Source organism: Copidosoma floridanum, unplaced genomic scaffold (genome assembly GCF_036245765.1).
Source record: "Copidosoma floridanum isolate Cflo_tuat_1 unplaced genomic scaffold, Cflo_Japanese_pri ptg000028l, whole genome shotgun sequence".
Taxonomy (NCBI): Eukaryota; Metazoa; Arthropoda; class Insecta; order Hymenoptera; family Encyrtidae; genus Copidosoma; species Copidosoma floridanum.
In genome coordinates, this window is record NW_028321905.1 from 4,205,857 (window position 1) to 4,782,572 (window position 576,716).

General features: G+C 36.7%; 2 protein-coding genes across 3 annotated transcripts; both read right to left on the reverse strand.

Annotated features, from left to right (window-relative positions):
* Positions 1-13,082: 13,082 nt before the first annotated feature.
* Positions 13,083-474,753, reverse strand: LOC106637917 (kinesin-like protein 64D). Of its 2 annotated transcripts, none has more exons than XM_014350896.2 (8): positions 474,270-474,753; positions 398,974-399,382; positions 316,277-316,607; positions 230,267-230,464; positions 190,458-190,831; positions 126,471-126,888; positions 61,165-61,293; positions 13,083-13,298 (listed from the first exon to the last, which is right to left on the reverse strand). In XM_014350896.2, the coding sequence occupies exons 2-8, from the start codon at positions 399,378-399,380 to the stop codon at positions 13,287-13,289; spliced, it is 1,869 nt and encodes a 622-aa protein (XP_014206382.2). In that variant the 5' UTR covers positions 399,381-399,382; positions 474,270-474,753; the 3' UTR covers positions 13,083-13,286. The 2 variants fall into 2 exon arrangements, with proteins under 2 accessions (XP_014206382.2, XP_089451925.1); XM_089595799.1 differs by lacking the exon at positions 474,270-474,753 and adding an exon at positions 473,669-473,979.
* On the reverse strand, positions 450,458-458,096 carry LOC106637915 (uncharacterized). Its single transcript, XM_014350894.2, has 5 exons — positions 457,994-458,096; positions 451,388-451,529; positions 451,138-451,322; positions 450,935-451,063; positions 450,458-450,860 (listed from the first exon to the last, which is right to left on the reverse strand). The coding sequence occupies exons 3-5, from the start codon at positions 451,151-451,153 to the stop codon at positions 450,592-450,594; spliced, it is 414 nt and encodes a 137-aa protein (XP_014206380.2). The 5' UTR covers positions 451,154-451,322; positions 451,388-451,529; positions 457,994-458,096; the 3' UTR covers positions 450,458-450,591.
* Positions 474,754-576,716: the final 101,963 nt, after the last annotated feature.

Genomic DNA, 576,716 nt, shown 5'->3' on the forward strand with positions numbered 1-576,716 from the left:
ATTGAGCTAATCTAATAAACAAGGCAATTACCACCAAATGTTGCCTTAGATACAATAGAGACAGCAGAGTTCATTTTATTATCGAAGATTATCAATCAGTCTTATCGGTCTCAAGACTGTTGAGATCGATATGTGTACAAGACTTTGATTATTTGAAATCACAGAAACAAAAATGGGCAAAATATTAATTACATCTTATTAAGGACACAATATACTGTCAATTGTTATTGATTAAACACCAACCAGTATAACAACTTTAGGTCTCACAAAATAAGTTTTGAAATCACTCAGAAAAATATTATTAGGAGAAAATCTTCAAACTTTTTAAACTTTGAGGAGGCGAGATCTTAAGATAAATTAAAACCTGAATTGATAACTCAAAATATTATGAACAACTTTTGATAAAAATTACGGTCTGTGACGGTAAAGTTGATTTCCCGAAAATTCAAGAACGTAATGAAATAGTACAAACACTACATGATAGCTCTGTTGGAGGACATAAGGGAATAAATCAAACTTATCGGGAAATAAGAGAACGATTTTATTGGTTAGGCATGAGAAATTATATTACTCATTACGTCCGACAATGCAGTAAATGTCAAGAAAAGAAGATTGAACGTATGAAAATGAGAGAATCCCAAGTACTTACAGATACTTCCATTGAAGCTTTTGATAAAGTTTCTATTGATACCATCGGTAAATTGAGAATGTTGCCAAATGGTAATTGCCATTTGCTAACCGTAGAGTGTAGTTTGACTGAGTACATGATATAAGTCCTCGTACCAGTTCTAAGATCAAGCACGTTTGCCAATGCACTCGTATAAAATCTAATATTAGTTTACGGGGCGCTTAGAGTAATTTTATCAAACGGATTATGCTTCATTTATGTCTAATTTACGATAAAAATTCATCACCAATTATCTAACTACATCAGCATATAATCCTTAAGCAAACGGATCACTAAAGCGAAGTCATGCTGCCTTACATGACTCTATAAGAACTTACTCTGAAACTAATGATGACTGGGAAAATTTGGCCACATTTGCAGATTTTACATAAAACACGAGTGTACATGTAGCAACAACTTTTACAATCTATGAACTAGGACGTAGAAAAGTAGCAAGGTTGCCTTTGAAGATACCTAAAGATGAAAGGTTACAAACCTATCCATTGTTCTTACAAGATCTTATTATGGGACAAAAATGTAAATACAAGCAGAAATAAGATACGATGAAAAATTGAAGCCTTTAAATGTTAAACCAGAAGATTTGGTTTAGGTAAGGAAAGAAGTATGTTCCCATTTATTTGATCAGTACTATAATGAACTGGTAAAGTACAACAGTTTTCGAAGGAATAAATAACTTGTACCTAGAAAAAGTTGATGTTAAAATCATACGAAAATACACAGATATATTAAAACTAGTCACTTAATAGTAGTATCCTTCTAAGAGTTATAATTTCCATGTCTTCTAGAGAAAAAAAGAAACAACGATGTGGATCATATTAGTCATTTTAATGACGATTGTGCTTGAAGGTTGCGAAGATGTAAAATATGACAATCTTGGCAACTATAGTATAGAACCACTAAAAATAAATCCTGGAATATACTATGAACGAATCGGTATTACAAAAATTAAAAAAGTTGATTGGAAGATAATGATATGGCCTGATATTAATAAATATATATTGAAATATACACCTACTCAAGGATTAAATAAAACCTTTCGATAGTGTATTACACAATTTGGTTATCCTAACAGTACTTATAATATAAAAATATACCTCTTGACTTAAAAGATAATGCAATTAAAAATTTTAAGGCAACACTATTAAACATTATAAATACTGTGGGAACCCATGCATGAGATAACATTATTCCACCTCCCAAAATTCGAATAAAAAAGACTGACACCTTTTGGAATTATTGGAAGCATTGCTAAAGGACTTTTTGGCTTAGTAAAGAACGACGATATCAATGTTATGAACACTCATATCAAAAATTTGCATGCTGATCAGAAAGAATATATTAAATTGTACGAACAGAATAGCGATATTTTTGCAGCTGCATTCAGAGAACTATATAACACTACGAATTGACATAAGTACATTCAAAATAAGATGCTGATATATTCACTTCAGGACAAAATTTTACTTTCAACAGATATCTGATACATTTATCAACTTACCTTAGAAGAACTGATGCTATTTGAGATCATATTATTCGTTTCCATGAATATCTGATTGACATTGTACATAATTTATAAAGAGGTCAAGCACATTCAAAGTCGCTGCTGGTCCTCTGACGGATTCCTGGATGACTTCCTGGGGCTGAGTAAGTTATTGCTCGCATTCTCATGTTGCAGTTTTATTGTTGGCTGCTGATGGCCGACCAGTGTGTTGCTGTGAGACCTGTGATCGTGTGTTAGTGGTGCCTCTGTTGTTGCTGTGCCTAGTTTCTGGTTCATCATTCTCAGGGTCTAGTGCCGCCAAGGTAAGAAGGTCACCTTGGTTTGCTCAGTGGCGACATCTGTTGGTGCATGGCCCAGCTTGCGTTAGTTGGGTTTATTGTTGCTGGCAGCTGCGCATGTGGTAACTCATTATTGCATATGCTGCAAACCAACGGCTGATAAAAGGTGTTAGGGTGCTTTGTTGTCCAATACTAGCTATTCCGAAGAACAAACTGAGATTTTTAGAGAGAGTTATATGAAATCAACCACTGAGCACACATGAGAGACGCGACTGATTTAATTGTGTTTAGTTGCACTGGCTATTTTATCTTTCGTAACGGTATCTGGATGTGTTTTTTTTTGTGTTTTGTGTAGAGATAACTATATGTGACATCCGACACTACAGTGAAATGCTCACCTCGATTTTTACATATTGTTGACTCATGTTGCTATTTTACAAAGTACCTGATTTGGAGTATCGGACGTAATAACTCTTAATATTTTTAGCGAAAATGAGTGCAGTATTATCAGTGAGCATTTATGGTAGTATTATGACCTGTATATAATATTTTTAATATTTCTACCTATAACTTTACACTTGTTTGAATTACGTGCGCATAGCGTAGTAGGTGCGTGCAGCATGTGCCGTCATTAGATTTGGTGAACTGGCCTTTAAGGATTACTTTATCGTGATTCTGCAAAACTATAAGCTAATTTTAGTATCTTAGTACAAGTGATCATTCCAACGCAGTTTATTTTCTTGTTCACATACTTAATGAACTTGTTTATTTAACGGCTTAAATTGTCCACATACAAAATTTTCTACTACTGTAACGTGTCACTGCGTGTAGATTATTTTTGTTGATATTGGACGTTCCGTTGGATCGATACCTGACGAAGCTGTCTTGTGCTCTGGATGTTCGTGTAAGGTATCAAGTAGTGGTAGGACCTATGACTCGTACAATCGATCTTATCACAAATCGTGTTTCGTCAAAATACCCCTAAACAAGGAACCGACTCTTGTTGTGCTCGTGTGCTGTTGGAGTCAGTACGTCGTGCTAGACCTGCGTCTTCTGACGCCCTGTCTCAGTCTTAGGTTCACCCGCGCTCTCGTAAATTTGACGCTGCTCGGGGAGTAGTCGTACCATCTGCTCATCAGCCAGATACGTCAAATTCTGACTCGGAAATGGACTTAAATGAAGGTAATAGTCTCGATGGTTTTAATGAAGGGGTGGCCCTGAACGCAATTGATTTAGCAACTGGATAAGGGGGATTGCAGGGGAATGTGAGTGGTGATCTGCCTAGTGGGTGGGAATTCTTTACACCCTTGGAATGGTTTGCTGCTCTTTTTAAGGAGATTAGAAGTTCCAGTCGTGTGGTCCAAGAGTTGATCAAGCGTGTTGAGCGTCATTTAGATGACCACGATCGCCGTATCGTGAAGTTGGAGGCATCCAACGCAGCATTGAAAACAAGGCTTAATTGTCCAGATGGAGCGAGGGAGTACCCAGACGATTATTCTGACGAGCTGAGAGTAACAGGCTTGCTTCTTAACAAGAAGTACGACTTGTCCGAGGTTGCGAACAGGATTATGATGGTATTGAGTTTGCAGTCCTTTTTGTCAGATATCATTGAGGTTCGTCCGTTAGTTAATAAGCGTGCGGTGGAGGTGGGGCATGGGGGTGAGGGTGGGTTCAGCTCATTTGCTATTTGGCCTAAGTCAACATTGGAGCGTGACTTTATACTACGAAAGAAAAAAGCGATTGGTGACATACCTGAAATTTTCTGATATTTACCCGGAATTCTCTAGAAGCAATGTAATAAAGCTCTATCTACTGCTGTCCTCCGCTACTTACTCGCTATTATAAAAAGTTAAAGCTAAGAGTCTTATTTATAAATATGTTAGGGTAAAGAAAAGTTTGTATATGTTAAACGCAACGATCAGTCAGTGCGCCACTGCGTTGCCTCAGAGGATGATTTGAAGGCACTTAAATGACTTGCAAGACCCAATATTTGTTAAGCGGTTTCAGGGGTTCGGGACTTTATTCGTATCGCCCAATTCAATGCTAGTTAATTGCGTGAGCATCTGCCTGAAGTATGAATTTTTCTGAAACAGAACCATATTGATACATTGTCGATCTCAGGGTCTTGGTTAACGCCACGCCATAGTTCATCGCTTTTTGAGATACCCAGGTACATTCTCGTGCAAAATGACAGGGCCCTAAGGGGGACTGGCGGAAGACGCAAATACATGCAGGGTAAAGGTGTTGCCTGTTACATGTGGCGCAACATGCCCTTCCGGGTTATGGCAAGGCCACAGATAACACGGCTAAATAAAACTGAATATTTGCTGTTGGATTTGCGTTCTGGCCGGAGGCGTCGTATGCTCTTTGCGTCCGTGTACAGACATCCAAAGGGTGATGTACTCACTGATTTCTTTAGCACAATTCAGGGTGGTTCAGGGCGCTTCTCGGATATTGTGATAGCGGGTAATTTTAACTCGGAAATGCTGGGGGATGATTATTATGCGCCTCACCTACGACAACTTATTCATGAGAACTCGATGTATCTCATGCCAACAGGTGCAACGCACCATTGTCCATCAACTGATACCTGGATTGACGTAATAGTGACTAATTCAAGGGAGGTGGTGCGGGCTGCAGTGTCGTCTGATGCTCCATACATCAACGGGCGTGACCATCTTTACATAGATTACGCACTGACAGAGCCATCGACAACAGTTTTGCCGCGAGTTCGCGAGTTTCACCACTCCTCGGTTGACAGGTTTTCGGCAGAGATGGCGTGAAGGCTGTATGAGGTCGATCTAAATAGCTGCAAGGACGTGAATGTGTTGCTTGGGCACTTTCAGGAGGTGTTGAGTTAATCTTTGAATACCCATGCGCCGCTTGTGGAGGGAGGCCACATCGTAGGCCTGCACCATCGCCATGGTTCATCACGGAACTGCATGAGCGTTGTAGGGCACATGATGGGTTGTATGGGGTTTCTCGATGAACGGGTGATGCTGGCCGTCTTCTGCAGTTTGGAGTTTGAGGTCAGCCTTTAAGCGTGACATAAAAGAGGCGAAAGACGCATACCTGCGCAGTGCTTTTTAGGGTGCACGTGAGACGTCTCAGCGCTGGATCATTATCAGTAGATTTAGGATAGTTGAAGGTTTGCCGCGGTCACCATTGCACTTTATCTCACCCGTGGTACTGGCTAGGCATTTCTCAGCGATGTCGTGCGTTCATCTTCCGTGCACTGTGGGAGCTAGAGAGTATCCTGAGGGATGCGGATGCCCAGAATAATGGTTTCACCGTTGTTCTGGTGTCGTGCATGGAGGTATCCCAGGCAATTGCGCATTGCATGGTCCATTCGCGAGGTAGTAGCTTTGATGGGTTGTCTTTGTCATTTTCGTGGCTCTCTCTTAGTAATTGTGCTATTCCTGACTGGGTTTATCAATCGTTCGTCGACGTCCTGCAGGTATCCAGCATTGTGGCGACGGTCCATAATCGTCCCACTGTCCAAGGTAGCGCAGCCCGTCGGCCCTTCTGATCCGTGTCCAATCGCAAATCTGGCTCACTTCGCAAATGTCCAGGACGTCCTTGTATTGCGACGGGTGGTGGCTTATCTAGAGAGTCGAAGATTTCTCTCGCCTATGCAGTCAGGTTCCCGGAGGGGTCACAGTACATATTCTGCTCTTATTAAGTTGACCAAGGATGTTCGCCTTGAGTATGGAATCTAGTATGGTAACGATACTGGTGTTTTTCGACTATAGGCGTGCATTTGATTCTATCATCCACTCGGTTCTGCTGAGAGCTATATGCAGGATGGACTTTTCTGTCGATGCTATTAGATGGTTTTATTCGTGCTTATCTGATCGATCACAGGCCGTTATAAATAAAGCCAGGACCAACTTGAACGGTAAAAATCGGCCCATCAAGTAAAAGATCGACGGAGGGCATTTGACAGCTTTGGTTTTATTCCTCGATTTCATTAATTTACCTTACTGCTAATATATTGAATGCACCGTTTTCAGGGTACAAAGTATCATCAAGTATCGTGCACCATGCTTGCGTTAGGTAAGTGGATGGCGCAATATGCTGCTGCTTAGTTACGTTATTAGTGGACGCTCTTAAATGGTACAGTGTGCATGTGCTATGATTATTTCGACGGCTCGGACGAAGACAATCACAGTGTGACGTCACACCATTTAAAATAACATGGTGTGACGTCACGCTGTGATTATCTTCGTTGGAGGCGTCGATTTAATGATGCTCGCGAGTGTCGACCTCCATACATATTTAACGAGCTGATTTATTTAGAAATAAGTATAGTGCTCTGTTGCTCGACATTACAGCAGATATACCCCTGATAATTTGAAATTCATCATTTTCTTATTTTTCTTTTCCAAAATCTATTCTTGACGGAGGCTGGGAGTAGCTTCTGTGTACGGATTTTAAGCAGTATATTTTATTCAATATTCTATGCTGGATTACTTGGAGTTTTTTTTTCAAAATTTAGACTACATATTTTTTAAGATTTCAAAAAGAAATTTTTTTTAATACTTTTTTTAGTAGTGTATTGTGTGTATTAATTCTAGATCATGTTAGTGTGAATTTATGAAATATATAATTATATCTAGTTTTTTTCATATTAGAAAAAATCTAAGATTTGAATTCGGCCCTCCACGTGTCGATCACATGCCTCATCCACTGCGCCACAGCGCTACTCTAGTCTTGCTGCGTAAATACAGTACATATACCATTATGCCCTTGCACATATGTATAGAAAAACAGTAAGAGAGAGAAAGAGAGAAAGTTCTGACTAACGCGAAAACAAATAGTGTAATAGTTTTTTCCAACCTCGGGCGTTTTTGAGGGTCGGGTGTACCCTCGGTAGGAAAAATAGGATTCGCCACATAAGTGCCATTGCTCCGTGGCTACCTTACGTTTCTCGGGTCTTTCTTCGCAGGTCCCTCGGGCCGCAACATAGCCCCGAAGACGACGGCACTTATCTGACAAAAACTACTATTAATGCATGGTAACAAATTGATACATAATTTAAGAAATACAAATGTTAGCAAAGGTCCCAAAAAATAGGAAAAAATATCAAAAACTCGTGTTCTATACAATCTTCAAAGGTGAAATTTGGACGTAAGGTAAATATTATAGTTTTGTAATGTACACACTAAATTTCAGCTTGATCAGTTTTTAATTATTCGTAAACCATAGCAAAAATGAAAAAATAGTCCTTATAGGACAACATATTATCAAAATACCATTTCTCAACGCATTTCTTTTCTTCTATGTTTACTCTGTATCTAAAACGTCGATTGTTTTTACTGATAAGAAGTATCTTGAACATCGACTACAAAAAAAAAGCCTTTTACTCTCAAGTCGGTGGAATCAGCAACTCAACGAGCCGCTACTGGAGGCCACGCACACTTTTTATATGCATGCCTTGAAAATTTGGAGTAAGTGTGCTCGAAATAATACGGTGCTTTGTGAGCGTTTAAGATACTTCTAATCGGTAAAAAGAAATGGCGTTTTTGATAGTTGTGGAGTAAATACAGAAGAAGAGACATACATGTAAAAAATGTTCTTATGTTGGCTAACAACTTTTTTCTACAGATTGTAATATGACTCTCAGAGGTATATAAGAAATATTAATACATTAATCATCGTATGCATTGGCGCATGTATAGATTACGAAACTTTTATTGAAGCACTGTTAAAACCATCTATTAAAACCCTTTTCTATGGCAAATATATTTAAGACTCATAATTAAAACTCATTTATTTTCTATTTCAAGACTATTTCTTAAGAAATAAGTTAGAATAAAAAATATCTTCTCTAGGTGCGGATCGAACACACAACCCCCTGGTTACTAGACAGTTGCTTTATCACTTGAGCTACCAAAGAGCCGTACATTCACTCACACCGTAGTTTTATATCAGTTCCCATTATTAATTTTGGAGCTGTTTCACCTCAAACTTCATTTTAATAGATATATTTGAAAACGATTCTAATGCTTGTTAGTACATTAGATATTTTAACATGACTTTAAGAGGTATACCAGCAATATTGATACATTAATCATCGTATCAATAAGCGCATATATAGATGGCGGAAATTTTATGCCAGCACTCTCAAAACCATCCATGCCTTTTTTAATGAAAAATATACGAATGATTCATAATTAAAATTTATTGATTTTCTATTATAAGAAAATTTCTTAAGAAGTAAATAAAAATGAGAAAAATATCGTTCCTGGATGCGAATCAGACACTCAACCTCCTGTTTACTAGACAATTGCTCTACTACTTGAGCTACCCAACTTTTTTTTGGCCATTTTTGGACAGAACCTTTCTTTGGTTTTTGCAATAGTTCACGTTTGGTTTATAACCGATCAATCTGAAATTTCATGCGTACATAAAGAACTATAATAACTACCTTATACTAAATTTGAGTTTTTAATATTGGATAGAACACAAGTTATTGAGTTTTGAAGAATTGACTCAAAATGGAGATTTTTTGCTATTTGCGAAAAAATTCCTGAACTGATTTGAACCCAACGTAGCTCATTTGTTCGTTTTAAAATTGTTGTTTTTTTTATGTGCAATTTTTTGGTTTTTCTAGACGCAAAAAACCTATTTTAGTTGTTGTACTTGTTCTGCGTCAATTCGTCACTATGCATTTGTAACTACCATCCAATTTTTTTCGCGTTGGTCAGAAAAAATTTTGGGATATTGATATGATTTTTATCTGATTCTATTCTACCATATATATCGTTTGTGAAATTAAATTTTGGGTAAAATTGTGTTCTCTTTCTAAAATTTTTGTATTATTCCGGTGAAACTTCTGGTAGAACTATCAATTTTATACTTTTATTTTTGATTCGTTCTTGAATCCGTATTTTTTAAGTTCTTTCAAATTTACTTATTTATTCTGCTGGGCAGTTGTTACAATAATATTTAGTAACTACTCTTGAGGAAAGTATTGCACGCCCAATCTAATTGAAGATAATGTTTTTCTTTAAAATTAGTGGATAGAATGAGGAAAATCTCAGTATTCTAACAGATAATAAAGTTTTCATAAAATCGGTCAAATAATAAAAAATTGTTTTTTTATAATGGTAATTGTACTTTTATTCTAATCTAACAAAGATTAACAGTTAGTTTGTAAATCGTCTACAACCAAATGAAATTTTGTGCAGCGTTTTAATGTGCCAATTGAAATTGTACAATATGTGCAAATTATCCACTGCCTAACATTTTTAACAAAATATACGTCAGATATTGATAAACGATACAATAGGTCGTAGTGGTACATTTTCTTTGTATATTTTTGGCAAAGTGTAACATTAAGCTACCATTGTATTAGTGAGTGTTAATGCATCTTATTAAATGTTTTTAGAGAAAAATCATTATGACTTATTTACTGCAGGATAATATTTGTATTCTGTTGCTACGACAAAGGGGATTTCTTTTAAAAATTTTGCATGTTTAAGAATCTGAGGAAATATAATTCGCTCCTTTGTAAGGCACATATTTTTTTATACATACTTCAAAATTTTGCTTATCAGCAGAAATAAATTTAAAAAATTTATGTTTTTGATAACACAAGAATAAAGAAATGTGAACATAGGTCCCAGCTTAAGAAAAAAAAATAGTCTGTGCCCAGAGTTTAGACAAGGTCATAGTAACTTGGAAAAAAGGCGTAATATTCGATTGAATTTTCGGTAAGGGCTTAGTTTTTATCTGGATTATGGTAAGAGGCAAAGTCTTCGTTTAAATTCTAAAAATAGACCTAGTCTTAATCCAAGATCATCAAAGGACATAGTCTTCGTCTGGAGTAGTGTAAAAGGCATAGTTTTTGTTAAGGCTTAGAAAAAGGGCATAGTCTTTGTCCAGGCTTCGAAGCAGAGCTTAATCTGCGTCCAGGGCGTCGATTTTGTTAAAAAAATTAAAAGTTAATACGTAATAAAAACCACTGACGCTGTATAATTTCTAATAATCGCTATGATGGAAGTATGGTCCATTTATAAGCGTACGGATCAAAACAAAAATATTTGATAAGAACTTGAATAAAGGAGATCCCATCGAAATATAAAGCAAGTCCCAAAAAACTTTAGAATCGCTAATCGCGAAAGCTACCGAACTAATTCTACTGATATTTTGCATACTAATTCTTGAAACTCCCTAGATGGTTTCCGCAAAAATTTTTCTCGAAAAGTGTATAACAGTATCAATAAACAAGCTTAAAATTTTATTTAAAAGTGCTTGCTTTGCGATTTAGTTCAGCAGGATCTGCTAGGTAGCATCATCCACAGTCGTTCAGTGGCAGCTATTAATCAGCTTAAAAATAATTTATTTTATTAAATGCGAAACAGGTTGATTGACAAAGTTCAATATCATGCATGACACAGGACTGACAGATCAATATTACAAACTCGTGTCCATACTTATGAAACTTTTGTTGACAACTTATCATCTTATTCAAATAAGCTAAAAACTCATTCATTTATTGCAAAACCATAGCCTGCTTACTATAAAACTGAAAGAGAATCTTTAGCACCAGGAATTTTTTAATTATGTCAGATTTTTCAGAAAACTTCGCTTTTGTTACTCCAGACACTGTGCAGTCTTTTTATTAGAATAAAAATCAGTATAGTTTAATAACAGTTGTGATATATTACAAAAAATGTGATTCAACTATACAATTCAAAAGTATTGTGAATTATTCAAATAATTTTATTCATGATAGGATAGCCGTTCATTTCATACCAAAAATGTTAGTTGACTATTTAAAGGAAACATTTAAAATGGACAATACAGTTATTCATTTCAGAGATAGAACAGCTCAACACATAAGAAATAATTATAGTTTTATGTATATATTGCATCACTTTAATAACTTTTCTGTTAAAGCAGAGTAACATTTTAATAAAAATGCATTTGTTGGCATAGCAGCTGCAATCAAAAGTAATACTTGCTGAGCTTGTTTAAGAATAGTTTCGAATAAAAGAATTTCAACACCTCAAAGTCTTTGTGAGTGGGCCAAGAAAAACTATAATATTATTGTCTGTTTTTATACTTCAAAAAAAGACTATTCGATTGCTCAAGAGCAATGAAAAGAAACAATTAAATCAGCAGTCACGGTTTCTGGTATGGTATCTCTTTATTGCAAAAATCTGATTGTAGAATCTGAGCAGTTACAATTGAAAGAATTTTCAGCATCAGAATCATTACGAATATTTCCACCAATAAATAAGCTAAGAAAAAAGAAAAGAAAATTATACCCACTGATTCCCAACCAAAGCAAAAAAAGTGGTCAGTAACAATAAACTAAAAACATAAATCATTTATCTATAAGATTATTTGTAAACGCAACTGTAAAAAAAGAGAAATAATGATTTCCATAAGATTAATGAATACTAAACTTTTTTACTGAAAACTATAGTGGGAAAAATATCAAGTGTAACGTTGTATATACATGAAGCGTAGCTGACAGGCGATAAAAGTGATTGACACGAGGTGGAAATTGACTACACGCTATCTTTTTTGTTTCTTTTTTTTTCTTCTTTTTTGTTTAGCATTTGTTTACCTTTTTCTCTTTCAACTGGAATCTCTTAGGGATTATAGTTTAAGACTTGCTTTTTCAAACGGTGCAATTTCATTAAGATAAGAAAAGTATCATTCCATAATAAGGCTTTAAAATATAATCATGATTAACTCTATAAAAAAAAGAAGGTTTTATAGTAAGCCTGATTATACTATTGGAAAGAGCAGATAAAAATCTACTGATTTATGTATTTTAATATTTTTTTAGAGACTTTTTTCTCTGTCAGCGAGATGAACTGAGCATGCTTAACTGAAAAAATGCGCCACGAGTCCAAGTGGCTGGAGTTTAATGTATTTGCTCATATACCTTGATGTGTACCTCAATCAACTTAATGTATGACTATAAGGGAAGGCAGTAACTTCTTTGTTTATTTACGGTTTTTTAATTTTTTTTTTTTTTTTTTTACTTAACGTAGGTAAGCAGTGTTTCCGTTTATGTTATTAATCTGTCTGCTGCGTCAAAAAGTTTGATGTAGTTACATTTTTCTACACTTTTCCTGTTTAATAAGACCTGATGAAGACAGCGTAGCATCTGCTTAAATGTTGCCTACAATTTATGTGATTTTTGTGTATTTTTTCAATTATTTCACTAAATAATAACAAATCACACAAGTCTGATATCCTTGGAGGGTGGAACAAAAATTTCAATTCAAGTAAACTCGTTCAGGATGAATCGCTCTGACTTCCACTAGTACCAAACATTTATCGCTATTTACGGATATCAGAATAATTTCCGCACAAAAAAAAGCTTTTTTTAGTACCAGACAATGGTGTATTACGTCCAAAATACTGCGTAGTTTGAATTCAGTTCTCTTACTTTCTTACATTACCGTATGTAGACTCTTGTATTATTCATTTCTTTAATTTGATGTATCCCTAGTTTATGATCAACCTCTAGCATATAAAGTTTATAAAGTGGTCATTAGTATTCTATGGAAGAACTAAATTAGGAGTTACAAAATTAAAAGAATACTTTACAACAGTTTTTTATTTAAAAAATTACAAAATGCTACTGTATAAACTAGGCTTTTAAATTTAAAAATGATTAGTCATGCATCCAACAAATTTGTAACCTTTCACTTGTTCTTATATTCTATAGTTTACTTCTGCATACAGGATAACCTTTAGCATTTTCAGCAAAGATCCATGGCAAGGCACATTTTCTACAGATATTGGCGTTTACTACTGGTATAAGATTCTGGAATGTTTGTCGTACCAATTATACACTTGTCTGCAAAAAAATTGACAAACAACTTTAGTTATTTTGCAATAAGGTTTATATATAAGATACAATTCATTTTATTTGTAATGCAGAGTTATTGTATATCTTATTATATATACGGAACTGCTTCATTTTTTAAATAAAAGTTTATGTAAATAATCAAATTCAATTTAAATTCATAGTCAATGACAATAACGTAGTTCATTACTAACTCCTAACAATTATTAGATAAAATAAAAAATAAAATTTTGACTCTCTTTGGTTCTTCCCTACTAAATTATTATTACTGAACAAAATATAGTGTTACGAGACTCTAATATCACTCAGATTAATTTGATAGAAAGTATACGAGACACATTAGGCATCAAGAAATGTAGAACCCAATAGAAGGTGGACTATTGTACAGTTATAGGTACGTGTGCCTTCAATTTATGAACTTTCTCACCATTAAATTTTGAAAGAGAACGACGACTTTAAAACGTCATTTATACGACTTATTTTTTTTTACAAAAAGTGAAAAAAGTTTTTGAAATTCCATAACAATGACTTATTCTAATTGATTGAACTTTATTGTCACCCAATCTTTTCTGATTGAGTTACTACAGTTTTTATAAAAACATTCATCCAAAATAAAAGATGCAGGCTTTAAATCTACATTTTTTTAAGCTCACGTATAATTGCCCTAATGAATTTAATCTGTTAACAAAAGCTTATGTCAATCTTTTATTAGAATTAAAAATTTACTAAAAGTGATTGGACGCACATTTAAGTAGTTACGTATAAAAGCACGATATGAGACCGTGTAAAATACCGAATTTCTTGGAGAGTAGTTACAATAATTATACCTACGGTTACGTCAATACCCTTCACGTAAACTTTAACCGAGCTCTGCACCCTTAATTTGAACCTGCAATTTTATTATACCAGCCCAATAAAGTACATTACTTTTAACAACAGACAAGTTAGCTAAATATATTTCTACAGCTCTAATAGTGTAATCGATTTTGAGTGATTTGCTTGTTTTTTTCAAATAAATTTATCGTAGTAAAAGTTAGGGCACAGTTATATACTTTTTATGGTTTTGTGCTGAAATTTATTAAGTAATGGCGTAATAAGCAGAAAATGTTCCGTAGAGTTCTAAATCGGCTTCGAAGCACTAAACTAAAAAATATATTAGCTATTAATATCAAATATATTGGTAAAGTTTTGTATTGAGTTAATCCAGGCAAATAAAAAAAGATAAGACATGACTTTTCATAGTTTTTTATTAATCTACTTTTTTCCAATAACACAACGTAAATGTTATACCAAAATAAAAAACTTGTAGCATAAGAATTTTCATCTGTGTCTTAAAACGCAGTAATAAAAAAAAGTACTCTTAATAGATTGTATAACTATATTTTTGTGAGATCTAACAGTATTTGCAAAAAACATTAAAACTACGAGCCAAAAAATGTTTTATAACTTCACACGTAATGTGTTGATTTACAATGCTTTTTAGTGAGCTGCCTGATTTTAGGGGGAAGGGGGGCGGAATGGTGAGGATGAACTGAATCTGAAGTTTTTTTGGCACTTTTAATAAATGAAAAAAATACGTGGTCGATTCTCTCTAATTTATTTACTGTGTAGCACTGATTTGATAAAAAATTTATTACAGTTTCCTTTTAATGTTGCTTCAATAATCAAATAAGATTTTAGCTTCAAAAACAAATGTGTCAAATTTACTAGAAGTGTAATTTCGTGTTACAGTTCTCAAAATTCAATTTTTCTCTGAATTTTTGGCGATAACTTATTTCACTCATAACAATGACAGTTTTAATTTTCTCGGCAGTTGCACGAGAACAAATAATTACAAAAAATTATTAGACTAGCAGTATAACTATGTTTATTTAGCTTTTAATTTTCACTTAACTGCTCACTTCCGCTTCTTTAACTTACAATTACTAATAATTGTATATGCACTTACTTAAACTTTAACCTAGATGTTATTTCCATTAGGTTAAGGTGAATAACAATCTGGCAGTTTCATTCTTAAAACAGAGATTTTATGAAACTGTGGTTAACTTAATCGTAAAACGACAGAGTCAATTGCTGCGTGAAATGCGAAAGAAAAAGTGGCGATTTCTGGTACGCTGCGGTACACCACTTAACTTGGGAGGTAAGACCTCTTCTAGTTAATCTAACTATTACGTATACTACTACTGCAGCATTATTTATCAGTAAGATTAACAAGAAGAGCCCTTATCTTCCAAGTTCGGTGGTTTATCACGGCGTTTAAGAAATCGCCATTTTCTTTTGTTGTTTCGAGCAGCAATCGACTCTGTCGTTTAACGAATCAGTTAACCATAGTTCTACAAAATCGCTGTTCTAAGAATGAAAGTGCCAGATTGTTCTTAGCCTTAACGTAATTGAAACAATATTGAGGTTAAAGGTTAAATAAGTGCACTTACAATAATTAGTAATTTTAAGTTAAAAATATGGAAGTGAAGAGTCAAATCAGAATTAAAATCTTAATTAAAAATAGTTATACTGCTAGTCTAATAAGTTCACTATTTCCTGTGATTATTTTTTACCGTACAACTGCTAAGAAAATTAGAACAACTGTGATTATTACGAGCGAAATGAGCTATCGCTAAGAATTTAGTATAAAAGTGAATTTAGACAACTACATCAAGAAATCACACTTTTAGTAAATCTTACATGTTTGTTTTTCAAGCAAAAATCTTGTTTAATAATTACAGTAACATTAAAACGAAACTGTAATAAATTTTGTCATTAAGGCAGTGCTTTACATTATATAAATCAGACAAAATTCACTACGTTTTTTTTTCTATTTATTAAAAGTGCCAAAGAATTTAAGACTGAGTTCGTTCTTCTAAGTCCGCCCCCCCACTACAGTCCACTAGAGAGAATTATAATTAAATATAGATATATGAAGCCAGATAAAAGGAAACAATTTCCCCACCATGTGGCGAAAGATTGGTGGACGCCATCTTAGTTGCTATAAGGAAAGAAAAGCATCAAGTCGCGAAGGGACGCTATGCAGCAGCCATTTAAATCGTTGCCGTTCACGCATAAGTGTGACGCAAGCCGAGAAGAAGGAGAGGGCGATTGCATTATGAGCCGAGAAGAAGGAGAGGGCGATTGTGCTATCAGTTATGCCAGCCGAGAAGAACAAGTAGCCAGAAGGAGAGATAGCAGCGATGACGTCAACGACACACTAGAAAACCACTTTTTCTACAATGCTTGCTTTATAGTGCAAGTATTAGTGCTAGTGAAGTGCCTGCTCTCCCAATGTCGTAAAAAGGGAGAACGTCTTGCGCATAACGCGCATCAGTAAGCTTAGACAAACGTCGTTATAAGAACGCTATGCTACACCCGAACAAGCACTCGATAGAATTGAAACGTGCTTCTACTGTTCGACAGACATATTTATTCCAACGAGCACGCATTTTTACGAGGCTACATTTCAACTACAACCACAGTACAATAATACGTGGTGTTTTTTTTGGAAAAGTTTCCGACTAGAATGGACCGTTTTAATTTTATTGCAATTAGTTATATCCTGATTTCTTTTTATTTGATAATCGTCGTTAATTTTGAAAAAGCGCAATGCTCTATCGAAAACACAAACTTTAATTAATAAAGGAAATTTTTACGCAATTTCTATGGGTAAAATTTTCAATACTTACTTCAGAAAACTCTTTTATAAAATTTACACAACAAGAACTTGTTGTGTTTTACAAAAGCTTGTTGTATAGCTATTAAATCTATTTAAAAATTTTTTTGCTTGATAAATTCTTAAGGCCCAAGTAAGTCAAGATTTGACAGAAATGTACTTCGTACAATTTTTTATCGACAAGTGAAACTGTTTTACCATTGAATTTCAACAGTGAATTTTTATCTTCAATTGCCAAAAAATTTGAGATTAGAACTCTGATACGCTGTCAAAGTATACAATGCTTTCAATTTTTTTACATTTAGTTGTTAGTATACTCACAATCTCTCGATTGTAGTATAATAAAATTGATTAAATACCAAGGTAGTAAGCTGAAAGACGATTTTTATCAGTACACTCTAACTTGCAATCGATTAGTAGAGGAGAGAAGTTTCCAAAACAACGAAATAATTTTGGAAGTTTACACTGCGTATGAAAGTAAGCTTTGAAAGTTGTTTGATTTACTGCTGAACTTTTTTTACTTCTGTGAGAACCATTAAATTCACATATTACTAATTCTTTAATTAATTGTTTTAATTATTTCGTTTATTAGAAATTCATTTATAAGTAAAATTTAGAGCTGAGCGCAATTCAGTGAATTATTCAGATATTTAAAATTCTTTCGTTCCACCAAACCAGAGGTAATTATCTCAAACTGAATTGGAATTTTTAATATTACGATCGCGATCCACTGGAGAATTCAACAATTTTTTCTCACCTCCTTCATCTTTTTTGAAGCGAAGCTTCTTAAGGGTATTATGGGGCTGAAAGTGAGCTGGCAAAAAGTGACAGATTTAAAACGACCGACATGCTTCCCCCACTCCGCTCAGTACCACAATAGCGGGACGTGCGTATACATGTACAGGGATATTCTTAAGTACTTGAGGAGCGGGGACCAGCGTGTGAATCAGCTTCCCCTGAGTCAAAATCCGTTTACAGAATAATTTTTTAACAATTATTCATTAAGTAAATGGATTTACAAAAGTGCTCAATTTCAGCGTGTTTAGAACGCAAATTTCAATGGCGCGGGCTGCCATGAAGTGCAGTGTCATGGATCGCAACAACATAGCAACAAACCTCTAGGTCGGTAAACAAAGTCTGAATAGATCCCCTAGCGGGCATGAGATGGCGCTCAAATGTGATTAAAATAGTAAAAACGTGTAGCTATAAAATTATTAGAAAGAGATTAAGGGCTGAGTATCAGAAACGTAAAAACAAATAAATAAGCGTACAAAAAGGTTATTTAGTTAACCAGAGATATTATTATGAGAACATTCTACATACGATGAAATTGACAGTGACGATGAAGATGATGATGATAATGATGAATATAATAAGCATGATAATTAATGTAATAAAAAAAAGAAGATACAATTGTAAACAACATTAATAATAATAATAAAGAAAATGTTTAGCTTGAGCGGTTATCAGGTAAGACTTGGGCCGCACTTGGGTAGTACTTGAGCAGTGGCGCTTGGGCAGCACTTGGACGGCACTTTGGCGGCACTTGAGCAGAATGTGAAAAGCGGCACTTGGGCGGTACTTTGGCAGCACTTGGGCCGTACTTTGGCGGTACTTAAGCGGCACTTGGGCCGTACTTTGGCGGTACTTGGGCCGTACTTTGGCAGAATGTGAAAAGCGGCACTAAGGCGGTACTTGGGCAGAATTTGAGCAGCGGCACTTAGGCGGTACTTGGGCAGCACTTTGGCCGTACTTTGGCGGCACTTGGGCAGAATGTGAAAAGTGGCACTTGGGCGGTACTTGGGCAGTGTGTAAAAGCGGCACTTGGACGGTACTTGGGCAGAATTTAAGCAGCGGCACTTTGGCGGTACTTGGGCGGTACTTGGGCCGTACTTTGGCGGTACTTGGGCACAATGTGAAAAGCGGCACTTGGGCCGTACTTTGGCGGTACTTGAGAAGAATGTAAAAGCGGCACTTGGGCGGCACTTGGGCCGTACTTGGGTGGTACTTGGGCTGTACTTTGGCGGTACTTGGGCAGAATGTAAAAGCGGCACTCATGCGGTACTTGGGCGGCACTTGGGCCGTACTTTGGCGGTACTTGGGCAAAATGTAAAAGCGGCACTTGTGCGGTACTTGGGTAACAACAAGTGCCGCCCAAGTGCCGCTTTCACATTTTGCCCAAGTACCGCCAAAGAACGGCCCAAGTGCCGCCCAAGTACCGCACAAGTGCCGCTTTTACATTCTGCCCAAGTACCGCCAAAGTACGGCCCAAGTGCCGCCCAAGTACCACCCAAGTGCCGCTTTTACATTCTGCTCAAGTACCGCCAAAGTACGGCCCAAGTGCCGCCCGAGTACCGCCCAAGTGCCGCCCAAGTACCGCACAAGTGCCGCTTTTACATTTTGCCCAAGTACCGCCAAAGTACGGCCCTAGTGCCGCCCAAGTACCGCACAAGTGCCGCTTTTACATTCTGCCAAAGTACCGCCAAAGTACGGCCCGAGTGCCGCCCAAGTACCACCCAAGTATGGCCCAAGTGCCGCCCAAGTGCCGCTTTTCACATTGTGCCCAAGTACCGCCAAAGTACGGCCCAAGTGCTGCCAAAGTACCGCCCAAGTGCCGCTTTTACATTCTGCCCAAGTACCGCCAAAGTATGGCCCAAGTGCCGCCCAAGTACCACCCAAGTGCCGCCCAAGTGCCGCTTTTACATTATGCTCAAGTACCGCCAAAGTACGGCCCAAGTGCCGCCCAAGTACCGCCCAAGTGCCGCCCAAGTACCACCCAAGTACGGCCCAAGTACCGCACAAGTGCCGCTTTTACATTCTGCCAAAGTATCGCCAAAGTACGGCCCAAGTGCCGCCCAAGTACCACCCAAGTACGGCCCAAGTGCCGCCCAAGTGCCGCTTTTACATTCTGCTCAAGTACCGCCAAAGTACGGCCAAAGTGCCACCCAAGTACCGCCCAAGTGCCGCTGCTTAAATTCTGCCCAAGTACCGCCCAAGTGCCGCTTTTACATTCTGCCCAAGTACCGCCAAAGTGCGGCCTAAGTGCCACTCAAGTGCCGCTTTTACATTCTGCCCAAGTACCGCCAAAGTACGGCCCAAGTGCCACCCAAGTACCGCCCAAGTGCCGCTGCTTAAATTCTGCCCAAGTACCGCCCAAGTGCCGCTTTTCACATTCTGCCAAAGTACGGCCCAAGTACCGCCAAAGTACGGCCCAAGTGCTGCCAAAGTACCGCCCAAGTGCCGCTTTTCACATTCTGCTCAAGTGCCGCCAAAGTGCCGTCCAAGTGCCGCCCAAGCGCCACTGCTTAAGTACTACCCAAGTGCGGCCCAAGTCTTACCTGATAACCGCTCAAGCTAAACATTTTCTTTATTATTATTATTAATGTTGTTTACAATTGTATCTTCTTTTTTTTATTACATTAATTATCATGTTTATTATCTTCATCATTATCATCATCATCTTCATCGTCACTGTCAATTTCATCGTATGTAGAATGATCTTATAATGATATCTCTGGTTAACTAAATAACCTTTTCGTACGCTTATTTATTTGTTTTTACGTTTCTGATACTCAGCCCTTCATCTCTTTCTAATAATTTTATAGCTACACGTTTTTACTGTTTTAATCACATTTGAGCGCCATCTCCTGCCCGCTAGGGGATCTATTCAGACTTTGTTTACCGACCTAGAGGTTTGTTGCTATTTTGTTGCGATCCATGACACTGCACTTCATGGCAGCCCGCGCCATTGAAATTTGCGTTCTAAACACGCTGAAATTGAGCACTTTTGTAAATCCATTTACTTAATGAATAATTGTTAAAAAATTATTCTGTAAACGGATTTTGACTCAGGGGAAGCTGATCCACACGCTGGTCCCCGCTCCTCAAGTACTTAAGAATATCCCTGTATATAACTGCTGCTGCTGCTGCTGCTGCTGTAGTATTCGGAATTGGTCATACAAGTTGGGAAGTGGTCGAGTTTTGCCGTCTTGAAGGCCTTCTCTGATCACTCACCGACTTTGTATTTGTATTACTACGTCGTAGTGTATACTTATGCGGCTGCATGTTCCATGTACATTGTTTAAATATGTGTGTGTGTGTGTGTGTGTGTAAACAGTGAAGCTCATCAGTTCAGACTTGAAAAGCTGGCGCCCACAAATATTAAATATTATGCGAGTAATTGAGTTTATCGACATTTCTCATCCATTACGAGATTGCCAAAGCAACTCGATTTTAAATATTATCATTTTGCAACCATTCAGGGCTTAAACGATTCCTCCTTACTTGCAGATTTATCCTCTACTTGAATTTCAATCTGCGGATCAATAGTTTGCGAGATAGTTAAAAAATAAAAAGTTGAAAATGGGCGCGGTGCTAAAATATAACAGCCTTTGTTTGAAATGCTTAATTGGGTTGAAATCCAATTCTGCCTGTACGATTCATTTTCTCCTTACTTGCGGATTATGGAGGTGCATAAATTAATGTAATTAAATGTCACAATGTTTGTAAATAATGAATTCAATTATTGAGAGAGAAAATCTAGTAAATTTTATCTGGTGACTTTTGGTCTAGTTCCTTTCCTACGTGGTTCGGGCGCAGGAATCATTATTTTCAAATTGATAAAAAAGATGTTTTTAAATCAGACACACTACAGTAAAAGCAAAATAATTAATTGTTTCCTTCTTTAAAGCAAATTCCAAATTATATTAAACAATGAAAGTAACTTTTATCTAGAGACTGCCAGTTAACGCTTTGACCGGCCATTTAGTTTAAACTGATAGATACTGAATACTATTGTAATTATTTTCAAACCACGAAATAGTAACCTCGTTTATATAGAAACTGTATTGTATAATTGATTAATCGCATTATAATTTTGGAAGCACATTAGGCTACGAAAACTAAAAAAATTTCTGTTAACAACAGCCGATATGAAGGTAGGTCACATTGTCAGAAATGTAGTATGAACATAAATTATGAAATTTTAGAAATGTGGTGTCTAAATAAGTTTCAATTCTTACTATGTAATTACGCATCATAATTTTATTACAAATATAGTGCCTATTTCATTGTAATGAAAAAAATTATATCACTTTCAATTAATTAAATCGCCCGCCAAAGCATTATCTTACCAACAGGCACCCTAACCTTACAATACTTACAATTCAATAGTACACTGTTACGTTAATATACGAGTTACCTTCATTATTTAACACTATGTGGAATCCTCTTTTAAAAAGGAAGCGATTTATTATTGTGCTTTCGTTGTATTGTGTCTACTTTAAAAACATATCAATTTGAAAATAAGTATTCCTGCGCTCGAACCACGCAGGAAAGGAACTAGACCAAAAGTCACCATATAAAAGTTACTAGATTTTTTCACTCAATAATTAAATAACTTATTTATAAACTTTGTAAAATTTAATTACATTAATGTATGCACCTCCTTAATCCACAAGTGAGGAGAAAACGAATCGTACAGACAGAATTGGATTTCAACTCAATTTAGCATTTAAAACAAAGGTTTTTATATTTCAGTGCCTCGCCCATTTTCGACTTATTATTTTGCAAATATCTCGCAAACTATTGATCCGAAAATAAAAATTCAAGTGGAAGATAAATCTGCAAGTAAGAAGTAATCGTTTAAGCCCTGAATGGTTGCAAAATCATAATATTTAATATTAGCAGGCGCTAACTTCACAAGTCTCGCCAATTCTGATTAAGTTGTTATACTAAACTAATACTTTATAGGTATATATTTTTCACTTTTTTTCACAAAACTAGAATTTATGCATCGTGACATTACAAAGGAAAAAAAAAAGTTAAATTGTTAGATACTTGTCCGAGAAATATATGTGTGTAGAAATGTGTGGGTGGGTTAGTGTGTGGGCGTAGGTGCTCGCGTATACTTTGGCATGTACATGTATGTGTGTATCTACAGACATTATTGGTACAATTAATGTCGGATAACGTTTTACTGCCACATGTATGAGGTAGCTTCGCTTCTGTCAGGGGTCTCGAGACCCCTCACGCTTGGTTTTTTTTTCTTTTTGCTAATTTTGATGGATAACACTATAGAAAATTACGTTAAGGCGCAGGAGGCTCTTTATGTGCCTATTTCAAATGCCTTTGCGAACTTTAAAGGTGTCGGTCATAGTAAGATGACGAAGGGTTTAGCGAAAGCTAACTTAGAACGATTAAATGAAAGATAATCAAAAGTTGAAGCAAAATTATTAGAAGATACTCGCTTTGCCTGATTATACCCTTATCGTGACTATGTCGCTTCGGAACTTTACGGAACTATTTGTGATGGTTACTATACTGTTAAAGGTACGTTTATCGACTTCCTCGACCATTTCGATATTTCTGGTAATTTAAATGAAGTTTCACTTAATAAGTCGGGAAGTTACTATCCAGTTGTTAGCTCGTATCTCCAACTTCCTTCCGTTAAAGTCCCTCTCTTTTCTAGTGACTTGCAAGCATCTTCTCTTAAAGAGATCATGATCAAGTATCATCTTTTAAAGATCTTTTCCGTTCGCTCATTCGCCAGCGTTCTGATATTAATTTCATAGTAAAATTTCATCATCTGAGATCCCGCCTCTCAGGAGAAGCGAGTGAGCTTATTAAGAGTCTACCTCTTACTGCCGATAATCATGAGATCACATGGGATACTCTTTGCAAGAATAATGGGAATAAACGATGCTTAGTTTTCAGATACTTTCGAACAATCGTATCCAGTTAACCCATGAGAAATAACACACTTCATGAACTCAAGAGAATCTTGATAAAGACTTTTATTCCCTTGGAATCTTTAGTGGCTATTGAACGTAGTGTTGGTGATGCGGACTTAGTTATCGAGCTGGTAGCTAGTGAATTCGTACAGGAGGCTACAAGAGATTGGCAACATTTCATCGGTTCTAACTCTAGTCCTCCAACACTAAAACAGTTGCAAAATTTCTTCAACAATCAATTTTTGATTCTAGAAGAAATTAATTCTAGCAGCTCCTCTAGTCGTCAGCATCTCAAAACTTCCACTGTTCATGCCTCTAACGAGAAAAGCCCCAGATGTATTATCTGTAAAGAAACAATTCACTGAAGTCGTTCTCTGTGTTTAAATAGGAAGGTGCCGCTGAACGTAAAGAGATCGTTTTGAAAAATCAAATATGTTTGCATTGGTTGGGACTTCATTGCAGCGCCTTCTGTTGGACGCTGTCGGAAGTGGATCTCTAGGCACTCTTTTTTTCATTTTGAAAAACTAACTATGACTTCCACACATCAACTCAACAAAGAGGAAAACGAATCCGAATCAGAGGATTAAACTTCGTCCTAAGTATATCAAACTAATAGCAATTTTAGCCAGAAACTAGGTATTCTCTTGTGTACCGCTCGTGTACGTGTTAAGTGATGTAATAGAAAGAAATTACCAATTCGAGCGTTAATCGATCAAGGGTCTCAGTGCTCGATGATCTCGCCGTCTCTTTGCGATCTCCTCCAGCTTAAACAACATAAGACGCATACTAGATTAATTGGCCATGGATAAGTCATGATAGAAAGACCTCGAGCTTCAGTTATCGTAATAATAAAATCGCACCTTAAGTCAAAGACTTCCTTAAAAGTTGAAGCTTTGATCCTCCCATGAGTGTTCACTTATTATCCACTAAGAAAAATGTCAGCTTCTGTTCTGCCCTCCTTAAAGGATTTGCGTTTGACTGATCTTTAATTTATACTTGTAGATCGAATTGATATGATTCTGGGAGCTGCAATTCACGCTGAGATCATTAAGGGTACGGTGAAAAGAAGTTTGTCCCAAGAATCTATAGCTACCGCTTCTAAGTTAGGATAGTTATCTCACCTGCTGTCAGGGATCATTAGGGGTTGCTTCCTGATCACGGCGTTATTCGAAAATCTAGTACTATTACTAAATTACGCCTTATTTTTAACGGATCCTTTAAGTCTTAGAAATTCATATCTTGAAATGACATTTTTAACTCATATCCAAATCTGCTGCCTTGTTTGTTTGATCTGCTTATAAAATGGCGAAACTATAATATAGCGTTTACAGCTGATCTCAAAAAGATGTTCCGACAAATCTTGAACAAGGATTTAGATCAGATTTACCAGACCATCTGCTGGCTTTTTTACCCTGTAGAACCCACCAAAATTTACAAACTGACTTTGACCATTACCTACGGATTAGCTTGTTCTCCCTTTTTAGCTGTTTGTGTGCTAAAACAATTAGCTTTTGAAGGAGCTAACGATTTTTCCAGAGGTGCTTAAGTTCTCGGTCACGACATGTATATGGATAATGTCCTGTTAGGAGCTTATTCATAGAAGGAAGCTTCGGTTAAAGTAGTGTCTAAAAGTATCTTAATCTCAGACAATAAAGATTCTATCTCAGTATTACGTCTTGCTTGGCAGCCGGAATCTGATATTTTTCGTTACAAGGTAGAAGTTAAAGAATTTTCTACAGTATCGTTTAAATGTTTACTGCTGTCTCGAATCCCTAAACTGTTCAACCCCCTCGGCTGGCTGTCCCCGTTGATTATAACTGTCAAGATGATGATTCAGATCTTGTGGATATTAAAGCTCAATTGGGACGATTCCCTTCCTGATTTTCATACAGAACCCTAGTTACACTGGTAAAAGGGACTTCCCCAAAAAACCCTTCTCAAAATTCAATGGTGAAATGACTTAACTCCCGGCCAAGAGCGTTTAGAGATTCATGGTTATTCAGATGCGTCTAAGTTAGCTTACGCCGTTGTACTGTATTTGCGTATATTCAAATTTTACGAACTAACTCAAAATTATTTATGGAAAAAGAAAAGAGCTTACCATTAAATAGAAAATTATAAAAGCTCACTTCCTCTATTGATTTAGGTTTAACTAGAGTAGGCGGAAGATAACAAGAGTCACAACTTAATCATTGCATTCGATACCCAATGATCTTGTTCCCCGACAAGCTTCTGACGTCTATGATCATTCGAAACGTGCATCTTATCTGCATGTAGGTCCTCGTTTAACCTTAGGGAATCTTCGCAAAGAGTTTAGGATTGTGGGTGATTTTCAGACTGTTAATAAAATTACTTCTCGCTGCTCAACGTGTAGGAGATATGCTGGTCGTACTCAGAATCAATTGATGAACCCCCTTCCCGTTCCTCGAGTTGTGCCTTTGCCTGTATTTGCCAAAACGGGTAATAATTATGCAGGACTTGTCAAAGTTCATTTGACTAAAACTCGAGGTCGAATCACTACTAAAGGTTGGATAGCTATCTTCGTTTGCATGAGTACTCGTGCACTTTATCTAGAGATCGTAGAAGATTACTGTTCCGAATTCTTCATAGCAGCTTTCATTAGGTTTATTTCCCGTTGAGGTGCCTGCATAAAATTATATAGTGATCAAAGTACACATTTTATCGGAGCTGATAAAGAGTAAGGTCTAATGCTCGATAAGTTTAGTAAAGCTTACCCTAAAAAACAATTAACTTTGATGCGCACTACTTGGAAGTTTAATTCTCCAGATGCCCTCCATTTTGGAGGCCTTTGAGAGACTACGGTAAAATCTGCTTACTCCACGTTGCTTTGCAAAATTGAAGCCTTGCCAAACTCTCAACCTTTTGTCCCATTGACCAGTGATCCTAAAAGTTAAATCACGATCTCGCCAGGCTATCTTTTGAACCTGAAAGAGCCCTTTAATATTCCCAAAGCTTCCTTGTACGACGCACAAATATCCTCTTCGGCATTGGCAATTTATTTCTCAGCTTGCTCAACAATTTTGAAAGTAATGGTTGCTGAGAACCTTCCCAATTGAAAATGTCTAATAACAACTGATAAAATTTTGTTTCGTCTGTTTATATTCGGTTTTTGCACTAGGAAAATCACATAAAAAATAATAACGTTTAAAAGTTAATTTTTCTCATATCTATTTTTTTACCAGCACAAGATCGAACATAAGTAAATTGACAAATTAAGTACTACCATCTTGTGTGGTTTTCCTAGTGCAAAAACCAAATAGAAACAAACGAAACAAAATTTTATCAGTTGTTGTTAGACATTTTCAATTGGGTTACCTCCTCACAGTCCAGAGAAAAATGTACACAACCATCTCGCTCCTTTTTTTCCGGAGACATAGTTTTGATCGAGCCCGAAAACACTCCTCCTGGTAAATGGCCTTTGGGCCAAGTCGTAAAAGTGTTTGCCAGAAATGACGACCTTGTTTGAGTAGTTTCTATGAAAACCATCAACTCTATTCTAATCCGCCCCATCCACCGCTTGATCCTTCTAGTGAAACGTGATTAATTTTTTTTGTCGGCTTTTTCGTTAAAAGTACTCACAAGCTAAGGGGATATGAGTTTGTGTATGAGTTCGGTGAGCGAGAGAAAAAAAGCAAGAAGAGGATCGTGTCGATTGCGTCATCGACTTATATGGCCGTCAAGCAGAGCGTATAGAGATGTAGCGAGAAAGTCGTTTGCTGTGCGTCCCCAGTGTGCAACCGGCTATACGCCAACTCGGTTGAGTTGACCGAGGTTTTGCGTACCGACAAGGCCTGAGCACCCTTTTTCACTTGCGTAACGTACCGCGACTTGGTATTACAGAGAAGTGGTTCTTTGGTTTTTTTTTGATTTTAGCGCATTTAGGAGGAGATACTGTTCGCTTCGTCATAGTTAGATTTACTAGAAGAGGCCTTACCTCCTAAGTTCAGTGGTTTAACATGGCGTACAAGAAACCACCTTTTTTTCTTCTGTCGTTTCGCGCAGCAATCGACTCTGTCATTACACGATTAAATTGACCACAGTTCCATAAAATCGCTATTTTAAGAATGAAAGTGCTAGATTGTTATTTGTCTTAACCAAATTAAAATAATATCGAGGTTAAAGGTTAAATAAGGGCACATACGCTTATTAGTAATTTTAAGTTAAAGAAACGAAAGTGAATGGGGAAATTGTGAAAGTGAAGTGAAAATTAAAAGCTGAATAAAAATAGTTGTACTGCTAGTCTAATAAGTTTATTATTTCTTGTTACTACTTGTTCTCGTGCAACTGCCGAATAAATCAGAACAACTGTGATTATTACGATTGAAATGTGTTATCACCGAAAATTCAGTGTAAAAGTGAGTTTAGAGAACTGTCACAAGAAGCCACACTAGGAATCTTACATACTTGTTGTTTAAGCAAAAATGTTATTTGACAATCTAAGTAACATTAAAAGGAAATTGTAACAAATTTTATTGTTAAGTCAGTTCCTTACATTAAATAAATAAGACAAAATCGACTACCTTTTTTTTCACTTATTGTAAGTGCTAAAACAATTTCACATTAAGTTCGTTCTCACAAGATAACCCCCCCTCCCTAAATCAGACAGCCCTCTAGAAAGCATTATAATGAAACATGATGAATTGTAAAATACGTCAATGAGCAAACAGAAGTCTTAAACCTAGGCATTTGAATATCAAGTCTATAGCAGATGTACTGTATTTTTTAAGGAAGAAATGAGACCGGGTACGAGTTTAGGGAAATGGGAATAAAAAAAGAATGAATCAAATAAATTAAAAATAAATTAAATAAATCGGAGATGTCACGTGCAAAGCAACTATTCTTACCAAGAAACAAAGGCGATCTGCTTCCCTTACTGTGTTGTGGCTTCCTCGCGCTTTGCCTTGGTAGATGTTCTTCCTTTCAAGAAGCGATTGGTCGGCATTAACGTGAACCAATTTAAAATTCTATAATTTGGAACATATCCTTTAGAAAAAAAAGAGTGCTGGTATTTTTTTACTCATTTATAAAAAAAAGTTGATTTCTTTGTTATCTAATTACATTTATATCGTACCAGATTTCAAGGAAACTTTTTATACCCTTTCATTTTATTGAAATGATATATAATCAGAAAATTTTTTTTACTGTAAGACACAAGATAGATGTTATTGTTCTTCAGCTTCAAAGCTTTAGCTTCAAAATTCATCAGTCGTTGAGCTATGGTAGTTGTAGTACAGGTTCCCCCTCCTTGCCGCCAACCCATAGCAATAATATTCTAGCTGCTCTGATCTACAACGACTATGCTTTAAGACATGACCTTATATTACATAAAAAATGTCAAGCTTCAAAAAATGCTTCGCCTCTCTGTCCTTTCCATGCATCAATCTTCTACCATTAGATGATGATTCTACTATTCTTAATATTTCTTTATTTTTACTTCACTAAACAATGAAAAAAATTATGTAGTTTTCTGTTAAGTATATGAAAGAATTACTATCAAAGTGCTTATAACACTGCATACTATATAAAGTGACTATAGATTAAATTTTATTTATTATGTATTGGTGTGAAACTAATTACAGAGTAAGGTTATTTGTTACAGTTATGATAATAAGTGAACTTCGAATTATTAATTTTTAACAAATTATATTCCCATTAGTCACAGAACAGTATTAGCATTACAACAGTGTAAAACATCTTGTAAGTTTCAATACAGGTATACTGTATAATTTAATAACAACATAGCAATGCGATAATTGTATTTTAATGAGCAAATCAATACTTTTTCGTTTGTTTGTACACGTGTTAGTCATAAGTGCTAATTTTATCTGCTAGAGGGCAAACTATGGCCTAACGCATCCACCAATTACTGCGCACCTCGCTCTCATTCTCACTTGACACGTTTTGTGCCTTGCCGTCGTGCGCTAGTCCGCAAAGATCGCTCCTCCAGTGGAACTTTTTTAAAAGTTTTCTGGTTTAATTATAATTACTATTTAAGCACTATTTTCACAAAGTTATTGCGTTACTCACGCCATTTTTATTTTTAATCAATTAAAGTTAGCAACGGTTTTGAATTATTTTTTATACAATAACTAATAGCCAGCATTATTCATATACTTGTTTGGCGTGATGGGCGTTATTTATTACTTCTTTTGATATCACAAAAGTCACTTATTATTTAATTTGGTGATAACAATCAGTTGTGTGAAGTATTGTGGTAAATCCGCTTTGTTTCTGGCACTGTTGAATATACACATCTTTTGTTAAAGTTCGACGAAATTGTTGTAAAATTGCGTACTGGCGTGCTAGACGTCTTTCTTTATTACAACACATGTATTGCTGTAGGTAAGTACCCAGCAAGAAGTTCTGCGTTTTTCCTCAAATTACAGTATATTTTACTAAGAAGCTGTGAGCGTATCATTCGCCATACCTTCATTTACTTGCTGCTAGTATGTTTCCAGCCGTTTTTGGTGCTTACTACGAGATGACAGACTTTTTTTTTCTTTCATGCATATCTGCGTACACGTAGCACATGGCATGCATCAAGCCGGCCATTGGTGCCCTTATACACTTTATAGTATGCACTGCTCTCTTAAATTATCTTCTCTATTACAGTTGCCAAAATTTCTGCTATCATCTGCTTACTTGCAGCTACTATAGGCTACCATTGCCTTTTTCCTTTTTTGCTATTGCTGCAGGCCATCATTGCCCCGATTGTTGATCTACTGTAGGGGTCCTGGTTCTGGTAGGTCATGGTCACCGTTGAGGTTCAACCAACACTTAGCACTTAAAGTCTGCTGGTCTTTCATCGCCTGTGACGTCTGCTGCTGCTGTTGATTCACTGCGTTTCTTAGTTAACGATTATTAAAAAAACTTTGTTGCTTAAATACTGATCAGTATCAAATTTATAGGAAATTATAGTTTTTACTAACTATACAATTTAACCTACTGATCAATGTTAAAATTTTTTAATAAGCTTGAGCATTAACGTTAAATTTAAAACCTTTGATATTAGGATTATTTGATTTAAGAGAATTTTTTTATCTTCAAACAAGAAATTTATCCAAACAATTTTCACTCTTGATAGACCTAAATAGTCATTACTATGTGTGGTTATTATTTGCTCACTATAAAAGCGTATTTCTTAATGCAGCTTAGTCTTTTTACTTAATTAAGAAATGCTTTTATTAGTTAAAAAAAGTTTAGCATTACCAAAATGACCAGGAGTTAAGCTGTGTCTTGGCTGTAGCAGGTTGAAGATTCATTCAAGAAGTTTACAGCAATGAATGCTTTGATTTTCTTATTAGAATCTTATATTCGTCATAATTATTTGATCGTTGTGAACTTTAAAGATCATCTGTTTTCTTTTTCCATTAATAATCCAGGTCCAGCTGTTACACTTTAAAGTCCTGCTTGAACATTAAACAACTTCCTAGGTTAATCTTCGTTGTCACCCATTGATCTTCCTGTCTCTAATGGTAGCCTTGAGTATTGGAAAAAGTTTGAAAATGCGCTTAAAGCCCTAGTTCATAGAAAGCAGGATATCTCAGAAATAATTAAATGTCAGCATCTACGTACTCACATTAGCGATGATGTGTCAGACCTAATTGAAAACTGACAAAGAAAAATTATTCACAGGCCTGGAAAACTCCACTTGTCCTCTACGACATCCAACGTTAACTAGGGTTGTCTTACATCAGCGCTTTCATAGGTGCTTGACCCATGAAAACTGTTTCATGTACTTAAATGAAGGGCACATGCCAAGAAATGCTCGGTCCTTTTGATTGTCAAATAGCTATAGGTGACATTGATATGTTCATTGCTCTAGTTACTACATACTTATTTTAATTTCTATACAATTAAAGATTAGCAGAAATAGTCAGAAAATAATGACAATGTGCTTACCTTTAACCAATTACGTAACTTTATAATAGTACAAATTATAACATTATAAGTCTTCATGAGGAACCCTACAATTGCTGCATCAATGCAATAATTTTGACTAAAAAATATGAAATGAAAAAAAAATCTTTGTTAATACTGAAAAGATTTTTCTAAATTGTTTTGTCAAGCATAGCTCAAATAAATCTTCTTGAAAATATATTTTTTCTATATGTCATAAAAAGTTTAACACATTGATGCACAGATATGCGTCTGATTTTAATGCAACGATAACTAAGGAAACTAAGTAAAAACATCAAGAACCCTGATGCTAAGAATAGTTTGTTTCTCAATGTTAGTATTGAGATTCCACGTATACCTAATGCTGGATTTTTAATTATCTTATGTTTCTAATTTCTACTTTCCTTTTTTTCTGTAATTACCTTCTTTTTCCCCAAGTATACGAGCCTTTCGTGCGGGCCTTTTACAAAGTTGCCCTCAAACGACTCAGTCATCAATCTCACTGGGTACTATATAAAGGACACAGTGATTATCTGAAGCACACCCCAGCTATTATCAAATTTCTCATAATTTTAATTTTTCTAGAGTACCTAGAGTTTTCTTGCAACTGCTGCAGTCCATGTTGTTAATTTTAGCAGCCCGAGTCTCAAGGTAAGAGCATTTATTGATCAATGCTCGTAATCTTTGCTTATTTTAAAGTCTCCTTGTAAGCTATTGAATTTTACTAGTCACAGTACTAACATCTCATTGTCTGGTATTAGTAATATAATCATCAACATAAGACAATCAGTTTAATTTGCGATTCAACCTCACTTTAAGTTGTATTTTGGAGGTTCAAGTTTTAGTAGAGCCTTTTATACACCCGCGTGTGTGTGTGTGTGTGTGTGTGTTTAGAAAAGGAGACTTATGCGGACAATCATATGCATGAGGGGGGATATTTATGCAGCCAAATTAGAATTTATGCGGACGTCCGCATAATTCTACCGTGTTATTACCATATGTCTTTAAAGCACGTAGAGTCTGCATAAGTCACCTTTTTTAAACACACACACACACACACATACACATATTGTATTTTTGTGTGAATCTTTAACGAAAATGCATGCTGATGATTCGTTAAATAGTTTAATATTAAGAAGATTTTAACGTGATAGCTTATCACCACAGCAGAGATACCACAAGTATTTAATCCCTGTGTATGGAGCAGCGGCTCTCCGATGTACTCTGCATACTCTGTCCGTGTGACCACGCACTAGGAATAAGATCTGTCAAGCCCATGAGCTCGTTATACACACACACACATGTGTGAAGATACATACATACACACATACACATCTAACACTTAGATTGTTTTATTTTATGCTTCATTCTATAGTGGATGCAGTGCCATATAGAATGCTCCATCTCACTATAGATTAGACTAGGTACGAGCAAAATCAGAAGTTTTTAGTAGACGATATCCGTGAGAATCTTGTACATCTAATGGTAATCGATTCGTTCCGCAAACTTATGTTAATGCATCTTAATTTGCGTTGTCTCAGCTACCTCAGCCATGCGATTGGTTTGGAAAAAATTAAGATACTGCACTTTAAAAACGTCGCGTCACCTTATACACACGAGAGTCTGGCAAGCCCAATATTAGCGTTTGGCTGCGTATGTGAAAACACATGGGTCCGCAAGTTACGCGGATCGTTTGGTAAATCGGTATCGCTTACCATGCGTTGTACACTGTACGCGTGTGTTTATATATATATATATATATATATATATATATATTTATTTATTTATTTATCGTACACAGGTGCAGAAGTACGTACCTGCAGTATAGCTTTCTCTGTATGAATATCATACCCACACTGTTTACACTCGTCGATTAACGCCTCACATCACAATATGTGGTAACATGTACTATAGATTTAATTTATACGATAATCCAATGAATTATTTACTCTTTGATACAACAAACGATTATGTATACATTTGCGTGAAAAAACAACTCCACCGGTATGTAGTATACCAATACAAGCCGTAAACTTCAATCGCAGCGTGAAAAAAAACAAAAACAAAAAAAAACAAAAAAAAAATTGGCAGTCGAAGAGAGAACAATGCCGGCGCCTCGCAAGATCGGCTCATAAAAATAACACTTTTTTCCTACCGCTTCGTGGACAGGTATATATTATAGTACAGCAAAGACTCGGCCCAACAATAAAACGAGAGACTCATCCATCCGATCAATAAGGACGTGCTCGAGCTTCCGCGCTTCTATATTATTAATGTGTGTGAGTGCATATACAGCATGATTTGTAACGGTGGCATTTCCCGAGAACAGCGTGTAGAGCGATTTTTTCTGACGCGAACCCCGTTGGAATTAATTTTTTAGGGCAAATAGCTTTTAAATGGGAGCCGATTGAAAATACGTTCCAAACTACCCCTAAATGGGGTTGGAAAGCTATAGCGCGCCCGCATGAACTCGCGACGTTGCCATATTGTTATTGGAGCTTAGTCGGTAAGCAGTGAGAACTATATCCATGTGCGCACGCAAGAGCGTCAGCTACTGCTGGTAACTTGAAGGTTGGATATAAAAATTTTTATACCTTAAGGTAAATATTGTCTGCTCCTTATGTTGTCAGTTGTTTATCCATCACGCGCTTACTGTCTTTCTCACTCTCATGTAGGACAAAAACATCTTTAAATTTTTATACTTAAGTAATGTTACCTCGAATGAAAGTAAAATACCATATCAGTAGGAATTTTTTCCCTCTACACGACAGTATTTTTGCAAAAATAGTCAACCTCTCGGTCAAAAATATTGTTGTTAGGTATGTCTTGCTTACGTTCCCGGGTATGTCATCTGTACACGATTTAGAACGAGTCCATTCATAAATTGCAATAATCAAGTACCCGGGAAGTGCCCGGGAAGTACCCGCCAAGTGCCCGGGAAGTACCCGAGGAAGTGCCCGGGGTGTACCCGAGGAAGTGCTCGGGAAGTACCCGCCAAGTACCTGGGAAGTACCCGCCAAGTATCCGGGAAGTGCTCGCCAAGTATCCGGGAAGTGCCCGGGAAGTACCCGCCAAGTGCCCGGGAAGTACCCGAGGAAGTACCCGGGAAGTACCCGGGAAGTACCCGCCAAGTGCCCGGGAAGGAGCCGCCAAGTGCCCGGGAAGTACCTGGGAAGTACCCACCAAGTGCCCCGGAAGTCCCCGCCAAGTACAATACAATCGGGTACTTCCTTGGGTACTTCCCGGGCACTTGGCGGGTACTTCCCGGGCACTTGGCGGGTACTTCCCGGGCACTTGGCGGGTACTTCCCGGGTACTTGGCGGGTACTTCCCGGGCACTTCCTCGGGTACTTCCCGGGCACTTGGCGGGTACTTCCCGGGCACTTCCCGGATACTTGGCGAGCACTTCCCGGATACTTGGCGGGTACTTCCCAGGTACTTGGCGGGTACTTCCCGAGCACTTCCTCGGGTACACCCCGGGCACTTCCTGGGTACTTCCCGGGCACTTGGCGGGTACTTCCCGGGCACTTCCCGGGTACTTCCTCGGGTACTTCCCGGGCACTTGGCGGGTACTTCCCGGGCACTTCCCGGATACTTGGCGAGCACTTCCCAGATACTTGGCGGGTACTTCCCAGGTACTTGGCGGGTACTTCCCGAGCACTTCCTCGGGTACACCCCGGGCACTTCCTGGGTACTTCCCGGGCACTTGGCGGGTACTTCCCGGGCACTTCCCGGGTACTTGATTATTGCAATTTATGAATGGACTCGTTCTAAATCGTGTACAGATGACATACCCGGGAACGTAAGCAAGACATACCTAACAACAATATTTTTGACCGAGAGGTCGACTATTTTTGCAAAAATACTGTCGTGTAGAGGGAAAAAATCCCTACTGATATGGTATTTTACTTTCATTCGAGGTAACATTACTTAAGTATAAAAATTTAAAGATGTTTTTGTCCTACATGAGAGTGAGAAAGACAGTAAGCGCGTGATGGATAAACAACTGACAACATAAGGAGCAGACAATATTTACCTTAAGGTATAAAAATTTTTATATCCAACCTTCAAGTTACCAGCAGTAGCTGACGCTCTTGCGTGCGCACATGGATATAGTTCTCACTGCTTACCGACTAAGCTCCAATAACAATGTGGCAACGTCGCGAGTTTATGCGGGCGCGCTATAGCTTTCCAACCCCATTTAGGGGTAGTTTGGAACGTATTTTCAATCGGCTCCCATTTAAAAGCTATTTGCCCTAAAAAATTAATTCCAACGGGGTTCGCGTCAGAAAAAATCGCTCTACACGCGGTTCTCGGGAAATGCCACCGTTACATATCATGCTGTATATATATATATCGTACGCTCACCTGCGTTTATATATTTTTGTACACGTATATTTATTTACGTCGTACACACCCGGAAGTTTCCTCCTCGGTACTACACATCTTCCGGCTTCCTCGATCCTTATTTCGTTCTCTCTCTCTCTCTCTCTCTCTCTCTCTCTCTCTCTCTATATATATATATATATATATATATATATATATATATATATATATATACACACACTTGCAAGTACAGTACCGCGTGGATTGCACTGCGCGTAGTACACACGTGTGCGGGGGGGCGTACGAATTGCACGCACGTGCGCCTGGTACGGTATAAGATACAGGTGCGTCGAGATTTTTTTTCTCTCTCTCTCTCTTTGGGCACTATAGACCATATAACTTGTGTGTGCGCACGAGATCGGTGTTCGCGATATCCGAACGATAGAGAGATGAGAGCGAGAGTGGAAGAGGCCCGGGGGTGGTGTGTAATTTGCGCGGACGGCACGCGCGCGCGAGCCTTATATCTCCTCGCCGATTTTCGATTTAAGACTGGTTTGATTGGATGGGCGCGGGGATATATGGCTCCGTACGTTTTACCCTTTTTTTTTTTTTTCTTCCGGGAAGTGAGACCTTGGGTGCGATGGATTTTGTATCTTTTCATCCAACTTCAAGAGTAATTAGCGTGTTTTCTCTTATCATGATTATTGTATACGCGTGTACATACACATATATATATATATGTACACATATGTATAGTCGCTCGAGCCACCTCGTAAACACCCTCGTCGAGACAGAATTTGGTTTCGCACCGTTCAAAGTTATACGAAATCGACAATATTCACGCTCAATAGTTCAACGCCGGTAAATTCGGTGAATTTGTAACGCTGACAGTAAACGAGACACAATGCAATATATATTGTAATGAAACTTTCCCGCAGCAGAGTATGTGTATAAGATATACCTCCATTGTCCGACGAGATCCCCGCAGGGGACGGCTCGCGGAGATCGAGCGCCCAGATTATTCATAATCGATCGTACAAACATCTGTACACATTGTATCCTTAAATGTGTGTATATATATATAAATATATATGCTCGTATGCTTTGCGTGCATCACTGTTAACCGGTTTGAAGGTACACGTATATCGATGATAACCCGATTGATTCGTCACTGAAAATGTGAAAATCACACTCTATTTTGCACTACCAGGTATGATTTTTTCTTTTCGGTACAATTTACCTTGACAATAACCATTTCGACGTACAGATTTCGTCCTGCACAGCTTATACGCATGAAAAAAAAAAAAAAAAAAACTCCAACTCTTGGGAGAAAACGAAAACAATCGAGTCCCATGGCGAACCTTTGCCGGAGCATCGTATAGGAGGACACTCGTGACCTTGCACTCCACGCCAAGTGAGCGCTTGAAAAACGAAAGTCCTCCCGCTCACGTATACACCTCTGCGGCGAAATTTCGTGCGTAAGTATATGATGTTCCAGCTCGCACCCATCGGGCGGCACGCTGTTATCCCTCATTACGCAAGAGGGCCAGGAGTCTGCGGGTTCGTCTCCTGAGTAAAATTTGCGGTTGGGACTCCCGTTGTTGCTGTTTTTTTTTTTTTTTTTTTCTATGTTTGTCACGGAAGTGGCCCCCTTTCGGGAATCACCTTGCCGCTGCTCTTTTCGTATACACTTCCCAACCGGTATAACGATTTCGTATTCGCCGCGAGCTCGTCTGCGCGCAACACTTGCGATATATATACGGCCGTGAGTCAACGAGGAGCTCGATGCACTTGTTTTTTCATTATTCCGTATGAAAAAAAAAAAAAAAAATTGAAGAGCAAGAAATGAAAGTTTGTCGTCGGGTGTCGCGCGCTGATTTCTTTTTTTCTCGCCGACCGTAACGCGTACACACTGGCGTGTTCCAGGTTGTGTCTTTGGGATTGCGCAATGGACGCGGTTACGGAAGGCGCAAGCTCCTCTTTAGCACCGTTTAAGCCCCGGTGTAAGAAAAAAGTTCATTTAACAATGATTGTCGCCAACGAGCGCGTGTCCGAGGATTGCGCAATGCGCGTCCTGTTTTTTTTTCTTTTTTTTTTCTCCCTTACCATCCGATGTCCCTCCCTTAATTTTCGCGGCTCTACGAGCTGACAAAATTTTAATTTTCTTACGCTCGCAAGGTTGATTGTTGGGCAATGCCGTACGAGAACGACACTTTGTGCCGTACGCACCGAAAATTTCACAAGCGCGCGTACAAGTATGTATACTTGACTGGATCTTCGCATGAAAATTGCATTGTACGGGTCGTGTGCATTGTGCTTGGAATAAAATCCACAAGAGCAACAATCACGCATTGTGGCCAATAATGATTTCTAGAGAAAAAAAAAAAAAAAAAAAAAGAAAAAAAAAAAGATATAGAGTCACCATGCAGGTGTATTTACACGGGACAGGAAGAGATCCATCCGAACTTTTGTTTTTTTCTTTACCCCCGATCCTCGAGATTATTTTAGTATTGACTTTAATTTATTTACATTTAAGATCTTATTTGAACTCCCATCAGAGATCTAATCTCAGTTTTTTACTTAAAATCTTACTTAAGATTTGAGATGAGACTGATCACGGAAAAATTTATTAGTAAACCTTATTAAAACCTTAAATTATTTATTTATGGAGGGTGGTATTATATTACGTATAATACAATAATTACATGAAAATATAAAATTTCAGTTGAAATTTATAAAACAGTGAGGAAAAACATGTTTTAACTCACTTATTTGCAATTTTCATCTAAGAAAGTAGAATGATATGAAAATGTTTTAATCGAATAATTTCAATTATCCGTAGGTACACAAAAAACAAATACTACCACTAAAAGAGTTTTGATGTTGTCTGGGAAGCGGTTTTTCAAACGAAACATGTCTCTCTAGCTTAAAAGTGCAGCCAAATTTTTCAGTTAATAAAATAATTATAAACTACTGTCATGATACAAATTTAATATCAAACCTTGAATGACTATTACATTACATTTTGATTGAACTTAAAAAAATGTCGATGAATTTTTTGTGTATTGACTTAAAATATGTTTTTCTTACTGAGAGATTACACTTTTTTAATGCTCTTCTAATTACATTGACTAATTTTTTTTACACCCCGTAATTTTATCTAGTCTTATTAAATAGAAGCTTGTATTATATTTTTGTTTGTTGTCAATCACTCTGAAGAAAGTTACGATATGCTTTTTTCTAGCAAACATAATTCTTGACTTATTTTGACACATAGCTTCAAGGTAAGATTATACTAACAGTTTCAATTTTTTGACTGTGAAAACAAATTTAATAAATCTCGTTTTTATCACTCGTAAGCTTTTATTACTATTCCAGAAAACAAATGAAACTAATAATTAAAGTTCTTACCTTACTGCAAATACAAAATTCTTAACCTGGTTAAGGTTACCTTCGCGATACTTCAGTCACCCTAAGAGTTCAAAATTTTAGAATATATAATTTGGCCTATTAGTGTGGTGTCAGGTTAAGTATAATTTGATATTTTCTCTTATTTGAATTAACACAACGCCGTTTGCTACATTTCTTCGAAATTTTCCATGTCGACTTAAAAGTACTTCCGAACAGGGACCAACGTGCATTTAAAAAGATACGAATCACCTGCAAATTCTATTCGTAGCTGCAGCACATCGATCAACTATGATTCATGCAAACGCACGTTGGCCTATGCTGACCGGAAACGAAAAGCAAATAAGATAATAAAATACTTTTCAACATAGAGGAATAAAATAACTTGAAAATTAATAGAGTCAAAAAGTCCAACTGGGAACAGCGGAACTGGGATGCAATACTAAATGCTGGGTCAACTTGATATGATATTAAAAGATAGAATAACATTGAGTTAATACGCATAGACAAATAATACATACTACACTTCTAGCAAAGCAACATCATCAACTTTTCCGAACATTACATTACCGAGTATTTTTATATACCACCCGCAATAGTCTAAATTTTTGAATTCGCTTAATATGTAAGAGAAAACAGGAAAACCAAGCTGACCATTAACAATAGCTCCTTTCCCCTTTTCTTGACTCATATGTGTGGGGAGAGAGTCCGTGCGGCTGCTCCAATATAAGCAACAGGATTTCCAAATCCCCAGAGCACTACGTGCTTATTCTCTCTTCAATGATTAAAAGCGAAAAACATATTAACTAAAATCCTACCGAAATTCCGAATTATTTTTGCAATATTGTAATCAGTCAAAACTACCCGTAAGTTTAATTATGTTAACTCGCGAAAGGCAAGGTACTTCTATTGTTACCACTACCCTCGCTTTCATAATTATAACTCCTATTACTATAATGACTATTATTATTATTATTGTTATTATTATCACACTATTAAATTTATGTTATCATTATAAGTTTTTATAACAACGGCCAACGTTATTTCTGTTTAAGTATTAGTTTATGTACCGTAGCACACCGATTGTTTATTCACCCAAGCATTAATTTAAATATAAAGTGATTCTCTCCGTTCTTTTTGCAACAAGTTTGGTTAAATAAACGAACAGTGTATAGCATTAGTAAATATTAATAATATTCTATCCCAATATTAATATTAAGTTAAATTAAACTTTTGTAAAATTTGTATGAAAAAGAGAAAGGAAGAGCATGAGTAAGTGAATCACCTTCCCTTCTCTTGACGCATGGAGGAGAATGAGCGGATATAGGATGTGCCAATTTTTGAGTGGCTGAACAAGAAGATCTCTAGCCAATTAGATCTTTGGCTGTTGTCTTTCCTCTTCAAGATTTTTCCGGAAAATTTTCCTGTGTCGTCTCGAACCAGCACGTTGCAGAGGCCCGCTACTCCTTATAAAAAGGCCCAAAGGCCCCGAGAAAAAGACTCGACGATAACCCTTCAAGGTAGACTGAGTAGCAAGAGTCCGCCTCTGCTACAACCCAGTCTACTGCGAAGAGAGGCACAGTACAGTTTAAATTTTACCCTCGAACGGTTGACTGGATAGTTAGAGTCCGTCTCTGCTATCCTACGGTCCTCCACGAGAACGGTTTCAAAAGTTTTAACCTCGGACACTTCGCGCTGGTTCTCCGCGTGTACATTCTAGTATTTAAAATAAAAGTAAGTTTTTCCAAAGTATTAAAATAGTTAACTGTGTTTTTCTCTTTCATCGCAAAGTCTGCATAATTGCCTATTACGGCATCGATAAGTTCTAACACCACAAGAATAAGTAATCGAGGGTTTTTCGTGAATCTAGAGCAATCACATTTACTCCGGATGGTATTGGTGGCTCATAGATCGATCGCGAACTCAAACTCATACGTCGTGTAAATCTGGGGCAATCACCTTTTACTCCGGATGGTAATGGTGGCTCATAGATCGATCGCGAACTTAAAACTCGTTCTTCACGTAAATCTGAGGCAATCACCTTTTACTCCGGATGGTATTGGTGGCTCTTAGACCGTTCGCGAACTTAACCTTATACTTCCTTCCTTTACGTAAATCCAGAGCAATCACATTTACTTTGGATGGTATTGGTGACTTACAGATCGGTTGTGAACTCAAGCTATTTTTTCCCTTGCGTAACCTCTAGGGCGTAACTACCTTTAACCTCTAGATCGCGGACGGGACATTAGTTTGACACCATCGCGTCGAGTATTCCTGACGAATTAGAGGCGCACCGCGAACGAGTGACAACCGCTTCAATTCGATCAGGACAGTCGGACTCCCCCCTGTTAGGACGCCCTGTCAAGAGATTAAGCTACCTTTTAGCCCCGCGTCCCACCTACGCACCCAGTGCGAATTCCGAGTTATTAAGTGTAAGCTTAGACTCAAATAATACGTCGCGCCGACGTAACACTCATTAAACTAGGACCCGTGTCGGGCAACATGGAAAAGGAATAAAATAAGAAACTGACAGATGACACTAGCTTAAGAAAATTACAACTATTTATTAAACAATGTAACATGGAAAAAATAACTATAGATTGTAGGGTTAAAAAGTATGTTAAAAACAAGGATAATCGACAAAACGACCTTAAATATGTTGAATCTCCCGTGGCACGTTAAGTTGAGGCCTTTTGTTGAAACATTTTTTTAGAAAATTTGAGGAAAACTTTATTCTGCCAAGAACAAAGCCTCTGCCTATGCAGTAACTTGTCAACAGTCTAAAAGCCAGAAAGCGAAAGCCACGTAACTACTATGGCAATTGGTAAGCATGAAAGGTAGGATCGTGGCAGGGGGCTCAATACGTGAAATACCCTCACAAATAATTATCACATATGAGAAAGAGCGGCGTTGGCTCAGTGGTAAGCGTGCTTGCTACTGATACAACGCTGTTCTAGGGGTCGTGGGTTCGATTCCCGGTGAGTGCAGATTTTTTCAAAAAACTGTTTTCACCGGAAAAAGTTCCTATGTAACCCCGGCTGTTTCGGGGCGGGTTTTTCCGTGGAATTTTCCTTCAGAGTAATTCCAGGATTTTTTCCTTGCTCCACAGGTCTTCGGGCCTGGGTGAATGCGAAACAGTGTTAGGGCCTAATAGGTAGGGATTAGCCGGCCCGATGCCAGGCAGGGATCGCCGGCCTTACCGGCGAGGAGTGGCCCCTGAAACATGGGGCTTCTCCGGGGATGCTAATTAGCCTGGATCCGATGCTTCAGACCCAGGCTACACAGTGGCGAGTTGACCCGATGCACTTCCCCCCGGTGCAGAGAGTGTCAGCTTAACTGACAAGGTGTGTTACACCGGAGATACTTCCACTGTGCCCATGGTATGATTTGTATGGTATAAATTAAAAAGAGAGGATTTAATGGGTGTGGCAACACACCCCCACACATAGGTGGTGAGTGGGTGGCCCCGGCGACTGGGCCAATAGGCTGTCGCGGTAACCCGATATAAAAAAAAAAAAAAATAAAAAATAAAAAAATAAAAAAATTATCACATATGAGACCCTCACTGCTATCTCTAGATATGAAATTACATCAACTGGTCCTTGACCTAACCATACCAAGGCTAAACTCAACAGGTATGAGAAGTTGTTATGGTCAAGCCAAAGTACTTGATGTACGTGGAGATTTATTAAATTTGAATTGTTCGGAAATTTCCAAAGATTAATAAATTTTTTATTTGCTTTTAGCGTTTCAAGTAGCAGTTATTCAATGGCGTATATATGTGTGTCACAATCGCAATTGTTTTTAAGCTCTTTGCTAGCTGAGACGTATCTCAATTTATAACATCAGTAGCGAAAAAAACCACTAAAGTTAACTTTATACAAGTAGTTCTTATCTGTTTCAAAATTATTTACATTATATTGGCTGACATTTATACTGGATTGAACTTTAAGAGTCACAGTACAAAAAGATATAAGATGAGAAAATTTAGGATCAACAATTAAGGTACGTATGAATATGAAGTAAAAGCTAAAATTATCACAATTCTAAAAATTAAACCATTACATGAAGCAAGTTATGCAATAAAAAGGTAAAAATGAAGAAAGCAAGTGAAATATTCACGATTGGCGTGAACATACCACCCGCCATTTTATTATTAAAAATAAAATTATGATGTGTTGATGTTCTGGCAAAATTCTATGACAACGTTGATGGTATCTTAGATGGTCTGATCAGCCCCAATAAAATCCAACTAAATGTAGTCTGCTGAACGATATGTACATCGGGATGCTGTAGTTACCCTGGTCCTAGAATTTGGAAGTGCACTATGGCGCCAAGTAGCAGTTCAATCGGCTCTCTAGATGTTGAATCCAGATGGATGGCGAGCTGCAGGTCGAGTAGATGAGGCCAACTGTCGGTAAGTCGATGCACCCAGGGCCGATACGACGTGCAACGTGACTACCTTGAGCAGTAACACATACAAGTCTAGAGATGACAGTAAATATTGAGACTTGACAGTGATCCTGCTTCAGCTAAATTCCAAACTATATTTTCAATATCTAAAATGTTTTCTCTATTGATTTGAATGAAACTTCCATTTTTATTTTTGCATCTCCATAAAGCCACATATAATTGACCATGAGAAAATAGAGGTTTTTTCAAGTACAATCCTACATTATCAAAACTTTGACCTTGAGACTTGTTTATAGTCATAGCAAATGCCACAACTAATAGGAATTGTTTTCTATATAAAATAAAGCGTAATGATGAAGTTTTTCCAGTATATAATGTAATATTAGAAATAAAAACTTTACTACCAATTTTTTCTACCGTAACTATTTCGCCTTCTATGTTATACTTCAACAATTTAGTAATTCGCAATCGTGTACCGTTACATAATCTATCTGGTATACTCAAATTTCAAATTAACATTACCATTGTACCTATTTTTAATTTAAGTTCATGAGGTGGCAAGCCTTCACAAATACTGTTTAACATTTCTACGGAAAATTTATATAAATATTATCATCCAATTTATCAACACCTTTATAGGCTGGGGGATTTAAAAGTTGGGGGGTTGGCACGCATAGCGCGCAGGGGGCAAAGCCTCACTCGTATATATATATATGTATCCCTATAATGTGAGTCTCAGCCCCTCCCGCTCTTCCTCAGCTCCCACTCGATTTACGTAGTTATTTGCTTGTTTTATCGTCATTTTTAATCAAATTGTATTTGAGTGAGCTCCCCCTGCTCCCCCCCGCTTACCGACAGCTCCCCTTGCTCCCCTTCCACCACCCCCCCATAAAATACTTATTTATCGAATGTTTTACCACCATAAATATTAAAAAATATACGCAATTTTTTACCCAAGTCATACCTCAATTTTAGGGTTTTTTAAGTCACTGATCATAAGTCTTCCTCTGTCTATACGCTTCCCTTTCCTCACTATATGTCTCTGAAGTACCATTATTTGTTTAACTTGATTAAACTTTTACATTTCAAATCTCTTTCTGATCTATGTCTACTTTACTCAAATATAAGATTCTTAATTACCTGAGAACTTTATTAACAAAAAGACAGAATTCAGGAGGAGGTAAAATTACATAGACAAACACAATTAAGCTTTTAAAACAATAATTTATTCTGTTAGCTTAATGTTGTGACATTTCATGTGTCGTTTTAACCCATCTGTTCTTTTAAAACCCTTTTCACATTTTTCACATATTTTGTTTTTCACGGTTTTTATGAATTAACATACGTCTGTTTAAATGTGACGATCTTCAAAGTTACATATTTTTGAATTACTAAAAAATTTCTAGCTAAATAATACTTTTGATTTCTGATTTATTATAGGATGCAATTTGAATAAAAATTTTTTTTGGATTTTTTCATCTTAATAAAGCAACGTTTAATTATCCGTAAGAGTATAAAGGTTTTATAATATACAATCCTACAGAATCAAAACTCTGTTTTTCTGATTTGTTAATAAAAATAGAACATGCTTATACAAAGGGAAACTGTTTTCTATAGAAGACAAAAGGTAATAATTATAAGATGCCAGTATTCAATGTTGTTCTAGGAATTTAAACTTTGCTTTTTTTTTCTTCCATAATTATTTCTGCTTCTATATTATACTTAAATAATTTTGTTATTTTGAATCTTGTGCCTCTACAGAGACCGTCTGATATACTTGAACTTCTTATTAACACTACCATAGCATTTATTTTTAATTTTAATTCGTGTAGTGGAAGACGCTTTTTTATATTATTTCAAAATACTATTGGAGAATTAATATTTATGTTAATTTAATTATGTAAAGTTAATCACATGTTTTATCAACTCCTTTATGAGTCACGTATTCTGATGTTGTAAACTAATTTTCAGCCTGCATTTATAAATACACGAGTAATGTGGTTATTTTGTCTACTCAATCTGTTAGTGGGGAATTAGCGCGTGAAGCGCGCAGGGGGGCGTTAGCCCCACTAGTATATAAACATATATGTATACATGGGGCATTCTTTGTAATATTAACCCCCCCCCTGCTGTCCAAAAATAGAAGCAGCTAAAAAATTGAAATAAATCACTACTTTGTAGCTTGAAGCCTGTAGTTTACGATAACGAGTGGCTCTTTCCAAAAAAAAATGGCGACTGATGGCATGCCTCTGACTGTCGATGAAGACCGCAAAAAATGTTAAAATGAGCAAATAATTTGAGAACTTATCATACTGCAAGAGAAAAAAATGTGTAAATATGTTTCTTTTTGGTTGTTTTAGTAAAGTTAAGCATATGCGTTTTAGTGTAAGATCATATTTTGGTTCTAACCTCAAAAAACAGCTCTAAATCGCATGTTTTTGTTAAAATATTCCATGTAGCCATCGAGATAAGCACAAAAATATTTTTTTCTTGCGAATTACCTTGAACAAAACTTAATTTAATAAGGTTATCAGTCTGTGAGAAAACAAATTCTTTTCGTAACCTATATGAACAGTCATTAACGTCTTTTTTTCTAGTATGAGGGCATATCACAAAAGGCTCATCCATCAAAAGGCACGACGTGCCTAAGCGATTCACGTGGACTAGTGTGTTCATATGTAAGATGGTTATATATATATACGACATACAACACCATCGTATATATTGGTACACTAGCAGCCCCCCGTCTCGGCTTCGCCCGAGACTAACTAAATAAAACACCGTAGTGTGTTGACATGTAATGTGAAACGTTTTCAATTAGAAATTTTACACAAAATTTTGACACATCTCAAAACAAAAATCTTCTTTTCAAAAACATATTATTTCGGAATCCATATAGTTTATTTGGTCAAGTAATAAGGTGTAAAAATTCGAAAAAATAGTTATGCTGAGAAGTACCGTGCGTTCTTTATGCCATAAAATAATCGGTGGCCATAAGGAGCCATTAATTTGCAGTTTCTCCCGTGTAATTCACGAAAAGGGCTATTTTTTAAAGCTGTTAAGATTTTAAACTCCCAAAAAATTTATGTTAAAAAAAATTTTTTATCTTATCTCACAACTTCATTACCAGATCAACAAAGTCCTGGGCCTTAAACCCTACATTTTTATTGCCACAAAAACACAAATACATTTTCTACTTATTTAAAAATCTGAGGTGGGATCTTTAAAGATTTCAGAGATTGCTATAAGGGTACAATGAAAAGCTAATCTCTAACGTAATAAATTCTTTTTTGGCTATTTTGACGCTGCTATTTCAATCTCGATAAATTTTCTGCGTCAGTTTCTTGACGCCTAAGTAAAATTGTATTTATTAGATACACTTGAAGTTTTTCTTCCAATTTACCCCCTTTCGACTTTTGGCATGCTTAAAATTTTTGTGTTCCCTAAAATCTGTTTTCTGTCAACTTTGTTAAGTTCTAATATATTTGTTGGCAAGGTAGTTCGACGTCCGATGGCCCTAAAAAAGACCGATGAGCTTCTTAAGTTAACTCTTTCCTGACTGCAGTTAACAGCAATTGTAACTGCCTGGATACCTCAGGGTGATCTTTTGTGGCCTGCTGTTGAAGACCCAGACTGATCGAAAGAAAAATTACAAAGTCCGAAGCTTTGGGGCTAGTTGTAGTGCTCTTTCCCAACGTCTTCCGGTATAACGTCAAAGACGTTGGTGTCTAAAGCACCTTTTTTATTTGCAGATTCAGTTGTTTTGGTGATCTTAGATGGGGAGATTGGTTAGTGATACTTGTCCAGTGGAGGCTGTTCCGTTGGCTCAATTTTTTTTCCTTCATAGCTGTTATAGGTTTGCCCAGCGCAGACCTTGGAGAGGATCAGTGATTCCTGGTTAAATGCTTAGAGTCGAGAGGGTAATATAGGGTCGTCGGTCACCGAGTTTTCCAGCCTTGCGAAGAACAACTCTGCAGGTGACGTCTGCTAGTGAATGGCTGACTTGGTTTAGTAGTGCCCGTCTTTAGTTAATATAGTCTCTTAGTCGACGAATCGCTTCCGGAAATGGTAGTAAAAATGTATTTAATGGCAAGGTAGTTTACACTTAGGTGGCTCCTAAAAAGAACCGATGAAATTGATGGTTAAGTAGGGAACGTAAATACTTATAATGGCCTTAAAAAGCGCCAGTGGTAAAACTTCCAGGCTATTCTTTATTATCATTCCTGATGATGAAGAGCTGTCTACAGGTAGCTTGATTCTTACCCTGGGAGTCTCGATGTACGGAGACTGTGATGAAGGGAGGTACGCTGCTGACCAAAGAATATCTCGTCTTCGGGTCGTTCCCCAGATAACCAACCGCTCATCGTTAGACGGGAACATGTGGGTAAGCGCGTTGGGGACGCGACAACTAAGAAGGTAGCCGTTGTGGCTGCCCATGCCCCTCAGAGCTGTTTTCCCTGGCTTACATTTGTAGCCAAAAATTGCCTGACTGCACCAGGCGGGATGGTGGGACTGCCACACAACCTTGAAGCGTTAGTGCAGATTGTGCTCTGGCTTGATGTGTTTCCTGGTATTATGCCAGAGACGTCATCGGTTGGAATAAATTTTTTTTTGATCGCACTTGTCGAGATTTAGGATGAATGGACACCTAGGTCCTTTTCTCTTACAGAAGAGTGTCGTCCGTAACCGGGATATCCAGCTGCAAGACTATCATTAGCATTCTCTATGCAGCTCGTTGAACTGCCCAGGCACAACTGCATCACTATTTATGACGCTCTGGCGTATTATATCCACACTTGTTTAATTCTGTTGCAGGTAGCCTCGATTTCATGTCGACGCCACCTAGCGGATTTTACTAAACTAAAGTGAAAAGATGGCGTATTTTTGCAAAATTTTGAGCTCATTTTTTGCTATTGTTATTAAATTTTTGAAGATAAAAACTATACTAAAACCATCTAGGAAGTATCATGAATCAGTGTGCAAAATTTCAGCAAAATCGGTTCAGTAGTTTTTGTGGTTAGCGATTACAACGGTTTTAGCAATTTTGCTTTATATATTAGTAAGACTAGTCTACGTTAATCGAAATAATATTAGATTATACTGAATTAAAATACAATAAAGGCTTATTTTATGCAAAATTCGACTTTTCCTTGATTTAAATTTGGGATTAGCGATTTGTAGATATTGTAGACGAAAAATAGTTAACAAATTTTCTATAATTTATAAACCATCTTAGTATCTTAAAGCATTAAATATATTATCTAAAGTTTCTACTTTTCTAACTTCGTTAATTTTTAATTGTACAGCTATTTCTTCCTAAAATAATAAAAAAACATTTTGCTGGTAATAAGCTGATACTATGATGAATAAGCCTATGTCAAGTTTATTGAAATTAGTAGCGAATTGAGAGAGAAAAGTTGCAACGCGAAATCATGAAATTAATTTAAGTTTAAATTTATACTGTGGATCACATAAAAAACTTATTGTGTAACTTATGTCACTTACTTTAGGGCGATAAATAAGATTAAATAATAAATCACGATGAAAAAATTCTAAAGCCGTAATACTTAATATAAATAAATCCTTGATCAAGCCCTATTGTTTTTAGTAAACGATTAAATAATGTATGCTTAGAATCCATGTATTGAGTTATTACTGTAGTATCTAATGAGCACAAACAAGTAATTTAATTAAATTAAAATATAGTACTTTGATTTTAATAGCAATATAATCCTATTGGAAATTTAATATTTTTATAAATTGAGTATTGTTTATATGAAGTTACAATTCACCATATAACCATTTTTGAGTAAAGAAAACTTTACTCTAGTACAAATTCCAAAAGATCCTGTAGGAAAGCTTGAAGGATCTCTAGAGTACGGGTGTCCAATATTTTATAAGTATTATTTATTATTGAGTCGTGTTTTAATTTTTACTATTTAAATTTTCACAGTTTATCTCATACGGAATTTATAGTGTTACTCATCTTTGTACGATACTTGAAGTTTATACTAGCAAAATAGACGTTACTGACTGTTAATATAGGTTACGGACAGATTTTGATTTCTCACAGACTGATGACCTTATTAAATTAAGTTTTATTCAAGGTAATTCGCATAAAATAAATATTTTTGTGCTTATCTCGATGGCTACATGGAATATTTTAACAAAAACATATGATTTAGAGCTGTTTTTTGAGGTTAGAACCAAAATATGACCTTATACTAAAACGCATATGCTTAACTTTACCAAGACAACCAAAAAGAAACATATTTACACATTTTTTTGGCTTGCAATATGATAAGATTTTAAGATATTTGCTTATTTTAACATTTTTTGCGGTCTTTATCGACAGTCAGAGTCATGCCATCAGCCGCCATTTTTTATTTTCGGAAAGAGCCACTCGTTATCGTAAACTACAGATTTCAAGCTACAAAATAGTCATTTATTATAATTTTTTAGCTGCTTCCATTTTTGGACAGCAGGGGGGTGAATATTAAAAAGAATGCCCCATATAAAAACATACATACATACATACATATATATATACACACACATATATATATCTGGTAAAATACTAGAGGAACGAGTTGCACTGTATATTTTAAGAACTTGGTAAAGTCTTTATAGCTAAAAGTAAAAAAGACACGGAAAAAAGTTTAAAAAATCAGTTTTCCATTTAAAATGCAGAGAATAATTTAAGATCCCCGGTGGCACGTGAATTCAAAACCTAAATATTTAGGTATAGTAGGGTGTCTGTTATTTCCTAAATTTTTTTTTTATCTCACTCCCAGATTGTTCTAACGTACACACCAAAAAAGTAAGTTACCATTAAAAGTCAGAGTGGTCGCTTTCAAATTCACGTGTCACCAGAGATCTTAAGTTTTCCCCTGCATTTTAAACGAAAAAACTAATTTCTTAAATTTTTTTTCTTGACTTTTCTACTTTTAGCCATAAAGACCTTACCAACTTCTTAAAATATATAGTAAAATTCGTTCCTCTAGTACTCTTCTATGTATAAATACTTAAATAAATGGAAATTTTAGCCTTGCATCTTATTCTTAACTGCCTAAATGGGGCTAATTAGATGGAAAATTTAGATTTTTTGTTTATTTTATTATTTATTTTCTATTTTAAGCTGATCAAACGAAATTCCTTTCTCCAACATTAAAAATATGAATGAATTTTAGTTACTAGCTTTCCTAGCCTTGCGTCTTATTGTTAATCTCTTCAATCGGGCTAATTACCAATAAAATCGGGATTTTTTTTATTTCTTAAACTTTTCTCTACTTTTATCTAAAGAAACATAATAAAATTCGAAAGATAGCAGTAAAATTTCTTTTTCTTATATTATGATGTATGTAAAAGTTATAATAAGTAGTTTTTTTTGTCTTGCGTCCTGTTGGTAATTGCCAAAATAAGTTCAACATACAGAAAAAAGTTTTTCTTTTAACTTTCGATAACTTAACTATCAAAATATATCGGATCACTTCAGATTTTATTTACTAGGGTATTACTGTGAGTAAAAGGTATTCAAATCAAATAGCCTTCTTGGGCAGGTTTTTCAGTGCTCACATGTGTAACAGGGTTTGTTTGTTTAAACAAAAACAGATTTCCTTATTATACCACCTTCTTTTGTAGTATTTTGTTAGTTAAGTTTGTAGTAAACATTTTTTCCAGGTATTTACGTACTTCAAAATCAACTCACTGCACTATTAAAAATCTTTTGTTTGATGGAAAGTGTCAGTGGTGAGGATTTGGCAGAGCTCCGTTGGATCCTTTCAATGGCCAAAAATATCATTTAAGGCCTTAAAAATCTTTAACGGCTAACAGTTTCAGACGAAGTCTTAGTGTATATCATCGTTAATAAGCTGGATGTCACAATACGTCGCGATTAGAAAAAATTTCTCAAAACTTCAACAGAACAAGTTCCATTCAGTCAGCTGACTGAGGTTCTTGAAGATCACATCCTTACGCTGTCAAGTGTAGCCTCGAGCAACAGAAAGGAGCAGCCATCAACAGGCCTGCATGCGCACCAGGCATCATTCAGATTGAAGGTGCCATAATATCTCTTTGATCCTTGCATCATCAGCTATGGACTTGCAAAGCTTTAAAAACCAAGAACGCAAAGGAGGGAATTCGTGGTCGAAAAGCAGTAATGTGAGAACTGCTTGGGCTCTCACACTGTTTCAACCTATTCCTTCAGAAAGTCTGGCTTTATTTGTGGGGTTAAAAACCACTCGTCCATAAATATTGACGCCTCGACAAGCACTCACGTATCTGTAATCTCTGCGAATTCTTCTGAGCCGATTTGATACGACAAGCCTCTCAACGTTTTGGCAGTGCCCATTCCTGTCGTAACACTTGGCCGACATACTGCAGCTTCCACGCGCCTCTGCTTGTGTGTATTCATCGACGGAGTTGGTCGGTTCATCCTACAGCTGTCCTTTAAAGAAGTTTTTGATTATAAGTAATAATGTATCTAATAATAACAACATTTTAGATTTTGATATTTTCATATGTATGGACAAAATTTATTACGTAATAATACATCCCATAAATCTATATTATGTTGTAATAATTGTACCAATTGTACCAATTTCAACATTGATTTAAAACAGAATAGGAATAGACCTAAGTCGTCGTGGTTTGATAGGGCTTTATAAGTTGACACATAAAATAAGTCATCTTAATGTGAAACTTCCACGGTTTGTAATAATGATAACCTAAATGTAATTTAAATTTTTGTATGTAATGGTATTATTCATTCGTATATAAAATAATATAATACATACACATAAAAATTTTACACATAGTTTATCATAAATGCTAACAAAAATAAAGCTCAACACGCCAAGAACTTTCTACTTACAAATAAATGAGAATCCAATTGATAAAAATTAATTTTTAGTCGTATTGAGTTTTATAAATGAAACGGTTATGAATTATTCGTATGTATAAAGTCCATCTATTTACCTCCTGGGTGGTGTGAAAAAAAAGATGAAAACAAAATATATTGTAAGAAACAAAACATGTTCTTATAAGTTAATATTCTTCACAAATAAACATTTTTATGGTACAAATATATATATATGACATTATTTTTATGATATATTAAATTACATTTTTTTTAAAAAGACTGAATAAAACATGAATGACTAAATAATCTTAAGACTCCCAATGTAAATGGTTTTATATGGTAAAACGTTGCTTGGAATGTCCCAAACCGTTGACTATATAATATAACAGTTAACTTTATAATTTAATACATAATTATAATGATGCTTTGCGTAACAACCCCCTATAAACTAATAATGAATTTAAATTGCTTATTGATGATAAGACAAATCATGTCAATAAAACAGTTTTCTTTTAAAGTAATTTAATAATAAAGCAGATTAAAAATCATAGATTAATCTGTATACGACACGTACACGTCTGTATACACTCCAAGGTCCGAGAAAGACTGTATGATCCCTGTCAGGTTCACCAAAAGTAGTCTGAAAGTGGTAGGGGACGGTGGGGGGTCACAAAAAATACGTGGGGTGTCTGTGGGGTGTAAGAGGGGTTGTTAAGGGTTTCGAAAAAAACTGCGATGTGTAAAAATGAGTAAGAAACTGACCGATTTTACCTTATTTTTGGGGGGGGGGGGCAGTGAAGGGGTTAATGGATATAATAATAATGATGCTTCGCGCAATGACCCCCTATAACTCAATTATGACTTTCAATTTATTTTGACGATGAGATAAATCGTGGCGATGAGACAGTTTTGTCTTAAAGTAATTTAACATTGAAGCAGATTAAAAATAATAGACTAATCCATATACGACATGTACACGTCTGTATACACATCAAGGTCCAAGAAATACGATAAATACGATGTGATCCACGGTCTCCAAAAGAAGTGTGGCAGATGGTAGGGGGACGGTGGGGGGTCACGAAAAAATAAGCAGGGGGGCTGTGGGGTCAGTGGAAGGTTTCGAAAAAAACTGCGATATGTTAAAATAAGGGAAAAAATGACAGGTTTTTACCTTATTTTGTGGAAGGTCAGTGGGGGGTAAATAGAGGCTGTAAGGGGTTGTGTGGAATGCCCCACCGAGATAACTATATAATATAGGAAGGTATATATATAAGTATATACATGTATTACGTTTGAATATATATATACTAGTGGGGCTCCGCCCCCCTGCGCGCTCCACGCGCTAACCCCTCTTTTTATTGTGTTATAAATGTAATTTTTTCAAAATAAGGTTCGTATTAATATTTTTTTAAGCCGTAAAAAATGATAAAATTATTTGTTAGTATGAAAATAATATGTTGAAGTATATTTTACAGAATTCGGAAGACTATGGCATTTTTTTTTAAAACTTGGGAATAAATTTTCTACGCTGGGGAATGATTACTGGTCTGTTTTTAAGGAAATATGAAGATCAAGCTGCTAATTTTAAATAAAAAAGGTAAAGTTTATATAGACACAGACATGTGCCCTTGACTTTTTGTTAGTGAGCTTTATTATTTCTTCTAGTGGCTCTCTTTTTTGAATGAGCTGTCTATCCTGTATGTGGCAATAGATATTTCTAAGCTCTTATAACTATATATGCCCCCTGCGCGCTCTGCGCACCAACCCCCGTAATTGCAAATTAGATTTACGAAGTATGGAAAAAAACCCGAATGATATTAATTGTTACTTAAAATTTATATATGTAATAAATGTATATTAATCATAATTAATTACATGAATTTTTAACAATCACTTTTAATTTTTCCTGACTAATGCCTAATTTTTATATATTTAAAACGAAAACGTATTAAAAGATTTTAAATATCGTCAAAAATTACAAAATAACGATATTGTTAGAATCACAAATTTATTTTGTTTTATCCGTATCGTTAGTTGATTGTTTTTTTTCTTTTAATTTTTTATAACCAAAATTTTAGCCCAAAGGTATTGCTTCTATTGTAGTCCCAAAGGGAATGATCACTCACAGAACTTTCAGACTTCCTTTAGACTTAAGCACTATAGAAAGTGCATTCTTCCAGTTTGAGCCAGATAAACAAAAATTACGTAATGTAGAAGTAATTATTTCAGATGAAGCTTCTATGACACCAAAAAAAGCGTTAGAAATCGTTGATAGGACTTTAAAAGATTTATCTAGTAGTAATAAACCTTTTGGAAATAAAATAATAATTTTAGGTGGAGACTTTCGTTACGTTCTCCCAGTAGTAAAAAGCGGAAGCAAAATTACTATTGTTCAAGAAACCATAAAATTTTCTAATTTTCGGCCTTTATTTAATATCTTTTACTTAAAAAATAATATGCGTTCAATTGATAAAAAATTTTCTTCATTTATTGACTACTGGATATAAAAGAAGGCAAAATTAAAACTTTTATAATTCCTTAAGACATGGAAAACAAATGATGTATGTTCTAAAATTTTTAATCATGATGATGATTCTTTCATAAGTAAAGCTATATTAACATCTCACAATGAATACACTCATTTTTTGAACAAAAAAATTTTTAATAATATGGTAGGAACATTAGTAACGTACTATAGTATTGATAAAGCAACTTACAAAGAAGTAGATAAATCAGACGATAACATTTATATTAATTTCCCTACAGAATATTAAAATAGTATTAAAGAAGGTCTTCCTCCACATTAATTGAATTTGAAAATTAACGCTATTGTTAAGTTAATACGAAACTTGAACATATCTGAAGGACTTTGCAACGGTACAAGATTACGAATTACAAAATTATTTAAATACAACATCGAAGCTAAAATAATCACAGGTGAAAAAAAAGGAAATAAAGTCTTTATTTAAAGAATAACACTACAAACAAACAATTCTTCTTTGCTACCATTTATATTGTACAGAAAACAATTTCCATTTACCTTAGCTTTTTCTATGACTATCAATAAATCTTAGGGTCAAAGTTTTGATGCCTTAGGATTTTACCTTAGAAAACCATTATTTTTTGATGGGCATTTCTATTTTTATACTTTCTTGCAAATTTTCTTTTTCATCAAAAAAGTAAATTTCAGTACCGTCTAGTACCCAGATTTATGTAATCATAAACAATCCGTTTTTTGTAATATGTTTTCAGATACACCATCATGGATGCAAAATTTTATCAGTGTGACAAATGTAACTCAAAATTTTTTAATCAAGAGTGTCTATCATCGCACGAAAAAATTCACAAAGAAAATTTTTTGTATGTGATCTGTGTAGCATTATAATATTAGACAAGAAAAACTATTTGCGTCACACAAAGGAATGCCAAAACATTGAAAAAAATTTTAAGTGTTTTAAATGCGAAAAAAGTTTTAAAAAAAATTTTCACTTACAGACACATTTGAAAAGTCATGAAAAAAACATTCAAAAAAAATATTTGTCAAAATTGTGGAAAAGGTTATGAAAGAGCAGAGCACCTCAAAAGACATTTTAGAGTATGTAATCAAAATAATTATCATAAGTAAGATAATTGTAACAAAATTTTTTGTTATGGTCAAATAAAATTATATGTGAAAATTAGACCACTTGTAACAGTTAATATATAAGGCTTTACGAATATATTTGCATTACATATGGGGTATCTGGGGTGGAGTAGGGAGGGGAGCGGGGGGAGGTGGGGGGGAACTAGTCAAAAAGTAGGATTACTCGAAAAATGCAAGAAAATGAAAGAATAACTACTTTATTTGGGGGGAGGTGGGGGGGGGAGGGGGGAGCAAAACCTCGCTCTAACTCTTACGACTATATAATATAGGAAGATATATACTAGAAGGGTTTTCCTCTTGTGGGCTTTGTGCACCAGTTTTTACAACTCTATCTTTACATAAAGTTACAACTTTCAATTATGTTTTTAGACAAGAAAAACCTTCTTGTTAGAAAGTTAATGTACTTTTTTTACTGGATTTGTTTCTGCTTTTCTATAATTACTTTTTATAGTTTTTATAATTATCTCAGGCAAAATAAAACAGTTTGTTTACTTGTTACTAATAATTATTCATTAATATCCTAATAAAAAGCAATTACATAACAACATATTTGCCTTTTAATTACAATGCGAAGTACTTAAATCTTTATTTTGACATAAATAAAGACAGCTCATATTGGAATTATCTTAACATATTTTAGCTATCTTAACTTAAATTATAAATTTTCATGTACTTTGTAGTAAACTATCTTTTTAATACATTTTTTTTATGAATTTTAAAAATTACAATTAATTAATTTTACAATTAATTTTTTTGAATAATTACACATAACATGATACATCATTTGTTTATAATGAAACTATTTAAAAAATACGTTCTGAAATACTTTATTATTAAAATCGAAGTAATATAAAATTTTCTATTACATGTGTATACAAATAATTATTTCGTAACACGTATACGACGAAGAACTAAGTAAGAGACAGTAGCTCTATTGATTAGAAAAATAAATTTTACATTATTTTTGTAATTGAAACTAAAAAAATGGAAGTAGTATCTTATCGTAGTCTATTAGGGCTCTTTAATATGGCTCATTGACATGAGCCACGAAAATTGGGTGAAACTTCGTTGGTTTCTACTATTCAGTGATTATGGGGAGTTGAATTAATACACGTTACTTTATAGTGTATAGAGTTTTATGTAATAAATTTGAATCTTATATAGTTGTACAATAATATTAATAAAGAAAAAGATTAACGCACCAAGAACTTTATACGTACTTATAAGAAACATGTTTCATCAAAAATAATTAAAATACTTAGTACTATAAAATATTAAAAATTAACAAACTACTTATGGTTAATAAAAATTTTTTTCTATTGTATTAGTAATAATGAAGTCCATCCATTTGGCTTTTAGGTAGTGTGGAATCGTAAATAAAAAAAAAGTTTTAATCATGACTTTTATTGGGTTTCTTAGTATGCTAAGTACATTTATTATAAATCATGAATAATTGACATATACATCTTTAAAGAATTAATATAGTCTTTTTTTGCTATTATTTAAAGATGAAAGTATCAAAAGCAATAAAAATCAATAAATATTTTGCAAAAAAGCTTGTGCGGGATCTAGGGACCGAAACCATTGCCCCAGATTAATGGAGTAAAGGATTGATAGAAGTATATGGGGAGCGAGTGGAGGCTTGTGGGTGGACAATAAAAATTGTTTAGAGGGAAAGTGGAAGTCAGTGAGAGTACAGTGGGGAACCGTGGGGGCTTATGAGGAGGTATTATGCAACCCACTATGTTGTTAGAATGCATATATGTACGTTTTATTTATGTACGTATAAATGAACCGCATTAAATGTATAAATGACTAAATTAACTATCGCATCTAAATTAGTTATCAAATCTAAATAATGTATGGGAATTTTTAATGTTTATTTATATCTTAATGTTAAAAACCAATTTATAACAGTTCAAAAAAAAGATATTTACGAAATTCATAAGCTGATAGATTATACTAAGACTTTTATTTAGTATTCATCATTACTGATGCTGACTGGTATTGTCACTGATCTAAAATTGCAATTACAATTGTCAGCAAATTGCACCTGTTACTTATTCTCTTACGTTTTGATCAACTCCTTAATCTCGCATCCCGCAAGTACATTATACACTTTAGGTTACATACTGGCTGATAAAACTTGGGTGTATTTTATGGACACCAATAGTCTTAGACTACATTAAGGAACTAGGTACATTAAATTTATTCGTCAGAAGTGGTTCTTTTCTGTTGGATATACAATTATACAATCAAGATAAGTGAGTTCACTTAATTAGAAAAACGTGTAGAAGCTGTAGAAATTCTGTACTGATTTGATAAAACCTGATTAATTATTACGGATGCTACTTATTTGTAACATAGAAAAAAGAGTAACAGTATCTCTTCTTCTCTTTTATAAAAATCTATAAAAATTTTATTCTAAACAAAAAAGTTTGGTTGTCTAAGCCTTTAATAATCTGCACAATAAATGCAATACTATGAGACTTGATTGAATACTTAAAAACTTTCATAAATTAATTCGGAAGTTGAAAAAAAAATTTTGTTCAATCTGCAGATTTAAAGGTATCGAAAGGTCTTTAGAAAAGTGTCATAGAGTACTAATATCTGTTTAAAAAAAGGTAGATGAATAAGACATGCAAACATACGTGACTTAACTTTGTTAGTTTGTAAAAGCTACTTGTCATATCATTGAAAAATCGCAGAAGCTATCACACTATAAATTTTGAAAATCAAGCCTTTTCTAAATACAATAACGTATTGTTAAAGTTCTAGTTGAATTCAGCAATATGACTAAGCAGTGACTCCATTCAGGTAATTGTATATTTAAACTAATTTATTCAAAGCAGAAAGTCATAGAAGAGAGTTAAAAGTTTTTATTACAAAAAAATTGCAGATTCTAATTACAATCAGAAATAAGCATCATGTAGACGAATATCTTCATACGATTTACTTGAATTTTAAAAGTTGGCAGAAAGAATAAAGATTACATTTAATGGGATCTTATTGATTGCAACAAGCTATTTTATACTTAGGAAAAATAGTTGACGATAACAATGATTTTATTTTAAATTATTTGCAATGAGTAATCAAAAATAGTTTGATTAGATGTAAAATTAACTCATACTAGCCATAAGACATTGCTGCAAGTGGGCTAACGGTCTTCGTACTATTAAATGTTGTTCTCTGTTAAACACATCTCATTTTGCCCTTCTGCTAAATTTATCTTATATCACGTATTTGTTAGAAGTGACTTAACTTGCTAAAACATTGACAAAACTTTATTACATAAATATGTACCCCGTAATTGACAAAAACAGTAAGAAACATAACTTTGAATCATTTTGTTTTCTTTTTTGTTTTATTGTTTTATTGTTATTTGTGACATGTTATGTTTATTTTAAAGATGATCTATCGATTACGACATACGATCTTGATGAATATCAAGTTAGTAAGTTTGAAACTCAAAGCTGACATGTCAATGGTGTTGTATAGTTAGCAGCAAAAATTTATGTAAAAAAATATACAACGTACCATTCACGTTTGAATCTGTTCTGGAATATTTTCAGGAATTATATGCATACGAAAATGGTGCTAAAGAAAAATGAAGAGCTGAACCACGAATATACGCATTAGCTGTTTGGAAACTTAAAATAACTTTGGCAAACTTTCACTAAAGAAATAATTCAAACAAGAGAGGGCACAATCACTTTCAACTTTTAGTGAACATGCATCACCTTGATCTTAACTAAGCTTTAAAATAATATTAAAAAAAAGACTATACAAACACAGAAATAGCAGTTGCAGAGATTGGGCAGTAGGTAAAAGCTTCACCAAAAAAAATTTAAACACAGAATACGGTTAATCGTATTAAATTACTTCGAATATTAGGCACATGATGGCTAAGATTTTTTACAGTTCTTTACCTAAAAAATTGTAGTCCTTATATAACAGATACACTTGAAGGCCAGTTTGACTATTAAATAGATAAATACATAATTACACTTCGTAGTTTTATTTTCATTTTAATTACAGAAAAAAATAATTTCAGAAAATCAATTTTGGAAAAAGTAATGGTTTTCGTCATTACGAAAAATGTCACTTTAGTACAATAAACTTCAGAAAGAATATAAGAGGTTTTTAGCACATGCTCTATTTAAAGTATGCAAATTATTGTAGAGCTTCGTAATTATATCGGTCAAATTATTGAGTGTTAAACAATTAATAAGGAGGTTAAACTAACTCACTAGCCACAATTTACATAACAAGTAATAAATGATATTATCTTAAGAGTGAAGTAGTAAGGTAATTTCTAACTGCAGGTGTCTGCCTTTATTTTATAAGTAGGACTGCTGTGGGAAAGGTGGGGACTATCGTACTGTCAACTACAGCGTAATCAACACTCTTGTCTGGGTGTGCGAGTTCCCCCACAACGTGTAATTACACTTTTAAAAATTTTTAGTGCTCATCAGTCTGGTCCCGCAAAGCAGTCTTTCCAATGTTCTTTATACCTAATTTGGTAATCGAGGAAAATCTTAGTTTTTCAACTCTTCTGTATCCAGTTGACTAGATCATCTGTTGTTATAGGGCATTTATTGATTTGGCTCTAACTCATAATTTTGTTGTTAGTATATTTAGCTTGATTGTGTGTTTCATATTTTATCTAAAGTTACTTTCTCAAAATGTTTAAATTTATCTTTGGTACAAACTACACACTTATTTTTTTAAAGTCATAATAACTCTCTTGTAAATTTCTCGAGTCTACTTAACTTATCATCTTAGAATTTAAATTTGTGGAATTACGAATTTTTGAGCCAAGAGAAAAATCTCAACAATGCATGCATATATTATTTTGCATATATGACGTATAACTTGTAAATATTTACTACTAACCTGCACAAAATGACCATGATCGTTTGAATCAATTTCAGATTTCCGCATATTATTACCACTGTAAGCTACACATTTAAGTTGCCATTCTCCGATATCTTCATTCCAGTGTACGTAACGTTCAATTAAAGTCTGAAAAAAATATCAAAACGTAGTATTCAGTAATTGTTTGACACAACTTTTTAAGGTGCTAGTGTGAAAGTACGAGTGATGCACAAACAGAAAATTGGAAGGCAATAAGTTACGTAAAAAACTCCATATCAAACGATTTGGGCTCCAGTATAATGCGGGTTTTAAAATATTGTTATCACTAATAATCAAATATAAGTCGAAAATGTGTTTTAAAAAACTAAAAAAACTAGGTGTGGGTCTCGGGACCCCCGACAGATGTGAGACATTAAATAATATGTTATTAAACTTGGTGGTATTTGATTGTCTATGATAAAAAAGTAAAAATTTTCTTCACATAAAATAATCTTCACTTTATATTTTTATATCAAAAAGACAGTTATTCACGAATATGTATTCTTATAAGCTAATATAATAGGTTAGGGAAAACCAAACATTAAATTATTTTTATAATTATTGTATTTATTAACATACAAACAACAAGAAAAATAATACACGGCAAAGAGTATCTATACTACCTATTGACACATAGGTACATACAAATGTTAAACAATACGTTCATGTGCATTACTTTCTCTGTTTCTCTATCTCTTTTCGGATACCTGTGCGTAGTTGTGCACGTGCACGAATTCCATTGACTTTTTACTAAAGACTGGTTAAAATAAAGTTTGAGTAAACACAATTGGAAGACCTCAGGAAAACTTTGCATCATGGTCAAGTATTTATACTTTAAAATAATTCCTATTTACAAAAAAGAAATTTTTAAAAAATGATGAAAAAATAACACTAATTCTAGTATTAATTTGTTATTTTCTCCAAGCATAAAATATTAAGAAATACAATGAAAAAGACCTACCTGTATGATTAAAATAATAAGAGCGAGCGCAATAGCAGACAATGAATGGCTCCCTCTATCTCACTTACTTTTACAAGTACTGCCCAAAACGATTTTCTTATTCTTTTTCTAAATATTTTGCGCTTGTCAAAATAAAATTAGAAGTGGTAATTGATAAAAAAGTTTTTTCCCTACTGGCTGGTATTTTTTTTTCTTGTTCACACCGTTACAAGATATAAGCAAAACAAACTCTAAAACACGTTTTTAATGTCATTAGACCACTTAGAAATAATTTTAACTATTTCATTTGAAATCAGCGCGCTGAATGATATTAACCTAATATAAAAAATGCCCAGTTATTGATTAATTTTCTAATTCAGTAGTTCGTCAGTTGGTATCCATATAAGTAATAAGGAATGAGACTAGTTCAGTTTCTGTTCACTGCCCACCATAAGATATTTCATATCAAAAATTTATTACCGAAAGTAAAGAAAGTGTAACTGAAAATACGCGTTGGTCTATGCTATTTAATACTAAATTGAGAAGGATGTTGGTAAACAGCAATCTCACATTAAAAGACAAAATCTGTAATTGAAAGAAAGTTATATGTTTTTTAATTTATTTCATACTGTAAGGCAATAGTGAATATGTAATTTTGAAATATTAATAGAATTATTCAGTTTATTATAAATTGTTTACGACAGAAAATACATCTAACTGGTGATTCATGAAATGATAGGATGCCAGTGGGCATCAACCTCATGAATTGTCGGCAAGCCATACAACTTAGCCAAAATGTTGTCTGTGTGAGATAAAGAGTTGGGATGGTGAATCCTTAAAAAGACACCATTAGTACTCAGATTATTTAAAATCGTAGTAGTTCGCTTTAGTACAGAATTCAAATGGTTTTTAAAAGTACTTTTATAAGTCAATGTATCTGACAATAGTTAATGCATTTTTGTAGAACAATCATTTTTGAAGACGTTATGTAATGTTACCTTTATTAGCTGAGGTAAAAAAAATCTAGATTTTATGTTACGAACTTTTATTGATGCCAAAAGAATTCCCAATTTTACCACGCTTTGCTGATCTTTAAAAGATGATCTGGAAATTAACTGTGTCTCCATTAGTATGTCTTTTTATTTCCATTATGTAGCTCATGTTTTACTTCTTATTGAGAAAGACCATGCAGCGCAAGTTTTAAATAAATTTAATTTACACCATCCTAATATACGATTAACACATTAAATAGAGTTTGATAAAAAACTTAATTTTCTAGACTTGGCGATAATCAGAAATTCTTATCACTTCATTTCTGACTAGCTTATAAAATCTACGTATCTTCAATTATTTTTCTGATCATCCAGTCAATTACAAAAAAAATGTCGTGTCAATTTGACAGAGCGATTTTACTTTTTAGTACAAAGTCTTAGAAAATGAATTTTACGGGAGTAAAACACCTTTTGATTAATAATTTTTTAATTTTGATAAGTAATCTTCGAGATTTATTGATAAAAACGTAAAGGTTAGGTTAAGAAGTCCGAAAAAAAAAAAAAAAACAGATAAGACTGAAAACGCTAAGTTTTCTAAATTTTACCATGAAAGCAGTCTAGTGTTATGTATGAGCGAGACAAAGCACACTACAGAGGTCCACATTAAAAAACGTAGAAGGTATGAGAATCTTGATTCAGTCATTTATGCACATCAAAACACTTTCAACTGTAAATTTAATTAGAATAATAACGAATTCTTTGACGGAGAATTTTATTGCTATAATAAAACTTATTTCCGAAATGCTTCATATAAAATTGGATGAGAATAAAATTAATTAGAAGGAAGATATACTTTTCTTAAATACAGCATTGCGTCTTTTACTACCAAAGTTTGTATGTCCAAATGAAGTTTAATGCCCTACCTTTGTTATTTTGCCCGTATAATGCTATTATGTTGTGATATTTATTATTGATTTAACATTCGGACTTTGACGAGTGAGTCAAAATATAATAAAATTCTCTCGTACCCGAAAAAAAAATTTGTATCTTATATCCCAGTTATATAAGTGCGTGCATGTATCTAATTGAACCACCTAATAATTAATCCTAATTCTTATTAACAATACAATGAATTTTTGTGTTTAAGTCATTTTTACATTATACGTTATTTATTATTATTAAGTGTTTTGTTGTGTTTACCACAATTTTTTATTTTACTTGTAAAAAGGGTTAGGAATTACTGACGCAAATTATGCAATTGCGTGAGGAAAACTTTCTCATCAGTACGACAACATCTAACTCAGACATTCCAAAAATATGAAGAAATTAATTCATCTTACAGTCATTTCTGCACAAAATGCAAAAGACCTTAACGATCTTTCAGACCAGGTCAAGGAGACAGTGCGGGGCTAACTTGATTATTCATTCATCTTGCGTTGCATCATTTAGAAGTTAGATTTTATCTCACGAAAACTTAAAAAGTTTGGGGTATTCACTATGCTTGGAAAATATTTTCTCTGTCAGTAAAAAAAAAATTACGGCCCATTCGGCTCGGACTGCCGATTCCTCATCATTAACTCTTTGGTTAGAAAAAATTTAAAAAGATGTCTATCCACCAAAGACTGAATTTTGTAAAAAAGAAGAATTCTGGTTGAATTGCCTTTAGGTTTCTCACTTTGCTGACAAATGCCCTTCAACGAAGCCGTATTCTGTTTATCAGGGTTAATATAACACGTGGCTTTACCCAGATGATTTGAGAATTAAATTGACTAAATTCTTTTCGAATTCAAAGACTGCAACTGATCCCACGAGTTTATCTAAACAAATTGGCTGTACATGACAAGCTACAACGTCGTAAGCTTGCTATGTATATAGTCGTAGCTCACTTAACTACTGTGGAGAGCGTTGTCTTTCTAACAACGCACGAGGGCTCAAGTCCCACGAAAATATCTCCATAAAAATTCAGTTTCAACTCAAGCACTGTTTGGCCCTAGATCACAACAATCGTTTATTGCCAAATAAGCGGCTGATTTATTGTTATAAGGATCAGGTAAGGTTTTCATGTCAGTCACCGGGCTTGGGGTCTTATTATAACTAAATTACAGGCTGAAGCTCAAGTTGTTGTCAAATCAAAACTTGATCAGCATTTTTAATTTAACGTCGTGGCTCTAGTCCTCAATGAGCTAACGGACTTATTTCTATTATAAAACTCGTCATACAACTCATGGTGCAACGTTAGCTAACCTACAATTTTCGCAACCCTTCAAAGTTCGTTGTGTCCTCAGTGATAATTCTCTAGCTCAGGAATCGGTGTTTGAATGGCTGCTCACAGGTCAAGCCAACTTAAAACCTGGGCCTGAAACAAACCATTCAGCTCAAGTCTTTTATACTTCTGCATAGCCTACAGTCTTTAACTTACGAGGCGTTAATGCTTGATTATCTGAATTGAAGATTTGCCATCATGCGATGCGTTAGATGTGAAGGTCGAGAGTACTGTGGTGATATCAACCCTTGACCTTATTTAGAGTACCCAAACTGTACGATTTAATTGTTAAAATTTGACTCTAACGAGTTGCAATAAATTCACAAATCACACGATGTTGAATTTAAAAAATCTGAAGTTGCTAAGTTGTATTACAGCAACTTTGACTTCACAAGTTGGATAAGGATTAATCATTACCTGATCCACTTCTTCAACGATGGATCAACTTTCGTGGCAACTTGACCAACGTTACTAATGTTAGTATTGGCATAGATTTTGCTACTGAGTGGCATATTTATGGTTCTGCCAACATATCTAAACATACATATGTAGCCTATACCTTCATTGTTTTACCAGGATCCAGGGTGATACTTTCCTTGGCTAAAACTATGGTGGCTCCACCCAAAGTATTTAGTATATCTTGCCTAGACTAGAATTTTGTGGCAACTAACTAGTCATCAGGTTTGCCACTCAAGCTCTACCCAACACGATTATTTTCTGGTCAGATTCGATGAAAGTGGTCGAATGGCTCAAGGTTCTGCCTTCCAAATAGCCAAATTTTATTGCAAATAGGACTAGTGAGATCCTTACGTCATTTACAGATGCCCCATGAAAACATGTAAGGTCAGCAGACTGCATGTTACTAGTACTCACTTCTTCTCATTTGTTGGAGTTCAAGCTGTGGTGGAACGGCCCAGCACGGTTCACAGTGTCAGCTTGGCCACACTCTAGACTTGACTAGAAAGAGGTACACGCCCTTCTTGCTGAAGAAATGACTGACCATTACGCGTTATGTGAGCCAATCAAGTCATTTTGCTTACCATTACATACACATATCACAACTTTCGCTGACATTAAGCATTAGCACATTAATGCCAAGCTCCTTAATGATCGTATAAATCACAGGCCATCAACGGTAGATGAGCTTAATGCTGCCATGATTTTTTGTTTTAAATCCATTAAAATCTGCAACTAGGCCAACGATAGGCATTGCTTGCTTAAAATCCTTTCATCTGCGATCAAGGCTTGATCCAAATGGAGGTCTCCTTGAGCATTCAGTACTGACTTACGGGGAGGATCAATCAATCGTGCTAACAGGAGGCTGCGTGCTGACCAAAAGACTTATTCAGGAGACGCATTGTCTGACCATCTACAGATAATTTTAATTGATGCTTTTGGTCCTTAATTCAGCGTTTTGGATTATACAAGTCACGAGAATCATCACTGCAGTTTTTAATGGCACGTACCCTGCACACAGTATAAAGTCAACGGCACAATTCAATAAATAGGATAACTTTCAGCGTGTCACCTTAATACAACTTAGCCGTTCACAGTCACTGGGCTCGACTACGGTGACCCATTGCCAATCCTGTTCTCTGAGGTGCAAAAAGTACTAAAGGTTACGCGGTAATCTTCAAACACATTTAAGTTAATGCCATATACGTTGAGATGGTATTAGATTTAACGGTTGACGACTTTTTAGTAGCCTTTAGTTTCTTTCACGTACGTTAAAGTACTTCCTTCACCTTGATTTCAGATAATGCGTCAACTTCAAGGGACATAACTCCCTAAGCTTTTTGTTGCGTCATTTTCTTTTGTTGAGGGCATCAACAGCCAGCTAACTATAAGAAAGACAAAGTGGATGTCCATACTTCCTCGAGCGCACATTTTAAAGGCATGTAACAAACAGCAGTCAAATTCATCAAGCACCACTTCAAAAGGGTCGTTGGCAGTTTGACCGAAACTTTTAAAGACTTATCGACCTTATGTACCAAAATCAAGATGTACTTGAACTCACGTTCTATTTCTCTCCTTATCGTTGACGCTTCTTTAGCAGTTGTAATAACGCTAGTGCTTCTTGGTGGGCTCATCTTTATTGGTTTACCTTGAGCCTTACTCCAAGGACACAGCTTCATCAAGCAATATAAGTCGTAGGAAACTACTGACTAACTTTTGAAACTCTGTCTGGAGCGAGGTGGTGCACCACATGCAGCCTTGTAATAAGTACCTTTTTATTACATTTTACAGACATTTTTAAGAACGATACTCAATAAACTCTGCGTTGCTGTGTTACTCTGCATTTATATGCTATTGTCATTGGTAAATTAAAAAATCACCTCTGATTAAATCGATTTATCACTTAAAGAGCAATGGGGACCTTATTTTACATGGCTTCTGAACTATCGAAACACGGTTTAAAATACGTTAATGAGCAATTGGCTACTCAAAGATGTGAGCAAAACGTATAAGAATTGGGTTTCAAATTCAGAAGCTTGTGTTACTAAGCTCTCGAGTCATAAAAACCACAATCTAAACCACCGTGCCACCATTGCCGCGCTATAAGTAGCTAAAGTCTCAGCCAAACTTGATCATTAGCAATATTGTCATTTTAAAAAAAGACAATGCTTCACCGAATCGTTAGGACAAATCATTGTTGGCCGTTAGGATAAATCATCAAGACTTATCCTGGAGATGATGGCTAAATTCATATTATCACGGTTCAGACAGCCACATGAGCATTCAAGCGGCCAGTGATTTAATTGGTGGGATTGACTACTGAATTGGAGCTTTAAAAGTGCTATCGCAAACATTTTCCAGAACAAAACAGTATCTAATTATAAGTGCTATTACGGTGGTAATTAACTGTGACTCTTGTTAGTTGGATAAGAGTTAGTAATTTTGAGTCACGAATGAGTACTAAACCTCCACCTCGATTCTACGAGAGGTCGAGTCCTCTTTCACTACGACAGCATCCCACTCTTTTACTTTTTGCCTCCAGATCCGTGTCTGAGGCTGTTTTTTACTTTCACTGCTTAGGGTTTTCTTGTCCTATCGGCTTGGTAGGACACTAAAGTTAAAACGATAAAATTATTGTTCTTCAATTGAATTTCTATTCTTCAAATTACAAAAACTGTACATTAGTTTTTTTAGCTGTAAAACAAACTATAAACTGCCGTAAGGCACTATAAAGTTTGGTACAAGTCTAAACAATGTTCTGTATAAGAAAAACTTTCTGTTGTTCATAGATTAACTAGCAGCACCCCCCTCTCAGTTTCGTCCAAGACTCACTGAATGGAACACTGTAGTGTGTTGACATGGAATGTAAAACGTTTTCAGTTAAAAATTTTACATCTACTTCTGACACTTCTCAGAACAAAAATCTTCTCATTAAAAACATATTTGATCGGAATCCATACAGTTTATTTGGTCAAGTGAAAAGCTGTACAAAGTGAAAAAAATATAATTATGCTGAAAAGTACTGTAAGTTTCTTATACCATAAAATAATCGTTGGCCTTAAAAAGCCGTTGATTTGCAGTTTCTCCTATATAATGTATAGGGCTATTTTTTAAAGCTGTGAAGATTTAGAACTTACAAAAAACATATAATCAAATAAAGATTTTTTCTCTTATCTCACAACTTTATTACCACAGCAAGAAAGTCCTGGAGCTTAATCTGTACCTTTTCCATCGCAACAAAAATACAAATACATATTCTACGTATTTAAAAATCTAGAAGATTCAAGAGATTACTATGAGAGTTATAGTAAAAATCTGATCTCTCACTTGATTAATTCTTTATTTGTCAATTTTGATGCTGCTTTAATTTTGATGAATGTTCAGCGTCATTTTCTTGACGCTTAAAATGGTATTCATTGGATGCATTAAAGGTTTTCCTTCCAATTCGACTTCTTGTAAGTTTTAGCACAATTGAGACTCTTGTGAGCCCTAAACGGTAGTTTTTTCAACTGTATTAGATTGTGATATATTTGTTGGCAAGGTAGTTGGACGTCTGATGACCCTAAAAAATGACCAGTGAGCTTCTTAAGTAAACTCTTTCTTGACTGAAGTTTCCAGCAAACGTGATTGCCTCAATACCTCAGGGTGATCTTCTCTGGCCTGTTGGTGTATCACCACACTGATCGGGAGGAAAAGTACAACGTTTAAAGCTTCGGAGCTAGTTGAAGAGCTCTTTCCCAACGCCTCCAGGTATAATGCCGAAGACGTTGGTGTCTAAAGCACCTTCTTTTTATATTGTTTTGGTGATCTAAGGTGAAGGGATTGGTTCGTGATGCTTGCTCATTGGAGACTGTCCCGTTGACTCGAGTTTATTTTTACTTCACAGTTGTTAGGTTTACCCAGCGCAGACCTTGGAGAGGATCAGTGATTCCTAGCTAAATGCTTAGAGTCGAGAGGGTAATATAAGATCGTTGGTCACCGGGGTTCCCAGCCCTACGATGAATAATTCTGCTTGTAATGTCTGCCAGTAAATTACTGACTTGGTTTAATAGCAGCCGGCTTCACATAGTCTTTTGGTCGACGAATCATTTCCGGAAATGGTAGTAAGAACTTATTTGTTGCCAAAGAAGTTTTATTTTAGGTGGCCCCTAAAAGAACTGATGAGATTGATGGTTAAGTAGAGAACGTAAATAGTTATAATGGCCCTGAAAATGGACAGTGGTGAAACTTCTAGCTGTTCCTTTTTACTATTCTTGATGATGGAGAGCCAACTGCGGGTAGTTTGACTATCATCCTTTGAGTCTCTGTGTACGGAGACAGTACAGGAGAGAGGTACGCCACTGACCAAAGAATATCCCGTATTCAGGTCGTTCCCCTGATAACCAACCCCTCATCGTTAGTCAGATAAGTTTGCCTGGAGAATTCCTTCTCTGTAGGTCTGCTGTTGGGACGACCACTAAGAAGGAGGCCGTTGTGGCTAACCCTCCTCTTTAGGGCTGTCTTCCCTGGCTTGCATTTGGAGTAGAAAATTTTTTGACAGCACTATGTCAGATGGTTGAACGGCCACAAAGCTCTGCAGTGTTGGAGCAGGTTGTACTTTGACTAGATACGTCTCCTGGTATTCCACCGGAGAGTTTGATGTTCCAAACGCCTATTTTTTCGCGGCACTCGGTTGTCTTGGCGATCCGGGGTAAAAATCGATTTATTCCGCTTGCCCATGAAAGAAGAGTGTCATCGGTAGCTGGTATGCTAAGCTGCACGACCAACACCTTTGTTCTTGGTGCACTGCCAATGAACGACTAGAATAGTAGACAACTCGATGGGGCATTATGTAGCCACTCTTTACTATCCTTGATTGCGGGTCATTTCAATTTTACCTCGACGTCACCTAGCAGATCCTACTGAACCAAAGTGCAAAACTAGCTTACTTTAGCAAATTTTTGAGCTTATTTATTGCTTTTATTATCAACTTTTTCAAGAACAAAGATATGCGAAAACCATTTTGAAATCATTAACAATTAGTATGCAAAATTTCTGGAAAATCAGTTCAGTAGTTTTCGCGGTTAGCGATTACAACGGTTTTAGCGACTTTGCTTTATATGTTAGAATATTTGATTTTGTTTGATAATTACGTTGTTTTTTTATGCATATTAGTCCTTCTTGTAAAATTTTTCTCATCATACTTATTCTAATCCATCCGTAAATCTGCTAACGCTTTCTACTCGAGACATTTTTTAATTAATCTAGATTGAGTCCAGCAGTGCAATATTTTACGTGAAATTCGTATTCGTTACATGTTTTATATGAAATTATATGATATTTCTTAAAAAAAATTTTTTACAAGTCATTAAATGATAAAAATCGTGGTAGTTTTACCCTATTAGCGTAGCTCATGCTTTTGAGCCACTTAAAAGAGCCAAGAAACTCCAAAAAACCAGTATTTTCTCTTGCCTCTATTTAAAAAGGGAAATTGTACAAAATTACTGATTATATTTGCATACATTTAATACGTCAATACGTTAATTAATTTATTTTATTAATTTTAAGAGTTCAATATTTCTGACCAAATCCTTTGCTATAAATGTGTTATAAAGTTAATATTAAATACATGCGTAAAAGAAGATTTTATTTTATCGTTTTGATTTTTATAAGAAACAATGTTACAAAGTATATTTTAAATAAAATACGTAAATACTTGGAAATCTTTTTGTAACGTGTGTAATTTCTATGAAATTTTATTTTGTTACAAAAAAAGGTGAATTAAATTGTGAACAAATAAACGTTTATAGCGATTCCAATGCATGATTATTCACTTTCTGAGACTTATGAAAATCTATTTATTAATGAAATAGATTAATGAAAAGCTACTTACACGAATAAAATTTATTTTATGATAGTTTATAACATGTACACGGACGTTTAAAAGATTTAATTCATTTTTTATTTCTTGATACAAATTATTGTTGTGTGCTGCCCAAAGTGGCCCCAGATGTGCAGTGGTTTACCCAGCCTTGATGTCCTTCCGTCACTGTGGTATCCATAATATCATTCATGCCTCATTCTACTAAAACCAGAATATTTTAAGGATTGTAATAGATAAACTCTTAAAATGAATTCATAAATAATATTTAAATATTTTGTTTGTATTGTGTAAAACGAGCTAAAGTTGTTTAGGCCCTGCTTGATCAGCATGAGGAAATTTAGCATGACGACTTTCTCATTTCATTTAAGAAAAATAGTAGCGGTACGGGCTCTGACAAGATCTCTTTATAACCAAAATACCTAGCTCTCCATGAAAATTTGACTTCATTCTTACATTAATATTATGTACATAGTACTAAAATTTGTGAGAGTTACTATCCGAGTGGATAATAATATTAAACGAAGGTACAGGGCGTTAACGAATAGCGTTACGGGTTCTTAGAAAAAAAAAGGATCGTTACGGGCTCTTATAGCATTGCTGAAAAACTGAAATGATAACGCATCAAATGAATATTAATTTATGCCACTGCACTTATATCATATACAAAACAGGTTAATTTTAATCCACTACCTTCTACATCAATAGTTCAACACCTTGCAAAGTTACGTAAGATTCTTTAGCGTTACAGGCTCTTAGTTTTTATGTAGGGGGGACAGTACTAATAAATTTTTCAGCCTACAACACTAGCTTGTCGTAATAGAAGAATCAGAGAAAATTACTGCTAGATCTTAGATCTCTGTAGATTATAAACCGTCTAAATTAGAATTCCTTCTTTTACTTGCGTTCATTCATAAGAAAGACTTCCAAAAGGAGATACTAAACTTGGACCCACAACTCAAACATCATCCAAACCTTCAGTACAGTTTTTCTTGGTTTTCCAAAATGCGTAAAAATATTGTTTATATCTATAACTTTAAGATTACACGCTGTAGAAGAATTAAATAAGCTGTATAATGCTTCTAGGCTATGCGACGCATCGTCAAAACTGTATATTTTCGAGGGGCGCACAAGCCTGCTCATTTGGCTTCTTTTTCATAGTTTGAAGTGAAGCAATACTTTTTTATGATCTGAATTACGTTGTTACTTCAGCGGAAAATATTTCTTGATTATTTAAAAAAGTTTTTTGATCAACATTTTTTTTTATTACTCATTATCGTCCTTAGGCTTAGGCATGGCTTTTTTATAGAAGCATAATATTTTTTAGCCATCGTTGCAAACTTAAGTCATGAGAAGTATAAATACCCATCAATTCCGGGACTTATGTCACAGCTCCTATAATCACGTGTAAGATGCACAAGAGCAATAGTTTATCGACCCATAAAAATCAATAACCCATAAAAGTACTAGTCACGTTAAATGCTGCTTTACTTTGGCCATCGTGACCACTAAAAAGTAAATAATCATTAAATTGATGGCGTGGCACAGAAGATTGTCACTATAAATACTCCAAAAAAAAAACAATTATTTGTCCTGGTTGCGACAAACGTCACCATAAAGATATATCTAACTATATTGTCATACTGCAATTATTTCTCTGCTAGTCAATTCTCAAAGCTGTACACTATAGGAAATTATTGATTACATTTTTAAAATTGGTAAGAAATCAAAAGGTATTGTGATAATGGATATCAATAAAAAAAATTTAATAAAGTAGATTTAACATTTCGTAGTACTGTTGTTATTTTAAAGTTAATTTTATATGAGAAGATTAATAAACGTATTATGAAAATGATTGACTTGAAAATAAGTGCTATATCAACATGTAAAGCAAAAACAAATGTTAAAAAGTATCAGGTTCCGAATAGAATGTTTCTTTATAGTAGTATATTCAAATATATTACGTTGAGAAAACCAGTGGTCTTGTGTCAATAATAAAGATATAGTCGAAAAATAATGGCCAAAATGTGCTAAAGGTTTTTATGTTTTATTTTTACGGCTAATATAAAATATTTTAAAAAATTTAATGAAAAAAAAAAGAGAAATTTAATTACAAAATTAGCGATAACAAGATCAGTCTATTAAAAAAACAATTCAATAATAAGTTTAATAAGCCTTCTTCTTCAATTTTTATTATAAGAGGTTAACTTAAGAAGTTTACAAAAAAAAGTTAAAACTCCATAAAAAAAGTAACTTTAATTTAAAGTAAAAGGATCATCGAGTTAGATGTATTTTTGACATACATCCATAAAGAATCATGACTGCAAAAATAGTATCATAATACAGTGATATGTACTACAATATTTATTTCAATAGTGGAAACTAAAATAATTCCAAGTGCCTTTTTAAAAAAAATATCTCTAATGCTTTTCATTCTAAAGGATTAATGAAATAAAAGATTTTAAAAGTAATAAGTTTAAGAACAAGTAAGATTTGTTGATACAACAACAAGCTTTTATTTTCCAAAAATAATTTAATGATGAGATAAATATTTCTATTAAAATACCAAAACCAATAAAAAAACTCCAGAAAATGAGATTTAATACTTACAAAGTAATGAGATTAACAAAAAACAGTCAAATTTTAAATATCATTGTAAATCTGCATTACAATTGTTGCAATACTTGAATAAGGTTAATATTATTATGCTGCAGAGCAAAACGTGTGAATATTATGCAAAATTATTAGGTCTGTTACACATAACATAATAGGCCGGCTTCATACTATTTTTTGGCAAACCATTATCGTTATGTTCAGGAAAAAATATATACTATAGCTGTTTACGTAAAATTTATTAAAAACTGATTTGCATGTTAATACTTTTAGACATTCACTTAGCTTTTTAGTACACGTAACTTTTACAGCCTTCAAGTGTTTTTACGTCTGTCAATAGCATTTATGCTTTAGGAAATGTGTGGCTTATATTTTTTCATTGTAATTTCTAAGTCATTAATTTTTACAATCAGCATTATTTATGAATAAGGGTAATTTTTTTTTAAATCGAACGGATTTTGACCTTCACCTCTCAGATTCGGCTGAAAATTTTTTTCCAGTTTCTACATTGAAAAATAAGAGATATGTGTCCGAGAAATTTTTTTTATCGCCTATTTTCGATTTTATGAGTTGTAACGAATTTCATAATAGTGGTTGGAGACTCATTTTAAACAATGTATAGCTCCAAATCCTTCAGAGCTACAAAATTTTCACCAATAGCACTTTTGTTGCTAAAAAGTTGAACTTTGAGAAAAAAAAAAAAAAAAAAAAAAAAATTATCAACACATTAACATTGTTATTAACAATCTTATTATTTTAATCAATTTGTAACAACTGCCCCTAAAATGAATCGAGTTTTTATTGTGACCATCGTATTCTGCGTCAAATTTTACGTAAAAATCATGTTAAAAAAAATGATGACTTTTCAATTGTTATTGTTACAACATTTATGTAGCGCGTTATAATAAAAAAAACTGTTTTTTGAGTATAAAATGATATCTGTACCTCGTATCAAAAAAAGTTAAATGTAAAAAATGTAGATAATTAAAAGATCTACAACTTTAGTAACCATTTGTCAGTAAAACCTCAAAATTTTGTATTATGATGCAAAAAAGTGAGAAATCACCATTTTATTATTTATAAAGAGTAATTTTTTTTACTTGTGAAATGGAGATAAGCAATAATAACTGAAAAAATTATATATTATTGAATTAATAAGAATGTGTTATAAAAATCCAAGTAAACATTATGATTGCTTAACATTTTTTTATAGGTGTAACAAAATTTTCATGTACAAGTAAAACTTTTTTTACAGTTCCATAACAAAATTATGTCACTTAAAAATCTTCACAGTATTTGTTTTTTTGTGCAAAGAAAACAGTCTCGCTTCTAATTCTTGACGAGATAGTGGAACCATGCTATAATATTTTAGCGCTTCATTAATTGTTGTTGCTCTCAAAAATCTCTCTGATACTTATTTTCTTTCTTCTTTGTAACTATCATTTGTAGAGTAACGACAAGTAACATTTGTCAGTGATTCTGTGGCCCAATAAAAAGTTATTGTGGCGTTCGAATGGGATTGTTAGTTCTCTGAAGACTTGCTCTGGCAGCTAGTTGTTTTACAGTCTCGCCTATTACGTCACATGGCCCCTTTCCATGTGAAGTGGGAAAAAATGCCATTCTGCTGCTATTTTAAAGTCTTCAAAGTGATGAGTGAGATTAATGACGTTATTTTTATTATTATACTGTCTACTTGCACCGTCAGACATGTATATTACTTTATTAACAGACGGTAAATTTGTTTTAATAAATTCAATGAACTGCTTTTGATACAGACGTACGGCAATAGTGTCGTGATGTAGGCATTCAGAAATGCAAACAAAACTTGAAATTTTGAATCCATTCAAGTCGTTCCTATAATAAATTGAAAATGGGAGTACGGTTGCCTGATCGTTGTTGCAATGTATACCCTAAACCGAATTTTGAATTACAAAAGCATAATTTTCTGAGAAGTCGCAAATTACGATACACTCGTTTTCTCTCAGTTTATTTTTTATCTCATTTTAAAATCCCTTTCTTTGTTAACCAAAAATTAATGAATTAACAGTTTTTGCAAACCTTCACTTAACTTCTGTAAAAATTCATCAACTGGAGATATTAAGGTCTGCAATGAGGTTCTTTCAACCATAACCAATCGTTTGTAGGTAACAATTCAATACATTTTTGTTCAAAACTTTCCCCCAGTTGCTTAATAACATTCGTCACGCCTGGGCACTCCTTACAGGAATTTAAAAAACAATCAGTCGTTTTGTTTTTGCATACCATACGATCCAAACAATTTTTATAATTGATCAAAGGCAGCTCAGAACCAGAAGTAAGTGATTTAAAATTGGCATCACTCATTAATAAACTTACATTTTCATGTATAGAACATACACAAACAGAGTGAGTACCAGAAGCACCTGCCAAAACACAATATTTCGGCCTTAAGCGAGCGAACTTTGAGAAACTACGTTTCATTGTTGGATACGTACTAGTAAAAATTTTATATAATTCTTTTAAATTATTCAATACTAGTCTTTTTTGAATAGGTACCGATTTGCCGTCTACTTTCATCGAAACGTAATCTTTTTTCCAGGCATATATTGAGTGTAGTCATCAGACTGGTGGTCAGACGATACATTTTTTGCTACGCCCATCATGTGACGAGTTGCGGAAGGAAATGTGTCCTCAAGTTTTTTATTAGACCACGATCGAAAAATAGTCAAAATTTTCATTTTGTGAACGCGGTTGGCCGAAGTATTGAAACTTTCTTGCAAAGCACTTATTGTCGAGAACTCGTTGTCATCTGCTTTAAGATCATCTGGATCATCTCGGCTCAAATTAAAATTTTTTTTATCAATCACGGACGATATTTAATTTTATTTTTCTTCCAAATACTTTTTCGACAATAGTTTTTGTTATTTGATGGGCGAAGATCCTAAGAAGCTTAATCCTTTGTTGAAAAAATCCACTCGTTCACTTTGCAAAGATAGATTATCTCCCGAGAATCCAGATGTACCGTCACTGCTCCGAACTTATGTATCAGATTCTTCACTTCAACAATCTTTCTTTTGTAGCGTCTAAAAAAAAATTAGACTAAAACATCGACATAAAATTCTACGAGAGGTTAGGTATGTCTGAACTCAATAAATAATCAAAATATTGTACGTACCAATTCTGGTAGTTCATTTTCACTTTTTTTTGTATCTTTTTTTTCAACTTTGATAACTTCAAGCGACAAGAAGAACAAATTTTTTGTTGTAATGCATCTGACGAAATTGCCAAGTCCAGTTTCAAAAGTTGGTTTTCATTTACTGTCCTCAAATCAGAAGTGTTTATTGTTGGATGTTTTAGATTAAAAGGATTAAAACATCTGTCTGATTGATAACTAGTATTTTGCATTTTACATGCCTCTTTCTGTGGCATTGTTACAAAGTAAAAATTATTTTACTCTAAATTACAACGAGTGAGGGTATGTCTTGGTAGCGGACCAAAATAAACGCACAGCTGATCTCAAAGCCAACGAACTTACAGCTCGGGAAATGTACGCGAGTAGCGTGGGTAACACTTTGAATCATAGATCTTACTGTAGGCAGGCTTCCCCGCGAAATTTTAAAAATTTCAAAATTCCAAAAAATCAAAGAAATGGAAAATTTATTGTTTATATAAAAGCAGACAATTAACAAAACAATAAGAAACAAAGTAGCAATACAAAAATTTGAAGAGCAAAAAACAGTTTACATGTTGATGTTACGTCGAGCATTGTTATTATTGTTTTTTTGTCTAGTGGTTAATATACATTTTTTTTTTTTTTTAATGTAAACTCGTTCTTCATCATTCAGAAGAGTAGATTGGAAAACAAATCACTCATAATTTAATTTTAAAGAAAATTTATACTAAATAAATGATAAAATGGTGATTTCTCGCTTTTTTGCATGGTAGTACAAAATTTTGAGGTTTTACTGACAAATGGTAAAAACAAAAGTTGTAGATCTTTTAATTATCTACGACTTTTACGTTTCACTTTTCTTGATACGAGGTACAGATATCATTTTATACTCAAAAAACAGTTTTTTTCCTATTACACGCAACATTAATTAATATTATAACAATAACAATTGAAAAGTCTCCATATTTTAGAAACATGATTTTTACGTAAAATTTGACGCACAATTCGATGGTAATGATAAAAACTCGATTCATTTTGGGGGCAATTGTGACTATTTGATTAAAACAATTAAATTGTTAATAACAATATTAATATATTAATAATTTTTTTTCTTTCAATTTTTTTTCTCAATCCTTAACTCTTTAGCAACAAAAGTGCCAATGCTGAAAATTTTGTAGCTCTTGAAGATTCGGAGCTATACATTGTTTAAAATGATTTTCCAACCACTATTATGAAATTTGTTATAACTTATAAAATCAAAAATAGGCGATGAAAAAAAAATTCCTCGGGCACGTATCTCTTATTTTTCAATATAGATTCTGAAAAAAAATTTTCAGCCGAATCGGAGAGGTGACGATTAATTTTTAGCATAATCCGTTCGGTTTGTAAAAGAATGACTCATAAGCAAATTATTAATAAATATCTCAAACTTTAAGGCTTTCAATTCATGTAGAGTATTAAATGTTTACTTCTATTGCAAATATTAAAACTATCCTATACTTCTTCACGAAGAAAACACTTTAAATATTATAGTTAATGAAATTAAACAGTTGAACTTTTCTCAAAAGCAGTCCAGACTTTTTCCAATTTAAAATACACGTCAAAAACAGTATAATGTCGGCCCAGCAAGTTATATATAACAGATCTAATAATTTTTTCGAAATATCAAAACGTTTTGATCTGCAATAGAACATTCATTTTATTTAAGTATTGCAATAATTGTAATGTAGATTTACGATGATTTTTGAAAACTTGACTATTTTTTGTTGATCCCATTACTTGGTGAATAGTTAATATCATTTCATATAATTTTTTAATTGTTTGGGTATTATAATAGAGATATTTATTTTATTTATGTTAATATTTGAGTGATAGCTGATTGACACACTCAAAAATTATGACTTAGGTGGTAATGCAATCAATTATTTATTAAAATAAATAACTTTCAACCTTTCCGGCCTGTACATATATGAAGAGAACAAGGCCCTTATCAGGTATATAATTTAATCGTTACACTAGTGACAACGTGTAGCAAGCAAGATTATTCAAATATTTTTCGCTGCCTTACCATCTTGCATGCTACACATAGTCACTAGTGTGACGATAAAATTTTGTACCTCATAAGGGTCTCGTTATCAATGGAACTGTGCGGGTCGAAATATCGAAAGTTATTTATTTTAATAAATTGTATATAGCATTACCATCCCAGTCATTATTATTATATTTATTTTATTTTTTAATTATTTTTGCAGAATAAGAGCTCTTTCATCTAGCAACAAAATTGATTTTTTATTGTTGATCTTACTACTTAAGCAATATTCCATTTTGTTAAATACTTTGTAATGAGTATCATGAAAAATGTTACACATGTTTAAAAAATGACACCTACAATTATCATAGTTTCCGCTATAGAAATGGATACTACAGTGCATACCACTGTATTAGGATATTAGTTTTGTAGTCATAATTTTTTCTGGATGGGTATACAAAACACATTAAGCTTACCTAACCTTTGACTTTCAATTAAAGTTCTTTTTTTTTTGAGGAATTATTACTTTATGTTGCATCGATAATTTATTAACTGTTACATAATATTTATTGTTAAGTAAAACATATTATTGAAGAAAATTATAACTTGTAAATTTTTGGGTTAGCTGTTTTATCGTTATGTTAAATCAATCGATTATACGATTGTGATATTTTTAGGGTGATTAGCAAGATATTTCATTAACCTATAAGTAATTTTTAAGAAAAAAAAACAAAAAGATTTTTTGCTCAAATTCATTTATCGGATCCTATTCTGTCATTCTCGCCTAAAACTGGTTCTAGGGCATTCAATGATATCATAAGAACAGTCCATTGTGATCATTATTTTAGAAGAAGGATGGTTCATAAAAGTAATAAACTTATAATATAATGATTATAATTTAGTGGTTACAATTTTTCTCATAAAGTAAATGCTACTAAGGTTATCAAAGAATAACAAGTGTAATATATTTTTGTTCAAATACTCGTAACTTATCACACTGCGTTCATGTAAGGTGTATAGTTTTGCAGATTACAACTTATTATATATTGATAACGTGCTGGATTAATTATGTATTCTTAAAAACCTGCTGTAACAAAAATAATCATAAAATTTTAAAGAGTAAAGTCAAATTGTGTACATACATTTTGGTGAGATGTGTTAACTACTGGCTGGAAAAAAACTGGTTGTCTTTTTGCTCATTAATAATTTAAGTGGTTTGAGTGGTTCGGGCGCTTGGAATTGTAGCATGTGTTATGGTTGGAGGGGATAGTTGATTTTCTTCATTTTTTCACGATCCTTGTCCTAGTAATACAGGAGCATATATAACATGTGGTTTGTAAGAGATCTTTCCCTGCATCGTCAACCTTTCTCGTTTGATCGATGTTTGAGGATAGAACGAACATGGAATTATTTCTTAAATTTTGCCTGTTCTTATTCAAACGATGACGAACTGTTACGAGAGTTTTTGGAGAATTAAAATCCTACATCCTTTCGGTGGAATGGAGCTCTACTTTCAGGTCTGTGACGGTTATTATTAGATCTTTCACTAAGAAAAAATAACAATTTTTTTAAGCTGTTCCATGTAACTCTGAGCATTCATGCAGACCATTCATGAGTTTAATGTACGAGATCACAATTTATCATGGCTTCTGATAACGTTCCAAGAATTTTAAATAGGATGTATAATACTAGGAATCTGAAACTTACAGTTCTGCATTTAATAATTGAAACTCGAAGCCTTTTTGTAACTAGATAATTAACCATGCATATCATGGGCTAAGTCGTCGAGAAGTGAGCTTTTCTCGATTGGGAACGTTATGTGATTTCTCGGTTTTTCTATGTTACTGGCTGTATAAATGCCACTAGTTTTCAAATTAGACGACTTGATATAGTGCCATGTGATCTGTGTCATAGGGTTTAAAATTTCACGTGGTTTTATTTCTATTGAAGTTCCTGATACTAAGTACTACTTATAATATATTTTACAAAGTTATGAAAAATATGATCACATCTGATTTTTGTACCATGCATTTTTAATATAAATATTTGTTCTTACCAGTAAATGAGGCCATATATTCAAGTCTTTTCACAACATTTTTAGCAAACTGTATGTTGATTTATCAGCAACTGCTAAAGAATTTTGTAGCGCAATACGCTCTACTCTATAACGTTGTATTAAATTATATTTATATAAAGATATGACTTGTGATCACAGATGTTTTTCTACGTGTACAAATTTTGAGTTTATATAGATAAATAAATCCATTTAATTGGTATATCTTATTATTAGTGGCAAAACATTTTTTACTGTTTTGAAGATGCGAAGTCTTGGGTGTTCTGTTCTGATAATATTGTACCCAAAATGTTACCTTTTTTTTTTGAGGTCAAGGACAAAGTTATATTATCCATCTTAAAAAAATTTATAATATCTTCTAGAATTTATTATAGTTACTAGTCGGTCGGTAATAGCTTCGAATAAGACGTCGTATAATTCGAAGTTGCAAAATTATCTAATTAGTATATCCCAATAGGTGTTTCTACTGCATTGATCTATACACTTGTCGGCACTAAAAGATCATAGACCTCCAAAGGATAATATTATTCAGTCTTCGAGAAAATTTATGCGAGCATAGAATTCTTGTTATTATATTTGGATGGTAACAACTAAGGTTACGTTATTCTATGGTTCATAGCGATCTGTATAGTATGCTCCACTGCGTTTTCCAGCAAACTAGTAAGAATCAGTTATTGCTCAGCAATTGACTATTCAATTGACTCACTATAGTCCACATTAGTGTTCTTTATGATAGAAGGGGAAATCTTAAATATTGTTTACCCATTCATATTAAATATTTTTTATTTATTTTCTAACTGTATTTTAATATAAGCAGCCGAGACTCACTAAATGGAACACCGTTGTGTATTGACACTTAATGTTAGACATTGGAAATTAAAAATTTTACGTTTATTCCTGACACTTCTCAGAAAAAAAATTTTTTTACTCAAAACATATTTGTTTATTTACCCATATAGTTCATTTAGTCAAATAATAAGCTGTAAGAAGTGAAATAAATATAATAATGCTGAAAAGTACTGTAAGTTTCTTATGCCATAAAATAATCGTTGGCCTTAAAAAGCCGTTGATTTGCAGTTTCTCCTATATAATGTATAGGGCTATTTTTTAAAGCTGTGAAGATTTAGAACTCACAAAAAATATGTAACTAAAAAAAATTTTTTTCTTTTATCTCACAACTTTATTACCACAGCAAGAAAGTCGTGAAGCTTAATCTGTACTTTTTTCATCGCAACAAAAATACAAATACATATTCTACGTATTTAAGAATCTGGAAGATTCAAGAGATTACTATGAGAGTTATAGTAAAAAGCTGATCTCTCACTTAATGAATTCTTTATTTATCAATTTTGATGCTGCTTTAATCTTGATGAATGTTCAGCGTCATTTTCTTGACGCCTAAAATGGTATTCATTGGATGCATTTAAGGTTTTCCTTCCAATTCGACTTCTTGTAAGTTTTGGCACAATTGAGACTCTTGTGAGCCCTAAACGGTAGTTTTTTCAACTGTATTAGATTGTGATATATTTGTTGGCAAGGTAGTTGGACGTCTGATAACCCTAAAAAATGACCAGTGAGCTTCTTAAGTAAACTCTTTCTTGACTGAAGTTTCCAGCAAACGTGATTGCCTCAACACCTCAGGGTGCTCTTCTCTGGCCAGTTATTGTAGCACCACACTAATCGGGAGGAAAACTATAACGTTTGAACCTTTGGAGCTAGTTGTAGAGTTATTTCCCAACATCTGGTATAACGCTGAAGACGTTGGTGTCTAGAGCACCTTCTTTTTTTACAGATTACAGTCGTTTGGCGATCTAAGGTGGGGAGATCAAATTATGATGCTTGCCCGTTGGTGACTGTACCATTTGCTAAAGTTAGTTTTTCCTTCATAGCTGTTAGGTTAACCCAGCGCAGACATCAGAGAGGATTGGTAACTCCTGGTTCAATGCTTAGAGTCGAGAGGGTAATATAGGGTCGTTGGTCACCAGGGTTCCCATCCGTGCGACGAACAATTCCGCTTGTAACGCCTTCCAGTGAATGACTGACTTGGTTTAATGGTAGCCGGCTTTATACAGTCTTTTAGTGGATGAATCGTTGCCAGAAATGGTGGTAAAAATGTATTTGTTGGCAAGGTATTTCAAACTCAGAAAAACCGATGATATTGATGGTTAAGTAGGAAACGTAAATACTTATAATGACCCTGAAAAGAACCGGTTATTATATTTTCAGCTATTTCTTATTATTACTCTTGATGATGGAGAGCAGGCTGCGGGTAGCTCGACTCTTACCCACGAAATCTCTGTGTACGCGAACCATGCTGGAGCGAGGTACACAAATAAACAAAGAATATCGTGTCTTCAGGTCGTTCCCCAAATAACTAACCGCTCAACATTAGTGGGGAAAGTAGGTCTGGAGAATAAGGTATTTTCACTTGTGACGTCATTCCAAGATGGCGTGATCACTGGGTTTTTTTTCAAATTTGCACCAAATGTGCAAAACCAGCTGTGAAATTCACGAGGACGTCCCAACTAATGATAATGCGTTTAAAAACTTCAGGTTTTAATAAGCTATCGAATGAACACTATATTTTTCACATCTTCACTTGGTAAGCAATGCAAAAAAATGAATGAAATTACCGCGGGCATAAAGTTGATTAGAAAAACATTTTATTTTCTGTGCTTACCATGATCCAGTTGTATCAAATTTGGAATATAGTCAATAGCGATTCCCGATGCATTAGAGGAAATTTTTCGTTTGTTTGCCAAAAGTGTAGTTTTAATGAAAATCAGTACAGAAAAAAAAGTACTGCAATCAGGCGGATTGTACCCGTCTACTATACATATATATATGGTTGCAAGCTTCCTCGCCTCCACGATCATAACAAAGTCCCATAACCTCTGACGAGCTGTCAAAATTTTTCTAGGTATTATATAAAAAAATGAGTATTAACGAACAAAATCTTGTAAAATATAGGTATCTTGAAAAAGTCAAATTAATTAATTACTGTGATCCCTATAGTCTAATACCATCTCAGTTGTCTGATAATTTAAATTAATTACCTGTTGTGACAATCATGGATATAGTCAATTATTTTGTTTTGTCAAATAGTTGTTATACTGGTAATCAATTAAAATCGTACAAATGTCTTGATGCATTTGAATTTTGTGAAGCTGGTTTTGTTTTTAATGTGCACTTTTCTAAACAGGGGGAGAACTTCGTTGTTATTGCAGAGGTAGGTCATTGAATCCCCTGTTACAGAATATCAAAGCATTATAAAAGTAAACAATCAATTCATCAGTTTTCCTACTTATAGGTGAAGCATTCTCAAAGAATGAATGAGACGCCTTTGAAGCCATGGATCATACTAACTATTGATGGTTCAATCGCTAGTGCTCATTGTACTTGCAAGGCTGGTCTGGGAGAGGTCTGTAGTCATGCTGCAGCAATTTGTTTTTGGTTGTGCATGAACAATACTGGAAAAGACACATCTTGCACTGATGTACTTTCAGTTTGGACCAAACCCACAGGTACCAAAACTATTCATCCAAAAAAAATTAAGGATATTGATTGATTTACCTAGGCGATAACTTATTTCCTAAGAGTATCCGGATAATTTAAATCATCATTTCTACATTCGTGTGCTAAGGTCTGCCGTTTGAAACGATACAAGTGGTTGGTAATCTAAGACTGTGGTAAATTTACGGCAGTATATGTATGAGTAGAAAGTTTGCACAGAGTGTAAAATCACTGATGCCTCTTACTAGTCCACAGAATACTTCCTATACCATAGCCTGAGACATCTGTTGTTATGGTAAACGCCTCATTGACGTCAGAGAATTATAAGAGTGGTACTATATATGATGCTTCCTTCAGTTTTTAAGAGGATTTTTCTTGATCTTTTGTTCAATAAAAACTTTCATTACTCTGGAGCAAATTACTCAAAGGTTTTGTTTTTTTAGCAAAGTCTTTAACAAAACACTTGTAATATCCTGGGAATCCTAGAAGTTTCCTTATATTTCTTATGCTTTATGGACAAGGATATAACTTCACTGCTACAATTTTCTTTGGATCAGGACTCAACCCTTTTTCAGTTATCAAAGGCCCAAAATAATTGACTTCTCGTTGTATCAGCTTGTATTTACTAGGTTCTAGTTTTACATTTGCCTTCTTTAATATTTCCATAACAAGATCGAAGAGTTGCTCATGTTCTACGAGTGTTGTCGCGAAAATGACAACATGATTCATTTCATTTGTATACAAAACAGTTCCTCTGCCTTCACTGATGTTTAAATATTGATAACAAGGCTGGTATTGAGCATACTTATTAACTTTACCTTAAAAAGTTTTACATTGCAATGTTTGGTGCGTGTAATACACTTAACGCTTATTACTGTATACAGTAATCAAAGTGCATATTATTGAGTGTAGCTAACGAATTTTTTCACTTTAACTTATCTTCCCAGAATTCTTTTTAAATTTTGGAATGCTAATGTTGACTTCTTGTAACTTAGGAGTTTCATGGACAGTAATAATGTGTTAGTCCCAAAGTAGTCTTATGTACTTGTTGAATAAATTATCATGCATAATGTAGAAGGGCTTCTGTACACGGTTTCTGTTTTATTTTCTACAAAGTCTGACACAACATAAGCAAAAGTATAACAGACAGAATTTATATCATACCAAAGTAAATCACTGTTATTTAATAATTTTTCAGCGATTCCTAGATTATATTCAATGTTTATGGGCAACTAACTCTTTGTATGAAATACTTTTCAAATTTTTTATATCTATATCTGTTTTAAAAAAAAAGTCAAGTTACCTCATGTCCTATAATGTTACTTCTGCCAAACTAATATACGCTAAGTAGTGCAGGTTGAACGCGGCCTTCAGGAATAATGTAAGACTTAAAGTTTATCCGTGGTATAATATATATAAGTTTGAGTAGAGTTCTGCAGGGCTTGTACTTAATTGCACACTAGGCAACAGTGGCCCAGCGATCTTTGTCAAATGTGTCTAAAATGTCTAGCTTCTCTTCAAATTCAACAAGTTTGTCAGCGTAAGGCAGTACAAAGCAGAAAATCATCAGTATTATTACATACTTTTAAATTTATCACTATTATTAATATATTTACTATTTTCCATTTATAATCGTCATTTTTATAGTCATTAATCCAAGTTGTATAACATCTAGGACGTATGCAGGAATGCGTTGGATGTACCGTAATTGGGCAGCTTAGTTAAGCACGTAAGTTTCGTTATAGTTTACGCAATTCTTTTGGCTGCACGGCCTTTGATATTATAAGAGTGCTAAGAAAAAGAAAGGATAGTGATGCAACATGCCGTTGTCGAATTTCATTGAGCAAACCTAGACTAAATGCATAAACTAAAATATTCTAGCTTGCGCATCAGCTTATTTAACTACGTCACTTTTTACGAATAGCTTACACAGAGAAAAAAAAGTAGAATAGAAAAGTGTTACTAAATTTCATCTGAGAATATTAAAATTATGAACGCATAATGAGGGAATGAAAAGTAGACCAGATCTTGAGTCCCTATCTTCTTCCATCTCTCCATATTCTTGCATCATAAAGCGCTAGCTCTAATGTTCGGCATACGTATACATATGGTATTCAAATTAATGTTGAACACGAGCTTCAAAGAAGAAAAAGAAGAAGAGAAGGAGTAAAAGAGAAAAAGCGTCGAGGGCAGCCAAAATGTAACAAACGCTCATCCCCAGATGAAGAGCAATCATTAAAATTCTTTTTCATACGTTTGAAGCAGACGTAAATCTACAGGTATGGTACACGCCTGGAGATACTATTTCAAATAAAATATTTTTAAGATACTTTTCCGAGACAACTGCTAGTTGTAACATATTACCAATATTCGTGTCATGATAAAAATTGATCCAAACCTGTATTTTTTGTCTAAGTAGTCTGGGATAATGCTTAGACACCACAAAAATCGTAATAAGAAACGTTTCACACTCTCAGACGAATCCTATAAAATTAATATCCATTTAATGAGTTATTCATTGCTAAAAAGTGTTCAACAAATTTGTTAAAAAATTGTATGTCTTCAAGTTTAAGTGACAAGTATATGTTTATACTAGTGTGGCTTCACCCCCCTTCGTGCTTCACGTACTACCACTTCCTCATGGTGGTGTTAAAACAATAACTTTGTGTTTGGTACATTCACAATAAATTTCAATCAAAAAAATCATATAATATGGTACATTACGTTACTAGGACAGAAAGTACAAACATAAGCGCCCGAAGGTCGCGATTGTTGTATGTTAGTGCCCTAGTCGCGTATAATATTTTTTTTTTACTGAGGACGTAAAGCGGAATTTTGCACCCGTAGACACACTTTGTGCCCATTAAATCACTTTGGGCCTGGAAGATGGAAAAAAACTTTTTTGTCCGTAGGCTCAAAGTGATTACAAGGGCGCAAAGTGTGGCCCGAGAGTGCAAAGCCGCAGTTGCACTTTGTGCCCATGGTAAGAAACTTTTTTAGAATAAATAAGTAAGAATGTGATAGAATTATTGTAGCCTAATCACTCTCATCCGTTAGAATTGGACACCATCCACGATCCTGCATTGGGGTAATAGCAGGAGGTTAGACTTGATGCGGTGACCAGTGAGTAAGACCGTGGTATCGTTACCGCTGATAAGGCTTACTACCCAGTTAACCATTTCTGGGAACTCTAAAAAAAATGGTCCTGGCTAAGGTGTAGAAGGCTGACCGTATTTTCCATGCAGCGCGATCTGTGAGCGGTGATTCTAGCCAGTTTCAGCCCATCAGCTTGGGGCTATGGTGAAGCGGGCTGGTTTCATAGTGTCACTAGATGTCACCAATGGGTGTTTGCTCGCTGGGGCGTGATGATTTGGTTCGCTCTTGCCACGTCGCTATCCTAGTGTTTCGCCACATCTTCCGATCATGCAGACCCAGTCCTAGTAGGTGCGTCTTGTAACGTAATAGCCGTTGGAAAGTGCTCCAGAGAGTGGATCATTTATTGGTTGGAGTGTAAGGCTTAATGAAGTAGAGATAAACTAGCGTGGTATACCCGGAGATTACGCATCTAGTTCGCCGCCCGCGCCGCCTCTTACAGATATGCGTTGGGGAGGCCGCGTCGGCTGCCTTCACAGATAGGGGGATCTACATGGGTCGGTGCGAATCTCAGGATAAAATTTCTTTGTTACAGGAATGGATATTTGAGCCACAGCCACAGAACGGTAAAGGAGAAGAGATAAGACACTACGAGATGGCCTTGATACGGATCCATCTGTCTTCGGCTCCAGTGTAATAGGCAACTATGATTTAGAGTCCCAAGTAGTACAGTGCACTGACGTTGCGTTTGAAATTCTTACTGAGGCAGTGTCACAGCTAATTATGTTAGTTTCGGAAGACAGAAACACGGCAAAGACAATCAAAAACAACGTTGGGCTGGCAGTGGCTGTGATGAGCCACCATGCAAAGCCCCAAAACAAGGCTGGATCACCTTTGCTTTGGTAAAGATGAAAAAAAAGCCCAAGAGAAAACGAGAGCGCAGAAAAAATCCTAACTTCAAAAAAAATCTGAAAGGTTCAAAAAAAGTTGAGAGGGCCTCTGGTTGCGGCTGATATCCAGGATAAGGAAAAAAATTTACGAAGGTCCTAGAAGTAAATCTTGGTTAAACTGTGCTCACGCACGATCTGCTAGATCAGTTTTTCCATGCTCAGGGCATGGTCCTAGCAACTGACTTCATATCTAAGGCCATCGATTGGTGGGGGGAGAGGGGGACTCCAAGAGGTAGGCACTGCTGTAGATGGCCCGAATCATGGTCATAAACTCTGGAAGTTCAGTAACGTTCAGGTGACCCAGCAACTCGGGCATGATCATCGACTTTACGCCAAAGACATCACAAAGATACTGGAAATTTGTATACAGGATTCAGTACTCCTGTTTGATAGGAAAGATAGACCAAGAAGAGGTGACTGTTATCAAGGGTTGTACAGGGCTGTACCCTTAGCCTTAATCTGGGGAACCTGGTGTACGATGAACTTTTGCACCTTGTCATGCCTTCAGGTGTCAAGTTGACAGACTTTGCTAATAATATAGCACTGCACGTCACGGCAAGATTCTGGGAGACGGTTGAGCTCAAAATCTGGTTAGCTGACGCGATAGTGTCAGAGTGGCTTCGAGATCACGGTTTTGAACCAATGATGCGATATACCCAAGACTTCTCTTGGGTGCTCTCGGTTAGTACTAAAAGCACGGAAGAACTATGATCTCTCTCTCTCTCTTTTTCTCACCAAACAGGAAGAAGTAGAGGAGCTATCTATCTAACCTTTAACTTAAACTACCCCCTTTTCATAACTAAAATACTACTTTTAAGTATAAATTCAAAAAAAACGAAAGTATAGTAATTAAACTTGATTTTGAAATTAGAAAGTTATAATCTACTTCAAAGCCATCTTCCATTCATTAATTTACATAAATACTGTGAATAAGAATCAAATTAATAATTTAAAAAAATGCATAAATTACTACATTACAAAGCAGTCATCTTTAAGTGACTATTGACATTACTCTTATAAACAACAACTATTTTATACGAATACTTAATATACATTTTTTCATGGAACATGACTTAAGCAAACTTATTTATATAATAATAAGAAACTTTGATTTTGAAGTGATACTGTTACATATATTTAGATTTACAGTGACAAAAATCTAATGACTAATTCAAACTTTTTACTATACACTAGTAGTGTAGAAGTAAATAAATACATAAATTGATCAAAAATGTTTTTTTTTTTTTTCATGCATTAGAGTGCTATACGTCCGGCTCCTTTCATAAGGGCACTACTATGGGCACTTAACACTTGGGAATGGGACAAGGATAGGGATATGGGAGGCCTCCCATTACTGGGAGGGGGTAGGGGGAAATTAAGCAATTTTTGCTGCGAGAAGGTTGCCTAAACCCTCCTCGAGAAGCATTGCGTGGTGAAAAAGCACATATGAAAAATCACAGAGGTACTTGCCCGAAAAGTCGCACTGGCCGGGAATCGAACTACGGTCTCCTGCGTGCCAATCCACGGCCTAGCCGACTGAGCCACCGCGCGCTCGATCAAAAATGTATGTATGATTAAAATAAATGTAATTTTTTATTTAAAATCGACTTTTTGAATTTAGTTGGCAATGGACACAAAATAAAGCAGTAACTTCACCATTTCTAGTGGATTAACATTATATAGCCTTAAAAATAAACAAATTAATAAAAAACGTTCCGCGTTATTATGGAAAAAGCTAGGAATTCATTTTGCATAAAATAAACATATAGGAGACATTTTGAACTAAATTATTTAAAAGTTAATAGAAATTATTAAACACCAAAACGATTACAAGTTGCCTTAAATTTTGATTTCCAGATCGACTGCTGAATAGTGTTTACATTAATATGTTGAATTGAAAAATGAAACTGAATAAAACAAATCACGTTAAGTAAGTGAACTTCCATTTTGTTCCATGTTTTAGGTTTTGTATCCATAACAATCAAAAAAACTCTTTCTGCTTCGGCGTTAGAATGTGAAAAAAATAAAATTGATCCAATTAAAATTTTGAACTTTAGGAACTATAAATTTCTATTTTCTAAGCCCGAATCAGTTATTTTTTTCTAAAATTTATCTACTTAAACATTGCCAAAATTTGAATCATTTAAATCAAAACATGATGACAGCTGCAAAATTTCTTAATTCAATAACTTAAAACCAATATCTTAAAACAGAAAATAAGTCTAAAGATCGTAAGTTCGGATTCTGACGCCAAAGTTTACTATTGAAGGCATTTTTAGATTTAATAAAATTAGGTGTTCGAAGCATATCTTCGTTTTTGAAATAATTTTTTTGGATTTTGTTAAAACCAGTCACGTAAAAATTTAAGCAATTTTTTCGAATATCCTCTGCATCTAGATCTGAAAGACATTTTAAGGTATTATCACAATTATTACCAACAGTAACATCCTTTATGGATTTGAAGGCATCATCTACGTTCACCTTGTAATTAATATTTTTAATTAATTTTTTTAACGCTCTCAAAACATTTTCTATTAACCTTGTACATTTGACCCTTTTGATACCCATTTGCTCTACAATAGTTTCTTATTTGCAGAGCTTCTGTATCAAAAGTGTTAAGTTGTTTACAAGATGAATTGGCAAGTTATGTTCTACTTTAGAAAGTGCTATTTTTAATTTGATTACTTTGGCATGAGTTATTATATCATCATAATGAGAATCATTGGGAGAATTATTTTTTATTTTTCATTACCCGCCCTAGTTTGATGTTTTTCTATTGCAACTTACTTGACAAATCTTGTCTGCTATAAAAAAAGCAGTGAGCAGGTTTCTGATCATGTAAAACATCGTGAAAAAGCTTTTCTTCAAACAAAGAATCTACTAACTATGTTAAAACAAAAATGGAACTACTCTAATTTTTTTGATGGGCTAAAATCACTGCTCTTTTTAGATTTTTGGTTGGAACTTTTATTTGCACTGAAAGACATGATTTTGGCTCTAATACCAAAATATTCTTTAATAATTATAACAATGCATGCAAGTGCGAACGAAGCAAACGAGAATTCTACACAACTGTCTAATTAAAAAGTGAAATAAACTGCCTTACGAACTCGCAAAATTTTATACTATGCCAACAAGTAATTATCTACATATTATGCACGATACACAGTTCTAAATACTTTCTAAATCAAAAATACACTAATACTATGATACTAATATAATATATTTTAAAAACATACGTTTTACTTAACTACCTTATAATATCCGAACCTGTGTCCTCCAAAGATACATGCTTAAAGAAAGAAAACATAGTCCTCCACGCTGTAGTAAAAAATTGCATATATGTACACTTACAAAACAATGCATGTCGCGAAATCAAATCAAACAACCTCTACGAATGCTTTGAGTAAGCCAAAATTTGCACACGTGGCTTTTATTTTCACGCTGCTTGTAGGTGTGCTTCTTTTTCTCTTGCCATGCAGTAGTTTATGATGACTGCTGTGTTATTGAGGATTCTTCACTCTTGACAGATACATATTGTTGTCGTTAAGTGTATCAATCTTGCCAAAAATTGTAACGACTAATTTATTTATGTACGAATAATGTACTACAGCACAAACTACCCATGACTTAATTGGATTTAAGCCAATTTTTATGCAGAAAAAACTGCTCATTTATAAATAAATCTATGCATAGTTACCTCATGTTTTCAATGTATTTTTATTTTGAGTCATAGCTTAATCACTCCTTCAGAATAAGTTAATTATATTTTAAGTTTTTCTGGAAATAAAAAAAAATTCGCCCTTATACTTATCGCAAGGTGGGAGGAAAAAGTATCTCCTAATTTTAGTATTTTAACTGTACAGTTGATTAAATTTCTTATAATTTATCATAATGATTATAATATTATTATTTTTGATAATAATAGTAATAATAATGATAATAATAATAATAATAATAATAATAATAATAATAATAATAATGATAATAATAATAATAATAATAATAATAATGATAATAATAATAATAATGATAATAATTACAACAATAGAAAAAAAAGAAAAAGAAAAAAAAGTGCCGTAGTCAGGAACTGAAGAGTACCTCGCAACGAGTCATGGGCTAGCACAACAGTTTGCCAGCTCAACCATCGTTAATACGACCATTAATAGTCAAAAGTAGTACTTATGTGGTAAAAAGTGGGCGGAGCATAACTTTAAGGTTAGGTAGGGGCTCTCCTACTCCTGCCTGTCTGGTGAGAAAGAGAGAGATCACGATTTTTCTGCGCTACTAATCGAGTCGCATATCGCATTAGTGTTTAGAACTGACGATCCAAAAGACAGAGATGGTCGTCCTCACGAGGCAAAAATAGTTCGGGGGGGGGGGGGGAGATTTTCGCCTAAATTTTGCTGGTAAGACAATCTGCGCTATCTGAGAGTGTATGTCAACGCTTGGCTCACTGTCTGAAAACATAAAAAAAGAGCAGCTAACAAAGCTGCTAGTGTTGCAGAAGTGCTTGCATAGTTTATGCCGAAAATCGGAGGCCTGCAGAAGGCCAAAAGACAGCTCTTACCACGCGGTTTCCTCCAACTTCGTTATGCTAATCACGCAAACTACCCTCGTTGTGTTGCTTGTACTGGAGCGGCGGAGAAAATTTCTATGCTCTAGTGACGGAAGTGATAGTAACAGATGGAAGAAAACTATGACGACGTGGCAACACGAATGGGATCAAAGTATTAGGCTAGTGTGGATAGCTAGATGCACCAGCTGATACCAATCCTGTCACCGTCAGTGGAGAGGGGACATGGAGAGGTTAACTAAGACTTCACTCAGTTTAATGCCTATTTCCATCGCATAGCAACGATATTATCCCCCAAATGTGCCAACTGCCTGGCGTTAGATGATACTGTTGAACACACGATTTTCGTGGGCTGCGGATAGCACCGTGAGCGCGAGCAGTTAGTAGTCAGGCTCGGCGTCACACTCATGCCTGGAAACATCGTCTCTGAGATGCTTTGTCCCAAAGGGAACGGAAGACTGTGGACCGTTACTTTGGTTCAGTGATCCATCATAAAAAGGGTGAGATGAGAACCGACACGCTGGGGTCACCTAGTAGACTATCTAAGGCGATAAAATTTCAAAGGTAAGTGAAATCAAATGCAGACCGATACTGCACTGAGTACGATTACTTATTAGCTAGGTAAAACATCAATCATATAGTGGCGCTTGCAAAGAATGCAGCCCATGAAGGAGAGCTAGAGTTAGAGTAGGGTGCTGGTACTTAAGGAACTAAAGTCGTTTTTAGGTCTTGGGAAAAAGCACTCCTAGAAACTGGTGGCGAGCTTACTGGTAAATGCTGTGAGATACGATGATCTCCCTGTTAGTTCCACTTTGAAGTAATGCTAACGCGGTTTCAAGGTAGATTTGAAGACACGCGGCATGGGAGGGGGTCTTTTAGCGGGAATTGGTTATCTAAAAAAAAAAAAAATCAACTGAGTCCCACACTACTGTAGTCTCTGCGGTATACACAAATGCATATCCTTCACCCTTATAAAAAAAATTTGAGATCTTACTTGAGAAAGAACTTGCGATCTCGTCTGGGGAAGGAGTTGAAATTTCGTCGTTGTGTTTTTCGAGGTACCCTTCAGATGGCTCTTCCAATGGGAGAACCTTAGATACTGTAAAATCAATTTTTAATTTTTTTTTTGAGTCAGAATACTTTTAAGGAAATCTGAGCTGAGATCTCATATGACTTTTTGGCATGAGGTTACCTGAGATTTTAGGTGAGATCTCACCTGATCATGATAGACGAGGCTAGACAGGCACGTAGTACGTGAGTTAAACAATATTACATTATATTCACGGGACAGCATCCATAGTGTATGCAGTACATGGGAATGAAAGTCAATATAAAACTTAACATAATAAAATGCGTTAGTGTATGTATTATGGTTTATTTATAAGCTGCATCCAACACCTTCACTTCTAACAGATAATAATGTATTTATGAGACTTTAATTGTAGTCTGTATATTTGTTTTGCAAGTTTTACTTGCAGTTTAAATTTAATTATTGCATGTAAATATGCAACCAGCAGTGAATTTCTTAGTTAGAGGTGCTATTGTCACCACTTACTAATGCAGAGTTTAATTAACCCAATTTTTATTAAATGAAATTTTACGGGCAAGAAAAAGGAAACTTACCATTCCAGAGAAAGAATTCGGAGAAGTTGGTGGGAAGCAGGGTACCAGGCAGGGAAAGCTAGTCATGAAATAAGAATCATACAACTATATGAATGCACTACTAAGGTTTTACGCATTTTTTCGGTCAAGTAAGAACGTGATAAATCTAGCCATACATCTTTAAAATATGCAAAAATTAATAATTGTAAAAAAAATTCAATAACCTAACCAAAAAACTGCAAACAGCCTGAAGAGCTTAGTTTGAATCAAATAAAATTAACAATTTTTCAAAATCATAATACGTGAATTTTTCAGAAAAAAAATGATTTTTAATAACTACAAAAAAAAAAAAAAAAAAAAAAAACAACGAAAACAAAATACAGCAATAGACAAATTGAATATAGTGTTTTTTTTAAATCATGAACGATAATTTTTTACGTGGTTTTTAAGTTTAAACTAATAGTTTAGTTTACCAATTCTAAAAAAAAAAATAATAATAAAACTTGAATCATGACACTTCAAAAGTTGCACTCTTCATTTAATTTGATGTATCTTTAGTTAAATGATGATAAAAGAAATATTTTTAAAATTATATGTCAGCAAAGTATTAGAGTTCATTTTATTTATGACCCTGAAGGTTCCAAAAAAAACTTTTTTTCATGAAACATCAATTTATTATCTTATTTTTTAAGGTACAAAAATAATATTAATGGCTTGGACTGGTTTTGCATCTGCAATGCTTTCAATAGAACTGACCACTGAGAAATTTTTTTGCTTATGTTTCGATTTAAATAATGTTGTAAACTATTTCCTTAATTGGTATCAGAAAAAAAAGAGAAGTAGGTTTGATCATTCATAACTCCAAAAAATCCTTAGAAGTAAAATTAGTACACATTTTCAGTAAAGACATTAATCGTTTAACAAATAGCGCAATATAAATTTTTTATAATGAATACACTAACTTTTACAATAAAATTTTGAAATATTTTATCATCATAAATTTAATATCTATGAATACTCTCTACACTCTGTGTGAAAATTCACTTATATGTTTAATCTTTAAATGCAGTATTTATTTTTCTTATAAGAACTAATAGGTTTATTGTAAATTATAATGTGTGTGTTGTATTAGCTAAGAAGATGTGAGGCAGAGTGGGTCTTACTGACAATTTATGGGAAAAAATTATGCAACAATGATATAAGGGATATACAATATATTATAACGTGTATATATGTACAATATCTATAATTAAAGAACATTGTTTGTTTTTCCTCTAAATACTATTTTATTTTTTAATAAATTCTAATGTATGTTTTGTACTAGCTAAGAAAATGTTAAGTGAAGTAGGCACTCACAGAAAATTTATTGGGTTTATATATCAAAGAATAATACAGTGAGATTTGCTATATTAAAAGTCAGAGTTTTCATTAAATTATCCAGTATGTGTATGTAATCAGCCCTCACAGCCACTCGTGGAAATGACTTCATCTATGAAAACAACTTGAAAGCCATCAAGCTAAGTAAGGATCAGCTAAAAATGAAAGGTAACTCAAAATAAACTGTGCACTATTGTTGCGTACCACAATGCAAATATGAAAAAATAGCTTTAGTTTGTTATTTTCGCAAAGACAAAAAAATTATGCAAGCGTTGGAGTGATGCTTATAGGATAGGAAAAAAGGTAACCTCAAATATGCTTGCATGCGGAGCACATTTTCAGATCATTGATTTCATGCCAGCTGCTCCAGGTAAGAAACTTATTTCTATACATAAATATTAAGTATATAAAAGTAACATATCCGGTAAAATTACGCTCAGGGCGCATTCAGAAACGTTGACGTTTAAAAATAACGTTATTCCTTCGCAAAATTTGCCTTAAGAAAGTCATAGTAAAATTCTTACTCTTCAGTAGCTTGAACAAATTACAAAACATGAGAATCGTTTCCTGCAGAAACAAGATAACCACAAAGTTAACAGGTAATATCATAATTCAGCTGAATGGTACTTCAATAATCAAAATTACATTCAGAAAAATGATTCATATTCTTGTGTTGCAGTTCATCGGTTGTACAAATTTCAATAGAACATAAGTATTGCCTGTTATTCTCAAGTTCAAAAGTAAGATTACATAATAAATCAGTCGAGTATATTTGTGAAAATTTAATGGAAATTATAAAGCCAGAAACTAACGTGGCCGAGGACTAAGTGTAATTGACGAGAGCATCGCTACAGATATCATTGCACCAAATATAGATCATAGCTATGAATTTTAATTACAAAACGACGTCAGGAAAAATGTCATGTATTGTACAGAAGCTGAGAAAATTATAAATAGTTCATTTGTAAGCTCTGGCGTTGCAGGAAACGAGAATCGTGACTTATTAAAAGAATCTTCAAACGTACATGAAAAAAAATTCAGCATCATGAAATACTTAGTACAGATACAAATTTAAAGATTTTCATTGGAATTTTTTTATGTCTTGCTAGAGAACCTAACGAAATGTGTTATTTAGATAGAAACATTACCTCTTTATAATAAATATGGTCTTTCAACAAAGAAAAGAATAACTGTTTGTCTCTGCAAGTTGAAGTTGAACATTCCTCTTCAACGTTTAGCAGTTTTATTTGGGATTTCACGCAAAACTTGCAGCAAGTTTTTTTTATAACGATAAATTCTCTGGCTAACGTTTTAAACAAAGCTATGTCATAGCCGAAAAAAGGAAAAAAAATTTGGCAAATATACCGAAATGCTTTCTAGAGTTCCAAGACACTTACATCATTTTGGATCATACGGAAATCGCAGTTGAGAGACCAAAGAAGTGTTCAAACCGTAGACTAAAACTGTACAGCCACTACAAGGGGTGTGAAACAGTTAAATTTCTTGTAGCAGTTTCTTCCTCTGGACTAATTATGTATACAAGCCATCCTTTCGGAGCCATCTTTCATTATTCAAAAATTACGAATAAGCTTGTACCAACAAGAAATGCCATAATGACCGTCAAGGACTTTTCTATTGATGAGGAGTGCGCCTTGGCAAGAAATAAATTAATTATTCCACCAAGACTTGAACGAAAAAAGGTAACTCAATAGTTCTCAAGCCATGAGTACTGTTTCCATTGCCCGAGCTCGTGTACATGCTGAACGTTCAATGCAACGGATGAAACAGTTTCAAATTTTGGAATTTCTAATTGCTGTGGAGCTTAAACCTTACATGAAGTAAATATCTTAAGTAATAGCAGGTCTGGTTAATCTCAGTGCATCAGTTTTATCTGATATTCGATTTTCTCCTTAAAGTATCATTTTCATTTGTATATATACTAAAATATTGACATAAAATGTACGTAACATGTATGTACAATTGAAATAAAGAGTGCATGAAAACATTTTTTTCATTGATTTTATTTCTAGTACTATCAATCAAATTTTGTTTCAAGAAAGCAACTGTTTACTTACTACAGTTAATTACATATTAAATGACCAGCATTGTCATCAAGCTTTATCGTATCAATAACATCAATAAAGTTTTTGTACATGAAACTTAAGCAACTTAAGAATTAAATAGACAATTTTGTTTAATTATCAAAGTATAATGCTTTATTTCTTTACATATAATTTGAACTTTTGTTTGCATTGTAACAGACTCTGTTTTCCTTACACTCTTACGTTAACGAACTACGTTGCAACTTACTATTATTATTTTCTTTGTTCTAAAATAATACTGATATTAATACAAACGTGAAGTAAATCTTCTCAAGGACACAAACATATTTTTCAACTATCGGTTCATCGTACGCAACCCGTATACTCAAACAGGAATCGTCGAATAATCAGTAGATAACAAGGTGACAACTATGAACACCAGTAACGAACATGCCAATTTATACCTGACAAAAATATTTGTGCTTTTTTTGATACTTCCCTTTCGTTGTTCACCTCTAAGTATGCCAAATTCTACACTATCTGATTCAAGCCTTATGTTCTCCCACTTTTAGACTTTTTACCTCAACGATATGTTTTTTAATCACAACACCATCTGGACTGTACCTAAGCCATGGGAGTTTTGGGTTTACAAATAATCTCATGAAGAGTACTTGATGGTCCAACATTTCCTCGTATCTTTTTATTCTCGCGCTTCCATCGAAATATCGTGACAAGTATCATCTGTTCCCACGAAAGATGAGCATAATATTTTGTTAATTTTATCATTTCACTGTTTGTCACCTCTTACAGTTTTAGCATACGTGAAGAGCTTATAAGCTTGACTAGCTATTATTCTCTTACTTTTCTCTTGCTACCAAAGATCATTGTTCCGATAAACAGTGTCAACACATAAGCTGACAGCTTTTTCGATACAAACTTAAATTTTACTTTCGTAAAAAGGTCTTTTTCCTTTACTTATGGTACATTAGAAATAGTGAAAATAAAAATTTTTCTTTTAATTTCTTTCCTTTAATATCAGCTAGTGGCTCATTAGTTCTTGGACATTTAATTTCAGACTGGAAAAGTGTTCACTACTGACAATTGAACTTTTATCTTTAATGACCATGACACTCCTGTTAGCAGCTTTTGTTTTGGTAAGTTTAGTATGCAAGGTTTTACTTATAAGTATACGTCAGATTTATACACATTGTCGTCTTTATACACATACATATTGTAGCGCTCCTACTTTTGTTGATTTTTGGAAAAGTGATTTTCGGGGGAAAACAGTTCAGGTGGCTCGACGCAGTATCTGTTTATAATACTTTTGCGCAATATATTTTCCGGGGGAAGAGTCGCGAGGTCCGATTTTCGGGGGTACCGAGGTGATGAGTCGGATCAAGTCAAAGGAGAGAGGAGTCTTTTTTTGAGTTCTACAAGGGAACAGGAGGTTTCTCCCGGTGACCTGAGGAGCCTTGGAACTCTTTGCGACATCGGACCTCGATGTTGAAGAGTGTGAGTAGACATTCCGTCTGAGCCACGAAGCTATTCAACTCATTCTCGAATTGATTAAGGCGAGTTGGTGATAAAACCCCAGTTGTCTAATATATCAACTGAGTGGTGGCCCCAGTGCCAGCTGAGTGGTGTAGACGGTATTCTCCTTTTTTATATACGTACTCGTTAAATCTGTGTTTTGATTCTTCTTCCTAAATCTGGGATCATTGCATTTCCGGACGGGTAAATCTTTGATTTCCTTTTTTGCGTCGAGCCTCTGTGTACTTTTTTTTTCGTAAAACTGATAGCGTAATTTTAAATCGGATTATTTTAAGTGATATAAAGTCAACTCGTGATTAATGAACATAGTGTTAAAAATCGAAACATAAATCTTTACTTTTGTTTTCAATTATAAATGAGTGTTAAAAAGAATTGAAGTATTAAAAATAATTAACCCGTATTAGTCAAAAATCCGATTCTTGAAATGTAAGGTAATAGGCGCGCGCGCTTTCTCCCTCGAAGCATTCGCTAAACGATACATAGCGCGACCTGTATAATTCTCCGAATTTCGTCTCTCGAGTATGTTAGTGAGGAGAAGTGTATTCGATTAACTACGCCGAATAGGATGAACTTTGTTTGTAAGTGCGCTCGATAGCTGATGAGTCTATCTTTATTCTTTTGTTTGTAAGCTTTCCAAGTATAATAAATCAAGTTTCTATTTCTTTAATTACATCTCGTGAAATATACGTTTTGATTTTATTACGTCCTTGTCCTTAGTTAATCCAATAGAAATAAATCTTAAAGTTAATTCAGGGATTTCGGAGCCAACTATTACACCATAAGGAACGGTACGCCTAGGCGATCCACGTTGGTCCCACCAAAAGTCCTCGTGAAAAAGACGAGGACTTGCAAGTATTGGCTAATCCTGGAACATGTTACGACAATCACTTTGTTCTTGTGTTTTACAAGAATAATAATCAAACTCATTTTTACCTACAGTTAAATCAACTAAAATATTACTTGCATTGACGTTTTCATCGACCATGTTATACTTCACCTTCTTTTGAAAATGAAAGAAATCGTGGATGAAAGCTGTATCGTACATCAATTATTGACTTTTTTTTACCTTCCCTTATTCTTGTTTGACATCAGTACAAGTTGCAATTTCAACTGCCTCAGTAGGATATCTAAAAAAATTTTATTGATGCTGTGTTACTACACTTTCAATTAATAGGTACAAATACAACCTACCAGCACAAATATATCAAAACAGCAGTGCAGTGCTTGCATCTTCCAAATTAACAGGCTGAGCATTCACAAGTACATTTTATTTGCAATTCATCCTTGTATTTTTTTCAAATGCATTTTAACTTCAGCCAGCATCCCATTGATACAAGACGACCTTATACACAGCGCTATAATACTGACATCATTTTCGTTTGGCGACATGGTTGCACAATACATTACGTGATTTGCATTAAAAACACGTTACCCTTCTTGCAACGATCGTATACCACTGCCTGAATATTTTTTAACATCACTAAAATCTCATAAATATGATCGACCCCCAGTGATGCCAGAGATCCAAGACTTTTCTTGGGTGCTCCCAGCTAGCCGTGCAAGCACAAAACAACTCTACTCTCTCTCCAAGCAGGTAGGCAGGGGTAGGGGAGACCCTCTCCCCGTCCTTTAACTTCAGCCCCGCCCACTTCCTACACCTTAAATACATTTTTCGATTCCCCTGTAACATAGCTGATGATGGTCAAGTGGACTATATCTTTTGCTCGCGCTTCGAATCTGTTCAAAGACAATTCAATTCCGAGCCAATGTATTTTTTTTTTTTTTTTTTTTTTTTCAATTGTAAAGTTAATTGATACTGTTTCCACACCACCTAGTGGTAAGTATCTCGGCGCTTTTTTTTTTAAAGAAAAAATTAAGGAATAATACAATTTTTATACTAGTTAAAAAAAGCCAGGATGAAATTACTTCGAAAATTTGAAAGAGAAGAAAAAATTTACGAAATTAAAGAGTTAGAAAAGTATATAAATTATTCCTGCAATTTTTTTCTCTAGTGGTATCCCCAGTAGGCCTATTCCACTAATAAAATGTTGGAATCAATTTTTAAAAAAGTAATCAAAGCGAACAGAAGAATTTTTGTTAGAACGAAATTTTATTGTACATATGTAGGAGATTTTTTTTAATTGATGAGTTTTAATTGATCAAGCGAGAATTATTGATTGTCATTTTATCTCATGCAGTTTCAGTGTAATTTTAAGAATTAAACATTTATATTTTTTGTGATCAAAAGTATAAACATAATTTCAATTTGAAAGTTATAGTCGAATTATGTTGTGGAAAATTATTTTATTAGATATTTTAACAAAATTATCTAAAGTAACAATTAATAAAACAGTAATAAAACATCAAACACCAGCAACACGTGTCTTATTTTCGGGCGCGCGAGTTTGTTGCTTCTGCGCCGCCGTCGTTTCAGCATGTGCTTATTTTTTGAGCGCGAAAATAAAATTATTCTTATGCCGTACGTAAATTATTTTCCAAATCGTGTGAGATTCACTTTAACTTTTTGTTGTATGGTCTCAACCTCAAACGGATGATAAGCTTTTATTATTAGGCAGACCTATATTTCCACTAGTTCAAAATGAGCATTGACATATATTCGTCAATTAAAGCACATCAATTGAAAAAAATCTCCTACATACGTACAATGAAACTTCATTCTAATAAAAATTCTTCTGTTCGCTTTGTTTACTTTTTTAAAAATGGAATCCAACATTTTATTAGTGGAATAGGCCTACTGGGGATACCAGTAGAGAAAAAAATTGCAGGAATAATTTACATGCTTTTCTAACTCTTTAATTTCGTAAATTTTTTCTTCTCTTTCAAATTTTCGAAGTAATTTCATCCTGGCTTTTTTTAACTAGTATAAAAATTGTATTATTCCTTAATTTTTTCTTTAAAAAAAAAGCGCCGAGATTCTTACCACTAGGTGGTGTGGAAGCAGTATCAGTTGACTTTACAATTGAAAAAAAAAAAAAAAAATACAAAAAAAAAAAATACATTGGCTCAGAATCGAATTGTCTTTGAACAGATTCGAAGCGCGAGCAAAAGACATAGTCCACTTGACCATCATCAGCTATGATACAGGGGAATCGAAAAATGTATTCAAGATATAGGAAGTGGGCGAGGCTTAAGTTAAAGGACGGGGAGAGGGTCTCCCCTACCCCTGCCTACCTGCTTGGAGAAAAAGTAGAGTTGTTCTGCGCTTGCGCGGCTAGCTGGGAGCACCTAAGAAAAGTCTTGGGTCTCTGGCATCACTGTCGACCCCCCATATTTTACGGTTATTTTGAGTTTGTTGACATACATTAAGTCATTTCCGCGAGTGGCCACAAGGGCGGCAGCACAGGCAATTACACAAAACTGATAGAGTGCGCACAGCTAAGCAGATGTAGGGCAAGGTTTTGTATGGTAAAGCTGTTCAGATACCCCTGAAAATCGTGTGGAATAAATATGTGAAAACAGATATATTATGATTTTTATAGAGCGAGTATCATACCCCCACTCCACACCACAAAATTCATGTTGAGTGCCCCTTTTAAGTAACATAAAACTGAACCGTTTACGAGAATTTACTTATTTTATTACAGTTCCATCCCCCCCCTCTCATGCTTCCTGCTCAATTGATTTTTAAGTGACCCTTCAATGTCACAAACCAATTTTTAGTACCGTCTTACAAGAAATTGGGCTTCAGTTTCTCAGTTTTTCAGTATCGTTTTATTATTTTTCTTAAGTTGTCCGTAGGTACAACTAAAGCACTAGTAAAAAAATGTTTAGTTATTTAAAATCTGTCAGCTTCTGTTGTGGTGGTTAGATGCGGTGGAAAGATACATGACTTGAAAAGTGGAGAATAACTCAAATTTATAGAAAATGTATATAAATGTATACATCATCCAAAAATCGACCACATCAGATGTTCACAAACAGCAACGATTTATACATAATGAACGTTTAGTGATTTTTAAATGTATGAGAATTCAAACAATGTTTTTTGTAGATTAGATAAGGATAAATACAAATATTTGTTAACAAATTATGAAAATAGAAATGTTTTTTTGTTCCTTACAATATCAAAAGCTTTATGAATTTTTTTTCTCACCACCTATGAGGTAAATAGATTTTGCATTCAGACCTTTTTCTCAGTTTTTCTGTTCTCAGTTATACTTGAATCAGTGTTACATCCAAACTTTTAAGTGACGAGCAAAACTCGTAAATTTTTTTTACAAAGAAATAAATTTAATTTTCGTTCATCAGGAACCAGCCAAACTGGCGTTGACCTACTGTTAGAATTTTTATCTTATGCAATGCAGTAGTAGCGTGATTTATTTGCCTCTTTATCTCACGTCCTTGTAAAAGTCTTTGTAATACGTTATCTGTTTATTCTTGCTTGGTATTCAGTTTATTTATTTAAGCTAAAATTGTGTTCCTATCAATTAGAACTTTAAATTCCAAAATATTTGAATAGAGAAAGTAGATTTAATTAACAACCAAGTTATGTCTTATCTGACGATTTAATAAATTGAGTAAGGCCGGAAATACTATATTTACACAAATAATATCAATTATGAATTTTCAAGTTTACAGTCACAGTGTTTTGACAATTAATAGTTTTTATTAACTCAACTTGTGTCTATGCTCGTTGGTTAGCCATTACTTACGCGCACGCAGTCACAAAATCTTACAAGGCTTATCGAAGCGATAATTCTAATCCTACACAAGAGTACTCTTGGCGATGATGATAATTAAGCTGTTACTTTTAACGTCAGAATCCAAGTTGACAGTATTTTTTGGCCGTCTTTGATTCACTTCCTACGCAAGTCTACAGTAGCCTTGTTTGCTCGAGCTTTTTTTACACAGCTTAGTCACTAAACGAAGTTTCATATTTGTTTGAAATACACACTTCTAACATGCAGCTTAATCACTGAATTAAGTCTTACATTCGCTTAAAAGACGCAATAGAACTTACTTTTTAACCTTTCTAGTTATTTAAGAGCACGCAATGAAAAAAAACAACCAAATATTGATATAGGCAAGAAGTTTTTATAATTTTGCATTTGAGGAGGACACGTCAGGTTGGAAATCCGAATGACCAATCAGAGCTCAATCTTATTACTCTTGATTGCCTAGAACAGAGTCGTGGTGCAATAATTATACAGTAATTGATAGTTAAAACTGCTGACCTCTTGGATCTTACATGAGGTACAAGTTTCTGTCGAAATTGTGTACAATATTTCTTGTGGAAACACGCTGTAAAGAATATTCAAATAGTTGATTGTTCACATTCTTAGATAAGGTAGATTATTTAAAGACTACGATCATAGTTTGAGTTTTGCAACTGTAGTTTGTTTCAAAACAAGTAAGTTGTACGTCATGCAATCGCAGATGTAGGTATACAGCTCTATGCTTAAAGATTACTGAGCATTTGCTTTTTATAATTTTAGAACGAAACTGTATGTTTAAAAGTAAAAAAACATTAATTATATGACATAGTAAGTCGCAGAAAAAGAATTTTTAACCAACAATCATTCTAAAAGTAGAAATTAACATTTTTATACCAACTATTGCATCTGCCACTGTATTCTATCAGAAAAAACATCTAGGAAACTACGAAAGCAGAATGTTAATGTATTGTTTTAAAATGTGAATCTTATATAAAATAAAAATTCAAAATGCTTAAAAAATAAAAATATTTTTTATTTCGAAATCCATAGCATTAAACTTCTTTCTTTCCCGATCGGAAAGCTTAGCAGGGGCCTAGCTTGTACGTACCTAGGCAGCGTAGATAGCCTAGCTAGGTCCTAGCAAGTCAAAAGTATAGAGGCAGATGGCGTGATGTAACGCGGCTTAGCTTGACCCTGCCTATGCAAGCTCTCTACAGTATTTCCTGCATACCTCCGCCCAAAAAGGCTTTAAGTATATGTTCTGCTCTGTTCCTTTACCTCGCTCACTAAGTGTGCGTAGTATATTGTACTTCAAGGAATGAATTTTTAGACAAGGATAATGAAAAATAGTATGTCTTACAACAATGGTAACTTTTTATAAAAAAAAATTATTATTTTTACAATGTAAAAACATTCAGTAGGAAAAAAATAGTGTCAATTTAATGAAATTGTAAAATGATTTTGAATGTTTCAATCCATAACATTTTGATTTTGACCCAATAACCCAATAACCCATCGTAATTTGCATGAATATTAAAATCGCGTATTTCTTTTTCTTCCTCCTTTGCAATTGCACGTTTTAAAAAACGATATCTTTTGATCCTTTTCTCACTTAATAACAACGATCGTTTCACTGTCTCGCTTGTTTTATAGTTAAAAGATTAAAAAGACTATTTAATAAAAATGCAAGTAACCTTTAACATGCCAGTTGATTATCTTACACACACTGCTCTGCAATGGCTATACAATCAAAGGAATCAAAACTTTGTTCTTGTGATTTGTTGTAAAACATAGAACCTGCTAGTACAAAGGGATACTGTTTTCTATAGAAGACAAAAGATAATGATGATAAGGTGCCAGTATTCAATGTTATTCTAGGAATATAAGCTTTGCTTTCATTTTTTTCTCCCATTATTACTTTTACTTCTTTATTATACTTAAACAATTTTGTTATTTTTAATCTTGTGCCTCTACAAAGACCGTCTGATATACTTACAATTCGTATTAACACTACTATAGCATTTATTTTTAATTTCAATTTGAAAGGTAGAAAATCTTCTCTGATATTATGTAAAAATTCTATTAGAAAATTAATATTTATATTATCATATGTTTTATTGACTCCTGTGTTAGTCATGTATTCTGCTGTTGTGAACTAATTATCAGCCTGCATAGATAAATACTCGAGTAATGTCATTATTTTATCTACTCAATCTGTTAGTGGAGGGATGGCGCGCGAAGCGGGCAGGGGGCGTCAGTGTATATATACTAGCGGGGCTTTGCCTCCTTGTGCACTCCACGCACCAACCCCCTACTGCTCTAACTTAAAAGGAGAGTTTTTAAATTTCATCTGTTAGTGGGGAGAGGTTGGTGCCTAGAATTTCGTGAGAAAGAAGAGTTTTTGATCTATATTGTTAAGCATTAGTTATATATTAATCAGTTAATTTCCACACCACCCAGAAGGTACTATTGTGGTACGTTAAGAGTTTTTTTAGAACTTTCCGTTATGTTTAGAGAAAAAAGGTATACATAATTTTTATAATGATTAAATTCTAAACAACGAAAAGTTTTTATCACTTGAATCACATATAGATGATTTATATTTTATATAACACATACTTTATATCGTTTTTGTTACTATTATGCATTCTATACTTGATCAATTATTATAAGATGTTAGAAAGAATCATTCATTTTCAGATTCAATGTCAACAAGATTAAATATATTAACATATGTCAAAAAACGAGACTTGTGGTACAAGTATTGAAATTAAAAGCTTCTTTTTCAATTCATTCAATTAAGAGTAGTAATCTTAAACTAAAAATTAATCTTAAATGAAAAATATACTAAAAAATATAGCAATTAGTCGCTTAAACATTGTATCTCTAAAAGATCATAAAAGATTTTTTTTTAAACTTATATTGAATAAAGTAACTGGTTTGACATCATTCGAAGACATAAGAACATAGAAAGAAATAACTCATGAAACTTTTAAAGATACTGTGATTGCAATAGGTTTAATAGACAATGATGAAAAAATCGATGATATTTTTAAAGAAGCAATTGCTGTTATGGTTCCATATCAATTAAGACAATTTTTTACTTGGTTTTTAATTTCAGAAAACGTTTAAGGTGATGAAATATGGGATGAATACAAAGAATTTCTTACGAAGGGTTTGCCTAATAATAAAGATAACTTAGCTCTATTACATACTAACCAAATTTTAGAATCAGAAGATAAATCATGTGGATGCTTTAATTTACCTACACCAAAAAAATGGAGGGTAAAAAAGGAGATATAGATTATAAAATACGTTTCAGTAAAGAAAATTTTAACTTGATAAATAAAAGTTTGAATAATGACCAGAAAAATATTTTTCACATTATTTGCGAACAAAAAAATAAAATTTTTTTTATAGATGGTCCTGGAGACACAGGGAAAACTTATTTATGTAAAAAGTTAATTAATTTTTTTTATTTCTCAAAATAAAAAAATCATGTCAATGGCATGGACTGGAATGGCATCAATTTTGCTTTTAAAGGGGATGACCAGTCATAGAACTTTTAGACTTCCTTTAGATCTTAATAATATAGAGAGTGCATTTTCGGAATTCGAGTCAGATGAAAAAAATTTATGAGAAGTTGATTTAATTAGTTAGGATGAGGCTGTAATGATTATAAAAAGAGCATTGGAAATAGTAGACAGAACTTTGAGAGATTTATGTAATACTGAAAAATATTCTGGAAGTAAATAAATTATTTTAGGAGGTGATTTTCGTCAGATTCTCCCAGTGATTAAAAACGGTAATAGAAAAATTATACTTGAACAAACTAGTAAATCTTCATTTTTATGGAACTCATTTTAAATTTTAAAATAAGAAATCAATAATCGCTCTCACGATAAAGGATTTTAAAAAAATATTATTAAAAATTGGAAAAGGAAAAATAAAAACTTTTATCTTTCCTCAAAATTGGATCTCAAATGCTGAATGTTCTCAAATATTTTCTCATATCTACAAATGTTTGATGAATAGTGTTTTACTTACACCACATAACGAAAACACCTTTTATTTAAATAATAAAATTCTTAAAAAATTTACTAGAGTAATCAAAACTTACTTTAGTATAGATAACGCAAGTCATAAAGGGGTTAATAAATCAGACGATAATATTAATTAAAATTTTTTGGGTGAAAATGTTAAACAATACTCGTGAAGAATTACCACCTTATAAACAAAATCTAAAAATTGGTACAATAGTAATGTTACTGAGAAATTTAAGTATATCAGATGAACTCTGTAATGGAACACGTTTACGAATAACAAAATTATTACAGTATAATATAGAAGGAAAAATAATAACTGGAGTAAAAATTGGAAATGGCGTCTTCATTTCAAGAATAACTTTAGACAAAGGAAGCTCCTCAACATGACCGTTTATTTTGTTTCGTAAACAATTTCCAATCGTGTGGCACTTGCTATGACAATAAACAAATTCCAAGGTCAAAGTTTCAATAATGTAGGTTTGTATTTTAAAAAACCCTTATTTTCTGATGGTCAATTATATGTGGTTTTATGAAGATGCAAAGATAAAAATAATTTATTTATTCAAGTAGAAAGGCAAAAAAATACAGAAATATAAAATAGTGTTTGAAAAGAAATTTTCACATAATTTATTGACTTTACTTGATAATTTTTATAGATAAATGGGCAATATTTATGGTAATAAATTGAAAGTCACGTATTATTGTTTCATCATTTAAGAAGTATACGTGACATGATGTATGAAAAATGGTGTGGGGGGCCTGTGGAGGGGCTGTGGGGGGTCCATGGAAAAAGTTAGAAAATGTCAAATTATCGATGAAAACGGTCAAATTTCAGCTTATTTGTGGGGGGCTGTGTGGCGTCTATGTGGGGGTCTGTGGGGGGCTGTGGGAGGATATGTGGAATGCCCCACGGAAATAACTATAAAATATAGGGATATATATATATATATATATATATATATATATATATATATATATTATCGGGGCTTTGTCCATCTGCACGCTTTGCGTTCCCACTTCCCAAGAATATTTAAAACTTGAAAATTTAGTAACACTATATAATTCGATATTTATATCAACGAAATGATAAAGTTGTTAAATAAATAATTAAATGTTTCTCACTTTGCTTACTTTTTTTAATGATATTTCTTATATTCCAATATTTTTAAAATATACATAAAACATATAGTTTCGTATCACAATATTTTATTGTATGATAAATACAACTTATGTTTTAAGTTAAAGTATTCAGAGATGAAAATTTTATTAGAAAAGCTTTTATGTAGAACAAAAATTTACATATCTGCATCATCGTGTGAATTGAATTATTTATTAATCAAGATTTATTATTATTAAAACATAGCAGCAAAATGGTATTTGGCACAAAAAATAAAAGTATGAAATTTGTATAACTATGAAATTGGCAATTAAAAATATACGACGAGTTTTGTCATTATAAAACTTCTAGAACAAAATTAAAGACATCGTCTCCTTTAATTTTGTAATATGAATTTTAGACCAAATTTCAAGAATTTTCAAGATAAATTTTAAAGTTATAATATGCATGAAAAATTTTGTAATGTAAGCATTTCTATTATTTTAATGTAAGAATTTAAAAATACAGTATCTTAATATGTCAGTTTCTTTTACGCTTTCGCTTGTAAAAATTCTCATTTTCCAGATGCGTTCTATAAATTTAAAAACTTGATTTCTTAGAGAAAAATCAAAAATTATAAGAAATGAACTTTGACACACAAATAATAAAATTGTTAACGATCAAAAATTTCTTGCCATACAATGTTTTCAATGTTCCATTGGTTCTCCGAATCATTTTGTTTGAATATATTCACAGGACTTTTATGTCCTGACAGCAATACGTATAGTTTACCATGAGAAAACAAAAGTCTTTTATAGCAAAATCCTAATTTATCAAAACTTTGACCTTGCGATTTATTGATTGTCATGGAAAAAGCTTGAACTATTGGAAATGGTTTTCTGTGTATCATAAACGGTAGAAATGAGTAATTACCGGTATTAATCGTGATTCTTGGAATAAAAATTTAATCACCAGATTTTTCACCAGTTATTGTTTCTCCTGAATAGCATTTAAATAATTTTGTTATACGTTGTCTAGTGCCATTGCACAATCCATCAAACATACTTAAGTTTCTTATCAACATAACAATAGCATCTACCTTAAAAATTTAAAACATGTGGCTGTTATCTTTTATGTACATTATTTAAAGTTTCTATAGAAAAATTTATGTTTGTATTTTTATCAGTGCGATCACTACCTTTATATTTTGCATTATCTATGCTGTAATAAGTATGTTCTTTTCCTTTAATAAAACGGATAATTTTATTATTTGAAATGTACAAAAGTTCGTTATGAGTTGTAAGAATTATTCGTATGGGCAGCTATTTATACCATCTCCATAAATTTATGTAGAAACATCGTCTGTTTTCTATCTCTGTGGGATTTCGAAAGAGATTATTGTTGCATTTTAAATGTCCATTAACAATAATCAAAATTTTTAATCTGTACACCGCATATTACTTTTAAGTTTTATAATTTTACAGTGTTTCCATAAAAATGAATACCAAAGAGTTTCACTAATTATAAATCTTTTACACTCATGCTTCATTACTTTGTCTAAAATTGCGTCAAACATTCAAAAGACTTAGCTCCACTCGCCCGATTAAAAAAAAAAAAAAAAAAAAAACGCTTAAAATCCTCAGCTGACGCTTTATTTAGTCCTCTATCGATAAATTACGTCTAACTATTTCTTTTTTTAACCCAAATTTTTACTGTCAAATTAAAATAGTAATATTCTTGAATATCAACGTATCTAATTTTTTTGCCTATTTTATTCAATTTAACCAAAGCCGTTAATGCTGTTTCAGAGTTTTCTATTGCTTTAAACATTTTATTCTTTTGAGAAAACTATTTTTTGTATATTTTCAATATGAACTGATAAATTAAATACAGAATGACTACGTTCACATAGACGGAACTCTTGCAATTACCATACTGCTTCCATGGGGCTCAAATAGTGGCCATTTACATACTCTGATATTTCATAAAAAATTTCTACATCGCTTTTTTCATCACTTGTATCTGTTTTCGTTATTTTACGCTATGCACTATCTCCTCCTTTATGAACATAATCAAAAATATACTTTATACTTTAAATAGATGCACAATATCCAACATTTATGTGGCAATTATATTTAGTTAGTTAAAATAATTGTATGGTACTACCATTGAATTATTAACTGAGAGTTTTTTCTATTGTCACTTCTTTTGTAAATTGGGTATCTATTTTTTGTGAAAACTGTATAATTAGTGAACTTTTTCAAAAACTTATTTGTACAAATTTTTTGACGACTGGTAAGATATGGAGTATCTTAACCATGAGGTCAATAAAGCATGTGTTGTACCATTCATCTATTGCTCGTGTATTATAGGTCATCTTAATGCAAAACATCCACGGTTTGGTTTGATGATAAAAAAATGTAATTTAAATTTATGTATGCATTGGTTTTATTAAAACATATACGAAATAATGTAATACATACACATAAAAATTAACGTTTTACACATAGTTTATCATAAATGCTAACAAACAAAAGCTTAGCATACCAAGAACTTTATACTAACAAATAAATTGAAATACAATTGATATGAATTGGTTTCTAATCGCACTCTTAGTTGTATAAATGGAATGGTTAATGATTATTCGTATGTATAAAGTCCATCTGTTTGCTATCTGAGCAGTGTCAAAAAATAGATGAAAAAAAGTTTATTGTAAAAAAAAAAACATATTCTTATTAGCTAACATTCTTTACAAATAAACATTTTTACAGTACATATGTAGCGCCTCAACTTGGCATACAATCTTTGCGCCACTCGCGCAAGCAGACACTGGCGCCAAGGAAAGAGTTTGACTAGCTCAGTCAAGCTCTCTCCTACCCATGCGAGCCAGCAAGCAGCAGCAGGGCCGCGACTGATCACCATGGTACTGTTGCTGTCTTCTTCGCTCGCCTTCTATCAGCAGACCACCTCAGCTGAGGCTCCGGAAGCTAGCCCGCCGTCTCAGGGGATTGTGTGCCCAGCCGTTCACCGAAAAGCAAGCGCCATGCACCGTGCTCTTGGCCAGAGCACGTGTCAAGAAACAGTTATTTTTCTAATCTGGAATTTTCCTTGCAATCAAGTTGTATTTTTCTACTTATATTTTATAATCGTTAATAACTAGTTTTAAAGTTGACGAGCATGCGAGTATTTATTTTACCTTGCAAGAATCCCGCTCCCAAAGCATCCAACACACATATGATACCTAATATATGACATATTATTTTTATGATGTATTTAATTATATTCTCATTGAAAGACTTTAAGTGAAACATGAATGAACAAATAATCTTCAACTACCAATATACATGGTTTTATATGGTGAAACGTCGCTTGGAATGCCCCACACAGTTAACCATTTAATACAACAGATAACTTTATAATTTAATATATAATTATAATGATGCTTTGCGTAACAACCCCCTATAAACTAATAATGAATTTAAATTGCTTATTGATGATAAGACAAATCATGTCAATAAAACAGTTTTCTTTTCAAGTAATTTAATAATAAAGCAGATTAAAAATCATAGATTAATCTATATACGACACGTACACGTCTGTATACACTCCAAGGTCCGAGAAAGACTGTATGATCCCTGTCAGGTTCACCAAAAGTAGTCTGAAAGTGGTGGGGGACGGTGGGGGGTCACAAAAAATACGTGGGGGGTCTGTGGGGTATAAGAGGGGTTGTTAAGGGTTTCGAAAAAAACTGCGATGTGTAAAAATGAGTAAGAAACTGACCGATTTTACCTTATTTTTGGGGGGGGGGCAGTGAAGGGGTTAATGGAGTCTATGGCGGTCTGCGGGCGGGCTGTGAGGGGAGGTTGTGTAGAATGCCCTACCGAGATAACCACACACACACACACACACACACACACACACACACACACACACACACACACACACACACATATATATATATATATATATATATATATATATAGCGTCCAATAAATATTTTGGAGAATAAATTGGAGCTTACCAAAGTTTTTGCTTTTTAATCTCCTTAAATACTCCCACAACTAATAACCAAACTAACTTTCAGAGTTCTCAACAGTCATACAAATTTATTATTCTTTTTTATTATTAAAATTCACTGAGTGGGAAAGATGTACAACTTTATTTTGATTTTTTAAAGCTATATATGACGAAAGAAAAGGAACCACATACTTACGAGTGATAACAACTGTTTGATAGTTACTTCATTTATTAATTTTCTGTAAAGCTTCGCTTTCGTTATATTATCACTATAAAATTAAAATGCAATGACTATTTTACTGTCGACTTCTTGTAATAAGGTATCAGTATTTTATAGCCGTTTTTACACAAAAAAAACATTTATTTATTTATTTATTTATTTAAATAATAATAATCTGCTATACGAAATAAAAATTTAAAATATAATCAGAACAAATAATTTTGTTTATAAAAATGAAGGTTTTCGCTTTAAAAAATTGTAATTCACAATTTTTTTTTAACATAGGTAGAGCAAGATAACGAAAAATACTAACTAAAAAGAAAGGTTAACCTTTTTGTTTGGGGGGGGGGGGGCACCGTGATAGCGTACAGTTACGGCACAATGGGAGTATATCCAGTAAAATACCATACCAGTTAAGCTGGCATTTTCTGCAATAACTGTGGGTTAGATCCACTAAGCACTGAATAGCCTCTTCCTGGATAAGACCTTCTCAGGACCTTATACTTCTCGTCAGTAAACATTAAACTCTCTGCTAAAGCATTGAATCCAGTCTAATTAGCATTCAAATAAGGTCCCATACTTAAGAGATCACTCCTGCCTAGTAAAGCTTCCTTCTAGGCGCCTAACATCAGATCCGCTTATTTCTACCCATAGCCCTAATACTGTTCCACATTCACCTAGGCCCAAAGACTTGTAGGCTAAGAAAAAATCCTAAAATCACTTTAAGAAAAAACTCCACGGGAAAAGCTGCCCCAAAACAGCTAGAGTTTCATAGAAACTTTTGCTAATAAAGCAGTTTAAAAAAAAATTTTTATTCACCAAGAATTAAATCTACGAACTCTAGAACAGTGTTGTATCTGTACTTAGCCCTCTTACCACTGAGCTCCCAACAAGCAAAAATAAGTTTATTAAATGATGCAGTGATTCTTAAAAGGGTATATATTAAAACTTATCTAAAACTTTTTTTTAAAACATTTTTCTTGATCAAAATGTTAATAAAACATTAAATCTACTTGATTTGTCGAGTTTGGTGAAAAACTTTTTAAAAAATGTCTTAGTAACTATTAAAGCAAGATCATGTGTAATAAGATTACATTTTAAGTGTTAAAATTCCATTAAATGTGAATGTTACAATAACAACAATTAATTAATCTGCTTAACGGTCCATAATTAAAAATTATTAGTTAAACTTTTTTTAAGGCAACTTACGTAAAAAATTATTAAATTTATAGTCTTCAATGTTATTGAATTTTTAATCTATTTCACAACAATTCTTAATGAAGTAAGTCACGTGTAAAGAATATCTTATAAGATGGATATTTCAAAGATTTAAATTAATAATATTTTTAAATAATACGTTAAATTTTTTGTTAATTATGTAACTCCGTTAATCATTTTAACTAAATTTACTTACACTTGTTCATTCCATACCGAGTACTATGAAAAGGCGTTAAAAAGGTGAACTGGAATGAATTCTTTAGACAGGAAACACTTCAACTTATGAACGAATTCCAAAGTATGACAAACACCATATGTTATTATGAAAACAAAGCCACACATCTCATTAGCCATGAGAGCCTTCCTTACTCCCGCACTTGAACAAGCAGCCCCACGCCGCGCCATTACCACCGTGTACAACTAAACAGCCTATCTTTTCCCCTTTTCTCCCACTCTCAATAATTATAACAGTACTTTAGAGACTTGATTACTTATAAATAACAACAAGCAACATAAAATTAGTTGTTGGTAAAATTCATTTATACTTAAGTAAATAATTTAGCATAAAGGTGAGAAGAAAAATAATTGCCACAGTGTTTATTTTATTTCTGCTCCAATAACAATGTTATTTACATTATTCACAAAGCTTCCGTACTGCTAATAACCACTGTGTAGAAAGAAAAGCATTAAAATAAATTAAAAAATTGTAACATCTCAGAAAAATAAAAGAATATTATATATAGTCTCATGATAAATAATTTTATTTACATTATTATGAAATATATTAATAACGTAATACAAATATATGAATGTAAATTAACTTTGTTTGTTTCTCCTGAAAAATTTTAGTCTACATTTTTCACTGAATTGTCATTTATAACAAGTAATTATTTTATTATTTGTTACACTCCGTATATACACGGAGTGTTCACTCTTTTATTATGAGACTATACGTATAATTTTTACTTATTTTTCTGAAATGTTACGGTTTTTTAATTTATTTTCATTTTTACTGTATACGTTAACAGTATTACTACAATATTATGTAGGTTCCTTTTAATCACATCCATACGACAACCCTGCTCGTACACATTTATACCTATCAATTATCTTCACGCACTTGATCGAATCGTCACAAGAAATCAGAGTGACAGTATCGATGTGAGATTCGCCAGAATATACTGCTTCTATATTGATCTAGACAGTGTCCAGTACTGAACACGCATCTAGTCCCTGATGGTATAATTATTGCATCCTAGTTTAAATTAATAGGGGCTTTGTATTTCCATACACCAAATTAGATGTCGCTGATGACCGTTACATCCTCCCATGAACCGTAGCGATCGAAATAAAAGCTCCCGTCACTGAGTGCATTCGCAGTTGCTTTTCCAGCGAGATAGCTTATCTTCTTTTTCATAGGTTCTTTCGGATATTAGTAAATCGGAGTTCATCACGTGCGTAAATTTCCTTGTTCATTATCAGTTCGCAGTATCCACGGCTGACCGTCTCTATAAAGCTAACTTTACCGTTTCTGACCACTGAGCTATGTGAAAACGTTCCACAGTAGGTGATTAATCTTTTTATTTTTGTCCTACATGCTCATATTGGGATACACACGTATTCATTCACTTGTAAGATTTTAATGTATTGTTTAGTAACATTTATTGGGCTGGCTGTGATATCACATGGTTCTACTTCTATGGTATGTGTAGTAGTGACGTTGACCGTTTTTCTCCATAGTCGTAACCTATTCATCCGTTTCTAATATGGGCCAAAGTGGAGAGAGTGAGGACGTAAACCAGCATCTCTAGGGTTCTAAAATTATAATTAAAAAATTAATTTTGACTCGATTCACTATCGCTACTCAGAAGTTTTTTACTCTTGGGTAAAGTTCAGGAAATTTTTAACCTATTTGCATCAATAATTTTTTGCTTTTTACCGACTTAAATTTTAACATTATGGTTATTGAATACTTCTGGAATCTTATGGGGTCTAGAGAAGTAGTCTCCAAACTCACTTTTTTGAACTTCTTTCAATAAGTGTACATAATTGCCTACCCTAAAAAATTTCTCATTTATTTTTCGTTTGTATTATTCTTACGATTTCATTTTTGACAAGACAAAGTTCTTATACGCAAATTCCCTAACGTTATTTAGCTTATAAACTTAGTAAAAGATGTAATCTTAATACATTGTAATCCATCTCCTTCCTTCAGAGGGATTGATGACGCTAGCCTTGGTAATTTTCCAAGTACAACTTTGTATGAGGTGGTTTTGATACTCTCCTGAACGCAAGTGTTGTAATCTAAAGTTGCTAGTTCTACCCATTCGTCCCAGTCCTCTTTATTATTAGCGTATTACTTTAAATATTTGCCTACTGCATAATAAAATCGTTCCAATGATCCGTTTGATTGGGGATGACAGGCTGTTGTTTTCACCTTCTTGGTCTTGAAGCGTTTTGCAACTCTTTCCATCAAACTGCTTAAGAAGTTTCTTCCTTGATCAGTCAGTGTTACTTTAGGGGCTCCAAAACTACAGATGAAACGCTTAATAAGAGCATCAGAGATCGTTACAGATGTTGCGTCTTTTAGTGGTACTGCCATAAAGAACTTGGACAATTAGTCCTGCATAGTTAAGATATATTCGTTACCATTCTTTGTCTTAGGTAGGGGTCCGACGATATCTAACGCGATCTTGTTGAACATAGATCTAGGGGTATCCATTATAAGCATGGGTTGTTTAGTTTTTAACCTAACTAATTTCTTTAGTTGGCATTCTAGGCACTGCTTGATTCAATACTGAATGTCATCCTTTAAACCTTTCTAGTAATACTCTTGGCAAATTCTGGCAAATGATTTAGAGATGTCTCTGTGTCCTCCATGGGTGACTTATGCATCTCGTAAAATATCGAATCTCTATCTTCACCTTCTACGTATTGCAAAGTGTTCTTGCAAATTATGACCTTTACGTTGTTGCTGTTGAACGTATCTTTTATCATACTATTGACTGCAATCCAGTCCAAGTTACATATATCTTCTATCTTAGTTATACTGAACGTGGTTAAGCTCTTTTCTATTAGAATCAACCGTAAATCCTTAAATAGGCTTCTCAATCTATCGCTTATTAAAGATTGAGATACCACTTCGTTATCTTTGATGCATAATGCAAATTGGTATCGTTTTTTTTTAATTTTCCATCTTCATCTCTTCCATTTCTAGTTCTTGATGTGCAGGTACTTTATTAGCTTTAGTTAGCCTTCTTGCGCCTTGTCGCACAGTGTTCCTTTTGTATACACGAAATACACTATGTTGTCTGACCTATGTTCAAACAACTCTTTAGTTTCAATAATATTATAGCGTATGTTAAGGTCTTTCTCATCGCTTGTATTTGTTGAATCTTTGTCCCATGAATTGGACTCACTGGTCTGTACTGAATCATCTTATTTTTATCTAAGTTACTTCGTATTTGTTTCTAGTGGTTGTTCCTCTGGAGGAAGATTTTTGGGTCTGCCCTTCTTTTTCTTAACCTTCCCTATTTAACACTGGTTGAGGCAAAATTTCAGGGTTTGAGGGTTGTTATCTAAAGATGATGGTTTTTTCTTCTCTGTTTTGTCATGTACGTACAATATTGCCTTAATTCTTTTCCTTTGTTCTTAAAGATCTTTTTGGCGTCTCGATATCACGCTTCTTATCTTCTCTATTGGTATTGGGTTGCGAGACAACGCATCTGCTGGCGAATTTAATCTGCCTGGTCTACGCACTATGTCGTAACCGTATTCAGAGAGCTTGGATATCCATTTATGTACTCTTGTGTTAAGATCAGCGGTTTGGAACAAAACTAAAGGTTGGTGGTCCGTTACGACGGTAAATTTTCGGCAATATACATAGGGGCAAAATGTTTGCACGGAATAAAGTATTGCAAGCGTTTTTTTTTGTACGTGTCATAATGTAACTCTGGGCCTCTTAGCACGCGAGATGTACATGCAATCGTGAGATCACTACCAATTTTACCTCGTGATAAGATACTACCTATAGCATAACTGGAAGCATCCGTTTTTATAATAAATGGGTCATTTATTTTTGGCGACTGAAGTACGGGTGCAGTGTGTAGAGCCCGCTTTAGTTCCTGAAAAGCTTGAATTTCACTTTTTTCCTAGTGAAAAGTTTCGTTATTCTGGAGAAGTCTACTCAGTGGCTTTTCTACTATAGGGAAGTTAGGTATAAATCTTCTATAGTACGCTGTAAATCCAAGAAATCGTCTTGCATTTTTAATTTTTGTTGGTTCTTGATTTACACTTCTATTTATTCTATTACCGCTTCTATTTAATTGGGATCTGGGCTTAGTCCTTTTTCAGTGACGATGTGTCCTAAAGACGTAACTTCTTTCTGTATTGAGCTGCATTTAGTTGGTTCTAGTTTTTAATTAGCTGCCTTTGGTCGATCCATTACTTAATTAAATAATTTCTCGAGCTCTTTCAGGGTTCTAACATGTATAACAATGTTCTCCATGTACACAAAGAATCCCTTGCACATTATTCCTTTATGTGTTTTCATCATGGCTGACTGATATTTCACGGCTGCGTTTCTCAATCAAAATAGCATCCTTACAAATTTATAATGTTTGTTTAGCGTAGAAAAAGCTGTTTTATGTGCGTTGTCTGGGTGCATAAAGATTTTCTGGAATCCTGATTTACAATCGATCACAGTGTAACATTTCAAATGTTTAACTTGGTCTATTACGTTGGTTATATTTGGGAGCGGAAAACTCATAGGTATTGTCGTTTTGTTAAGAGGTCTGAAATAAAGAACTACATGCCACTTAAATTTTTCGTCGGGGCTTTTCTTTGGTACAATCCAAAGAGCAGTATTGTGGATCACGATTTTCTTACAACCCCCTTTTCTAATAAATCTTGTATTTGACGTTCGACTTCAGTCTTTAATGCATGAGGTAGTCGCTACTGTTTCATAGCTATGGGCATATCGTTGATGGTAGATATACGGTGTGTGGAAACGTTTTTAGCGCTAAATTCGTCTCCTTTTACATAAAAGCAGTCAGGATTGCGTTCAAGTAGTCTGTTCGCCTGATTCATTTGGACTTTCTATAAATTGGTGAGGTTAATAATTTCTTTTGATAGTCTTATTTTATTCTTGCTAGAAGTCGTATTTCAGTTACTAATGCTACTGCAATTATCCACATCTTTCTGGATGAAGTACACGTTAGTCGTGTCATGTATTTGATTATTACAGAATACACGATTAAATAAATATGAATATAATGAAAGTTTGTTAGTTATAGAAAATAAATGAAGAGTATACAAGCAGGAATATAATAAGTATCTCAGTGAAAGTATAATAGTTGACGAGCTACGCATTTGACTAGCTAGCTAGCCGGCTGGTTACACACTGAAGGCTTTTGGAGCTCGTAAGTAGTGCGATACGTTATCGAAATAATCGATAACCATTGTGCCAATATATCACAAGTCGCCTTTTAAATTGCTGTGGGTATGCCTAGCTCTTTAAGGGTTTCGTTGATTATTGCTTTTGTCTCATCGCAACCTTCCAGAAATAAGCTTAACGGTACGTTTCCTCCGTCAAATTCAGATACGATTCTAAAGCATTCTTAAAAGTGACCGTTTGGGCTACAATGCTTGTTGCTACTGAGTTAACGGGTCTAAGTATGGGTGTTCCTGAAGGTGAAAGTGTGATATTTACCTTTTCTTCATAAATATTAATTATATTGCTGTTACCACTGGATGTAGCATCATCTCTTAAAGTAAAACTTAATAGGTCAATTTCTCTGACAGTTAAATCAAAAGCGTAGTCAGCCCCAATGCTCCCAGAGTAAATGCCCATGCTTTCCAATAGAAACATTTGATTTGTAGCTAAATAAATATATGGATCTGAGTTGTCACTTTAACTTAACGTTTAAGGTTGGTGTTCGTTAATCGCGTATTTGTCTATCTCACCTGAAGCGTTCTACTCTATACAGCTTGTTGACGCATAATGCATTTGTTGTTCATTACATTGCATAATTGCTCATTTTCTCTTGAGAATAGAGATAAAAGTTGTTTTGATTTTCTCGTGAAAAAAAAATTTTATTAAATAATTTTTTTTTCAATTTATACATGTATTTGTTATTTATTTATTTATACTTTTTTTACTTTTTTATTATTAGTTAATTAACTTTAAGGATGCTGGGTTGATCCGAGAGCGTTGTACATCATCTCTTCTTAACGTTCACATCATATTAAGTGGCAGTACAGTCGCACTTTAGTACTCCTTGCTATCAAAACTAGGCCTTGCCTCAACCAGATTTACAATCAGAAACTCCACTTTATGAATATCATTGTGACATTATTTTTCACAATATCATTCTGTAAGTGGATAAGTGATCTACATTATTATTTCTTTTCTTGATTTATACCCTTTCATTCAAAGTTTGTTAATTGCTAATGTGCTCAATATCAGTAATACTTTGTCTACGAGTCGATACCGTCAAATTCACATATTTTCGCGTTGGCAACTGCCACAGAAAATTGTAACCAATATCGTGCGTTCTAGTTTAAGTACGTAGGAGTAGTAGTTTTTTTTTATGTAGAGGAAGGGGAAATGGATTCAGGCCCACCACAGGAACAGAAGTAGTATGGGACTCGGTGGATTTTTATTATTAAACCATCCATACACACTTAACCCCCCCCCAAACCGCGTGATTTTTGTTCTACCCCAAAACCGCGTTAGCATTTCTTCAGGGTGGAGCCACCAGGGAGACCATCGCGTCTCACAGCATTAACGAGCTAACTCGCCACCGTTTGCTAGGGGTGCTGATCCTCTCGAGTCCTAAAAAGGACTCGGGGTCCCTAAAAACTAGCACCCTGTCTAGCGCTCCATAGTAGGCCACTTAACTAGCAAGAACTACTAAAAGCTTGATGCTTTCCCTTGCTGGTAGGTAAAAAAGTACCTAGCGCAGCGTAGGTCCACATTAGCCTGCGTTTCATCTTCAGGCCCCTTCGCCTTATTTTCGTCCTGCTTGGGCCTTATCCCTAGCCTCTTCTAGGTCTCTTCTGAATAAAGGTCAGCTCCCACTGCCTGCTTCATGCTTGTTGTCCGTTGTTGGATAAAGAAAGCACCGTGCTGGGCCTGGACACTCTTTCTTCCAGTGGTTTGAGCTTCCACACCGGAAGCAAAGCTTAGATCTGTTTTCGTTCTTACAGTTGCCTAAGACGTGTCGAAATCCAGGCATTTGTAACATCTTGTTACTTCAATTATTCTTCGAATTTGGCAGCTTACAAAGCCAACTCGTAACCTGCCTGTTTTCTTTTTCTTTGAAGACATAGTCTGCTGGCGTTTCTCAGGGCTGTCCGATGGGCTCCTGTTTCTTTTACTTCGTTCTATTTCCTTTAGGGCAGTGTTCAGGGTTTTCTTCTGTATATGCCGTCGAAAATTATCTCGCCTTTGTTCCCTCCACTACAGGGATTCAAATGACGTCTCCAAAGCGTTGATATACACATCTTCTTCAGAAAGAAAGCCTTTTTTTACCACCTCTGCCTCTTTAAGGTGATTAAGCGCGGCTTTGAGCTCATTCTTAACAGCGTTCGCTGTGTTGCCATACTTATCATTAATTGCTTTTTGTGTCTCTGTAATCTCTTTTCTTGCTGATTAGACTTTATATAGTCACTTGCTATTGCTGTACTCTGACCTTAGCACCATTTTATTCTAAGAGCGCAAGCTCCCCCCTGGTCTGGTTGCTAAATATTGACACCTTGCTGTCCTTGGTGTCATTGGTGCCTATGCTCGACAGGCTTCCTCTTCGTCCTTTGTCCGTTAGAAAGAGCCATTGAACATTAAGCAGTCTCTGATGGCCATGAGACACGTCTTTGTCCCTTCCCCCCTCTAGAATTCGTGGGACCTGCGACAGTCACTCGGGCTTTCACCGGATCGGAACTGCTGGTGGATTTTCTCAGAGAGGCCATCGCCTGGGGTACAAGTTTTGCATTGACGTTTTTCATATTGGCATATCTTTAATGTCGTCGTGACTCGCGAAGGCCACCACTACCCTTTTTTTTAGAAATGAGTATGTGGAAAGGGTTAAAACCAAGGCAGCAGCCCTCTCTGTTACCAGAGAGAACCGCGACTTGCTCGGACCGGTCGGGAGTCACCACTCTCCCTCAGTCCCACCCGCGGAGACTGCCCTGGCGTTGAGTAACAAGTCTAAGAATGGTGTTTATGAGTAATGTCTGTATATGTTGGTATACTACGATTATCTCAGCGAGACGAGCAGCAACGTACAGTCCCACGGCCGCGCAGACAACCAAACAAAACGAGCTGGCGTAAGGCACTAAGGGGCTGCCATATAGCTTTTTCAGTGGTAGTAAGCCTAGATTCGTCGCTCCACCACGTCTTTTTTGTTTATGAGGCGTACAGCCATATCAGATGTGCCTAACCTGGGCCACATCGTCCGGCTTTACCCGCCGCCAGGCGTCCAACGCAAGCCCGGGAAAGGACCTACGACCCGCAATTCGGAACAATCCGTCAGTATCCCTGTGTTTGTTTAGGGAGAGTGTGATGCATATATCTGAAAAGAATGTTATAACCGACACTTACTTACACACACGACGGTTAGTACTAGTAGTAGTTGTAATAGTAGTTGTAGTAGTAGTAGTAGTAGTAGTAGTAGTAGTAGCAGTAGTAGTAGTAGTAGTAGTAGTAGTAGTAGTAGTAGTAGTAGTAGTAGTAGTAATAGTAGTAGTAGTAGTAGTACTAGTAGTAGTAGTAGTAGTAGTAGTAGTAGTAGTAGTAGTAGTAGTAGTAGTAGTAGTAGTAGTAGTCGTGGATTTTGATGATGGCGCTAATAACGTGAGAGATAAAAAGAGACTTAACACTAAAAGATGTAAAAATGGTATTTTTTTATTAACCGTTTGTTTAGTATTTTAAGAGACTTTTAAATAATATGACAACTTCATTATAAATGTGAGCTCCAAAAGGTTCATGAATGACATGCCTATGAAGTCCACGGTATATTGACCAAAAAAATAGAGAACATGTTATTTTTATGAAATGTTAAAAAAATGTTACTAATTTTATTTTTAAAGATAGAATTATTTGTGTTAACAGTAAATTTTTTTACAATCGGCGACTTTTTTGGAGAGTCAAACGACAAAGGTTTTTTTAGCACATGCTTGTTTTAAGAAATGTTGTATTAAGATGTATAGTTATTTTAATTACTTTTTCAGAGAAACATTTTTAAAGTTCCTGAGTTATAGAATCTCTGTTTTACACTCAAAGTATAGTATAAACGTAACTAGTCAAATGCATTTTGATTCGGGAATACTAAAGTTGTTTTTTGTTTATCTCTATATCTACGAAAGTAAATATAAATGTTTTTTTATTCTAACTTTTCTTAAACGGTCGGATGTTACTTATACTGACAACAATCTACGGTTGTACTGTTCTTTAATAAAATACATGAATGCAGTTTATTATAAGCTTCTCGGCTCCCAACACTGTAATCTAGCTCATAAAATATTAACGAGTTAATCAAAGTTAGTGAAAGTATTTTTAGACATTAATAAATATTTTGTCATCCCTTAGTATCTTAAGTCATTGCTACCAAGGTGAATAATTTGAAATTTACAGAAAAAACAATGGAGAAGCGGTAGTGGCAACTTTTAAACTCATAGTTTAAAAATTTTATTTTAATTTATGGACTTGAACCATGAGTAAGTTGAACGAAGGTCAAAAATCGTCAAATACAATTTTAAAAAAATTATGATTTTTTACCATTATTTAAAAAAAAAATAGATTATTTACGTTCTTAGTAGTACTAAGCCTTAAAATTTCGTCGAACTGTCTGTGTATTATCTGTATAAATCTGATTGTATATTAGTGTATAGTGACTCAGGTATTCAGGTCTAAATCCAAGAGAGCAGCTACTCAAAAAAAATACTAATAGTACTATAAAATTTTAAATCTTGTGTTATAGTTACTAAAATGTGTGAAACTGTAGAACAAATCCACATATTGCAGAAAAATAATCACACTACTATTTTAGTATAATTAAAAGAAATTGATAGTACAAGAATATTCTTAAGATATTAACAATTTTCGAATAGTCATGATAAATATTTTTGATCTTATCAATTATTTACCACTGTAATAACAATTTTAATAACTCAGAAGTGCGATGTAGATCTATGTACCATTTGGCGTACAGCGGCCTTCCGAGCCTGCATGCTGACTACCACTTGCCACCAACCGAAGCGAAAAACTAAATATTTTTTCAACTAATCTTTTTTATACTTATACTGCCTTAAAAAATGCCATTCAGTTAAGTTTTAAGGGAACTCTTGGAGAAGAAAAGAGATTTTGTAAAATTGGTTTCAGTTGGCTCAAAATTTTTTATAGCCAGTTTTTAAAAGGACCTTTTTTTACTTTGTGTAACAGTTTGCAAAAAAAAACATTCTATCTTACTTAATTTTGTAGGCCTACAAATCTGTTGTTCTTACGAAATTTTAGGTTCTAATATTAGTTAGAAAATGAATAGTAATTTTTTTTTAATTTGCAAAAAATCATGGTTTTTTGCAATTTGAACGAAAACTACTAGACTGATCGGAGTTAAAAGACACTTATTTTATTTGTAATTTTATCGTGCATTTTTTACACAACAAATTTTTTTTTCGATGTGTGAATTATTTCCTCAAATAACAAAAATCGTTACAAAACTATTTTTAATGATTTTTGACAAGTTTTCCAAGCTTACAATATTCAGTTATGTGCCTTCTTTGTAGCAATTATTGTTGGTAGAAATTTTTTCGTCAAAACATTTTAATGATTTTTTTATCTTTTTTTAACGTTGTACAAATATAATAACAACGGTAAGAAGACGCATTTACAATATTTAAATATAAGAAAGTTACTGAAGAGTCAAGTACCTACTTGATATTCTAGAGGAATGCAGTTACTGAGAATGAGTTCCTGAAGTTGTAATTCACGCCCAATACTACGAACTCCTTCTAACAAACCTTCCATTTCTCTCTGGTGTTCTTGTTGCAGATCAGATAGTTCCGCTTTAACTGATAAAAGCATGGAATGAATTTTCACAAGTTTTTTTGTTTTTCCAATGGCTTCTTCTTGAAGAGAAGAATATTTTTCTTTAATGTCTATACACTCTGCTGTCTTTTCTTTGATCGCCTTTTTAAGTTGTTCTTCTCTACGTTTTCGATCTTCAAGTTCAATAGCTGCTGCTACTAAAAGTTCATCCTGAGCTTCAGCTTTTTCTAGAAGATTTTCCCCGCCAACAAGTATTTTATTTTGTAAATTCAACATTTTTTCTCGCAAAGCTTCTTTTTCAGACCTGTTGGATACAGAGTATAAGTTAATAAGTAAGTAAAATATTTGATTTCATTATATTATACGGAAAAAAGTAAGAATTCCGTTAAAATTATACGATAATAATACATACATTTCCGAATCGAATAATTAATTTTCAAATTACTCTATAGGTTTTATAAGCTTATATTTACAACAAATATTAGTTATTGGAGTTAAGAAGACATCAAATTTATGAAAGATAAGAGTTCCAAATCCGTATTAATGTTCGATACATAATTTGTCTTTTGTAGTTTTACATATTTTTATTAACAATTAATATCAGTTATTGAAGGTAAATTATTTAATTCATTAAAGATGACAGCGTTAGTAAATAACAATCAGAAATTTTTGCATTTCATAAAAAAAAATTTTCGACAGTTTATACTTCTCAAATAATACAGAGTCTTAAGGTGGCTTGGGCGATTTTTATCAGCTTGATCAAAACCTCTGAAGTTCTGGAATTATGTAAATAAAGTATGCCAAATTCATTTGCGATAAAAAAATACTGCGGTCAACGACTTAATTTTTTCGCAAATCGCTACTGAAAATTCACCAATTTAACATGCAGTCTTATGAAAATTGTCATTAAAACGGCTACAACTCTAGAAGTACTTGATTAACTTCAAAAATTTAAAATAGTTGTCGTGAATTTTTTTACAGAGAATCTATTAAATTTTTGAAAATGTAGGTCAACGACTTAAGAGAAAATCAGAAGAAAAGTATGAAATATTCATCTGGCTTGCCTCACAACATTTTCCATTTTTTACAGTTATAATTTCACGGTTCTTTTCTGGCAATTACTTGATCTTATACTTTAGTTTTATCGAAATAACTATATTTATTGAAAAATTTACCGTCGAAAATTGTTGATTTTTTAGGGGCTCTTATAGCACCCTACTCTAGGTACGGTACTAACCGCCCAAGCCACCTTAACGACCTCAAAATATCCTTACAGTTGGATATTGAATAAAAATGTAAAAGGAAGTGCTTATTCAAAGTTTAACAAAAGAAAAGTCCTGAATAAAGTAACTTATTTAATATAAATTAATTTTTAGCAACTTGACAGAATCAAAAATTATCTGACAAATAAAGGTTTTTGTACTCAATAACTCATATGTGTACAAAATACAAAATAATTAACCTTCTTACAGTACTGTAAAATATTGTGAGAAGTAAATCTAAATCCCTTAGTGGCATAAAATGATCATTTATATTTTATACTGATTGTTTTAATATTTTGTACACAAATGTGTACAACATCTTTCATGCACACGTACTTAAAAGATATGATAGAGGAGAGCTGGCATATTTAATATTTAATTGTTAACTTTGATTTAATAATTGCTAAGTAATAACATGATAAATGGCATTTTTCATTTGCCGTGGCAACGATGTTGAGAAACCTGTAAAAAATGGTCAATAATTGTCAAAAACGGTTTTGGTGTTTTATAAGAAAAAGATGCATCTGATAAAAAAAGCGCTGTTGTATAAAATTTTTCAATGAAACAACAAATCGAATGAGCTTTTGTGAGCTGTGATTAATCTACTAGTTTTTGTGCAAATCGCAAAAAATCCAACTTTCAGCCATTTTTGCAGAAATTTATATCGCACATTCTAATCAATATGAAGTTGCAAAAATATGAAAAAGAGCCTTTTGATATGCGGCCAGCACCCAGTGCCCAGTTGACTTAGAATATTGCAGTACACAATTCTGTAGAAATATTCCACACTATTTTACATTTTTTCGTACTTAAGAAAAAAAGTATAATTAAAAAAATAATCAACTAGCACACAGTCTTTACTTAATATGTATGTATTGTTTATTGAATGCCTGGGTTAGAATACAATTCCAATTTGTACATCAATGTTTATAACCACTATGTCGACATATACACTTGTAAAATGTAATATTGAATTTTGTATACAGATTAATTAAAAGTTTACAAGTTCTTTATAATCTATGTAGCTTGCAATATCTAAAAAGATTCAATTTTTGTTCATGTGTAAATAAAACCGTCACATTTTTAATGATTACAATACTTATGCACATGACTTGCAGTAAAAATATTATCAGTAATAAAATAGTTTGTTCTTAAATAATCCAACTTAAATAAACTGCTTGTAGTACGAATCTACACGTTGCAGATAGTACATTGCAGTACAATAGAGAACTTGCATGCAACAGGGATTCACGAAATATCACCTTCCAGCGCTAGAGGGACTCCTTAAAAACATATAGCAATAGTAAAATTATCAATTATTAAATGCTGCATAACGTAATAAAATATTTTCAGAGTACGTAAATCGGGCTTCTGTTCAAATCAATGGCACGTGATCATGATCTAGTCACTTCTGAATTTTTAAAGGTTTATTCGGCTTAGGATTTATGATGTCAAGTTTTGTTGTGAGACGTCATTATGCCATATTCAAATATGCTTTGAATGGAGCAGACCGTCGGTTTGTTTACAAAGTTATAGGTTTGGAGTCACTATATTTAAAAAACGATGAATCCAGGATTTATTCGAGTCACGTCTGAAATTCAACCTAAAGTAGATTTAGATATATTGTTGACGCACATTTTTTCTGGCGATTGCTATAGAAGCATAGAAATGTGAGACGTGAAGGCAAAAAAGTTGGTTTGACATCTGGGTGTTATAGATACTGTCAATACAAATTTGATATCGCATACGTACGAATTGAAAAAAATTGCAAAATAATGTCAAATTAACACTTAATAGCTCAAGGCGTCCGAGTTACGGATATCGGGCTATTGAATATGTTCAAATACGGTAAAAAAAGCCAGAATGTACATTTTTGGCTAAACTGTGTCTTAAAAATTAAATCAGAAATAAAAATTATTCTGTAGAAATAGTTGTAGACGAGCAGACTGAAACTATCGTCAAGGTCAAGTGTCAAGACTGTGCTTCATCTCAAGGTGGATGCAAACATGCCATTGCAGTTCTAGCTTGGGTAAACAGAAAATCTGAGCAACCAGCTTGCACCAGTGTCGAATGCTACTGGAAAAAACAAGTATTGTCTGGGGTTGGATCCACAATATAGTATCAAGAGATAAGAGAAATGTTTCCAAAAGCATCAAATGAAGACAAAATAAATAATAGCAATAAATTTTTTAAACCAATTTTGGATAATCCAATGGCAACAACCTCCGGGAGTCACATTGTTCAATTTTTTGTCCAAATACCGTGCAAATGTTGTACCTACATTACCAAGCAGAGTATTACAAAAGAGCTTATGATAACGTAGATAATTTAAAACACTACTGCTCACAATATTCGACCGATGACAATTGTCTCCTTGCATACACAGTCACTTTTCAGCAAGCTGACAGTTCCTCGTAGTTTGAATTAAAGTACGGACGTACAAATGCTTTAGTTATCTATGAATATGCTCAGTGTTCAACAGTTGATGGCTCATTAGTACAAAAAATCATCGGCTTTGAACACTTTAGTTCCCCAGCTATGCAGAGTGGTAAAGATTTGAAGAGTACTGTTTTGTCTATAGTTGGTCAACAGTTAAAAGTAAAATTTGGAGAAAGCAACTTAAGAAAATCTGGGCTTGTTATGAAAAAAGATCTTCCAATGTTGAAAGCGTCTCCTGACCTCCTTTAATCCTTTAAAATTAATTTGCCGTTCTCATACTTTTGTTTTGGTTGAGCAGTTCATCGCCCTTCCTTGCTTTCAAAAAAAAAAGCGAAATTTCCTTTATGTCCATGTAAAATCGACCTAATAAATCTTACTTACATTTTCATCTTTTTGTCTACATCGCCCGTAAGGCAAATGGATACTTACGTTGTATTTTCGTCATTTTAATGTAGATACATGTTATGTTGTATTATCAGATAGAATAAAAATACTCACACGATTAAAAAAATTTTTTTTTGTGTTGTAAAAATTTCAACGTTGCAAGAAACAAAGTCAATTAATTTATAATTGTAAAGTTGCTTTTCACACAATATTTTTAACCTTTGTGTATATTTTATTTTTGATTTGCATAAGTATTAAAGTGCACGACTGTATCGATAGGCTGTAGGCATGCGCGAGTGTACGTGTGCCTGTGTTAGAGGAGAGGCATGCACAGCGCCAGTCAGGTGTGCGCCAGTTCTAATTTGACCATAGTCAAGTGTACACGCAATATTTAGCTCTCCTCGAATTTAGAAAGTCTGTATATACGTAAAAGTCCGTTATACTCAGTCGTCAGTTAGGTTTGTCATAGTCAGTTGAATAAATAATATTGTCAAATGAAATCTGTTCAGTCTTCTCCTTATTTCATAAATCTATAACCCTTCAGGTTACGGGCCCCAGCACGCTTCACCACGCTTTTCTCTTGTGTATGTTATTTTTTTTTTTTCGTGTCCCTGGGAGAAAAAAATTGTAAACAAGAAACTACCTCTGGCTGAGGAGAAGAGCGAGGAGATCGCGACTTCAGTGGACGAGGACCTCCCGGTAACCGGGACTGAGGATGAGACCGTGGAGATGATGTTGCCTCCAGGATCTCTTGAGGTGGCAAGCACAGCTCGGCTTTAGATGGAAAATGTCGGTAAGTGATAGCAATATCATTAAATGTTTTGTGTCAAATCTCGGAGACAATGCTACGGCGAGAGGCAGTCAAACGAGACAAGGTCAGCGAGTTCCAAGAAGAACTCGGGAAAAATAAAACAGTCTACTTGCACGTGATGACAAAAGCGCCGCAGGCGCGTGCTCGGTTGTTTTCAAATGTGCGGAAAAAGACAGGGGGAGGTAACGAGAAGAGAGAAAGCGTTCACTCTCTGTCTTACTAACATGAAACCACATGGCCTCTCTCGCGCGCATTGTACAGCATTGCGCAACTTCTAACCACGAAATATTTTTCCCTCTCGTGTTTGTCTGTAGTAACCGTGTGCGTGCTCGGTCAGTGTTTCGTTTTGCTTTGTTTTAAACGAAGGCAGAAAGGGTGAAACATAAATACTCTGGGATCGATACAACAAAAGCAGATATCTCATATTAAATGAAAATGAGAGATAGTTCGGTAAATATTATCCGTATAAAAGGCAGCAAATTCTTTTTAGATGAGCGGACTTTCGATGCTCTGTCAAGAGCTTGTCACGGTATCTGTCTGCGCGTAGGGCCAAATGTACGAGGCTCGGAAGTCGTGACATCGGTGGACGAAAGCTGCATCAGGGCTTATGTAGGGCGTGATATTATAAACGTCGAAGGTGTGTAATATACAGTCTTAAATTCTTCGCTGTGACCTGCACAGTCACGTGAGGCTTGTGTTCGGCCACGCAGGACTGTGTAGGTGCCCAGCACACAATAGTGCTTTGTGTTCAAGTACATTTGTGCGCACTGGGCTGAGTAACTAGAAACGACTTGTGTTCGGTCGGTCTAGGTTAACTCACTAAAGACTCTTGATATTTGTTGTGTTTTAGAATTCCTGATTGAAAACGACATTTTGTACTTGCTAAATTTTCTCGATCTAAAGGGCGAAAAACTAACACTACCAGGAGATCTTTTTAAGGAAGATTTCGAAAATGAAAATTCTGCTTGAAATGAACCCGGGTTATTTGTAAAGTCGGTTGATGTGAATAAGACAGTTGATGAGATAAAGTCGGTTTATAAAACGTCTGATACTGATGCTCTCAATGCCATCGGTAATGGCAGAAAACGTGATGAGAAATTTAAATTAGACGGAAAGGCAGGCATTCAGAATACGTCAGAAAAACGAGCAGAAACCGTTTTCAGACTAAGCACAGACGAAACTTCGCGAATAAGCATAAAGAAAATAGAAACAGTGTCGAATAAATACAAATGGTCAAAGGCAGTGGCTGAACGACAGTCGACGTTCAACAAAAATAAAGTTTCAAAAATTACAGAAAACAGTCCAACACGCTGACTGAAAAACCTGATGGCCGAATTCGACTGTATGTTGAAAAGGCAGGAGGAAGAGAACAGGAAGGCGGCAGAAGAAAGGAGGAAGGCTAAAGAGGAAAAGCAGTAAGAAGAGCGGGCAAGGGAGAAGTTTTACACGGTATTGCAGAATTTCGACCAAAGGTTGAATAGGTGGAACGAGAGGCTTGTGAGACTCAAGTCACTGGCCACCTCCGGTCCTCTCTCACACTCCACGTCAAGACCTGAAAGAAACCAGGTGAGCATAAAAGAAAAACTTAAAACTTTCTTTGACGAAACAAAGGCAGATAACATATCCAAAAGTGGTGAAGAACTTATTGCTACAACCATTTCGAACTCGATGAATTACAGACTCGGGCGTGAATCTCTTAGTTTCTTTAATTATAGTCTAACTAAATATGTTGAAGTTAAAGTCTTTTATAATAATTAAAAACAACGTCCAATGGTGGTACTGTCATATTTTGAATTTATTAAAAAACAAAACGACGTTTCGGCCATTTAGACAACGTCCCGGCCCTTATCAGGTACAAAAATCTATGAGTAACAAAATTCTTTGCAATACAAATTTAAGTAAAATATAATAAACGCAAATTAAGTTACATGTATAACATACCTCTGACTCTTACGAAAGGGATGTAAAATCGTAATGTAGTCAGAGTTTCAAGCTAAGTTGCTTTTATACCCTGCACATATACAAATGACATAGTACACGCACGTAATACAATCGAATAAGAATCGCAAGCAGTTCCTTGAGACGCACATAAACAGTTCATGTTTTCCTAATACTATGAATGAAAGGAGTCCTCGAATCATGTATATAAAGTTAGTCACCTTTCTTAATTGACATAACGAGAGACCTATAACAATCTTTCAATTTTTCTGTATCTTGTTGTCTATTAATATTATTATTAAAGTAATGTATATTTAACATTTCGGAAAAAAGGCGCTTTTTGTAATTTTGTTCTATGTCTAAAATTTTAATATTATCAAACTTAAAATTATGTGTAAATTCAATGCTATGTTGTGATAGTACCGATGTATTCTTTTTTTTCTCGATGTCTCTTTTGTGTTCTGTCATTCTTAACTTTACAGCTCTCGATGTTTGACCAACATAACAGCAGTTGCAATTCGCACATGGTATGTGGTAAACAACATTTTTTTTTCGAGTGGCTCAGTTACATCTTTTCCAAGTGAAAAGATCGATTTTAATTTATAGTTTAAACTGTATATAAGACCAATGTGAAGCTTCTTACAATAATTTTTAATATGACTATGCAAGTAGGGAATATACGGTATTGATAAGATTAATTTATAATTATTTTTATTTCTGTTGCTATTGTCGATCATATTCATGTTTTTCAAGGTATTAAATCTCTTATTCACAAATTTGTCAATAAATCTTTGAGGATAGTTGTTAGCTAATAAAAATTTATTAATCAATTTTAAATTATAATTATAAAATTGTGTGTCTGCTAATTCAATAGAAAAGTCTACTAGTGTGTAAATGATACCTATTTAAAAGGAACTGCTTGCGATTCTTATTCGATTGTATTACGTGCGTGTACTATGTCATTTGTATATGTGCAGGGTATAAAAGCAACTTAGCTTGAAACTCTGACTACATTACGATTTTACATCCCTTTCGTAAGAGTCAGAGGTATGTTATACATGTAACTTAATTTGCGTTTATTATATTTTACTTAAATTTGTATTGCAAAGAATTTTGTTACTCATAGATTTTTGTACCTGATGAGGGCCGGGACGTTGTCTAAACGGCCGAAACGTCGTTTTGTTTTTTAATAAATTCAAAATATGACAGTACCACCATTGGACGTTGTTTTTAATTATTTACCAACTGTCATTGGACGTTTTATTTGAATCTTTTATAATAAATGGAAGTCAGAACTTCGGTCAAAAGGACTACTGTATGTTATTGATCCTTTGGTTAAAAGCTTAGAGTCAATAAGTGAAGACGCGATTCATGATGATAAGATAAAAGTCCGAGATCTACTGTTGAAAAGAGTAGCTGAGAGATATCATCTGAGGATGTTGCGATTGGAGGACCCGATTGCAATTTTAGAAAGTCTGAAAGATTTTACAAAAGGAGAAACACTCATCACTATGGCCGCAATTTGGAAGAAAATGCACGAAATTTAATAAAGGAAAAGAATCGGTGTGTAAATTTATTGAAATATTTAAAGAATTGGTGAGAAACTATGAGGTTATAAGTACGTCTAGTCCCTTCTCTGAAGAAGAAAACAGAGATGCCTTCTATACCGCCGTAGTTGGAATGGTACCTAGCGTGCAGGTGACAGACTTCACCCTTAAAATGCAAAGCAAAGACGGAAAGGGTATGACATACGAAAATCTTATGTCGTACATGTTAAAGGTTGAGTCAGACGGCCTGGCAGAAGCAACCGGAGGTCGACCCACGAGGGCGGCGTTGGGAGCATCTTGGCCCCAGGATCGCCTTCGGTGCTTCAACTGCGACGACTTGGACCATATGGCAGACCAATGCCCGAAGGCTGGAACCAGGCTCAAGAAGTGCTACACTTGTGGTACTTTTGTGAACGATATACCAGCCCACAAGAAGTGCAGCCCCAGATGTGGTGAGAAATTTAAGTCAGATTCATGGGATTTTAAAAGGCAGGGGCGAGGAAGTCGAGGGAATCAAGGTGGCCGCGGACATGGCCGTGGCCGCTCAAATTCCCGGGGTTTTGGGCAGAAAAGAGACTCTAGCAACATCAAAGATGAAAAAGACTCCAAAAGACAGAAAGTTTCTGACCAGGACCGGAACACTAAGGAAAAACAATACGCGTTGGGTTCAAATAAAGGTGAGTCTCTGACGTTAATCGAGCCTCTCAAAACTCTTTTTTCTAACTCTGCAGATTGGGTAAATATTTTAGAATCAGATGGGACTAATAAAATTAAATTCATCGCCGATTCGGGGGTGACTGACCATTTTACTAAGTCGGAAAAATTATGTGAAAACCTTGACAGAAGAAAAATTGGAAAAATTAAATGTGCAAATTCGGACTCATCCGCAGATTTGAGAACAGAGGGAGTGGGAAGTATGGTACTGAGAAATAGTAATAACGAGGTTCAGTTGAACGGAGTATTTTGTGCTCGGGACTTGGTCGGAAATTTACTTCCTTTACGTAAATTTGCTGACATAGGTTTGTCCATCTATTAAGATGATAAAGAAACTAGCATTTTTGATCCTGAAACAGAAAATGTCTGGATATCAGGAATATACTAAAAACTGTACTGGACAGTCGAATTCATAAAGTCGGATAGCATTAGAAAGTCTGGTCAAAGACAGATCGGAAGTGATAAAAGAATGAAAATACTAATGGCAGAGTCAGAAGCACAGACTAATCCTGAAAATTCAGCCCCGGAAAGCATGAATTTAACAAATAACTCGAAGAGCTCGATCGGAAGAGTTGATCTAGATCATAGTTCCTTTGACGACGTATTCCTCATACAAGATAGAAAATTTTATGATGTCGGGACAGTTGAAACTAAATTAATAAACGAAGTGCAGAGTCCATTCTCTGAAAAATATAAAATATTTAAAGACAATAACGGGGCTATGCTGTACGTGGCATGTCAGGTTGGGACATGCGTCACTGGAATATCTAAGGGAATTGCAGAAAGCATACCTGGATATTCAAAGTCTGAAGGAGGCTGTCTTTAGTGATACAATAAGGACGTGTGACGTGTGTCTGAAGACAAAGTCTCAAAAATTGCCTTTTGCCTCCGTGTGAGAAAGAGCAGCCAGACAACTTCAAATCATCCATTCAGACACAAGGGGAGTTATAAGTCCCTCATCTTTTCTGAAAAGGTACAAATTTATCTCTGTATTTATTGATTACTTCTCGAGATTTGCCACGGCGTACCCCATGAAAAACAAAAGTGATACGGGTGAATGCTTAGAAAATTCCGTCAAAGGCTGTAAAAATTTGTTAGAATATGATACTCAAGTGTGTTACCTCAGGTTAGACCAGGGTACAGAATTCACGGGAGGATCATCCCGAAAGGTGTTAGGCAGTTTTGGAGCGGAACTCCAGATCCTGATCTATATACAGGCCATAGTTTGAGAAGGACTTCAGCAATGTTGCTTGCAGACGGCGGATGTAATGAAAACGATCTAATGAGGCACGGAGGTTGGAAATCGGTGACAGTAGCTAGAAGCTACGTCGAAAAGTCGCTTTACAACCAAAAAAAAATAAGTAAAAAAATTACAGATGTAATCAATTTAACAACACCGCTCGCCAACTCCCATGCAGTTAAAAATCAAATTCCTTCTGCGTCTAATATAAGATTTGATAACGCAACTATAGATATAAATAATGTTGAAGCCGAGTCAAAGGACAATTCACAATATCAAAGGGTGAACTATGTTCCGATTACCACGCAAAATGCTACATTTGGATCACCATTGAAGAAAAGAAAGAGAAGTAATGAAAAGGAAAATTGTGAAACAATGGAAATCTCAAACAAAAATAAGAAAATTAAATTGAATTTTATAAATTGTAATGTTACGATAAACATCTATAATGACAAAAAAAAATAAATAAAAGCACGATAAAAACGTTTTGTTTTGACTAAGTCAATCTTCTCACACACTGTTTCAAAAAATAGTATATGTAACTCGTGCACGAATCGCGTTCCTCGCTCACTCGTCACATAATGTGCTATGTGGATTCTTATAGACAGACCTATGGGTCTTACAAACGGCAGACGCCCAAAAGTAATTGACTCTCGTTGGGTGCTCAAGAAAAAGGTTGACTCTCAAGAGCAGAAAAAATACAAGGCACGGCTGGTAATTCGGGGATTCAAAGACAAAAACGAATACGATTTGACAGAAACCTACGCTCCGGTGTTGAGATTGACCTTGATCAGAACGGTTCTAGCTCTGGTAAATAAATTAAACTTGAATACATGTCAGCTAGACGTAAAAACAGCTTTTTTGAATGGTACTCTTGATGATGAAATATATATAGAGATACCAGAAGGTTTGAAATGAACATACCAAGAACGTCAGAATAAAGTCTGTAAGCTGCAAAAGGCCTTGTATGGGCTAAAGGTCAGTCCTAAAAAATGGCATGAAAGATTTTCGGAAGCAGCTATTAAAATAAGTTTGAAGTCACACATTTTAAAACCATGTCTGTTTACTTAGCACGAGGCAGATAAAATTCTTATTTTAGTTCTATATGTTAATGACATCATTATTGCAAGTAATAATCCAAATCGCTTAAAGTCTGTTAAAAAAAGTCTGCAAAGCGAATTTGAGATGACAGATCTCGGTGAAGTACAATCTTTTTTAGGTATCGAATTCAGAAGAGAAAGGGAGAGGCAGGTTTTAACCTTGACTCAGATTGCGTATATAGATAAAATTTTGGCTAAATTTGAATTCGAAAATTCAAAACCCGTGAAAACTCCCATTGTCACTGGACATGTGTTGAATCAACAAAGAAAATAAAGAGAACAATCTGAAAGGCAGGATGATTTAAAGGAGACAAAATCGACAGAAAATGTTTGTTCACTTATAAGTGAATATTTGTAGGGGACTTACTGCTCGGTGCACGAACTGTATTACATTATACTAGAGACTGGCTGGTAAACGTGGAAGGGGCTCGCGCACACAAGTAAGGTAGTGTAAACTGCTCCGTCTGAGCTTGTGTTGGTGTGCTCGACCCCCGCCCCTATTAATTCCCAATCTTCGGGGCTCTCTGGCGATCGCTCCACTGAGTTCGCGCCGGGTTAAGAGTCGGCTTTCGTGGGCCCTCGAGGAAGGTCGGAAAGCTCCCCCGTGGCAGCCAGGCTCTCGTAGTTCAGTTGAAAAGTCGGCCATCGAACACAGAACGAACAAAACTAGATCTTTCCACGCAGACAGCAGTTTGTCAACAGTTTCCGTTCCCCGCTGGATCAAGGAAGCTTGTTAATCAAACTCGTCACCGAGCAGTGAATTCTCTCTCCCACTAGAGTGACTTCAGTAAGATCTTTCAATTGTCCTCTTTGTTTGAGGTAGTATTTTGTTATTTGTTATTAAAAGCTTAGACTCCTCGAACAACGCTTTCAATCGTTGTTTCGTGGCAGCTAGCTGTTTATTAATCTCATTCGCATACGCGTCTCAAATTTCCTCGAGACATTCTCTTGGTGATTGTATGTTATATTTAGACTAATAAACAATTTTGGTTAGTTTAAATATTGTCGTTGATATTTAGTTTCAATCTCCTTTGCAAAAAACAAAGGGAAATTTATAATTTTCGAAAGAGAAACATTTCCTGATGTGAGTAGAAGATCCTCAAAGGATAAACAAAAAAAAACTGGTGATTTCGATTCGTGACTTAGAAAGTTAGAGCCACGAGAAAAAGCCAGAGCAACTTTTCAAAGTTTTCCATGGTAGCAGAGCGTGGTTTCTCATCATCAGAAACAGTTTTCCTTTTGAAAAATATTTTCAGAGAGTGAAATCAAGTGAATTCATGATTTCAAACACAACATCAGCCGCCCGGTGATACGAGAGTGAGGAAGAGGGAACGATCGAGTGTGGAAGGGAGTGTTGACAATAACAACGGTGGTCTCTTCAGTTATCGCCTCAGTTATCGCCACTTCTTCCTTGTGCGGTTCTTCGAAAGGCAGAGAGGCTTCAATCCCTACCACCTACGCGTTGTCATCACCCGTTCGACTCAACTTGTATACATGCAGGCCAGTTCTTTGGCGTTCGCACGAGGTAGAGGAGTACGGGGACAAAGGTGTGACGGGGACGGTAAGTCGTCTTCTCATTCTCGCACAACGTAGATACGATATAGTAACATTGGTCGTCTCTCTTGTACTCCCGTAAAGCCGGTTGTAAGCGTAGCGCTCTCGCTGTTTTGTTTACTTCGTTGGCTCATCAACGGTACTTTCTTACTGTATTTAGCTGTCGTCTACTACTTTCATTATGAACGACTTGTTGAAAGCGCAACTGAAGTTATATGGATTTTTATCCAACTTTTACGTAAACACGGTCAGCAAAACTCCAGTAGAAAATCGGAATGCTACGTATTATAAGGCTCGTCTGGATTTGCTCAAGTCGTATTGGACAAAATTCGAATCGAATAACGAAAAGCTGATGACGATAGAAGACGAAAACCCAAATATTCCTTACTTTGAAGAGGAAATTTATATAACAGGAGAGACTGAATACATCAGCGCATTAAGTCGTATTCGCGATTTAATTTACCAACTCGAGCCGCCCGCGACGGCCACCGGTCCGAACCCTATCGTTCAAAATTTTACGGCCGCTGCGCCTAATCTTATGCTTCCTGCTATTTTGCTTCCAACTTCCTCTGGAAATCAAGCTGAGTGGGAGAGTTTTAAGCAGCGTTTTTGCTCCCTTATTAAAGATAAGGCCAGTATATCTCGCATAGAGAAGTTACAACACTTACTTACCGCAGTACAGGGTCCGGCCGCACAACGATTAAAGGGACTTGACGTGACCGAGACCAACTTCGACGTCGCGTGGGGAAAGCTCTTACGCCGGTACGATAATCCGCGTATCCGTCTCTCTTCCACGCTAGAGAATTTAATGAAACTCCCGGAGGTTAAATCTCGTAATATACAGGATCTTAACGAGATCATAGACCGAACCGAGGAAGCTGTTCGCGCGTTGCGTGATTTGAATTGTCCTATCGATCACTATGACAATTGGATAGTGCATTGCATAGTCCGCAAGCTAGACGTTAACACACGCGAGGCTTGGGAGATATCCCAGGGAGCCACCGAAGGGTTTTCGACTTATGATTCAATTTTAAAATTTTTAGAAAAACGGATTCAAACCTTAGAGCAGGCTTATTCTTCAAACGACAATCAGGGGTCGCAGAATAAGCGGGGTTCGTCGTCTCGTTCTTCTAATCGTGTCACGGCTCATAACACGCAAACGGTTGATTCATCGAGTTCAAAAGCTACGCCGTCGTGTGACCTTTGTCAAGGTAATCATTGGTTGAATCGTTGCCGTCAATTCAACGCAAAAACCCCAGCACAGAGATGTGAATTATGTAAAAGCTTGAAGCTCTGTTTGAATTGTTTGAGGAAGGGGCATTTTTCAAGTAAATGTTCTTCGCCTAACCGCTGTTTTACGTGCAATGCCGCGCACCATTCAAAATTGCACATCGATGGCAGCTCATCGAATAAATCGTCAAGCAACCGCGAAAATAAACCCGGAGATAATAGTCCGAACAATCCCGGTCTTGATGTTAATTTAGACGGTGAAGGTTCTCAGGTAGCTTCGCATAGTGTTTCTGTCGGTGCTTCAGTCTTATTAGCGACTGCTCGCATAAAAATTTCTAATTCATTTGGAAAATCGCTAACGGTTCGTGCTTTGATTGATCCTTGTGCAGAGAGATGTTTCATCACGCAACGTACCGTGCAGCATTTAAGTTTAGATACTGAAAAAACCTCACTTTCAGTGATTGGCGTGGGAACTGAGGCACCTGCCAGATGCAACACGGTTGCGCAGGGTATTTTGCAATCTAGTTCAGATCGGAATTTCGCGATGGGATTTTCCGCTCTAGTCCTGAATGAGCTTACGGGTTGTTTACCTAAGGAGAAAGTTCCTCAAGGGCATTGGCCTCATATTAATGGTCTGACTTTAGCCGATCCCCAATTCGCAGTGCCCGCGAGAGTAGATTGTATTTTAGGAGCCGACGTATATTCCACTTTGATTCTGGATGGCATAAAAAGGGGTCCGATCGGGTCACCACTAGCTCAACAGTCTGTCTTCGGCTGGTTATTGACTGGACCCGTATCGCCTTTGCCTGCGAAAGATACGTCCAAGTTGGTTCGCTCATTTCATGTGGTTGCGGAACCATCGCTTTCACAGCAGCTTGCGACGTTTTGGGAGATTGAAGAGGTGCCTCGCAAGGTTCCTTTAACTCCAGACGAGGACTTTTGCGAGATGTATTTTTCGAGCACGCATTTTCGCGATGAGAACGGGCGTTTTGTGGTCCGTTTGCCATTTGCCAAGCGCCCTAATTGGGTTGGTTCCCGCGACCTAGCTGCAGCCTGTTTGCGTCATTCTGAGCGACGATTGCAGAAGAATCCTCAACTCGCTGCTCGTTATCAAGCATTTATGCTCGAGTACATCGAGTTAGGGCACATGGAGTTAGTTCCTCCTCAGCAAGTTCCGAACCCTTCGTATTACCTGCCCCATCATGCAGTTGTTAAGCCAGACAATCTTGAAAAATTACGTGTCGTTTTCAACGCTTCTCAGAAGGCTAAAAATGGTCTTTCCTTGAATGATGTACTCCTGCCTGGACCGAAATTGCAGGCTAATATTTTAATCGTATTAACACTTTGGCGACGGTTCAAGTTTGTGTTTACAGCAGACGTGATCAAGATGTTTCGACAGATAGGGATTCATCCAGCTGATTCCGATTGGCAAAGAGTTCTGTGGAGGCAGGATGAATCGCAACCAATTCAAGATTATCGGTGTGTCACGGTGACCTACGGCACTGCTTCAGCCCCATATCTCTCGCTTCGGGTCATGAAGCAGCTTTCGCTCGATGGTGCCCATGAATATCCTGAGGCAACTGTCATCCTTCAACAGATGCTGTATGTTGATGACATTTTCGCCGGCGCAGACTCTGTGGACGATGCTCTTCGTAAGCGAGATCAGCTGGTGGCGTTACTCGGAACGGCTGGTATGGCACTCAGCAAGTGGGCGGCTAACGAGAATCAATTATTGTCAGGCTTACAATCCACTGCTTACAAGACGGAGGTAACGGTAAAAAACACCGAGGTAATCTCAACTTTGGGTCCTAAATGGTTGCCAGGCGAGGATACCTTTACTTTTTCAGTTCACACTGCATCTCAAGCTCTACAAGTCACTAAGCGTTCGATTTTATCTGAAATAGCCAGATTATTTGACCCACTTGGCTGGCTGGCACCTATAATTATTGTAGCTAAAGTTTTAATGCAAGACTTATGGCTTGATAACCTCGATTGGGACACGCCAGTGCCGGAATCTTTACAGGATAGGTGGCTGCAGTTCAGGGCTGAGCTTCCAAATATCTCTCTCATTCGGATCCCAAGGTGGCTTAACACAACTGAGAAGGAAGAGTGGCATCTCCATGGGTTTGCTGACGCATCGCAGAGAGCATACGCAGCTGCTCTTTACTCTGTCGTACCAGGTCGTCAGCCTATGCTTCTGTTGGCGAAGACTAAGGTCGCACCAACGAAGGTTCAGTCACTGCCGAGGTTGGAGCTCTGCGCTGCTACCCTGCTGGCACGACTTATCAATCATCTGCTTGAATCGCCGCTAAAACCGCCAGTTAACATCCACGCCTGGTCGGACTCTAGGGTTGTCTTGGAATGGCTAAAGAGTCATCCATCAAAGTGGCAGACCTTCGTGGCCAACCGGACTAGCGAAATAAAAACTCGGTTGCCAACTGCGACTTGGAGGCACGTGAGGTCCGCCGATAATGCAGCAGACTGCGCGACTAGAGGCCTCACACCATCCGTACTCGCCGATTATCAGTTATGGTGGCATGGACCAGCTTGGCTGCCACTGCCAGAGTCTGCTTAGCCGACTTCAGGCCCCTTTAAACCCCAGATAGATGAAGAGGTTCACGTTCTTGCAGCCACGGAAGTGAAAATCGACGATGACAGAACAACTTCTGGATGTAACTGCTTACCATCCCTTCAGCAGTTCTCAAATTTTAGCAAGATAATTCGTATTTTAGCTTACTGCTGTGCTTGGCGTTTTAAAGCCACTGCAAAAACCCAAGACTCAAATCGAATCTTGTCTCAAAGAGACTGGGCCATGGCTCGTATCTACTGTTTCAGAGCCATTCAACTCCAACATTTCAAAGAAGAGCACGCTCAGTTACTCTCTGGGAAGCCGCTCTCCAAGCGAAGCCTGCTCGCACGTCTCAGCCCGTTTGTATGCAGTCAAGGTCTCATTCGGGTTGGAGGACGTTTACACCTCTCAGCACTTCCTTACAACGAGAAGCACCCTGTGATTCTACCTGGTGCGTGTATCTTCGTGAAACGCCTAGTAGAAGAGACCCATGAATTGACACTCCACGGCGGCACCCAACTCATGCTGTCGCACTTGTACCGATCCCTGTGGATAACAAGAGGATCTGCTGTGGCCACAGGAGTTTATCGACGCTGCGTACGATGTGCTCGTTTCAACGTTCCACGCCTGACCCAGCAGATGGGACCGTTGCCGATTACACGCACAACGCCTTCTCGTGCCTTCACGGTTACTGGGTTGGACTATACCGGTCCGTTTCCTGTGCTGTTCTCAAGAGGCAGAGGAGCAAAAACGACGAAGGGCTACATCGCTATATTTATTTGTCTTGTTACTCGAGCAGTACATATTGAAGTGGTGTCTGACCTTTCCACCGATTGTTTCATTGCAGCTTTTACTCGTTTCACAGCTCGTCGAGGTGTGTGCCACACCATTTATTCAGACAACGCCACCACGTTCACGAAAGCAGCGAAGGAGCTAAAAGCTCTGTTCAACTCGGCGTCGCCTTTCTTCGACTGCATTGCCTCTACACTGGCTAGTCGTGGCACCGAGTGGTCCTTTATCCCTCCACGAGCTCCTCACTTTGGTGGTCTGTGGGAGGCTGCCGTTCGGAGCTTTAAACATCATTTCCGTAGAGTGATTGGAGAGCTCAAGCTCACCTTCGAAGAGCTTACTACATTGGCCACTAAGATCGAGGCCTGCCTGAATTCTAGGCCACTCTGTCCACTCAGCACCGATGCCAACGAAGCAGTTGCACTGACGCCGTCGCACTTCCTAGTGGGCACCTCATTGCTCGCCCATCCCGAGCCCTACGATGATACCAAACAACCCGCATCCTTCAACAGTCGTTGGAGGTTGCTCAGCCTTCTGCGGGATTCATTCTGGGCCCGCTGGAGGAAAGAAGTGCTTCATCATCTACAACGTCGCAACAAATGGCTAAACCCAAGGCCTAATTTGCGGCAAGGTGACGTAGTACTGCTGACTGATGAACTCTCCCCCCCGACCCAGTGGCGACTTGGTCTGGTGACTGAGACCCATCCAGGTGATGACGGACTCGTACGGGTTGTTACGGTGAAAACTGCGAATTCGTCATTCAAGCGCCCTATCGTGAAGTTGATTAAACTCCCTACCGAGCCGGAATTGGAGCAGCTCTATCAGCAACTAAAAGTCTAGTTGCCTAAAATGAACCGCTGTAAAATTTTGTTAAAGAAAATCCAAGAGTTCGGTAGCTTCGATAGGGTAGCTAAAAGTACATTTTTTTATTCATTCTAATTAATGTTAATTTAGTTTTAAAAATTTATGATTCAATTTATTTTCTTTGAAACCAAGTGCCTGTTAATCAATTATACAGAATTTTGATATTGTTGTAAAACTACCTAAGAAGCGTTGGTAGTCTAGGGACAGTTTCTATTAGCTTATTAGGCTTTCCTATTCTTTAGTAGTGTATAATTGTTTTGTTGACGCAAGTGCGTCAAAGTGGGCGGAATGTTCACTTATAAGTGAATATTTGTAGGGGACTTACTGCTTGGTGCCCGAACTGTATTACATTATACTAGAGACTGGCTGGTAAACGTGGAAGGGGCTCGCGCACACAAGTAAGGTAGTGTAAACTGCTCCGTCTGAGCTTGTGTTGGTGTGCTCGACCCCCGCCCCTATTAATTCCCAATCTTCGGGGCTCTCTGGCGATCGCTCCACTGAGTTCGCGCCGGGTTAAGAGTCGGCTTTCGTGGGCCCTCAAGGAAGGTCGGAAAGCTCCCCCGTGGCAGCCAGGCTCTCGTAGTTCAGTTGAAAAGTCGGCCATCGAACACAGAATGAACAAAACTAGATCTTTCCACGCAGACAGCAGTTTGTCAACAGTTTCCGTTCCCCGCTGGATCAAGGAAGCTTGTTAATCAAACTCGTCACCGAGCAGTGAATTCTCTCTCCCACTAGAGTGACTTCAGTAAGATCTTTCAATTGTCCTCTTTGTTTGAGGTAGTATTTTGTTATTTGTTATTAAAAGCTTAGACTCCTCGAACAACGCTTTCAATCGTTGTTTCGTGGCAGCTAGCTGTTTATTAATCTCATTCGCATACGCGTCTCAAATTTCCTCGAGACATTCTCTTGGTGATTGTATGTTATATTTAGACTAATAAACAATTTTGGTTAGTTTAAATATTGTCGTTGATATTTAGTTTCAATCTCCTTTGCAAAAAACAAAGGGAAATTTATAATTTTCGAAAGAGAAACATTTCCTGATGTGAGTAGAAGATCCTCAAAGGATAAACAAAAAAAAACTGGTGATTTCGATTCGTGACTTAGAAAGTTAGAGCCACGAGAAAAAGCCAGAGCAACTTTTCAAAGTTTTTTTCAATGTTCATTACCGAGAGACTGTGGGCTGTTTATTATACCTAGCTAACACTGTACGCCCATACATCAGCTATGCTGTAAATGTACTAAGTCGACATCAGATAAATCCAACTTATGGAGATTGGAACATGGTCAAAAGAGTGTTCCAGTACTTGGTATGCACTAAATCTTTTGGTCTAAAGTTCTTAGGAAGGCAGGACAACTTAGAAGCATTTTCGGATGCCAGTTTTGGTGATTGCAAGGGCTCTCTGACTACGAGCGGGTATGTCATTAAACTCTTCGGAGATTCTGTAGCCTGGAGAACTCACAAGCAAACATGCGTAGCATTGTTTACGTGGCACTAAGTAAAGCATGTAGAGAATTGATGGCAGAAGATAATTCTCTCAAAATCATTGTAAACAAGACTTGTTGTCCAGCAGATCTATGGTGCGATAATAAGGCAGCTGAATTAAATTCGAAAATAAGTCGAAGCAGGAAATTGAGACATATGACAGAAATTTATGAAAATTATGTCAAAAGATGTGTGACTTATGTCAGAGTAAGTGTAAGGTGGATAAGTACTAAGGAACAAACGGCAGACATTTTTACAAGACCCTCGCATATCGAGCTCCACGAAAAATTCAGAAATCATATCTTTAATGAAGTCTGTAACCAAAATAAATGATTAATATGACACACTTTGTTTCAGACAAAAAGTAAGATGCTCGCTGGACGACTGTGATCCCTAGCCTGTTTGAACCATGTTACCAGCGCCATGGAAAATTAATAATTAAAATAATTTTACGGTGTGAAATAAATTTATGTCTATTTTTGTACTTTTATATCTCATTAGCTATCTCAAGTCGAGAGCGAGTGTTGAAGTGTGCCTGTGTTAGAGGAGAGGCATATACAGCGCCAATCAGGTGTGCACCAGTTCTGATTTGACCATAGTCAAGTGTACACGCAACACTTAGTTCTCCTCGAATTTAGAAAGTCTGTATACACGTAAAAGTCCGTTATAGTCAGTCGTCAGTTAGTTTTATCATAGTCAGTTGAATAAATAATTTTGTAAAATTAATCTGTTCAGTCGTCTCCTTATTTCATAAACCTATAACCCTTAAATAAGAATAGTATCTTCAGTTTTGCATGTTGATAACACAACATATCGATTATGTGAAAACATTGGTTTTTTGATACATAGGCCTACAGTATTAAAAGTTTGACTATCCGATTTATTTACGTGTGGGTAAGGGGTCAGCGCACAGAGCGTTCAGGAAGGGTCAAAGCTTTACTAATGAATACTAGGAAGGCTTTTTTCCCTACACGCTCCACGCGCAATTTTACTAGTTTCTTGTTTTTTTTTTTAATTGGATCAACCCATATAATAGAGAAAAAACGAATAATCTAGTAGGATACAAAGTAACTATATACGTAGACAATGGTTTTATAAGAATATTACATTGAAAAGGATTGGATTTTAGTTAGATTCTACATTGTATTTTTGCTGACAACTGTTACTTCATCAGTTCAAATTCAACATGATTCTATTTAAAATTTACAAGATGTTTATGTGAAATCCAAACAAAATGTACGTAAAATCTACGTAAATTAAATGTTAAAAAAATATAGAATCAACGTACAATCCATGTTTTTTAACGTAAGGCAGCGGTATGCAAACATTCCTGCTAATGAGAACCTTTTTATCCTTATAACCGTACGGGCCGAAACGTCGGAAGTTATTTATTTCGATAAATAATTCATAGCATTACCACTCGAGTCATTTTTTTCAACATTTATCATTAGCTATCACTTGAGTCTTAAAATAATTGAAATTTGGACGCTGGTTGAAAAAGTTACGTCCGTAGACAACAACAATATATTTGTTTAGTGATTATACATCGATTGTATAAATTGAGGAACATAAGTGAGTTGGGGTCTGCCACGGCTCGCCTGATCCAAACTCTTCAAACAAGGAAAGACTGCTCGATCTCCTCGATCTTACGCTCAATAGACATCTTTTAGGAGGTAATGTTCAAAGATTGTTTTTTAAACTTTTTACTATTTAACGTGAACTTAAAGAAATCAGATCACAGTGTAAGTTTCCCATTAAATGGAGAAATAACGACGTATTCCCAAAACACATTGAGCACAGATTAAAATTTATAAATAATTTACAACTCAAAAGCAATTCGCATTAACCAAAAATTTCAAAATCAAACTTATTACCATAAAAGCCATTTTTATTAATGAAATCGCTAATGCAAACGCCTATGTACGTTATTTAACTAATACAATCACGATTACAAAAAATATACTGATTGAAAATTATGTTGATAACACAATTACTGTTTTTTAAAATTACGTTTTTCTAAAATAACACTAGATTTGACCACTGTCCATCTTCAATTAAAGAGAAAATTTAACAACTTACTTTATTGGAAATGTAACTACAGCATTAAGAACAACAAATCAATCATATACAATAAAGCGCTAACTAGTAATCAGCTGACAGGTCAACACACCCAAAGTGTAATATCATCGCCTACTCTTGAGTACTTGAGAACTCTTGAGAACTTTGAGTTTTTCAATCTACTACAAGCAGTACTTTACTTTTTTTGTTCCAACGCTGATAAAATTAAAAATAGCATATTGAAAACCTTTGAAAAAATGTACAAGTCTACTTCTAAACGAAAATTTAATGACTTAAAAATGACAGACATGACAACATGTGAAGAATTCATTCTCACGCCCATAGAGGACAACTGAAAATATTTACGTAATAAAATTAATTTGTCTCGTAAAGAGTTTTGCGTTGGCATAATAATTGTACTTAATTCCACTTTTTTTCAATTTAATGAAGAATTTTTTAAACAAACTTTTGGTTCAACAATGGGTAGTCCTATAAGTCCTGTTTTGTGTGACTTGGCCATAAGACTTTTGGATGCTTGCCTTCAAAAACTAATGTTTTACCAGAGAATATAGAAACACGTCTCTTCATGGTGGGACGTGTTTCTATATTCTCTGGCTTAACGTTCCTGTAAATGTGAGACATACTGACGATATACTAATGTGTGTGCCTATAAATTCAATTGACGAAACGGTGAGAATTTTTTATAGTTATGACAAAAGTTTGAAATTTACGGTTGAAAAAGCAAATAAAAAAAAAGCCATAATATACACCTTAGTAGATTACAGTATTAAACTATCTCAGAATAAATTTCACTATAAAAATTTAGAAAGTGTAAAAAAATTTTTATCATATAACAGCTATCCGTTTGATTTCATTAATAAACACACTAATAAAAGACTACATAAAATTGATAATAATCACATATCAGATCAAGTAACTATGAACAATAATTTAATCGTTTTGCGGTACTTCAAAAGATTTGTCGTTAAAAGAATTGCATATAAAAATAATTTTAAGATAATTTTTAAATGCGTAGACAAATTCTCTGCGTTTGTTGGACTGAGAAAGGATCGAGTAGTCAATAATGAATAATGCAATATTCTATACAAAATTAAATGCTATAATTGTAGAATTTGTTACACGGAAGAACCTTCCAAACATCTGAAAACTCGAATTAGCGAACATAAAAGTGATTTTCAATATCTGAGAGAAAGATCAGTATTAGCGGATCATACTATAGTAACCATCAAGCGCTCATTCAATTTTGATAGTGTGAAAATATCAGATACAAAAAGTAATAGATTTAAACGACTTTTCTCTGAAATCTTACACATCCATGCTAACTCTAACAACATCAACAGAATGCTAGTTACGAATAATTAAAAAATTTGTCATTAAGACCTGATCAATAAAATTGTTTAGGACGTTTGAACTGTCACTGTTTTGTCTCATATTATAAGTTTTAAATTTAAAGGTGAGCTGTGGTATTGTTATTACTTATACTTAAATGTTAACCAACGCGTACATAGACATAGCATACATGTATGAGTGGTGCCTATATGAGGCTTGCGAAATATCAAAGTGTTGTATTCACCACCTTACCACCTTGCGAGCTACACATAGTCACCTGTGTGACGATTGTAAGTGTTACTTTAAGCACAAATTAAAAATATAATTTTTTATCCTTAAAATAGTTGTTATATTGCAGTTTGCGTGTTTTTGTGTTTGTAGAAAATTTGTACCTGATAAGGGCCTTGTACTCCTTATAAGTATACGGGCCGAAACGTCGAAAGTTATTTCTTTCAAAAAATACTTAATAGCATTACCATTCGAATCATTATTTGCAATATTTTTTTTCTTTAGATCACCAAAGTCAAGAAACACCGTCTATAGGAGTGACGAGGAGCACCTGCAATAGCAGTGCAGCGTTTTTCCTTCTGTTTTTCTGATTTATCCGTTACGTGATACAGTTATAAATTCATCAACAAAATACAAAAAAGTAGAGGACAAAAAACGTGCTTGTTAACTTTCGTTTTATACATAAACTGTTAATAGTAGGTACTTAAAAAAAAAATTTCGCTAACAATATCCATTGCCAAGCCAAAAATTTTTATTAGTTACAGAAACGAGTAAATTTAAAGCCTTAAATTATACTTATTTGGAGGGAGCGTATCAATTTTTACAGTAAGACAAGCAGACCTTGTCTCTAGTATACTCCGTCTCTCTCTCTCTCTCTAGTCCTACAAAAAATTTTCTAACAAGGTTAAAAAAGCTATTACTCCTGCCCCACACAAAAAAACTGTATAGTATAGAAAAATCTATGTATGAATAAATACATACAAGTGGGGCTTCAGTTTCTGCGTACTTTGCACGCCAATCATCTTAAAATTGATGATGATTTAAATTTTTGTCTCTTACCATAACCTTATTTATTATAAAGTTACCTTTTTCGTGTTCATTTTTCTTAATAATCCTGCAGGATCAAAATTATAATGTTAACATTTTATAATAGTCATAGAGAATGCTAAATTTATTGAAAATTGTTTCACAGACGAAATAAAAGGTACTAATGATAAGTTGGCTGTATTTAACGTTATTTTTAGGATAAATACTTTGTTTTCTTGTTTTTAACTAGTAATCATTTGAGCTTTGATGTTATACTTAAATAATTAATTTATGTTTTGACATGTACCATTGCGTTTATCTATACAAAAATTTTGTTTTAGCATAATAATAGTGGTAATTTTTAAAAGTTGTTTATGTGGCTAAGGACCTTATCTTACTTTGTTTAAAAATTCTATTTAAAAGTTCATAAAAATATTATTATCAGTTATATCTACTCCCCCTAGCGAGTAGCATGCTACGTAGAACTTTTTTGTTTTAAAAATAAGTACATTTATTATGAAACAGTAATATAACATTATTAATTGTAGAATTTTCAACGTTTTTTTTTTTTAATTTTGAAACATACATTACGTGTATTTTTTTTTTTTTTTGTTATGCAAACGTATATAATTTAAATTAAAACGTAAAAAATACTTACATCTGTTTTTTTTGCGTGTACGTTCAAATGTAATAAGACCTTCTTCATTTGCTGTAAAATAAAAAGCAGCTGAAAAAGTACTGATTAAAAGGCAAAACCCCAAAAAAAAAGTTTCAAAATGTACGAAAAATAATATAATACCTTAAGGATATGAGGCTCATCAAACACATATTTGGGGTGTGAGGCTGATCGAAAATATTATAACTTTAAAATCATTCAGAAAATACGAAAACTTCTTTTTATATTTGAAGATGGGTGTATTGACAATAAAAAAAAGCTTCCCGGGGTGAGTGTAATTCTACAAAAACAATAGAAAAAATAACAGCAAAAGAAGAGTAAGGGTAACCAAAAAAAACGAGGGGCCAAAACTAATTAATTTTGATTGGTTTAAAAATACGGAAAACTAAAGAAGTTCTGTATTATTTAAAGAGGAGCTAGAAGAGAAGTAGAGGAATTGCTCAATTGTAATGGATTGAAAATCACTAGAAAACGACAGAAGACGACATTATTTGAGGATGAGCTGAGAAGGAGTGAGGACCAGCGAGGAGATGAAAGACGATGTACTCCTATTACTAATTATGTTTTATAGGGAGATTTACAATCATGTTTTTGTCTTGACGAAAGGTAAGGAGTGTGAACATGATTAGGGACAAATAATTCCAAGAGTTATTATTTAAAGACAAAATCGTACAACTGTGGATAGTCAGCATGACTTTTAAATTTTATTAGTGTACATCTTCGGAGCACGTAAAATCTGCAAAAGTCTCCTTTTAAAAATATATATATATCCTAATGTAAGGTGACTTATGCAGACTGTATGTGCTTTCATGATACATACGAAAAACATTTATAAGTTATGCGGACCAAATACATAAGTATAGTTTGACTTCATATTTTACTTTTTTGTATTCACATTCATTGTACCAAATTTCTAACAGCTAAAAAGCGGTACATTATTGTTTAGTTGTGCAGGTTAAAAAAAACGATTTCTTTTTTGTTTTTAGGTTATATGATTCTTACCAAAAAGTTTACAGCGTCACTAAAATGGGACAAGTTGTAGGGATTAAAAATATCTATCAAGTAAGGCTTAAAAAATTTGAATCAATCATTTGATTGCTTACAAAAATCGAAAAAACTGCCAAAAACGTAGATTTTTGGTCATTTGAAATATAAAAACCCTAGAGACTCGTAAGTTCCACTCAATAATAATTTTGTAGCAAATAATGAGTGGTTTTTTTGCGCTTTAAATAAATATTAATTAAACAAATAAATATATATACTTTTTACAAAAATGAATTTATTTGTGAAAAAACCCGTTCTTGAGAATTGCCGAACTTTTTTTTGAAATTATCTTATTCTTATCTTATTTTTAAGAACTTGTACTTTCAATCAATCTTTCACAGTGAATCAATTTAAGGAGGTTGACCACCTGAAGCAATTGACAGTCAAATTTCAACCTGAATTTAAGCAGAGCTTCCAAAATGTATGAAAAAAATATACACTAAGTTCGAACAACTTCGGGTGTTTATAAAATGAGAAATTGATAAAACAAACTTTGTAAATTTTACATGCGTTCTTATGGGAGATCGCTAAAAGCGACTTTTGTGATACAAAAATTTAATACAATTGACAGTCAGATTTAGTCAAAACTGTAGTCAACAGTAAATTTATATCTGCCTGATAATCATGTAAAACAATCACGTTAACTAGGTGCATGTAAAAAAAGTTATTATTAAATAATCCGAATTGTAAATGCAACTCAATATTGAATTATGGGAAATGCACATGCACTTTTAACCTAAAAAAAGCACAAAATCAGACCTCTCTCTCGCACGCCCCTCCAAAAATAGTCAACCTCGTTATGCAACGTGGGTACCGTAAATTATTGTAAAAAAGCGCTTGATTTGCAAAATTATAGTTTATAAACGAATATAATGATATCGATTTGAACCTTTTTTTAACAGATAGGTACAGTTTTTATTGAAATTGAAAAAAAATGTTGGCTGTAGAAGCGGAAGTAACTGTTTTTTTTACAGATATTACTGACGCTACATTTGAGATTAAAATTTGCAGTGATCAGAGTTCTATACTGTTATCTTCTGCAGGAAAATCTAGTTGGAAAATTTAGATAAAAATTGCACCTATCCGATGAAAAAAAATCTGAGCCGATATTGTCAAAATAGTTTAACAAATTTAATTTTGCAGCCAAGCGCTTTCATATAATGTCTTTTGCGGTGTCCACATTGCTTAAGGTTGCCGTTGACCAAAAATAACGCATGCGCAATGGACCTCACACGCACAGAAAAATCTTTCGCATGTGTATGTACTTATGTCTCGTTCTGCTTCTTCATAGATAGATTACGTCTGCTTAGCTGTCTGCATTATGGAAAAATTTTAATCTTTTGATTAAGATTATTTAAGAATCATGCCACTGAGAATATGTATTTTTGAGTGTGATCAGGTAACTGTGTGGGTTACAAGATGCCAGGGCCGGAGTTGACACCTAGGATCTGAAGTACTTACTATGTTTTTGTGCTCTTCAATCCAGATTGGTGGCTTTCTGGGGACAGGTAATGATGACTACAGAAGATGTGACTACCGGTAACTTGGGTCACGAGGCTCACTTTGCGGGTTCGTGGTTAGTAGCTTTGAGGAGGCCTTATAGTGGCTCCTTGTGGGTGTTACCATGACATGTCGAAAGTGGACCAATGTCAATGGAAAAAACTAACAGCTGTACGAGGCACTTTGGGCTACGACACTGGGGTACGCTAGTCGTACCGAAGAAGCCAGGGCTGCACAGCTGTAGCATTGTGGCTGGGTTAGTTGTGTGTATTACCAAGCTGGCCAGGTACAACGTTACAATGTTAGGCAACAGGTGCTAGCACTGTCGAATAGAACCTCGATAATGGGTGAAAGAGCTCCTGTTGTCGACGTTAATATGAATGAAAACAAAAGGTAAGAGAAATTTGAAATCTAATTTTGCATTGCGTTATTATTACTTTTTTGATCTTATCATCAGATCTATATTATGTATAGCTGTAATGAATGCAATGAAATATTATTATAAAATGTAAATTTCCCTAAAGTTTTCGTTTAGTAACTGCATAAAAACTGATACCAGCTGACGATGAGCTTATATACGATGGGTTTGCAATTATTTTCAGTTTGAGAATTTTGTAGGCTGCATTAGTAGATAATACTACAGGAAAAAAATTAATTCGAGCATGTACATTGGTCTGCTATGAATGTTTTTGCATTTATAGCTTCGGCTCTCAATGATAAGGACAGTATCAATAATTGGGTCATCTTGTAATGAAATATACAGTTGTTCTTGAAAAAATACACGTTTTTAAAGTATAACTTTACATACTCAAAACCTTGATCTTAAAATTAATTAATAGACATAGAAATAGCTAAGTCTTAAGGGAACTTTTTTTTCTATATGAAATAGAAGGGACTGATAAGAATTACACTGTATTTGATGTAATTTGTATAATAAAGACTTTTTTACTTTTTTCACCCGTAGTTCTTATTTTTTATATTTTTTTTTTTTACGGTTCACCACGACAGCCTACTAGCTTAGCCACTAGGTCTCTTATGTGTGGGGATGTGCACTATCATGCCGATTCACCAATCACTTGACTGATATCATACCTATTATACCATGGGCACAGTAGGAATATCTCCGATAAGACACCTTGCCAGTAAAGCTGGCACTCTTTATAGTGCATCACTTCACCACTGTGTAGCTTGTTCCAGGAGAAGACTCGATATCTCAGGACCATTCACTCCTCCCGATTCAGCCTATGCTGCCAAATTATTGGATCTAGGATAATTTATCATCATCAGAGAAGCGCCATGTGTTAGGGATCTCTCCCATCCAATAAGACCAGTGTTCCCTGCCTGGTGTCTGGCATCGGATCCACTAATCCCAACCAGTCCTAACACTTTTTCGCATTCACTCACGCCCAAAGACCTAGAAAAACCGTGGTATCACTCTGAAGATGAAATTTCACAGAAAAACCCACCCCACAACAGCTGGAGTTTTCGAGGAACTTTTTCCGATGAAAACAGTTTTGAAAAAAGTCTGCATTTACCAGGAATTGAATTCGTGACTCCTAGAACAGTAGTATATTGGTATCAAGTATGTTTACCACTGAGCTAACACCACTCCAATTTTTTTCACCCTCAGTTATTTTTGTTTCGAATTTGTCCTGAATCAATTTTGTTACGTTAAATCGTGTGCCATTGTAGATGTGAATTCATCGTTGTAGAATCTATACCATATTGTGTTTGATTCTAATAACGTCTCATTTTGTGGTTTAAACAATAACTTAATTTATTGTGAAATATTAAGATAATTGTATTCATAGAATAATCATTAATTATTATAGTATACGGAAAAAAGTATTTTCAGCACTGTTTCAAATGTACAAAATCGAATTTTGAAGATAAAAGATGGCACAAGTTTTACGGCACGCCGGAAAACATTTTGCTATAGACCGGTTTTCAAAATTTACACTTATCTTATACTTATTTTTCTCTTACTTATTGCGAATAATCTTTTACGTAACTTGTGTGGGATAATTTCCTACACTCATGTGATAGACTCCCACTCGTTGTCGGTGACGGTAAGGCGTGCTTTAAAAAATTAAATTATAAACTTCATTTAACTTTGGCAGCATTTTATTGAATTTAATTATTGAAAAAATAGTTTCGATACTCCCTTCAATAAGATTTTTTCTATGCGTACTGTAAGCACTTATAACTCAAAATCATTACAAGACGTATCGTCAGATTAATAAACTTTATGCAAATATAAAAGAGCATTATTTTATTGCTTCCTTCGCAATCTTCAACAAAAAGTTCTTTAATTTTTTTTTTTTAAATGACAGTACTTTTCAAGTTTTCAGACGTAATGAACCATGCAAAAAATTACGGATTTTAAATAGCAACATAACGTTAGAATCTTCTTAAAAAATGATGTGAATTTGAGAATTTAAATTCAATAAAAATGTTACGACTAACATTATCAACAATTTTAATATCGGTAAATAATATTTTTCCTTTTAATTCACTCAATATTAATTAATAAAAAAATCATCTTTCTTGATTTTTTAGAGAAACAACATTCAATAGACCAACAGCAAAATTTCTTTAGTTAAATTTTTTTATTTCTTTTATTGCTCTGATCGATAATTAAACGTTTGGCGCTTAAAAGTACTTATATGATTAATAAAGTTAGCGAAAACCAAAACAGTTTTGGTTAGTTCATACCATAGTTATTACAGCACTTTTTGCTTTTTAACTGATTCTTTTATTTTTTTTCTTCAAAGATAAATTTTTGTTCATTTTAAATTTAAATAGGTAAATAAAATAAAGAATGATGTCTGCCTCAAGAAAAAGTTCTTGAAGGCTTTATGCTGCTTTCATGGAAATTAAGAAACAGCTACCATCTATCTAATATTAAAGAATAGCTTTTATCAAATACTTAACTTTCACGTTTTTTTTTCTCAAGTGTATCAAAAAGCCATGCCTCCAATTTTATAAATGCAATAAAAAATGTACTTCATTCTTTCAATAAAGACGCACAACGCTCAACGTTTACGTGGCAATAAAGTTTTATTATTGAAAATATATTAAAGGTACTATTAAATAATTAACTTGAAATTTAAAATTTCTTTATGTTTTTCAATAAAAACGGTTAAAATTAATTTTGTTTACGAATTTTTTCATCTTTAATATAACGAGGACTATTGCTTGTGTGTAAATCCTGAAGCCTGCAAGGTATTCCATCTGCTACGTAAGCAGATTAGACTTCTACAACGCGTAAGCGTTACGTATAAGCGTACGACGTGTAAGCGTACCATACAATACACTCTGAACAAATTATTTGTTCTACTCTAGACTAAGAAAGCGTCATTCTCCTCAAATTATTTAAATACACTCTTGTAACCACTAGAATATTCAAAAAAATCTCGCGAAAAATTCGAGAAGTTGGCAAAAAAGGCATAACTTAGTAAATATACCTAGTCTCTGTATTTATGTTTTATAGTTATAATGTAAGAAACTATCATTTTATTATTACAAATAGTGAGGAGTTGATATATGGAGCTCAAATTATAGCTAATTAATAAAGAGTGACCCAAAATAGTCAAAGTTCTTGAAGTTTCAAAAATTTAAAAATAATTTATGAACTTGCAGAAAGCTGCGTCAATATATATTTATGTGAAGGATTTATAAGTTGACTTTTGAATTACAACTTTTAATAATAGCAATAGTACTGTATGTAGTATTTACTGCTATTTTTTTTTAATGTTGCATTCTGACTCAGCTCAGTTTCAGGGACTGTGGTTACAGTAAAAAAAATAGCATAAATATTTACTACCTCAATTTATTCTACTAAGAACACTTAAGGAATTTTAATTATTTCACATCCTTACCATTTGATAAACAATGACCTTATATAGTCTACTGGTTTCATTATTCTTCAGTAAGTTAATTAAACATGTCCATGCACAACTTACAAAAAAAAAATTAATCAAACTGTTAGCAGGCACCAACGGCCTTGTTAGTATAAGCATGCTAGAGAGGCTTCACCCCCTGCTCGCTTAGGTCACCACCTCCCCTATATGCAATCACAGGTTAGTTTTTATAAGGATCTTAATAATGCCTTTTATAGGCCTGATGAAGATTGTTTCAAAATCTTCACGAATCCTTTACATACCTTTTTAATACATTTATTAATTCCCTATCATGTTATTCTAAACCATTAGTGAGAACTTTATAAATGCTCATTGTACCTATATAAATAAGAAAGTCACTAAAAAACATTTTGCTTAAATTATTAATAAACTTTAAATTAAATAGATGAATGAATAGAAACTTGAGTAATTTCAAAATAAAATATTGTTTTCAGACAAACAATTAATTTTATATGTTTTTTTTATTTGACAGTGCTTTTTTTACGTCACTTTGTGGTAAACTTAAATGTTTGTGCACGTGTAACGAACTCTTGGAAAATAATTGTAAATCTTCTTAAACAGCAATTTGTCATTCACACATGATCAATTTTTGCGAATTATCTTACTAATATATAAAGCAAAGTTGCTAAAACCGTTGTAATCGCTAACCGCGAAAACTACTAAACCGATTTTGCTGAAATTTTGCACACTGATTCGTGACACTTTCTAGATAGTTTTAGTATGGTTTTTATCTTGAAAACTTTAATAACAATAGCAATAAATACGCTCAAAGTTTTGCAAAAATACGCCAGCTTTTCACTTTAGTTCAGTAAGATCCGCTAGATGGCGTCGGCATAAAATCGAAGCTACCTGCAACAGAATTGAATAAGTGTGATTATAAGAGGCCGGAGCGTCGCGGAAATTTATGCAATCATCTACTGGCAGTTCATCGAGCTGCATCGAGAATATAGATGATCGCCGTGCAGCTGGGTATCCCGGCTACCGATGACGCTCTTCTCCAATGAGTAAGTAATGTAGGCCTGCTATCACCCTGAACCTCCAGGATTGACGAGTGCCACCCATAAAAAATGTAGTACAACCGGTGACGTTTCCATTGGAATACCCGGACACGTGTCTAGCCAGAGCATATCCTGCTCTAACCCTTCTGAGTTATATGGCTGTACCACAATCTGGCCTGGTGCCGTCAGAGAGTTTTATACTACAAATGTAAGCTAGGGGAAACAGTCCTGAGGTGCATGGGCAGCCATAACGGCTTTCTTCTCAGTGGTCGTGTCCTCACCGGCATCCCCACATTTTCCCGACCAACGATGAGCGGTTGGTGATCTGGGGAACCAACCCGAAGACGAAATATTTTTTGATCAGCGGCGTACGTCCCTCGTGTACAGTCTCCGTCCACAGAGACTCCGAGGGTAAGAGGCAAGCTAACCGCAGCTGACTCTCCATTATCAAGAATAATAATAAGGAATGACTGGAAATTTTACCACTGGCCCATTTCAGGGCTAATGTAAGCATTTACGTTCCCTACTTAACCATTAATCTCATCGGTTCTTTTAAGGGCCACCTAAGTTTAAATTACCTTGCCAACAAATACATTTTTACAACGATTTCTAGAGACCATTCGTCAACTCAAAGGCTATGTAAAGCCGGCCACTACTAAAATAAGTCAGTCATTAACTGGCAGACGTCACGAGCAGAGTTGTTCATCGCAAGGCTGGAAACCCCAGTAACCAACGACCCTATATTACCCTCTCGACTCTAAGCATTCAACCAGGAATCATCGATCCTCTCCAAGGTCTGCGCTGAGCGAACCTAACAGCTATGAAGGAAAAAAAACTTAAGCCAACGAGAGTCTCCAACGGGCAAGCATCACGAACCAATCTGTACTAATCTCTTCACCTTAGATCATCAAAACAACTGTGTCTGCAAAAAAAAAGGTGCTTTAGACACCAACGTCTTCGACGTTATACCAAGAGACGTTAGGAAAGAGCACTACAACTAGCTCCAAAGCTTCGGACTTTGTAATTTTTCTCCCGATCGGTCTAAGTCTTCAACAGCAGGCCAGAGGAGATCACCTTGAGGTATCCAAGCAGTCACAATTGCTGTAAACTTAAAGTACACTTTAAAGCTTTCAAAACTTTTCATTGAAATTAAAAAATTCAGATATTTACATTGATTTTTATTGAGTTACAAATGCATGTAGGTGGTGACCGTAAGGTGATGTGAAAAAAAACTAAGAAATAAAAAAAATAAGAATAAAAATTTGGTTTTATTAGTGGTGCTATCCAATTTTGTTATGAGTCAAAATATACTACAACGTTTTAGTCATATCGGTCTATACTATGGCCCTCTTGTTTATGTACGTAAAAGTACAGTTAATTTCGTAACTAATATAATACAACTGAGACAATGTCGCAAAAAAAGTACTATCATTACAAGAAGTAAAAATAAATTTAACAACATTGTAAAAGTGGATAAGGACATCACTCCAAAAATAAAGGAAAAAATTTCACGTAAAATTAGTTCCAGCAATTGCAAGGAAAACTGTGATTCAAGCAAAAGTACTTATGTTTCTCAAGCTTCACACAAGTGCAAGCATGTATATGCATTTATATATATTATGTTATCACAGCCGCAATCTATGGTTTAATTTTTTTCAATCTTGTAGTACGCATGACAACACCAAACGAAATGTATTACTGTACACTAACATACTAAATCCTAAATACTACATACTAAATACTATATAATACATACTTAAATCACTAATTTGAGTCAATTCACTCTTAAGAACTTTTTTTTTAATTTATTAAAAAATTTCCCTATGAGGCTCCATACTTTCTGTCAATATTAACGAGGGGCAATTTCTCTCATTCGACGGTACCACCTGACATAAGTACATAGCGAATAAGAGATGCCAAAAATCGTAACCTCAAAATCAGCTCTAGAAGAGCATGTAGTCATTACTGATCATGATTTTTATTTGGACAATATTAATATTTTAGATACTGAAATTAACTTACAGAAAATACTTTTTTCGGAAATTTTTCACATTTATCTGATAAATGACAATACCAACAGAAAGATCGACACACAAAAACATATATACATATACACTTCTATGTATTTATTCCGTATCATAGGTAACTCTGTTATTCTCATTTTGCTGTAAGACTTCACACTATGTGGTTTGTTTTTGCCTGTGTCTCATAGGAATATCAATATCTTTTGACGAAAAAAGCTGTTGCAGGTTTACTTCTAGTGATAATAGTACTGTTTTTGAGATATTGTGTTTGTTTTATTCTACAAAATTTAAAATTAATTGCTATTTACCTAAAGAAAGCCATGACATTAACCGATGTGGCTGAAACATTGCTATACGTTTTAACTCAGAATAAAATTAAACAGCAAGACCAATATTACCAACTATTTATCAAAACTCTAGGTATCACTAGAGTCTTACCAATGGATAATAAAATAAACGTTTGTTATGAAAAATTCAATAAATAATAATGTAATCATGATGTTTTCTGTACATAAACAATAACGCAACAAACAATGTTTTGCAAAATTATAATTAGACTTTTATTTTGTATTTAGTATGGATGCTTGTAGAATATTAGCTTTAAATTTTTTTTAATTTTTATTTTACTTTTATTTCTTTCATTTTTTTTTTAAAATTAATTAAATTCACTAAATCTGCCAAGTTAAAATCCAAAGAAGTAGATATACCATGGGGGTTCTGGCACCCCTTCAAGCTTACCCCCTGGGGTGGTGGTGGAGAAGAGGCTCAGGCTTTTGGTGAAGGAGAGGCGATGGTGAAGGAAAAGGCTGATCGGGCGGCTGGAGAGGTTCGAACTATAGCACGACCAAGTCGCAGGGAGAGGCGGTGGGTGGGGCGGGATTGGGCCACTTGGTGGTTAGGAAGATTAAGCAATCGGGCGGTGAGGATTACTCGAGCGGTAACGTCGGGCCTTGTGAACTGGATGCTGGTAGCTGTGACGTTGGATGGTTCCGATGAGGCGGTGGGTGGTGAGGATTACTCGGGTGGTAACGTAGGGCCTTAGGATCCGGATGCTGCCAGCTGTGACGTTGGACGGTACCAAGGACTGCCTTCATTTCTGGCTGCGAATCGGCCTCTGGCATCAGGGTGGTTCGAAAGGTGTAGGCTATTAACAAGCTCAGCGTATAGCGAGAGGAAGATGATCAAGCCTGAACGAGTATTTCTTATCAGTGGATGTTTTGTTTTTTCTTTCGCTGATTATTTAAGGCGTCTCAGCGAAATCTTTTCTTCTGAAGAGTGGGCGTATCGAGTTGTTGGAGAGAAAATATATACTCTTTCATTGGGAAAAGCAGACGCCCTTTCAACTGACCAACGCTGGCTTACTCGATGCAGTATCCTACCAAGAAATAGACAGCTTATAAATTGAAGTTTGAGTTTATTAGGATAGCATGTAAATGGTTTAAATGATAGCATAAATTTTAATGTAATACATATATTTCAAGTAGCTTAAAAAAATACAAAATTTTTTTGATAGTCCTAGCAAGGACTGATTACTGATTTTTTTCATTCGTTATATCCATCTTTCTTTGGATGAGAGCGAATGTTTTCGAAATAATAATTTCCCTTGACTTTCGGTTGAGATGCCTTAACGTGCATTTCTATAAGAGATTTTCGGCTATTTTTATCTTTCTCCTGTTCCTTACTGAGGCTCTCGTATTTTGGTTTGCTAAAGTACGGACCTATGTTTTTTTATGTTGACTGCTCAATCGTCACAGGATTATTGAAGCTATACGCAAATTTTTATTAGCTTTTAATAAGGCACTAATTTTTTTGTACTACATACAGTCATCGTTTTTGACATCAACATTATTATCAGTTTCAGATTCACTATCAGAATTAGCAGTACTAGGTCCATCAATGATATTCCAACTGGGAGGTATTTTATAAATTTTCTTCTTATAAATATTGAGTGCGTCTATAAGACATTCCATGTCTGGTTAATGTAGCTTCCTATCAAAGAGCACAGAAATAATTTAATTTGATGAGTTTTAGTAAGTGTGCAAAATTTCTTTCTACGAAGACTTTTATGTGTCTCATGAGAACCACACATTAACGCCTTTGTTAAATATACCATACTAAGAATGTGACGTAATGGCATCATATATTGTTAAATGTTAATCACAGCACTCTCTATGGTAGATTTCAAATCCTCAGCTGTATTACCTTCATAAACGTAAATTTGGTTAGCATTTTTTGCTACAGCGTAGGAATGCTGCTGTAATTTTCTAATAGAATAATCACCCTCGAATCAATGAAGTCCTTGCACTTTTTTCGACTGATAATAATTGTTTCGACGCATATCCATAAGTAAGGTAGAAAAATTGCACGGGGACCACACAATCTAGTGACTGATCGCTGGTGTCATAAGAGACACAACGGCCACTTCTGTGGGTAAAAACTGTCAGGAAGCATCGAAAAAACCTTCGATCTCTATAACACAATTCGTGTAAAATCCATTTTCTTTTTATTTTGTGAGTTACAAATGTTGTACTAATTATGAAATAAACGAGTATCCGTCACGTTTGATGCTGGGTGATAAACTAAGCAGTACTCTGCGCTAAAATTCTTTTATATACGTCCTACACTGTGCAAGTGTGTGTCTGTTTTATCAGAATGACTCATTGATTTCTAATATTTTAATTTTAAGCTAGTTTTGAAAGGAAGGCTTCATAAAAAGTAATAATAATAATAACAATAACAATAATAATAATAATGATAATAAAAAAAACAATAATGATAATAACAATAATAATAATAATAATAATAATACTAATAACAAAAATAATAATAAAAATAAATAACATAATTAAATACATTTATTTATAACATAATTTCAAAAAATATAGTATCATTAATTTTTTATTATACATCTTCTTAAGAATCAATGGCATAATCCCAATCCATATGTAAGTAGAATTTTTTCATTCGTTTGACATTGTGGGTGGCACATCGCAGATCGTTATGGTGAGGATATGCAGTAGGTAATGTTGAGAGTTCAAACTCTGGATAATCAACCATATTTTCAACTTAAAAATTAGGCCTTTCAAGCTACTTTTTCTTCAATTCTCCAATTACATACATCTTATTGGCATCGTTGAAATTTTCCCGAAGAACATTACCAATTTTTATGTAGCCAATATCACCTGATCGACAATTTAATTCATGATAAGGTAGCTCAAACCATAAATTTTCATATTTGTATTTATCATTTAGTTTGCGCCAAGAAAATGGTGGCTTGAAGAGAAACACTTGAGGCTCATCATCTCCATGGAGTGGAAAAATTGCTAACTCTTTAGGCACATAATCGTTACCAGGCTTCTTAAAGCTCTGCATGTCCACCACGTACTCCATGGTGATAAATACTGACTTCACTGCTAAAATTTTTTTTTAATTTCACGTACGTGCTTAAACAAGTTTTCTCACGTCACTGCTGATGGAATTGTACTTTACGACGCAATCATGTAGAATGAGACAGTAAGTACATATTCCGGAAAATTTTCTCGTGCTTCAGACTCCAAACGTACGTCCACTCGCACGGTTTTCGAAGTCTCTTCTTGCTTGGAGCAGTCAATTACAATGAGAGGCAGGTATGTGATAAAATTTTTTTTTAATGCAACATAGGTTCTGATTCTTTCCCGCAATAGGCTGCATAAATTTTTATAAATATTATGTAACATTGAACACTGATTTTTATTAATATCAAGATTTAGATTTTCATAAGGGTAGTAGTGTGAGTTCAAAAAAAGCTTCACATTGCGGATATTACAATGATCAAAGAGACTGGCATTAGAAGCAGGCTCATTTTTTCTGCTTTTTCTGAAAGCCCAAAACAAACAAAATGAGGCTTTTCCAAATGATTGGAAGCTTTGACGGTCCACACAATCCTGGAAGTTTTCGGCAAAAGAGGATACACATACAACTCAATTGCGGAAACTCATTGAAATAAGCTTGTCTTTTGCAACAACATCGAGTAAACGAATTTTTCGTCTGTCTGATGTAGTATGCCCAAGCCACTCGATCTGAGTTAATGTAAGCTTATACTTTTTAAAAGTTTGATTTTTAGCTACTTGTATGACGGCGCTAGCATTATCTCTTCATCTTGTAAGAGTCAACTCATGTTTTGCATAAGCCACTACTTTGCGATAGTCCTCAACAAAACCAAATACTCAAAGGTATTGGTGAAAGGTATTGGTAAAGGTAAGGAATAATTTTAACAGTAACGAGTAAATAAATTATTTGCTATGAAACTGTGTTAATCTTTTATCCCAGTAGTACAGCAGAGAAAAATTCGTGAATGGTGTGAGCTTTTGTTCCGTTTATATAGGCTCCACAAGTGATATTACACTCAACTCTCAATGTGTTAACCTTACCATACTATTTATAGTATCATGTTTCAGTCTCAGTTGAAGTAGCATACAGCAAACATGAGCTTCGTAAAACATAATACTAAACTTCTTATTGTAGTGCCAACAGAATATCAAAAAAGATTAGAAAATACGATAACAGATGAGTTTGAAAATATGAAGGCAAACCATTGACAGTATTACGTTTCAGTATCAGTTGAGCCAGCATACCATAAACATGAGAATATAACAGAATCCAAAACTTCCTGTCATAAATTTTGATGAAATTGTTAAGCAAGATAAGAAAATTAAACGTCATGGTGATTTGCTACCCGATACGATTAGAGCTGTTCTTTGTGTGAAAAGTGTTGTGATGATGTTAAGTATTTTTCATTTAGCGATCATGAATCAGTTATATATCCAGATAAGGCACTACCCAACCTCATAATGATATTCAATTACATTGCCTGTAAAAAACAAAATAATGTGAAAGCCTTTTTTTACATGGGACCTCACCAGAGCATTGACTAATTTTATTTATGCCAATCCTATACTTAAGTTCCAAAGCATTTAGTCAGAGATAATTCAAACCTCTTGGTGATATTTCGAGAAGATGATATGAATTTGAAACATATCTATAAAGATCATGTTGATACTGACATGACGTACAATGAATTCAAAAAATTGTATGTTAACTTGTGAAGAGTTGCGAAACATGGATTTGTCGTGATAGATAAGAAAAGAGGTGTTGTCATGGTAGATATAATAAAGGATTTGATTCTTTTGCTATAAATATTACTCATGCTTATTAAGTGTGTATTAGTCTCTTGTTAACCATCAAGCGGTCAACATGGACGCTTTTCGTAAGAAAAAAGATGTTCTTCAGCAAGTTGAAAAAGCTAGAGAAGCTGCGAGACGAAAGCATCGATTGTTAAAGTCAGGAAAAAAATATTTTGAAAATCAGATTATGGAGACTTTCAAGCCCATTACTGACCCGCTTTATAAAATTATCAACGACACAAAGAAAGTAGAAAATGTGCCACTTAGCTCTGAATTGTTACCCAAAGAATCCTTTAAGCCTTTTCAGCCAATAATTAAAAATATCGATACATCAATGTTCCAATCAGCTAAGAGTAACAGGAATGATGAAGAACATGCTTTTTCATCAAATGATTCCATCAAAGACTATGATACCGTTGTTAAAAATAGCGAAGATGATGATTTAGCCCATGGTATCGATAAAAATGTACTTATGAATCCATATTTACAAATACTTGATAGAATAGAGCTATAACTGGATCGAATTTATAGGATGAGAAAAGAAAAGAATAAACAACATCTACTTGGTTATTCGCCTTTATATTTCAAAAATAATCAAATTCAAATAAAGGATCTAAGATATCCAATGGCCGATGAATCGATGGAGTTGCTTGTAAAAAATCATCCTGATAGAAAGCGCATAGTACCAAATAATTTAGTTAACTACAAACAAATCTTGGAAACTTAAAATGCGCCTAAAAGAAAATTTGACAAAAATGAGACAATTCGTCCACATAACAGTAATAAATTCAATAATGTTATTGCCCCATTATTTAATCTCACACAAATGAAGAAGAAAGGTTGGTCAATACCTTGTTTTCAAATTGCTAGGCTAAACACACAAACGGATTACGTTTACGGGGACGATCTTAACGAACTTGTCAATCGGCAAAGATTACTAGTGGCAGAAAAACCAGCCAGTAATCCTAGCCACACTAATAAAATAAATTCAATCGTTGAGGAGCTTCATAAAGCTAACACTATAAATTCAGCTTTATTATTAACTAGCAGCCCCCCGTCTCGGCTTCGCCCGAGACTTACTAAATAAAACACCGTAGTGTGTTGACATGTAATGTGAAACATTTTTAGTTAGAAATTTTACACATATTCCTGATACATCTAAGAACAAAAATCTTCTTATTAAAAATATATTTTTTCGGAATCCGTATGTTTATTCGGTTAAATAATGAGGTGTAAGAATTCAAAAAAATTATTATGCTGAAAAGTACCGTGCGTTCTTTATGCCATAAAATAATCGGTGGCCATAAGAAGCCGTTGATTTACAGTTTTCTCCCGTGTAATTCACGAAAACGGCTATTTTCTAAAGCTGTTAAGATTTTAAACCCCCAAAAAATTTATATTAAAAAAAAATTTTTTTTCTCATATCTCACAACTTTATTACCAGAGAAACAAAGTCCTGGACCTTAAACCCTACATTTTTATTGCCACAAAAACACAAAAACATTTTCTACTTATTTAAAAATCTGAAGTAGGATCTTTAAAGATTTCAGAGATTGCTGTGAGGGTACAATAAAAAGCTGATCTTTCACGTAATGGACTCATTAGTTGTTAATTTTGACGCTGCTGTTTCAATCTCGATAAAATGTCTGCGTCAGTTTCTTGACGCCTAAATAAAATTGTATTTATTAGATACACTTGGAGTTTTCTTCCGATTCACCCTCTTGCGACTTTTGGCATGCTTAAAATTTGTGTGACCCCTAAAGTGTGTTTTCTGTCAACTTTGTTAAGTTCTAATATATTTGTTGGCAAGGTAGTTCGACGTCCGATGGCCCTAAAAAAGACCGGTGAGCTTTTTAAGTTAACTCTTTCTTGACTGCAGTTAACAGCCATTGTGACCTGGATACCTCAGGGTGATCTTTTCTGGCTTGCTGTTAAAGATACAGACTGATTGGGAGAAAAATTACAAAGTCCGAAGCTTTGGGGCTAGTTGTAGTGCTCTTTCCCAACGTCTCCCGGTATAACGTCGAAGACGTTGGTGTCTAAAAAACCTTTTTTATTTGCAGATTCAGTTGTTTTGGTGATCTTAGATGGGAAGATTGGTTAGTGATACTTGTCCAGTGGAGGCTGTCCCGTTGGCTCAAGTTTTTTTTCCTTCATAGCTGTTATAGGTTTGCCCAACGCAGACCTTGGAGAGGATCAGTGATTCCTGGTTGAATTCTTAGAGTCGAGAGGGTAATATAGGGTCGTCGGTTACCGGGTTTTCCAGCCTTGCGAAGAAGAACTCTGCAGGTGACGTCTGCTAGTGAATGGCTGACTTGGTTTAATAGTGCCCGTCTTTAGTTAATATAGTCTTTTAGTCAACGAATCGCTTCCGGAAATGGTAATAAAAATGTATTTGTTGGCAAGGAAGTTTACACTTAGATGGATGCTAAAAAGAACCGATGAAATTAATGGTTAAGTTGGGAACGTAAATACTTATAATGGCCCTAAAAAGCGCCAGTGGTAAAACTTCCAGGCTATTCTTATTCCTGATGATGAAGAGCTGGCTACGGTTGCTTGATTCTTACCCTAGGAGTCTCGATATACGGAGACTGTGATAGAGGGAGATACGCTGCTGACCAAAGAATATCTCGTCTCGGGTCGTTCCCCGGATAACCAACCGCTCATCGTTAGACGGGAACATGTGGGTAAGCGCATTGGGGACGCGACGACCAAGAAGGTAGCCGTTGTGGCTGCCCATGCCCCTCAGAGCTCAGAGCTGTTTTTTTCCCTTGCTGACATTTGTAGCCACAAATTCTCTAACTGCACCAGGTGGGATGGTGGAACTCCCTCAAAACTCTGATAAATTGGAACAGATTGTGCTCTGGCTATATATGTCTCCTGGTATTGTGGCAGAGACGGCATCGGTTGGAATTATTTTTTTTTTTCGATCGCACTCGTCGAGATTCAGGGTGAATAGACACCTAGGTCCCTTCGCCCTTAGAGAAGGGTGTCGTCCGTAACCGGGATACCCAGCTACAAGACTATTATTAGCATTCTTAATACAGCTCGTTGAGTTGCCGAAGTTCGACTACAACACTAATGGAGACGCTCCAGCCTATTATAACCACACGTATTTAATTATGTTGCAGGTAGCTTCGATTTTATGTCGACGCCACCTAGCGGATTTTACTGAACTAAAGTGAATAGCTGGCATATTTTTGTAAAACTTTGAGCTCATTTATTGCTATTGTTATTAAATTTTTTAAGATAAAAACTATATCAAAACCATCTAGGAAGTATCATGAATCAGTGTGCAAAATTTCAACAAAATCAGTTCAGTAGTTTTCGCGGTTAGCGATTACAACGGTTTTAGCGCTTCTGCTTTATATATTAGTAAGATTTTACTTTAGTGTCAAAATGAGCATCGATGTTTCCCACGTGGATCAGCTAAGTCGGAAGATGGTAGTCAAGGTCCTCGAGGAATCAGAAATAAGCTCACCACAGATGGTCAATTTTACTTGGAAAATAAAAGATTGTGCAATGTTACATTAGCTATTCAATCTCACGATGCTGTAAATCTCATTATTTTACAAAAAGAAAAAAGTTACATTTTGGATGAACAGGAGAAACATAAATGTACTATTAAACAATTTAAGTGATGTGTTTTCAGAAACAATAACAAATTTGCAGAGTAAAATAAATACAGTTAAAGAGATTGTAGCACGCATATCTAATATAACCCAAGAAAATAGTTAGGAGAAATGGAAGCAGTAGTGAAAGAGCTTTATAAACCTGCGAGACGCAACTATCTCCATCGAAAGTTTGATGTTCATGGCTTTGATGGAACATGGCAAGCTGATCTTGTGAAGATGATACCTTATGCTCGTGAAAATAAAGGTTATGGATATTTGATTACTGTTATAAGGATTTTACAATGCAAATTTGCAAACTCTCATGTAAAAGAACAAAATTAACTTGTACTCAACGTACAGTATCCTTAAAGCGTATATAGATTGTCATTTTACCTAAGTCACTAATAGCTCCTAATAATTGAAAGCATCGGGCAATAGTTATGAAATTAAAAGATGTGTCAGCTACTCAAAAAATTGAAATTTTGAAAAAATTCTCATCAAGAACAATAGGGATGAGAAAACAACTGAAATATGAAGTGGAAGATAAATTGCAAATAAGCAATGCTAAGCAAGTATTTGAAAAAGGATACACATTTAACAGGTCAATTAAGGTATTTACTATAGCACGAGTAGCTGCAACCAATCCAGCAACTTAGCATTTGAAGGATTATCGGAATCAACCAATTTCTGCAGGCTTCTACGAGCAAAAACTGCAGAAAACCAAGTATCCTGATACTAATCTTGTTGAAAAAATTCTTCATCGACAAGGAAATCAAATATTCGTCAAGTGGTTGGGCTTCGATAATACCCATAACAGTTGAATCGATAACAACAAAGAATTAAAATAATATGTACTGAAAGATTACTAAAATTAAGTAGTTGTAAAAAATTTGTATAAAACTTGTTAAAATCTTTTAATATAATCCACTATGTGGGCAAAAGAGAGATTTATTTTACTAAACATGCAAATGTTATTTCTTGCACAAGGTTCTTTAGGATGAATAAAAACTCTAAACATGTAATGGACTGTATCATTTCTTTTTCTCACGTACAACTAGTTCCACAGAGAAAATTTTTTCGTGCGTTTGTATAATTAAACATTTATGGGTTAAAAAATTCAACGCTATCACCATTATAGCGAACTAACAGCTTCTTTCTATCGATGGATTCTAATAAACTATTAAATGATAGTTCATCACTCACAATTGTGTATCTTATCTTAAAATACTCAGATACTTGATTAGGTTAAAATGTCTGGAAGTGGTCGTCTAGTTCGGCGATAGCTTTCGTGCCGAATTTAGTGCTAGCTTTTTTCAGCTTCGTGATCACATAACTTCACCCTTGACTATTTCGTTTATCTTCTTTGTTGGAAGAAATCTTTTACAGGCCAGTCGATTGAGTACTGCTAATTCAGCCATCTAAAACATAAGAAACTTATATAAGTTTTAAAATAGTAAAAAAATATATAAATAAGCAAACACGTCGTAAACCTTTATATCAGAAGTTTGCTGTCTTAGACAAATCTGCTTATTTCTGTAGAAATTTTCCAACTCCAAACCTGTTCTTTTGAGAGCTTGTTATTGACCTGAGCTGCCTACATTGGGTGATAAAGTAGTCAATACTTTTAGTTTCTCACTACAGTTCTGACTAAGCTCTGCTGGTTGATGTTGCTTAAGATATAGATTTTCTTTCACTACTAGAGAAATCTCTTCCTCTATATTTGCTGCTTGTCTGCTATCCAGTTTTTCATTCTTCTATTATTTTGATTTCATAATGGCCCCAAGGCAGCGTATCAGTAGTGTTTGATAAAAAGTATTCTTTATCATCTCGGAAAATAAGGGCAATTTTATTTTGCCTCTCAGTATAGAGCTTATGATGACGTGATCTTATTTCAATTTACTCTTGATTAATGTTTGTCATTTGGTCACGTAAGCATTCAGTGTAGTCACTGAAATCAATAGCTGCTTTTACGATGTTACTCCTAATACCCTTCGCCTTCTTAATCATATTTTAATCGTAGCGAAAGCGATACACAAGTTTCTTAGGTAAGTCTAAGACACTGAGCCCAATGTATATTGGCTTTTTCATCGTCACTTCTGTACGTTGCAGCTGTATGGCTACAAAATTCTCATCAAAAATATCACACTGAGAAAATTTGTCTTTGCAATGTATTCTGCCGCACCGTAGCGTCCATCTCAATGATAAAAAAGTTTGACATCGATACGCTTTCTCTCGTTTTCTATCGATTTTCCGAAAATAGCATTATTGAATGGTTAAAAAAGCATTTTTTTAAACTCGATCTTAGCCTTTTCTCTCTCGTTGCTTTTGAGATTAATATATTCTTGAAGCTATGCACTTCACCATAATTTTAAGGCTCAATAAATTTTTGTCAGTCGTAATCCATGATTTCTGGCTTGCTTTATGGATTCATAACGAAGTACATATTTATGCTTGTTATTTAGTGTTGTCGTTCATTTAGGCTGCTTCAAACCTGAAGCTGCAATGTGTTTGGAGGCAAATGACAAATCTTTATAAAATCGTTGAGCTCCTCTGGATACTCCAAATCCACTTCTCAAATATATTCGTTAGCACTTTCGTTGCCAATATTATAAAAATCATGAACCTGTTCTCAACATTTTCGACTCCCTGGCATCCACTATAAGGAAGTTTTTGAGTCATTGCCCAACCATATAAATTATTTACATTAAAATATACTACACATCTTTCAGTTTTATCATTATTATAATTCTCCATGTAGCGATTATTAGTTTCTGCATATCTGTTACACCACTGGCTCATTCCACATCGTATGCCTTTTTTAATGAACATAAACATACATATATCAGTAATGAGTTCTAGTAAAATCTGGAACAAATTTTTAATCAATAAGTAAAACACAATTGACATTACATTCTTAGTCATAAAACTTACTTTTGATTTTTTCAACATGGCATCCCAAGTAAAGTCTGGAGCAGTGATGCTAGACGGTACTACAAAGTCGCACATGCACAGAAGAGCTTCATGCTCATTCGCCAGTACAGCAGCACGCCACCTAAAGTAGTCCCCGCATGAGCTCTCTCTCCAGCTTTCCCACTTCAGCTTCCATCCCTATGATTAACCAAAGCCTCCCAGTACAACTTATATACTACCTTTGTGCAACTCAGGGGTAAGCTGTTGATATCCAAGTGGGCAAGCGATCGTAATGGTTTTGCTGATTTTTCCTTCGAATCTCAGCTGCGTACTTTTTTTTTTGCACACGTATAATTGAATAACATACAAGCTAAATACATACATGTAATAATTTATAAAAGATCTCTTCCGATTTATATATTAACGTGAGTGTGAACGAGGTCAAATTAACATATTTGATGAATTATATCAATTAAAAGCAATAGTTATTTTTTGATAATTTTTTTATTTATAAAGTACGAAATTCAGAAATCGAGATACTTCATGCTCTATACGCAAGATGTACTCTAATATGCTTATTTTAAAGAAAATGTAATCGCAACGAAGTATCTCAATAACAAAAATGAAATACGTGCAGTTACACTAAATGTTTGTCAAGTAAAGGGAATCGTCTACTGTTGAAGCACGCCAAGCCCAATGCAAGACAACAAATTTTGCGCGATCGATTACACAAATTTTCTACTCCATATAAAACTTTGCCCATTTTCAACTTACTAAAAAATAATAATAAAGTAAAAAAAATAAAATTACTTTTTTACACTTTTTCACAGTCTTATCCATTTTTATCAGACATATGAAAAAGAGCAAGAATCTGAAGGAATTTATCAGAATTCTGATTTATCCATTGACAAGAATGAAACACAGATTTAAAAAAAACTATTGTATGTAATATTAGGTTAAATGCAAAAAAATGTGTATTTTTTCAATCACCATAAGGTTAAAACGTTAGACAGTTTCTACACTATCCTTGAAGTACTATCTGTAGCACGTTAGGTTGTTTCGATTACACGTACATCAGTGTTTTACATAAATACTAACATGTTAAACTTAAGTGTTAAAAAATGGTAATACACATTTTTTTGCATTTAATCTAATATTACATTCATGAGTTTTTTTTTTTAATCTGTGTTTTATTCTTGTAAATGGATGAATCGAAATTCTGATGAATTCTTTCAGATACATGCTCTTTTTCATATGTTTGATAAAAACGGAAAAAACTCTGAAAAAGAATAAAAAAAGTAATTTTATTTTTTTAACTTTATTATTATTCATTAATAAGTTGAAAATAGATTTGCAATATTTCGTATGAAGTAGAAAATTTGTGTAATCGATCGCGCAAAATTTGTTGTCTCGCATTGGGCTTGGCATGCTTCAACAGTAGATGATTCCCTTTATTTTACTAACATTTAGAGTAACTGCATTTATTACATTTTTGTTATTGAGGTACTTCGTTGCGATTATATTTTCTTTAAAATAAGTAAATCAGAGTACATCTTGCGTATAGAGCATGACGTATCTCGATTTCTGAATTTCGTACGTTATAAATAAAAAATTTATCAAAAAATAACTATTGCTTTTAATCGATATAATTCATTAAATATGTAAGTTTCACCTCATTCATCCTCACTTTAATATATAAATTAGTAAAGATCTTTTATAAATTATTACATGTATGTATTGAGCTTTTAAGTAATTTAATTATACGTGTGCAAGAAAAATATAATACTCACAAAATTAATACTCACATATGTGACAGGTATTAGCATCAAAAAAATCAAGGTCTTCTTCCTCACTTAATATTTTCATTGGTACTGGATTGTTGTATATTCTCTGTAAATCTAAGGCAAGATTTCGCATTTCTTTCACAATCCAAGTAGCCAGATTTTCACTGCTTTCAGTTTCTTTTCTGTAGCAAACGTACCGTAATTTCGCGTTATTAAAACTACAGTTTACATAATATTTAACGCTTAATGCTTTATGGTGTTGTATTGCATGCTCACAATTATCATAAGTTTAAGTAAGCACTCAAAATCAGCATACACTATGAATGGTATACGATTTTTAATCATGTGATTTTCAAATTTTTAAATTTCGTTAACATATCTCGGCAAGCTTATTTTACATATATTTACTCCAACGCACTCCACAGTATGTATTTTTAACTTTTCATCATCTGAAAAGTAAGGAACGCAGCGGTCCCAAATATCTATTTTATTTTTATATCTTGTTAAAGAACTTCTTATCAGCCTAAATAAGCCTTTAATCCACATGTACATATATTTTATATCGTTATAAGCACTATTACGACCATCTTGGTTTTCTTCTAAATATTCTTCTCTATCTTTCTCAAACCTCATTTTCATCCACTGCCTCAGTATTTAAAAAATTACCATGTTCCTTGTTAATATATTTTTTTTTACTTTTTTTGATTGTCCATCACTATGCGTATCATCATAAAAATTTTGTATAAGCAGCAAATTGATATGTTTCTTCCTTTTTTCAGATGTCAAATGAAGGAGTAATGTTTTATGATTTTTACTTTTCTCCAAAAAATATACGTTAAGAGACGTCGTTCTGTTTTTCAAATTTTGTAACTTGCTTAGGCACTGGAAAGGTGATCCCCTCGAAATAGTAACTGTTTCTGTACTGGGTATAATTTGACATTCGTTGTGCATTTTTATCCACTAGATATAAAGCTCATTAAATGGCCCATTAAAAGCATTGCTGATCTGCATTCTGCACATTCACGTTAGCTTTTTTTTTTCTCAATAGTAGTAGGAAGTTCTGTGTAAGAACTACCACTCATTGCATTGTAATTATTGACATTTATTACTAAATTTAAAATTGACCGTAGAGTCCACCCAAAATCACGCTCCTAAGATTCTTCTATGTATGTAAAATTGGGCTTTTTGACATTTGTTTCAAACCATTCGTGTAGGTTTGTTGTATGAAAAATATTTCTGACTTATTGTTAAATTATTTACTTTCAATAGTCTCTGTGTCATTTTTCACCATCAAAAACTCTGATGCTAATACTGTATTAATTTTTAAAGCATTTTGCTCGTCGAGAATTTCTTACACTTTTGAAATGAATATTTTTTCCGCAGACTTGAGGAATTTTACAATATCTAAATGCCTACTATTAGTTATAACAGCCGTTCTTATGCAATTTTTAAAAGCACTAGCAAGATCTTTTCATGTCCCGAACTCATTATCCTCTTGAGTGTCTCATTTTTCATCGAGTCCTGACCCTCACACTACTAGCATTTTATAAAATGCCGCCAAAAACGTTCATAAAAGACACTCAATATTCGATAACTTTTTTTCCATTGGTGATGACAATTTTGGAGACAGCTTATAGTTGGAAATACTTTAAAGCACTATTTCACTATTATCAATAAAATCTCATATCTCAGTCATATCATCACTATGCGACAAGCGTTGGTATTCTATTCGCGCTGTTTCACAGAGAATCACGTAACGTTCCACGGCGCGGCGCGTCGGCATTAGCAAAATTCTCACGGAGTTGCTTCATCATGCTCCCAGCTTGCTTTAACGCACGCAAATGAATGGCATGCTGCTTGAAATTTCCATACATTTGCCTTTGTAAAAGTGATACGACTGATAACTAGCGGTGACTAGCAGTTGTATACAAAGAAATAACATATCGATAGAAGGGTTAGTCAACTAACAATCATCACAACGTTAAGATGACAAAATACGTGATTGATGTTCAAGGCTTTAAAACCATTTACAACGAATTTATTTTTAAAGAGGTCGCTATTATATCTTTACAAGAAAATGCTATACCGTCAGTTAAGCCTCCATATTCATGGGCACAGCTCTTACCTAAGAACAAATGTGAAAATTGACGGTAGGAGTTTAATTATCACGGTCTTTCTTAGAGCTCGGGAGAAGTTTCCTACGAGGATCTAGCTACAACCTTTCGAGGCATTATTAAAGAAGATAATATTATTTATGTAAACGGTGTTAAAAAAATTGAATGATTGCGCTATGTGCAATTAAATAGGTTCATTACTCATTGTATGATTCATACGCTTTACTAAATACTTGAATAATATAATTATTTTAAAGGTTCGTTGATAATATCAAGCAGTGTCGATCTTTTAAAAAAAAATCTGAATGGATGATATTAAATGCATGAATCACCAATTAAATTCAGCTGATTGTGCTATGAAGAATGCTACAGCTAAAAAAAATTGATTTTGAAAGAACAGCAACAAGAAAACGAAATTCTTTACTCAATGTACACCTGATACACAATACTTATGTAATAAATAAGTTCTTCATAAATCTATATCGGTTTTAACTTCACGCCTCATTATTATTAAACCCTTTAAAATTACTTTGTCGCACTAACTGAACTATTCGCTGGCAAGGTACTGAGTTAAAGATAAGTAAGCCAACGTTGGAATACGCTTTCGGTAATAAAATGCATACATGTTTGCTCTGGCAACTCGCATCACTCGATGTGCCTGCTCTCAAAAAAAAAAAAAAAAATATAACACTGGTACATTATACTCTTAAGTAAAAAGCGGTGAATCATCGGTCATTGCTAATGCACGTATGTAGATAAAAAACCATAGATACATTCGCTGGCAAGGTACTGGGCCAAAAATGAGTGAGCAAGTGTTGAGCAATTAAAAGGGATACGCGATCTGCTTTAGTAACAGTATAAATGTTTTCTCTAACATCTCGCATCACTCGATGTACCCATTTTTGAGAAAAAAAATATTTCGCTGGTATATTATACGCCTGAATAAAAAGCGAAAAAGCCATCGGTCACGGCTAACGTATCCGTATGGATAAAAAATAATCGCTCCATAGGCAAGCGAGCCAGTGTTGGTCAGTTGAAAGGGCATCAACTTTTTTTGATGTAGGAGTATACATTTTCTCTTCAACAACTCGATACACCCACTCTTGAGAAGAAAAGATTTTGCTGAGACGCCTTAAACAATAAGCGGAAGAAAAAAAAACTCGTTCAGGCTTGATCATCTTCTTCTCGCTATACGCTAAGCTTGTTAATAGCTTACACCTTTCGAACCATCCTGATGCCAGAGGCCGATTCGCAGCCAGAAATGAAGTCAGTCTTCAGTACCATCCAACGTCACAGCTGGCAGCATCCGGATTATAAGGCCCTACGTTACTGCCCGAATGATCCTCACCACCCACCGCCTCGTGGGTACCATCCAACGTCACAGCTACTAGCATCCGGTTCCCAAGGTTCGATGTTGTCGCCAAAGTAATCCTCGCCACTCGATTGCTTAATCTCCCTCACCACCAAGTGGCCCAATCTCCCCCCCCCCACCGCCTCTCCGCGCGACCCGGTCATGGTATAGCTCGAACCTCTCTAGCCACCCGATCAGCCTCTCCCCCTACTACCGCCTCTTCACTAACTACAGCCCAAGCCTCTCCTCCACCCACAGCCTCTCTTCCCACCACCACCCCAGGCGGGGAGCTTGAGGGGTGTCAAAACCTCCATGGTTTACCTAATCAAAGAGTCGGCGCGAAGGACATGGTCTACGCAGTTGACTGCCCGCAGGAAGCTAGATTTGATATGCGCAAGTATCATCAGCGAATACGTAGAATCGATTGTGTGCAGAGAGATAGCGTAGATTGCGGCTGAGAATTATCTGCAAGTCAGCTATAAAAGTCGCCAACGGGCGGGGAAATCTTGATCCTGTCCAGCGAGACTGGGACGCAGACGACCGCTGCCGACCCAGACTTGGAGCTCTTCCGTGCACCGATAGCAACCGTGACAAGCACACGCTGAGAGGAAGAGGGTCAGGAACGAGGGCCAGCACGGACGGCATCAACGTGAGTATACTAGTGGTGTATCACTACTACTAACTCGTACCTACTTGGACCTTTGGTGCTAGACCACTTAAAGCGTGGTAACGACGCACCCCCAAGTAGTCGAAGCACTTGGGATAGCGACGACGCTCCTCGGGCGAAGTACCATGGTCGATCACTTGAGCCATGCTCAAGACACCCAAGGCCCCGAGGACGACCTAGCTTTACGTGACTTCTTTCGGATAGGTATCCAGTCAGTACTGAAAATTTTCAGATGTGCTAGTAATCCGCCATAGCCTTATCGAGTGTCAGTAGAAGAAAATTTTCGCGGGAACTTTTAAATGTCCTTATCGATAGCTTCGTACAATAAAAATTCAAACTATAATTTTATTCAAGTGCGAGATTCAAATCGTTCCACCATGATGATAACACGTTTATTTGAAATAAAAGAATCTAAATTTGTTTTACCACAAGTGATCGCGAGTTCTCAGATTCTTTGAATCCATTTGAAAATTTAAAGATTAGTTAACAAGATAGTTTATTACAGATTATCTATTTTAAAATTAAAGATCAAAACTCATTAAAAGATTTTTTTTTTTGCTCTAAGTTGAAATCGACCACAAAAGTGATTGATTATTTAAAAAGTCTAAGAATTTTATCTTTGCTGACAGAGGTGTTCAAATTTCTTTAGAATAATATAGAGTTACTGAACAAACAAAAGAAATGAGTTTACTTTACTTTTCATCAAATAAAATATCAATAAAGTCAAAATCGAGTAGAACCAGTGTAGATATTTGCAGGGATTGGTAGATTATTCGACAAGAGTATATAAAATTTAATTAAAACTACTTTGAAAAAATTAACTTCAAACGATCAGCAATTCGAGTGATTTCACTCTGTTACACTGAAAAATGAATCCGCCTTCCAACATACAATCTCGAATATCGGTTGTGTGTTGGCTCCTGATCTTAGAGTTTCCCGGTACAGCAAAAATTCTTAGCCAATTTTAATACCACCAAGTAATCGGGCTTAGACTCAAAGAAAAGGAGATCGTAAGACACGATTAAGCATTCATAGAGTCCTCATAAAGAGTTAATTATAATGTCATAAGAAGGTCATAATTTTATCATAAGGGCATGCTAAGAGCTTAGACTAACATTGGAAATATTTAGATAAGTGTGGGAAGTAGAGGGATTGCGTGGGTAGCATATTCAAATGACTGCGGGCCAAAGCGGAGAGTATGTAACGATGCAAAAATGGCCTTCACGTCCTAAAATACTCTCGCTGATACAACGTATATACAGAGAGCATTAATTTGAAGCGTCTCCAAATTATATGTTAACAGTTGTGAGCATACCAGAGAGAGAGAGAGAGAGAGAGAAAGAGAGAGAGAGAGAGAGAGAGAGAGAGAGGAAGTGTGTAAGTGTGGAGAGCAAGAGCGAGCAGGGCAGAGAGAGAGAGAGAGAGAGAGAGAATAAAGTAGTGTGTGGGATTGGGGACGGAGTGTGTGTGTATATTAAGCGAGTGTCGAGGACGAGCAGAAGCCCCTTGTGGTCCAGGACGAGGAGGACGTAGTACACGTTCGCTCGTGGCTTGCGTGGAGCGAGACGGAGTCGCTGCAGCACAGTTCAGGTGACGATGTGTTGTGTATTGTGTAAGAAGATACTGTGTATTAGTGTTTTATTCCCTCTATATTATTCCCACGCCAATTCCCCTTTTCCTGGAGAAAAAATTCAAGGTGTAAGAGGGACAAAGGTGACGTACGTAAAAGAGATTTATTAACGCTATGTCGGTGCCTCTTTTTGTTTTCAGATGAATAAGCAGTGTTACAAGTGTGGGTGGCAATCATTTTCTCTCCTCTTGTAAATTAGAAAAGACTATTCGGTTGACTTTGGCCAACTTTGGGAATATTCGGATGAGTTGTACATGGTGGCGATGGCGGTGGCTGAATAACTTTATACTATAGAGAAATATCTTCCTATATTTTGTAGTCATTTGCGTGGAGAATCTCGCACAACACTCATGGACCCCTACTGGCTCATCACAGACCTAATTTATCCCCACTGGCCTTTTAAAGCACTACTACAAAATAAGGTAAAATGCCGTCATTTCTTCTGTTATTTTTCTGTAGCATATTTTTTGTCTAGATCCCCAACCGACCCCGCACAGCCTCCCACAATCAGCTAACAGGCCCTCCACAGACACCTGAATGTTCTCCCACAGATTTTTTCTTGACCCCCCACCACCCCATACATCATTTTTGAAAAACTTTACTGACACTCTACCAACCATTATTGACGATGACACATACACATACAATTATGTATACATTTTAATTTTGCATTATTAATATATAATGACGCATAGTTCCTCCATCAAAATTTCAAGTTATATGTATCATATTTAATGAATGTACAACTTTTAAAATTATTTAACTAAGTGTATATGCGTGGAGATTACTAACTCGTAATATACATACTAATAGCATGGTAAAATTATGCGGACATCTTGTGAATAAAAATAAAATGAAGATTATTTTTAAATCTATTAATGTACTTAGAAAAAATGTATTTTATCATACTAAAAATAATCGCATGGTTTTAGTTAAACAATTATTTGTTAATTTATTTTATGAAATAAATTAAACATTTTCAGGTGAAAATATTATTCAATAAGTTTTTTATACTTTTTTTTAATTTGTACATATACTTGTAAGACAGTTTCAATTTATGAAAACATTGTTTTTTACTCTGGAGGCTTATACGAAGTTACCGTATTGAGCAGGGGTATAATTAGGAATTATTACAAATTAAAAATTTTTGACTTGTATAGACATGAATATGCGGCAAGTACACACAATAAGGAATACCAGGTAAATAATGAAAAATTCAATTTTTTTTTTTTTTCATTATTTTGACTTTTTTTTGTCAAGACACCCCACTACCCTCCACTAACCTCGAATATAATTGAATATTAACTTTTAGATACTTATTTCTACATATTTTTTTCAATGCCCCAAGGTATATAGATAGATCTTATACATACGATCAATAGTTCTTGGCACACTTACTTTTTTTTTGTTAATATTAGTGATTTATTATGTTAGAAATTCCAATTTTTCTTGTATAACATGATACTGATACATACATAAATTAAAATTGATGTTAGTTATGGAATAATACAAACTATGTAATAAAAATCGCTCATTATCATAAGCCAACTTACACAGTTAAGAAGTTTGATAAGTATTCATTGTGTTGCTAGATATTTTCATGTTCATAAAATTTTGTAATTATTTGTATTCTAAGCAGAGTATGAAATTAAAATAGGCTTTTCTTTTGTACGTTAGAAAAACATGTTCATTAAGCTCGAAAAAGAAGGTTTATTTAAAAACCATTTTATAATCTCCAGTAAATAAAAATTTTATCGAGTGGTAGCGAATTCATACAAGACATATCATTAAATGTTACAGAATGTCGAATGGCAATGTACTGTTTAACATAAAATCGTTATATTAAGAAGCAAATTAGATTAAATAATAATTCTCTTACCATCACGAATAAAATATCAAAATTTGTTAAGTTATAAAAATATGAGATACATGCAAACAGTTTCTTATTATTGCACGTTCTCTAAAACCAAACTTTCTCGTATTGCACAAATACATTTTCGATGTAAATATATTTTTTATTACTCGGAAAAGGATAGAATTAGAAATAATTGTGGAAGTTGGCGCATAAATTGGGCAGAGGAGTAGAGCGTTACTAGTATGTGTGTTTGTGTGTGTATACGAGTGGGGCTCCACCCGCTGTGCGCTTCTGATGCTGACTTTTATCACTTAAAGGTAACAAAGAGTTGAACTTTTCCATTAAGTTTTTTATGACAAAAATCTGATTACTAAAAAATGAATGCATTTTTCTTAAGAAGTTTTTTCAGTAAATTTTTCATTGATCTAATATTCATTGCAGATGGAATCTCTTTAATTTTGCTATACACATGGTGCATTTGTTATTTTATAATTGCGTATATCATGTGATATTATCTTATGATATAAACATTTTCTTCAAAATATTAACTTGTGAAATTAATGTGAAACAGTAATGGCAAATATTTTTTTAATAAAATAATATTCTTACGCTATGAAAACTAAGTATACCTGGTTAAAAGTGGTTTTTAAGTTTTTTAATAATACGTTCAAAATATGCTTAGTAAAATATTTTGTTATTAAAATGATAATAACATCGAGTTCTTCATTTCATACATATTTCAATAATTCTTTAATAAGTCGTACACGGCAAAGGTAAGAGACAACGATGCTCTAAAGATAAAAATCATAAATTTTATATGATTCTTCTAATTGAAGTAGAAAAACAAGAGAACTGCATCTTCGTAGTTTATTAAGGCTTTTTACGATAGCTCATAGACGCGAGCCAAAATAATAGGAAAAAATTTTCACGGTTTCTATTATGTAATGACTACGTAAAACTTAAATTTGTTCATACAATTTTATTATGACATAAAAATATATGAGATGAATTAGAATTTTACATAATTGTTCAATAATATTGATCGAGAAAAAGATTGACTCATCAAGAACCAAATACTTACTAATGAAATATAAAGTTACATTGAAAATAACTAAAATACTTAGTTAATAAAAAAAATAACAAACAACTTTCGATAATTATTCATTTTTCTATTATATGAGTTTATATAAAAATCATTTATTTCTGTTGGATCATGTGCAAGAATATATGACAAAAATTCCTACTCATTACTTTGATCATATTTTGTTAGTATTTTTAGGATGTTTATCATGAATCATGTATAATTCACGTGCATACAAGCTGAGAAAATCAGGAGGTAAAGCATTCCCTTTTCCCACTCTACCGATCAATGGAGTGAAGTACCGATGAAAGAGTATGAGGTGTCAGTGGGGGAATCAAAACCGAGTGGGGGAAGAGTGGGGATAGATAGGGGATGGTAGGGGGTTATGTAAAGCATTTGTAGAATACTTTCAAAATAACTATACAAAATAAAGAGATATGTTTATACTTAAAAGTATGCTTTGACAAGATATGTTTATATTTTTCTGGAATATGTCTTATGAAATGTGTGGCAAGGTCACACGATACCGTAGACATAGCCAGGTCTTTAAGATATTGTACACTGAGTGTCTCTTTTATCTTTTGGATATCATGCCAGTATGTTAATATGTACTTATATGTGTGTGTTCTTTCTGGTATCTCAATTCAATGGGAGAAAGAGAAAGCACCAAAGATCAACATACCGTCACCGAGTTGATGCTATTAATAGTCACCAACACCCATAGATGACGAGGGGGAAGAAGCAGAAAGAGGAAACAGCAAGATATAAAGAAATATAGAAGAAGAGAGAGAAAAGTATGCATGTGTGTGTGATGTGAGCCTGACTTTACGAACAGCCACAGCAGGAGTATCAGTGGTTAGGCTCGGTCGGATGGTAGGGAAAGCTAAGAGTCCGGAAAAAGGGACGTACGGGACTGGAGAAGAAGGCCACCGAAAAAAAGGAACAGCAGCAGCAGTAGTTGAGAGTGAGACGCCTCCCCCCTCCAAGCCGCAATGAACTCGTATCGCCTTTATTAACCGGTGTGAGACTAACTGAAAGAAACAGAGTCAGAACTGGAGAACCAGTAGCAAGAGCCACTGGATCGTAGGCAAGAGGCCAAGACAGTACCAACTGACGAGTAGTCCAGCCCCGAGATAGAGAGTACTCTGGAGGAGATTCACTCTAATCAAGTATTTGCTGGTATCAATAGCGCATACCCACGGATATATGGGAGTGTATATACCAATAAACGGACTCATCTGCATATGTCTTGCATTTGCGCAGTACTCGTAGAAAGCCAACTTGGGCCGTGCAAGGAAATCGTAGTTTTTGTACAGTTAGTTAGCCGTTCGCGCATCATGATGTAAGACCTCTCAATAACACGTACTGGGTACGTTAATAAACGACAGTAATTAAATAACGTTTACTTAATATCTTTCCTCACCCACACACCTTTCATAAATTATCAGGTTATGGGCCTAGTATACTGTTCTGTGTGAGGACGAAATAAGTATTAAATTTTTTTGTGTGGTTTATCTGTTGTTGAAAGAGAGGGCCAAGATGGCTTCCCGTGGTGCTCTGGGAGTGTTCCAGGCTGTGGATAGACTGACCGGTCATATTAATTATTTATTCATCCTGGGATGTCGCTATAAAAGCGTACCTACAGCTCGAGAAACTGTGGTGCACCGTTGAACCTGCAGTGGTCACAGAACATGTCAATCAGGATCCAAATTTCAACACGCGTGCAAAGGCGCGCCTCATTCTATTGATTGATCCGTGTGTGTATACATACGTGAGCAAGTTAGCCACTCCGCTCGAAATATGGCAAAAACTTGAAAAAGCATATGACAACAAGGGACTGCAACGAAAAGTATGAGTTTCGCAGAATATTTTCACGACGAGGCTCGAGAAGGGCTTGTCCATCGAAAGATATATAAGTAAAATACAGACCGCAGCCCAGCAACTGCTTACTACCAGCATGACCCTGCCTGACGAGTGGATTGGAGCTCTTCTGTTCGCTGGTTTTCCTTCGGAGTACACGCCCATGATAATGACACTCGAGACATCAGGTCAGAAAATCACCACTGACCTGGTGCAAACCAAGCTATTCCAGGAGGACAACATCCAAGACACAAGACCTGGAACAATAGGCAGACTTTACACACATCCATTGCATAAGCGTGGCCTGCCTTGAATAAAGTGATGCCATGACAAGCATGAGAAAAGCAAGAGAGACAAGACTCGCTTCTTTCGGTGCAATCGCAGCAGCCATTGCGCACGCGATTGCACAGTACAACCACGCGCTCACGAGCACGCACACAACAGCGATGCCGAGCAAGACAGTCACAGGAGCTACTCGAGATCAGAGACAAAAGACGCTGGAACCTTGTTTAGATTTACTGCACCTATGGATAGTATTCGCCAAAGCGACTGTATACTTAAATCAGGTGGATCAAAGCACATGTGCCGTGACGTCACTGCCATGAGTCAAATACGTAAGTCACCCACTGTTCGTGTGACCTTAGCTAACAAGGCGCACGTAACAGTGCTTGGAGAAGGCAAAGTGCATTTAATAAATACCTGTGACGGAGGTAATCTGAGGGTCAAGCTAGCTGACGTGCTACACGTCCCGGAAATTTCAGTAAATTTAATGTCTGTAAGTACGATAACTCAAAGAGGTTACTAAATTAATTTAAGTAGAAAACAGTGCGAAGCGTGTGATGAATCAAATAATTTGGTGGTACGTGGACAGAAAGTCAAAGAAGAAATTTATAGACTCCACTTAAAATATTGTGCACTGAACATAATCGATGAAACTATAGTAGTTGCAAAAGTGACGCCAGTTGAAAGTGTAGAAGTATGGTATCAACGGCTAGAGCACTTTAATCCTGTATACTTGAAGCAACTACGTGATGGCGCAGACACTGGGCTGAACTTTCTTAGCACAGACAACCTTAAGCCATGTGACATGTGTGCAAAGGGCATAATGGTGAAAGCCCCATTCAAGAACAATAAGAAGCGTGCTGGTGAAATACTTGAGCTAGTGCATTCGGACGCGTGACAAATGGATTCACTGTCACTTGGCGGCTCTAAGTATTTCTTAACCTTCTTGGACGACCACAGTCACAAGATATTCATGTACTTCATCAAAAGGAAGGACGAGATTCTAAATACTCTGAAGGATTTTGTCAACTTCCTCAATAACCAGTTTAGAAGGTGCACCAAGCAACTGAGTACTGATAACGGTAGAAAATATATCAATACACGTTCTGATAATTTATTTTCAGTAGCCAGAACGAAGAGGGAGACATCGATAGCTTACAACCCTTAACAAAAGGGTCGAGCAGAGCCATTAAATCGTATCCTCATAAATAAGGCACGATGCTTGCTTTTGCAAGCCAAGCTCGAGAAAAACTTCTGGACCCGATCTAGCTCAAGCGGTTAGCATGGTTAGTCGCTTCAACAACAACAACAGCCACCAACATTGGAAAGCCGTAAAGCACTTCTTCAAATACTTGCAAGGAATCCAAAAATTTACACTTGTTTATCAGGGTAGAAAGGGAATACCTTTGACTGGATATTACAATACAAGCTGGGGCACGGACGAGACTGACCCGGATCGAGAAATACGTCTTTATGCTGCATGGTGCAGCGATCAGTTGGAATAGCCATAAGCAATACACAATCACCCTATCCAGTACCGAGACTGAATACTTGGCACTCAGCAGCACAGCCATGGACGAGCTATGGCTTAGCAGCTTCGCCACAGAGCATAGAATCCACAACGGGTCCACCATCACTATCCATTGCGACAACAAGGGGGTGATCAATCTGAGAAAGAACGCCAAATTTAGCCCCAGAACTAAACATATCAACATTCATCACCATTTCATCAAGCAGTATATAGAAGATCGAGAGTTGACCGTGAAGTTTATACCTTCAACAAAAATACCAGCTGACGTGTTAACAAAGGCCAGCCCACAGACTAGACTTTTAAAGACTTAAATTGTACTAGGATTAAGCAGCTAAACTAAACCCTTTTTTGATTATTGCTAGGTTACAAGATCTACAGGCCTTGTATATCTTTTTCCTCCCTTGTTTTAGGTCCGTTAATTAATTTTTATTAAAGATCTATCTATGTAGGTATATATATATATATATATATATATATATATATATATATATATATATGTGCACAGTTGAGGGGGCGTTAGTATCAATAGCGTACACCCACACATATGTGGGAGTGTATATACCAATAAAAGGACTAATATGCATATGTCCTACCTCTGCGCAGTGCACGTAGAAAGCTAACTTGGGCTGTTCAAGGAAACCGTAGTTTTTGTACAGTTAGTTAGCCGTTAGCACATAATGGCGGAAGACATCTCAATAACAAGAACTGGGTACGTTAATAAACGACAGTAATTAAATAACATTTATTTAATATCTTTCCTCATTCACACCTTCCATACATTATCAGTATTCACCTGTCCAACCGTGAGACTGCATCCATCCCAGCGTGCCCAAGACCATTCATCAAGTTATAATGGCGGGTGTGTGGTGTGAGGTAAGAGAAGATAGTGTACATGCGAGTGTGTGTAAGGGGCGGCAAGAGTGATGATGAGTGCAAGGACGTATCACTAGAAGGTAGAGGCTAAAGAACGTGTGGGTGCGAAAGAGAGAGAGAGAGAGAGTAAAAGAGTGAGAGACCGAGAGAGTCGGAAAAACATAGTGTGGTACCAGGGAACCGGTCGTAGGCGAGAATGAGTTGAAGATTTTGTAAGGGTGCTGGCTACGCCATTAAAACACCAAGCCACCAAGTCACGACCACATCAGCGGTGAAGGCAAAGTTATCATTATATACATATCATATTACAAGTGGCGCGAAGTCAAGTGAATGTCAGTAACGTAGAGAAAATGGCGGATAAGTAAATAGTGCCTCCAGACCTTAACAGTAGTGCGTGACTGCATTTTTTTTCATTTCTGGCAGCTGGATTTAGTTTCCTCCTATTTCCTGTTTCCTTTATAGGAGCCGCTCAACCCCGAACAAGCATCTAGCAATCAGAGCGTTTACTCTAAAAGAGAGACAAAAATAGAAACAGGTGAGTACAGTGACTTTTTTGTGAGTGAGAAGTGTCAAGACCACTGTCATCAGTGGTGCTGACTTATCTCTTATTACAAATGAAATACTAAACAAACAAAAATTAATGCAATATAATAAGCATCAAAAGTTTTTCACGAACCACACATATTATGGTATACATTTATTGATTTATATAAATCATAAAAAAAATTTTGTTTCGTACAAAGAAAGATGTATTTAAGGAACAATAGCTGTTGAGAAAAAAAGTTATTAAAAAACATAAAATTAGTTTTATGAAACTATACGATTTTTTTTAATTTCTGTTTTTTTTTTTTTTTTACTGAATACTACTTTAATAACAATTAACTTCATAAACTTTTTTAATGAGTCCTCAAATAACCTAGCTTTTTAAAACAAATTAATAAAATTTTGCCATTACATTAACATAATTATTAAATATTGAAAGGAGCAGCGTTGGCTCAGTGGTAAGCGTCCTTGTTCCTGATAAAACGTTGTTCTAGGGGTCGTGGGTTCGATTCCCGGTGAATGCAAAGTTTTTCAAAAACTGTTTTCATCTAGAAAAGTTCCTATGTAACCCCGGCTGTTACGGGGCAAGTTTTCCGTGGAATTTTCCTTCAGAGTAATTCCATGGTTTTTTCCTTGCCTCACAGGTCTTCGGGCCTGGGTAAATGCGAAACAGTGTTAGGAGGTAGGGATTAGCGGATCCGATGCGCCAGGCAAGGATGGCCAGCCTTACTGGCGAGGAGTGGTCCCTGAAATATGGGGCTTCTCCGAGGATGATAATAAGCCTGGATCCGATGCTTTAGCAGAGAGCGCCGGCTAAACCGGCGAGGAGTGGACGTCCTGAAATATGGAGACCCGATGCCCATTAGTGCAAAGAGTGTCAGCTGAACTGGCAAGGAGTTTTACCAGAAATACTTGCACTGTGCTCATGGATTAAACATAACATCAGTAAAAGGGTTGGAAAATGGGTGCGGCAATATACCCCCACACATAGGTGGTGAGTGGGTGGTCACTAGACATTTGTTATAAAAAAAAGGCTTGGATAATTTTTGAGAGTGCTTGTATAAAAGTGCTGCCATCTACATGTGTGCCAACTAATACGATGATAAATGTATCAATATTACTTGAAAGTAATTTTCGAGTCATATTGACTTTCTTAGTTATCTACAAACATTAGAATCATTATCTAATTTACCTATTATAATCGAGCTTGATGTAAAAATAGCTCAAAAAATTAGGAATGGGAACTCATCTAAGCCTATGGTGCGAGTAAATGTATGGCTTCTTGGTAGCTGAAGTGGTAGAGCAACTATCTAGTAAACAGGAGGTTGTATGTTCAATCCGCACTCGGGGAAGATATTTTTCTGATTTTTACTTCACAGAAAGTAATTCAAGTTTCTGTTTATCTTTATATGATCAACAAAGTCCATACGATTTATCTAGAATAATAACTATTATGAGTTAGGATGTATGAAAACTCGAATCTCCTAAGAATTGAATCGGTTTTAAGTTGAAGATTATCCTAAGTGACTTACTCACATTTCATTTCCTATACAGTTTAGTCTAGAGTCATGAGCATTCCGATAAGCCCATGAAGTGGACTTGTAGGCAAAGAAAATGTTCGAAACTCTTAGAATTTCCTGTTTAATATCCCTACGCATTTTTCTTGTTTCTCCAAGGAAAACAAAAAAAAAATGCTTTAAAACTCCACATCTGTGAAATTTTAAATGAAACATACCGTTAGTTATTGAAAGAAACAAAGCTGAGAAATAAATATGTAACTGCCGAAATGAAAAGTTTCTTATTTTGAAGATATTGGACATAAAAACCAGAATTTGCCATTTAAAATAGTTTTGCTTTCGTAGTAATTTTTAATACTTTATAAAAGTAAAAGCATAATTTTAGAAAGAGGTAAGTATCTGAATACATCGTGTGATAGAAGGAGGGACTTTTTATTCAGTTATACTTAGTCTAAATTACTTTACCTTATTAACTACGAAAACTGAGAAAAGGACTTTGATCCTGTATCTAATAAAATAAATAAATAAATAACTAAATAAATTATTACAAAATTTATATTTACTTACTGCGTCTGTTTTAACTGAATAAAATCTGGAGAACAATGGCTATCAAAAAGTTTTTCTGTGTGATAACTTACATGAGTATGTAAGCATGTAGCTTCAGAAATTAGAAATGTATCACTTTTCCTCTTGGGTATATTTTCAATTTTATTTGCATAAAACATATTCTTCTTTGTTTCATCTGAATTAGGAGTTTTAGAAGAACATTCTTTGAGTTTTTGACGTAGTTGTTCAATTTCAAATTGAAATTGTCTCAACAAAGCATTTTTTGGATCCTCGTTTACATGGGCACGATTTTTTATATTCTTAGCTCGATTGGCATATCGTAATGTACTTATAGTTTCGTCATAATGACTATCAGCAGGACTAATATTTGCACACTGTAAAATAAAAAAATTAGCCCATTATAAGAAATAAATATTCTTAGAAATGTTAGTATACTTATGTGAATAAATAGACGTAAGTAGTGAATAATTGACTTACATCTTTGTTCATTGAGATGAGGGTCGTAAATAGTTATGTGATGAACTCATTACTACGTTAACACATAAAATTTGAACTAATTATTTTTACAGTAGTTTAAAGCAATTACACTTAATAAATCGAGGATTCAACTGTACAGACTATATTTACAAAATGCCTATTTTTTATTTATTATCATCGATACATAAACATAATGCATTTTTAACATACTTAACGTAAACAATTGTAAGTCAGTAAGTACTACTCATACTTACATTTCAAATAGAAAATTTCATATTATTAATGGTGCGCAAAAAAAAAATTTTTTCGGATACACTGAATAAATATTGAAACTTTTAATTTTCTCGCATCCTCTTACAGTGTGGTAGCACTCTACTCAAGCTATAAGAAGAGACTGTAAGGATTTTCATATGGTTTGTTACAACGTTTAAAAAAAAAGGGTGAACAATGCCGCTAAGTGAGGTACACAATAACACGCATTGCAAGGATAGACTACCTAGTCAAGTACAACAATACATAAACTTACATCCACTGGTGTAAGTACTATGCAGACGGCAGCTCAGGATGCCAAATGATGCCCCATGGAGAAGAAAAGTGTTAAAAATCGTACTTTAATCGAAGTTTAGCTAAAAAAATTTCTGTATAGCGTATTTTATTCCGTTTAAGACACCAGATCCCTTGCCCACGTATCTTCGAACAAACCAACTGCTTTAAGCTTTAAATATGTCTTTTCATCATACTCTAATTTAAAAAGCAATATAATATTCATTCTTTATCACGTGTATTTATATAAAATGATACAATTACATAGACAGATAACGTTACATAATCATTGAATAATAGTAATCGTGGAAGTATCACCTACTTCAAAAAGGTTACGTAAGAAACCTATTAAATCAAGCTATATTATAGTCACAATAAACGGAATGAAAAACATTTTAATCATCTTATTCTAAAAAGTTTAAGATGAATACTTTTAATAAAGAAGCATAATCATATAAAAAAAACGTTATTATGTTACGTATGATTGAGAAATGCTGAAAAATTAATAAATATAATATTTACTTTACCTCTAAGATTCATTTCTAAGAATAACCAAGTTTTTTAATTATGTAAAAGTTTATTTTTAAACAATGTTTTCTACTTCTGTATTTTTCTCTTTCTACGTAAATAAATAAATTATTTTTATTTTTGCATCTTAATAAGTATCACGTATAATTGACCATAAAAAAAAGAGGTTTTTTCAAATATAAGCCGAGAATATCGAAACTTTGACCTTAAGATTTGTTTATTGTCATAGCACATGCCGCAACCATTAGAAATTGCTTACGATACAAAATAAAAGGTCATGTTGAGATGTTTCCTGTGCTTAAAGCTATTTTTAGAATGAAGACTCTGTTCTAAATTTTTTCTTGGGTTAACACTTCTCTTTCTACATTACATTAGTCTTAATTGTATTCCATTAAACAGTCATCTGATGTACATGAATTTTTTTTAAGAACATTAATATTTTTCCGATTTTTAGGTACAGTTTATGAGGAGGTTGTAATCCTTTACGAATATTGTAAAACATTTTCACCGAAAAATTCGTATGCATATCATCGTCAAATTTATCAACTCCTTTGTAAGATGCAATATTTATACTATAGTAAATTTTAGTTTCTCCAGCTGATTTTTTAAGAATTTCTCCATTTACACAACATGTGTACTTGTTACGCGATGTTAGTGTATCAGTGGTTACCGAGCAATTATAGATATCAGAAAATATTTAAGAACATACATTATTTAATATTCCATTTTTAGGAATATTATGGGTTTCTATTTTTCTTTTTACAATTTCCAATAATAATGTTAAGAATCCTTTATCGGTAGAACGAACACTGGTTTGTAATTGCAAGATTTTAAGTGAGTTCTGTAAAAAAGAATATTAAATAGTTTGATTGTAATTTTTCTGTGACTACTTTTTATCACTGGCAAAATTCGACGAAAATCACCTTGGAAAATAATTAATGGATATCCAAAGTATTTTCCAGGATTAATAGATCTCTTTATGCTCTGTCTACTATTTCCACTGATTTTTTTTTTTAATTATTGGAGGCTCATCCCGAAGAATAAAATCAACGTCTCTCAATTTTTTCCCTCTGACTCGAATTCTAAAAAGGCAATCTCTGTATTATTGAGATCTAAAGAAAGTCTAAAAGTTATATAAATTATCAACCCTTGGGGAAGCAAAATTGATGTTCTACGAGTTCATGCTATTAACAAAAATTTTTTATTTCAAGAAATAAAATAATAAATTAACATTTCATATCAATGAGTTTTTCCCGATCCTTCTGGATCATCTATTAAGAAAACATAATTCTTTCGTTCGAAAATAATGTATAATATTATTTTCTGGTCTTTATTTAAACTTTTATACGTAGAGTTAAGTATTTTTTTACTGAAACGTATTCTTTTATCTAGATCACTTTATTCCTCCTTTTTTTAGAGTAGGTAAATTGAAGCACTTGCACATTTCATCTTCTGATTCTGGAATTTAGTTAGCATGTAAGAAAGCTAAATTCAATTGAGCATCAAGTGACTCCTCTTTGCAAAATTCCTTATATTCATTTCATATTGCATCACCTTCAACATTTCTAAAATTAAAAACCAAGCAAAAAATTATCATAATTTATATGAAAACATAACGATTGCTCCTTTACAAATGTCATCTATTTTTTCATCATCATCCATTAAACTTATTGCAATTGCAAATACGTTTGAACGTTTCATACGTTATTTTTTTGTAACCTCCAATATCTTCCAGCAATGTCAAATCAGTTACTGTATTCAGTACGAGTTTCAAAAAAAATCTTTTATGATTTTTTGGCGATACAATGTTTAATCCACCTATCGCAGTATTTTTCATTACATTTTTTCTTCTTTCCTTAGTTTTTGATTTGTTGTTGAAAATGTAGTATTCTAGAATGTTAACATACTTTCTGCACTTTGCTAAGTCATCATGTTTATTAAATTCCAACCAAGCAGTTAACTGTGTATCATAGCTTTTTATATCGCTTTCAATATTATTTTCTTCAAAGACAAGTTTTTTTTTGTTTTCAAGATGAACCGCTGAATTAACAACTGTATGGCTTCTACTATAAATTAAAAATTTTTGACATCTCCAAGCTGCTTCCATGAGACCTACATATTTAGCATTAACCTAACTGTTAATTTCATTTCATAATTCTTTGTTTTAGCCTTTTATATTTTAAATTTAAATGTATTAAGTATCACTACCTCTATGAGTATAGTTAGAAATATATTTTATGCTTTAGATTGATGCAATACATTTAACGTTAATATTACATTTACATTTAATCAATAAAAATGAATTATAAGGTACAACTATTCAATTATCTACTGAAATATGAGTTTTTGTCTAAGTTTCGTAAATATGTATATAAAATATGTTATTTGTTTTTTTATATTGTGGTTAACCTTTTGTTTGGAATCTGTTATAAAATGTAGTACGTTTGTAAAAGGTTTCAGGGAATTTTTCGTTTACTTCTGATGAGAATGAACCATGTGAGGACTGTGTTTTGTAAGAGGACTATAAAGCATGTGTTTAATGACTAATTTCGTAAGTTTAACATTACAAGAAATAAGTGTATTAATTGGTTTAGGTGTAATATTTATTAAACAGGATGTAGAATTATTCAAATGTGTGCATGAGGTAAACCACGTTACTGAAATTCAATTGTATAAACTATACTTGTTGTAAAAAATTTATAAGTAAAATTTTTAGTACAACAATCTTATTGTTGTTTTCTATGGTATGAAGATTCCATGTATCGAAATTAAAATAGTAAGAAACTGAATTTGGTGTTACCATTAATTGTTTATACATAATGGATACATATAACACTCATACGTCCGCGTCGGAGGATCAGGTGACATAAAAAACATTGATTTCTAAGTTTTGGAAAGAACTGTTTTATTACATTAAAATATATAGTTAATCAAGTAAATAATTCATTAATTGATGTAATGTATAATCATCTAATTAAATAATAGACAGAAAATGAGTATAACAATGAGAGATAAGTTACGAACCTCACTAAAACAAGGAGAAAGATATTGATCTAAAATAGGGGTTACTTGGATTAGAGTAGATAGAGTGCAAAAGTTTGCTTGTTGGATTATCGGGAATATCATTTTTTTTTTTCCAAATTTTTTATAAAATAAGGTGTAGGATAAAAATTAAAATTTTAAAATTTGATTTCTTCACATATGGGTAATTCTTTTGAAAACCGGACAGATTGAGATAACATCTAACCAACACATTTTTTATTCAGCTGACAATTTTTCTATGGGTTCTATATATATAAAAAAAAAATACCTATTCCAGGATCTTTTTTTCTAAGATAAGGAGGGTTACAAATTTAAGAGTTTTGTGATTTTTGTCTCGGAGACTTATTTTCAAACATCCACAAGTCTGACTCTTTTGAAGCTAAAATTTGACCTTCAAGATAATAAAAGTAAATTCCAAGAAAAAAATTTTAACAGCAAAATTTATAAAAAATTTTATATTGTTACTAACAATTTAACTGCTTAATTCGATTTTTAACTAGAGTCCCCAAAATTTAACGATTATTTAATACAGCCATCGTATTCTACGTCTAATTTTCTATAAAAAACATGTTTTTAATAAATAGAGAAATTATTATTACTGGGAGAGATACATTAATTTATTTAGCGCGGCACGTCGTATCGGCACGCAGGTACCTCTGCATGCCTCTCCTTTTAACCTTACATCGTTTTTCTCCATAATATTAATGGTTATAATATATGTCAGTTAATGAAAAAAAATTGTCATTTTTATTTTTAAATATAACTTATAATCAACTTAATGTCTTTTTAAGGAGGTTTGGGAAAAAAGTTAAAAATGGAGAAACGGCGAAAAAAATATACGTTATATTTGAGCATGTTAGGAGTGCACATGAATTTTTTCAGATTTTTCACCAGGGGAAATTTTTGAGAAAAAAAATTATGAAATATTGACAGTTTACGATCTCTTATGAAAGAGCAAGGTTAGGCTTGCCTTTTAATTGAAATCAATGTATATTCTAAATTGTTGGAATGAAAAAAAACGTTCTCATAGATAACTTGATACAAAAGAAAGATGCTCAACAAAAAAAATTCAAGCCTTGCCAGGAATTTTTCAGAAATAAAAGCAGAAATACAAGAATAAAAGTCGTACAGTTTCAAGTTTGTTGAGTGCAAGAAGAGGTGCACGGTAAAAGGGGCTCAGATGCGCGGGCAGGGGGGACTCCTCCTTCCTCACCTCTCTAAATAAGACTCCCAAACCTCCTTAAAGATATTTACAATTGTTGTTTTATCAGTCAATGAAAATATTTTTGCTTCTAGTCCCTAAAGGGAGATCGGTAATATGCAATGGATTCGTAAAGTGCCTTTTATTGTTAAAGCTTTATAAAATCGTTTCGACAATATTTGTTCTTCCTTACCATACTTATCATGAATTGAATAACGACAAGTTATGCTTTGCAAAGCTTCTATTTCCCAAGTGAATAATTCGTGGAGTGCTTGAATATAATTATTTATCTTATGAAGATAAGCTCTGGCAACAAGTCGCTTTAATGTCCCACCCATTCCATCGCATGGTCTCTTACCATGAGACGCAGAGAAAAAGTGCCTTTCAGCTGATATTTCAAAATTTTCTACATGATGAGTGAGATTAATAAAGTGTTTCTTGTTTTTTTTACTGTGCGCTTGCATCGTCCGAAAAATATAATTAGTTATCAACACTTTTTAAGTTTGTCTTAATAAATTCTACAAGATGTTTATAAAAAAGATGAACAGTAACTGTGTTATAACGCAAGCATTCAGAAATGCAAAAAAAATTTTTTACATTTAATTCATCTTTTTCATCTTTATAGTAAATTGAGAATGGATGTACAGTTGCTTAATCATTATTCTAGTGCACACTATGTATGGAATTTTGTAAAAAAAGCATAATTTTCGCTAAAATCACATATACTTTATGTTTCATTAGTTTTTTTTTCTTCAAGTCTAAGAATTTCGTTTTTTTTTTTACCAAACAAGAATGAATCAGCAATTTTTACAAGCCATTGCTTAAAAGTTGTAAAAATTCATTTACACTACAAATCAAAAGTTTGTAGTGAAGTTCCATCTATTTTCACCCACTGTTTGTATTGCACATTTATGAATATGTTATCAAAATATTGTTGTTATTATTTGATAGTATTATCTATAGCAAGACACTCATCGCATGATTTCAAAAAACAATTAATAGATTAAATATCACATGTCACATAATCCAAACAATGATGATAATTAGTTATTGGTCTTTTAGAATCGACTGTGACATATTTTTAATTTGATCTATAATATCTATAATAAGTTTAATATTTTCATGTATCGGACACACATACACCAAATGAGTGCCACTGGCTCCTGCGAGTACACAATGTTTTGGTCGTATGCTAGCAAACTTTGAAACACTGCTCTTTATTCTTAAATACTCTTTTTTAAAAATTTCATACAATTGTTTTAAATTATTCAAAATCAGCCATTTTTGTATCTGTATTTTGTGACCATCCACTGTCACAGAGACGAATTTTTTTTTACAAGGCACAATTTATCTGTGTTTGTAAGATTGACAAAAGTTTATTATACTGTTAATAACATCCACTCTTGAAGATAGAAGGCTTTCGGGACTTGGATTGCCTAGAATTCCTTCATCTTCAGCAAAATTTTTTACAATAGTTATCATATGGTGAGTAGCTGTGGGAGAGTTTACCTGTAATTTCTCATCAGACCAGTGTCCAAAAATGGTCAAAATTTTTACCTCATGACATTGGTCTGTACTGGTGTTGAGACTTTCTTGTAAGTTTCTTAAGGTTGCAACATCATAATTCACTTTATCAATACGATCTGAATAATCAATGTTAGTATAAAAAACTTTATTTTTGATTGTCTCAGTAATTTTTTCAACTTTTTCCTCAGAATAACGTTTCTCTGATAACTTGCGCTTTTTAATAGGCGATGATCCCAAGAAACGCAATCCTTTATTCAAACGATCAGCACTGTTATTTAATAACTTTTGGTTAATATTATATTATAGTTATTATACTTATATGAATAACATTTATTATCATAACATCGCTATATCACAATTATGCTTGATAATAGTGCTACCACAAACGTGATTAAATTAGATCAGTTGCACCTATATTTATGTGTAGAGACTAGTGAAATTATTAATCTAACCGGAATTACACCCCATCCAATTTCACTAAAGGAACAATGTATATGACTATACAAAGAAAATCTACAATTTTTTATGTGATCCCTAACGATTTTCCCATCAAATATGGCGGTTTATCGGGTCAAAACTTTTGTAAAAAACGACAAGCAACATTATCGTATTATCACGATGCTATAGTATGAGATGATAACGTAATACACCCCATTCCTGTTTAAAAAACTCTTGAAGAAATAGAGTGATTGCAAAGGGATAAGAAAGAACAAAAAACAATAAGATAAAACTTTAGAAACAAGCACGGGAAAAAAAAAATTTTAGCCACCATTCTTAATACTAACAAAGAGACAGTGCTTTAAGAATAAAATTGACCAACAATAATTTTATGATGAATACATCATCGGCTGGCCCGAGAAATCAAATATACCTAATTATAAAATAATTGGAGACATAAGAGCTGATTTTCATTTTCGAGATGAATTACACAAATTGATTTTATCAGAAAGGGGTGATAATTTTATGAAGCCCACTAATATAAAAACTGATAAAAGTGGGATATACTGTAAAAATAATAATTTAAACTACCAAGATACACTCAAACCCCATGCCATTGAACACAGTAAAAAAACTCCTAGTGTCGAACAACATTGCCTGAAGGAGTAACAAAAAATTACTAATGAACCAACTAAATGTACGATCAAGGCTCTAGCACGTTAAGTAGCGAGAATTAATTTAATTAAATACTAATTTAACTGGAAGATATTTACCACGAGTCAATGTAGGGCGTGATGATGTTCATTTAGGAGAAGAAATAGTAAAAAATGAGAACGGTCAATGTAATATTATGGCGACAAATACTAATAAAGATGGTGTACGATTGAAAAAGATCCAAGAGAAATTCTACCCTTCAACTACATTGCACTTGAATTTAATTCCGATACTAGTAGCAAATATGAAAGACCAGTTCTCGAAAATACGCAAGATAAAATAAGAGACCTAAGAAGACTTGTGCGTACCAGCCACTTAAATGTGAGAGAACGAGACCAAATTTATCGATTGATTTTCGAATTTCCAAAAATCTTTTTGCTACCGGGAGACCCTTATTCCTGTACTAATTTTGTTGCACATGAAATCCCGACGAAAAATAACATCCCTATAAACACTCAGCAATATCGTCACCTACTGGTATACAGAGAAATTTTAGAAGAACACGTAGCAAAAAAGCTTAAAGATGGAATAATTAGCCCTCGCCATCACCGTATAATCCACCCCTCTCGATTGTTCCTAAAAAACCTGATCGCCATTGAAATCCCAGATGGAGGGTAGTGATTGATTTCCGAGAACTTGATAAAAAGACCATCGGTGGTGCATATCCATTGCCCAATATCGCAGATATTATGGACTAGTTGAAAGGATCCGTACATTTTTCAGTTTTTGATTTAGCAAGTGGATTTTAACAAATTCCTATGGTTGATCATGATAGGTATAAAACAGCATTTACGATACCCTATGGACATTATCAATACAGACGGATGCCCGAAGGACTGAAAAATGCACCTGCCACATTCCACTGACTATTGAATCTCATATTAAGAGGTTTATTAAATGTTAAAATGTTAGTGTATTCAGATGATATTATTATTTACGCAAAAGATCTAGTAGATCATTATCGTAAGGTTACGTTACTTTTCAACCGGTAAAGATCAGCAAATATAGTACTCCAGCCAGATAAAGTGGAATTTTTGCGGAAAGAAGTAACGTTTCTTGGGCATATAGTAAGTCAATGAGGAATTGAACCAGACGCGTAAAAAATACAGGCCGTTAAAGAATTTTTCCAACCAAAAACTATGAAAAATAATAGACCATTTTTAGGACTGGCAGGATACTATAGACGCTTTATTAAGGATATTTCAAAAATAGTTAAGCCATTTTTAGAATTATTAAAGAAGGGAGAAAAATTTGAATAGACTGAAATGCAAGAAAAGAGTTTCATTTAAGTTAACAACAGCTGCATCTGATTACGCTATTAGAGTAATATAAAGTCAAGAAATAAGTGGGTTTGACCATCCTGTCACCTATTTTTTAAAAACTCTACATAAAATTGAAATAAATTATGCTACCACTAGAAAGGAATGCTGAGCTGCACTATACGCAATGCATCATTTTTTTTCGTATTTATTATGAAACAAATTCGTTCTCGTAGCTAATCATGACCCATTAACTTGGATGCAAACAAGAAATTATGAATATATTTTTAAATACAAGCGAGGAAAACTTAATACCAATGATGATACATTAACTAGAAACCTAGTAGGACTATTTCTTTATGCGAAAAACAATATTAGGAATGGATTACCATTACTAAGATTTATGAGGATGGGTTTAAAAAAAGGAAAGAAAAAGAAGAAAACAGAGTTCCAAAGTCAGAGAAAAGGAATCGTGAAAACATCCAATTTATCGATAACAAAACCTAAAGCATTGCCAACAACCTTCAAGGAGACAGTAGAAGTAACAAAACCTAGAAGCATGACTAAATCAGAAATAAATGTACCTTAATTGGCTTCTCTGGACGACCCCTTGGTTAAAAAACAACTAAGAAATGGCCAAAGTTATATCATAGTGTGATTGCTTAAAGAACCCGAACAAAAACATTTCTACAACCACAGACATCATCTACATCTCAATCGAGTAAATTAAAAAATTGTAACTAAAAATTAATCAAAAGATTCTAGCTTACTGGAAGTAAATTTTTCGAAATCAATTACCCTCACATCACACGCTAATGATACGAATACAGAAGCCACCAGAACAAAACCTAATAGTTGCAAAAATGAGAAAATGCCACAAATACCAGTCAGAGATATAATTAACCTTGGTGCGTCGTCAAGGACAAATTTGTTTTCCGAAAATGACCCAAGTAATACTAAAGAACCGCCAGGAGAAGACACCCAACCACCAGTATATGACCCTAAACAAAGTGGATCACGACAAGAATTGACTGAAACGGAAGTAGACTTAAATACAAATACTGACTCAGACTCAAACGCAACAAATATTAAAATCTCTATAAGACCCATTTCACTTAGTGAAGGTTCAAACGACGACAATTTCCAGACCAATTTTAAACTACAACAAGTAATATAAATAACTTTACTTTTCAAAAAATACGAAAGTTAACAAAAAAATTTAACCAAAGTCTTCAAGAATATTAAGATAAAGCTTACAACAACAATAAACCCGAGCAAGTCGATACGGATTTTTTATCAGTAACCAAATTTTCTGATGGAGATAAGCCGGAACCTGAAATTCAGAACATGTTAATCAAAATGGATACCTATGATCCCGAGAATTCAGATGATTCTGTATCAGATGAAAAAATTTCATATTTATCAAGACGTACAGCAGACTTTTAACCCTTATTTAATGAAGATAAAATTTTAAGAAAATTTATGACGAGTGGAAAATTATTAACTACCCCTCGTATTCAAAAAAATACACCCTCAAGTTCTAGTACACTTACGTACACAAGTACTTCTATCATTGCAAAAAACAGAAAGTCTAAAGCACCGGACTTGAAACAAATAACAGAAGAAACCCCAGATGATTTGAATGAAAACAACGAACAAATATACTGCAATGAAAACAAATCAATAAATCGAAATATTGCACATGATTTTATGCTACTATCGGACTTATACCCTTTTTTACCAATCAATCGATACAAACAACAGTACAGATAGGTGTATGTAAGTCTTAGTGACAGTACCAGTAGTACTGACAATTATAAGACCGTAAATAAAGCCAATAATAAATAATGATATTACCACCAGATATTGTTTTACGTACAAAAGAGACAATACAGTCCATTTTGTTAGCAAAGATCGTCAACGAGTCACATATGTCTCAAGAATGTTGAGATCGATAGATGTCCTGGATTTTAGTTACTTGAAATCAAAGAAACCAAAAGTTGGAAAAATATTAATAACACCTTATGGAATACATAATGTACTATTAATTGTTAATAAAAAAACATCTACCAATTTAGTAACTTCAGAAAGTCCTACAAAAGCTTTTAAATCACTTTAAATAATACTGTTGGGACGAAATCTTAAAACTTTCTGAATTTTAAGAAGGGGAGATCTTACAAACAAATAAAAATCTGGATTGAAAACAGAAATGTTATCAACAACTTTTAATAAAATACCTATACAAATTACTGTCTGTTACGGTAAGGTCAATTTTTCAAAAATTCGAGAACGTAATAAAATAGTACAAACACCACATGACAGCCCTGTTACAGAACGTAAGGGACAAAACCAAACTTATCGCAATAAGAGAACGATTTTATTGGCCTGAAATGAGAAATGATATTCTCAATTATGTTCGTAAATGCAGAAAGTGCCAAGAGAAAAAATCGGACGAATAAAAACAAAAAAACCCTTGGTGCTTACAGATACACCTATTGATGCTTTTGATAAAGTTTCCGTTGACATTGTCAGTAAATTAAGAATAACATCAAATGGTAATTGCCATTTGCTAACCATACAGTGTAATTTGACTAAGTTTATCATATTAGTCCCTATACCTGACCTAAGATCAAGCACGTTTACTGGTTTACTTGTACAAAATCTAATATTAGTAAACGGTGTGCCAAGAGCAATTCTATCAGACAGAAATGCTACATATATGTCTAATTTATCGGAACAACTTATGAGAACCCTAAAAACCAATCATCTAACTTCATTAGCATACGTCCTTAAACAAACTGATCACTAGAGAGACGTTATGCTGCCCTAGCTGACTTTATAAGAATTTACTTTAAAACTTATGATGACTGGGACAACTTAGCAAAATTTGCAGCGTTTACGTAAATAACACAAGTGTACATGCAGCAACAAATTTTACGCCCTATGAACTAGTATTTGGAAGAGTCGCAAGGTTGCCCTTACTGATACCTAAAGATAAAAGGTTACGAACCTACCCATTGTATTTACGAGATCTTACTAAGCGACTTCAAGAAATGCAAATTGCAGCAGGAAATTAACAAATGAAGATGAAAGTACAAGCAAAAATAAGATATGATCAAAAGTTAAAGCCTCTAAATGTTAAACAAGGAGATTACGTTGGGGTAAAGAAAGGAGTGCATTACCATTAATTTGATCGCTTTTATAATGAACTCCTAAAGGTTAAAACAGTTTTTAAGGAAAATAATGTGGTACTTAAAAAAACAAATAATAAAATCATTTGGAAATACAGGTATAACTTAAACCTAGTTCCTAAATAATAATATCCTTGTAAAAAATATATTCTACATGTCTTTCAGAAAGAGAAAAAGAAGCAACGATGCGGATTGTATTAGCCATCTTAATGACAATCGTGCTTGAGGGTTACGCAGATTTAAAATATGCTAATCATGGCAACTATAGCATAGAAGTACTAGTAAACAAACCCTGGAATATACTACGAACGAATCGGTATAATAAAAATTAAAAGAGCTGATTGGAAGATTGTGATAGGGTTGGATGTTAATAGATTTATATTGGAACAAACACCTACTCAAGGCTTAAATAAAACTTTTCGATAATGTATTGTTTAGTTTGGTTATCTTAATGGCACTTACTATATGGAATAGACCTCTTGAATTTAAAGATAAAGCGATTAACCAACCTTAAAGCAACACTATTTAACATAGTACATACTGTAGGAACCTATGCACGAGATAACATTATTCCACCACCCAGTATAGGAACAAAAAGACTGACATCTGTCGGAATTATTGGAAGCATTGCTAAAGGACTTTTCGGCTTACTCACAGAAGACGCTATGAACGTTATAAACACTAACATCAACAATTTGCACACTGATCAAAAAGAATATATTAAATTGTATGCACAGAATAACCATACTTTTGCAGCTGCATTCATAGAACTATATAACACTACAAAACGCCATGAGCATATTCTAAAACAAGTAACTGAAATATTGACTTCAAGACAAAATTTTACTCTTGACAGATATCTGATTTATTTATCAGCTTACCTTAGATAAACTGAGGCTACCTTATATCACATTATTCATTTCCATGAAGATCTAAATGACATCTTGCATAATTTACAAAGAGGTCAAACACGTCTAAAGCTATTTTCTCCCAATATATTTGAAACCGTAACCCAGGATGTAAAAAACCTGGCAGGAAACCTGGAATTTTTAGCACCAATAGAAAATCTTTATGCTGGTGAAAAAAGCACTCTAAGCAAATCAGATGTGGTGCATCAAGAAAATATAACCATGGTAATATTACATTTGCCACTCGTAGATCGAACCACTAATAATCTTTACGGGCTACATGCTGTCATGATACCTCAATTTGGACAATATGGATCTACCTATAGAAAACCATCGTACCCTTACTTAGCAATAGCCGCAAATCATTATTCGTATTTACGATTAAACGAAGTTACATTTAACTACTGTGATAAAACTGTATATGGTTATATATGCTCGGCTATGGAACCGTTAAAGGAACCCTATTCTATGAACGGATGTGAAATTCTTATGTTATTATGACTTGGAACAGAAGTATTTAAATACTGTGAACTTATGCTTACACCGAAAACCGGAAGTCAATGGATTTGCTTACCAGCTGGAAGTTCATGGTTATTATCGACACTTAATTAAGAACAATTAAACATTATTTGTCCTAATAAAATGGATCGACAAAAAAGAATAAAAGGTATAGGTCTTCTACGAATGAATGATGCATGTACGTGAAAAACTCACAAACTGAACTTAACGAGTGAACATAAGATTATCTCTCAGGTACAATATACCTATCAAGTAGAAGTGAACTTTAACTCAACTGTACTACATGACCCCTCAAAAGACACTGATGACTTCTATGATGCTTTTAAATTGATTCGAGAATGAAACTTCAATGAACAAGCATGGGCAGATAAAGAAATTATTGCACAAAATATAATAAATCAAATGGAGAAAATACAAACCCGAAAGTTTGAGGAAAAACAAACAAACTTCTCTTTTTATTTTAATACGTAATGTTACTACAGCTATTATTATTATAATTATGATAGCAATACTCATTAGCAAAACAAGAAGCTATTTCAAAAAGACTATGTAACGTTGTATCTTAGAAAAATTTATATAACGCACTATCAATCCACCGAACGCAGAACCCCAAGTAAACATAAAACAAGAACCAAAAGAACACGAACCAACTAAATCTTATGTCGAATTTACAGGAAAACAAAAAATACCTAAATCATCCAAAACTAGCCCTATAATGAGATACAGAGTTTGATACTTCCACGCCATACACCTTAGAAGTTGAAAATGGACTCATAAATCAATAGTAATTTGATCCTATTTTTTTCCAGGCTGCACGATGAACCCCGGCTATGAAATAACGATAAAGATTGGAGTCAACGCAAGCTATCCTTTACATGATCTTATTGAACAGTTAGAAAATAAAGGAAATATCAAGGAAATGCACATACTTCCAGATTTACATAGTTATACACATCGAACTATAACCACCAAATACAATAGTAATTCATTTACTAAAAGAACTAATGAAAAACTAAATATGAGAGGAAAAATTCAGACACTTTCTCCTTTCAAGATAAGATACACCATTTGTCAAGCAGAAAAGATTTCTTCACCAACATCGTCAAAAAGTGACAATAATATACTAAACATTGATCCAAAATGACTTATGTATCTTCTGCCGTGGGATATGGAAAAAACGAAAAGGGAAAGAGATTTCATGAACCATTTCTCTTAATTTGGTACCCTGGAATATTTTTATGCCTTTAGAGATCGGCGAGGAAGATTATCTCAAGGATATGTAAAATACATCGATCCTGAAAGCGCTATTTTAGCGTTGCAGAACGATGAATCCAAGTATCGCACGAAATACGCCGAACCAATTAAAAGGAATGCAAAGCACAAATTGAACAAGAAGTTACCTCACTCTTTGTTGAGTTAATGACACATCAAAGACATGTCATTACATGCAGAAGACAAAGATGTACACAAACTTCAGAAACAAAGTCAAGCTTTGCCAAAATCATCGATTTACGAAAAAAAGCGAAAGTAGCAGAAAATGAACCCAATAACTGAACCCCACTATTTAACTATATACTTTATACGTCGAGAAATACATCACTTAGTTCTAAGATTTTAATTTCAAGCTTTATAATACCAATGAGCGAATTTATATTAAGTTTACTATTACTGCCACGTATTTAACCTATATTAATAGACACAGCTGTCAGGAATTCAAATTTTAATAAAAAACAAAAAAAAAAAAAAAAACTTCGAGGCTTTAAGATTTAAACGCATGTTGTATTTTACAGCAATTGCATGTTACTTTATTATAAAATTTTTTTTCTTCAACATTAAGCTTTAGCATGTATTAAAACTACTTATTTCATTGTATTATGAATCCACAAATATTTTGGCATAGCATGACAAGTAATAATTGTATCCATTTATGTATTCTCTACCCATGATCCAATAGTTTCATAAATCTAGTTTTATTTTCATACTTGCATTCCATACATAACCTACGAATGATTAAAACTAGTAACACCACGAAATACAAGACAATAGCACTAATACATATGCAGTATCATCAATAATCCTCAACACACCCATCATATTAATGCTTGCAGAATTACATACATAATGGACAGACAAAACTCTAAAATCGAAGAAGCAATGGCCGATGGAACCCAACTTAGCATACTGCTGCAGGGACATTATGGCCAGCTCATGCTGAAAGAGATCCTAAAGAACTTTGGGATTGTGCGGTCCATAGAATGGGAACCCTGTGCTATGGGTTACTTGAGCTATGAAGTGGTGTTCCGTTCACCACCGGAGGCAGAAATGGCGGCTTACAGTTAAAATGCAGCACCAACGCTACAGGAGCTACTGAATTTACTATCTCATTTATTAGATAATGTAAGGAGTCAGACAACGTCAACGGCACCTGAGTCCCTGATAAATAAGAAATCAATCAAAATTAATGGATGTCAATGGATGTCAGAACTACAATGCCGAGTAAGAATATAAGACTGCCTGCAATAACGGAAACTCCTACAAAAGATAGTGAAGAAAAAAATACTCCAATGCAACAATTTGAGAGAGTGAGTCACACCAGGACTAAAATAAGCGTCCTTATAAAAAAATCCTACAATGCTAACTACCTCGATGAGTTCTTCCAACACAAGTATCCAATAGAGGATATTTATTTTTTCACTAAGCAATAGACACGAGAAGACGTCATTCTAGTTCATATAATATAGGGAACAGCTGAGTTGGCAGAAGACATGTGCCGCACAATAGTATGTTGTATAATACAGCAGCCAAAAGAAGTAAAAGTTAAAAGTACCATGAACAAAAACACAGCCGATGAAGACAATATTCCTAAAGACCGCGACCCAGTAGAGTGAAAAGTATTATCTAAAGTGCCAGCCATTATAAAACCAGGTGAGTACACTCAGTTGCAAATAACTTATGGCTTCCTAAGCCATTTGAACTACCATCCATTAAATATGGTGCACGATGATGGAATACAACTGTACCTAAGCTTCGCTACACACTGTGTCAAAGAATCAACGAAAAAAACCCTCGAAGGACTTAAAATACATGGGCAAGATATTCCCACAACGACTGTCAAAAAAACCACGAAAAAATTACACAGTCACCGTGAGGGAATTTAATATATGAAAACAATTTAAAAGTGCATAATCTTTTGTGCAAAACGCAAGTGAAGTTAAAAAAATCTTGTCCATCATGACAGAAAGATATCAATCTAGTCAAATACGATTGGCACTACAAGCTATGCCTTGAGACACATGAAGCCAGCCCCCCCCCCACAGACCCCCCACAAATAAGATGAAATTCAACCGTTTTCATCGCTACTTTGACATTTTCTAACTTTTTCCTCAGCCCCACCGCTGCCCCCCAGACAATTTAGCCTGTCTCTCTTCAGACCCCCTACAGGCCCCCCACACCAGTTTTCATACATCATGTCATATGAACTTGTTAAATGATGAAACATTAAAAAGTGACTTTCAATTTATTACCATAAATATTGCCGATTTATCTATGAAATCATCCAGAAAAGTCGATAAATTATGTTAATATCTCTTTCAAACAATAATTTCTATTTCTGTATTTTTTTGCCTTTCTACTTTAAGAAATAAATTATTTTTATCTTTGCATCTTGATATAGCCACATATAATTGACCATGAGAAAATAAGGGTTTTTTAAAATGCAAACCTACATTATCGAAACTTTGATTTTAAAATTTGTTTATTGTCATAGCAAATGCCACAACAATTGGAAATTGTTTACGATACAAAATAAACGGTAATGTTCAGGAGCTTTCTGTGTCTAAAGTTATTCTTGAAATGAAGACTCTATTTCCAATTTTTTCTCCAGTTATTATTTCTCCTTCTGTATTATACTGTAATATTTTGTGATTCGTAAACATGTTCCATTACAGAGTTCATCTGATATACTTAAATTTCTCAGTAACATCAGTATTGTACTAATTTTTAGATTTAGTTCATGAGGTGGTACTCCTTCACGAAAATTGTTCAACATTTTTACCGGAAAATTTAAATAAACATTATCATCTGATTTATCAACCCCTTTATAAGTTACGTTATCTTTACAATAGTAAGTTTAAATTTCTTCAGTTAATTTTTTAAAAATTTTATTATTCAAATAAGAAGTGTTCTCATTATGCGATATAAGTACAACACTATCCATCGAAAAATTGTAGATATTAGAAAATATTTGAGAACATTCTTCATTTGAGATCCAATTTTTAGCAAAGTTAAAAGTTTAATTTTTAATGATATTTTTTTAAATCCTTTATCGTGAGAAGAATTTTTGATTTTTCTATTTTAAAATTTGAAATGAGTTCCATAAAAATGAAGATTTACTAGTTTGTTCAAGTATAATTTCTCTATTACCGTTTTTAATTACTGGGAGAATCTAACAAAAACCACCTCCTAAAATAATTAATTTACTTCCAGAATATTTTTCAGTATTACATAAATCTTTCAACGTTCTGTCTACTATTTCCAATGCTCTTTTTATAATCATTACAGCCTCATCCCAACTAATTAAATCAACTTCTCATAATTTTTTTTTATCTGACTCAAATTCTGAAAATGCACTCTCTATATTATAAAGATCTAAAGAAAGTCTAAGGGTTCTATGACTGGTCATCCCCTTTAAAAGCAAAATTGATGCTATGCCAGTCCATGCCATTGACATGATTTTTTTATTTTGAGAAATAAAAAACTTAATTAACGTTTAATATTAATAAGGTTTTCCTGACTCTCCAGGAACATCTATAAAGAAAATATAATTTTTTTGTTTGCTAATAATATGAAATATATTTTTCTGGTCATTATTCAAACTTTTATACATCGAGTTAAGCATTTCTATACTGAAACGTATTTCATAATCTATATCTCCTTTTTTACTCTCCATTTTTTTTGGTGTAGGTAAATTAAAGCATCCACATGATTTATCTTCTGATTCTACAATTTGGTTAACATATGAAAGAGCTAAATTATCTTCATTATTAGGCAAACCCTTCGTAAGAAATTCTTTGTATTTATTCCGTATTTTATCATCTTAAACGTTTTCTGAAATTAAGAACCAAACAAAAAATAGTCTTAATTTATATGGAAACATAACAGCAATTGCTTCTTTTAAAATATCATCGATTTTTTCATCATTGTCTATTAAACCCATTGCAATTGCAGTATCTTTAAAAGTTTTATAAGTTATTCCCTTATATATTCTAATGTCTTTGAACGATGTCAAACCAGTTACTTTATTTAATACAAGTGTAAAAAAAAATCTTTCATGATGTTATGGAAATACAATGTTTAATCGACCAATTGCAACATTTTTCAGTATATTTTTTATTTAAGATTAATTTTTAGTTTAAGATTACTATTTAAATTTCCATATGTTTAAACATCGTTGTTCGAGAAATTAACTATAACGTGAACATGTAATACATCTAAGAAGCTTTTGATTTCAATACTTGTACCACAAGTCCCATTTTTTGACATAATGTTCATATATCTGTTACTACTTTTTACATTTTGATAATAATCGTTTCCTACTCTTCATTTATAATAATTTAGCCATTTATTTACAACATTATTCATTACTAAAGAACGAGCTCTCATGTGGAAATTTCCGTCACGATACAAAAAATGAGAAAAAGTTCTGAATAAGCAACTTCCGTCCCCTTTTACGCTAACTTTTATATTGTTCATTTAAAAAATTTTTTAAATGTTTAGTTTGATTTCAAATTAAATTTTAATAGTACAAAGTGCAAACGGTTCTGCCAATTTCCAGTGTGGAACACTGTGAAGAAATTATTTGCATATTTGTCATTGAATCTGAAAATGAGTAATTCTTTCTTACCACTTATATCAATTGATAAAATATACAATGCATAGTAGTAACAAAAATAATATAAAGTATATGTTGTATAAAATTTAAATAATTTATGTGTGATTAAAGTAATTAAAACTTTTTGTTGTTCAGAATTTAATCATTAAATAAATAATGTATACCTTTTTTCTCGAAACATAACGGAGAGTTCTAAAAAAAAACTCTTAACGTACCACAATAGTACCTTCTGGGTGGTGTGGAAATTTACTGATAAATATATAACTAATGTTTAACGATGTAGATCAAAATCTCTTCTTCCTCACGACATTCCGGGCACCAATTTCTCCCCACTAACAGATGAAATTTGAAGACTCTCCTTTTAAGTTAGAACAGTAGGGGGTTGGCGCGCGGAGCGCGCAGGGGGGCGAAGCCCCACTAGCATATATATTTTCCAAGGACGGTGATAGTTTTCAGAAAGGGAAGGCTGTTAATTTACGACTTGCATGAATAAGAAAATTTTCTATTTTTATTCTATTTCATATTATATTTATTCCCTCCACGATAGAATTTTAAGACTCTTAAAAGAGTCGCATTTAACGAAAGTCGTCATCTAACAAAGCTGACTGTGTACTTTGTGGCTCTAGGAAGTTTAAAATGACAATTGAAGCGTGCTGCTAAGCCTAAACACATGAAGTCAGTAAGTAAGACAAAGAAAATTTACCTATAACTTCGTGCAAAGTGCATTTCTTTGCGCGGCGGTTTAGTTATTAGCCCACTGCCTCTCATTATGTGCAGACATTAATAACTAATTTTAAAAGAGGTATCAGACTTTCTCTGTTTTTTCTCGCGTACAAGCAATATAAAATAGGTTGAAATGAGAGCTATTTAAAAAAGAAGCTTAAGTTATTATAAAATAAGTTAATATAAGCCCAGCGGAAAGAAGGAACTTAAGTTATCTGAATTAATAATTAAAGTAGAGTTTCCAGTTATAAAGTTCCAAGGAAAAAAAAGGTAAATTAACACGGATTTTCTTTACAAGTTTCTCCCTTCTCTTTCTTGGAAACAAACAAAAAGTTAGACTATCTGCTGTCCCGCAGCCTGTAAAGGAGCGTAAGACTGTAGTCCACTATTTTCAGTATTAAACCGAAGGCAAAATTAAATGATATTATTAATGAGCAATCAACATTTTTCAAATCAGTTCCTCAGGAGAAGATAAAAAATAACAACAGTACCAAAAACACACAGCGTTTTATTCTAAAACGTACCTCAAAATGTATGACGCCTGCATTTTATCAAGGATAACTGATATGCTAAAAATAAAAATATCAGTGTGTAGGGTGAAAAATTTAATGTGGATAAAGCATGTTTGCAACATTTTGGCACACATAGAGTTATAAAAAAAAAATTGTAAACTTAATTTGGGCCTTTACTGTGAGAGTAAGTGAAAAGGAGCGAGCGTCTACTACGAGTCAAATCACGTCCATGCTTCACCACATGCAAGCATAGGTACAAGAGTCGAAGTAATGGTGCAGATAGAGAGGCAGCAGCCAAGCACAAACTTGATCCCGTATTAATTTTTTAGCTTACCGGCAACGCTTAGGATTTTTTCTGAGTCCAAAAAAAACTTTGAACGGTGAAAAAAAGTCTCCGAGGGACAAGTTTTTTTTCCGATGTTTAGGATTTCCTATCGATTGTGCATAGTCTTGAGTTAGGGGTTTCTTTTTCTTTTATTTAATGAGTTAAATAAGTTGGTTTTTACGCCTTATACGTAAGTAAAAAAAGTTAAAACAATATTTGTACTCCTAGGACTACTGTTTGGGAGTTTTAACAAATGTTTTTTTTTTTTTTTTTTTTTTTGAAAATCCACTGTTCCAGCCATTGCAGCACTTTAATTATAAAAAAATCACTGCTCAAAAATATTGTGCTGCACAAAAAATCATTTGAGGTTCTAAAGCATTAAAACTAAAGGAGTTAAGTAAGCCTTGTAAAATCATTTCATTTTTTAATCTAAAGCATTATTAGAATGTTTATTTCCAAATAAATCCACTGTTCCTCTTATTGCAGCACTTTTATTAAAAAAAAAAAAAATTATAGTTCTCAACTATTATACCGCAAAAGAAAAATCATTAGAGGTTCTTGAACATTAAGAAAGGAGAAAAATAAGCTTTGTAGGGCCTATTCGGATTTATTATATACAAATCTTACCAATAAAGTAATGATAAATAATAATGATAAGCGTGACATACTGACAATAGCTATGGCGAGTACATTAATTTCGTGAAATAATAATACAAATTATTGGCTTATGTAATATAAAGAAAAAAAAAAAAAACAATAATACGTTTCAAAAGTGATGTGTTTGCTAAGTAAAGTAAATGCTGTTCTTTAAATAACCTTTTTTTCATCTATTTTATTTTGAAAATAAGTTCTGCATTACCATTTCAAGTGTAATTATTAAAAATGCATTTTAATTAAATTTTTATTATTACAATTACGCTAATGTATGTATACACCTTGCAAAATTGATGTCTTTGTCAATTAAACTTGTGCATGAAGTACTTGCTTAGTACGTTGTATTGTTTGTTCACGGCATACAAAAAAGGCACTACGTTTGTCTCTTAAGACTATATATATCATTTATACAACTTCAGTTTTGTATAGAAATTTCATTTGTTTATAACGAAGCCTGAAGAGGTCGACGCACCAGTCAAGGAAACGACGCTAAAAAAGCTAGAACAACTAATTAATAATTTTGTGTAAAGCTAATCAGTGTTTGAGATAATAGAGATTTTGTTTAGTGCGTTAAAGGTGTGTCAATATTCGTTTGTGTAAGATGTCAAAGGTGCGGATTATTAATAATAACAATACCATCGTGGAAAAAATTATAACTTGTTGTTCGAGCACTATTCTTTTATTTTTTTCTTTAAATCAGTTTACCAACCAATTCATTTCGTGGAAAAAAGTGTTGGAAAATTATCACATTAATAATTGGGCTTATGTACATCCCGGTACAAGTTTTTTTTAGTGGTTTCTAAATAACCAAAGGTGAATGCACACATTTTTATCCTGTCCTAATTTACGCGAGTATTACTAAAATAAAAATAGATTTTGAACTATGAAAATGAAAACAAAAAAAACTGCGGTTATAAAGGTAAAAATTATTTTCTAAACTCTGGAGACATTCTCTGTCAAGAACAGTAGAGCCGTTATTATTCAAATGATTCTTGAGAACTGTATATAAGATTGGATAACGAAACCTTCTTCACTTCAAAATTTTGATTCTGAAATAATATCCTTGCTAGTTTATTGTATCAACTGCTCAATAATAAATTTTATAGATTTTCGTTAATTTGTATTATTCACACTTATTATATTAACAACATACGAAAAACGTTAACATTTTTTAGACATTTCTGAAAAAAATTTTTTCATACATTTCTTAAATAAATGTGGTGCCACACAACATATGATCGTTTTTCCATTGTAACAAACTATTAATTTGCTATGTGTAATTTCACACCAGGGGTTACGAGGACCCTTCGTTGGATACAGCAGGTAATGCATGAGCCATTTTCAATACAATAGAATTAATAAAAGCAATTAGTAAATTATTACTTGCACAATTGATACGTAATAATTATTAATTTTTAAATAACGGATTTTATTATATATTTTCTCTCTGTAATGGTTGTAATTACTGAACTTTCTAAAATTTCGTGAAATCTGAGAACATATTTGCATGTGTACGTAACCAACTGTCATTCGTACTTAAATTACACTTGTTCCGCACATCAAATTTGTTCGATAAAAGGTGTTTGGAGCGCTCCGAGCGAATCAAGAATTATTGAGATGTATGTCTGTACTTATGGCCAAGACTGTAAGTATGGATACATATCTCAACGATTCTGGGCTTGCTCGGAGTGCTCTGAACACCTCAATTAATAAAATTTATAGTACTTCAAATGAAATTACATGTTTTGATTTTTTTTTCGCCTAAAGAAACAAACTGGACATAGTTCATACAAATGGATTGTACTATACCATGATAATTTCAAAATTTTTTCTGATTAGATGGACATCGTCGGAGTTTATTTAATTTACACTCAAGAAATGCAATAATTGGAAAATCTCATAGACATTCACGAATGGCAGATCGAATAATATGTAACAAAAAGTAAAGTACGAGAAGATAAGAGGATAATAAATGGATACACGCAAAAAGGTTCGCACTGTGTAAGACTGTGCAGTCGACACCCTAATACCTCGTGCGCATTTGCCTAGTAAGATGGCGTGTACTGCACGGTATTTTGACGTGTAGGCACGTCTACCTTCTGTGTTTACTACGCAGTCTGTAGAGCTGCACTCACACTTTCTTTTGATCTGCGTGCACGGCATTTTCGGGTGTCAAGTGAAGTAGTCGTCCTTGCGTTAAGCATTAAGGTGGCTCCAGTGGCCTCAATGTTAAAATTATAAATAACCCAACCGAGGTTAATAAAATTGAATTATATTCTTTGAATTCCCATCTTTCTATTCGTATAAAAAAAAATTAAGGTTGACGATGAAAATTGTAAGAAATCATGCTTACAAAATCGTAGTTTTAAGACGGGTTAGATAGGAAATGCAAGCTTACGCGATATACAACCTACTGCTGCACTTATATAAGTAACCCGTAAGGTGTAAAAAACATACTATCTTGTATATATTATTACGCAGTTTTCGATGACATGAGAAAAGTGTCTTGTTATCGAACAAAATCTTTAAATAATTGGAGACTAAGTATACAGTTGCGAGTGCAAGTCAGCTCTCAGCTGTCTGCATTCTGCAGAGTACATTTATATAGGTATAACTACTCCTGAACTTAGGAGCGTACCGTAACAGTTCATCAATTAGGGCACCATAAAACTTTTTTGTTTTTTTATATTAACTCACTAAAGTAACAGATAAAATGTAGAATATGGCTTACAACAGTCTCTACGATAATTTTATACCATATTTTAAAGAAAATAATGGTTAATTTTTAGTCTCCCCATTTTGATACGGCACTAGGCGCTGGAGCCACCTTAATACGTATAATAAAAACGGTGACTTTTCAATCAGTCTATAATAATAAAGTAACTCAATTCTGTCACTAATAATTGTTTTATCAAATACAAATGAAAAGAAAAAACATTATTGATAATAAATATGCAATCAATAAAAGAATCACAATACGTGTCTTACACAGTGCGAACCTTTTTGCGTGTACTATGGGGAGGGAAACTGGTCATAAAGCTTAACTTTGAATGCAGAAAAAAATACTTTGCACTTCAAGCACATCCACCATTAAAAGAAGAAAATTAAACGCAAAAGTATGTTATGAAAATGTTAGAACTGGATGTCTTTCGACATTTCTGATTCAGAACTGCCCTCAGAACTAAGTGAATCTGAAGTAATAAGTACTTAAGTTATGCAAGAAACTTTGTTTGACTTTAAAAATAAATGTTTAATTTGCACGTTACCACTGAATTAAGAAAAAAATATTGTGCGAGAAGTACGCGAAGAGCACTCTTTGCAACGTCTTACAAATGTTCGCAAATAAAGTAACTATGACAATGATAGGCAAATTATCCAGTGACTTGATCAACGTTCTATTTTTGGTTGTATCGATTTCTATTACCACGAAAAATGTTGCAAAAATTTGTTTTAGCGAACCAAGAGAATCAACGGTAACAGTTCTATCAGAAGTTGGGTAAATTAAAGTCATATTTGAAAAAATATGCCATTACATTCAAACAACTAAGAAGTTAAAGTACAACATCAGTGAAATCGACAATATTACTTAGTTCGAAGTGAGCAGGAAAACAATTTTCAAACTGTTAGAAAAAAAATATGGTAAAAATATTTTAATTAAACACAGTGTTGGCAAGCAACCAACTATTTATTGTAAATTTTGTAATGTACAAAATATTTACAACAATTGGATAAACAATGATAAAGAAATCAGTGTATCAAAAAATAAGTCTTGCTTACCATTTCAGCAAATGTATTGAAAATCAATGCTTTAGTCATGTACAGCGATAACAATATTTAAATAACTCACCTCTATTAAATTTGAAATAAGAGTATGTTTGAATTTAGTATGAATAAGGTGACGATATGCTGATATGTAGAGGTATTCTAATTTGTAAAGCTGAATGTAGTTCAGTTTGTTAGCCTCTGTGTCTGAGGAAGATACAGTGTACCGAAACAATTGTAACACCCTTATTGAGTAATAAATTGTGAAGATTTACTTATAAACTCGTTCTTTATTTATTTCAAAATGGATTTAAATCTTCATCAAGTGACGACTGAAACTATTACAGTAATAGCAATACTTATTCATCTGCCAACACCTTCCTCAAAAATTTTAACTGTGATATGTGACCTGAATTAATGCTAACTTTTTTGAACTGATTATTATTTGAAGAAAACATAAAGACCTCAGTATTACCTGTCAGAGATATGATTTCAAACACCATAATGTCTATAACTCGTCCGAGACGAATTATATCAAGATTAGAGTTGGCTGTTGGTACTTATGTATTAAGAAAAATGAGGTCTAAACTGATAATTAATTTACTTAATAAATGGAGAGTTTCTGCGTCTTATACAGCAGTGCAGTTGTATTATCATCTCGTTACATTTTATTATAATCAACATCTGCTTCATCGTTAGATTTGTTTAAATAGTCATTTCTTATATTATGAACCTCATCGTCATTTTCATCACAATCTCCAAGCCGTGAAACGCATGAGTTGTCACAGCTCTTTCCATTGTAATGTGTGAAAATGCGTGTACATTCTAATCCCGCTTCATTGCAAAAGTGACGACTTGTATTACACTGTGTTACGCACTTACACGATATCTGTAATATTTCAAAGTAGTTTAGTGAATGCTGTTATTACATTTATACAGAAAGTGCTGAAAAATTATATTAAAAGTGATTAATGTATATATATTAGTGGGGATTCGCCCCCCTGCGCGCTCCGCGCGCCAACCCCCCCTTTTATTGTGTTATAAATGTAATTTTTTCAAAATAAGGTTTGTATTAATATTTTTGAAAGCCTTAAAAAATAATAAAATTAATTGTTGGTATGAAATCAATATGTTGAAGTATATTTTACAGAATTCTGAAGACTATGGCATTTTTCGAAAATACTCGGGAATAAATTTTCTACGCTGGAGAATGATTACTGGTCTGCTTTTAAGGAAATATGAAGAACAAGCTGCTAATTTTAAATAAAAGTAGTAAAGTTCAAATAGACAGAGAGATGTGCCCTTGACTTTTTGTTGGTGAGCTTTATTATTTCTTCTAGTGGCTCCCTTTTTTAAATGAGCTGTCTATCCTGTATGTGTCAATAGATATTTCTAAGCTCTTATAACTATATATGCCCCCTGCGCGCTCTGCGCACCAACCCCCGTAGTTGCAAATTAGATTTACGAAGTATGGAAAAAAAACCATATATATATATATATATATATACCTCACGTAGAAATTCTTTGGTTTCTGGAGATTTACTTGACATAGTTGGTAGTACCTTTAAGTGTGTTCTGTTCCAGCCCCAATCTGTGATATTCATATTATTGCCGTACCAAGATTGCTTTTGCAAATAGACTCTTTTTGCGTGCTCCCTCAAGACATCTTTTGTTGGTGGCAGTGAAGAGAGCGATAGTTGTTTTTTTAAAGACATAACAGATGATTTAAAAATAATATATCTGAATCCTTTCACACCTACGAAATCTTGTTTGTACAAACGTTCATCATAAAGTTGAAAAACAATTTTTTTTGCAGCTTCACACAGTCCACCTATTAATTAATCACGCAAAGACTCTTTCGCTTCTGCATCTGCTTCATGATACTGCATATTTGTTTTGTACATTACATAACTGTTTAATGACATAGAAAAAACTAAAGACAAGTTACGTAAATCTGTACTTTTTATAAATTTTGTTATAAATTCTTTTTTTTCTTTGTTATAAAAAGCACTTGTAGTATCGTATCTGCAGAAGGCGTGTGCAAACAATATAAATGATCTCAATTCTTTTGCTGAATCTAGTGCTGTGCTTACAATTAAAATATCAGCATCTTCAGGCGCAGCCTTGACTGTCACATTATTATCTAATGAAAAATCTGATAGTAGTTCAACTAATTTATACTTGTTATTTATGTTTAATAGAAATTTTTTTGTTTCATAACAACCAACGAATCTTTATGAATTTCTTCACTTGCTCCTGTTGATTTTTTTTTGCGTCGATATCTAAAAAGAAAAAATAGATTGTAGATGGGTGGATAAGGCATGTAATAAAGAGTTTTTTGCGACTATGGCTAAAATAGTTAGAATAAATTCGCATTATGATCAAAATAAGTGGAAAAATAGTTTTGAGGACGATTTTCTTTATTTTTAACTGATAGTGAAAATCGAGAGAATTTATATTTTCAATTTCGTTTATAATTTTTTTTGAGGCTTCCCATTAAACAATCGTCAAAAATAGTTTGTTCGATGTTTCATTATTTACAGCGCAGAAAAGTGCGAGAATCTTCATTACAAGTTTTAACTTTGCAACGTTGTTAACTTTTACGATTTTTAAATAATTACGATTAAACATCTCAAAATTTGAAATTTGATACTTCTTATGATGTTCTGTTTGGACGCTCAAAAAGGCGTCCCGAAACAATTATTACATTAAAAATTTGGCAGATCCTGAAGTTTACAGTATAGCAGGATCAAATTTAGAAAATGGATTTTATTAAGGATACTACGAAATTTTATACAAGAAAAAGCATTACTAACCTTTCATACGATTTTGTTACAGTATCTGTTTGTCTATAACCGTCAAATATGACCACATAATTAGTACCAAACTGTTTATTAAGATACTCTAAATACAATTGGCAAATGTCTTTATACCGCACGCTGTAAGGCCAAACTACTTTATGTAGTTATCATCCACTATTAACAATGTATTTGAAATTTGTAACATTGCTGTTTATTGAATACTTTGCAACATGATTTTGTTTAATTTGAATTTCTTAGATAATACAACTGTAGATAATATAAGTGTAGATAACGGCTTTACTTTGTACATTTGAGATAATTTCATGGTACTAGCATTTTTTCCCATCATCGTTTCCACACTTTTCAATCCATTTTCCACAGTCATATGGATGTTAGTCTTTACATCACCCATAATACCTGTACTTAAAGACATCAAGTCATTACGACATTTGAGTAGTTCATGAGTATCCAACCATGACAGCAATTTATTGAGATCAATGAGATCTCTTATCCGGTGACTGGTATTCAGATCAACATAATTTTCACTCGTGGAAGATATTATTCCACGGTATACTTCAAGGCTTTCCATGACTGTGAACGCTCATGACATAGCTAAATAAGTAACGAGCTACAGCACTTAGTGTTACTCCTCTTCCATGTTGCAAATCAGTGCCGGAAAACCGGTTAAGCAAACATTTAACGGACATGTCTGACCAAATTTTATCCGATCTTCGGATTGTGAAGTAGCATTTGATGGTGTATAATTCAAATTCAACATGCGGTACATTGCATTTCAATTCACACGAGTCTTGTACGTAGATTTGTGCACACTTAGCATAGGCAAAATGATCCGTCATCTGAAATAGTGGTAATATTTCTTGAAGACTTTGTAAATGCAGTGTCCAATTTCCTAGACGTTCAGCTTCCACAAATTGTAACGCAGTTATGACGCATTTGAAGTACTGGAGCCACAACTGAGCTGTATGACCACATGTTTTCAATTTGTTCATCGATGTTATTAAAGATTCAGACACATGTTGAATTGTAAAGTCATCATAACATTTTAAAACCGTTGGGTTTATTGGATGATCTTTCATCAACACATTCAAATCAGCGAGTGGACTGCAGTCGTCATCAGTACACGTTCCCTTGATACAACCCAAAATCTGTTCAAAAAATTTATACTGATATTCTTTTTCCTCTTCAGTGGTTTCTATGCTTTTATATTTATGAATCCTGATGGCCGTAAAAGTTAAAGTGTGAGCTCGCAAAGCTCTTACAAAAGCATGCCCAGTCATCATCTTCTTGGATAACCCAACAGCATAAATAGAGGACCACAATTCTTCCAAATCAGATCGAACTATGGTATGACCAATTATTCCAAAGTATGACTTGAGTTTATAAAAACCTTCCAACGAAACTTCAACATTTTTTAGTTTGCCGTCTCTATTTTCAGCTACTATGCAGCGTGCTTTGTAATAAAGTGGCTGGTCAAATGTTACAAAACAAGTATTTTGGTTAACTTTCTACATTCTTTAGCAGCAAAAAAGCAGTGTTTACTGTTGTTATATCTGATGAAAGTTAATGAATAACAGTTGGTAGATTATCCGAGACTTCTCATACGCATCATGAGTCAAGACTTTCATGAAACCTTTCCAGCTTAGTATACTTGGTAAACTTTCAAAGTCTTCCACTATATGTTAGCACTAAATAAATAAGATATAGGCGGTAGATTACCAATTCGAAATTGTTTAACAGACGTAAATACAACGTTTTTTAAAACGTTGCCGAAAGGCTTAATGGCAATTTGATTTTTTAATGCTCAAACGTTTGATTTTGGTAGCGCATTCAATATTGTTAATCCACTTTTATATTCTACAGACGACTCTGATGTATAAATAAATATTCCCCTTAACAAATAAAAAGTGTCATGCCCATCAAGCGTATGATCATTATGATCTGTATTGTCAAATACGAATAGTAAAAAAGTGTCATAAATTATTTGTTTGGCAGGATGTAGAGCATTGCACGATTCATACAACTGTACTGCTGTATAAGACGCGGAAACTCTCAATTTATTAAGTAAATTGATTATCAGTTTGGATCCCATTTTTCTTAATACATAAGTACCAGCAGCCAACTCTAATCTTAATATAAAACGTCTCGGACGAGTTATACACTTTACGGTGTATGCAATCATGTCTCTGACATGTTATACTGAGGTCTTCGTGTTTCCTCCAAGGAAAAATAAATTCAAAAAATTGGCTCTTAGCACTCCTAACACCTTTTATCGAACGAATTTAATGTGCAGAACAAATGAAATTTAAAAACGAATGACAGTTGGTAACGTACACATGCAAATATGTTCTCAAATTACACAAATTTTCGGAAAGTTCAGTAATTAAAACCCTTACAGGGAGAAAATATATGATAATATTCGTTATTTGAAAATCAATAATTATTACGTATCAATTGTGCAAGTCATAATTTCCTAACTGCTTGTATTAATTCTATTGTATTAAAAATGGCTCATGCATTAGCTGCTGTATCCAACGAAGGGCCCTCGTAACCCCTGGTGTAAAATTACACATAGCAAGTTAATAGTTTGTTGCAATGGAAAAACGATCATATGCTGTGTAGCACCATATTTATTTAAGAAATGTATGAAAAAATTTTTTTTAGAAATGTTTAAAAAATGTCAACGTTTTTCGTATGTTGTTAATATAATAAGTGTAAATAATACAAATTAACGAAAATCTATAAAATTTATTATTGAGCAGTTGATACAATAAACTAGCAAGGACATTATTTCAAAATCAAAATTTTGAAGTGAAGAAGTTTTCGTTATCTAATCTTATATACAGTTCTCAAGAATTATTTGAATAATAACGGCTCTACTGTTCTTAACAGAGAATGTCTCCAGAGTTTATAAAAGAATTTTTACCTTTTTAACCGCAATTTTTTCTGTTTTCATTTTCATAGTTAAAAATCTAATTTTATTTTAGTAATACTCGTGTAAATTAGGACAGGATAAAAATGTGTGCATTCAGCTATGGTTATTTAGAACCCACTAACAAAAACTTGTACTGGGATGTACATAAGCCCCATTGTTAATGTGATAATTTTCCAACGCTTTTTTCCACGAAATGAATTGGTTGGTAAACCGATTTAAAGAAAAAAATAGAAGAATAGTGCTTGAACAACACGTTATAATTTTTTCCACGATGGTATTGTTATTATTATTAATCCGCACCTTTGACATCTTACACAAATTAATATTGAGACACCTTTAACGCACTAAACAAAATCTCTATTGCTCAAACACTGATTAACTTTACACAAAATTAATAATTAGTTGTTCTAGCTTTTTTAGCGTCGTTTCCTTGACTGGTGCGTCGACCTCTTCAGGCTTCGTTATAAACAAATGAAATTTCTATATAAAACTAAAGTTGTATAAAAGATACATATAGTCTTAAGAGACAAACGTAGTGCCTTTTTTGTATGCCGTGAACAAACAATACAACGTACTAAGCAAGTACTTCATACGCAAGGTTAACTGACAAAGACATCAATTTTGCAAGGTATATACATACATTAGCGTAATTGTAAAAATAAAAATTTAATTAAAATGCATTTTTAATAATGACACTTAATGTGGTAATGCAAAACTTATTTTCAAAATAAAATAGATGAAAAAAAAGGTTATTTAAAGAACAGCATTTACTTTACTTAGCAAACACATCACTTTTAAAACGTATTGTTGTTTTTTTTTTTTTTCTTCATGTTACATAAGCCAATAATTTGTATTATTATTTTACGAAATTAATGTACTCCTCATAGCTAACGTCAGTATGTCACGCTGTAACATTATTGTTATTGTCAGTGCAGGCTTATTATTATTATTTATCATTATTTTACTGGTAAGATTTGTACATAATAAATCTAAATAGGCTTTTTTTAATGTTCAAGAACCTCTAATGATTTTTCTTTTGCGGTATAATAGTTGAGAGCTATAATTTTCTTTTTTTTCAATAAAAGTGCTGCAATAAGTGGAACAGTAGATTTTTTTAGAAATAAACATTCATATAGTGCTTCAGATTAAAAAGTGAAATAATTTTACAAGGCTTTCTTAACTCCTTCAGTTTTAATGCTTAAGAACCTTGAATGATTTTTTTTGCCGCACAATATTTTTGAGTAGTGATTTTTTTTATAATTTAAGTGCTGCAATGGCTGGAACAGTGGATTTTCAAACAAAACCAAAAAAATCATATGTAAAAACTCCCAAACAGTAGTCCTAGGCCTAGTTGACAAAAATCAAAGAGTAAAACGTACAAAATAATGCATTATTTTTCAAGTATCTGTTGTTTCATTTTTTATAAAGAATCATGTACTATTAATCCAGCACAACAGAATAAATTCTATTTTATGATGAAATTAATAAACATGGTTTTATACTTTGTAAGAATTTATAGAGTTAGTATTGTGTACTAGTATTTTAATACTATGTTGGAGCATGGTTCGAATTGACAAAAATTGTTTCATCTTCTTTTACTTGAGTTTAAGGCGTTAAAACCAACTTATTTAACTCATTTAATAAAAGAAAAAAAACCCCTAACGTAGGACTATGCCTAATCGATAGGAAATTATGAAAAATGGAAAAAAAAACTTGTTCCTCGGAGACCTTTTTTTTACCGTTCAAAATTTCTTTTGGACTTCAAAAAAATCTTGAGCACTGCCCATAAGCTAAAAAAATAATATGAGATCAAGTTTGTACTCGGCTCCTGCCTCTTCTCTTGCTTCTTTCCCTGCACCTATACTTTGATTCTTGTACCTATGCTTGCATGTGGTGGAGCATGGAGGGGATTTGACTTGTAGTAGACGCTCGCTCATTTTTACTTACTCTCACAGTAAAGGCCCAAATTAACTTCACAATTTTTTTCTCAAAATTTTATGTGTGCCATTATTTTTCATCGTTGTGTTATTATTTTCTATCGCCTCCTGAGGAACTGATTTACACAATATCAAAAAAGCTTTACTGAAAATAAGTTCTTCCAATTTAGAGGTTTAATTACTAGTCCATAAGCCATTGAAGCTTCCGATTCACACACTTGTGGACTTTACCATTAAATTAGTCGACACTTAGTTTTATGGTGATAATTCAAAATTCGTTAATAAATTCTCATAAGCTAACATTTATCCTTAAAAATAAGTTGATAAATTTGTGAATAAAAGAATAAATGCCTTAAAAGACATAAATATGATTAACAATTCGCAATAGAAATGGTAGTAATAACAAACTCATATTATAATTACTATACATTTCCCATTTTCACAGTCATAGTAAATATTATGATAAAAAGTTTCACATTGGTCTTATATATAATGTAAATAATAAGTTTAATTTGATCTTCTCTATTGCAGAGGAAATAACTAAGCTACTTGATGAAAAAACCTCATTTACTACGTATCGTGCAAATTGTAACAGCTGTTATGTCGGTCAAATATTGAGAACTCTAAAATCAAGAATGGCAGAACACAAATGAGACATGTAAAATAAAAAAGGATAAATCTTTACTATTACAACATAGCATTGAATTAGTACATAACTTAAATTTTGATAAGATAAGAATTTTAGACGTAGAACAAAATTGCGGAAAACACCATTTTTCTAAAATGTTAAATATATATAACTTCAATAACTATATTAATAGACAACAGGATATAGAGAAACTGAGAAATTTTAATAAACCTTTTGTTAAATCAATAAGGACAGAGGACTAACTTGATCAACATGATTTGATTAGCCTTTCATGATATTAGGAACACATATTGTACAGTTTATACGCTTTTCACAAGTAACTGCTTGCAATTCTAACTTGATTGCATTGCGTTCGTGTACTTATGTCATTTGTGTATGTGGAAAGGATAAAAGAAGCTAAACATTTAACTTTGACTAAATTAGGATTTCACATCTCGTTCGTAAGAGTCAGAGGTATGTTATATATTTGACTTAACGTTTATTGTATATTATTAAATTTTTATTGTAAAAAAATGTTTTTTATTACTCATAACTTTTTGTACTTATAAGGGCCAGGACGTTGTCCAAACGTTGTGTTTTTTTTTTTTTACCAATTATCATTGTTCTGTAATCGCTTAAAAGAAACTTTTTTTAACAAAAAACATAATAGAATAAGAATACATCCTGTCATGTATTATTATTCAATTAAAAAATTATGACAAATAGAGTAACTTTAGAGTAAATGTAAGAAGTCATGTCTTCATGTATGTATTAAAAATTTTAGTCGAAATACATTTTTTTTTAAGTGAAACTTTCTATGTTGGGCCGTGAACAGCCACGTAAGAGGAAATGCATTTCGAAAAGCCGTAGCCTCCCACCTTACGGCCCCAGCCATCTCCTTTATCTTCTCTCTTATACACTTCCTTCCACTCTATCTCTCTCTTTCGCAGCGCGCGTCACTCTACTGTCTACCGTTTCGTTTCTCTTCCTTTCGCATATACGCCGCTTGCCCCCTTCCCCTCACGCTGGTACGATACCTACGTATGTATACATATATTATAGGTATGTTAGTATATATGTTTCTACGCTACGACTAAACACTTAACCGATGCGCTTGCTCAAACTGAGGTATATGGTATAGGTATGGAGAAAAAAGGAAAGAAGAAAAAAACAACAGCTATATCTACACTAGAGGCAAATAATGCGTATGCATTTCGTATACACATATATTCGTGTTGCACGTCTCGGTCACTACATACATGTTAACACGTATACATGTATGTAAAAAACGTGTATAAAGGATTAAATATGTAGAATACGACAATCTTACCTTTCGAAACAAGAAAATATCCAAATGTTTATTGTTTTTCTTAATCTCAATCAGATGGAGTGGATTATTTTACTTTTATGATAGCCAAAATTTTAAAAATTTGTCGGATACAATGATTTCAACAAGAATTGATTATACACAAATGATATTATAATAAATGCACAAAAAAAAATTTTAAATAAAAGGAATTTTTGTCTCACGTAACTAGAGAAAAGTACCTTTTTTGGGGGCACTGCGGTGAAAATTTTTGTTTCGTTCTTCATTACATGACGAACAATTCGTACATATATTAATACATATATCATAGCAAACATGGAAGTACTAATATATATATATATATATATATATATATATATATATATATATATATATATACATATTTCTCTTATTCCTGTAACTTGTTAAAGCAAGATATAATTAGCCTTACGAAAATACTGGTTTTCTTAAGTATAAATAAACAAAAATTACTTTACTTTCAGACTTATTGATAGTTATAGCAAACGATGCAACTGTTAAGAATTGCTTATAATATAAAATGAAAGGTAGTAAAGGGGTTTAATTAGTGTTAACAGTTCTTAAAGTTTTTCTTAAGGTAAAAACTTTGTGTCCATTTTTTCTTCAGTTAATATTCCTTTTTCTACGTTGTATTTCTATAATTTTATAATTCATCATCAAGTATTATTACAGAAACCATCTGGTATACTTAAATATTTAATTACCATTAGTGTTGTACTTATTTTTAAACTGAGTTCATGAAGTGGAATACCTTCACGGATACTACTCAACATATCTGTTGGAAAATTGATACAAATATTATTGTCTGACTCATCAACCCTTCTATACGTTTCGTTATCTTTACTGAAACAGGTTTCAGTTTCTGCAGTTAATTTTTAAAGAATTCTTTTATTGAAGAAACTAGTTTATTGATTACGTGATGTAAAAATAATACTTTTAACCAAACAACTATTCAAATTCCTACGCATTTTAGAACGTTCATTAATTAATACAAATTATTTATAATAAGAGCAAATATTGATTTGTAACTTTATTATTTGAAATATCTATAAAATAATAATTTAAAAATTTTTTATACAACAATATTTTTATGACTGTATTTTATAAATGGAAGAATTTGAAAGAAATGTCCTCCTGAAATAATTAATTTATTTTCAAAATACGTTTCCGAATTACATATTTTTTTTTGTTAACTATTTCTAAGGCTTTTTTCAAAATTATTTAGGCTCTATTCTGAATAGTAAGATCATTTTTTCGTTATTTTTTTATCGTTTTTGAATTTTAAGAGCAGGCTTTCCGTACTGAGTCAGTTGAACGGAAGTCTAAAAGTTGTATGACTTGTCATACCTTTTAGAAGCAATACTGATGCTATGCCAGTCCAAGCTATTGACAATTTTTTTTACCTTGAAAAATGAAATATTAACTGAATGTTTCATAAAAATAAGTTTTTCTCGAATCTCCAGACCCATCAATAAGAAAATTTTTTTTTTTCGCAATTTGTATGAAACATTTTTTCTAACCATTACTTAAATTTATATACAATGAGTCAAACATTTTTCACCAAAAGATATTTTTCTATCCATAAGATTTGGCGTATTTTTATTTCGTTTTAGTATAGGTAGATTAACACCTTTACATGATTTATTATCTAATTTTAAAATGAAGTTAATTTATTCTAGACTATCTTTATTATCAATGAAGTCTTCTGAAGTAGTTATTTATATTTACGTATTTTATTACCGTGACTATTTTCTCAAATTGAAAATCATATAAAAAATTGTCTCAATTGACTAGGAAACCTAAAAAAATTGCTTTTTCGAAAGTATTAATAATTTGAGTCACGATCGATTAAACTTATTATTGCAGTTGCAGTATCTTTAAATGTCTGGTATTTAATTTTTTGTATATTTTAATGTCTTTAAAGGATATTGTACCATTTATTTAATTTAGAATGAATTGACATTTATAATTTTTTTGAGATATTTTGTTGAATCTATCCATTGCAATTTTTTTTTTCCATTATCTTTTTCTCCCAAAATTTTTAACTTGTTATTGTTTTATTTTGAAAAGTAATAATGTTTGTTTAATTAAATACAAGCTTTGAGTTGCATTTGATAATTTTTATCTATTTTCAAAATTATTTTTATCGGATATAAGTTTTTATTTGTTTTGAAGGGTGACAGCTAAATTTACGTATTTTACGTGTTTAGCATCAATACAACTACTTATTTCGTTAAATATTTCTGTTTCTTTGTAATTTAATTTTTAAATTGCAACTTATAATCTGTCACAACTTTAATGATTGTAGTCATAATGGTAGTTTTCGTCGGATAAGTGACATCATTTCTGGGACGCTTATGTGGCAAATCCTACTTTTCCTATGGAAGGCACACCAGCCTCTCAAAGACACCTGAAGTAGGAAAATGTATTTTTTTTACTTTGGACGTTTTTTTAAAATTTGAATAATTAGTGTGCCCTCAGTAGAAAAAATAGGGTTTGCACCTGGTGCGCCTCCAACCAGAACAAGGTTCACTAGGTACAAAAACTACCATTTTGTGTCTCGAACGCAGTGCTTAAATCTTTACGGCACAGTTTTTGCCTACGGGTAGAAAAAGACATTCTGGCCCTGCCAGACCCAAAGTTCGTTTTCACCCTAGGGTGAAAGGTAATTGGCGGGTGGAAAGTGTACCCACGGTCGCAAAGTTATACTTTTTCTCCTTGATACAAAAAATTTTGTTCTCACCTGTGGCAGAAACATACAACAACCACACCCTTCAGACGCGCAAATTGTGCTTTCTGCCATAGGTAATAAATATACTATTGTGATTTGTATTTATGCACAATATTCAATGTTAATATAACATGTACATTTCATCATCAAAAAACCATTTAATAATCTACTAAAATTTTATCTTTGATCTCAGTTTCGTAAATATATTTATCAGATATGATATTCGTTCTTTTACATTGTGGGAAACCGTTTGTTTGTAATAAAGTTCAAAATTTCTCACGTTTGTAAGAGGTCTTGAAAAATTTTTCGTACACTTCTGATTAGAATAAATTAAACGAGAATAGTGTTCTGAATAAGGACCGTGAAGCATGTGTTTAATGACTAATTTTATAAGTTCCGCATTATCCGGAGACGTACGATGCTGAAACAATATCAGTCCTTCAACAATTTGACATTACAATAAATAAAACATTTAAATACTATGTGTGAATGGAAATCAATGACTCAATTTCTTTTCTTGCGTGTTAACAATAGATAATTTTTTATCTTTACTTTATAACTTTGATGATTAAAAATTAGGTTTACTTTATTTCTATAACATTTTATGATTGGGTGTGGGTATAAAAGATATTAGCTCTATTTCTAGATTCCCTCTTGGTTGCTTGAGAAAGGAATTCAGCTCTATTCAGTCAACTTTGGCCATCTTCGGAAACATCAAGATAAGTGGAGGTCGTATTCTAGGAGGTCGTAGGGGGCTTTAGCTCTCCTTTTCTGTCTCTCTCTTTCTCTGTCTCACTCAAAGTAAATTCATGCAAATTATAAAGTATTAATAATTTTGACTGGAATTATAATTCTTATATGTTCAGAGATACGAATATTAATAATACCTCAAAAATATTTCTGATATGCCACGCTTTACTAACACAGTAGATTCTTTATAGAATACCTTTTAAGGTCGTAGCAAACAAAGAAAGTATCCTAAATTATTTCAATTTAAACTCCTTAAAGAACAGACTTACGATCACAACCAAATACTGAATTACAAAGACTGAACCACTATTAAAAATAATTTCATTCCAAGTTTTTGTTGTAAATGAAACACTAGATACTTAGTGAGTTTAATGAGAGTAAACAAAATTTGTGATTTTTATAAAAATAATAAATTCCTAAAACTATAACATTTTATTTTTTATTCACAAACCATTAAAGTTTTTGAATTTCCTCCAAGAGAATCTTGCAAGAGTCTAGTCAGCTTTGAATTTCTGTACGGTATGTGCAAACTTTGTCCATCAACAAGGGCTGATATAACATTTCCAAGTGTCGACAGCGAAAGATTTATTTTTGTTGCTTCTCGTAATCGAATACCAGTAGTTTTGGATTTAGCCTGACGTTCAGAACCCTGCAAAAGTAAAGAAAATTAACCACCCTTAATTAACAAAGTCATTAAAATAATTAAATAGAAGAAAACGATAATTTTATCATGCACAGTGGTAAGATGTTTCAAAGTTAAAAAAAATATTCTTATACTAGGTAACATTCATGATCATAATAACATTTAACGATATGTCAACTAGTGTGAGTTTATAATGCAAACATACCAATGAAATTCTACAAACACTGTTAATGTACACTAGCTAAGGTTCTGCTAGGATAAGATGTAGAAATTAAGTTTAGTTTGATTACTTATCAACGTTATAATAGTTAGTCAGACCAATAACAGAAATGTCTAGATCTTATTAGTCTTTAACGTTCGTTTTTTCATGCGAAACTCATTGGTAAAACAGTTGTGTGAGTAGTTGTAGACTTTTTCTTCATTGATTTGGATCAAAATACCTATACGATAATTTCTAAACTTTGGGAATATGTTGATGCAAATCTTAGATCATTACCAATATGATGCTAAGTTAAAAGTCAATAGTATTTAACCAACGGTAAAAATTTAATGAAATTGCCTTTAGTTTTCCAAGTTTACATCATTCTTACACAGTCATTGGCTCTAAAATTTTTGAATGAAACAAATACCCCGTTTGCAATTTGAGTGAAGTTGCCTCAAACTTAGCTATCAAAATCAAGAAATTGTTAAACGCAACCATACAGTTTGTTCCAAATAACATAAACCAACAGGAATGCCAGGGTACGCAAAAAGCGTAATAATAAATTCATTTTAAATACTTTAATAATTGTAAAATCAATTTTTGCTATGAAAACCAATACTTACAAAAATAAGTGTAAAACTTTATCTTCACAAAACTAGTGAGGCGTGCTTAGTGTGGCACGCATCTTATGTTTGTAATGAGAACACTATATGCAGATAAACTCAAAAAAACTTTTGGTCATTTTTCAAAATCTTTTTATGCATTTAGTGGTAGTTTGAGCCCAGTTTCTTAAAAAATTCAAGAATGAGGCTCATTAGACCTGTTTAAAAGGCTTCAGAGCTCAGGGCTCAGCTTGTTGAGTTAAGAAGTTAACACTAAAATTCATTACTTACTTTTTGGTTTGCCCGAGTATTTTTAATAATACGATTAATCAGAGTTTGTATTATGTATGGGGTCTTTAATATGAAAAAATAAAGATTATTCGGGTACTTTCATATTTTAAACTTTATTCAGAAAATATGATTAATTTTGAAGATTATAATAAACGAAACCTAGACAACAAAAATAAATTACGTAATAAAAGTTAGAATTGTAAATTGAAAGATTGAAATTTATGAATTATAATCGCATGTCTTATATGAAAAATCCTAATTAATAATTTGTAGTGGCTCTCTATCTTCAGTCTTTGGTTTGAAACTTTTTATGTCTACAATTATCTTTTCAATTTTTTTTTATTTCTGGAAACTGAACTTGATGACTCTTAATAAATATTTGTAAATTTTCAACTCGTACTTGTACTTTGTTTTTGGACTCGACAGCTTCTTCATTTTTTAAGTTAATCAATAATAATTTCTCATGTGCCTTTTTTTTGAATTGCAAGTTTCAACTCAGAAAGTTGCTTTTGAAAATTAATTTTTTGTAATTTAAGTTTCTTGATATTTTGTTCATACCCTTTTTTGATTGCAATATTTGATTCTTTGATTTTCTTCCAGCTGGCTTTCTCCCGTTCTTCTTGTGCTTTTTGTTTTTCTTTTAAGTCATGGTAAGCTCTCCATTCTGGACTTGTTGCCGTCGCTGGTAACTTTTCTTTCTTTCTTTTTGTACTTTTTTGATCCATCTTCACTTTCTTCGGATAAGTAAGGTACTGAGTAATTCCGTTGCTTGTAAAAGCTTGTTCTGGAGATAAGTCTGGAAAATTAAATTCATTAAAAATATTAATAAAAGCCCAGAGAAATCAATGATTAGCTATAATTTTGTATATACAGTGGACACACTAGGTGCAACACTTTTTTCCACCGTTTTTTGAGAAACAACTTTATTCTGAGGGTTCTCTAACTTCCCAACATCTGTAACAATATTAAAATCAGTTATATAACGTAAAATCATGATCAACAATTGTAGTACCACAAACTAATGGAAGAAAACCTTGGATATCGGAAGGTATCTTTTAAAATTTACTAGGCTCAGGGAAGGCTTCTTTACATTGTGTATTATCGTTATTATTATAACACTTATCCGCTAAACTTAAATCAATAGAACTATCATAATCAGTCTTCTGAGATTCACTTGACTTAGCATCCTGTTAGAATAATTAATAAAAAAAATCATATTATAATGACTGAACATGAGGTATATTTAATAATATACTTGAAATTAATACATATTTTTATAAAACAGTGATTACAGTATCAATAGGTATGTAAGAAAAGTATGATATAGTATAACTACACTAATTTTTGTAATAATGTAAACGTTACTTGTAAAATAATAGCTTTTTATAATAAATATTATAAGAAAGTACCGCTTTACAGCTCCAAATATGCAAGTAGTCAGGAGTAGTTTCGTTTATTAGCGATTCCATTGATGATAAGTTCTGAGCCTCATTATCAATTTGCAATAAGTCTTGAACATTGTGTAACTTCTCCGGTAACTCAGAAGGCGTGACAGTCAAAGTTTGTGCGTTTTCTTTAATGGCTTAAACTACAGTAACATCTGCTATCATCTCATCGAGTACCTCTTGAGAAACAAAAATAGCTTCAGTTACCATATTTTCTTTAACTGTAGACTCAATAACATCAACTGAATAGTTGTTCTCAGATACATACTCAGTATTAACACTTAAATTAAAATAATTATTTAGTGATGCATTTGCTGGCTCACTATCTAATAAATTTCTCTTTACATTGTTGCTACAAGCGCGCCAAAAAAGAAATAACTGTTTAAATTCAATAGAACCTTTCCACTCTTTACCCTCATTTTCTTTGAACAAAATTAAAATCCCAGGTTTAATCATAAATTCAATGATTTGAATTTTGTCTTGCCATTGAATATTTGAAATTGTTGATACTAATTCTCTCTTCAATATTTTGTTGTTGTCACTTTTAATAGCATTATCAAATTGTATTAACTTAGAGAAATCAATACTATCCTTGTTAAAAGGATGCAAACCACATTTTTCAAAAAATTGGAAAACAATTGGAAAAAATTGTTTTGTTGGATGTTCTCCATCATTTTTTTCTCTCCCCTTTCTCACTCTTTTTTTATAGGTACTTTTGAGTGCATGAAAAAGCCCCACATCTATGGGCTGGTGAATGTGTGTGGCATTTACTACAAGTCCAATTAACTCTATCTGTTCATCACAGCAAAATTACTCAATGCTTTGGTCAGATGTGAACTGTGACCATCCACATAAACAATTACTGGAAAAGGTATGCTATGTTTTACACACCATGGATGGAATTGATTTGCCATATGAGAAAAAAAATATCACTTGTCATTCAGCCAGTTTCAGAATTTCTAGTTATGAAACTGTTTGGGCAATTATCAGAAATATTTTTAGGTATCTTCTCATAATTATGCAGTACCATTGGGGGAAGCAACTGGCCTGCTGCATTCTCTCCAATCAGTACTGTATAACATTTTTTATCGCTTTTGCACACATTGTACACACTTTTACTTCTCTTTTGGATTAATACTTCATCATTCTTGGAGCAAACATAAAAGCAGACTTATCGAGATTAAACACTTTGTTTAATTCAATTGTTGTCAATTTTTTATCGTCAAGATATCCACCAACTTCAGTATACCAATCTTTAAATGATTTGTTTAAAATATTTGACCTTGCCTTCGTCAGATTTTGAAAAATTCTTTCAAAGAGTTCTGGATTTCTTACCAGAAAATTAGCGTACTAATGCTTAAATGGTCTACCATCAGTGGAAGGCATCTATTTGCCAGTCTGCTGTACTATGTGCTGTATCGTATCAAGAAGATGCTATTTCTCAATTGGAAATCCACACCTGCCCATTGTAACTATCCATTGGACGATTTCTTTTTCTTTCTTCTTACTAAAAAAACTATTAGACCCCTTTTTTGTATAAATATCAGAAACACCCTTTACTCTTGAACGCAAGGTGCTGTAAGGAACTGTGTATTTTTTACTAGCTGTCAATACAGGGCAACTCTTTTTGACAGCATCAAAAGCATTTTGTACATCTATTTTGGAATAACTTGGTTTTAATTGAGGAGATACTTTGGCTTGTAAAATAATAAAAAACTTGTGACATCATGTACATACATAAAAAATTGATTTGTGATGGAAAAGTTTGGTTAGGTCAACGTTAAGTCCTGTTTTAATTGGTCTGGCATTTGTAATGTTATAAATTTATATGATTACATTACACCATAATATTCTACATTCAAGCTGTAACTTCAAATAACAAAAAATGCTAAATTAACAAGTTTTTTCATGACATCAATCGATTATATTTGTTTTTAATGAAGTCTCGAAAATTATTTATAACTAGCGGCTCCCCCCCTCCGTCGCGGCTTCGCCTGAGACTCACTAAATGGAACACCGTAGCGTGTTGACATGTAATGTGAAACGTTTTCAGTTAAAAATTTTACATATAGCTTCACACTTCTCAAAACAAAAATCTTCTTATTAAAAACATATTAATTCAGAATGCATACAATTTATTTGGTCAAGTAAAAAGCTGTAAAAAGTGAAAAAAAAATAATTATGCTGAAAAGTAGCGTGCATGCCTTGTATCATAAAATAATCGTTGGCCTTACAAGGCTATTGATTTGCAGTTTCTCCCATATAATCTAGGAACAAGGCTATTTTTTAAAGCTGTAAAGATTCAAAGCTCACAAAAAATATATCATTAAAAAAATTTTTTCTCTTATCTCACAACTTTATTAACAGAGCAATACAGTCCTGGAGCTTACTCTCTACGTTATTTACCGCAACAAAAATACAAATACATATTCTACCTATATAGAAATCTGGAAGATTCAAGAGATTACCATGAGGGTTACAGTGAAAAGCAAATCTCTCACTTAATAAATTCTTTCGTCATTTTCTTGACCTCTAAAATTGTATTCATAAGATGCATTTAAAGTTTTCCTTTTAATTCGACTTCTTGTAACTTTTGGCATGCATGAGACTCTTGTGAGCCCTAAAGACTATTTTTTTCAACCATATTAGGTTGTAATATACTTGTCGGCAAGGTAGTTCGACGTCCAATGAACCTGAATAAAACCGATGAGCTTCTTAAATAAGGACTTTCTTGACTGAAGTTTCCAGCAAACGTGACTGCCTGGATACATAAGCGTGATCTTCTCGGATCTGTTATTGTAGTACCACACTGATCGGAAAGAAAACTACAACGTTTGAAGCTTTGGAGCTAGTTGGAGAGATCTTTCCCAATGTCTCCTGGTATAACGTCGAAGACGGTATCTACAGCACCTTTTTTTTTGCAGACTCAGTTGTTTTGATGATCTAAGGTGGAAAGATTGGTTCGTGATGCTTGCCCGTTGGAAACTGTCCTGTTGGATCACGTTTATTATTTTTTTCTTCATAGTTATTAGGTTCTCCCAGAGCAGACCTTGGAGAGGATCGGTAATTCCTGGTTGAATGCTTGAAGTCGAGAGGTTAAAATAGGGTCATCGGTCACCAGGGTTCCCAGCCTTGCGACGAACAATTCTCCTCGTGACGTCTGCCAGTGAATGACTGACTTGGTTTAATAGTGGCCGGCCATACACAGTCTTTTAATTGACAAATCGTCTCCGGAATTGTAGTAAAAATGAATTTGTTGGCAAGGTAATTTAAACTAAGGTGGTCCTGAAAAGGACCGATGATATTGATGGTTAAGTATGGAACGTACTTATAATGGCCCTCAAAAGGGCTGGTGGTAAAACTTACAGATATTCCTTATTATTATTCTTGATGATGAAGAGCCAGCTGCGGGTAGCTTGACACTTATCCTTTGAGTCTCTGTGTACGGAGACCGTACAGGAAGGGAGGTACGCTGCTGACCAAAGAATATCTCGTCTTTAGATGGTTCCCCATATAACCAACAGTTCATCGGAAGTCAGGAAAGTGGGCCTGGAAAATACCTTCTCTGTAGATATGCCATTGGAACGACTATTAAGAAAAAAGCCAATGTGGCTGCCCGTACTCGGCAGGGCTGTCTTCCCTGGCATTTGAAGTAGAAAATTCTCTGACGGCTTCAGGTCAGATGGTTGAATGGCTACAAAGCTCTTAAGTGCTGGAGCAAGTTGTGCTCTGGCTAGAAACGTTTCCTGGTATTCTACCGGTGACGTTGACGTTCCGTACGCCTGATTTCTGTGGCACTCGTTTATTTTGGGGATCAAGGGTAAAAACAGATTTATTTCGCTTGTCCATTAAAGAAGAGTGTCATCGGTAACCGGGATGCCCGAATGCACGACGGACTCCTCGGTTCTTGGTGTAATGGGTTCCTGTCTACTCGATGGGGCATCTTTCAACAACTCTTTACTATATTTGATTGCGGGTGGCTTCAATTTTACCTTGACACCACCTAGCGGATTTCACTGAACTAAGGCACAAAGCTATATTATTTTAGCAAAACTTTGAGCTTGTTGATCTCTATTGTTATTAACTTTTTCAAGAAAAAAACTATGTGAAAACGATCTCAGAAATATCAAGAATCAGCATGCAAAATTTCAGCAAAATCGGTTCAGTAGTTTTCGCAGTTAGCAATTACAACGATTTTAGCGACTTTGCTTTATATATTAGTAAGATAAACGAATTATCTTAAGAAATTTAAATTTTTATACAAGACTGACTGCTCGATTTCATAGCTTCACTTCTCAGTACATTCTCCTAGATTAATGAGGAAAAACAGTCCAGTAATAAAGCTGTCATGTATGAGGTTTCAGTCTTATCATCAAAAAATAAAAGATAGCTTGCCAACTTTATTAAACAGAATTAATGTACTTAAAACATTAAGTGTCAGACATTAACTGCATATGATGCCTTTATTATTTTTAGTTAAAAAGAGTTTAAACATTCATTAAGAATTCCAAGTCCAAGACGATTCAAGTAATCATTTTTTTTTGTTACAATGAAACCAAATTTTTACTGACTTATATAAGTATAAACAACATAGTATATAAAATAGGCTCTACTATAGTCATTGACATAAATAAAAATTTCACGGAGCACAGAAAAATGAGAGATTTACACACATACACACACACACACACACACACATCGTTAATGACATGATTTTTTTAAATGTAATTTCATTAACTGTCATTGGTTTCTATGATCATTTTTTTGCTTGAAGTATATGAGTTAGAAATAAGCCAAAAATTATTAGTTATAATGCCTTTGCATTGAAAACTTCAACATTTTCATTTGTTAAGCAATCTGTGGAATATGTAGCAAAAAGACATTTCTAGTCAATGACTTATGTATAATTGTAGTTTATAAATTCTTGTTTCAGTTTATATGTATACATAAACTGTAAATAAGTTTAATAAAAACTTTTTAATAACTCAACTAACTCTTTAAATCTTTACGAGCACATTTTCACTCTTCAAGAGTTGTGTCCAATTACTTACATACAACAAGAATTTCAGTCAAGATCAAGTAAACAATGAATCGTTGTGATAAAACAATTCCTCGTAAAATTTTTACTCATTGCTTACGTAGTGTTATAAGTGATCGAATATTTACTTATAATAAATGACAATTTACTAATGAATGTGGACTGAAAATTTTCATGAGCAACAAATAAAATTTACTTATACAAATTTGTATAACATTAATAATATATTCCATAATAAAGTAGGTAAGCTCTTTTAATATGAGACTATAATATTTACTTGTTTTTCTAAAATGCCAGAATTTTTTAATTAATTTCATTTCTATTGATACTGTATACGTTAACGACATTACTATAATATTGTATGTGTTTATTTTTGTCACACCTTCACCACAACCCTGTACACATTTATATTATACCTATTAGGTAACTCAACGTACGCGATCGACTCGTCACAATAAATTAGAGTGACGGCTCGGATGTATGAGAGGACTTTCGGTAAAGCAACGTGCTGAGCAGCTCGATTCGCAGTAAGACTCGTCACATCGGATGGTAGTGAGAGCACAGCAAACTAAGCGAGCGCCACGCCAACGAGTGGAAGTACAGGCACGCTCTCTCTGACAGTTCACCCGTCACAAGCAGCCGTTGGAATTTGCTCTCTGCATATTTAGTTAGCTTGGATATCGATGCACCAAATTTTTAACGCGTATTCTACTATGATAACCCTATTACATTGTCAAAAATAGCAATGAATGAAGTGCTAAATAATATAATGCTTACTATGGTAGAGAAGACGGCTGATAACATTTCCTTATCATGCATTTATGTTGTTCAACCTTTATCAAAACTTCATGAAATCTCGAACAAATGGATAAAACTCACGCAATCGAGTCAAGTGTATTATTTTAAGGAGTTACTGTTGTCTACTTCCAGGACGAAAAAAAAATACGTGAAGTTTTTTTTTAACTTGCTAGTTACCCTTTTAGAATTTTCGATAAATGCAGTTTCATGAGACAGTCAGTAAAATCTAAACTATATGAGCTTTTTACTCCTACCCCACAGTACAAACTATTGCAACTGATATATTGAAAACTTGATTATCATGATCTAAAAGTCATAAATTGTTTTTCCATGATTACAGACGTTTTCTTCGTATTGCTTTTCACAAGAGGTGCATAATTTCAAAATAATACTCTTTATACGGCCATATGGTGAAGCTCATGATGTATTACCAAACCATAGTTTACGAGAATAGTGAGTCAAACTTTAATATTAGATCGAATTTTTTTTTGGTCTTGCCTTACCTGAGTTTTTCCATTGAGACGATTGGCTGTTGATTTCGATATTATAACCTTATACCCATAATTTTTCATCAGTTAGGATTTTTTTGAGAAAATCCAGATCACCGTTGATTTCTGTCAACAGCTTAGGAGTAATGCTTATGCGATAGTTCTTTTGATTAAAATTAAGCAGTTTTGGAAAAAACTTCGTTGACACACGTATTACGCCCATAAAATTCAAACAAATTTCATGGCACGAGCCAACCGACATGCCAATATCGTCATGACTTTCTCTGATAGTAATTCAACGGTTTTCTAAAACAATTTTCTTTACTACTTGAAAGTTTTCATCTGTTGTTGACGTGCCTGAGCGTCTAGAGCAACGCTCGTTATTGGCCTCTTCCTAGCCATCTTGGAAGAGTTTCTACCACTTGTTAAAATTTTTTTCACTTAAAACAGTTTTACTGTATGCCACCGACAAGATTTCAAGTGTTTTAGAGTACTTAATTTTATTTTTTACACAAAATTTAATGCAAGTTCTTTAAGCTATCGGGCCTCGGGCAGGGATCGCCGGCCTTACTGGTGACGAGTGGTCCCTGAATCTTGGGGCTTCTCCAGGGATGCTAATTAGCCTGGATCTGATGCTTTGGCAGAGAGTGCCGGCTTAACTGGCGAGGAGTAGACGTCCTGGAATATGGAGTCCTCTCCAGGAAAAGGCTACACAGTGACAAGTGGACCCAATGCACCATTGGTGCAGAGTGTCAGCTTAACTGGCAAGGTGTTCCACTGTAGATACTCACACTGTGCCCATGGATTCAAGTATGATATCGGTAAAAGGGTTGGCAATAGGTGTGGCAATACACCCCACACATAGGTGGTGAGTAGGTGGCCCTGGCGACTAGGCTAATAGGCTGTCGTGCTAAGCTGGTAGGAAAAAAAAGTAAGTTTTTTTTGTTAACATTTTTTTAAGTAACAAAATTCTTAATCAATTCTAGATGATGCAAAAAGATAGACTAAGTAAGCATATTGTTACAGGTTTGCAGGCGAATATTACACACACACAATTGCAATTTAACATGTAAATAGTGACTATTTTGGATGTACTTTACATTTATCTTGAAAAACATTAAAAAATTGCTAAAATAATAGTTTATTGAGTTTAAAGCTATATTATATCAATAAAAAAAATTCTGGAAAAATTATAAAATATTTTCTTTTTGTTTCACAAAAAAAAATAAATTTTTTTTTCGGGGGACACAATTCCCAAAAGAACCTGCTGAAATCGCGTTTAAAAGTTTTGACATGTATTTGTTAGGTTATGGTAACTTTTCAAGAAATTCTATTTAAAAAGTTTTTGTTTTTTAATAATGCTCATAAATTTTAAGAAAGTATTTTAATAATTGTAACATGAAAAAAGTAATTAAATTGTGGAAAGGGCTGTTCTTACACTAGAGGCACTGACTTTGGATTTTTTTTATAAAAGATATTAAGTATTTGTCATCAAGAAAAAAATATTGTCAGAATGTAGATTACCACGCATTGTTTAATATTGACATTAGTTTTGTAATGGGATACGAAAATCGTTCGAAAATCAATGAGAAACATTAAAAATAATGGTTTTTAATATTTAGATTATGTTGCACGAATAAAAAAAATTTTAAAAAAATACACTTAAGATGTATTTTTCTTTATTTTATAAGACGTAGAAAGAAAATTTACGCAACTCTTGAAAAAAAGTAGTCAAAACAGCATTTAAAAGTCTTTTTCAAGAATAGTCCTTGTTTTGGCGACTTTTTAAAACTCCAATACATACTTTTGTGGCAAACAATAAGGAAAAAAGATGAGGGGGTTTCACAATTAAAACTAAGGATATAGTTTATACTACAAACTGCTTCATGCAGTTTTCAATACTTACATGTGTGCATAGTTAATTTGTACTTATAGTTCCAAAGAACATCGAATAGTTATCGTGTATAATTTATGAAAAATACAGCAACGTCAAATTAAATATACTATTTAATGGAATGGACTTAATGTCTCAAAAAGATTTTATGCTTTTCTTTTAAAGCTAATACTTATGTTTGTATTAATCGAGTCACTCGCTTCTAAATATAATTTTCATACAAAACATCGTGTGTCTTATGCAATTTCAAACGGTCAACAATGTAATGCAACTAATTTGTAAGTTATTTGACTAGTTTAAATTATTATGAATTTTTATAAAACAAGCTAGTCTAAACATTCTAAATAATCATAATTCAACTATTATTAAAGTTTTAAGATTGCTTCTCATTTTTTATTACAAGCGAAAGCCGTAGATAGTTATATAAAAGTCACGAGCACATTTGACTGGTCGTTTTTTAATGTGCTGTTACTGTAAACCTAATAACATTAATGGATGATCATTAAGAATGTAGGTGGTGGAATTGAAAATTATCTTATGGTTTCTTATCGTTATTGATTTTTAACACATATTTATAATTAGTAATAGCTACTCTTTTGATATGCTACTATAGTGTTGTTCTTAACATAGTGGACACATGACCCAGTGATATTATCGGCGATTAATCAGAAAAAGAACACGAATTTGGTATAAAGAAATAAGTATAAAAAAAAGTTAATGCAAGTAAATAGTTAAACTAGATTTTACACTTGTTATGTTAAAAAATTCTGGTTAATATTTCGCCGTGTTGATACGATCTAGGACCTATTAAACTGGTTATAAAAATCAAAGTTGCTGCATATAAATACAATTCTACATATCGATGTTACGTCCAAGAATCTATAAATGAACGGCAAAACTCGTGGATTCGATGTACAAACAAATGAGGTTGATTTTCGTTCGTCAGGAACCAGCCATCGGCCCAAAGGCTTTATTTGATTTTACTTACAGTATACTTTTCTTTGAAATCGTTGACTTGGCGTTGTGGTGTTAGATTTCATCAAGCGATCTGTATGAAGTGGTGTACGCTGTGCTGGCGTTGACCTACTGTAAGAAATCATGTCTTCTGTCATACGGTAGTAGCGTATCTTATTCGTCTTTTTATCTCACGTCCCCATAAAAGTTTTTGTCATACAGTGTCTATTTTACTTTTTCTCAATATTCAATTTATTCATTAAGGTATAAATTGTGTCGATCAATTAGAATTATTAGACCTTGAGATGTTTCATATAATTTGGTAATTGTAATGTTTTTGAGTTAAGAATATGAATTTAGTTAGCAACCAAGTTTTGTCTTATCTGATGATTTAATAAATTTATAAAAGCTAGAAATAGTTAATTTTACAATAAGTATGAATAATAAAGTTTCGGATTAGCATTTACAATGTTATACAATTTATAGTTTTCTTAACTTAACTTACTTCTATAATCGTTGGTTAGCCGATGCTTGCGCGCACGCAGTCACCAGATCTTACAAGGTTGACTGCAACTTGTTTTTAATCCTATACGAGAGCACTCGTGGCGATGACAATAATTGGGCTTTTGCTTTAAACGTCGGAACCCAAGTCGACGCTCCTTTTTTTCTTATTTCTTCCCTAATTAACTTTTCAGGCAAGTTTACAGTGGCCTGGTTTGCTCAAACTTTTCTCACACAGCTTAGTCACCGAACTAAGTCTCACATTTGCTTAAAATGCAGGCTTTTAACACGTAGCTTAATGACCAATCTAAGTCTTACATCTGCTTAAAAGACAGAACAGAACTCACTCTCCAACCTTTATAGTAACTTTGGAGCCTTTGATGGAAGAGAAAAGGCGAATATTGTTATGTGCGAGGAGTTTTTATACTCTTGCGTTTAAGGAGGATGCGTCAGGTTGGGGATCCGGACGACCAATCAGAGCTTAACCTAATTACCCTTGGTTAAAGCTGCTGATCGCTCGAAGTTTACATTAAATACAAGTTGCTGTCAAAATTGTGTATGGTGTTTCTTGTGGACCTACAGAGTAAAGAATATTGGAATTATAGAGTATTTACATTCTTGGATGTACCACTGCGAAGCGATGTTGTAAAATAAGCGGTTTATACGATTGTTTGAAGTTGCACGCGTAGTTCGAGTTTTGCGACAGTAGCTTGCTTCAAAAGAAGTAAATTATATGTCACACAATTGCAGAAGCAGGTATACCACTGGATAGTTAGAGATTGCTGAGCTTTTGTTTTCTATAATTTAAACGAAGCTTTGTGTTTCTAAGTAATAAATCTTAAGTATATGACATGGGATGTCATACGCCTCTCCTTAGCTGATTACCGCGCTCGGCAATCATAAGAGCGAAAATAGTCGAACCCATGCCAAGTACTTAAAATGCGAGTGCAATTTTATATATATACACTAGTGGGGCTTCACCCTCTGCGTGCTCCGCGCTAACCCCCTCTTTTGTTGTGTTATAAGTCAACATTAAATTTTTCAAGAAATAATAAAATTAAAAAAAAATTTTTTTTCATCGATGGTCCTGGTGAATCTGGAAAAACTTTTCCATACAAAACATTAATTTATCATTTCATATCAATTGAAAAATTCTTACAATGGCTTGGACAGGTATTGCTTCTATTCTGCTTCAAAAGGGAATGACCACTCACAGAACTTTCAGACTTCCTTTAGACTTAAGCACTATAGAAAGTCCATTCTTCTAGTTTGAGCCAGATAAACAAAAATTACGTAATGTAGAAGTAATTATTTAGGATGAAGCTTCCATGATACCGAAAAAAGCGTTAGAAATCGTTGATAGGACTTTAAAAGATTTATCTAGTAGTAATAAGCCATTTGGAAATAAAATAATAATTTTAGGTGGAGACATTCGTCAAATTCTCCCAGTAGTAAAAAACGGAAGCAAAATTACTATTGTTCAATGAACCATAACATTTTCCAATTTTTGGCCTTTATTTAATATTTTTTATTTAAAAAATAATACACGTTCAATTGATAAAAATTTTCTTCATTGCTACTGGATATAGGAGAAGGAAAAATTAAAACTTTTAGAATTTCTCAGACATGGAAAACAAATGATAAATGTTCTAAAATTTTAAATAAAGATGATGATTCTTTTATGAGTAAGGCTATATTAACATCTCACAATGAATACACTCATTTTTTAATGAAAAAAAATTTCAAATAATATAGTAGGAACATTAGTAACGTACTATAGTATTGATAAAGCAAGTCACAAAGGAGTAGATAAATCAGACGATAATATTTATAATAATTTCCCTACAAAATATTTAAATAGTATTAGAGAAGGTCCTTCTCCATATGAATTAAATTTAAAAATTAACGCTATTGTCATGTTAATACGAAACTTAAACATATCTGAAGGACTCTGCAATGGTACAAGATTACGAATTACAAAATTATTTAAACACAACATCGAAGCTGAAATAAGCCCAGGTGAAAAAAAAAATAAAGTCTTTATTCTAAGAATAACACTACAAACAAACAATTCTTCTTCGCTACCATTCATATTGTACAGAAAACAATTTCCATTCACCTTAGCTTTTTCTATGACTATCAATATATCTCAAGGTCAAAGTTTTGATGCCTTAATTATACCTTAGAAAACCATTATTTTCTCATGGGCAATGAGATGTTGCATTGTCTAGATGTAAAAACCCAAAAAAAAATGTTATCCAAATTGAATCAGAAAACAAATTTGAAATAAAAAATATTTTTTGGAATGAAATTTTAGACTAAAAAAAAACTATTCTAAAATAAAAATGAAAATGAAGAGTGTCTATCATCGCACGAAAAAATTCACAAAAAAAAATTTTTTGTATGTGATCTGTGTAGCATTATAATATTAGACAAGAAAAACTATTTGCGTCACACAAAGGAATGCCAAAACATTGAAAAAAATTTTAAGTGTATTGAATGCGAAAAAAGTTTTAAAAGAAATTATCACTTACAGAGACATTTGAAAAGTCATGAAAAAAACGTTCAAAAAAATATTTGTCAAAATTGTGGAAAAGGTTATGTAAGAGCAGAGCACCTAAAAAGACATTTTAGAGTATGTAATCAAAATAAACATCGTAAGTAAGATAATTGTAACAAAATTTTTTGTTATGGTCAAATAAAATTGTATGTGAAAATTAGACCACTTGTAACAGTTAATATATAAGGTTTTACAAATATATTTACATTATATATGGAGAAGCTGGGGGGGAGCGGCAGGGAGCTAGAAAAAAAGTAGGATTACTCGAAAAATGCAAGAAAATGAAAGAATAACTACTTTATTTGGGGGGGAGCGGCGGGGAGGTTGGGGGGAGCAAAACCTCGCTCTAACTTTTACGACTATATAATATAGGAAGATATATATATATATATATATATTTACATAAGGAAAGATAAGGTTGGTATACATTCCTTATCTGGAACAAGTTGTGACGAATTGTTTGCTGGTTGTGTTGATAGAAGTCACTAGAGAGTTGTCAGTTACTTCACTTCTTGATTGCAGCTTTAATCGGTAGTGTTGTGCAGCAGGCGTAGATGCTTTGCATTTTACAAAGTATCCTAATGGCGTTGATGTTTTATGCGACATTTTTACGGGATCCATAACGCTTAATTGACCTTGCTCCATTGCTCGATTAAAATCAAGTGAGATAAGGTATTGCAGCGTTTCTGTCATGCTTTTATTATATCGTTTTTACCCCTGTGTAAGACTGTGTAACAATAACACTATGAGGTAAATTGTTACTGATGTTTTATATGTTTGAAAAGCTTTTTTTTTTAAACTATAAGACATGAGTTCCACTGTAGATTTTTGTTAAAACTTTACACTGCATTAGTGTTAAACAAAATGTTGTTGAAGGTCAGTAGTCGGAAATACATTTTCAAAACGTGAAATCTTTCATTGATGGTTTCGCACGTGCATATAATTCGTTTTATGTATACAACTTGTATGTTATACAATAAAAGAGCATAATTTCAACTAATAGTATACTAGTATACGTAAACTTGTAAAAAAAAAAGTTTTGTGAAATTGTATTTAATTGTTACAAGTCTTGTTTTTTTTTTTTTTTTTTTTTTTTTTTTTTTTTTTTTTTTTTTTTTATGGTTTAAACATTTGGGTATTATTGGTTATAAATTTCGGACGTTAATTACATTTAAATATTTTGGAAAGAATTTCAGTTTGGAAGCCAATTAACTGAGATTTAGTTATGTATATTTTAACTACTGAAGTTATTTTCTTACAAAATTGTTTGTTGTCAGTTGGTCACAAATAATTTGACCTTATTATAAATCTTATTTCTAACTAGTCGTATATTATGAACTTATGAACAAATGTAAATTTCTAACGGAGTTTACAATAAAGTAACAAATATCAGTTGATGGTATTGGCAAAACTTAGCAGTTGATAAAAAAAAGTTGTATGAAAATAACTCTTGATGTACGAGTAGTGAATTGTAAGTGTTAAAAGAAAGAGAGCTACATTCTACATACTCATATTTTGTGGTCAACGTGTTCAAATTTTGCAGTTTTGCAAGGTGAGTATAAAGATCAAGGCTTTCTTTTTAGTTTTATTCGTGCGCTCTTCCGGACTTGTCAATAAAATATATCAGAAAAATGATGTATTAACGGGAAAGTACTGTTTTAGTTAGTAATAAAAGTGTACCGTTATTTTGTGTGTGAAAAAAAGAATTTTATTTATGAAGGTGCTTCCTTTTTTTTGTTTCAGTTCGGGTTGATGTCATACACCCAAGAAGGAAGGATGAGGGAATCTATAAGGAACGAACTGTTTGTTGAAGAAGGGGCTGAATTAAGCTATGAGAATTTACAGTCCGTTTATCTTCGACGAAACGGTTTAGTACGAATGGGAGTAAGTAACTAAGAAGGAATAATATCCGAATGATCATGTTGATTGCAGTTATATTTATATTTTCATAAATTTATTATTATTATGCTTTTTTTCCATAGTGAAATGTTTCTGCATGCCAAGATTTTACCAAGGCAACTTGAGGCGATGTCGAGATATGATGATGGAGGGGTATGAACACACCATTGTGCCAAGTGGTCGAGTGATGATTTCGGAGACGAGGAATGACGTTTTTGGTTTACTATGTTTATTCCAATTGGAAGAACAAGTAGCTGAAATTGCCATTCTTGGATTGAAGAGCGTTTAAGAAATGAAGGTAAAGTACCTTTAATAGTTATGTAGTAAGTAACAATTATTTACTATGTGATTAAATAATAAAAATACATATATATATTGTTATTTTTTAGATTCGAAGGGCGGAATGGTCGAGGAAGTTTAGCAAACGAGCCTATGAACGTCAGTTTAAGGCAGAACTGGCTGAGATTAGACAAGGTCCAGAGGAGGATGTCTACAACTTCCGATCATTGTTTACGTGCTCTGAGGTCATAGTTGATACATTTCCAGAAATTGGGATATCGGCGCATTACGCTGCCTTCAGATTTTATATTGGAGAATATCTAGTGTGGCAATGCAATCCAACCGAGGAGCCGATGACAAAGAAACAAAAAAAAACATTGAATACATAGTATTTATAAATATGTATGTATGACAAATAAAAAACAAGGTTCCCCTTATTTTTTCAATAAATGAGTTTGTGATTGTAAATCGGTTCTCCTTTATTCAACTACCCGATTTTTTGTGACGTATAGTAACAGTAGAAATCATAAAGTACATTATACTATATATACATTTATAATCTTCATTTTTACGAGCACATAGTAGTATCTTAACAGAACAAAGAGAGGTTCTTAATGGTTTAGTTAGTACTAACCATCGTAGATTTCTTTTTTTTTACCACAACACTGAGGTCTCCAATTCTTTGCACGGGTTTCTCTGATACTTGCGCAAAAATAAGCGATGTAGAACTGGATCAGTCCACATGAGGTACTAGAAAAGTTTATGTAGTGGTCAGTAAGAAAAAGACACAAAAGATGACACTTCTTAAGTCTGTAATAATTTCTCTTCATGAAGATCTGTTTGCAAAGTCGAATCCAAACCATGCACTTTGATAGTTTTCATGAGTTTCTGACACATTGCACGATTTTTCGTAATCCATAATATATTGTTCATCAGTAGTAAGTATATATTTAATGAATATAGCTTTGAAGACATAAGACACTGCAATATAAAATTTTACCAAACTTTTATAACAGTTTGTTAATACTAGTTCTTATAATGAAGTAAAATTTAAAATTCAGCTTGTCTGTATTGTCAGAGGTTTGTATTTTTAAATAATCTTATCTACTTCATAAGCATGATTGTCATTGTTAAACCCCAAGTGGATGCGGATAAATCGTACTATAAGCTCAAACGAAGCTTATTTTACTTATTCATACGAGATGTTGTGTATATATACACAAACTTACATAGTAAGTGAAACTTGTAAGTCACGCTAAATATACGAATGTGTGCATTAGCTTTGAGGTGCATCTTTTACGTGCACATTTGCTTAAGCGTCCAGTAATATGTATACGTCATAGTTGCATACGTAAGTATAACAAGATCTTTAGTAGAGGTATAAAGTTTCGTCATATTATTCTGAAATGTAATACGGCCAGCCTCGTTGTTAAAATGCATACATGTATTGGAATTTAATATTGTATGTATGTATGTATGCAGAAATGGTGTTGTATAAATGAATAAATAGAATATTCACGCATTGCCTGTCTAAATCTCATAATGTGTACCACTTTTAAAATTGTACCTAACAAATTGTTTTGTTATATTAAAAACCGATTGTAAAATTTCTGAAAGAATGAGTTCCAACATTTGTAAAATTATAAGTCACATTTTAACTTGTATTTAACGCTTTTTTATTGCTCATGAGAGCTTGCATCACCACCGAGATCACCACTGATCTAAAATCTCAATCGCACTTTTCAAAAAAATGTGATTGGTACTGTTGTATCGTTATTTTGTTATACTGATTTGCTATCAACACAATTTTGTTATGTAATCGCTCATTGGTTAACCTAATTCAATCAAAGGACTCTTGATTCCCTCTAATGCTATGACAACGCACCATTAAAAGGAAAAATCTCTCATTTTACGTACGTCACCTGTCCTCTCAGGTTTTAATCAACTCTTGCCTCATACGTTCCATCACACATCATACATGTGAGGCATGACGTGTTCGTTAAGGAGGCTTCTTCGTGCAGAAATGCCAACCCACGTCGCGTCGTAGGTCACAAATTTGCTCGCAAACTCAATTATAGTTGGCATTACTGACGCAAAAGAACATAGGCTAAGCTGTGGAAATACAATGACTTGATCAATTTTTAATAGAATATTTCAAAATTTTTCAGGGTAACACTTACTTTGCTAGGAATCATTCGAAAGAGGAGGTTTTTTTCTACAAAACGTGTGGGCTCTTATTACGGGAACTGTTGATTTATTCGGGTTTTTAAGTTGTTTTCATCGCGTGTGCGAACTCTACCACAAGAAAACGTGTTAGAAAGCGCTACATTTAATTAATAATACCTCGAAATTTCGCAGGATAAGCGATATAAATAATTATTTCATTGGATTCAGTGGACTTTTAACTATTAAATTCATCTGGTCTTTGTTCGGAAACTGTTACGACGGAGCCTCCTTAAGGCAACTTGGATGTAATACAAGGACATTAATAGTCTCGGACTACGCTAAAAAGCGATGTTCTGCAAACGAGGCCCACCAAAAGTAGTTCCGACGACTGCAGAAATAGCAGAAATCGCAACGACTTCTTTTCTGAACACAAATTCACTCGTGTCGTTTGAGGAACCGTTGAGAAATGCTGCATGAAGTACTAAAGAACTCTGAAGCAGCAGCGTCAACCATCAATAACAGATCTAAGCTAGCTATCTGTAATATAATTAATACCGAACCTTGTAGTATTTTTTAATGAATTTTGTTTACAAGAATGAATTACTTTAATTTTGTTTAGTAAAAGAATGTAGTAATAAATTTTATTTTTATAATTTAGATTAAGACTTTCCCTCCAAATAAAAAGAACAAATGAAGCTCATGAGCTGAGTACTGGGAGACCCACGAATGATACTATATAAAAGCAGTCAAAACCACACTCTAAATAAGTGTGATTATAACACTACTAAGTCATTTTGGTTGTCTTTCATATTTTGAAAGTTTTGAGGATCTCTTACCTTATTGTATATTGTGATGTAGGGGTATCTGTCACAATTATGGACCCTTTAAGAAAAATTTCAAGCTCAACTTTATTTTGTGTCTAACGGTCAATAGAACTACACCTTGTATGATAACGTTTAAGTCGTTTGATTCTTTTTTGACATCAAATTTTTTTTTTATCAAAAAGTTTTGTTAATTTTATTTTAATGATGAAACAAGAAAAAAAAATTTTGTCCGTATTACAGACCCCCTCGATGGACTTTGAACCTATCGTGGATCCTCCTTTTACGGACGCTGCCCATGATGTGGACCCTGTCCATAATGTAAAAAAATATTTGTCCGTAATTTAATAAACATTTGAGATGTATTTATAAGTACTTCTCACACTTTTAACAAAATATATGACTAGGCACTTTTTGAGATAAGTTTTTAAGAACAAATTTTTATACAAAACTAATTTTGTGATAATTACTATTACTTTTTTTTATTATAATAATCTTATATTTTTTATGACTGTGTTATGGTTGTTTAGTCTTCTTGGTGCGTTTTTTAAAAGGCATTTTTTGTTGTTCTTTCTTTACTTTTAGAATGAAAACAACAGCTCGAAGTTATGAAGTTGAAGGTTATGTGTGCAGTCAATACTGGCGGAATGAAGGGTCCATAATAGAGACAGAGCCGATAATCATGGCTGTATTGTGGACCCTCTAATAATGTATATAAATATACTTTTTAGGAGTATAATTTGTTTTTATTATTTTTCTGAAACTCTTATTGATATATATTAGACAATTTTTTGAGTTCAAATAATGCTCCTAATTTTTTATACAGCATTTCAAAAATATGAGCATCTTACGGTTTTCAACAAGGCATGATGAAGAAAATAGTCAAAAGCGTTGTGTATTTTTTAAATATATTATTTTAATGATATAACATTATTTAAATGCTAGTATTTGTCATTATTATGGTGAATTAGAGAGAAAATAACAACTTAAAAAATAATTCATTGTGCTATTGAAACACTCGTTTAACTTATCATTAATAATGTGATGTGACGAGAATTTTTCGGTCGGAAAAACCGCCGTCCCGAATTCCCTCACAAAACTCGCTTACTTACTCCTTCTCCTCCCTCTCCACTGGATTCCTCTCCTCCGGGAGGTCTGCCGCCGGTGCTCGGCTCGGGAACGCCGAACACTCCTGAAAAGGAAACTAAAAGGGGACTTTGGGGCACCAAATACACAAAAACAATAACTCCCTGGTTTCACTTTCACAGCGCATGCGCTATTTATTCTCCCTTCTCCACTCTGTACAAGTCCCACCTCTCACTCTCTCTCTCTCTCTGTATAAATATATGTATATATATAGTTCCAATGTCCTCGAAGTAGATGTCCTGGGTTGCGCAACTCCTGGTCGTCTTCCGCCGGCCTTAATCTTTATCCTGTTGGCGGTGACCCGTACCTAAATCTCTCCTTCACACACACACGCTCACACACAATCCCACTCACACCTCTTGTTTCTCGACCTTTCTCTAGTGTCCTACACCCTGACACCACCACTACCCACGACTATACCCCCTTTTTACGCCTACACACACTCACCCGCGCCCGCTCGGATCGTCCCAACACTATCCCGTATACCACCCGGTACACTATTTACAGCGCACTTACCTCCTGGTTATCCTTGCAGGGTACGACTACCTGGAACTCGTCTCACTCGTCGTGACGGCTCGGCCGTGCTCTCGGCCTCGGGCGACCTCCGTTGTTCTTGCCCGATGGTCTCTCGCAAATTCTCCTTTTCCCTAGCCTCAGCTGCTCTCTCGTTACACCCGATCTTGACCCCGCTCTCGTCGATCTCTTCCTCTGCCCTATCACTTCCCTATCTCTCACCAATACTTCTGTTTGTCTACTCTGCTCTAAAGATTCTCGCGTTGTTCTCTCGCGGATACTCGTCACTATTCTATTTTCTCTCTCTCTCGTGGCTGCTTGACTCTGCTCTCTCTGATGGCTCTCGCGGTACTGACTCGTTATGGCAGTGCACTTCGACAGATGCGGGCGCCCCTCCCGTCTATACGAAAAATCTCCAACACGCCTAAAAACTGGTAAATTTTTGGAGGTTTCCAAAACTAGGGAATTGACGCGGCCGCTCGGTGCTCACACCTCTCTCACGTGTCGCGAGCCCTCGCCTCTCTCTCCTTCTCTACCTTGCACACATGCTCACCCAATCATACCACACACACTTTCAATCCCTTCTCTGGTCTTCGGTCCTTCTCTCTCCTCTGGCTCGTAGTCCGCGGCACCGAGAACACACATTAAGAATGTGTTGTAAAACGATACATTTGTAAAATATATACTGTATCATAGGACTCGGTAGCCGCCAATGACTCGCCCAAAAATATAGGTATATAGTGACGTGATAGCTTCAGCTACCACGTCACAAACCCCCCTCCTAGGCTAGACATTCCTCTGAATTTCTAAAGCCGTCTACTATTGGCGACTACCTATATAATTAATGAAAGACGCTTACCTGGGATCTCTCCCCCGATGACTCCTCGTTCCTCATCTCCGGGATCCCCTGGTTACCTGAAATAAGTAATTATTAGTCTGGCCTGGGGTTTTCCCCTATCCAAGGTCTCTCTCCTCTCTGCCTTCACTAGTCCTGGTCCTGAAAAATAAAATTATTCTCTCCTTCTCCGTTGGCCTTAATAGTTCTATTTCTTCGGATCTTTCCTTTCTTTCTTCATATCTCCCCTCTCTCTGGCCCTCTGCGCCCTCGTATTCCATTTTCTGGTCCTCCCTAATCCTCTCCATCTCTGTGTCCCTGGCGACCCACACCTCTAGGGTGATGAGGACGACTTCCGGAAAGTCCCGTCCAACACCCGCTGTCTAGTGGTGGACGGTAAATCGTCGATGTGCTCGACCAACCGCAAGGCTGCTTCTAGTCGACCGCTACGGGAATGGAGGTCACGCCTCCTCGAGCGGGATCGGTGACGTCGATGCCCCGAGCACGAGCCCCCCCTTGATTCCGAAGAGTGGGTCCCCTCCTCCTGTTCCGATCGTCTCCGAGACTTCCTAGCGTCGCGTCGATCTTGCCTCTCCCTTTTCCTCCTTTCCTCGTTCGCCTTTTCCTCCTTCTTACGACGAAGCTCTCGATCTTGGTCCTTCCTTCTTTTCGTGTTTTTTCGGCCATATACTTAGTCCACTGCTCCGTCAACCCTCCTTGGCTTTCCCATTCTCTCTTTCTCTTCTTTTCTTCGGATTCACTTATCATTTTGCTCTGTTCCGCTCTCCTCCTCTCTTGCTCCAATATTTCTCCTTTCTTTTCCCTTTGCCCTTCCTCTCTCGTCTTCCTCTGGTGTTCCATCTGTCTTCTCTCTTGATCTTCTCTTTCTCTCTTCTCTCTTCTTTCTTGATCTTCTCTTTTTTTCTTCTCTCTTCTTTCTTGATCTTCTCTTTCTTTCTTCTATCTTCCCTTTTTCTCTTGATCTTCTCTTTCTTTCTTGATCTTCCCTTTTTCTCTTGATCTTCTCTTTTTCTCTTGATCTTCTCTTTCTTTCTTGATCTTCCCTTTTTCTCTTGATCTTCTCTTTCTCTCTTGATCTTCTCTTTCTTTTTTTTTTTTTTTTGATCTTCTCTTTCTCTCTTAATCTTCTTTTTCTTTTTTTTTTGATCTCTTTCTCTCTTGATCTTCTCTTCCTCTCTCTCTTTCTTTGGTGTCTCCGCCCTCTTGGTTTGACTTCACCTTATCTGCAAAAAAAAACGAACGAAACCGGCAGAATCTTGCCAGAATATCCTAAATCCCCCCCTACATCCCAGGATTCGGTTATCCTAAGCTAATCATCCCGTTTGTTTGTTGGCCTCTCTTGGGCACGTATCTTTTGAGTTCTGACACGTGAGCCTCGTTGAGACGGCGACTTTTTCCCTCCCCCTCTCCTAACACATAGACCGTCGGCGACTTAACCTCGATTATCTCATAGGGCCCTTCGAATTTAGGTGCGAGTTTCGCCGCGAACTTTTTTGACGCGTCAGACAAAGGGTGGGTTCTACGCAGTACTAAAGTTCCTACCGAAAATCTAACATCTTTCTTGTTCCTATTAAATCGTTTCGCTTGGGTCTCCCTTGCCGTATCTATGTGCTTCGCTACCAGATCCCGCAACGCATCTAACCTCTTGATCCTATCTACCCATGTCTCTAGTCCTATCCTTTCAATCGTCTCGGTGGCCTCTATGTCTTTCCGCAAACTCTTCACTGGTCGAGGGTGTCGGCCATAATTTAGATACGCAGGTGATACCTTTGTAGTGGCCTGTGTTGCTGTATTTATAGCGTGCCTAATCTCATGAAGATATTGATCCCAATTCCTATGATCCTGTCCCACAAATATGGCGATGATAGTTTTTATCGTCCTATTGCTGCGCTCAACCGGATCCGCCTGTGGATGGTACGGTGGCGTAAACACGTGTTTAACCCCATATTCCTCTAGCGTTTTCCGCATCAACTGATTGTCGAACTCCTTTCCATTGTCGGTGAGGAAGAAATCCGGAGTTTCCCATCTAAATAACACAAGTTCTTCGAATGCTCTCGCTACTGACTTCCCGTCGGCCCTCCTAAGAGGTTTCACCTCAATCCAACGAGTAAAGAGGTCTTGGAAGACTACCAAATATTTGTGCCCGTTTTTGCTAGGTGGAAACTCCATAAGGTCGGCCGCCACCACGGCCCAAGGCCTTTCCACTATTCGCTTCCCCATTAGTCCTGGAGCGCCGGTTTGCGGCACCTTATACATCTGACACTCGGGACACGCTCTAATAAAACTCCTCACGTCGTAATACATCCCTCTCCAATAATACTCTCGGGCTATACGGTCGTACGTTTTCTCTATTCCCAAATGTCCGCTGGAGGGAAGGCAATGTGCGTCGTAAATCACCTTCTCCCGGGACTCGGCTGGTACTACTAGTCTCCAGTTTTCCTCCGGAAACGCGATAGGATCCAGTAAGGGATCGTAACGATGCCTATAAAGTTTATTATCTTCAACTCGCCACCCTTGGAACTTGTATGGGGCCTCGCCTATTTCCCTAATCAACCTCAAATACTCGGGGTCCGTTGTCTCTTCAAATGCCCCTATCGCCATCTCCTCCTCTTCGTATAGTCTGGATAGAGCGTCTGGTACATGATTAAGCGCCCCCTTCCGATGGATTATTTCGAAACTCCACTGCTGCATCTCAATCGCCCATCTAGCTAGTCTTCCTATGGGTTCTCGCAAGTTTCTCAACCACTTGAGCGCTGCATGATCGGTGATAACGGTGAATTCGTATCCCTCTAAGTAGGGACGTAGCTTCTTAATGGCCCAAATCACTGCCAAGCACTCCTTTTCTGTGGTACTATAGTTCCTCTCTGCGGGTGAAAGGACCCGACTCACATATATAATGGGATGTTCTCCGTCCTCGTTCGATTGAGTGAGTACGGCCCCTAGAGCATATCCGCTTGCGTCCGTTTGTAGGATGAATGGCTTTGAAAAATCGGGCCTCGCCAGCACCGGAGCAGTAGTGAGTGCCCTTTTTAGACCCTCAAAGGCTTCCTGCTGGTCTTGTTGCCAGATCCACGACTGTTTTTTTCTAAGTAACTTGACCAAGGGTACCTTGAGCTCCGAATCACCCTCTATGAACCTCGAATACCACCCTACCATTCCCAAAAACCGCCGCAATTGCTTAACATTCTTCGGCTCTAGATAGTTAAGGACAGGCTCTACCTTTTCCTGATTCGGCCTCAACCCCTCATTATCCAAAATAAATCCTAAATACGTTAACCGCGGCATGCAGAACTCACACTTCTCTCTTTTTACCTGTAACTCCGCTCCCACTAATCTCTCTAAAACTAATCTCAGATAATATTTGTGTTTCTCGTAGGTATCGGTGGCCACAATTATGTCATCCAGATATCCAAACACCTGGGGTCGCAACTCCTCTCCAAATAATATGTCTATCAGACGTTGGAATGTCATCGGTGCGTTGCTTAACCCGAATGGCATTCTTTTGTATTGCCAGAGTCCTGACCCTTGCACGGCGAAGGCCGTAAACTTTCGACTATTCCTGGCCATTGGTACCTGATGATACGCCTGCTTCAGGTCCACTTTAGACAAATACCTGGCGTCGCGTAGCCTGTCCAAAATAGTATCCATGCTAGGCATAGGATATGCGTCCCGCTTGGTTACCTTATTCAAATCCCTAAAATCTATACAAAACCGATATGTTCCATCCGGCTTTTTGTGTAAGACGGGTGCTTGGCAATAATCACTCGCGGATCGCTCTATTATTCCCTCTTGGAATAACCGTTCGACCTCCTCGACGGCCACCTCATGCATCTTCGGAGACATCCTTCGGTATGCATGACGTATGGGTTTGTCGACCGTCACTTCGATCACGTGTTCCGTGAGAGGAGTCTTCCCTAAAGGTTTCTCAGCTGATCCTAAAATATCGTCTACCATTCGCTCAATTTCTTCCCGCTCCTCTGTCGAGATTTCACTTATCCCAGCGCATTCAGCATGGAGGGTGCCCTTGGGTGCATTCCCCATACTCTTGAACGAATGCCAATCACCCTCGAACACTCGAAACATTCCTCGGCCCAATTGAAGATCCATATCGAACATGTCCTGGAAATCCCGTCCCAGGATTATGTCCTGGTTGATATCAGTGACTGCCCGAACCTGTACCTCTCTCACGTGACCATCAATCTCGCAGCTTATTTTTAAAGTTCCTAAGACCCGCGACAACGTGGCGTTCACGCTGACGATAGCCGCGTTGATAGGTTTCAACCTATTATGGAAACGTTCGGCCAGTCTGGGTCCTACCAGCGACGATTGTGCCCCCGTGTCCAGGAGAGCGCTGTATTCCTGGCCCCCTAACACCACTGACAGATAAGGTCGATTCTCGTTATTTGTACCCGCCACATTCTCTCGCTGGATCTCTTGGCCGTTATTCCCTCCATCCTGATCCTCTTTCTGCCCACCACTGACGTTGGGAGGTGTAATCTGATAACGGCCCAACGTTCCGTACTTTTCCTGAAGAACTGCGTCTAAGCTTGATTCTCGAAACTGTTGGTCCTCTGACTTATCTCCAAAAGCCCTATTGAAGAAGTCCTGAAGATCTTCGACATCGATCTGCTGTGGCTCACCTTCCTCTCGGGCCGACACCAATCGCTCTCCCCTCTCTTGTCTCTTGATTTCCCAATCGGTCGTCGTCCGGACATTTTCAGAGTTCGGTTCGATGACTTCCTCGCTGTAACGAATTCTCTCGGTTTTCAAGTCTCGTTCCCTCTCGAAATTGTCCACAATAACGTCAAAGTCTTTGTCAGGACCTGACACTTCCTTGGTATACCAAATCGATTCACTTTTCTCATTCACTTTCCGCTTCCACTCTCTTTCCCGTGACTGCCATCTCGGATCATCATCTTTCCACGTTTGATTAACACTCATTTCTCTCAGCCTTTCAAGGCTTTTACGAGAGAATTCGGCCGCGTCTTGAACGTTGGTAGCCACTTGCCCGCGCGTATCCTTTGACGGTGCCTCGGACCGTTTATCCTTACTCTTACTCGATGGTTCTTGGAGAGTCCTTCTAGGGACCAAGGCTAATTGGCCATCCCCTCCAATGATCCATGTTTTATCACTATCGATTCTCTTCCCTTCACTTTCCTTAAATGTCACGGAATCTCTTAACTCATTCTCAACCTCTCCTCTATGTCTCGTCTCAATTCCATTATTCTCTAACTCTATCCTCGGACGGAACGCGGGGGTTGCAGAAGTTAACTCGTTTAACTCTGGCCCCCGCACGCCCCGTTTCCCATCGTTTTCCGCCAAAACGCACATTTGGGGCAGGACGAAAAAGCTACCCCTGGAGTTCCACAAACCTGACACTCGACGATCGGCTTAGGCTTGGAATCCACTGGGGGCTTCCTTAGCAGGCAATTTCGGGCCAGATGTCCCTTGGTCCTACACGCGTAGCAGAGCACCTCTGGGCATTGCGCTGAGCGATGACCCACAGCCCGGCAGGTATAACACGTGGTATAAAACCCGTTTCCCCCTCCAGCTTCATCCTGGCCAGCTGTCCGCTTAGGGATGATCTCTGGTTGAACCCCGGTCACCGTGGTGCTGATCGGCTGACCCCCCTCCTTGACGTTAGTCGGGGTTTGGAAGGCCACCTGATTGTTCCAAGGCATCGGTCTCCCGTACTGGGCCCATGGTGGACGGTTTTGAGCTTGGTTGAAGCTCGCAATCAATTCCGAGGGAAGGTCAAAGAACGGAGATCCGCCCCCTTCTTTACCCACCGTCCCCTTTCTAACCTCACTATCTCCGCCATCTAGCTTATTTCCCCCTTTACCCTTCTTCTTTCCCTTGTTTCCTTCTTTATGGATAGAGGAATTCTCCTCCTTGGATTCCTCTTTATCACTCACTTCCGTTACGCTCGCAATCTTTGCCTTGATCGTTGAAGTTCCGGAAAATCCTGCCCCCGGCACGTGCATCTTGTCCGCGGGTGGTGGCGGGACATAGCGGCTATCCAGCTCCCTCTGCCTTTCCCACCACAAACCATAGGTCTCGATATCATCCAGACTCATGACCAATTTATCGGACATCGCCCGGCGATACTCTGGCAGCAAGTTCCGTCGTGCCAGTTCTACTATCGATCTCATAGAGGGCGGCACCGTGAATCTTGAAACGATGTATTTGAATTTCGATAAATACACCGCGATTTTCTCGATTTTGGCTTGAGTGCGCCGGCGCAAGTCATCCCAGAGATCTTCCTCATCATATTCTCCGATATACTGTCTCTTGAAGGACACCTTAAATCCCTCCCAATCTCCTAACTCTCTCTTAATTGTACGGAACCAGCGGCTAGCCCCCTTTGACAAAACGCAAGGTAGCGCACTTAGGAGCTCGCGGTCGCTGAATTCCGCACTTCCTCGACAATCCTCCAGTTGCTCAAAAAACTCTTCCGCATCCTCGCCTCTATCTTCGCCCGAAAACTTCATTCCCCAACCTTTCAGAAGTTTGACGGCCTGGGACCGGGGACCGCTCGTCCTATAACCTTCCCTGAGACTATTTTGCTCGCTCAGAATCTCCTCGTCCCCGGAGTTCGGTCTCTGCTGTCCCTGCCCTTCGTTACGCCACTCATTTCCTCTGGGTTCGTGCCGATCCTCACGTTTCCCCTCGGGGGAGTTTACTCGTCTCCTCTGGTGAGTCTGCTGTTCGGGCCAAGATCTGGCGTTTCGGTGATCTGGGTGCCCCTTTCCCCCGAGAGGAAGAGTATCACCGGAGGCCCTCTCTGAACGCCTGTTCGGCAGGCTTGGCTTCAGATGGTTCTTCGGCGGCACTATCCTATCCTGAGACAGAGGAAGTAGGTTCCTCCATCCACGCTCGTCCTCTTCTGAGCCACCCTGGTCAATGTATTCCGCCGGATTCCCTACCGCCCTTACGTGGTTGGCTCTTTCTTGGGTTTTCTCGGCGCCAGTTTCTTTTGGGCGAGTGGTAATCCTCTGAACTGAGTTTCCTCCGTGCCTGACTCTTCGCTCGTAGATTTTCCACTCGGATTCTCACTGGGCCTAAAATACTCGCGCTTATTGGGGAAACCCTTCTTCAACTCTTCTTTACATCTCTTCTCTAAATCTCTTCTAATCTTCGCACACACCAACCTGTACTCTTCCTCTGCTTGTTGGCTCAGACCGTTAGCTTTCCCCTCACTATCGTAGCCGTCCTCCTCTGAATTTAAATCATCCGCGTCTACTATCGGTTCCGGGGTGAAGTATTCACTTCGGTTTGTTTGATTCCGTAAGGAAAAATCCCGCGCGGGTTTCTTCATAACCGACCGTTGAGCTATTAATTTAATTTTCGGGGTCCTCCCATTTCCCTTAAGGGGTACCTGAGTATCAGTTAAGGCTGCCGGATTTGATTCTTCGATCCCCCTATTGCCCCCTATTTGACCCTGATTATGCCCTAACTTGGCCTGATGGGCCCTCTGGTGTCCCTGCGCCTCCAAGAGAGACCTATCCTCTGGCGTCGACCTTGAAGAATTTGTCGCGAGATATTCTAACACCTCTTGGGATAACCCCTGCGGAGCGGAGAGGCATCCGCCAAGGGTGTAGGTAGTCGCACTAAAAGTCTGTTCTCTTTGAAGGCCTGCCATCAGAAACCTCTGCAGGCTAGGATCAATAGTGATGGTTCGCGTCTGTCCCTTCCCTGCTTTGGGTCTATTCTCTCCCCCTACTACTGACGAGGTGACCGGCGTCGTATACGTCGTCGTGTATGTTGTTGTCGTCACCGTCGGTACCCGAGAGTCCGTTAATGGCCTATACCCGTTAGCATCGCTTTCACTCAATCGCCGTGGTCCCGTCTCTATTCTGGACTCGCTCACTTCCACATTTCCGCTCTCCAATCTCCATGACCCTGGCACGGGTGTCTCTCTCGTAGAACCCGTAGCCGCTGGCTCCGACGGAGACACCGGACTTTCTCTTCTCTCGGAATTTGATCCCTCCCCACGTGATAACTCCCTCTGTATCAACTCGCCGGCGGTACTGAGTTGGGTCGTCCGCGGAGTGCTGTGTTCTAATTTCCCCTCCTCTCCGTCCGCAAGCACGTCCTCTTCGTACCAGGGTACCCTTTCATCATCTGGCTCCATCTCTAACATCAATACTCGGAGAAACCTATCCCTCACAGTGGCTTCTGTCCCCTCGGTACTAAATCCCCTAAAAAACAATTCGCCCTCTAGTGCCTCTAGTGGCATTCTCCTGATGCTACGCCTGAGTGCGCGCAGCTCCCGTGTATTTATAAGTGCCTGCATTGTTTCGTCATGCGGTGCCATTTCGTTTCCTATACTATAACCTCAGAAAACCCCGAATGTTGAACGACCCTACCTAACGACGATACCCTGTTTGCGTATCGTCGCCTACCCGCACTTGTCGCCGACGGTCTCTAGACACTACGAACAAATATGGAAAATTTTACATATATATAAATAAAGAAAAATATTCTTAAGATTACTTATTGCCTTATTGCTTAATATTTATTCCCCCGATCCGAGCAACACTCTTCATTCGTCAACACTTTCACCCACACATTAAAATCTCACCCCAACTTTAAGCCCCGGAAGTCCCTTCCTAATCCTGCAGCATACTTCCCCACTTAAAGGGATGCCATTTGTGACGAGAATTTTTCGGTCGGAAAAACCGCCGTCCCGAATTCCCTCACAAAACTCGCTTACTTACTCCTTCTCGTCCCTCTCCACTGGATTCCTCTCCTCCGGGAGGTCTGCCGCCGGTGCTCGGCTCGGGAACGCCGAACACTCCTGAAAAGGAAACTAAAAGGGGACTTTGGGGCACCAAATACACAAAAACAATAACTCCCTGGTTTCACTTTCACAGCGCATGCGCTATTTATTCTCCCTTCTCTACTCTGTACAAGTCCCACCTCTCACTCTCTCTCTCTCTCTGTATAAATATATGTATATATATAGTTCCAATGTCCTCGAAGTAGATGTCCTGGGTTGCGCAACTCCTGGTCGTCTTCCGCCGGCCTTAATCTTTATCCTGTTGGCGGTGACCCGTACCTAAATCTCTCCTTCACACACACACGCTCACACACAATCCCACTCACACCTCTTGTTTCTCGACCTTTCTCTAGTGTCCTACACCCTGACACCACCACTACCCACGACTATACCCCCTTTTTACGCCTACACACACTCACCCGCGCCCGCTCGGATCGTCCCAACACTATCCCGTTTACCACCCGGTGCACTATTTACAGCGCACTTACCTCCTGGTTATCCTTGCAGGGTACGACTACCTGGAACTCGTCTCACTCGTCGTGACGGCTCGGCCGTGCTCTCGGCCTCGGGCGACCTCCGTTGTTCTTGCCCGATGGTCTCTCGCAAATTCTCCTTTTCCCTAGCCTCAGCTGCTCTCTCGTTACACCCGATCTTGACCCCGCTCTCGTCGATCTCTTCCTCTGCCCTATCACTTCCCTATCTCTCACCAATACTTCTGTTTGTCTACTCTGCTCTAAAGATTCTCGCGTTGTTCTCTCGCGGATACTCGTCACTATTCTATTTTCTCTCTCTCTCGTGGCTGCTTGACTCTGCTCTCTCTGATGGCTCTCGCGGTACTGACTCGTTATGGCAGTGCACTTCGACAGATGCGGGCGCCCCTCCCGTCTATACGAAAAATCTCCAACACGCCTAAAAACTGGTAAATTTTTGGAGGTTTCCAAAACTAGGGAATTGACGCGGCCGCTCGGTGCTCACACCTCTCTCACGTGTCGCGAGCCCTCGCCTCTCTCTCCTTCTCTACCTTGCACACATGCTCACCCAATCATACCACACACACTTTCAATCCCTTCTCTGGTCTTCGGTCCTTCTCTCTCCTCTGGCTCGTAGTCCGCGGCACCGAGAACACACATTAAGAATGTGTTGTAAAACGATACATTTGTAAAATATATACTGTATCATAGGACTCGGTAGCCGCCAATGACTCGCCCAAAAATATAGGTATATAGTGACGTGATAGCTTCAGCTACCACGTCACAGTGATAATGGGTCCACCATAGGGACAGGGTCTATAATTGGGACAGATACCCTACTTTTGTGTTAATTATTTTAAATACAGATATACATACATATATATATATATATATATATATATATATATATATATGATGTATAAATTGTAATGCAACTGAAGCGTTTATCTCTGAGATTTTTATACAAGCACAATGACCAGAGCTTCAATGGCTTAGCGGTAAGCGCGATATTCTTCAATCTGAAGAAACTAGAGAGTTGGTTCTTATCCCATCGAAAAATAGTCAGACTTTTTTTTCAAGCATTTTTGTTGGAATAAGTAGGCATGACACCAAAAAGCCACGAATCTAACTGTGAAAACTAAATTTTTTTTAAATAATATCTTAAACTTTAGTAGCTTCTTTTGCAAGTGGAAGACAACATCTGACTACTTTATTAAAATCGCCATCAGCTTTAAAAAAAGTCAGCTCAACGCATTAGATTGTTTATAAAAGTGAACTTCCTATTAAACCTGATGTCTAAACCAAAAGTGTGCTTAGGATGATTGCTGCCTTAAGAAAATATTACGTACTAGGATAGATAACTAACCTATATAAAAGCAACTTCACTCTAGAAACTTGCTGGCAAAACTTGCTTACTTGGGAAGAGATTAGAAAAATTAAGAAAGAAGGGATAATAATATGGTAGAGGTGAAGGATATAGAATACGTCTAAACTCTATAATTATACATGGAATATAGTGCTACATTAATCAAAAAATACTGTGTCCACTAACTAAAATACTAACAATAAAGTCAAAACTTATTTTTTTTATAATGAATTATCTGAGGAAGACACATTTACGTTTGATCAGTGCGTTATCCGTACTTCGTTGGTTAATCATTTCTACGTACATCAAAACTTAAATCAGCTGTTATCATCTTTTTAAATCAATCAATTTTTAGTTGAGTGTAACATTACAACAGAAGCACATGAAAGTATTAATTGGGTTCTTACATAATTTACAACAATATGTCTCACAGTTTTTTTAGGCTAGAAAGTTATTGACTGTTTATTACAGGTAAATTACCTACCTGTAGCTGTACTAACTATAAATCATCATGAAATGCGCATAAACAGAAGGGTCATTTGGTGATTTATGGGGACGAGTTGTGAGATCACACATAAAGCAATAGAATTTAAAAATAGTAATTTCCGTCGGAAAAGTGCCATCGTCTCTAGAGCTATTTAACCACAGTGCGATGGTGCTAATGTGGCGAATCCTATTTTTTCTACCGAGGGCACACCAACCTCTCAAAAACGCCCGAGGTAGAAATAAGGTATTTTCTACGATGTAACAAAAACGGTGGATCATATATAAGTAGGTTTAAAGTCAATCTTTGTCTAAAATACAATTGCGTATTCTTCTGCTGCTCTAGAGATAGAAAAAACTCTGAATATTGAGCAAGGTGTTGCATTTGATGAGCCAATTTTGCACTACAAAATTAATTCATAGCGGCCTCACATTTTATTAATATTTATTGATAGCGATAAAGTTAACAGTGTTACTGGCTTTTGCAAGTTAACTTAAAACATACATAGTACTCCAAAAAAGTAAGTCACATAAATCTTGATGCTAAACAACATAGTACTCTGTGTATTTTGGGTTGGCTTACAACAACCAGTGACACTGCAGTGTCGCGTACTGTGTTAATCGAAAACGATATTTGTCATTGCTTAGACGAAATTCGATTTGAACTCCACACTATTAAAATAAGTGAATAAAAATAACAACTAGGATTAAAATTTCATTAAAGTTTACCCAGGCTTGATGGATATTGTAAAATTAGAAGAATTAAACGAATACAGTCGTACAAACAAGCAGCTGCTAATAAAATTAACCAAAATTCTTTAATTTTATGAATTTGGATATAATGGACCACACTATACGTGAGTGCGTATGTAAACAACAGACCAGTTTTTGTATGTTAAAACAAACTTAAGTTTTGAAAGTTTGTTAAGTATATAATATACGTTTGAAATTTGGATTAAAGTATGAGTTTCCAAAAGGATTACTTTCCAATTTAATTTTATGGTTTTAAAGGCTTTTTAAAATTTTAAATTTTTAAACGTGTGCGAGTACGAAAAAATTTGTAATAAAGTATTTTTTATTTATTGTTCTATCTCAATAAGTTACGGTAAAACTGAGGAATTCAGGAACTTATCGCATAAGTATTATCATACGGAATGTCCTTTATAAATACCATTGTGTTTTTTTTAATGATTTGAAGGGCGTTCTTTCATGAAAGTTTCCAAAAAGAGATATACCATTTCTAATAGAAGAAAATTTGCTGAATCTAATGCTGGCCTTATTTATACCCCATATGGATCAAAATGTTGAGATGTTTGAGCTCAAAGTTGTAACTGCTAACATGTATTCTTATAGGACAGCGTAAAAAACGAGTTGTTTTACGTTCATAATAAGCCAAAATAAACTGTCCCAGAAAAATGAGTATATACGTTTTGTAGATGAAGCCTTTGTCTTTAATGTGCTACATTAAGGGTAAAAATTGAGGGTGATGGGACAATTTAGCGATAAATTTGTGACAGAAATGAATAAATTGTCGTGTCTAAAAGTTTATGAGGTTACGTGGGCAGTAGACGTATGACTCACTTTGTCGCGCGAAATTTAAAAAAGTTAAAACTCGTACGGCCTTAAATTTAAACCTGTTATTATTTGTAATGAAGGAGTACGAAATTTGAAAAATACTATTATATTAACTTTTAGTTAGGATTTTGATAACATACACGTATGGAACACTGGATATACTAGGTACAACACAAAGGCGATACACAAACAAGACATATACATAGTCACTGCTATACCGACCGACTCACTGCTATACTTGTCTGCACTGGACTGATCAAAACAAGAATTCTTTTATTGTAAACAGTAAAAATATACAGAAAATGATAATTTTTTCCACTTTATATTACATTCAAAATAGTATAATAATCTTTCGACACATATGTTTATTGAAAAACAAAACTTGATTTTTTTTTGTATTTGACCTCAGAGGTAGTCACAGGAGCCCCCTTAAACCAAAAAATAAGGCATGGAGTATGTTAAGCACGTGATATAACGAGCCACGCTGAATGAATTGATGTATATAAAAAAAAAAAAAGTTTTCTTGCAGCTCAGTTTAGTTGTTAAAAATCTTGCTTGATATCATGAAGGATATGAAGCAGAAAATAAAGCAAAAAATGTTAGAATTAACTAAATTAGAAAAAATATTTTCCACGTCGTTGAGCTATATAGAAGGCTCGTAGTTCCTGTACTGCTCACTCATGGGCACTATATCAGCCCTTCTTTCTCATAGAATTTGCAGTAGGAGGGCGTCTGTATCAATTTCTCCGTTCATATTTCCTTGAGAAACTCTTTAACAAAAATTTCAATCCATTGAAATAAGCAATCCATGTTTTAATTTTTACTAATCTCGTCGTATACGCAAAAATATTAAACAAAATATACACTACTATAATACACTCAAATCACTAATGTGGTCGATTCACTTTCAATATTTTTTTTTAGGATTGATAAAAAAAAAATTTCCATAAGGCTTCATGCATTCTTGTGATCTCTGTGAGCAAAAAGTTTTCTCGGTGGATAACGCCACGTGAAATACGAATAGCGAATAATACTTATACTGTGGCCATAAAGGTCTAGTAGTGTGCTAAATACACTTATACAATGCTCATTAAAAATAATATTATTTATTAAAACTGGACACACGCGTGCACACATAAGAATGGTTATATTTTATCCATGTATCTGACTGTTCGTTAGCAATTTTGCATTTTTTAAATGATGATCAAAGTTATGTTTGGGCAAAAGAATGAAAAAACTATATTTAATACATTTGTTATAATTCTACAAATATGCAATAATTTTTTTTTAATTTTCCATCTCGACTTCGTAGGGAAATATTCGAAACACTGAAATGTGAGGTTTTGTTTTTTAACTCAAAGTCTCTTTTTTTATGCACTACGGTTATTTCTTTGAAAAATTCTGGGCATTCTGTCTGGTTTTGTTTTGTTTTATCAAAGACTTGTCTGAAGGCTTTGCATGCTCCAGATCCAGGCACGTGATTTATGTTGCCTTCTCCATGCACAGATTTGCTGCATAACATGCATTTTTAGTTGGCTTTGCAACACTTTACATTGTGCTCCTCATTTCCGCATCTTTAGCAGAGACCTGATCGGTCTGGACCATTGCAGTCGTGTTTAGTGTGTCCGTATCTCAGCCACCTGAAGCATCGCTGAATGATGATCCTGCGGCTTAGTCGGCACCTGATCCGACTGACCACGGTTGTCCCTTGCTTCAAGAGTGACAAGGCACCAGCCTCATCCATTTCGGCCAGTACTATTCCCTCTTGCCATCAATTTGGCAGTACCATAGCTTACTTTAGTTCACCAAAGTCTTTTCTATGTTTATTGTGGCCTCTTTATTGGCTGCTGTAACGTCCTCTTTATTTGCTACTGCTTTAAGGTTCATTACCTCTAGGATCACTTTAGGCTTTCTAAATTGCATCTTTGCTGCCGTTTCGATGGCCTGTGAAATGGCCTTTGTCAGCTTCTCCTTGTCTTTGGAGCAATTTGCAAGCTCCACTAGTACGCTGCCAGCTTTTGTGCTGCGTATCCGGGCAACTTACGCGCTGCAGTCTTTCCAGTTCACTTTATTGTGAAATGTCCCCAATACGATCTAGCCTCCTCAGGGTTTTCCTGAAATTAGCGACTACTGTTGGTTCAGCCGGCATCTGAAGGTGATGTTCGTTCTGACTGGTCTGGTCGCTTACCAGAACCTTATCTCTCCAATCTGACAGTTTATAATAAAACTATACAGACTTTCATCAAGTCAGAACTGGCGGTGAATTTCCTTTGAGAGGTCACGGCCTGGGGTACTAAGTTTTTATTAGCATTACCCATTGTAGGTTTTAAAGTTAACCTACCCTAGATTTTTTACAAGGGGTTCTCCTCGGCGTTTTGGTCCACGGGAACTATTTTATTTCGTTCCAATCATCCACAGGCACAAGCTCCGATCACCGCAGCAACCCAGAACCATACACCCGCGGAAGGTCTCTTCCATCCACCAACCGGAGGAACGCGCTCCAGAGGCTGACTGCCTCAAGATGGGGATTATTATTATTATTATTATAATTATTATTATTATCATTATTTTTGTTTAAAAACGATCTTTTGTTTGTTATCATCAGTTTATTTTCATTATTAATTACATATTTGTTAATACGTTAAACAGAATAATAACATGTCTACTATTAGTAATTGTGACCCTATAAAAACTACTTTTAACAAAAGTTAAAGGTAAGACAGGTTTGAAATATTATAATTATTTACGTGAACTATTTATTATTGTTGAAAATTATGAATAACAGATTTGTTGTAATAAAATACTTTCTTGTAACAAAATTTCTGCGCGATGTCGTGCACCATATGCTACAACATATCCTACAGAAAATCTTATAGGATATCATATAACATTTTTTGCTCGATTTCCTGAATAATGTCCTACATGATATCAAGCAAAATTTTTGACTACTAAGCTCTGCTTCAAGAAAAGTTTTTTTCTTTTACTTGTTTCACTGACGAACACAATGCATGCAAGGATCACACTCACCCCAACTACTCAACCAATCAAATAAACTATGAAAAAAAGCGAAAATAATAATATAGTGAATTGAAAGGAAACAATCCGTGCACGCTGTGGTCGTCGCATCGCTTCTGTTATTTCCACGGGTTATTCAATACCAAGCCGACTCACTCTTTGTTTATACAACAGATCACTTCTTACTGTCTTGTCACACTTTCAATTTTCGCTTTCTCTTTGCTCCCCTTCAACTAGCCACCCTTGTCGCTTTTCTTACTTTCTCTCAATGGTGTGCGCCTACCCATAGGTCCTGCTGACGCTTACTTGGCCCACAAACCATTGCACGGACCTAACAGATGTCCTGAGATCCTACATTTCTAAGGCAGTGAATGTTATACACAAAATAAGAAAATAAACATTAGATTTAGATGTACCTCATTCAGAAGAAAATTCTTTTCCAAGTGACAAATCTACTCTGGACAAATAAATAAGACTCTCGACTAGGGATCTTCCTCACCAGGTTCAAATGCCCTTACTGCAGCGAAGGGATGCCTTTTTTTACTATTTATAATAGCTACTCAAACTTCTTTCATGCAGAAAAAATTTTAAAATCATACGTTATACGTAATTATTTTCTAGTTACCGAAAATCTTGCCTGATGTAGTATATCATGATTGCTTTTGTAAAAAAAATATTACATGATACAACATAACATTTTGTGTAAGGATACATAGTAAAATATATACTGTAGAACACAATGCATGATGCCACGCAGAATTTTGCTATGCGTCTACTAAAAAAAAATTCAACTATGTTTGTTTATTTAATTGATATTTTTTCTTTCTGGACTTATGTTGCCTTTTATTAAAAATTATAACTATATCTAAGCATAAATCTGTGTTATAATATAAAATATATCGTTAAATTAATTGTTAATCGTTTACACGTTTATACTGGTAAATTATGATGCCCTTCTGTTTAAACTTTACACACTATCTTTTCGCATGAACTGTTACTCTTACTCAATAAAAATCAAAAAAGTTTTAAATGATACATTTTTTGACCTGCAAAGTCATAAAATTGATTTTTATATGTTGTTTCTTGTATTTCGTAGTAAGATTTAAAGTATAAAAATTTTTGAAAACTTTTAACTTCTCCAACATATTGATTTTACTCTGTCCAGAGGTGCTTTTACTGATTCCAAAGTAATTGGTTAACTTGGCGTATCTGTTACAGTAATCACTTACTTCGTTTTTTTCCTCACATGCTTTTTTTAGTAGCACAAATCACAACCTAACAGAGATTCAAGTACATTCAGTCACATGTTTCTGTAGTAATAATCTTTCGCAATTTTATTGTAAAGCTGGTTTATCCACTGTGGCCTGTCACATTTAAAAAAATAAATAGTTGCCTTGATAATTGTACCTTTCAATTATTTAAGTTTAACATAACCGATATTTTTGTGTTTTAGAAGATATTTTTGAACTACTCCAGGTCCAATATTATACCCAATGATACTGGAAGTTAATTTCTTATATTTCGGAAATCCCCGTATATTTAAACCAAATATTTCTGGAGTAGGGACAGTTTTTAAAGTGGAATCGGTTGCTAGGAGTCAATGAGGGTTACAATCACTCGGCTAGTGGATGCGCAGCGCTGCTAGCAGCAGTTAGAAATTGGGGCCCCAAAAACTAGAAGTGAAAGGAACAAAACCAGTGGGCTCGAGGAGAAAAAGAAGCGGGCAGAATTCGTTGGAATCTGAATCGAGACATTTATCAACACACGGAAACTTATAAAAAGTTGAATAAGTAAATTTTCTCAGTCTTTAGCCTTTTGTGGCAGTTGGCTTACGCAAACCAGGAGAGGTTAAGAATGTAAGACCTTTTTTTGTTTAAACATGAGAATCAGTGGTTTTCGCTACATCACACAAAGGAATTGGAAGTTCGTTTTCTCTTTTTTTTTTTTTTTTAAATGTTATCCTCGTGTGCATAAAAAAATTTCACGCGTATCAGTCCCATTCAACGCAACAAGGTTCAGTTTAAAGATTTGTGAGAATCGTGTGTCCTGATCTGTGTACCCACCTTCAAATATCAGACACGATTATTTTTTAGTTGTAGTGATTTTTTGTGGATTTGATAAACATTTTAAACCTATAACGTAGGATTTAACGGGGTGTGCGCCCTTATTTTGGTTAGTTACCAAAGGAATTAGTATTTTCAAGGATACTTGAAATTTTAGCTGACGATCAAATTTTTTTGAAGCGAAGCTTTTTGTGTGCCCTCACTAGACAAAAGTAGGGGAAAACGTCACACTTTTTCACTTTTTTTGCCCCCTTTGTTCCTGGTCGTCCCCCTAATACCGCATGCTCTCTCGACAGTGAGTAGTATATATAGTATAGTGTACAATACACATGCATGTAGTGGCGAGCACTCGCTCTTTCTTTATTTCTCTTTCTGTCAACTATACATATGTGCATGGGCCGACGGTATCATATACTATATTGATGCAGCAAGAAAAAAGTGGCACGGTGGCGTATAGTGGACTGATAATCTGATGACTGATAATAGACTATTTAACACGCGGAGATCCCGTATTCAAATGTGGGACGGTGTACAAAATTTTTTTTTTAGGATAACCAATATTATCGTTTTTAAATTACCAGTAGATAATGAGACATGATTCGTATAAAACATTAAAAAAAAAATTATTATAAATCGAGTGATGGCCCTGAATGGGCGCGAAAATTTAAAAGTAAAATAAGACTCTAGAAACTCTAAAATGAAACAAGTCAAGTAGAAATTTTCAAGATTTTAGAACAAAAATTTAAACAGTTAAAAAATTTTCCCATTGCAAATATAATAAGTGCTAATGTTGGTGAGGGTTTAATGAGACAAATTCATTAATGTAAATGTCTTGTGCAAAGAGACAAAGATACGATTATTGCAGCTATTTATATATCACCAAATACTTGTGTTAGCAAATTAATTGACTTTATTCATAAACAACTATCAATGTATACAGACAAAGGTTCTGCAACGCGTACAAAATATTATACTAAGATTCCTTTGGCAGTAAGCAGACAGTTAAATGTTAACTTCTTTCCAAAGCTGCTGTATCATTAATTTAATTTTTGGAAGTAAAATTTAGTTTAAATATGATTAATAACCCATTACAATCGACCACTAAATGTGAAACAATTATCGATGCCATCTTTACTTGTAATTCAGGTAATGTCGAATCATTGATTTATTTTTCGTACCACAAGCATATAAATACTATTATTAAAAGCCAAAAAGAGTTTGCGGTGTCAATAACAGAATGTAATAATAAATGAACATTAATGAATTTGTATTTTTTAAGAGTAATAATGTTGATAAGCAATTATCAACTAATAATATAATTTGAAGAACATTCTTACAAGTTCATCATAAAAAATCCTAATGAAGCTTTACTTCTTCCATGGATCCCACGACCCATAATTTTGTTTGTTTGAGTGGTTCAGCAAGCAAATGAGCAATACATAAAGCTGCAGCTAGCCAACGAACCTAGCCGACGTACTATATGGAAAGCTCCGCAAAAAAAAAGAAAAAAAAAAAAATTAACTAAACAAACAAAAGTGACTTACTTGATTTCGAAAATATAAAAATATCAATAAAAAAAAAAAGAGTCGATTAAAACTAAATAATAATCAACTTTGATCCGTAAAATTATGGTAGTTGTCACTTCAAAACTAAAATACGTATTCTAAGTTGCGGTAATCGACCTCGTAATCGACAAAGTTTTCGTTGCAGCATTTTAAAAAGTTAGAAAAAGTACAGTGATAAAATCAAAACGTTGACTACAAGTCCAAACGACTTGAAAGTAAGATAAAAAAAACTATTTATTTAATTAAGTAGACACTTAACATTAACAACAAAAAACAGCAGTTTTACAGTCAAAAACGGGCTCCAATAGAACTAACGAACATAGGACTGTTTTAAACTTCAATATATTTCATCTCAACCCTGCAGGCAATACAACCGAATAACTTTAAAGACTGCAGAAAAATTATAAATATTAAGATTTAATAAACAATGGACGTTCATTCAAAAAAACGCCAGGATTTTTATCAAAACTTAGCTGAATCTGCACTTACACTCATAAAAAAACTTTAAAAATCAACACACTTTACCTTACTTATGTATGCTATAGAGCCACAGAACTTTTAAAGCAGCAGACAAATTATAAATATTAAAATTAAATAAACAATAGCATTCATTCGTAGCAAAGCCAGGATTTATGTCGAAACTCAGTTGTATCTGCACTTACACTCATAAAAAAGCTTTAAAATTATACATACCTGATCTTACTTATATATACTATAAAGCCAAATAACTTCTGAGGCAGCAGAAAAATTAAAAATATTAAAATTTAATAAACAATACACGTTTATTTAGTAAAAAGCCAGATTTTTATCAAAACTCAGCTGTATCTGCACTTACACTCATAAAAAAGCTTTGAAATTATACATAATTGATCTTACTTATATATACTATAAAGCAAAATAACTTTTGAGGTATAGAAGAATTATAAATATTGAAATTAAATAAACAATGGAAGTTCATTCGAAAAAAAGGCCGGAAATTTTGTCAAAACTTAGCTAAATCTGTACTTACACTTATAGAAAAACTTTAAAAATCAACAAACTATACTTGACTTATGTATACTATAAAGCCAGAAACCTTTTAAATCAGCAGAACAATTATAAATATTTAAATTAAATAAACAATGACCGTTTATTCAACAAACGCCGGGATTTATGTCAGACCTCAGCTGTATCTGCCCTTGCACTCTTAAGAAAGCTTAAATATCAACATACATTATCTTACTTATATATACTGTAAAGCCAAATAACTTTTAGGGTACAAAAGACTTATAAATATTGAAATTAAATAAACAATGGAAGTTCACTCGAGAAAAAGCCAGGATATTTGTCAAAACTGAGCTGTATCAGCACTTACACTCATAGGAATGATTTGAAATGTATTACACTTTATTAAATTCATGTAAAGTTTAAAGCCAAATAACTCTTAAATAAGAAAAAGATTATAAATATTGATATTAAATAAACAATGAATATTCATTCGTAAAAGAGCCAGGATTTTTATCAAAAATTAGCTAAATCTGCACTTACACTCATAAAAGAACTTTAAAAATCAACATACTTTACCTTACTTATGTATACTATAGAGCCAAAGAACTTTTAAAGCAGCAGACAAATTACAAATATTAAAATTAAATAAACAATGGCATTCATTCGTAGCAAAGCCAGGATTGATGTCAAAACTCAGCTGTATCTGCACTTACACTCATAGAAAAGCTTTAAAATTATACATACTTGATCTTACTTATATATACTATAAAGCCAAATAACTTTTAAGGTATAAAAGAATTATAAATATTGAATATAAATGAACAATGGACGTTCATTCAAGAAAAGCCAGGATTTTCGTAAAAACTGAGCTGTATCTGAGCTTACACTCATGAAAATACTTTATCTTTTTTATATAAGTACTATAAAGCCAAATAACTTCTGAGGCAGCAGAAAAATTATAAATATTGAAATTTAATAAACAATACACGTTTATTTAGAAAAAAGCCAGATTTTTATCAAAACTTAGCTGTATCTGCACTTACACTCATAGGAATACTTTGAAATTCAACACACTTTATTAAATTTATGTAAAGTTTAAAGCCAAATAACTTTATAAGAAGCAGAAAAAATATAAATAATAATATTAAATAAACAATGTACGTTCATTTGTAAAAGAGCCTGGATATTTATCAAAACTCAGCTGTATCTGCACTTTCACTCATAGAAATAATTTGAAATTCAATATACTTCATAAAATTTATGCATACTATAAATTGAAATAATTTTGGAGGCAGCAAAAAAATTATAAATATTAATATTAAAAAACCAATGGAAGTTCATTCGAAAAAAAGCCGGAAATTTTGTCAAAACTTAGCTAAATCTGTAAGTACACTCGTATAAAAACTTTAAAAATCAACAAACTTCACTTGACTTATGTATACTATAAAGCCAGAAAACTTTTAAATCAGCAGAAAAATTATAAATATAAAAATTAAATAAACAATGACCATTTATTCAACAAAAAGCCGGGATTTAAGTCGGACCTCAGCTGTATCTGCCCTTGCACTCTTAAGAAAGCATTAAATATTAACATACTTTATCGAACTTATATATACTATAAAGCTAAATATTTTTTAGGGTACAAGAGACTTATAAATATTGAAATTAAATAAACAATGGAAGTTTATTCGAGAAAAAGCCAGGATTTTCGTCAAAACTGAGCTATATTAGCACTTACACTCATAGGAATGATTTGAAATGTATTACACTTTATTAAATTATGTAAAGTTTAAAGCCAAATAACTCTTAAATAAGCAGAAAAATTATTAATATTGATATTAAATAAACAATGAATGTTCATTCGTAAAAGAGCCAGGATTTTTATCGAAAATTAGCTAAATCTGCACTTACACTCATAAAAAAACTTTAAAAATCAACATACTTTACCTTACTTTTCTATACTATAGAGCTAAAGAACTTTTAAAGCAGCAGACAAATTATAAATATTAAAATTAAATAAACAATGGCATTCATTTGTAGCAAAGCCAGGATTTATGTCAAAACTCAGCTGTATCTGCACTTACACTCATAGAAAAAATTTAAAATTATACATACTTGATCTTACATACATATACTATAAAGCTAAATAACTTTTGAGGTATAGAAGAATTATAAATATTGGAATCAATTGAACAATGGACGTTTATTTAAGAAAAGCCAGGATTTTCGTAAAAACTGAGCTGTATCTGAGCTTACACTCATAAAAATACTTTGACTTTTTTATATGAGTACTATAAAGCCAAATAACTTCTGAGGCAGCAGAAAAATTATAAATATTAAAATTTAATAAACAATACACGTTTATTTAGAAAAAAGCCAGATTTTTATCAAAACTTAGCTGTATCTGCACTTACACTCATAGAAATACTTTGAAATTCAACACACCTTATTAAATTTATGTAAAGTTTAAAGCCAAATAACTTTATAAGAAGCAGAAAAATTATAAATATTAATATTAAATAAACAATGTACGTTCTTTGTAAAAGAGCCAGGATTTTTATCCAAACTCAGCTGTATCTGCACTTACACTCATAGAAATAATTTGAAATTTAATATGCTTCATCAAATTTATGCATACTAAAAAACGAAATAATTTTGGAGGCAGCAAAAAAATTATAAATATTAAAATTAAAAATTCAATGGAAGTTCATTCGAAAAAAAGCCGGAATTTTTATCAAAACTTAGCTGTATCTGCACTTACACTCATAGAAAGGCTTTAAAATTTAATACATTTTATTAAATTTATGTATAGTATGAAGCCGAATAACTTTTGAGAAAGTAGAAAAATTATAAACATTAAAATCAAATATACAATGGAAGTTTATTCGTAAAAAAGACAGAATATTCATCGATACTTAGTTAAATCTGCACTTACTCTAATAGAAATACTTTAAACTTTCATATTCTTTATGTTTTTTATATATTCTATTGAGCTTAATAACTTTTGAGGCAGCAGAAAAATTATAAAGATTAAAATTCAATAAACAAGGGACGGTCATTCAAGAAAAACCCAGGCATTTCGTCAAAACTTAGCTGTATCTGAACTTACACTTATAGAAAAACTTCAAAAAACGACATACTTTATCTTACTTACATATACCATTAGGCCAAATTACTTTTGAGGCAGCAGAAAAACTATAAATATTAAAATTAAAGAAACAATACACGGTTACTTCCAAAAAGCCAGGATTTTCGTCATAACTCAGCTGTACCGGCACTTACACTCGTACAAAAGCTTTAAAATTCCACATACTTAATCTTACTTATGTTTTCTATGGAACAAAAAAACTTTAAATGTAGCAGAGAAATTATAAATATTTAAATTAAATAAACAAAGGACGTTCATTCGTATAAAAGCCAGGATTTTCGTCAAAACTTAGCTGTTTCTGAACTTAAACTTATTGAAATACTTTTAAAATCAAAATACTTTATTTGACTTATGTGTACTATAAAGCCAAAAAATATTTGAGGCAGCAGAAAAATTGTAAATTTTAAAATTAAAAGAACAATGGTTGTTTAGGAGAACAGCCCAGAATTTTCGTCAAAACTCATCTGTGTCTGCCCTTACACTTATAGGAAAGTTTTAAAATGCAACATGCTATATAGCTTAAGTATACTATAAAGCAAAATATTTTTTGAGGTAGCAGAGAAATTTGTATTATTGAACTTAATTAAACAATAGACCTTTGGTTGTATGAAAGCTAGGATTTATGTCGATACTTAGCTGTATATCTGCAATTACACTTATAAAAATACTTTAAAAATTAACATACTTCATTAAACTTATGTATTATATGAAGCCAAAAAGCTTTTAAGGCAGCAGAAAGATAATGAACTCTAGAATTGAATAAACAATGGCATTTATTCGTTAAAAAGCCAGGAATTATGTTGAAACTCAGCTGTATCTACACTTGCACTTACAGAAATACTTTCAAAATTAACATACTTTATTCAACTTATGAATACTATAAAGGCAAATAACATTTGAGGCAGCAGAAGAATTGTAAATATTAAAATTAAATATACAATGGCATTTATTTGTATAAAAGCCAGGATTCACGTCGGAACTCAGCTGCATCTGCACTTACTTTCATAGAAATGCTTCAAAATTTAACATACTTTATCTTTCTTATATGTGAACTAATGAGCTAAATAACTTCTGAAGCAGCAGGAAAATTATGAATAGTAAAATTAAATAAAAAATACACGTTTATTTAAGAAAAAGCCAGGATTTTTATCAAAACTCATATGTATCTAAACTTACACTCATAGAAATAATTTGAAACTCAACACACTTTATTCGATTTATGTTTACTATATAGCTAAATAACTTTTAAAAAAGCAGAAAAATTATAAACATTGAAATTAACTAAACAATGGACGTTCATTAGAGAAAACTCTAGGAATTTCGTCAATACTTAGATGTATCTGCACTTACACTCATAGAGATAATTAAAAATTCAACATTTTTAATTAAATTTATGCATTCTATAAAGCCGAATTACTTTAGAGGCAGCAAAAATATTATAAATATTAAAATTTAATAAACAATAGACGTTTATTAAATAAAAAGCCAGAATTTCAACCAAATTTCAGCTGTATCTGTGCTTACACTCATAGAAATAATTTGAAATTCAATGTACTTCATCAAATTTATGCATACTATAAATTGAAATAATTTTGAAGGCAGCAAAAAAATTATAAATATTGATATTAAAAAACCAATGTAAGTTCATTTGAAAAAAAGCCGGAAATTTTGTCAAAACTTAGCTAAATCTGTAAGTACACTCGTAGAAAAACTTTGAAAATCAACAAACTTCACTTGACTTATGTATACTATAAAGCCAGAAAACTTTTGAATCAGCAGAAAAATTATAAATATAAAAATTAAATAAACAATGACCATTTATTCAACAAAAAGCCGGGATTTAAGTCGGACCTCAGCTGTATCTGCCCTTGCACTCTTAAGAAAGCATTAAATATTAACATACTTCATCGTACTTATATATACTATAAAGCTAAATATTTTTTGGGGTACAAAAGACTTATAAATATTGAAATTAAATAAACAATGGAAGTTCATTCGAGAAAAAGCCAGGATTTTCGTCAAAACTGAGCTATATCAGCACTTACACTCATAGGAATGATTTGAAATGTATTACACTTTATTAAATTTATGTAAAGTTTAAAGCCAAACAACTCTTAAATAAGCAGAAAAATTATGAATATTGATATTAAATAAACAATGAATGTTCATTCGTAAAAGAGCCAGGATTTTTATCAAAACTCAGCTGTATCTGCACTTACACTAATAGAAATAATTTGAAATTCAACATGCTTTATTAAATTTATGTATACTAAAAAGCTCAATAACTCTGAAGGCAGCAGAAATATTATAAATATTAAAATTAAATAAACAATGGACGTTCACTCAAAAAAAAGCCAGAATTTTTATCAAAACTTAGCTGTATCTGCACTTACACTCATAGAAAGGCTTTAAAATTTAATACATTTTATTAAATTTATGTATAGTATGAAGCCGAATAACTTTTGAGAAAGTAGAAAAATTATAAACATTAAAATCAAATATACAATGGAAGTTTATTCGTAAAAAAGACAGAATATTCATCGATACTTAGTTAAATCTGCACTTACTCTAATAGAAATACTTTAAACTTTCATATTCTTTATGTTTTTTATATATTCTATTGAGCTTAATAACTTTTGAGGCAGCAGAAAAATTATAAAGATTAAAATTCAATAAACAAGGGACGGTCATTCAAGAAAAACCCAGGCATTTCGTCAAAACTTAGCTGTATCTGAACTTACACTTATAGAAAAACTTCAAAAAACGACATACTTTATCTTACTTACATATACCATTAGGCCAAATTACTTTTGAGGCAGCAGAAAAACTATAAATATTAAAATTAAAGAAACAATACACGGTTACTTCCAAAAAGCCAGGATTTTCGTCATAACTCAGCTGTACCGGCACTTACACTCGTACAAAAGCTTTAAAATTCCACATACTTAATCTTACTTATGTTTTCTATGGAACAAAAAAACTTTAAATGTAGCAGAGAAATTATAAATATTTAAATTAAATAAACAAAGGACGTTCATTCGTATAAAAGCCAGGATTTTCGTCAAAACTTAGCTGTTTCTGAACTTAAACTTATTGAAATACTTTTAAAATCAAAATACTTTATTTGACTTATGTGTACTATAAAGCCAAAAAATATTTGAGGCAGCAGAAAAATTGTAAATTTTAAAATTAAAAGAACAATGGTTGTTTAGGAGAACAGCCCAGAATTTTCGTCAAAACTCATCTGTGTCTGCCCTTACACTTATAGGAAAGTTTTAAAATGCAACATGCTATATAGCTTAAGTATACTATAAAGCAAAATATTTTTTGAGGTAGCAGAGAAATTTGTATTATTGAACTTAATTAAACAATAGACCTTTGGTTGTATGAAAGCTAGGATTTATGTCGATACTTAGCTGTATATCTGCAATTACACTTATAAAAATACTTTAAAAATTAACATACTTCATTAAACTTATGTATTATATGAAGCCAAAAAGCTTTTAAGGCAGCAGAAAGATAATGAACTCTAGAATTGAATAAACAATGGCATTTATTCGTTAAAAAGCCAGGAATTATGTTGAAACTCAGCTGTATCTACACTTGCACTTACAGAAATACTTTCAAAATTAACATACTTTATTCAACTTATGAATACTATAAAGGCAAATAACATTTGAGGCAGCAGAAGAATTGTAAATATTAAAATTAAATATACAATGGCATTTATTTGTATAAAAGCCAGGATTCACGTCGGAACTCAGCTGCATCTGCACTTACTTTCATAGAAATGCTTCAAAATTTAACATACTTTATCTTTCTTATATGTGAACTAATGAGCTAAATAACTTCTGAAGCAGCAGGAAAATTATGAATAGTAAAATTAAATAAAAAATACACGTTTATTTAAGAAAAAGCCAGGATTTTTATCAAAACTCATATGTATCTAAACTTACACTCATAGAAATAATTTGAAACTCAACACACTTTATTCGATTTATGTTTACTATATAGCTAAATAACTTTTAAAAAAGCAGAAAAATTATAAACATTGAAATTAACTAAACAATGGACGTTCATTAGAGAAAACTCTAGGAATTTCGTCAATACTTAGATGTATCTGCACTTACACTCATAGAGATAATTAAAAATTCAACATTTTTAATTAAATTTATGCATTCTATAAAGCCGAATTACTTTAGAGGCAGCAAAAATATTATAAATATTAAAATTTAATAAACAATAGACGTTTATTAAATAAAAAGCCAGAATTTCAACCAAATTTCAGCTGTATCTGTGCTTACACTCATAGAAATAATTTGAAATTCAATGTACTTCATCAAATTTATGCATACTATAAATTGAAATAATTTTGAAGGCAGCAAAAAAATTATAAATATTGATATTAAAAAACCAATGTAAGTTCATTTGAAAAAAAGCCGGAAATTTTGTCAAAACTTAGCTAAATCTGTAAGTACACTCGTAGAAAAACTTTGAAAATCAACAAACTTCACTTGACTTATGTATACTATAAAGCCAGAAAACTTTTGAATCAGCAGAAAAATTATAAATATAAAAATTAAATAAACAATGACCATTTATTCAACAAAAAGCCGGGATTTAAGTCGGACCTCAGCTGTATCTGCCCTTGCACTCTTAAGAAAGCATTAAATATTAACATACTTCATCGTACTTATATATACTATAAAGCTAAATATTTTTTGGGGTACAAAAGACTTATAAATATTGAAATTAAATAAACAATGGAAGTTCATTCGAGAAAAAGCCAGGATTTTCGTCAAAACTGAGCTATATCAGCACTTACACTCATAGGAATGATTTGAAATGTATTACACTTTATTAAATTTATGTAAAGTTTAAAGCCAAACAACTCTTAAATAAGCAGAAAAATTATGAATATTGATATTAAATAAACAATGAATGTTCATTCGTAAAAGAGCCAGGATTTTTATCAAAACTCAGCTGTATCTGCACTTACACTAATAGGAATAATTTGAAATTCAACATGCTTTATTAAATTAATGTATATTAAAAAGCCGAATAACTCTAAAGGCAGCAGAAATATTATAAATATTAAAATTAAATAAACAATGGACGTTCACTCAAAAAAAAGCCAGAATTTTTATCAAAACTTAGCTGTATCTGCACTTACACTCATAGGAAGGCTTTAAAATTTAATACATTTTATTAAATTTATGTATAGTATGAAGCCGAATAACTTTTGAGGAAGTAGAAAAATTATAAACATTAAAATCAAATATACAATGGAAGTTTATTCGTAAAAAAGACAGAATATTCATCGATACTTAGTTAAATCTGCACTTACTCTAATAGAAATACTTTAAACTTTCATATTCTTTATCTTTTTTATATATTCTATTGAGCTTAATAACTTTTGAGGCAGCAGAAAAATTATAAAGATTAAAATTCAATAAACAAGGGACGGTCATTCAAGAAAAACCCAGGCATTTCGTCAAAACTTAGCTGTATCTGAACTTACACTTATAGAAAAACTTCAAAAAACGACATACTTCATCTTACTTACATATACCATTAGGCCAAATTACTTTTGAGGCAGCAGAAAAATTATAAATATTAAAATTAAAGAAACAATACACGTTTACTTCCAAAAAGCCAGGATTTTCGTCATAACTCAGCTGTACCGGCACTTACACTCGTACAAAAGCTTTAAAATTCCACATACTTAATCTTACTTATGTTTTCTATGGAACAAAAAAACTTTAAATGTAGCAGAGAAATTATAAATATTTAAATTAAATAAACAAAGGACGTTCATTCGTATAAAAGCCAGGATTTTCGTCAAAACTTAGCTGTTTCTGAACTTAAACTTATTGAAATACTTTTAAAATCAACATACTTTATTTGACTTATGTGTACTATAAAGCCAAAAAATATTTGAGGCAGCATAAAAATTGTAAATTTTAAAATTAAAAGAACAATGGACGTTTAGGAGAACAGCCCAGAATTTTCGTCAAAACTCATCTGTGTCTGCCCTTACACTTATAGAAAAGTTTCAAAATGCAACATGCTATATAGCTTAAGTATACTATAAAGCAAAATATTTTTTGAGGTTGCAGAAAAATTTGTATTATTGAACTTAATTAAACAATAGACCTTCGTTGGTATGAAAGCTAGGATTTATGTCGATACTTAGCTGTATATCTGCAATTACACTTATAAAAATACTATAAAAATTAACATACTTCATTAAACTTATGTATTATATGAAGCCAAAAAGCTTTTAAGGCAGCAGAAAGATAATGAACTCTAGAATTGAATAAACAATGGCATTTATTCGTTAAAAAGCCAGGAATTATGTTGAAACTCAGCTGTATCTACACTTGCACTTACAGAAATACTTTCAAAATTAACATACTTTATCCAACTTATGAATACTATAAAGGCAAATAACATTTGAGGCAGCAGAAGAATTGTAAATATTAAAATTAAATATACAATGGCATTTATTTGTATAAAAGCCAGGATTCACGTCGGAACTCAGCTGCATCTGCACTTACTTTCATAGAAATGCTTCAAAATTTAACATACTTTATCTTTCTTATATGAGAACTAATGAGCCAAATAACTTCTGAAGCAGCAGAAAAATTATGAATAGTAAAATTAAATAAAAAATACAAGTTTATTTAAGAAAAAGCCAGGATTTTTATCAAAACTCATATGTATCTAAACTTACACTCATAGAAATAATTTGAAACTCAACACACTTTATTCGATTTATGTTTACTATACAGCTAAATAACTTTTAAAAAAGCAGAAAAATTATAAACATTGAAATTAACTAAACAATGGACGTTCATTAGAGAAAACTCTAGGAATTTCGTCAATACTTAGATGTATCTGCGTTTACACTCATAGAGATAATTAAAAATTCAACATTTTTAATTAAATTTATGCATTCTATAAAGCCGAATTACTTTAGAGGCAGCAAAAATATTATAAATATTAAAATTTAAGAAACAATAGACGTTTATTAAATAAAAAGCCAGAAATTCAACCAACTTTTAGCTGTATCTGTGCTTATACTCGTAGAATGCTTTAAATTTCAATACCCTCTATCAAATTTATGTATTGTATAAAGCCAAATAAGTCTAAAGAAAGCAGAACAATTGTAAATATTGAAATTAATTAAACAATGGACGTGCATTGGAGAACAGCCCAGGATTTTCATCAAAACTCGACTGTATCTGCCCTTACACTTATAGGAAAGTTTTAAAATTCAACACACTATTTAACTTACGTAAACTATTAAGCAAAATAACTTTTGAGATAGCAGAAAAATTATTGTTATTGAAGTTAATTAAACAATGAGCCTTCGTTCGTATAAAAGCTAGGATTTATGTCAATACCCAGCTGTATATCTGCACTTACACTCATAAAAATACTTCAAAAATCAACATACTTTATTGAACTTATGTATTATATGGAGCTAAAAAACTTTTGAGGCAGCAGAAAGATGATAAATTTTAAAATTAAATAAACAATGGCATTTATTCGTTCAAAACCCAGGAATTATGTTGATGCTGAGCTGTATCTGCACTTAGACTCGTATTCTACAAAGCCGAATAACTTTGGAGGCAGCAGAAATATTATAAATATTTAAATTAAATAAACAATAGACAATCATTAAAAAAAAGTCAGAATTCTTACCAAATTTCAGCTGTATCTACGCTTATACTCATAGAATGCTTTGAAATTCAATACACTCTATTAATTTTATGTATAGTATGAAGCCAAATAACTTCAAAGGGAGCAGAAAAGTTATAAATATTGAAATTAAATAAACAATGGACGTTCATTTAATAAAAACCCAGGATTTTCATCCAAACTTAGCTGTATCTAAACTTACACTTATAAAAATACATTTAAAATCAACGTACTACATCTAACTTATGTATACTGTAAAGCCAATAAACATTTGAGGGAGTAGAAAAATTGTTAATATTAAAATTAAATAAACAATGGACGTTCATTCTAAAATAACGTCAGGACTTTCGTCAAAACTTAGCTGAATTTTTACTTACTCTTATACAAATACTTTGAAATTAACATACTTCATTATATTAATGTATTCTATAAGGCTAAAAAACTTGTGAGGCAGCAGAAAAATTATAAATATTGAAATTAAGTAATCAATGGACGTTCATTTAAAAAAAAAGCTAGGACTTTTGTCAAAATTTAGCTGAAACTGCCCTTACACTCATAAAAATACTTTTAAACTCAACATACTTTATTTCACCTACGTAGACTACAAAAGGAAATAACTTATCAGGTAGCAGAAAATTTATAAATATCGAAATTAAATAAACAATGGACGTTTATTCGTATAAAAGCCAAGATTTTAGTTAAAATTTAGCTGTTTTTGAACTTAAACTTATAAAAATACTTTAAAAATCAACATACTTAATTTAACTTACGTATACTGTGAAGCTAAAAAACATTTGAGGCAGCAGAAAAATCGTAAATATTAAAATTAAATAAACAACGGACGTTGATTGGAGAACAACCCAGGATTTTCGTCAAAACTAAGCTGTATCTGTACTTACACTTATAGAAATACTTTAAAAATCAACATACTTTATCTTACTTCTGTATTCAATAAAGCAAATAAATTTTTAAGGCAGCAGAAAAATTATAAATATTAAAATTAAATAAACAATGACCGTTTATTCAACAAACAGCCGGGATTTATGTCGGACCTCAGCTGTATCTGCCCTTGCACTCATAAGAAAGCTTTAAATATCAACATACTTTATCTTACTTATGTATACTATGAATTTATATATCTTTTGAGGTAGCAGAAAAATGATAAAGTTTAAAATCAAGAATACAATGAAAGTTCATTCGAAAACAAGCCAGGATTTTTGTCAATATTCAGCTGTATCTGCGATTACACTCAAAGAAAAACTTTCAAATTTCGACACGCTCTATCTTACTTTTGTGTACTATAAAGCAAAATAACTTTTGAGACAGCAGAAAAATTATTATTATTGAAGTTAAATCAACATTGGACCTTCATTCGTATAAAAGCTAGGATTTATGTCGGTCCCCAGCTGTATCTGCCCTTACACTCATAAAAAAGCTTTAAAATTTAACATACTTTATCTTGCTTATGTATACTATAAAACCAAATATCTTTTGAGGTAGCAAAAAAATTATCAATATTTAAATTAAGTAAATAATGGACGTTCATTCGAAAACAAGACAGGATTTTTGTCAATATTAGGCTGCATCTGCCCTGACATTCATAGGAATATTTTTAAATTTCGACACGCTCTTTTAAACCTTTGTGTACTATAAAGCAAAATAACTTTTGGGGCAGCAGAAAAATTATTATTATTGAAGTTGAATAAACAATGGGCTATCATTCGTATAAAAGCCAGGATTCATGTCGAAACTCGGCTGAATTTGCACATACACTCGTAGGAAAGCTTTACATTTCAGCATACTTTATCAAACTTATGTATACTATAAAACTTAATAACTTTTGAGGTAGCAGAAAAATTATAAATATTGAAATTAAGTGAACAATGGACGTTTATTCGAAAAAAAGGCCAGGACGTTTGTCAAAACTAGGCTGAATCTGCACTATACTCTCATAAAAATACTTAAAAAATCAACATACTTTATCTTACTTATGTATTTTATAAAGCTAAGATACTTCTAAGGCAGCAGAAAAATTGTAATGTATTAAAATTAAATAAACAATGGCATTTATTCGTAAAAAAGCCAGGATTTATGTCGAAACTCAGCTGTATTTGCACTTACACCCATAGAAACCCTTAAAAATTCAACATACTGAATCTTTCTTATGTATATCATGAAGCCAAATAACTTTTGAGATAGTAAAAAAATTATGAATATTGAAATTAAATAACCTCAAAAGGTTCATTCGATAAAAAGCCAGGTTTTTGTTAAAACTTAGCTGAATCCGCCCTTACACTCATAAAATACTTTAAAAATCAACATACTTTATTTAACTTATGTATTCTATGAAACCAAAAAACTTTTAAGGCAGCAGAAAAATTATAAATACTTAAATCAAATAAACAATGGCATTTATTCGTTTAAAAGCCAGGATTTATGTCGAAACTCAGCAGTATCTGCACTTACACTTATAGAAAAGCTTCCAAATTCAACATACTTAATCTTTCTAACGTATATCATGAAGCCAAATAACTTTTGAGGTAGCAGAAAAATTGTAAATATCGAAATTAAATAAACAATGGATGTTTATTCGAGAAAAACCCAGGATTTTCGACAAAACTTTGCTGTTTCTGCCCTTTCGCTTACAGGAAAGCTCTAAAATTCAACACATTCTATCTAACTTATGTACACTATAAAGCAAAATAACTTTTGAGGCAGCAGAAAAATTATTATTATTGAAGATAAATAAACAATGGGCCCTTATTCGTATAAAAGCTAGGATTTATGGCGATACTCAGCCGTATCTCCCCTTACACTCATAAAAATACTTTCAAACTCAACATACTTTATTTAACTTATGTATGCTATGAAGGCAAATAACTTTTTAGGTAGCAGAAAAGTAGGTAAACCATGGCGGTTCTGGCACTCTTCAGCTCCCCCCCTGAGGTAGTGGTGGGGGAGAGGCTCTAGCTATAGCTGTGGGTGGTGAAGAGGGGGTGGAAAAGAGGCGGTGATGGGGGGAGAGGCTGATCGTGCGATAGAGGAGAGTCGGTGATGGGGGAGAGGCTGATCGGGTGGTAGAGGAGAGTCGGTGATGGGGGAGAGGCTGATCGGCTGGCGGGAGGAGGGGCACTGGCGGTATAGGTAGTAAGGGCGGTGGGTGGTGCGGACTACTCGGATGGTATTGTCAGGGGAAGGGGGCCTCTTCCGGATGCTGTGACGTCGGATGGTACTGACGGCTTCCTTCCTTTCCGACCGCGAATTGAGCTCCAACGTTATCAGGATGGGTCCGAAAGGTGTAGGTGACAAGCTCAACTTACAGCGCGAGAGGAAGATGATCAAGCATGAAAGTTTATTTCTTATCAGTAGATGTAGCGGATCGCGTATCCCGTTTACCAACGTCGGCTTACTCGACGCAGTACCTTGCCAAGTAATGGAGCTATTATTTCTTATCTATACGGATGTGTTAGCCATGGCCGATGACTTTTCGCTTTTTATTTAGGCGTAGTATGTTCCAGCATCATATTTTTTTCTCAAGAGCGGGCGTATTGAGTGATGCGTGTTGCTAGAGAATATGTATACTATTTTATAACCGAAAGCGTATCCCAACATTGCTTGGGTTACTCCTCTTCACCGCAGTACCTTGCCAACGAATAGAGACAGTTAATACGATAAAGTAATTTTAATCGGCGGAGTAATAAGGAGGCGTGAATGAAAAAAATCGACATAGGTTCATAAAGAACTAATTTATTGCATTAGTATTGTGTATCAGGTGTACATTGATTAAAAAGTATTGTTTTGTCGTTGCTGCTCTTTTAAAATCTATTTTTTTAAAGCTGTAGCATTCTTCACAGCACAATCGGCTGAATTAAATTGGTGATTCATGCATTCAATATCATCCATACTAATTTTTTTTTAAGCTGGACATTGCTTAATATCATAAATGTACTTATAAAAATAATTATATTATGCAAATATTTAGTAAAGCGTTTAATCATACTATGAGTAATGTACCTATTAAATAGCACACGGCGCAACCATTCAATTTTTCAAGACCTTTTACGTAAATAACATCATCTTCTTTCATAATGGCTCGAAAGGTTGTAGCTAGATCCTCATAGGGAACTTCTCCTGAGCTCCAACAAAGACCGTGGTAATTAAACTCCAACCTTTGATTTTTACATTTTTTATTAGGTAAGAGCTGTGCCCAAGAATATGGGGGCTTAAAGAAAAAAAACCGACGGTGTAGCATTTTCTTGTAGAGGTTTAATAGCGATTTCTTTAAAAATAAATTCCGTGTGCATGGTTTTAAAGCCTTGAACATCAACCACGTACTTTGTCATTTTAACGTTGTGACGATTATTAGTTAACTAACCCCTCTATCGATCTGTCATCTCTTTATATACAACTGCTAGTCACCGTTAGTTATCACTCGTATCACTTTCGCAGAAGAAAATCAGTATAAAAGAGAAGTTCAAGCAGCTTGTCATTTATTTGAGTATGTTAACGCGAGCTGTAAGTATAATGGAGCAACTCCGCGAGAATTTTGCTAACGCCAACGCCGTGGAGCGTTGCGTGATTTTCTGTGAAATAGCGCGAATAGAATATCAACGCTTGCTGCATAGTGATAATATGACCGAGATACGAGATTTTATTGATAATAGTGAAATAGTGCTTAAAAGTATTTCCGACTATAAGCTGTCTGTAAAATTGTCATCGCCAGTGGAAAATAAGTCCTTGAATATTGAGTGTCTTTTATCAACGTTTTTAGCAGCATTTTATAAAATTCTAGAAGAGCAAGGGTCAGGGCGCGATGAAAAATTAGACAATCAAGATGATTATAATTTTGTGACATGGAAAGATCTTAATAGTGCTTTCAAAAATCGCATAAGAACGGCTGCTATAACAAATTGTAGGCATTTAGATATAATAAAATTTCCTAAGTCTGCGGAAAAAATATTCATTTTAAAAGTGCGAGTAATTTTCAACGAGCAAAATGCTTTAAAATTTAATACAGTATTAGCAGCAGAGTTTTTGACAGTAAAAAATGATACAGAGACTGTTGGAGTTAAATATTTTAATACTAAATCTGATTCCATTTTTGATACGACAGACCTACATGAATGGTTTAAAATGAATGTCCAGAAGCCTATTTCTACAGATATAGAAGAGTTTCAGGAGCGCGATTCTGGATGAACTTTACGCTCAATTTTAAATTTAGTAGTAAATGTAAATAAGAACAATGCAATAAGTGGTAGTTCTTACATAGAACTCCCTACTACTATCGAGAAAAAAAAGCTTGCGTACAGAAAGCAGATCAGCAATGCTTCAAATGGGCCATTTTGTCAGCTTTACATCCAGTGAATAAAAATGCACAACGAGTGTCAAATTATACTCAATACGAAAACAGTTATAGTTTCGAGGAAATCACTTTTCCAGTGCAGCCTAAGCAAGTTACAAAATTTGAAAAACAGAATAATGTGTCTATTAACGTGTATTTTTTGGAGAAAAGTAAAAATAGTTATAAAACTTTACCCCTTCACTTGACAGCAGAAAAAAAGTATAAACATATTAATTTGCTGCTTATACAAAATTATTATATTGATACGTATAGTGAGGGAAACTCAAAAAAACAAAAAAATATTGATGGAGAACGTGATGATTTCGTTAATGCTGAGGCAATGGATGAAGATGAGGTAGAAGAAGATAGAGAAGGTTTTTTTAATGCTGAGGTAATGGACGAAGATAAGGTAGAAGAAGATAGAGAAGAATATTTAGAAGAAATTCAAGATGGTGATAATAGTGCTGATAATGATATAAAATACCACTACGTATATATTAAAGACTTATCTAGGTTGGTTAAAAGTTCTTTAACAAAACACCAACATAAAATATCTATATGCGATTACTGTCTTCATTACTTTACAACTGATTAAATGTTAAAAACACATACGGTGGAGTGCGTTAAAGTGAATAAGTGTAAAATAAGCTTGCCGAGGTATGATAATAAAATTTAAAAATTTGAAAATCACATAAATAAAAATCGTGTACCACTTATAGTGTACGCAGACTTTGAGTGTTTATTGAAACCTGTGCATAATAGTGAGCGAGCCATACAACACCATGAAGCATTAAATGTTGGATATTATGTAAAGTGCAGTTTTGATAACGCGAAATCACGATACATTTTCTACAGAAAAAAAACTGAAAGCAGTGAGAATCTAGCTACCTGGTTTGTAAAAGAAATGCAAGATCTTGCCTTAGATTTACATAGAATGTACAACAATCCAGTGCCGATGAGATCATTAACTGAAGAAGAGGACTTTGATTTTTTCAATGCTGATATATGTGACATATGTGAGAAGTCTATTAAAAATGATGAAAAAGTTTACGATCATTGCCATTTTACTGAAGAGTAAGTATTATATTTATGAGTTTGTAATTGAGAAAATTTTTTCCTTTAAACTAAAATTCGCTTTTTTTTTACTCAGATATCGAGGCCCAGCTCTCAATGTATGTAATCTCAAGTATCAGGACTCGCGAGCAGTACCAATAGTTTTCCATAATCTCAGCAATTATAATGCCCACTTATTTATACAAGAACTTGTAACTTGCTTTCCCGGAAGAGTACAAGTTATCCCTCAAACTAAAGAAAAATACATTTCTTTTACGAAGTACGTTAAAGGGACATGCACAAACTTACGCTTCATTGACTCGTACAAATTTTTGCCATCGTCGCTTGATAAGTTGGGATCTTACTTAGAGCAGTATGATACTCTAGAAAAGATTTTCCGTCAAGATGATAAATACTCTTTCGAGCAAATCAATATGTTGAAGAGAAAGGGTGTATTTCTATACGATTGTGTAGCATCATTCGAAAAACTTGAAGAAATCGGGCTCCCACCTAAAGATGATTTTTATAGTAAATTATATAATGCACATATAAGTAGTGAAGATTATATACATGCTGAAACAGTATGGAAAACTTTTGATATTATAACTCTTGGACAGTATTCAGATCTTTACCTCAAAACTGATGTACTTCTGTTAACAGAAGTATTTGAAAACTTTAGAAATAATTGCCTCAAGGTTTACAAATTAGGTCCTGCTCACTATTTCACTACTCCAGGCTTCACTTGGGATGCCATGTTGAAAAAAACGAAAGTAAGTATTATGTACAAGAATATAATGTAAATTGTGCTTTAGTTATTAATTGAGAATTTTTTTCAGATTTCACTAGAACTCATTACTGATATAGATGTGTTTATGTTCATTGAAAAAGGCAAACGAGGTGGAATAAGCCAGTGCTGTAACAGATATGCAGAAGCTAATAATCACTATATGGGAAATCATAAAAAAGATGAAACTGAAAGATATATAGCATATTTTGACGTAAATAATTTGTATGGTTGGGCAATGACTAAAAAACTTCCTTGTGGTGGATTTCAGTGGATCGAAAATGTTGAGCAACAGCCTCATGATTTTTATAATATTGGAAATGAAAGTGCTTACTGATATATTTTAGAAGTGGATTTGGAGTATCCAGAGGAGCTCCACGATTCTCATAAAGATTTGCCATTTTGTTCTGAACACATTTCAGCACCAGGTTCGAAGCAGCCTAAATTAATGACAACATTAAGTAACAAGCATAAATATGTACTTCATTATGAAGCCCTCAAGCAAGCCACAAATCATGGATTACGACTGACAAAAATATATCGAGCCTTAAAATTCTGGCAAAGTGCATGGCTTAAAGAATATATTGACCTCAATAGCATTGAGAAAAAAAGACTAAGAATAAGTTTGAAAAAATGCTTTTTAAACTATTCAATAATGCTATTTTTGGAAAAACGATGGAAAATGGAAAATGAGAGAAAGCGTATCGATGTCAAACTTCTCAACCATGGGGATGGACGCTTTAGTGCGGCATCGTACATTGCAAAGCCAAATTTTTACAGCTGTGATATTTTTGATGAGAATTTTGTAGCCATACAGCTACAACGTGCAGAAATGATGATGAAAAAGCCAATATACATTGGGCTTAGGGTCTTAGATTTATCGAAGACACTTGTGTATCGTTTTCACTACGATTATATACTCTCCAAACTCAAAAATGATTTTAAACTCTTAATCACTGATACAGACAGTCTGATATATGAGGTAACAAACCATGATATTTATAAAATGATGAAATTGGATATCAATGAATTTGACACATCAGATTATGCAGAAAATAATAAATTTATGATGCCGTTAAAAAAAAAAAATTGTTGGGCTCATGAAAGATGAGTGCAATGGAAGTATTATATTGAAATTTGTTGGGCTCAGAAGTAAGATGTATAGTATTCTTTTGGAAAATGAAAATGTGATTAAAAAAGCAAAGGGTGTTAAGAGTAACGTCGTTAAAGCAACTATTGATTTCAACGACTATACTGAGTGCCTACGTGACCAAATTATAAACATTAATCGAGAGCAAATTAATATAAGATCACGTCATAATAAGGTCTACACTGAGAGGCAAAATAAAATTGCTCCTAGTTCCCAAGATGATAAACGATATATTTTATCAAAAACTACAGATACGCTGCCTTAGGACCATTATAGGATTAAAATATTAGAAGAACAAAGAGCTGAAAAGTGTGTAGAAAATCATAGCAGATCAGCAGCCAATGAAAAAGCAGCCAATGTAGAGGGGGAGATTTCTCCAGTAGTGGGAGAGTTCCTATATCATCGGCAGCATCAACCTGCTGGAGCAGAGCTCAGTCAGAGCTGTAATGAGCAGATAAAAGTATCGACTGCTTCATAATCCAACGCAAGCAACTCAGGTCAACAACAAGCTCTCAAAAGAACAGTTTTGGAGTTGAAAAATTTTCACAGAGATAAGCAGATCTGTTTGGAACAGCAAAGCTCAGAAATAAAGGTTTGTAACGTGTTTTCTTATTAATTACATTTTTTTTACTATTTATAAAACTCATATAATTTTCTTATGTTTCAGATAGCTGATTAAGCAGCACTTAATCGGCTGACCTGTGGAAGATTCCTTCCAACAAAGAAGATCAACGAAATGGTCAAGGGGCAAAGTCATGTAGTGTCGAAGCTGACAAAGCTAACACTAAATTCGGCACGAAAGCTATCGCTGAACTAGATGATCATTTCCAAATATTTTTACCTAATCAAGTGTCTGAGTATCTTGTGAGTAAGGAACTATCATTTAATAGTTTGTTGGAATCTATTGATAAAAAAAAGCTGTCAGTTCGCTATGATGGTGATAGTGTTGAATTTTTTAACCAATAAGTTTTTTGTTATACAAATACAAGAAAAAAAAAGTTATTTTTGTGAAACTAGTTTAACGTGAGAAAAAATAAATAATACATTTTATTACATGTTTAGAGTTTTTATTCATCTCAATGAATCTTGTGTAAGATATAACATTAGCATGTATGGTAAAAAAATTTTAGTTGCACACATAATTGATAACATTAAAGGACCACAACAAGTTTTATACAAATTTTTTTACAACTTCTGAATTTTAATAATTTTTTGAAGTACATATCACTTTTATTTTTTGTTATTATAAATCCAATTGTTATGGGTATTGTCAAAGCCTAACCACGTGACAAATGTTTGATTTCCTCGTCGACGAAAAATTTTTTCAACAAGATAAGTATCAGGATACTTGGTTTTCTGCAGTTCCTGCTCGTAAAAGCCTCCAGAAATTAGCTGATTTTGGTAATCTTTCAAATGGTAAGTTGGTAGATTGGTTAGAGCTACTCGTGTTATAGTGAATACCTCAGTCGACTAGTTAGGTGTGTATCCTTTTTCAAATACTTGCTTAGCATTACTTATTAGCACTTTATCTCCCACTTTAAATTTCGGTTGTTTTCTCATCCCCATTGTTCTTGATGAAATTTTTTTCAGAATTTCATTTTCGGCAGCTGACACATCCTTTGGTTTCATAGCTTTTGTCCGATGTTTCCGATTATTATAGGCCGTCAGTAACTTAGGTAAGATGTCAATCCACTTATATCTGCCACGCAAGCTGAAATTTTTCCACATATCATGCTTCAGTGTACGATTGAATCGCTCACATATAGACGCTTCAAGGTAACTATACGTCGAGTACAAGTTAATTTTGTTCTTTTGCATAAGACTTTGGAAATTCTCATTGTAAAACTCTTTGCCATGATCTGTTTGCAAATTAGTTGGAACTCTTCCCTCTATTAATATCGACTTCATAGCTGCAGTCACATCTTTACCGGTTTTATTCTTTACGGGCACAGTCCATGCATACTTGGAGAATACATCTATAACTGTAAGCAAATACCTATAACCTTTATTTTCATGAGCATAAGGTATCATCTTCACAAGATCAGCTTGCCATGTTTCGTCCAAGCCTCGAATATCAAACTTTCGGCGAAGGTAGTTGCGTCTCGCAGGTTTATAAAGCTCTTCCACTACTGCTTCCATCTCTCTTAACTGTCTTCTGGAGTTATACTAGATGGATGTGCTACAATCTCCTTAAGTGTATTTATTTAACGCTGCAAATTTAGTATTGTTTCTAAGAATACATCACTTAAATTGCTCAATAGTAGATTTATTTTCTCTTGTTCATCCAAAATGAAACTTTTTTCTTTCTGTAAAGTGGTGAGATTTACAACATCGTGAGATTGAATAGCTGGTGCAACATTGCACAACCTTTTATTTTTAAAGTCAAATTGACCATCCGTGGTGAGAATATATCCAATTCCTCGAGGACCTCGACTACCACCGTCCGACTTAGCTGATCCACGTCTGAACACGTCGATGTTCATTTTTACACTGAAGTAGAATTGATAACGATGCTCAATACATGATATTAGCTTCACGAAGCTCCTCAACAATTGAATTCATTTTATTAGTGTGACTAGGATTATCGGCTGATATTTCTGCCACTAGTAATCTTAGCCAATTGACCAGCTCGTTAGGATCGTCCAGTAAACATAGTCCATTTGCATGTTTAGTCTAGCAATTTTAAATGAAGGTAATGAAGGATCCGCCTTTCCTCTTAATTTGAGTGAGATTAAATAATGGGGCAATAACATTATTGAATTCATTACCATTGTATGGACAAATCGTCTTATTTTTGTCAAACTTTCTTTTATGCGCACTTGACGTTTCCAAGATTTGTTTGTATTTAACTAAATTATCTGGTGTCATGTGCTTTTTATCAGGATGCTTTTTTATATGTAACTCCATTAATCCATCAGTCATTGGATATGTTAGATCCTTCATTTGAATTTGATTATTTTTGGAATATATAGGCGAATCACCAAGTATATGTTGTCCGTTTTTTTTCCTTTCTTATCCCATAAATTTGATCCAGTTCTGAACATGTCTTTCTTTGTCTATTACGACAAATCCATGTTTTCCAACTCTCCAACAGTTTACACATAATTTTTTGAATTAATTGTACGTCATATCAGTATCAACATGATCATTATAGATGTGCTTTAAATTCATGTCATCTTGTCGAATTATTACTAAAAGGTTTAAATTATCTCTGACTAAGTGCTTTGGAACTTGAGCATAGGATTGGCATAGATAGAAGCAGTCAACGCTTTTGTGACGTCCCATGCAAAAAAAGGCTTTCACATTATCTTGTTTTTTTTACAGGCAATGTCGTTAAATATCATTATGGAGTTGGGTAGTGCCTTATCCGGATATATGACTGATTCATGATCGCTGTCTTAAAAATACTTTACACCATCTATGGGCTCCAACAGTTGTTCTAGAAACTTATACTTTGGCTGATTAAGCGACTTTGAATATAGATAAACATTCTTAAATCTCAATCCGTTGGGGTGAGTAGTTGAAGCCAGCAAGCTGTTTGTTTTTCCACAGTTTGACGGACCACAAAGAACAGCTCTTATCGTATCGGGTAGCAAATCACCATGGCGTTAGATTTTCTTATGTTGCTTAACGATTCCATCGAAATTTATGACAGGAAGTTTTATATTCTAATCTACGAAGCTCATGTTTACTGTATGCTGACTAAACTGAGACTGAAACATGATACTGTAAATGGTTTGCCTATATATTTTGAAACTCATCTGTCATCGAATTTCCTAATCTTGCTTATCAGTTTGTTAAAATTTATGACAGGAAGTTAAATATTCTGTTCCCCGGAGCTCGTGATGACTGCATGCTGAAATATGAAACTATAAATAGTGCTCTACATATATTTTCAAGCTCATTCATCGTTAAGCACTTGGAAAGTAATGATTATTCATCATCGCGAAGGCTGTGGAATTATAAACACACTTATCAATAAACTGCCTATAGAGCTGCACGTACCAGGATATCAATATTGTGGACCAGGCACTAAACTAGCCAAGAGATTAGCTAGCAGAGATCCGGGTATCAATCAGTTGGATCAGGCGTGCAAGCAACACGATATAGCCCATTCTCAGGATCGAAAAAATATTACAGCAAGAAACACTGCTGACAAAATTCTCGCTGAAAAGGCGTGGCAACGATTCAAAGCCACAGACGCTAGTTTAGGGGAAAAAGCTGCTGCTTTTACTATTACCAGTGCCATGAAATTGAAATCCAAACTCGGCATGGGAGCATTCCCTAGTACGAATTCTAGTAAAGTGAGTAAGAACAAAATGAAGCCGAAGAAAACTACTTTAAAAAGCTTGATTCGAAGTGCTTCAAAGTCCATGATTCCTAATCGTAGTGCTCGAAAAGCTATAAGTTCGGCGTTAAAGGGAGCACAGGATGCTGTGAAAAAAGCTGGTGGTAGGAAAAATATTGTAATACCTCGAGTATTGCCTATCCCGCAGAAAACTGGAGGATTTCTACCATACCTTATTCCTGCATTTGCTGGCCTAAGTACTATAGGTACTATCACTAATGGTGTAACTAAAGTTGTCAAGGCTATTAATGATGCTAAAGTTGCTCGAAAACAGCTAGAGAAAAGTGCGAGGCATAATAAAGAAATGGAAGCACTCTTACTTGGAAAGGGGCTGTTTTTAAAACCACATAAGAATGGCTTGGATTTACATTTAAGGCTTGGAAAAGGCTTAAAAGATGGAAAAAAAAAATTTCTACGTAAAACTGCCTTACCGAGCTCACACAGACTATGACCTCATCAAGTATGCAAACATTTTGAAAATACCGCATTTTCGTGGAGTTTTCATGAGAAATGCTTCGCCAGCCGATGGCCCACGTTTTTCCGAATCAGCAATAGTCAATCTCGATGATAAGGATGGTCCTGGTACTAACTGGATCGCCTATAAAAAGAGAGGCAATAACGTGACGTATTTCGACTGTTTTGATGACCTACAGCCACCGATTGATCAACTGCTATATCTTGGTGTTAGATGTGTCAAATATAATTATGAAAGGTTCCAAGATTTTGGTACATACAACTGCGGCCATCTTTGCTTAAGCTTTCTTTGTAAAAAACTCCATTATCAGCCAATATAAATGTATCCCAATACTCAAGTAACATTAGTCATTGACAAACCGTCATGGAAGAATCATTGACATTAAGTTTATAAGGAACATCATCTATTCTTGAAGTACAATATTTTTCACGTATCAAGTTGTCACCAGCACATAACTACGTTATTGGTTTAGTAGAACTCCTAACTTTCAATTCAATTCCAAATATCGACGAAGGTAATAATAAATTTTATGTAGGCGATCAAGTGGTTCTTTTTCCAACTGGCAGCTACGAAATTCAAGATATTGAGTAATTTCTGATCGACGTGTTACAACCCGACGATATAGCTATTAGCATCAAACCAAATAATAGTACTCTTTGCAATGTGATAACGTGTAGTCATACTATTGACTTTAGGCCAAAAGATTCTATAGGCCGTCTTTTAGGCTTTACTGAACGAATTCTTCGAGATACCAGTCCTCACATCTCAGATTTACCTGTTGCTATTCTCAAGGTTAACACATTGAGAGTTGAGTGTAATATAACTAGTGGAGCCTATATAAACGGAGAAAAAGTTCATACCATCCACGAGTTTTTCCCTGCTGTACCACCGGGATACAAGATTGTCGAAGTTCCATCGCAAATCATTTATTTACCCGTTGCTGTTAATATAATAGATCATCTTCAAGTACGCATTGTTAATCAGGAAGGTAACTTGATTAATTTTCGTGGAGAAGTTATAAATACAAGACTACACTTGAAACAACTTAACTGAAATGGGCATAGTGTACAACAATAGGAAAGTTGGACGAGGCTATGAAAACAAATTAACGAGGGTGAGGACGAATAGTCATCCACGAGACAACAAAATTGGACGAAGCTATAAGAATAAACCAAAATGGATGAGACGGATCAGTCGTCGACGAACGCTCAAAGCGTTAACACGTCACAACGTGCAGTTCTTAAAAAACCTAGGCCTTAAAGTAAGAGCTCTTGGTGGCAAATAACTTGTGCTTTTTTTTACTGCCTGCGAACGAGAAAAAGTTGTGATGGAAGAGGTTCTTGGGATTCAGTCAGGTGTCGTGTTTGATGAGTAGGTTGCACACTACAAAATTCATGCACATCGACCCCACATTGCATCAGTATTTAATAGCAGTGATGAAATTCGCATCTTAATTCAACATCAATATTTATGTCTTTTACCCTCTCAAAGTTCCCTACGTATTTCTGGGCGTACAACAACTGGAGATGATGAATTTCTTGAGAAAACAAAACTAGTTAATAACGCCATCTGCCATCTGTTTGAAGAAATACGATATGAACTAAATGGTATGAAAATTGATAGGTGTAAGAATGTTGGATTGACAACTTTAATGAAAGGATGAATATATTTCTCTACTAGTCAGAGTTTAATGCTTAGAAATGCTGATTGGATAGACATTGAAGAGAAAAAGTCTATTATCAATGATCGTTCTTATTTTGAAGTGTCAATACCTTTGAGTATGATATTTGGTTTCACTGAGGACTATCGCAAAGTTGTGGTTAATGCAAAACATTAATTAATTCTCACGAGATCAAGAGATGATGTTAGCGCCGTTATACAAGTACCTGAAAATCAAATTTTCGAAAAGTATAAGCTTAAATTGACTCAGATTGAGTGGCTTGTGCCTTACACAACTGCATCAGACAGACGAAAAATTCGTTTGCTTGATGTTATTGCAAAAGACAAGCCTATTTCTATGAGTTTCCGCAATTAGGAGTTGTATGAGTATCCTCTTTTGCCAAAAACTTCTAGGCATGTGTGGACTGTCAAAACTTCCAATCAGTTGGAAAAGCCTCGTTTTGTTATTTTGGGCTTTCAGAATAAGCGAAAAATTAATCCTGTTTTTAATGCCAGTCTCTTTGATCACTGTGATATCAGCAATGTAAAGCTTTTCTTAAGCTCGCAGTACTATCCTCATGGAAATCTTAATCTTGATATTAATAAAAATCAGTTTTCAACATTATATATGTATAAGAATTTTCAAGCCGCCTATTACGGCAAAGAACCAGAACCTATGCTGAATAAAAAAGATTTTATCACACACATGCCTCTTATTGTAATTGACTGCTCTAAGCAGAATGAAGCTTTGAAAAGCGTGCCAGTGGACGTGCACTTGGAGTTTGAAGCACGGGAGAATTTCCCGGAAAATGTATCTGCTTACTGTCTCATTCTATACGATCGCATCGTAGAGTACAATCCCATTAGTGGTGACGTGAGAAAATTTGTTTAAGCACGTATATAAAATTTAAAAAAAAAAAAATACTAGCAGTGAAGTCAGTCTTTATCATGATGGAGTACATGGTGGACATGCAGGGATTTAAGAAGCCTGGCAACGATTATGAGCTTAAAGAGTTGGCGATTCTTCCACTCCATGGAGATGATGAGCCTCAAGTATTTCTCTTTAAGCCGCCATTTCCTTGGCACAAACTAAATGATAAATACAAACGTGAAAATTTATGGCTTAAGCTATCCTATCATGGATTAAATTGGCAATGAGGTGTTATCGACTACACAGAAATTGGTAATTTTCTTCGGGAGAATCTCAAAGATGCTAAGAAGATTTTTGTGATTAGAGAAGTGAAGAAAAGGTGTCTCGAAACATTTAATTTTCAAGTTAATGATATGGTTGACTATCCAGAGTTTGAACTCCCAACATTAGCTACTGCATGTCCTCACCATAATCTATGTGTGCCACCATGTGTGTCACCATGATCTATGTGTGCCACCCACAATGTCAAACAAATGAAAAAATTCTTCTTTTATATGGAATGGGAAGATGTTACTGATTCTAAAGAAAATGTACAATAAAAAAACTCAATGAAACTGTATTTTTTTTTTGAAATTATGTCATAAATAAATGTATTGAATTATATTGTTGTAATTATTTATGTAGCCTTTCCCTCAAAACTAGTTAAACATTAAAATATTAAGAACCGATGATTTATTCTGATAAAACATACACTTGCGCAGTGCCTACACTAACGTGTATATAAACTAATTTCGGTGCAGAGTGCTGCTTAGTTCATCACGCAGCATCAAACGCGACGGATACGCGTTTACATCGCAGTTAGTACGACGCTTTTGAGCAGCAAAATAAAAATAGAGTTTTACAAGGATTATGTTATTGAGATTCAAGGTTTTCTGGACGCTTCTCGACAAATTTTACCAAAAGAAGTGGCTGTGGTGTCGCTTATGAGACCAGCGATCAGACATTGGATTGTGCGGCCCCCATGCAATTTTTCCACCTTACCTATGGATGTGCGCCAAAACAACGACTTTCAGTCAAAGCGAGTGCATGCACTTTGCTGGTTCGAGGGTGATTGTTCCATTAGAAAGTTACAGCAACATTTGTACACTGTTGCAAAAAATGCACATCGAATTTACGTTTATGAAGATAATACAGCCACTTATTTGGAATCGACCATAGGGTGTACTGTGATTAACATTCAGCAGTCTATGGTGCCATCACGTCACATTCGTAATATGGAATACTCAACAAAGGCGTTAATGTGTGATACTCATGATGTACAAAAAAGTCTACGTAGAAAGCAATGTTGCGCACTTAGAAAAGCTCATCAAATAAAATTGTGGCTTTGCTCTTTGGTGGAAAGTAGCATTGAACCCGACTAAGAATGTTTTTTAGACGCACTTAAATTCATAAGCTGGCTGAATTCCTTGGCAAGGTACTGCGTCGAGTGAGCCAACGTTGGTCACAGCTAAACGGGATACGCAATCCGCTACATCCACTGATAAGAAATACACGGACATGCTTCATCATCTTCCTCTCACGCTGTACGTTGGGCTTGTCACCTACACCTTTAGGACCCATCCTGATGACGTCGAAGCTCAATTCGCAGTCGGAAAGGAAGGGAGCCGTCAGTACTATCCGACGTCACATATCCAGAAAAGGCCCCCTTCCCCTGACGTTACCATCCGAGTAGTCCACACCACCCACCGCCCCTACTACCTATACCGCCCGTGCCCCTCCTCCCACCGCACGATCAGCCTCTCCCCCACCACCGCCTCTCCTTTATTACCCGATCAGCCTCTCCCCCCCACCACTACCTCGGGGGGAGAGCTGGGGGGGTGCCAGAACCACCATGGTTTACCTACTCAGAAAAATTATAAATATTGAAATTGAATAAGCAGTGGACGTTTATTCATATAAAAGCCATGTCAAACTTAGCTGTATCTGCCCTTACACTAATAGGAATGTTTTAGAATTGAACATACTTTATCTAGCTTATGTGAACTATAAAGCCAAATAACTTTTGAGGTAGCAGAAAAATTATCATTATTGAAATTAAATAAACATTGGGCGTTTATGTGTATCAAAGCTAGGATTTATGTCAATACTCAGCTGTATCTGCACTTACACTCATAAAAATACTTTAAAATTTAATAAACTTTATCTTACTTATGTATACTACAAAGGCAATTATTTTTTGAGACAGCAGAAAAATTATCATTATTGAAATTAAATAAACAATGGGCGTTTATTTGTATCAAATCCAGGATTTATGTCAAAACTCGGCTGTATCTGCACTTGCACTTATAGAAATACTTTCAAATTTAACATACTTCATCTTACTTATGTATTATATAAAGGCAAATAACTTTTGAGGCAGCAGAAAAATCATAAATATTGAAATTAAACTTTTGAAGTTGACAGGAAGGGTAATAACGAAATTAAATAAGCACATTACATTCAGTAATTTTTTTTTCTATTATAATTTGTTCAAGTTTATTTACACACGCATGGGACTACATTTAAATTTGATTGAGTACATTTTAATTCTTAGTATCGGTAACATTTACATTTTCGTATGTTGGCAGACATGCCATGAATAATGTGTTAAACTAACTATTTTAGTTTATTTTTTAAGAAATGTATTATTTTCATAAGGGTTAGTGTTTGTCCTTGTTACTCAAGTAAGAATACTTTAAAGTTGGGTTTTAAAAAATTTTTTTAATGCTTTCTAGTACGCCAACAACTTTTAAGTTGAAAGATCTGATGTAAAATGTGTAAGTTCGTAAAAACATTTATTTAACTAAGATAAAACCCTTTTTTTTACTTTATTCTTACTCACACATATAGATTTGCTTTCAAATTTTATTTGGGTTATCTAAGTTTCACATACATGAAGGCCAACTTAGTAGTTAGTTGACAGGAACACTATTAACAATAAAATTAAATCGAACAATTTACGTTTATTGGAGTATTTCAATGAGACATCTGCTCTTACTTCTATTACACAAACATGAATGCTTTTATATATTTTATCTGGATCGTGCATTTTTGAACTCTCACAACCTCTTACTCGGGAGAACGATTGTAAACAATGTAAAAAAATAAATAAATATTTTTTATGGGAGAAAAATATACATATTTTTTTTTCAATTCACTTTGCCTCTCAAACTTATAGGAATTCTTTATATTGTTATGTATTTTTTTGACATTCACATACAACAATGCCGAATGACTTTTTGGTCGGTAGAAAAATTATAAACAATATAATTAATAAAACAAATCACGTTAATGAAAGAAAAATTTTTTTCGTAGAGACATACGTACGAAAAAAGTGGCTTTAACTTTTCTTTTACATTTATAAAAGCTATAAAATTGGATTAATTTTTTTACTTATACATACTGTCACGGCAGCTATTTTTTGACCCGGAAAAAGTGTATAAACAATACACTTACATAAGTAAATTACGTTTATTCGAGTAAAAAGCTTTTTTTTTCTTCTAAATGTTACTTTATTTGTACTTCACTCTTTGGTAGTACGCTATAACGTGTACTTATAAGATACGCAACAATTTTTTGTACTCCATAATTCATTTACATTTTTAACGAATATTTGTCATATAAGAGTATCGGCTCATTCACTACTGGATGTATACGCGGCTGTATCGTATTTACAATATTTACATATTTCTCTGGGATAGCATTCGTTTGTTTTTCATACCACCTTTTGTTATTAATTTTGTGACGCAGTTTTTTTTGACGGTTTAAATTTGTCGGGTTAAATTATGGGTAGGACGGAGAAAAATTATAGAGTACTTTTAAAATCCATCGGAGGTGTAGTAAATTTTTGTATTTTTGAAGATATATTACTAGTGCATAGTACATCTCCAGATTTTTGTAAGTCTTGGAGCAAATGCTTACGTCCTCCTGTAACTCTTCGAGCATTCTCTTTGTTTGTTTCACAGGAAAATAATATATTTGCAATAGCTATTCTTATCTTATCCATATCATCTTCACAAAAAGGAATCGATGAGAATGAAGCTACATTGGCAGCCCATGTGCATACATGCACACCACAGTTTCCTCCAGTATTGCCCAAACTGTTTTTTTGCCTTGGAATATCACTTGGTGAGTAGATTTTTCACTCATTCCAGGGGAATTTTTTTTTGTCAAGCTGCCAATGAGTGCACAAATACCATTCATAATTTGCGACTTTAGCTCGCCATGAAGAGAGTCAAAGTTTACCATAACTTGTAAGGGTAATATCACCACTAACAGGGTCCACTGATGAGATCTATTGATTGGAACAAGCCAAATTCCTTAATTCAAAAATTTTTTGCAATTCAGCCTACTTCATGAAACTCTTATTTTTGTAACTGGAAGTCAGAGTTTTCTTAAAAAATAGTGAATCAAAGCATTGGATTGATATTTCTTTATTTTTTGAAATATCAGGCAAAAGGCTGAAAAATCCATTTATCACTCCATCGTCTAGGTATTGATTACAATCCTTGTATGGATCCAATGTTGCGAAACTGCGAGTATCAATTATGTATCCATTTACATTTACGGTTAACTTGGGGGGCCATTGGGATATTTAGTAAATCAAAATAGATCATTCGAACCACAAAATGTAAAATTAATGAGCTAAGTTTCATTATTTATCTTATCATCTGGAAGTGAATTATTAATAGCATCACTAGTTTTTTTGGAGGTTATTAGTAACGGAACTTTCTTTGTGTCTAAAATATCTCCCCTTATTGTTATCACAGATTTTTTTAAGTACTCTCCTTACTCCAATTCTTTTATTGCACGTTTATTTTTTTTTATACTATTTTTCATGTCACTAATTACTTTGTCTATGGTTTCAACTTTTTCGTTTTTTTTTTTGTATAAATTTAGATTGTGTCAAATATCGATTTGGACCTCTTTTAATTTTTCTTTTCCTTTGCCAAATTTCAACTTCTAATTTTTGTTTTTTTGTTTCGGTTTCCAAATTATTTTCAGTATCGAGTTCTGTGGAATCTTCCGCATAACATGTCCTTTTTTTATTTTTTTGGCGCGGAGTTTGTGAGGTATATTTTCTCTCTTGTATTTTTCCGTGAATCACTTCTGCATTTTTTTTAATTATGCGTGGGATCCAAATTTTTTCTTCTTTGTCTAATACTTGTTCTTTTAGTATTTTAAACCCATTTTACAGCAGTGGCATTACTGTCTCTCGCTAATCCAAAGCGTGAAATGCCAACTTTCGACCAAAGTGAAAAGTACACTAATAAAAATTCTATAACGTAAGTCATTAATTCTTTACAATAAAATTTGTTCATTTGAGATTCTGTTGGAAATTTAGCGAGTGCTTCGTCCCGTGTTTTTGAGAACAATTTGTAGTATAGTGACGACAATATAACTGAGGTGCTTCCTACTTCATCAGAATCGTCGTATTCATTATCCTCTATACGTAAAAGCACGTCAAATTCTTCTGTGACGTTCGTATCGATCACACAGCTCGAAAGTAATTCCTTAAGGTCATTATTCTCGCACATATTTCCAAAGATTCTAACAAATTTTTCAAAAAATAGTTCTGCATCTGAGTAATTTGAGCAATGCATCAGACTACTTAACAAATAACTTGCTATTTGTCGATCTGCAGTTTGATTTTTGTTGGGGAAGCACTTTTTTAGTTTCTTTCTTATGTTTTTAATCAGGTGTGAAGAGCACGTGTGTATAATAGTCAAATTATGGTTGATTTTTTGATGTACCTCTGTGTCACGGTATAAAGCGTTCATATACTCACACAGACTAATACTATTAAAAATGTAGCACGAAGCTTATAATAGCACTAAGGAAAAATCTGTCTCAATTTTATCGATTTTTCTAGCATTCGTACTTATGGCGGGTATATTCGTATGAAAAATCGGTTAAAATCGGTAACGCTAATGATCCAAACATTCAAACTAAACAAAATTTTTAACTTAAAAAATTCAGAGTTGCGATAAAGAAAAAGCATGTTACGAAATCAATAATAATTAATTACGCTTAAAATAACAATAAAGCACCTTGGTATGCGTAAAAACAAAAAAAATTTCGCAAAAGAAAATCCTCAGATTTGGAAATAAGAACTTATCTATAAAATAAAAAAATACCGATATCCCTCTGGCATCGACTTATATCTACTTAATAGCATGATTAAACAATCAAAAGTCAAATCAGTAGTTTAAATTAGGAGAGCTTACCGTTTTGGACCGATTGTCTAATTAAAATCAGAAAAAATTTTGAAATATTTTTAGAGTGTCATCCAAATGTATTCTCACAATTTGACTTTTAATTGCTTACGAATGTATGTATGTATGATTCAATTCGATTCCAGAGGAATAATTTTTTTTTCAATTTGTAGACAGGTTCAAACTTCCAAAATTTCAATTTATTTTCCGATTCTACGAAGAAGATCGATCGCAATCGGCACGTCCTACTAAATTTTCCTTGCATATGTTGCGAGAATTTAAAACTATAACATTTATCGCGGTCAGAGAATTATCTGATTAAGACAATAAGTTGAACGAGCTTAAACGCCTCGTAAGTATTTCTCATGGATACATTTATTTGAAAAATCGGTCAAAATGGGCAAGTTAATTGCAAGCATCTCCTTAATGTTTCAAAGCAATACAGGATTTTTTCATATTACTGTTATTGAAAACTATAACATTTGTTGATGTCAGGGGGACATCTAAAAGAAAAAAAAAGAAAAAAAAGTAAACGAGTTGAAACGCCTTTTACGTGCTTCTCGTAAATACATTATTGAGATATAGCTTTCTTGCATTATTCGTGAAAATATTTCTTTTAAATTTCTTCTTTTTTACATACACGTACGCAAAATTACAATTTTATTGTGGCCTAACGCATCAACGAGCGAGTAGTTGATCTGACGCAAGGGCGTGATTAATAAAACTTGTCTATTAGAACTTTCACGCGGAAAAAGCGCAATAATTTACTCTCATAGCTCGTTAAGAATAGGTATCTTTAACTTTTATTCACTGCATATTTTTTTATAAATCTTTTCACTGTACAATTACTTTAAAATTATAGGTAAACAATAAAAAAATTGATCTATTTACCGTTTAAAGGAACAATATAATTATCGCTCTCGGAGTGCCAAACATCTGGTTCATCAGAAATTGGAGTGTATCCGCTGTTATCGTAAAGCTCCTCCTCGACAATCTGTGATGAGCTGTCGTCTTGGTTACCAGATACATTGCACAAGTCTTGAATAATTTTTGTACTGTTGTACAAAAAATAACTATAAACTCGTTTTTGGTAAGTTGCTATTGTTACAGGCCGGCTATTACTTGGTAGAAGAAGCTCGCAAATTTCGTACCAAGTATGATTGGAGTAATCAAGTTGCACTTAAGTTCTAACAAATTCATTTACATTTTGATGTGTTTTCGCACAGAATAAACGAATAGCTGTGACTATGTGTCCAGCAGATACGACCACTTTTTTAAAAACCATTGTACACAAATCATAGCCACTTGCACTTATCAATAGCTCTTAACAATAAAAAAGGAAAAAAAATAGCACACATGCAAATAATGATTGTCCGATAAACAACGTATGTAACTCGAAGACGACGAAACAACACCTGCGTTTTTACGACCATCCCCGACGGCTGTGGGACAATACTGTGATTAAAATTCTAATTTGTGGAGTTTTCTGTACATCCAAATGAATTCCAGTAACATCATGTTTTGGCGTGTTAATCTGTTGTTGATGCTTGGCATATATACTTGTACAATAAATAGCGAATCAAAGTACAAGTGCATTATTGCGTCATTTCCTTCCATAATATACATACACACTATAAAACTTTTTCCCGCAGTAAAAAGACTTCTAAAAAATACTATCATTAAGATTCGAACTCCTACTTTATAATTGCTAGATGGAAACCTTCTCCACTGCACTATAAATGATGGTGCCTATGATATATCTACTAAACCTTTCTATGTTACCCACATAAAAATAATCAAATAAAAAAAATTACCTATCGATTTTAAGGCCAAGTACACGCATGATTATAAATTCGTAATAGACAATGAAATATATCGTAAGATATTGTTAGTAAATAATAAAATATACAATTTTTCCGCACGCCTCAAAGACAAAGTGTAACCATAAGTAACAAATAAATCGAGCACCACTACAATTCTAGCAAGGTTAAAAAAAACAATAAGCTTGAGCTGAACTTCTGTATCAAGCAGTTCAACAATCCACTATACATCGAACAATTTTATTTATAACCTTTCTAGAAGCCTGAAAAAAGTGAAGTATCACTATTGCCAGCAACTTAAAAGTTACCTAACGTAATAGTATGTAAACAGAGTTTTAATAAAAATCCTGGCTTTTTCTCGAATGAACTTCCATTGTTTATTTAATTTCAATATTAACACTTTTTCTGCTGCCTAAAAAGTTTGTTTGCTCTATAGTATACATAAGTAAGATAAAGTACGTTGAATTTTAAAGGTTCTCTATAAGTGTAAATGCAGGTTCAGCTAAGTTTCGACGAGAATCCTGGCTTTTTTTTTGAATGAACGTCCATTATTAATTTAATTTAAATATTTATAATTTTTCTGCTGCCTTCAAAATTATTCGGTTGTATTGTCTGCATGGTTAAGATGATATATGTATATTTAAGTTTAAAGCAGTCCTATGTCTATTAGTGCTATTGGAGCCCGTTTTTGACTGTAAAACTGCTTTTTTTTGTTCTTAATGGAAAGTGATTACTTAGTTAAATCAATAGTTTTTTTTTCTTACTTCTAAGTCGTTTGGACTTTTAGTTAACGTTATGATTTTTTTACTGTATTTTTCCTAACTTTTTAAATTGCTGCAAAGAAAACTTTGTCAATTACCGCAACATAGAATACGTATTTTAGTTTTGAAGTGACAACCACCATAATTTTACGGATTAAAGTTGATTGTTATTTAGTTTCAATCGAACTTAATTTTTTATTGATACATCTTATATATTAGAAATCAAGTAAGTCACTTTTGTTCGTTCAGTTAATTTTTTTTTTTTTTTGTGTGGAGCTCTCCATATAGTACGTTGGCTAGGTTCGTCGGCTCGCTTCAGTTTCATTGAGCAATACGGGTTCCGTGACAGTACTAAGACAATTTAATGAAATTGGAATAAAGCTTTGCTGTGATTTAGAATTAGTGTATAAATAAGTTACATGTCAGATTTAAGAAAAAGGCACTTAACAAAATATAAATATCGTGTAAAATTTTCTTTTTGTTTTAACTTACTCGCCAAAACGTACATGAGTAAGTTTCTTAATTATAAAAATCCAATAATGTGGCATCTATGTTTTTGCGTTAAGCGAATAATTGTCCTAGGTAACAGAGACATTAGTTAACACGGTTTCGAGAACAATCGATACAATCAATTCCAAGTTGTAATAACATAATAAATTATGCTAAGATTTTGTCGCAGATTGATGTTTATAAGGAAGTTATTTTATTAGTTATGTGACTCTAATGCTTGTCCGTAAATTAGAAGTTCATACGACCAATGATTCATCCCTGCGTACGTTTGATCTTCTGTTAAACAATAACACTTCTGTTTTTTGAGCCTTTACTTATTCCCCAAGAACAAATACTTGAACACTTTTTTAGTAGTAAAAATAAAACACACAATTATAGTATGCTATACACTTCTTAATATCTAACTTTGACATTACACTGTAAAAGTTTTTTTTCATGTACAGTTTAATTACCAATACCTTTCTTGCCCTTTAATAAGTAACATCTTCAATATTTTTACTTCTATGATTATCGCTTCTGAATTTATGTAACCTGTCCTATGGAGCGCATCTATTCCTTCTATGTGTGGTACGTTTTCTGTTATTGTATAGAACACTACAATGTCAAGGTATATGTAGGTCTAGCTTAGTTACTTAAGCTTATGACAATTGAGCAAGTATAGAAAAAAAGGTTTATGTATTTATAGATATCTTTAAATGTGTTTATTTACTTTTTTAAGGCTTTAAAATGGTAATGTAGTGTTATCTGTTTCTGATTTTTCAGGCGATGATTTTTGATCTGTTAGCTGTATCCTGCATGCTCTGTCCTTATCTAAGCCTCGTATAAATATATTTATCTTTATATCATCCATTCTCTCAGCACTATCTCCCCCAGATTGGTATTAAGTAACTCTTTGCTGTTAACTTCTTTATCATTTCTTATCTCATTATTTCTGTTGGCTGTTTGATTTTCTGGTGTTTCTAATATATCCTGTTTTGCTATCAGGTTTGGTCCATTCGATGGTTTTGAAGGGGATGGCAGTGGAGCATATTTCTCTGAAACTTGTTTTTCTCCCAATTAAAAATCCAATTCATCGCTCCTTTTGTGATCAGTCTTGTTGCATTGTATTATTTTTGTTCATAAGTTCATACTCTGTCTTCTCCATCCCTGTTTAGTGTTTACACATCGAAGGGCCATCTCTATATAGTAAACGAAGATTTTCTTTTTGCATCCCAGAGAGAACACAATTTTAAGAAATCCACTCGGTATATGATATGTTTCGAATGCAACAGAATATGTCTGAATTGTTATGCTCCTAAGTCTTAGTTAAATAAGACCATAAGACTGTAGAACAAGCAGTTGTCATTACATTTAACATCCACTAACTTTTAGTCTTGCTAGTGTTCTTCACAATTTCTATCTGATCTGCGCGTTTGCTTATAAATCGCTGCATTTGCGAAAATTAATCCACTTTTCTCTGTTTTCTGCTAATTCAAGGATAGTCTCTCTCCTTGATTATCCCATAAAAGGTTGATCCTTCACTGTTTGTCTTACCATCATCCTTTTGTTTCTCACTTTTCTCCTCTACCTTCTTATCTTTTCAATTTATTTTTCTTTTTTGTTTTTTATTTTAGTCACCATTTTCGCTACTATTACTAATCATGACAAAACAAACAAAACTATACTATGAAACCCCTGAGTTTTTTATTTCTGAATTGGCTCTGGAGAACAAGCATAAAAATATAAAATAGTATAATTACTTTGGGCATTACCTCTACCACTGTTCCAGTGTATAATTTCCGTTATTCGGGTCGTTATATATGTTATTTTTCATTTCTCTATAAGCATGTAAAAATGCTGTTATAGTTACTGTTAATGTTATAATCTTTAGGCTAATTTCTGCTCTGAGTTTTATTTATGTGGCCCCTGTGATAGGCTTTTGTCGCTATGAGGGTGTATCTCTTTCCTCCATCTCTTTTTTTACTTATAATCACGTGCCATTTATTGTAAAATCTTCTAGCATCATCTATGAATTATCTCACCACGACAATTCTTTACTAACCATCCGTTTTCTTCATCATACTGTTGTGAGAGACACACTGTGTACCCATTTTGCTATATTTTAGACATTCCTTCAATTAACTCGCCCTTCTTCAAATTTTGTCTATATTTAACTGAGGTGATTTTATACTCACCATGACGTCAACTTTTTTACTGAAGTAATTGCTTTGGTTAGCCTCACTAACCTATACTGTAAAACTTCGTGATTATACGGGGGCTTAAATCCTAATAAAAATTGTGCAGTTACTTCATTTTTTATATTTCTTTTAAAGTCTCGTCACAGCACTTCAGAAACTTCTTTGTCTGTGTCTTGCAGCCTAATTTCTACATGAAAAAAATTTCTATCCAGGAATTGTTCTACTAACTTGCTATCTACTTTCTGTTTTATTTGAACTTGGATCATAGCCGTTGCTATACTGTTGGTAATTCCATATCTTTATATAACCTCCTCTATGAACATTTTTTTACTCTTACTAAATCATCCTGTCACTCAAATGAACTGTAACATGACTTCTTAGCCTACTGGACAGCGTTGTGAGGAAATAAAAGAACTTTTTTTCGTCTTCTTGTTATACTATCGTCGTAAAAACCCTAGTTAATGCCATTTGGATCAATGAGTCACCAGTCAGTATTTGTAATGCGGATACTTTCTCACTCAACTATCTAATAAAGTTATTTATTTTCTTTAATCACTATTTTTACTAATTTGTGAATCCACCTAGTCGAGTTTCATATCCCTGCGATAGTCTGTATTTTTTTGCATATTCTTCAGCCCCTATTCTCTCATACGATCTCTCTCAAAGCCTGTAGTTTATTGTAGTGGCCTATACATTGTACTACTTCTGTTAAACAACTTTATTCTGTTCTCTTTACCTCCATTATCTGTGAACATCAACAGTGACTCAATGCCATTTCTTACTGTCTTACAACGTCGCCCTTTTGCGGTCAAACAGCTTCTTGCACCTTCTGAAGTTTCCTCCTCTCCCCCACTTTCGTCTTTGTACAATGAACCTTCACGTACTTCAAAGACCTCATCACTTTGAACTATATTGCTATCACCATTCTTTTTATCTGTTTTACCCCTTCACATTATCATTTTTATGCCTTTGAGGATTTTTTTTACTAAGTCTTTTGTCTTTTTCTTCGTCTTTCCTAGTTTATTTACGGCTTCGGAGTCATGAAAAAACCTTCACCATGTTTTTTCATACGTTAAAAATTCCGAATCTTGACACCTATTGCCATTTTTCATCACTTTCTCAGCTACAATAATTTCTATTTTCATTTTTTGTATTTATTCATCAATGAGAAAAAAAAAAAATTTTAACTTATTTTTGAAGGCTTTAATGTGCCCTACTATATCTAAATTTTTTTTTTTACGTATTTACACACTTTCAAACACTACTTTGTAGAATTATGATTTTTTTTATTTGCTTCACTTGTCTAGATCAGGAAGATTATGATTAACACTCTTGTAATAGTGTTGATTCTTTTATTAACAACACGTTGTTTTTAGATAATGTGGCGTAATTTTCTCTCCTTGCTATTCTTCATTTGACTTCCTGTCAATGTTGGCCTCCTAGATGGCTGCCACACTGTTAGTATTCTTGATCACTTTCCATGTGCATCTACTTCTTACGGCTTGTTTCACATACCACTGGTGAGGAGCATCTTTTTTTACTGTTTGGTGCACTGATTACTCATTAGTATATTAACTTTTGACTGTTCGTTTTACTCACATTAATTTTTTGTAATTTTAAAACATTGCACCACGGGTGCTTCCTGACGACGAAAAGAAAAATAGTAGTTTTCCTACGAGTTTGAAAAGTTTCTGTTTGCGAACCGAGAGGTTTGCGGCCCGAGCCAAAGGCGAGGGACGTAACGAGGATCGTAAAGGAGACTTTTCGAAAGAGTTCCGGAAAACTGCTTTTTCGCCCGAGGAAGTACCAGCCTCCCAAAACCAACCGAGTGCGGAAAAAGAAATTTTTTTTTTTGTTGCGTATCAACTTACATTCGGGTTCGAGTGCCAAAAATGAAGAGTTAAGTAAACCCAACGTCCTGTTAATAGAAATTATGGAGCTTGAAGGTGTGGGAAAATTAAATTCTCACGAGTTAAGATAGCGTAACTTTTATTCGTGCTAAAACAATGGAGCACAAGTATTAAAGGTATTAGTTTTTATATTTGACGGAGAGGGAGCCTAACTCAGACTGCCTGCCACTGCATTGACGGTTAACTTAGTGGTGTCTATTGCCTATGCTCCACGAGCTCTGCGTTTAGGGTGCCAACTTGCATGGTCTTTCTCTTTCGTACGTCTCAGTACTACTCATAGATAAGAAATAAGAATTTTTACGGGTTTCAATAGAGCAAAGATAACGTTTAGGTGCATAAATAAAAAGGAGTTGGCTGATATCTCACTAATATATAAATCAAAATCCCAAAAAATTTTTTAATCGCTAACCACAAAACTACTTAACAAATTTTGCTGAAGTATTGCTTACTGATTCTTGACACTTTTTATACGATTCTCGCATGAGTTCTTTTTTTTTTTTTTTTAATCGATAATGATTGCTAGCAATAAGCTCGAAGTCTTATAAAAAACTATCTTTATGCTTTCGTTTCGTACGGTTCATTGGGAGCGCCGCAGTAAAATCCAGGCCACCTGTAATAGAAGTCGGTAAGTCCGGTAGTAACATTATTAAGCAGAATATCAATGATCATAGTCGTTCAGTGGTAGTACTCTAACAGTCTGCAATGGACAAGCAACCTACGTTAATATTTACCTTCGATACACCTTGTCACTTAACTAAGGTCCAAGAAAAAAAGGTGCTTTGAACGCCAACTTCTTTGGTGTAACACCAGAAGACTTTGGGAAAAAGCACTAAAATTAGCTCTAAAGCTTAAGAGCATTGTGGTTATTGTCCTGAAAAATTTAGTGCTACAACAGCAGGCCATAGTTGACCACTCTAACGTATCCATGCAGTAATGTTTGCTTTTAGCTCACCAGACTTTTTTAGGGCCATTTAATATCAAACTACTTAGCCAAAAAACTAATACATTACATCTAAACAAAGTTAACAAAGAATACCTCTCTTAGAACTCATATAGTTTCTAACAATGCCTAGAGTTGCAAGGAGGCGAATTGGAAGGAAAACTTCAAATGCTTCAAATATATAGAATTGTCGGCGTCAAAAAACTGACGCAGAACACTTATCAAGATTGAACCAGCAGCGTCAAAATCGACGAATAAACAATCCATTAAGTGTCAGATCAGCTTTTCATTATAACTCTGACATTGATTCCTAAAATCTTTCAGTATTTAAATAGGTGGAATAGTACGTATTTGTTTTTATTGTGGCGCTAAAAAGTAGAGCAGTGAGGCTCCAGAACATTGTTGCTCTGGTGGGAAAGTTTTGTCATTAAAAAAAAAATTTTTTTAGTATATTTTTTATAAGTTTTTGATGTATACAACCTTCATGAATATCATTTTCAGTATATTCTAACGTAAAAAAGAAAAAGTCAACGGCTCTAAGGTCAACAACTATTACATGTCTTAAAGAATGCACAGTACTTATCAGAATATTTTTTAAACTTCTTTACAGCTTATTATTTGACAAAAACTACATAGGTTCTAAACAAAAAATTTTTAACTAGAATTTTTTTTTTTTGAGAGGTGTTAAAGATAGACACAATATTTTAAACCTAAAACGTTTGACATTACGTGTGCACACTTGAAGGAGTTACTCCACTCAGTAAATTTTGGGTAAAGCCCAACAGCTTGTTCAAGCTAAGTTTGAAAATAACCTTAAAAACTTTATATTGGCTGTATCTCTATGAAATAGAAAGTATATTATAGCACCTTTTTTATATAAATATAAACAGGCGTTGATCAATAAATAATAATTTTATAAAAATATATTCTACAAATAAAAAAACGCCTACATCACAAAGAAAAAGTAAAATAAGCCAAAAGCCGTTATTAACGAGATTTAATTTTTATAACATCGAGCCTAGTAACAGAGCGTTTCAAATATCCAACTATGTCAGGGGTCGCAAGATCCACAACTTAGTTTTTAGGGACAACTAATACTCAGGAGAAGTACTTTTAAAACTTATTGTTTTTGTGTAAAAAAATTTTAGTAAAAAAAATTTCGATCACGGACCTTGGCATCAGGGGTGTATGTATGTAAGTATATGCATGATCAAGTTGTTTGATACACTCATGCAGTTTTTTCTGTGCAGCTGTTTGAGATTTAGTTGGTTTATATATAAAAATTGTTTTATCTTTTCAAAAAAGGGTCAGAGTTAAAAATTTTTTTTTCAAAATCGAAGCGTTCAGTATTTTTGACAACATCTGTTTGGAATTTTAGGTTTACTTTAATTTTATCAGGACAGCTTTTAACATTTTAAAATTAATTATGGTTTTGTGGCGTCCTTTTTAAGTCAGCGACAAAAACCTTGCGCATGCCTTTAAACTGCTCTAAGAACTATTTAATACCTAATTTTTATACAGCTTTTTTGAAAAATGTTGAGATTATGAATGCTCAAAAATTGAAATTCTAATTAACGATTTTTCCACATTTTTGCACTATGACTTTACAAAAAAACGGTTTGCGATAATCAAACTAACACATATCGACAGATAACCAAATAAGAAACAAATTATTTTGGTCATTTTTTAAATACATCTTTAAGAAAAAAAGCTACAACTTAAAGAATTCAAAAAAATTAGTTGTTTTCTAGTATTTGTATAATAAAAACTTAAGCTTAAACTTTCGTTGGACAAAACTTTTTTTTCATAATAATAGGATCATGTTTCAAGGCACTTATAATACGTTCCGCGTTATTACCTATTTTTGACCTTATTAAATGCCTTGCATGCCAGTTTATTAGTTTTTTGAGCACAAAACTATAAAAATTAAGTATTCTTTGTTTTTTTTTTATTATGGGATACAAAGCGTCTGTTTTACGGAAATTTACTCAACTCTTTAATCACCTTGATGTCCTCCTTTGAATTATATCCCAGCTAGGTACGTAAGTTTTTTTTTATAAAGTATTTTTTAAGAACAATTTCACAGTATGACTTAAAATTGAACACTAATACATACATATAAATAATCAAATAACATGTACATATACATACTGCAAGATCCACAAGATGCAGTTTACCCATTTTTACATGTTGTTGATCATCTTTACCAACTTGGCTTGACTCTATAGTAATTGTAAAAATTACATGAGATCGAGAGCTGCATGTGTTAATCGCTGTTGCGCCAGTTATTCGATTTCTATTTCCAATACTCATTATTTTATCTAAATCATCTGCATTATTGACAACATAACCACTAAGATCTTTTACGTAAACACCAACATCAGGCCGTTCTTTTAAATCAAGTTTTTGATTTTGATCTTTATTAAGAAGATCTCTAATTTCTTCATTATATATTTCTAAATAAGTTGCACGAACTAAAAATCTAGAAAGAAAAATGTTCATAAATAAAAATTATGTTTAGAATTTTAATTTATTTTACAAACCATAAATGAGCTTAAGTTACGGTTGTGCACAAAATCATGTTTTTAGTACCACCACAAAAAGTTGGTCTTATATTTTATCAATAAGTGGTATTCCTATTTTTGTTCAAAAAAAGGTAACGATCATACATACGTTTGCTACTGACTCGAAAGCTCTGTTTTCATATGATGGCAGTAGTTATAGAAATAGAAGATCTGATTATCTTCCCTCAGCTATGACTGCAGCGTAAAATTCCGGGGGTATTTTTATAATACAGCATGTTTTTCAGAAAAAAGTTAATATGGTAGAACTTTTTTATATGTATCGGACATTTTACGTCAAAGGGTGCCAAAGGATGCCCAGATTGAGATTTTTTTATTTTAATAAACGAGATTTTGAAATCTTTGTATAAGTGAATATTGCTAAAAGTCGCCTAGTGATTTGGAAAAAAAAATATGACGACTTCTGTATGAAGTTTTGAATCTTCAAAAATGTGGTTTACAAATATTATGTGCCAATAAAAAATATAGAGCTAGCATTTTATAAATTGATTCACTGTTTCTTTGTGGCTTCAACATCAGTGAACTTCAATCCAATATTTCTTAAATTCTACGTGGCGAATATTTGTCGCCTCTAACTCGAAAAATATCTTAAAACGTTCAATCACTCAATTTTACAAGTTACATTGTCTTACCACTTTGATACAAAGTTTTGGAGATCACTGAAACTGTGGATGTCTCTGAAACTAAGGTCATTAAAATATCTGTAATTTTGGCTGAGAAAAATTCAATGCTTATCTCAGAAACACTCCAAATTGCTGAGTTTAAGCGTATGGAAATGAAATCGCACATTGTTTAGTAAAAGGAATATGAATTAATATTTACACACCGTGTTATTTCTCCGTTCAAAAATGCTTAATAAAACTATATAAAACTTTCCTACCTCTTTGTAGTGATTGCAATGAGTTCAAAGTCTAAGTATTGTTTCACTATCTTGTAACGGTCCACTTTTATTGAGGGTGGTTCGAGGCTAAATAATGGCGGACAGAGGAGTTTAGGATAGAGGCAACTGAATAATGTGAAAATTCAATGGGAATTTTGACTAACTTCGCAATATTTATTCAAACTTAAACGACGAAAGAAAAACAAAATACACATCGTATTCTCAGCTTTAATGCTCGATTATTTATTTTAATAATCGAAACTTATTTTCGATGGTTGGCAGAACAATAATTAACGCAATATAAAAATAAACTTTGTATGTTTCATGAATTAAAGAAAAAGTTATACAAATAAAAAAAAACCTTGTATATTCACCAAATAAATTTATGAAAGGTCATCGCATGATCAGATTAAGTAATCAAATTCAGACTTTAAAAATTGTAACAACGAATCGCACCACCTTGGAAGAAAAATCTATAATTGATTCATGAGCACTTTTGTGGAATCTTCCCGATGTATCGCCGTTCGCAACTACGTGACCCTTCTCGGTTAAACTTGTTTTTCTCGAAGTTAGGTTACAAACTATTCACTAACGAGAACTCAAAACACAACTCTATTAACACAAAAACAAAAAATAACAAAGGGTAAGGTAATCATACATCTGAAATTATTATAGATTAAAGTAACATCATCGAAATGCACCGTGGCTCATACTTTACAGTTTTGATGAAACTGTATATTCAAATCAAAAGAAAAGAAAAATCCAGAGGCAGCGTACACATACAGCCCGTGCCACTGTGCAGACCACAACAAGAGAGCATCGTTTACCCAATCAAAAACTCATCAAAAAAATATAAAATTGGTTCCCAACAAACGAAAGTTCCCCAAGAATGATAAATAAGCGGTCGGAAGGTCACCTCTCGGTTGACTTAACAGCCGGGGATTTTAACCAACCAACTAAATGGTCTCAGTATGTGAGATCAACGCTTATCATTCATTATTCAAAAAATAGAAAAAATACTTCGCTCCTACCAGCGACTCGAATAATAATTCCCAAAGAAACGCGACGTCCGATAAAGAAAAAAATACAAGGAAACACCGGGGATCTTGCTCAAAGCCAAACCACTGCGCACCGAGAAACTTAACACACACAGAAAATAGCCCTCCTTTGTGACCGGTCACCGACTCAGGACCACCACTTGGTTGAATGAATTAAGCAACCAGGGAGATTTTTTGTCCTGAGTCTGAACTCATCAACAAAAGTTGATGAGAAGACGATGCCAGCAGACAAAGGGCACACTTACTATTTTTCGATCGTGCAGCAGTGTGTAGTGATGCTGTTAGCTTCTTTTTGGAGAGTTCCGGCGGCAAACGAGACGTGCTGGCTGTCCCCCACGGGTCCTTCGTTGATGGCTGTGTCATCCTCTTGGGCTTACCGACTCCAACTACCTACCCGAGCTCTCTTTAGAGAGCTCCTCTCTAGCGAGGCCCCACTCCCGGACCGCTACCTAACGCCGCCGTCATGATGCGCGTTCCTTACCAACTCAATTCTCGCGCATTCCCCATGCTAGATTATCCCCCCAACGCTCTCGTGCACACACACATAAGACACCCCTATATATGTGTACTCTCAATATATTGTGTGTCCCCGGCTTCCCATATGTATATTCCTTGAATTTTGACATTTCAAAACACAATATATTTTAAATTCAAGTCCGTAAACTTGAGACTTCTTTTTATATTAAGGTATTGAAATTTCAATAACAAACTGTCTGATATTAAGTTAAGCAACGATATGGAGTATGGGAAAAATCGAGAGACAAAAAAAAACAAATAGTCATGGAAAAAAAAAAGTAATGCAGGCATTTACTAGACATCAAGATAGCTTCAATCCTGTTGAAGGCCGAGATACTATTTTTGAGTTTTTATATGTAATGAAGCGTCTCTGTGTACAATTTTGAATTTTACTTTATAAAAAATCGTTCTTCTTACTTTTATTCAACAGACTTAAAAATTGAAATAATTTTATCAGAAAAGTCATCATACGTATCGGTCATTCATAAATGACAGTTATTCAGAATTTTAGCAGCCTAAGATTGACTAAGTAACGAGTTATCGTAAACTTATGCTTTAGCGATAATACTAATAACCATACAGTAAATTTGTGCACTACCGGCACACCATTGTTATAACTATAAAAATGTTAAATAAGTATCGCATAAAGCCTGAGCACTGTGGGTAAAGATAAATTTTCCTTCCATTCAGTATAATGTATTATATATAGGACTGTGTGATTTTGAAGGTCACGTATTGTAGTAATATTCACAAAATTTTGTGATGCTTATAATGGCTATCTAGAATATATCAGATCAAATAATATAGAAAAAAAATCATGTTGACAGACTGGAAAACAATGATGTCAAAATTTCAGTTAATAATTCAATGGTAATAGCTTATAGTAAATTTTTGTTACTGAAACACGATTGTTACATACATGTCGAGTGCTGCACATCTATCAACAGCATCAAATATATTTTTGATTATATTCATAAAAGCAGTGGTAGGGCTTAGTGTAAGTTACAAAAAAAATTAGGGAACTAATGGAGAAATATTTGATAAAATCTTACAACATATTAATGGTTGTTATTCAAGTCCCATGGAAGCAGCACGAAAACTTCAAAAATTTTCTTTCTGTGGTAGAATTTATCCAGTATTTTATTTCCCCTTTTGCATTGAGAATAATAAAAAAAAGGTTTTCAAAGAAAGTACAACAATAAAATTAAATGAAAATTGGAAAAGACCGCTAACTGCATGGTTTGAATTAAACAAAATTGATCTTTTTACTAACTCAATAAGCTACACTAATATTACTAAACTTTACACATTTAATAGTTAAACGGAACAATGGAATGGACGTAAACTTTTATAAAAATTTTCTGCTATTGGAAGGTAAAATGTTGTTCTTCCTTAAAGTCGATAATGACATTGTAGTTTGCAAAATGAAATTTGATAAAATATTTCGACTATTCAATGGAGGTCAAAAGCTTATTTTCCAACAAATAATTAAGTTTGATAGAAAATTATTTTTTCGTTGATGGTCCTGATGGTTCTGAAAAAACTTGTTTACGTAATACATTAATTCACTAACCTATTTCAATAGACAGAAACATTTAATCTATAGCTTGGACAGATATTGCTTCCATTTTTAAAATTTTTATATTATTGACAAGCCACAAAACTTTTAGACTGCCATTAGATTTGATCTCTTTCTACAGTGTATTTTTAGAATTTTAATCACATGAAAAAAATTGCGTTGAGCCAACATTACTATTTGGAATAAAGCTTCGATGATACCTAAAAAAGCATTAGCAATCGTTAACGGAACTTTAAGAAACTTTATAATAGCAATGAAGCTTTTAAAAATTAATTAATAGTTTAAGGGAAAGATTTTCATCAAATTCTTCCAGTTTTAAGAAATTCAAACAAAATTTTTATTGTAGAGAAAATTAGAAAGTATTTAAATATTTGGTATGCAATTTACGTATAACGTTTGAACATACACATTTTTTCATTGATGAGAAATGTCCATCTTTGCTATCAGGTATTGGAGATGGAACATTAAATCTTTTAGAATACTGGAAAAATAAAAAACACATGATGCATGTTCAAACATTTTTAAAGACATTAGTGATTCTTAGATCAATAATGTTATGTTAACGTCTCACGATGCATACACATATTTTTTTTTAAACAACATCTTAAATAATATTAAAGGAGGAACCATAATTTACTACAACGCCGATGACGCGACTCATAAAAAATAAAACTGATGATAATATTAACATTGACTGTCGAATAAAAATTTAAAATAATTTTAGAGAACGTCCTCTGCCACATAAATAGCATTTGAAAAGTAACTCTGCCGTCATATAAATGAAAATTGAAGGTTGGATAAAGGTCCTTGCAATGGTACACGATTAATACTAATTTAATTATTCAAGTAAAACATCATAGCAGTAATAATTGCTGGTGAAAAACAAGAAAATAAAGTTTTAATCCCACGTACTACATTAAATATAGACAACTTATTATTATTACATTATGTGTAGAAAACAATTTTCATTCAACTTATCCGTCTGCATGATTATTAATAAACTTCAAGGTTAAAGTTGTAATTTTGTAGGATTGCTCTTCTCAAAACTTTCATTTTTTCACAGGCAATTATGTGTTGCACTGTCTAGATGTTAGTATTATTTGTATTATTTATATTTAAATAATAAGTTAAGAGCTTTGAATATTCATATTTTGACATGCTTTTTTCTAATCACTATGTATCAAAATAATATGCAAAAAAGATCGCTTCGATCAAATTTAAAATTGATTCCCTTAGAGAATTTTTAAATACAAGTTAATTTTTTACGGATTCTGTTCCCAAGTAAAATTTTGGTTCTTTCTTTTCTTCAATGATTTCTTGTTAAATATTTAAAACTCAAAAATTAAAAAAAACTCCACGCACCACTTTTTAGGTGGTATAAAAATATGAATAAATACATCATCAATTTAACTCTTTTTAAAAATTTACATAATGAAACTTAGTATTATGATAAATTTTATTAAACTTCGAATAAACAAATCCTTTAATAATATAATTCTCTTTATTGCTTTCATGACTCAACAAAATCAAAAATTTTTTAAGACTGGTTTTGATTATTTCCATTTTCGTAGTGTTAGTAGTATTGTTGCATCCATCTAGGCCCACCTACATGAGATCACGGTGAAATAAAAAAATTTCCAATTCATTTTGCTATCAGTAACATGATCTAATAATATTTTATAGCATTCTATTTGTCAAGTTTTTTGATGGCTTCTGAGAAAATTAATTTTATTACTTTTCATCATAATGCGTACGTATAGAAAAACATTGCTGAATCTTTCGCTATAGAATAGAAGATTAAGACATTTTGGATTGTGTCCCTATGACAGTATTTATAAATAATACTGCAAAATAAAAAATTTTCAAGAAATATTTTTCCATGAGATCTCTACAAGAAAAAAGTTTATTAATACGCTTAAGGTGGTGCATTTTCTGGAAATCTTTTGGATAAGCCCAAAAAACAAAATTTTCAAAAATTTTTATATTCAAAACAAAGACAGCGCCACACTCTAGTATTTATGGTTTGTGGTAATAATGTTTTTTAAAATCATTTTTACGAAAAAAGTACGTTTCAAAATTTAGTTAAACTTCTTAAATGTAAGCTTTTAGAACTGTGAAATCAATTTAAAAAAAGCTGTGCAAAAATATAGAATAGTAAAGTAAGCAAGAATCAGAATGTATGTACTTACGGAGATTCATCTCCGATTTTATTTATCTATTTTAACATCTCTGTGCATGTAAATAAATTTTTTTTTCTTTTTTCAATGTTTCAGAATCATAGTTTACATTTTTTTCAACATTCTAAAGACATTTTTAAGATAAAAAATAACTAAAAAATAAACAATTATAAAAACAGTTGTAAAAATTAAAGAGAAAACCGTATGAAAATTTTTGTCTTTTAATGATCAAAAAATACTGAATAATATTCAACTAACTTTAGATTAGTTAATAAGCAATGATTTCTTTAGTCGTATAAATTGATAATAATTTTCTTTCATATAATTCAAAATAATCTATAATTTACAATAATGTGAATTATTAAGATAATTTGAATTGTATAAAAAATATGTTAAAAAGAAAAAAAGGTTATGAAAAAAGATTTGATCTTTTAAATGTACGATGTTTATACAATACCATAAGTACAGAACGATAATATACAGCAGGAAACGAACTTCTTTCGTAATCAAAGTTCGTAATCAGCTCAATCGTTCATTGAAGTAGTAGAAAAAATAAGTAAATAAACGAACTGAAATTAAATAAGGTTTTGATACAAATCAAAAAAGTTAATTACTATGGTATTGGAGAGGGTTGAAACACAAACTGCATAGAAACGCGGAACCCCTCTGATATATATTTATACATCTCTATATTATTTAGTTCTTTTGAATAGGTAGGCCACAACCCCCCGTCCCCTCTTATACGATACGTGCATTAGAAAGTAAAGAGAAATTTGCATCAATTCTCTTATACTTTAACTTTACACTATTTCGCTGGGCGGAAAACTGATCCCACAAAATTTTTAGAAGCATGAAAAGCCCCCCCCCCGCAAAATCTTCACCAACATCTACTTCACTAAGCTCACACATTATTATTTATTCAAAACTTAAACTGCTTACATTGTACATCACTCTATACTATCCCACCATTTTCAACCTGATACTTTTTCGGTAAGGTCCACACTGTTTCCTCCCTTGCTATCATGATGCTCAAAGCATCTTAACACCTATTTCTAGCATATGGAATAGCATATGAAAAACTTCTATCATGTAAAAAGCCAATTCTACAACGTCACTTTAAAATTAATAGTTAATCGATTAAGAATAAAAACTTTTAGTCATACACTTGTCAATGTGGTATAGTGACTGAGTTCCATAAGCCCGAATCTTTACTTTAGTTGTGTACATTTATTTTAATTTTATGTAAAACTAGCTTACCCATCACACGTTGCTACGGTATTTAGAATACTATAACTTGAAGAAAACTTGCAATGAGAAATTACATTTGAAAAAGTTTTCTTTACAATATATTTATTTCAAATATATTTTCATTTTTTTTCTTTTCATTCGAGTGCTTATGGATAAACAATATTTCCTGTTCTTCCTTCTGGTGCATTCACGACCAAATTAGTCGTTTTTCCAACGCTTGAGCAGGCCACATATAGTTGTCCATGTGTGAAGCAAGGATATTCTAACTCCATTCCGCACACTTGCAGGAATTATCCTTGCGTTTTATTGATAGTCATTGCGAATTCGAGTCGTACTGAAAACGGTAACCGCTTAATTCGAATAGAATATCTGTTTAAGTCATTGAAATGCATGGCAACAGCACATTATTATCTTTGAATTTGAACCATTCAAAATTGTGGCTTCGATAATACTGTTTCTTAACTTCTTTACTGAAAGTTGGGTACCATTGCAAAGTCGTAAAAAAAATTATATAACGAAGAAGAACTATTGGTTCACCAGTTTTTAGTTTTAAAATATGCGGTGGCATGCCTGGCATATCGAGTGAATTCAGAAATTCCGTTCAATAATTAACAACTTCATTAGGATTCATGACACTATCAATGGACATGTAAATTATCGGTTCACCTGGTATTTCACTTCAAAGAATAAAATTTATTTTATTTAGATCGATGTTTTTTAGCTGCTGCAATAGCACGTTCACTGAGTTGATGATGATTTGATGTAATTCTGCCTGCTAGTTGGGAATACTGTCTTAGTTTTCTTTTGTTTCAATTCATCTTTGTTTGCTATCAACTCGCAAAAGTTAGTTGGCAATTTAATACAGTACGTGGACTGATCTATTGCGATTTTTCCATTCTCAATATTCAGCAATTGTTTCGCGAAATGGCAGGCAGATGCATTATTTCATAATTAAACACACATGTCTATTCGGAATGTGAACTTTTTAATACGTCACCATAAAAACTAAAGATTTTATACATTCATTGGGTCATTCATCAGGTGTTGAGCGTGAGATAACTGGTAGAATTTTCAAAAAATTGCCTAACAGTAAAATGAGTGCACCACCCAAGAGTCATGTGTTTTTTTTCAAGCCCTTTATTGTTCTATTTAGCGCTTCCAATGACTTTTTACACGCCATAGTAACTTCATCTCGTATGACGATTTGTGATTCGCATAGAAATTTGTCAATTTCAGAATTATGTTTGATATTGCATGTTGAAGTATCCGTGGTTTGTATGTTCAATGGAAATTTAGATGTCGAGTGGACTGTTCGACCACCATCAAAAAGAGTTGCGGCAAGATAATGCAACTGCCAATACGATTTTACTTCATAACCTAATAGTTACTTGAATAAGTAATATAAAAGAGTTTTTCCTGCATCACCTGGCGCATCTACAACGTACAATCCATCGCGTTGATTTGAAATTGTTTGAATTATTGTGTCATACACGATGCGCTATTCCGGAAGCAATTTTGGAAAATTTGTTTCAACGATTGTATCTAAATTATAAACATCAAGTTCTATTTCGCATTGTAAGTCTCGATTGAAAGCATCATGTGCAGGCTGATTTAATACACACATACCCGGTTGAATCAATCTCTTTAACAACGGCCAAACATACGTCTTCGATCAGTACCAATGCTCTATTATGCACGCTTAGTGAGGATTCTATCTCTAGATTATGTTTCGTTACTCGCAAACGTCTTAAGATATCTTCACTCATATATTCTTTGTAATTTTTCCAAAGATATTTTAGAATTGATGGGAAACACGTTGTCAAAATGACCGCATATAATATGCATATTAACTGTGAATGAGAAGTAGTTGATTCATCAGCCAGTGTTGTATCCTAATGAGCATCGTTCTCAAGAAAATTCTGTTCTTGGCAAGCTTGTCGAAAAGTGACGCAAATTTCACCACTGAAAGTTTTCAATTGTTAAAATGAAGTTGGTATATGCACGTTAACTAACAGCAATCGTTGGTGGAAGCAATCATGGTTATTTGGATGAACAGTGTACAAATATCCCAAAGCGTCAGATGAATATAAATTTTGTTGTCCTTCAACCAGCTTGCCTTGCTTGCGAAGTTAAAAATTTTTTAGCAGATGAATTGTATGTATAATAACATGGAACTTCTGAATAAAGTAATGTTCTTGAGAACAGATTTTCTGTGTACAATAAGAAGAACGCAGTTGAATTTGTTGGTGGTAGTGATGTTGCTCTTTCTCATACATTTGCCGCTGTAAAATACACACGTTGTCCATTTTCAAGATGTACATATACAGCTTTAAAAAATGAAAATGAAAAAATAAATAAAAAAAGGAAAAAAAACAGTGGTACTAAGTCAGAAACCTTCGCCAATGTTCACAAAATACATTCCCAAAGTTTTTTCCCGATTTGTCAAGTAGTTTTGAATCGCATAGGGAACATACGTACACACGTACATATATTTTTATATACGGATAAAATATTTGTTTCCAAACTACATTTTCGATTTCCAAACTATTTTTTTGTCTTATTTGTATAAAAACTCCATATGTATTTTTGCATCTTAATAGTGCTGCATACAACTGAACACGAAATAATGAAAATTTTTTGATGCATAAATTTGTGCTGTCAAAACTTTCACGTCAAGACATATCAATGGTCATTGATAATGCTTAATTAAAAAAAACTGCTTTCTATATAAATTAAACGATTATGATAATATATTTAAGGTATTTAAAATTATTTTTAAAACCAAAAACCCTACATCTATTTTCTTTTCCCGTTATGATTTCTGCTTCAATATTAAATTTTAATAATTCACTTACTTTCAACCTTGTACCGTTGTAGAAACCATTAGCTGTACTTACATTTCTTAGCAACGTTACTATTGCTTAAATTTTTAAATGCAGTTTATAGGGGTAAAAGATCTTAAGGAATAGTATTTAAAATTTCCACACACAAATTTTTTTAAATGTTTTTATGATACCTATTAACACCGTTGTGTGTAGCATTCTTGCATCTCCTTTTGAATAGTTTACATTTTCAATCCAAAAACTAAACATAGTTGTGACGACAAGTGAAAATCATACTTTTAGTTAAACGATTAATATTAATACTGATAATTTGTGAGCAAATATCACATCTAAGGCTTTATTGTAGTTGTATAAGATTTATGCTAAGTGGTTACATTCAATTCTCTGAATTTTTTTCTCATGCTAATTAACAATAAGGTATTTAACATTATGTCAATCTAAAGTTTAAAGAAATACTTGATGACTGATCATGGATAACAAAAGTTATACAAACGCGATATAAGTCTAAGCCATTAGTATTATTTTATTACCCTAAGAAATGTAATAATAAATTATTGCATTTTGTACAGTAAAGATTTTTAAAAAACTCAAGGAAATTAGATAAAAAAAAGTTTTAGTAGTTTGCTCAATTATCATTTAAAAAGTATTTTTTCATTACAAGGAAGCTTCGATGGCTTAGTAGTTAGCATGTTAGCCTCATAGCCGAAGATACTTGAGGAGTCGTGGGTTCAAATCCCGTCAAAAATGATCAAGATTTTTGCTCTCGGCCTTTTCCGATAGGATGAGAATCCAGGGAGCCAAACCAGCACTTATACGAATTTTAAAACGAATAGTGTATTTTTTCTAGTAATATCTGGACCTTTACGAGCTTCCTTTGCAAAAGAAAGCAAACACCTGGCCAGTTCATCATGTGAAGTCACTGTTAGTTAAAAATAGGTCAGTACAGTGAGCTAGATGGCTTATGGGAAAAAATATCTTTCCATTAAGGAGGCTTGGGCGTTTGGTGTCGTATCTATTGAGGGGCCCCTGTGGAGTACTTGTCATACAAATGATTCTTTGTAATATTTTTTTTATAATCATATTGATTATACACACGTGTGAACAAAATAGCAATAATACGCGGAAAAGTCATTGGGAAAATCGATATTAAAAAATTTATTAGTTTTCCCGAGGTACCTAGTATAAAGATGACGGCCCTGCCACGATAAAGCTGACAACACTGTACTCTCTTGCTCTCATCTGCTATTATATACCTAAACTTGTGTTAGACTTAAATTTTGATGCTTATATGTTTATGAATGTACAGCGCATGCGCACTTACAGTACCTGAACAAAACAATTCTCATGTTCGATGTTTTCCTCGCTATTTTCTCAAAATTTAACGAGTTGATCCTTTTCTTTTTTTTAAACAATAGATTCTTTATACTTTCAAGTACATGTACCAATTTAATGTGTGGGCCCACAGCTTTTTATTGCGGTACGGTAGTCTATTAAATTTCGGGTTCCGTAAGGTTGCGTGTTAAAATGACGAATTTTCACAAGCGATTTTCTCTAAAATAAATGTGTTGACCTACCTATTTTGTTTTCCTAAAAAAATCTAGCAAACTTTATCTATATAATCTCTGCGTTTCAGACCTAGCCAGCATTTAATTCAAAATCGCCCAAGCCTCCTTAAACTTGATCATAGCTAGGGTGTGCTTAAGGTAATCGCTACGCCCTGTAAAGTACCCAGAAGGATGAATGACCGAGTCGTCTGAAGGAAACTTCTACTACTACTACTACAGATACTGCTCCGGCTGCTGCTGCTGCTTCTGCTGCTGCTGCTCCTACTACAACTGACACTACTACTACTACTGCTGCTGCTGCTGCTGCTGCTACTGCTACTGCTACTACTACTACTACTACTATTACTACTACTACTACTTCTACCACTACTACTACTATTACTACTACTCTCGGTGGGGGGTTTTGCTAGTTTCTCCATACCAGGCGCTTTCCCAGGTGGTGCATATGGGTACCCTCTTAAGATCTGAGGTGACGATAGGGCGGTAGGGGCGACTATTTGCGGAGGCGGTGAGGGGCGTCGATTGGAAGACAAGGACGGCATTGGCGTGAGCGTCTGTATCAGTGCAGATGTGAGCGTTGTGCTCTCTGTCTTTAATGGTGAGGATGCGTGGGCCAGCACTGATTGTGCTCTTTTCTTTTTGCTTTCTGCTGCCGTCGTAGGTAACGCCTTAATGCTTGATGCAAGCCAACACGAACTACTTCCCAGTCATGTGTAAAAGTAAGCGGCGGTTGGTTATCACACTCTTCTCAAATACATGAATCACACTCTCACTCAACAAACACAGGTACACTCACTAGTTGTTTCGATTTGCGTGCGGTAGGATCTCTCTCTGGCTAGCGTGGGGGGCCTGGTAGCAGGTGAAGCCAGACGATGAGGCCTAGGTAGGTCTGCGTAACCACATCTGATATGGCTGCACAACTCATAAACAAAAAATACGTGGTGGGCTAACTAATCTAGGCTTACTACCACTGAGTAGGCAATATGGCGGGACTTTAGTGCCTTACGCCAGATGTTTTTGTCAGGTTGTCTGCGCCGGTCGTGGGACTGTACACCTGCCGCTCGTCTCGCTGATGTGACTGTAGCGTGCCAACGTATACATACATTACACACGAACACCATTCTAAGACTTGTTACTCAAGGCCAGTGCAGTCTCCACGGGTGGGACTGAGGAAGAGTGGCGACTCCCGGCCGGCCTAAGCAAGTAGCAGTTCTCTCTAGTAACAAAGAGGGCTGTTGTCCAGGTTTTAACCCTTTCTAAATATTCATTTAAAAAAAAAAAGGGTAGTGCTGGCCTTCGCGGGTCAGTACCATATTAAAAATTAATGCAAACATGAGAAACGTCAATGCAAAACTTGTACCCCAGGTGGTAACCTCTCTGAGAGAATCCGCCGTCAGTTCCGATCCAGTGAAAGTCCAGGTGACTGTTGCAGGCCCCACGAGATCTTGAGGAGGCCACAAAGACGTGTCTCATGGCCAACAGAAACTGGTTAATGTTCCAAAGTCCTTTCTCACAGACAAAGGACGAAAAGGAAGCCTCTCGAGCATAGGCACCAACGACACCGAGGACAGCAACGTATCAGTATTTAGCAACCAGACCAGGGGGGAGCTTGCCTTCTTAGAAGAAAATGGTGCTAAGCTCAGAGTAAAGCGACAGCAAGTGACTGATAAAGCCCAATCAGCAACAAGAGAGATTACAGAGACGCTAAAAGCAATCAATGATAAGTATGGAAACACAGCGAACGCTGTTAAAAATGGGCTCAGAGCTGCGCTTAAATACCTTGAAGAGGCAGAGATTATAAGAAAAGGCTTTCTTTATGAAGAAAAAGCATTTTTAAATTCTTGGAAGCCGTCATTTAAGGTGGAAGGAACAAAGGCGAGATAATTTTTGACGGTATATACAAAAAAAACCCTGAACACTGCCCCAAAGGAAATAGAACGAGGTAAAAGAAACAGGAGCCCACCGGACAGCCCTGAGAAACGCCAGAAGACTATGTCTTCAAAGAAAAAGAAAACAGGTAGTGGCAAATAAGAAGAAATTCCCCTGAATGACAAAACAAGCCAGAAGAAAAAAGTGGACGCCACAACAACAGTAGTAGTGAAGATGGCTGAAGGACAGACCTTTGCAACGGTGCTGAAGACGATGAAGGCGAACTTTGACCCCAAGAAGGCTAACGTGGCAGTCCAAAGTGTTGTCACTACAAAAAAAGGAGACATACTTATTAAGGCCAAAGGTGTAGAGAATGCTACTGCATTCCCATAGCAAATCGAAAAGCCGGTAGCCGGACAGGGTACTGTCAAAATGAGCAACAGAAAAGTGACATTAGAGGTCCGAGACCTGGATGCCATTGTAGAGGAAGATAAGGTCAAAGAGGCTTTCGCTAGGAGCTTGAAGTAGCTCTCTTGAAGCCAAATGCCAGAGGACAGAGGCTGGCTTTAATAAAGGTGGACGAAGCATCTGCTAGACAAGTAGAAAAGGAAGGCAGGTTACGAGTTGGCTTTGTAAGCTGCCAAATTCGAAGAAGAATTTAAGTAACAAGATGTTATAAATGCCTGGGATATGGACGCGTCTCAGGCAACTGTAGAGAAGAAAACAGATCAAAGCTTTGCTTCCGGTGTAGAAGCTCAAACCACCAGAAGAAAGAGTGTCCAAGTCCAGCACGTCGCTTCCTTTGCCCAACAACGGAAAACAAGCACGAAGCAGGCAACGGGAGCTGCCCTCTATTTAGAAGAGCCCTAAAAGAGGCCAGGAATAAGGCCGAAGTAGGATCAAAATAAGGCAAAAAGGCCTTGAGTTAAAAGACAGGCTTATGTGGACCCACGCTGCGCTGGGTACTTTTTACCTATCAGCAAGGGAAAGCATTAAGTTTATAGTGGAACTGGCTAAGAAGGCAGCCTACTATGAAGCGCTAGACAAGGTGCTGGTCCTCAGGGACCCCGAGTCCTTTTCAGGACTCAAGAGGATCGGCACCTCTATCAGCTGGTGGCAAGCTTGCTCGCTAATGCTGTGGGATACGGTGTTTCCTCTGGTGGCTCCACCCTGAAGTAATGCTAACGCGATACCAGGGTGGAACAAAAGCCACGCCTCATGGGGGGGGGGTTTAGTGGGTATGGGTGGTCTAATAAAAAAAATCCACCGAGTCCCACACTATCGCTGTCCCTGCGGTGTGCCTTAATGCATTTCTCCTTCCTCCACAAAAAAAAAAAAGACTACTACTACCTTATTTAAATCCACATGAAAAATTTCTATCATATCATTTGCTTTATGTCTATTATTATGAAATTTTATATTATGGATTTTATTTTGAATAAAAGTGCCGCATTTGAAATACTCATTTTCTTAATCATTAGGCAGACCTTTAACTAACTTTCCTTTACATAAAATATTAAAATAATCAACATTAATATTTTAAAATTAAAAAAAATTCCTTTTCACGTAGCTTCTGTATTCCTTTTTTAACTTAAAATTTCAACCGTTTATCTCTCTTAAGATTTTGTCGTTGTCGATCTGTTCAGTTCTTTTTATTTCTTGTAAATTTTTTATTTACCTATACTTGAACATCGCCTTTATACTTTTTTCTACTAAACACGTGCTGAACTTTCTCTTTAATTTTTGAAGCTTCTTAATCCTTTTGCATCTCAATAAATTTTGCACTAAAACACATATGTAACATATCACTGCACATATTTTATACTAATTTTTTTTATACTTTACATATTTTTTATCCATTTTTTTTTTACAGTCTCACTTAAAAGTAATTGTCACGTGTTTCCGAAGAGACACTTAAAAAATCCAAGAAGCAAGAACGAAACAAGCAACTTGTTATCATCTAGGGCATTATTTTATTAATTATTGTATATTAAAATAATCATTTTTCTTAAATTAGATCGTTTCTACATAAATTTGAATTTTGAAATTTCGCCCGCAGCTCTGACTTCCAACTTAGTACTTGATAGTACCACCTATCGCTCGCCAGGTGGCAACCACTAGTCTTTAGCGAAAATCGCAAGTAAGAAAGCGACGTAAAGTATATAAGACGGACTGTGTGACGACTGATTGGGATCGATTTAAGATATGCAAACACGTGTAATGCAAATCTCTTAAGCCACTCAATTGACTCAAAGCAGTGGTATATAAGTATATACTAAATAAATATCACTGTACCAATAGAAGACACTTGTGTGTACCTTCTTTTCCCTCGAACCTTAAAAAAAAAAAAAAAAAAAAAAAAACTAGACACCCACTAGTCAACCTGGTGACCAACTCGTCGAGGTCTCTACGAATTATCGCTCAATCGCCGCACCTCTCCGATGAGTTTGATTCCGATGAATCAAACGGAGCCACAACGCCAACAACATTGGAAGCAGTGCCACCATCATTATTTGACTTAAAGGGACAGCTCGAGTCACTCGAGAGTGACTCTGATCCCAACCGCACTTCCCCATTAAAAGTCGCCCAACCCCAACGGCCACTTTTAACAAACTTAAACCACGTTTTGCTATAGTGTTGAAAATAAATAAGCCTGCAATGGGTTTTTTTGCACTATAATATGCTTCCCACTTGCTCGTAAGTTTGACATCCACTCACTTCCACTCTTTCTCTATGGTTTTACTATACACAGCTTTGACCATGAGTTTGAAGAAGAGCTTTCCAAATTTATTTTTAATCTGCTTTCTCTTCTCCATGTTAAGATTAACTTATGATTTGAGCCTATAATTTTCTTTAAAGCGTTAGACTCTATGAACTTCGTTGAATACTAGTCCATGTGTGAGAGCCTGTTTAAATGCCTTATAATGTATGATGTAGCGCTTTTTATCACACAATGTCGTCACGAGCTTTAGCTTTTGGTGCTTGGAACGAGGTGGAGCCATATGCTGGGGGCAGAGAGGCAAATCCTTGTGTCCATCATAGCTAGCTAATGCATACTTCAGATCTACCTCCAATAAGTAGCCATAACGGTCATAACCCTCGCAAATATGACCATTATCTGATAAATTGGAGAAATGGAATTTTATCATGTGGTTGATAAAGTGAAAATCACATCTTGGTAATGCCTGCATCATTGCCAATCTGTACGAGTTGTTTTCGTAAAAGTACATGAGGTATTTATCTTTAACCTCTGGATTATAATACATCTTTCCTTAATAAGGGCTTTATCTGCTCTTGACCATATACATGCTATAATTCATTGCTGGCGATTTCACACCTATCTAAATATAATGTCAATTTTTCTAAGGAAAAGAGCATGGATCAAAGCGAATCAATGAATTGGAAACTAATATTACTGCCCTTTATGTGCTTCGCAAACAAAATGTACTTTTCCTTATTCTTAGCTACAAGGTTTACACTTCTCACGAAATCTTTACTGGTGGCCAACTTTTTCATAATAAAGTGTATATGGCAGCCCGTTAGATTATAAAAATCACAGGAATCAATCTTAAATTTTTAAAATTGATGTCGTAATTTTTTTAAGCAGCATCTCTCATTTTTTAAGTTAGATGACAACGATCTCATAGTGATACTTACTTCTGATTTTTATTAAACAAGTCACCATAAATATGACAAGCTTCAACATTTCTAAATTCATTCTCTCCTGCATTAGTTAAGTTCATTGGCTTTGAATTTTCACATTACTGTTGCAGATATTCTACGATATCTTTCAGTTCTTGAGTGAACCACTCCGCTGGAGTCTCCATATCATCATCATCATCATCTTCTCTTCGATCACTTTTGTAAGCTAATTGGCTATTGTCGAAGCTGCATTTTATGTAATTGCATATACTGTAGGCATGATGCTTTTGAAATGTACGCACATCACTCTCCACAAGCTCGAGTAAACACTAAAATTCCACATCAATGACATAAGGAACTCGTTCAGCAGAATTGAAGTTTTTAAGCTTAAGAATGTCAGTTCCCTTATTTGGTAACTTTTTTAATTTATACATAATGGTTTTTTAGTTCTGAAACATTCTGATTTTCTTCTTCTTCGTCATCTTCGTCATTGTAAAATATTTATAGAAGAAGAAGATTAACATGAATATCTTTTTCATAGAGGTGATATGACATGGTTAAATTGTATGCTTATGACCATATTTTCTTAACATGCATACGTTAACAGAAACATGTTTTGGTTTTTTAAACTCACTAATTGGCTTAAAAAACTGTAAAATCTATTTCATTAAAGATAAATTCACCCTCACAGGACTTAAAATGATTCATTCTATACAATTGTCTTATTGTTGGGTAGAGGGCAGGCATAACTGCTCACATAAAACATATATCATTATCATTTTGCACATTTACACATACTTTTTTCACCAGTATATCTTTTAGTAATTTAACATATGAACTTGCCTACATTTGATTTAATTTAGTATTATTGACCATTAAAATGATTATCTGCTGCAGGGTCCAACCAGAATCTCTCGTTTGAAACTGTTTTATCTGATGTATAATAGACTGTTTTATGCTTACATCAAACCAATCGTTATTCACATCTGTTGGTCTCAACACTTCAGCATACTAAGTATTGAAATGCTTCTAATCGATGACTTCCGCTTCATGCTTTTGAATTATGTACTCTGCAGCAAGCTCAAAATTAATCTTCAAAAAATTTTGTTGTTCAAAAGCATTCATAACTTTAAACATAATAGGAACTTTGGCATCATCTAAGAAGGAAGCCATATTGATGTATCCACAATGGATGATCACACCAGCTGCTATACGGTTCTTGAATGCTTATAGCAAATCTTTCCACTGCACACGGGGACTATCTACACTGTTCTGCCTATTAACACTGGTTAGTGCACTAGGATCATCTGCGCTGTCACTATTTTGCACACAAGAATTATCTACATTGTTTTTGACACTGTCACTGTTTTGTTTACTTGTACCACAACTCTGATCGAAGGTATCGCTGTAATTTCCCTCGGGTCTTCTTCAGTAAACTGCTCAACATTTTTTTCATACATAACAAAGTAGCCAAGATGGACTAGCAGGATTGCATCTCTTCTCTGGATAATAATGCTAATGATATGACACATCTTTTGAGCACTTTAATCGCCTGGGTCGTCAGGTCCAACCATTTCCTTGGCCCTTTGAGTTATAAACACTGAATATTTCTAATATCTTTCTGATGCTCTTAGTATAAAATTTTTCCTTCAAAATAATAATTAAGTTGTAGTAGGAAGGGAAAATATTGGATAAAACTATACTTTAACGACAGCATATCTTAATTTATAAAAAATTTTATTTTCACATGGTGGTAGGGGGCTCTAAACTTCGACCTACATCCTGTGCAAAGTAACTATCGTTTTTGATTGCCCCATCGCCCTTCATACTAGTGAACTTTATTCTCTGCGTACCAACCCCCTAGAAGACTTTGATTTTCTTTGGAAAGATTTTCCAAATTGATTAATTTAATCAAACACTGCTATTGGAAGATTGAACATTGTTTCTCAAAAAAATATTAAACGTTTCTGTTTAAAATAACATTAAATTAAAAAAAAGACATCATTTTCAAATTTGAGAACGTATAATAAGATCATTCATATAACATTTAAGGATACTGTTATAGCAATGGGATGGATGAAACATGACACTCAAATTGATGATATCTTCAAAGAAGCTACAACCATTATATTGCCTAATGCATTAAGACAATATTACTTTGCATGGTTTTTAATTTTAGAAAATATTTTAAGTGAAAACATTTGGAACAATCATTAAACCCATTTCACAGAAGAGTTTATTTTTGGACCAGAAAATCTTGCCCTTCCGCACATTCATCAAAATGATGTTCAAATTGCTCAAGAAAATTGTGGAAAGAGAATGAAAGGGGGTGGGCAAGCGTAAGAACAAATTCAGAGGAAGCGAGTGAGGCTGAGGGGAGGGGGCAAAAAAACGTGAAAAAAATAGAGGGGGAGGGGAGAGCAAGCGTAAAAAAAGGATTTAAGAGGTGGTAAGAGGCAGCGAGAAAGGTAATCAAAAATTTTGATAGGTTTATTTCACATTAAAATAAAAATATTTTTACCTTGTACAAGGGGGGGCTGAGGAAAGGCTGAGATTTGCTGAGGGGAAGAAAAGTATGAGGGGGTTCCAAGAGGGGTTACATTATGACAGTGAGGATCTAAATTAAAAGTTTACTGGGTTAATTTCCCAATGATTAAAAAAACTTTTTCTTGCTCTTATGGCCAGTTGAGGAAGGGTCAAATATAAGTAAGGAAGAGGGTGAACAGCCTCACAGAAATCACTGTATAATGTATGAAGATATTTATGAATACATGCACTAGTAGGGCTTCACCCCCTGGCACGCTTTTTAGTTTACCTTTGAAACTAAAATAACTACAAAAATCGTGCACTTCAACATGTGATTAAAATTAAGCAATTAGAAGGCAAATAATATGAAAATATTGATTCATCCACACTAACAAAAATGATTATAAAAGAAAACAGTACGATAAAAAAATTATTTTTTTACTCAGTTGTTTAATTTTATGTATAAATGTGTGATCAATTTAAAGAAGATGGAATTGAGATTTTTAAACAACGTGTGAGTAAAAAAATAAGGTTTTTTTTTCTAAGGCCTAGGAGGTTTATGAAAAACATTTCTGAGGTACATAAGCAACATACTTAAGCAACATAAAAAATTCGTTCTTGGAATTCCAAACCAGAAGAAAAATTGAGAGACGTAGATTGGATCATATGGGATGAAGCTTCTATGATCCCAAAAAAAGGCCTTCGAAATAGTTGAAAGAATATTGCGTGATTTATGCAATACAAATATTTATTTTGGTGATATATAAATTGTTTCAAGAGAAGATGTAACACATATTTTATCAGATTTAAAAATGGTAGTAGAAGCATGATTGTACAAGAAAGTATTGAATTATCATATCTTCCAACTTTTTTTTGTATTCTTAAACGTAATATCAGTATTGATTCAATTGATACAACATTTTTTTTAATAATTATTATAACCCTTACTTTACACAGATAACAATTTTCTTAAGTCTTAGCGTTTTCTACAACTATAAGTGAATTTCCTGGCAAAACTTTAAACAACTTTGGATTATATTTGAGAAAACTGCGGTTTTCGCATGGTTAATTATACGTTACCATATCAAGATACGAAAATAAAAATAAAATTAACATTTCAATAGAACGAGATAATAATTTGGAAATAAGAAATATTGGAAAACAAATTTTTGACGTTAACAAGTCTGAATTAAAAAAAAAACTAAGTTAAAAAAAAATTTGTTAAAAAGCACGAAGTCTTACTTTATTTCAAAAAGACAGAGTGGGAGTTAAATGAGCAGGAGCCTTCGGGAGCAAGACTGTTGGTGATGGTGGTTATGATACTGGTGGTAGTGGTGGTGGTGGTGGTATTTGTGCCACCTTCTTAGGAAAGGAGTATTAAAAAACTTATTTTTCCATAATGAAATCTCTCTCTCATAGTCCTCTTCGATTTGGGGGGGGGGGGAGAAATCGACTAGTATTTAAAAAAATCTTATTTTCATTCTAACCATGGGTTGAGCCAAAGGTTTGACCCATGTGATTCTATGTGCTGTAAGTGCCACATTTGCTAATTCTAACACTAGCGTTGCAGCTGCTTTTACATCACCTTCAACTAAAACAACAACTGAAACTACAAGTACTATACCTTTTATTGTTACTACAAAGTTATTTATTCTTAAACTTTTTAATAAATTATTATGAATTTTTGCCAGCTTGAAATTATATTTCAAATAAATATTCAAATCTTCATATATGATTGCAGGTATTTAAAGAACGGCGAGAATGAAGAGAGCATTCAAGTCTTATGTAAAAGAAAATAGAAAAGGCTGAAATCATTCTAACCGATACTTAAAGTATAAGCCCGTGTATAAAAAAAACAAAAAAAAACAAAAAAAAAAATCCGAATCGTGTGGCAATTAAAAAATTCTATCGAATATAATGTTTCCACTTTTTATTACTTATTGTGTAAGTGTAGCAAAATAAGATCTACTTTCTTACTGATTAAAATTTAATATTGAGTCTTAAAAATTTATTGATTTTTTTTTTTTAATCCTCACACTCCGTTTTAATTTCAAGTATTAGTGACTAATTCTAGATGCCTCGTTCAAAATAACCAGAGAGAGAGAGGGGAGGTGAAACTACCAGAGGATGGGGTAGTCTACAGTGAGGATAGTAAGAAAAAGTGGGGAGTGAAGAGGATGTAAAGAGCTTGAAAGAAGACGAACAGCTAAGTCGATAGCAAGTCAGCTGAGTGAATAGATCTATCAGTTCAAGTCTTGAGTTGTATGCGTAGTGCGCGTGCGAGACAACGACTCAATCCTCTAGGTCTCTTACTATTACCTTATGTAGGTGTTAGAAACAAAGGGTGAGGGAATTTAGGAAAAGTGAGGAAGTACCTTCATGACTATGGACTATATCGTTGACATTTAGGGCCTTAAGAGATTCACGAATATTTTTATTCTGAAAAAGCCAGTTATTTTACTAGTAAAGGCTAGTGTTTAGCCAGAAATTTTCTCACTTCAATCTCTTACGTAATTAGTTGAAGCTTTAACGTAAGGAGCGCACTGTTAATACTTTGCTAGAAAGATACTTTCATGGGATACCTGGGAACTCTGAAAGTACATCTTTCTGAAGAGTTACTTTCGTTGTTCAATAGTTTTTGGAAGACGCCAATATCATTTGCGTTAATGGGTTAGAAAAAAAAATTAGGGAGAAGAAATACTATCAGAGAAGTAAGTACTTTAAGCAATAATTGACAATTCTTTAAACAATGTTGGCTCTACTATATTTCAGACCCATCTGCAGTGCTGAGGGTTTGAGTTGTCTCACTATCAGTAAAATAAATGAGGAGTCTGAAGCACGCTTTGCTCATCAGTTACGCACAGAACCTATTTGTGCTGTAAAAATGGCTCTTACCTAAGGAAATGGCTACTTAGCTCAAGAGATGCAGTGAATAATGTACTCTACTCTGATGATGATTTGTAAAATAAATACGATAAAATAAATTTTAAAAATAAATTTGATGAGAAAAAAGATGAAAGGAGGAGAAAATATATAGTTGCTTTCTACTGGTAGGGACAGGGTAAAGCTCCTACCACTTTATTTTTACATAATATTATTTTTCAGGTAAATACTTGAAATTAAAACGGCATGTGAGGATTAAGTGAAACAAAAAAAAATCAATAAATTTTTAGGAATGAATATTACATTTTAATCAGTCAGAAAGTAGATTTCATTTTGCTACACTTATACACACTTATACAATAAGTAATAAAAAGTGGAAACATTATATTCGATGGAATTTTTTAATTGCCACACGATTTGGAATTGGTTTTTTTTTTTTTTTTTTTTTTTACAAGGGCTCAAATTTTGAGCATCTATTAGAATGATTTTAGCTTTTTTTTATTTTCTTTTATATCAGACTTAAATGCTCTCTTGATTTGCCGTTATTTAAATACCTGCGATCATGTATGAAGATTTGAATATTTATTTGAAATATAATTTTAAGCTGGTAGATATTCATAATAAAAAAAAAAAAAGGTTTTAGAATAAATAACTTTATAGTAACAATAAAAAGTAGTACTTATAGTACTTATAGTTTCAGTTGTTGTTTTAATTGAAGATAATGTAAAAGCAGCTGCAACGCTAGTGTTAGAATTAGCAAATGTGGCACTTACAGCACAAAGAATCACATGGACCAAACCTTTTGCTCAACCCATGGTTAGAATGATAACAAGATTTTTTTTAATACTAGTCGATTTCCCTCCCCCCCCCCCCTGAAAATCGAGAAGGACTATGAGAGAGAGATTTCATTATGGGAAAAGGAGTTTCTTAATACCCCTTTCCTAAGGTGGTGGCGCAACCACCACCAGTATCATAACCACCGTCACCATTAGTCTTGCCCCCGGAGGCTCCTCCTCATTTAACCTCTACTCTGTCTTTTTGAAATAAAGTAAGACGTCATCTTTTTTAACAAAAGGAGGAAAGGAGAAGGATGATAAGATATACTATAGTGTTAACCCACTCTAATCTCTCTTAGATGGCACCTTCTTGCCGATTCATAAAGCTAAAGAATGGACGAGGAAGGGAAGGAGGAGAAGGTTGATGTAAAAGAAGTGAAAGAAAAGGGAGAACTCAATGTGGAGGACGAAGAACAAGTTAATATGGAGGAAGTAAAGAAAAAGGAAAAAGATGTGATGGAGAATCCTAGGTAGCAACGTCCAGTTGTATGTAATGTATCCAGTGTTGGAATACATTATACCTTTCCAAAAAGAATAAATATTAAATTTTAATATAAATATTATATGTATAAAATGTGTATGTCAGTTATAATATATACACAAAGAAAACTAAATAATATACGTAAGAATGATATTTATGTTTGATAAAACAGTATAACTTCAAAATTTTTTAATTCCAAATTGTTATCTCGTTCTATTGAAATGTTAATTCCATTTACGTTTTTGCATCTTAATACGGTGACGTACAATTGACTATGCGAAAACCGCAGTTTACTCAAATATAATTCAATGTTGTTAAAAGTTTGGCCACGAAATTTACTCATAGTTGTGGAAAACGCTAGGACTTAAGAAAATTGTTATCTGTGTGAAGTAAGGGTTATAATAATTATAAAAAAATGTTGTATCAGTAAAATAAATACTGATTTTACGTTGAAGACTACGAAAGAAAGTTCAAAGATATGATGATTCGATGCTTCCTTGTACAATCATGCTTCTATTACTATTTTTTAAAATTGATAGAATCTTCTTAAACTTCTTAAATCTCCTCTTGAAACGAATTTATTCAAATTATTCAAATTATCGTAATTTATTCAAAAAATTGCATTTACAGAAGGTTTGATTGATATAAGTGTTTTGTATTTTTATCAAGCAACAAAGAAAACATTTTAAGGTTAGGTTAACTAAAGACATGTACACAAAAAGTATGTGCTAAATTATATCCATACAAAATTTGTTGAGATTACTTATATGACATAATAAGATAATTTAAGTGCAAAAACTGACTATAAAAGTATAAGGAAGTGATTATATGCCATATTACTTGTCAGTTCTGTTGAAAGGAAAAAAAATAATATGAAAAAACTATTTTGATATTGACAATAATAAAATTACGACAGAAGTACACATTTACATAATCATAAAACAAACGCAATTTTTTCCAGTCTTTTCGAAAGGTATACATACGCTCTCAAAATGATTTTAAATGATGTTCCAAGAACTTTATCATGTGCCTACAAGCTATAATACTAAATTTTCAAGTGTGCTAAGTCACCAAAATAATGTCTAGGTGTGTTTATTACTTAGGAGCAACCTTCTAAGAAATATTCAGTGTGTGAACAGTCCTACCTGAATATTTAGAAAGCTAAGCTTACGTAACTCCCTTAAGTGGATTTCCTAGAAGTCTTTGCTAGAGTAAACGCTCTCTGAGAAATGACCTGTAGATGTTGCATTTCCTGTGTGTTTGTATGTACTTTTTTGCACTTTACTTTACTAAAATGTAATGTAACTCATCCGCATGACAAACAAAGTTTCAGTTAAGTTGATAAGCCATCGGCTTTGTAAAATTGTGAGATAAAGTTCATATCTCTAAAAATACATGTTCTTCATACGTTTACAAAAATCAATAGATAACTGTTTTTTGAAGCGAAGCTTCTTATATAGAGCCCTCACTAGACAAAAGTACGGGAAAGCGTCACACTTTTTCTTGCCCCCTTCGTGTCTGCTCGTTCCCCCTCACCTCATGCTCTCTTGACAGTAAGTATGTAGTTTAGCATATTCGCTCCGTACAGCTATCTGAAACAGCGCCGACTGCATGGGTGAAAACAACGGTACTTACTCATAAAAATAACATCTCTTATGAAAGTCTCTTATTGGCCATGACGCCTCCTACACTTTTTTGAGGTTTTAACGGATCTCTTGTCAATAAGTTGAGTTTACTTAGTGTTATTAACAAGGGTCAAGCTAACAGTAATTTTTCTACTGCTTAACGCTGAAAAAAAATTTTTTCATAAGAAATACATGTACTTCAATGGATAATTATAAACAATTTTTCCCGTTGGTCGCGCTGTTTCAAAGTATAGCACGAAGTGTATAATACATGTATACAGTGGCACGAGCACGCTATCTCTTTTTCTTTTTTTTCCCTTTCTCTCTCTCATGAGTGACGTCACTAAACGGGCGAAAAAATTTCAAAGTAAAACAAAACACACGAAACTCTAAAATCAAACGGGTCAAGTAGAAACTTTCAAGATAAAATATCGAAAAATATATGTAACCGTGTAACGCTTTACAAACGGCGCAAATATTCGGAAGTGAAATTGAACGATTCGTTAAGTAGAACGTTCAAAAAATGATAAGGGTGGGTTTGGATAATCTCTGAAAGTCTGCCAGACTGGCATTAAAGCTCATAAGAATGAGGGAGGTTTATCACGTGACCACATCTAACCTCTCTCTCACTCTTTTAAGCTTCAAGCCAGTCTGGCAGGCTCTAAGACTCCATCTAAGCTTACCCTAAGTCAGTCTATTATAAATTCAAAACTAAAAATAAGACGGCAAAAATTCGCACAATAAATATTTGTAAACATAAAAAAGAAAATATTTTAAAACGTTTAAAATTCAAAAAATAAAGAACACGCATACACTACTGTTCAGTGCCACCGACAGTGACATTGCTTTGTGTAAATAAAGCTTAGCTTTAAAAGCAATACAGTTAAGTTACTTAGGGTTAACATTAACAATAAAACACTACTTAGTTTTGCTTGAGCAAAAACTTTTTATTTATACATTTGTCACTATTTCATCTTATCATGGAGAACTTTTCAAGACTCACTTTTTTACGCAAAAACCTCATGCATTATGGATCAACAGTTTTATTTTATACACAAAGCATCTTATAAATAAGGGAGAAAACTTATCCAATAATAAACTGTAGGTAGACTATTCACACCGACGGACAAACAGGTGATGAAAAATTTTTGCTCAAGAAAAACCAAGTCGTGTTTTATTGTTGATGTTGTGACATCCCATGTCATAAACTTAATATGTACTACTTTAAAACACAAAGTTTCGTTTTTAAATTATAAAAAGCGAAAGCTCAGCGATATCGAACCATCGAGCGGTATAGCTGCTAATGCAATTGTGTGGCATATCACTTACTTCTCTTGAAACAAGCTACCGTCGCAAAGCTCGAACTACACGTGCAACCTCAAACAATCTTATAAAACGCTAATTTTACAAAATCAATTCGCGTAAGTACACTAAATAACGTAATTAATCAACAACTTCAACATTCTTTACTGCGGATGTACACAAGAAATATCGTACACAATTTTGACAGCAACTTGTACTTAATATAAAATCCGAGAAATCAGCAGTTTTAACCATCAATTACTGTAAAATTATAGCACCACGACTGTGCTCGTGTCAATCGAGGGTAATTAGGTTAAGCTCTGATTGGTCGATCGCATTCTTAACTTGACGCATCCTCCTTAAAACCCAAGAGTATAAGAACGCCTAGCACATAACAATATTCGTCTTTTCTCTTTTATCAAGTGCTCTAAAGTAACTATAAAGGTTGGAGAGTGAGTTCTGTTGCGTCTTTTGAGCGAACGGAAGACTTAGTTCGGTGATTAGGCTACGTGTTAAAAGCATGCATTTCAAGCAAATGTAAGACTTAGTTCGGTGACTGGGCTGTGTGAGTAAAGTTCGGGAAAACCAAGCCACTGGAAGCTCGCCTGAAAAGTGAACCAAGGAGGAACAAGAAAAAAAGGACCGTTGACTTGGATTCCAACGTTTAAAGCAGAAGCCTAATTATTGTCATCACCACAAGTGCTCTTGAGTAGGATTAGGAATATCGTTGCGGTCAACCTAACCAACGATCATAGGAGTAATTAGGTTTAGGAAACGATATTGTTACGTCCGAACTTATATAAGTAAAAGGCAGAACTCATAGATTTGTTCTCCAAACAATTGAATTTAATTTTTTTTATCATAAACCAGCCATCGGCTCAAAGATCTTATTTGTTTTTACTAACAGAATACTTTTCTTTGAAATCGTTGACTTGGCGTTGTGATGTTAGATTTTACCGAGCTATATGTACGGGGTGGTGTACAATAAGATGGCGTTGACTTATTGTTAGAGTTTATGTCTTATGTCATACGGTGGTAGCGTATCTTATTAGTCTTTTTATCTCACGTTCTTGTAAAGGTCTTTGTTATACAGTGTCTATTTTATTTTTCCTTGATCTTTACTTTATTCACTAAGGTAAGAATTATGTGTCGATCAGTTAGAATTATAAGATCTTGAAATGTTTCATATATTTATGTAGTTGAAATGTTTTTGAATTAATTCAACCAACAACCAAGTTTTGTCTTGTTTGATTACTTAACAAATTTAGAAAAATCAGAAATAGTTAATTTTACAAATAGTACGAATAATGACGTTTCAGATTCGCATTTACAATGTTATACAATTTATAGTTTCTTTAACTTACCTTACTTTTATGATCATTGGTTAGCCACTGCTTGCGCGCACGCAGTCGCAAGATCTCACAAGGTTGACGACAACGACGTTTCTAATCCTCCACGAGGGCACTCGTGGCGATGACAATGATTAGGCTTCTGCTTTTAACGTCGGAACCCAAGTCGACGGTCCTTTCTTTCTTGTTCCTCCTTGATTCACTTTTTAGGCGAGTTTACAGTGGCTTGGTTTGCTCGAAATTTTCTCACACAGCTTAGTCACCGAACTAAGTCTTACATTTGCTTGAAATGCACGCTTTTAATACGTAGCTTAAGCACTGAACTAAGTCTTACGTTCGCTCAAAAGACGCAACAGAACTCACTCTCCAACCTTTATAGTTACTTTGGAATACTTGATGAAAGAGTAAAGGCGAATATTGTTATGTGCGAGGAGTTTTTTACACTCTTGCGTGTAAGAAGGACGCGTTAAGTTAGGGATCTAAATGACCAATTAGAGCTTAACCCAATTACCCTCGATTGACACGAGCACAGTTGTTGTGCAATAATTTTACAGTAATTGATGGTTAAAACTGCTGATTTCTCGGATTTTATATTAAGTACAAGTTGCTGTCAAAATTGTGTACGATATTTCTTGTGTACATCCGCAGTAAAGAATGTTGAAGTTGTTGATTAATTACGTTATTTAGTGTACTTACGCGAATTGATTTTGTAAGATTAGCGTTTTATAAGATTGTTTGAGGTTGCACGTGTAGTTCGAGCTTTGCGACGGTAGCTTGTTTTAAGAGAAGTAAGTGATATGCCACACAATTGCATTAGCAGCTATACCGCTCGATGGTTCGATATCGCTGAGCTTTCGCTTTTTATAATTTAAAAACGAAACTTTGTGTTTTAAAGTAATACATATTAAGTATATGACATGTGATATCGCAATGTAAGCCATTAACAATGTTCAAATTATCAAAAAACGAGCAAGTGTAAGTTCTGAGGGAGTTACTCTTTCCAATACAGTTTAGTGTTTTATTTTGTAATTGAGATCACTTTATGAAGACCAAAAAATTTTAGAAATGTATTACCCACAACTTTTTATCTTTCATTTTATTAATGAGTTAGATTGCAATTGTTATAATCTGCTTCTTATTCGATTAGGTTTGGATCTATTTTAAACTGATGATGAGACATTGGGATGAACGTGAAAGTTAATGGATGTAAAAGTTGAATGAAGCCATTTTGTGTCGATGTATAGTTAAGAGGTTTGTTATTAACTACCGTATTACTGTAAGTAGGTTTATAAAAAGTGATAAAATAACACCTCTTATTAATCATATTATTGATACATTTAAAGTAATAATTGTTTTGTGCTGTATTCTTAAGCAATAACATTATTTCGCTTATTAGGAATTTGTTTTTAACCACAAAGCATTTGGTCTCTTCCTTGAAATAGTAATCTCTAAATTATTTGATCTTTGTCTCTTTTTTTCACTTTAGAACTTTCTGATACTGACTGAAATTTGAAATTCATTAGTACTTTTAGTCATCTTCGAATTTTTTACTTGTATAAATTTGTTTTAGCATGACGCCTTATAAGTATAATACTTATACATATAGAAACAAACATAACTGATAAATAAATTAAAATTAAAAAATTTGCTGTTCTTTGCAGGCCTTATTATTAAAGTACTGTAAATAAATGTATCAATTGTTACTTACTATTTTTAGATTACTACTCTGGCATATATTGATATTTTTTCCATGACAATACGCTCATTCCTTATTTCTCTTCTATCTTGTCATTTTTTCAGCCCTAATACCTTAAAACCTTGTTCTTGTTCTAGTATCAGTCTTTTTTAAAAAAATCGTAACTTTATCTCTTCAGTTTTTTTTGTAAGCCTACATGAATTTTTACATGAACATAGTTTTTTTGGGCCTAGATAAAAGCTATGCCCTTTTGACGTCTCGGGTGAAAGTAGTGTCATTTTTTCTAGTCCGGACGAAAACTATGCAATTTTTTTATCCCAGACGAAGACTTTCGCTTTTTTTTTGTCTAGACAAAGACTATGCCGTTTTCTCAAGTCCAGATATAGACAATGCCCTTCTTTCTGAGCCTGATAAAAATCTTTTTTTTTTGCGTCTGGACGAAAACTATGCTGTTATTTTTTAGCTTGGGCAAGAATTGTATTTTTTTGTACCCTAGTATTCGCTTCGTGCAGAAATTCGAATCAGCACCATCTGCAGAGGAAAAGATGTCGATACTAACTGACAAAAATACAAAGTATCTTATAGACAATGATACCTTACAAGTGCTTATTTTAACAATAATATATATTTCGCAACTAAAAAAAAGTGTCTTACGTCCCAAATAACATATTAACAGCAAATAAATTATACTTTCATGAAATTACAGTAAATTCCTTATATGAAACGAATAAAATGTACCAGTAAGCATAATAAATATTACTTTCTAATGTACTGATTTAAAAGTACTCCATGAAATGAACTGATGTTGGAGGAAAATCACAATACACACAGAGTACATACAGAGTCTGAAAATTTCAGACATCTTTAACGTCACCATTTGCTGGGAAGATGAAGCCTGAGGATACTAAAGGTTATTTGATTTAATATAGCATCCTGATTGACTGGAGACTTATGATCAACAAAAAATTCTCTATCTGTTTTAAGCGAGCTTATAACTGTCTACAGGCTTGAGTGCTTGATAAAATAATAAATAATCTAAGAAAATTTAAGGTACAGTACCTTCTACTGTTATATTTTAAAAATCATACAGACCATGATGTCAAAGTTACTACAGAGGCTTAATTGAAAGTTACCTTAAGAGATTCTATATTATAATTAAATTAACTTAAATAAATTTATACTAAGTTACAAAAATAAAATAGGGGTTTTAAAACTCTTTAGGATTCCATTCCAAACTTATACGGGGACTACTTCATACAAATTTCTGAAAAATTTTTTTATAATTTAATGAAACAACTTTGTACTTCATAAATAAAAACGTAGTTTTATAGTGTAACTTCTTTCATTTGAATTAATTTATTCAATATTTGCTAATACTGGACTAATGGAACTTTTCATGGGACAGCCAATAATTTGCTTATAAAATTTTTTGTTAAAAGAAAAATGTGTCGATTGCAATGAAAAAGTAAGGTAATCAAGGATTTTGTTGATGAGTATGTCATGAGGCGAGTTACCGTATAAAGGAACATTATCAAACACCTTTTATAATCAAGTCATGAGGTAAGTTAGTATATAAAGAAAAAACATTTAGAAATACAAGCTTATAGTTGTCAGGTACAGCAAGGTCTTTTAATACAGATTTTTATTTATAGCTGTGTTTTAAACACTTTTTGAGTTTGAGAGAGTATTCCGTTAAAGTTTTAGATAAAAATTTGTCAACGAAAGTAAAGTGAAGAAAAATGTTAGGTACTTGAATTATAACAGATACACCTTCTCAATTGACTTTGATTAAACCATAAGCTCTAGCCAGAATGCTGTTACCTTTCTCAGATGTAAGATTTCTATTCATTTTAATTCTAACGAAATCTAACACACTCCACCTATTCCATTTATCAACTAATTTTTTACTAGCTTCTTTAAAAGATAAAAGAGGATGAGAATCAAGAGGCTTATCAAATTTAAAGTTATTTGATGAAATTTCTACTTCGCTAATATTTTGAGACTTTTTTATTAACATAAGTATAACAGTTTAACTGTTTAGCTGTTCAACAATTTAGCTGATTAAGTTATGATTTTTTTGTCGTATTTCTTGTCATGAGACGACCTAAATTAGAACAATACTATATGAAATCTTGTCAAACCAGATTAATTTTAATAATAGAGACAACTTTAACTAACCTGTGCATTAGCAAAGCTTAATTACAAGTAAATCATCTTCAACTCTCCAACTGAGCTACCTCTACAAATTGTAGAGCTACAAGGGCTTTACAAGACCAAGACAAGACCAAGATTAGTATCACTCTTGTATTGATCTTGAAATTTCTCGAAAATGGGCAATATTGTCTTGATCTGGCTAAATTTACTCTTGTCTTGTATTGGTCTTGTCTTGGCTGTTGACCAAAGTACTATTAAAAAAATTACACACACACATACTCATATTATACGAAGACAAATTAGATTTACTGCTTATTTTTGATCTTAGATCCAAGGCATAAAGTAGAAGGATTTGATGCGATTGAGTGCGGCAAAAATCTAAAATAAACAATTGTAGAAAAATTCGAAGCTCTATTCAAATCTCAGTATTGTGAATCAAATTTTGTGGACTTTTTGAGTAAAGGAAGCGATTCCGTCGACATTGAAGAGGAGTTCTTAACTTTTTAAATTTTAGCAATACTTTTTTAAATACTCAAACAAGTGGCTGATCCTGGCATAATGAACTCCAAAACTCTTACGAAGCACTAAGAGCTACAGGGGAAATCAATGTAGTATATTGGTGGTGACATCACGAAAATTTATATTAATCTTTAGCAAGAATGACACGTAATATTTTAAGTATACTCTCGTCATCAGTTCTAGATAAACGCATGTTTTTGGAAGCATCACTAATAATAACTATCAGGAGAACCTCGTTAAGGTGGTTCTTTCATGACTCCCGAGTCAAAGGTTTGACTGTCGAGTTGATATTTAATAATACTGCTTAATTTTCAAAAGATTATTTGTTAATATTGTTTATTAAAGAAAATTAAGTACTGATTCAAAATTTTAGATCATAATATACGAAATAAAAGTTCGTGAGAATGATTATCTCAAATTCGCCGTTAACCTCACAATACCAGCAGTGGATGTTAGTCTATGCTTTCAACAAAGGAAACGAAAATGTATGCCTGTATTTTTTAATGTCTTTTAATTAAGTCTGTGAACACATATATTTCGAGATAGCAGTATGTTTGGAATTGCATAAACTTTATTATGTCAGTTTTGTACTTAATTATGTTCAATAAATAAATTGCTAGGCTTTAACTTTCAGTAAAAAATGCTTAGTACGATTTTATACTATCCTGTTCATAATCATTTCATGAAAGAACCACATTAAGGTGTCAAACCTTTCGCAGTTTGCTGTGCTTTAACTTGTTGATGAAAAGTGCCTTAGCGGAAGATATTTGTGGAATCGATTTAAATATTTTACTATGAATATTATTTTGTTTGTATAAATTGCATCACACCAGTTTTATCCTAATTTGTTACTTTTAATTTATGTACATTGATCTTTAATAATTTTGTGTAGTTTTTTTTTTTAAATTGGCTTGCATTAGAATAAATTAAATTACCAGAAATAAATATACTATATTATAGTTATAAGATTAAGTACGGTCCCTAAGAATTTTGTCAATACAAGATTCTTAGTCTCTTGACTCTTGGTCTTGTCTCAAAATTTTTTTTCGACTCTTGTCTTGACTCCTGTCTCGAAAACCAGGACAAGACCAAAACAAGACCACGATAACTCTTCGTCTTGCGTGAAGCCCTACCTACAATGAAAATAAAAAAATTATGCAATTACTATCTTTTAATTGCCAAAAAAACTTTACTCGTACTGTTTCAATTGTGTACAATAGACTGTTATGAAATAAAAGCAGGTAATCAAGGATACACGCGAATTATGCATTGACACGTATTATAAATGCTCAAATAAAAAACTTTTGAGGAACTTAAGAAAGTATGTTAATTAATTTTACAATTTACGTGACACAATTTTACTCTAAGAGAGTATTAAAAATTAAGTAAGTAATTTGGTTAATCTTGTAACTTAAGTTACACAATTACACTCTAATACAGTATTAAAAATACAGTAGCGTTTCTTTTAAAAGCGAATGAGGTATCATTTATACTGAAAACTTTTTTTTTTGTTTTTTGTTTTTTGATACTTATAACTCATTTCTCAACAACACACTTAGTTTGGTCTAATTATTATAAGAAAAAAAGAACGATTTTAGTGCACATGAGCACTAGCAGCCAAGTTAGAATATAGTTGTAAGAAATACCCTTATATGTATTAATTTGTGAGGCTTTATTCTCATGCACGCTTCACGCATAAACTCCTTTCTCACATTTTGTACTAAAACTATAACCTCTGCTAAAAAAAGTTTTGCATTACGATTCTGCTTAGCTTTCAAAAATAGAATAGTTGATTGTTGAGTAGATAAAAAAATGTTAAAGTAAATTCAACCAGATTCAGACGAATTTGGCATTTTTTTTAAATAGTTGAAAAGAAGTTTTTAGTAAGGAGGTTTCATTTGTTACAATGTATTCATGTGAATGCTGTGTCACTTGTAGTTTTAATTTTATTAGACTTTATGCATACTTGATATTTATTTACAAATACTTTACCATCTGTTTTTCCACGCTAGCTGCACCCAGTAAGTAAACAGATGGATTTGATACATACAAATAATAATTAACCATTCTATTTATACAACTAAAAGAACGATCAAAACCTAATTTATATCACCTATGCTTTTTTAGTTAATAATAATAATAATCTATGCGTAAAATGTTGATTATTTACATGTATTTATGACAAGAATTAATATACATTTTAACAATAACAAAACATAAAATCTAATTACACTTAGTTTATCATTAATACAAATTGTATAAGTTTCGTATTAAGGTGACTCATTATAGAGTTAACTTATAGAGCCCTGTGAAACCACAAAGACTTAGACTTCTTCATATTCTGTTTTTAAATTAGATTTGTAACATGAAATTAATGCAGAAAATACAATGACATTTATGGAATATATTATTACAAAATGTTTTTTATATACATGGGGAGAATCACGTCAACTGTCCCAGCGCTGCTGCGCACGGCCCGCGCGAGCGTACAACACGACATTTTCAACTTTTCGTTTCAGTCTCAAAACGTTAATAAAAAAATTATCAAAGCACATACTCTTACGTATTTTTTCTTCAAATTTCTAGTGGTAGCATCCGTTTTTCGAAATTCTGCCTTCATAACCTTGAAAAATGCAAAAGTTCAAAAAACACGTTAAATCTTCGTGATCTTAAACTTTTAGTACTTTTTGGACTAACTACATCGAAAGATGAGACTTTTTTTACGTAGATATCGACAATAAAAAGGGGGGTTTGTCGTTTTTACGTAGTATTCAAACGATGTTAACAAACACACCTAACCGTAGCGGTTTGCATATCGCAAGGAACTTCTTGATTGTTGCTTTGTATGACAATGTTCATTATGTTTAAAACACAAGATTATGCCATCGTAAGTTTGAAGTTTTAATAAGTTTCGGTACTATTTTTAATTCTCAATGTAATTTTTTTACGTAGGTTATGTGATTTTAACAGAGAATCGAAGTTAGCTTTATACTTACGCATTTATCGATAGTTTATTTCAGCAGTGATTTGGTTTTTTTTAACTTGTTTTTGATAGTAAGTACTCAAAATGATAAAATGTTGTAATCCACTGAATATAAATAATAACAAAGTCAAGAAGAATCCGGTTGAATTTTCGTAATTTTTGACAGAAACCTTTCCTTTTATTCGAGATGATGGTTTGATTTGTGTTAAGTGAAAGGTTAAGGCTTGTAAGTGTAAATCTAAAAAAAAACTTTAAGACGATAAATATTGTAAAGCAGGCATCACAATATTGGAGCAAATTGTAAAGAAATTTGTATCATCAAGCAATAAGCAAGACAGGATCACGTTGCTTACTCTCACCCCGAAGTTTTAGAACTGAAGAGATCTTTTGGAAGAATTTGGTTGTGCGAAAAAAGAAGCCAGACAAGCTTTAGATTAAGTTGCTGAACATAGCATACTTACATTACCCAATAAAAAAAAGAAAAAGTTTCATCTCCTAACGTTGAGAACTGCATAAAATTTTTTTACGAGAATGACAGTGTAAGTCGTTTAATGCCGGGATTGAAAGATTATGTTTGAGTCAAACAGGATGATGGTACACGGGTGCATGTTCAAAAACGATTACCACTCGGAAATTTTAATAAATCATTTATTTTATTTAAATAGGAAAATGAAAACGTCAAAGTTAGTCTCACGAAATTTGTGCAGCTCAGGCCTCCACACTGTATTTTAGCCGGAAGTAGTGGTACACACAATGTTTGCGTATGCGTGCATCACGAAAACATGAAATTGATGCTTGATGCAATAAATTTAGAGTTATTGATTAAACCCACGGACACACCTCTTAAAAATTTCACGGACTGTATAAACGCCATTGTTTGCGATAATCCTTCAGAAAATTGTTTTTTAGAAAATTGTTCAGATTGTCCCAATTTCAGAAAACTACGAATTTTATTATTAGATTTATTAGAAGTTCATAACTTCATTTTTGAAGTAACTTATGAATTATGGGCGCAAACTGATCGGTGCACGATAACATCGAATACAGTGCAAATTCGTAAATATTTGGATTTACTTGGAAAAAAATTAAGGAAGTGAAAAACACATGATTATTTTAGAAATTAATGCGACCAATAGTATACAAGCGAATGATAATACATCTAAATCATTGTATTAAGAGGTGCGTATGCATAGATGGTGGCGCTTTTAATACAAGCACTCTATATCTTCCATACACGCCCTTTTTTCAATATCCAATATACTAAAGACTCATAATAATAAACCACATAGTTTCTTTTTTAAGCAAATTTTCTTAAGAAATAAATAAAAATGAGAAAAATATCCTCCACGGGTGCGGATCAAACACACAACCTCCAGTTTACTAGACAGTTGTTCTTACACTTGAGCTACCGAGGAACTGTACAATCACTCGCACCGTAAGTTTAGATAAGTTTCTCATTCTTAACTTTTAGAGCTGTCTTTCACCTAAGCTCAATAAAGTAGTTATGTAACTCTAATACTGTATGTATTATGTAATTGTTATATATATTATTAGTCTTCATTATATTGAATATTGAAAGAAGGGCATGTATGAAGGGTATAAAGTGCTTGTATTAAAAATGCCACCATCTATGCATATGCAACTCTTGATACAATGATTTAGATGTATCAACATTCGCTTGAATACCATTGGTCGTATGAATTTCTAATTTACCGACAAGCATGAGTTACATAACTACTTTATCGGGCTTTGGTGAAAGACAGCTCTGAAAATTAAGAATGAGAAACTTATCTTAACTTACGGTGCGAGTGATTGTACAGTTCCTCGGTAGCTCAAGTGGTAGAGCAACTGTCAAGTAAACAGAAGGTTGTGTGTTTGATCCACACCCGGGGAGGATATTTTTCTCATTCTTATTTGTTTCTTAAAAAAATTTTTTTGAGAAAGAAGCTATGCAGTTTAGCATTATGAGTCTTAAGTAAATGGGATATTAAAAAAAGGGCATGTATAGAAGATATAGAGTGCTTGTATTGAAAGTGCCACCATCTATGCATATGCACCTCTTGATACGATGATTTTGATGTATCAACATTCGCTTGTACACTATTGGTCATATTAATTTCTTATTTACCAACAAGCATTAGAGTCACATTACTACATAATTATTTTGCTAAAAAACAATCTTCATTCATAAAAAATTGAAAAAATAATTTACTTGACGGTGAATTTATAGTAAGCTTTGATTTCGCGGAGAATTACTCGTTCGTGGTTCAAAATACAGCCCAGTCATTCCACTGGAATAATAACCAAGTGATGATATTTACGGATGTTCTGTATTATAAGGAAATTAACAAAATTAGGCATAAAAGCTTGGCAGTGATATCTGATAACCTTCCACATGACACAATTACCGTATTCGTGCATCAAAAAATCATCTTTGACTACTTAAAAAAAGAATTTAATCGAAAAAAAATATATTATGTTAGTGATGGTGCTTCACAACATCTTAAAAACAAAACTAATTTTCATCTTATTTTAAATCATGAAAAATATCTTGAAATTCTAGCAGAGTGGCATTTCCACGCTACCACTCATGGGAAGAGAGCGTGTAATGGGATAGAAGTGAACATAAAACGCGGCGCTAGAAGGACGTGTTTGAAACTCTCTGCAGGCAATCATATTTTAACGGCAGAAAATCTTTTTAACTGGGCAAAAAATCACTGTAAGGAAACGAGAGTTTTTTTTAGTAGTAAATGTGAATATGAAGAATCTGCCTTAAAACTAAAAGAACATATTTCTAGTGCAAGAACGATTCCAGAAACACTAAATTCTCATAGATTTATCCCTATTAAGGATAATAAACTAACGGTAAAGAAAACGTCTTTAAGTAATCAATATGAAATCTTCCAAAAGTTAAAAGGGTGTAAAACGAGGGTTACTAAACAGAAGCCAAACACTAAGTAAAACATCTGTGTTTTTATTATTAAATACATTTAAAATGTCAATATTAGATATTTTATGGACATTCATTACTATTTATTTATTATTATAAGATTCTTGAATATATAAATAAATTTTATTAACAAATTTATTACTGATCTATTGCAAACCCTCATTAAATAACAATTGTTTACATAGCCAATATATATAGCTAAAAAGACCAATCTAATCGTAGCAAATAGCACACGGCCGACCCGCTGCCAGCGCGGCTGCAGCGGCTCGCGACATTTCGTTTATCATTTAAATACTACGTAAAAACGAAAAAAAAACCATTTTTTTTATTGTCTATATCTACGTAAAAAAAGTCTCATCTTTTGATGTAGTTAGTCTAAAAAGTGCTAAAAGTTTAAGATCATGAAGATATAACGTGTTTTTTGAACTTTTGTATTTTTCGAGGTTATGGAGGCAGAATTTCGAAAAACGGATGCCACTACTAGAAAGTTGAAGAAAAAATACGTAAGAGTATGTGCTTAGATAATTTTTTTATTAACGTTTTGAGACTGAAACGACAAATACAATTTTAAATCTAATTGAAGAAAAAATCATCGCTTATTATGGTGTAGATATAGCAATATAAAAAATTTTTAGAAAATGTAATGATAATATTTATAAAATTTTTGTAACAGAAATATTAAATAATATTCGTAAATGACTTTTACCTTATAAACTATATTTAAAAGTTAGAGCAGAAGTGATATTAACTAAAAATTTAAGTATAGTAAATAGATTGAGTAATAGAATAAGTAAAAATAACAAATTCTTTTAAATATAGTCCTAATCAAAAAATACTGACTGTCAAAAGAATGAGAAATAAAGTAATCATCCTGGGTTTATACCTTGTGCACAGGAACGTCAATACATTCACTACTTTTATTATGTTGACAGCAATTCCAGCTTGTTATATTGTTTTTCATGACAATTAATGAATCACAGTGACAAAGTTTTTACACAATCGGTATGCACTTGTAAATGCTTCTATTTTCATATCGACAACTATTTTTTACTGTTTGTAGGCGCCAGAATTCGAACAAAAATATATTCTTACAGTTAGTAGATTTTTTGTAAATAACTTATTAAATGAGAAAATGTTCATTTATATGATCTATATTTATTACAAACACTAGATAATTATTATCTGTTTTTCTTGTATTTTGAATGCTAATAAAATAAATTGAAGAAAAATCAGCTTTACATATATTACTTAAAATGACATAAATATTGACTAAGATTTTATGCATTAATAAGATAAGTTGTTATACAAAAAAACGAAATGTTGTATGTATATACATATTTATTGTATTGTATTATATAATAAAATATGTAAGGGTAGTCGAGAGACAGTTGAGGTTTCCTACCTAGTCAATACGATTACTTTGATTATATAGCCTCACAACATTATTTATTAAGCAACTAGCTATTTTATCGAAAAAATAAGAGTGGACGCATATTTCTTATACCTTAAAGAGTAAGTCAAGGCAAAATTTATTAAGATTAAAAAATGAAATACAAAAAATCAGATTTTAAAATGATAAGGTGTGATCTTATTTTTCACTTCCTTTTTTAACTTTCAATATTTCTTGTCAAAATCAAGCTATATTTGTTCTTTGTAAATGAGAAAATGTATTTCTACGCTTTTTTACCAAAAATTGTGTAGAGTTAATTACTGACGCAAATAAAATCAGAATTAAATATAAGATATTACTTTGCATGAATCAGTTTCCCACGTGACTGATCAACAGATATTTTATTTAGCTTACAACAATCAATTAATTTGGAATATTAATGTATCAGAAAAACAGTAGGCAGTCTGGAGATAGTTAAGGTTTCCTACCTTGTTGATAAAATTGCTTTGGTTAAATAGCTTTATAACATTATTTATTTAGTAGATAGCTATTTATCAAATAAAAAAGAGTAGACGTACATTTTTATCACTTGACAAATCGTTCGTAGTACGTTACGAGACTTGTGTATACAAAACGTTGCTTTAGTAATAAACTGAAAGTATAAGAAGGAGATTTCTGACCAATCCTTCGAATTATAAAAAACTGTAAGGGAACTACAATAATACAAAAAACTACCAAACCATTATTTTTATGGAACTACTTCAAAATTTAAAGACTACAAAATAATATTTATTTCAATGATAAGTAATTTCAAAAATACTGTTAATATCTGGATAAGGAGAAATAGAAATATTCTGCATTCTTAAAATCTCAATAACAGATGATGACTGTAAAATATTCGATTATTACAGCAACTGTTTTGTTAAGAACGTAATACTAACTTTACATGATAAATATACTTTGTTCCAACAAATTAAAGAAAAAAACTAAAACTCATCACAGAATAGACAATGCAACGTATAAGCGTATTGATAAATCAGATGATAATATTTATGTAAATTTTTCGGTAGAAATGTCTAATATTCGTGAAGGCTTGCCACCTCATGAACTCTAATAAAAAATAGGTACATCAGTAAAATTAACTCGAAAATTAAGTACATCAAAAGGCTTATGTAACGACACACGATTGCGAATTACTAAATTATTAAAATATAACGTAAGAGGTAAAATAGTTACAGGATAAGAAATTAGTGTTAGAGTTTTCATTCTAAAAATAACATTATATTCTAGAAATACTTTATTATTACCTTCCATTTATATAAAAAACTATTCTTATTAGTTGTAACATTTGCTATGACTATAAACAAAGTCTCAAAGTCAAAGTTTTTATGATGTGAAATTATACTTAAAAAACCATCATTTTTTCATAGTTAAGTGTATGTCCGTTTATTGAGGTACAAAAGTGAAAATGGGATTTTTTTTAAATCAATGGAGAAAACAATTTAGATATCAAATACATTATTCGCAAAAAATTTTTAGATTAAAAGTAATGTCAGTAACATGTTATAATAAGTATCTAATAATACAATAAGTGTCTACTAATAACAACAGGATTTGTATATGTGAATATACATATACCTTTCTATATTATGTAGCTAAATGTGTGAGGTATTCTACATAACTCTCTCCCACACTGCCCCCTGCCACTCAAAAGACCCCCCACTGCCCTCCTCCATGGACACCTACAGATTAAGGGAAAATTCATCTTATTTCTACGTTATTTCAACCCAACAAATATTGAGTCGATCCCCCCTACTGTCCCACCATTAACCCCCACCGCCCTTCTATTGTCACTCCACACAATTTTTCTTGCCCCCTCACTCCCTATTTCTCTCACACACATTGTTAATTGTAGCGCTCGCATTATTATTTTCTTAACAGCAAGTTACTATGTAGATAACTTCTGCGGTAAACTATTACTGGCTATAGTATTATATAAGTGATGGTCTCTAATTATTTGCTGTATCAATTCAAAGTAGTTTAAAAAAGCAATAATAAATATTAAGTAGAGATTTGTACAATTAAGTAAGTTAAAGAACAAAAATAAATAATAAACAGACACATACTAAATATACAAGCCAAAGGTTATTTCAGTGATGATACAAGGGTACGTTCTGCAATGAGATTGATTATAAACAATTTTTTTTAATAATGTAAAGTATTGAGCAAAAAAATTCAAAATTTCATCAATTTATTTAATAACTTAAGGTCAATGAGCTAACTCAAGAGGAAATATTGCCCATACGTTTTTGGAACTATGGAAAAATTAAAAATTCTTAAAAAAAAACATAACAAATTTTTTGAATGTAGTGTATGCAATGTAGTTATAAAAAAAAGTCATTACGTGCGCCACGTTAGAGAGCATACGTACGCTTAAATTATATCTTGTTCCATCTGTGACCAAAAAATTATAGGAGCAACACATTTAAATTTTGCGTCATTTAAATATACAGAACCCGGAGCACAATAAAATTTTCAAACATTGGGGAACAAAACTTTAAAAAAAAGATGCATTAAAAAGGCATTACAATAGAGTCCATAAAAAAGTTAATAAGAAATTTTAATAAAATTTTAATAGAAAAAATTTTAATAGAATGTAAATAATTATCAATCATTATAGTAATATTTAATACATATTTTTTTTACTTCTTACACATGTAACAAGAATTTTTCGGCCGGAAAAACCGCCGTCCCGAATTCCCTCACAAAACTCGCTTACTTACTCCTTCTCGTCCCTCTCCACTGGATTCCTCTCCTCCGGGAGGTCTGCCGCCGGTGCTCGACTCGGGAACGCTGAACATTCCTGAAAAGGAAACTAGAAGGGGACTTTGGGGCACCAAATACACAAAAAAACAATAACTCCCTGGTTTCACTTTCACAGCGGATGCGCTATTTATTCTCCCTTCTCTACTCTGTACAAGTCCCACCTCTCACTCTCTCTCTCTCTCTCTCTCTCTGTATAAAAATATATATATATAGTTCCAATGTCCTCGAGGTAGATGTCCTGGGTTGAGCGACTCCTGGTCGTCTTCCGCCTGTTTGTCTACTCTACTCTACTCTGCTCTAAAGATTCTCGCGTTGTTGTCTCGCGGATACTCGTCACTATTCTATTTTCTCTCTCTCTCGTGGCTGCTTGACTCTGCTCTCTCTGATGGCTCTCGCGGTACTGACTCGTTATGGCAGTGCACTTCGACAGATGCGCGCGCCCCTCCCGTCCATACGAAAAATCTCTAACACGCCTAAAAACCGGTAAATTTTTGGAGGTTTCCAAAACTAGGGAATTGACGCGGCCGCTCGGTGCTCACACCTCGCTAACGTGTCGCGAGCCCTCGCCTCTCTCTCCTTCTCTACCTTGCACACATGCTCACCCAATCATACCACACACACTTTCAATCCCTTCTCTGGTCTTCGGTCCTTCTCTCTCCTCTGGCTCGTAGTCCACGGCACCGAGAACACACATTAGGAATGTGTTGTAAAACGATACATATGTAAAATATATACTGTATCATAGGACTCGGTAGCCGCCAATGACTCGCCCAAAAATATAGGTATATAGTGACGTGATAGCTTCAGCTACCACGTCACACACAATACAGATTAAACTATTTTGAAAGGAAACCAAAGGTCAATGTGTATTTATCAAAATTAAAATATGTATGTATATGAGAAAGAAAATGAATACAAAATAATACGAATATACACTAAACAATAATATTTACTGTCAAAATATCTCCTGTACTATGCTGGAATTATTATTTTTTGTTAGTTAAATAATCATATTTCATTTACGTCTATTATAAACCACTATTGATTATTTACCACAAATCAACTGAAGCTTTTATGACAAACGTGATTAGCTTATATGAAAGGTATGTAATTATATTTTTTGTGTAATTATTATCATTACTTATACGACTTATGTATTTTTATTTAAAAAAAAATTTTTTTAAATTTTTTTTCAAACCTATTGCTTCCTATTTCAAAGCCGACGTGAAACATTATGACTCACTAACAGGGGGTTGACGCGCAAAGCGCACAGGGGGGCAAAGCACTACTAGTATATATATATACATATACACACACTCTTATGGGACTTCACCCCCTGAGTGCTTAACGCACCAACCCCCGAATATTCTATCTTGAAAAGAATGTATGATTTTAAGTGAGCAGTTTATTTTCAGTCTCAAACTATAAGTCATATGATTTCATACTTTTGAAAATAACATATATTGTACATAAATATTTCGTATTATAATATACCACATGAAGCATTGCATTTATTGTCAAAGATAAGATGATATATATGCAATTGTATATATATTAGAGATTGATATATTAGCAATTAGCGATTGTATTTGGTCTTACAACTATATAATATGAGAAATATATATAAAATCATACGTATTATACACATACACTTCATACACATGGTACACACACACATGCATATATATCTATATATTCGTATATTATATAGTTGTTTGTAAGGGTGTATATATTGATAACATGGTGACTTTACGAGAACGTCAATTTTGTTATTTTGACTTACATAACTTGGTACCAAGTTTCCCCACTGGTCTCCACGGACCTTATACATAATTTTATATGTACATTTAACTACATTTTTTAAATATATTTTCCCACATTACCTACGACGCAAAAAGATGGACTTTATACAAAGGAATAATAAATAATTAGTTTTTTTTATTTAATTAAGGCTTAGATATACATAAATTTATATTAATTATATTTTAAATTATAATTAGGTATAAAGTTGGTGCAATAATCCTTTTTTGGTCATATTGGTGATTAACTATGTAAAAATATTAAATTTTTTATTTATTTCTATATGACATACCACCAATATCTACATGAATTAGAATAAGATATAATTATACAATATTAACTGCAGAAGTTTTGCTCTAATAGGGAGGCTCATTATTGTGAGTCACCTCACAGAACAAGTCAAGTGATTTAAATAATATTTGTTGTGGTGTTAGGTGAAAACATGTTTAATAGAAAGGTTTATAATTATTTATACTCTAGGTAACATATGACCAAATAGTGATAGTCTTTTCTTTTAAAGGTTAAAAAGTTATAAAAGAGTATATAAAGCTTTAAGCAGTAGGTTAATTCCAAACTATACGCAGAGTCCCATCAGAATTTTATCAAGAAAATAGAATTTGTCTTACTAAGTATATCTCTAAATGAGGGTAAGGTGAAAAATGCTCCTTATACTATCAGAGAAAGAATATCAGCATCTTAAAAAGTTATAAGAACTGGAGTTTGAACATATTTCTTATCATCCAAAGGAATATGGAATAAGAAATAATTGTAGGGGTTGGGGCGAAGAATGCAAAGGACAAATTCCATGTATACATACACTAGTAGGATTCACCCCCTTCGCACCAACTCTTAGGAGACTTTGATTCATTTTGAAAATTATATCAAATTAATCAATGTGAAAAAACTTTTTATAAACGTTGATTAGTACTTTTGATTACTTTTGATAAACATATTATTATTATATATGTGGCAAAATGGAAGGGCACGTAATATAATGTAAAAATTTTTCAAAAACCGTTTTACTTTCTGAAAATTTTTAAAAATAGTTTCATTATATTCTACTAGAAAAATGCGAGCACATTGATACCTTTTTTCACGTTACAATATTTTTTCATGGCGCACTTTCGATTCATATTGAATTATGAATGTCATTTTCCATATAGGGCACATTTTTATGGTTCCACAAAAGAACTGATAACCGATGATCTCCACTATTATTATTTTAGCATATTATAAAATATTATAATTACGTATACGTATATCATGTCGAAAATATATTTACATAATAATAACAAAAAAGATCAACGCACCTGTTTATTTTCCTTATGGGTGGTGTAAAAAATATAGAGACAAAAATACTGAATATCATTAATATTATGAGGAACTATTGACCCAGATTGTATTTAATAAATCTTACATGAAAATAAAGAATATTTTGACTCCTTATAAGAGTGGGCTAAGCAGGGGACAAATAAATCGTAGTAAAAAAGGAGGAGGGGCGAGCAGGCGTAAAAATAAATTGAGAGGTGGTGAGAGGGCAATGAGGGGGGTAATCAAAAATTTTATCAGGTTAATTTGACATAAAAATTAAAACAATTTTTTCTTGATTGTAAGGAGAGGGAACTGAGTGGCGGTTGAGGGGTGCAAGAAAGTAGTGTGAGGAGGGCCAAGGGGGGATAAATTATAACACGGAGAGGCTGTATTGGGTTAATTTGTTATTGAAATAAAAATATTTTTCCTTATTTGAAGGAGGGGAGTTAAATTTAAGTGAGGGGGTTGAGGAGGGGGTGTTGACAGCCTCACTGAAATCGCTGTATATTATAGGAATATACGTATATTTATACATATACACTAGTGGGGCTCCATCCTCCTTAAGACTTCTTCCGCCATCCCCCCACTTGATGTGCCCTCGACTTTTGTTCATTTAGATGAGATTAAGTATTTCTCCCAGTACCCCCTCTTTTAAACCGAGCAGTCTATCCTGTATGTATCTATAGACATTCCTAAAATTCATTTGTTAATCGAGCACTCCTCGTTTTCTATTAACCGTGGCTTACGCACTGTCAGTGGGTCAAAGTATGTTACAATACATTAAACATCTCTAATGTCTTAGGATAAGAATCTATTTGTATAGATTAAATTGTACTTTTTGATGTGAAAATACTTCATAGGAGGTTGGGATTCCCGTTAGGGCAGTGAAAATTTTCAAAGCGTAACACTTTTTCTGTCACGCCTATATATATACTAATACTGTTCTCTCTCTCTCTACTAAGGAGCGCCGAGTTTACGCTGCTGCCAGCGAAAATATATAGATAAACTATATCAAATTCGTCTACAAGCAGTTAAGTATGCATGCGCACGCTCACATACACACATGCTGTGCACAGCTGCTGGCCAATAAGAGACCAGTGCTGCGTGCTTACGCTGCTTCCTACAAGAATATTGATCTGTCTAATTTAGAGGTAAGACGAGTAGTCTACAAGCCACAGGGAGAGACTGAGAGAGATGAAGGTTGCCGTCCATCTATGCGTGTGTATTAGTTTGCGTCCGTCGGTTACAATTGACGCGTATAAATATAACCTTACTTTTCAATCACGTTGTTGTTTATATTTTATCAAATGCTAACATAATTTAAATTATTCGCTTTATGCGGTTTAATTTGCTACCACATTAAGATATTGATTCTACTGCATTGTGTTACATACGATAGCATATAGCTATACGTGCGTGCGGCTCCACTGGCTTGGGCCCGAAAGGTGGGGGAATAGAGAGGAAAAGTGATAGAAAAAGAAGAGCAAAGGGAGAGTAAGGGGGAGATAAGCTAGAGACACGACAGCGGAAGGACGGGTCCCACGAGATTAGGACACGCGCAACTTCCCTCAAACATAAGGAATGATAATAAAGCACAAGTTAACCACAAGTCGGCATATTATTTATTCTCGCACTGTGAACCGCACATAACAGCTGGTGTCAGAAGAGGGATACAGACAAAAATTTATACAGTCTGTCGTGTGCGCGGAAATCACTTAGTCTCACGAAACAATAAAATTTAAGAATTTTTTTTTTGATCATTCAACATAATAAAATAAAGAAAAGAAAAAGAATCGCTTATCGTACAGTGAAAAAAAAATGTCAAAAGTGCCGGACGCCAAATTCAGTGGCCCAACCGTCACAATAAAAAGAACCTAGAGGAAGCGTCAAAAGAGAGAACTTCTTCTTAGAGAAGAAACTGCATATCAAGCCAGCGGACCCATATACCAAAATACTAGGACAACTACGAATTACTACAGCCAGGAAAATACGGATAAAAAAAAGAACACGGTACGCTGAGCCTAGACGGGATACGGGATACATCAAAGTAGGAAACAACGGGGAAAAGCGGAGGCAGGTCAACTACCAGAAGGATTAAAGGCAAACTCATAGGGATTCACAGAATCATCATTATACTGACCACGGTGAAAGGAATCTGTTAAGTAACATTTCACTGTTCTTATATACCATACTCATAACCCCCGAGAGAAAATGCACTTAAAGAAAAAAATTTTTCATACTGATATTATTACTAAATCACAAAATCTAAGGACCTTGGTAGTAACACATAATTGCATGCACAAGCATGTACCCGATATACAGGCGACAAGCACTCGATACAAAATTTTCTGAATTAATTAATAAATACAAGGAGTAGTTAACCAAAAGCGAGGGAAAAAAGACTATTGACGAATACTAATTAAAGCGCGCATGTATATATCGGGCTAACACAAAATACACAGTAACGACAGTGCCTTATGATTAAACAAAAATATATATATATATATATATATATATGTATATATACGAATACACAAAACAAACTACAGATAAAACTAGAGAGTGACATTATGAGTGACATAGAAACAAACGATACACTAGAAGGAGGAGTACAGGAAGTCGAGAGATGCACAGACTAACACACAGTGGGACCGATTAACACAGACGACGAAGTGGTACGGATTCACTTAGAAGATGATCCAGAATCATGGGCAAAGTAGTAAAAAGCCAGCAAAAAACAGAAATTTTTTATGATGAAAATGTTAAGGAAATTAACGCCAAACATAAGACGCGGGCGGCTATTTCATAGGCAAGACATAAGCAATACCGAAGCCGATGCGCCATCCCATACCGAAACACATAAACTCTCCTTATTAAAAAATTAACTCCCCACTCCAAGCGTGAAAATGTGACAACTAACAGAAGCCAACCCTTCACTTATCGACCTAGCAATAAAGCGCAAACCAGACACAACACAAATATACACGATATAATAGAGAAGCAGCTGCACAGGCGGTGCAACAATATACAAACCAAATATCTACACGATCAAAATATCCATTATTACAACAAATCTATCAAAGAACCACACAGCGTTAAATACAAATGCAAATTCTAATAGTTCAAAAGGGTAGTAAATAATTGGAAGCGAGGGGGTTGCTCACGATACGAACTGTAACAATAATAACTATAGACAAAAAAGTACAACGACACAACCCCATCGTGCAGAGGGATTTGAATCAAATTTCATAAAAGACAAATTACTTAAATGCCCAAAACCAATTTACGGTACCTCCGCATTATACAGAAAATTTTAATTACGAACGCCAAATTCAGAAAACGATGTCGTCATTAAGCCACTTAGCAACAAACGTGTCAACATTTAACGGCGATTACGTTAAGTTACCTCTATTCGAGCAAATGGTAAAAATGGTATCATGGACTGTAGGCCCGCGTACAGAAAACATACGATAGAATAATAACACTCTATGACTCGAACACGACACTACTCCCTAGTCAACGACAGGCGTTTTAAGCCAGGGACAGATAGGTAAAGATCACCCTTGTGAACATGCGTTCAGATGCTTGAAAGGCAGTAAATTACGATATCCGACCTACGATAAGGAATTGTTGGCGATAGTGTACGCCAAAGAGCAATTTGGGCCATATTTGTTCGATCGCAAATTTACAGTCATCATAGACCACGAATCGCTCAAGCATTTCCATACATCAAAGAAGCCGGACCTAAGATTTACAAAATTAAAGGCAGAACTCCGAGGATACGAGTTTGATGTAGTTTACAGACCTGGACTAATAAACAAGGCACCGGATGCCCTGTCTCATAACCCAATAATAAATGAACGGGAGGACAAGCTGGAACTACTACGCCGGGAGCTGTATGAACTCGCGGAAAAACAGGAAAGGGACAATCACGAAGACGTAAACGCGCCACCGGTACGGCCATACAAAATGCGTACAAGGAGACAGAGAAATCTAATACGCAAGAATAAGAAAGTCAAAATAGAAACATCTAACTCAAACGAGTCAGACGAGAGAGTAATTAAAAAGAAGCCTAGAAAACTTAGAGAAAGCGAGCACATATCAAGCACCAGCAGTCACAGTGATACAGCTACAGGATAAGAACAGGAAATGACGGAAAACCCGAAAAATAAGACAAAAAAGACAACTTTACAACGGTAAGCGGAATCTTTGTCGCAAGGACCAGCAGACAACAAACTAGCGTACATACGCCAAGAAAAAAATATGGAAAAAGATACGGAAACAACGAGCACACCATTTATAAACGAAGGTATCACAGAAAAAATAAAACATAGAACTCGTAAAAGTCAATTGGATGCACTACATAGGAAAATCCTATACTTTTCTAATACTATCGAGCAGTCGCACAACTTGGAAGAGATTATTATTGCGCATTGCGATTCACCGGGAGCAACACAGACGAAACCCGAGCCGGCAAAACATTGTGGATTCCAACTAGCGCAGAATAGCGAGACTGCGGAGAGAGCAGAAAAAGAAAGAGGGCGGAAAGCTAGGAAGGTAATAGTGGAATCAGCAACAGCAGAAACACCTAACGGAGACAAAGGAGGTAAAGAGATATCGGAATATAAAAGAGGGGTACAGGACCAGCAGAGAGAGGGTAGAGTCAAAGGTAGACAATAGGTAGACAAGCAAAGGGCGGAAATGACCGAACCAAGCCGAACGGCACCGAATGAACATGCAAGCCAACGACTGCTAGATATACAAAAACTCGACAGCAAAAACGAAAATTATGATAACAACAGAGATTCAATTACCAATTTAAAATCAATACTTAACGAATTAACAAATCGATTTCGAGCAAAGGTCTCAATCAACATTAAAAAGAAATATATTAGGGGGAAAAAAGGCATACGAATCGATGTATGGGAAAGCGATGATGTACCAATCGTAATGAACGACGAAGAAGATGCGAAGACTCGAATATCGGGGACTAAATGTGCAGAACCCTACAAATGGCAGAACTCCAAGAATGATTGGTGTCCCTAGAGATGGGAGCTGTCTGTTTCATTGCCTAATACTTCTGTACGGATTGGCAGAATCAACAGACGAACTTAGAAAATTGCTACACGAGTCAAAATTGATAAATAAATGTAAAGACCCAAAAGAAGTAAGAACAATACTCAATAACAACCATGAATTCGGCAACGGGGAATGCGCTTTTGTATTCTCACAACAGTATGGAGTAAACACATGCATACACCTACAAGTGGCAACCGGTAAGACAGTATACCAACACTTTATGGGGGGGAAGACGCAGAATTCAAGCACATACACATTGGAAGCCAACACTACCAAGCCCTCGTAGAGGAAACCAATAGCGACACCTCACCTAAAAATAATAATGGAAACCAAGACAATGACTCCAATAATCAGGAACCTCAAGATAACACAGAGGAAAATCTTGAAGGAAACAGCAATGAAAAATCTGTAAACAAAAGAGACGGAGAGAATGGTGAACAGGGCACATGGGATACAGAGAGCGACGAAGAAAGCGAGAGAGAAAGAAAGAGAGAAGGCTGATGAAGAGCGCATAATGCCCACGCCTAAATCTCTACCACCACTGAACACTAACACCAAACGAGACTCTCTCTCACCGGATAGCGACTGGGGCTTAAACAAAGCTTTCATAGAAGAAAGCGACGATAGTCCCGGCGAGGAGAGAAACATTTTCAACAAAGCGGGCACAATGGAAAAGTATAGAGTATGTAGGACACGATTGCCACGCGACATACCTCCATGGGTCCCGCAAGGCAACACAGACCCCACCCCATTTAAAAAAAAAGAAAAGTCGAAGATCACCCGTTCAGATATATTGATAACTTAGCGTTCTTCACAATAACAGACGATATTCCAGGCATAGAGACTATCGACGCGTCATACGAGCGAGGCTATATAAATCCAGTAGTCATGAATAACAAGACGAAGGCAGTCGGCGACGTCATGCTATCCAAAATAAGGAAAATGTGTGTTATTTGAATGTACGCGAGAACTCACCTCGAGAATTCAGCACTGAAATCCGACATAAAGAAATGCATGATAGCCCTTAGATCACTGGTAATGTTAAACATATAAAAAACGATAGGACTGGTAAGAGACTTAGCAATACTAAATTTTAACTAATGGACGTACGTAGTCAAACAGTTTGAGGAAATCCTCAAAGGCATAAGAATGAACGCTACAATATACACAAATACATTGATTGTGCCACCAGTAGATCAGAGATATAAGTTAATAAAAGAATATCATGAATCGGCAGTAGGAGGCACCGTGGTATTAATAAATCGTGTAGCAAAGTAGCGAAAGATTTTTATTGGCAAAATATGAGGCCAGACGTAAGGCAATACGTATCTGGTTGCTCGTCATGCCAAAGGAAAAAGCTAGTGGGAGTAAAAACAAAACAAGCTATGGTGATCACTGACACTCCGAGCAGACCATTTGAAAAAATATCGATAGACTTCTATGGACCAATAAACTAACCATCAGCTCGCAACAATACACACATTTTATCAATACAAAAATGGCTAACCAAATATATAGTGCTGGTCCCCGTTCAGAAAGCAACGGCAGAGGAAACAGTGAGAGCCGTAACGAACAGATTCATTGTATACTTCGGAGCCCCAGAGAAATTATTATCAGATAGGGGGATACACTTCATGAACAGAGCTATGGAGGAATTCGATCAACTATTTAAAGTCGACCAAATCGGGAGCACAGCTTACCACCTGCCAAGCAACGGTACGATCGAGCGTATGCACCACGTCCTGCCAGAATATTTAAAGGCATACTTTAGCCAAATTGAAAAATGGGACGAGATACTAAAACTGTGCACACTGGCATACAATACGTCAGAGCACAAGAGCACAGGCTACTTCCCACACGAGCTCTTATTCGGCCAACGTGCAATATTTTCGTCAAGCTTTAAGCAGCCGGAAAAAGGACACACATACACAGACTTACTATAACAAATAACAGCGAACCTCACACAATTACGAACGCTAGCATCAATGACAGAGACGCAAAATAAGTACAGATCAAAATACTATTACGACAAGAAACTGAATACAAAGTTCTTCACGGAAAGGAAAATGGTATACGTATTAAAAGAACCGTCCAAAGGGAAGTAGAATGACCATTTTGAGGGGCCATGTGAAATAACGGGCATAGATTACAAAAATCACAACGCAAATTTACAACAAGACAACAAAATACGCGTAGCACATGTAGACAAAATTAAAAAGGCGTGTATATTAAAATCCCCACACCCAGCGGAAAACGAGAAGGAAAAGGAGCAAGACACTACAGAATAAACATGTTTTTTTTTTTTTCGGCCCTTGAAAGGACAAAAACAAAAATGCAGAAATATAGAGAATAAAAAATTAAATATGTTAACAGATACAGAAAAAAATGCACACATAAACGTAACGTACGGACCTTTTAGAAATCGGGAACTTCTTACGAAATCAACGCCAACAAGTAAATATAGAACTCATTAGAAAGGAATCTCTTTTTCATCATACTGCGCCGAAAATAGGAACTTTCATCCCACTTCGTGGAACGAAAATCCCTTCTCTCGGCGCAGGATTGATGAAAAATTGTATACAACCCACGGGAGGAAGCAAAGAATCCCTCAGATCGTATGCTTATCGTCAATTGTCTGCAATTTGAGACGTTCCTTATTTTTTCTCCTTAGGTGAGTAATATACTATGTATTTCACAGTCCTGAGATGAGCTGCGAGAGAACAACGAATTATGAGGTAAGAAAATATAAAATAACGAATAACTGCGTACCCAACGGACATTCAGACAATCAACACCCCCCTTTCTAAGGAAACAATATTCATAAAATATGTACAAAAAAATTTTTTCCTTTATCACGGCCCTCGGACGCGCTGGAAAAGAAAGCGCGCTGAACACCAGCTAACGCATGTATACAATCGACACAGAAAACTAAACCAAATGGGAAGCGCATGCAGCACTACTTAGATCGAAAGCTGTATGAAAAAAAGAAAAGGAGAGATAGGATGATATAAGACATACGTACACACTCATAAGATACTAATCAGAAGGGTGAACAAGACGAAAAAAAAAAAATGCAAAAATTATGTGAAAAAAACAACCTTTATTTTATTTGTTGTACACACGGAACACGACTCAGCTCATTAATCTGGCCAAAGCAAATGCTCTCGTTGTAAATAAAATGGAGAATCCTTGAACTAAAACCAAGAGTGAAAAAAAATTAGGGAGAGTTATGCGAAGAAAAAAACAAAGGAAAAGAAACCAATACTCACCCGCACATTGAAATCCCGCTCCAGAACATAATCCGTGGAAGGTGCGAGGAAAACGACGTCAGCCACGAGGGCCAACAAAGGGCCATGACACGGATATCTACAACGCAAGAATAAGAACACTCGTTTTGAAGGGAGCAACAATTGACGTGGACAACCGCGCTGGATAGGCGCGTCACAGGTCGTACAGCATCATAAAAGAAAACCGTTACCAATACCTTCAACGGACACCAAATTCTGCAAGAGCCAAGGCCACAAAGGTACGGTAATTGGTGCACGATCAGAAGGCGGGCACCAGAGGGCCAAGAAGAACAGCGATAAGACGTGGGCGACATTTCCAACAGTATACGAGAGTCAACAGCTACTTGATGCCCAAGCTAGAACAAAAAAAAAGGGAATGTAATAAAAGAGGACTCACAAATCCGTCTCTGGGAAACCAAACAGCAGACAGGACATGCGGTCCGTCTAATACAACCAAGGTGGCCCCATGCAGACGTCCAATCGGGGGCACAAAAGAACAAAAATAAAGCTTAAAGCACTGAAAGAAAAAAAGATGGAAAAAATAAGAACTGGAACGGTATAACACAACACAACAAAGAAAAGAACAAAATAATACATTTACTCGTCGACACCTCGCACACTCCATAACGTCACGGAACACAGATTCAGTAAGCACTGCGATAATAAAGGGCGAAATGTAACTAAAGGACTCGAAAGGATCATCGAGAACACGAGGAAGATCGCGTAGGCGATTCGAAATATCCAGAGCATGCACTTCACCAGAGACAGACGTGGTGAAAACTCGAGAGCGAAACACAAACTGAGGAAAACAAGTGAAGACACAAGCGAAAAGAATCGGCAAACAGAGGCAAAAAATAGCACACCAGGTATATCAATACAAGTTCATCAAAGGTGCAGGAGCACAGGAAACAGATCTGAATAGTCTATATTTTAGCTGACCGTACACATAATCTGATTTCATTAAGCAGGAAGAAGAAGACAAAAACAGAAAATAATAAAAACAACCAACGCATATAAGGGAAGTAGTGCAAGACATACTAGTGAAACACCGCGATATAAATTTACACGTATATTTATGCCAAATTGGGGAAAAAATAATAATAAAAGGAAAAATTGGACAAGCATAAACGCAAAATAGTACATGGGCCTGCAGCTCGCTCTTTTTCCTTGTTTTCCCTCGCGCAATATAAGATCCCCGCAAACTATGTAAAAAAAAAAAAAAAAAGGGAGGGGGATGACACCCATAGGAGTAAATAACAGCACGCACGAACGAAGTACGTAGACATGAATACGTAGCACAGAACGCCGAAACAAAAAGAATACAGGAAAAATTGAAGTACACATATGCAAAAAATTATGACGAAAAAAAGCTGTATATTATCGAGATTGACGGCAGATACAAACTCGGAAGAAAACTTCCAAAACATACAAAATATTCCGCCTTATACCAAAGTCCCAGGCATAGACATACAAGAGGACCAGACGCTCGGAACAGCCGCAGCAACTTCGAAAAGGCCAACACCAGGAACCGTAGTCGGCAACAGACCACGAACGTCAGCAGAAGTCGACGGGGACGGAGACTTCATACACGGAGAGAACAAACAAAGTATTATTCTAGGTTGACTTGTACACGCAATAATACTACAAAATTTTCAAGCTAATACCGGATGTTTTCATGGTATATTCGCCGAGCTAACAGCACAAAAAAAAGTCAACATTTCTTACAGTATTATTGCAGATGTTTTGGCCACAATTTGCTTGTGAGATATCCAAATAAGCAAGGAACTCTTTCGCCTGATACTCCGAGGTGTGTCACGGAATAATTCTGGTTTACTTGACGAACGATTCTGGTTTAGCTATAGATATACACAAGGTATATACACATGAGAACAGCATGCATGCTATAGTACGATACCTTTGTTGCATGTGAGTGCATATACGCGTGTGTGTTTATATATATGTGCGTGTGCCCAACTGCCCATACATAGATAAACTACTGCTGCTTTATTAAGTACATATTTACGATTATACCGCCTGTACGCTACCAGAATAATTCCGTGATGAGCACGGGATGATCAAACGAAAGAGAATCACGCAAATATTGTAGATACACTATACCAATTAACAGATGGCGTAACAGAGATTGTATTTTATAGTACTGGGAAAACGGTGCATGTTGGTCATATTATTGCTAATTTACTGACTTTACTGATTTTCGTGCGAATTTCAGACTATTTTGGCTTTTGTTTAAGGAAATATAACATGGAAAAGTAATCGAGCAATTATTAGGTTTGAGGACCATAAAATAGTACCTTGTTGGTTCTCTCCGTGTAACAACTGGCAGAGCATTAGCCAGGACAGGCGTAAAGCAGCGAGGAGAATCATTTCGAAGAACATCGAACGCAACAAACAGGCTCTTGGCGAAACTCGAAATCTGAAAAAAAAAAAAAAAAAAAAAAAAAAAAAAAAAAAAAGAATAAAAATACGTACACAGTTTAGTGTAATAAAATAATACAAGGAAAGAATAACTAAGAAAGACGAGATACCTAGATAAACGGACGCCGCTCGATCGGGAAGTCGAGAAAAGGGTTAACCGGAACCTCGGCGACCACAATGAGCACCATACCATGACAGCGGCACCCAACGAACAGGACATAAGAAGCCCCATTTTCCATAACAGCATAATGCTTACGCTCCACAGGGCCGGAGATGCGCGACGGCTGAATCACATCGCAACCGTACAGGATTGCCTGAATCAAAACACCACCAGGACAGCGGACGTCGATACGGCAAACACCACCACGATACGCAAATCAGCGGATGGGCAAAGCTAGCCCCACTGACACCCAATCACGCACGGCCGTCGAAAAAGCGAAGTCGAAAAATTTACAAGGATCCACCACAAGGTATAACCCTGACTACAAAAGAAAAAAGGGAAGAAAATTAACAACAAAACCAAAGAACAAAAACAAAGGGAGAATGAAGAGAAAGAGTAACTTACCGAACCATGAGTGGGGCAAACAACAGGAACCAGGATGGCAGAACGCTCAAGGACAATAAGCTAAACCCTCGAACGTTTCAAAGTCAACGGAACAGCTGGGCACGTATACAACTGAATGACCTAAAAAGAAATAAAAGTAATTAGCACCTCAAGAGCACACGGAACGAAAACGCGCTACACACAGTACCGATACTCACTTGGAAACATAGCCGACACTTGACCTCCTCCTCCAAGAAGGGAACATCAACAATTCCACACACACTGCTACCCCAAACGCGGAATTTGGTAGAACTCCGAACACAATCGAACTTCAGGCCACAGAAAGCCATTAAATTAAGAAGAAAGGAACGAAGAGCTTAACAGGGAAACATAATTTTAACTTTGTCACAACCACAAAAACCGATTGAACAATCAACAATGAGAGTCGGGAAATAGATGTAAAAACGCTCGGCAAGAGAGATACAAGGAACCAAAAAGACCTATGTCCTCTGTCAAGATCCCAAAACAGGCGAGAAAAGAAGCAACAAGAGAAGAAAAATACCAATAGAGGGAAAGTAGCATTCCGCAGGGATTACACAAGGAGGCGTTCCTCATGGACGCACTGCTAAAAACGCATTTTTATACTACTTCACAGAAAATAAATGAGAGACCGCAACAGAAACATACGGATGTAAATATATTGGGAAAAGCGTTATTTTTCAATAATGCGTGGCCCTCGGACGCACGTGTATGGTAGAGATAAAAAAGAAGAAGAGAAGGGTACACGTATGTCAAATTTTTTTGACTGTACAACACCCAACGTAAGGGAAAATAATAGGATAAATGGTAAGGTATTATATTTTGCAACCCTTAACACGGAAGGCATTGTCAAGAGACAAGGAGAGATATTGTTTATAATAAGAAAATTGTATGTTTACACTCAGAACTGTGGGAAAAAAAATTGTAATAATAATGAAACTAAAAAAATAAATCATAAGTGTTACTATTGTATTTCTGTAAGATTTAAAAAAAAAAAAAAAAAAAAAAATCTAATAAAAAATATTGTTAACAATACAAAAACAAAAAGGATTTAATATCAAACATTCACAAGTACACTTACGGTTATGTGTGATACACTTCAGAATAGTGTAATTAGTAGATTTTAAAGGACGTGAGATATGCAAAGTTCTAAGAAAAAAAATCTTATTTTCAAATTATTTTCATTTTAATTTCCAAGAAATACAGCTGCAATTGGAAATTTTTACTAAACGCGCCCTCAGCTGTAATCCGTCAATTACTCTATTCATGGTCACTCCCGATGTTCTTTACCTACTCTCAAAATGCCAAAATAGATAGACCCTAGTTAAACTTTAGGAATCGTCTATTGGAGATCACAGAGAAAAAAACTATGACTGCATAATTGATCATAAGATTCAGATTCAACAGTTATCAGAGGACACTAACAATTACTAGGAATTCTGGAGTTTCGTTTTACACAACGAAACTACAATAATACTGAACAAGGGAAATACTCACACACATTTGGTTTGGAAGCCATTTAAGATAAGGTCTCCTTCACTGAAGAAGAGATTAAAGTCACAATGAAATCTAAGGCAAAATTTTACAATGCTAATGACAACAGCATATACGGGCATAGTAATACAACATTGCAGATCCTATAGGACACAGTTCTCAGAAGAAAATACAATGGCTGTAAAATATATATCAAAGAAAAAATTTGTGTATATGTACGTACATGTTTATTTATACGGGAAAAACCCTGCTTAAGTGAATAATACGAGTCATCAGTCTCATAAACAAAGTCAGAACGTCCTAAGCAGACACCTGTGATATAATTCTTAAGAATTCGAAGTGAGCATAAAACATAGATTGCCAGAATCCTTGAGCAACCCTTCTACTGAAACACCACATGGTATTATCAGTGAATATCAAAACTACAATGGCTGAAGACATAAGCACAAAAAAAAAAAAAAAAAACACAGCTCGATAAATGAGGACATAAACAAAAAACAAAAACCGTAATATTGGCTAACAAGAGTATGTATCCAGTGAAAAAAGAGCCAAATATTTGCGGGTCATACAGAAATGAGAAAAAAATCAACAAACTTTTGTCTAAAAATACCTACGAATTGCCTATAAATTTTCCCTCCCAACAATGTACATAGTCCCAAACCAGAAAAAGAAGCTAACACTTATGATAGCTGAGAAACATTTTTAGTTGACATCAGGCGAAAAAAAAACCTTTTGCATATGATTAAATCGCGTAAGCAATCAACACATCTTTCAGAGTCCATTAATGTAAGTTATAAAAAAAAAAAAAAAAAGAAAAAAAAAACGATGTTATATTTAATTAGACTAGTATAAGCATTTTGTACACACAAAAAAAAAAGGGTTGAGTAAAATGAAGTAAGAATTTGATATAAGGCAAGAAAATATACGTGTTAAAGAGATGCAACATCTAACTACCGAATGAAAGAAGTCTATTCACATGATAAGTTATTAACAGATCATTTTTCCCTGGTATGTTGGGTACGAAGATTCAGTATATTCACTCAACACACCTTCTCTTTCTTCATTACAATGGTTGCATCCAAGTGCCATTTCCCATGAGGGGCCTCTTTTACGAATACGTGATAGATTGTTTACAGATTACGACCAACATAACAAAAAGCAAACAGTAGATGAGACAACATCGGAGAGCAACACTTCTCGGCGACCTATAGATCAACTTGAAAGATTAATAGCAATAATAGAAAAGGAGAATAGCGATAATAATGAAATGATACTTAGACAAGAACAGATAGGTATAAGTAGTAACAAAATAATAATAATAATAATAATAATAATAATAACATTAAGAATAACTATAACGTTGATAAGAATTCATAGTAGGATTAGCAAAACTAGTAACAACATTAGAAATAAGTCAAACAGTAAGTCCTTGACAACGAAACAAAATAAAAAAGGCATAAAATTGACAACTCTATTAATTACTGTTTAATGCGAAAACAAATTGTTATCATAAACTATTGTATAGTGCATATGTACATAAATAAGAGCAAGAAAAGTATAGTTGAGCGATAATGTAACATAAGTAATTAAGAGAGTCTTAAGACAAATTTTTTGTACGAGGGAAACGCGCAAACAATAAACAAAAATGTATGCACATAAAATACATCAAAATAAACCAATAGAGGAAATTGGGATGGAGCGCTTTAAACCACCCTCTTTCCTCTAACCGGAAATACTATTCAACAAAAACAACATAACACAGACTATAGACCTAATAGACATTATAAATCTAATTTTGACACAAGTATGATAAAGCTGGACAGCAGAGCTAAAATTTTATGAATTAAGCATAAAGAGTATTAAGACTATCATATCAGCCAATCAGCTGCAGTATATATACACACAGACACACACATTTGAACATATATATATATATATATATATATATATAGGTATTTATAAGCTTAGTAGGCAGCGAGTGTGTGCATCCTGCAGAGAGAGCATATAGTGTAAAAACAAAAAGTGGGAGAAGCAAACGCAAGACGACAATGGACAAAACTCCATCACCGCTTTGCGTTTTGCCCACAGCTATAGTAAATGCGTTAAAGGTGTCAACTCTCTGCTTTAAAACCATAAATTTCTGGCGCTAGAATCATGTCTCATGATTAAATTACGGCATAGACACTGGAGACACCATAGCTACATAGCAGCCTGCGCTTAGCTCGTAGCAGCTACAGTGAAAGCGCATGGCATGCCGCACAGGTCATCGCGTTGACGCTCTCATGCGATAATGCCATTTTTTCCTCTGCATGTAGTGCGTGGTGTAACAAACAATTCAACAGATAATTGATTCGTAAGCCTATATAAATAAAGATTTAATTTCCTGTTTACATGTATAAATAAATACATCTATATTTATTCACTGATCAGTTTGTTATGTCACGACTACTTGCGTCTTGGCTTGTACTTTGTTGATTATACTAAATATGAGTATCAGTAAGGATATTATTATTACTGTAGGGAAGGCTCTAATGAAAAATAACATAAATATTTGTAAATTTTTAGTATTTTATTTTAACTGATATTTTTAACACAAACTACACGGCTTGTCTGAAACATTACTTAAAACATAAAAATGCAATATATTTAACAGAAAATATCGTAGTATAAGTCTGCATGTATAAGAATTATCTTGAACACATGTTGCATGTAACATGAAAGGAATATCTTAGACATTAATTAATTCATCTTTTTTATCGTTACGTTCTATGATGCACAAATGCATATGTTCATCAAACGGGGTTTCAACATAAATTTCTACCAAAAATACAGTACATTCTTGCATTTTTCTTTTGTTTCCTTGCTTATTTTTAGTAATATTTGGATGCATAGGTTTTTGAACTTTGATTACTTTTATGAATTCAATCTTAGAGCTTCTTTTACTTGTTACTGTATATATAATATCACTTAAGTATAAGCGTCATCCATGTAGTACAGTATAGCGAGCGCGCGCACCTACTACCTACATATATATCAGACGTGCAGAGTCGGAGAGAAGCCACGAGCTCGCTCGCCAGTACGCTTCCGCCTCTCAGGCTGGTAAAGCGTTGCTCGTTGCTTCTCTACGCTTATGGCACTGCAAGTATTATTATCAAACATAATTTATTCTAATCGAGCTAATAGCTCACATTACGGTTCAATTTGTGTACATAAATGTGAGTCTGTTATTAAAGCTGGATTAAAGTTATATAAAGGGAGCTTGTAATTTATTCAAAAGGATGTATCCCAGCTGTTGCTGTGTCCAAATGAGCCTTCAACTTTCCGCTTTCCTCCCTGCGGTTCCGGCGAGCTTCTTCGCAAGCTCACCAATTTTATAGAAAATCATATTTCTAAACATGGTCTTTCGAGTCGGATTGTAGAGGGTCGAGCTTTGTCATAGTCATCTTGTCCCTCGCCTTTAACCAAGCAACGAACTGGCAGCCATCTTGGTTGCATCCGTTCACAAATCTAGACTTTTCTCTTTCGACATTAAGGTAAGTCGCAAGACCCTTATTGATTTTTCTACGTTTGCTTTTGAGCATGCAGTATAAGTATATAACACATTCACGTGTTCTTTCTTTTCTCTCTCACAGTGCGGTTGCTGTTGCGGTGCCTTTGCGCTCTCACAAGCACTTTAGATTTCGTTGGTGTATATTTTAATAGCACATTCATTTATACGCTAAATGTGCATCTATACGTGCACATATGCGTACGTTATTATTTAGTGTGCTCGCGTACACTATTCGAGCTAATCAGCTCCTTATTTATTTTCTTTTTCGTCTCTCGTGCTTACGAAAACATTCATCTTTATTACTATTACGTGCAGTGCAGAGGTATGAGTATAAGGACGGTGCATACGTATAGAAATGCATTTAAAGACATTTGAACTCGCGTGCTTCGTTCGGTCCTGGTGACGCTACTGTGAGACGACGCCATTGTTGATGCTGTCGCTGTGTGCCACTGCCTTTACGGCCGCCATCTTCTCTTCACATCTGGTCCTGCTGACGCTGCTGTGAGACGATACCATTGTTGCTGCTGTCGCTGTGTGCCACTACCTTTACGGCTGCCATCTTCTCTTCACATCTGGTCCTGCTGACGCTGCTGTGAGACGACATCATTGTTCCTGCAATCACTGTGTGCCTTTACCTTGCTGCTGTTCGTCACAATAAAAAAGTGTTTTTTGTTCTTATTTTTGATTATTTGCAAACTTTAAAAATTTTTAATAATACATTCCCTTTAGTTCAATTCCTAATAGTGCTTTTCATTCTCTTTTTATTTAATTATTTAAGAATAAACTTTTTGTCTTGTTTTCATAGTTCATGTAAGATCCTGTATAACTTGGACAATTTTATTTGTAAAAGTATAGTGAAAGAATGTCAAAGAATTTAATGTAGGCTAATTAAATTTATATTGAGTTTTGCTTACATTACATTGCAAGGGATAGTTAACTTTACTTAAGAAAATAACACTTTAGATTGTAGGACATGATTTAAAGAGGAAATTACTGATTCTGTTTGATAAAATTGAACATTTACATAAAAAAATGTAGGACTGGTGAAAAAATCTACAGCTAATGATAAACTTCCTCTTGGATGTTAGAATACCAGTTTAGGCTAGTATTCTCCAATCCAAAATAGTTCAACTAAATATTTGCCCTTAAAAATTCGGGCATACTGTTTACGAATTTGGTTGAGGTTTAAACAAGTCACTTTTCCTTACTTTATATTCTTAATAGAAGTTCTTCTTATTAAATCCTTTATTTGGTAGCGATACTTGTTAAAAAATGGAAGGTTATTACAAAACTCAGGTAAATCTGTTCAATAAAATAAAGAATTTTTGCTCTAATTTAAAAAAATAGGACAAGCAAGAAATCGCAAGGCAAAAATAACTCAATGCCTCTTTCCAGCAGTTTTAGCAAACTCATTCGCGCATCCTCAACCTTACTTCTCTCAATTTAAATCATGTTTAATTCATAGACGATGCTTTTAGCGAAGGGGAAGATCACTATTATTCAAATTATGGTGAGTTTACTGATTATCTTCGTCAACTTAAACAGTCAGAGGCCCCAACACGGACCACTTCCCCTAGAGCTGGTACCATCAATTCTACTGCGTCAACCTTGCCCAATATGGATCCCCCCCATTTCAGCGGTGATAGCGCAGGGTGGAAGAATTTGAGAGATGACTTCCGTGCATTGATGCACAATAAAACTGAGATACCATTGAATCTCAAGCATCAATACCTTCGTTCACAGGTAACCGGTAAAGCTGCTAAGCTCATTTAAAACTTGCCTCTTACTGCTGTAAACTATGTTCAAGCTTGGAACATACTGTGTGAATAGTACGACAATAATCGTCGTCTAGTAACTAATTACGTAAATTTGATCCTGAACGCCAATCCTATGAAAAATAATTCAGTTAGCGAACGTAAATCATTATAGAGTGAAACCGTTTAGCCGCTCTCAGCCCTGAAAGCTCTGAATTGACAAGAACATAGTTTAGGAGACTTGTTTATAAGAGTAGTGTCTAATAAACTAGATTTCGGTATTCCCAAGGATTGGAAGAAACATTTAGGTGCTACCACTGAACTGCCTTCGTTGGCACAGTTAAAAAATTTTTAAACGCACAATTAATGACTTTAAAGTCTTATACGCTCAGACCTAAGTCAGGTTCTGCGGCTCAAACAACCAAGCCCGGCGAAAAGGAGAGCAGTTCGACCATTACGGCGACTCATCAAAGAAATGTTCCAAGACCTAAAGTTCCTTGCCCTTGCTGCGATAGTTCAGATCATATTATTCGTAATTGTGAGGTATTCAAATCAAAATCTTGGTTAGACAAGAGGAGTATTTAGCTTAAAAGTAAACCCTGCTTAAATTTTCTGGGCTATCACACCACTAAATTGTGCAAAAACACTAGTACTTCTGATATATGATATACAAAGCATCACCGATTGATGCATCGCGAGCAAAAGGAAAATACTGCTAAATCGCGAAACCTCGATGCCAAAAAGGGCCAATTTACTCAAGTTGTCTTGGCAATTTAACCATAAATTTCTATAGAGTCAGTACTCTTAGCGACAGATAGAGTGCAAATAGTCGCTCCATCAGGACAACAAATTCATGTGACAGCAATCGTTGATGCTTGCTCTTAAGTGTCCTTAGCTTCTAAGGCACTCGCTCGACTGTTAAACTTACCTCTTAGAAGGGTAAATGTTTTATTATCAGGTGTTGGAGGTCAAGTGTTGACTATAGCTAAGCACTCGGTTGGCTTTTAAATTAAGCCCCACTTCAACTCTTATTTTAGGCATGAAGTAAATGCTCTGCTTGTTGGTAAAGTATCGTCTTATCAACCATCTTCGTCATGTTCAACTTCTAATCTTGATCATTTAAAGGGGTTATAGCTTGTTGACCCTAATTATCTGAATAATGATCCAATCGAATTATTACTCGACACTACTGTCCATGCCCAAATTATTGAAGGCTTAATTAAAAAAGGCAACTCAACTAGCTCAATGGCCTCTAAATCTGCATTAAGCTGGCTTTGGTCCGGCTGTTTAAGCGGTCAGGCTTATACTAACATAAACCGTCTCACAACTCTTTACGTCAGCGAGGAGGCATACACCCTAATTGATTTATTGCAAAAGTTTTGGCAAGTTGAGAAATTACCTAAATTTAATTCACTCTCAGTTGATGAAGCAAAGTGTAAGAAATACTTCCAAAAACTTATACTCGAGACTCATCAGGGCGATTAAGAGTTAAACTACCTTTGAAAATTTCTCCTAAGATTTTATACGAATCCCAAGCTAAATTATCGAGAAAGGCCAAAGTTACGTTTTCTAATCTGAAGTCACGATTTAAGTTTCATGCTCAGTTTCGTAAGTCATATAGTATATTTATGCTAGAATATCAAAATCCTTAGCACATGACTCCAATAGATGATCACAAAAATCCTGTGTGGTATCTCCCTCACCATGAAGTTTTGCGTGAGTCGAGTACAACGACCACACTGACAGTAGTTTTCGATGGTTCTGCCACTACTCGCAGTGGCATCTCTCTGAATTTTTGTCTCCATACTGGGGACAATTTGTTGTCGAATTTATTTGATCTTATTATGAAATGGCGTGAATACAAAATACAAAGTTATATTTTCCGCGGATGCAGAGAAAATGTTTTGACAGATTCTCCTGCATCAATTAAATGAAAAGTTTCAAGCCGTTCTCTGGCGTAAAAACCAGAGTGAACCTGTAAGATCATACCTTATCACGACTACCATATACGGTCTAGTTTTTTCGTCCTTCTTAGCTTCTCGAATACTTAAAAAAATAGAGCTATTATACCATCAAGAGTATTGTTTGGGAGCTCAAATACTTCAGGAAGAAGTTTATATGGGTGACTTTTTATCAGGCGTTCATTTAATACTAAAGACAGTAAACAAAATAGACAAGTTAATAAAAATAACAAGCTTAGGTTGTTTTCAGTTGAGAAAATGGAGCAGCAATTCAGCCTTAACTCTCAAAAACATATTCCCCGAACTTCGCTCTATTACTGCCTTGGATTTATCAGAATTTAGCGAATCTACTTTAGGGTAAGGTATTAAATGGAAGCCCTGCTCAGATGCATTTTACTTTTGAACAGACAATATTGAGAGCAATATATATATGGACTAAACGCTCTCTTTTAGCCCAAATTGCCCGATTTTTGATCCGATTGGTTAGATTTCGCCTGCAATTATAAGGCCAAAAATAATGATGCAGGAACTTTGGTTACCAAAGACTTCTAGGGACGATGAGTTGCCTCCTGAGTTGTGCAAAGAATGGCGCGATTGGATAATCACCGTTTAGCCAAGTCAAGATCCTTTTTTGAAATAATTTTCAACCAAAATCAAAGTCTATGGAAATACACGGTTTCGCTGATGCTTCAAAGCTTGTGTATGCTGCCGTTATTTACACACGTGTAGTGACACCAATCGGTGTTCTTGTGACCCATGAAGTTGCGTAAACTAGACTAGCACCTATCAAAAGTATAAGCATTCCTTGTCTTGAGTTATGTGCTGGTTATCTTCTTGCTTAATTTGTGAATTATTATATATCCACAGTAGGTATTGGTGAGGTAAAAACTCATCTCTGGACAGATTCTTAGAACTTCCTACGTTAGATTAATGCTGTAGCCTCTTGTTGGACAATCTTTGTTGTTAATCGATGCTCCATTATCATGACTCTTGTTCTTAGAGCACGCTGGCATCACGTTGCCACTAAGAAAAACCCGGCTGATGTAGCCTCGAGAGGAGTCACTCCTAATCAATAACTCAAAGAAAAACTGTGGCTCAATAGATCAGACTTTCTGCGTTTCACTGCAATCGTCCATCCTCAGCTTAAGTTTGACAAAACTACAACTGAACTTGAACTTTGGACTTGTTAACTTGCCAAGTCTTAAGCTCCCCAGCTTACTGAAAATCGTAAGGCTTGGAATCTCCAATTCAAATATAGTGGTTCGTTTAAGTTGCTGAGGATCACAGCTTATTCTATGCACTCCATTTATAAGCTGATGCATAAATGCGCCTCGACGTCTGCTCTAATTATCAAACAGCATATGTTAGGCATTTTTGCGTGGAAAGCTAAAAATTTGCCTTTTATCAACTTAGTTGATGTTCTTCATAGAGACACTTCCAGTCCCGTAATTTCTGAATTAGACAATGTTCTGTTTTTTTTGGGTCAGATTTCATTAGAAAATACATTACCCTAAAAAGTATAAAGCTTTCTTTCAAGCCTCCGAAAGAGTAGAAAATCAAGCTGATCTTATAAAATCAGACAGCTTATTGATCAAATTACGGCCTTTCTTCATTGATGGTATACTTGGAGTAGGTGGTACTTGGTTGTCAAGTCATCAAAGCCATCCTTAACAAATACATTAAGCGCAAATAGTGTGTTAGTCTGGTACAGAAGCAGCTCATGAGCGATTTTCCTTTATCCCATGTAGTTCATGCCCCTGCGTTCTCTTAAACAGGCGTTGATAATGCCGGTCCTTTCCCCAATCGGTTAGCTAAAGTTCGAGGCCACGGGGCTCAAAAGAGGTACATAGCGGTATTTGTGTGCATGTTAACCAAAGCAGTTTACCTTGAAATAATAGAGGGCTATTCTTCTTCAGCTTTTCTCACCACTCTTCATAGTTTTTTAAAACGTCGAGCCCAATGCACTGATTTCGATTAATTTTGATAGCGATCAAGGCACTAATTTCGTAGGTGCAGCTTCTGAACTAAGTGAAGCTCTACTTCGAATGCTATAATTAGACAAGCTAGTGAATGAATTCCAAAATCTACATACCAACGGGCACTTTAACCTGCCTTTTGCTCCCTATTTTGGAGGGTTGTGGGAAGCTACGGTGAAATCGATTAATTATTACATCAAAAGAGTCATTGGCGAGTAGGTTCTGACGTTTATAGAGTTCTCTACTCTTCTTTGTCATATCAAGGCATGTCTAAATTCTAGACCTTTGTTAGCTCTCTCAGATGATCCTCAAAATTTTCTCCCCTTGACTCCTGTTCACTTTATAAACGCAAAACTAGCAAAACTTATTCAATTCCTGAGCCTCCTGTTAATCAGAAGGAGCTCACTCTGCTTAGGTGCAGAAAACTGATCTCTTTCGTTCTACAAAGCTTTTGGAAACGCTGGGCTTCTGAGTATTTAAGTTCTTTACAAGCCTGACAGAAGTGGTATACAAAGGAAAGGTCGATCCGTATGAATAATTTATTTTTAATAAAAAAAAAAACTGTCCTCCTGGTCATTGGCCTTTAGCTAGAGTAAATGAAACAAGGGTTATGATAATCTTGTTAGGGTGGCAAACTTACGTACTGCTAATCGTGTTCTTACCAGGCCAGTAGTAAAATTAGTACTTTTAATTCCCGAGAAAGAAATTAAGGAAGAATTTTATTTTTTGTATATACAAGGGTGAGGGAAAAAGAAATCAATATCTTTCTCCTAGTTCATTAGTTTACTTCCAAATTTCATTATTGATTTAATAAAATTTTTTTCTAATTTTCTATGATCTTCACTTACTTTTGTTTAAAACATTGTAAAAGAACAACGGTCCTTATTCTATTAATTTTATAAAACAGTTAGCATTGTAGTTACCACTTATTCAAATTTGTATAATCATCGTTACTACTTTTGTTTAAAACAACAAAATGTTATTGGATGTGTGTCGCTGGCTTTGACACACCAACCCGGGAGTATATATAATATCACATAGGCATAAGCGTTATCCATGTAGTAAAGTATAGCGAGCGCGCGCACCTACTACCTACATATGTATCAAACGTGCAGAGTTGGAGAGAAGCCACGAGCTCACTCGCCAGTACGCTTCCACCTCTCAGGCTGGTAAAGCGTTGCTCGTTTCTCCTCTGCGTTCATGGCCCTGTAAGTGTTGGTATCTAAGATAATTTATTCTAATCGAGCTAATGGCTTACATTACTGTTTGATTTGTGTACATAAATATTAGTTTGTTATTAAAGCTAATTCAAAGTTATATAAGAAGAGCTTGTAATTTATTCTAAAGTCTGTGTCCCGGCTGTTGCTGTGTCTGATTGCAACTTTAACTTCCCGCTTTCCTCCCTGCGGTCCCAGTGAGCTTCTTTGCAAGCTCATTAATTTTATAGAAAATCACATTTGTACGCACTATAAAAGTACCTATTGAATAAGTGAAGCTATTATAAGTAACAAATTTATATATTTCTTACTTAGATGTAGATTTATTTTCTCGTGAGCCCCAAGTAATGTCAGATTCTTTTTGAAATTCATCTGCATTTTGACACATTTTCAAAATTTGCTTTATAACGATAGTTTTTGGTAAACTTAGTTTTGATGCCATAGCCAAGGCACTACTTTTTAATTCTTTGTGTTTCAATTCAAACATCATGCTTCTATGATAAACTCATAGTATAAACAACGACGAAAATCGCACATAGTGTGTCAGAAAATGAAATTCAGGCTTTAGTGTAGTTGTTTCCCAATATGTAGGTCAATCTTTTATATAGTTATACAATAAACATTTAGGTATATTACTCAAATGATATTCCAAATATGACAGTTAGATTATTTCATTTAAAATTACTATCCTAATAACTTTACATCCTATTAAAAAAATCACTACGCCTAAACACATAGAAACACTTATTTCTGCTGAAATTCCTTTGGGTAATGCGGATATTACCAAATTAGCTATCAAACGCATGCTTCTCGGTCCTTATACAGAGCACAGTCCTTGTATGGTTAATTCTAATCAGAAGTGTACAAAAAACCTGCAACCATTTTAAACGTAACTACATTCCAAAGGAAACGGTTATCCGCAGTATAAAAGAACAAATAATATATCTGATAAACATATTTACAAGACTTGGACAAAAGATGAAATTTCAGTTGAGAATTCAATAGCTGTACCGCATAATACATTTTTATTGATGAAATACAAATGTCACATTAATGTTGAACATTACGCATCAATCCAAAACAAAAAATATGTTTATGACTACATTAATGAAGGTACTGACAGAGCGTACGTTAAAATACAAAAATTAAAAGACGAAAAAGCAGAAATATTAAATGAAATAAGTAGTTATATTACTGCTAGACACGTGGGATTCTTACCTTATTTTGTGGAGGGGGGGTCCATGGGGTATATATATGTATGGGGCATTCTTTTTAACATTCACCCCCCCTGCTGTCCAAAAATGGAAGCAGCTAAAAAATTATAATAAATTCTATTTTGTAGCTTGAAGCCTGTAGCTTACGATAACGAGTGGCTTTTTCCGAAAATAAAAAATGGCGGCTGATGGCATGACTCTGACTGTCGATAAAAACCGCAAAAAATGTTAAAATAAGCAAATATCTTGAAATCGTATCATATTGCAAACCAAAGAAATGTGTAAATATGATTTTTTTTGGTTGTCTTAGTAAATTTAAGCATGTGCGTTTTAGTATAAGGTCATATTTTGGTTCTTACCTCAAAAAACAGCTCTAAATCGTATTTTTTGTTAAAATATTCCATGTAGCCATCGAGATAAGCACAAAAACATTTCTTTCATGCGAACTATCTTAAATTAACCTTAATTTAATAAGGTCATCAGTCTGTTAAACAACAAATACTGTCCGTAACCGATATAAACAGTCGTTAACGTCTATTTTACTAGTATGAGGGCATATCGCAAAAGGCTCATCCATCACATGGCACGACTGTGCCTAAGCGATTCACGTGGACTAGTGTGTTCATTTATAAGATGGTTCCAAATATAGACGACATACAACATCATCGTATATATAGGTACACTAGTCTACGTTACGACTTCCCTTTCTTTTGAGTATAACCCCGGTTAATTTGTGGTGGTAACAATCGGCTAAGAATATTATCTGTACCGAGGAAACTCTAAGATTAGGAACCAACATACAAACAATGATTGTGTTTATATGTCGGAGGGCGGGTTCGTGGCCCTGTGTAAAAGAGCGAAATTACTCAAATTGCCGATTATATACAATACTTAAAAATATTTATTATCAAGTTTCAAGATTTATCTGTTGAATAATCAATTAATTCCTGCACCATATACAGCAATTGTTTATTGATTATTACTTTATTGAGTTCTCCTGAATATTTCCTTAATTTAATCAATTTAATAATTTAATATCTTTTTCAACTTATTCAATATTTTTCTAATCTAACATCTTTTTTATTTTATTCCTGTCCCTTTTTGGGGTCCAGATAATATTCTCAGTTTATTAAACGATTTCAAATCTTAACAGCTATTTTTTTAGTTTTTATCTTAAACTATAAAAAGGAACTCGCAATCTTATGTGGAGGGGAAGGTTTGCTTAAATAAGTACAATCAATTTATTTTTAATTATCTTATATTTATTCAATCATATGATTCTAAGGAAATTTTATCTTAAATTTTTACATGTATTAATTATATTTGAGTGATCGCAATTATTTACGTTAATAATAAAAAACAATATATAATATACTCGATAATTTACTTAAAATTTATCCGCCTTTTTAATAGAAAATTTTACAAAAATGACAATTTAAATTTTCCCTCTTTAGTATCTCTGCTTGAACACGTTAGGTTAGACTAATGCGAAATTTTATTACAACCGCGGAAAGTTAGTGTTAGCTAACTACCTATCCGACCAAGTCACGTAAGGTTAGGTCGTTCTCAGGGCCCTTGGGTGTCTTGAGCACTGCTCAAGTCATCAACCCAGGAACTTCGCCTAAGAACGTGATCGCTAACCCTAGTGCCTCGACTACTTGGGGATGCGTCGTCTCCACGCTTAAAGCGGTCGAGCACCGAAAGTCCAAGTAGGTACCGGTTAGTGGAAGTGTTACCTTGGTGATGGTGTACACACTTACTTTTCAGCTATCGGCCTTCGTACTTCGTCTCTTCCTCTCTTCGTCTCTTTCTCTCCCTTCGTGCTCGTCGCGGTATTGTACCGGTGCACGGGAAAGTTCCAGGTCTGGGTGAGCAACGGATATACCGCGTCCCAGGTTCGCTGGAAGATGAACTCTCTTTGCATTGCGCAATGGTGCCTTTTATGCTAACGTTATTTCCTTTTGAGTAGCAGGTTTTCCCGCACTCTAGCGTTTTCTTAACGTACTAGACGCACATTCCCCGCGCGCGGCGTTCAAATTTGAATTTGAAAATAGGAATTTTTTTTATAAAATGAAATATATGTATGTACAAAAAAATTTTAATTGTCTATTAGACGGATTTTTTATTATAAGAAAATACAATAAATATAAGAATATAAGTATAAATGTAAAGCGTGTATTATAAATTCTAGATCGTAGAAGTGCCCCCTTGCATCTGCCCCCTCTAATTTGTGAAAATAAAAAAAAAATTTTCTTTGAACAAATTAGGTTTGAGGAATAAGTTTTGTTAGTTATTATTAACATCATTTCCTTTTAGATGTCTCATTTTTTTAACCAGCAGGAACTTTTTCTTTAGAGGTAATGGGCTCCTTTCCGAGGCACGTTTGCAAAAGAATTTTCTTTCTATGGTTACATAATTTATACAGGATTGTCCCTTTTAGTTTATACCGATTATATTCCTGTCCATTTATTATGTTTTGTTTGGTTATGTGCCATTTTTCATCGTTTGATCGTACGTTAGATGTCGATTTTGATTGTTCAGGTATATTATCGTTTGGTTTTCTTGCCAATATTTTTAATGTATTGAAATCCTCGGTACTTCTTTGGTCCTTTTGATTGATGTGTCGGTTTAACGAAATGGCTACCACGGTTTTACTCCTCTTGATTGATGATGTTTTAAAACTGTAATCCAATATATACGAAGGAAATTGGTGTAATATCGAAACGATTGCTAATACTTTGATCTCTGTGGTAGAATAATTTTTCTCTGCCCCCTGTATTGATCTATTTGCAACGTATATTCCTCTTTCATTACCATCGCATGAGATGGCTCTGAGTGCGATTTTACTAGTATTTATTTTTACTTCAGCCTTGGATTGTTTCTTAGCTTCAAGAAAAATTTTACCAATAAATCTACATGTTGGAAACTTAATTACCGGAAGAGTAGGGAAAATTTTCCGTGCGTCGTTATATTTCTCATACATGTATTCAAATGTACTTGGTAATTTACTCCCCGTATCTATTAATGCCTCCAGCTTAACCCTTTTAATTTCAAAATTTATTTCCGGGCATACAAGAGCTTTATTGGTCAACAGATTTTCGCTGTGTGGTTCTTCTAGTAGTGTCTGTCTTAAATCTTCGAATACTGTATGTATTTCTGGTTTGACTACTGAACATTTTTTTATTTGATTTTTATGGCAATTTGGGTAGGAATGGCATGCATTTGTAACAATATTAGACTTATTCTCCTCAGTCACTTTTTTTTCAAGCTGGTTATCAAATGGAACCAAAACTGTATATGTACGAGGTATCAAACATTCTTGAGCCTTGATAAGTAGATTCCCTTGATTATTGTTAATTTTCGACATTATTTTTAAATTTTTATTTCCATGTGGTAGCGTGGTAGTGTGTAAGGTGTTTATGTTATTTTTTTGTTCGGGCTTGGATTCATAATTTTTTAATATACTTGTCTTTGTAATGCCCCCTCTGATCGTTGTATCCCATGAAGTATAGGTTTGATAATCTTTAGGGGTTTGGGATACAACGTCTATTCGTCTTCCTGATTTGGGATCTCTTCAATTAAATTTATTTGAGTTCCCTGGGTCCCTCGATTGTATGAGCTACTTTGTGGTCTTTCTACGTATGGTCGATTGGAATTATTATTGTTGTTGTTAGTTTGTTGGCCTGAGTTCGTATTTCGGTTTATGGTGGTATTACTTGTATTGTTACCGCGGTCACGCCAATTGCTATTGGGAGGGTTTGGTGTTGAGGCTCGGAAGTTGCTATGATTCCGCGTAGGGCTTGAGTTTATTTGTCTCCCGGAATCTATGTATGAATTTTCTCGAATCGAAATTGAGCTATTTAACGCGCCTACTGCATCCATAGAATCTAAGAGTTTTATGAGATCGTCAATTTTGTTAATTCCCCGAAGAATTATAGACTGCTGTACGACTTCGTCAAAATGATTTGCGAATTTTTCAACGGCCTCCGCTTCAGTGGGTGGTGCTGATAACATTTTCACGTAACTATACAAATTTAACACGTATTCACTACGGCTCATATTATTAGTGGCTTCGTATGCATTCCATTCGAGCGCTCGACGAACTTTAGCTTGTACCGTCGCGTTCCAATATTTGTTCAAAAATAAAGTTTCAAAATCATTCATGGAATTTATTCTTTCTTCGATGTGCTCAAACCAATCAAGTGCCGGGCCTTTTAATGCTTGAGATAATACTAATTTAATCGTGTCAGCTTCTATGGAAGTTATTTCAATGTAAGTTTTTAAGGCTTTAAGGAATTTGATTGGTCGATTACTTGCAGCTCCGCTAAAAGTGGGTAAATCTACTTTCAATTGAGAAACTCCTCTGCCTTGTACGTTATTTAATTTTCGGGTGATGATCGATTCCACGTCTTTTTTGTGTTGGGCGATAGCCTCGTATATGCGATCATCTTCCTGTTCTAAATTGACTATGGCTTGTGTTTGTGCCGTGACTGTTTGATTGAGTTTTTGGAATGTTTGTGTTGTTTTCCCTATGTTTAGTGCGAGTTGATCGAATTGTTTGTTTAAGTTATCGAGTATTTCTGATTGTCTAATAAGTTCTGCCTGACGTTGTGAGTTTTTAGAACGTATTTGATTTTGTGTTTGTGTGAGTCGTTCTATATGGGTCTCCAGTGCATCGTACGTATGTGTAAGTCGCATCGATTGTTCTTTCAGTGTGTTCGTTTGTGTGATGACTTTATTTACTTTGTCAATAATTTGTTCCGAATTATTCTCGGGGTTGAGAGGTAGGATTTCAGCCATTAGCTGCTTTTGGACCCCTATGACCTCGAAAATATTTCCATCATTTCCACCCACTGTATTTGGCTGAGGTGACTCCTCTAATGGAAAAATTCCACTTAAGTTATCTTCATTTTCCCCGTGGATCTGAGCCGTTACTTGTTGTGTTTCTTCATTATTGCCCCCTCGTCGTGTTTTAACCATTTTTAAGGCGAACGAATAATATAAAACGTTTGATAAAATTTTTTGCACCTGTTTAAACACTCCCTCTTACGATTGCGAGTCCCACCAGGGGTACCATTTACGACTTCCCTTTCTTTTGAGTATAACCCCGGTTAATTTGTGGTGGTAACAATCGGCTAAGAATATTATCTGTACCGAGGAAACTCTAAGATTAGGAACCAACATACAAACAATGATTGTGTTTATATGTCGGAGGGCGGGTTCGTGGCCCTGTGTAAAAGAGCGAAATTACTCAAATTGCCGATTATATACAATACTTAAAAATATTTATTATCAAGTTTCAAGATTTATCTGTTGAATAATCAATTAATTCCTGCACCATATACAGCAATTGTTTATTGATTATTACTTTATTGAGTTCTCCTGAATATTTCCTTAATTTAATCAATTTAATAATTTAATATCTTTTTCAACTTATTCAATATTTTTCTAATCTAACATCTTTTTTATTTTATTCCTGTCCCTTTTTGGGGTCCAGATAATATTCTCAGTTTATTAAACGATTTCAAATCTTAACAGCTATTTTTTTAGTTTTTATCTTAAACTATAAAAAGGAACTCGCAATCTTATGTGGAGGGGAAGGTTTGCTTAAATAAGTACAATCAATTTATTTTTAATTATCTTATATTTATTCAATCATATGATTCTAAGGAAATTTTATCTTAAATTTTTACATGTATTAATTATATTTGAGTGATCGCAATTATTTACGTTAATAATAAAAAACAATATATAATATACTCGATAATTTACTTAAAATTTATCCGCCTTTTTAATAGAAAATTTTACAAAAATGACAATTTAAATTTTCCCTCTTTAGTATCTCTGCTTGAACACGTTAGGTTAGACTAATGCGAAATTTTATTACAACCGCGGAAAGTTAGTGTTAGCTAACTACCTATCCGACCAAGTCACGTAAGGTTAGGTCGTTCTCAGGGCCCTTGGGTGTCTTGAGCACTGCTCAAGTCATCAACCCAGGAACTTCGCCTAAGAACGTGATCGCTAACCCTAGTGCCTCGACTACTTGGGGATGCGTCGTCTCCACGCTTAAAGCGGTCGAGCACCGAAAGTCCAAGTAGGTACCGGTTAGTGGAAGTGTTACCTTGGTGATGGTGTACACACTTACTTTTCAGCTATCGGCCTTCGTACTTCGTCTCTTCCTCTCTTCGTCTCTTCCTCTCCCTTCGTGCTCGTCGCGGTATTGTACCGGTGCACGGGAAAGTTCCAGGTCTGGGTGAGCAACGGATATACCACGTCCCAGGTTCGCTGGAAGATGAACTCTCTTTGCATTGCGCAATGGTGCCTTTTATGCTAACGTTATTTCCTTTTGAGTAGCAGGTTTTCCCACACTCTAGCGTTTTCTTAACGTACTAGACGCACATTCCCCGCGCGCGGCGTTCAAATTTGAATTTGAAAATAGGAATTTTTTTTATAAAATGAAATATATGTATGTACAAAAAAATTTTAATTGTCTATTAGACGGATTTTTTATTATAAGAAAATACAATAAATATAAGAATATAAGTATAAATGTAAAGCGTGTATTATAAATTCTAGATCGTAGAAGTGCCCCCTTGCAACGTGAATCGAAATAATATTAGATTATACTGAATTAAAATAGAATAAAGCCTTATTCAATGCAAAATTCAACTTTTCCTTGATTTAAATTTGGAATTAGCGATTTGTAAATATCGTAAACGAAAAATTGTCAACCAATTCCCTATAATTTATGAACTATCTTACTATCTGAAAGCATTAAATATACTATCTAAAGTTTCTACCTTACCAACTACGTTAATTTTTAATTGTACAGCTATTTCTTCCTAAAATAATAAAAAAACATTTTGCTGGTAATGAGCTGATACTATGATGAATAAGCCTATGTCAAGTTTATTGAAATTAGTAGCAAATTGAGAGAGAAACGTTGCAACGCGTAACCATGAAATTAATTTAAGTTTAAATTTATACTGTGGATCACATAAAAAACTTATTGTGTAACTTATGTCACTTACTTTAGGGCGATAAATGAGATTAAATAATAAATCACGATAAATAAATACTTAATATAAATAAATCCTTGATCAAGCCCTATTGTTTCTAGTAAGTGATTGAATAACGTATGCTTAGAATCCATGTATTGAGTTAATATTGTAGTATCTAATGAGCACAAACAAGTAATTTAATTAAATTAAAATATAGTACTTCAATTTTAATAGCAATATAATCCTATTGGAAATTTAATATTTTTATAAATTGAGTATTGTTTATATCAACTCACAATTCACCATTTAAGATTTTTGAGTTAAGAAAACTCTACTCTAGTACAAATTCCGAAAGATCCTGTAGGAAAGCTTGAAGGATCTCTAGAGTACGGGTTCACAATATTTAGTAAGTATTATTTATTAATGTGTCTTGTTAAAATTCTTACTGTTTAAATTTTCACAGTTCATCTCATACAAAATACATAGTGTGACTCATCTTAGTACAATAATTAAAGTTTATACTAGCAAAATAGACGTTAATGACTGTTTATATAGATTGTGAACAGATTTTGTTTTCTCACAGACTGATGACCTTATTAAATTAAGGTTTATTAAAGGTAACTCGCATATAAGAATTATTTTTGTGCTTATCTCGATGGCTACATGGAATATTTTAACAAAAAATACTATTTAGAGCTGTTTTTTGAGGTTAGAACCAAAGTATGACTTTATACTAAAACGCACATGCTTAACTTTACTAAGACAACCAAAAAGAAACGTATTTACACTTTTTTTTGGCTTGCAATATGATACGATTTCAAGATATTTGCTTATTTTAACATTTTTTGCGGTCTTCATCGACAGTCAGAGTCATGCCATCAGCCGCCATTTTTTATTTTCGGAAAAAGCCACTCGTTATCGTAAGCTACAGGCTTCAAGCTACAAAATAGTGATTTATTATAATTTTTTAGCTGCTTCCATTTTTGGACAGCAGGGGGGGTAAATATTAATAAGAATTCCCCACACACACATATATATATTTTTACTAGTGGGGCTAACGCCCCCCTGCGCGCTTCACGCGCTAATTCCCCACTAACAGATTGAGTAGACAAAATAACCACATTACTCGTGTATTTATAAATGCAGGCTGAAAATTAGTTCACAACATCAGAATACGTGACTCATAAAGGAGTTGATAAAACATGTGATTAACTTAACACAATTAAATTAACATAAATAATAATTTTCCAATAGTATTTTGAAATAATATAAAAAAGCGTCTTCCACTACACGAATTAAAATTAAAAATAAATGCTATAGTAGTGTTAATAAGAACTTCAAGTATATCAGACGGTCTCTGTAGAGGCAAAACATTAAAAATAACAAAATTATTCAAGTATAATATAGAAGCAGAAATTAATATGGGAGAAAAAAACGTAAAGTTTATATTCCTAGAATAACATTGAATACTGGCACCTTATTATTATTACCTTTTGACTGTTATAGAAAACAGTTTTCCTTTGTATGAGCATGTTCTACAATAATCAGAAAAACAGAGTTTTGATTCTTCAGGATTGTATATTAAAAAATCTTTATTTTCTTACGGACAATTATAAATAATTATACGTTGCTTTATTAAGATGTAAGAATCCAAAAAGAATTTTTATTCAAATTGCATTCGAGAATAAATCAGAAATTAAAAATATTGTTTAGCTAGAAATTTTTCAGTAATTCAAAAATATGTAACTTTGAAGATCGTCACATTAAAACAGACGTATGTAAATTCATAAAAACCATGAAAAACAAATATGTGAAAAATGTGGAATGGGTTTTAAAAGAACAGATGGGTTAAAATGACACATAAAATGTCACAACATTAAGCTAACAGAATGAATTATTGTTTTAAAAGCTTAACTGTGTTTGTCTATTTAATTATACCTCCTTCTGAATTCTGTCTTTTACTTACTAAAGTCCTCAAGTAATCAAGAGTTTTATACTTGGGAAAAGTAGACATGGACCAGCAAGAGATTTGAAATGTAAAAGTTTAATCAAGTTAAACAAATAATGGTACTTCAGAGACACATAGTGAGTGAGGGGAAGCGAATAGACAGAGGGAGACCTATGATCAGTGACTTAAAGAAACCCTAAAAACGAGGTACGACTTAGGTTCTAAATTTCGTGTATTTTTTAAAATTTATGATGGTAAAACATTAGATAAATAAGTATTTTATTGGGGGCGGAGGTGGAGGGGGAGCGGGAGGAGCTTACTCAAATACAATTTGATCAAAAATGACGTTAAAACAAGCAAATAACTACGTAAATCGAAGGGGAGCTGAGGGGGAGCGGGGGGGCTGAGACTCACTTTCGTCAATACTACTATATAATATAGTGGGATATATATATGTATATCGCCAATCTTTAAATTACAAATAGTGCATTACGATACTAGTGCGCGAGGAAGGCGATTGACGCACGCGTGTCAGTTCGCACACGAGCGGTAATGAGCGAAGACACGCGTGTGTCTATCATCGAACCTCTCACAGTATGGTGTATACAACTTCTTAACACATCGCCCGCGGGAACGAGATTGTGAGCCATCTAATGTGGCTCTGAAGATCTCAACATACACACGCACTCGCACGGGTTGTGAGTCGCGTGTGTACATCGAGGTTTTCAGAGCCACAATAGATGGCTCATAATCGAGGCTCCCGCGAACGGCATGTCAAGAAGATCTTTATAATCACAAACAAATAAACATCAACATTCCTGTCAATTTTTTTTCTAAACTGTGTAGTAGAATAGTTTAGAAAAGTAGCCTATCAACTTTACTACTCTTGTATTTAAAAAAGTAGTAGAGATATTGCTACTATACTGACTACAGCGTTGCACTACATTCAACACATTGCATTTGCTCGAAAGGCGTACTCAATTACTTGACAACTAAACAAGTGTCGTATGTTGAGGAACGATAAGTAGGCATTGTTCTTAAGTACTTAAAAAACTGCTAACTTTTTTTTTGTTAAATATTTAGAGTTTACCGTAGACAAAAAATGAAAAATTTTTTATTCATAGTAGTTATTATTCAAATATAATACTAAGGTAACACATCCTACATAATATTCCTAAGACTTTGTCACCGACTTAGTTATGTAACGTCAAGTAGTACCATGTTGAAAAATAATTTTGTCATGCCTTACTGCATGTACTGGGCATTGGTAACATATGACATCTTTTTGATCTCATTAAATACTGAATGTAACCATACTTTCATAAATATCTTATTTTGCTTACTGTATCAATGGTTGTCAAGACTTTAGCCACAATTTCATTTTTTTTGAATTATTTTAGTAAATTTAATTTTTAATACCAATAACAATTCAATATCAGAACGACTTTCACTTCTTTAAAGTTGCAATTAGCATATTGTTAAACGTCTTTCAATCTTTTGTGCTTTAACATACAAAAAGATCTATGGAGTGATTTTCAACGTAGAAGATTCTATTTTTAAAATGTAATAGAAAAACTTCTCAATAACATTTCATTAATATAAAATATACTGAATTTGAATACTTGTTTACATAGTTTCCCTACAGATGCGTTGCAGTAACATACTCTGTCAGTAATCGTCGAAAATTTTCTCAAATACCAAATATCTTCCTCTCATTGTTTGAGTACTATAGTATTCATTGTTGGTACACTTATACAGAGCGAGAAAATTAATACTACCTTTGCAGTGGAGTAACTTCCACCAATTTGTGTAAAAAAATTTGCCACGAGGGGTTTATGGACTCGCGTTCAGAATTGAGTTTCTTTTGCTTTTTGAAAGATATTTGCTGTACAGTCATTATAAATTATATTATAAAAAAGCTACATGGAAAATGCAAATACACGTATATACATGATATAAAAAAATGTAAGCATCAACACTTTAACTAATACCACTTTTATAGTCAGTATAGTGGCGCGCGTTGCGGGGATAAATGAGAGACTACCAATAGTCAAGTCAAACTATGCATGTATAATACTTACGGCCACCGTCATAAGTTTTGTGCAGATGGCACTCGATGCAAGGGGAAGCTACTAGCCGAGTGTAACTGACGAAAACCGGGGAGAAGAGGATTATTAAGTCTTCCAGAGCGCGGAAGAGCCGTGTGCGACGATGTGTATAGTTTATACATAATCGTACTACAGCAAAAAATGTCACAAGAAACTCTTGTAACATTTTTTTCTGTCTCACTCTAATCTACTTAGAAACACTGTGCAGCATACACACTAGGTAGTCTAGGAAGTCTTTAAAAATTTGGACTGTAAGCTTACCTTTGCATTTTTCGTACAAAAATATTTTCAACTTAATAGTTACACGCAATCATGCTTTGTTGCTTGAAGTGTGTTTGTCTAAAGTTGCATTTAATAAGTTATTAAGTGTAATTTTTGTAAAAATGCTACAAAAAACTTCATTTGTGGTAAGAGATTTTTACTCAATAATTTATGAGTTCCATTCCCATTAGCAGATTAGAAAACTTGTAGAATTATATAGCAGACATTTGTGTTACTTATTCCACTGGTCTCATCTATCAGATAGTAGCAGTTATCTACTACTTTAATAAATAAATTAATACTTATGTTTAAGTAAGATAAGTAAGTTAATACATTTTACTCTTTAATAAAAATCGTTAAAAAATATATTTAGTAACGAATGTACTCACTTTTGATTATCTTTGGCTTTAGCAATGAATCCAAATATGTGAGCAAAAGAATTCGGTATAATACCTCTTGAACGTGGTGAATTGTTACTTCCTATCATTGTATAGGTTTTTCCTGTTCCTGTTTGTCCGTATGCAAATATGGTACCGTTGTATCCTCGTAAAACTTTGTCTATAACAGGTCTTGCAATTTCATTATAAATATCAACTTGAGTTGATGTGCAGTCAAAAACCGCATCAAATGAAAAATTTTTAGGCGGTTCGTCAGCAATACTTGGATTGTATATAGTCACAACACCGTTGAGTGTATTAACATTTATTATACTTTGACAGCTTTTGTCCAACTCTTTTACATTCATAGGTCTTAATCGAACGACAACACAAACATTTTCAATTTCTTCATACATCATAGCTAAAAAACAAAGTAAAATACAAGAAAAAAATATAATCTTACATAACAATATAAACGTCAATAGCAAAACACATATCTTTTTTATGGTTCAGATTTTATTATTGTAACTTTTGCTTCCAAACAAAAAAACCTTTGCATTAATGAAAGTAACGTTGTATGAAAAAAATCTTATTGTGGTTTTAAATTCTATATGTTGTAAAAAAAAGTCATCTAGAAAATGTTTTTGTGCACTATGTGGTAGTATCTGTGTAATAAGCTATATTTCTTAAACTTTATCTTAATTATATAAGGCAGAAAGTTTCGATTTTGATACGCTTATAGCAATTTGATGATAAGCATACAGTTTTGTACTTCTTAAAAGTGGTAACAACAAACTTTTTATTTGAAAGAAAAAAATTTTCAAGTTACGTTCTTATACCGAAAAACATAATTTACTGTTCCAAATAACCGTATGTTACACAGGAAAAAAAGTTTTTACTACAGGAAAATATATCAGTACACCTGTCTTTTTTAGCGACAAACAACTACAACGATTATTTATGGGAACTCAAAAAATATTTATAATAACTTATTATGATTTTGTCAAATATTTGCCAACTAACTATTGCCAATTTGGATAAACGTAGGCTATCAACTGGCAAAGCGTTTTTCAGTTAAACTTTCCGAAAATGCAATATTTTAATAATATTTGCATACTTAATGAGGTTATATATCATAATCTGTAAAAGCTTGGTAAGGCAATTTTTCGTAGGATGTTTTTTTTTTTTTAAGTCAAACTTCATATGTTGGGCCGTGAACAGCCACGTAAGGGAAAGTTCGTTACGAAAAAATAAAGCCACCTACCCTGCGGTTGAAGCCCTCTTCTTAATCTCCTCTCAGACACACTCCCTCCCGCTCTGTCTCTCTCTTTCTCTCTTGCATGTACGCCACGCGGTCTCTTCCCCTCACACTGCTACTACACCTATATATACACATACATTATAGATATGCGGTATGCATGTTTCTACGCTACAACTCAACCAATAGACTCGCTCAAGTTAAGGTATAGTTATGGAGAAAAAGAAAGGCAGAGGGAAACAGCTGTATCTATAATAGAGGCAAAGTAAAAGTATATATATTGTATACATACAAAGGCGTTGCATATCCCAGTCATTACAAACATATTCATATGTATACTTGTGCGTAAAAAAACGTGAATAAAGTATTAATGACACCGGCATACAACAAACAAAGTGGACTGTACTTTTAACCAGACCCACTTATCTTTATGTATTTTGACGCGCTGAATTGGAATTCGAGGTCCGTTTGACCCGTACACCCTAAAAATTTCGAGTAAATTGCGAAAAACTGCGAAAAATAGCCGAAAATCGTAAAAAAGTACATTTTCAGCTCTTCAAACATTCAAAAAAAATTTCTTACACATGTGACGTGGTTGATCTATACGTAATTTAATGCGTAGAATCCGAATCCGAGGTTCGTTTGATCCGTACACCCTCAAAATTTCGAGTAAATCGCAAAAAACTGCAGAAAATAGCCGAAAATCGTGAGAAATCATATTTTTAGCTCTTAAAACATTCGAAAACATTTTTATAAACATGTGTCTAGGTTCATTTTTATATATTTTGACGTGCTGAATCTAATTTCGACGTCCACTTCACCCGTACACCCTCAAAGTTTCAATAAATTTGCAAAAAACAGCAAAAAAACCGCAAAAAGTAGCAGAAAATCACAGTAAATCGTAAAAAATCGAATTTCTATGCTCTAGCTGAGTAGAAAAAAAAATTTCTTGCAGATTTTGTCCAATTCTCATGTTTCATTTTTCACTGAGTTAAAGTTAGAGATTCGTTTAGCTCCAAAACTTTCAAAATTTCGAGGAAATCGTATAAACAGAAAGAAATTGCGTTTGTGAGCGTTAAAAAACCAAAAAAAGTTTTTTTCAAATCTTTTCGAAACATTTTTTTCTTGTACGTCGAAAAATAATGTGAAAATACGGCCAATATAAGGAGTAACAAGTGTCGAGTATGAATATCATGGATATAAAATAAAGCAAAATAGGTCTACACATGTGAATCATGTTTTCGTTTATATTGCTCCCACACTTTCTTCCTCTTGTAGCGAACTTTTTTCTCTTCGAACTGATTTGATACGAGATATTGGTTTACCTAAAGATTGAGCTGAATATCTGGCAGCAGCACTAAAGAAAAAGAATTTGCTATCAAAAGGAACTAGTGCTTACGTTTATCGTGATAGAGGTAAGGAGTTTCAAAAATTCTTTACCAAAGATGAGGAAAACTCACTGGTATTTTGCTCTGAGGTGAAAGGATTAGTTGATGAGTTGGAACCAAATATTTACAAGGACGAAGAGTGGAAACTTTTTATCGATTTATCAAAACGAAGTCTCAAAGCAGTTCTGCTTCACAACAGAAATTCGTACGCTCCTATTCCAATAGCTCGTTCCACGAAACTAAAAGAGACCTATGAGAATTTACACACAGTGTTGGAGAAAATAGACTACGCGAAACATCAATGGAAAGTTTGCAGCGATCTCAAAGTTTTAACTCTAATACTAGGTCAACAATCCAGATTCACAAAAAATTCCTGCTTCTTATGATTATGGGATAGCAGAGATAGAAAAAATCATTATATTCAAAAAGACTGGCCAAAGAGAACTGAATTTCATCCAGGATCAAGGAACATCGTACGTGAACCATTGATTGAATCTTCCAAATTTTTGCTACCACCTCTTCATATCAAGGTGGGTCTCTTGAAGCAATTCGTCAAAGCTCTGAACAAAGATGGTGATTGCTTTCAGTATTTAGGTGAGAAGTTTCGCGCGATAAGTGATGCAAAATTGAAGGAGGGTATTTTTGATGGTCCTCAAATTCGTGCTATATTTAATGATGACAATTTTATTACAAAGATGAATAATAAAGAAAAAGCAGCATGGCAAAGTTTTCAGAGCATATCTCAGAAGTTTTAAGGGAATGAGAAAAGTGATAGTTACCAGAATATAGTTGAAGAGTTGTTAGACAATTTCAAACAATTGGGTTGTTCGATGAGTCTCGAATAAGATTTTTTACATTTTCACCTTGACTATTTCTCAGAAAACCTCGAAGATAACAGCAAAGAGCAAGGAGAAAGATTCCATCAAGATATAAGTGAAATGAAAAATCAATATAAAGAAAGATGGGATGTCGACATAATGGCTGATTTCTGTTGGACATTGAAGAGAGAAACAACTCAAGAGAGGAATAAAAGAAAGAGAAACCCGCTTCATAGGTCGTTCGAAGAGAAAAAAGTTCGCTACAAGAGGAAGAAAGTGTAAGAGCAATATAAACGAAAACATGATTCTTTATTTTATATCCATGATATTCATACTTGACACTTGTTACTCCTTATATTGGCCGTATTTTCACATTATTTTTCGACGTACAAGAAAAACGTGTTTCGAAAAGATTTTAAAAAAACTTTTTTTTAGTTTTTTAACGCTCACAAACGCAATTTCTTTGTGTTTAGACGATTTCCTCAGAACTTTAAAAATTTTGGAGCTAAAAGAATCTCTAACTTCAACTCAGTGAAAAATGAAACATGAGAATTGGACAAAATCTGCAAGAAATTTTTTTTTCTACTCAGCTAGAGCATAGAAATTCATTTTTTTACGATTTACTGTGAAGTTGAAGTCGCTCTGTCCACCATATTGGAAGTCTCAACGACCATGCGAACGGCAAGGCAACATCGAGGTCGTCTTGCTGAAGTGTGTGCTCATTAGAAAGTAAAGTGTATAGTGTCGTTACGCACCATTATTAGCGCGCGGCACGCGAAACAGCCTTTAGCCATTGTGACAACACCTCCAATTTAGTGTTTGCTATAAGTTTAATACGCTGATTCACTTTACTTTTCGTAGGTGCTGTACTCATACGTACACACACATGTAAAGCGCGGCTCTCTCCTAGCCTTTATATCCACCATCTTTTGATCGATGGTTCTCTTTACTTTCGTAGGTGCTGTACTCATACGTACACACACATGTAGAGCGCGGCTCTCTCACAGCCATTATATCCGCCATCTTTTGATCGACGCTTCTCTTTACTTTCGTAGGTGCTGTACTCATACGTACACACAAATGTAAAGAGCAGCTCTCTCATAGCCATTATATCCACCATCTTCTGATCGACGATTCTCCTTAGTTTACGTTGGTGTTGTACTCACATGTACTCACAACATGGAGCGCAGCTCTCTCACAACCTGTATATCAGCAATTTTATGACTTAGTTCTTTCTTTCTAGTACGTCATTTCTTCGCCTACGGTGAAGTAATAGCTCACCATTGCTACAATTGCTGCAGGCAGGCCACGCCTGTCCCACCAGCTAATCAATCCTACCAGCCAGTCCCTGTCGCCTGCTTTAGCTGCAGGCCCTCTACACCTGTAGCAAGCTGTCCATGCCGGCCCCACCCGCAAGTTGAAGTCGCCTGCTTAAGCTGCAGGCCCTCTACGCCTGTAGCAGGCTGTCCATGCCTGCCCCACCCACAAGTCTACGTCACCTGCTTGAGCTGCAGGCCCTCTACACCTGTAGCAGGCTGTCCATGCCTGCCCCACCCACAAGTTGAAGTCGCCTGCTTAAGCTGCAGGCCCTCTACGCCTGTAGCAGGCCATCTACGCCTGCTCCACCAGCCAGTCTACCCCGCCTGCTTGAGCTGCAGGCCCTCTACACCTGTAGCAAGCTGTCCATGCCTGCCCCACCCGTAAGTTGAAGTCGCCTGCTTAAGCTGCAGGCCCTCTACACCTGTAGCAGGCCATCCACGCCTGCTCCACCAGCCAGTCTACCACGCCTGCTTGAGCTGCAGGCCCTCTACACCTGTAGCAGGCTGCCCAGGCCTGCCCCACTCGTAAGCTGAAGTCGCCTGCTTAAGCTGCAGGCCCTCTACACCTGTAGCAGGCCATCCACGCCTGCTCCACCAGCCAGTCTACCACGCCTGCTTGAGCTGCAGGCCCTCTACACCTGTAGCAGGCCATCCACGCCTGCTCTACCAGCCAGTCTACGTCGCCTGCTTGAGCTGCAGGCCCTCTACACCTGTAGCAGGCTGTCCATGCCTGCCCCACCCGTAAGTTGAAGTCGCCTGCTTCAGCTGCAGGCCCTCTACACCTGTAGCAGGTCATCCACGCCTGCCCCAGCTGCTGTCCACATCGGTGCCTGCTAGTAGAGCAAGCCATTCTCGACGCACAATCTTGCAGTTTTTCTGCGGGCCATTTATGTCTGCTGCTGAAGCTGCAATATAGAACTCTTGTGCTAGTAGAGACTTTAAGTTTTGGATTAAGATCTTAGTTTTAGTTTTAAGTTTCTCGTTCGAAAATTAGTGTGCCGTTTACGAATATAGAGGATCTTTATACCGCACAGCCTAAATTGCACAAGAGGATTAGCAATTGCTTTGAAAACTTTAAGAAATCAGGTAGTAAAAGGGTGTCTCGTTGTAGAGCAGAAGCTATGGTACAGGCTTTGGAAGATTATTGAGAAAGACTTCGTAAAAATCATCAAGACATTTTTTCACTTACTGATTTAGATTATAAGCATTTATATTTTACTAGTGAACTTTTTGATATGACTGAGGACACGTAATATTTAGTAAAGGGAGATTATGCAGAGTACATAAGATATCTCCCTTCTGAAAACCCCCCGCCCGCTCCGAACCCAAATCCCACTTTGGTAGTTCCGCCCATTAGTAATTCTTACCTCTCATGAATCGAACTTCCTAAGTTTTCTGGTAAATATTCTGATTGGGAGAATTTTCAGGATACCTTAAGGTCTTTAGTGCATCGGAAGGAAGACATCGATAATATTATTAAATTCCATCAATTACGTACTCATTGAGGTGGTAAGGCTTTCGACTTAATTAAATCCATTCGTTTATCAGAAGATCAATACCCTACAGCTTGGCAAACTCTCATCGAATATTATGATAGTCATCGTCGTATAGTTAATAGCTATTTGTTTAGCATTATGAATTGTAAGGCTATGAAATCTGAGTCTGGTACCAAGCTTAAACGGATTTATAAAGAAATGCTGAATCCTATGGATTCACTTCAAGCTATGGGCCGTGACTTAAGAAGTAGCGATCTTTATGTTGCTCTAGTAGTTAGTAGGTTTGATGCTTCATTAATTAAAGATTGGCAAAAGTTTCTCGGTAGCGAGTCCCAACCTCCTACTCTAACTCAATTAAAGCAGTTCCTAAATTCTTAAATCATAACATTAGAGGCTTGTGAGAATTTATCAATTAAACCTCAACTTAGCAAAGTTAATAGTAAATTAGCTATTGTAGCTTCTCATCAGTCAAACCTCGATAGTGAATTAGAAGCTAGCAATGTTACTTCGCAAAGCCCTCAAAAGTGTGTAGCTTGTCAAGGAGATCATTCTCTTGGTAAATATGAGTCATTCAAGACTATTTCACTAGATTATAGAAGAGATTTAGTTAGTCGACAACGGTTGTGTTTTAACTGTCTGGGTAATCATTTGATTAAAAATTGTAAATCCAAGGGCACTTGCTTAACCTGTAAAAGAAAACATCATACACTGTTGCATATTTCCAAACCCCAGCAGGTTGAATCTTCTGAGGCTTCTCAAGTCATTGATTCTCATGCACTTTCGTCTCAACATTGTGAAGTACCTCAAGCCGCCCATCATAGTAAAAATTTTCTCTCTAGAGGTAATGGTGTACTATTGGCCACTGTTCGTCTCTATATCCTGGGCCCCACAGGTATGAGATTGATGGTAAGGGCTTTGGTGGATCAATGCTTCCAGTGTTCAATAGTTTCTGATACTCTTTGTACATTGTTAAAACTTAAACGTCAATGTTCAAATATCCCAATTAGTGGTTCTGGTGGTTCTTTAGTTGGTATAGCTAGGGGTGTAGTTGAATTTACTATTTCGCCTAGGTTTCCTTCGGAGTTTAAGCTGTCCGTCACTGCTAAAGTATTATCTCGGATTTCTTCATATCGGCCACCTGTTAATCGTTGTGTTTCAAGTTTTAGTCATTTGGAAGGTTTAGAATAAGCGGATCCTTGTTATACAAGTATGGATAATATTGATATCATACTTGTAGCTGATGTGCATTCTCAAATAGTCGAAGGGTCAGTCCAGAAGGGCAAACTTAATGAGCCTATTGCTACTCGTACTTTGTTAGGGTGGATTCTCTCAGGTTCTATGGGCTTCGAGGAAGCAACTAGTGGTGGTGCAATTTCTTTGCATTGCGCTGAAGAGGATAAACTTATTCCCTTGTTGAAGCGTTTTTAGGAAATAGAGGAACTCCCTGCTGATCCAAATTCTCTTTGGACAGGGGATGAAAGAGCTGGTGAACAACATTTTATTGACACCCATTACAGAGATAGCACTGGTAGATATGTAGTTAGACTTTTATTTAAGACTGATTCGAAACCTTTAGTTAAAGAACGTGATGCCACCAACACTCTGTCTATCACTATGCAGAAAAATTTAGAGCGTAGATTTCATAATAACTCAGTATTGTTTGATGCTTATAGTTTGTTCATGCGTGAGTATATCGATCTTAATCACATGGTGGAGTTAAAACTCGATGAGACCAATGATTGTTGGTTCTTACCCCACCATAGAGTAATTAAACTTGCAAGTACAACTACGAAACTCCGGACCGTGTTTAATTGATTAGCTAAATTTAAAGCGCGCATAATTAACTCCATGTTGGGCCCAATTTGTTGTGTAATCTTTTTGATCTTACCACTTCTTGGAGATCTTACAAGTTTGTTTTTTCGTCTGATATAGAAAAGATGTTTCGTCTAGTGTGTGTAGATGAGATTAATTAGAAACATTAGTGTATCTTTTGGCGCTTCTCTAGTTTAGAACCGGTTTTAGCTTATCAATTGAAAACCGTGACTTATGGCCTAGCTTGTTCTCCGTACCTAGCTTCTAGAGTGATCAAGCAGTTGGCTAGTGATTACGAATTTGAGTTCCCTTTAACTTATCCCATTTTGATGAAAGAAATTTATATGGACGATGTTTTGTCAGGAGCTCATAGATTAAGTGACGTAGTTTAGAAACGAGATCAGCTCTTAAAGGTTATGTCATTGGGTGAATTTTTTCCCTTAGGAAGTGGTCTTTGAATGATCCAGATGTTTTGGCTGGTTTGCCCAGTACACTTTTAAAATCTACGCCTATTATTCCCTTGAATGAAGGTGATTCCTCGGTAGAAGTGCTCGGCATCGTCTGGTATTCTAAAGAAGATGTTTTCAGTTTTCAAGTTAAATTTCCATTAGTACCGACATCATGGACCAAAAGAGCTGTACTCTCCCATATAGCTGGATTATACGAACCACTTGGTTGGTTAGAACCTGTCGTTATTTTTGCTTAAATTTTCATGCAATCTCTATGGCTTCTTTAATTAGAACGGGATTCATTGATACCAGAGAACTTATTGTCAGATTGGCTTCGTTGGTTTCAAGAAATCCAATTATTGAATCAAATTAGAATTCCTCGTTGGACTCAATTTTCACCAGTTGTTCAATCTATAGAGCTGCATGGTTACGCTGATGCTTCTAAACTAGCCTATGCAGCTGTCTTATATCTGCGTGTTGTTGTTAATCAAGAAGTTTATGTTTCACTTTTGTTGGCTAAAACGAAAGTAGCTCCTCTTAAAACATTAAGTGTTCCAAAGCTCGAACTTTTTGCTGCCCAATTGTTATCAAAGTTAGTACACCATTATGGTCAAAGTCAGGATCATAGAGTAGATGCAGTCCATCTGTGGTCTGATTCAAAGGACGTGTTGTATTGGTTAAGTTCTCAGCCGTCTTGTTGGCCTACTTTCGTAGCTAATCGTTGTAGTCATATCATGCAGTTAGTTCCTACAGCTACGTGGCACCATGTTTCAGGCAAGAGCAATCCTGCTGACATAGCCTCTAGAGGCATTTGTCCCGCTTAGTTACTGGAGCATTCGTTGTGGTTCCAAGGACCTCTTGAGATTCAGCAGCTATCCACAGAGTATCCTGTTTTTACTTCAAATAAAAATTATGAAGTTCCTAGCGAAGCTTCTGATGCCGTCTCTCATCATCAAAGTGCTAAACCCTAAACTTGGGATCTTTAGTATCGATATTTAACTCTAGAAAAGCTTTTAACAATTACTGCTTATTGCCTTAGATTTATTTATAAGCTGTATGCTCGCATCTTTAATAAGTCTCAATTAGATTTTTTAAATTTAACCGTCATAATAAATAGTTTTAGTGCGTGCCCTACTGTTCCTGAACTTTATAATGCTAAACTCCTGATGGTTCATTTGCATCAATTGATTTATTTTACAGCTGAATTTCATTTGCTCAATTCAGTCACTTATTCTGGTGATAAACTTAAGTTCAAACTTCCGTCAAATAGTTTGTTGATCCCGTTAAAACCGTTAGTCAAAAATCAACTTATTAGAGTGGGGGGTCGTTTGAGTAATTCGTTGCTGCCATTTGAAACTAAGCATCCTTTAGTGTTGGCGGCTCGCGATCACTTTACTGAATTGGTCATAAACTATGCTCATAAGATCACCTTGCATGGCGGTCCTTAACTTACTTTGAGTACTATTCGTCGGGAGTTTTGGATTATCAGGGGACGACAGAGGATTCATTCAGCTCTTGTAAATTGTATCACTTGTAGACAGTACTCTGGTCCTACCTTAACTCAACAAATGGCAGATTTACCTAGTGCTCGAGTTCAACCTGTACCTGCATTCTTATAGACTGGAGTGGATTATGCCGGTCCATTTTTAGTTAAGTTATCTAGGTCTAGAGGTAGAGGTACTACCAAAGGTTATGTAGCCGTTTTCACTTGTATGTGTACCAGGGCTGTTCATTTAAAAATAGTAGAAGATTATAGTTCTGACGCCTTTATTGATGCCTTCCAGCGTTTCATTTCTCGTCAAGGCTATTGCTCCGATCTGTACAGTGATCGTAGTACTAATTTTGTGGGTGCTGATATTGAATTGCGTAGAAGGTGGTACGAATTTAAGGAGTCTAAATCTTTTCAGTATCAAATGAGTTCCTTGAAAACTCAATGGCATTTTAACCCTCCCACTGCTCCGAACTTTGGTGGAGTCTGGGAATCAGTTGTAAGGTTGATGAAGCATCATCTTCGGCGAGTAGTTGGTAATCAGATTTTAACGTTCGTCGAATACTCCACATTGCTTTGTAAAGTCAAAGTTTGTTTAAATTCGCGACCTCTATCTCCTTTAAGACATGATCCTAGTGATTTAGACGTTTTGACCCCTGCCCATTTGCTTAATCTAAAGCCAGTGACGCTGCTACCGGAGCTAGATTATACTGATGTTAAAATTTCATGTTTGCAACATTAGAAGTTAATAACTCAACTTTCTCAGCATCTTTGGCGTCGTTGGCATCAGGAGTATCTTAAGAATTTGCAAAGTAGATCTAAATGGTATCATCCACAGAGATCGTTAGAGGTAGGCGATTTGGTTTTAATTAAAGGTGAGAATACTCCTCCTAGTTGTTGGGTGTTAGCTCGAGTTGAGGAAACTTTTCCAGGTCCTAATCTATTAATTCGCACTGTTCGAGTTCGCACTGCTACCTCTACCTTTGTCCGACCAATTTTCAAACTTGTCCTTTTACGGATGAATGAGGATTTGTAGTTAGATTATCAATCTTCCTTCTCCTCTCGTCGAAGCAAGGGAGGGGGAATGTTCAGTATTGAGGTCCTAAGATTTAAGTTTACGTGCTTGATTAAATCTACCAATCAGTCACCAGTACGTCGAGTTTTCAGACAACCGAACGCAATGCGCCGCGTCTCTTTAGTTAGTCAATAGCTTTGTAAAGTAAGCAGCGGCTTGCTCTTTATATGTAGCTGCGCGATGTAATAGCCAGTTCGTACTCGGTCGTTAAGCAAGGTGCACGCACCTTTGCACGAGCACACACTCACGCCTCTTTTCCAAGTTTTACACTCGCACTTTAACGATCAATTTACTGCCGTTCTTTATAACTCGATTACTCCTATTACTTCTCGTTTCGATTATTCCGAATCTTTACCATAGAAAAGTAAAGTGTTTGTATCAAAATTATTAATTTGGTGTTTCTATTCAATAAATACGTTTATGAGTGTTTAATACAAAATCAGCCTTATTTACTTAACATAGAAGCACACTTCCGCTCCGATACTTGACACTGCTACTTTTTGCGGTTTTTTTGCTGTTTTTTGCAAATTTATTGAAACTTTGAGGGTGTACGGGTCAATTAAACGTCAAAATCGGATTTAGCACGTCAAAATATACAAAAATGAACCTAGGCACATGTTTATAAGAATGTTTTCGAATGTTTTAAGAGCTAAAAATATGATTTCTTACGATTTTCGGCTATTTTCTGCAGTTTTTTGCGATTTACTCGAAATTTTGAGGGTGTACGGATCAATTGAACCTCGGATTCGGATTCAACGCATTAAGTTACGTATAGATCAACCTTGTCACATGTGTAAGAAATTTTTTTTGAATGTTTGAAGAGCTGAAAATGTAATTTTTTACGATTTTCGGCTATTTTTCGCAGTTTTTCGCAATTTACTCGAAATTTTGAGGGTGTACGGGTCAAACAAACCTGGGATTCGGATTCAGCGCGTCAAAATACATAAAGATAAGTGGGTCTGGTTAAAAGTAGTCTTCTTTTTTTTGTGTTCCGGTGTTATGTATAATACGAGAACCTAACCTTTAAAACTAAGAAAAAACGGTAGAAAAAAGGGTAGAAAAACTTAATAGAAATAACAATTATTACGGGTTTTATTGTGAGGAACTACGCAATCGAGGTGCACAAATATATAGGGATTTGACTATTCAAAAATATAGAGGGGTTGGACTATGCCCAAACATAAACTCATTTATTTCCTTTCCTGATTGTATTATAAAAAGAACAAGTAAAAATTTTATTTTCTATGACATGATTTAAAAATAAATACGGACATTTACAAAGTCTCCGAAAAATTTCTGTCACTATATAACCTCTTAAAATCAGAAAAACAGTCATATCTGGAAAAGAAAGCTACATAGACCCAAACTTACTATTTTTAAGGGCTTTCTAAGAAAGAAACAAGTTTGACGCGAACAAATAGATAGGGATTAGACTATACACAAACATAACCTCAATTATTTCCTTTTTCGACTGTATCTTGCAAAGAACGGGTAAAAGAAGACTTTCTTTTCTATGGCGCATTTGGAAAACCAATATAGACATTTATAAAATCTTCGAAAAATGTTGCAACGACATAACCTTTTAAAGTTCGAAAACCAATACTATTTCGAAAGGGAAGCCAGATAGGCTAAAAATAATTCCACGTATAGAAAATAATTATGAAGGTGCAAAAATGTATGTAACACGGACTCCTACAAACAACTGTAATAATTCTGAAATTAATGACTCATCCCAACAGCAAAGATACATCATACATATCCTATCTATAAATTAAATTATTTTGCATTCTCTTTTATGTATTATAAGAATAACTGTCAGATGACCGAAACCTGTATCCTTATTATTAATTTTAAGATTAGTAGAAATTAGTTATAAGCACGGGCACATTTAAATATTATTTTACAAATAATGATAGAAAACGAGTTAATTGAAAAATTACATCTTCACAATGGAAAATCTATATGTCTATTGCTTTTCTTAATCTTAATCAGATAGTGTGAATTGTTTTACTTTTGTGGTAGCCAAAATTCAAATAATTTTTATTTGTCGAATACAATGATAACAACAAGAATGAATTATACATGTACGATGTCATATCAATTGCACGAATAGCTATTTCGAAATAAAGGAATTTTTGTCTCTTGTAACTGGATAAAAGTACCTGTTTGTAGGGCAGTATGTTGAAAATTTTCATTCCGTTCTGCATTACATCACCAACAATTCGTTATTCGTATTAATACATACATCATAGCAAACATAAGTCGTATGTATAAGTTTATGCATTTTATGCGTGCGCGTTCTTAAATACGTAATAATAATGACATTTTTACTATTTCACTATAAGATTCTTAAAGAGCTATTGAAATTAGGTGTAGATTTATTTCATTAATTTCTATTATACCGAGTTAATTAATATTTAAGTTGGAAGTGTTACTTCTGCCAGGGGTCCCAAGACCTACACCTGCTTTTTTTTTTTTTTTTTTTTTTTGTAAGACTTTTCCAGGCCTTAAATGTAGATCTAAGTCGTTTTTAAATGGTTTTTTAAAATAGCTTTTTTTAAATTAAGAATACTTTTTTTTTCATTATCCCTCTTACTTTGCTCTAGCTGTTTTCAAACAACTTAAGCATCATCTAAAGCTTTTACAAATCCAGTTACACCATTAGTAATAACACAAATAGCACCTAGGCCACCAAATGTGGGAATAAGATATGGTAAAAGTCCTCCAATTTTTGTGGGTCAGGTAATACACAAGGCATTACAATATTTTTTTTGCCACTAGCTTGTTTCACAGAATCCTGCATTCTCTTTATAGCTAAATTTAGAACATTTTGAGCACTACTACTAGAAATCATTGACTTCGAGATGCGTTGAATCAAACTTTATAAAGTATTTTTCTTCGGCTTCATTTTATTTTTACTTACTACACCATAATTCCTATTAAAAAATTGTTTCATGCCAAGTTTAAATTCAAAAAATTACTTGTAAACTGTGGAGAGTTGGGAAATATGGATTTGTCGTAATAGATAAGGAAAGAGATGTTGATAATGGTAGATATACAATAGGATTTAATTTTTTTTCTATAAACACTACTTATGTTTATTAAGTGTATATTTATTAAAAAAAATTTTAAGCCCTTTAAGCAAAAAATTAATAAAATAAACACATCAATATTCCAATCAGCTAATAATCTAACATTCAGCTAAAACAGTGATCAAGAAAATGCTATTCTATTAAAGACTATGACACCGTTATTGAAGAAAGTGACGATAATCTTTTAGCCCATGATATCGATAAAAATATACCTATGAATCCATATTTACGAATTATTGATAGAAATGAGCCAGAACTGGATCGAATTTATGGGGTAAAAAAAGAAAAAAACGGACAACGTATACTTGGTGATTCTTTGATATATTTCAAAAATAATCAAATTCAAATAAAGGATCTAACATATCCAATAACCGATTGAGTGATGGAGTTATTTATAAAAAGTGTAACAATCAAAAGCACATGTCACCAGATAATGTAGCTAAATACAAACAAATCTTAGAAACTACAAATGCGCACAAAAGTAAATTTGATGAAAATGAGAAGATCCATCCATACATCGGTAATAAATTCAATAATATTATTGCCACATTATCCAATCACGTACAAACGAAGAAGAAAAGCAAGTCTATACCTTCTTTTAAAACGGTTAGGCTGAATACGGGACTACGTTTATTGGAATGACCCGAACGAACTGTTCAATGGCCTAAAATTACAAGGCAAAAAAATCAGCCAGTAATCCTAGTAATACTTATGAAATAAATTCAATTCTTGAGGAGCTTCGTTAAATTATATATTGAGCTTCGTTATCAATTTTAATTCAGTGTTAAAATGAGTATCGATATGTTCGAAAATGGATCAGCTTAGTCGGAAGGTGGTAGTCGAGGTCCTCGGGTTCATAAATATAAGCCCACCAAATGTAGTCAATTTAACTTGGAAAAAAAGATTGTTAAATATTGCACTAGCTATTCAATCTCACAATGCTGTAAATCTCACTACTTTACAGAAAAAAAAAAAAAACAAGACTCCCCGCAAAAGTGAAACTTCCAACTCAAATGTTATTAAACTAGGTATAATAGAAACTAATTAAATTAAAATGTACCTTATTTCAATAGGTTTTGAAGAATCTTATATTGAAATAGTAAAAATGTGATTTTTATTACGTATTTTAGCACGCGCGTGCATAAAATGCATATACTCATACGTACTACTTATATTACTCGTGATTTGCGCATTCTAAGTACTTTTATGTTTGCCATAATATATGTACTAATACATGCACGAATTGTTGGTCATGTTATGCAGAACGAAATAAAAAATTTCATTATACTGCCCTGAAAACAGGGACTTTTGTTCAGTTACAAGGGACAAAAATTCGTTTTTTTTAAAATAACTATTCGTGCATTTTATATGACATCATGAATGTATAATTAATTCTTGTTGGAATCATTGCATGCGACAAATAAGAATTTTCTTTTATTTTGGCTACTATATTAGTAAAATAATCCACTCTTTCTGATTAAAATTAAGAAAAACAATAGATGTATAGCTATTTTCCATTGTGAAGTTGTAACTTTTCATTTAATTTGTTTTCTATGATTATTTATATTTTAGTATTTAAATTTACTCGTACTTCTAACTAATTTATGCTAATCTCAAAATTAAGAATAAGAATATAGGTTTCGGTTACATGACAATTAGTCTTATCACATATGAAAGAGAATAGAAAATAAATTAATTGAGAGATAGCACAATCATGATGTAGTTTTCCTTTTGAGATATGACTTCTATCATTTTTCGAATTGTTACAACTGTTTCTATACATCCCTGTCTAACATGTTTTGGCACCTGAGTACTTATTTTTTATACGTGAAATTGTTTTTGGCCGATCTGGCTTCCCTAGCAAGGTATAACTGTTTGTCTAATTTTGAGAGGTTGTGTTGTAACAAAAGTTTTTTGAAAATTTTGTAAACATCCGTATTTTCACAACATTTTATAATAAAAAAAAATTTTTTTTGACTTGATCCTTTCAAGATACAGCGAAAAAACCAAGAAATTAAGGTTATATTTGTGCATAGTTTAAGCCATCTTTATTTGTGCACGTCGATCATGAAGTGCTTCTCTAGAAAAAACGTAAAAATTTTAGTTTTCAGCCAATTTTGCTTTCATTTCAAGGTACAGAATTTTTTTTTATTTTTCAAAGTTAGGTCTTCGTATTATACATATTTAATATTTACGCACGTTCTTTACATACATATATGCATATGAAAAGATAAATAGAAAAAAAGAACGATTTTCACTATGTTTTTTCGAAGACTTCAAAAAGGTTAAGAGACATTTTGTGTCAGACATTATTTACCTGATAGTACCTTAGCTGTATTAGAGGCCCAGTTAAGCCCGTATTACAGCCATGTTACAATTTCCACCATGCAGAAGTAGGTATACCTGGTGTTCATATTTCTATGTGTGGAGAACTATAGATAGAAGTTATGGCTATATCATAGATATCGATGAAGTAACATCGGCGCACTATTGTGTGCATGCGAAAGGGAGGGAGAGAGACAGACAAACAGATCCGCTGCCCACGGCGCAGTTAGCACTGGCTGGTATACGTACAGATAATATATATAGATAATTGAGCACGCGGTGGCTCAGTCGGCTAGGTCGTGGATTGGCACGCGGGAGACCGTGGTTTAATTCCCGGCGGCCAGTGCGACTTTACGGGCAAGTACCTCTGTGATTTTTCACATGTGCTTTTTCACCACGCAATGCTCCTCGAGGAGGGTTTAGGCGACCTTCTCGCAGCACAAATTGCCTAATTTCCCCCTACCCCCCTCCCAGTAATGGGAGGCCTCCCATCCCTCATCCCTTCCTTCTCTAAAGTGCTAAGTGCCCATAGTAGTGCCCTTATTGAAGGAGCCGGACGTAGAGCACTATAATATAAAAAAAAAATATATATATGTATAGATGATTATGTGCACGGCAGCGTTCGCTTGCTCGTTTCATAGGTTATCTTGTCATATGAGGCACACCTAAAGAAGTTCTTCTTCAAAAAGGTTTTATTTTAGATAAACAAGAAAAAATAAGTGTGCTATTGAGCAATTGGAGTAATGTATTATATTAAATAACCTTAGAAGATAGGTAAAAGAGATAGATTTCTTAAGTATGCATCGTTTGTGCCCGTAAAAAACGAGACTGCTAGGGATATGACTGCAACTATAAAGTCAATATTAAAGGAGGGAAGAGTACAAAATCTCGTTTGCAAACAGAGTTTTACGATTCAAATTTTAAGAGTCTTTTACAAAAGAAGAAAGTTAACTTTTACTCGACGTGTAATGACATTAAAGCGTCTATATGTGAGCGATTTAATCGTACACTAAAGCATGATATCTGAAAAAATTTAGCTCACGTGGTAAATATTAGTAGATTGATATCTTACCTAAGTTATTAACAGCTTATAATAATCAACAGCATCAGACGATAGGTAAAATATCAAAGAATGGATCAGCTGCTAATAAAAATGAAATTTTAAAAAATTTCTCATTAAGAACAATGAGGATGAGAAAACAACCACAATTTGAAGTGGGAGATAAAGTACAAATAAGTAATGCTTAGAAAATATTTGAGAAATCCAATTTTTAGATACTTTTACAAACTGCAGAAGACCAAGTATTCCGATACGTATCGAGTTAAAAAAATTCTTCGTCTATGAGAAAATCGAATATTCGTTCAGTGGTTGGGCTTTAATACTACCCATAAAACTTGGATTGACAATAACAAATAAATAAAGTAATTTTAAAATTATTAAAACTTGAAAGTCATAAAAGTTTGTATAAAACTGGTTATAACCTTTTAATATAATTAACTATAGGTGCAAATAAAATTTTTTAAGTAAACATATAAATGTTATATCCAACAAAAGATTTATTGAGATAAATAAAAACTCTAAAAATTTAATGGATTGTATTACTTATTTTTCTCATGTAAAACTAGTTCTACAAAAATAACTTTTCTTTCTACTTGTATGATAAAATATACGTTAAAAAATTCAACACTATCACCATTATAGTAAACTAGCAGCATTTTTCTATCGATGAATTCTAACAAATTTTTAAATGATAGTTCATTACTCACAAGATACTCTGATACTCAACTGGGTAAAAATATCTGGAAGTAGCCATCTAGCGAAGAGAGAGCTTCCGTGCAAAATTAAGTGTTAGCTTTTCTCCGCTTCGTGACCACATAACTTTGCCCCTTGACCATTTTGTTGACCTTCTTTATTGGAAGAAATCTTTCACAGGCCAGTCAATTAAGTGCTGCCAACTTAGCCATCTAAAACATAAGAAATTTATATGAGTTTTAAAATAGTAAAAAAATATATGAATAAGAAAACATGTCACAAACCTTTATATCTGAGTTTTGCTGTCTTAAACGGATCTGCTTATTTCTGGAGACATTTTCCAATTCCAAACCTGTTCTTTTGAGAGCTTGTTGTTGACCTGAGTCGCCTACGTTGCATGATAAAACAGTCGATACTTTTAGCTGCTCACTACAGCTCTTACTGGTCTTTGCTGATTGATGCTGCATAAGATTTAGGTATTCTTCCACTACTAAAAAAGTCTTTCCTTTTACAGTGGCTGCTGGTTAACTATGGTTTTCTACACACTTTTCAGCTCTTCGTTCTTCTATTATTTTAATTTTACAATAGCCCTAAGCCAGCGTATCTGTAGCGTTTGCTAAAAAATATCGCTTATCATTTTGGAAACTGAGATTTTATTTTGCCTCTCAGTATAGAGCTTATAATGATGTGATCTTATATTATTTTGCTCTCGATTGCCATTTACAATTTGGTCACGTAAGCACTTAGTGTAGTCTTTAAAATCAATAGTTGATTTTACGACGTTACTTTTAACACCCTTCACTTTCTCAAGTACATTTTCATTTTTAACGAAACTACTATACATCTTACTTCCGAGTCTAACAAATAATTACACAGGCTTGCAAGGTTTTTTTCTTTGCAGTCCAATAGTCATATCCTAAGTATTTTTTCGCGCTGAATCCAAATCCGTTGGCCAAATTGCCCTATCACGTCAGAATTTTGAGCAATTTTAACCTAAAAGTGCCAAAAAGCGTGTTTTTTGCCCTTTTGCGCGTTGAATATCTCAAAACTATGGCATGATCGGGCAAATCGGACAAGGGGATCGTTTTGAGCATGCCAAAATCTACAGAAAAACATACCGAAATTTTAAAAAACTTTTTTTGTAATACTGAAAAGAAAAACTTCTTGGCGCGAAATCGACAATTGTTACTAACACATGATATCATCGTTGCACCTCGTTTTTTACTAATTTAAATCAATAAAATTCATGTAATTAATGTTAATAAAGTCACCCATTACGAGCACATAAAGTTATGTTATGAAAATTCAAAATGGTGGACACAAAATGGCGTTTAATAACATGGGAAAGTGATTGTTTCCGACTGTAAGAAACACAGATATCATTCTTTTGTTAAGGTCATTTTTTAATAGGTGGCACCTCTGGCGAAATGTTTAGATGCATAGATTAAAATGGCCCACCGTGTATATACACAATTCATTTTCCAATTAGGCGCTATACCACAACAATTGTCATTTTCGTATGCTATTATCAGATGGCATCGCTGCTTTGATCAGAGTGAAAACTAATTTCGAATGACTCAATTTGTCCAAATTTGAATTATTTTATTTTACTGTCTTCTTTCGTAAATGTGTCTTAGCATATGTGTTGTTTAGCTCATGAAGTTGGCTGCTAACGACGAAAAAACACAGCACAATACTTGTTTTGTTACAAACTAGGTTACTGATGGAGTTCACATTACGTATACATAAATATACCACTGAATTTTTCTCCATTGAGTAAATCGTGCTGTGTTCTTATGAAAAAGACTAAAGGTTGTTAATATAAAATAGAAATGAAAGAAATAAGCGAAAGAGTAATATTGTTAATTGGGAATAGTAAGGTTCCGTTTCGGCGAAAGACTGTGACAGATGATGAAAAAAAGATGAAATTTGATGATTTAAATATTGTGGTTTCTTACCTTAAATATCAGACTGTCTGTGTCAGTGTATTAGAACTTACAATAATTTCTCATTTTTGAGAGCACATAATGGTAGTGGGAGCGATACACCAGTGTCTTAGATAAGTCTAAGACACTAAGCTCCAAGTATATGGGCTTTTTTATCATCTTTTCTGTACTTTATAGCTGTATGGTTACAATACTTTCATCAAAAATATCATAGCTGTGAAAATCTGGCTTCGAAATGTACGCTGCTGCACTATAGCGTCCATTTTAATGATTAAGAAGTTTGACATCGATACGCTTACTCTCGTATTCCATCGTTTTCGCAAAAATAAGATTATTAAATAGTTGAAGAGCATTTTTTTTAAACTTTTTGTTAGCCTTTTCCTTCTTATTGCTGTTGAGTTTTATAAATTTTTTAAGCTATGTTCTTTGCCACAATTTTGGGGCTCAATAGATTTTTGTCAGTCGTAATCACTGATTTATGGCTTGCCTTAGGATTTCATAATAAAGTAAGTTGTTGTTAATTTAGGCTGCCTCAAACTTTGAGATAAAATATTTTTTGAACAAAATAGCAAAGTTTTATAAAAACGTGGAACTCCTCAGAATACTCCAAATCCACTTCTTAAATGAATCCGTAAGCACTTTTCCATCCTTGTCAATATTATAAAAATCATGAGGCTGTTGCTTAACATTTTTGACCCACTGAAACTCACCATTAGAAAGTTTTTGAGGCGTTGTCTAGCTATACAAATTATTAACGTAAAAATATGCTATATTTCTTTCAATTACATCTTTTTTATAATTTTCCATACAATGATTATTATTTTCAGCATTTCTGTTACAGCACCAGCTTATTCTACCTCGTATGCTTTTTTCAATGATTATAAACGTATCTATATTAGTTATGAGTTCTAGTAAAATCTGAGAAAAATTGTCGATTAATGAGTAGAGAAAAATTGACGTTACATTCTTATTTATAAGACTTACTTTCGTTTTTTCTAACGTAGCATTCCTTGTGAAGGCTGGAGTAGTAAAATAGTTAGCAGGAGCTAGTTTATTAATCTTAAAGCAATTATTTGTAAGTTTTTAAATACTTCTATTAATGATAGTACATTAATGTTGATGTAAAGATCGGAATACTGTGCAAGAGTTACGATATTAAAATTTTTCTATACTGTTTGAGTATGCGTATAATCTTGACTACTCTTATGTGCATCATATAATTTACTGTAAAAATAATCCTTATATGGGAGCGTTGTCTTTCAAGTTTTTTTAATGATGCTCTCCAATCGTATGAAAATACACCCTTTTTCTTAGCATATTGATTTGTTCGAAAAAGGGTGTATCATCTTTACTGGAAATTTTTTCTACATTATTTATATCTAAAATATTATACTTCTTTAAGTGAGATCTTATTTTACAATGCGATGATGACAAAAATCTGTACAAGTCAATAATGGGCAAGTTTATACTAGTCCCTTTAACGTATTTGGTGAAAGAAATGTATTGTTCTTTTGTTTGGAGTACTACTCGTACTCTTTGAGGAAAGCAAGTTGAAATATCTTGTATGGAAAAGTAGGAATATTAATCGCTGAGATTATAGAAAACTATTTGTACTGCCAGTAAGTCTTAATATTTAAGATTATATACATTGTGAGCTGGGCCTCCATGTCTGAGTGAAAAGAGAATTTTAGTTTAAAGAGAATAATTTTTTTTTAATAGAACTAATGAATGTAATACTTACTTGTAACGCTGCTTCTTCACCTGAAAATAATAAAGAGGCACTGACGCATCGTTGACAAATCTCGTTTACGTACGTCACCTTTGTCCCTCTGACACTTTGGATTTCTTCTAAAAAAAGAGGGATTTGCGTGAGAGTTGTCCCGTTCTCGGAGGAGAACTATTAAACTAACATTAACAAATACCTTGAACTATTACTTTATTCAATCACTTAACACTAATACACAGTATCTTTTTGCTCTATACACGACACAACGCTTTACATCGTCCTCTGGACTGCACTGCAACGATTCCGTCTCGCACCACGCGAGCAGCAAGGGCCCGTCCACCATGTCCTGCTCGTCCTGGACTAGAAGGGGTTTCCACTCGTCCTAGACTCACGCTAACATAGACACACTTACACTTTGTCCTCAATCCTACGCTACTCCAGGATCCTCAAGCGAGTCGTTCGTCCTAAGGCTTCGCTCTTTCTCTTCACTCACTCTTACCTTCTTCTTCTCGTCTGAGCTGCTTCCGTAATTCTCTACCTGGAGACCTTAGCGTCCTGGGAGAAGGCAGCAGCTGTTATACTCGAGCACACACTTCTCTCTCTTCTTTCAACACTCTACGCACCTTATCGAAAATTCTCTCAACTCTCTCTCTCGCCACGAAAACCCGAAAAATCACCGAAGCTTTCACCGCTTGCACTTAAGCGTACAGTTCGAGGCTCTACTCCAGACTGACTGGCGATCTCTCGCTTGAACAATGGCCGCCGTCAATGCTGCTGCCACGTATCTTCTCTCACAGTCACTCTCGACATAGCAGCTGCTGTGTGTTCCTGTAGTTGCGTTCGCATTCTTGTTCTTTCTCGCTGGCACTGCTGCATCTCTACAGCTCAGCTGGCTATCCGTTGGCATCCCCTTCTTCTCCTCTCAACGTATATACATATCCCGAAAAATAAACAAATTAGAAGAAGCTTTAAATGAATGCTCCCTGTACATACGTTGCATCAGCGAGAACATTTTGGGACGTGGAGGCTATTTTGCTTCGTTACGTACTCTCCAGTAAAATGGCAATGATCGTAAACTTCTTTATCATTTTTAATAGACTTCTTACATACATGGCGTACTTCTTACGTACATTAGCATAAAAAAAATCAAACTCAAACCTCTTCTTTGGATAATGATCAGATAATGAAAAAAATCAAACCTCTTCTTCAGATAATGATCTCATTGGCACTGGATTATTGTACATTCTTTGTAAATCTAAGGCGAGATCTTGCTTTTTTTTCACAAACCATGAAGCTGGATTTTTACTGCTTTCAGTTTCTTTTCTGTAGCAAGCATAGCATGGTTTCGCGTTATTAAAACTGAACTATGTATAATATCTAACACTTGATTCTTTATGGTGCTGTATTGCTCGCTCGGTATTATGTACAAATTTTAATATCAACTCAAAGTCTGCGTATATTATGAATGGTAATCAATTTTTATTTATGTAAGTTTAAAATTTTATCATCATACTCCGGTAAGCTTATTTTACACTTATTCACTTTAATGCACTCCACTGTATGTGTTTTTAACTTTTCATCAGTTGTGAAGTAATGAATACAGAAGTCACAAACATATTTTATGTAGATGTTTAGTTAAAGAACCACTTACTGACCTAGATAAGTCTTTAATCTATACGTAATGATATTTTATATCATTATAATTATTAGCACTATTATCACCATCTTGGCTGTCTTCTAAATGTTCTCTATCTTTTTCTGCCTCATCTTCGTCCATCACCTGAGTGTAAAAGAAATCATGTCTATCTTCTTCTATCTCATCTTCATTTATTGCCTTCTCATAAAAAAAAATCATTGTTCTTCGTCTATGTTTTTTTGCTTCTTTGACTTCTCTTTACTGTATGTATCAATATAGTAATTTTGTACAAGCAGTAAAATAATGTATTTGTCCTTTTTTTTTGCTATCAAATGAAAAAGTACAGGCTTATAACTATTTTTACTATCCTCCAAAAAATGTACATTAATGGAAATACTCTTCTGTTTCTCAAAATTTATAACTTTTTCTGTCATCAGAAAAGTAAAGAAGCAAAACAACCTGTCCAGATAGCAAAAGAAGCGGTGCGAGCTTGTACGTGAATTCAAGCTGCAGATGCATGCTTTTTTTCATGCTAGCCACTAAATTTCGACTGAGTGGTGTGACGTGGTAGCTAAAGCTATCACGCCACTGTATACCTATATTGGAGCAAGTCATCGGCGGCTACCGAGTCTCATTACATGTATAGATATATATTGCTCGATTACACATTCCTTTTAATGTGTGTTCTCGGTGCTGCAGACTACGAGCCAGAGGAGAAAGAAGGACCGAAGATCATGAAAGAGATTGAATGTGTGTGATGTATGATTGGGTGAGTATAAGTGTAAGATAAAGAAAGAGAGATGGAAGGGCTCGCGACGCGTCAGAGAGGAGTGAGCGCCGGGCGGTCGCGTCAATTTCCTAGTTTTTGAAACCTCCAACAATTTACCGGTTTTTAGGCGTGTTGGAAATTTTTTTGATACACGGGAGGGGCGCGCGCATTAATCCATGTGGACTGCAGTAACGCAGTAGTAGCCGAGTGGCAGCTGTAGTGAGAAGAGTAGAGAGCCTGGCACGAGCAAGTATCGAAAGGGTAGCGAAAAGAGCAGAGTGAAAGATCTAGAAAAGTGACAGGCTAGATAGTTTGAGAATAGCAGAGAGAGAGTTTTCTTATAGTTAATAGTAAGGTAGGAAAATAAGATTAGACCAAGAAGAGGAAGTATAGAAGCAGAGAGAGAGAGAGAGAGAGAGAGAGAGAGAGAGTCGTCGAAGCCAACCATGCTGCAGTCATCGCGACGATCCGGACGAGCTCCAGGTAGCATCGAGTACAGAAAATAACGAGGATTGTGAAAAGATAAAGGTACGTGAAATAATGCACTGGGTCGTATACCGGGGCAAGTGGTTAGGACGATCCGAATGAATGAGTCCAGGTGTACAGGTGTTGAGGGTAGAAATAGAGGGAAAGCAGAGAGACGTGTGTGTCGGTGTGTGTAAATGTAGAATAGATTGCGTGGGTACTAGTCAAGGTGTCGGCGGCATTCTAAAGGTGGTGATTCGCACGGAGATATAGTAATAGGTACGAGGTGTGTAGGAGATTGTGTGTGTTCGTGTGTGTGTGGTATAGGTGCGGGCCTCCGAGACCGAGCCAAGGACGGGAGTATTATATATAAAGTTAAATGTATTTATCTTTCATTTGTATTTTAACATACATGTGCGAGCCGATGCGCGATGGGCTTTTTTCTCGCATGGGCGATGAAAGTCGAACGGGCAGGCCAAGGAGGACTGCCGTCATGTGTACCGTGACTCGGGTAGAACACGCGGATGCTGCAAAAGGGGGGGGGCACTTACAAGGCATTAAACAAGGCACACAAAACACAGCAGATCTTTTACACTTGCAAACTTTATTTTCTTGCGTCTCCCTAGCTAAGCTAATCACAGCCTTCTTGGGACGACGTTGGCAGTGCAGATTTTTGCTTAATATCGGAAAGGTGCGCGTGATTATAAGTACGTCAGGTTTTGTCTGTGGTAACGTGACTCTCTCTCACTCGAACGCCAGAAGTTAACTAACTTTTCCCTAGCACCCAGGTAAGGTGCTTGGAATATACTCGTCTACGTTTGAGTAATATACACGCGGGCGGTTAATTTAAATTTTGGATAATAAAGACCGATCGGCCTGAACATACCACCTGCCAACGTTGCTTACAGAGCGTTTAATTTGATGGGGCACTAGTTTTATCAGCTGGCTCCAAATTAGAGAAAAAAAATTTGCTTGAAAGGAATAAACAACTAAGAAAAGATAAGGAAAAAATAAATCTAGTGTAGGAATCAAAGACTTCGCGTTTTACAAATAGTCCGCACGAAAAAATCCAGCTGATCCTACTCTACTAATACAAGTTGTATGATAAATGGGTTAAGCCTTCTGCTTTACTCTTCGTTGTCACTGCTCGGTGTGCCACCCGCTGTGACTGGATCGTGAAAGAAGCGATCATCTGTTGAGGTCGATGAGACAGGCAAAAGGACCAGTTTAGAGATAGGGCGTTTCAGCGTAGATGAAGCCGTTTTAACAAGGGTAACTCGACACAGGCCGTCTTTCCCAGGGTATACTTTTATGATTCGCCCCATGAGTCATTTTGTGGGTGGTTGTAGAGTGCCGTTGATGAGCACGATGTCGCCCTTTTGCATGTCAGGCCTAGGCTTTAGCCATTTCGATCTCTGCTGTCGTTGGTGGAGGTATTCTTGGCTCCAGCGGCGCCAGATTTCATCTCTATAAAGCTGGATCAGCCTCTATCTGGTATTTGAGCTGCAGTCTTGCTTTATCGAGTCAGGATCTGGAGGAGCTACTAGGGTCGAGCCGATGATAAAATGACCAGGTGTCAAAGGCGCGGGGTCTTCGTCGTTTGAACTTAAAAAGTTGAGAGGCCTGGAGTTTAAGCAAGCCTCGATTTGCGAAGTAAGCGTGTATAACTCCTCGAAAGTCAATACCTTGATGCCTAAGACGCGTTTGAGGTGAAATTTGCATGCTGTCACGCCTGCCTCCTAAGGTCCCCCAAAGTTTGGTGCGTTGGGTGGTATGAACTTCCACTCAGTGCCATCAAGAGCGATTGATGCGGCTACTTCTTGACTGAACACCGACGTCTCGTGGAACATCCTCTTTAACTCGGCAGCTGTACCCTAAAAGTTGGCACCGTTGTTTGCAAAGTCCTCGTCGAAATGTGAAGCGTCGAAAGACGGTGAGAAATGCAGGCGTAGATTAATCCGAGACTACTCCAACATGTATGGCTTTGGTAGACATGCAGATGAATATGGCTAAGTAGCTCTTGAGTGATTTACGTCCTCGACCGAGCGAAGCGGTGTACAAGAACGAGCCAGCGTAGTCTACAACAGTGTGGGTGAACGGTCGTGACGGCAGGACTCAACAAGCTGGCAGTAGAGCCATTTTCTGAGCAGTGGTGCGTCCTGCTTGTCGAGCACAGGTAGCACAATCTCGAACTTTACCTCGTATTGTGTTCTTACCTCGTAATACGCAGTACTGACGATTGATGGTGCTGTGTGTAAGTTGTAGGCCTCTATGTAGTGTGTGTAGGTGGGTATTACGAATCAGCAGCTTGACGATGTGGTGATGAGCCGGAAGGATGATTGGATGTTTTTTAGCCTTCATAAGCGCGACATTTTGCAACCGTCCTCCTACTCTCAAGAGTCGGTCAGGATCGAGGAAAGGGTCAAGTCTACATAGACGACTTGAGCTGCTGATCGGTTTGCCTGCAAGCAAAGCTCGAATCTCTCCCTTGAACGCTTTCTGCTGAACGAGGCACCACAAATACACGCGCCCACGAGCTAGTTCTGTTGCTGATAGCCAGTTGAGGCGTCTTCTTGAAGAGCTTTGAGTGTTTTCTCTAAGACGTGCAACATAGGAAAAAATGCGAATTATTTTGTTGATCGAGGAAAAATTACTGAACCAGATCTGCCAATTTTTCTGATCTTAAGGCGTGGTCAACAAATTCAGGCACGTTCGATACTCAAGCTCGGTGGTGAGCTCTTGGAAGAGAGGAGCAGGCCAATGTTGACTAGACTGTAGTAGCCAGTCAGTACCGTGCCACCAGAGCTCGAAGTTGGAGAGCTGAGTCACGGAGACGCCTCGCGAGGCACAGTCGGCAGGATTTTGTTTGGTTGGTACGTGTCTCTAGGTTCTTTGGGGCAGCAGGGTGAGGATTTCGCTGACTCTGTTGGCCGTGAATGTCTTTCATCGTGAGGGGTGTCCTTTCAGCCACGCCAATACCACCTGTGAGTCGGACCAGCAATGCGCGGCTAAAGCGGGGCGTTCTATGCTTTTGGTGACCAAAGCCGAGCAGCTGAACGAATAGAAGAGCACCACAGAGCTCGAATCGAGATGTGTTTAACACCTTGATGGGCGCCACTCTTGCTTTGGCGATGAGCAGCTGCGAGTGACTCTTGTTACCTTCTCGATGCACTACATAGAGAGCGGCAGAGTAGGCCTTCTCGGAGGTGTCAAGGTACTTGTATGGAGCGAACGTTGAGTAGATCTTAGCAAAACTCTTGCCAATTTTGAGCCACTGTAACCAGCAGCGTCTGATCCCATTTTACTCCCTGCAGCCATAAATTTTACAGCAGAAGCTTGGCCTTGATTATCACTGATGATAAAAGACTCAGGGGGTCGTAAAGCTTAGAGATTTTGGATAGGATTTGTCTCTTGATTGTTGTTGCGTCCTGCGACTCCACGTAGGGCTCCAGAGCATGCCCAGAGTAGACACAAATACATAGACAGGAAGCGAAAGCTCGACAGGCTCCGTGGGCACCTTGCAGTAGCGATCCCTTACTTGTTGGGAATTTGATGAACATTTATCCAAGGGCATGCCCGCAGCTGACGTGACTTGGGTAAGATCAGTCATCTTTCCAATCAAGCCCTCCTCGGTGTCGTCTCCAGTGATGAAATCATCAGCGTAGCGATTCCTTTCGATTATCGACGCTTCCAGGGGAAAGTTATCTCGCTCCTGCTTGGCTAGTTTGAGCATGCAGGCGTTGGCCAAGGAAGGGGCTGAGACCGTACCGTACGTGGCAGTGTTGAGTCGATAGTTGACAATGAGCTTGTCAGGAGCTTCTCGCCAGACGATGTGCTGGTAATCACGATCAATCGGATCCACCAAAAATTGACGGAACATTTTTATGATGTCGCACGTGCAAGCATACTTGAAGAATCTCTCGCGTATCAGGATCGTTCTGAAATCTTTGAGGAGGTTAGGACCCGTGAGCATGAAGCGTTGAATACCACTTATATTTTTTACGTGGAATACGCTCAATAGAGGGGTTCCTTCCTGGCCAGCTTCTTTTCAGTGCTCCTGAGGGACGCCAGAGCTATTTCTCGAGTGCCTGAAACCGTAAGAGTTTTACTACATGGCATTTAACGACGAAGCGACCTGAACTGTCGCGCTTAGCGTGTTGGTTAAAGTGCTTAAGGCATTTGGCATCGTTCGAATACATGTGCTTGCGGCTGCTAGGCTTTTCGACCTCCCAGAACCTTCGAAGCGTAGTAGACAGCTCGTGGTCCACGGTTAAGGGAAATGACTTGGTAGAAGCTACCTCATCGTCATTGGCCGCACGAGTACCTCCCATGGTTACCCAACCAAAGACGGTGCGAAGAGCTCATGGTGTACCTCGATGCCCTGAGACTAAGAGGGGACGCAGAACAGCCACCAAGACCTTAGCGCCGAGTAAACAGTCGATTCCGCTCGGGACGTCGCAGCGTGGATCTGCCAATGTGAGTCAAGCTAGATGATCCCAGGCCTCCATATTGACAGGAGTTGATGGCAACGACGAAGTAAGCTTGTCTACACTGAGGACCTTTAGGTCGAAGTTGAAGTAGGGATTTATACCCGACTTAAGTGTGACATAGATCCATCCTTTGGCTACTGTAGTCGTGTCACCCAAGACAAAAACGGCGACTCGAGTTTGCTCCACATTGGCTTCTAGCGCTTTGGCTACGTAGGAGGCTACGTAAGATTGTTCAGAGCAAGAGTCGAGGAGAGCTCTGGCTTGGTAGACCAGTCCTTTTCGTAAGATGAGGTTAACTATCACTGTCGAGAGCAGCCTTGTTTTCCCTGACAGCGCTGCACACGATACCGAGGAGCCACCAAGCCCAGTGGGTAACGGTGTTTGATCGGTTGGTGTAGAGCCACTAGATGCGTAGGTAGAGTGCTGATCAAGTTTCTTATCCATGTGCAGAATGGTGTGGTGTCTACCTTGACAGGCGCGACAGCGATGCTTGAATGCGCACTTTCTTGCGGGATGATTTGGGTTAAGGCAATTAAAACATAGCATGGCGACCTTTGCTTGCTCTCGTCGCTCAGAGACAGACTTGCTGGGGAAATCTCGGCATGATCCAAAGTAGTGAGCCTCCTTACAAAGGGCACACTCCTTCTTGGCAGGTTTGTCCGGCTGGTTGGTGGCCACGTGCACAGCGCTTGGCTGCTGCGACGTGTTCGCCTTTTTGGCAGCCTTAACACTGCCCCTTTGTTCACTTGTCGATGGTTTCTGCTCAGTAGAATCCAACCGGTCCAGAGTATGTATCCTGGTCTCCAGGAAGAACTTCAGAGCCTCATAGCTGGCGAAGGTTGTGGCAGTTCTGTCACACTCCTTGGACCAGTCCAACTGGGTAATTATGGGCATCTTTGAGGTGACGCAGTATACGAGTAATGGGTCACACTCAGCAAACTTCGTACAGAGAGGGCGAAAAACGTTTATACTCTTGTTAACAGTAGCGAGCAGCTGGTTAAGATGTGAGACGGACTCGACAGGTGACGATGGCAAACTCAAAATGGCTTTAAGATGGTGTTACACCGAAGCAACTTGTTGCCATACCTCTTATTCAGCATTTCCCAAGCCGTGTCGAAATTAGCCTCCTCCAACTTCACACCTCTAAGCATTTCAGCCAGCTCCCCCTTTGGGCTATTGATCAGGTGTTGAAATTTTATAACCGAAACCATTTGATGATCGACGATAACTAGGGCCTTGAACTTGTCGCAGAAGCCTTGCCACTCTCTTGGACTTCCATCGAACACCGGTAACTTTACCTTTTCCAACTGTGAGTAACTTGAGGAGACTCGGCCAGTTTAGTTGTGTTGGTTGGTGCCAGTGTCGGTGGGTGGGGTTGGAGTGAGACTGTTTATTGAACCCTGAAGCTCTCCTGCATTATCACAATGAAATTCCATTGTATTCTCATAAAGCTTATCCTTGAAGTAAGAATGCTGTCCAAATTACTCTTCTGCAATGAGGAGCTCCATATTGCTCACCTCGAATTCATCCCATCAGCCTTGGAGGATACGCATTCGATTCGTCTAGTCTGCGAATGTAAATTGGTCGGCGGCTTTTGCTTTTTTCGTGTTACTCATGAAATTCTTGATGTATGAAGCCAGGAAATTTTGCTGGACGGTGAGATCGCTGAATTTCGCATCATTTTCGCTTTCTGACATATTTGAACGATGCTTTATCCAAGAAAATTGCAATTCACTGCAACCACGTGTTGCGCAGTGCTACATCCGTCGGCTCGAGTATTCGGCACGCGGATGCTGCAAAGGGGGGGGGGCTTCAATCAGGCACACAAAACACAGCAGATCTCTTACACTTGCAAACTTTATTTTCTTGCGTCTCCCTAGCTAAGCTAATCACAACCTTGTTGGGACGACGCTGGCGGTGCAGATTTTAGCGTAATATCGGAAGGGTGCTCGTGATTATAAGTATGACAGGTTTTAAAACAAGAATAGATTTTTAATATATTTGTACAAATGTATAAGGCCAGTAAACTGAAACACGGCTTTACGTTTGAATACTATCTAGTCACAAATAAAATCCAAAGTGAAAATTTTCTAGATGAGTACTAAATGTATGTACACAATTTATAATAATTTTTTAATGGTCTCTTGATGGGGCTAACGATTTAAGAAGCTTAGCATAAAGGGCGTACGAGAGTAAAAGAGCCAATAAAAGTGTGAAGTTCATTACAGAAACTATGTACATACACATGATGTATAAAAGAGTAACAGCTGTCAGAAATGCACAAAATTATCACTCATATACATAGATACTTTCTATATGAAACATCTCTATATTAATAATGACTAAGGCCAAATCCTTAATACGAGGCGCCTAGTAATACAGGCATTAAAGGTCTTTCTGATTAGTCCAAACGATCAACTTATGACACGTGCCAAGGATAAGGCCCTTTGCACAATCGGCTATCAGCTTGCTAACTTGTCAGACTTTTATGCGTCCATGAATGTACGGATGGATTGGTTCCACAAATGTGGGATCTTGCTTTAATATCTAATTTTCTATTTATATTACCAATACAGTGAAAAAATGTCTCGAGGGATGCGGGGACAGTATATCCATGGCAAGCAGATTTTGTTTTTTGTGGAAGTCACAAAACTACTTTATTAACAATTTCTTATTAGTTTATCTACTTGCCTGAGTTTTAAATTAGTTTAAAATCGTCATAGTAAAAAATGAAAAAAATTTACAAATATAATCACGATGTGGGATCTTGACATCCTTGAAAAAATCAATGCTACTTTAATTCGTCAACAATCTCGTATATTATGAGACTCAGAGCCACGATCATAGATACAACCAGTAGCACACAACCCAAACACATATAGTCAGTAACTCTGTATTTATAATCACTCACTATAATAACTTTAATATGGTAATAAACTGTGTTGTGTTAGTTGGACAAGGCGAGGTAAAGCCCAATAAATAAAGATATTGGATGACTTTATTTCCAAAGAACAAAGTTTAATAGGAACTTTCAAAATTAATAACAAACAAAAACAGTTTAATAATATTCTTACAAACAAATATAAAAGGCATCACTTTGATACAAGGTAGAAAATGATACTTAAAATCAAATGTTGTTGATTTACAAAATATAATAAAAGAAAAAGCAAGATTCACGATAGCAAATTTTACACGCATTAATCGTTTTTACGTTTTCTACTATCTGTTTCCAACATAACTTCCAACGCGCAGCGATATTAGCTGGAAAACAATTAAAAGAAAAAGTAAAATAAAGGAAAGAATCTTTCAATTAAAGCGAGTTATATAAAAGTTAATAATTACTTCTTGGAAGAAAAACAATCTTTACTTTTCTTGTTACAATTTTTGTAGAATAATAAGCTTTCTCCGTAAGATACGAAAAGATAATCATACAACGAATAAATATTAAGGTAATATTATAGTTTAAGTAACAATGGAATATCTTAATAATGCTATAGCAAGTGAGAAATACATCTTAAGCTAATTATTATAAAATCAATAAATCTTCTCGGTACTAATTCAATTAATTCGCATGATACAGCACTTATACATCGAGATTAGACTGTAAAATAGATTCTCGAACGACGATAAATTTAATAGAAAAACGTCAAATGAAGTATCAAAATTAGAGCACGACACAAGATTCAACGGGGTAGTGGCTTCCTAACTACATGGTATTACAATGAACAAATTGTTGAGATGAAACGGCACCCTCCGGTACCAAGTAAAACACGTCTACGAAGCCACTTCAAAGGGTTTTACTACTTCTTCAACGAGGAATCGCCAGCGACAATTTGCAAGCTTGACTCGACCCTTAGGAACCACTCGTTCCTTACTTACGGTTACCAATTAAGTTGAGTTGGAGTCAGACGAAAGCTGCCCACGAATTAAATAATTCCACCAGGTGCGAGAGTACTGCTACCGAAGAAAGGAAGAAGTACTCCTTGTAGTCGAGCTCTTCGACGAAGTGTCCGAATTTTCTACGGCCCTTTTCTTTTCATCACACCATCCCTTCTTAGTACTTAAAGACGACAAAACCACTAATTGCCTTCGCTGGTTTTCTCGTTTCCTCGTACCTGGTCGTGACCCTATGCATGTTTTTTGAGTGCTCTTCACATATCGGGACCCTACAAAACATTTGAAACTAAGCTTGAATTACAAGTGTACGTCAAGTATTGGGGTTTCGATGTGGCTACATTTTTAAATAATAGTGCAGTTTGAATAGTCTAAATCATCATTTAATTGGTTATAAGGCTTTCAAATGAAATAAAACTCACTTGCACATATCTGGACTACCTGCAAAATAATTAATATCGGTCAATTACTACAGACCAAACTCACCATCAGCCAAATAAAATAATCAAATAAAATCAAAATTTCGATTTTATTAAGGCATACTTCAAGTAAAACGAAAGGCTTTGTTCCCTACTGCCAATTTATTACGTCCGAACATCTAATTAAAGGGTGGAACTTGTAGATTCGATCTACAAATGAATGAATTAAGTTTTGAATCGTCAGAAACGTCTCAATTAAAGTATACTTTTCTTTATATCGTTGACTTAGTATTGTGATGTTAGGTTTTACCAAATGGTATGTAAGAAATGGTGTTAGTGTGTCGCATGGCGAGCTGGCCTTGACAAACTGGTTAAATTTATGTCTTATGTAATGTAGAAGTAGCGTATTGTACTCGTCTCTTTATTTCAAATCCTTGTAAAGGGTTTTGTCATACGTTATCTATTTAATTTTTTCTTAGTATTCAATTTATTTATCAAAGTTTCGATTATGTTTCTATCAATTAGAATTTTGAATCTCAAACATTTGAATTATGAACATAAACTAAATCAACAACTAAGTTATATCTTATCTGATGATTTTTTAAAATTTGGTGAAGCTAGAAATAATCGATTTTTACAAATAGTGTAAATTATAAAGTTTTAAGTTCTCATCGACAGTGTTATAACAATTTGTAGTTTTACTTAACTTAACTTACTTCTATGATCGTTGCACAAAACTTCAAAAATCATCACTATAAACGTTTATTAACGGTTTACCTGCGTGGAAATGACATGTAGAACTTCTGAAACCTAAAAATATTCACAAACTTTAGTAGCTGCATTACTTACTGAACGCACCTGCCCACCAGCATACTATCAGGCCAAGTACATTTACTAGGCCATACCCACGATCTCTACTTCTACGACTCCTGAATATTCAGTGCCGAGCTTTATCGAAATTCCTGTTTCTGTACTACTCAGTCTGACCACCAAAAATAAACAATGGATCACGGGACCCATGGTAGGTAGAGTTCCAATGAGGTTTTCATAAAGAAACTAATTTTGGAAGTTGGATAATTTTTTGATAACTCTTTATTAACATAACTTTGCTTGAAAAATACAACATTTTTTAATGCTCATTTATTATTTTATATTTATAAAAATTTATCGCTCAACTTCTGTCATCCCATTTAAATATACTTTAATATTTTATCGTTTTATATGATTTTTTTAATATTCTACGTTACTAACGAAATTCCTCGTTTAATTATGATTTTAAATTTTTGCGCCATTTAGTAACGTCTCGTTTACACATCGGAAATTTTAACTAAGCTACCAAGCTAAATGGTTAGGACCTAGCTGTACTGCCTAGCTAGGGCCAACGTAGACGTAATATGGGACGTCAGGTTGGCAACAGTTAGTGCCTAATTACATATCTTCTATATATCACACTCTCTCTCATAGATATAGGTATACTCATTAATTTCTCATCTTGGAATCACATAAGAATGAGCTAGATTTTCGAGTAGACTATAATTTGAGTAGTCTAATCTCTTTGTAAACTTAAAATTTACTCACAATATCGTGCTCTGAAAATGTCTTATACATAAAATTGCTACGTACATATGTAGACAAACTGGCATGTCTAAATAGGACCGAGCTCTTCTCCGGTAAGATAACACCACCATTTAACGTAATTTAAATTTTCTTTTAAATTTATACACCGTTCGGTGACGCTAAGAGACAAAAAGAAAGAAAGAGCGCGCGTGCGTCTGTATATACTACTCTCGCTGTCGATAAAGTGTGCGGTGGTGGAACGACGAACAAAAACAAAGGGGGCAAGAAAAAGTATGACGCGTTCTCATGTTTTGGATGAGCAAAGGGCCTACATAAGAAGCTTCGCTTCAAAAATACGTCTGTTTTAATGACCTACTGACCCACGATAGAAATTCTTTCTCACATACTTACGATAAAAATGATGTCACGATGACTCAACAGAAATTCGACGAGAACAGTAGAAAAATTGTACACCTTGCACTCAGCTACGCACCTCAATGCCGATCAAGTACTCCTCCACCAATTCTCATACCACGAAACCTTGTAGTAATCAACCTAGTCACTATTACGACCTTCCAAATCACCAAAAATTACCATATTTTCAACAACCACCTTTTTATCTACCTTACTACACACCTATGCATTATACTTATCCTCACCCTACAACTTAAGGCTTTCCTTACCATTAACAAGCCCCATTTTAGTATCATAACCAAAAGCACTATCAAAATCAAAATCAAGAATGGTACCGAGACTCTCGCTCTAACTGTACAAAAAATGAGAACGAGACTCGCCATTTAGACGCGACTGTGAGTTTGAATCCGATCACGCGTTCGAAATTGATAATGGCAATATAATCTACAAAGCCTTTCAAGCACAAGTAATAGGGGATTCGCCAGCAGTTAAGTTACGTTGCAAAACATTTCGAAAAGATTCGGAAATTTTTATATTAGGTTAAGACGCAACAAATGTTGTTAGTTAAAACGCATTAAAGAACAGTACAAAAACAAACTATGATAATACGATTGAATTAGAAGGAACAGCTCCACAGCGAGTATACACTCTAGGTACTGTTATGGTCAATTTATTTGATACAGAGAATGTCACATTATGAGTCTAAAATCTCCAATAAATAATGTACATATTTGAGGAGATCCGTATTTTACGCAAGAAAACGCTAGAATCAATTACGGATTAAGTGCAATGATAGTAGGAAGCAGACCAATTTAATCTATACCTTCTTTATACTGAGATAATATAATCAACTCTATAAAATAAATTTAAAAAACAAGAAAAATCCTTAAGTCTAAAAATCAAACAAAATTTTGAATCAACTTTTGAAAAATGAATTTTCTTATTCCCCAGAAAATATCAAATACCCATACCTCCACGCGGTACTATCAATGATTCTCAAGGATTTGAAGAAAATTAAAACAGAAATTATAATTTACCAGCTAGAACTAAAGTAGCTATTAAATTACCGACTAGAAACAAGATCACCAGCCATGCTTATTGTGGTAGAACTACTACCGAATCCAGAGTGTATACAGGCGAGGCAGTAGTAGATTGCAAAGAAGGTCAATATTATATAACAGCTTTAAACACAACAGATGAGTCGACAAAAATAGAAATACCTGCACAAGAACTTGAGCCTTTTGATGTTATAGAATCTGAAGACTTTTTCGGTACTGACTTCAAAGAAAACGATTTAAACGACATAAAAAAGCGCATTGAATTTATAAATAATAAGCTTAAAAGACTTCATCACTGAAAAGCTAGTTTGTCAGAAATAAGAAAAACTGTAGAAAATTACGCTCACTCATTTCACATTTCAGGTGACCCAGCTCTTCGTGCTTCTATTGTGACACATAACATACCTACAATAGACGATCGTCTAGTATATATCAAGCAATACCACTACCCCTCATCGATACACCAAAAAATAAAAACTCAAATAGAAAAATCATTAGCACACGGTACAATTGTAAAATCAAACAGCTCTCACAGCAGTCTTCTCTGAACAGTACGCAAGAAACAAGGACATGATGGAACGAAAAGATACAGATTATTAGTAGGCTACCATAAACTAAATAAAAAAACATTTACTGAAGCTTATCCACTACCAAACATTACCAAAATATTATAGCAAATCAGCAGCTCAAATTAATACTTTGTTCTTCATCTAGCCAGTGAATTTTATCTAATAGAAGTTAACCCTGCAGATGGACATACAAATGCTTTTGGCACACCTAACAGCCATTATGAATATGTATAGGAATGCCGCGGCATGCCGTTTGGGCTATGCAATGCACCTGCAACTTTCAGCGATGAATGGACGCGATTTTGTTAAGAAGAATGCAAGGCATCACTTATATTTCTTGGTAACATAATAGTGTGTTGAAAAAATTTTAAAAATCATATGACAAAAATAACTCATTTATTTAAAAAACTGTCAAAATTAAATTTAAAACTACAACTTACCAAATGTGAATTGTTGATGCCTGAAGTAATTTGTTTATGACACAAAATAGGTAGGTACACAGTCTAACCGAATTTAAAAAAATTAGAAGCTGTTGAAAAATTTCAAAATCAAAAAATCAAACGAATGTTTGACAATTTTTAAGGTTAGCAAGCTATGACCGTCATTTTGTCAAAAATTTTGCAGAAATCGCAGAAATCGCAGAACCTTTAACGTCCTTGTTAAGAAAAGAAAAGGAAAAAGATTTTAACGGACACTTACTAAACAAAAAAAGTTGTAAAGAGTTGAGAAGAGTATTGGGCAGATCACCTGTGTTAGCTGGCGTTAATTTAGATAAGCCATTTAAATTAACAATAGATACATCTAATATAGCTATTGGGGCTATATTAAGCCAAAAAGAACTAGGCAAAGACTTCTTAATTGCGTACATGCCAAGAACTCTCAATAAAGCAGTAAGAAATTATTCTACAACCGAAAAAGAATGTTAAGCAGTAGTTATAGCAGTTCAATATTTTCGCCGTTACTTGTACGGCAGAAAATCTCAGGTTTACGGGGATCATGAACCACTATCTTGGATTGAATCTATGGAAGATCCTATGAGTTAGTTAAACAGATGGAGAGCAAGACTTTGAGATTACAACTATACTTATAAACACAAACTTGGTAGATTAAATACTAACATAGATGCTTCATTATAAATAAAATAAAATTAAATGAAGACAAAAGTTACAAAGATAATTCTCCATACCAAAAAAATATCATTAAAAACTCGTTTGTTACGTACGAAACCTATACAACCTTAAACTTCAATAGCCCACCAAAATACGTCAAAAATTAATCAATTACATTTCAATACAATTGAAAGTATAAATTCAGCACCTGAAGTAAAAACAAATAAATCCAGAGATACCATATTCAAAGTACCCCGGGTTATGGAAGGAGAACAAGGTGAGTTAAGTGCACGGACAATAGCAGAGAGATTATGCTTACATTAATAAATACACCTGCAGAAGAGACCATTTGGAATGTAATGGAAAAATTAAGTGACGAAAATTTGGAAATAAGTGAAAGTGAAGAAATACTCAAAAAATGTAGAAATTCCACTGATACAGACTAACATTTCAATCCAACCCAGAATATCTCGAGCCAATGATGTTGATAAAAAATCTGTAATATTTCCACCAGAGAAAGACTCCACCTCTTCTAACGAAGAAAATTTAAATTTAACTACCATCAATCCGAAATTTTAATCTAATTTTCGACGCTCTGTACTAAATCAAGTAAACTGTACAAACAAAAATAAAGAGCAGTTACCTGATACAAAAGTTAATACTTACAGTAATAAACAGATTACGACGGAGAAAGATTTATCGAAGAATGGAATCAAAACTCTTTATGGTGGGATGGTTCCAATAAAAAAAATTTAATACAAAATAATAGCGTTTTTGGAGGAATACAATCCTTACCTACATTCCCTACTGAACATCATGACGGCAATTACTTAAATCAAAACAAATAAATTTGTTGTCATCATCTTATCAAAATTCAATTTTTTTCTACTACAGTAAATAAATGGATCGATGAAATAATGAATGAATTTATTGCTAAAGGAAGCCCCATAAGAGCAAAATCCCCTGTTTAACCAAATAAAAATTGTCCCACCACAAATAAATTACAAAGCTCTAACGATAAACTGTACAAAAAAACTTTATCACCTATTGAACAAAATAGAAGTGAAGATAGAGACAACAACCAATTTATATCCGAAAATACAGAAAACAAAACTTATTACAATAGCTATAAGATTTCCGATCAAAATATTTTACTGCAAGAAAGCCATACATCAGCATTAGAATGCATACAGTAAATTGGAACTTGGCTCATTACGAAAAAGTAACAAGAGAAATAAGCATTAGTGGAAATCTTTCTAATATTACTAATAAAGCAAATAGATTAACATTTATAAGTACTCACGAAAATTTAACTAATACTAGGGATAATTACATCTATTTTATTTCGGAAACTGTAGATTTAAAATCAGTAAACAATAAACTACTATCAGATATAGGAATCATATCAAAAGAAGAATTATTAGATGTTAAACCAAAATTAGAAGACGTTATCTTTACGAAAAACCCAAATCGCTACATATTTTCACTAGTCGTGGACAGAAACTTTACTGACGAAATAAAACTTAGCATTCTACCAACATGCTTAAAAAATCTTGCAAATGCTGTATCAGTGAAGGAAGTTAAAGCATCTCGTATTTCAAGGAGAGATGAACTCGCCGATTACTTATCTTCTTAGATGAGAAATGCCATTAATTTTATACTAAAAATTACGTCACCTTTCTCTAACGGTAAAAATTTGTTTTGGCACATGAAGATATATCATATAGAAGACAGATAAGAAAATCTAATTGAATATCATAATAGTTAATTCAGAGGTGATAGACGAGTAGTGAAAACTTATAGACAATTGAGAGATAAATATCGTTGGAAGGGAATGTGCAACGATATTTCTGAATACCTATAAGAATATAAAATTTGCCAAAAAAAAAAAATTGTCTACACAAGAACTAGAGAGCTTATGGTAGACACAGACACAGCATTGAATGTAGTTTACAAAGTTGCTGTAGATATAGTAGGCCCTCTTCCTCTTAGTACATCTGGAAATAAGAACATTTTAACAAGGCAATGCTTACTTTCAAAATTTTTTTACTGCAGTTCTTATTTCTAATATGCAGGCAATAACTATGGCCCATGTTTTGTCGAGATATTTCATTTTAACTTTCGACATTCCTAGAGTTATTCTCAGCGACAGATCACAAAGTCTTATAAATCAGGTATTGACAAAAGTATTAAAGATTTACAAATTCCCCTTAGCTTTCACTAGTGCATACCACTCACAATCGAATGGTTGGTTAGAGAGAATCTACGCTATGTTGAACACTTTTTGAGAACTAACGCTAAAAATAAGAATAATTAGAATGAAATGGTTCCCTTTGCAATGCATGAGTACAACACTTCAGTTCGTGCAGCAACAGGCTTTACACCTTCTGAACTTATCTTTGGTAGACAGGCTCGTTCTTCAAGTCCACCTTCAAATAAATTCCCACTGGAAACCTACAGATCATATGCTAGCGACCTTGCTCACTGTCTACGTACAATCCAAGGAATGGCTTGTGATGGAATCAAAATATCAAAACAAAACACAAAACCACGTTACGACGGTAAGTCAAAGCCAAAAAATTTAGAAGTTGGAATGACAGTCTACGTACTCAAAGAACCCTGAAAAGGAAAATAAGATAGATTTTTTATAGCAATTTTTAAAATTACAAAAATACATAACAATAATAACGTTACGTTAGATTCAGGAAATATAAGAATAGTTAACAAACATATCGATAAAATAAAACACTGCTACCTACAAAAACAAAAAAAAAATAAAATAAAATTCATAGTTCGAAAACTACGAATGCAAATATTGAGCTGATTTTAAAGTGATTATGAATAATTAGATGATCAAGTATTTTTGAGTTGTAGCTAGTAGTAATGATGTAACAATGAGAAAACTTAGTTTCGTAAAAGTTTAACCATACCTTTTTTCTTCTCCAATTCTAAAAATTGAAAATTGTATGTCACGTAAAAGTGTTAAAAAAAGCGGCGATGAACAGTGTGTATGACTTTTTCTAGCATCCACTAAGAGAATTGTCGTTAGTTTCGATTCAAAAAGCATTATATACTTATAATTACCATAATCCATACTGAAGTACTGTTAAGTAAATAGAATTAATATATGTTTATACACATACTATGGTCCTGGTCTTAGCCTTCGGATATGACTGTTATCAAGAGATCAATTATAATAAATTTTAATGAATTTCCTTTATATAATACTAACTTTATTAAAAATCAAAATTAAATTTTATTTACAAAAATTTAATTCTTAAACACATACGCATATATAAAATAATATTTTTTTTCTTCTCTCCTTTTCTCTTTCCTTTTTCGCCAGATTAAAATTCTAACTCTTCCGATTGAAATTTATAACTAAGGAAAACCTTTAATATAAAAGGAGCGACTTCCATACTCTTCACCAATATAAAAGACAGGACGGTAAATCTCTCGCAGCACGTGTCGATATTTATTGTAGTATAATAGCTCACACTCCTCGAAACTTAAAAAAAATCTGTTTTATGGACTAGTCAAACACTCCTAAAGCCAGTCTCCAGAAAAATCTTGCAACATAATTATCAGAAATCTGAAAAAAAATAAAACAAATTTAATAAACTAATAAATAAACGAAAAAATTTTTAATAATAAATCAATAATTTATACACAAACCATTACTTACATTAACTTTATTAAGCCCCTATGATTAAATTGGATGCAAGTTACTTCAAAATTCATTCGGATCCCTGTCTCCATAAAAAAGTCATTTGAATAACAATTCAAACACCCTTCTTTTCTATAAAACTCCACAACACCAATCCGAAAAAGAAAATAAATAATAATAGTAATAATAAAATTAATAAACACTAATACAAAATTTATTTGTTTCTCTAAAATATTAAACTCACGTTGAGCGACACACACCCTCACACCATTCTACTAGTTTGTTTATACTAGCCACTTCGAACACTTCAATGGACAAATAATAACCGAGGTACGAGAAATACTTCATACCGCAAGATTATATACATAAAAAAAAAGATTAATCAAAAAAATAAAACACTTCAGTCATCAGTTTACGAAAATACTGACGTAATGAAATCTTTTTTTTGGTCAATCCAAGTAGAAGAACTAATGTAGCAGAAAAATTCGCATTCAAAACTACAGCTAAAAAAAGTTACAAATAACTATTTTATTGTTGCAGATTAATCCGATCAATATGTTGACTAAAAACATTACCCTTTTGTTTCTGCTGACACCAAGTCCTAGCATTATGAAAGGTTAAAAAGATATACCTGAAAACCTTACGACAACATTTTTTTAGTAAATAATCCAGGTATATGAGTACACTAACGAAGTCAAGACTAATTCGTACCAAAAGGCGCGTTACTATTACATTAGTGCTATAACGTTAGATTTCCGCAGTATTTAAGACCACATTGAACCATGAACAACTATACAATAAGCAACTAGATACTGTGTTTGAACAATGTACTAGAGTACTTAAATATTAAGAATACAAAAATTTAATTCCTACATACACGTTAAATACTGTGTTCGTTTAACAAAATCAATATATGAAGATTTAAAACTATTAGTAAATCAACAAATTCCAACAATATAGTTGAAGTTATTCCTTGCTACATGACAATGAGACGAGCACTACTAATATTCATGGGTTGAATTTCAAAAAAATTATTTGGATCTATGGATGCAGCTGATTGAGATAAAATAAGTGCAGATATAAATAATCTTTACAACACTACACAAACAATATCCTGTTTGGAAGCCAAACAAAATTATATTGTGCGCTAGTTATAACAAATGGGAAAGTTTAACTAAAGAAGCACGCAATTCGGATATAAATAATAAAAAATTAAGTATAAAACAAAAGTATAAGAATGGACTAACTCTTATGGAAAATCCCTATTTTTTATACTCTATTCTTACAAAATACTTATTTGTGAAGTGGAAAGCATGTCATAAGGACACCTATATCCAATAATGATACAAAATAAACAACTATCAAAAATGTGTAAAGAAATTAATTCATACAAAAAAAAACATACGCTACTGTAACACTTAAACGCCTGCACGCACTGTCCAAAACAACAGTATTAGAAGGTAGATTAGCAGTTAAACTTAGTTTCCCACTGATAGGTAAAGAACAATTCATTAATTATGCCATGCATTAGATCCCAGTTACGAGAAATTTGGATCTGAAAGAATATGTTCTCATAAGATAATGATCTCAGATTTGAAAGGATATGTCAGCATTGAGCCTTGACATAATAACCCCATAGTAAGCAATGATCTTTAAAATTATTTCCTTACCAACGAAAATTTTCTAAATAATTGCATTAAAGATCAGAAGATTTCATACTACTGACCAGATATGCCTATTTTTAAAGATAATATAAATGAACCTTGCAAAATCGGTGAGTGACAGTTGGGTATAGTTACTTGTTAGTCAAACAAGTGAGAGTTACGCGTGTTGTTCAATAAGATTAACTTCTTTAAAATAGTTTTAGTAATAACAAACATTTCATTTATTTTTACATATTTTGTATTCCTATAAATCATTTTCAAAATTAAGCCATGCTCACTAGCAATCCGTTAATTAATTTTGTGAAAAATTACGAGTTAGAGTTACCATACAAATTTTCTCAAAAAGTGAAAACTTTTATTTTTAAATAACTTATGACTTAAATAAAAAATAAATGTGTATATTAGTGCGAGGGGCTACCCACGTGATTAAGCCATTTAAGCACTGTTCCGATGCTTTAAATCAGAATGAAATCTTTAAATCATCTCTAGATCACTAAGAAAAAAAAAATTTTTGTTAAACATAATTATGACACAGATACCCTAACTGTACATAATTTTGAAGATTAAACGAGCCACAGTCCGTAATTTAAGGCTAATTGGTAATGATTAAAAGCGAAAATTACGCAGAGCACACAGTTGTGTTGACATGTGATGCACCCGTAAGAGAAGCCATATAATTTAAAATAATGTACGATTCATTTCAAATAAAACTCTAGTACTGAGTTGCACATTTGCCTATTTTAGAAGTTATTTTACAATAAAAACGTGATTTAACATTAATGTCACTTTTCAACCAAACACAACGGTAAGTCATAATTTCTTCCAACATTAGAATTTTTTAAGGATCTTACTAAAAAATAAGTTTTATAGATTATGTCTAAGAATTCAACATTTTAAATAAAAAATAAAATTTACTTGTGTTTAATTTACTGCAATTTTAAGGTAATTAAATTAAATTTAGATTTTAAATTAAGGTTTGTCATTCGATTTAGTTTGATATTAAATTTAAATCATGCACAAACTTCCAAGCAAACTTTCAGACTTTTTTTTATACAAACAAAGGTAAATCATAGTATTTCCTCACAACATTAGGTTTCGTTAATTGTAAAAAAAAAACCTATTTATACTTAAATATTAAAAAATTTAAAAGACAAAAAAATTAATTTTTTCACTTGCATTAAACTTGGAAAATTTGTTTTTTTTAGTGTGATTTAAATTGTAGTAAACACAATTTAAGTTTAAGTGCAATATAAAGCGATTTAAATGCAATTTAAGTTGATTTAAATTTTATAAACCCTAAAGATATTTAGCATAAGTACTTAACCATTTATATTATCAGGCGGACAAATATCAGCAATGAGCAACCAACTACATGTTAGTATTCTTTATCATCGGTAGTAAGCATCAGCAATTAGAAACACAACGGTTTTTTAGCGTATTTATTGATAAAGAGAGTATGCTCTTTGGTGAGTAAGCATCTGAGATTAGAGACCCAACACTTTTGTAGTCCATTTATTGATAAAATATACTTTTAGGTGAGTTAGCATCGGCGATCAGAAAAACACGAGTTTTCTAGTGTTTTTAATGAATCAAATATAGTTTTAGGCGAGTAAGCATTGGTGATTAGAAACCCAACACTTTTTTAAGTCGATTTATTAATAACATATGCCCTTGGGTGAGTAAGCGTCAGTGATTAGAAGCCCAATACTTTTTTAGTCTATTTATTGATACCATATGCCCTTGGGTGAATAAGCATCAGCGATTAGGAACCCAACAGTTTTCTAGTGTTTTTGATACATACAATGTACTCTTAGGCGAGTAAGCATTGACGATTAGAAACACAACAGTTTTCTAGTGTTTTCAATAAATAAAATATATTTCTAGGCGAATAAGCATCAGCGATTAAAAACCCATCAGTTTTTCTAGTGTTTCTGATAAATTAAATATACTCTTAGACGAGTAAGCATTGGCGATTAGAAACCCAATAGTTTTTTATTATTTTTGATGAATAAAATATACTCCTAGGCAAGCAAGCTTCAGCCATCAAAAACCCAACAGTTTTTTACTGTTATAAATAAATAAAATCTTCTCTAAGGCAAGTAAGTATCGGCAATTCGATACCTTACAATTATTTGTTACTATTATTCAATAAAACGTGTCTTTTGGTATGCAAGCCTTGGCGATTATAAACCCAACATTTTTTTTACTGTTATTAATACATAAAATATTCTATTTTTTATTCAACTATACACAAACAAAATTTATTTATATTATTTTTCTTCCACGTGTGATTCAAGCGGGACTGAACAAGTAGTCCTAAAGTTAAACTATCATTAAAGCGAGTATATGATACTAATATTTCATAAAATGATTTAATACATCAAACATATTAGTAAAATTGTTAAATAATTTAAAAAATACTCGAAAAATATTGAATCAATTTGATGACAAAAACTTACTGTTTGTCGATTGCGTTTAAAATGTTTTACTTTCACGGGTGCTTTAAGGTGGCTCCTCACTAAATCAAAACACTGGAGTATTAAATAATATTTTAAAGGATGATTCTTGAAGGTGCAAGGAGTCTTTTCCCAAAATTTTAGACCTCGTCACCACCAAAATTGTTGAAAAAAACTAACTGGAAAATAGACTCTGTAACATAGCCTCTTATGGAGGGTCGTCAAATTGGTGGCGCAGGTTGTATGATATCTCAGCAAAGATACTATAGTTCTTTATAGAAAACTATGTAGCAGATAGAAAGAAATCAGAATCTTTCCAACGACATTCAGGTACTTGGACATTACCATGGGTTTTATAGGATATTTTGTGAAAATAGTAGATAACTGTGCAAGTCACGGAACAGATGAAAAGTGTGGGGCGTCTGCTACACCGAAGAGCGGTAGCCCGCGTAGTTTGAATTGGTCAGAAAGTTGTATGTAAAATGAATAGGAGTTGTGGGGAATTCTAATTATAATAAAAATAAATGAGACGCTGAACTAAGAAAATAATTTAATGCGGGGCTGACTTATGTACTTTTTGTATACATACGTCTGCTCGGGTCACTGTATTGTACGATATAGGTCAACGGTGTAGATGTGACTAAACTTTTTTTGAAGGGACTATAGGTACCTATCCATTTTTAGTCAAGAACCTCCACAGCCAATGAAAAGCTGTGTTGCAGTATGCTTACTCTTCTTGTGGGATTTATAGTGAGGAGCCACCTGAAGTATCTGTCAATCGATGCTATGGTATTCCAGCTTTCTCCAAAAACATAAAAAATCGTCCTATACCTACTGCAATAACATAGCTTTTAGTAGAAATATTTTAAATGTTACATATTATTGTCCAGAATATTTAAAGCCTAAGCTACTGAACAGTAATATTGTATTGAATTAAAGTAGTTTTAACTGTCAATCAGAGAACCTGCAGGTGGCATACACTATGTGTAGTATAAATATAAGAATATATAATCACTAGTTATTGCTTGGCCCATATTTTTACACATAATGAGCCATGCGTCGATTTAAGGTTAAAACCTACAAAAAAAACCCTAAAACTTCATAAACGACGTACATTGTAGCTTGTAATTTTTTAGTTTACTGTGAATTTAAGAAAAATAAATGACAAAAATGATAAGATTTATTTTTCTTTATATCCGAACTCTGTATGGTAAAATTCACGAAATATTCACATAAGATTTAAGTTATTCAATGAGTATTCACAAGGAATTTAAACGTTATCTGAATCTTAAATCCAAATTGAAAAAATAAACCTTTAAACTTAGATATATAGTTACATAAGTCAACTAATATAACTTTATGTGTTTGTGCACTAATAAATAACAGACTTATCGTATAATATTGGAAATCACTGACCGCAATCATTTCATCGTACATATACCTACATAAGGAATAAATGTTCTACGACTTTACGGTTGGTAAACTGATTTTTCTTTGGCTTGAAAAATGAAAGACTTTCTGTCATTCAGGATATAGTACAAAATTTTATTTTAGAAAGAAACTAATGTTAATCAATCTGTTCATTATTTCTAACTTTGCGTCATAGAACAAAACTTGTCTGAACAAAATAGTCTCGTGCTGCATTAAACTAAAGTTAACGAAAAAAAAGTCAAACGTCAGGTTCTATATTAAGAGTTATTATTATTAAGTAATATTTTTTGCGCAACAAAAAAAAAACTTAGGAAGTGGCTCGAACCTTGTAGCTCCAGGACTAGAAGAAATTGTAGTATTAACGATGCTATCGTAAATTAACTGTCTGGAGGTTCAAATCTTACACATATTCAGAGAAGATCTCCAAAGTTTAGGCTTCAGTTTAATAGCATAATACTTAATTAAAATGTTATCAAATAACCATTTGCCAGATTTAAATACATTTATTTACAACTAACAACTGTTTATCGTAAAACAAAACTTGACTAAACAAAAACGTAGCCAGCTTATTTTGCTCGTGAAGACCTCACCTTCATTAAATTTTATAATGGTTATAGAGGTTTTTACTTCGGGTATTATTATTTTCTTTATAAAATATATTATTTAAATAACATATTTTAAAAAGAAAATAATAATACGCAAGTGTACTTGAGTGTAAGATAAATATTATGCAAGCTACTTATTTAATGGTACATTAAAACATCGTAAATATGTCTGCTTTTATTAAAATAATGATTAAAAAAAATGGTAATGTAAAATACTGAAAATCGATTAATACATGTCTTCTTATAAATATAATTAACTGAAAAATCTGTCGTAAAAATGTGGCAGATATCGATTAAAGATTGCACATGATGTTTAAATCAATTCGAAATACCTACTGGATTGTTTTTCAATCTTGTAAGAATATTTCGTAAATTTAAGCCATCTTCGTGCAAATACAAAAAAAAAATGAGCTCACTTTTAAACTTTATTTGTCTAAATTTCATTAATAAAAAGACTATAAAAGTGTTGGGTTTCTAGACGTTAATGCTTACTCGCCTAGAAGTTTATTTTATTAATAAATGGACTAAAAAAGTGTTGGGTTTCCAATTACCCATGCTTACTTGCCTTAAAACTTATTGTATTAATAAAAAATCTAAAAAAGTGTTAGGTTTCCAATCGTCAATGCTTACTCACCTAAAAGCAAATTTTATAAATATATCGATTTAAACAGTATTGGGTTCCTAATCACTGATGCTTACTTGCCTAAGAGCATATTTTGTTAATAAATCGACTAAAAATATGCTGGGTTTCTAATCACCGATGCTTACTAAACTAAAACTATATATTATAAATTTAAAATACAAAAATAACTGATGTGTTTCTAATCGTTAATGCTTACACGCCTGAGAACAAATTTAATTCATAAATCGACTAAGAAAGTGATGGGATACTAATCGTCGATGCTTACTTGCCTAAAAACATGATTTAATAATAGACTAAGAAACTGTTGGATTTTTAATCGCTGTGGCACACTCGCCTAAAGTATATTTTATTTATCAAAAACACTAACAAACTGTTGTGTTTCTAATTGTCAATGCTTACTCACCTAAGACCAGATTTTATTATTATTATATCAACTATGAAGAAGTTTGGTTTCTCATCACCGATGCTTATTTGCCTAAGAGCATAATTCATTAATAAATCGACTAAAAATATGTTGGGTATCTAATCATTGATGCTTACTTGCCTAAGAGCATAATTCATTAATAAATCGACTAAAAATATGTTGGGTATCCAATCACCGATGCTTACTTAAATAAAGGTATATTTTATTCATTAAAAACACTAAAAATCTGTTGGGTTTCTATGCGTTAACGATTACTTGCCTTAAAGTAGATTTTAATAAAAAATCGAATAAAAAAGTGTTGGGTTTCTCATTACCGATGCCTACTCGCCTAAAAGCTTAGTTTATTTATCGAAAACACTAGAAATACGTTGTGTATCTAATTGTCAATACTTACTCGCCTAAAAGCAAATTTTACATTCTTGACACATCAAAGAACAAATCAAGCCCACACTTGAAAAAATTGATAGAGAATTCATAGCAAAAAGTGAAAAATCAACCAGATGTTGAATTGATAAGATGTAACCTGATTTTTCACTTTTTACCTTGAATTCTCAATCAATTTTGCCAAGAGTGAGCTTGATGTGTTCTTTGATGTTTCAAGAATGTGCGTCTACTCTTATTTTTTCGATGAACTAGCTAGCTACTAAATAAACAATGTAGAAAGCCATGAAGTTCGAGTAACCTTATCGATAAGGTAGGAAACTTTAACTATCTCCGGACTGCCCTTAAGCACATGCAGAAATATATTGCACACAATTATGACGAATGTATCAAAAATAAAAATCTATTAAATAAAACTATTCTATTAAGGATGTATAACTCTATAATAAAATTAGGAAGAAACTCTATTTTATATATTGTAAAAAGAGTAGAAGCAAATTTATTTCTGAAAATCTAACTGGTATAAAAATTGAATACTTGGAAAATCGGAAAAAACGGGATAGCACTATTCAAAACATTTTAACTTTTCGATTCACAAGAGCTCAGACAAGATGCAAATAACATGTCTATTAGATGCCAGCAAAATAGAAAATTACATTCTGATAGTGATAATAATCATTTACCTCCTTTTAATGAGGTTCGGAAAAAAAATTTTTAACATAGAATCGTCTCCAAAAAAAATGTTTGTAATATATTTGAACACATCATCAGCAGTGCTCATGAATTTTTTTACAATTTATACCATGGAATTTTTCGAGAAAAAAATTGCTAATTTAAGGCGGTCTTTTATGATAAAACAAGGTTATTGAATTCCTAGGTTAGACTGCCTTTTTATTACAATAAATGTGTTACAACGAAAAAAAACAAAAAGTTCTTATTGATATCTTAGCGAGAAAGAATGATGCTGGACTAAAAAAATTAATTATTGCCAGCATTTTTCAAAAATATAAAGGATTACAATCGTACAGTTTCAGATTTTTAGAGTGCAAGAGAAGGTGTGTGGTAAAGGGAGCCGAGTTTGGCGGGCAGGGGGAACTCCCCGTTCCACATCTCTTTGAATAATACAATTAATATTCTAAAACCTTCTTAAATATAAGTAGATAAGCTATGGCGGTTCTAGCACATCCCCTCTCCACTGACATAGTGGCCTGGTCATTTGGGGGTACTAGCGTCTGTCGCTCATAGCGCTGTGAGCGCGCTAAATTTAACTTTGCTGATATGGAATAGTAAGTCTAAATATGAGAGAAAATAATAATGAAATTAAAATTGAAATAAATATTGAAAGTTCCAACTGCAAAAGCTTATTGAATGTTGCACGTGTGAAATTATAAGTTTAAATGTAAGTGCACATAGTAATGTAATGAGTAAGTGTTTAAAGTTTCAACTGCAAGATTTAATAAATAGATTTTAGCACTGGTTTTTTCGCGCACAACTTAAATGTGCGAAATCTTGCGCAGCTTGTGCACGTGATGGATATACACAATTTTTTCTTCATGCGAGTGCGTTACATTATAATGTGGGATGTGACGCGGTTGGAAAATAAATTGTTAAACATTTTCGTTTTATTTTGTTTAATCATTATAGTAAAGCGAAAATTGTACATATATTAAACTAGACACGTAAAATACGCATAATTTACGAAAGGATCTTATCCAACATTATATTATTGACGTATAATACATTCTTACAGCTTTTCATTGATTAATTAATTAATTATTTCAGTCAAATGAGAGCCTACGACATACTTTTTTTCTTTAGGTCCACTTAGAGCACTCTCACGTCTTTTTTCCCACTCATACATATCATCTCATACACAATTTCAGGGCTATTATCAAGGATGATGGACAATGTTGAGCAGGTTGGAGCAGGTGTTGTTGCAAGATCCACAACAGGTATTGTTGCCAGATCTATAACAAGTATTGAGGGGGTAGCGGACGATGTTGAGCAGATTGGGGTAGGTGTTGTTGTGAGATTCACAACAGGTATTGGGGGGCAGGTGTTATTGCAAGATCTACATCAAGTATTGAGGGGGCAGCGGACGATATTGAGCAGGTTGGGGCAGGTGTTGTTGTGCGATCCACAACAAGTGTTGAGGGAGCAGCGGACGATGTTGAGCAGGTTAGGATGGGGGATGTTGTGGATATCGTTACAGTAGGAATCGATGTATCGATGACAGCACCTATCGACGATGCAACTGTCAAATCAATTGGTGAATCAATTGAAGAAGTGTTGAACTCATCCTCTAAAAAATAATTTTTATTTTAGTTAGAAATTGACAAAAACTCTAAGTCCATTAAAATTTTAAAGAATACTCACCGAAAAAAGTTTTCATTATCGATGGCGACAACTCATCAAATGGCAACGGTGATGGTAATTGTACTTGCCTCTCTGTTTCAGCAGTACATATAGACCATAGGAAGCAAGGAATAAAATCATCCTCAAAATCTCAAAGATACAAGAAATAAGGATTATCATGAGTATTTTAGTTTAAATTTAGCTTTTATTTATTAAATACTTACTCAAAAATCTAGCCATTTCTGATGGATTGACTGCTGACACTGCTACCAGTGAATTGGCTTCTACTGCAGTGAGCGTTTCAAACTCTTTCGAGTGCGATGAAGCCAAAGATGAGGGTTATTCATCTACAACGGCGACGATAGGGCCATCGGTTGTGGAGGAAGAGCAAGAAAATTACTCTCAGAGTCTAAAAATATTAAAAATTAGAATTTTTAAAGTATGATTTGAATTTTTATTCAAATAAATATTTACCAAAAAAAGTAGTTGTATCTGATGGCGGTTGCCCGATTGGTTGCCTTTCCGTTTCATTAGGTACCGCGTCAAACATCGCCGTAAACGAAGACGTTGGTGATACAGGTGACGAAATGGTTGAAAAGTCTTTCCATGGTGAAAGCTGAAAATAATCACCTTTATCAGAATCCTGTTCAAACATCACGTTCGTTAAAGAAGCCAAATCCTCCAATTCCAACCATACGGTATCACTCATAGATTCTTCCATCAAATGTGTGGGCACCATTTCGATCGACACTGAGATTTTCACTGGATATATTTTATTAAGATGTAACTATCTTTCAGACTAATATTTTCTGAGCACAACTCGCTTTTATGAGACTTTGAATTTCACATGGAGTATGGAGAGAGAAACTGCATTACGCATACCCCTTCTTACATTTACTCATATTTTCTCAATATTAGAATAATTGTCTAAACCAATAGGAAGCTCTAGAAAGGGCACAATAACTCTTTCTACCATACCTATTCCTAAACTACATCCTCCCACTCCATTGCATTAGTTACTTCAACCAATAAGAAAGTTAGAAAAGGACTACAATAATTTTGGTCACTTAATCCACTTATGCAAAGTGAGGGAAATCGATTCTGCACATACAGAATATTTTCTGCTAAGCGTCTCCGCCTTTCTTAGCCAATATGTTAAGGAGAGTGGCCATGAACTTCGCCTCGTGCCATAGTTACTCTTTTACATGCGCACCAGTGAAGAATCCAGCAAGTTCAACGGTAACAAGGAGTACAACGCATCGGTCAACGTTTTTACTCTTCAAGGTCTTCTTAAAATCTTTCTTTTCTGTACTCGGAAATATTTTTCTGTTTTCTCCTCACAAATTTTTTTTTAATATCATACATCTTTACACTAGTTCTAATTTTAAGACGCAACAATGATGTCTTTACTCAAAACGTAGCAATGATGTCAATCGAGTTTTTGTTTTTTTTTTACTCTTTCCGCAGAAATGATGGAAAGAGTTCTACAATCATTTACTTTTCTTTTATTTCTTTCGTTTGTTAATTTCATATATACTTTTAAGCTTTTATAAATGTAGTGTTGACCACTTAATATTTTAGAAAACATGGTGGAAAAAAAGAAGAAGGGCGATATCAGGAGATACCTGGAACGTCTTCAGCGCAAAGCCTTCAGTAATTTTGTTCCAAGTTTGGAACTATCAGCACCCGCTATAAATAATAATGTAATAGCGACGCCAGAAAGTTTCAAGAATTATTACGAAGAGGTAGCACCATCAGAACACGCAACGTTAAATGACACTATGGTGGGAGCAGAAGTAAAAAATGGTAAAATTTGAATTTCTTTTTTATTTTCATTCAGTGCATAATTGAATTTTTTTATTTTTCATATAGTGTATACAGGATTTAACTTTATGCTCACTATGTAAGCAGATTATTTTATATATGCGGAAGAAAAGCGGCTTCTTTCGTGTCACTAAATATGGGAAAGAAATCACTTTCTCCCACGTATCCTATGAGAATAAACAAAAAGTCTTTCAAGTCACGTACATATCAACTCAGGCGTTAACTGACTGTGATCTGAAAGATTCTTTACTTTTATTCCTTGGCATAATTCAGTATTCACCTCTGTGTAGCATAAAATAATATATCCCTGCCTTTGACAATTGGACACTTGTCAAAGAAAATAAAAGACGTGTGTAAAATTATAGTTACACTATGCTTGTTTAATTTTTCTAGATGCACCAATGCAGCCATCCCAAAATGAATGGTTGGACTGCAACATTGATTTGTCCGCACTATTTTCACCCTCAGTATAATGGCTGCTATATGAGTGAAGTGGATTATTAGAGCCATCGCAAGAAGCAGAAATAACTAAAAATGAAGAGAGTATCGAATCATACACACCAGCTTTAACCTTAAGAGTTGAAAACATATCTCTTCCATTAAATACAGCTCCACCACCAACACCACCACCACCACCACCACCAGAACATAATTTTTTTTCTTAATTCGAAAATTTGGATACTTGGTCGGAAGAAGAAAAAAATGTACTTATGTTAAGAGTACAAACTATTTTTTAAAAAAGAAGAAATAAAATTAATAGCCAGAGAGAAAAAACAAATGATAAATGGAATTTTCACAAACAAACAATTTTTAAGGTTTCAAAAACAGGAGGCCCAAAAAAAAGAGAACTGAAGGCAATAGAGAATAAAAAAAAAAATTGGAAGAGAAAAAAAATGAAAAGCAAAAAGCTGCTTTATTAAAAAGAAATGAAGATCCTACTAAAAAAAAAGTGTTGAATGTAAGTTCCATAAACGTAAAAATCGATTACCACAAAAAATGCTAATTTAAACAATCATATTAAGGTACAATGTTAATATGATTTTCAACGACCACCTCTTTGTAAAGTACATATTGTAATAGAATAAATGCATTGAATTAAGTTGTTTTACATGTGCAAAATAATAAGAGAATTTTTCTAATAAATTTTTTGTTTCTCAATACTTTTGTATAATCAACACACATTTCGTAAGTACATTGAAACTTTACAACTCTATTTATAGAAAGATCGTTTGGAGAAATAATACAACGAGGTAAGTTTTTGATAAAGGCTCACTTGTTAATTGAGATAAAAAATTCAAGATTACAGGGATACGATAAAACAACTTTTTTTAAACGTGATCTAACATCTGAATAATTTGATTTATTTACTCCGTAACTCTGCTTAAAGTTATGTTTAAACTAATGCGTTAACTTTGTTAAATAATTTAAAAAGTGACATCAAATGTATACAGAAATTATCAAATAATGTCTAACAACATTATTTTTTTGTGTACAATAGCTAATTGTAATGATGAATAATTAAAAATTCATTTGTGTGTAAGAAATGTTTTTATTATAAACAAGTTTTAATGTTAGTTTTAGTATTAATAACAAATGAAATTATTTATTAACGTTTATACGAATGGATGGTCCTATATGTAACATTTAAAATTTCATACTTTGAATTTGTTAGAATCCAGTCTTTTATTACTACTACATTCTTAACAGCACATTTTGGATTAATGTGAAAGCTATGATGTTTACATGGTATGTAGTCACGCGTAAGATTTGTCAGAGATGGACACTCATGCTCCTCGATATTGGTAACTCTAAAATTAAATATGCAAGAAATTTAAAATAATACTCAATACTCAATACATTTATTATTATGTATAAGTGATTTTAAAAGACATACTTGCATGATAATATTCTTTCCACCCAATTTTTATTTTCACGACCCTTGACATAAGCCTCTTCAACGTCAACCAGCATGCGTTGAAAATTATCAAGTTCTCCTTTGTAAGAAATGTTGCCAAAATTCTATCGTATACTATGAAAATTAGCCTCCAACCATTTGTTCAGACCTTGTTTTTTTTTTGATAAACATTTTAACGGATAAAATGGTTTGTGCACTATAACAATAGGCAAAGCGTCTTTCTTTAGTTCGATGAAAGAAATCTCCTTAACTATAACAATATTGCCAAAACTCTGGAAGCCCTGGCAGTCTACAATATACTTTATTTTAATAAAAAGAAAATTGACGTTGCTCAGTCAAGCACAATCAAACGACTGAATCCTGTCGCTAAAAGACTTCACATCATTTACATTAAACATACACGTCCACTTCTCCCCGTCTCATCTCTGTCTAATGAGAAATAAGCCCTTCCTCCCTCCTTCCATAATTCACAACTTTCAGGATTTTAGGGGTTGTATTAGCTTGAGCAGCTCACTTCTACACAAACGCTACATTAGTAAACTTCCTCGCGAGAGTTTTAATATGGCTTCTATTCAATATTTTAAAGATGCGGCTCATTGCACTCAGCAATCATTTATTAAGTGCTCGTATGACGATAGTAAATCAGAATATAAAAGCTGTAGACAAAATAAAGAAGACGAAGAGACACCTGCTCATTGGTTTGTTCAACCTCTTTACTTCCTCGCTCTGAAACTAGAAGAATCATATAAAAATCCTCTCAAAATGATTGATTTGACTCTTGAAGAAAAAACCGAATATGACAAACAATCTTTGTGGCATTGATATGCTCGAATACTTTCTACAGGTTCCAATAAGCATTCAAAGTCTGCATATATAACAAAAGGTACACGGTTGTTGAACGTAAAATTTTTAAACTCAAGTACGTGCTCATTATTATTTATATTACGTAATATAATTTTACTCTTGTTTAAATTTTTACAATAAATTTCGTGTGCTTCCAACCAAAATCGAGTGCAGAGACCAGTCAGATTCTTTATCTAGAAAATCGTCTAAATTTTTTTCTATAGGCTGTTGCACATTCACCTCGAACCGCTCATTTAGATCAGTAGTCTGGTAAATAGCCTGTGACTTTGTATTAAAATATTTTAAATCAGCATCCCCAACATTATCTTTAATCATCACATATTCAGATGCTAACACTGTGTTTACTTTCAATGCTTGATAAATCTTAAGAGACTGTTGAATTCACTGAATAAATTTTTGTTTAGCATCTTTGAGGAATTTTTTTACATATACGATTTTCCCTCAGATAGTTCTAAAAAAGAATACCATTCATATTTCTGACTTACCTGTAACTATTCTAAAAATAAACGCATTAAGAGTTGAATGTTACACCACAAGTGGAGCTTACATAAACAGTCACAAAGTACACACGATTCATGAATTTTTCCCCGCTGTTCCACCCGGATATAAGATTATTGAAGTTCCTTCATAAATAATTTATTTACCAGTCATTGGACGTATCATTGATCGTACACAACTTCGCATTGTAGACCAGGATGGTAATTTAGTAAATTTTCATGGAGAAGTCATAACTATAAGATTGCACAAAAAACCCTCTCCACAATGGGTATGATTTATAATCAGACAAATTATACAAGCAGTTCAATATGTGCTCCAGCACTTAGTCAACAACGAGCTCTCAAACCGTTAAGACGTCAAAGAAAAAAGTTCATCATAGCATCGAGACATCCAAGAAAACGATTGACACGTCAAAAACTAACTCATCAAAACATACGAGGTGTGTTCAAAAAATAATGAGAATTTTCGTTTTATAAAAAAAATATTTATTTATTCATCAATATCTATTTTGTCTCCTTCAAAATAATCCCCCTCGGATACAATACGCTTGTGCCAATGCTTTTTCCAATCGTCAAAACACTTTTGAAACTTGATCTTTGTAATACCTTTTGGCTCTTTCAGCGATTCGCTTTTAATGTCTTTTATGCTTGTAAAATGACGGCCTTTTAATGTTTTCTTTATTTTTGGAAATAGAAAAAAGTCACATGGAGCCATATCTGGCGAATATGGAGGCTGAGGCATCGTTACAGTTTTGTTTTTGGCCAAAAACTCACGAACAAGCAATGAAGTGTGAGCAGGTGCATTATCGTGGTGCAAAAGCCATGAATTATTTTGCCACAAATCCGGGCGTTTTTTTCTGATGGCTTCACGCAAACAGCATTGAACTTGTAGGTAGTACTCCTTATTGATTGTTTGACCTTGTGGTACGAATTCATGATGCACTATGCCACTTTTTTCACGTTTTCATCGGTTGTTGATGTGCTTGGGCGATCAGGTCGTTCGTCATCTTCAACATTTTCGCGGCCATCTTGGAAACGCTTATATCACTCGTAAATCCTTGCTTTACTCATAACAGACTAACCATATGCCTTTGTTAACATTTTACAAACTTCACTACACTTTATTTCATTTTTTACGCAAAATTGAATACAAATTCTTAGATCCATTTTTTTCACAAACAAAAATCGCCGAGCTCGAAAAACACGTCTAACGTTAGCGGCTGCCACTTAAAAAGTAAGCAATGAATAAGGCTAAAAATTTTATCGTACTTCAGGGGCATCCGTACCAACATAATAAAAAAAAAATTTTATACAGGCAGACTCTCCAAACCCGCGAAATTAAAAAATTCTCGTTACTTTTTGAACACACCTCGTACAGTTTATAAAAAGTATCAGTCTAAAAATAAAAAGCCTTGGTGGAAACTAAATTGGATACTTTTTTGTTGTATACAAAATGGACGAGATTCTAAGTATTCAGTCTCCAGTCACATTTGACGAATCAATTGCGCACTATGAGATTCATGCTCATCAGCCATATGTATCATCAACATATGGCAATAGCGATAAACTTCGCATTTCAGTTCAACATCAAGACTTGTGTCTTTTACCATCCAGAAGTTCTTTACTTGTTTACGGAAGATTGGTCAAAGCAGACGAAAATACAGCAGTAACAAACACCACATTGATAAATAACGCCATCTGTCACTTATTTAAAGAAATACGATACGAGATGAATGCTATAGAGGTAGACAAATGCAAAAATGTTGGGCTAAGAACCCTAATGAAAAATTGGCTATCGCTTTATCCTGATCAAAACAAATCTATGATAAATGCTGGTTGGCTTGGCGGTGAAGAAGAAGAAGTTGATAGTCTTACTAATAATAACGGCTACTTTGATATTATACTTCCACTCAATATGATTTTAGATTTTGCTGAAGACTATCGTAAAATAGTTAATGTAAAACATGAGCTTATACTTACAAGATCAAGAAAAGATATAAATGCTGTGTTGCAAACTCCAATTAATGTCAATCCTGCTGATTCTGTGGCCGCAGCAACTTGAGAAGACTTTAAAATAGTAATATTGAAGCTTGAGTGGTTTATGCCCAATGTGGTAATGTCAGATTCTCATAAAATTCGTTTATTAAATTATCTGCAAAAAAATAAGTTTATATCTATGAGTTTTCCAACTTGGAAAGTATATGAGTATCCCTTCTTACCAAGCACATCAAAACATATTTGGACATTTTAGACATCTAATCAGTTCGAAAAGCTGCGTTATGTTATTTTAGCCTTCCAAACAAACCGAAAAAATCAGAAAAATGTAAGCGCTAGTATGTTTGATCACTGCAATATAAGAAATGTAAAATTCTATTTAAATTCACAATATTATCCTTATGGTGATCTTAATCTTGATAAAACGCGTAATCAGTATGCATTGCTATATACAATGTATGCTAATTTTCAGAATTCATATTATAGAAAATATTGTACGCCTTCATTAGGCAAACATGATTTTCTCAATCAAATACCTTTAATCGCCCTCGATTTTTTCAAACAAAACAAGTCATTAAAAAATACTTCAGTAGATGTGAGGCTCAAATTTGAATCGCATAACAATTTACCTGCCAATACATCAGCTTATTGCTTAAAATAAACTTAAAATTAAAATAAACGACGGCAAGAAGAGTGGTAAAAATTTATAAAGAGAAACGAGAGGAAAGATGTAAAGGTTAAAAAAACAAAATCTGTGGGAAAATCGAAAGATAAAGACTGTGTAACTGTTTGAGAAATTAATTTGTTTAGTAAGACTTTAATAAATATGTCGCATAAACCAAATACAAGCAATTTTATTACTAATATTAAGTACCAAATCTTTCAACTAAGGACGATGATAATAGAAACAAGAAATCTTGGCTGAAAAACCTCACCGATAAGTAAACCACCAACAAATGGTCTTGTCCTAAAAATAAAGGTTATGAAAAGATAAAAAAATAAAATTAATTATTATCATAGTGGAAAATGGAGTATTTTGTGGACATGCAAGGTTTCAAGAAACCGGGTAATGATTATGTGCTCAAAGAATTGGCTATCCTTCCGCTCAGTGCTTATGATGCAGAAACACAAGTATTTCTTTTCAAAGCATCCTTGACCTGGCGAAAATTATCACAAAAGTATTAACATGAAAATTTATACCTTTAACTTTACTATTATGGACTAACCTGGGACTCGGGAAAAGTTAAGTACACGAACATAGAAAATGTTTTACGGAAAAATCTTGAAAACGCTACTAAAATGTTTGTTATTGGGGATCTGAAACAAAAGTGGCCTGAAAGATTTGGCTTTAGAGTCACTAATATGACAGACTATCCACCGTTTAAACTTCCAAGATTAGTTACTACATGTGCTCATCACAACGATGCCTACAAATCCATCTGTACTCTTCAGAATGTCTAACAAATAAAAAAGTTTTACTTTAATATGGAATAAGTTGATGTTGATAACAACGATGACGATTATAATAAAGAGCTGTCAAAATGCAATTAAAAAATAAGATGTTTCACAAAATCATTTTGTACATTTTTCGTTTTAATATAATAATTAAATAAAATAAAACAAAAATGTTCAACAGTTTTTTCTCCTACCGCTTCACATCCCACATTATCATGTAACGCTCTCGCATAAAGAGAAAATTGTACATATCCATCACGTGCACAAGCTGCGCAAGATTTTGCACATTCAAGTTGTGCACAAAAAAACCAGTGCTAAAATTTTTTTATAAAATTTTGCAGATTAAACTTTAAATACTTATTTATTACATTATTATTTGCACTTACGTTTAACCTTATGATTTCACACCTGCAACATTCAATAAGCTTTTGCAGTTGGAACTTTCAATATTTATTTCAATATTTATTTTATTATTATTTGCTTTTACATTTAGACGTACTATTCCACATCAGCAAATTTAAATTTAGCGCGCTCACAGCGCTATAAGCGACAGAAGCTAGTACCCCCAAATGATCAGGCCACTACGGCAGCAAAAAGGGGATGTGCTACAACCACCAGGCAGTCTTAGCACAGCTGTGCTAGAACCGCCACAGCTTATTTATTAATATAATACTTCGATTCCTGAAGAAAATCGCAAAGACATAATTTTGACAAATCAAAAATATTGGTGGCTGCAGGTCTTAAGCGTTTCACAAAATTTTTAACTTCTTAAAAACTTATGTTACAAATAAAATCTGCTTACTCACTATATACATTATACAGAGCGCTTTAAAAAACACCTTAAGATAGTAAGACTTGGAGAACATTACCCTATTTACGACCATCACGTAAATTTCACCTGACATCTCATGCCAAAAACTCAATTGAAATTTTAAAAAATTATTCAATGAAATTTCAATACTGATCATACCGCATTCAAAGTCGTCCCATTAAAGTTATAATATTTGAATAGTACATCGAAAAACACATATTAAGTATTTTATGTCAATTTCTTACAAATGAAATAAATTTTTTCATTCTTAGCTGAGATCTCTGGTGCTTTTTCAAATGATCAACCAGATATCTTACCTAAGAAGTTGAAAAATTTAATGGATGTAGAACCCTTTTAAGGATGTGTTTTTCGATGCACCATCTTATTGGTAACAATTAATTATATTAGCTTAAGACTTTCACAACGCAAGAGATTACTTTAATGAAACGTTTAAATAAAAAAAAATACGTCATTTACTTTGCAGCTAAACCCCATAATTATATTTAAAACACAAACAAATAGAATAATTGTTTGCAGTTCAATATAATTTATATCTTTTCATTCATAAAAAAACAATTTAAAACGCCATGAAGTACGTTTTCAGGAGGATCCATCACGGAATGTACAAGAACTTTGACTGATATATTATTGAAGTAGAGATATATTATTAAAGTCAGCACTTTTCGAGCTCACTTAACACAGTCTCTTATGGCCGAAGGCCTGAAGCAGACTTTTGACCACCAATTAAACTACTGAAATGGAATGTACAAGCAAAAAAAAAATACTTACCATAAGCCTGACTCTCTAGTCTTTAAGAAACCGGGTGACTTTATAGGCGTTGGCGATGAAAAAATTGACAAAATAGCTAAAATACTATTTTGGTCTGCAGTTACGTTCGATGAGTGCAGTGACAAACACTGTCAGCCATATTGGTACGCGCACAATAAAAAAAATTTGAATTTCTAAAATAACATAAAAACTTTTGTTGTGATTTTTCAATTTTTATTTGTTTGGTAATAACGCAGTAAATTATGGCTATCATCAATATTAAATTATTCGACAGCTGACTGTATAAATATGTAGTAAACTAGATATAATAGCAGGTGGATTCAGTTGAAAATAAAACAAACTTCATTACCAACATACTACTAGTATGAAAGGAAGCTTTCGTGTTGTGACATCCTATCGATCGTCACTGAATTAACTACCGCAGTAGGCGATGGAGCCTTCTTAAGAGGATCATTGTGATACTTCATTTTCTATAGAATTTTCTCTTAAATAATTATGAGACTTTTGTTCCTTACTACACATATATCAAAATAACGGAGGAACTAGCTTCGCAGCTTAAAAAAAAAAAAAAGGATCTTTGTGTATCTCTATTATACACGGGTGTCTTATCGGAAGCCTTATCGAGAGGCCGTCTAAAAATCACTGCCAACGATACATATTCTTAAAAAACTCGTTTAATTTTCCATAGATTTTCGTAAAGAACTAATGCGTCAAAGCTGACTACATGAAAAAGCACTGTCCCAACCTTTAAAAGGCCAAGCAGAATAGTATATGAGATGTTATGATTTAAAGTAAGCACATTTTGCCAAAACTTTGATAAAAACGAAGCAAACAGATTACTATAGACCAGTGATGGCTTCAAGATGGCGAAAAGTGGTCCCCCCACCACTCTCCCGTCCAAGAAGAGTGGTAGGAGGACTGCTTTTTGGTCGTGGCTGCGCGACAGCACAGAGCGTCGTCTGTTACGACAGCGGTTCTCAAATACTAGTCACTAGTCATGTATGATGTTGCTATATATACATGTGTGTATATAATATGTACCAGCTGATTGTTGCACTATATAGTGGTTTAGTGCTCTGTTGTCTGTTCTGTCATTCCTGTGTCCAGTACCGGTGCTGATAACTGAGATACCAAGAGCCAAGTCAACGTTAATGCTGGTATGTACTTATAAGTACTGACCAATGGCTTGACCTTGACTTCTCTTCAAACAACTGTGGCCTTTTTCACCAAGTCAAACGCAGAGATGAATGGAGATGCTAGTGTGAGTGCGAGCCATTAACTAGTGAAAGTTCCTGCAGTTTTGTCGCAAGGGTATCATCATTAAGTACCTTGACATATTTAGAATGATTATTAAGCAGGTATGTATTGTTTTTACAACTATCACTGTTTTGATATGTCAAAATATCGATAGGTTAAAAACCAGTTATCAGTATCAAACAAACAATGTAGCCTTATTAAATAATATCTTCCAGGATCAATGAAATTCATCACCACAGAAACTCCGTTTGAAGCAAATCTGACTAATAAACTGCAAATTTCAGTTATGAGCCTAACAGTGCTTGGTGAGGTGCAGTGTTTGTTTTTTGTACTCTTTTTGATTGTATTTAACTTTATAAATTGTAACAAAGTGTATTTAACTTGAAATGTAACAAAGAAAAAATTGTTTATACAATGAAACAAGCTACTGAAGAGAATATGAAAAATCTTAACTTTAACACCATCGCTGATTTAGATAGTAAAAAGGTAAGTGAAGAAAAATCAAGGGCTAATGAAGTTTGATGAGAAAATGTACTTGGATCTCCGAAATTATCAAATAGCAGTGAATCTCCAGTTGCTCCTAAGGCTGTAAGATTGCTTTGAAATAAATATTATCCAATGGAGGTATGTAGATAAAACTACATAAAACTGTAAATGAGGCCTGGTCACCCATGGTCCAGCGGCCCACCGACTTTCCAATATTTCTGACTGCAGGAACAGCTTCTCAACATTTGGATGCTACTTTTAGTACTAAGACCAGTTTGACTTTGTATTTTCTCAATCTGGAGCAGCCAGGAGCAGCTATAATATGCAACTCAAGACCAGTATGCCAAGGGATCAAAGGTTTCATCCTTTTTTTATTCAGGTACATCTAAAATGTTTATAGTTTTGTGAAGTTTGGTATAATGGTTGTAATTACCAAATAGATTGCACAAAATAGTTTGGGGAGCTTGTCGAACGAATCCAGCTGTCTTTATTATAGGTGGCTGTAATTATGAAGAAAAAAAAGATTTACTTTGTTGACAAGATGTTGGAGAACGATGTTAACTGTTTAATTAACTCAGGATGTACAGAATATCGACCCAGCTATGTCTTGCTTTAGAAGAGGATCAAACTCCAATTATTGAAGTATGGGATTAAAGAATTATAACTAACTAAGAAAGAATCATATAGAATCTTCAAAAACCATCGAAAGGGCAAACTGTCCATCACCTGGAATTCTCATGATTCTAATCTCTTCTGAGTTGTGCAAAAGATAATAAAATTCCGATATTCCAGTTTGTGGTCATTGAATTTCTCTCACAGTGGTGACATGGTTTGCAAATTGGCTCAAACAAATCAGTGAAAATTTAATATGTCTTGGTGTCCAAGTTGTAAATACTGGTTTTGATGGCCAGGCAATAGTATACTCTCTTTTAGATAAAGCTAACCAAGGATCTGCTTCAACGTCAATCAAAATTGTTAATTCTTTCCCTAGCGTAAACCCATACTTGCAAGTTCAACTGACGATTCAAACAAAAGTAAATTATAAGAATGATGCTGCACATTACCCAGTCTCTGGTGTAATGGTAGTTAACTATATGCAAAAAAATACCAATTTAATTGATTGAAAATACCATTTAAAATTCCTTGAAGCAATCAACACAGCGCCCAAAATTTTTATAATTAGTTGAAAAAAATAAACATTTTTAGTTGAGGATTTTTTAAAAAAAGATGTTACTTTTTGACGTTTGAGTATTTGTAAAATTTTAACATTTTTACACATTAAAGAGGATTTTTTTAGAAAAAGAAGAAAAAAACTTTTTATTACACCAATATCTGAACTAACTCCTTTTTCTTCCTCTCACTCATTAATTGACCATAAATCAGTTGTCAATCAATTATTATTATTAGTATTATTTTTTTTTTTTTTTATTCATTTTTTTTTTTATTGATTTCAATTCAAGTTAGAAATTTTTCTACTCTACATTTTCTCAGTACATCTATCTCTTAATAACTGCACCAAATAATGCAAAAATAGGTTGTAAAAGATAGTGTCAACAATAAGTTAATAAAAGATCAATCAAGTATTCAAAAATATACTATGTAAACATCAGGTACAATTTGCTGAAAGTTTACATAACAAAATTTATATAAAATTAAGATGACATTCGCAATAATAATTAAATTAATTCCTGGGAGAGGAAGCACTGGATGTAAAAAGCCCTGCTGTTTCTGAGTTTTAAACAATTAATGGAATAATTCTAAGGCAAGCAAGCTGTAGCGATAAACAGCCAAGCTACTTATTAATTCATTTAGTAAATAAACTATTTTTTAGGCGAGCAGTGAAGGAAGTAACTTAATCAGCTACTTAGTAATTTATTTAATAATTAAATTATTTCCTCAGCGTGCAAGTGACAGCGATAAAAAGCTCAGCTATTTATTACTTTATTTAATAAATGAATTATTTCTCCAGTGAGCAAGTGAAGGCAACAATGAGCTCAGCTATTTATTTGTTTATTCGATGGTTAAATAATTTATTTGGCGAGCAGATTACGGCAATAAGTCAATCAGCTTCTTATTAATTCATTTAATGAATTCGTTATTTCATTAGCGAGCAAAGAACGGCAATAAGTAGCTCAGCTTTTCGTAAGTTTATTTGATAAATAATATAAATTTGTGGCGTGTAAGTAACAGCAAAAAGGAGCTTAGCAATTTTTAAGTTAATTTAATAAATAAATTACTCTTTTGGTAAGCAAAAGGTGGTGATAAGTAGCTTAGCAATTCAATAATTCATTTAATGAATAAAATATTTGTTTAAAGAGCAAGCGATGACAATGAGAAGCTTAGCTGCACATACATTTTGCCCATAAAGAAACTATTCCTATGGCGAGCAAGCAGTGGCATAAACAGATTAAATATGTACCAATTTATTTAATTTATAACTTTGTTTAATAGATAAAACATTTATTTGGTCAGCAAGAGACGGCAAGGAATAGCTTAGCTACTTACCAGTTTACTTAATAAACTATTTCTATGGCAAGCAAGCGAAGTTGATGGGGAGCTCAGCTATTCGTTAATTTATTAATTAAAAATATTATTTTTCTGGCAAGCAGGCAGCAGCAATAAAAAGCTGCGCTATTATTTTATTTAATAACTAAATTTGTTCTTTGGTGAGCGAGTGACAGCCACTAGTCGAATAGTTAATTATTAACTTATTCAATAAATAAGGTATTTCCTTTGTGCAAGCAAGCGATGGCAATGACAAGCTAAGCTTTTATCAGATTATTTAATAAATAAATTATTTCTTTGGCAAGCAAGCACGGACAACGAGTACCTGAGCTTTTAACTAATTTATTTAATACATACATCACTTTTTTTGCGAGCAAGTCGTGTCGATAATTAGCCTTGTTATTTATTAATTTAATAATTGAATAAATTCTTTCTTTGACAAGCAAGTTGCGGCGATACATAGCCCTGTTATTAATTTATTTATTTACTTGATAAATTTTTTTTTTTAGCAATGAAGTCACGGCGATAAAAAGCCCTGATATTTATAAAATTATTAATTAAATAATTTATTTCTTTGGCGAGCAAGCAAGGACAACGACGAGCTCAGCTTTTTATAAGATTATTAAATAAGTTCATTATTTTTTTGCCCTGGGATTTATTAATTTATTCATTAAATACATTTTTTCTTTAGCGAGCAAGCAAGGACAATGATTAACTCAGCTTTTCATAAATTATTCAATAAGTACATTATTATTTTGACGAGCAAGCCGTGGTAATAAGTAGCTTAGCTTTTTTAGGAATTTTATTTATAAATAATCTAATGTTTTGGTGAGCAAGTAGCAGCGATGCATATACTTGCTATTTATTAAATGTATACTTTATTCCTTTGACGAGCAAGTCGTGTCCACAGGTAGCCCTGCTATTTAATAATTAATTTATGAAATAAATTAATTATCTGGCAAGCACATCATGGTAATAACAAGCCCTGCTATTTATTTATTTATTAAATAAATTTTTACTTTCTCGTGCAACTGACGACAACGAGAAGCTTAGCGTATTCTAAGATTATTAAATAAGTACATTTTTTTTTGGCGTGCAAGCGGTGGTAATGAGTAGCTTAGCGTTTTGGAATTTTATTTATAAGTAATCTAATGTTTTAATGAAAAAGTAGCAGCGATAAAGAGCCCTGCTATTTATTAATTTATTTTATGTATACATTATTTTTTTGGCGAACAAGTCGTGGCGATATATAGCACTGCTCTTTATTAAATCATTAATTAAATAAATTATATCTTCGGCAAGCAAGCAAGGACGACAAGTAGCTTAGCTTTTTTCAAAATTATTTAATAAATACATTACTTTTTAGCGAGTAAGTGGTGGTAATGAGTAAATTAGCTTTTCTGGAATTTTTTTCATAAATAATCTTATTTTTTGGTCAGCAAGTAGCGGCGATGCATATACTTGCTATTTATTAAATGTATACGTTATTCCTTTGACGAGCAAGTCGTGTCCATAGGTAGCCCTGCTATTTATTAATTAATTTATGAAATAAATTAATTATCTGGCAAGCACATCATGGTAATAACAAGCCCTGCTATTTATTTATTTATTAAATAAATTTTTACTTTCTCGTGCAACTGACGACAACGAGAAGCTTAGCGTATTCTAAGATTATTAAATAAGTACATTTTTTTTTGGCGTGCAAGCGGTGGTAATGAGTAGCTTAGCGTTTTGGAATTTTATTTATTAGTAATCTAATGTTTTAATGAAAAAGTAGCAGCGATAAAGAGCCCTGCTATTTATTAATTTATTTTATGTATACATTATTTTTTTGGCGAACAAGTCGTGGCGATATATAGCACTGCTCTTTATTAAATCATTAATTAAATAAATTATATCTTCGGCGAGCAAGCAAGGACGACAAGTAGCTTAGCTTTTTTCAAAATTATTTAATAAATACATTACTTTTTAGCGAGTAAGTGGTGGTAATGAGTAAATTAGCTTTTCTGGAATTTTTTTCATAAATAATCTTATTTTTTGGTCAGCAAGTAGCAGCGATGCATATACTTGCTATTTATTAAATGTATACGTTATTCCTTTGACAAACAAGTCGTGTCGGTAGGTAGCCCTGCTATTTATTAATTCATTTATTAAATAAATTATTCATCTGGCAAGCACATCATTTATTAAATAAATTTTTACTTTGTCGTGCAAGTGGCGACAACGAGAAGCTCAGCTTATTATAAGATTATTAAATAAGTACATTTTTTTGGCGTACAAGCGGTGGTAATGAGTAGCTTAGCTTTTAAGAAATTTTATTTATGAATAATCTAATGTTTTGGTATTTTAGCTATTTTGTCAATTTTTTCATCGCCAACGCCTATAAAGTCACCCGGTTTCTTAAAGACTAGAGAGTCAGGCTTATGGTAAGTATTTTTTTTTTGCTTGTACATTCCATTTCAGTAGTTTAATTGGTGGTCAAAAGTCTGCTTCAGGCCTTCGGCCATAAGAGACTGTGTTAAGTGAGCTCGAAAAGTGCTGACTTTAATAATATATCTCTACTTCAATAATATATCAGTCAAAGTTCTTGTACATTCCGTGATGGATCCTCCTGAAAACGTACTTCATGGCGTTTTAAATTGTTTTTTTATGAATGAAAAGATATAAATTATATTGAACTGCAAACAATTATTCTATTTGTTTGTGTTTTAAATATAATTATGGGGTTTAGCTGCAAAGTAAATGACGTATTTTTTTTTATTTAAACGTTTCATTAAAGTGATCTCATGCGTTGTGAAAGTCTTAAGCTAATATAATTAATTGTTACCAATAAGATGGTGCATCGAAAAACACATCCTTAAAAGGGTTCTACATCCATTAAATTTTTCAACTTCTTAGGTAAGATATCTGGTTGATCATTTGAAAAAGCACCAGAGATCTCAGCTAAGAATGAAAAAATTTATTTCATTTGTAAAAAATTGACATAAAATACTTAATATGTGTTTTTCGATGTACTATTCAAATATTATAACTTTAATGGGACGACTTTGAATGCGGTATAATCAGTATTGAAATTTCATTGAATAATTTTTTAAAATTTCAATTGAGTTTTTGGAATGAGATGTCAGGTGAAATTTACGTGATGGTCGTAAATAGGGTAATGTTCTCCAAGTCTTACTATCTTAAGGTGTTTTCTAAAGCGCTCTGTATAATGTATATAGTGAGTAAGCAGATTTTATTTGTAACATAAGTTTTTAAGAAGTTAAAAATTTTGTGAAACGCTTAAGACCTGCAGCCACCAATATTTTTGATTTGTCAAAATTATGTCTTTGCGATTTTCTTCAGGAATCGAAGTATTATATTAATAAATAAGCTGTGGCGGTTCTAGGAGTTTTTCAAGAATATGTATCGTTGGCAGTGATTTTTAGACGACCTCTTCATAAGGCTTCCGATAAGACACCCGTGTGTAATAGAGATCCTCAAAGATTCTTTTTTTTTTTTTTTAAGCTATGAAGCTAGTTTTTCCGTTATTTTGACATATGTGTAGTGAGGAACAAAAGTCTCATAATTATTTACGAGAAAATTCTATAGAAAATGAAGTATCACAATGATCCTCTCAAGAAGGCTCCATCGCCTACTGCGGTAGTTAATTAAGTGACGATCGATGGGATGTCACAACCAAGGCTCCCAGATTTTAGGGAGTTCGCCGCATGCGCAGTGCGCAATCACCCTTTCTCTATAGAGCAAGCTGGAGCGGGAGAGTCCCCCTACCCGTACCTTTAACCTAAGCCCCGCCCACTTCTCACAACTTAAGTATGACATCTTGTCTAGTAGGAGTACAATCGACGATAGCCGCGCGGGCTAAGTCTTTTGCCCCAGCCAAACTTGCCAGCTTTCGAATCTCTCTGATGATTTTTTTTTTTTTTTTTTTTTTTTTTTTTTTTTTAATGTACGTTATACATAAAGTGTTACAACACGTTTATGTAAATAATTATATGTATAACGTTTTAATACTAAGACATAATTTTAAAAAATACTATGTACAAGACAAGGTAAGTAAAATTATAAAACAAAATATTCGTCACTTATTAAGGAAATAAAAACATTATTATTTTGTGAGTTAAGTGTCGAATTATGATAATTAAAGTATTATTTAGTATTTAAAAATTACCAAACGACACGTCTTGATCATTGTTAATTTAATTCACTATTACATTATTATGGTCGGTAAGCAACACTGTTTAATACATTAATCTGTCCCGAATTGCACGACCTTTTTTTTGATTCGTGTATCATTAATAACTTACTTCGCTACAAGTATTTATTCTTGGAAATACGTCTCGTCGAAAAATATGGATTGCCATAAAAGCTCATGCTGCAATTTCTCAATATTTTTCTATATGTATCCTAAAATCACTCGACAAAAAATAGTGAAAAAATTCATGCTGATTTCAGACAGTATAATTAATAAAATATATGAATTTTTAGTTGTTGTTTAATAAGTAAACAACTTTTTTTTCGCTTAGAGTATGTTTATTACAGCACGCTCTCTCTGTAGTTTCTCCAGGCTTGAGACCGGCACATTTACTGTGGCCACATTACGCGCGCGGTAATTTATTTACATTCACGTTCGAAATTAAGAAAAAAATAAATAAATAAAAATAAAGAAAACAAGGACTAGGCAACAAAATTAAGAAAATCATTTAACATAAGTTGCAGGGTTAATTGACGTCAAGGTAGCAACGTTAGAACCATTATTCTTTTCGTAAACATTTTAAAACTGGAATTAAAGTTAGTCAACAAAAAATAGTAGTGTAGATCATATGTATTGTACGCTGTAACGTATTCTGCAGATGCGAAACTTTAACGCATATACTTTGTTTTCAAGGCTGTGAACTACTGGTCTTGTTTACTTTTTGCGCGTATTCAGCGTGAATCCTTGGCTCGTGGACTCGCGCGCACTTGTTTTTTTTAATGTAATAGTGAATTAAATTAACAATGATCAAGACGTGTCGTTTGGTAATTTTTAAATACTAAATAATACTTTAATTATCATAATTCGACACTTAACTCACTAAATAATAATGTTTTTATTTCCTTAATAAGTGACGAATGTTTTGTTTTATAATTTTACTTACCTTGTCTTGTACATAGTATTTTTTAAAATTATGTCTTACTATTAAAACGTTATACATATAATTATTTACATAAACGTGTTGTAACACTTTATGTATAACGTACATTAAAAAAAAAAAAAAAAAAAAAAAAAAAAAAAAAAAAAAAAATCATCAGAGAGATTCGAAAGCTGGCAAGTTTGGCTGGGGCAAAAGACTTAGCCCGCGCGGCTATCGTCGATTGTACTCCTACTAGACAAGATGTCATACTTAAGTTGTGAGAAGTGGGCGGGGCTTAGGTTAAAGGTATGGGTAGGGGGACTCTCCCGCTCCAGCTTGCTCTATAGAGAAAGGGTGATTGCGCACTGCGCATGCGGCGAACTCCCTAAAATCTGGGAGCCTTGGTCACAACACGAAAGCTTCCTGTCATACTAGTAGTATGTTGGTAATGAAGTTTGTTTTATTTTCAACTGAATCCACCTGCTATTATATATAGTTTACTTCATATTTATACAGTCAGCTGTCGAATAATTTAATATTGATGATTGCCATAATTTACTACGTTATTACCAAACAAATAAAAATTGGAAAATCATTATAAAAGTTTTCATGTTATTTTACAAATTCAAATTTTTTTTATTGTGCGCGCTCCTTAGACCAATTTGGCTGACAGTGTTTGTCACTGCACTCATCGAACGTAACTGCAGACCAAAATAGTATTTTAGCTATATTGTCAATTTTTTCATCGCCAACGCCTATAAAGTCTTCTTAGACGGGAGAGTGGTGGGGGGGACCACTTTTCGATATCTTGAAGCCATCACTGCTACAGACCCGAACTGCGCATGTGCAGTCACTCAAAAAAATTTATCGTTACGGGAAGAGTGAAGTGTACACTGGAGGGCCAGATATTCGCGATCCCTTTACGGGTTGAGGGACACTGTTAGATCGGATCTCGGTGCACCAAACTTTTAAAGCGTATTGTTCTACATCACCCCCTCGAATGTCGTAAATAACATTCTATTCTCGTCCAAAATAGAACGTCTTTTAGTACGTCTTACAAGACATCCTAGGGGACATCTTTAAGGATGCACTGTAAGACGTTTCAATTTTTAAGAGGGTTAGTAAAATTGAATAAAATTAAAATTAGATGTTTTGGTATTATATTGTGATTTTTATATCATTTTCTAGTTTCAGTAATTGCAGCATTAAAAAACATGTTTCTTTATAAGTATCCATGTAAGTGTAACAAAAAAAAAAAAAAAAAAAAAAAAAAAAAAAAAAAAATTGAAAAAGCATGATCATTCATGTTTAATTTAGAAACGGTGTGTTTTCAAAAAAATTCGAAAGAGTATTAGTTGGACATTAACTTAGCTATACGCAAAGTTTCATAGGAAATCTCATGATTCACTTGGGGTAGTACTGTCTAGACCAACCTATAATCAACTAAGAACCTTATCTACATGGCAATGAATTAGCACATGTATATGTATTGTCTATATAGATATTAGCTGTGTGCCACAGCGTTGAATTAGGCAGATTCAATATCAGGACTTTTCCCCTAGATCGTATATATAGCTATACGATCTAGAGAGAATGTTCCGTCGAGCAGACAGCGCAGCAGTTAAAGAGCATTGCCAAAGACACGCGGAAATTAAAAATTGTAATATAAATAACACAAGTGCCTATCACCCAATGACCAGAAGTGCTTACTGGCCACTCTGTGAAATAATAAAATATTAATTACTAGAACAAGCGCCTATCACGCGATGAACCGGGGTGCTTACAGGTCGCTTTATTAAATAATAAAGTATTATTCAATAGCACAAGCGCCTATCACCCGATGACCCGGGACGCTTATTGGCCACTCTGTTAAATAATAAAGTATTAATTATTAACACAAGCGCCTATCACCCGATGACCCGGGGTGCTTACTGGCCACTCTGTTAAATAATAAAGTATTAATTACTAACACAAGCGCCAATCACCCGATGACCTGGGGCGCTTACTGGTCGCTTTATAAAACGATATACATTATTAATTAATAGCACAAGCACCTATGACTTGATGACCCGGGGCGCTTACTGGTCGCTTTATTAAGCGATGTATATTATTAATTAATAGCACAACGGTCATCAGGTGATAGGTGGTTGTGCTGTTAATTAATATTTCATCATTTAATAGAGAGGCCACTAAGCACCGTGGGTCATCGGGTGACAGGCGCTTGTGCTATAAATTAATAATATATGTCGCTTAAAAAAACGACCAGTAAGCGCCCCGGGTCACTTGGTGATAGGCCCTTGAGTTATTAATCAACTTTTTATTAATTTATACAGTGGCAAGTAAGCACCCTGGGACATTGGGTGACAGGCGCTTGTGTTATTAATCAATAATATATATCGTTTAATTAAGCGACCAGTGAGCGCCCCAGGTCATCAGGTGATAGGCGCTTATGTTTATAATTAATATTTTATCATATAATAGTGTAGCCAGTTAGCGCCCCGGGTCATTGGGTAATAGGCTCTTGTGCTATTAATTAATATTTTATTATTTCACAGAGTGGCCAGTAAGCACCCCGGGTCATCGGGTGATAGGCGCTTGTGCTATTAATTATTATTTTATTATTTCACAGAGTGGCCAGTAAGCACCCCGGGTCATCGGGTGATAGGCGCTTGTCTTCATAATTAATACTTTTTTATTTAATAGAGAGGCAAGTTAGAGCCCCGGGTCATCGGGTGATAGGCGCTTGTTTTAATAATTAATACTTTTTTATTTAATAGAGAGGCCAGTTAACGCCCCGGGTCACCGGGTGATAGGCGCTTGTGTTATAATATTACAATTTTTAATTTTCGCGCGTCTTTGTCAATGCCCTTTTACTGCTGTGCTGTCTGCTCGACAGAACATTCTCCCTAGATCGTTTAGCTATACATACGATCTAGGGAAAAAGTTCCGATATTGAATCCGCCCAACTTAACGCTGGTGTGCAAGTCCTTAGAGGGGGTAAAAAAGCGATCTAAGAGTCCATAGTGAGAGAAATGTACGAAATTTCAGGACTCTTGAGGACTCGTAACATTACTGATTGCGTGTTATTGAGTTTTTCAATATTTCGAATCACCGAAGGTAATTATAACTATTATCATGATAAACTCATGGTTCCCAGCTTTTTTATTAAAAAGGAATTGAATGTTATCTTCAATTATACGAATGGTAATTAATAAAATCAAAGCTAGTGGAGATGTCACTTACTGTCACTTACGTCATTCCCAAGTTATTTTACGGTCAAGATGAGTCTGTTCTGCTTCAATACTATTATTTAAGGTTATGATACTGGCTTTATTGGCTTTTTATTTTAATAGTTCAGATGTCAGTGTCACTTTATGTTTCAACATTGTACATAACAGACACCTATCGCTAGGACTTTCAGAATTGTTAAAATTATTTTTGCTTTCACGTTTGCTGTCGTGATAAATATGTAAACTTGTGATATTTGCAATTTATAATGTATTGGATCCTCTAAAGTCCTGAAATTACATATTACAAACCGTTTCACCATTAGATGGCGATAATACACTAGTACACAGTAGTGAGCTTCAAGTGAGCTTAAAATTTAACTCAGGAGTAGTAAAAAATGCCTATGACTTTGTTTGATGTACTTAAGAGTCTACACAAATTTGAATAAAATGATTTTTGAATATGAATAATGTTACATTTTGATTGTATGAAAATCTTATGAGTTGATCAATATGTAAAAGCATATAGAACTACATTTACTGGGATACAACTATTTTTATACTGCTAATAACTTGAATCAAAATAATTATCATACAATGTATCGTGAGAAACTTACAAATTTAAATTGCGATGATGATTTTAGAAGTCCATCATTAATGGATATAATATAACGAATCCTATGGTTATTTGTTAAAGAGCAAACTTATTGCACAAGTACAAACTGATGTATTAGCAATTAAAGATTGACAATAATGTAAGTGTTAAATAATAATCGGAAATTGTTATGACATCAGCACAGAATTGCTCATGCTATTTGAATGTACAAAAACAGTTTATAAATTACTGTGAGTTCTTTCTAACTCCTTGCTCATATCATGAATATACGTAAATAATTAAGAAATTAATGTAGGTTCTTTAAGACATCATCAAAGCGTGAGTAATTTTATCTATTACTTCCATTTAATATCAAAATAAAAAGGACTGTATTTTACAAGTACTAAAAAAGTTTCATATTTTTTTTAATGCAGAAAATTAGCAGCTAATGCTTTAACTCCGTATTTATAATTACGTTCAAAATTATCATCACACTTAAGGGTGCAGACGGTACAGTCCCAGGTCGCGAAGACGCGAAGTAGACTCAACACCGCGGACCGCGCCTATCAGAGCATTAGGCTGCAGTCACATGGGGTGTAGTCCGCAATCGCCGCCAACAGTTACATATGTAAGACGTGACAGCGTTGCGTGGTTGGGAGCGCTACTGTCGATTTACTGGTGATGTGATCCGCAATCCCGCCAGCAGTAAAGCAGACGACGTCAGTCTACTTGCTCTTTTTCGTTACATTTTTGCTGTGATCCCGCCAGCAGTAAAGCTGTTATTTCCATATTTGTTTTTGGCACTTGAAACTATTCTTGTTGGTCTGCGTGTTTGCTTACATCTAGCACAATATGCTTTGTTTACAATCAGAAAATGTCACGAAAAAGAGCTAGTAGACTGCCGTCGTCTGCTTTCCTGCTGGCGGGATTGCAGATCACATCACCAGTAAATCGACAGTAGCGCCCCTAACCACGCAACGTTATCACGTCTTACATATGTAACTGCTGGCGGCGATTGCGGATTACACCCATGGAGCGCAATAGAGCATGCAGGATAGAATTGTCCCCCTAAAGCCACGGGCACATGTAGAGCGTAACGCGTACCGCGTAACCATTTAAGCCCATAAGAGTAAGAGAGAGGTAAAATACGCGCACCTCTCTCTCACCCTCATAGGCTCAAACTGTTACGCAGTACGCGTTACGCTCTACATGTGCTCGCGGCCTAAGCTACTGTTAAGTCTATTCTGCTACTGCATAGACCTGTTCCGCAGCAGGATAGAGTTAACACATTGGCTTACGGGGACAAGTCTATGCTGCACGCTCTATTGCGCTCCATGTCACTGCAGCCTATAGCTTAATAAATAGACCAAGAGCTAAGGCCCAAGAGTAGTCAACAATCTGAACCAGCCGCAATACTTATCACCGATCGTAACTTATAACTTTGAGTTGCTATGCAAGCTTCTGTTAGTAAATAGGCAGATATACTCTAGACAGCCAGATATTCACGAGCCCCTCCGCGGATTGAGTGACACGGAAATCATGTATGTTGCGGCAAGATAAACAATTATCTTTTACTCAAAAATCGACCTTTAAAAAAATGCATCCATGGTCAATTCTTGAGAATAGATCGTCTTTTATCTTGTCGCAAATGGCAGAGTAATACATAAATTAAACATTTTTAGATCCGCTAGTAGATGTTGCAGCTGGCTTATGAAACTAATTATATGGCATAATTTTAATTGTCACGTAACTTTTCACTGAAATAAAAATATGACAAAAACATTTTAATCTCTACAAAATGCAAGGTTTTGCTCGTAAGCGTTGGGGCTGACTTAGATTTTTCACGGCCCCTGAGGGCCTTGGGCCTTATGCCAAAAATAAATAACCACTGGACGGCCGTAGCTTAACACCAAGGCCTTGGCCAGTATTGTAATTAGTTTATCAAAAGGGTATGGCCAGATCTTGACGTAAGAATGCATATATAGGTATACAACCTACGACTTCGAGACGTGACACATACATAGACATATAAGAAATAGACTGCTCGTTTTTGTGTACAGGCCGCTGATTGCGCTTAAGCACAAGTAGAAAGAGACACAACATCGAACGTGTACATGTCTCTCTCACACGTTGCAAACGGTGAGACGTTGTATCAGTTGGCCTTAGTTTACTCACCCTCAATTGAGCACGGGTATCTGTCTCTCTAAGACATTACCATTGGTGGGAGGTAGGGGGTCAGTAAACTATAAGTATGGCTAATGCAACCTTCCCAGCTCCCCACCATTCTCAATTTCTCAATATGCAAGAGAGACACATACCCAGGCTCAATCTTGAGCATATACATATGGAGAAAGCACATAATGGGATAACGTGTAGGCAACTAAAGAGAGAGAAAGCAGTAGGTTTGGGGTACCCCACTTTTTAACCCTTTTCTCCTTGTTCGTTCGCGATTGGCTATCCGTTGACTCCATGTATAGGTATAGTAGTATTTCACTTTAAGTAAGTACCGTTTGCTCATAATATTTACATCAGTCAAGTCAAAAGTTTAATTATTGTAAGTTTAATTATGTATATGCTCTAAGGGCTCAATGCTTATTCTCTTTCTACTCGTGCTTCAGTGCTGTACGTAATAACGAGCAGTCTACGCTTCTTATGCCTATAATCTAAAGGCCTACGAAGTGAAAAACACAAGCATATGCACAGGCTCAATGTGTTACGACTTACGACACTAACGGACTAACGAGTTAACGACTTGTAGTAGTAGTAGTTTTTTTTTTTTTTTTTTTTGTAGTAGTAGTAGTAGTAGTAGTAGTAGTAGTAGTAGTAGTAGTAGTAGTAGTAGTAGTAGTAGTAGTAGTAGTAGTAGTTTTTTTTTTTTTTTTTTTTTTTTTTTTTGTGGAGGGAGGGGAAATGCATTGAGGCACACCGCAGGGACAGCGGTAGTGTGGGACTCGGTGGATTTTTTTTATTAGACCACCCATACCCACTAAAACCCCCCCCATGCAGCGTGGCTTTTGATCCACCCCGGAACCGCGTTAGCATTACTTCGGGGTGGAGCCACCAGGGAGACCATCGCGTCTCACAGCATTAACGAGCTAACTCGCCACCATTTGCTAGAGGTGCTGATGCTCTCGAGTCCTGAAAAGGACTCGGGGTCCCTGAGGACCAGCACCCTGTCTAGCGCTTCATAGTAGGCTACCTATTAAGCCAGCACCACTATAAGCTTAATGCTTTCCCTTGCTGATAGGTAAAAAGTACCCAGCGCAGCGTGGGTCCACATAAGCCTGTCATTCCACTGAAGGCCTTTCTGCCTTATTTTGACCCTGCTTGGGCCTTATCCCTGGCCTCTTTCAGGGCTCTTCTAAATAAAGGGCAGCTTCCGCTGCCTGCTTCGTGCTTGTTGTCCGTTGTTGGGCAAAGGAAGCACCGTGCTGGACCTAGGCACTCTTTCTTCCGGTGGTTTGAGCTTCCACACCGGAAGCAAAGCTTGGATCTGTTTTCTTCCCTACAGTTGCCCGAGACGTGTCCATATCCCAGGCATTTAAAACATCTTGTTACTTCGATTCTTCTTCGAATTCGGCAGCTTACAAAGCCAACTCGTAACCTGCCTTCCTTTTCTACTTGTCTGGCAGTTGTTTCGTCCACCTTGATTAAAGCCAGCCTCTGTCCTCTGGCATTTGGCTTTAAGAGAGCAACTTCTAGCTCCTGGCTCTGATGTCCAAAAGTCCTAGCGAAAGCCTCTTTGACCTCATCTTCCTCTACAATGGCATCCAGGTCTCGGACCTCTAATGTCACTTTTCTGTCGCTCATTTTCACGGTACCCTGTCCGGCTACCGACTTTTCAATTTGCTGTGAGAATGCAGTAGCATTCTCTACACCTTTGGCTTTAATAAGTATGTCTCCTTTTTTTGTAGTGACAACACTTTGGACTGCCACTTTAGCCTTATCGGGGTCAAAGTTCGCCTTCATAGTCTTCAGCACCGTTGCAAAGGTCTGCCCTTCAGCCATCTTTACTACTACTGTTGTTGTGGGGTCCACTTTTTTCTTCTGGCTTGTTTTGTCATTCAGGGGAATTTCCTCTTGTTTGCCACTACCTGTCTTCTTTTTCTTTAAAGACATAGTATGCTGGCGTTTTTCAGGGCTGTCCGATGGGCTCCTGTTTCTCTTACTTCGTTCTATTTCCTTTAAGGCAGTGTTCAGGGTTCGTTTCTGTACATGCCGACGGAAATTATCTCGCCTTTTTTCCCTCCACTGCAGGGATTCAAATGACGACTTCCAAGCGTTCATGTACAAATCTTCTTCAGTAAGACAGCGTTCTCTTAGCACCTCTGCCTCTTGAAGATGCTTAAGCGCCGCTTTGAGCCCATTTTTAACAGCGTTCGCTGTGTTGCCGTACTTATCATTAATCAGTTTTAGCGTCTCTGTAATGTCATTCGTTGCTGATTGGACTTTATCAGCAACTTGCTGTCGCTTTTTTCCGAGCCTAGTGGCACTTTCTTCTAGAGAGGCAAGCTCTTCCTGGGTCTGGTTGCTAAATACCGACACCTTGCTAACCTCGGTGTCGTTAGTGCCTATACTCGACAGGCTTCCTCGTCGTCCTTTGTCTGAAAAGAAAGGCCATGGAACATTTAGCAGTCCCTGTTGGCCATGAGACACGTCTTTGTGGCCCCCCCCCAGAATCCGTGGGGCCTGCGTCAGTCACCCGGGCTTTCACCGGATCGGAACTGACGGCGGATTCCCTCAGAGAGGTTACCGCCTGGGGTACCTGTTTTACATTGATGTTCTTCATTTTGGCATCTTTTTAGTTTCGTACTGACCCGCGAAGGCCAGCACTACCCTTTTTTTCCTAGAAATAAGCATTTGGAAAGGGTTAAAACCAGGGCAGCAGCCCTCTCTGTTACCAGAGAGAGATGCTACTTGCTCGGGCCGGCCGGGAATCGCCACTCTCCCTCAGTCCCACCCGCGGAGACTGCCCTGGCGTTGAGTAACAAGTGTAAGAAGGGTGTTCGTGTGTAATGTATGTATTTGTTGGTGCACAACGGTCATCCCAGGGAGACGAGCGGCAGGCGTACAGTCCCGAGACCACGCAGACAACCCAACAAAACGGGCTGGCGTAAGGCACTAAGGTGCCGCCATATAGCCTCCTCAGTGGGAGTAAGCCTAGATTAGTCGGCCCACCACGTCTTTTTTGTTCATGAAGCGTACAGCCATATCAGATGTGGTTACCCAGACTTACCCGGGCCTCATCATCCGGCTTCACCCGTGGCCAGGCCCCCAACGCAAGCCCGGAAAAGGACCCGCCACACGCAACCCAGAACAATCCGTAAGTGTCCCTGTGTTTGTTTAGTAAGAGTGTGTGATGCATGTATCTGAGAAGAATGTTTTAACCGCCGCTTACTTCTATACACGACGGGTGCTAGTTTTTGTTGGCCCGCATCAAACAATGGAGTGCCACCCACGGAAGCAGCAAAAAGCAAAGAACAAGGAGCACAAGCAGAGCCGGCCCATACATCCACACCGATGGAGGCATGGGGCACTAGTCCCCCGCCCACACCGCCGCAGATACACACGCCAGCGCCACACACACCCCCCGATCCACGCCCCCGACCACCACCATAGAGAGCCACCTCAGCTGCCCATCGTCACCCCTTATTTCAAGAGGATGCCCCTATCCGCCACCCGGGGAAGCGCCCGGTATGGAGAAACTAGCAAAAACCCCACCCGGGAGTAGTAGTAGTAGTAGTAGTAGTAGTAGTAGTAGTAGTAGTAGTAGTAGTAGTAGTAGTAGTAGTAGTAGTAGTAGTAGTAGTAGTAGTAGTAGTAGTAGTAGTAGTAGTTTTTTTTTTTTTTTTTTTTTTTTTTTGTGGAGGGAGGGGAAATGCATTGAGGCACACCGCAGGGACAGCGGTAGTGTGGGACTCGGTGGATTTTTTTTATTAGACCACCCATACCCACTAAAACCCCCCCCATGCCGCGTGGCTTTTGATCCACCCCGGAACCGCGTTAGCATTACTTCGGGGTGGAGCCACCAGGGAGACCATCGCGTCTCACAGCATTAACGAGCTAACTCGCCACCATTTGCTAGAGGTGCTGATGCTCTCGAGTCCTGAAAAGGACTCGGGGTCCCTGAGGACCAGCACCCTGTCTAGCGCTTCATAGTAGGCTGCCTATTAAGCCAGCACCACTATAAGCTTAATGCTTTCCCTTGCTGATAGGTAAAAAGTACCCAGCGCAGCGTGGGTCCACATAAGCCTGTCTTTCCACTGAAGGCCTTTCTGCCTTATTTTGACCCTGCTTGGGCCTTATCCCTGGCCTCTTTCAGGGCTCTTCTAAATAAAGGGCAGCTTCCGCTGCCTGCTTCGTGCTTGTTGTCCGTTGTTGGGCAAAGGAAGCACCGTGCTGGACCTAGGCACTCTTTCTTCCGGTGGTTTGAGCTCCCACACCGGAAGCAAAGCTTGGATCTGTTTTCTTCCCTACAGTTGCCCGAGACGTGTCCATATCCCAGGCATTTAAAACATCTCGTTACTTCGATTCTTCTTCGAATTCGGCAGCTTACAAAGCCAACTCGTAACCTGCCTTCCTTTTCTACTTGTCTGGCAGTTGTTTCGTCCACCTTGATTAAAGCCAGCCTCTGTCCTCTGGCATTTGGCTTTAAGAGAGCAACTTCTAGCTCCTGGCTCTGATGTCCAAAAGTCCTAGCGAAAGCCTCTTTGACCTCATCTTCCTCTACAATGGCATCCAGGTCTCGGACCTCTAATGTCACTTTTCTGTCGCTCATTTTCACGGTACCCTGTCCGGCTACCGACTTTTCAATTTGCTGTGAGAATGCAGTAGCATTCTCTACACCTTTGGCTTTAATAAGTATGTCTCCTTTTTTTGTAGTGACAACACTTTGGACTGCCACTTTAGCCTTATCGGGGTCAAAGTTCGCCTTCATAGTCTTCAGCACCGTTGCAAAGGTCTGCCCTTCAGCCATCTTTACTACTACTGTTGTTGTGGGGTCCACTTTTTTCTTCTGGCTTGTTTTGTCATTCAGGGGAATTTCCTCTTGTTTGCTACTATCTGTCTTCTTTTTCTTTAAAGACATAGTATGCTGGCGTTTTTCAGGGCTGTCCGATGGGCTCCTGTTTCTCTTACTTCGTTCTATTTCCTTTAAGGCAGTGTTCAGGGTTCGTTTCTGTACATGCCGACGGAAATTATCTCGCCTTTTTTCCCTCCACTGCAGGGATTCAAATGACGACTTCCAAGCGTTCATGTACAAATCTTCTTCAGTAAGACAGCGTTCTCTTAGCACCTCTGCCTCTTGAAGATGCTTAAGCGCCGCTTTGAGCCCATTTTTAACAGCGTTCGCTGTGTTGCCGTACTTATCATTAATCAGTTTTAGCGTCTCTGTAATGTCATTCGTTGCTGATTGGACTTTATCAGCAACTTGCTGTCGCTTTTTTCCGAGCCTAGTGGCACTTTCTTCTAAAGAGGCAAGCTCTTCCTGGGTCTGGTTGCTAAATACCGACACCTTGCTAACCTCGGTGTCGTTAGTGCCTATACTCGACAGGCTTCCTCGTCGTCCTTTGTCTGAAAAGAATGGCCATGGAACATTTAGCAGTCCCTGTTGGCCATGAGACACGTGTTTGTGGCCCCCCCCCAGAATCCGTGGGGCCTGCGTCAGTCACCCGGGCTTTCACCGGATCGGAACTGACGGCGGATTCCCTCAGAGAGGTTACCGCCTGGGGTACCTGTTTTACATCGACGTTTTTCATTTTGGCATCTTGTTAGTTTCGTACTGACCCGCGAAGGCCAGCACTACCCTTTTTTTCCTAAAAATAAGCATTTGGAAAGGGTTAAAACCAGGGCAGCAGCCCTCTCTGTTACCAGAGAGAGATGCTACTTGCTCGGGCCGGCCGGGAGTCGCCACTCTCCCTCAGTCCCACCCGCGGAGACTGCCCTGGCGTTGAGTAACCAGTGTAAGAAGGGTGTTCGTGTGTAATGTATGTATTTGTTGGTACACAACGATCATCCCAGCGAGACGAGCGGCAGGCGTACAGTCCCGAGACCACGCAGACAACCCAACAAAACGGGCTGGCGTAAGGCACTAAGGTGCCGCCATATAGCCTCCTCAGTGGTAGTAAGCCTAGATTAGTCGGCCCACCACGTCTTTTTTGTTCATGAGGCGTACAGCCATATCAGATGTGGTTACCCAGACTTACCCGGGCCTCATCATCCGGCTTCACCCGTGGCCAGGCCCCCAACGCAAGCCCGGAAAAGAACCCGCCACACGCAACCCAGAACAATCCGTAAGTGTCCCTGTGTTTGTTTAGTAAGAGTGTGTGATGTATGTATCTGAGAAGAATGTTTTAACCGCCGCTTACTTCTATACACGACGGGTGCTAGTTTTTGTTGGCCCGCATCAAGCAATGGAGTGCCACCTACGGAAGCAGCAAAAAGCGAAGAACAAGGAGCACAAGCAGAGCCGGCCCATACATCCACACCGATGGAGGCATGGGGCACTAGTCCCCCGTCCACACCGCCGCAGATACACACGCCAGCGCCACACACGCCCCCCGATCCACGCCCCCGAACACCACCATAGAGAGCCACCCCAGCTGCCCATCGTCACCTCTTATTTCAAGAGGATGCCCCTATCCGCCACCCGGGGAAGCGCCCGGTATGGAGAAACTAGCAAAAACCCCACCCGGGAGTAGTAGTAGTAGTAGTAGTAGTAGTAGTAGTAGTAGTAGTAGTAGTAGTAGTAGTAGTAGTAGTAGTAGTAGTAGTAGTAGTAGTAGTAGTAGTAGTAGTAGTAGTAGTAGTTTTTTTTTTTTTTTTTTTTTTTTTTTGTGGAGGGAGGGGAAATGCATTGAGGCACACCGCAGGGACAGCGGTAGTGTGGGACTCGGTGGATTTTTTTTATTAGACCACCCATACCCACTAAAACCCCCCCCATGCCGCGTGGCTTTTGATCCACCCCGGAACCGCGTTAGCATTACTTCGGGGTGGAGCCACCAGGGAGACCATCGCGTCTCACAGCATTAACGAGCTAACTCGCCACCATTTGCTAGAGGTGCTGATGCTCTCGAGTCCTGCAAAGGACTCGGGGTCCCTGAGGACCAGCACCCTGTCTAGCGCTTCATAGTAGGCTACCTATTAAGCCAGCACCACTATAAGCTTAATGCTTTCCCTTGCTGATAGGTAAAAAGTACCCAGCGCAGCGTGGGTCCACATAAGCCTGTCTTTCCACTGAAGGCCTTTCTGCCTTATTTTGACCCTGCTTGGGCCTTATCCCTGGCCTCTTTCAGGGCTCTTCTAAATAAAGGGCAGCTTCCGCTGCCTGCTTCGTGCTTGTTGTCCGTTGTTGGGCAAAGGAAGCACCGTGCTGGACCTAGGCACTCTTTCTTCCGGTGGTTTGAGCTCCCACATCGGAAGCAAAGCTTGGATCTGTTTTCTTCCCTACAGTTGCCCGAGACGTGTCTATATCCCAGGCATTTAAAACATCTCGTTACTTCGATTCTTCTTCGAATTCGGCAGCTTACAAAGCCAACTCGTAACCTGCCTTCCTTTTCTACTTGTCTGGCAGTTGTTTCGTCCACCTTGATTAAAGCCAGCCTCTGTCCTCTGGCATTTGGCTTTAAGAGAGCAACTTCTAGCTCCTGGCTCTGATGTCCAAAAGTCCTAGCGAAAGCCTCTTTGACCTCATCTTCCTCTACAATGGCATCCAGGTCTCGGACCTCTAATGTCACTTTTCTGTCGCTCATTTTCACGGTACCCTGTCCGGCTACCGACTTTTCAATTTGCTGTGAGAATGCAGTAGCATTCTCTACACCTTTGGCTTTAATAAGTATGTCTCCTTTTTTTGTAGTGACAACACTTTGGACTGCCACTTTAGCCTTATCGGGGTCAAAGTTCGCCTTCATAGTCTTCAGCACCGTTGCAAAGGTCTGCCCTTCAGCCATCTTTACTACTACTGTTGTTGTGGGGTCCACTTTTTTCTTCTGGCTTGTTTTGTCATTCAGGGGAATTTCCTCTTGTTTGCTACTATCTGTCTTCTTTTTCTTTAAAGACATAGTATGCTGGCGTTTTTCAGGGCTGTCCGATGGGCTCCTGTTTCTCTTACTTCGTTCTATTTCCTTTAAGGCAGTGTTCAGGGTTCGTTTCTGTACATGCCGACGGAAATTATCTCGCCTTTTTTCCCTCCACTGCAGGGATTCAAATGACGACTTCCAAGCGTTCATGTACAAATCTTCTTCAGTAAGACAGCGTTCTCTTAGCACCTCTGCCTCTTGAAGATGCTTAAGCGCCGCTTTGAGCCCATTTTTAACAGCGTTCGCTGTGTTGCCGTACTTATCATTAATCAGTTTTAGCGTCTCTGTAATGTCATTCGTTGCTGATTGGACTTTATCAGCAACTTGCTGTCGCTTTTTTCCGAGCCTAGTGGCACTTTCTTCTAAAGAGGCAAGCTCTTCCTGGGTCTGGTTGCTAAATACCGACACCTTGCTAACCTCGGTGTCGTTAGTGCCTATACTCGACAGGCTTCCTCGTCGTCCTTTGTCTGAAAAGAATGGCCATGGAACATTTAGCAGTCCCTGTTGGCCATGAGACACGTGTTTGTGGCCCCCCCCAGAATCCGTGGGGCCTGCGTCAGTCACCCGGGCTTTCACCGGATCGGAACTGACGGCGGATTCCCTCAGAGAGGTTACCGCCTGGGGTACCTGTTTTACATCGACGTTTTTCATTTTGGCATCTTGTTAGTTTCGTACTGACCCGCGAAGGCCAGCACTACCCTTTTTTTCCTAAAAATAAGCATTTGGAAAGGGTTAAAACCAGGGCAGCAGCCCTCTCTGTTACCAGAGAGAGATGCTACTTGCTCGGGCCGGCCGGGAGTCGCCACTCTCCCTCAGTCCCACCCGCGGAGACTGCCCTGGCGTTGAGTAACCAGTGTAAGAAGGGTGTTCGTGTGTAATGTATGTATTTGTTGGTACACAACGATCATCCCAGCGAGACGAGCGGCAGGCGTACAGTCCCGAGACCACGCAGACAACCCAACAAAACGGGCTGGCGTAAGGCACTAAGGTGCCGCCATATAGCCTCCTCAGTGGTAGTAAGCCTAGATTAGTCGGCCCACCACGTCTTTTTTGTTCATGAGGCGTACAGCCATATCAGATGTGGTTACCCAGACTTACCCGGGCCTCATCATCCGGCTTCACCCGTGGCCAGGCCCCCAACGCAAGCCCGGAAAAGGACCCGCCACACGCAACCCAGAACAATCCGTAAGTGTCCCTGTGTTTGTTTAGTAAGAGTGTGTGATGTATGTATCTGAGAAGAATGTTTTAACCGCCGCTTACTTCTATACACGACGGGTGCTAGTTTTTGTTGGCCCGCATCAAGCAATGGAGTGCCACCCACGGAAGCAGCAAAAAGCGAAGAACAAGGAGCACAAGCAAAGCCGGCCCATACATCCACACCGATGGAGGCATGGGGCACTAGTCCCCCGTCCACACCGCCGCAGATACACACGCCAGCGCCACACACGCCCCCCGATCCACGCCCCCGACCACCACCATAGAGAGCCACCCCAGCTGCCCATCGTCACCTCTTATTTCAAGAGGATGCCCCTATCCGCCACCCGGGGAAGCGCCCGGTATGGAGAAACTAGCGAAAACCCCACCCGGGAGTAGTAGTAGTAGTAGTAGTAGTAGTAGTAGTAGTAGTAGTAGTAGTAGTAGTGGTGGTAGTAGTAGTAGTAGTAGTAGTAGTAGTAGTAGTAGTAGTAGTAGTAGTAGTAGTAGTAGTAGTAGTAGTAGTAGTAGTAGTAGTAGTAGTAGTAGTAGTAGTAGTAGTAGTAGTAGTAGTAGTAGTAAAAGTAGTAGTAGTAGTAGTAGTAGTAGTAGTAGTAGTAGTAGTAGTAGTAGTAGTAGTAGTAGTAGTAGTAGTAGTAGTAGTAGTAGTAGTAGTAGTAGTAGTAGTAGGAGTAGTAGTAGTAGTAGTAGTAGTAGTAGTTTTTTTTTTTTTTTTTGTGGAGGGAGGGGAAATGCATTGAGGCACACCGCAGGGACAGCGGTAGTGTGGGACTCGGTGGATTTTTTTTATTAGACCACCCATACCCACTAAAACCCCCCCCATGCCGCGTGGCTTTTGATCCACCCCGGAACCGCGTTAGCATTACTTCGGGGTGGAGCCACCAAGGAGACCATCGCGTCTCACAGCATTAACGAGCTAACTCGCCACCATTTGCTAGAGGTGCTGATGCTCTCGAGTCCTGAAAAGGACTCGGGGTCCCTGAGGACCAGCACCTTGTCTAGCGCTTCATAGTAGGCCGCCTACTCAGCCAGCACCACTATTAGCTTAATGCTTTCCCTTGCTGATAGGTAAGAAGTACCCAGTGCAGCGTGGGTCCACATAAGCCTGTCTTTCAACTTAAGGCCTTTCTGCCTTATTTTGATCCTGCTTGGGCCTTATCCCTGGCCTCTTTCAGGGCTCTTCTGAATAAAGGGCAGCTTCCGCTGCCTGCTTCGTGCTTGTTGTCCGTTGTTGGGCAAAGGAAGCACCGTGCTGGGCCTGTACACTCTTTCTTCCGGTGGTTTGAGCTTCCACACCGAAAGCACAGCTTGGATCTGTTTTCGTTCTCACAGTTGCCCGAGACGTGTCCATATCCCAGGCATTTGTAACATCTTATTACTTCAATTCTTCTTCGTATTCGGCAGCTTACGAAGCCAACTCGTAACCTGCCTTCCTCTTCTACTTGTCTGGCAGTTGTTTCGTCCACCTTGATTAAAGCCAGCCTCTGTCCTCTGGCATTTGGCTTTAAGAGAGTAACTTCTGGCTCCTGGCTCTTAAGTCCAAAAGTCTTAGCGAAAGCCTTTTTGACCTCGTCTTCCTCAACAATGGCATCCAGGTCTCGGACCTCTAAAGTCACTTTTCTGCTGCTTATTTTGACAGTACCTTGTCCGGCTACCGACTTTTCAATTTGCTGTGAGAATGCAGTAGCATTCTCTACACCTTTGGCCTTAATAAGTATGTCTCCTTTTTTTGTAGTGACAACACTTTGGATTGACACGTCAGTCTTATCGGGGTCAAAATTCGCCTTCATCGTCTTCAGCACCGTTGCAAAGGTTTGTCCTCCAGCCATCTTCACTACTACTGTTGTTGTGGCGTCTACTTTTTTCTTCTGGTTTGTTTTGTCATTCAGGGGAATTTCTTTTTGTTTGCCACTAACTGTTTTCTTTTTTTTTAAAGACATAATATGCTGGCGTTTCTCAGGGCTGTCCGATGGGCTCCTGTTTCTTTTACTACGTTCTATTTGTTTTAGGGCAGTGTTCAAGGTCTTTTTCTGAACATGCTGTCGAAAATTATCTCGCCTTTTTTCCCTCCACTGCAGCGATTCAAATGACGACTTCCAAGCGTTAACGTACGTTTCTTCTTCGTAAAGAAAGCCTTTTCTTAGCACCTCTGCCTCTTGGAGGTGTTCTAGCGCGGCTTTTAGCCCGTTCTTAACAGCGTTTGCTGTGTTGCCGTACTTATCGTTAATTAATTGTAGCGTCTCTGTTATATCTTTCGTTGCTGATTGAACTTTATCAGCCACTTGCTGTCGCTTAACACTTAGCTTAGCACCATCTTCTTCAAAAGAGGCAAGCTCCTCCCTTGTCTGGTTGCTGAATACTGACACGTTGCTGTCCTCGGTGTCGTTAGTGCCTATACTCGACAGGCTTCCTCTTCGTCCTTTGTCCGTTAGAAAAGGCCATGGAACATTTAGCAGTCCCTGTTGGCCATGAGACACGTCTTTGTGGCCCCCCCCAGAATCCGTGGGGCCTGCGTCAGTCACCCGGGCTTTCACCGGATCGGAACTGACGGCGGATTCCCTCAGAGAGGTTACCGCCTGGGGTACCTGTTTTACATTGACGTTCTTCATTTTGGCATCTTTTTAGTTTCGTACTGACCCGCGAAGGCCAGCACTACCCTTTTTTTTCTAGAAATAAGCATTTGGAAAGGGTTAAAACCAGGGCAGCAGCCCTCTCTGTTATCAGAGAGAGATGCTACTTGCTCGGGCCGGCCGGGAGTCGCCACTCTCCCTCAGTCCCACCCGCGGAGACTGCCCTGGCGTTGAGTAACAAGTGTAAGAAGGGTGTTCGTGTGTAATGTATGTATTTGTTGGTACACAACGGTCATCCCAGGGAGACGAGCGGCAGGCGTACAGTCCCGAGACCACGCAGACAACCCAACAAAACGGGCTGGCGTAAGGCACTAAGGTGCCGCCATATAGCCTCCTCAGTGGTAGTAAGCCTAGATTAGTCGGCCCACCACGTCTTTTTTGTTCATGAGGCGTACAGCCATATCAGATGTGGTTACCCAGACTTACCCGGGCCTCATCATCCGGCTTCACCCGTGGCCGGGCCCCCAACGCAAGCCCGGAAAAGGACCCGCCACACGCAACCCAGAACAATCCGTAAGTGTCCCTATGTTTGTTTAGTAAGAGTGTGTGATGCATGTATCTGAGAAGAATGTTTTAACCGCCGCTTACTTCTATACACGACGGGTGCTAGTTTTTGTTGGCCCGCATCAAGCAATGGAGTGCCACCCACGGAAGCAGCAAAAAGCGAAGAACACGGAGCACAAGTAGAGCCGGCCCATACATCCACACCAATAGAGGCATGGGGCACTAGTCCCCCGTCCACATCGCCGCAGATACACACGCCAGCGCCACACACGCCCCCCGATCCACGCCCCCGACAACCACCATAGAGAGCCACCCCAGCTGCCCATCGTCACCTCTTATTTCAAGAGGATGCCCCTATCCGCCACCCGGGGAAGCGCCCGGTATGGAGAAACTAGCGAAAACCCCACCCGGGAGTAGTAGTAGTAGTAGTAGTAGTAGTAGTAGTAGTAGTAGTAGTAGTAGTAGTAGTAGTAGTAGTAGTAGTAGTAGTAGTAGTAGTAGTAGTAGTAGTAGTAGTAGTAGTAGTAGTAGTAGTAGTAGTAGTAGTAGTAGTAGTAGTAGTAGTAGTAGTAGTAGTAGTAGTAGTAGTAGTAGTAGTAGTAGTAGTAGTAGTAGTAGTAGTAGTAGTAGTAGTAGTAGTAGTAGTAGTAGTAGTAGTAGTAGTAGTAGTAGTAGTAGTAGTAGTAGTAGTAGTAGTAGTAGTAGTAGTAGTAGTAGTAGTAGTAGTAGTAGTAGTAGTAGTAGTAGTAGTAGTAGTAGTAGTAGTAGTAGTAGTAGTAGTAGTAGTAGTAGTAGTAGTAGTAGTAGTAGTAGTAGTAGTAGTAGTAGTAGTAGTAGTAGTAGTAGTAGTAGTAGTAGTAGTAGTAGTAGTAGTAGTAGTAGTAGTAGTAGTAGTAGTAGTAGTAGTAGTAGTAGTAGTAGTAGTAGTAGTAGTAGTAGTAGTAGTAGTAGTAGTAGTAGTAGTAGTAGTAGTAGTAGTAGTAGTAGTAGTAGTAGTAGTAGTAGTAGTAGTAGTAGTAGTAGTAGTAGTAGTAGTAGTAGTAGTAGTAGTAGTAGTAGTAGTAGTAGTAGTAGTAGTAGTAGTAGTAGTAGTAGTAGTAGTAGTAGTAGTAGTAGTAGTAGTAGTAGTAGTAGTAGTAGTAGTAGTAGTAGTAGTAGTAGTAGTAGTAGTAGTAGTAGTAGTAGTAGTAGTAGTAGTAGTAGTAGTAGTAGTAGTAGTAGTAGTAGTAGTAGTAGTAGTAGTAGTAGTAGTAGTAGTAGTAGTAGTAGTAGTAGTAGTAGTAGTAGTAGTAGTAGTAGTAGTAGTAGTAGTAGTAGTAGTAGTAGTAGTAGTAGTAGTAGTAGTAGTAGTAGTAGTAGTAGTAGTAGTAGTAGTAGTAGTAGTAGTAGTAGTAGTAGTAGTAGTAGTAGTAGTAGTAGTAGTAGTAGTAGTAGTAGTAGTAGTAGTAGTAGTAGTAGTAGTAGTAGTAGTAGTAGTAGTAGTAGTAGTAGTAGTAGTAGTAGTAGTAGTAGTAGTAGTAGTAGTAGTAGTAGTAGTAGTAGTAGTAGTAGTAGTAGTAGTAGTAGTAGTAGTAGTAGTAGTAGTAGTAGTAGTAGTAGTAGTAGTAGTAGTAGTAGTAGTAGTAGTAGTAGTAGTAGTTTTTTTTTTTTTTTTTTTTTTTTTTTTTTTTTTTTTTTTTTTTTTTTTGTGGAGGGAGGGGAAATGCATTGAGGCACACCGCAGGGACAGCGGTAGTGTGGGACTCGGTGGATTTTTTTTATTAGACCACCCATACCCACTAAAACCCCCCCCATGCCGCGTGGCTTTTGATCCACCCCGGAACCGCGTTAGCATTACTTCGGGGTGGAGCCACCAGGGAGACCATCGCGTCTCACAGCATTAACGAGCTAACTCGCCACCATTTGCTAGAGGTGCTGATGCTCTCGAGTCCTGAAAAGGACTCGGGGTCCCTGAGGACCAGCACCCTGTCTAGCGCTTCATAGTAGGCTACCTATTAAGCCAGCACCACTATAAGCTTAATGCTTTCCCTTGCTGATAGGTAAAAAGTACCCAGCGCAGCGTGGGTCCACATAAGCCTGTCTTTCCACTGAAGGCCTTTCTGCCTTATTTTGACCCTGCTTGGGCCTTATCCCTGGCCTCTTTCAGGGCTCTTCTAAATAAAGGGCAGCTTCCGCTGCCTGCTTCGTGCTTGTTGTCCGTTGTTGGGCAAAGGAAGCACCGTGCTGGACCTAGGCACTCTTTCTTCCGGTGGTTTGAGCTCCCACACCGGAAGCAAAGCTTGGATCTGTTTTCTTCCCTACAGTTGCCCGAGACGTGTCCATATCCCAGGCATTTAAAACATCTCGTTACTTCGATTCTTCTTTGAATTCGGCAGCTTACAAAGCCAACTCGTAACCTGCCTTCCTTTTCTACTTGTCTGGCAGTTGTTTCGTCCACCTTGATTAAAGCCAGCCTCTGTCCTCTGGCATTTGGCTTTAAGAGAGCAACTTCTAGCTCCTGGCTCTGATGTCCAAAAGTCCTAGCGAAAGCCTCTTTGACCTCATCTTCCTCTACAATGGCATCCAGGTCTCGGACCTCTAATGTCACTTTTCTGTCGCTCATTTTCACGGTACCCTGTCCGGCTACCGACTTTTCAATTTGCTGTGAGAATGCAGTAGCATTCTCTACACCATTGGCTTTAATAAGTATGTCTCCTTTTTTTGTAGTGACAACACTTTGGACTGCCACTTTAGCCTTATCGGGGTCAAAGTTCGCCTTCATAGTCTTCAGCACCGTTGCAAAGGTCTGCCCTTCAGCCATCTTTACTACTACTGTTGTTGTGGGGTCCACTTTTTTCTTCTGGCTTGTTTTGTCATTCAGGGGAATTTCCTCTTGTTTGCTACTATCTGTCTTCTTTTTCTTTAAAGACATAGTATGCTGGCGTTTTTCAGGGCTGTCCGATGGGCTCCTGTTTCTCTTACTTCGTTCTATTTCCTTTAAGGCAGTGTTCAGGGTTCGTTTCTGTACATGCCGACGGAAATTATCTCGCCTTTTTTCCCTCCACTGCAGGGATTCAAATGACGACTTCCAAGCGTTCATGTACAAATCTTCTTCAGTAAGACAGCGTTCTCTTAGCACCTCTGCCTCTTGAAGATGCTTAAGCGCCGCTTTGAGCCCATTTTTAACAGCGTTCGCTGTGTTGCCGTACTTATCATTAATCAGTTTTAGCGTCTCTGTAATGTCATTCGTTGCTGATTGGACTTTATCAGCAACTTGCTGTCGCTTTTTTCCGAGCCTAGTGGCACTTTCTTCTAAAGAGGCAAGCTCTTCCTGGGTCTGGTTGCTAAATACCGACACCTTGCTAACCTCGGTGTCGTTAGTGCCTATACTCGACAGGCTTCCTCGTCGTCCTTTGTCTGAAAAGAATGGCCATGGAACATTTAGCAGTCCCTGTTGGCCATGAGACACGTCTTTGTGGCCCCCCCCAGAATCCGTGGGGCCTGCGTCAGTCACCCGGGCTTTCACCGGATCGGAACTGACGGCGGATTCCCTCAGAGAGGTTACCGCCTGGGGTACCTGTTTTACATCGACGTTTTTCATTTTGGCATCTTTTTAGTTTCGTACTGACCCGCGAAGGCCAGCACTACCCTTTTTTTCCTAAAAATAAGCATTTGGAAAGGGTTAAAACCAGGGCAGCAGCCCTCTCTGTTACCAGAGAGAGATGCTACTTGCTCGGGCCGGCCGGGAGTCGCCACTCTCCCTCAGTCCCACCCGCGGAGCCTGCCCTGGCGTTGAGTAACCAGTGTAAGAAGGGTGTTCGTGTGTAATGTATGTATTTGTTGGTACACAACGATCATCCCAGCGAGACGAGCGGCAGGCGTACAGTCCCGAGACCACGCAGACAACCCAACAAAACGGGCTGGCGTAAGGCACTAAGGTGCCGCCATATAGCCTTCTCAGTGGTAGTAAGCCTAGATTAGTCGGCCCACCACGTCTTTTTTGTTCATGAGGCGTACAGCCATATCAGATGTGGTTACCCAGACTTACCCGGGCCTCATCATCCGGCTTCACCCGTGGCCGAGCCCCCAACGCAAGCCCGGAAAAGGACCCGCCACACGCAACTCAGAACAATCCGTAAGTGTCCCTGTGTTTGTTTAGTAAGAGTGTGTGATGCATGTATCTGAGAAGAATGTTTTAACCGCCGCTTACTTCTATACACGACGGGTGCTAGTTTTTGTTGGCCCGCATCAAGCAATGGAGTGCCACTCACGGAAGCAGCAAAAAGCGAAGAACAAGGAGCACAAGCAGAGCCGGCCCATACATCCACACCGATGGAGGCATGGGGCACTAGTCCCCCGCCCACACCGCCGCAGATACACACGCCAGCGCCACACACGCCCCCTGATCCACGCCTTCGACCACCCCCATAGAGAGCCACCCCAGCTGCCCATCGTCACCTCTTATTTCAAGAGGATGCCCCTATCCGCCACCCGGGGAAGCGCCCGGTATGGAGAAACTAGCGAAAACCCCACCCGGGAGTAGTAGTAGTAGTAGTAGTAGTAGTAGTAGTAGTAGTAGTAGTAGTAGTAGTAGTAGTAGTAGTAGTAGTAGTAGTAGTAGTAGTAGTAGTAGTAGTAGTAGTAGTAGTAGTAGTAGTAGTAGTAGTAGTAGTAGTAGTAGTAGTAGTAGTAGTAGTAGTAGTAGTAGTAGTAGTAGTAGTAGTAGTAGTAGTAGTAGTAGTAGTAGTAGTAGTAGTAGTAGTAGTAGTAGTAGTAGTAGTAGTAGTAGTAGTAGTAGTAGTAGTAGTAGTAGTAGTAGTAGTAGTAGTAGTAGTAGTAGTAGTAGTAGTAGTAGTAGTAGTAGTAGTAGTAGTAGTAGTAGTAGTAGTAGTAGTAGTAGTAGTAGTAGTAGTAGTAGTAGTAGTAGTAGTAGTAGTAGTAGTAGTAGTAGTAGTAGTAGTAGTAGTAGTAGTAGTAGTAGTAGTAGTAGTAGTAGTAGTAGTAGTAGTAGTAGTAGTAGTAGTAGTAGTAGTAGTAGTAGTAGTAGTAGTAGTAGTAGTAGTAGTAGTAGTAGTAGTAGTAGTAGTAGTAGTAGTAGTAGTAGTAGTAGTAGTAGTAGTAGTAGTAGTAGTAGTAGTAGTAGTAGTAGTAGTAGTAGTAGTAGTAGTAGTAGTAGTAGTAGTAGTAGTAGTAGTAGTAGTAGTAGTAGTAGTAGTAGTAGTAGTAGTAGTAGTAGTAGTAGTAGTAGTAGTAGTAGTAGTAGTAGTAGTAGTAGTAGTAGTAGTAGTAGTAGTAGTAGTAGTAGTAGTAGTAGTAGTAGTAGTAGTAGTAGTAGTAGTAGTAGTAGTAGTAGTAGTAGTAGTAGTAGTAGTAGTAGTAGTAGTAGTAGTAGTAGTAGTAGTAGTAGTAGTAGTAGTAGTAGTAGTAGTAGTAGTAGTAGTAGTAGTAGTAGTAGTAGTAGTTTTTTTTTTTTTTTTTTTTTTTTTTTTTTTTGTGGGGGGAGGGGAAATGCATTGAGGCACACCGCAGGGACAGCGGTAGTGTGGGACTCGGTGGATTTTTTTTATTAGACCACCCATACCCACTAAAACCCCCCCCATGCCGCGTGGCTTTTGATCCACCCCGGAACCGCGTTAGCATTACTTCGGGGTGGAGCCACCAGGGAGACCATCGCGTCTCACAGCATTAACGAGCTAACTCGCCACCATTTGCTAGAGGTGCTGATGCTCTCGAGTCCTGAAAAGGACTCGGGGTCCCTGAGGACCAGCACCCTGTCTAGCGCTTCATAGTAGGCCGCCTACTTAGCCAGCACCACTATAAGCTTAATGCTTTCCCTTGCTGATAGGTAAAAAGTACCCAGCGCAGCGTGGGTCCACATAAGCCTGTCTTTCCACTGAAGGCCTTTCTGCCTTATTTTGACCCTGCTTGGGCCTTATCCCTGGCCTCTTTTAGGGCTCTTCTAAATAAAGGGCAGCTTCCGCTGCCTGCTTCGTGCTTGTTGTCCGTTGTTGGGCAAAGGAAGCACCGTGCTGGACCTAGGCACTCTTTCTTCCGGTGGTTTGAGCTCCCACACCGGAAGCAAAGCTTGGATCTGTTTTCTTCCCTACAGTTGCCCGAGACGTGTCCATATCCCAGGCATTTAAAACATCTTGTTACTTCAATTCTTCTTCGAATTCGGCAGCTTACAAAGCCAACTCGTAACCTGCCTTCCTTTTCTACTTGTCTGGCAGTTGTTTCGTCCACCTTGATTAAAGCCAGCCTCTGTCCTCTGGCATTTGGCTTTAAGAGAGCAACTTCTAGCTCCTGGCTCTGATGTCCAAAAGTCCTAGCGAAAGCCTCTTTGACCTCATCTTCCTCTACAATGGCATCCAGGTCTCGGACCTCTAATGTCACTTTTCTGTCGCTCATTTTCACGGTACCCTGTCCGGCTACCGACTTTTCAATTTGCTGTGAGAATGCAGTAGCATTCTCTACACCTTTGGCTTTAATAAGTATGTCTCCTTTTTTTGTAGTGACAACACTTTGGACTGCCACTTTAGCCTTATCGGGGTCAAAGTTCGCCTTCATAGTCTTCAGCACCGTTGCAAAGGTCTGCCCTTCAGCCATCTTTACTACTACTGTTGTTGTGGGGTCCACTTTTTTCTTCTGGCTTGTTTTGTCATTCAGGGGAATTTCCTCTTGTTTGCCACTATCTGTCTTCTTTTTCTTTAAAGACATAGTATGCTGGCGTTTTTCAGGGCTGTCCGATGGGCTCCTGTTTCTCTTACTTCGTTCTATTTCCTTTAAGGCAGTGTTCAGGGTTCGTTTCTGTACATGCCGACGGAAATTATCTCGCCTTTTTTCCCTCCACTGCAGGGATTCAAATGACGACTTCCAAGCGTTCATGTACAAATCTTCTTCAGTAAGACAGCGTTCTCTTAGCACCTCTGCCTCTTGAAGATGCTTAAGCGCCGCTTTGAGCCCATTTTTAACAGCGTTCGCTGTGTTGCCGTACTTATCATTAATCAGTTTTAGCGTCTCTGTAATGTCATTCGTTGCTGATTGGACTTTATCAGCAACTTGCTGTCGCTTTTTTCCGAGCCTAGTGGCACTTTCTTCTAAAGAGGCAAGCTCTTCCTGGGTCTGGTTGCTAAATACCGACACCTTGCTAACCTCGTTGTCGTTAGTGCCTATACTCGACAGGCTTCCTCGTCGTCCTTTGTCTGAAAAGAAAGGCCATGGAACATTTAGCAGTCCCTGTTGGCCATGAGACACGTCTTTGTGGCCCCCCCCAGAATCCGTGGGGCCTGCGTCAGTCACCCGGGCTTTCACCGGATCGGAACTGACGGCGGATTCCCTCAGAGAGGTTACCGCCTGGGGTACCTGTTTTACATCGACGTTTTTCATTTTGGCATCTTTTTGGTTTCGTTCTGACCCGCGAAGGCCAGCACTACCCTTTTTTTCCTAAAAATAAGCATTTGGAAAGGGTTAAAACCAGGGCAGCAGCCCTTTCTGTTACCAGAGAGAGATGCTACTTGCTCGGGCCGGCCGGGAGTCGCCACTCTCCCTCAGTCCCACCCGCGGAGACTGCCCTGGCGTTAGTAGTAGTAGTAGTAGTAGTAGTAGTAGTAGTAGTAGTAGTAGTAGTAGTAGTAGTAGTAGTAGTAGTAGTAGTAGTAGTAGTAGTAGTAGTAGTAGTAGTAGTAGTAGTAGTAGTAGTAGTAGTAGTAGTAGTAGTAGTAGTAGTAGTAGTAGTAGTAGTAGTAGTAGTAGTAGTAGTAGTAGTAGTAGGAATCTGGCCATTGACGGACTATATGGAGGGCACTATTAGTGCATACCAGCTGGTACTCTTTCGCTCGGCCGGTGTTAACGATGTAGTGGTTGCATTCGCCTCGAATCGTGGGCCGGAGCTGGCATGAAGCAGGAGAACTACACCCTACACTCTCACAACACCTTATCACCTAGTTTGCTATTTCTGGGAACTCCTAAAAAATAGTCCCTAGCCGAGGGTAGAAGGCTCGCCGTGTTTGCCGTGCGGTGCGACCCGTGAGCGGCCAAAGGGAGATCCTGGGCAGTAAGGCGATACCTAGGCTGCGCGCCGAAGTGACCCGAGCTGTCTTTGGCTCCTGCTGACTGCAAGACGGGAGGCCGGATTCTTAACCAGGTCCGGTCAATCGGCTAACACTGGGGAGGTCGCGGCCCGGGGCGGGCTGGTCGCGCTGCGGCTGTGGCCTTGCGGGCTTGGCGGGGGGCCTGTTGGGCTGGGTGGGTGTGGGGGCGTGGCAGTCTTCTGCTTAGCTCCTGCTCCTTTTCGGCTTGGCGGTTCCTCGCCGGGCTCGGGGGGCTGCTGTCGTGGCGTTTCTGGCTTGCCCCTCTTCGTGGCTCCCTCAGTGTGGTGAGTGCGTTCTGCCGCGTGATGTCTGCCGGAAACTCTCCAGAGAGTGGATCGCTTCTGGTTGGGGCGTGATGCTCGAGGGAGTGGAGGTGGGCTAGGGCGGCAGGGCGTGCTATATCTCGGGGTTACCCACCCAGACCGAGACCGCCCTTCAGACATGTGTTGGGGGCGGCCGGCGGCCTCCACCGGTGAGGGATCCAGATGGGTCGGTGGGGACCTTGGGATGAATTTTGTGTGTTTTAGATATGGCGCTAACTTCAACAACCAAAGGAGGATGGGAAGGAGTAACTGATGAGAGGATATACCCTTTCAACAAGGATCCCGTGGAGAAGCCCGACCAGGGAGGTGAACTGGACGATGCTGCTGATGCGGCGTTCGACGACCTAGCCAAGGCCTTGGACGAGCTTGGGGCACTCATGGTGAGGCACCCCAACACGGCAGGCACCATAAAGACCAACGTCGTTGCGGCGGTGACTGCCATGGGTGTCCTGAGGCGCCTTAGGGAGCGGGTAAGAGAAAAAGAAGGACTGGCTTTAAGTAACAGCCAGGCAAAGGCCAAAAATGCAGGAAAAAGGAAGCGAGGGCGAGGGGGAGAAACCCCGAGCCCTCAGCTTACGCCAAGTAAGGCCGCGAAAAAAGCAAAAGGGGCTGGATCTCGGCTGAAACCAGAGAGTGTTCCAGTAGAGGTTTCAGCCGAGAAAACTGAATGGACGAAGGTCCAAAGAAAGGGGAAAAAGGAAAAAAAAGAGGCTAAGGGGAACAAGCCCCAAGAAGGTACGGAGAAAACCCCCAAGGTCGCAAAGGAGAGACGTCCCAGGGTCAGGCCTGAGGCGATATTGGTTGTGCCAGCCCAAGGCAAGAAGTATGCTGAGGTCCTGGCCCTGATGAAGAAGGTTGACGTTGCCGGGACCGGGGCGAGCGTGGGAGCTGTCAGGGAGACGAGGACAGGAGGTGTCCTCGTCGAACTGAAGAATACCGTGTCCGAGCACCGCGATGCGTTCGCCGAGGCAATTAAAAGTGCCGTGGCGGACGCGGGTGGTGTGAGGACACTAGCCCCGCGCTCGACCTGGGAGATCGGGGACGTCGACCCGACGGTAACCGAGGAGGAAATTAAGGCAGCGGTAAAAGGTCGTTTCGACGGGGCTGCTGCACCAGAGATGGTGGTGCGGCTCTCGTCGAGAACGGCCAGGGGCAACAGGGTTGCCTATGTTGAGGCTCCTGCGTCTGCGGCGGTGGTCCTCGACAAAATAGACCACCTGCGGCTTGGCTGGGTCGACTGCAGGATTCGGCCCAGGACTAGAGCTGAGCGCTGCTACAGGTGCCTTGGGTTCGGCCACATCTCTAACCAGTGTGGCGGGCCCGACAGAGCCGGGGCATGCTTCAGGTGTGGCAAAAAGGGTCACGTGGCAAGGAGCTGCTCGCAAAAAGAAGCGAGCTGCTACCTGTGCGAGAACGTGAACCCGAGGCCGGATACCGGACATGTCGCTGGGTCTACCAGGTGTGGAGCCCTACGGGCGGCTGTGGGAGTGGCGCAGAAGAAATGGCGCTGATCCTGCAGGTGAACCTTGATAGGACCGTGCTCGCGCATGATCTGCTGTGCCAGATTTCCCGTGCCCGGGGTGCGGACATGCTCTTTATAAACGAGCCATCCCGTACGCTACCGGGCCGGGGCTGGTACTGCGACAGGACAAAATGCGCAGCCATCCTGATTTGCAGCGACAAATTCTCCGTATCCGATACCGGAGGCGGAGACGGGTTCGTGTGGATCAGGTGTGGGAGTGCTTTCTATGTGAGTTGCTACGTATCCCCTAACATTTCGATTGGTGTCTTCAGAGATCGGCTTGCCGAACTCGAGGATGCTGTTCGAGTGTGCAGGGAGAGTGGTGATGTTGTCCTGGCCGGTGACTTCAACTCCAAGGCCATCGCTTGGGGGGAGCCGAGAACCGACCCCAGAGGACGGGCGGTGTTGGAGATGGCTGCAAGGCTGGATCTCATCGTCATGAACTCTGGTGGTTCAGCAACGTTCAGGCGTCCTGGTAACCGGGGAACGATCATCGATCTCACGCTGGTGTCGTCAGAAATGGCGGCACGAGTCTCCGACTGGCAAGTCCTGGAGGACTACACGGCCAGTTATCACCAGTACGTCAGCTTCGTGATACACGAGGTTCGTGGTGCAGCTTCGCGAGATGTAAGCCGAAGGCGCGTTAGCGGGTGGAACGTTGCAAAACTCAACCGAGATCTGCTACTGGAAGCCATGGTTGGCGCGCCGCCTCCAGCCGATTTAAACAAGATCAATAATCAAGCGGAGGCTGAGGCACTCGTGAGTGGCACTACGAGACGGGTCAAGGAATGGTGCGACGCGTGTATGCCCAAAAGGTCTGCCGGGAGGGCTCGACGTTCGTGCTACTGGTGGACCGAGGACATTGCTGACTTGCGCAGAAAGGCGCAGCATCTACGGCGTCTTGCACAGCGACACAGAACTCGCGAAGGCGCCGAGTCAGCTGCTGCTGCGTACAGGGAAGCAAAAAGAGCGCTGGTGAGGGCGATCAAGGTGAGCAAGAACCGATGCTGGCGCGAGCTCATCGCCGAGGTGGATAAGGACACGTGGGGCCTGGGCTACCGGATCGCGTTAAAAAGACTTCGCGGTTCGGACCCGGCGCCGCCGATGGAACCTTCCTTCTTGGAGAGAGTGGTCTCTTGCCTTTTTCCGGAGCATCCCGCTAGGAGGGGGGAGGACATAAGTGTAGGACAGGTACCTCTCTTCACTCTCGAGGAATTGAGGTCGGTGGCATCGGAGACGCCGGGGCGAAAGGCCCCTGGCCCGGACGGGGTGCCGTCCGAAGTCCTCAAGATAATAGCTGCGGAAAAGCCACACGTTTTGTTGGACATGTTCAATACGTGTCTGCGCGTTGGACTGTTCAGCAGGCGTTGGAAGATCCAAAGGCTCGTTCTTCTGGACAAGGGCAAACCGCCCCCCCTGGTCCCGTCGTCATTCCGACCCTTAGGTATGTTAAACAATGCTGGAAAAATGCTAGAGAGGCTGATCAGAACTCGCCTGAGAGGAGAAGTCAGCCTCTCAGAAAATCAGTATGGGTTCCGTAAGGGGCGATCGACGGTTATGGCTGTGGCCGAGGTCCTCAGGTCGGTCGAGAAGGCATGGAAACCCTCTCATAAGACGAGGAGCGTCTGTGTCCTGGCGACTCTTGACGTGAAGAATGCCTTTAACTCGGCGAAATGGTCCGACATAATGAGGGCCCTGAAGCGCCAGAATGTACCGGACTACCTGAGAAAGATCCTGGACAGTTACCTCCAGGATCGAGTACTCCGGTACGACACGAAGGATGGACCAAAAGAGAGGCGCCTGACGTCGGGAGTCGCTCAGGGATCTGCCCTTGGCCCCGATCTCTGGAACCTGGTCTACGACGAACTTTTGCGCCTTGAAATGCCTCCGGGGGTCAAGCTGACGGGCTTTGCTGACGACATAGCATTGCACGTCACAGCGAGATCGCGAGAGGAGGCCGAGCGCAAAATACGGTGGGCGGTCGCGATAGTGTCGGAGTGGCTCCAGGATCACGGTTTTGAGCTAGCTGTAGGAAAAACGGAGATGGTCGTTCTCACCAGGCAGAGGTGGTTCGGGGGTGACTTTCGCCTGAGCGTTGCGGGTGAGGTAATCTGCGCGAGCCCGGTGGTGCGCTACCTCGGAGTGTGGATCGATTCACGACTCACCTTCGGGGAGCACATCAGAAGAGCAGCCGATAAAGCCGCTGGGGTCTCTGGGGCGCTTTCACGGTTAATGCCGAACGTTGGGGGCCCGCGGGAAGCCAAAAGACGGCTCCTTGCGTCAGTCTCCAACTCGATCCTACTGTATGGTGCGGAGGTGTGGGCGGACGCACTCGCGAGGAAGGATCTCCGAGAGCGCCTAACTTCGGTGCAGCGCATCGGATCCTCAAGAATCGCGTGTGCCTACCGCACGGTCTCCTCCGCTGCCACTATGGTGATAGCACGAACGATACCCGTCGTGTTGCTTGCGCGGGAGCGACGAAGGAAATTCCTGGGCTCCGGCGACGAAAGCGATAGTGACAGGCGGGAGGAAACGTTGACGACGTGGCAACAGGAGTGGGATCGGGCTGTAGTGGGTAGATGGACGCACCGCCTGATTCCGGACCTGCGGCCATGGGTGGAGAGAGGGCATGGAGAGGTAAACTACCACCTCACCCAGTTCCTCTCCGGGCATGGTCAGTTCGATGCCTATCTCCACCGCGTGGCGGTGAAGGCATCTCCTAGATGTTCTTACTGCCCTGCGTTGGATGATACCGTCGAACATACGTTTTTCGTGTGTGAGAGATGGCACCGTGAGCGCCAGCGGCTGGTGGACGGGATCGGCGTGGCACCCGCCCCCGAAAACATCATCTCCAAGATGCTCAGCAGCGAGGAGGGGTGGTCGGCGGTGGATGGCTTCGTTGGGTCTGTCCTCCGGCAGAAAAAAGAAGAGGAGAGGGCCGCCGTGCAGGAGGCGGGGGCCCCCTGAGTAGGTAAATGTGACCCGAGCTGCGTATCTATACTGATCAGCTAGGGAAAGCCTTAAGTAAGCGCTAGACAGGGTGCTGGTCCTCAGGGACCCCGAGTCCTTTTCAGGACTCGAGAGCACCAGCACCTCTAGCAAATGGTGGCGAGTTAGCTCGTTAATGCTGTGAGACGCGATGGTCTCCCTGGTGGCTCCACCCCGAAGTAATGCTAACGCGGTTCCGGGGTGGATCAAAAGCCACGCGGCATGGGGGGGGTTTTAGTGGGTATGGGTGGTCTAATAAAAAAAATCCACCGAGTCCCACACTACCGCTGTCCCTGCGGTGTGCCTCAATGCATTTCCCCTCCCTCCACAAAAAAAAAAAAAAAAAAAAAAAAAAAAAAAAAAAAAAAAAGTAGTAGTAGTAGTAGTAGTAGTAGTAGTAGTAGTAGTAGTAGTAGTAGTAGTAGTAGTAGTAGTAGTAATAGTTTTTTTTTTTTTTTTTTTTTTTTTTTTTTTTTTTTTTTTTTTTTTGTGGAGGGAGGGGAAATGCATTGAGGCACACCGCAGGGACAGCGGTAGTGTGGGACTCGGTGGATTTTTTTTTTTTATTAGACCACCCATACCCACTAAAACCCCCCCCATGCCGCGTGGCTTTTGATCCACCCCGGAACCGCGTTAGCATTACTTCGGGGTGGAGCCACCAGGGAGACCATCGCGTCTCACAGCATTAACGAGCTAACTCGCCACCATTTGCTAGAGGTGCTGATGCTCTCGAGTCCTGAAAAGGACTCGGGGTCCCTGAGGAACAGCACCTTGTCTAGCGCTTCATAGTAGGCCGCCTACTCAGCCAGCACCACTATTAGCTTAATGCTTTCCCTTGCTGATAGGTAAGAAGTACCCAGTGCAGCGTGGGTCCACATAAGCCTGTCTTTCAACTTAAGGCCTTTCTGCCTTATTTTGATCCTGCTTGGGCCTTATCCCTGGCCTCTTTCAGGGCTCTTCTAAATAAAGGGCAGCTTCCGCTGCCTGCTTCGTGCTTGTTGTCCGTTGTTGGGCAAAGGAAGCACCGTGCTGGACCTAGGCACTCTTTCTTCCGGTGGTTTGAGCTCCCACACCGGAAGCAAAGCTTGGATCTGTTTTCTTCCCTACAGTTGCCCGAGACGTGTCCATATCCCAGGCATTTAAAACATCTCGTTACTTCGATTCTTCTTCGAATTCGGCAGCTTACAAAGCCAACTCGTAACCTGCCTTCCTTTTCTACTTGTCTGGCAGTTGTTTCGTCCACCTTGATTAAAGCCAGCCTCTGTCCTCTGGCATTTGGCTTTAAGAGAGCAACTTCTAGCTCCTGGCTCTGATGTCCAAAAGTCCTAGCGAAAGCCTCTTTGACCTCATCTTCCTCTACAATGGCATCCAGGTCTCGGACCTCTAATGTCACTTTTCTGTCGCTCATTTTCACGGTACCCTGTCCGGCTACCGACTTTTCAATTTGCTGTGAGAATGCAGTAGCATTCTCTACACCTTTGGCTTTAATAAGTATGTCTCCTTTTTTTGTAGTGACAACACTTTGGACTGCCACTTTAGCCTTATCGGGGTCAAAGTTCGCCTTCATAGTCTTCAGCACCGTTGCAAAGGTCTGCCCTTCAGCCATCTTTACTACTACTGTTGTTGTGGGGTCCATTTTTTTCTTCTGGCTTGTTTTGTCATTCAGGGGAATTTCCTCTTGTTTGCTACTATCTGTCTTCTTTTTCTTTAAAAACATAGTATGCTGGCGTTTTTCAGGGCTGTCCGATGGGCTCCTGTTTCTCTTACTTCGTTCTATTTCCTTTAAGGCAGTGTTCAGGGTTCGTTTCTGTACATGCCGACGGAAATTATCTCGCCTTTTTTCCCTCCACTGCAGGGATTCAAATGACGACTTCCAAGCGTTCATGTACAAATCTTCTTCAGTAAGACAGCGTTCTCTTAGCATTAGTTTTAGCGTCTCTGTAATGTCATTCGTTGCTGATTGGACTTTATCAGCAACTTGCTGTCGCTTTTTTCCGAGCCTAGTGGCACTTTCTTCTAAAGAGGCAAGCTCTTCCTGGGTCTGGTTGCTAAATACCGACACCTTGCTAACCTCGGTGTCGTTAGTGCCTATACTCGACAGGCTTCCTCGTCGTCCTTTGTCTGAAAAGAATGGCCATGGAACATTTAGCAGTCCCTGTTGGCCATGAGACACGTCTTTGTGGCCCCCCCCAGAATCCGTGGGGCCTGCGTCAGTCACCCGGGCTTTCACCGGATCGGAACTGACGGCGGATTCCCTCAGAGAGGTTACCGCCTGGGGTACCTGTTTTACATCGACGTTTTTCATTTTGGCATCTTTTTAGTTTCGTACTGACCCGCGAAGGCCAGCACTACCCTTTTTTTCCTAAAAATAAGCATTTGGAAAGGGTTAAAACCAGGGCAGCAGCCCTCTCTGTTACCAGAGAGAGATGCTACTTGCTCGGGCCGGCCGGGAGTCGCCACTCTCCCTCAGTCCCACCCGCGGAGACTGCCCTGGCGTTGAGTAACCAGTGTAAGAAGGGTGTTCGTGTGTAATGTATGTATTTGTTGGTACACAACGATCATCCCAGCGAGACGAGCGGCAGGCGTACAGTCCCGAGACCACGCAGACAACCCAACAAAACGGGCTGGCGTAAGGCACTAAGGTGCCGCCATATAGCCTCCTCAGTGGTAGTAAGCCTAGATTAGTCGGCCCACGACGTCTTTTTTGTTCATGAGGCGTACAGCCATATCAGATGTGGTTACCCAGACTTACCCGGGCCTCATCATCCGGCTTTACCCGTGGCCAAGCCCCCAACGCAAGCCCGGAAAAGGACCCGCCACACGCAACCCAGAACAATCCGTAAGTGTCCCTGTGTTTGTTTAGTAAGAGTGTGTGATGCATGTATCTGAGAAGAATGTTTTAACCGCCGCTTACTTCTATACACGACGGGTGCTAGTTTTTGTTGGCCCGCATCAAGCAATGGAGTGCCACCCACGGAAGCAGCAAAAAGCGAAGAACAAGGAGCACAAGCAGAGCCGGCCCATACATCCACACCGATGGAGGCATGGGGCACTAGTCCCCCGTCCACACCGCCGCAGATACACACGCCAGCGCCACACACGCCCCCCGATCCACGCCCCCGACCGCCACCATAGAGAGCCACCCCAGCTGCCCATCGTCACCTCTTATTTCAAGAGGATGCCCCTATCCGCCACCCGGGGAAGCGCCCGGTATGGAGAAACTAGCGAAAACCCCACCCGGGAGTAGTAGTAGTAGTAGTAGTAGTAGTAGTAGTAGTAGTAGTAGTAGTAGTAGTAGTAGTAGTAGTAGTAGTAGTAGTAGTAGTAGTAGTAGTAGTAGTAGTAGTAGTAGTAGTAGTAGTAGTAGTAGTAGTAGTAGTAGTAGTAGTAGTAGTAGTAGTAGTAGTAGTAGTAGTAGTAGTAGTAGTAGTAGTAGTAGTAGTAGTAGTAGTAGTAGTAGTAGTAGTAGTAGTAGTAGTAGTAGTAGTAGTAGTAGTAGTAGTAGTAGTAGTAGTAGTAGTAGTAGTAGTAGTAGTAGTAGTAGTAGTAGTAGTAGTAGTAGTAGTAGTAGTAGTAGTAGTAGTAGTAGTAGTAGTAGTAGTAGTAGTAGTAGTAGTAGTAGTAGTAGTAGTAGTAGTAGTAGTAGTAGTAGTAGTAGTAGTAGTAGTAGTAGTAGTAGTAGTAGTAGTAGTAGTAGTAGTAGTAGTAGTAGTAGTAGTAGTAGTAGTAGTAGTAGTAGTAGTAGTAGTAGTAGTAGTAGTAGTAGTAGTAGTAGTAGTAGTAGTAGTAGTAGTAGTAGTAGTAGTAGTAGTAGTAGTAGTAGTAGTAGTAGTAGTAGTAGTAGTAGTAGTAGTAGTAGTAGTAGTAGTAGTAGTAGTAGTAGTAGTAGTAGTAGTAGTAGTAGTAGTAGTAGTAGTAGTAGTAGTAGTAGTAGTAGTAGTAGTAGTAGTAGTAGTAGTAGTAGTAGTAGTAGTAGTAGTAGTAGTAGTAGTAGTAGTAGTAGTAGTAGTAGTAGTAGTAGTAGTAGTAGTAGTAGTAGTAGTAGTAGTAGTAGTAGTAGTAGTAGTAGTAGTAGTAGTAGTAGTAGTAGTAGTAGTAGTAGTAGTAGTAGTAGTAGTAGTAGTAGTAGTAGTAGTAGTAGTAGTAGTAGTAGTAGTAGTAGTAGTAGTAGTAGTAGTAGTAGTAGTAGTAGTAGTAGTAGTAGTAGTAGTAGTAGTAGTAGTAGTAGTAGTAGTAGTAGTAGTAGTAGTAGTAGTAGTAGTAGTAGTAGTAGTTTTTTTTTTTTTTTTTTTTTTTTTTGTGGAGGGAGGGGAAATGCATTGAGGCACACCGCAGGGACAGCGGTAGTGTGGGACTCGGTGGATTTTTTTTATTAGACCACCCATACCCACTAAAACCCCCCCCATGCCGCGTGGCTTTTGATCCACCCCGGAACCGCGTTAGCATTACTTCGGGGTGGAGCCACCAGGGAGACCATCGCGTCTCACAGCATTAACGAGCTAACTCGCCACCATTTGCTAGAGGTGCTGATGCTCTCGAGTCCTGAAAAGGACTCGGGGTCCCTGAGGACCAGCACCTTGTCAAGCGCTTCATAGTAGGCCGCCTACTCAGCCAGCACCACTATTAGCTTAATGCTTTCCCTTGCTGATAGGTAAGAAGTACCCAGTGCAGCGTGGGTCCACATAAGCCTGTCTTTCAACTTAAGGCCTTTCTGCCTTATTTTGATCCTGCTTGGGCCTTATCCCTGGCCTCTTTCAGGGCTCTTCTGAATAAAGGGCAGCTTCCGCTGCCTGCTTCGTGCTTGTTGTCCGTTGTTGGGCAAAGGAAGCACCGTGCTGGGCCTGTACACTCTTTCTTCCGGTGGTTTGAGCTTCCACACCGAAAGCACAGCTTGGATCTGTTTTCGTTCTCGCAGTTGCCCGAGACGTGTCCATATCCCAGGCATTTGTAACATCTTATTACTTCAATTCTTCTTCGTATTCGGCAGCTTACGAAGCCAACTCGTAACCTGCCTTCCTCTTCTACTTGTCTGGCAGTTGTTTCGTCCACCTTGATTAAAGCCAGCCTCTGTCCTCTGGCATTTGGCTTTAAGAGAGTAACTTCTGGCTCCTGGCTCTTAAGTCCAAAAGTCTTAGCGAAAGCCTTTTTGACCTCGTCTTCCTCAACAATGGCATCCAGGTCTCGGACCTCTAAAGTCACTTTTCTGCTGCTTATTTTGACAGTACCTTGTCCGGCTACCGACTTTTCAATTTGCTGTGAGAATGCAGTAGCATTCTCTACACCTTTGGCCTTAATAAGTATGTCTCCTTTCTTTGTAGTGACAACACTTTGGATTGACACGTCAGTCTTATCGGGGTCAAAATTCGCCTTCATCGTCTTCAGCACCGATGCAAAGGTTTGTCCTCCAGCCATCTTCACTACTACTGTTGTTGTGGCGTCTACTTTTTTCTTCTGGTTTGTTTTGTGATTCAGGGGAATTTCTTCTTGTTTGCCACTAACTGTTTTCTTTTTTTTTAGAGACATAATATGTTGGCGTTTCTCAGGGCTGTCCGATGGGCTCCTGTTTCTTTTACTACGTTCTATTTGTTTCAGGGCAGTGTTCAAGGTCTTTTTTTGAACATGCCGTCGAAAATTATCTCGCCTTTTTTCCCTCCACTGCAGCGATTCAAATGACGACTTCCAAGCGTTAACGTACGTTTCTTCTTCGTAAAGAAAGCCTTTTCTTAGCACCTCTGCCTCTTGGAGGTGTTCTAGCGCGGCTTTTAGCCCGTTCTTAACTGCGTTCGCTGTGTTGCCGTACTTATCGTTAATTAATTGCGTTGCTGATTGAACTCTATCAGCCCATTGCTGTCGCTTAACACTAAGCTTAGCACCATCTTCTTCAAAAGAGGCAAGCTCCTCCCTTGTCTGGTTGCTGAATACTGACACGTTGCTGTCCTCGGTGTCGTTAGTGCCTATACTCGACAGGCTTCCTCTTCGTCCTTTGTCCGTTAGAAAAGGCCATGGAACATTTAGCAGTCCCTGTTGGCCATGAGACACGTCTTTGTGGCCCCCCCCAGAATCCGTGGGGCCTGCGTCAGTCACCCGGGCTTTCACCGGATCGGAACTGACGGCGGATTCCCTCAGAGAGGTTACCGCCTGGGGTACCTGTTTTACATTGACGTTCTTCATTTTGGCATCTTTTTGGTTTCGTACTGACCCGCGAAGGCCAGCACTACCCTTTTTTTCCTAGAAATAAGCATTTGGAAAGGGTTAAAACCAGGGCAGCAGCCCTCTCTGTTACCAGAGAGAGATGCTACTTGCTCGGGCCGGCCGGGAGTCGCCACTCTCCCTCAGTCCCACCCGCGGAGACTGCCCTGGCGTTGAGTAACAAGTGTAAGAAGGGTGTTCGTGTGTAATGTATGTATTTGTTGGTACACAACGGTCATCCCAGGGAGACGAGCGGCAGGCGTACAGTCCCGAGACCACGCAGACAACCCAACAAAACGGGCTGGCGTAAGGCACTAAGGTGCCGCCATATAGCCTCCTCAGTGGTAGTAAGCCTAGATTAGTCGGCCCACCACGTCTTTTTTGTTCATGAGGCGTACAGCCATATCAGATGTGGTTACCCAGACTTACCCGGGCCTCATCATCCGGCTTCACCCGTGGCCGGGCCGCCAACGCAAGCTCGGAAAAGGACCCGCCACACGCAACCCAGAACAATCCGTAAGTGTCCCTGTGTTTGTTTAGTAAGAGTGTGTGATGCATGTATCTGAGAAGAATGTTTTAACCGCCGCTTACTTCTATACACGACGGGTGCTAGTTTTTGTTGGCCCGCATCAAGCAATGGAGTGCCACCCACGGAAGCAGCAAAAAGCGAAGAACACGGAGCACAAGTAGAGCCGGCCCATACATCCACACCGATAGAGGCATGGGCCACTAGTCCCCCGTCCACATCGCCGCAGATACACACGCCAGCGCCACACACGCCCCCCGATCAACGCCCCCCGACAACCACCATAGAGAGCCACCCCAGCTGCCCATCGTCACCTCTTATTTCCAGAGGATGCCCCTATCCGCCACCCGGGGAAGCGCCCGGTATGGAGAAACTAGCGAAAACCCCACCCGGGAGTAGTAGTAGTAGTAGTAGTAGTAGTAGTAGTAGTAGTAGTAGTAGTAGTAGTAGTAGAAGTAGTAGTAGTAGTAGTAGTAGTAGTAGTAGTAGTAGTAGTAGTAGTAGTAGTAGTAGTAGTAGTAGTAGTAGTAGTAGTAGTAGTAGTAGTAGTAGTAGTAGTAGTAGTAGTAGTAGTAGTAGTAGTAGTAGTAGTAGTAGTAGTAGTAGTAGTAGTAGTAGTAGTAGTAGTAGTAGTAGTAGTAGTAGTAGTAGTAGTAGTAGTAGTAGTAGTAGTAGTAGTAGTAGTAGTAGTAGTAGTAGTAGTAGTAGTAGTAGTAGTAGTAGTAGTAGTAGTAGTAGTAGTAGTAGTAGTAGTAGTAGTAGTAGTAGTAGTAGTAGTAGTAGTAGTAGTAGTAGTAGTAGTAGTAGTAGTAGTAGTAGTAGTAGTAGTAGTAGTAGTAGTAGTAGTAGTAGTAGTAGTAGTAGTAGTAGTAGTAGTAGTAGTAGTAGTAGTAGTAGTAGTAGTAGTAGTAGTAGTAGTAGTAGTAGTAGTAGTAGTAGTAGTAGTAGTAGTAGTAGTAGTAGTAGTAGTAGTAGTAGTAGTAGTAGTAGTAGTAGTAGTAGTAGTAGTAGTAGTAGTAGTAGTAGTAGTAGTAGTAGTAGTAGTAGTAGTAGTAGTAGTAGTAGTAGTAGTAGTAGTAGTAGTAGTAGTAGTAGTAGTAGTAGTAGTAGTAGTAGTAGTAGTAGTAGTAGTAGTAGTAGTAGTAGTAGTAGTAGTAGTAGTAGTAGTAGTAGTAGTAGTAGTAGTAGTAGTAGTAGTAGTAGTAGTAGTAGTAGTAGTTTTTTTTTTTTTTTTTTTTTTTTTTTGTGGAGGGAGGGGAAATGCATTGAGGCACACCGCAGGGACAGCGGTAGTGTGGGACTCGGTGGACTTTTTTTATTAGACCACCCATACCCACTAAAACCCCCCCCATGCCGCGTGGCTTTTGATCCACCCTGGAACCGCGTTAGCATTACTTCAGGGTGGAGCCACCAGGGAGACCATCGCGTCTCACAGCATTAACGAGCTAACTCGCCACCATTTGCTAGAGGTGCTGATGCTCTCAAGTCCTGAAAAGGACTCGGGGTCCCTGAGGACCAGCACCTTGTCTAGCGCTTCATAGTAGGCCGCCTACTCAGCCAGCACCACTATTAGCTCAATGCTTTCCCTTGCTGATAGGTAAGAAGTACCCAGTGCAGCGTGGGTCCACATAAGCCTGTCTTTTAACTTAAGGCCTTTCTGCCTTATTTTGATCCTGCTTGGGCCTTATCCCTGGCCTCTTTCAGGGCTCTTCTGAATAAAGGGCAGCTTCCGCTGCCTGCTTCGTGCTTGTTGTCCGTTGTTGGGCAAAGGAAGCACCGTGCTGGACCTAGGCACTCTTTCTTCCGGTGGTTTGAGCTTCCACACCGGAAGCAAAGCTTGGATCTGTTTTCTTCCCTACAGTTGCCCGAGACGTGTCCATATCCCAGGCATTTAAAACATCTCGTTACTTCGATTCTTCTTCGAATTCGGCAGCTTACAAAGCCAACTCGTAACCTGCCTTCCTTTTCTACTTGTCTGGCAGTTGTTTCGTCCACCTTGATTAAAGCCAGCCTCTGTCCTCTGGCATTTGGCTTTAAGAGAGCAACTTCTAGCTCCTGGCTCTGATGTCCAAAAGTCCTAGCGAAAGCCTCTTTGACCTCATCTTCCTCTACAATGGCATCCAGGTCTCGGACCTCTAATGTCACTTTTCTGTCGCTCATTTTCACGGTACCCTGTCCGGCTACCGACTTTTCAATTTGCTGTGAGAATGCAGTAGCATTCTCTACACCTTTGGCTTTAATAAGTATGTCTCCTTTTTTTGTAGTGACAACACTTTGGACTGCCACTTTAGCCTTATCGGGGTCAAAGTTCGCCTTCATAGTCTTCAGCACCGTTGCAAAGGTCTGCCCTTCAGCCATCTTTACTACTACTGTTGTTGTGGGGTCCACTTTTTTCTTCTGGCTTGTTTTGTCATTCAGGGGAATTTCCTCTTGTTTGCCACTACCTGTCTTCTTTTTCTTTAAAGACATAGTATGCTGGCGTTTTTCAGGGCTGTCCGATGGGCTCCTGTTTCTCTTACTTCGTTCTATTTCCTTTAAGGCAGTGTTCAGGGTTCGTTTCTGTACATGACGACGGAAATTATCTCGCCTTTTTTCCCTCCACTGCAGGGATTCAAATGACGACTTCCAAGCGTTCATGTACAAATCTTCTTCAGTAAGACAGCGTTCTCTTAGCACCTCTGCCTCTTGAAGATGCTTAAGCGCCGCTTTGAGCCCATTTTTAACAGCGTTCGCTGTGTTGCCGTACTTATCATTAATCAGTTTTAGCGTCTCTGTAATGTCATTCGTTGCTGATTGGACTTTATCAGCAACTTGCTGTCGCTTTTTTCCGAGCCTAGTGGCACTTTCTTCTAAAGAGGCAAGCTCTTCCTGGGTCTGGTTGCTAAATACCGACACCTTGCTAACCTCGGTGTCGTTAGTGCCTATACTCGACAGGCTTCCTCGTCGTCCTTTGTCTGAAAAGAATGGCCATGGAACATTTAGCAGTCCCTGTTGGCCATGAGACACGTCTTTGTGGCCCCCCCCAGAATCCGTGGGGCCTGCGTCAGTCACCCGGGCTTTCACCGGATCGGAACTGACGGCGGATTCCCTCAGAGAGGTTACCGCCTGGGGTACCTGTTTTACATCGACGTTTTTCATTTTGGCATCTTTTTAGTTTCGTACTGACCCGCGAAGGCCAGCACTACCCTTTTTTTCCTAAAAATAAGCATTTGGAAAGGGTTAAAACCAGGGCAGCAGCCCTCTCTGTTACCAGAGAGAGATGCTACTTGCTCGGGCCGGCCGGGAGTCGCCACTCTCCCTCAGTCCCATCCGCGGAGACTGCCCTGGCGTTGAGTAACCAGTGTAAGAAGGGTGTTCGTGTGTAATGTATGTATTTGTTGGTACACAACGATCATCCCAGCGAGACGAGCGGCAGGCGTACAGTCCCGAGACCACGCAGACAACCCAACAAAACGGGCTGGCGTAAGGCACTAAGGTGCCGCCATATAGCCTCCTCAGTGGTAGTAAGCCTAGATTAGTCGGCCCACCACGTCTTTTTTGTTCATGAGGCGTACAGCCATATCAGATGTGGTTACCCAGACTTACCCGGGCCTCATCATCCGGCTTCACCCGTGGCCAGGCCCCCAACGCAAGCCCGGAAAAGGACCCGCCACACGCAACCCAGAACAATCCGTAAGTGTCCCTGTGTTTGTTTAGTAAGAGTGTGTGATGCATGTATCTGAGAAGAATGTTTTAACCGCCGCTTACTTCTATACACGACGGGTGCTAGTTTTTGTTGGCCCGCATCAAGCAATGGAGTGCCACCCGCGGAAGCAGCAAAAAGCGAAGAACAAGGAGCACAAGCAGAGCCGGCCCATACATCCACACCGATGGAGGCATGGGGCACTAGTCCCCCGTCCACACCGCCGCAGATACACACGCCAGCGCCACACACGCCCCCCGATCCACGCCCCCGACCACCACCATAGAGAGCCACCCCAGCTGCCCATCGTCACCTCTTATTTCAAGAGGATGCCCCTATCCGCCACCCGGGGAAGCGCCCGGTATGGAGAAACTAGCGAAAACCCCACCCGGGAGTAGTAGTAGTAGTAGTAGTAGTAGTAGTAGTAGTAGTAGTAGTAGTAGTAGTAGTAGTAGTAGTAGTAGTAGTAGTAGTAGTAGTAGTAGTAGTAGTAGTAGTAGTAGTAGTAGTAGTAGTAGTAGTAGTAGTAGTAGTAGTAGTAGTAGTAGTAGTAGTAGTAGTAGTAGTAGTAGTAGTAGTAGTAGTAGTAGTAGTAGTAGTAGTAGTAGTAGTAGTAGTAGTAGTAGTAGTAGTAGTAGTAGTAGTAGTAGTAGTAGTAGTAGTAGTAGTAGTAGTAGTAGTAGTAGTAGTAGTAGTAGTAGTAGTAGTAGTAGTAGTAGTAGTAGTAGTAGTAGTAGTAGTAGTAGTAGTAGTAGTAGTAGTAGTAGTAGTAGTAGTAGTAGTAGTAGTAGTAGTAGTAGTAGTAGTAGTAGTAGTAGTAGTAGTAGTAGTAGTAGTAGTAGTAGTAGTAGTAGTAGTAGTAGTAGTAGTAGTAGTAGTAGTAGTAGTAGTAGTAGTAGTAGTAGTAGTAGTAGTAGTAGTAGTAGTAGTAGTAGTAGTAGTAGTAGTAGTAGTAGTAGTAGTAGTAGTAGTAGTAGTAGTAGTAGTAGTAGTAGTAGTAGTAGTAGTAGTAGTAGTAGTAGTAGTAGTAGTAGTAGTAGTAGTAGTAGTAGTAGTAGTAGTAGTAGTAGTAGTAGTAGTAGTAGTAGTAGTAGTAGTAGTAGTAGTAGTAGTAGTAGTAGTAGTAGTAGTAGTAGTAGTAGTAGTAGTAGTAGTAGTAGTAGTAGTAGTAGTAGTAGTAGTAGTAGTAGTAGTAGTAGTAGTAGTAGTAGTAGTAGTAGTAGTAGTAGTAGTAGTAGTAGTAGTAGTAGTAGTAGTAGTAGTAGTAGTAGTAGTAGTAGTAGTAGTAGTAGTAGTAGTAGTAGTAGTAGTAGTAGTAGTAGTAGTAGTAGTAGTAGTAGTAGTAGTAGTAGTAGTAGTAGTAGTAGTAGTAGTAGTAGTAGTAGTAGTAGTAGTAGTAGTAGTAGTAGTAGTAGTAGTAGTAGTAGTAGTAGTAGTAGTAGTAGTAGTAGTAGTAGTAGTAGTAGTAGTAGTAGTAGTAGTAGTAGTAGTAGTAGTAGTAGTAGTAGTAGTAGTAGTAGTAGTAGTAGTAGTAGTAGTAGTAGTAGTAGTAGTAGTAGTAGTAGTAGTAGTAGTAGTAGTAGTAGTAGTAGTAGTAGTAGTAGTAGTAGTAGTAGTAGTAGTAGTAGTAGTAGTAGTAGTAGTAGTAGTAGTAGTAGTAGTAGTAGTAGTAGTAGTAGTAGTAGTAGTAGTAGTAGTAGTAGTAGTAGTAGTAGTAGTAGTAGTAGTAGTAGTAGTAGTAGTAGTAGTAGTAGTAGTAGTAGTAGTAGTAGTAGTAGTAGTAGTAGTAGTAGTAGTAGTAGTAGTAGTAGTAGTAGTAGTAGTAGTAGTAGTAGTAGTAGTAGTAGTAGTAGTAGTAGTAGTAGTAGTAGTAGTAGTAGTAGTAGTAGTAGTAGTAGTAGTAGTAGTAGTTTTTTTTTTTTTTTTTTTTTTTTTTTTGTGGAGGGAGGGGAAATGCATTGAGGCACACCGCAGGGACAGCGGTAGTGTGGGACTCGGTGGATTTTTTTTATTAGACCACCCATACCCACTAAAACCCCCCCCATGCCGCGTGGCTTTTGATCCACCCCGGAACCGCGTTAGCATTACTTCGGGGTGGAGCCACCAGGGAGACCATCGCGTCTCACAGCATTAACGAGCTAACTCGCCACCATTTGCTAGAGGTGCTGATGCTCTCGAGTCCTGAAAAGGACTCGGGGTCCCTGAGGACCAGCACCTTGTCTAGCGCTTCATAGTAGGCCGCCTACTCAGCCAGCACCACTATTAGCTTAATGCTTTCCCTTGCTGATAGGTAAGAAGTACCCAGTGCAGCGTGGGTCCACATAAGCCTGTCTTTCAACTTAAGGCCTTTCTGCCTTATTTTGATCCTGCTTGGGCCTTATCCCTGGCCTCTTTCAGGGCTCTTCTGAATAAAGGGCAGCTTCCGCTGCCTGCTTCGTGCTTGTTGTCCGTTGTTGGGCAAAGGAAGCACCGTGCTGGGCCTGTACACTCTTTCTTCCGGTGGTTTGAGCTTCCACACCGAAAGCACAGCTTGGATCTGTTTTCGTTCTCACAGTTGCCCGAGACGTGTCCATATCCCAGGCATTTGTAACATCTTATTACTTCAATTCTTCTTCGTATTCGGCAGCTTACGAAGCCAACTCGTAACCTGCCTTCCTCTTCTACTTGTCTGGCAGTTGTTTCGTCCACCTTGATTAAAGCCAGCCTCTGTCCTCTGGCATTTGGCTTTAAGAGAGTAACTTCTGGCTCCTGGCTCTTAAGTCCAAAAGTCTTAGCGAAAGCCTTGTTGACCTCGTCTTCCTCAACAATGGCATCCAGGTCTCGGACCTCTAAAGTCACTTTTCTGCTGCTTATTTTGACAGTACCAGTACCTTGTCCGGCTACCGACTTTTCAATTTGCTGTGAGAATGCAGTAGCATTCTCTACACCTTTGGCCTTAATAAGTATGTCTCCTTTTTTTGTAGTGACAACACTTTGGATTGACACGTCAGTCTTATCGGGGTCAAAATTCGCCTTCATCGTCTTCAGCACCGTTGCAAAGGTTTGTCCTCCAGCCATCTTCACTACTACTGTTGTTGTGGCGTCTACTTTTTTCTTCTGGTTTGTTTTGTCATTCAGGGGAATTTCTTCTTGTTTGCCACTAACTGTTTTCTTTTTTTTTAAAGACATAATATGCTGGCGTTTCTCAGGGCTGTCCGATGGGCTCCTGTTTCTTTTACTACGTTCTATTTGTTTTAGGGCAGTGTTCAAGGTCTTTTTCTGAACATGCTGTCGAAAATTATCTCGCCTTTTTTCCCTCCACTGCAGCGATTCAAATGACGACTTCCAAGCGTTAACGTACGTTTCTTCTTCGTAAAGAAAGCCTTTTCTTAGCACCTCTGCCTCTTGGAGGTGTTCTAGCGCGGCTTTTAGCCCGTTCTTAACAGCGTTCGCTGTGTTGCCGTACTTATCGTTAATTAATTGTAGCGTCTCTGTTATATCTTTCGTTGCTGATTGAACTTTATCAGCCACTTATTGAACTTTATCAGCCACTTGCTGTCGCTTAACACTTAGCTTAGCACCATCTTCTTCAAAAGAGGCAAGCTCCTCCCTTGTCTGGTTGCTGAATACTGACACGTTGCTGTCCTCGGTGTCGTTAGTGCCTATACTCGACAGGCTTCCTCTTCGTCCTTTGTCCGTTAGAAAAGGCCATGGAACATTTAGCAGTCCCTGTTGGCCATGAGACACGTCTTTGTGGCCCCCCCCAGAATCCGTGGGGCCTGCGTCAGTCACCCGGGCTTTCACCGGATCGGAACTGACGGCGGATTCCCTCAGAGAGGTTACCGCCTGGGGTACCTGTTTTACATTGACGTTCTTCATTTTGGCATCTTTTTAGTTTCGTACTGACCCGCGAAGGCCAGCACTACCCTTTTTTTCCTAGAAATAAGCATTTGGAAAGGGTTAAAACCAGGGCAGCAGCCCTCTCTGTTATCAGAGAGAGATGCTACTTGCTCGGGCCGGCCGGGAGTCGCCACTCTCCCTCAGTCCCACCCGCGGAGACTGCCCTGGCGTTGAGTAACAAGTGTAAGAAGGGTGTTCGTGTGTAATGTATGTATTTGTTGGTACACAACGGTCATCCCAGGGAGACGAGCGGCAGGCGTACAGTCCCGAGACCACGCAGACAACCCAACAAAACGGGCTGGCGTAAGGCACTAAGGTGCCGCCATATAGCCTCCTCAGTGGTAGTAAGCCTAGATTAGTCGGCCCACCACGTCTTTTTTGTTCATGAGGCGTACAGCCATATCAGATGTGGTTACCCAGACTTACCCGGGCCTCATCATCCGGCTTCACCCGTGGCCGGGCCCCCAACGCAAGCCCGGAAAAGGACCCGCCACACGCAACCCAGAACAATCCGTAAGTGTCCCTATGTTTGTTTAGTAAGAGTGTGTGATGCATGTATCTGAGAAGAATGTTTTAACCGCCGCTTACTTCTATACACGACGGGTGCTAGTTTTTGTTGGCCCGCATCAAGCAATGGAGTGCCACCCACGGAAGCAGCAAAAAGCGAAGAACACGGAGCACAAGTAGAGCCGGCCCATACATCCACACCGATAGAGGCATGGGGCACTAGTCCCCCGTCCACATCGCCGCAGATACACACGCCAGCGCCACACACGCCCCCCGATCCACGCCCCCGACAACCACCATAGAGAGCCACCCCAGCTGCCCATCGTCACCTCTTATTTCAAGAGGATGCCCCTATCCGCCACCCGGGGAAGCGCCCGGTATGGAGAAACTAGCGAAAACCCCACCCGGGAGTAGTAGTAGTAGTAGTAGTAGTAGTAGTAGTAGTAGTAGTAGTAGTAGTAGTAGTAGTAGTAGTAGTAGTAGTAGTAGTAGTAGTAGTAGTAGTAGTAGTAGTAGTAGTAGTAGTAGTAGTAGTAGTAGTAGTAGTAGTAGTAGTAGTAGTAGTAGTAGTAGTAGTAGTAGTAGTAGTAGTAGTAGTAGTAGTAGTAGTAGTAGTAGTAGTAGTAGTAGTAGTAGTAGTAGTAGTAGTAGTAGTAGTAGTAGTAGTAGTAGTAGTAGTAGTAGTAGTAGTAGTAGTAGTAGTAGTAGTAGTAGTAGTAGTAGTAGTAGTAGTAGTAGTAGTAGTAGTAGTAGTAGTAGTAGTAGTAGTAGTAGTAGTAGTAGTAGTAGTAGTAGTAGTAGTAGTAGTAGTAGTAGTAGTAGTAGTAGTAGTAGTAGTAGTAGTAGTAGTAGTAGTAGTAGTAGTAGTAGTAGTAGTAGTAGTAGTAGTAGTAGTAGTAGTAGTAGTAGTAGTAGTAGTAGTAGTAGTAGTAGTAGTAGTAGTAGTAGTAGTAGTAGTAGTAGTAGTAGTAGTAGTAGTAGTAGTAGTAGTAGTAGTAGTAGTAGTAGTAGTAGTAGTAGTAGTAGTAGTAGTAGTAGTAGTAGTAGTAGTAGTAGTAGTAGTAGTAGTAGTAGTAGTAGTAGTAGTAGTAGTAGTAGTAGTAGTAGTAGTAGTAGTAGTAGTAGTAGTAGTAGTAGTAGTAGTAGTAGTAGTAGTAGTAGTAGTAGTAGTAGTAGTAGTAGTAGTAGTAGTAGTAGTAGTAGTAGTAGTAGTAGTAGTAGTAGTAGTAGTAGTAGTAGTAGTAGTAGTAGTAGTAGTAGTAGTAGTAGTAGTAGTAGTAGTAGTAGTAGTAGTAGTAGTAGTAGTAGTAGTAGTAGTAGTAGTAGTAGTAGTAGTAGTAGTAGTAGTAGTAGTAGTAGTAGTAGTAGTAGTAGTAGTAGTAGTAGTAGTAGTAGTAGTAGTAGTAGTAGTAGTAGTAGTAGTAGTAGTAGTAGTAGTAGTAGTAGTAGTAGTAGTTTTTTTTTTTTTTTTTTTTTTTTTTTGTGGAGGGAGGGGAAATGCATTGAGGCACACCGCAGGGACAGCGGTAGTGTGGGACTCGGTGGATTTTTTTTATTAGACCACCCATACCCACTAAAACCCCCCCCATGCCGCGTGGCTTTTGATCCACCCCGGAACCGCGTTAGCATTACTTCGGGGTGGAGCCACCAGGGAGACCATCGCGTCTCACAGCATTAACGAGCTAACTCGCCACCATTTGCTAGAGGTGCTGATGCTCTCAAGTCCTGAAAAGGACTCGGGGTCCCTGAGGACCAGCACCTTGTCTAGCGCTTCATAGTAGGCCGCCTACTCAGCCAGCACCACTATTAGCTCAATGCTTTCCCTTGCTGATAGGTAAGAAGTACCCAGTGCAGCGTGGGTCCACATAAGCCTGTCTTTTAACTTAAGGCCTTTCTGCCTTATTTTGATCCTGCTTGGGCCTTATCCCTGGCCTCTTTCAGGGCTCTTCTGAATAAAGGGCAGCTTCCGCTGCCTGCTTCGTGCTTGTTGTCCGTTGTTGGGCAAAGGAAGCACCGTGCTGGACCTAGGCACTCTTTCTTCCGGTGGTTTGAGCTTCCACACCGGAAGCAAAGCTTGGATCTGTTTTTTTCCCTACAGTTGCCCGAGACGTGTCCATATCCCAGGCATTTAAAACATCTCGTTACTTCGATTCTTCTTCGAATTCGGCAGCTTACAAAGCCAACTCGTAACCTGCCTTCCTTTTCTACTTGTCTGGCAGTTGTTTCGTCCACCTTGATTAAAGCCAGCCTCTGTCCTCTGGCATTTGGCTTTAAGAGAGCAACTTCTAGCTCCTGGCTCTGATGTCCAAAAGTCCTAGCGAAAGCCTCTTTGACCTCATCTTCCTCTACAATGGCATCCAGGTCTCGGACCTCTAATGTCACTTTTCTGTCGCTCATTTTCACGGTACCCTGTCCGGCTACCGACTTTTCAATTTGCTGTGAGAATGCAGTAGCATTCTCTACACCTTTGGCTTTAATAAGTATGTCTCCTTTTTTTGTAGTGACAACACTTTGGACTGCCACTTTAGCCTTATCGGGGTCAAAGTTCGCCTTCATAGTCTTCAGCACCGTTGCAAAGGTCTGCCCTTCAGCCATCTTTACTACTACTGTTGTTGTGGGGTCCACTTTTTTCTTCTGGCTTGTTTTGTCATTCAGGGGAATTTCCTCTTGTTTGCCACTACCTGTCTTCTTTTTCTTTAAAGACATAGTATGCTGGCGTTTTTCAGGGCTGTCCGATGGGCTCCTGTTTCTCTTACTTCGTTCTATTTCCTTTAAGGCAGTGTTCAGGGTTCGTTTCTGTACATGCCGACGGAAATTATCTCGCCTTTTTTCCCTCCACTGCAGGGATTCAAATGACGACTTCCAAGCGTTCATGTACAAATCTTCTTCAGTAAGACAGCGTTCTCTTAGCACCTCTGCCTCTTGAAGATGCTTAAGCGCCGCTTTGAGCCCATTTTTAACAGCGTTCGCTGTGTTGCCGTACTTATCATTAATCAGTTTTAGCGTCTCTGTAATGTCATTCGTTGCTGATTGGACTTTATCAGCAACTTGCTGTCGCTTTTTTCCGAGCCTAGTGGCACTTTCTTCTAAAGAGGCAAGCTCTTCCTGGGTCTGGTTGCTAAATACCGACACCTTGCTAACCTCGGTGTCGTTAGTGCCTATACTCGACAGGCTTCCTCGTCCTCCTTTGTCTGAAAAGAATGGCCATGGAACATTTAGCAGTCCCTGTTGGCCATGAGACACGTCTTTGTGGCCCCCCCCAGAATCCGTGGGGCCTGCGTCAGTCACCCGGGCTTTCACCGGATCGGAACTGACGGCGGATTCCCTCAGAGAGGTTACCGCCTGGGGTACCTGTTTTACATCGACGTTTTTCATTTTGGCATCTTTTTAGTTTTGTACTGACCCGCGAAGGCCAGCACTACCCTTTTTTTCCTAAAAATAAGCATTTGGAAAGGGTTAAAACCAGGGCAGCAGCCCTCTCTGTTACCAGAGAGAGATGCTACTTGCTCGGGCCGGCCGGGAGTCGCCACTCTCCCTCAGTCCCACCCGCGGAGACTGCCCTGGCGTTGAGTAACCAGTGTAAGAAGGGTGTTCGTGTGTAATGTATGTATTTGTTGGTACAAAACGATCATCCCAGCGAGACGAGCGGCAGGCGTACGTCCCGAGACCACGCAGACAACCCAACAAAACGGGCTGGCGTAAGGCACTAAGGTGCCGCCATATAGCCTCCTCAGTGGTAGTAAGCCTAGATTAGTCGGCCCACCACGTCTTTTTTGTTCATGAGGCGTACAGCCATATCAGATGTGGTTACCCAGACTTACCCGGGCCTCATCATCCGGCTTCACCCGTGGCCAGGCCCCCAACGCAAGCCCGGAAAAGGACCCGCCACACGCAACCCAGAACAATCCGTAAGTGTCCCTGTGTTTGTTTAGTAAGAGTGTGTGATGTATGTATCTGAGAAGAATGTTTTAACCGCCGCTTACTTATATACACGACGGGTGCTAGTTTTTGTTGGCCCGCATCAAGCAATGGAGTGCCACCTACGGAAGCAGCAAAAAGCGAAGAACAAGGAGCACAAGCAGAGCCGGCCCATACATCCACACCGATGGAGGCATGGGGCACTAGTCCCCCGTCCACACCGCCGCAGATACACACGCCAGCGCCACACACGCCCCCCGATCCACGCCCCCGACCACCACCATAGAGAGCCACCCCAGCTGCCCATCGTCACCTCTTATTTCAAGAGGATGCCCCTATCCGCCACCCGGGGAAGCGCCCGGTATGGAGAAACTAGCGAAAACCCCACCCGGGAGTAGTAGTAGTAGTAGTAGTAGTAGTAGTAGTAGTAGAAGTAGTAGTAGTAGTAGTAGTAGCAGTAGTAGTAGTAGTAGTAGTAGTAGCAGTAGTAGTAGTAGCAGTAGTAGTAGTAGTAGTAGTAGTAGTAGTAGTAGTAGTAGTAGTAGTAGTAGTAGTAGTAGTAGTAGTAGCAGTAGTAGTAGTAGTAGTAGTAGTAGCAGTAGTAGTAGTAGCAGTAGTAGTAGTAGTAGTAGTAGTAGTAGTAGTAGTAGTAGTAGCAGTAGTAGTAGTTGTAGTAGTAGTAGTAGTAGTAGTAGTAGTAGTAGTAGTAGTAGTAGTAGTAGTAGTAGTAGTCCCGGGTGGGGTTTTCGCTAGTTTCTCCATACCGGGCGCTTCCCCGGGTGGCGGATAGGGGCATCCTCTTGAAATAAGAGGTGACGATGGGCAGCTGGGGTGGCTCTCTATGGTGGTTGTCGGGGGCGTGGATCGGGGGGCGTGTGTGGCGCTGGCGTGTGTATCTGCGGCGATGTGGACGGGGGACTAGTGCCCCATGCCTCTATCGGTGTGGATGTATGGGCCGGCTCTACTTGTGCTCCGTGTTCTTCGCTTTTTGCTGCTTCCGTGGGTGGCACTCCATTGCTTGATGCGGGCCAACAAAAACTAGCACCCGTCGTGTATAGAAGTAAGCGGCGGTTAAAACATTCTTCTCAGATACATGCATCACACACTCTTACTAAACAAACATAGGGACACTTACGGATTGTTCTGGGTTGCGTGTGGCGGGTCCTTTTCCGGGCTTGCGTTGGGGGCCCGGCCACGGGTGAATCTGGATGATGAGGCCCGGGTAAGTCTGGGTAACCACATATGATATGGCTGTACGCCTCATGAACAAAAAAGACGTGGTGGGCCGACTAATATAGGCTTACTACCACTGAGGAGGCTATATGGCGGCACCTTAGTGCCTTACGCCAGCCCGTTTTGTTGGGTTGTCTGCGTGGTCTCGGGACTGTACGCCTGCCGCTCGTCTCCCTGGGATGACCGTTGTGTACCAACAAATACATACATTACACACGAACACCCTTCTTACACTTGTTACTCAACGCCAGGGCAGTCTCCGCGGGTGGGACTGAGGGAGAGTGGCGACTCCCGGCCGGCCCGAGCAAGTAGCATCTCTCTCTGATAACAGAGAGGGCTGCTGCCCTGGTTTTAACCCTTTCCAAATACTTATTTCTAGGAAAAAAAGGGTAGTGCTGGCCTTCGCGGGTCAGTACGAAACTAAAAAGATGCCAAAATGAAGAACGTCAATGTAAAACAGGTACCCCAGGCGGTAACCTCTCTGAGGGAATCCGCCGTCAGTTCCGATCCGGTGAAAGCCCGGGTGACTGACGCAGGCCCCACGGATTCTGGGGGGGGCCACAAAGACGTGTCTCATGGCCAACAGGGACTGCTTAATGTTCCATGGCCTTTCTTTTCAGACAAAGGACGACGAGGAAGCCTGTCGAGTATAGGCACTAACGACACCGAGGTTAGCAAGGTGTCGGTATTTAGCAACCAGACCCAGGAAGAGCTTGCCTCTTTAGAAGAAAGTGCCACTAGGCTCGGAAAAAAGCGACAGCAAGTTGCTGATAAAGTCCAATCAGCAACGAATGACATTACAGAGACGCTAAAACTGATTAATGATAAGTACGGCAACACAGCGAACGCTGTTAAAAATGGGCTCAAAGCGGCGCTTAAGCATCTTCAAGAGGCAGAGGTGCTAAGAGAACGCTGTCTTACTGAAGAAGATTTGTACATGAACGCTTGGAAGTCGTCATTTGAATCCCTGCAGTGGAGGGAAAAAAGGCGAGATAATTTCCGTCGGCATGTACAAAAACGAACCCTGAACACTGCCTTAAAGGAAATAGAACGAAGTAAGAGAAACAGGAGCCCATCGGACAGCCCTGAAAAACGCCAGCATACTATGTCTTTAAAGAAAAAGAAGACAGATAGTAGCAAACAAGAGGAAATTCCCCTGAATGACAAAACAAGCCAGAAGACAAAAGTGGACCCCACAACAACAGTAGTAGTAAAGATGGCTAAAGGGCAGACCTTTGCATCGGTGCTGAAGACGATGAAGGCGAATTTTGACCCCGATAAGACTGACGTGTCAATCCAAAGTGTTGTCACTACAAAAAAAGGAGACATACTTATTAAGGCCAAAGGTGTAGAGAATGCTACTGCATTCTCACAGCAAATTGAAAAGTCGGTAGCCGGACAAGGTACTGTCAAAATAAGCAGCAGAAAAGGGACTTTAGAGGTCCGAGACCTGGATGCCATTGTTGAGGAAGACGAGGTCAAGAAGGCTTTCGCTAAGACTTTTGGACTTAAGAGCCAGGAGCCAGAAGTTACTCTCTTAAAGCCAAATGCCAGAGGACAGAGGCTGGCTTTAATCAAGGTGGACGAAACAACTGCCAGACAAGTAGAAGAGGAAGGCAGGTTACGAGTTGGCTTCGTAATCTGCCGAATACGAAGAAGAATTAAAGTAATAAGATGTTACAAATGCCTGGGATATGGACACGTCTCGGGCAACTGTGAGAACGAAAACAGATCCAAGCTGTGCTTTCGGTGTGGAAGCTCAAACCACCGGAAGAAAGAGTGTACAGGCCCAGCACGGTGCTTCCTTTGCCCAACAACGGACAACAAGCACGAAGCAGGCAGCGGAAGCTGCCCTTTATTCAGAAGAGCCCTGAAAGAGGCCAGGGATAAGGCCCAAGCAGGATCAAAATAAGGCAGAAAGGCCTTAAGTTGAAAGACAGGCTTATGTGGACCCACGCTGCACTGGGTACTTCTTACCTATCAGCAAGGGAAAGCATTAAGCTAATAGTGGTGCTGGCTGAGTAGGCGGCCTACTATGAAGCGCTAGACAAGGTGCTGGTCCTCAGGGACCCCGAGTCCTTTTCAGGACTCGAGAGCATCAGCACCTCTAGCAAATGGTGGCGAGTTAGCTCGTTAATGCTGTGAGACGCGATGGTCTCCCTGGTGGCTCCACCCCGAAGTAATGCTAACGCGGTTCCGGGGTGGATCAAAAGCCACGCGGCATGGGGGGGGTTTTAGTGGGTATGGGTGGTCTAATAAAAAAAATCCACCGAGTCCCACACTACCGCTGTCCCTGCGGTGTGCCTCAATGCATTTCCCCTCCCTCCACAAAAAAAAAGTAGTAGTAGTAGTAGTAGTAGTAGTAGTAGTAGTAGTAGTAGTAGTAGTAGTAGTAGTAGTAGTAGTAGTAGTAGTAGTAGTAGTAGTAGTAGTAGTAGTAGTAGTAGTAGTAGTAGTAGTAGTAGTAGTAGTAGTAGTAGTAGTAGTAGTAGTAGTAGTAGTAGTAGTAGTAGTAGTAGTAGTAGTAGTAGTAGTAGTAGTAGTAGTAGTAGTAGTAGTAGTAGTAGTAGTAGTAGTAGTAGTAGTAGTAGTAGTAGTAGTTTTTTTTTTTTTTTTTTTTTTTTTTTTTTTTTTGTGGAGGGAGGGGAAATGCATTGAGGCACACCGCAGGGACAGCGGTAGTGTGGGACTCGGTGGATTTTTTTTATTAGACCACCCATACCCACTAAAACCCCCCCCATGCCGCGTGGCTTTTGATCCACCCCGGAACCGCGTTAGCATTACTTCGGGGTGGAGCCACCAGGGAGACCATCGCGTCTCACAGCATTAACGAGCTAACTCGCCACCATTTGCTAGAGGTGCTGATGCTCTCGAGTCCTGAAAAGGACTCGGGGTCCCTGAGGACCAGCACCCTGTCTAGCGCTTCATAGTAGGCCGCCTACTCAGCCAGCACCACTATAAGCTTAATGCTTTCCCTTGCTGATAGGTAAAAAGTACCCAGCGCAGCGTGGGTCCACATAAGCCTGTCATTCCACTGAAGGCCTTTCTGCCTTATTTTGACCCTGCTTGGGCCTTATCCCTGGCCTCTTTCAGGGCTCTTCTAAATAAAGGGCAGCTTCCGCTGCCTGCTTCGTGCTTGTTGTCCGTTGTTGGGCAAAGGAAGCACCGTGCTGGACCTAGGCACTCTTTCTTCCGGTGGTTTGAGCTTCCACACCGGAAGCAAAGCTTGGATCTGTTTTCTTCCCTACAGTTGCCCGAGACGTGTCCATATCCCAGGCATTTAAAACATCTTGTTACTTCGATTCTTCTTCGAATTCGGCAGCTTACAAAGCCAACTCGTAACCTGCCTTCCTTTTCTACTTGTCTGGCAGTTGTTTCGTCCACCTTGATTAAAGCCAGCCTCTGTCCTCTGGCATTTGGCTTTAAGAGAGCAACTTCTAGCTCCTGGCTCTGATGTCCAAAAGTCCTAGCGAAAGCCTCTTTGACCTCATCTTCCTCTACAATGGCATCCAGGTCTCGGACCTCTAATGTCACTTTTCTGTCGCTCATTTTCACGGTACCCTGTCCGGCTACCGACTTTTCAATTTGCTGTGAGAATGCAGTAGCATTCTCTACACCTTTGGCTTTAATAAGTATGTCTCCTTTTTTTGTAGTGACAACACTTTGGACTGCCACTTTAGCCTTATCGGGGTCAAAGTTCGCCTTCATAGTCTTCAGCACCGTTGCAAAGGTCTGCCCTTCAGCCATCTTTACTACTACTGTTGTTGTGGGGTCCACTTTTTTCTTCTGGCTTGTTTTGTCATTTAGGGGAATTTCCTCTTGTTTGCCACTACCTGTCTTCTTTTTCTTTAAAGACATAGTATGCTGGCGTTTTTCAGGGCTGTCCGATGGGCTCCTGTTTCTCTTACTTCGTTTTATTTCCTTTAAGGCAGTGTTCAGGGTTCGTTTCTGTACATGCCGACGGAAATTATCTCGCCTTTTTTCCCTCCACTGCAGGGATTCAAATGACGACTTCCAAGCGTTCATGTACAAATCTTCTTCAGTAAGACAGCGTTCTCTTAGCACCTCTGCCTCTTGAAGATGCTTAAGCGCCGCTTTGAGCCCATTTTTAACAGCGTTCGCTGTGTTGCCGTACTTATCATTAATCAGTTTTAGCGTCTCTGTAATGTCATTCGTTGCTGATTGGACTTTATCAGCAACTTGCTGTCGCTTTTTTCCGAGCCTAGTGGCACTTTCTTCTAGAGAGGCAAGCTCTTCCTGGGTCTGGTTGCTAAATACCGACACCTTGCTAACCTCGGTGTCGTTAGTGCCTATACTCGACAGGCTTCCTCGTCGTCCTTTGTCTGAAAAGAAAGGCCATGGAACATTTAGCAGTCCCTGTTGGTCATGAGACACGTCTTTGTGGCCCCCCCCAGAATCCGTGGGGCCTGCGTCAGTCACCCGGGCTTTCACCGGATCGGAACTGACGGCGGATTCCCTCAGAGAGGTTACCGCCTGGGGTACCTGTTTTACATTGACGTTCTTCATTTTGGCATCTTTTTAGTTTCGTACTGACCCGCGAAGGCCAGCACTACCCTTTTTTTTCCTAGAAATAAGCATTTGGAAAGGGTTAAAACCAGGGCAGCAGCCCTCTCTGTTACCAGAGAGAGATGCTACTTGCTCGGGCCGGCCGGGAGTCGCCACTCTCCCTCAGTCCCACCCGCGGAGACTGCCCTGGCGTTGAGTAACAAGTGTAAGAAGGGTGTTCGTGTGTAATGTATGTATTTGTTGGTGCACAACGGTCATCCCAGGGAAACGAGCGGCAGGCGTACAGTCCCGAGACCACGCAGACAACCCAACAAAACGGGCTGGCGTAAGGCACTAAGGTGCCGCCATATAGCCTCCTCAGTGGTAGTAAGCCTAGATTAGTCGGCCCACCACGTCTTTTTTGTTCATGAGGCGTACAGCCATATCAGATGTGGTTACCCAGACTTACCCGGGCCTCATCATCCGGCTTCACCCGCGGCCGGGCCCCCAACGCAAGCCCGGAAAAGGACCCGCCACACGCAACCCAGAACAATCCGTAAGTGTCCCTGTGTTTGTTTAGTAAGAGTGTGTGATGCATGTATCTGAGAAGAATGTTTTAACCGCCGCTTACTTCTATACACGACGGGTGCTAGTTTTTGTTGGCCCGCATCAAGCAATGGAGTGCCACCCACGGAAGCAGCAAAAAGCAAAGAACAAGGAGCACAAGCAGAGCCGGCCCATACATCCACACCGATGGAGGCATGGGGCACTAGTCCCCCGCCCACACCGCCGCAGATACACACGCCAGCGCCACACACGCCCCCCGATCCACGCCCCCGACCACCACCATAGAGAGCCACCTCAGCTGCCCATCGTCACCCCTTATTTTAAGAGGATGCCCCTATCCGCCACCCGGGCTAGCAAAAACCCCACCCGGGAGTAGTAGTAGTAGTAGTAGTAGTAGTAGTAGTAGTAGTAGTAGTAGTAGTAGTAGTAGTAGTAGTAGTAGTAGAAGTAGTAGTAGTAGTAGTAGTAGTAGTAGTAGTAGTAGTAGTAGTAGTAGTAGTAGTAGTAGTAGTAGTAGTAGTAGTAGTAGTAGTAGTAGTAGTAGTAGTAGTAGTAGTAGTAGTAGTAGTAGTAGTAGTAGTAGTAGTAGTAGTAGTAGTAGTAGTAGTAGTAGTAGTAGTAGTAGTAGTAGTAGTAGTAGTAGTAGTAGTAGTAGTAGTAGTAGTAGTAGTAGTAGTAGTAGTAGTAGTAGTAGTAGTAGTAGTAGTAGTAGTAGTAGTAGTAGTAGTAGTAGTAGTAGTAGTAGTAGTAGTAGTAGTAGTAGTAGTAGTAGTAGTAGTAGTAGTAGTAGTAGTAGTAGTAGTAGTAGTAGTAGTAGTAGTAGTAGTAGTAGTAGTAGTAGTAGTAGTAGTAGTAGTAGTAGTAGTAGTAGTAGTAGTAGTAGTAGTAGTAGTAGTAGTAGTAGTAGTAGTAGTAGTAGTAGTAGTAGTAGTAGTAGTAGTAGTAGTAGTAGTAGTAGTAGTAGTAGTAGTAGTAGTAGTAGTAGTAGTAGTAGTAGTAGTAGTAGTAGTAGTAGTAGTAGTAGTAGTAGTAGTAGTAGTAGTAGTAGTAGTAGTAGTAGTAGTAGTAGTAGTAGTAGTAGTAGTAGTAGTAGTAGTAGTAGTAGTAGTAGTAGTAGTAGTAGTAGTAGTAGTAGTAGTAGTAGTAGTAGTAGTAGTAGTAGTAGTAGTAGTAGTAGTAGTAGTAGTAGTAGTAGTAGTAGTAGTAGTAGTAGTAGTAGTAGTAGTAGTAGTAGTAGTAGTAGTAGTAGTAGTAGTAGTAGTAGTAGTAGTAGTAGTAGTAGTAGTAGTAGTAGTAGTAGTAGTAGTAGTAGTAGTAGTAGTAGTAGTAGTAGTAGTAGTAGTAGTAGTAGTAGTAGTAGTAGTAGTAGTAGTAGTAGTAGTAGTAGTAGTAGTAGTAGTAGTAGTAGTAGTAGTAGTAGTAGTAGTAGTAGTAGTAGTAGTAGTAGTAGTAGTAGTAGTAGTAGTAGTAGTAGTAGTAGTAGTAGTAGTAGTAGTAGTAGTAGTAGTAGTAGTAGTAGTAGTAGTAGTAGTAGTAGTAGTAGTAGTAGTAGTAGTAGTAGTAGTAGTAGTAGTAGTAGTAGTAGTAGTAGTAGTAGTAGTAGTAGTAGTAGTAGTAGTAGTAGTAGTAGTAGTAGTAGTAGTAGTAGTAGTAGTAGTAGTAGTAGTAGTAGTAGTAGTAGTAGTAGTAGTTTTTTTTTTTTTTTTTTTTTTTGTGGAGGGAGGGGAAATGCATTGAGGCACACCGCAGGGACAGCGGTAGTGTGGGACTCGGTGGATTTTTTTTATTAGACCACCCATACCCACTAAAACCCCCCCCATGCCGCGTGGCTTTTGATCCACCCCGGAACCGCGTTAGCATTACTTCGGGGTGGAGCCACCAGGGAGACCATCGCGTCTCACAGCATTAACGAGCTAACTCGCCACCATTTGCTAGAGGTGCTGATGCTCTCGAGTCCTGAAAAGGACTCGGTGTCCCTGAGGACCAGCACCCTGTCTAGCGCTTCATAGTAGGCCGCCTACTCAGCCAGCACCACTATAAGTTTCATGCTTTCCCTTGCTGATAGGTAAAAAGTACCCAGCGCAGCGTGGGTCCACATAAGCCTGTTTTTCCACTGAAGGCCTTTCTGCCTTATTTTGACCCTGCTTGGGCCTTATCCCTGGCCTCTTTCAGGGCTCTTCTAAATAAAGGGCAGCTTCCGCTGCCTGCTTCGTGCTTGTTGTCCGTTGTTGGGCAAAGGAAGCACCGTGCTGGACCTAGGCACTCTTTCTTCCGGTGGTTTGAGCTTCCACACCGGAAGCAAAGCTTGGATCTGTTTTCTTCCCTACAGTTGCCCGAGACGTGTCCATATCCCAGGCATTTAAAACATCTTGTTACTTCGATTCTTCTTCGAATTCGGCAGCTTACAAAGCCAACTCGTAACCTGCCTTCCTTTTCTACTTGTCTGGCAGTTGTTTCGTCCACCTTGATTAAAGCCAGCCTCTGTCCTCTGGCATTTGGCTTTAAGAGAGTAACTTATAGCTCCTGGCTCTGATGTCCAAAAGTCCTAGCGAAAGCCTCTTTGACCTCATCTTCCTCTACAATGGCATCCAGGTCTCGGACCTCTAATGTCACTTTTCTGTCGCTCATTTTCACGGTACCCTGTCCGGCTACCGACTTTTCAATTTGCTGTGAGAATGCAGTAGCATTCTCTACACCTTTGGCTTTAATAAGTATGTCTCCTTTTTTTGTAGTGACAACACTTTGGACTGCCACTTTAGCCTTATCGGGGTCAAAGTTCGCCTTCATAGTCTTCAGCACCGTTGCAAAGGTCTGCCCTTTAGCCATCTTTACTACTACTGTTGTTGTGGGGTCTACTTTTTTCTTCTGGTTTGTTTTGTCATTCAGGGGAATTTCTTCTTGTTTGCCACTAACTGTTTTCTTTTTTTTTAGAGACATAATATGTTGGCGTTTCTCAGGGCTGTCCGATGGGCTCCTGTTTCTTTTACTACGTTCTATTTGTTTCAGGGCAGTGTTCAAGGTCTTTTTTTGAACATGCCGTCGAAAATTATCTCGCCTTTTTTCCCTCCACTGCAGCGATTCAAATGACGACTTCCAAGCGTTAACGTACGTTTCTTTTTCGTAAAGAAAGCCTTTTCTTAGCACCTCTGCCTCTTGGAGGTGTTCTAGCGCGGCTTTTAGCCCGTTCTTAACAGCGTTCGCTGTGTTGCCGTACTTATCGTTAATTAATTGTAGCGTCTCTGTTATATCTTTCATTGCTGATTGAACTCTATCAGCCCATTGCTGTCGCTTAACACTAAGCTTAGCACCATCTTCTTCAAAAGAGGCAAGCTCCTCCCTTGTCTGGTTGCTGAATACCGACACGTTGCTGTCCTCGGTGTCGTTAGTGCCTATACTCGACAGGCTTCCTCTTCGTCCTTTGTCCGTTAGAAAAGGCCATGGAACATTTAGCAGTCCCTGTTGGCCATGAGACACGTCTTTGTGGCCCCCCCCAGAATCCGTGGGGCCTGCGTCAGTCACCCGGGCTTTCACCGGATCGGAACTGACGGCGGATTCCCTCAGAGAGGTTACCGCCTGGGGTACCTGTTTTACATTGACGTTCTTCATTTTGGCATCTTTTTAGTTTCGTACTGACCCGCGAAGGCCAGCACTACCCTTTTTTTTCTAGAAATAAGCATTTGGAAAGGGTTAAAACCAGGGCAGCAGCCCTCTCTGTTACCAGAGAGAGATGCTACTTGCTCGGGCCGGCCGGGAGTCGCCACTCTCCCTCAGTCCCACCCGCGGAGACTGCCCTGGCGTTGAGTAACAAGTGTAAGAAGGGTGTTCGTGTGTCATGTATGTATTTGTTGGTGCACAACGGTCATCCCAGGAAGACGAGCGGCAGGCGTACAGTCCCGAGACCACGCAGACAACCCAACAAAACGGGCTGGCGTAAATCACTAAGGTGCCGCCATATAGCCTCCTCAGTGGTAGTAAGCCTAGATTAGTCGGCCCACCACGTCTTTTTTGTTTATGAGGCGTACAGCCATATCAGATGTGGTTACCCAGACTTACCCGGGCCTCATCATCCGGCTTCACCCGCGGCCGGGCCCCCAACGCAAGCCCGGAAAAGGACCCGCCACACGCAACCCAGAACAATCCGTAAGTGTCCCTGTGTTTGTTTAGTAAGAGTGTGTGATGCATGTATCTGAGAAGAATGTTTTAACCGCCGCTTACTTCTATACACGACGGGTGCTAGTTTTTGTTGGCCCGCATCAAGCAATGGAGTGCCACCCACGGAAGCAGCAAAAAGCAAAGAACAAGGAGCACAAGCAGAGCCGGCCTATACATCCACACCGATGGAGGCATGGGGCACTAGTCCCCCGCCCACACCGCCGCAGATACACACGCCAGCGCCACACACGCCCCCCGATCCACGCCCCCGACCACCACCATAGAGAGCCACCTCAGCTGCCCATCGTCACCTCTTATTTCAAGAGGATGCCCCTATCCGCCACCCGGGAAAGCGCCCGGTATGGAGAAACTAGCAAAAACCCCACCCGGGAGTAGTAGTAGTAGTAGTAGTAGTAGTAGTAGTAGTAGTAGTAGTAGTAGTAGTAGTAGTTTTTTTTTTTTTTTTTTTTTTTTTTTTTTTTTTTTGGAGGGAGGGGAAATGCATTGAGGCACACCGCAGGGACAGCGGTAGTGTGGGACTCGGTGGATTTTTTTTTATTAGACCACCCATACCCACTAAAACCCCCCCCATGCCGCGTGGCTTTTGATCCACCCCGGAACCGCGTTAGCATTACTTCGGGGTGGAGCCACCAGGGAGACCATCGCGTCTCACAGCATTAACGAGCTAACTCGCCACCATTTGCTAGAGGTGCTGATGCTCTCGAGTCCTGAAAAGGACTCGGGGTCCCTGAGGACCAGCACCCTGTCTAGCGCTTCATAGTAGGCCGCCTACTCAGCCAGCACCACTATAAGCTTAATGCTTTCCCTTGCTGATAGGTAGAAAGTACCCAGCGCAGCGTGGGTCCACATAAGCCTGTCTTTCCACTGAAGGCCTTTCTGCCTTATTTTGACCCTGCTTGGGCCTTATCCCTGGCCTCTTTCAGGGCTCTTCTAAATAAAGGGCAGCTTCCGCTGCCTGCTTCGTGCTTGTTGTCCGTTGTTGGGCAAAGGAAGCACCGTGCTGGACCTAGGCACTCTTTCTTCCGGTGGTTTGAGCTCCCACACCGGAAGCAAAGCTTGGATCTGTTTTCTTCCCTACAGTTGCCCGAGACGTGTCCATATCCCAGGCATTTAAAACATCTTGTTACTTCGATTCTTCTTCGAATTCGGCAGCTTACAAAGCCAACTCGTAACCTGCCTTTCTTTTCTACTTGTCTGGCAGTTGTTTCGTCCACCTTGATTAAAGCCAGCCTCTGTCCTCTGGCATTTGGCTTTAAGAGAGCAACTTCTAGCTCCTGGCTCTGATGTCCAAAAGTCCTAGCGAAAGCCTCTTTGACCTCATCTTCCTCTACAATGGCATCCAGGTCTCGGACCTCTAATGTCACTTTTCTGTCGCTCATTTTCACGGTACCCTGTCCGGCTACCGACTTTTCAATTTGCTGTGAGAATGCAGTAGCATTCTCTACACCTTTGGCTTTAATAAGTATGTCTCCTTTTTTTGTAGTGACAACACTTTGGATTGACACGTCAGTCTTATCGGGGTCAAAATTCGCCTTCATCGTCTTCAGCACCGTTGCAAACGTTTGTCCTCCAGCCATCTTCACTACTACTGTTGTTGTGGCGTCTACTTTTTTCTTCTGGCTTGTTTTGTCATTCAGGGAAATTTCTTCTTGTTTGCCACTAACTGTTTTCTTTTTTTTTAAAGACGTCATATGCTGGCGTTTCTCAGGGCTGTCCGATGGGCTCCTGTTTCTTTTGCTACGTTCTATTTGTTTTAGGGCAGTATTCAAGGTCTTCTTCTGAACATGCCGTCGAAAATTATCTCGCCTTTTTTCCCTCCACTGCAGCGATTCAAATGACGACTTCCAAGCGTTTACGTACGTTTCTTCTTCGTAAAGAAAGCCTTTTCTTAGCACCTCTGCCTCTTGGAGGTGTTCTAGCGCGGCTTTTAGCCCATTCTTAACAGCGTTCGCTGTGTTGCCGTACTTATCGTTAATTAATTGTAGCGTCTCTGTTATATCTTTCGTTGCTGATTGGACTTTATCAGCCAATTGCTGTCGCATAACTCTAAGCTTAGTACCATCTTCTTCAAAAGAGGCAAGCTCCTCCCTAGTAGTAGTAGTAGTAGTAGTAGTAGTAGTAGTAGTAGTAGTAGTAGTAGTAGTAGCAGCAGCAGCAGCAGCAGCAGCAGCAGCAGCAGCAGCAGCAGCAGCAGCAGCAGCAGCAGCAGCAGCAGCAGCAGCAGCAGCAGCAGCAGCAGCAGCAGCAGCAGCAGCAGCAGCAGCAGCAGCAGCAGCAGCAGCAGCAGCAGCAGCAGCAGCAGCAGCAGCAGCAGCAGCAGCAGCAGTAGTAGTAGTAGTAGTAGTAGTAGTAGTAGTAGTAGTAGTAGTAGTAGTTTTTTTTTTTTTTTTTTTTTTGGAGGGAGGGGAAATGCATTGAGGCAAACCGCAGGGACAGCGGTAGTGTGGGACTCGGTGGATTTTTTTTTATTAGACCACCCATACCCACTAAAACCCCCCCCATGCCGCGTGGCTTTTGATCCACCCCGGAACCGCGTTAGCATTACTTCGGGGTGGAGCCACCAGGGAGACCATCGCGTCTCACAGCATTAACGAGCTAACTCGCCACCATTTGCTAGAGGTGCTGATGCTCTCGAGTCCTGAAAAGGACTCGGGGTCCTTGAGGACCAGCACCTTGTCTAGCGCTTCGAAGTAGGCCGCCTACTCAGCCAGCACCACTATTAGCTAAATGCTTTCCCTTGCTGATAGGTAAGAAGTACCCAGTGCAGCGTGGGTCCACATAAGCCTGTCTTTCAACTTAAGGCCTTTCTGCCTTATTTTGATCCTGCTTGGGCCTTATCCCTGGCCTCTTTCAGGGCTCTTCTGAATAAAGGGCAGCTTCCGCTGCCTGCTTCGTGCTTGTTGTCCGTTGTTGGGCAAAGGAAGCACCGTGCTGGGCCTGTACACTCTTTCTTCCGGTGGTTTGAGCTTCCACACCGAAAGCACAGCTTGGATCTGTTTTCGTTCTCACAGTTGCCCGAGACGTGTCCATATCCCAGGCATTTGTAACATCTTATTACTTCAATTCTTCTTCGTATTCGGCAGCTTACGAAGCCAACTCGTAACCTGCCTTCCTCTTCTACTTGTCTGGCAGTCGTTTCGTCCACCTTGATTAAAGCCAGCCTCTGTCCTCTGGCATTTGGCTTTAAGAGAGTAACTTCTGGCTCCTGGCTCTTAAGTCCAAAAGTCTTAGCGAAAGCCTTTTTGACCTCGTCTTCCTCAACAATGGCATCCAGGTCTCGGACCTCTAAAGTCACTTTTCTGCTGCTTATTTTGACAGTACCTTGTCCGGCTACCGACTTTTCAATTTGCTGTGAGAATGCAGTAGCATTCTCTACACCTTTGGCCTTAATAAGTATGTCTCCTTTTTTTGTAGTGACAACACTTTGGATTGACACGTCAGTCTTATCGGGGTCAAAATTCGCTTTCATCGTCTTCAGCACCGTTGCAAAGGTTTGTCCTCCAGCCATCTTCACTACTACTGTTGTTGTGGCGTCTACTTTTTTCTTCTGGCTTGTTTTGTCATTCAGGGGAATTTCTTCTTGTTTGCCACTAACTGTTTTCTTTTTTTTTAAAGACATAATATGCTGGCGTTTCTTAGGGCTGTCCGATGGGCTCCTGTTTCTTTTACTACGTTCTATTTGTTTTAGGGCAGTGTTCAAGGTCTTCTTCTGAACATGCCGTCGAAAATTATCTCGCCTTTTTTCCCTCCACTGCAGCGATTCAAATGACGACTTCCAAGCGTTTACGTACGTTTCTTCTTCGTAAAGAAAGCCTTTTCTTAGCACCTCTGCCTCTTGAAGGTGTTCTAGCGCGGCTTTTAGCCCATTCTTAACAGCGTTCGCTGTGTTGCCGTACTTATCGTTAATTAATTGTAGCGTCTCTGTTATATCTTTCGTTGCTGATTGAATTCTATCAGCCCATTGCTGTCGCTTAACTCTAAGCTTAGCACCATCTTCTTCAAAAGAGGCAAGCTCCTCCCTTGTCTGGTTGCTGAATACTGACACGTTGCTGTCCTCGGTGTCGTTAGTGCCTATACTCGACAGGCTTCCTCTTCGTTCTTTGTCTGTTAGAAAAGGCCATGGAACATTAAGCAGTCCCTGTTGGCCATGAGACACGTCTTTGTGGCCCCCCCCAGAATCCGTGGGGCCTGCGTCAGTCACCCGGGCTTTCACCGGATCGGAACTGACGGCGGATTCCCTCAGAGAGGTTACCGCCTGGGGTACCTGTTTTACATTGACGTTCTTCATTTTGGCATCTTTTTGGTTTCGTACTGACCCGCGAAGGCCAGCACTACCCTTTTTTTCCTAGAAATAAGCATTTGGAAAGGGTTAAAACCAGGGCAGCAGCCCTCTCTGTTATCAGAGAGAAATGCTACTTGCTCGGGCCGGCCGGGAGTCGCCACTCTCCCTCAGTCCCACCCGCGGAGACTGCCCTGGCGTTGAGTAACAAGTGTAAGAAGGGTGTTCGTGTGTAATGTATGTATTTGTTGGTACACAACGATCATCCCAGGGAGACGAGCGGCAGGCGTACAGTCCCGAGACCACGCAGACAACCCAACAAAACGGGCTGGCGTAAGGCACTAAGGTGCCGCCATATAGCCTCTTCAGTGGTAGTAAGCCTAGATTAGTCGGCCCACCACGTCTTTTTTGTTCATGAGGCGTACAGCCATATCAGATGTGGTTACCCAGACATACCCGGGCCTCATCATCCGGCTTCACCCGTGGCCGGGCCCCCAACGCAAGCCCGGAAAAGGACCCGCCACACGCAACCCAGAACAATCCGTAAGTGTCCCTGTGTTTGTTTAGTAAGAGTGTGTGATGCATGTATCTGAGAAGAATGTTTTAACCGCCGCTTACTTCTATACACGACGGGTGCTAGTTTTTGTTGGCCCGCATCAAGCAATGGAGTGCCACCCACGGAAGCAGCAAAAAGCGAAGAACACGGAGCACAAGTAGAGCCGGCCCATACATCCACACCGATAGAGGCATGGGGCACTAGTCCCCCGTCCACATCGCCGCAGATACACACGCCAGCGCCACACACGCCCCCCGATCCACGCCCCCGACAACCACCATAAAGAGCCACCCCAGCTGCCCATCGTCACCTCTTATTTCAAGAGGATGCCCCTATCCGCCATCCGGGGAAGCGCCCGGTATGGAGAAACTAGCGAAAACCCCACCCGGGAGTAGTAGTAGTAGTAGTAGTAGTAGTAGTAGTAGAAGTAGTAGTAGTAGTAGTAGTAGTAGTAGTAGTAGTAGTAGTAGTAGTAGTAGTAGTAGTAGTAGTAGTAGTAGTTGTAGTTTTTTTTTTTTTTTTTTTTTTTCTGTGGAGGGAGGGGAAATGCATTGAGGCACACCGCAGGGACAGCGGTAGTGTGGGACTCGGTGGATTTTTTTTATTAGACCACCCATACCCACTAAAACCCCCCCCATGCCGCGTGGCTTTTGATCCACCCCGGAACCGCGTTAGCATTACTTCGGGGTGGAGCCACCAGGGAGACCATCGCGTCTCACAGCATTAACGAGCTAACTCGCCACCATTTGCTAGAGGTGCTGATGCTCTCGAGTCCTGAAAAGGACTCGGGGTCCCTGAGGACCAGCACCCTGTCTAGCGCTTCATAGTAGGCCGCCTACTCAGCCAGCACCACTATAAGCTTAATGCTTTCCCTTGCTGATAGGTAAAAAGTACCCAGCGCAGCGTGGGTCTACATAAGCCTGTCTTTCCACTGAAGGCCTCTCTGCCTTATTTTGACCCTGCTTGGGCCTTATCCCTGGCCTCTTTCAGGGCTCTTCTAAATAAAGGGCAGCTTCCGCTGCCTGCTTCGTGCTTGTTGTCCGTTGTTGGGCAAAGGAAGCACCGTGCTGGGCCTGTACACTCTTTCTTCCGGTGGTTTGAGCTTCCACACCGAAAGCACAGCTTGGATCTGTTTTCGTTCTCACAGTTGCCCGAGACGTGTCCATAACCCAGGCATTTGTAACATCTTATTACTTTAATTCTTCTTCGTATTCGGCAGCTTACGAAGCCAACTCGTAACCTGCCTTCCTCTTCTACTTGTCAGCAGCAGTAGTAGTAGTAGTAGTAGTAGTAGTAGTAGTAGTAGTAGTAGTAGTAGCAGTAGTAGTAGTAGTAGTAGCAGTAGTAGTAGTAGTAGTAGTAGTAGTAGTAGTAGTAGTAGTAGTAGTAGTAGTAGTAGTAGTAGTAGTAGTAGTAGTAGTAGTAGTAGTTGTAGTTTTTTTTTTTTTTTTTTTTTTTCTGTGGAGGGAGGGGAAATGCATTGAGGCACACCGCAGGGACAGCGGTAGTGTGGGACTCGGTGGATTTTTTTTATTAGACCACCCATACCCACTAAAACCCCCCCCATGCCGCGTGGCTTTTGATCCACCCCGGAACCGCGTTAGCATTACTTCGGGGTGGAGCCACCAGGGAGACCATCGCGTCTCACAGCATTAACGAGCTAACTCGCCACCATTTGCTAGAGGTGCTGATGCTCTCGAGTCCTGAAAAGGACTCGGGGTCCCTGAGGACCAGCACCCTGTCTAGCGCTTCATAGTAGGCCGCCTACTCAGCCAGCACCACTATAAGCTTAATGCTTTCCCTTGCTGATAGGTAAAAAGTACCCAGCGCAGCGTGGGTCCACATAAGCCTGTCTTTCCACTGAAGGCCTCTCTGCCTTATTTTGACCCTGCTTGGGCCTTATCCCTGGCCTCTTTCAGGGCTCTTCTAAATAAAGGGCAGCTTCCGCTGCCTGCTTCGTGCTTGTTGTCCGTTGTTGGGCAAAGGAAGCACCGTGCTGGACCTAGGCACTCTTTCTTCCGGTGGTTTGAGCTTCCACACCGGAAGCAAAGCTTGGATCTGTTTTCTTCCCTACAGTTGCCCGAGACGTGTCCATATCCCAGGCATTTAAAACATCTTGTTACTTCGATTCTTCTTCGAATTCGGCAGCTTACGAAGCCAACTCGTAACCTGCCTTCCTTTTCTACTTGTCTGGCAGTTGTTTCGTCCACCTTGATTAAAGCCAGCCTCTGTCCTCTGGCATTTGGCTTTAAGAGAGCAACTTCTAGCTCCTGGCTCTGATGTCCAAAAGTCCTAGCGAAAGCCTCTTTGACCTCATCTTCCTCTACAATGGCATCCAGGTCTCGGACCTCTAATGTCACTTTTCTGTCGCTCATTTTCACGGTAACCTGTCCGGCTATCGACTTTTCAATTTGCTGTGAGAATGCAGTAGCATTCTCTACACCTTTGGCTTTAATAAGTATGTCTCCTTTTTTTGTAGTGACAACACTTTGGACTGCCACTTTAGCCTTATCGGGGTCAAAGTTCGCCTTCATAGTCTTCAGCACCGTTGCAAAGGTCTGCCCTTCAGCCATCTTTACTACTACTGTTGTTGTGGGGTCCACTTTTTTCTTCTGGCTTGTTTTGTCATTCAGGGGAATTTCCTCTTGTTTGCTACAATCTGTCTTCTTTTTCTTTAAAGACATAGTATGCTGGTGTTTTTCAGGGCTGTCCGATGGGCTCCTGTTTCTCTTACTTCGTTCTATTTCCTTTAAGGCAGTGTTCAGGGTTCGTTTCTGTACATGCCGACGGAAATTATCTCGCCTTTTTTCCCTCCACTGCAGGGATTCAAATGACGACTTCCAAGCGTTCATGTACAAATCTTCTTCAGTAAGACAGCGTTCTCTTAGCACCTCTGCCTCTTGAAGATGCTTAAGCGCCGCTTTGAGCCCATATTTAACAGCGTTCGCTGTGTTGCCGTACTTATCATTAATCAGTTTTAGCGTCTCTGTAATGTCATTCGTTGCTGATTGGACTTTATCAGCAACTTGCTGTCGCTTTTTTCCGAGCCTAGTGGCACTTTCTTTTAAAGAGGCAAGCTCTTCCTGGGTCAGGTTGCTAAATACCGACACCTTGCTAACCTCGGTGTCGTTAGTGCCTATACTCGACAGGCTTCCTCGTCGTCCTTTGTCTGAAAAGAATGGCCATGGAACATTTAGCAGTCCCTGTTGGCCATGAGACACGTCTTTGTGGCCCCCCCCAGAATCCGTGGGGCCTGCGTCAGTCACCCGGGCTTTCACCGGATCGGAACTGACGGCGGATTCCCTCAGAGAGGTTACCGCCTGGGGTACCTGTTTTACATCGACGTTATTCATTTTGGCTTTTTTTTAGTTTCGTACTGACCCGCGAAGGCCAGCACTACCCTTTTTTTCCTAAAAATAAGCATTTGGAAAGGGTTAAAACCAGGGCAGCAGCCCTCTCTGTTACCAGAGAGAGATGCTACTTGCTCGGGCCGGCCGGGAGTCGCCACTCTCCCTCAGTCCCACCCGCGGAGACTGCCCTGGCGTTGAGTAACCAGTGTAAGAAGGGTGTTCGTGTGTAATGTATGTATTTGTTGGTACACAACGATCATCCCAGCGAGACGAGCGGCAGGCGTACAGTCCCGAGACCACGCAGACAACCCAACAAAACGGGCTGGCGTAAGGCACTAAGGTGCCGCCATATAGCCTCCTCAGTGGTAGTAAGCCTAGATTAGTCGGCCCACCACGTCTTTTTTGTTCATGAGGCGTACAGCCATATCAGATGTGGTTACCCAGACTTACCCGGGCCTCATCATCCGGCTTCACCCGTGGCCGGGCCCCCAACGCAAGCCCGGAAAAGGACCCGCCACACGCAACCCAGAACAATCCGTAAGTGTCCCTGTGTTTGTTTAGTAAGAGAGTGTGATGCATGTATCTGAGAAGAATGTTTTAACCGCCGCTTACTTCTATACACGACGGGTGCTAGTTTTTGTTGGCCCGCATCAAGCAATGGAGTGCCACCCACGGAAGCAGCAAAAAGCGAAAAACAAGGAGCACAAGCAGAGCCGGCCCATACATCCACACCGATGGAGGCATGGGGCACTAGTCCCCCGCCCACACCGCCGCAGATACACACGCCAGCGCCACACACGCCCCCCGATCCACGCCCCCGACCACCACCATAGAGAGCCACCCCAGCTGCCCATCGTCACCTCTTATTTCAAGAGGATGCCCCTATCCGCCACCCGGGGAAGCGCCCGGTATGGAGAAACTAGCGAAAACCCCACCCGGGAGTAGTAGTAGTAGTAGTAGTAGTAGTAGTAGTAGTAGTAGTAGTAGTAGTAGTAGTAGTAGTAGTAGTAGTTTTTTTTTTTTTTTTTTTTTTTTTGTGGAGGGAGGGGAAATGCATTGAGGCACACCGCAGGGACAGCGGTAGTGTGGGACTCGATGGATTTTTTTTATTAGACCACCCATACCCGCTAAAACCCCCCCCATGCCGCGTGGCTTTTGATCCACCCCGGAACCGCGTTAGCATTACTTCGGGGTGGAGCCACCAGGGAGACCATCGCGTCTCACAGCATTAACGAGCTAACTCGCCACCATTTGCTAGAGGTGCTGATGCTCTCGAGTCCTGAAAAGGACTCGGGGTCCCTGAGGACCAGCACCCTGTCTAGCGCTTCATAGTAGGCTACCTATTAAGCCAGCACCACTATAAGCTTAATGCTTTCCCTTGCTGATAGGTAAAAAGTACCCAGCGCAGCGTGGGTCCACATAAGCCTGTCTTTTCACTGAAGGCCTTTCTGCCTTATTTTGACCCTGCTTGGGCCTTATCCCTGGCCTCTTTCAGGGCTCTTCTAAATAAAGGGCAGCTTCCGCTGCCTGCTTCGTGCTTGTTGTCCGTTGTTGGGCAAAGGAAGCACCGTGCTGGACCTAGGCACTCTTTCTTCCGGTGGTTTGAGCTCCCTCACCGGAAGCAAAGCTTGGATCTGTTTTCTTCCCTACAGTTGCCCGAGACGTGTCCATATCCCAGGCATTTAAAACATCTCGTTACTTCGATTCTTCTTCGAATTCGGCAGCTTACAAAGCCAACTCGTAACCTGCCTTCCTTTTCTACTTGTCTGGCAGTTGTTTCGTCCACCTTGATTAAAGCCAGCCTCTGTCCTCTGGCATTTGGCTTTAAGAGAGCAACTTCTAGCTCCTGGCTCTGATGTCCAAAAGTCCTAGCGAAAGCCTCTTTGACCTCATCTTCCTCTACAATGGCATCCAGGTCTCGGACCTCTAATGTCACTTTTCTGTCGCTCATTTTCACGGTACCCTGTCCGGCTACCGACTTTTCAATTTGCTGTGAGAATGCAGTAGCATTCTCTACACCTTTGGCTTTAATAAGTATGTCTCCTTTTTTTGTAGTGACAACACTTTGGACTGCCACTTTAGCCTTATCGGGGTCAAAGTTCGCCTTCATAGTCTTCAGCACCGTTGCAAAGGTCTGCCCTTCAGCCATCTTTACTACTACTGTTGTTGTGGGGTCCACTTTTTTCTTCTGGCTTGTTTTGTCATTCAGGGGAATTTCCTCTTGTTTGCTACTATCTGTCTTCTTTTTCTTTAAAGACATAGTATGCTGGCGTTTTTCAGGGCTGTCCGATGGGCTCCTGTTTCTCTTACTTCGTTCTATTTCCTTTAAGGCAGTGTTCAGGGTTCGTTTCTGTACATGCCGACGGAAATTATCTCGCCTTTTTTCCCTCCACTGCAGGGATTCAAATGACGACTTCCAAGCGTTCATGTACAAATCTTCTTCAGTAAGACAGCGTTCTCTTAGCACCTCTGCCTCTTGAAGATGCTTAAGCGCCGCTTTGAGCCCATTTTTAACAGCGTTCGCTGTGTTGCCGTACTTATCATTAATCAGTTTTAGCGTCTCTGTAATGTCATTCGTTGCTGATTGGACTTTATCAGCAACTTGCTGTCGCTTTTTTCCGAGCCTAGTGGCACTTTCTTCTAAAGAGGCAAGCTCTTCCTGGGTCTGGTTGCTAAATACCGACACCTTGCTAACCTCGGTGTCGTTAGTGCCTATACTCGACAGGCTTCCTCGTCGTCCTTTGTCTGAAAAGAATGGCCATGGAACATTTAGCAGTCCCTGTTGGCCATGAGACACGTCTTTGTGGCCCCCCCCAGAATCCGTGGGGCCTGCGTCAGTCACCCGGGCTTTCACCGGATCGGAACTGACGGCGGATTCCCTCAGAGAGGTTACCGCCTGGGGTACCTGTTTTACATCGACGTTTTTCATTTTGGCATCTTTTTAGTTTCGTACTGACCCGCGAAGGCCAGCACTACCCTTTTTTTCCTAAAAATAAGCATTTGGAAAGGGTTAAAACCAGGGCAGCAGCCCTCTCTGTTACCAGAGAGAGATGCTACTTGCTCGGGCCGGCCGGGAGTCGCCACTCTCCCTCAGTCCCACCCGCGGAGACTGCCCTGGCGTTGAGTAACCAGTGTAAGAAGGGTGTTCGTGTGTAATGTATGTATTTGTTGGTACACAACGATCATCCCAGCGAGACGAGCGGCAGGCGTACAGTCCCGAGACCACGCAGACAACCCAACAAAACGGGCTGGCGTAAGGCACTAAGGTGCCGCCATATAGCCTCCTCAGTGGTAGTAAGCCTAGATTAGTCGGCCCACCACGTCTTTTTTGTTCATGAGGCGTACAGCCATATCAGATGTGGTTACCCAGACTTACCCGGGCCTCATCATCCGGCTTCACCCGTGGCCAGGCCCCCAACGCAAGCCCGGAAAAGGACCCACCACACGCAACCCAGAACAATCCGTAAGTGTCCCTGTGTTTGTTTAGTAAGAGTGTGTGATGCATGTATCTGAGAAGAATGTTTTAACCGCCGCTTACTTCTATACACGACGGGTGCTAGTTTTTGTTGGCCCGCATCAAGCAATGAAGTGCCACCCACGGAAGCAGCAAAAAGCGAAGAACAAGGAGCACAAGCAGAGCCGGCCCATACATCCACACCGATGGAGGCAAGGGGCACTAGTCCCCCGTCCACACCGCCGCAGATACACACGCCAGCGCCACACACGCCCCCCGATCCACGCCCCCGACCACCACCATAGAGAGCCACCCCAGCTGCCCATCGTCACCTCTTATTTCAAGAGGATGCCCCTATCCGCCACCCGGGGAAGTGCCCGGTATGGAGAAACAGTAGTAGTAGTAGTAGTAGTTTTTTTTTTTTTTTTTTTTTTTTTTTTTTTTTTTTTTTTTGTGGAGGGAGGGGAAATGCATTGAGGCACACCGCAGGGACAGCGGTAGTGTGGGACTCGGTGGATTTTTTTTATTAGACCACCCATACCCACTAAAACCCCCCCCATGCCGCGTGGCTTTTGATCCACCACGGAACCGCGTTAGCATTACTTCGGGGTGGAGCCACCAGGGAGACCATCGCGTCTCACAGCATTAACGAGCTAACTCGCCACCATTTGCTAGAGGTGCTGGTGCTTTCGAGTCCTGAAAAGGACTCGGGGTCCCTGAGGACCAGCACCCTGTCTAGCGCTTACTTAAGGCTTTCCCTAGCTGATCAGTATAGATACGCAGCTCGGGTCACATTTACCTACTCAGGGGGCCCCCGCCTCCTGCATGGCGGCCCTCTCCTCTTCTTTTTTCTGCCGGAGGACAGACCCAACGAAGCCATCCACCGCCGACCACCCCTCCTCGCTGCTGAGCATCTTGGAGATGATGTTTTTGGGGGCGGGTGCCACGCCGATCCCGTCCACCAGCCGCTGGCGCTCACGGTGCCATCTCTCACACACGAAAAACGTATGTTCGACGGTATCATCCAACGCAGGGCAGTAAGAACATCTAGGAGATGCCTTCACCGCCACGCGGTGGAGATAGGCATCGAACTGACCATGCCCGGAGAGGAACTGGGTGAGGTGGTAGTTTACCTCTCCATGCCCTCTCTCCACCCATGGCCGCAGGTCCGGAATCAGGCGGTGCGTCCATCTACCCACTACAGCCCGATCCCACTCCTGTTGCCACGTCGTCAACGTTTCCTCCCGCCTGTCACTATCGCTTTCGTCGCCGGAGCCCAGGAATTTCCTTCGTCGCTCCCGCGCAAGCAACACGACGGGTATCGTTCGTGCTATCACCATAGTGGCAGCGGAGGAGACCGTGCGGTAGGCACACGCGATTCTTGAGGATCCGATGCGCTGCACCGAAGTTAGGCGCTCTCGGAGATCCTTCCTCGCGAGTGCGTCCGCCCACACCTCCGCACCATACAGTAGGATCGAGTTGGAGACTGACGCAAGGAGCCGTCTTTTGGCTTCCCGCGGGCCCCCAACGTTCGGCATTAACCGTGAAAGCGCCCCAGAGACCCCAGCGGCTTTATCGGCTGCTCTTCTGATGTGCTCCCCGAAGGTGAGTCGTGAATCGATCCACACTCCGAGGTAGCGCACCACCGGGCTCGCGCAGATTACCTCACCCGCAACGCTCAGGCGAAAGTCACCCCCGAACCACCTCTGCCTGGTGAGAACGACCATCTCCGTTTTTCCTACAGCTAGCTCAAAACCGTGATCCCGGAGCCACTCCGACACTATCGCGACCGCCCACCGTATTTTGCGCTCGGCCTCCTCTCGCGATCTCGCTGTGACGTGCAATGCTATGTCGTCAGCAAAGCCCGTCAGCTTGACCCCCGGAGGCATTTCAAGGCGCAAAAGTTCGTCGTAGACCAGGTTCCAGAGATCGGGGCCAAGGGCAGATCCCTGAGCGACTCCCGACGTCAGGCGCCTCTCTTTTGGTCCATCCTTCGTGTCGTACCGGAGTACTCGATCCTGGAGGTAACTGTCCAGGATCTTTCTCAGGTAGTCCGGTACATTCTGGCGCTTCAGGGCCCTCATTATGTCGGACCATTTCGCCGAGTTAAAGGCATTCTTCACGTCAAGAGTCGCCAGGACACAGACGCTCCTCGTCTTATGAGAGGGTTTCCATGCCTTCTCGACCGACCTGAGGACCTCGGCCACAGCCATAACCGTCGATCGCCCCTTACGGAACCCATACTGATTTTCTGAGAGGCTGACTTCTCCTCTCAGGCGAGTTCTGATCAGCCTCTCTAGCATTTTTCCAGCATTGTTTAACATACCTAAGGGTCGGAATGACGACGGGACCAGGGGGGGCGGTTTACCCTTGTCCAGAAGAACGAGCCTTTGAATCTTCCAACGCCTGCTGAACAGTCCAACGCGCAGACACGTATTGAACATGTCCAACAAAACGTGTGGCTTTTCCGCAGCTATTATCTTGAGGACTTCGGACGGCACCCCGTCCGGGCCAGGGGCCTTTCGCCCCGGCGTCTCCGATGCCACTGACCTCAATTCCTCGAGAGTGAAGAGAGGTACCTGTCCTACACTTATGTCCTCCCCCCTCCTAGCGGGATGCTCCGGAAAAAGGCAAGAGACCACTCTCTCCAAGAAGGAAGGTTCCATCGGCGGCGCCGGGTCCGAACCGCGAAGTCTTTTTAACGCGATCCGGTAGCCCAGGCCCCACGTGTCCTTATCCACCTCGGCGATGAGCTCGCGCCAGCATCGGTTCTTGCTCACCTTGATCGCCCTCACCAGCGCTCTTTTTGCTTCCCTGTACGCAGCAGCAGCTGACTCGGCGCCTTCGCGAGTTCTGTGTCGCTGTGCAAGACGCCGTAGATGCTGCGCCTTTCTGCGCAAGTCAGCAATGTCCTCGGTCCACCAGTAGCACGAACGTCGAGCCCTCCCGGCAGACCTTTTGGGCATACACGCGTCGCACCATTCCTTGACCCGTCTCGTAGTGCCACTCACGAGTGCCTCAGCCTCCGCTTGATTATTGATCTTGTTTAAATCGGCTGGAGGCGGCGCGCCAACCATGGCTTCCAGTAGCAGATCTTGGTTGAGTTTTGCAACGTTCCACCCGCTAACGCGCCTTCGGCTTACATCTCGCGAAGCTGCACCACGAACCTCGTGTATCACGAAGCTGACGTACTGGTGATAACTGGCCGTGTAGTCCTCCAGGACTTGCCAGTCAGAGACTCGTGCCGCCATTTCTGACGACACCAGCGTGAGATCGATGATCGTTCCCCGGTTACCAGGACGCCTGAACGTTGCTGAACCACCAGAGTTCATGACGATGAGATCCAGCCTTGCAGCCATCTCCAACACCGCCCGTCCTCTGGGGTCGGTTCTCGGCTCCCCCCAAGCAATGTAGTAGTAGTAGTAGTAGTAGTAGTAGTAGTAGTAGTAGTAGTAGTAGTAGTAGTAGTAGTAGTAGTAGTAGTAGTAGTAGTAGTAGTAGTAGTAGTAGTAGTAGTAGTAGTAGTTTTTTTTTTTTTTTGTGGAGGGAGGGGAAATGCATTGAGGCACACCGCAGGGACAGCGGTAGTGTGGGACTCGGTGGATTTTTTTTATTAGACCACCCATACCCACTAAAACCCCCCCCATGCCGCGTGGCTTTTGATCCACCCCGGAACCGCGTTAGCATTACTTCGGGTTGGAGCCACCAGGGAGACCATCGCGTCTCACAGCATTAACGAGCTAACTCGCCACCATTTGCTAGAGGTGCTGATGCTCTCGAGTCCTGAAAAGGACTCGGGGTCCCTGAGGACCAGCACCTTGTCTAGCGCTTCATAGTAGGCCGCCTACTCAGCCAGCACCACTATTAGCTTAATGCTTTCCCTTGCTGATAGGTAAGAAGTACCCAGTGCAGCGTGGGTCCACATAAGCCTGTCTTTCAACTTAAGGCCTTTCTGCCTTATTTTGATCCTGCTTGGGCCTTATCCCTGGCCTCTTTCAGGGCTCTTCTGAATAAAGGGCAGCTTCCGCTGCCTGCTTCGTGCTTGTTGTCCGTTGTTGGGCAAAGAAAGCACCGTGCTGGGCCTGTACACTCTTTCTTCCGGTGGTTTGAGCTTCCACACCGAAAGCACAGCTTGGATCTGTTTTCGTTCTCACAGTTGCCCGAGACGTGTCCATATCCCAGGCATTTGTAACATCTTATTACTTTAATTCTTCTTCGAATTCGGCAGCTTACAAAGCCAACTCGTAATCTGCCTTCCTTTTCTACTTGTCTGGCAGTTGTTTCGTCCACCTTGATTAAAGCCAGCCTCTGTCCTCTGGCATTTGGCTTTAAGAGAGCAACTTCTAGCTCCTGGCTCTGATGTCCAAAAGTCCTAGCGAAAGCCTCTTTGACCTCATCTTCCTCTACAATGGCATCCAGGTCTCGGACCTCTAATGTCACTTTTCTGTCGCTCATTTTCACGGTACCCTGTCCGGCTACCGACTTTTCAATTTGCTGTGAGAATGCAGTAGCATTCTCTACACCTTTGGCTTTAATAAGTATGTCTCCTTTTTTTGTAGTGACAACACTTTGGACTGCCACTTTAGCCTTATCGGGGTCAAAGTTCGCCTTCATAGTCTTCAGCACCGTTGCAAAGGTCTGCCCTTCAGCCATCTTTACTACTACTGTTGTTGTGGGGTCCACTTTTTTCTTCTGGCTTGTTTTGTCATTCAGGGGAATTTCCTCTTGTTTGCCACTACCTGTCTTCTTTTTCTTTAAAGACATAGTATGCTGGCGTTTTTCAGGGCTGTCCGATGGGCTCCTGTTTCTCTTACTTCGTTCTATTTCCTTTAAGGCAGTGTTCAGGGTTCGTTTCTGTACATGCCGACGGAAATTATCTCGCCTTTTTTCCCTCCACTGCAGGGATTCAAATGACGACTTCCAAGCGTTCATGTACAAATCTTCTTCAGTAAGACAGCGTTCTCTTAGCACCTCTGCCTCTTGAAGATGCTTAAGCGCCGCTTTGAGCCCATTTTTAACAGCGTTCGCTGTGTTGCCGTACTTATCATTAATCAGTTTTAGCGTCTCTGTAATGTCATTCGTTGCTGATTGGACTTTATCAGCAACTTGCTGTCGCTTTTTTCCGAGCCTAGTGGCACTTTCTTCTAAAGAGGCAAGCTCTTCCTGGGTCTGGTTGCTAAATACCGACACCTTGCTAACCTCGGTGTCGTTAGTGCCTATACTCGACAGGCTTCCTCGTCGTCCTTTGTCTGAAAAGAAAGGCCATGGAACATTTAGCAGTCCCTGTTGGCCATGAGACACGTCTTTGTGGCCCCCCCCAGAATCCGTGGGGCCTGCGTCAGTCACCCGGGCTTTCACCGGATCGGAACTGACGGCGGATTCCCTCAGAGAGGTTACCGCCTGGGGTACCTGTTTTACATCGACGTTCTTCATTTTGGCATCTTTTTAGTTTCGTACTGACCCGCGAAGGCCAGCACTACCCTTTTTTTCCTAGAAATAAGCATTTGGAAAGGGTTAAAACCAGGGCAGCAGCCCTCTCTGTTACCAGAGAGAGATGCTACTTGCTCGGGCCGGCCGGGAGTCGCCACTCTCCCTCAGTCCCACCCGCGGAGACTGCCCTGGCGTTGAGTAACAAGTGTAAGAAGGGTGTTCGTGTGTAATGTATGTATTTGTTGGTACACAACGGTCATCCCAGGGAGACGAGCGGCAGGCGTACAGTCCCGAGACCACGCAGACAACCCAACAAAACGGGCTGGCGTAAGGCACTAAGGTGCCGCCATATAGCCTCCTCAGTGGTAGTAAGCCTAGATTAGTCGGCCCACCACGTCTTTTTTGTTCATGAGGCGTACAGCCATATCAGATGTGGTTACCCAGACTTACCCGGGCCTCATCATCCGGCTTCACCCGTGGCCGGGCCCCCAACGCAAGCCCGGAAAAGGACCCGCCACACGCAACCCAGAACAATCCGTAAGTGTCCCTGTGTTTGTTTAGTAAGAGTGTGTGATGCATGTATCTGAGAAGAATGTTTTAACCGCCGCTTACTTCTATACACGACGGGTGCTAGTTTTTGTTGGCCCGCATCAAGCAATGGAGTGCCACCCACGGAAGCAGCAAAAAGCGAAGAACACGGAGCACAAGTAGAGCCGGCCCATACATCCACACCGATGGAGGCATGGGGCACTAGTCCCCCGTCCACATCGCCGCAGATACACACGCCAGCGCCACACACGCCCCCCGATCCACGCCACCGACAACCACCATAGAGAGCCACCCCAGCTGCCCATCGTCACCTCTTATTTCAAGAGGATGCCCCTATCCGCCACCCGGGGAAGCGCCCGGTATGGAGAAACTAGCGAAAACCCCACCCGGGAGTAGTAGTAGTAGTAGTAGTAGTAGTAGTAGTAGTAGTAGTAGTAGTAGTAGTAGTAGTAGTAGTAGTAGTAGTAGTAGTAGTAGTAGTAGTAGTAGTAGTAGTAGTAGTAGTAGTAGTAGTAGTAGTAGTAGTAGTAGTAGTAGTAGTAGTAGTAGTAGTAGTAGTAGTAGTAGTAGTAGTAGTAGTAGTAGTAGTAGTAGTAGTAGTAGTAGTAGTAGTAGTAGTAGTAGTAGTAGTAGTAGTAGTAGTAGTAGTAGTAGTAGTAGTAGTAGTAGTAGTAGTAGTAGTAGTAGTAGTAGTAGTAGTAGTAGTAGTAGTAGTAGTAGTAGTAGTAGTAGTAGTAGTAGTAGTAGTAGTAGTAGTAGTAGTAGTAGTAGTAGTAGTAGTAGTAGTAGTAGTAGTAGTAGTAGTAGTAGTAGTAGTAGTAGTAGTAGTAGTAGTAGTAGTAGTAGTAGTAGTAGTAGTTTTTTTTTTTTTTTTTTTTTTTTTTTTTTGTGGAGGGAGGGGAAATGCATTGAGGCACACCGCAGGGACAGCGGTAGTGTGGGACTCGGTGGATTTTTTTTATTAGACCACCCATACCCACTAAAACCCCCCCCATGCCGCGTGGCTTTTGATCCACCCCGGAACCGCGTTAGCATTACTTCGGGGTGGAGCCACCAGGGAGACCATCGCGTCTCACAGCATTAACGAGCTAACTCGCCACCATTTGCTAGAGGTGCTGATGCTCTCGAGTCCTGAAAAGGACTCGGGGTCCCTGAGGACCAGCACCCTGTCTAGCGCTTCATAGTAGGCCGCCTACTCAGCCAGCACCACTATAAGCTTAATGCTTTCCCTTGCTGATAGGTAAAAAGTACCCAGCGCAGCGTGGGTCCACATAAGCCTGTCTTTCCACTGAAGGCCTTTCTGCCTTATTTTGACCCTGCTTGGGCCTTATCCCTGGCCTCTTTCAGGGCTCTTCTAAATAAAGGGCAGCTTCCGCTGCCTGCTTCGTGCTTGTTGTCCGTTGTTGGGCAAAGGAAGCACCGTGCTGGACCTAGGCACTCTTTCTTCCGGTGGTTTGAGCTCCCACACCGGAAGCAAAGCTTGGATCTGTTTTCTTCCCTACAGTTGCCCGAGACGTGTCCATATCCCAGGCATTTAAAACATCTTGTTACTTCGATTCTTCTTCGAATTCGGCAGCTTACAAAGCCAACTCGTAACCTGCCTTCCTTTTCTACTTGTCTGGCAGTTGTTTCGTCCACCTTGATTAAAGCCAGCCTCTGTCCTCTGGCATTTGGCTTTAAGAGAGCAACTTCTAGCTCCTGGCTCTGATGTCCAAAAGTCCTAGCGAAAGCCTCTTTGACCTCATCTTCCTCTACAATGGCATCCAGGTCTCGGACCTCTAATGTCACTTTTCTGTCGCTCATTTTCACGGTACCCTGTCCGGCTACCGACTTTTCAATTTGCTGTGAGAATGCAGTAGCATTCTCTACACCTTTGGCTTTAATAAGTATGTCTCCTTTTTTTGTAGTGACAACACTTTGGACTGCCACTTTAGCCTTATCGGGGTCAAAGTTCGCCTTCATAGTCTTCAGCACCGTTGCAAAGGTCTGCCCTTCAGCCATCTTTACTACTACTGTTGTTGTGGGGTCCACTTTTTTCTTCTGGCTTGTTTTGTCATTCAGGGGAATTTCCTCTTGTTTGCCACTACCTGTCTTCTTTTTCTTTAAAGACATAGTATGCTGGCGTTTTTCAGGGCTGTCCGATGGGCTCCTGTTTCTCTTACTTCGTTCTATTTCCTTTAAGGCAGTGTTCAGGGTTCGTTTCTGTACATGCCGACGGAAATTATCTCGCCTTTTTTCCCTCCACTGCAGGGATTCAAATGACGACTTCCAAGCGTTCATGTACAAATCTTCTTCAGTAAGACAGCGTTCTCTTAGCACCTCTGCCTCTTGAAGATGCTTAAGCGCCGCTTTGAGCCCATTTTTAACAGCGTTCGCTGTGTTGCCGTACTTATCATTAATCAGTTTTAGCGTCTCTGTAATGTCATTCGTTGCTGATTGGACTTTATCAGCAACTTGCTGTCGCTTTTTTCCGAGCCTAGTGGCACTTTCTTCTAAAGAGGCAAGCTCTTCCTGGGTCTGGTTGCTAAATACCGACACCTTGCTAACCTCGGTGTCGTTAGTGCCTATACTCGACAGGCTTCCTCGTCGTCCTTTGTCTGAGAAGAAAGGCCATGGAACATTAAGCAGTCCCTGTTGGCCATGAGACACGTCTTTGTGGCCCCCCCCAGAATCCGTGGGGCCTGCGTCAGTCACCCGGGCTTTCACCGGATCGGAACTGACGGCGGATTCCCTCAGAGAGGTTACCGCCTGGGGTACCTGTTTTACATCGACGTTTTTCATTTTGGCATCTTTTTGGTTTCGTACTGACCCGCGAAGGCCAGCACTACCCTTTTTTTCCTAAAAATAAGCATTTGGAAAGGGTTAAAACCAGGGCAGCAGCCCTCTCTGTTACCAGAGAGAGATGCTACTTGCTCGGGCCGGCCGGGAGTCGCCACTCTCCCTCAGTCCCACCCGCGGAGACTGCCCTGGCGTTGAGTAACCAGTGTAAGAAGGGTGTTCGTGTGTAATGTATGTATTTGTTGGTACACAACGATCATCCCAGCGAGACGAGCGGCAGGCGTACAGTCCCGAGACCACGCAGACAACCCAACAAAACGGGCTGGCGTAAGGCACTAAGGTGCCGCCATATAGCCTCCTCAGTGGTAGTAAGCCTAGAAACGGGCTGGCGTAAGGCACTAAGGTGCCGCCATATAGCCTCCTCAGTGGTAGTAAGCCTAGATTAGTCGGCCCACCACGTCTTTTTTGTTCATGAGGCGTACAGCCATATCAGATGTGGTTACCCAGACTTACCCGGGCCTCATCATCCGGCTTCACCCGTGGCCGGGCCCCCAACGCAAGCCCGGAAAAGGACCCGCCACACGCAACCCAGAACAATCCGTAAGTGTCCCTGTGTTTGTTTAGTAAGAGAGTGTGATGCATGTATCTGAGAAGAATGTTTTAACCGCCGCTTACTTCTATACACGACGGGTGCTAGTTTTTGTTGGCCCGCATCAAGCAATGGAGTGCCACCCACGGAAGCAGCAAAAAGCGAAGAACAAGGAGCACAAGCAGAGCCGGCCCATACATCCACACCGATGGAGGCATGGGGCACTAGTCCCCCGCCCACACCGCCGCAGATACACACGCCAGCGCCACACACGCCCCCCGATCCACGCCCCCGACCACCACCATAGAGAGCCACCCCAGCTGCCCATCGTCACCTCTTATTTCAAGAGGATGCCCCTATCCGCCACCCGGGGAAGCGCCCAGTATGGAGAAACTAGCGAAAACCCCACCCGGGAGTAGTAGTAGTAGTAGTAGTAGTAGTAGTAGTAGTAGTAGTAGTAGTAGTAGTAGTAGTAGTAGTAGTAGTAGTAGTAGTAGTAGTAGTAGTAGTAGTAGTAGTAGTAGTAGTAGTAGTAGTAGTAGTAGTAGTAGTAGTAGTAGTAGTAGTAGTAGTAGTAGTAGTAGTAGTAGTAGTAGTAGTAGTAGTAGTAGTAGTAGTAGTAGTAGTAGTAGTAGTAGTAGTAGTAGTAGTAGTAGTAGTAGTAGTAGTAGTAGTAGTAGTAGTAGTAGTAGTAGTAGTAGTAGTAGTAGTAGTAGTAGTAGTAGTAGTAGTAGTAGTAGTAGTAGTAGTAGTAGTAGTAGTAGTAGTAGTAGTAGTAGTAGTAGTAGTAGTAGTAGTAGTAGTAGTAGTAGTAGTAGTAGTAGTAGTAGTAGTAGTAGTAGTAGTAGTAGTAGTAGTAGTAGTAGTAGTAGTAGTAGTAGTAGTAGTAGTAGTAGTAGTAGTAGTAGTAGTAGTAGTAGTAGTAGTAGTAGTAGTAGTAGTAGTAGTAGTAGTAGTAGTAGTAGTAGTAGTAGTAGTAGTAGTAGTAGTAGTAGTAGTAGTAGTAGTAGTAGTAGTAGTAGTAGTAGTAGTAGTAGTAGTAGTAGTAGTAGTAGTAGTAGTAGTAGTAGTAGTAGTAGTAGTAGTAGTAGTAGTAGTAGTAGTAGTAGTAGTAGTAGTAGTAGTAGTAGTAGTAGTAGTAGTAGTAGTAGTAGTAGTAGTAGTAGTAGTAGTAGTAGTAGTAGTAGTAGTAGTAGTAGTAGTAGTAGTAGTAGTAGTAGTAGTAGTAGTAGTAGTAGTAGTAGTAGTAGTAGTAGTAGTAGTAGTAGTAGTAGTAGTAGTAGTAGTAGTAGTAGTAGTAGTAGTAGTAGTAGTAGTAGTAGTAGTAGTAGTAGTAGTAGTAGTAGTAGTAGTAGTAGTAGTAGTAGTAGTAGTAGTAGTAGTAGTAGTAGTAGTAGTAGTAGTAGTAGTAGTAGTAGTAGTAGTAGTAGTAGTAGTAGTAGTAGTAGTAGTAGTAGTAGTAGTAGTAGTAGTAGTAGTAGTAGTAGTAGTAGTAGTAGTAGTAGTAGTAGTAGTAGTAGTAGTAGTAGTAGTAGTAGTAGTAGTAGTAGTAGTAGTAGTAGTAGTAGTAGTAGTAGTAGTAGTAGTAGTAGTAGTAGTAGTAGTAGTAGTAGTAGTAGTAGTAGTAGTAGTAGTAGTAGTAGTAGTAGTAGTAGTAGTAGTAGTAGTAGTAGTAGTAGTAGTAGTAGTAGTAGTAGTAGTAGTAGTAGTAGTAGTAGTAGTAGTAGTAGTAGTAGTAGTAGTAGTAGTAGTAGTAGTAGTAGTAGTAGTAGTAGTAGTAGTAGTAGTAGTAGTAGTAGTAGTAGTAGTAGTAGTAGTAGTAGTAGTAGTAGTAGTAGTAGTAGTAGTAGTAGTAGTAGTAGTAGTAGTAGTAGTAGTAGTAGTAGTAGTAGTAGTAGTAGTAGTAGTAGTAGTAGTAGTAGTAGTAGTAGTAGTAGTAGTAGTAGTAGTAGTAGTAGTAGTAGTAGTAGTAGTAGTAGTAGTAGTAGTAGTAGTAGTAGTAGTAGTAGTAGTAGTAGTAGTAGTAGTAGTAGTAGTAGTAGTAGTAGTAGTAGTAGTAGTAGTAGTAGTAGTAGTAGTAGTAGTAGTAGTAGTAGTAGTAGTAGTAGTAGTAGTAGTAGTAGTAGTAGTAGTAGTAGTAGTAGTAGTAGTAGTAGTAGTAGTAGTAGTAGTAGTAGTAGTAGTAGTAGTAGTAGTAGTAGTAGTAGTAGTAGTAGTAGTAGTAGTAGTAGTAGTAGTAGTAGTAGTAGTAGTAGTAGTAGTAGTAGTAGTAGTAGTAGTAGTAGTAGTAGTAGTAGTAGTAGTAGTAGTAGTAGTAGTAGTAGTAGTAGTAGTAGTAGTAGTAGTAGTAGTAGTAGTAGTAGTAGTAGTAGTAGTAGTAGTAGTAGTAGTAGTAGTAGTAGTAGTAGTAGTAGTAGTAGTAGTAGTAGTAGTAGTAGTAGTAGTAGTAGTAGTAGTAGTAGTAGTAGTAGTAGTAGTAGTAGTAGTAGTAGTAGTAGTAGTAGTAGTAGTAGTAGTAGTAGTAGTAGTAGTAGTAGTAGTAGTAGTAGTAGTAGTAGTAGTAGTAGTAGTAGTAGTAGTAGTAGTAGTAGTAGTAGTAGTAGTAGTAGTAGTAGTAGTAGTAGTAGTAGTAGTAGTAGTAGTAGTAGTAGTAGTAGTAGTAGTAGTAGTAGTAGTAGTAGTAGTAGTAGTAGTAGTAGTAGTAGTAGTAGTAGTAGTAGTAGTAGTAGTAGTAGTAGTAGTAGTAGTAGTAGTAGTAGTAGTAGTAGTAGTAGTAGTAGTAGTAGTAGTAGTAGTAGTAGTAGTAGTAGTAGTAGTAGTAGTAGTAGTAGTAGTAGTAGTAGTAGTAGTAGTAGTAGTAGTAGTAGTAGTAGTAGTAGTAGTAGTAGTAGTAGTAGTAGTAGTAGTAGTAGTAGTAGTAGTAGTAGTAGTAGTAGTAGTAGTAGTAGTAGTAGTAGTAGTAGTAGTAGTAGTAGTAGTAGTAGTAGTAGTAGTAGTAGTAGTAGTAGTAGTTTTTTTTTTTTTTTTTTTTTTTTTTTTTTTTTTTTTTTTTTTTTTTTTTTTGTGGAGGGAGGGGAAATGCATTGAGGCACACCGCAGGGACAGCGGTAGTGTGGGACTCGGTGGATTTTTTTTATTAGACCACCCATACCCACTAAAACCCCCCCCATGCCGCGTGGCTTTTGATCCACCCCGGAACCGCGTTAGCATTACTTCGGGGTGGAGCCACCAGGGAGACCATCGCGTCTCACAGCATTAACGAGCTAACTCGCCACCATTTGCTAGAGGTGCTGATGCTCTCGAGTCCTGAAAAGGACTCGGGGTCCCTGAGGACCAGCACCCTGTCTAGCGCTTCATAGTAGGCCGCCTACTCAGCCAGCACCACTATAAGCTTAATGCTTTCCCTTGCTGATAGGTAAAAAGTACCCAGCGCAGCGTGGGTCCACATAAGCCTGTCTTTCCACTGAAGGCCTTTCTGCCTGCTTGGGCCTTATCCCTGGCCTCTTTCAGGGCTCTTCTAAATAAAGGGCAGCTTCCGCTGCCTGCTTCGTGCTTGTTGTCCGTTGTTGGGCAAAGGAAGCACCGTGCTGGACCTAGGCACTCTTTCTTCCGGTGGTTTGAGCTCCCACACCGAAAGCAAAGCTTGGATCTGTTTTCTTCCCTACAGTTGCCCGAGACGTGTCCATATCCCAGGCATTTAAAACATCTTGTTACTTCGATTCTTCTTCGAATTCGGCAGCTTACAAAGCCAACTCGTAACCTGCCTTCCTTTTCTACTTGTCTGGCAGTTGTTTCGTCCACCTTGATTAAAGCCAGCCTCTGTCCTCTGGCATTTGGCTTTAAGAGAGCAACTTCTAGCTCCTGGCTCTGATGTCCAAAAGTCCTAGCGAAAGCCTCTTTGACCTCATCTTCCTCTACAATGGCATCCAGGTCTCGGACCTCTAATGTCACTTTTCTGTCGCTCATTTTTACGGTACCCTGTCCGGCTACCGACTTTTCAATTTGCTGTGAGAATGCAGTAGCATTCTCTACACCTTTGGCTTTAATAAGTATGTCTCCTTTTTTTGTAGTGACAACACTTTGGACTGCCACTTTAGCCTCATCGGGGTCAAAGTTCGCCTTCATAGTCTTCAGCACCGTTGCAAAGGTCTGCCCTTCAGCCATTTTTACTACTACTGTTGTTGTGGGGTCCACTTTTTTCTTCTGGCTTGTTTTGTCATTCAGGGGAATTTCCTCTTGTTTGCCACTACCTGTCTTCTTTTTCTTTAAAGACATAGTATGCTGGCGTTTTTCAGGGCTGTCCGATGGGCTCCTGTTTCTCTTACTTCGTTCTATTTCCTTTAAGGCAGTGTTCAGGGTTCGTTTCTGTACATGCCGACGGAAATTATCTCGCCTTTTTTCCCTCCACTGCAGGGATTCAAATGACGACTTCCAAGCGTTCATGTACAAATCTTCTTCAGTAAGACAGCGTTCTCTTAGCACCTCTGCCTCTTGAAGATGCTTAAGCGCCGCTTTGAGCCCATTTTTAACAGCGTTCGCTGTGTTGCCGTACTTATCATTAATCAGTTTTAGCGTCTCTGTAATGTCATTCGTTGCTGATTGGACTTTATCAGCAACTTGCTGTCGCTTTTTTCCGAGCCTAGTGGCACTTTCTTCTAAAGAGGCAAGCTCTTCCTGGGTCTGGTTGCTAAATACCGACACCTTGCTAACCTCGGTGTCGTTAGTGCCTATACTCGACAGGCTTCCTCGTCGTCCTTTGTCTGAGAAGAAAGGCCATGGAACATTAAGCAGTCCCTGTTGGCCATGAGACACGTCTTTGTGGCCCCCCCCAGAATCCGTGGGGCCTGCGTCAGTCACCCGGGCTTTCACCGGATCGGAACTGACGGCGGATTCCCTCAGAGAGGTTACCGCCTGGGGTACCTGTTTTACATCGACGTTTTTCATTTTGGCATCTTTTTGGTTTCGTACTGACCCGCGAAGGCCAGCACTACCCTTTTTTTCCTAAAAATAAGCATTTGGAAAGGGTTAAAACCAGGGCAGCAGCCCTCTCTGTTACCAGAGAGAGATGCTACTTGCTCGGGCCGGCCAGGAGTCGCCACTCTCCCTCAGTCCCACCCGCGGAGACTGCCCTGGCGTTGAGTAACCAGTGTAAGAAGGGTGTTCGTGTGTAATGTATGTATTTGTTGGTACACAACGATCATCCCAGCGAGACGAGCGGCAGGCGTACAGTCCCGAGACCACGCAGACAACCCAACAAAACGGGCTGGCGTAAGGCACTAAGGTGCCGCCATATAGCCTCCTCAGTGGTAGTAAGCCTAGATTAGTCGGCCCACCACGTCTTTTTTGTTCATGAGGCGTACAGCCATATCAGATGTGGTTACCCAGACTTACCCGGGCCTCATCATCCGGCTTCACCCGTGGCCGGGCCCCCAACGCAAGCCCGGAAAAGGACCCGCCACACGCAACCCAGAACAATCCGTAAGTGTCCCTGTGTTTGTTTAGTATGTATCTGAGAAGAATGTTTTAACCGCCGCTTACTTCTATACACGACGGGTGCTAGTTTTTGTTGGCCCGCATCAAGCAATGGAGTGCCACCCACGGAAGCAGCAAAAAGCGAAGAACAAGGAGCACAAGCAGAGCCGGCCCATACATCCACACCGATGGAGGCATGGGGCACTAGTCCCCCGCCCACACCGCCGCAGATACACACGCCAGCGCCACACACGCCCCCCGATCCACGCCCCCGACCACCACCATAGAGAGCCACCCCAGCTGCCCATCGTCACCTCTTATTTCAAGAGGATGCCCCTATCCGCCACCCGGGGAAGCGCCCAGTATGGAGAAACTAGCGAAAACCCCACCCGGGAGTAGTAGTAGTAGTAGTAGTAGTAGTAGTAGTAGTAGTAGTAGTAGTAGTAGTAGTAGTAGTAGTAGTAGTAGTAGTAGTAGTAGTAGTAGTAGTAGTAGTAGTAGTAGTAGTAGTAGTAGTAGTAGTAGTAGTAGTAGTAGTAGTAGTAGTAGTAGTAGTAGTAGTAGTAGTAGTAGTAGTAGTAGTAGTAGTAGTAGTAGTAGTAGTAGTAGTAGTAGTAGTAGTAGTAGTAGTAGTAGTAGTAGTAGTAGTAGTAGTAGTAGTAGTAGTAGTAGTAGTAGTAGTAGTAGTAGTAGTAGTAGTAGTAGTAGTAGTAGTAGTAGTAGTAGTAGTAGTAGTAGTAGTAGTAGTAGTAGTAGTAGTAGTAGTAGTAGTAGTAGTAGTAGTAGTAGTAGTAGTAGTAGTAGTAGTAGTAGTAGTAGTAGTAGTAGTAGTAGTAGTAGTAGTAGTAGTAGTAGTAGTAGTAGTAGTAGTAGTAGTAGTAGTAGTAGTAGTAGTAGTAGTAGTAGTAGTAGTAGTAGTAGTAGTAGTAGTAGTAGTAGTAGTAGTAGTAGTAGTAGTAGTAGTAGTAGTAGTAGTAGTAGTAGTAGTAGTAGTAGTAGTAGTAGTAGTAGTAGTAGTAGTAGTAGTAGTAGTAGTAGTAGTAGTAGTAGTAGTAGTAGTAGTAGTAGTAGTAGTAGTAGTAGTAGTAGTAGTAGTATTTTTTTTTTTTTTTTTTTTTTTTTTTTTTTTTTTTTTTTATTTTTTTTTTTTTTTTTTTTTTGTGGAGGGAGGGGAAATGCATTGAGGCACACCGCAGGGACAGCGGTAGTGTGGGACTCGGTGGATTTTTTTTATTAGACCACCCATACCCACTAAAACCCCCCCCATGCCGCGTGGCTTTTGATCCACCCCGGAACCGCGTTAGCATTACTTCGGGGTGGAGCCACCAGGGAGACCATCGCGTCTCACAGCATTAACGAGCTAACTCGCCACCATTTGCTAGAGGTGCTGATGCTCTCGAGTCCTGAAAAGGACTCGGGGTCCCTGAGGACCAGCACCTTGTCTAGCGCTTTATAGTAGGCCGCCTACTCAGCCAGCACCACTATTAGCTTAATGCTTTCCCTTGCTGATAGGTAAGAAGTACCCAGTGCAGCGTGGGTCCACATAAGCCTGTCTTTCAACTTAAGGCCTTTCTGCCTTATTTTGATCCTGCTTGGGCCTTATCCCTGGCCTCTTTCAGGGCTCTTCTGAATAAAGGGCAGCTTCCGCTGCCTGCTTCGTGCTTGTTGTCCGTTGTTGGGCAAAGGAAGCACCGTGCTGGGCCTGTACACTCTTTCTTCCGGTGGTTTGAGCTTCCACACCGAAAGCACAGCTTGGATCTGTTCTCGTTCTCACAGTTGCCCGAGACGTGTCCATATCCCAGGCATTTGTAACATCTTATTACTTCAATTCTTCTTCGTATTCGGCAGCTTACGAAGCCAACTCGTAACCTGCCTTCCTCTTCTACTTGTCTGGCAGTTGTTTCGTCCACCTTGATTAAAGCCAGCCTCTGTCCTCTGGCATTTGGCTTTAAGAGAGTAACTTCTGGCTCCTGGCTCTCAAGTCCAAAAGTCTTAGCGAAAGCCTTTTTGACCTCGTCTTCCTCAACAATGGCATCCAGGTCTCGGACCTCTAAAGTCACTTTTCTGCTGCTTATTTTGACAGTACCTTGTCCGGCTACCGACTTTTCAATTTGCTGTGAGAATGCAGTAGCATTCTCTACACCTTTGGCCTTAATAAGTATGTCTCCTTTTTTTGTAGTGACAACACTTTGGATTGACACGTCAGTCTTATCGGGGTCAAAATTCGCCTTCATCGTCTTCAGCACCGATGCAAAGGTTTGTCCTCCAGCCATCTTCACTACTACTGTTGTTGTGGCGTCTACTTTTTTCTTCTGGTTTGTTTTGTCATTCAGGGGAATTTCTTCTTGTTTGCCACTAACTGTTTTCTTTTTTTTTAGAGACATAATATGTTGGCGTTTCTCAGGGCTGTCCGATGGGCTCCTGTTTCTTTTACTACGTTCTATTTGTTTCAGGGCAGTGTTCAAGGTCTTTTTTTGAACATGCCGTCGAAAATTATCTCGCCTTTTTTCCCTCCACTGCAGCGATTCAAATGACGACTTCCAAGCGTTAACGTACGTTTCTTCTTCGTAAAGAAAGCCTTTTCTTAGCACCTCTGCCTCTTGGAGGTGTTCTAGCGCGGCTTTTAGCCCGTTCTTAACAGCGTTCGCTGTGTTGCCGTACTTATCGTTAATTAATTGTAGCGTCTCTGTTATATCTTTCGTTGCTGATTGAACTCTATCAGCCCATTGCTGTCGCTTAACACTAAGCTTAGCACCATCTTCTTCAAAAGAGGCAAGCTCCTCCCTTGTCTGGTTGCTGAATACTGACACGTTGCTGTCCTCGGTGTCGTTAGTGCCTATACTCGACAGGCTTCCTCTTCGTCCTTTGTCCGTAAGAAAAGGCCATGGAACATTTAGCAGTCCCTGTTGGCCATGAGACACGTCTTTGTGGCCCCCCCAGAATCCGTGGGGCCTGCGTCAGTCACCCGGGCTTTCACCGGATCGAAACTGACGGCGGATTCCCTCAGAGAGGTTACCGCCTGGGGTACCTGTTTTACATTGACGTTCTTCATTTTGGCATCTTTTTGGTTTCGTACTGACCCGCGAAGGCCAGCACTACCCTTTTTTTCCTAGAAATAAGCATTTGGAAAGGGTTAAAACCAGGGCAGCAGCCCTCTCTGTTACCAGAGAGAGATGCTACTTGCTCGGGCCGGCCGGGAGTCGCCACTCTCCCTCAGTCCCACCCGCGGAGACTGCCCTGGCGTTGAGTAACAAGTGTAAGAAGGGTGTTCGTGTGTAATGTATGTATTTGTTGGTACACAACGGTCATCCCAGGAAGACGAGCGGCAGGCGTACAGTCCCGAGACCACGCAGACAACCCAACAAAACGGGCTGGCGTAAGGCACTAAGGTGCCGCCATATAGCCTCCTCAGTGGTAGTAAGCCTAGATTAGTCGGCCCACCACGTCTTTTTTGTTCATGAGGCGTACAGCCATATCAGATGTGGTTACCCAGACTTACCCGGGCCTCATCATCCGGCTTCACCCGTGGCCGGGCCGCCAACGCAAGCTCGGAAAAGGACCCGCCACACGCGACCCAGAACAATCCGTAAGTGTCCCTGTGTTTGTTTAGTAAAAGTGTGTGATGCATGTATCTGAGAAGAATGTTTTAACCGCCGCTTACTTCTATACACGACGGGTGCTAGTTTTTGTTGGCCCGCATCAAGCAATGGAGTGCCACCCACGGAAGCAGCAAAAAGCGAAGAACACGGAGCACAAGTAGAGCCGGCCCATACATCCACACCGATAGAGGCATGGGGCACTAGTCCCCCGTCCACATCGCCGCAGATACACACGCCAGCGCCACACACGCCCCCCGATCCACGCCCCCCGACAACCACCATAGAGAGCCACCCCAGCTGCCCATCGTCACCTCTTATTTCAAGAGGATGCCCCTATCCGCCACCCGGGGAAGCGCCCGGTATGGAGAAACTAGCGAAAACCCCACCCGGGAGTAGTAGTAGTAGTAGTAGTAGTAGTAGTAGTAGTAGTAGTAGTAGTAGTAGTAGTAGTAGTAGTAGTAGTAGTAGTAGTAGTAGTAGTAGTAGTAGTAGTAGTAGTAGTAGTAGTAGTAGTAGTAGTAGTAGTAGTAGTAGTAGTAGTAGTAGTAGTAGTAGTAGTAGTAGTAGTAGTAGTAGTAGTAGTAGTAGTAGTAGTAGTAGTAGTAGTAGTAGTAGTAGTAGTAGTAGTAGTAGTAGTAGTAGTAGTAGTAGTAGTAGTAGTAGTAGTAGTAGTAGTAGTAGTAGTAGTAGTAGTAGTAGTAGTAGTAGTAGTAGTAGTAGTAGTAGTAGTAGTAGTAGTAGTAGTAGTAGTAGTAGTAGTAGTAGTAGTAGTAGTAGTAGTAGTAGTAGTAGTAGTAGTAGTAGTAGTAGTAGTAGTAGTAGTAGTAGTAGTAGTAGTAGTAGTAGTAGTAGTAGTAGTAGTAGTAGTAGTAGTAGTAGTAGTAGTAGTAGTAGTAGTAGTAGTAGTAGTAGTAGTAGTAGTAGTAGTAGTAGTAGTAGTAGTAGTAGTAGTAGTAGTAGTAGTAGTAGTAGTAGTAGTAGTAGTAGTAGTAGTAGTAGTAGTAGTAGTAGTAGTAGTAGTAGTAGTAGTAGTAGTAGTAGTAGTAGTAGTAGTAGTAGTAGTAGTAGTAGTAGTAGTAGTAGTAGTAGTAGTAGTAGTAGTAGTAGTTTTTTTTTTTTTTTTTTTTTTTTTTTTTTTGTGGAGGGAGGGGAAATGCATTGAGGCACACCGCAGGGACAGCGGTAGTGTGGGACTCGGTGGATTTTTTTTATTAGACCACCCATACCCACTAAAACCCCCCCCATGCCGCGTGGCTTTTGATCCACCCCGGAACCGCGTTAGCATTACTTCGGGGTGGAGCCACCAGGGAGACCATCGCGTCTCACAGCATTAACGAGCTAACTCGCCACCATTTGCTAGAGGTGCTGATGCTCTCGAGTCCTGAAAAGGACTCGGGGTCCCTGAGGACCAGCACCCTGTCTAGCGCTTCATAGTAGGCCGCCTACTCAGCCAGCACCACTATAAGCTTAATGCTTTCCCTTGCTGATAGGTAAAAAGTACCCAGCGCAGCGTGGGTCCACATAAGCCTGTCTTTCCACTGAAGGCCTCTCTGCCTTATTTTGACCCTGCTTGGGCCTTATCCCTGGCCTCTTTCAGGGCTCTTCTAAATAAAGGGCAGCTTCCGCTGCCTGCTTCGTGCTTGTTGTCCGTTGTTGGGCAAAGGAAGCACCGTGCTGGACCTAGGCACTCTTTCTTCCGGTGGTTTGAGCTTCCACACCGGAAGCAAAGCTTGGATCTGTTTTCTTCCCTACAAATGCATGAGACGTGTCCATATCCCAGGCATTTAAAACATCTTGTTACTTCGATTCTTCTTCGAATTCGGCAGCTTACAAAGCCAACTCGTAACCTGCCTTCCTTTTCTACTTGTCTGGCAGTTGTTTCGTCCACCTTGATTAAAGCCAGCCTCTGTCCTCTGGCATTTGGCTTTAAGAGAGCAACTTCTAGCTCCTGGCTCTGATGTCCAAAAGTCCTAGCAAAAGCCTCTTTGACCTCATCTTCCTCTACAATGGCATCCAGGTCTCGGACCTCTAATGTCACTTTTCTGTCGCTCATTTTCACGGTACCCTGTCCGGCTACCGACTTTTCAATTTGCTGTGAGAATGCAGTAGCATTCTCTACACCTTTGGCTTTAATAAGTATGTCTCCTTTTTTTGTAGTGACAACACTTTGGACTGCCACTTTAGCCTTATCGGGGTCAAAGTTCGCCTTCATAGTCTTCAGCACCGTTGCAAAGGTCTGCCCTTCAGCCATCTTTACTACTACTGTTGTTGTGGGGTCCACTTTTTTCTTCTGGCTTGTTTTGTCATTCAGGGGAATTTCCTCTTGTTTGCCACTACCTGTCTTCTTTTTCTTTACAGACATAGTATGCTGGCGTTTTTCAGGGCTGTCCGATGGGCTCCTGTTTCTCTTACTTCGTTCTATTTCCTTTAAGGCAGTGTTCAGGGTTCGTTTCTGTACATGCCGACGGAAATTATCTCGCCTTTTTTCCCTCCACTGCAGGGATTCAAATGACGACTTCCAAGCGTTCATGTACAAATCTTCTTCAGTAAGACAGCGTTCTCTTAGCACCTCTGCCTCTTGAAGATGCTTAAGCGCCGCTTTGAGCCCATTTTTAACAGCGTTCGCTGTGTTGCCGTACTTATCATTAATTAGTTTTAGCGTCTCTGTAATGTCATTCGTTGCTGATTGGACTTTATCAGCAACTTGCTGTCGCTTTTTTCCGAGCCTAGTGGCACTTCCGAGCCTAGTGGCACTTTCTTCTAAAGAGGCAAGCTCTTCCTGGGTCTGGTTGCTAAATACCGACACCTTGCTAACCTCGGTGTCGTTAGTGCCTATACTCGACAGGCTTCCTCGTCGTCCTTTGTCTGAAAAGAAAGGCCATGGAACATTTAGCAGTCCCTGTTGGCCATGAGACACGTCTTTGTGGCCCCCCCCAGAATCCGTGGGGCCTGCGTCAGTCACCCGGGCTTTCACCGGATCGGAACTGACGGCGGATTCCCTCAGAGAGGTTACCGCCTGGGGTACCTGTTTTACATCGACGTTTTTCATTTTGGCATCTTTTTAGTTTCGTACTGACCCGCGAAGGCCAGCACTACCCTTTTTTTCCCTAAAAATAAGCATTTGGAAAGGGTTAAAACCAGGGCAGCAGCCCTCTCTGTTACCAGAGAGAGATGCTACTTGCTCGGGCCGGCCGGGAGTCGCCACTCTCCCTCAGTCCCACCCGCGGAGACTGCCCTGGCGTTGAGTAACCAGTGTAAGAAGGGTGTTCGTGTGTAATGTATGTATTTGTTGGTACACAACGATCATCCCAGCGAGACGAGCGGCAGGCGTACAGTCCCGAGACCACGCAGACAACCCAACAAAACGGGCTGGCGTAAGGCACTAAGGTGCCGCCATATAGCCTCCTCAGTGGTAGTAAGCCTAGATTAGTCGGCCCACCACGTCTTTTTTGTTCATGAGGCGTACAGCCATATCAGATGTGGTTACCCAGACTTACCCGGGCCTCATCATCCGGCTTCACCCGTGGCCGGGCCCCCAACGCAAGCCCGGAAAAGGACCCGCCACACGCAACCCAGAACAATCCGTAAGTGTCCCTGTGTTTGTTTAGTAAGAGTGTGTGATGCATGTATCTGAGAAGAATGTTTTAACCGCCGCTTACTTCTATACACGACGGGTGAGTAGTAGTAGTAGTAGTAGTAGTAGTAGTAGTAGTAGTAGTAGTAGTAGTAGTAGTAGTAGTAGTAGTAGTAGTAGTAGTAGTAGTAGTAGTAGTAGTAGTAGTAGTAGTAGTAGTAGTAGTAGTAGTAGTAGTAGTAGTAGTAGTAGTAGTAGTAGTAGTAGTAGTAGTAGTAGTAGTAGTAGTAGTAGTAGTAGTAGTAGTAGTAGTAGTAGTAGTAGTAGTAGTAGTAGTAGTAGTAGTAGTAGTAGTAGTAGTAGTAGTAGTAGTAGTAGTAGTAGTAGTAGTAGTAGTAGTAGTAGTAGTAGTAGTAGTAGTAGTAGTAGTAGTAGTAGTAGTAGTAGTAGTAGTAGTAGTAGTAGTAGTAGTAGTAGTAGTAGTAGTAGTAGTAGTAGTAGTAGTAGTAGTAGTAGTAGTAGTAGTAGTAGTAGTAGTAGTAGTAGTAGTAGTAGTAGTAGTAGTAGTAGTAGTAGTAGTAGTAGTAGTAGTAGTAGTAGTAGTAGTAGTAGTAGTAGTAGTAGTAGTAGTAGTAGTAGTAGTAGTAGTAGTAGTAGTAGTAGTAGTAGTAGTAGTAGTAGTAGTAGTAGTAGTAGTAGTAGTAGTAGTAGTAGTAGTAGTAGTAGTAGTAGTAGTAGTAGTAGTAGTAGTAGTAGTAGTAGTAGTAGTAGTAGTAGTAGTAGTAGTAGTAGTAGTAGTAGTAGTAGTAGTAGTAGTAGTAGTAGTAGTAGTAGTAGTAGTAGTAGTAGTAGTAGTAGTAGTAGTAGTAGTAGTAGTAGTAGTAGTAGTAGTAGTAGTAGTAGTAGTAGTAGTAGTAGTAGTAGTAGTAGTAGTAGTAGTAGTAGTAGTAGTAGTAGTAGTAGTAGTAGTAGTAGTAGTAGTAGTAGTAGTAGTAGTAGTAGTAGTAGTAGTAGTAGTAGTAGTAGTAGTAGTAGTAGTAGTAGTAGTAGTAGTAGTAGTAGTAGTAGTAGTAGTAGTAGTAGTAGTAGTAGTAGTAGTAGTAGTAGTAGTAGTAGTAGTAGTAGTAGTAGTAGTAGTAGTAGTAGTAGTAGTAGTAGTAGTAGTAGTAGTAGTAGTAGTAGTAGTAGTAGTAGTAGTAGTAGTAGTAGTAGTAGTAGTAGTAGTAGTAGTAGTAGTAGTAGTAGTAGTAGTAGTAGTAGTAGTAGTAGTAGTAGTAGTAGTAGTAGTAGTAGTAGTAGTAGTAGTAGTAGTAGTAGTAGTAGTAGTAGTAGTAGTAGTAGTAGTAGTAGTAGTAGTAGTAGTAGTAGTAGTAGTAGTAGTAGTAGTAGTAGTAGTAGTAGTAGTAGTAGTAGTAGTAGTAGTAGTAGTAGTAGTAGTAGTAGTAGTAGTAGTAGTAGTAGTAGTAGTAGTAGTAGTAGTAGTAGTAGTAGTAGTAGTAGTAGTAGTAGTAGTAGTAGTAGTAGTAGTAGTAGTAGTAGTAGTAGTAGTAGTAGTAGTAGTAGTAGTAGTAGTAGTAGTAGTAGTAGTAGTAGTAGTAGTAGTAGTAGTAGTAGTAGTAGTAGTAGTAGTAGTAGTAGTAGTAGTAGTAGTAGTAGTAGTAGTAGTAGTAGTAGTAGTAGTAGTAGTAGTAGTAGTAGTAGTAGTAGTAGTAGTAGTAGTAGTAGTAGTAGTAGTAGTAGTAGTAGTAGTAGTAGTAGTAGTAGTAGTAGTAGTAGTAGTAGTAGTAGTAGTAGTAGTAGTAGTAGTAGTAGTAGTAGTAGTAGTAGTAGTAGTAGTAGTAGTAGTAGTAGTAGTAGTAGTAGTAGTAGTAGTAGTAGTAGTAGTAGTAGTAGTAGTAGTAGTAGTAGTAGTAGTAGTAGTAGTAGTAGTAGTAGTAGTAGTAGTAGTAGTAGTAGTAGTAGTAGTAGTAGTAGTAGTAGTAGTAGTAGTAGTAGTAGTAGTAGTAGTAGTAGTAGTAGTTTTTTTTTTTTTTTTTTTGTGGAGGGAGGGGAAATGCATTGAGGCACACCGCAGGGACAGCGGTAGTGTGGGACTCGGTGGATTTTTTTTATTAGACCACCCATACCCACTAAAACCCCCCCCATGCCGCGCGGCTTTTGATCCACCCCGGCACCGCGTTAGCATTACTTCGGGGTGGAGCCACCAGGGAGACCATCGCGTCTCACAGCATTAACGAGTTAACTCGCCACCATTTGCTAGAGGTGCTGATGCTCTCGAGTCCTGAAAAGGACTCGGGGTCCCTGAGGACCAGCACCTTGTCTAGCGCTTCATAGTAGGCCGCCTACTCAGCCAGCACCACTATTAGCTTAATGCTTTCCCTTGCTGATAGGTAAGAAGTACCCAGTGCAGCGTGGGTCCACATAAGCCTGTCTTTCAACTTAAGGCCTTTCTGCCTTATTTTAATCCTGCTTGGGCCTTATCCCTGGCCTCTTTCAGGGCTCTTCTGAATAAAGGGCAGCTTCCGCTGCCTGCTTCGTGCTTGTTGTCCGTTGTTGGGCAAAGGAAGCACCGTGCTGGGCCTGTACACTCTTTCTTCCGGTGGTTTGAGCTTCCACACCGAAAGCACAGCTTGGATCTGTTTTCGTTCTCACAGTTGCCCGAGACGTGTCCATATCCCAGGCATTTGTAACATCTTATTACTTCAATTCTTCTTCGTATTCGGCAGCTTACGAAGCCAACTCGTAACCTGCCTTCCTCTTCTACTTGTCGGGCAGTTGTTTCGTCCACCTTGATTAAAGCCAGCCTCTGTCCTCTGGCATTTGGCTTTAAGAGAGTAACTTCTGGCTCCTGGCTCTTAAGTCCAAAAGTCTTAGCGAAAGCCTTTTTGACCTCGTCTTCCTCAACAATGGCATCCAGGTCTCGGACCTCTAAAGTCACTTTTCTGCTGCTTATTTTGACAGTACCTTGTCCGGCTACCGACTTTTCAATTTGCTGTGAGAATGCAGTAGCATTCTCTACACCTTTGGCTTTAATAAGTATGTCTCCTTTTTTTGTAGTGACAACACTTTGGATTGACACGTCAGTCTTATCGGGGTCAAAATTCGCCTTCATCGTCTTCAGCACCGATGCAAAGGTTTGTCCTCCAGCCATCTTCACTACTACTGTTGTTGTGGCGTCTACTTTTTTCTTCTGGTTTGTTTTGTCATTCAGGGGAATTTCTTCTTGTTTGCCACTAACTGTTTTCTTTTTTTTTAAAGACATAGTATGCTGGCGTTTTTCAGGGCTGTCCGATGGGCTCCTGTTTCTCTTACTTCGTTCTATTTCCTTTAAGGCAGTGTTCAGGGTTCGTTTCTGTACATGCCGACGGAAATTATCTCGCCTTTTTTCCCTCCACTGCAGGGATTCAAATGACGACTTCCAAGCGTTCATGTACAAATCTTCTTCAGTAAGACAGCGTTCTCTTAGCACCTCTGCCTCTTGAAGATGCTTAAGCGCCGCTTTGAGCCCATTTTTAACAGCGTTCGCTGTGTTGCCGTACTTATCATTAATCAGTTTTAGCGTCTCTGTAATGTCATTCGTTGCTGATTGGACTTTATCAGCAACTTGCTGTCGCTTTTTTCCGAGCCTAGTGGCACTTTCTTCTAAAGAGGCAAGCTCTTCCTGGGTCTGGTTGCTAAATACCGACACCTTGCTAACCTCGGTGTCGTTAGTGCCTATACTCGACAGGCTTCCTCGTCGTCCTTTGTCTGAGAAGAAAGGCCATGGAACATTAAGCAGTCCCTGTTGGCCATGAGACACGTCTTTGTGGCCCCCCCCAGAATCCGTGGGGCCTGCGTCAGTCACCCGGGCTTTCACCGGATCGGAACTGATGGCGGATTCCCTCAGAGAGGTTACCGCCTGGGGTACCTGTTTTACATCGACGTTTTTCATTTTGGCATCTTTTTGGTTTCGTACTGACCCGCGAAGGCCAGCACTACCCTTTTTTTCCTAAAAATAAGCATTTGGAAAGGGTTAAAACCAGGGCAGCAGCCCTCTCTGTTACCAGAGAGAGATGCTACTTGCTCGGGCCGGCCGGGAGTCGCCACTCTCCCTCAGTCCCACCCGCGGAGACTGCCCTGGCGTTGAGTAACCAGTGTAAGAAGGGTGTTCGTGTGTAATGTATGTATTTGTTGGTACACAACGATCATCCCAGCGAGACGAGCGGCAGGCGTACAGTCCCGAGACCACGCAGACAACCCAACAAAACGGGCTAGCGTAAGGCACTAAGGTGCCGCCATATAGCCTCCTCAGTGGTAGTAAGCCTAGATTAGTCGGCCCACCACGTCTTTTTTGTTCATGAGGCGTACAGCCATATCAGATGTGGTTACCCAGACTTACCCGGGCCTCATCATCCGGCTTCACCCGTGGCCGGGCCCCCAACGCAAGCCCGGAAAAGGACCCGCCACACGCAACCCAGAACAATCCGTAAGTGTCCCTGTGTTTGTTTAGTAAGAGAGTGTGATGCATGTATCTGAGAAGAATGTTTTAACCGCCGCTTACTTCTATACACGACGGGTGCTAGTTTTTGTTGGCCCGCATCAAGCAATGGAGTGCCACCCACGAAAGCAGCAAAAAGCGAAGAACAAGGAGCACAAGCAGAGCCGGCCCATACATCCACACCGATGGAGGCATGGGGCACTAGTCCCCCGCCCACACCGCCGCAGATACACACGCCAGCGCCACACACGCCCCCCGATCCACGCCCCCGACCACCACCATAGAGAGCCACCCCAGCTGCCCATCGTCACCTCTTATTTCAAGAGGATGCCCCTATCCGCCACCCGGGGAAGCGCCCGGTATGGAGAAACTAGCGAAAACCCCACCCGGGCCCCACCCAAGTAGTAGTAGTAGTAGTAGTAGTAGTAGTAGTAGTAGTAGTAGTAGTAGTAGTAGTAGTAGAAGTAGTAGTAGTAGTAGTAGTAGTAGTAGTAGTAGTAGTAGTAGTAGTAGTAGTAGTAGTAGTAGTAGTAGTAGTAGTAGTAGTAGTAGTAGTAGTAGTAGTAGTAGTAGTAGTAGTAGTAGTAGTAGTAGTAGTAGTAGTAGTAGTTTTTTTTTTTTTTTTTTTTTTGTGGAGGGAGGGGAAATGCATTGAGGCACACCGCAGGGACAGCGGTAGTGTGGGACTCGGTGGATTTTTTTTATTAGACCACCCATACCCACTAAAACCCCCCCCATGCCGCGCGGCTTTTGATCCACCCCGGAACCGCGTTAGCATTACTTCGGGGTGGAGCCACCAGGGAGACCATCGCGTCTCACAGCATTAACGAGTTAACTCGCCACCATTTGCTAGAGGTGCTGATGCTCTCGAGTCCTGAAAAGGACTCGGGGTCCCTGAGGACCAGCACCTTGTCTAGCGCTTCATAGTAGGCCGCCTACTCAGCCAGCACCACTATTAGCTTAATGCTTTCCCTTGCTGATAGGTAAGAAGTACCCAGTGCAGCGTGGGTCCACATAAGCCTGTCTTTCAACTTAAGGCCTTTCTGCCTTATTTTAATCCTGCTTGGGCCTTATCCCTGGCCTCTTTCAGGGCTCTTCTGAATAAAGGGCAGCTTCCGCTGCCTGCTTCGTGCTTGTTGTCCGTTGTTGGGCAAAGGAAGCACCGTGCTGGGCCTGTACACTCTTTCTTCCGGTGGTTTGAGCTTCCACACCGAAAGCACAGCTTGGATCTGTTTTCGTTCTCACAGTTGCCCGAGACGTGTCCATATCCCAGGCATTTGTAACATCTTATTACTTCAATTCTTCTTCGTATTCGGCAGCTTACGAAGCCAACTCGTAACCTGCCTTCCTCTTCTACTTGTCGGGCAGTTGTTTCGTCCACCTTGATTAAAGCCAGCCTCTGTCCTCTGGCATTTGGCTTTAAGAGAGTAACTTCTGGCTCCTGGCTCTTAAGTCCAAAAGTCTTAGCGAAAGCCTTTTTGACCTCGTCTTCCTCAACAATGGCATCCAGGTCTCGGACCTCTAAAGTCACTTTTCTGCTGCTTATTTTGACAGTACCTTGTCCGGCTACCGACTTTTCAATTTGCTGTGAGAATGCAGTAGCATTCTCTACACCTTTGGCTTTAATAAGTATGTCTCCTTTTTTTGTAGTGACAACACTTTGGATTGACACGTCAGTCTTATCGGGGTCAAAATTCGCCTTCATCGTCTTCAGCACCGATGCAAAGGTTTGTCCTCCAGCCATCTTTACTACTACTGTTGTTGTGGCGTCTACTTTTTTCTTCTGGTTTGTTTTGTCATTCAGGGGAATTTCTTCTTGTTTGCCACTAACTGTTTTCTTTTTTTTTAAAGACATAGTATGCTGGCGTTTTTCAGGGCTGTCCGATGGGCTCCTGTTTCTCTTACTTCGTTCTATTTCCTTTAAGGCAGTGTTCAGGGTTCGTTTCTGTACATGCCGACGGAAATTATCTCGCCTTTTTTCCCTCCACTGCAGGGATTCAAATGACGACTTCCAAGCGTTCATGTACAAATCTTCTTCAGTAAGACAGCGTTCTCTTAGCACCTCTGCCTCTTGAAGATGCTTAAGCGCCGCTTTGAGCCCATTTTTAACAGCGTTCGCTGTGTTGCCGTACTTATCATTAATCAGTTTTAGCGTCTCTGTAATGTCATTCGTTGCTGATTGGACTTTATCAGCAACTTGCTGTCGCTTTTTTCCGAGCCTAGTGGCACTTTCTTCTAAAGAGGCAAGCTCTTCCTGGGTCTGGTTGCTAAATACCGACACCTTGCTAACCTCGGTGTCGTTAGTGCCTATACTCGACAGGCTTCCTCGTCGTCCTTTGTCTGAGAAGAAAGGCCATGGAACATTAAGCAGTCCCTGTTGGCCATGAGACACGTCTTTGTGGCCCCCCCCAGAATCCGTGGGGCCTGCGTCAGTCACCCGGGCTTTCACCGGATCGGAACTGATGGCGGATTCCCTCAGAGAGGTTACCGCCTGGGGTACCTGTTTTACATCGACGTTTTTCATTTTGGCATCTTTTTGGTTTCGTACTGACCCGCGAAGGCCAGCACTACCCTTTTTTTCCTAAAAATAAGCATTTGGAAAGGGTTAAAACCAGGGCAGCAGCCCTCTCTGTTACCAGAGAGAGATGCTACTTGCTCGGGCCGGCCGGGAGTCGCCACTCTCCCTCAGTCCCACCCGCGGAGACTGCCCTGGCGTTGAGTAACCAGTGTAAGAAGGGTGTTCGTGTGTAATGTATGTATTTGTTGGTACACAACGATCATCCCAGCGAGACGAGCGGCACGCGTACAGTCCCGAGACCACGCAGACAACCCAACAAAACGGGCTAGCGTAAGGCACTAAGGTGCCGCCATATAGCCTCCTCAGTGGTAGTAAGCCTAGATTAGTCGGCCCACCACGTCTTTTTTGTTCATGAGGCGTACAGCCATATCAGATGTGGTTACCCAGACTTACCCGGGCCTCATCATCCGGCTTCACCCGTGGCCGGGCCCCCAACGCAAGCCCGGAAAAGGACCCGCCACACGCAACCCAGAACAATCCGTAAGTGTCCCTGTGTTTGTTTAGTAAGAGAGTGTGATGCATGTATCTGAGAAGAATGTTTTAACCGCCGCTTACTTCTATACACGACGGGTGCTAGTTTTTGTTGGCCCGCATCAAGCAATGGAGTGCCACCCACGAAAGCAGCAAAAAGCGAAGAACAAGGAGCACAAGCAGAGCCGGCCCATACATCCACACCGATGGAGGCATGGGGCACTAGTCCCCCGCCCACACCGCCGCAGATACACACGCCAGCGCCACACACGCCCCCCGATCCACGCCCCCGACCACCACCATAGAGAGCCACCCCAGCTGCCCATCGTCACCTCTTATTTCAAGAGGATGCCCCTATCCGCCACCCGGGGAAGCGCCCGGTATGGAGAAACTAGCGAAAACCCCACCCGGGAGTAGTAGTAGTTTTTTTTTTTTTTTTTTTTTGTGGAGGGAGGGGAAATGCATTGAGGCACACCGCAGGGACAGCGGTAGTGTGGGACTCGGTGGATTTTTTTTATTAGACCACCCATACCCACTAAAACCCCCCCCATGCCGCGTGGCTTTTGATCCACCCCGGAACCGCGTTAGCATTACTTCGGGGTGGAGCCACCAGGGAGACCATCGCGTCTCACAGCATTAACGAGCTAACTCGCCACCATTTGCTAGAGGTGCTGATGCTCTCGAGTCCTGAAAAGGACTCGGGGTCCCTGAGGACCAGCACCTTGTCTAGCGCTTCATAGTAGGCCGCCTACTCAGCCAGCACCACTATTAGCTTAATGCTTTCCCTTGCTGATAGGTAAGAAGTACCCAGTGCAGCGTGGGTCCACATAAGCCTGTCTTTCAACTTAAGGCCTTTCTGCCTTATTTTGATCCTGCTTGGGCCCTATCCCTGGCCTCTTTCAGGGCTCTTCTGAATAAAGGGCAGCTTCCGCTGCCTGCTTCGTGCTTGTTGTCCGTTGTTGGGCAAAGGAAGCACCATGCTGGGCCTGTACACTCTTTCTTCCGGTGGTTTGAGCTTCCACACCGAAAGCACAGCTTGGATCTGTTTTCGTTCTCACAGTTGCCCGAGACGTGTCCATATCCCAGGCATTTGTAACATCTTATTACTTCAATTCTTCTTCGTATTCGGCAGCTTACGAAGCCAACTCGTAACCTGCCTTCCTCTTCTACTTGTCTGGCAGTTGTTTCGTCCACCTTGATTAAAGCCAGCCTCTGTCCTCTGGCATTTGGCTTTAAGAGAGTAACTTCTGGCTCCTGGCTCTTAAGTCCAAAAGTCTTAGCGAAAGCCTTGTTGACCTCGTCTTCCTCAACAATGGCATCCAGGTCTCGGACCTCTAAAGTCACTTTTCTGCTGCTTATTTTGACAGTACCTTGTCCGGCTACCGACTTTTCAATTTGCTGTGAGAATGCGGTAGCATTCTCTACACCTTTGGCCTTAATAAGTATGTCTCCTTTTTTTGTAGTGACAACACTTTGGACTGCCACTTTAGCCTTATCGGGGTCAAAGTTCGCCTTCATAGTCTTCAGCACCGTTGCAAAGGTCTGCCCTTCAGCCATCTTTACTACTACTGTTGTTGTGGGGTCCACTTTTTTCTTCTGGCTTGTTTTGTCATTCAGGGGAATTTCCTCTTGTTTGCCACTACCTGTCTTCTTTTTCTTTAAAGACATAGTATGCTGGCGTTTTTCAGGGCTGTCCGATGGGCTCCTGTTTCTCTTACTTCGTTCTATTTCCTTTAAGGCAGTGTTCAGGGTTCGTTTCTGTACATGCCGACGGAAATTATCTCGCCTTTTTTCCCTCCACTGCAGGGATTCAAATGACGACTTCCAAGCGTTCATGTACAAATCTTCTTCAGTAAGACAGCGTTCTCTTAGCACCTCTGCCTCTTGAAGATGCTTAAGCGCCGCTTTGAGCCCATTTTTAACAGCGTTCGCTGTGTTGCCGTACTTATCATTAATCAGTTTTAGCGTCTCTGTAATGTCATTCGTTGCTGATTGGACTTTATCAGCAACTTGCTGTCGCTTTTTTCCGAGCCTAGTGGCACTTTCTTCTAAAGAGGCAAGCTCTTCCTGGGTCTGGTTGCTAAATACCGACACCTTGCTAACCTCGGTGTCGTTAGTGCCTATACTCGACAGGCTTCCTCGTCGTCCTTTGTCTGAGAAGAAAGGCCATGGAACATTAAGCAGTCCCTGTTGGCCATGAGACACGTCTTTGTGGCCCCCCCCAGAATCCGTGGGGCCTGCGTCAGTCACCCGGGCTTTCACCGGATCGGAACTGACGGCGGATTCCCTCAGAGAGGTTACCGCCTGGGGTACCTGTTTTACATCGACGTTTTTCATTTTGGCATCTTTTTGGTTTCGTACTGACCCGCGAAGGCCAGCACTACCCTTTTTTTCCTAAAAATAAGCATTTGGAAAGGGTTAAAACCAGGGCAGCAGCCCTCTCTGTTACCAGAGAGAGATGCTACTTGCTCGAGCCGGCCGGAAGTCGCCACTCTCCCTCAGTCCCACCCGCGGAGACTGCCCTGGCGTTGAGTAACCAGTGTAAGAAGGGTGTTCGTGTGTAATGTATGTATTTGTTGGTACACAACGATCATCCCAGCGAGACGAGCGGCAGGCGTACAGTCCCGAGACCACGCAGACAACCCAACAAAACGGGCTGGCGTAAGGCACTAAGTTGCCGCCATATAGCCTCCTCAGTGGTAGTAAGCCTAGATTAGTCGGCCCACCACGTCTTTTTTGTTCATGAGGCGTACAGCCATATCAGATGTGGTTACCCAGACTTACCCGGGCCTCATCATCCGGCTTCACCCGTGGCCGGGCCCCCAACGCAAGCCCGGAAAAGAACCCGCCACACGCAACCCAGAACAATCCGTAAGTGTCCCTGTGTTTGTTTAGTAAGAGAGTGTGATGCATGTATCTGAGAAGAATGTTTTAACCGCCGCTTACTTCTATACACGACGGGTGCTAGTTTTTGTTGGCCCGCATCAAGCAATGGAGTGCCACCCACGGAAGCAGCAAAAAGCGAAGAACAAGGAGCACAAGCAGAGCCGGCCCATACATCCACACCGATGGAGGCATGGGGCACTAGTCCCCCGCCCACACCGCCGCAGATACACACGCCAGCGCCACACACGCCCCCCGATCCACGCCCCCGACCACCACCATAGAGAGCCACCCCAGCTGCCCATCGTCACCTCTTATTTCAAGAGGATGCCCCTATCCGCCACCCGGGGAAGCGCCCGGTATGGAGAAACTAGCGAAAACCCCACCCGGGAGTAGTAGTAGTAGTAGTAGTAGTAGTAGTAGTAGTAGTAGTAGTAGTAGTAGTAGTAGTAGTAGTAGTAGTAGTAGTAGTAGTAGTAGTAGTAGTTTTTTTTTTTTTTTTTTTTTTTTTTTTTTTTTTTTTTTTTTTTTTTTTTTTTTGTGGAGGGAGGGGAAATGCATTGAGGCACACCGCAGGGACAGCGGTAGTGTGGGACTCGGTGGATTTTTTTTATTAGACCACCCATACCCACTAAAACCCCCCCATGCCGCGTGGCTTTTGATCCACCCCGGAACCGCGTTAGCATTACTTCGGGGTGGAGCCACCAGGGAGACCATCGCGTCTCACAGCATTAACGAGCTAACTCGCCACCATTTGCTAGAGGTGCTGATGCTCTCGAGTCCTGAAAAGGACTCGGGGTCCCTGAGGACCAGCACCCTGTCTAGCGCTTCATAGTAGGCCGCCTACTCAGCCAGCACCACTATAAGCTTAATGCTTTCCCTTGCTGATAGGTAAAAAGTACCCAGCGCAGCGTGGGTCCACATAAGCCTGTCTTTCCACTGAAGGCCTTTCTGCCTTATTTTGACCCTGCTTGGGCCTTATCCCTGGCCTCTTTCAGGGCTCTTCTAAATAAAGGGCAGCTTCCGCTGCCTGCTTCGTGCTTGTTGTCCGTTGTTGGGAAAAGGAAGCACCGTGCTGGACCTAGGCACTCTTTCTTCCGGTGGTTTGAGCTCCCACACCGGAAGCAAAGCTTGGATCTGTTTTCTTCCCTACAGTTGCCCGAGACGTGTCCATATCCCAGGCATTTAAAACATCTTGTTACTTCGATTCTTCTTCGAATTCGGCAGCTTACAAAGCCAACTCGTAACCTGCCTTCCTTTTCTACTTGTCTGGCAGTTGTTTCGTCCACCTTGATTAAAGCCAGCCTCTGTCCTCTGGCATTTGGCTTTAAGAGAGCAACTTCTAGCTCCTGGCTCTGATGTCCAAAAGTCCTAGCGAAAGCCTCTTTGACCTCATCTTCCTCTACAATGGCATCCAGGTCTCGGACCTCTAATGTCACTTTTCTGTCGCTCATTTTCACGGTACCCTGTCCGGCTACCGACTTTTCAATTTGCTGTGAGAATGCAGTAGCATTCTCTACACCTTTGGCTTTAATAAGTATGTCTCTTTTTTTTGTAGTGACAACACTTTGGACTGCCACTTTAGCCTTATCGGGGTCAAAGTTCGCCTTCATAGTCTTCAGCACCGTTGCAAAGGTCTGCCCTTCAGCCATCTTTACTACTACTGTTGTTGTGGGGTCCACTTTTTTCTTCTGGCTTGTTTTGTCATTCAGGGGAATTTCCTCTTGTTTGCCACTACCTGTCTTCTTTTTCTTTAAAGACATAGTATGCTGGCGTTTTTCAGGGCTGTCCGATGGGCTCCTGTTTCTCTTACTTCGTTCTATTTCCTTTAAGGCAGTGTTCAGGGTTCGTTTCTGTACATGCCGACGGAAATTATCTCGCCTTTTTTCCCTCCACTGCAGGGATTCAAATGACGACTTCCAA

Bases quoted from the DNA above. Each gene is read 5' to 3' on its own strand.
- LOC106637917 (XM_014350896.2), bottom strand. From the start codon at position 399,380: ATGATGTATGAAGAAATTGAAAATGTTTGTGTTGTCGTTCGATTAAGA. The intron at 230,465-316,276 runs GTATGTATATGT...TTACTTTTGCAG, and splicing joins TGCATCTTGTGGATCTTGCA to GGTTCTGAACGTCAGGCTAA. The intron at 190,832-230,266 runs GTTTGTGAATAA...TTTATTTTACAG, and splicing joins GAAATTCAAAAACTTTAATG to TGTGCAAATATTAGTCCTGC.
- LOC106637915 (XM_014350894.2), bottom strand. The intron at 450,861-450,934 runs GTGAGTATTCTT...ATTATTTTTTAG, and splicing joins GATAATGAAAACTTTTTTCG to AGGATGAGTTCAACACTTCT.